This window comes from Camelus ferus, chromosome 29 (assembly GCF_009834535.1).
Source record: "Camelus ferus isolate YT-003-E chromosome 29, BCGSAC_Cfer_1.0, whole genome shotgun sequence".
Classification (NCBI taxonomy): Eukaryota; Metazoa; Chordata; class Mammalia; order Artiodactyla; family Camelidae; genus Camelus; species Camelus ferus.
In genome coordinates, this window is record NC_045724.1 from 15,578,865 (window position 1) to 16,155,580 (window position 576,716).

The following is a 576,716-nucleotide window of genomic DNA, read 5'->3' on the forward strand; positions in this document are numbered from 1 at the left end:
AGAAATACTCAATGACACTTGTTAAAGATGGTGAGACAGACTTTATTCAGGACTGTTGTGATAGGTATAGGGACTAGGGCAATGGGATTGTTCAATGTGGGAAAGTGTTGGGCCTCAACTCCAAATAGAGCACGGGCTGGTGGGAATTTGTAACCAAATAGCAGCGTGGGCTCAGTGGACAGAAAGTGACTAAGAGGAATTACCCTGTACATCAGGAAGACAGGGGGCTCTGGGCAAACTGACCTAACAAGATTCTTGCTGAAGGCGGGCCAGCGTGATCAGACATCACCCGTGAGATGGTGAAAGTTGAGGAAGCTGATCACGTGTGGAAAGTGACCAGATATCGAGGGTGGATGGTCCTGATTAAATTGACTTAGGGTTCTTGCTACAACTGGATTTTACAAAGATGTGCACAGATGGAACTAAGAGATGGTTCAGGAGACTGACTAAAGTTTGGTCAAGTAGACTTTGTCATATGCAATCAATCATAAGATGATGATGTATATTAAAGGTGGCGTGGAATAAAGCAGTGATTCCCAAGTTTGAGCAGCCATCAGAATTGCCCGAAAGCTTTGTTGAAAAACAGAGGGCTGAGCCCTACCCTCAGATTTCTGATTCAGTTCACCTAGGGCAGGGCCTGAGAATCTGCACTTGTCACGAGGTTCTAGACAATGTTGTTGTCTTTGGTCAGGGGACCACCCCTTGAAAACTCCTTGGTTGGATGAGCAAATATGCTCCTGGGTCAGACACACCCGAGTGGAACCCAGGTTTGCTGTCAATACACTCTGAGAACTTGGGCACAACCTTACTGTTTTAATTGGTAAAATGGAGCATTGATAGTTACTCTTAGGGTTGTTGCTAGAATTCTAGAATGAAGTGCTTGCCCCAGTGTCTGGAACAGAGCATGTGTCCAATACATGGAAGCTGTTGATACTATTTTGAATGTTTGATAATGAAGGCATCATTGAAAGATTGTTAAGCTTTTCTCAATACATTTATTTAATTTGTATCTTCACACTTATTGAGCAAACTTGACTATTTTGCTCCTGATCACATTGGCAGGAAAGCTACCTTTTGAACTGGAAGCTACTATTTTAATTCTGTGTCTCAAGAGGAATCCCTATTTTGCAAAACGAAAATATTTATTGAGTACCTTTGTCTCCAGACAAACTACACACATGCACAGACACACTCACAGATACACGTAAACTTTAACGTGGGTACTAATTGGCTATTTTGTTTTCGCTGCTTTCTCTTATTTTGTCTCTGGCGTTGGGTGCCTGAGTTTGCAGCTTGTATTCATTTACTTTGTGCCCCCTCCCCCAGACGTCAACAGGCACATCTTGCATCAATTGAGTACCTACAGCAAAAGCGGCTAACAGATGTGTGGGCTCTGTTGTATTTCGGTATTGTAATTTCCTATTACTGAAAAAAAAATGAGAAGTGTTACCAAGGAGTCTGGGGGGATTTCCTGACTAACAATGTCTTTGAAGTTGAAGAATATTTTTAAGACAGAGGTTTTTAATTGTAAAGAATCTTAATCACGTAGAGAAGAATGCCTTTGAAATACTTTCCTTTGAACGGCACATTTACCAGTTCAGGAAGCTCATTTCCATGAAATGATATTTTAATTTTAATGCATTTACTTCTCTTGCATTGCATGTGTCCAGAAAGCTACAATTTTGTTTCTCAGCCTTATTTATTACATTCTGAAAATTAGGCTACTTGCCTTAAGCTCTTCTATATAGATATTTTTATTCCCAACACCCATTATTTTAGAGATGCAATTTTAGCCTTTCATTGGAGAAAACAATATAAAGTGGTTGAGACTGAGGTTTTCTAGGTTTATACTCCTGCCATCTCTGTAGGGGGCTATTCTCCACTTGAGTCTGAGAATTCCCACTAATGTTAATTCTGGGTATAAACTCATCAGTTTGGAGGAAAAGGGACTTTACTTCTAAATTCAGCTCTCCTAACTAATTCCGTTTGCTTGACGTTTGAATAAACTGAACTCATCACAGACGTAGAAAACAAACTTATGGTTACCAAAGGGGAAAGGAGGTGGGAGGATAAATTAGGAGTTTGGAATTAACACACACACACACACAAACTAAACTCATCTTAAGATGGAGATTTTATCCCACAGAAGCTGAAGGAAGAGGAGTAAGAGTCTTGCCATTTGTTTGAGACAAAACAACACTGTCCAGAATTTATGTCCAAATCACATATTGCCATAAATGTTTCATTATGTATTCCAATTAGAAGGTAAGATTATTTGTTTGTGTTCACATTCCCAAGTAGTAAATAGATCATAACTAGAAACATGCTTTATGTCTTTGGTCGTAGTAACACACAAACACACACACACACACACACACACACACATCCAGGACCACTGAAGCCCAAATAAAACGACATTCATTAGAAAACCACACTCTTGAATCAACTGCATTTCTGAAATGAAATAAATATTTTAAGTACAGGTCCTTTACTTAAAACACAATCACTAATTGCAAATGGATGTGTGACATCATCAACCTAAATTGAATAAAACAGCTATCATATTTGTAAATATATTAATATAATAATTAATATAAAACTACACATATATGTATGTATATTAATACATCTTTGGCTCCAGGGCCCCTTAAGATTTGAGTTGCAAATCTTCGGTTTGGAGATCCAGGTTGCTTGTTTCATTCAGTTTTTTTCTTAAATGGCATCAGTATTGCCACTGATAAATTTGGTTTGAGTTGAAGGAGATCTACTTGTTTTATCTTCCTTTATCTTTTTTATATATAGGCTTAAAACCACTACATAATCAGTAATATCCCCTCATCACAGAGCAATTGTGACGCAAGGAACACTATAGCAGACAATGCAAGTCAGGCGAGGCGTCTTGAGAAGACCACAGTGGTGGTCTTACCTTTGGGTACAGGGAAGCTAACAGAGGGTGAATAGGATAGGGCAGGAAAATGTGGGGCACTACCGGAAGCTGGGATTGCACAGAACATCACATGAAATTGAGGAGAAGTTAACTGCATGTGTCAAAGAGTTGGGGTGGGGAATGTCATGTGAGCGGTGTGGGGGTGGTTGTCGGAAGACAGAGATTACAGTGTTGGTCAAGCTGATATAGAAAGAAGGTAAAAATATAAATAAAATGACACATTTTAGTGTCAGGAACATAATTTTTCCCTTAACTAGGAGACATGTGCCAAGCTAGTCAATTTTTGAAAAATAAGAATCATCTGGACTTCCCAAATATGCTTTCATCTTTGCTTTAGTGAAAAGTCCAGAAAAAGGCCCAAAGCATCTCCATAAGTCATCTTCATTTTTGATTAAAAATAAACAAGAACATTTAAAAATAATCCCACACCTCATCTGTCCAAAAGTTTTCTTAGAGTCTAATAAAAACGAACATTTAAAAAATAATTTCTTCATAAGACATGAGCAATGGCTCCTGTCAAAATGAGTTTACTGAAAATTTCTGAGCAAAATCAAAGACAACTCTTCCATGACATCTAATTTGACTATATTCCTCCCCCACAACTTTTTTTTTTTTAAAGAAAATCTTGGGAAAAAAAGGAAAGCTTGCACTAAGTATTAGCTATTTCTCAGACATCTCAAAAGGAGCTATCTGATATATTCTCTCATGCCTCTAAATATTTAAAGACCGTGTCAGTCATGTCAAAAATAATGTTTTACTTTTTAGAATATTTTTTTAAATGCTAGAAAAGGAATATAAAGTAAAAAAAAACCTCCTCTATTCATAAAGGTTAGGGATTAAGGTCAGTAGTAATAAGTAAGCATCATGCTCATGACAATAGTTAAGGCTTATTTTGATTTCAAAGTGCTATAAGAACGTTTTACTTAAAAATAAAAATAGGACAATTTTTGATCTTTAGAGTCTACGGTTAAGGACTACAATTCTGATGCCAATTCCAGTGCATGTGATTTCTTCCATACCACCAAGCAATTCTGTGACATCAGCTGAGTGTCCTACAATTCATGCTGTCTCCTGGAGATAAGAATCAGATCACACAGGCTAAGGGCTCAGTCCTACAAAACTGAACTAGTGACTTGGAAATTAAGAAATACACTTCTAAATAATTATTGGATCAAAGAAGATCAAAGAAAAAAATCAAAATTGAACCTACAAACTGTTAAGGAAGCAGTGTAAAGAAGAGTGTTAAAAATATTAAGATGCATTAAAAAAAAACCATGCATGGGAAGATATAAAGCCTTAAACAGCTTAATAATTAAAGAAAAATTATTGACTATACAGGTTTTTAGTACCTAGAAAATTAGAAAAACAGCAGCAAGGAAAATGAGAAAGTGGGAAAAAATTAATAAAGAGGCAAAAATAGTTAAAGAGAACAACAGTGTATACACTCTTATCCTATGATCCAGAAATCACACTCCTTGATATTTACCTACATGACTTGAAAACTGATGTCCACACACAAATCTGCATGAGAATGTTTATAGCAGCTTTATTTATACTTGCCAAAACTTGGGAGCAGCCAAGACGTCCTTCAACAGGTAAACGGATTAAAAAGACTAGTACGTCCAGACAATGAAATTTTATTCAGCGACAAAAAGAAATGGGCTATCAAGTTGTGAAAAGACATGGAGGAAGCTTACATGCATAATACCAAATGAAAGAAGCCAATCTGAAAAGGGTACACACTGTATGATTTCAGCTATATGACATTCTGTAAAAGGTAAAATGATGGAGACAGGTAAAAGATCAGCATAGCCAAGGTCTTTTGGGGAGGGAGGGAGGGAGAGGGATGAATAGGAGCACAGGGGATTTTTAGGGCAGTGGAACGGTCGTGTGGTGTGGATATATGTTATACATTTGTTAAAACTTATACAATGTGCACAGGGGATTTTTAGGGCAGTGGAACGGTCGTGTGGTGTGGATATATGTTATACATTTGTTAAAACTTATACAATGTGCAACACAGTGAATGAACCCTAGAGTAAACCATGGACTTTCATTAGTAATAAAATAAACACATTGGTGGATTAACTGCAACAAATTATAATACTGTAATACAAAATGTTAACAATAGGGGAAACTGGGGGAGGGGGCAGAATATAAGAGGATTCATGGGAACTCTCTGTACAGTCTGCTCAAATTTCCTATAAACCCAAAACTGCTGAAAAATACTAAAAGCCCAGTAACTTTCTAAAATAAGTACAAAACAGATCTCACCATGTTCTATTTTATATTTACATGTGCCCAGAAGTATTCCAGCAAAAATGAAATTTATCTTCACCACTAAGGGCAGCCTCATACCGTATATTCCTGTTTTGGGTCAACTTGCTTTCCTGCTTTGGTAGCTGTGTTTTCTCTCCTGTATATAATGTCACGTATTTCTTTCACTGTATTCTGTGCTTGGTTTGGGAATAGTATCAGATAGATTTGATTATGTGATTTGGACATTTCAGGCTAGACGAATGATACTTCTTTGAGAATACAATAAAATATATTTAATATTTGTAGTTTCTTCTTATCCCTCAAAAGGCTCATAATCTGTAGTGAAGGTCCATTACCTACAGAACATTTCTCTCTGAGGAAAAAAAAAGGCTATCTATGTTAACTTCTCTTCTGAAGAAAAGTTAGAGGAGAAATAAAAAGCCAGACTTATATTTGTTTAGAGATGGGATGATTAAGCTCTGGGAGGCCAACCGAGTTTCAATGCATTTTATTTCTCCATTCACTAATTCATATATTCAACCAGCAAATGCTCATTTCACTACAATTACTTGCCAGATTTTGAAGAGGTTCTGGGGTTACGCTGGTGGCATGGTCTTTTCCTTCAACACTGTGATCTGGTAGAGAACTCCATTAACTGGTCTGGTAATTATGATAAAGTGTAATCAACAATACGATAGAGAGAAAGAACTGTACCATGGGGCGTGGCACTGGAGGAGGACTGAAGGTTCCCCACGGTGGCGCAGGTGTTTCCACAGTGGGGAGTGGCAGGGAATGAAGCCAGAGAGGCCGGGCCATACAGGACATTTGCCTTTATCCAGATCTGATGCAGGATCAGACCCCTCTTGTGTTCCAAGAAAAACTCTCTTGACCTCTTCTGGTTTTCCTGAGACCCTAGAAACAGTTCCTCACCCTTCTTATTTCATTCATATCATTCATGATGTGTAGGAATGATGACCTGGGAGAACATACCAGAGAGTGACAGTATAGGAGGCAAGACAGCCAAGGAGAAGGCTGATGTTGTGATAAGGTGAGAGATGAGAGTGGCTTCAACTTGAGTAGTGACAGTGGTGATTAAGAGAAGCAGGTAAATTTGAGAGACGTTTTAGAGAGAGAATATCAACTAATAAGATGTGGGGGATAAGACAGAGAGCCCAGAATGATTCCTAGGCAGTGGCTGGTACCTTTAATTGAAGTTAGGGTGCAGAGAAGAGAGAACAGGGTTGGTGGGAGAAATAATGATTTTTATTTTAGACATGTTATATTTTAGATTTTTTTAATGGTATATTCAAGAGGAAATAGCTCTGGTGGTTGGTAATGAGTTTCTGGAACCCAGGAGAGAGAACTGAGGTGGAGAAGAAGATGTGGCTGCCAGGAGCTAGGAAGAGTGAGTAGGAAGAAGACCTAGGATCAGACTCTACGGAACACTGACTTTTAGAGATGCCAAGAAAGAGAACTTGGCAAGGAAAGGGCAGAGGGATAAAAGGAAAACAATGGTATCACAGAAGACAAAGGGAGAGAACTTGCCTAGGATGACAGTCAGTGCTGTCAGATGCTGCAGGAAGGTCAAATAAAGCAAGAAATGAAAAACACAAATTGGAATTAGAAACATAAAGACATTGGTTTACTCGAGCAGTGTCATTGCAGTAAAAGGAGAGTAGTCATATTACAGGGGTTTGAGAAAAGACGGGGAGGTAAAGAAATAAGGACAACATACTGGTTAATCCAGGAAAATCTCTCCATCTCAAGGTCCTTAATTAATTAATTAATTAATTAATTAATTTTTAGGTTTTTTTTGGGGGGGTAAATTAGGTTTATTTATTTATTTACTTGTTTTTAAGAGGATGTACTGGGGATTGAACCCAGGACCTTGTGCATGCTAAGCATGTACTCTGCCACTTTGAGCTCTACCCTCACCTCCCTCAAGTCTTTAACTTAATCATGTCTGCGTGTGATTACCTTTTGCTACATAAGGTAACATATTCATAATTCTGTGGGTTAGAACATGGGTATTTTGGGGGGCCATTATTCTGCCTACCAGAGGTAATGAATAGAACTCTTTAGAAATCTTTATAGGGAGGAGAGAAATAAGGTGTAGCTGGAGGTAAGTGAGGTAGGGGAGGAGTTTTAAACGAAGTGATGGATGGGGAAGGCTAAGTAGGGGGATGGTACCCTCCGAGGATGACATTCTTCTGAGGCCAATCACAGACAAAAACTGGCTGTTTATTTTACTGGGATAGTTGCAGGTTAAGTCTCCATACTGGGAAAGTGATTATCCATTACACGTCAGATTATGGCTGTAAGGATGATTTGGGGTTAATCAGGCTAGTGTGGAGATGACCACATCTAGAAGAACTTCAGAGTCTTGCTAAAGTAATCCTATCCAAATGTGTATTTAATTTTCTATGCCATAAATATTGTTTCTAAAACTAAAATATGGCTTATGAAAACTGAATTTTGGCCTTTTAGGCAAAATATATTCTAAAATCTTTGTATTAGTATGATAGAATTAATTATATGCTTCTGGACACCTTGTATTTATTTATGACTAAATTGCCACAAAAATTAAGTGGAAGTAACTGAAGGATTAAGCACGAAGTATAAACTAAATTAATAAATATTTTTAGAATTACTTCTTGTCCAAGACTCATAATTGTACAGTAGCTCCAGGGTGTCTATAATATTTTTTGTACTGGTGTCATCTACAGTCATCTATCAGAAGTGAGAGGAGTAAAGGAAACGCCAGGATCAATTTTACTTGTAAATGAAGAACAGTCTGATGCTCAGAATTCTCTATTTAACAAGATTGCTGTGCAATCAAGCACCCTTTCCATTTTTTTCAGTGCTGTTATCTTTTAATGAACTTCAGCATCAGATTTGATGGATTAGTTTACTTGGGCCAATACTAGTATTGAAAGGGCAAGGAAGCTAAAATGACCTCCCTCTGAAATACGACCAGGGGAGCGCTCTTCCTGCAAAGAGAGAGCCTTGGATTTTCTTTTAGTCCAGGAGTCGTCCTGCTCTGGGCCTGACCAAGGGAAACCTACTGTGCACTGTGCTTTGGCTCTCTGAACCATGTGATAATGGATTCTAACCACACCAATTCATGCATATGAAATAAATTGAACAGCTGAGCTGGTTTACCACTCAGCCTCTTCTATCTTCCTTTCTCCCAACTCCTTTTCATTGGATGCTTCAACCTCATTAGTATTTCAGGAAAAAACTGGACCCTGTCCATCACTTTGGTTGTTGCTTTCCTTTTCCTGGCAGACAGAGCCTAAAGTTTCAATAGAGGAAGTAGGGAGGGGTACAACACATTCAGAATTTATGAAAGACCTTATTTACCATCAAAGTGAAGGTTTCCAGATACTCCAACTCTGTTTTCTTATGCTTTTAAGTCTTTGATGAGGAATTAAGAACTCCAGCCAGGGCTACAGAAGACACGGAGAGGTGCCTGGCAGAAGGCACTACGTGGTGTCCTGAAGCTGTTCATTAATTATAAATGATGTTGAAGGGTAGACCGAGGAGCAGAAGAGTGAGCAGAAACTATTAATATCTTAATAATTTCTGAATGAGCACTTCTCAGAGAAATCTGAACCTGTACATTTAAATGAGTATTTCCCTGGTGGCTTCTATTGCCCTTTAAAAAAAAAATTGGCAAAACATTCTCTAGTGGGTTGTGTATAGACTTGTTTTTTGATAGAAAAGAATTGCATAAACAGTCCTCCAACTGGGGAGACTTGGTAAGAGAGAACTATTATTTCATCTAGGAGAACACCTGATGGAAGGCATGATGTACTTACTTAATTTTTAACGTTAGAGAAGGGGGCAGGCTCTGGAGGAGGAAACGCATTCATTCCTTGCTGCCTGCAGCACATTGTGAAAAGGTTCAAGCACGTTTGATTTTCCCATTCATTCCCGGGTGTGTGTTTCCTAAGTCTTCTGTCTGTTTCTTTTGTTTATTGTTTACTAGGTGCTGTGAGGTCTGCTCTTTAATGTGCCTTGTCCTTTGTTCTTCTGCCACTGGGTGTGAAGACACTTATTGTCCTTTGCTCCTGCAACTTCTAAAGAGCCATGTGCAAAAGAAAGAGGAAAACTGCATCTTGTCCATCAGCCTCTCATACATCATTCAAAAAGCTGTGCCCTTAATATAAGAAGAAAAAGTTCAGTCATGCTCTGTTTTGTTACAGAGGGGTGTCGTGATTCATCATAAACTACGCTCTGAAAAGACATCATTTGGAAACCTGATAATTATTTTAAGGTAAATAACATGGAAAGCATCTTAACTTTTTGTTTTACTAATGCTTTCAACTGTTGGAACAGATGAACAGGCCACCTTGCATCAGAACTATTCACTTCCGTTTATTCAAATGTCATTAGGGTGAATTGTTTATAGCTGTTCTAGGTAGGAAAACAAATGACTGAAAAATGTACATGGATAGCATCAAGACAAAAACATATATGGATTGTTTTGTTTGCTGGTTAAATTAATTGGAAATGTTTAGCACTCATGAGAGCCTGGCTCTGTCTCCAAGTGAGAAAAGGCAATAAACATAAGCATTAAAATCAGGACATGCTCTGTTTCTCTCCATTTTCAAATCCTAAGAATCTGTATCTATTTGTGTCTATGTATCTGTATCCATATATGTATTTGTGTCGGCAAATCTTTTGACGAGCATTCAGTAACATCTTTGTCTTCTCCATTAGTGACACTGTCTTGAATCATAGCCGCTCAGAAACAAAATTGGCACAAATATTCTTGCCTTTTGTTGAATTCACATTCTATTTTGATGTTGGAAAAAAAAAGTCCCAGACATGGAAGCGCTCTCCCTCCTAACCAGCACAGTGTGAGGATGATGCTCATTGTATCTGGAGTTTATTGTATGGGCCCGGCTGTCACTTTCCCATAGTGTCTTCATTTATTATGCTAATTGACTTTCCAAGCGCCGGCAGGAGGGTATCTGCCTCGTGAAATATTCTCTGTTGGGGATTTTTAAAAGCAAACCTGTTGTGTGCCTGAATAAAACCCCAAATCAATGTGTTTCTTTTCAAAGACGGGAGGGTCAATACCATGGTTGTTTTTGTTCCCATCCAGTTATGTAACCGTGGGGACTTGTTTCTTTGCTTTCAGGATTTGTACAAAACACATTAACGCTAAACAATAGCCGGGAGTCCTAAGAGCAACCCTGGAGCTGTGTCTCGGAGTATGTTCTCCTAGGTTTGGGAATCTCCAATTAGTTCCATCTCCAGGGCTGACTCTGTGCGTGCATGTGTGCGTGTGTGTGTTTAGTTAGCTGGCACGCAACACACTTCCCCAGGGTTGTGCTTCCTTTTTCCTGAGATTTGGCGAAGGGTAAAGGGTCGGAGTCACATGGATACAAAGCATTTGATTAATGTCCAAGGCACCGCTGTGGCTGCCGGAGCCACCTCCCCTCCAGCCCAGGCCGCGTGAGGCCAGAGGCGCGGGGCGCGGCGCGCAGGTCCCGGGCGGGAGCCGCCTCCCCCGGGAGTTGCCTCGGCAGAGCCCCCCGCCTCCCGCCCCGGATTCCCAGCGGGCGCCCCCTCCCCTGCCCCCGCCCCCGCCCCCGCCTCCGCCTCTCCCCCGGCGCGGAAAGTCGCCCTTCCCTCCCCGGACTCGGCGGACGCGGCAACTTTCCCTGTTGGCCGCGCGGGGCCGGGGCAGCGGCGGGCGCGCGGGGCGGCAGCGCGCAGCACGGTCCGGCAGCCCCGCGTCCCGGCGCCCACCATGGGCGACGAGAGCGCCAAGGACCTGGAGAAGCAGCTTCGCCTGCGCGTGTGCGTGCTCAGCGAGCTCCAGAAGACCGAGCGGGACTACGTGGGCACGCTGGAGTTCCTGGTGTCGGTGAGTGTGCCCGCGCGCCGCGTGTTCCGCGTGGGGACCGGGGAGCGGGCCGAGCATCCCCGCGCGCCGCCGCTGGCTTGCCCGGGGGCTCGTTCGTGCCTGGAGACGCCGTGAGCTGCCGGGGCCTTGGAGAGCTGCGGCTTTGCAAAGTTAGCTCGAGGAGGAGAAGGCTCTTGTTCAGGGAGTCCCTGCTGCCCCATCATTCCTCCCTCCTTTTCACCCCCTCCCTGGTCTGCTCGAGTGCCTTGTGTAATTTTTCCCCCTTCCCTTACTCCCCTCCGGATTTTGTTTGAAGATTTTGACTTGGTGATTAAAGTCTGTCTGCTGGTACAGAATGCAGGTACATTTAGTTAAAAAAGAATTTTGATTCTTCTGAAGCTTGAGTTTATTATTCAGATTGCATGGCAGTGAAGTCCCTTCAGTTATAATAATCTTTGAAGCGTAGGGTTCTGGTGGGGGGTACAGAGGGAGCAGCGAGGTTGTGATCTCTGGCAGCTGTTGGATATTAAAGCCACATGTGGTGCTCACCCCATCCCAGTCCTACTGTCCCCTCCCCCCCCCCGCCCCCCACTCAGGGTTTAAATCTGCTGTTTAAATCTCCGCACCCCCGCCTCCCCTCAGGTTCAGCTCCTGGACCCCCTGATCACACAGAGCCCAGGAAAAGCAGTGTAATAAACCACCCATCACACAACTTAGAGATTTCCTAGAACTGGCAGGAACTCTGTTACGGGATTTCAACTTGACTCACTGGAAGTCTGCTTTGAAAATGTTTCATTCATTTTAGGACCAGGAGGGGCAAAGCTGAGTGAAAGAAACTTCTTAGACATCACTCAAAGCTTGAATTTTTTTCTATTCACTGCTACAAAGACCCAGAGTTTGAGAATTGGCTCCTCTCCACCCAGATGCTCTGGAGAGCATCACTCAGAGACTGAGGACTTTAGCCTTTGCTAAAAGCTCCTTCAAATCTTCGAACCTCCTCCCACCACCCTATTCCATACCCCCTTGGTCTGGAGGGAAGTGTCTCAAAGGCCAAACTTCCTGCTCAGTTTTCTGAAAGAGGTAAACTTTCTGCTGTAATTGTGATAGAGGAAATTCACTTCTTGGCTCTGGCAAAAAGGAAAGAACCCTGTCTCAAGGGTTGTGAGATGCACAGGTTAGCTTCTGGTTGACTTCTCAAAGTAAAATCAATATACTTGAGCCGCCAGGGGCCACATTCTTTGGAAATGCGGATCTTCGAGAGTGCACTGGTGATAAATAGAACAGTGTACACATCCATGTAGCAGCGTCAGAAAAGCATGTTTTTAAGGAGATTTGACTTTTAGTAGCTTCAGATTTGGCTTTCATGAAACTTTGTTGGTGAGCCAGTCCTCTGGCTCTTGAAGAATCTGAGTCACTTCTCAAGTTGCAGTAGTTGCTCCTTTCTGGAGGATTATGACGAAAGCACTAAGCAAAAAAGTCTTAATTTACAGAAATAGATAGCTAACCTAACCTATCTTAAAAACCAATTTGTTGATCTTTCTTTAAAATATCACCAGTTTTTCCTCTAATCTTAACACCTGATGAGTGGAATTGATAGTAGGATATAGAGTTAGAAAACTTACGGGATGTATAAAATAAATTGCATTTTATTCTTTACAAGTAGGTCATTTTATGATTTCATTCTTCTTGTCTCATTCAGAGATGACGGACTCTCCCTTTTCCTTTCCTTTGTCCGTTATTTGTACATGTACATTGTTCACACCCACACGCACAAGTGCGCTGATTGGCCTGAAAGTCATCCTGAACAGAAGTTTCCCCTGACTTCCTTTTCGTTTTATTACCGTTCAAAGCCCAAGATCTGCTTAGAATACTTGACTAGGTTTCCTCTTGGAAGTATTACTTATAGCAACATTTGGGTATTATTTATGACGGCGACATTTAATTCCCATCTATTTCACTTGGTCACCTTCAATTGATAGAGTCAATCCAGTTTTAATTTTAGCCTGAACTGATAGGTACCAAGAGCTTTAAAAATATTCAAACCCTTTGGCCTGGTAATTCCTTTTCTAGGAGTCCATCCTAAGGGAATGGTCAGAAATGCAGACAAACAAAAGAAGTTTTCTTTTTTTTTTTTTAAATAGCTGTAGTGTTAAATAAGTGCACTGGTAAATTTGTTGATAAATTTGATAATGAATTCTTAGGTCAAATTTAAATATTTGTTAGATTAGTCATTGTTTTCGATTTCTGTCAATGCTTCATCAGCGTGGATGAAGGATAACTCTTATCTTGATTACAAAGAGATGAAAAGCATGTTTTTAGTTTTACCAAGAACGTGTTTTTATTTACATGCCCAGAAAGAAGCAAACAAAATAGCATTATTTCCCTTGACTAAATGAGCATATGGCCTGAGGGAAAACTTTTTTTAGTAAGATGATTTCTCATCTCTAGCCTTTGGCCTCTTAAAGAGACAACACCTCTCCCCCCCCCCCCCGCCACCCCCCCCCCCCCAGATAGTCCAGAAACATTGCCTTTTTTCTCCATCCCTAGTGTCAGTCTCCGTCTTCCTTCTCTCTGGTGGCCATCCCCGGCAGACACTTCTTGATTGAATGATGCTCTGTCCTTGAAGTTTGCTGCTGTCCTTTAGAGTGGCTCACTCTCCCCACTGGGTGCCAAGGCGGCCGTGCTTTCTCCAGCCTCTTGCCCTTACCTACTTGCTGGGCTCCTGCTGCACTTTTACAGCTCCATCATCTCCTTCAGCAAAACTTGTATGATCCCATCCCTCTCTCGCGCCCAGGCCACAGTGCTCACTGCTTAGTACCCACTCTTCCCTGCAGCCCCCGCTTCCCTGGCACCAAAGGAAGCGACTGTAGAGGTGTATCTGCCTGTGTCTCATTCTCCTAGAATGCAAGCTTCTTGAAGACAGGGCCACATTTTACTCATTTATGTTTCCCCAGACTTTTGTGCAGTACACTGTAAGTACTCGGTAACTGCTTCCTGAATGAGTGGATGACTGAATCAGTGAACTGACCTGTCTTCTCACCTCCCACCCCATTTTTAAGGACAGTTCCTCAATCATCCTGAAACTTCTGATCTTGTTTTGTTTTTTCCTTTTGGTCTGTACAGATGGTGGAAGTTACTTAAGTTTTGCTTAGGCAAGTTTGTATTATGTAACAAAAAGTTTTAAGTTAAACATGTAGTACCTGCATTTAAAACAGAAACATAATTTAAATCAGGCGTTGAGGTATTAAAGACTTTGTCACACACTATTATTTCAATTTGTTATAGTCTAAAATTTCACTTGAGACCATAGATAGATTACATTATCTGGATTAATTATTTTTAGGTTCATAAATAAAATGGTAGAGAGTGATGGAATTTGAACTTATTTTCTTGTTTTCCTTGGGAAATGAAATTTTGTGCTTTATTAGGAATATTCTAGAACATTAGAAAAAATGCTTTAATGGACCTAATATCCAGTATTTGATGTCCAGAGTCTGGACAATAGTAAGTTGTAATCGGTTTCCAGGAGAAAGGACGGAATAGGGCCGACTTCAAGGGTGTATCCTATACTATTATACAGGGCCACCCACTTCGAAGGACCTCAAGCTTGGTTTAATGCTCCACCATCACCATCTTGAAATTCTTGCTAATTTCATCTTTGAACTTGTGCTTTGCAAGTGAAGTCCAGTGGGACTTAGGGGTGTGAGCAGAGCAGATACATGAAAGAAAGAAAACAGCTTTAGACCTCAGGACCTTCCATAGCACTTTGTTTCTTACTTTTTGAACAGAAGGGTCCCCTGTTTTAATTCTACACTGGGCCTGGAAAGTCCGTGTAGACACATTTGGCTGCAGCAAGTGGCGTTGAGGCAGGTTGATCATATAATTTTCCTTTAAACTGGGACACTTCTGAAATGAAAGAGAATTATTAACAATTATACTGGGAGACAGATGTAAACTAGGATTGTTGCTGGCCAATCAGAAGGCAAGGTTATTCCCCATTGTAGGCGCATTACGACAAAGACTATGTGTCTTGTCATAAACAAAAGATGTTTGAAATTTGTTGCTTGTCCAGGCTTTGATCTTAGATACCCCAGAATCTGAGTCCTGTCTCTAATTTACTGTGTAACTTTGGACACATTCCTAAGCTTTTCAAGCCCCATTTTCTTCACTTATAAAATGGGGAAACAATAGCATTTCTTAAAGTTGCTTTGAGGATGAGATGATGTGGCCACTGGGCTCGGCCCAGTGTCTGGCTCACAGGAGGCCCTATAAAGAGTCACAGTTGTTCCGTCTGACTTGACAGTTGTTATACAGAGCCATGCGTGTTGATCGTGCTGATGTATGATTCTTGTCTCTGTTATATTCTCTTCTGCCTTTCTTCTGTGTCTCTGAGTCTCTTCTTTGTTTTCTCTCTATGTGTTTCCCTTTGGTCCCTGAGGTCCTTCCTGTGGTGATCTTGTAAATGCCCTGTTGGCTGTAAGGCAGGGACAGGAGGTTGCATTCTGTGTAACACAGCCAGCGTTAGTATGGTGCTCTACAGTTTACACCAAACAATTGCATATTTCTTATCTGATTTGGCTTCATATATGTGTTTCTCTCAGATCTTTCGAATGGTGCTCTTTAGAGCCCCCAGGCTCTGGGGTTTGGCTTCACGGGCCTCTGGAGAGGGTTGGGGGAGCTGAATGGTGTGTCTCCAGGCTCCCCATCCTGGCATCTCCTGGCACAGCCCCACTTTCTTCTGATTTGTGGTTTTGCTAAAGGAGTTGGACAAACCACTTATCTGGATGGTAAACTCCAAGAGAATAGAGATGGTGCATTTACTTCCTCTGTAGGCTTTTCTCAGCCTCATCACGGTGCTTTGTAAATAGCAGGTGCTCAAGAAAACAAATAGGCAGATAAAGCAAAGGCAAACCAAACGGTTTGAACAAATCTGAAAACAGCTTCTTTCAGTCGTGATCTAACGTTTCTGGGCAAAGGTGAATTTATTCAACACGTTATGCTCAGGCTTATGTTGCGGGTTGAGTTGTATCCCCCTCAAAGTCATACATTGCATCCCTGACCCTCAGCGTACAAACAATCCCAGGACCACGTGGTAGCAATAAGAGGAATAAGCCGAGTGGCAGGGAGACAGCAAGGGACTCCCTCAGCGGGGGTCCAGGGAACTTCAGGGCAGAGGTGGTGAGAGAGCTGGTCCTGAAGGATGAGGAGGAATGTGCCAGGTTGGGAAGAGAATGATCCATGCTGAAGGAGGAGTGTGTTCCGGGGGACCGTGGCACAGCGTGCTGGGGTGCTGGCCGTGACCTGGGTGCTCTGGGTGCTGAAACATTCTTCCTCCACGGAGATAAACAGTCTGTATGCTTTGGGGGTGTTGGTAGGCGAGGAGGTAAGTTCAGCCCACTTTGAGAAGGCATCCATTCTTAAGAATTCTGACTTCAACTAAAGGCAATGGGAAATCAGTTGTGAGGGACACTTGCCTTCTTATTAATAACAAACAAGTCTGAGACCTCCAAGGGTGGCCCTGGGAAGGGGTCTCTTATGGGAAGAAGTTACCAGCCAAGAATCTATGAATCTGTGTCTCAGACTTTTGCCTTGGGATTCCTTCTCGTTCTCTGTTTCCACCACCTCATTGGCCCTCAGTGTACACTGCTTCTTCTGCAGCCCACACAAGCATGCACAGAAGACCTGTCCTCGCAGCTCTTAATCTGGGACAGGTTATAACCTTCAAAAAGTTGCAACTATTTACTAAGGGAGGGTTCAGGCCAGTAATCCCGGAAGCGACATGAAGCGTAAACATGGTCTAACTTGTGCAATGCAGATTTCTGCTCCTACCAAGGTGGTCTTCTCTCAGCATCTGCTGACGCTGCCCGATTTTTATCCGAAGCCCTGAGGCAGCTCCTGTTTGAGCCTCCTGCCTGGATGCCACTCCTGGCCTGACTTGACTGTGTTCTTTTTTTCCTAGTCATTAACCCAAATATGTATTCATGAGGATGGCACCAGGAAGCAGCCCTTGAGATGTCTTGACTCTGGTAATGAGTGTGCTGTGGATTAAAAGAGTCTCTTTCATAATTCCGATTTTTGGAGAGTTACTCGTGTGGCCAGAACCCTACTCTCTGCACAGAGGGATGTGTCTTTAGTCTTACAGCTTCATCTGCATAATTAGACCAGTATTATATTATGATAACATTAATATGAGTAGTATTTATTGAGATTAGTTTTGTTTCTTAGCAAGAGAATTCAGTCAATAGGATTGAGAAACCAAGATTGAATTCTGGTTACCCATTAGGCATTCTGCCATTTCATTGGTCCAGGTAAGAACTGTGGAATGTCTGATCTAAGGTGAAGATAAAAAAACAAATCCAAACAAAACTCAAACAAAATCAGCCCAAACCACAAAAAGCCAAACGGCCAACAATCATGAGACATTTCTTGAGTAAAACTCTCAGTATTTACGTTCACTCAGAAGCGGAGGTTTAAGTAAAATGGAAAACGTTATGGTGGTTTCGAGCTTGAAGACAGGATGGGGAGGGTCGTGAAGTCAGAAATGGAATGCGAGGGGCAGACAGCACGGCGAGGAGGAGAAAAGTGAAGCTGGTTTTCGCCTTGAACTGCAAATGCTGCTATGATTTTTGAGGATAATAATGTGGAATGTAAGCAAGAATTTGGGGGCAAAAGTTAGAGGTCTAGAAAGTAACTAATCATGTATGTTGAAGCCATCAGGTAGAAGAGATGATACAACAGGAATGATTTAAGGAAGAAAACATACTAACCAAGGGTGGATGTTAGGAAGCCGGATATTTAAAGTTTAGGGGATGAGGAGAGTGCACTGGTGACTTGGACTGAGCTGTCAAAGATTGAAACAGAGAACCAGGAGAGAGTGATCTCTTGAAAGCCAAGGAAGGAGCTGGTTCCTAGAAGAAAGTTTTCTTGAAACTTTCCACACAGAAGTTGGTTGTGTGAAGATGGAAGAGGCCACTGGATTTGGCAATTGGAACGTCAAAAGGGTTCTGACTTCTGGGGTGTGTGTGTGAGCAGGATTCTAAGGATGAGCTGGAAGACATGACCTGAGTGGAAGGAAGCCGTGGAGATGAAGACTGATGGGAGAACTGCTCAAGGAGTTTGGTGGTAAATGCACGGAGAGAAATAGGTGATGAACTTAAAGGGGTGATTTTGCCTAGGGATGTTTGAGGGAGATGGGGATCGCCAAGGAGGGAACGAAAAAAGGGAACGAAAGCAGCTACAGGAGAGTGTGTGGAAGTCAAGTACATCTTCTGGTAAATCTTGGCACGAGCCCCCATGGCACTGGGAGACAAGGAAGGCACTTGGCAAAATTCTCTGAGCCATCCTGCCCTTACAAACCCACAGCAAAACATCGTTAGAGAGTCTAAGAATGAGCAAGCTGTCTCTTGTATGTTTTTTAAAATCCTGCTGCTTCTTTAGCCTAGAGCTTGCGGAACTGCTGGGATGGCCTTTGCACCTCCCTGTGAATACTCCCCAGCAGCTCTGCCTCCCACACTGGGACAGTGGGGTGATGTGCACGCGTCAGGACGTTGGCGCAGGGAGAATGATGATGACCTGGGTTAAAGTCTCGGTACTGAAATTTACACACGGTGTAACTTTAGACACGTTACATAGCCTCTTTATGCCTAGTTGCATGTTTGGAAAACACATTCGGTAATATCTCACAGGGCTGGCCTCAAATCTGAATCAGCTTCTCCCTTCCCAAATTCTGAGTGTGTCTCCTTCCCCTCTGACTCTGCTGCCTCACAGGTTGAGCCTGGCCCTTACTAAGGCCAGCTAGCCTACTCCTGACCCCTTTCTCTTCCAATGCTTCTTTCATAGATAAAGAAAGGTCCCGAGGAGGCCAGACGGCCAAGGGAGGGATGGTCTCAGAACAGGGATGTCTCCTTTGGGAGGAGAGAAGGATGGTAAGGCCAGGGTCCCCTCTGGGGGAGGGAAGTTGGTGACCTCTACCTGATCTCTGTGAAGTTGAGCTCCTATTTTCTTTGTGTTTTGTTTTATTTTTGTTTTGTGGTTTGTATTTGCCTAGAGTGAGATGCCTTGAAGACAGTTAATAAACATCTGGAACATACACTTTTAGGAAGGGTAAAGGGATTAAACATGGCCTTCTGAGGTTGGATGTTTGTATACTATCTTTGTATACAAATATATCTTTGTTTTAAAAAATGTGATTTTCTTAAATGCAATATACAAATTTAGAAGTTAAAAGATAGAAGTAATTTCTGATTTGTTACCTCTCTTATGACTAGGTTAAAATCTTGAAAATAATGACACAATAATTTTTTAAATCCATGCTACAAGTTGTATAGAACTTATACATTACATTTAAGGCACATAGCAATCCTTGTACACACTTTAAAAAAGGAAACATTGGTTTATCTGACAACATTTTGGTCTGGTTTCATTTTTCTCAGTACTTGTCTTTTTAGTATTTCTTTTACTATATGCCTGTTAGATTTTAATACCAGGTACAGTTGCTAAGGTTGAATTTTGAGTACAATTGATTTGACCTAAAAATAGTTGTTTTTGTTTTTATTAACTCTTTAAGAATCTTATTTGTAATGCTTACTTTTCAAAATAGATGGAATTTAATTATTCTCAACTTAGTAAATGTTTCTTTGCTTGAAAATGCAGTTAGGTCACTTTCCCAATGATTTTGACTATACTCATTCAAATCCTGACGTATCTAATTAAAACTTTTTTTTCCCCAAATTTTTTCCGTATTCTCATGAATTATGGCATTTGCTTCATGAGTTCAGTGACTGTGATTTTAAGAAAATTGATATGTTAAGTTGGGGTTCTGATATTTAAACATTCTAGTTAGTATAGATGATTTCAAACTTTGAATCCTTGAATAATTTTTTAATTTCTACTTTTGCCTTATAGCTTAGTGTACAAAAAAAAGACCTATTTTTTTTGGAGAATATCTAAGCCAAGGACATGGTGTTCTGTCGTTAATGCTAAATGCCTGCTTTCCATGAAAAGGCAAGCCCTTCATTTGAAAAGGTTAAATGGTGTAATACTTAAGAAATGACTCCAGCTAGTTAAATTTAGAAGACTGATATAAAACTATTTTGGGGGTTTATAGCAAAAGTATAGCAATATAGAATATGAGTGGGTAGGCATTTTTATTCACTGTAAAGCTCTCTGTCTCTGAGAAGGTCAGATAAGGGTTGATATCTGTGTTTGACTTTGCCACTTTTGTGATTTTAATTATCTATTTAAATTGTCTTCTTGCCAGGAGGAAAGGCTTTGTGGCTGGTGGCACATTTGCAGTGGTTGTGCAAGAAGCACTGATGTTTTCCTTTGATGCCTTGTAATGCCTCAAGTTGGCCTTGCTGAAATGCTCCTTTAGAGTCTGGTTTTTTTCTTGTTTGAGACCATTGCCCCAAAGAAAGAAATCTTAAGATTCCGAAAATGACATCTCCTCTTCCAAAGTTTTATTTCTGGTGGTAGCACTAGGGGAAGAACTATGGCAAGACAGTATTCACCTAACTGGTAGCCCCACACCCACACTTCCCAAGATTATTTTAACAAGTCATTACTTTCCCAGAGGTGCAATGAGGGTAAAGGGGACTTCAGTTCCGTTTTCTACGCTGTGTATCTATGTCGTGTTTGACTTTGTGTAGCTTCAATATGTATAGAAATGTTTTTTATTTGTATATTTTACATTTTATGCATTTTTGGAGTATTTTAGACACACTTTTATTTCAATTTTTCTCACCCCTCTTAATAATGAGACCTCTGGCAGAGACTTCTGATTGCCTGCAATATTTAATATTCTTTTCTTCTGTAATGATAAGTTTTAGCTCAGTACCTGATTGTCCAGCTGAAGACTACATTTCCCAGCCTCCCTTGCAGGTAATGGTGGGCATTTGTATAGGTTCTGGGTAACAGAGTGTGAGTGGAAGTGGTAAGGTGTTGTCTTACTATGAAAGAGTATTCACTACGAGGTTGTCATGGCAGGTGATGGGGTAGCCATGTTGGACCATGAAATGGAAGCCACATGTTGAGGATGACAGAATAACAAAAAACAAGGAGTCCATTGCTTTATTAAAGCAGTCTAATCTGTAGCCTATCAAAAATGGGCCCCAAAGATAAGTCAGTATTTACTTAACTCTGTGCTAGTCATCTTTTTTGAGATTTCCCATTTTGCTTCCAAGTTCTTTTTGGTTTATGTAAATTATTAATGAATTGGCAAACTGTAATTTTTTTTACCCTTGTCTTGTCAAACTGAGTAATGTTAATATTTAACATATTTTTAAACATTTTTTAATTGAGTTATAGTCATTTTACAATGTTGTGTCAAATTCCAGTGTAGAGCACAATTTTTCAGTTATATATGAACATACATATATTCACTGGCACATTTTTTTTCGCTGTGAGCTACCACAAGACCTTGTATATATTTCCCTGTGCTATACAGTATGATCTTGTTTATCTATTCTGCATATGCCTGTCAGTATCTACAAATTTTGAGCTCCCAGTCTGTCCCTCCCCCTTGGCAACCACAAGTTTGTATTCTATTTAACATGTATTTTTAGTTTTTCTTTAATGAATCTCCTCTAGCTCTCCCAATGATTTCCCTGGATTAAGTGAAAACTACAGTCTCTTCTTTTGCTACTGACATACTTCAGTTTTTTCTTTAGAAAAAGAACAGTATTTTTTTTAAAACCGGTACTTATAATTCTTTTCCCGGAAGACCAGAATTTTGTGTTTATTATGTATATTTTTAAGGATATTTGTTCAGCTGCTTTCTCTGAGGCCAAACAACCATAGTTTAAATAACACAGGATTGTTTGTGAATATGAACGCGGCATGTAATCAACATGCCTTTTTTGCATCCTTTCTTGGAGTGCTGGTTTTTAGATTTCTCAGTACTATTGCCCAACAGTGTTCCAGGGGAGCAAGCATCTCAGAGCCATAAAGTCGTTCAGAGATCTCTAGTCCTTCTTTCTTATTGCTTCACCGTTCCCTGGGACCAACTGGATCTGCATCTGTAGGACAGAGAGCCAGTATTTTATATGCTTTTCCAAGTGGTCCCAGTGTGCTGAGGCTGGGGAACCAATCCACGAGGGTGTTGTTCTTGTCCATATGGTTGATGCGGGCTTACCAGGATCCTTTCACATTCCTGCCCCAGGGGGATGGAGGGTGGGAGACAGATTCCACACGTCACTTTTCACCCTCATCCCCTTGACCAGAACTTCCTAACACGGCGGAACCAGCTGCAAGGAGATGGGGAAATGTAGTGTCTAGTTGGGCAGTCGTGTATTGGGCAGCTGAGGCACGGAGAGTTTTATACTAAAATTATGAAATGCAGAATTAATATGAAGGGCACAGAGTAGTCTCTGCCACATTTTGGGACCCTGTGACTCTTTAGGCTTGTTCCTCAGAAAATCATTTATATTAGTTCTTGGATTTCTTTACTGTAAGAACCTGTTGTACTTAAAATACCATTTGGAGGATTATTTCCCCCTAAAGTAATATATTCTTGCCCACATAGAAATCCATTTCATATTTTATTTATCCATCTCATATGTTTGTAAGGGTTCCCTAAAGACACCCCCCACCCCCAATTGTTTTTCACTATAGGAAGAGTTTGGGAGATTTGGAGATTTTGTGTAATTAAAGTGTTTTTCTCAAGTCTCTCTCCCCAAAAAAGTCCCAGGATAACATGGAAATCATCATGTATGATACATTTACTTTGTGTCAGGCACTACATATTGCTTTATAACTCACAGTTCACAACTGCCTGCAAGGCGTGTATCCTTGCAGCTCACACCTGAGGACGCTGGTCAGTTCCTAAGTGGAGAATGGGGATTCTGAGTCGATCCATTGTGTTGCTGGTGATTCGCTGGCTTGGGCATTTCTCGCTGGTGGGAGCAGCGTGATTAATTAGGACTAGGAAGACCAAGGCAGATGTTGGGACCGGGACGTAGCACTTGTTGACTCCGGAAGTACACAGAAGCTAGAAGTCAGGAAGGAACAGTAGTTCATTTCAGGCAAACTGTCGAAAGCAAGTGAGCAACAGAAGCTCACGGTCAATCCAAGGCAGGGGTCAGAGCCAGGCAAGCACTCAGGAGCCAGAGATTGCCCAGAAGTCAGGAGTTTCCCTCACAGAGATTAAAAAATAGACAACTTTAGATCTCCTGTTGGTTATATGTTAATGTACGCCATTACAGAGAGTAGTTTCAGTTTAATTCCTCCTGGGTCATTTTGGATCTCTGTGTGTTTATTTACTTAGTACTTCATAGCAGGTTTGAACTCTTTATGTGTTAAATATAGCTCATGTTTATTCTATATATGATTAAATCATACACTATTTGAAGCAAGTGTTAATTTTGTACACATGTGGGCACACATGCACACACTCTCTCTCACACACACAGACACACACACACACTTTCTACTCTCCAAAATCTGTGTACTGCTTTGCATTTAATAGACATTGTATAGATCACATTGGTAGAAAGCATTAATATAATTTAAACACAAATGAAGTGAATCCATAGTTAAAATGATCATTATACCTGGGAATGTTCTGTTTGCCAAGCCTACTTCTTTTGATTGGATGGATAAGGGAGGGTAGCTGGCATTCAGGGAGTCACAGAATGAAGTTTGATGAATGGACCTTGTTGTTAGGTAGGGGCATGAAATTCCTTAGTTTCTACCAAGGACAATTAGTGCAACCATATAATTGTGTACTAACGTCCAAAAGGGAATCATGCTATGGACAGATGAGTATAGTTTTCAACTGAAATATGAGAAGTTGACATTTCTCCTTTTATTTTTCAGTGAGCTAATAAACCTCACATATAAATTGTACCTTCTCAGTATATAGTGAATTTTTTTTGACAGTAGCAAATACTCTTTGGGATTTACTTTTTTTTTTTTTTGGTTTATATCTAAGGTTGACTTAGTTATAAGGAACATGATAAGTTAGACTGTCAGAAAATTTGAGAGTTTAATTAGTGCCTGAATGGATTCTTAATTTTAAACATACATATATCTGTAGTTGAGGATTTGGGTCAGCTTCAACTTTCATGGCATTAGGAAAATACCAGCAAATGTTTTGAGAGATCCAGATAGTCAGCCTGGATATTTGAATAAATTCTTAAGAAGAAAAAGTCTGCTAATTAGATTTAAAGAAAAATATATAGCTTTATTATGTTATATATCCTCCTTACAAATTACTTATTTTCTTTCCTGCCAGAACTCAGAGTTCCAACTCCTCTGTGATATATCAGAATTTTCTTTAGGATTTGATGTCTATTAAGTGAAATTTGCAGTAATTTTTTAATGAATCAATGCAGGACTAAAAAAATCCATTAAAATTGAAATAAAAATTTAAAAATATGGAGGTTTCTCAAAAAACTAAAAATAGAAGTACTGTATCATCCAGCAATTCCACTCCTGGGCATATATCCAAAAAACCAAAAGCACTAATTCATGCACCCCAGTGTTTTTAGCAGCATTATTTACAATTGCCAAGATATGGAAGCAACTTAAGTGTCCATCAACAGATGAATGGATAAAGAAAATTTGGAATACTACACAGCCATAAAAAGAATGAGATTTTTGCCATTTGCAGCAGCATGGATGGATTAGAGGGCATTATGCAAAATGAAATAAGTCAGCCAGAGAAAGAAAAATACTGTGCTATACCACTCACATGTGGAATCTAAAGAATTCAACAAACTAGTGAAGATAATAACAAAAGTAGCAGATTCACAGATATGGAGAACAAACTAGTGGTGAACAAGTGGGGAGAAGGAAGGGGGAGGGCCATATCTGTAAATGGAGTATAACCTTTAAAATTGTGAATCACTATATTGTACACCTATAACTAATGTAATATTGTATAGCAACTATACTTCAATAAAAATGACATTCTGAACAGTCTAAAAAAGAAAAAACACAGGATAGAATCAAAGTGATTTTTTATTTGTTTCTGAAACCAACTCATTTAATTTGTGAAAAACCTTATTTTCAGCATAGTGTAGTTTATGTGTCAGGTCAATTTAATATTGCTTCTAATTTGATGAGCATTATGATTTAATCTCTCCAAGAATTGTTTTAAAAAATAGAGTCTAGATATTTTGATTCTTAATGTCCCAAGGCCTGTTTATTGAGCCCCTACTGTGTGTCAGTCACAGTCCTAGGCTCAGAGGATACGTCATTGACAAGAATTAAAAATCCCTGATTTTATGGTGCTCCCACTCTATCCAGGGGCTAGAAGATGAATGAGGAAAATGTGTGCTATATTAGCTAGTCTAAATGGCAAGGAGAAGGAATGAAACAGATGGAGAATAAAAGTCTGAGTGTGTTTTGATATTTTATATAGGATGAAAAGGCAGGAATTCACTCCTTTCTGTCATGTTTTTTTCTGTGAAAGTCTAAAAGTATTTCAAAATCACTTTTACTTTTAACTATTAACTTTAACAGGCTATATCCAAGAGCACAACATTAATCAGGTCACTTGTTTCACTCCTCAGTATAATTATAATTTAGAGGTGAAATTATGCACATACATTATTAATAAAGTTAATAGAACAGATCGGTGAAAGCATGGTGACTCGAAGACTTAAGTCTTTAGTTCATTCTCTAGCTGCCACTTTTCAGTACACTGACTTTAATAGAATAAGCATTTATTTTTGGGAGGTGCACACTCAAAATATGCTGCCTCACTCTGTGAAGTATCTGTACCCCCGAGGAGATGATTTTGTAGAGTGTTTGCCAGTGACTAGGTTTCAGGTCCCGGCAGCTTTGTGTCCGGTGGGAACCGCAGCCCAGGTTGGGGTTCAGCGTTGGTGGGAACCCAGCGCTGCGTGCACTGCTCCTCTGGCTGAGAAGCTTCTGCTGCATGCGGTGTCCTTTAGCCCCCAGGGGACTGAGGCATGGGACACGGGGGTGGGAGGCTGGAGATCTTGAATGTGTACCAGGATCTAAAGTCGGTGGTCTAACTGTTACGTTAGATAACCTCCGATGAGTTCAAAGCTAAGGTGTGAAGTCTTTTCCATAGGTTCTACTGATGTAAAGTCTTTCCCTGAGAGGGAACGGCGAGGGTAAGGAGTGTACCTTGCAACCCCCTCCCGCCCCCACCGTTCCGATGGTATGGTCTCCCTGGTGGCTCTCTAGAAGCCACCCCCTTGAGGAGTGTGGACAGCTGGATGCAGCCCGTAGTGGCCTATAAAGTGTCATCGGCAGCCGCTGCCAGAGGTGGGGGGAGGGGAAGGTCACGTCAGGACTGGGGAGAATACGCTCTTTCTCCTCAGCATCCTGGGGCTTTGTTTCTTGCCTTGTTGCTAATAAAGTCCGGGAGCTCGGATTCTGGCGCTGCAGGTTTTCTCGGGGTTAGTCCTACAAATGGTATTGTAAAAGCAGACTTTGGTGGAGGTTCATTTTTTAGTTCACCGAGTTCATAGCATGAGGGAAGGGAAACAGATTTATGACCATCGTCACCACCAACTTCAGAATAGAAATCGGTGAATAATTATACTAGATTTAAAGAAGTGTAACTGAAGGGAAGGGATTTAGCTGGCTGGATTGTTTGATAAGATTGCGTGCTTTCCCCTTCCGTTCCCCTTTGGAGACTGGTCCAGGGCTAATACATCACAGAAGTTAAAAGGAAGTGCAAACACAATCATCACAGGAGGTAGGACCTTGTCCATTCACTTCTTCACACTGTTTGGGACTTGTTTCAAATTGAGGGAAAACGTGGGAGTCTTATGTCTCCTCCGTCAGTGGCACTGGTTTAGAGAGTATAGTGTGATGCTGGCAAAACTGGGACCAAGTCAGCCTTAACGCTAACAGCCATTGTAGCAGACTCGCTGCAAGAATGAATGCGGACTGCGTGGAGTGAGCTCCAAAGGCAAGTAGATTTGTTTAATGATGAAATGCAAGGGGCAGAGCCTAGGAGGGAAGTCAGATATAGATGATCCCTCTAACTCTGTAACAAAATGTTCGGCCCCATCTGGAGCTCTTACGTGGGGACTTGGAGATCTGCTCCCTCTGCTCAGTGTCTCCGTGCTTGTCCAGTTTATCAGTCCCAAAGTCCCAAGAGGAGGCACGGAGGGCTGACGGTGCTCATTAATCAGAGCACAGTAAATGCCGCTGGGGTGAACACAGGGAAGCAGGGCCGGAGTTAGAATTCGGTCTAAGATGACATCTGGACCAGCCAGAGGGTCATGAAAGGAACTGGGGTCAAGGGTTAACACAGCTGGGGTCTCTAGTCTGTGACACAGAATCAAGGAAGCAGCTTCGGGGAATCTCAGCCATCTCTTACACTTGAGAAATGTAGTTCCTGCTAATGGATCCCTTCCCACCCTGGTCTGATCATCCCCTGTCCCTTCGCTTTCAGGCTCCTCTGGCACAGACTGCCTCACTGGGTAGCTCAGAGAATGGACTTCTGGCTTGTGATGCCTTGTGAGGGATGAATGATCCTATAGTAATAAAGATTAGGACTAATGTTTGTAACCCAAGGAGATGTAGATTATAACTGCTTTTATTAAGCTTATTTCCTGAGATGATTGGAACAATCATTTGAGCCAGTTGGTTTATAGTTACTCCCTTGGTCCGTTTTCTACCTAGGAGGGTTTATTAATGTTTTATGAGTTTTTTGTATAATTTAGAAGAATGCTTAACAGCCACCAGGGACCTCCCTTAATAAATCAAGTCTGACCTTATCTAGGGACTGAGCCATTAGGAAAGGCTTGAAAACATTCCTGATGGCTTGTTTGAAGGTTGCTGTTTATTTCGGTCAGGTCAGCAGCTGGACTTAGCTGCCACTGTGTAAACATTAGAAGGGTCTTCTTTGGTCCACGTATGGTCCCAGGTGGACACAGGTGGAATGGGTTACTCCAGACAAAAGGAACAGAGTTAGAGAATCTTCTGTCCATCATCTGAGCCTGTCTTCATGCCCTATAAATTCAAGTTTCTGTAGCTTTGTGATTTTTCTAATTCCCAGCACCCTAAATTCTTCTTTGCCTTGTTTGTTTACACTATTTTTAAAATTTGTTTAGAGATTTGGGAAGTATGGAGAAATAATAAGAGAGAAATCAGTTATCTCCATTTTTGGGAAACCACAGAGCAAGGTGGTTTTGTTTATCAGCTTGATGGTGTATGTTTAATGGTTGCTGAGAGGAAGGTGAAGATCTGTTTCTTCTTGGGGTCTCAGTCTCTAAGTTTCATGTTAAACAGTGTAAGGTCCAGATACAGTTTAGTCTTCAAACAGCCACCCCACACCAAAACCAAAAATGCACAAAAAACCCCAAACTTCAGATGAGAGCAATTCTTACTCCTATGAAGAAATTCTGTAATGATCATCAGCCCTTTGACGACATGGGATTGATTATCCCAGCAAAAATAACAGTAGCTGCTAATCTATTTTCATGTTTCTGCGTCTCTGATGGAACCAATTTATAAATAAAGGCTGACATTTTCCTTTGCAGTTCTCAGCCCCACCGATTCCCTGTGGAGATCGGGTTGGGCTGCCAGTTTGGGAAAATGCACCCCAAATACTTGGTGTGAAGAGTTCTCACACTCGTAGCTACAAACCCGTGTTCTCTTGATCAAGAGGTAATCAATCCTCTTCTGACTTTAGGGTAAGAAATGTGAAATAAATCAAGAGAAAATCATTCTCTTCTGAGACTGTGACGTAATTGGTGCCAAACGTTAAGGCTACTCACAGCAAGATAAAGAGCCTTGGGGGCCAGGACAGAGCCTTGGGGAGCAGGGCCGCCTTCCTCCGGCCTTTGACACTGCAGGGCCTGCACTGTCTGGAGCTGTTTACCAATTATATCCTTCTACTAACTTACCTAATGCCAACAGATTCTCTTTCATCTATCACTCTAGTGACAAAGAGCGGTGCCTTTTGAGTAGATTTTACTTTTGATAGGAATTGTTGGAAAGACTCTCATTCCATGGTTTTGCTTTGTAGAACAGTGATTAAAATGGTCCCGCTGAAGGATTGGTGCAGGGGAGTAGTGAGTGATGGAGGTGGCTTAGGGTGAGATGGTGGATGGCCTTGAATGCCAGAAGAAATAGTTTAGAATGAATTTAGCAGACCTTGAAGAGCTCGGGGAGGTTTTTGAGCAAGGGAGCCACAGAGTTGAGCTTTGATTTGGAAAGAGTCATCTGGCAAATTGGCTTTTGGCAATAGATGGGCAGGAATGGCTCTACTGGGGACAGGTGAGATTGGAAGAGACCAACCCATTACGCCCAACAAATACTGGAAAGACTAAGTCATTGAGGAATATGACAATGGCCTTACTCCTGATCAATTTAATTAGAATCTCAGAATAGGGGGAGAGAGAGTGGCCAGTCAGTGATTAGTATTTTTAAAAGGCTCCCTAGCTGATTCTGATATATAGGTAAGGTTGAGAAATGCAGGGAAATGAATTAAATGGCATTAGCCTACATGTCAATCAAGATTGAGATAGAGATAAGTAATGTGGGTCCCATGCCCCTAAAAAGGTGATCAGTATGATTTATGTATTTGCTTCCTTGGAAAGTGACAGAGCTCTGAGATGACAGAGAGGAAGAGAGAATGAGTTGAGAATTGGAGCGCATTTGTGGAGTAGTTTAAAAGACAGTATTGAACAGGTCAAGATGATCAGGAATGAGAAAAGAGACTATAGTCATGGGCCAGAATGGGCTTTTTCTGCAGTTGAGAGCTTTTCTGATTCTCCTCTTCCACGCTGTTGATGAAAAATTTATCAATAGTCAATCTAAGAAAGGAATGGAAAATTGTATTAGAGCCAAACTGAGGATTGTAACCTGGGAGACAGTCTCTCGGAGGGATCTGAGAACTTCCGAAGAGGTGCGGGGGAGGTCAGTGATGTGATTTTGGCGAAGGGGTACATGCAGTCAGGCACGCATCTTAGTAGAAGGTTGCTGCTAGTCATGAGGAACAGACATCTCAGTTAATGGTCTTAGTGCCTTCCTGAGTGTGGGAAGATGCAAGAATCCAGGTTCATAAAAAATGTCTCCTGAAAATATCTACCTGTCTGAGGGCGAGTTCTGCCAGTGTCCCCAGAGCATAGAGTGCCCATCCTGATCTTCACCCTGAGTTCCTTTCAGGGTGTACTGTAGGTCAGTGACTGCGGTGGTTGATGACTTCATTCTTGTAAAAATGGGTGGCAGGCAACTTTCTTTATGTTACAGTCCCCTCCATTTTGGTCTTAATTTCAACCAAGGTTTGACCAGTTTGTCTCATGGCACTAAGAATGCTCATTCTCAGGTAGGGGAGGATTTCACTGATGGGCTCTTACTAGACTAGGCCCTGTTAACAGTAGCCAAAAGCCTCTGGACCGCCTGTCTTACTAGTCTGCTATGGTCCTGGGGATGGTTCCCTCCTGTTGCTTCTTCCCAAATCTAGAGTTACACTATTACAGTCATTGATCTTATACAACTTTATAGTTGGTCAGTCATTTCAAATCACCCAATTATCATTAATTTTATCTGAACCTCAGTCACACTTTTGGTATGCATGAAATAGTAATCTTGTAAAATGGGCAGAATACAAGTAATATAGCCAAATAATGTTAATTGGGTCATAAATATGTTTTTAAGCTAAGAACTTCCATTAAGTGTAGCCCACTGTCTCCCCAGGTCATCTGACCAGTCTGTTCTGCACAGGTCACTGTCTTTAAGGGACATGGTGTATCGGCATTGTACATAAAGTTCACCAAAGATGTCTGCAGGTTGTTGTGACTCCATACAGGGTTAAGAAAGGACTGTTATCATCTCAGGAGTTATATGGCTGGTGCCAGAAGGACAAATATTGATCTTTATGGTTGAGCAGGTGTTTCTGCCACTGGGGGGGTCTGGTTAAGATGCACTGTGCACACTGGAGGGGAGGGAGGAGGCCCAGATGGGCAGAGAAAAAATTTTGTTTAAATTTTTCTTGTCTTGTCATAAAATATGAATTCTTATTTTGTCAATGCATTACTCTAGTTCTCCAGATACATAAAACTTTGAAAAAAGGAATACTTAAAAAAAAAAAAAAACTGCTATGCAGTGGGAGGGTTAAACGGTACAGTGAGACCTGACTTCTGGTTCTTCCATGACTTACTAAGGAAAGGGGGAAAGTAAATGACATGCGCCAAGTGACTCCCATATGATGGACATTTATGTCCATTACCACTAACCTGCACAGCAGCCCTGTGATGTACGGATTAGCCTCCCAGTTTTATAGGAAAGAAAAGGAGGCTCAAAGGGGGTCGCCAGCCTGCCACAGAGTGCACATCTGCTCTTGCTCCAGGCCTGCGCCGTTTCACCTCCCCTGTGCTGTCTCAGCGAAGGTGAGAAGCCGGGGAGATGAACTTCGAGTTTTGTAATAAAGGAGAGCACAGAGACTAGTATTATTGCTGTCACGGTTAGTTACTGTAGAGATAACCCAGATGGATGGCTCGTTCAAAGTTACCTGATGGAAGGTGACAAAGGAAAAGATGTGCAGAAGAACCCAGAGTCCAATGACCCTACCCCAAGAATGGGAAGAAGAGTTGGGCTGAGAACATAAGTCAATTCATATTACTTTTGCCACATTTTCTTTTGAATTGACCCTACTGGCTCTTAACTCCACCATTCCACCCAAAATGCCTTTGTCCAAGTCTCCAGTGATACCCGTGGTGCTACATCCAGTGGTTAGTTTCTCAGTCCTGGTTTTACGTGGCCTCCTTTCCCTCACTGAGGCACCTCCTTCCAGATGCTACACCCTCCTGACTTGCCTCCTGCCTCTTTCTGTGCTCCGTCCGCCCTCTGTGTCCTCGGCTGGCTGCTCTTCTCCATGTGTCCCTGTTGGAGCTACGTGCTATGCTTCCTGGAGCCCAAGGATTCATTGCTCTGACATTTTCTCTTTCCTACCTGTGTTTATTCCCTTGACAATCACCCTGAACGTCAGCCTTGAATTCCTGCCTCTCTTCCTGATGTCTGATAGGCGTCTCCGACTTCGCCTGACCAAAACCAAACTCATCACCCACCTCCTCCCCTCCGCCGCCCACACCGCCTCCCACTCTCTCCCTGCCAAGCCTCATCCTTCTGAGATCTTACTCTCGTCGGTAAACCACAGCTTAGTCTGTTTCTCAGTAGCCCGCATCTGCTGTGCCAAATCCTTTTAGCTCTAGCTTGAAAAAATACCCAGACTTTAACCACTTTTCACCACCTCTGTCCACTACCCCGGGTCTGGACCTATTTGGTTTTCCTGCAGCCCTAAAGCAGGAGTTTATAGTGTAGCTGGAGTGAGGCTTTAAGAACATGTCAAGTCATTTTACTGCTTTGCTCTGAACCCTCCAAATACTTCTCACCTCCTTCAGAGGAAGAGCTGAAGTCCGTCTAGCGGCCTGGGAGACCCCGATCTGCCCCTTTACTCTCTGATCTTGTTTCCTGCTGTGTTTTCCCTCACCTTCTAATCATGACCGCCTCTTGGCTGAGCCTCGAACATGCCAGGTGTGCTCCTGCCTCAGGCCTTTTAACTCTTGTTCCCTTTGCTTGGCACCTTCTCATCCCAGGGATACCAGGTCCTTCTTTTCCTTTAGGTCTTTGCGCAGATGTCACCTCTCAGGAAGTTCTTCCTTGACCACTATATTCCAAGTGGTGACCCCTCCCTCTTGAGCCCAATGCTCCCATCCACCTTTCCTGCTTCAGTGTCTCTCTAGCACTTGCTGATGCGCTAGTTGCCTTAATTGTTCTGTTGGCTTATGTCTGCTTCTTCTCCCACTAGAAAGTGACCTCATTAGGGCAGGGAAGGGATTCATGACCATTTGTTTATTACTCTGCTCAACCCTTATAACAATGCCTACCATGTAGTAATGTTCAGAAATATTTGTTGAATGAATTGCTGTGGGTCATATTCAATATCATGTTAAGGTATAGAAATATTTTTAAAAACTCTTTGTTGAGAAAACTTCTTGAAATATTCACCATATATTGGAAAGGTATTGAAGGTCTAGTAAAGGGGGCCACAAACTTGAGTCAGATCTGTCAATGTTAAGAGTTTACAAAGTAGGTAATATCAATAATACCAATAATAAAATGAATGAAGAAAAGAGATATACTGACAAAGTTAACTTATAAAACTAGGAAGTAACTAAACATTGGCAAAGTTAAAGAGAAGTGAAATTAGCTGGAGACTTCATTTATAAGATGTCATCCAGTGGTTATCCAATAATACATTTCAATAGTAATAAAAACTAGTGGAAGTGATATTATTAAAGTTTCGATTTGACTTGGGTGAAAACAGTTAACTAATTATTTCCATGTGCCTGAGCAAAGCAATAAGACAGCAGTGGTTAGTGGCAAGTATTCTTGATGTGAGAAAGGAAGAATGCTACTTTGGGAAATAAAGACACTGTGGAAATGAACATTTAGAAATCTGCAGAGGATTCCACAGGGGACTGATGTGTTTTCTAAAGTTCTCTTGTGATGAGATATGGAGGGTCCTTTCCTAAGTGCCAGTTTGTGAGCATAACACATCCCGTTCTCAGCTTGGCATTCTAGAGCCTTTATAAATAGGTCCTTACCATATCTGTCTAACTCACTTACTATAGCTACCCATGAGGACTCCCTCCTGTAGGGTTAGTTTGGTTCTCAGGTGATCCAATTAAACACCTTCTGACTTATCTTCCTGCCTCCGCCTCAGCCATTCTTTCTACTGGGATAACCTTTCTCTTCTTGAATATTCATATTCTGCTTGCATTTCAAGACCCAGTTCACATATCACTTTTCTGCACTGACATCCTTCCTAATCTAGCCCACACCACTCTTACCTTCATTCACCTCCTGTATATTTTATTGTTCACAACACAGATTTCATCACTTCAGTATTACTTGTCTTGCATTGCCATTTATATGTTTTTGTAAATAATTATTTGTGTGGACATCACAGTTTACGACATTGTCATATTTGTGCCTGATGGTAAAGCAAGTCAGACATTTTACAGATGGGAACAGCCATACTGGTAAGAGTCTCAGAACACAGAGCTGGAGTTAAACATGAAACAGGAGAACCTAACAATCTCAATTGTTCTAACTTTCCAGGTGCTTTCACTTACTGTAAAACTTACTTTTTTTCCTTTATATTTTCCATAGATCCTAGCATATGTCTATTACATAGTAAGTGTTACATGTCTGATTGGCTCATTGTAGTATATGCTATAAGTGATTAAGAAAATGTTTTCTGAATTATAAAGTTGTACTTACATTTGCCTTTCTGTACTTAGATTGAAAATTGGAGAAAAGGTGAATTGTTAGTAAAAGTTTCCTTGATGTCTCTGATAAACAGCTTTTAAGAAATAATTTAGATGATAGAAACTCATTAAATGATGTTTGAAAGCTCCTCTCTCAGTGTTGCTTTTGTGACACTGCTGAGGACTTAAACTGCTGAAATATAATTTTTCTGGTATCTTGGTGAAAAAGAAACATCATGATTGCTAGATTAAAAAAGTAAAAAAAAAAAAAAAAAAAAACCCCCAAAAAACACACAAAAAAACCCAAAGAAAATCTGTAGAATTTTTAAAGCATTCCAATAAATTTGATTTTAAAAGTGCGAATTTATAAGCATTTTCATGTCATCTGCCAAAAATCTATTTTAATAGGTATATATTATCTCTTTCTATGTATAAACATATAACATTTATGTTTTAGTAGGCATTATTATTTTATAACATGGCATGAGATCAGTTAGCTAAAATCTTACTTAGAAATGTTCTGCTTTTATTAAGTTTTGGAGTTCATTTGCCCGTAAAAGGAATAACAAAAGGATGAATGAAGTGGAGTGAACTTTTTAAAACTGCTTTTTTTGGTAGATTAAAATAGTATGGTTGGCCAAGTATGAGGGTGAGAAAATGTTCTTACTAATTAATCATACACATTCTGAGAATTTGTCTGGGGCTGATTGTACAAAGCTAATACAAAGAGGAAGCCACTTAACTTGTACTGCAGTGAATGGTTATGACGGTCAGTTCTCCCAACCTAGAGATACTCTAATGATGCCATTTAAAAAAAATTGTGTTTCTGCTCTTTCAATTTTACCTATGACTCTCAAGGCCATAGGTCATAAGAAGCTTTGCAGGGACGGCCTGGGTCTTATGGAAGATTTGCTTTTGGGGGCTCCTCCTTGAAGCCAGCCAGCACATAGGAAGTGTGGCTGCTCTGGGATGAACATGTTTTGAGAAGCCTGAGCCACATGGGGAGGCCTTAAAGTATAAGATACCCTAGAGAGAGAACCAAGGCCCAGTAACGGCCTCCTCCAAGGGTAACAACCACTCGGACATCATCCAGCACCCTAAATTAGTTTTGTCTTGCTTTGAATTTGTGTAAATGGATTTATCTGCTATATACGCTTTTGTGTCTTGTATCTTTCACTTAATGTTTGTGTGATTTATCCACATTATTGAGTGCAGCTGTAGTTCAGACATACTCACTGCGATACAATGTCCCATTCTATGAATTCATCACAGTTTATCTTCTATTCTTGATGGGCATTGGGATGGTTTCCTGTTGTTGGCTATTCTGGACAGTCCTGCTATTAACATTCTTATAAATGCCTTTGGTAAACGTACGTTCACCTTTCTGTTGGCTGGTCTGGGATTGTTTTATGACTGTTTTGTAGTTGTTAGTTTCATCTCTATGAGTAGCCTATATGCCATTTTAGACTAGGCTTTTTTTTTTCTTTCTCATCACAGTGCCTTGCAACCAGAGTTCAAGTTTAGAGAGGTTATTAAGGAAATATACATTGATTAGTCATTTAGAAGTTCTAAAGCCCATATGCTTGGCTTCTCTAAAAAGTTCTAAACTAATCACAGAGTTCACAAGCCAGTCTTTCAGTACAAAAGATAGGAAATATCCTTTTAATTAGACATTCCTGTTGAATTAATAACAGCTTATTGGAAACTTTTTCATCTGCCCAGAGCTATTGTTTGTTGTTTTGCAACTAGCGTGAGAAAGAAAATTAGTTTAGTACTGTCCTTTCTTTTATCATTATAAGAAACAAACAGCTCAAGTTTCTGTGTATTATTATACCAAAGGGTTTTAAGCTTCAGTGAATCACTTGTTAGGATAGAACTGATGAATTATATTGGTGTCTGTAACTTGAAAATAGTCTTACAGTACGTATTGTCTATTTTGATGAGTTCTGTGTTTAGAGATGCATCGTATCACTTACTGTAATATGAATTAATGGGTACTAAAGTTAACAGTTTTTTTCTTCATATCTAATCAACTTGAATTTTCTTGTTCTTTGCTTCTTTGCCATAACATCTTTACTATCTACTTTAAAAAGCAATGATAAAACTATTCCAAAGAAGCCAGGTCTGATTATTTCCAATCCCAGTACATTTCCTTAAATGCCAATACCATATGGAAAAGTTTGACTCCAGTATGCCAGACTTTCTTTTTTCTTTTTTTTTCCCTCTTGGACAAAAAAAAAAAAAAAAAAATGAGTGACATGGAAGCTCAAATTGATGTCAGATGGTTTTATAGCCTGTGGTTTTTGTTTGTGGTCATTAACTCTGAAGAATCAGGATATACAAAAAGATTAAAGAATCTTTTCAACTACCAAGCTTAAAATATGTATGTTTACAAACAAATGCCATGCGTTTTGTCTTGGTTTATCCTTGCTCCTTTAATTGCTAGTGGTTTTTTTTTTTCCCCTAAATTCTGTGATGTCTCTTGCATCTTCCCATTCATTTATTTATTCAGCAAACATTTATTGAGTGTTTTCTCAATACTGCTCTGGGTCCTTCCATTTTTGGAGACATGTTCTTCCCTGGAGGACATCATAATCTAGTGGGAATACCAGATCGGTAGACAGATATTTACCGTATGACATCTAATAGTTGTCATGGAGAGATTAGATGTCACCTAATAGAACAAAGTAGGATCAGAGCAACTCATTCTGCCTAGGGTAGTGCAGGAAGTTTTTTACACACAGAGCAGATAACCTTGGAACTGAGACTTGAAGGAAGTATAGGAATTTGAACAAAGAAGTGGAGGGAAAGATCTTTTATGCAAAGGGAGTAGCTTAATGCATAAGCACAGAACTGAGAAAGATTTGGCATGTTCGGGAAACAGCGGTAAGCTCCTTTCCTTAGAGCTTAAGGCACCTTGGAGGGAAGAGTGGGGATGATGTAGGTTACCATTCTCACTACCAGAAACAAAAGGCCAGTCTTCCCCCAGGTGTCTCCCATCCTGTGTGGCAGTAATCTGGACCTCGTAATCCTCTGTGGAATTCGCAGGAGTTGAAGAAAAGGTAGGCTTTTGACTAGGAAAGAGAATAGGATTGAGTATTACAAAAAACAAACAAAAAAAGAATATGATGAATGGGGGAGAAAGCCCCAGCCTATTCTCAGAACAATATTGTTGTCATAGATTAGTTGGCTGTTCCTAGCATAGGGAAGCTACAGATGAAATGGGCACACCCTCAGGAGAGAGCTGGGGAGCACTGAGCATGGCTTGCTTTGTTTCTTCATCTCTATTCGGTGACCTGGATGAAGTCCCAGAGGGCAACTGGGTGGAATGGGTGCTAGTGTCATTTAACAGAAGCAAGCCACAAGATGATTTTTTTTATTAGGAAGATACAATGGTCTGAAAATGGGGAAAGTAAGATTTAAAGACACAAATACAGATTTCTGATATTCTGCACTTATTGGGAAAAAGATGTTAGGTGATTTAACAAATGCCTAAAAGAAGAGAACCATCTTACGAGACTCAAGGAAATAAGTGTCATCTTACCAGGAAGTCCTGGATAGAGGAGGGTGAAAGTGTCTCTCTACCCTCCTTCAGGGCATTTCATTTTGTTTTGGACGCTGTGTTTTAAGAGACCCTTACAGAGGAGAGAGGCCAGGGGAAGGTAACCACGGCCATGAAAGGTCTGGGAACGATATTGCCGGCAAAACAGATAATGACATGGAGGCTGTAAACCCTCTAGTTGAGTAAAGGAGACAAGGCAGTTGCTGAAAGCAAGAATCGTCCAGAAAGAGGACAACAACCACTAAATGAAGTCCAGGAGGAAGCAGATTGAATTCTATGATAAGGAGATCTTTCTAAAGATTTGTGTTGTGAGTAGGGAAGTAAACAAGATTGGGATAAATGCCTCTACGATGACGGGTTCCTCATGGGCTGGGAATGTTTGAGTTGTGAATGAGGGCTGGCTTGTCCTCGGTAACGCTGTGCGTTGTTAGAGTTTTTCCTAATGACCTTCAGTGTCACTAGAAGATGTCTGAGAATGTCAAATACGACACTCTTGATATCCCCAAGATGTGTGTGGACCAGATGGCTTCAGCTGGATGCATTTATAAGTCTTGAAGCCAGTGAGCCCCGGGCTTGAGGTAGGGCTGTGTGCTGAGAGGTTTTATTGGAGGATGACTGGTGGGAAATGACTTAGTTGCTAAATTAAGGTGCATTTGATAATAATGCCGCCACTAGGAAATGAGTGAGTGCCTGCTTCTTAGCTGGGTACTTTATCGACTGTCTTCATTGTAAGAAACTCAAATGGTGGGCCTAAAAATTTTTTTTTCCTTCCACCTCGCCTTTTATCAGTGAAGAAATAGAGGTTAAATAAATGGAGTCCAGCTGTGACATTTACTAGCTGTGTCATGTTGAGGGAGTCACATAATGTCCCTGTGCCTCAGTTCCACCATCTGAAAGTGTGGATAATGATAATAATGCCTGCCGCATAGGTGTGCTGTGAGGGCTAAATGCGCCTGGGGATGCTTCGTGAAAGTTTGCTATCCTTTTATAATGTTTCCTCTGACTCTGAAGCTCACGCTGTGTGCACTGTGGCACTTTCCCCCTCAGGGAGCAGTGGTTGGAAAGGAATATGATGGTTAAAAGAAAATATTGAATAATATTAGAATCTTCATTCTTTACAGGGAAAGTAGTAAAGAAACATGTGCAGTCCATTTGGGAATTTGGTAGAGAGCCCAGTGGGAGTTGATGGTCACATGAATAGACTTACAGTATTTCCCCTCTGTAAATCCTTTCTCATGTGCACCACCTCTCAAAACCAAACTAAACTGCTGCCTACTTGATAAAACATTTTCTGGCCCTCACAATGGAATAGGACTCTGTCTTTCTTTAAACCCCCATAGAATGTTATTTGTTTTATTTCCTGCCTCAAATCTTGGTTACTTGTGTACTGGGCTGTCCTCTCCCGAGGACCTAAAGCTTGGTTTTGGCCTGGGCTTTAGCATCTTTGTGTGTGTGGTATTTCTTGGAATACTTCAGTTTTGGTATGCAGATACTCGTCTTTATTTGAATTGAGCCATATTATTAAACTTTAATTTTTACCCCCTTTTTTTCTGGATCCTTTTAGACGACACTGAGAGGCATCTGCAGAACACTTACTTTTTAAATTTTTTTAACAGAGATGCCGATTCCTAAAATGTCAAGTTTGTGCACTTTTGCAAAAACAAACATTCCTTTGATGAAATCAGATTCTGAATCTTTGGTGTTCACATACCGACGGTGAACTGATGAAGGGAACGAGCTATGCTTCGCCCCGGCCCTGGCGCGAAGCGCTTTCACGGAAAAGGTGAGATGCTGTCTTTGGCAGACCCAGCTCCGTGGCCGCGGTGGCAGGTCCTCCCCGCGGGCCCCGCTCTGCTGCACGGGGGCGTGTGAAGCATGGGCGCTTCGCGGTCTCGCTCCTCTCTCCATCCTTACGGGCGGTCACTCGGTTTGTGCTCCAGAAATCTCCTCCTACCTGAGTTGTTGGGAGAGCTTTCTGATTGAGGTTCCTGCTTCCGTTCTTGATTCAAATAAGCTCCCACCCTCCATGACAGGGAAAATTCTGTCCTGAGTGGTGACCGTGTTCATTCGCCCAGAATGTCCCCAGGAGAAGTTACAGGCAGTCAGGCTGGCCTAGGAGGCCCTCCTCCTACCGATTGTGCATCCCCAGTGTCCCTTCCCTGCCCTCTCCCTTCTGCCAGAACACGTGAAAGTTATGCTCTAGAAATACAAGTGAGTTTTGTGCATTTATTTACTTGCTCTGATTACCCACTAAATGTTACTGTGCACTTTCTCTGTAGATGTTAGGGACATTGGACTCTAGATCCACACGGCCCAGATCGAAGCTGTGTGATCACAGAAGATGTTCTAAATTTCTGTCTCTTCCACCTTGCACGTCTGTAAGGTGGGGCTGATGCTGGTGTCCACATCCCAACTGTTGTGAAGATTGCATTAATGCAAGTCAGGAGCTTATTAGCACAGTGCCTGGCACATTGTAGGCCAACCGCGGTCTCACTCTGTGGCCAGTCCTGCTCTGGGGACTGGGTCGTCGCACGTTGGCTCTGCTGTTCTCCGTGTCTTGAGTGTCTTCCCCTCTGGCTCCTTGAAGAATTTCTGTCTATTCTTTAGAACCTCCTAAGGTATCAATAAAACCTTTTCATGTCACCCTTTCCATGCTCAGAATGATCTGATCATTCCATCTTCTGTGCCTTGAAACTAAATGTACATGCAACACACTTTAATGTAAGGTTTTTTATATGTATCAGTGTTCCCTACTGCATCATCAACTCAAGAGGACAAAGACTTTGATTTAGTTCTAACTGATTCCTTAGAAGCTAACTCAGTGCCGGGCACATAGCACTTAAGCAGTGTGTTTAGTATTTAATAGTGTGTTTTTCAAATGAATGACAAAGCACTTTTTGATACACAGTGGTGGTGGTGGCACTGACTGCCAGGATTTTGGACTCGGACCCAGAGCCCTCTGTCACTGTGTCGTGCTGATATTCACACACATATATATGTCTCTGTGGATGTAGTTTGATTGGTATTTGCTCGACTCAGTAAAATAATTACTGCGAGCTTTTCATTTCTTTAACTACTTCCGGTAGAAATAAATTTCTCTGACTGCCGATGTAGACATGAAGGCCAGGAGTTGTGGTGATTCGGGGCCCAAGAGCTGTTGCTGTTCCCCTGGAAGACTTGCATGTCTGCGGTGGACAGGGGCTCAAACCCTCTCTGGTGGGAAGGAGCACCGAGGACTCTGTCAAGTACACAGGCAGATTGTGCTGAATGCTTTTCTGGGTCATGTTCGTCTCATAAAAACAATCAATTCCCAGCCTTCCCAGAGGAGGAAATGCTGAAGGTCCCTAGCTGCAGTGTGGGGTGAGGAGGAAACCAGGACTGAGAAGCGGAGGGGCCCCCCTGCCCGTCCTTCCCTTGGCCAGTAACCGGCAGGCACCCAGCCCAGTCACACAGGTCCCCACACAGGGGCTTTCAGGCGAAACTCGTGCTGCTGCTTAAATGCAGAAGGTTTTTTTTTTTTTTCTTCCATTTGTCTTTTGTAGCGACCACGTTGTTCCAGTGACCAGAGCAACATGACATAGAACCAGAAAAAAAACACCCCAAGTTCTTGCCAGTTGCTAGGCAGAGAAAATGCTTTTGGATATTTGAAGTATGCTTCCCATGTTGATTTCCTAATCATGATTTGTTTTCAAAGCCAAACACAATAGCATCCTGAACACTCATCGGTATGTGGTTGGTTTTGCTGCCAAGCACATTAACAGATTTCGATTCAGAGGAATGAGAATAAAGGCGATGCTCTTGGTAAAGAAGTTACTTTGTGGGAAATTTGATTTTTCTCTATTTGAGGCTTGCTATTTCTAATTTTTAATGTAATGTTATAGAGATTAATTCTCCTGGCTATATTTGTTTTAATTTTAACACATACTGTTTTTAGATTATACTTAACCTTGATGCTAATGTATTTGCAAGGGATGTTACCCAACTTATCTTTAAAAAAAATGATATGTTATTATTCACACTGGATCTAAACGTCACGATCAGAGCAGTCTATCTGTATGCGGATTTACTTTATACTGGAGTTTTCCTTATTGTCAGGGGTGCTGTTTGCTCTGGAACTCCAGACCTCTCACTGCTAAGCAGGACAGCCTGTGAGTCCTGAAATCAGAGGCAGAGAATCGCTAAGAAGGCTGTTGAGTATAGCAGGCTGCAAGGGAAGTAGGAAGGGGTTCCCTTTCCTGGATGGCCAGACACATTCAGAAGGGGCAGGAACACGGACGTTGCAGCTGGTGGTTTGAGAGTAATGGCAGGTCAAGGCGGGGCATTCAGGGTTGACCAGTCCTGAGGTCCGTTGTTGACCTGTGGGTGTGGAGCTACTTCGTTTATGCGAACAACCAATGGTGCCCACCAGAGATATCCAGAGTGATGTCTCTTTAATTCTATTATCAGGACCGAGAAGTTTCTAGCAGGGAACACAGCTCTACTTGAGGCTTTCAGGAAGCTTTGTGACTAGGAAGACGCTTGTATTGGTGGAAAGATCTCAGACCAGGCTATCGCTTGGGAGATGGTAGTTGAAGGTTAATTTCCTTTGATTGGTGAAAGAGTATTGAGAGAAGAGTTCGTTTTCATGATGCTTCCTTTGGCTGGAAACAGGAGAAATAGGGAAAAGATATATTTTTCTAGGATCGCTTTTGGGCTGGTCAGGTTATACTAATGAAAATGATTTAGTATGCAAGGCATAGTGCCAAGTGCATTGTGTGTGTGTGTAAACTTTTAATTCTTACAGTAATCCCGTGAGGTGGGCACTCTTATTCTCCCTTTCTTACGGACGGGACATTGAGGTACAGTGAGATTAAGCAATCGCCCATAATCGCCCAGCCAGTAAGTGGCAGAGCCAGGGTTTGAACCATGTCTTGTGATGGAGTCCCTGCTCTTAGCCTGGGCATGCAGTGGGTATCAGTATTGTCCACGATGTCCGGACTGGTCTCTGAGCTCTCTGTAACACTTCCACAGAGCGTTTATCTCACTGAGGATAAGTCATTGATTTCCATTTGTGTCACTGCTGTAATTCTGCAGAGGTTTGACTTTGTACTACGCTGGTGCCAGAGACCTTATGAAGTTGTAGGATGCAGAGCCAGCCACCTGGTGGCTGAGAGTAACAGGAAGGTGGGGAGCTTCAAGTGATTCCCTGCGACCCTCTCCAGCTCTTGTCTGGGGACTAGAGAGAATGTCTTGTGCCACAGCGTAGAATTCACTGAGACCAAAGTTAAAGATGATTAAGAACACCCCAGGTCACTCATATCTGTTGTGTTTATATCTGCTCTTTTTATCATCAATATTCCCGTCTTTCTAGAATGGTGTGAAGCCGGTCAGCCCTCCCTAAAAGTGAAGCTAGCGAAGCATTTGGCTGGCAGTGCTAAACAGATCAATTCAGATCCACTACTGGCATTTTAAACGTGATTCTTTTTCTCTGTACCGTCTGGGCACCTTGAGAATGTTTCTTGTTCCTTTTTCCAACCTGCTGTGCTTCTGCAGGGATTCTGGGGCTATCTCTCCGTAGGGAGAGCTATATGCATTGGATTCAGAGTTTCAGTTACCAGATGTGTCCAGGATGAAGTAAGAGGCTGACACTGAAAAGCCTCTACAATTCCAGGTGCATGTTCAGGTTCACCTCCTGCCTTGCTCCCCCAGCCCCCACCTCATGCACTGTCCTGATGGTCCTCAGATGGACCTAGTAGCTTCTGCCTCTGAGTCTGGCCTCAGATGGTTCCCTTTGCTAGAAATGCCCTTTATCCCACATCTTTTTGCCTACGGAAGCCCTTCTTAATCTGTGATGCTCCAAATTTCTTTTCTAAGCAGCTGTCCAGGGTCCCCCTCAGCTACATTTAATCTGCCCCTTCCCTACACTCTGCTAATCCTCATTTCCAGACTGTCACCATCTAAGGCAAGCCTCAAATCAGATATTTGTGAATAGGTCTGTGTTCCTCATTAGGAATTCTGGAGGACCGGAAGTATTGTGTGTACGTGTGAACACTCACATGCACCTGCACACGGTGTCTCTGGTGTCCCCGTAAGGCAGGAGAGCAGTCACTCAGAAGTGCTCTGTCATTTTGAATGACCACCCCCAATCGTCCCTTTCACTTTTTGCCCCTTCATGTAAGGGAAGCCTTGTCCCGATACCACAGGACCTCCCTGAGCCCTTCTACCTTCTGGTCATACAGCTTAGGGTCATCTCTCTTCCTATCCTGTTAATTTCCAAGATGCTGCAGAGGTCACAACTACGGAGCATCTGCCTCCCTCCTCCTGCTCCTTCTCAGCGCTCCCCGCCCCCCAACACCGCGCCGCCTCCCCCAGGGCTAAATTTAGAGCAGCAGGATTGCCGGTGATGAAAAGTTGATGAGAGCGAAGGCAGGCTGTGGCTGGTGCCCTCTGGCAGCCCTTATGTCATTATTTCAGTTCCGCCGATGAAGACACTGAAGCTGGTGGCGATGAGGGAGCGCAGCTGGGCCTCGAAGCCAGTTTTCTCTGCCCAGACCCCGTGGTCTTTCCCCTCTTCTCCCGAAGCCCCCGGAGCCCCGCCCCGTGCCTGGCCCCAAGGACTCATCACTCCCGTGAGCCCTCGCTGCTGCCCCCTCCAGAGAGGGCCTGGAGCCCCAGTGTTCAGAGAGCGAGTCACCCACCGAAGTCCGCCTGCAGATGGTGGAGGAGCCCCACGACACAAGCGCCGTCTGCCGGCCTCGTCTCTCCCCATCACACCGCGCCGTCTCCTGACTGCCCCAAAGAGAGACGCGAGCCGTTTCCTGGCTTCTCTCTTCCCCAGGGTTGCTGTCCACTGTTCGCCTTCCATCTTCAGGCCCCCAGCCTCGCTGCGGAGTCCGGGGCCTAAGGTAGGGGTCTCTTGCCTGACAAGCTTATCCTTTTGTGAGATGATTGGGCTCTCAGAAGCTTCCAGAAGCTAGCTGGGAATGTATACATGACAAGTGACTGGTGGTAATGGCACATTGGAGACAGCCTGTGTCCCGTCCAAAAGGACAGAGGTCAGCTCCAGCCAGCTGTTGCTGAGAGGGAGTGTGGCCCCAGTGTTCCCAGAATGCCTTCTTTTCCAGAATAAGCTGGAATTCTGGATTTTTGATCTGAGTTTTCCAAATTTTAAAACCTGGAGCAAGCAGATCACTCGTGTGTGGACCAGATTTCCAGGCTACCATATCGTGACCCCTGTTGGGACCTGACTGCCTGCTCCTGCTTGTGTGCGACCTGTCTGCCCCATAAACACCTGGATCTGTGACCCTTGGTTTTGGGAAAGGAGAGCAAACTTAACAGATGAGATATGAGTATGGAAAAAGAGTTAAGGAAAGAAAGCTAATATTTGATAAAAATACATGCTGAAATAAGTGGAGTGAGTCTAAATTTACATTTAAATGTAAGTGGCATTTTCATTTCATTAGATTACCTCAAAATATTTTTTTCCAAATAGTTATCTCTCTTCTAAGTTTTGCTTAAGAATGATCTTTAAATGTATTTTTAAAACTTCTAAATCTTAAATATCCTTTTTTTTTTTAAAAAAAATTGAAGTACAGTCAGTTACAGTGTCAATTTCTGGTGTACAGCACAATGTCCCAGTCATGCAAATACATACATATATTTGTTTTCATATTCTTTTTCTTAAATATCTTAAGAGTTAGAAATTTCCAGATCTGGTTAAATATTAGACTACTAAAATAATATTTTATTTTCTCAACATAAAATTACTTGGCTAGCTAGTGTTTTTATTACTTTGCCGTTCAGGCCTACATTCCTATAGTTTAATAAATATTTGAACTGTTCAGTCAAATTAGCACAGAGCTTACACATATATTAGCAATGTCTTGATAATGTTGCTGTATATTTCATGCAAATCTGTTGGTGGGTTTGCCATTTTAAAGTAGCTAACTTTTGATTTTACCATAGAAATTTAAAGTTGTCTTAGTATTAAGTAAAAATAACTTACCCGCTATTTCTTTAATTACTTAATGTGGTATTGCTAAACTAAATCAAAGTGCACCTAAATAGACCTTTAAAATAACCAATGTAGGGACACACTTTTTTTGAGAAATACCACATTCCATAAACATTTTTCTAAGTATGTAACTCAAATATCCAAAATGCTGGCGTGTTTACAAAATGAATACTTTCTGCTAGATGAAGCAATAATTTCTGGATTTTTTTTTTTTTAAGCTTCCTGAGCTGCTCCTTGGTGAAAATGTGAACCTCTGCTCTGAATCTTTGAGCATCGTATAATTGCTGGGTAGGGCTGCTGCTGTCTGTGTAGCAGACCAGTGGTTCTTAAGCCTGTCTGCATGTTAGAATCATCAGGGAAGCTTTTCAATGATCTTTAGATGCACCCCCAGTGGATCTGATTTACTTGACTTGGTGTAAAGTCTGGGCAGTTTTTTATTTCTTTTTAAACCTTCCCCAAGTGGTTGTAATATGTAGCCAGGGATATAGACCATTTTTGACTTTAGAGGAGAATGCCAGACATCACTGACGTGGTGTCACTGAGTTTCAGCAGTAAGTACACCTCTCTCAAGGTCCCCAGTGGCCTACCTAGATCATGCTACTAGGGCTGTAGGCCTGCTGTCTTGGCCTAAGGTTGAAAGCCTTCCAGAAATTACAGCTTTATACACTCAGTGCAATGGAATAGAAGGAGTTCGATCTTGCCCTAGTTGTGTGTGTCTATGTGTTTTCCTTATCCTTAATAATAAGTACATGTCTGATTCATTGCGCTATGTGCTTGATATCAGCATTGTACTTAATTTTCCCAACTCTACAAAGTAGTTATGATTATTATAATTCTACCAGGAGAAAACAAGATCAGAAAGAAGAAGGAACATGATATGCCCAAGCTCATACAACTAAGAAGTGGTAGAATTTAAACCCCAGGCAGAGTGACTTAAGTTCATACACTTAACCGTCATATCAAGGGGTTCAAATGAAACACATTGTAAGGTGAGGCAGGGAACAAAAATGAGCAAATCTGCTCAGCGGTAAACATTAGGGAGTGGTGGGGACTGGAGCACACTGAGGGGCACCACCACTCAGCTTTAGGAGGTAATCTAAAAAATCTGGAATTTTTAACATGAATCTTTCTCAACTTTTAAAGATAGTAAGCCTCTATTACAAATTGTACTGTCTTCACTGTTTTTTGTTCTTGCTTAAGGAAAGCCCTAGTCAGAGAAAGAGGTCCTGAAAAGATGGTACAAGCAATGCATTAAGCCCTTTGAAAGGGGAGCATATAGATTCTTTTGATGAGAGACTGGTCTTTCCATAGATAGAGCCTATATTGACTTACACTAGCTCTTTGTCTTATTTTCTCCAGAACCGGTATAGACCGGTTTTTTGTGAGGCCAAAGGCTAAGCTGCATGTGCAGGAATGTCACATTGGTTCGAAGGTTAAATCAAGGACATCTGCCCAGTTTCTGTGCTGTCTCTGTGGTTCAGTATGAGGTATCACAGTGTCGTAGACATAAGTGTTAAGATATGACCCCCCCCAACCAACTTAATAACTTGGTTTTGTTCTATTCTCATGGATAAATTTCAAATTTTTGTGCTGTGTATTAATTAATCTCAGCTAAGAAGTATGATTAACAGTTCCTTAGTAATTATTCATTCAATAGGCATTTAGTCTGAGAAACATCTAAGAACTTGGAGAAATAGAGTATTTTATAATTTTATGGAACATTGTTTAAACTCAGATTGTTTAAAATCAGATATTGAGCCTTTAAAAAAATTTGAGATTGAGTGTTAATGATAAGCAATTTTTAAGACAGATATATCTCCTTCAGTGTTCCAATACAGCATATAATGATTTAGCCATTCTTAAAACAGGGCAATGCCTTGCAAGAAACATCATTGTTAAGGGCCATACAACTAGAGGACCTGAATGTTAGCACTTTGATTTAGAAGCAGTCAAACTTATTTTCCATAGCCTCTGTAGCAACGATTCAGATTCCATTAGTTTGGGTTATTCATCTGAACGTAATAGGAACTGTCTTCCTGTTAGAGGAACCAAACTGAGATCTTTCAGAGGGTGTAGGGGGTCATAACTGGTACCTTAGTTAAACAAGGGCAGTGTAATTAGTTGTTTTTAAGAAAAAACTTTAGTTGAACACATTTCAATTGGAAATTCTGGGATTGTGAAAAAAATTGCAGTGTTTAAAAATAATATTTGAAGATTATGAACTATATATTTTAGAACTTGAACAACTTCAACCTGTCTTGGCTTACATTTGTAAACAGATTTCAAAATGTTTTAATTTTTTTAATGATGAGGAAGCAATTGAAGCAATTATTAAAAATGGTTCTAGATTTGTGAGTATTTATAAATGGTTGTTCAATCACCTAAGAATTCTGTTTCTTAGAGCACATTTCATTAGACTATGTCCCTTCTCCAGGTAATAGCATCCATTTGGAATCAGATGATGGTTGAGGATGAGATATCTAATTTGTAGTTATAATTCTAGTTTCTTAGAAAGAATATTATATTTTATAACTACTTTTTGAAATTTTAGACTGTTGCTTCAGTTCAGTGACTATTCACAATGGGCCTTATTCAGTGCCACGGGCATGCCCAAGTATAAGGTTAAATGCCCAATAAACATTTTATCCAATTAATTCTATTGGCCACTTAATTAAGAAAAAAAATATAGGACAAAGGATTGGAGGAAATCTTCATGGACGAAGCAGGCTCTGATCCAGGTTCTGAAGGATGATTGAGTTTATGCAGACAGGTTGGTGCAGTTCTTATCGTTAGAAACACTAGTCATTGAAGGAGGAAGTGATTGCAGTCACAGGATGACTTTAGGAAGATAAATGGTTGAGAGATAATATTTAAAAAGACTAAGTTCTATAGAAACGATGCATAAAAATTTATGTAACTTTAAACTGATTATTGCTCGTCTACCGTCATCTGGTCCTGCGTGATTTGCACAAGCCAGATGGACCATGTTTTCTTCTGTTCCCAGGCCATAGACTGCTCTTATTGTCTCAGAAATCTATTGCACTGGTGGGCTGGCTGAGACCACCACTGACATGCTACAGGAGAAAGCCCGAATTAGCCCAGCCCAGGAATTATCCTAAGCTAACTAAGTTTTCAGAAGAAGTACTTCACCATGAAGTCCAGAGAGTGAGTTAACGGATCTTTATGAGCTGTGCTATATGTCCGTCAGTGTAACATCCAGGGGGATGTTAAAAGCAAGAACTATGCCTGGAGAGGAGACAGGTGTTTGATCCTAGAAGACATTTTATGCTAAGGAGGCCCAAAATGTTTTATCATAATTTGATAAGTGTGTAATTCTATCCAGAACTAAATTTTAAGCATTTTGGGGAGAAGAATTCTGTTACTTTTTATCCTTTTAACTTTTTTTCCCTTTTTTCTCCCATTCTCTCCCACCCAGTTTTCTCTTCCCTCCTTTTCTTTTCTTTTAGACTAATTACTTGGTGCATTGTTAATATCCACTGTGCTCCATACATAATGTTACATAATAAATGTTTTATGGATAGTGAAAGTATAAATTTTAGAGTTATTGTAAAGCCACAGTAGAATTTACATGGCTTTTCATGATGAAATCTTTATGATTAATGTACTACATAACATTTTCTTAAAAGTTCTTTTATTATTGGTTTTAATTTTTTATTTTCACTAATATGTACCACAAACAGAATATGATATAAATTCCTGATGATTGGCACTTTAACTTATTATTAGAGCATCATTTGTAGTCCTAAATAAAACCAGATATACATACTTGATTAAGTAATGCCACAATCTGAAAGTAGATATTTATATAACAGATAGACAAAATTCATTTGTTTTAACTGTGCTTCATTATCCAAGATACCAAACCATGTTGAACTTATTTTTTTAAGGAAAGTATATTTGCATAGAAAACTTGGAAAATTGCCAACATGAGTGAAAAACTATTGAGTTGTTTCATTAGACGATATGTAAATATTTACTTCATCAATTGCCACTTAAATACATCTTCAGGGATAATATTTATAAAAAAATTGTTACACTCACTTGTGTTTATAGTGCATAGTGAGAACACAATTTGTTTATCTGTTCACTACTTGACAGACATTTAGGTTGTTTCCAGTTTCTAACCTATCATGAATAAGGCTGCCATGGATGTTTGAACATGAATCTTTGGGTTGACATATGTTTCCCTTTTTGGGGGGTAAATTCCATGTAGTGAGATCGTTGAGTCACCTGGAAAATATAGCGTTCACTTTATGAGACACATTTTTTCAGCATGGCTGTGCTTCCTAGTCTGTGTTCTCATAAGAAATGCATGAGAGTTCCACTTCACATCCTTGCCGACACTTGGTATTGTCAGTCTTTATACTTTTAGTTCATGGTATTTACTTAATGTTATTTTATTCTCACTTTAAGTTTTTTTTTTCGTGGTAATTAATGATCTGAAATATCTTTTCATGTGCTCATTGACGTTTCCATATCTTTCTTTGTGTTCAGGTTTTTACCCGTTTAAAAAAATTGGGTAGTGTTTCTTTTTTATTATTGAGTTGTAGGTATTTATGTAGTCTACATAAAAGTTCTTTGTCAGGTATATGTATTACAGAATTTTTTCCCAGTCTGTAGCTTGACTGCTAATTTCCTTGATTATTGGTGTTTTGATGGGGGGCAAAAGCTTTCAGTCATGATAAAATGTATTTTACATTTTTTCTTTTATAACTAGTACTTTTTTTTTCCCGCAAGGTCTGTATTTCTTATACATTTAGGTCTGTGATAAAACTGATTAATTTTTATGGAAGAAATAAAGTAGAAGTTGAGGTTTGTTTTGTTTTTTCCAGCTGGATGTAGTTGATGCTTCTGGAAACATCTAAATGACATTTCTTTTTCCATTGAATCCAATTGGCATCTTAGTAAAACTCATTTAACGTTTATATCTTTGTGTTTATATCTCTACTCTCTATTCTGTTCCATAGATTAATTTGTCTGTCCTATGCCCACGATGCCATATCTTGATTATTCTAGCATTATAGTAATCTTAAAATGAGGGAAGACAAGTTTTTTAACTATTCTTTTTTTTAAAGATTGTTTTGGCCATTCTAAGTCCTTTGCATTTCTGTATAAAAATTCAGAAACAGTTTATCAATTTCTTCTAAAGAATCTACTGATATTTCAGTTGAGTTTGTGATAAACCTATGATAATTTTAGGAGAACCAATATAAGTATTGAGCCTTCCAATCCATGAACATAGTTTATCTCCATTTATTTAGATCTTCTCTGTAACTGTCAGCAGTGTTTTATACTTTTCAATGTAGAGAGCTTTCACTTCTTTTCCTTAGATTATAACCAATTTTCTGGTTATTTCATGCTGTTATAAATGATATATTACTTTAAACTTTTTATTAATAGTATTTTTGAAAAGTTTTGCCTTCCACTCATATGTTCTCTACTGGCTTCAGATTTTTTGAATATGGAGGCAGGATATACTCTTCTGCAGGGCTTGGGATTGGAACACTGGTAAAGATCAGAGATCTCTTTACATTTTGTAGCCTAGTTGCCTGCTCTCCAAATAACTTCTTGTGTTCCGAAGGAGTTTCCTTAGGGCCTCAGTGCCACACTTGGCTTTCTGCACATTAAGAGCTCTCTTTCAATATTGCTACCCTGAGCCCAGCATTCTGAGAGCTGCTGTAGCATGAACTCCATCAGGGCCATGGGGCGATTCCTCTCACTTCTGTCCGTGGTTCTCAGCTTTCAGTGGGTCCCTGCCTTGCACTGGAGAAGGCTCTGAGTGCCCTGCCAGGAATCTTTCTCATATTTTTTGTTCTGGCTCCCAGCCTTTAGCACACTAGCCTTCAACACACTTCTGCACGTGGTGAAGGCTTGTTGGAAAGAGTTGGCTGGTGTATGTGAACTTGGCTTGTGCCTGAGACTTCTGGGGATTCTATTTCAGATGCAGTCTTTTAATGCCTTTAGCTCATTTCTCTGTATGCTGATCTGTAGCAGATTCTTACTCCTTCTAGACCAGAAAGATTAAATAAAGTTATATATATATGTATATAGCAACTGGTACATCAAGGACCAATATGTGACTATTTGCTTTATTACTGTTTTTTTCTATTTTGTTTTATATCACAGCACGGTTAATCTGTGAAGGAAGACCTTCGAGAAAAATCACTCTTTTTTTTTTTTTTCCACCCAGCAAGTTTTAATCAATGCATTAATAAGAGGAACAGGTATTGTTATGTATAAGTATATAAAATATTTTAAAACAGTTTTAAGCCATTCATAATTTTATTCATAATTTTCTTTATAAAAATTATATCAACAATCTGTAAGAAGGCAAATATCTGAAAGCATTTGCTTATACATTCAAGAAATATGAGAAAAATAAACTCAACTGTGAAAATCTGGAGTAACAGTTATTATCAATAACCCATTATATTTCAAAAACCAAGAAGAAAATAAAGTATGAACTATCATAAATACTTCTACATACTTCATAAATCAAATAGGAGCCAGCAAAATGTTATTAATGAGTTCATTTCCATGGTTATTGGCTTGCAGCTCTGTCAACAGCTGAATATTCATGAGGCAAGTTGGGTACAGGTAAAGAAGAAAACTTTCCTTCCAGGAAAAAAAAAAGCTATAACTAACAAATATTTTATGTATCTTTTTCTGACCTGGGTTATGTGAAATAACACATTAAAAAAAAGCTTAAGTCTGTTCAAATTTTATCTGTGAGTTTTGTTAGATACTCACAAAGATGCAGATTTGCTCAACTATTGCAAAAAGGCAAATATCCTCTAATATCTATAGTTTCTGGCTTCAGGGGACTTGAATCACCCTAGGTACTCAAGAATTAGCCTTTTAAGGATGTAAATGAAATTGTCCCAGGGCTGAGTGTGGGTAACTAACATGGTGGAGGGCAGTTATTTGCAGGGCTTGGCGCGTGAAAGTGCAAATAATATGTAAAGGATAAACTGCATTGTAAACTGAAATCTAATCTAAACTAGGCCCAGTGTTTAGGGGTGTCTGGAAGCCCTGAGCATCTCAGCAAGTAGACACCAGGCAGCATTGAAGTATTCAGGGAGATAGGAGTATATGGTGCACTGTCATTGGTCCGGAAGTGACCCTGAGAGATGCTGTTTGAAGTGGAGTGAGAAGAAGGCTTTGAGGGAGGGAGAGTGGCCTCTAACAGGGAATAACTTACTGTCATGGCCTCTTCCAAATACAGTGGGCTTTAGTTTCAGGCCTGACCTGAAAAAGAACTGGGATAAAAGTCAGAAATGAGGTAGAACCTAATTTTATAGTCTGGATGTAGATTGTTGAAGTGAATTATTGGCCTGAAGTTCAGTGGGGAAACTGGTGTCCCAGCTGACTCTAGGACACTCAATTTGGGACAGAAAAACTAATTCCAGGCCCTGCCTCCCAGTGTGGGCAGAGATCCTCTTTCCCGTCCAGCTTGGTCAGGACTGTTTCCAGGGCACTTGTTGGGAAGAGGACACAAGAACTTAAAAGGACCAGCAAACCACAAGGAGCTGCTTCCTCGATGTCAAATATAGAATCGTACGGTCTGATCAAGGAATAATGGCAGAAGTGCATTTCTAAATTTCATACTCAGCAATGTGTCCTGAAATCTACTGGAAGTGGACATCCCATTGGGAAGCTAATGCATACGTCCTGAAGTATCTGTGCATTTTTACCTCTACCCCTAGACAAAAGGGAACAAGTACCCTCATAGGATGAGACAGTCATTGTGTATCCACCCTGTGCCAGGCTCTGTTCTTGGTATTTGATAGATGATGATAACAGGGCCAATTCCCTCCCCTCAAGGAGCGTGCATTCCAGGGACCACACATGCAAAGATAAACCACTAAGCACACACTTGGATTTCAGGTGGTGATGAATACTGTGAAGAAAAATAGAATAGGCTCGTGTAAAGAGTGAGGACCTGAGATCCAGGGAAAAATTCTCTGTAGAGTGTTATCATTTGAGGAGAGCCTGTAAAGAGTTGAAAGAGTGAGGCATGGAAATAGCGGGGAGTGAGCGCTAGGCAAAGGCAGCAGCACTTTGATGCAGATGGAGCTGGGGTGCCTGGACCCAGAGGAGGGGTCGAGTGGATGAAGTGTCTCAAGGGAGGAGGAGAGAAGTGGGACAAGTAGTTGACAAAGGGCGGATCACAGAGGACGTGGGGGTCACAGTGAGGACTTGACATTTTATTTTCACTGCGATGGGAAGCCATTGAAGAGCTGTAAGTAGAGGAGCGGATCTGAAGCTACGACAGCTATTGGGTGGAGTGTTGATGGTGGAGGAGACCAACCTAGTTTCCTATTGAAATAATTCAGGAGAGACGGTGCTGGAGATGAAGGTGTGAAGCACTCAGAATCTGTCTATGTTTGAAGTTACTTCTGGCAGGATTTGCTGATGGATTGGCCATAGATTGTGAAAGAAAAAGAGAAATCAAGAATTCTTCCTAAATTTTTGGCCTAAGCAACTGAATGAACATGGGTACCATTTACTGGGAAAGACCGGAAGATGTTAGGGTTGGAGCAAAGATATGAAGACTTCTTATTTTCAAGCTAATACATAGCAACAGGTGAATTCAGTCAACACGAGCAGAGTGTGAAAGGAGTCCCTAAGGCCGGCCACACAGGCACATAAACAACTAAAATGAAACATATTTCAAGTCCACGTTTTATAGATGATGATTTTTCTAAAGTAAAACAAGAGGCCAAAGGGGTGAGACATAGTCTTTTTCATCAGTGGCAAGGAATAGAAACAATTTTGAATTTTTAATTAAGTCTAAGAGAGGACAGGCTTAACTGATTTGATGTCCGTTCACCTGGAGGTAGGTTAATGGAAGCACATATAGATGAATAGACAGACAGCTGAAAAAGCGAAAAAGGCAGCTACAGAATAATTAAGGTTACTGTTCAAACGTATTCTTTCTGTCATAAATAGTCATAGCAAAAAATTATAACATGTTTTTTTTTTTTTTTACCAGATATGTGAATTATCTCAATTAAAGCTTCAGTAATCCTATAGAGTTGGGTGTAATCTTACCTCCATTTCAGCAGTGGAGAAACTGAGTCCTAGAGAGGTTACATAATTTCTCTAAGGTCGAACAGCCAGGAAGTAAAGGAGCCCAGAGTCCATCCCTGCTTCACTGAGCATGAGCTCTCCAGCCGCTCACTGGGTTATTAGACCCACACTTCCCCACGGGTACGTTCCAGCAGTCAGGTCAGGGGACCTCACGTGGAGGCTGAAATAAAACCAAATTATACTCAGTTTCTGAATTTGATTTCCAAAGTTCCTTTGCCTGCCTTGGAAGGGGTGTCTCTATTTTCATATGCTTCAGCAGAGAAATTGAATAAGTCTCTTCTGTTTAAAGCTGCTTGACTTTGATTGTATTGGCTTTTTCTCTGACTGAATAAAAATCATAGAATTTGAGCAACCTTGTATTTCTGTAACAGAGTATTGCTTATAGGAGAAAATTCTCCAGAAATCCTTTCCTCTTTTCCTCATTGCAGCACGTCAGTTAAGAAGACTACAGTTAAAGAACACAATACCGTCGAGCACCTACTTTCAGTTAACAAGTCTCAGCGGTTCCAAGGCGCAGGCGAAGGTCTTTCTGGTCACATGCTCCGCACTGGTTTCACGTAGGAAAAGTGGCACCATTTGAATGATCTTTTGCCATCTGAAGAATTTAGATACTTAAAGGGTCACCTTGCTTTATTCAGAAACTACTTGCTTTATTAAGAAACTACTACTCAGAGAAATATAAGGATTTGTAAGGGTTTAGGGATATAAATAGGATAAATCCCAACCCCCTGAAACAGTTTTCAGAAACCTTTTTTCCTTCCCCATGTTCTCTTTTTTTCCTTTATTAAAGTATAGTCAGTTACAATGTGTCAATCTCTGGCGTACAGCACAATGTCTCAGTCTTGTGTATACGTATATATGTTTGTTTTCATATTTAGAAATCTTTTTTTTTAAGAATAATGTACTAATGAATTAAAAGTGGCATAAAATCTCCTTTGAAGCTGACTGATGCAGTTGATAATGATAATCATTAAACATTCATTCTCCAGAGAGCTAACTGTTCTCTGTACGATGTTAAAATGTGAGTTCCTTAACCAGCACATTTTCCGTAACCTCGTGGAGATCCAAAATTCCTAATTCAAAACCGTCAGATAACATTATCTAACCAGTTATCAAACTGTAACATTTATCGCTTTCTCAAACTAATGACTCAGCAAACTGTTTTCCACTGAAATGAACATTATGATTTTAAATGCATTAGTGACATTTTCCAAATCCCTTAAAATTAGGAAGTACCACACACATTTTGCAGTGCATTTTTAGGAAATGCTGCTCCAAAAAAAATCCATTAAAAAATAAATGGAATGGATATGGATGATGTAAAGACCTAGCTAAGAATGTTGTCTGAATTTCCAGAGTTCACGCATTATGGATGTATTACCAATAAGCCACATTATACCAATAAGTTCACATATTACAAAAAGTACATTGAATGCCTCTGTGAAGACAAAAAGCCATTGAGACAATCATTAAAAATTACTCTCTTCTCGATACATCTTAAGTGAATATTTTAAAAGTTTTACAGAGAACTTCTGTGTTTCAGTTGGAATATAGGAAGTTGCAGGAGACCACTGCTTCCATCCTAAGAAGCAGAACACACTAGATAAGCTATAAAATCCATTTTTCAGAGAGCTGATAATGCAAAAACAAATAAACACAACAAACCTCAAAAAGAAATAAATTCCAGAGAGTGAGAAATTCCATACATGAGGAAAGACCTTAAATACTCAATTCCCTCCTAATTGGGATGTTTTCTGGACTGTCTTTCTGTTCCATTGATCTGTTTGTCTATGTTAGCCCAACACTAACCATTTTCATTACTATACATTAATTTCTTTTAGGGATAGAGTTGGAGTGGAATGAAAAAGGAAACAAAATACAGGCTAAGGAGTGAATGGTATATTGAATATTGGGGCATGAGAAAAGGAGAGAAGGGGACGTACGTCAGAAGGGGCAGTAGGATGTGAATAGAAAAGTCAGGTGTTTTAAGAGTAAGAGTGGACAATGTTAAGAGTCAGTTTTCAAGAAAACGTAAAGTGTGTATAAAGTTCTCAACAAAAATGTTCTTTATAATAGTTGAAACAAATATTTATCATGAAGAAAATGTAAAAATCTTTTTTTATGCCTCCTGAGGTTTCACTGGAGCTTTAGATCAGAGTGTGAGAAAAAAGAGGGTAGTGGACTCCAGGCAGAGCCAGATTTTAATTCCTGGGATCCTCATTCATTTCTTTGGGTTGTTTTCCAGCATTGAAGACTTTTCCTTTCCCCCACCGCTTACATTTCCTTTTCATAGGGATTGAATTCTCTATTAATGACTTAAACAGGAATAGTGCTCTGCACTTTAAATTCGGGAAATGACCCGTTTCCTGTGCCAGAGAAAAATGTGTGCTCGGGACTATTATCTATAGAATGTGCTTTGGACTTCCCGCTTAGCCCTTTCTTTCATTGTGCTGTGTTTTTTGAGTTATCTGATATCAATGTAAATTCCTGAGCAGCGCAAAATGAAGTATTATGTTGGAGACACAATAGTCCACTGGCATCTCTGAGTAAATATTTGTACAATATCAAAAAGTAAGGCAATTCAGCCAATATCTTAGTAAGGAAAAATTTCACAAGTATGTCCATGTAAGCTCAAGAACTGCTTTTTAGAAATTTGTTTTAGTCCATAGTGATCACCAGCTGACATCATGAAACATGCTTTTATCTGAAATGCCACCAGAAATTGTGGGGCATTTGAAATGTCTTTATTATTTTTGTGATTATTCCAAATGTATTGAAAAGTTCATTATTTTAATCTGACTTTAAGCTCTGGTACAAAAATTATGACTTGTGAATTGCAAAGGAATAGCTTTCAATTTAAATTTTGCTACCTAGCCTAGTACATTATCTTTGTTTAATGACGCTATTGGTGCTATAAAGGGTTGATAACATCTGGAAGAGCTAAGGCAGCTTCAAGAATTTTAGTCTTCTTTTCTATACCTGAATTTTCTGTTCAGGTTGTCTGGCAACTTACTCCATCAGCCTGTGTAATTCTTGCCTACACCCAGATAAAGTAGCAGCTCATTGAAATCAAAGCCTTGGTCTAGCCATGCTGCATATACACTGTTCAGTTTTTATTGCTACCTTGTGCTGTAAATCCTCTTGAGAATTATAGAGGTCATCTCCAGTCTTTATTAACCCCTTATGGTTTGATCATGCATTAAATTTTTTCTATCTTCAACTATTTGTTAATTTTTAAATTTCTGGAATATTTAGAAAATACGAGTAGAGAGATTGACATGAACCGCATTTGAGAGCCAGCCTGGAATCCTGAGTAGAAGAGATCAATACAATTTGACAATATGGAATATATATGTATTAGCTCCCCCCCCCCCCACATTGCTTGAATTAATTGTTTTAAAATCAAGGAATTCTTCCAAAGTTGGAGTTAGTTGGATCGATTCACTGTTAATAAAGGAGCAGAGAGCTGGAGGCAGGGGCCTTACCCTTTAGTTCTCTTCCCTCTCGAATTAAGTAAAACCACAGTAGAAGTAAGTGCTATGCTTTGGTGTAGGGGACAATAGGGAAGAGTGGTGACTGAAGCAAATGAAGACAGCTTGTGGCCATCTTTGCTTCAGCCTGTTGCAACCATTCAGGGATGTGAGCCCTGTGTTGATTGTTCTCTAGTTTGGAGAGAGACTATAATTACTGACTTTTATGTGAATGCTCTTATTTCTTTAAATGTTAGCAATTGAATCAGTGTTTTAACGACCCTGTGCTATGTTAAGAAATACCTTTACTATTCTTGACCTCTACTTTAGACTGACTTTTTGCTCTAGGTCGGTGGAAGTTAACTATGCAAGAAAGACTGCTATAACATAGGCTGAGCCGTGAGATGACATGGTTGTAATAAAAATCAAGACAAATATAAGAAAAAGTTCAACAAAAACTTAACAAAAATCTTAACCAAAACTCATAAAAGTAACACAAGACACACTTCAGAAAAGTTTGCATTGTTATATTTTTCATTGTAATCATCTCCATAAATTTCTTAATTTTTCACTTTTAATAATTTTATACATAACTGTTTATCTTTTATCTTGTTTGTTTTCACTGTTGACTTTCTAGCCACCTATTAAAAATCTTGTGCCTTGCATGTAGTTAGTGCATTGATCATGTGCTGACAAAGATAAATTCTTTCATTTGAAAACTCCTGAAGAACACAGTGCGTCATGCTGCCTTTTGGCGTACTGAAGTCAAATAGAAGACACTAAATAATGCTTTAATTATCCTCAAATCCTGGGAGAGTTTCAGCCAAAAGTGTTTAAAAAATCTGGATGTTATTATGATGAAAAATTATTTTCACCTAGGCTCTCCGATAATGATGATGTTCACTTTGAATTAATAGTTGTTCTGCAAGAGAGCAAAATATCTTTTGGTGGGAAATTGAGCAATAATTAAAAAGCCTTCAACAACTATGGCACAGCAGATCCTTTTGTGTCTGAATCATGAGAAAACATCAACATTCAAAGGGTTTTCACTGGGGATCATAATATGCTATTTAGGTATCTTTGTGATCTCTTTAGGCACCTATCCGAGTAATCCAAGTGATTGAGATGTACATATATAGAGAGAGATGGTTTGTAGAGTGATAGATGCCCATGAGTGGTTGTACCATTTTGGATTCCCACCAGCAATGAACGATAATTCCTGATTGCTCCACATTCTCAGTAGCCTATGGTGTTGTCAGTATTTTGGATCTTGTCCTTTCTAATAAGTGTGTGGTGGTGTCTCATTATTTTAATTTTTAATTGCCTAATGACAAAAGATTTGAGCATCTTTTTATATATGCTTATTTGCCATCTACTTATCTTCTTTGGTAAGGTGTCTGTTCAATTCTTTCGCCCATTTGAAAAATCTGAATGCTCACTTCTTTATTGTTGAGTTTTAAGAGTTGTTTGTATATTTTGGGTAATAGTCTTTTATCATATATATTTTGGCATATATATGGCTTGTCTGTGGCTTGTCTTCTCTTTTTGTCATTTACAGAGCAGAAGTTTTAATTTTAATGAAGTCCAATTTGTTTTGTTCCTTACAAAGATCATGCCTTTGGTGTTGTATCTAAAAACGTCATCACCATACCCAAGGTCAGTATTTTCTCCTATGTTGTCTTCTAGTTTGGCATTTTACATTTAGGTCTGTGATTTATTTTGAGTCAGTTTTTCTGAAGGATGTAAGGTCTACGTCTAGATTTTTTAAATTTTAATTTGCATGCAGATGTATAGTTGTTACAGCACCATTTGTTGAAAGGACTGTTCTTTCTTCATTGTATTGACTTTGCTCCTTTGTCAAAGATCAGTTGACTATATTTGTGTGAGTGTATTTCTAGGCCCTCTGTTGTGTTCCATTGATCTACTTTTCTTTTCTTTCACCAAAACGACACTCTTTTGATGACTGTGGTTTTATAGTAAGCCTTGACGTTAGGTAGTGTCAGTCCTCTGATTTTATTCTTCTTCTTCAATATTGTCTATGCTGTGTCTTTTATCTCTCCATATAAACTTAGAATCATTTTTTTGAAATCCACCTAATAACTTGCTGGAATTTTGATTGTAATTGTGTTAAGTCTACAGGTCAAGTTGGAAGAGCTAACATCTTGACATTATTGACTCTTCCTATTCATGAATGTAGAGTATTTGATTCTTTGATATTTTTTATTCGGAGTTTGGTCATTTTCCTAAGTATTTAATTTTGGAGGTGCTAATGTAAAAGGCATTGTGTTTTTAATTTCAAATTCCACTTGTTCATTGCTGGTACCTAGAAAAGTAATCAACTTTCGTATATTAACTGTGTATCTTACAATCTTGCATATTAATTCCAGGAGTTTTTTGGTTAGTTCTTTTGGATTTTCTAATCAGACAATTATATATTTGCAAACAAAGACAATTTCATTTTTTCTTTCCAATCAATATACCTTTTATTTCCTTTTTTGGTCTTAATGCATTAGCTAGCAATTCCAGTACAATGCTGAAAAGGACTGATAAGGGGGGAATATCCTTGCATTGTTCCTGATCTTAGTGGGTATGCTTCTTGTCTCTTCTTTTTAAAATTTATTTTTATTCTTATTTATTGTAGTGTAGTTGGCTTACAATATTATATTACTTTCAGGTGTACAGCATAGTGATTCAATATTTTTGTGGATTACACACCATAGAAAGTTAGTATAAAATATTGACTATGTTCCCTGTGCTGTGACTTTTATATACCCCTGTGACTTATTTATGTAGTACCTCTTAATCCCCTTCACTCGTTTTGCCCCTTTCTCACCTCTCTCCCCTCCGGTAACCGTTAGTTTGTTCTCTGCATCTGTTAGTCTGTTTCTGGGTTTTGTTTTGTTTTGTTTTTTAGGGAAAGTTTCTAGTTTCTCACCATTATGTATAATGTTAGCTGTAGAGTTTTTAAAGACATTTTATAATGTTAAGGACATCCCCCTCTGTTAGTTTGCTGAGAGTATTTGTTGTTAATGACTGTTAGATTTTGTCACATGCATTTTCTGCATCTATTGATATGATCATATGGTTTTTCTTTTTAGAGTGTTCATGTGATGGATTATATTAATTGATTCTCCAATGTTGAACTGAATTTGCATATTTGGGAAATTCCCACATGCATATGTGTGCTGTACAATTCTTTTAATACATTTTTGGGTTTTATTTGTTAATACTTTGTTTAGGATTTTTGCATATAGTTTATGAGCGATACTAGTCTGTAGTTTTCCTGTGAAGTCTTTGCTTTTGGTCATAGAACAAGTTAGGAAGTATATCCTCTACTTCTGTCTTCTGAAAGAGATTGTAGAGAATCGGTACAATTTCTTCCTTAAAGATCTTGGTAGAATTCACCAGTGAACCCATTTGGTGTGCTGCTTTCTGTTTTGGAAAGTTATTAAATATTGATTCAATTCCTTTAACAGATACAGTCCTCTTCAAATTGTATTTCTTTTTCTGTGACTTTTGGCAGGTTATGTCTGTCAAGGAATTGATCCATTTCATTTAGGTTATCATTTGTGGTCATAATATTTTTCATGGTATTCTTTTATTATCACTTTAATGTCCATGGGATCTGTGATGAGGCCCTATTTTTCATCTGTGATACCAGTAATTTGTGTCTCTCCCCACCCACCCCCCTCATTAATCTGGCTAGAGGCTTATCAGTTTTATTTATTTTTGCAAAGAATCAGCTTTTGGGTTTGTTGAAATTCCCTATTGATTTTGTATTTTAAATTTTACTGGTTTCTGCTCTCATTTTTAGTATTTTTTTCCTTCTGCTGACTTTGGATTTAGTTTGCTCTTCTTTTACTGGTTTCCTAAGTGAAAGCTTAAATGATAGATTTTAGATCTTTCTTCTTTTCTAATATACGCATTCAACACTATAAATCTCCCTCTTAGCACTTCTTTTGCTGCATCCCACAAATTTTGGTGGGTTGTATTTTCATTTTCTTCAAAATATTTGTATATTTGTCTTGAGATTTCTTATTTGACCACTGTGTTATTTAGAAGTGTATTGTTTAATATCCATGCATTTGGGGGTTTTCTAGCTGTCTTTCTATTATTGATTTCTAGTTTAATTTATTCCACTGTGGTCTGAGCAGACATTGTATGATATCTATTCTTTTAGATTTGTAAAGATGTGTTTTATTGCCCAGAATGTAGTCTATTTTGATCAATATTCCATGATTTGAGAAGAACGTACTTTCTGCTATTATTGGATGTAGTCTATTGATGTGCATTATATCCAGCTGATTGATGACGTTAAGTTCAACTGTGTCCTTTCTGATTTTCTACCTGCTGGATCTTTCCATTTCTGATAGAGAGTTAAGTCTCCAATGATAATAGACTCATCTATTTCTCCTTGTAGTTCTGTCAGTTTTTGGCTGATGTATTTTGATGTTCTTATTACACACATACATGTTAAAGATTGCTATGTCTTTTTTGAGAATTGACATTTTTATATCTATGTAATATTCCTTTTTATCTCTGATAATATTTCTTGCTTTGAAGTCTGCTCTGTCAGAAATTAATATAGCTTCTCCTGCTTTGTTTTGATTGTTAGCATGGTATATCTTTTTATCATCCCTTTACTTTTAACCTACATATATGTCTTTATATTTAAAGTGGGTTTCTTTTAGACAGTGTATACTTGCATCTTGTTTTTTGATCCACTCTGACAATCTCTTTTAATTGGTGCATCTAGACCATTGACATTTAATGTGATTTTTTTATATAGCTGGATTAATATCTGCCATATTTGTTACTATTTTCTATTTCTTATCTCCCCCCCCCCCCCATTTTTGTATTCCATTCTTTTTCTGGCTTTAATAGAGCATTTTATTGATTCCATTTTCTCTTCTTTCTTAGTATATCAATTATGCCATTTATTTATTTATTTACTTTTTTTAGTGGTTGCCTTGGAGTTTGCAATACACTGTTTACAAATGATTCAAGTATACCTTCAAACCATACTGTAACTCTTCATGGGTAGTGCAAGTAGCTTATAATAACAAAAGTTATTTTCCCCTCACTTTTGAAGGGATAGTTTCTCAGGATACAGTATTCTAGGTTGGTGATTTTTTTTTCTCTCAACATCTTAAATATTTCACTTTAAATATTTAACTCTTCTTGCTGGCATGGTTTCTGAGGAAAGTCAAATGTAATTCTCTTCTTGGTTCCTGTATAGGTAAGGTGTTTTTCCCTCTGGCTCTTTTCAAGATTTTTTTTTTCCACTTTGAATATGATATGCCTAATTGTGAGGTTTTGGGGTGTTTTCCTTGTTTGGTATTCTCTGAGATTCCTGAATCTGTGGTTTGGTATTTGACATTAATTTGGAGAAATTCTTAGTCATTATTGTTTGAATATTTTTGTTCTTTTCTCTCTCTTCTCCTTCTCCTATTCCCATTATGCATATTGTTACACTTTACGTCATCATGGAGGACTGTGGAGTTCTTGGATAGTCTGTCCTATTTCTTCCCATCTTTTTTTGCCTTGCTTTTCAGTTTTGAAAGTTTTATTGCCATATCCTCAAAGTTAGTGATTCTTTGCTCATCTGTGTCCAGTCTACTAATGAGCCCATTGAAGACATTCTTCATTTATGTTACAGGTTTTTTTTTTTTAAATTTCCTAGGGTTTCTTCTTGATTCTTTCTTAGAGTTTCCATCTCTCTGCTTTCATTATCCATCTGCTCTTGCATGTTGTCTACTTTTTAGCTAGAACTGTAGCATATTAATCCTGCTTTTTTGAAATTTCTGGTCTGACAATTCCAACATCTCTGTCATATCTGAATCTGGTTCTGATGCTTGCTCTGACTCTTCTAACTGCCTTTTTGGTCTTTTAATATGCCTTGTAATTTTTTGTTGTAAGCCAGATATGATGGGCTGTGTGAAAGGAACTCTGGTAAATAGGCCTTTAGTGATGTGGTGGTATATGTAGGAATGGGAAGTGGTCTATAGTCTTGTGATTAAGTCTCAGTCTTTTGGTGAGCCTGTGTCCCTGAACTGTGAACTTCACCATTTTTTTTTTTTTTGTTTCCCCCTCTCCTTATATGGAAAATGTTGACCAGCGTAAGCTAGGATTGAGTATTTTCCTTTCCCATCTGGAAGAGTAGAGCAGCCTGGAGTTGGATATTTCTCTTCCGCCAGTGGAATTAGGTTTGGGTATAATTCCAGTAGTATAGACACTCATAAAATACTTTCCCTTGAGGACAGGCCTCATTAAGAATAGAATAGTTTGATGTATTTAAAAATGGTTACTTTTTCTTTCTCATTGCTGTTGAAGGACAGGGTTTTTCTCTGATATTCACTGTGAGAAACTGGTAAAGCTCCTGGAGGTAAAACTCATAAAAGTGTGAGGAATCCCTCCTTTGACTTTGTCCCCTTGGAGTTTTAACTCTCAGATTTGTCCACACTGAGTCTCCAGTAATTTGTTGGTTACAGTTAAGGATTTCCTAACATGTACCACTTCTCGCAGAGATTTTTACTTTTGGGTTTTTGATCTAGTAAGTTGTGATTCTCTATTTTTGCCTGTCTGTGCACTGATATTTGTGCTAATGGTACAAAAGCAATGATGTGTAATATTGCTGATGCTTTAGTGTGAATCAAGGCACTGGCACCAAACTGTGCTATTAATTACCACATACTTCACTGACACCCACTCCTGTGGGTGGCAGGGGGATGCCAGTTGCATGTAAGAATGTTCTTGATAAAGCTGTAAAAATGATTAATTTTACTAAAACTTGACTCTTGAGCACATCTTTGTGATGAAATGGGAAGTACAGCTAAGGACTTCTGTTGCATCCTCACGTATTATGGTCATCTCCAGGGGAAGAACGTGTATTACTGTTTGAGTTGCTATGGAACATCCTATTTACTGGAAATAACAACTGTGAGACAAACTGTGGTTTCAGTTTCAGGGCATTTGGGTATTTGGAAGATATTTCCTCAAAAAAGAGTAAAGTGAGCCTGTCATTGCAAGAAAAAACAGCTGACAGTATTTACTGATGATGACAAATTCAAGCTGGCAAGTGAATTTAGAGTTTTGGAAAATGTATGTCCATCAGTGTAACCTCGGTAGCTTCCTTATAGTTAAAGACTTTTCTAATGAGCTGGATACTGATATTAACTAACATGATGTGTTTTTTTAATATTGAATAATGAATATTATTAATATTTGGAAGATACGGTAAATCACTTAAATGTGCAACATTAAACATGGATAAAAGAGCTGTTCAAATTGCAAGACAGATCAATAGGTTTTAATGTAATAGAGTACAAAAAGTTCACTGATGTGGTTTCAGATGACTACCTTTGAGAAAATACCGCTATTGAATTTTGGTGTTATATTAAAGAAGAATACCCACAACTCATTGACAATGTTATAGCAATGGACATATTTTTCCCTTTTCAAACTATCATTGAAAATATGATGCCAAATAACATATCACAACACATTGAAGCATATATGAGAATCCAGCTATCTTCTGCTAAGCTAGACATTAAAGAAATTTGTAATCCTATAAAACAGTGCCACACTTCTCACAGAAAATTTTTTGAGAAAAGATAGCTATTTTTTCATAAAAGTATGTTGTATATGTTAACATGTCATGGGTTTATAATTGTTAATTTAAGATAAATTTATAAGTAAGTGAATTTTTGACAACAAACATTAAATTTTTCTTATTTTTAATTTCTAATATGTCAAATATTGATAGATATAATACACAGAAGTAAAAGCTCTTTCTCCATAATTTCTAAGAGTGTAAAGGATACCTGAGATTGAAACCTGTGAGAACCACTACCATGTAACATAAATATTGCTGAATTTTGCCTAGTAATTAATAATTAATATGTATTTAAATTTATAGACATTAACACGACAATATGCATGCTGGTGCTTTTTTTCATGTTAAAGGAAGGATTCTTCTCAAAAAATTTGAAATCACTGGTGTTCAGGGAAAAGTGAAAACCAGTGGACTGGAGAATTTATGAAGGATTTGCCAAAAGTATATTAAGGGAACATAAAATGTAACTTGAAGGATGAATAAAGCTGTTATTTTCTAGCTTAAAAAACGAACCCTTCCTTGATCCAAATCCACCTCCATATTTCTGTTCCTTTTCTCAGCAAAACTTTAAAAAATTTTAAACTTTTTCTGGTTACTGGTTCCATTTTCTTATTCTCTGTTTCCTTCTCTTCCTATTACTTTGGGACTGCTGTGGTTAAGATCAGTGGTGATTGACCTCTGCGTTGTCAAGTTATGTATCTTTATGGACCTCACCTGAATTCTCAGCACTGATAAAGCTGTGGACCACTCCTTCTTTCTTGAAACCCTCTCTCTGTTGGCTTTGGTGACACCACACTCTCTTGGTTTTGTTCCTACCTTACTGGCTTCTTTGACATCTAAATGTTGGAGTGCCCCAAGGTTCTGTCCTTTTTTCTTCTTTGTCTACATACTGTCTCCAGTGAACTGAAGTCAATTGTCTCTTCTCTCAATGAACAATTGCCCTGAGTTATGTCTTTGTGCCAGTGACACTCAACTCTTTAACCTCAGCCTCAGAAACCGAGATCAGTACAGCTCTCTCTACTGGAGATCTCCACATTGGTGACCAATAGGCCTCTCAAGCTCAGCACAGCCAGAACAAACTCTGACTCCAACAACTACTCCTTCAGATGTCTCCATTCCAATAAGATGGCACCGCGGTCAACCAGGTGTTCAAGGCAAACTCAAATGACAAGCATTTTTCATTTGTTAGGACTTTGTTTTTCTCTCAGGAAGACAAAACAAAACAAAGCATTTATCTTCCAAAGAATTTTGATGTCGTAATACTGTTTTCAGTTCAAGAGATAAAAGGAAAACGTTTACTCGTTATTTTTTCCACTTGTTTTCACAGAGTCTACTTCTTCCTGTGGTAGTACAGCTCCTCTTGATTTGTTTCCCTTTTTACGTTAAATTTATGCTCCTCTGTTCGTATTAAATAGCCACATTGTCAAGGTGCTGCTAAGATCATTCTGAATGTAGACTATTCATAAGAGTAGTAAGGTTTGATGTCTATATAAGAAATTCAGATTGGCGTCAGGCATGTAGAATTGAAAGAGTGAACTTTTAAATTCAGTGCGGCTTTTGAGAGTGATCTACTGTGTGTAATTGACTGATAAAAAGAACGGGAAGGACAAAAATGAGTTGCGAAAGACACTTTACTACGTTCTGGGAATAAAACTCATCATGGACTTTGCTTTACTTTTGAACTGACAGCAGCCCAGAGGGATAGACGAGGAGAAAGGGGATTGTTGTCATCTCTCTATTATATGTGAATGAGTTTTCTTCCTTCTTTTGATTTCTTGTTAGCAAATTTGTGACCCTTTCAGCTTTCTTAAACTTTAATTAATGTATGACATTTACCATGTTTCACCAAACACTTGTTGAGAGGAAAACAATATGGGGCCCACTGAAGAGAAGATGAAGAGTTCTGCCCTCTGAGTCGGGAACCATGAGTAAAGTGATGTCTGGGAACATGTTGTGTGGGATGATTGTTGGGGAGCTCTGGTTTGCTGAGCATGTGATAATAACACTCCTGCCAGCTGGAGGTACATGAAGAGGTACCAGCGAGCATCACTTCTTCCAAATGTGACCCAGTCTGTCTTATCTGGCTCACCTGTCTCAGCATCTCCCTAGCCTTCAGAGATTATTATGACCTGTGTATGCAGCCTAGATTGTGATTTTCATTGTTGGTAGCGGAACCCTCAAGTGGCTGAGTGACAAGATACTGTGCACAGAGGGAGTGTGACATGGAGTTGAAAGTCAAGGTGAAGTAAGTCAACCTGTTTTACCCATCGAGTCTCACTTATTTGTCTCATAAGTGTGTTTCTTCAATGTTTGGAAGAATCAACATAAAGGAATGTTCATCAGACTGTGGTCTCTGGACCAGCTGCTTAGAATCACCCAGGAAACTTGCTCAAAATGCAGATTTCTGGGTCCTAAACCAATCTGCTGAATCGGACCTTCTGGGGACAGGGCTGGGGATCTGCATTTGGAAGAAACACTCCAAGTCTTACACACAATGAAGAGTTTGAGAACCACTGGCATTAAAAGCAATTTTTTCCTGTACTTATTTTCCATATATTTGTATTGAAATGAAAATGATCTAATTCTGATGAAATTCTGGACCAGTGAGAATGAATGAATACAGAGATAAAATGACATATTAAATCTCATGTATTTTTATGACTAGAGTATTACTGCTTCTTTGATTGGTAGGAGAAAGATTCAATGCCCCAATTACCAAAATCTGAACAACTCTAGATTCTGGTAGTTAAAGGATGATTCTGAAAACACGTTGTTTTATCTTTATCTTCAGAAAGGAAGATTTACACGTTTTGTAAAAAATGTCAAAACGTTTTCATGATTTTGCCCTCTCTGCAGACTATCTAAAATCTGCCTTCACTGTTGAATAAAATGAGGCTCTTGGGAAAAATAAATGCTTGGTTAAAAATGCTAAGAAGTTTTCTTTCGTATGCAGTTAAACAAAAAGTTTCATATTGTCACGGAGGATAAGAAAATAAAAAGTCAGATAGGGGACAGTGCTTGCTTTACTAGTTTGCATGTTTCCTTTACCTCATAGTTTGATTCCTTTTCACTACCTCCTGTCTTTAATTTGTTGATTTCAGAATGTGACCGAGTTCAGTTTAGGAAGATAAGGTTTATAAATGTAGAGGTGAAGTGTAAGCGTTGCTTGCACGAGAAGTCACATGTTCCCTATGTGGTCAACGCGAAATGTAAACGAGGCAGCCAATGTACCCGCATTGTTTTAGGACTAAATGGAAGGAACTCAGGAGCATTTTTGATGTATGAGTATATGGAGAAATATTCAAGAAAAGCAAAACTAAAATTAAAAATTAGACTAACACTAATTAAAATGGGCCCTTAAAGTCAGAACACTCAACAGTCTCTCTCCATTGCCAATTATACCTAACTGTAGATAATATTTCAAAAAATTGAGTCCCGTGTTTCCAATTAAAGAATTAAGGTGCCACGCAATACTTTCTTGTTCATTTTATTTAATTCAGCGAACTCTTTTATTCAGTTGAGGCTGTCAGTACTGATGTGGCTTTGTAGTTACGGAATCTGAAATGTGAGTTCTTGAACCAGGAGTCAAGATGGGGCTGAAGCTAATGCTGGGAGTGAGATCTTGTGGCCCATTTGCTTTGTTTCTTTTAAATAATCTTGTTTTTCTTTTTACAAAGATTATAACATGCAGACAGCCAAACATTCTGAAAATAAGGGAGTGTACAAAGGTCAGCTTGCTACCACCCGGAGGTCATCACTGTTTGCGTTTTAGTATATGCTACATATTTTTTCTTAGTATGAATGCACGTCGACATTACCCCTGTCGATATACGTATGTATACTTGTAGGTGTGTCTGTATATGTATGTGCACAACATGTATGCTGCTTAGTAAATTTTTTCAGCAAACAATGTTTATAGACATCTGTTGTATAGACACATATGTATATATGATTTTTCATCCCATTCCATTTATGATTATACTTTTGCCCAGTATTCTGTACTTTGCATGGTCTATCACATATGAAATGATCCCACTAATGATGGGCATTTAGATTGTTTCCTGTGTTTCCACTTCTGTAATCAATACACTGAAAGCCCTTGTCTGAATATTTTCTTAGGATAAATCCCTAGAGGTAGAATTGCTGGGTTAAAGGGAATGCCCATTTAAAAGTTTGGAGATATAAGCTGTCCTCAGAAGTGTTGTGTCATTTTCTACTGTTGCTGGCAATGTCTCGAGGGTGATGATTTTGGCATATTATGAGCAATCCTGTGTTTTGTTCATGTTTTAAATCTTTGTAAATGTAGCATGTCAAAAATGACATTCTTACCTTCATTTTCATTTGCCTGATGCAGTATCCCAAGACTCCCCTGAGCTTCTGTGTGCCCTGGGAGGTTGATGGGCTGTCATTCGTACCCTGACTTGGCAGGTAGTGGCTGAAGTTCTTAAGACAGTCAAGGGAAGAAATGATCTCACCTGGTCACTAGGTAGTTAAATAGATGCTGTCTTGAGAACACAGACCAGATTTGCTGGTTAGAAAGTCTCTTCTCTTTTTCCTTCTAAACTTTCTTTTTTAAGTTCCAGTATAAATAACTCTTTCTACTTCTTTTTTTCTTTGCTAGAATAATAGCTTACACAGTCATGGATCAAAGCTTAATGACCATCAGGAAGAGTCCAGATCTTTGAACTACTAATGAACTCATTTGCCTACCAGAGGGCTGTGGAGAGTCCTGACCTGAAATACAAATTCTGGCTTCCTAAAACTTAAGGGGGGGGGGTGGTGGGAAATCCTTCCATTCCTTCTTGAAAGTCACTTTCTCTTTCTCCCTTCCTCCTTCACTCCCTCAGTCGCTCTCACTTCCAAAGGGATCACTTCATGATATTTCTAGCCCTTTTGTTTTTTAGTAGAAACTCCATTGTTTGTTAGATTTTGGTCTTTTGTGCTTCAGAGGACTTAGAAGTTTAGGAAATATTTGTTAAGTGTTTACCGCAGAACTTTGAGGTCTTGGTGGATAAACTTAATTCATATATACATGATCACTTTGGGCCCTGCCCCCAAACTATAAGGGAAATGGACTTCCCAGGTAGGAGAAGCAATGCACAGGATTTTTGCCTTTTACAGCAAAGCTATTATACTCAATAGTTAGTTTTTAAGCTTTGGTTTATTATAAAAAAATTAGTTCTGATCAACACCCAGTTATTTGACCAACCTAATGTTGTCTTCATAATATCTTCTCTTGTTTCCCCCAGGCATTCTTACACCGAATGAACCAGTGCGCCGCATCCAAAGTTGACAAAAATGTAACAGAAGAAACAGTGAAGGTGAGGAGGTATAATGGGCCCTCGACCCCAGCATGAGGTCCCCTCAGATAAAATTTTAACTCTGGGTTCATCACCTTGTCTCCCGTTCCAGTGTGAGCTCTGTGCTAGGCCCTGGTGGGAGTGACAATTAGAAGAAGGGAAACTACAGTTTGGGAAAAGAAATGGGGCTTATAAGGGTGGTGTAGAAGACAGAGAGAATTTTTTTGCCAAGATCTTGGAAATGTTTGAAAAGAGGAAAAAAAAATAACCCCAAGACTGAGAACCTTAGTGTCTCCAAGGGGGTGGGAGCTGAACCGTGTGTGGGACGATTGCTGGAGGGGCTCACCAGGTAGGATGTGGGCAGATGCAACTTCCAGACTTTGACCCCTAAAGGACAAACAATTTGGATGGTCCACTGGTGCAGAAAAGAAAGTCCACACAGTATCTTCACCTCACAGACAAATGTATGAGCATCTCCTTTTAAACTGTAGGAAAGGAAAATTGGGAAGAGTTTTGGGGAAAAAAAGGGGGGGGGTGGTAAATGAAAATCGTGCCATAGTCATTATTTCTCAGTTAAATTGTATAAATCATCATTGATATTTATTTTTGATGCTAACTTGCTGTTTTATTTTACTGAAAATAAAAAATTCCCAAGGATTTTATAAGCACTTAAGACTATTTCCTATTACATTAAATACTCTCTTTTACATTCTCCTTACCATGGGGTATTTTAGCTTGTGTGCAAGCAAAAAACACCTGAGGCTCAAATGGACCTGAAGATACTTTGACTCCCATATCGGGAGCTCCAGGCAGAAGAGAAGGTTGAGGACGGGTGGCTCAGGGAGGTGACCCAGTTGGCCAGGTTCTCCAGCTCTTCACTCTGCCCCTGGGCTGGCTCCTCCTGCAGCTGCAAAGTGACCCTGGAGCTGTGCCAGCTGTCACTTCCAGACACAGCACCTTTCAAAGGGCTGTCCACTCCAGGGTGCCCTTCTTGGGGACAAGGAAGCCCTTTCCCCGAGGCCTGCCAGCAAATCTGCCCACGCAGTTTTACCCGCAGCCCGTTCTCAGTGGCGTGGGACTGCCGCGCCTGGAGTCAGTTACTCCGGATTATCCTGCGAGCCAGGGACAGGTTCCTGGTTCCCGGAGCTGCGTGGGAGTGGAGGGGGTGTCCGGGTGGAACTGGCGCCCCCCCCTGCCGGGTGGGTGGGAAGGACAGCTATCCCCTGAAGTGTTCAGCGTGGAGAGAGAACACTGTACTCGCAGTAGACTTTTTTTAAAGCCCGCTTCGTGATGGCTCTTACACGTTTGTTACAGATGCTGTTCTCCAACATTGAAGAGATCCTTGCGGTACACAAAGAGTTTCTGAAAGTCGTGGAAGAATGCTTACATCCAGAACCTAATGCTCAGCAAGAAGTGGGAACCTGCTTTCTTCGCTTTGTAGGACAAATTTCTGTTTATTTTAAAAGCTTCCCCCTAGAATTTAAGAGTTAGCTCTTGGCATAGTAGGATGTGGGGATCCAGCATTAGAAGTAAAATCTGACACCAAAAGTTTGGGGTCTTTTCAGGCCAATGAAATCTCCCACTTGGAGCCAGAAAAGGGGAGAGGGCCTCACATCATCCGTTTTATTCAGTGAAGAATAAACAGGCTCTTCTTTTTCCCAACGAGTTAGTTTTTCGCATCCTCTGTAGCTTTGAATTCTAATGAATATTCAGGCTGTTCATAATGAAAGGATTTTGATGTTTCTCTCCAACATAGAGCGTTACTCTTTTGAGGCAGAAATTCCTTACTCTTAGAATGGTGTGATGAGTCAAAATGTTTCCTCCTTAATTGACTTGTGACTAGGCTGGGGGTGAGCAGCCCCGGTCCCTCGAGGTACACATATGCCTGCGTCTGGATTTTTCTCAGAGGGTTGTATCGAGCAGTGCAGAAGAACAAGCCAGCACTCAGTTATTTCCAATTATCTGTCATGCTTGTAGGATCATTTCCATCTCTTGGTTCATGATACCTGAAATTATTTATGCCGTTGACTTGCAAGGTAAAAAGCCACCTGTATGGTGAAAATTGTTTTCAGAACTAAAGGGCATTCATCCTGAAAAGAGACAAATAGTGCTATTTATACCGTCCCACTGAGGCTAATTTTCAGAATACCAACTTGAATCTCCGTGTTTATCAAAATGCTATACAATCAGTGTTTTGTTTAAAAATGTGTAGGAATATTTGGTCATAGAAATCAGGTGTTTATGTTTGATTTCTAGTTCGTCTCTTATAAAGACAACGGCATATGGGTTCTAGGTCTGTATTTCTCTATGTAGTGAGCAGACTGTAAATGTTATTTTTAGAATCAGAAAATATTCCCTAAAATGATTATATTAAAGGGAGAGGCCTGGGGTACAGGAAGATCCAGCTGTGCTTTCCTTGGGCACGACTGGAAACCACGTGTGTTTGTATCCACTTAACCGAGACTGCTCCCCTTCAGGGAGGAACGCAGCTCTCCTGCCAGCGGGAGTGGCCGCGGTCTCGGTGCCGGTGGCACGTGGGAACCATGCACTCTGACATCCATGTCCTCAGTAACACACTATGAATCTGTCAGCCGTGAATGTAGCTAAACTATTTCTGAAGTTTGCTTTATATTCTGGTTCCTACCATCTCTTGAAATAAGTAATTCAGTATGTTTTCTACCGGCTGTATAGAATAAACCCTGTGTTTCTAAATGCACGTCTTGGAAATTTCAGAGGACGCACTTCTCTTCTACTGTTTGATCCCTGCATTTTCTGAGTCCTCCTCTTTTATTGGGACTGCTTTGATAGATATTGATCATAACCACGTTGAGAAACTCTTACAGACGGAAGGGAGCTTAGAGCTCATGGTAGTGTGGAATTCCTCCTTTTATGGAAGTGTCCCATCTACTGCATCTGTGAGGGTTGTTCGTCTTGTTTTTACTTGATCACTTTTAGTGACATCTCTGACTGTTAGAAAATCTCTAATCCCGAATCTGCCTGTCTCTGCCCATCCAGTTTCCACCCAGTGGTCCCAGTTTTGGAGCTACATAGAGTTAGTTGTAAACCCTTCACAGTAACTGTGACAGCTCTTTGAAAGTAGCTACTGTTTCCTTACTTTTATATACTAACAAATATCTTTCTCTGAGATGACCTCTCATGTGTAATATCTTTGAGGTCTGTCATTACCCTAGTCACTTGTTCCTGAATAGTCTCCACTTGGTCAGTGTCCCTCTTAAACACAACTGTCCAGATTGGTGCACACGAACCCCGGGGTGCTATGTACCCGTGTGACCTGGCACAAGCTTTCCTTTCCTCTCCCTGCCTGGGAGTCCTGGCTTCACCTCTCCGGATCTTGCCCAAATACTACATCCTTTTAAAGTTGTATCTGAATCCCTTCTAGCAAAGCTGAGTCCTCTCTTCTCTGGAATCTGCTTCCACTCATTTAACCCTTTATTGCATACATCATACTGGGCTGTAATTAATATATGTCTGTCTCCTTTCCTATTGTTCATAGATCAGGAAAAATAAATAAATAAAATGTATTTATATGTACATTAGTATAGCTCTTGAACACAGTAAACACTTAATGAAGTTTGTTCATAAGCATCACACTATTTCAGAATGGTTCATAAAATGAGTCTAACTTATTATTACTTGAATTCACAGAAAGACAAGTTTCGGATCTACGACGAGTATTGTAGTAATCATGAGAAGGCCCAAAAACTGCTTTTGGAACTTAACAAAATAAGAACAATCCGGACATTCCTTTTGGTAAGTATATGTTTACACCTTACCATAAGCTGTTATCTGTTGATAGGCTCACCAAGAGCCGAGGAATAGTGTCCGTGTGGTGTAAACTCTGCTTGTTCGACATCTGTTTTTAACATATCCCTGCTTGGAAGCTAGAGAGCTCTGTGACAAATGTAAGGAGTGAGATTGCAAATCAGCTCTGCATCAATCAAGAAAAATATGCGTATGTACTCTTAAAATCACACACACGCACACACAAATGCAAGAAGTGACAGTTAAGAGAAGCGTGCTTATCGGAAACACTGTCAGGCCCTCTCCTGGCTGATTACGAGCTGTTTGTCAGACCGCGGTTCCTCCTGAGGGATGCGTTTATGCCAGAGGTCACCATGGCTTTTACGTCCCTCAGCTCCCTAGAGTTTCCTTCACTTCTGTAAAGAGAGCTCTAAGTAGGGCAGGGACAGGAAGGAAACGCGTCGTGGGGATGGTAGAAAAGAATTGTAAAGACTGACCTTTCTCCTGCATATGTTTCTTGTTCAGTGTTCATAAAAAGAACAAGGATCTGTGTTTAATTTCTTTAGGATGGTACATATAAATGCATACTTTGGCAGTTACTTGGACAAGTTAATTGCCGGTGAGAACCACGCTGTAAGTACAGTGATATTTAGCAAACTGTGGAATGGAGTAACCATCCTCACGGTCCAGTTCTAGAGCATTTCCATCATCCCCAAAAGTCCCTCTTGCCTGTTCACAGCCCATTTTCCTTCCTACCATTATCTCCAGGCAATCACTGATCTGTTGTCTATCTCTATAGGTTTGCTTTTTCTGGAGATTTTGTATAAATGGAATCATACAATGTAATCTTTATGCCTGGCTTCTTTTATGGGATAAAATGTTTTTGAGGTTCATCTTCATTGTAGTGTGTGTCCATATCCATTCATTTTTGTTGCCGAATAGTATTCCATTGTATGGCATACTGTATTTTGTTTATCCATTGGCCAATTTGTGAATATTGGTCAACAGATGACTTATGACAGTGATGGACCTTGAAGAGACTACATATACGAGGTCATTTCAGAGAAAAAGATTGGTTAGTATAGGAAAGTCAGGAAATGTCTAGTTTGGGCTGTTATAAATAATGCTGTTAAAAACATACATGTACAAGTCTTTGTGTGGACATACAGTTTCATCCTCTTGGATAAGTGCTAGGAGTAGAATTGCTAGGTCATAGTAAGTGTATGTTTAATTTATTAGGAAACTGCCAAGGCGGCTGTGCCGCGTCCAACAGCAGTGTGTGAGGATTGTAGTTCTGTCTTTGTCAACACATGGTATTGTCAGTTCCGATTACAGCCATGCCTGTGGAGGGGTAGCTGTATCCCAAAGTGATTTTCATTTGCGTTTCTCTAATGACCAGTGGCAATAGGCTTCCGTGTGCTCATTAGCCAGTCATGCATCCTCTGTGGTGAAATGCTTATTCACATCTTTTGCCCGCATTTGAATTGGGATTTTGGGGGAGGGTAGAGCTCAAGTGGTAGAGCACACGTGCTCAGCATGCATGAGGTCCTGGGTTCAGTCCTCATTACCTCCTCTAAAAATAAAGAAAGAAATAAACCTAATTACCTCCCCCATCCAACCAACAAACAAACAAAAATGAAAAAAAAAAACTTCATTAAATTGGGATGTTTATCTTATATTGAGCTATAAGTGTTCTTTATTTTGGATACAGTTCCTGTATCAGACATATAATTTGCAAATATTTCCTCCAAGTGTGCTTTGCCTGTTGATTTAAAAATACTGTCTTTTGAAAATCAAAAGTTTTAAGTTTTGTTAAAATCCATTTAATTATTTTTTTTTATTATGATCATGCTTTTTGTCATACTTAAGAAATTGTCAGTTTTGTTTTATATGTTTCAGGACTCTGTTATTAGATGTGTATACATTTAAAATGACTATATTTATATTTCTGTTTATCATAAAATGCCCCTCTTTGTTCCTAACGGTATTACTTAAAGTCTCTTTTACCAGATATTATTATAGCCATGTCAGCTCTCTTCCTCTTTGTTCCTTATATTTTTTTCCATTATTTTACTTCAAACTGTTTATGTCTTTGAACCTAAAACATGCCTCTGATGGACAGCATACAGTTGGATCTTGTTTTTTTAAATCCAGTCTGACAATCTCTGCCTTTTGATTGGAGTGTTTGGTTCATACAGCTTTAATGTAATTATTGATATGGTTGTATTTACATGTACAATTTTATTATTTTTTTCTATATGTCTCTTTTTCATTGTTGTTCCTCTGCTCCTCCTTTACTGCCTTCTTTTGTGCTAAACAAATATTTTTAGTGTACTGTTTTACTTCCTCTGTTGATTTTTTTAAACTGTTATTATTTTTAGTTTTTTTTTTTTTGTAATTGCTCTTGGGACTACAGTATGCATGTTAACGTATCAAGTCTGCGTCCCTGAGGTTGGTTTTTCTTTTTTTGTTTGTTTTGTTTTTAGTAACTTGCTTGGATTTAATTTGAGAATCTGTGTCTTTTGTATATGCAGCTGCAGCTAGCTCTGCTCAGTTTATGTTTTATAACTTAGCCTTTCTTTTTAGGGGTCACTCCTGTGACTGCTTAACTTAGCAGTCAGTTGGGGATTTGTCTGAGGCGATCAGACATCATAGTCCATCTTATCTCTGGATCTATATGTGAGTTGGGGGGGTACACATTCAAAGGGCAGGTAGTTTCAAGCTGTATCTGGCTTTTTCTTCCCACAGGGTCAACATGTGCACGGTCTGACATTTACCCTGAGCAGGACTGCAGACTCAGGCTAGCAGAATTGTGTGCATTCCTCATTTTTCTTGGAGTGTACTCATTTTATTGACAGCACCCTGGGTGTGGAATTTTTTCCCTCTGCAGCCTCCTCTGGTAGCAGGCTTCCAGGGCCAGTGCTCCTGTGATGGGCATACAGTGCCAGCATGCAGGATGAGTGGGGGTGGCCCTGGGTGGGGGTCCGTGCAGGGGGAGGATGGGAGAAGCCCAGGCAGGAATGCCACCAACACCTGAAGTTAAGCAGTTCTTCATGAGTAAACACTTCTCAATTTGTTGTTTGATTTTAGTTGATTTCCAGAGCTTTGAAGTTTTTTGTGTTTTTTTGTTTTTTTACAGTTTTTCTCAGTAGAACCGTTTATTTTTTGGAAGAGAATGTACTGATCTCTTCTCTCTGCCATCGCCAGAAGACACCTCTGTGCTTAAAGACTCTCTATAAATTGTTGGAACTTTGCTGTCTTATCCAGTGCGTTCTATTCTCAGCAAAACTGGCGCTACACTAAAAGTCACAAGTCCAGAATCTTGGTTTTTAGATGACTCTACAGCAGAGTCTGGTAGGAAGAACCTGGATTTTATAGTTCTTGCTCTGGCTCTCAGTGGCCCTTAGTTACCTGGATGACTTCAGGAAATTCATTATGTCTCTTGTGTCATTTTCCTTACCCACAACATGGGAATAATAACAATCACTCTTTGAAAAACATTAAGAATTTACAGACTGAGGGTGATGATTCTAATTACAATGTTGGGTACTTGCATATGCTGTCACCTCAGTAAGTTTTGGTGATCAGTGAAATCCCTGAGAGCTTATTTGGGAAATGTTCTTTATGTATGCATGAGGAGAGAGCTGGCTCTCGTAAGTCAGTCTAAAATGCAACCAGCCTCTGCTACTAGGAAGAGAGTTCATAATCTACACAGTACTAGTAGACAAGGAAATAAAAGTGGGTTAGATAGTCCTGAGTTCCTTAGGGTACTTCAACTCAGAGCTGGGTAAAGGAGGTGGCCACATTTATAAAGGATGCTCACTCATACGGGGACATTGACACATCACTGGAAATATAATGGGATGTGGATAGTTGTGTTACATAGGGTTTCTCTGGGGACAGTGCCATACACAGGTGGATCGAGTATTTTTGATAACTGGATTGCAATAGGGCTGAAACCCCCAAAGAGCATGCTTGAGTGAGACACTTATTTGCTGCTCTGTCTTCTAAGATTTCTGGGTGAAGGTAAAGTCATGGCGCTGGTTTTGCTGACTTCACTGCACAAATTAGAGCCGAAGCTCCGTTGCTTGGTACAGTGGGGGTGTTGTTCTGTTCCATCACTCTCCCTTTTGCATCCTTTCCTGCTCAGCACTTGGTCTCTCCTCTCAATGAATATAGGACCATATTTTTAAAATAGTGATATACAGGCTATTATGTTATCAGTGTGATTTTGAGGGGCCCTTTTCTCCCTTTGTTAAATCTTTATTATCTGCTTTCTCTGCACCAGTCATGCTGATAGGCAATGCAGAAACAGGTTTTGACACTGGTTCAGATTTGTTCTTTTAAATTTTGTTTGTTTTTGTTGTTTGTTTGTTTGTTTGTTTGTTTTGTTGTTTGCATTGCTGCTTAAACCTTAAAACAAAGGCGAGGTGCTTAAGAGGATCAAGCCTTGATTTATCAGAGTTGATTCCCTTGACCTTCACTGCTTCTATTTCACCTCACTCTGATGACTGACTTTGAGTTTTCCCCTTTCATCTTGCCTCCGTGGAGATCATATCTGACCCCCTTCTCTGAGACTGGCTGGCCAGTGTCATTGGTGAGGTCTGATGGTTAAAAGAGACTTAAAGGCCACTGGACTTAAAAGGCCACTTTTACAGAGAGGAAAATTAGAATTCTGAAGTCAGTCCAAGGTGCATCACTCGCCATCGGCAGAGCTTGGGTGGAACCCAGTTGCCTCTGACACCACACCACCTCCCTTTGAAAGCAGGATGTGTGTCTACGTGTATGTGTTTATTCATCTGTCAGGACGTCCATCCATCCATTCATCCATCTATCCACTAATTTACTCCTCCATCTTTAGCTCTCATTCTTTTTCCTCAGACTTCACACTCAGGTGAATATATGATAATTTATTTTCAAGATAAAGATTCAAAACGCATTTTGGTCTCCATCTCATATGAAAGGCAAGCGTATTTCCTTTCTCACCTGTAAATTTTATTGATGACTGATGTGCTTTTCTCAGAGAAAGAAGCGATATAGAGATATGCTTTCATCAGTTTTTGGCAGAAAACTTTACGGGAGAGGAAAGTTTCACAACTTCAGGCTAAAAAAATGTAATTAATTGCCTTTATTTTCACCCCAGAACTGCATGCTCCTTGGAGGACGGAAGAACACAGATGCCCCCCTGGAAGGGTACTTAGTGACACCGATACAAAGAATATGCAAGTACCCTCTCCTTCTGAAGGTGCTTTATGTGTTTACGTCGTTACTGCGTTTTCCTTGTACCTGCATATTTTTGCTGATGATCTTTTAAAAATTTTTCTTTTAAATAGTCTGAAATTCTAAGAAAGGGCAAATCATATTCATTGGGTGATATTTTGTCATTCATTTGCATATAAAATGGGAAACAAGTCTCCTCTCCTGGGAAAAGAGACTTCTAGTGCGCTTTGTAAAAATCACACCTGTTTGAGTTTCATTTAGAGTAAATGCATGAGTTTCAGGATAGATCCCATTAAGTCCATTATGACCAGTTTATGTGGCGCTTTGTCTACAGGGTTCTTATCTTAAGCAAATTTGTTGTTGGTGTGTTTTTTTTTTTTTTTTCATTTCTCCAAACATTGGTGACTTCTTGATGCTAATGAAGTTAAGGCTAAGTTACATAATTTCAAAGCCTGGCTTTTAAATGATTATTACAGAGAATAATGTGGGTCACATGGGATAATAAATGATGGAACGGGGAAAGGCGGTGCTAAGGAAATACTGCCTCTGGAAGATAGGAAATGCCTTGTTAATGGCTGTCGGTCCATGGCCTTGTTCCAATGACCAAAACTTTTATTATGAGGGACTTATTATAATGTATTAGTTACTGCTCATACTACAGAGGTCTATGAATAGATTAGAACAGCAGTTCTGGAAAGGATGGAGGATGGGCATATGAGCTTGGAATTCAAATCCTAAGTATTCTGCTTCCTACCTGCATGACCGAACACATAATCTAACCTCTTAAAGCCTTGGGTTGCATTTATGAAACAGAAATGATGATGATAATATGATGAAATTATAACATATACCTGAAAGAATATGTCTGTGTCTGTATATGTGTATCTGTGTGTGAATGCATGTAAGTGCATGTTTATAAATGTGTACCTAATAATTGAGTAAGCTATTTTATACAGATCATTTTGCATGTACATACTCCATACATGTTAGCCATCATTACTCATATATATTTGATTCTGATTTATTTTAACATATTAATTACTGCTTAGTGTCTAAATTAAAAAAACTCAAATTCTACGGATATACTAATTGGTGTTCTTACTGATTTATTTTTAAGAAATAAATATTTTGAATTTGAGCAATGTGTTTTTTCACTACAACTTCTGTCAGCTGCATAGATTAGGTTTCAGCGAACAATTTTTCTGAAAAGGATTTCTCCTTATTGAAAACCAAGTTAAAGTTGCTCGGTTAACTAACGTGGAGAGAAGCCAACCCAGGGACGTGCCGTTCTGCAGGGCTTTAGCGCGGTTTCCGGGGGCAGGGCAGGATTGGTGCAAACGTGACTCTCGTCTTTCTGGGAGTCCCTTCAGACCTCTGACTTGGTGACTCAGGTTAGCATGCATTCTCATCACTCCTGCGATTCCTGGTTCTGATTTAGGAATCCTGGGGATTTGTTTGTTTTAAGAGTCAGAAGGGATCGTAATATTAAGAGAAATACATCATGCCATGTGGTTGTTCTAAATCATTTATTTCTGGTTAGGATGACCTCATGTGACCTCAGAAGATAGGAACATGGCCATATCCTTGCTTAGAGAGAAAGAGGTCAATTCAGAGCATCTTCAAGCAGTGTAGAAACAGCATCTTTTTGCTTTTTTGGATTATTGTCTTGACAAAGAAAGAGGAAATGACTATTTACTTGTGTAGTAGATCTGTTGGTGTTGATAATTTTCTTCGTTGTACCATCAGCTGAAAAACTGAGCTGGTATTCTCTTTAATTTTGGATGGCTTTATTTATTCAGAGAAAAACATTAGGGTATGAGGCTGGGTGTTAAAGAAAAGATATGTTTGTCTTATTTGTGGAACTTGAAATTATGGGCTTGGCCAGTCAGCACAGGGTTCATAGCAAGTAAATGACGAAAGATTATTACTAGTCATTTCTTTTACTATTTCACATAATCTAAATTCGTGTCTTGACTCCATCCATGGTTGAGACTGGGCACAGCTCTGCGGGGTCCCCAGTCAAAGCCTGCAGGCTGAGCTCACCACTTCATGTAGTTTACAAATAGTTCTACACTTTGGAGTCTCTAGGGAAGCCCACATATCTCCTTTATGGATTTGTGATCCAGCATGACTTTTTAAACCTGATCTTGGGAGCGCTGTTGTGTATTCTTTCGGTGCTATTTCCACGGAACAGCGTGTGAACATATCGAATACAGGGTCAAAGTTTAAGGCAGAATTTTCAACAATAACAGACCTCAAGAGAATATAGCAACTGCATATTTTCCCACTGTATGTTAAGAATTAAGAAGATTCTTTTAAAGACTTGCCTCAGGATTTCTGTAATTGTGTTAGTTACATGACGCTGGCAACTGCTGTAAAGAAACAAATGACTAATTAAAAAACAGTGTGGTTACAACTGTCTAGACAGTGGGTGAAGATGTTTAATTTTGTGCTTTTAAACAAGAGCTTTTTATAAGATTAAAGATTACTCTAGTTCTGATATCCCGAATGGAAAAGTAAATAAATAAAAAGAAAAAAAAACCTATTGAAGGGTATGTGGAAGTTCATGCATTTCAGAGACTGAACCTGAGTTGTTGACAGAAACAGCATAAATCACTCCTTTAATGATGGAGTATTGTGGGATTTCTAAATTATTCATTTTACTAACATATAAGACATTATTTTAAAGTGTGCTTTATATATGACATTTCTATAGTTTCTCAAAAAATTTTAGAAAATGAGGGACTTAAGTTATTTTTGAAATTATGGGACATATTTATTTAAAGATTTACTCTTCTTTTTAAGACGCTAGGAAAATGAAATTAACGAATAAAGATGTCTTCCTTTTGGAGCAAAACTCAGACTTTTATAAAACATTTCATGCTGTAGGTGAGATATTTGACAATCTGAAAGGAGAAATCGAATTTAGTTTGTAAAAACAGCATACTTTTGAGGGAAAAATTAAAGTGACTGCAAAATGTGCCTGGGGTGACGCTTATGCGTGGATTCAGCCTTTTGTTTTTGATCTTAATCTTGGTGGAGTTTGTGATGTCACTTCTGAATGTGGCTCTCACGATCTTTGCAGTTTTCATTTCCTGGTCAGTCTGAACCTGCTGTAGCAGAAAGCTGAAGATCAAAGGGCGGTTTGTTTTTTGTGTATAAACAGGAGTTGCTGAAGCGGACTCCAAGGAAACACAGTGACTACGCAGCGGTGATGGAAGCCCTCCAAGCCATGAAAGCCGTCTGCTCCAACATCAACGAAGCCAAGAGACAGATGGAGAAGTTAGAGGTTTTAGAAGAATGGCAGTCTCACATCGAAGGCTGGGAGGTACACTCACTGCTCAACAGCTGAGCTTAAAATAGTTTTGTGACGCCTGATGCTGTGTGTAGAATGATTGGCGTGGGATGGGACCATAAGTGGTCATTTTCCTAGATGAGGCTAGAGGGCTGTGACTATTTTTGAAAAGTGCTGTCATTGTTATTTTTAAATATCTTTAAAAAGGCAGTTAATTGGCTTAAATTGAACCGGGAAGCTTTGCGGATAGAGCCGGTCAGTACTGTGTGGGTTTTAAGCTTTGCTGTTTCAGTATTTGTGCGTCATGACGCTCCGTTTTCCCGCCTTAACTTTGGTCAGTCGTACATAACCGTAGCCTGAGTCCTGGACAGAGTGAAGAAGAGGAGTAAGGCTTCATGCCTGCGCTGGGATAGTATTCTCTTCAGACTGCAGATTAGGTATTGGGTGTTGAATTTCATGTCATGTCCACTTAATCTCTCTAAATTTGAATTGCTTAATTTCTAACATGAAGGAGCTGGCTATGACATGGTTTCTAAGGTCCATGCAAGATGAAGAATTTTATGGTTTTGTGATTCACTAAAGAAAGATTTTTTAAAATGACAGAAAAGCAAATGAGTGGTATTCAGAATCTGTAATATGTTTTCAGCTATGGTAACTTTGCATCCCAGTTATTTCGTGGAGTTGGAACCCTATATTACTTTAGCACTATATGAAGAATAAACTAAAATTCTTTCTTTAAATTGACTTAATTTCGATGAGTAAGAGCTTTCGACTAGTTCAACTAGGGTCATTTCTTACTGTTATAAAGTGAGCAATGAAGGCAATGTTTTTAAAGTGTAAAGAAGATTGAAAATATTTTCAACCAAATAACGTATCATCCAAATCCAGGTGGCTTGCTTTACAAATCTTTAGGGCTTGATACTTGACTAATTTATTTCATATCTTCAATATGTTGGTTTCCATTTAGATCTAATGTTATATCCATCAGATTTGCGAGGAAACCTCAAACACTGAGCCCAGGGAATACACTTGTTTATCCCCCTTGCGATGAATTTTTTCAAATGCTCCGCTGGGATCTGACTTAGCTTTCTCCTCTTCTGTATTCTTTCCTTTCAAGTGTCCAGGGTGACCTCTTATTTCAGCATGAATGCTACTTATTTCAATCAGTTAAAATGGTTGTGTGTTTTACAGTTGACTCATGATGATAATTCCTTTCCTGGGAAGCAGCTGTCCTGCTGGGCTGAGAAAAATGGACTGAAGTTTGCTTTTGCTGTTCTGTTGTCATTCAGACGTTGGAAGAAAAACTGGCTGTGCTTTAAATTGCAGGATTTGTCAGTGTCTTCTGCCAGGCCTTTTACCAAAATAAAACCTTCACAGACTCTTTTTCATACTCTGGGGAAATGGAATCTGTCATGATTTTGTTTCCTTCTCATGTAAATCCTAAAAATTGAGTCTACTTCAGGAATGAGAGATCCCTTAAAAGTGTTGCTATTTCTTGCACTGGACACGGCCAGTTACTCAAAGGAAGGTTGCTGTGTGGTCCCTACTCTGTCATTTGTTGCCCACAGCGGTGGGTGCCTCAACCTCATTAGCCTTGGTGGGTTTACAGCACTTGGAGTGAGAGAGAAAAATGGCGCACAGAGCCAGAGGAAACTGGGGGGAATTCAGCCGTGACTGCAGTTCCAGTAGACACAGGGGAGATAAGATGAGTGTCGGGTTCCAAAAAAGTGGCCACACAAATTCTACTGGAGTAGAATTTGAAAATGGTTGCATAAGGCACAGCCACACAGTGGGGACTTGGAGGGAATGCAGCCTGGAGCCGGGCCCAGCCAGTTGATTGGCAACTTGTGATGAGGACCTGATTCCACATCTCAGTCCACCACCTTGGAGAAAAGGGGAAGCTGTTACAGTGCTCAGGCCCGTCCCTTCGGGGACATTTAGGAGAAACTACTATCTGGTGAGACTCAAAAGATGCACAAAACAAAGGGACACAGTCACACAGGGTGAATTCAGGCCCAGGAAGAGGGTGAGAATGGTTAGCACTTTCTTTGAATTGCTAACAGGGATTACTGCTCAGCTTACAGTCAGCTTTATGTATGTTCAGAGTGGACCCTTGTTGGGTTAAGACAAGGACAAGGACAGATGTCTGTGGCATGACAGGACCAGAATAGAGTTCCGTAAAGAGTTTTTGAGAGCGGGAGCCTCGGGCTGATGTTGGGTAGCTGCTCTCTGACTCCTTCCAGGAGCTCCTGCAGATCTTTTAAAACCACCTGAGAGATGCTGCTCTTGCTCCAGTAACTAAAATTCTCTTGAAGAGGATCTGAGGCTGACACACTGTGAATCTGCATTATTTCCACTTTGGGTGGATTATTATTTTAAGTATGTCACTCGGTCATCTAGGGCCTTATTTCCCCATTAATCAAATGAAGAGTAGTAAAATCTCTCAGGTAACTTGCGTCTCTAGTATTTTGTGACTAAATTATCATTACGTTTCTTTCTGTTGAATTTAGCAACGGAAATGTGTTGTTCCCAAATCGTATGGCATGATGAAAACAGCCTGACTTTTGTGTAGGTTTGGTCTCCAGTCTGGACTCTAAGAACCCTTAGTGTGCGAATAATGCATCAAACCTCTTCTACATACAGCTCAGGTTGTTACAGGGGTCAGTGAAATAAGTCAAAATGCTTTGAACATTGTAAAATGCTTTGCAGATGAGAGATTGTATTTTAAAACTTTGGTTCAGCTGCTAGATTTTACTCTTGAGAAATTCCCCTCATTTGTCTAATAAATGCACCTAACTACTGAAGGGGTTATGTTACCTAAGGTTATATGGTTCCAAGCCACAGAAACTAAAAGACAAATTAATTTAAAAGATGTTGGGGGAGCTCACGGAATCAGAGAAGCTTTGCTTTCAGACTTGAAAGGGCATGTAGGGCAGTTGAAGCCCGTTGGCAGTCTCATCAGTGTGCTAGCTAAGATGGAGAGGCTCTGATCATTTTTTCAACCCTTATATGATTCCATTCAAGATTCAAGATCCAAATCGAAGATTCCACTGATGTTGCTTGAGTAAATTTGCTCAGGGGAGGTCCTTGATTGTCAATCATCCAACTTCCCTTTGGGGAAATGCTCATCCCCCACTGTAGGCAATCCCCATGCGTCTCTTAACAAGTTGCAAAGGTATTTTAATCCCCATTACAAAGAGTTTTTAAATGAGGGCTATGTAGCTTCCCCAAGTTCTGACAACTAACAGAAGGCAGAGTTTCATTTGAAAATAGGCAGACTGATTCTAAAGTTTATCCTTATAATCATGTAATAATATACCCACTCAGATAAAAATTTAGCACTTTCTTTACATTAAGTTGGTTTCTGCTTGCCCTTTAAAAGTAGGTTGATAATAGAAATTAGGTTTATGTCAGCACCTACATAGTGACTTCACCACAGAAGATCTGTAGTTCAATTGCTCATATTTGAAGTTCTGCCTTTTATTAATATAATTTACTATGTCTTGGTCATATATCTTATACAACGTTCAAAACATTCCACCGAATAGTCTAGTGAAGGTAATTGTAGGGCAATGATCAGCGTGCTTGGAAAGATTAGCTGTTTAATCAGAGTGGCTGATTAATTTCACAGAACAAGACCATTCCGTCTTAGTCTGCTGTTTGCTTGGTTGATAGTATTGTCATGATAACTGTAAATCTTTAGAGTCATACCGATCTGCATCGATAAGGGAGTATCAATAAACATTTTGTCATTTAGTAATTCAGCTGTATGTCCTTGATAGGCCTGTTTGGAGATGATGTCCCAAATCTGGGGGAAGAAATCACCATAAAAGATAAGAGTGGGAATTTTTAATACATGAAGTGTGCGTCTTCTGGAGGTTGTGATGACACCTGACTCTTTTTGTCCTCTCTCCAAGGTGATTTGGTAGATGCAGATTTGTCTACGACATTGAATTTGAATTGATTTGTAGATGACTCTTGTCATTTAAGGATAAGTGGCTCCAGAAAAAGATGATTAAAAGTGAATCCATTTATAAAAAGGACCAAAGTTTCATAACAAGTGGAAAAGGGGGGAAAGTTTGATTGGGACTTTCTCCATTAGTCTGTTTTACGTAGTCTAATCTATAACAGAGTTTAGGCTATAACTTGAATTAGTAAGTTGAATCTTAAAAAAAGTGAAACAAATGCTGAGTCTTTTTTGGGGGAGGGGCATGCATTTTATGATGAAACTGTATGATAGAACAATATGATGTTCTTCATTTCACATTTAACTTCCCTAGTATTTTAAAAAGATTTTGTGGAAGGATATTTAAATGCTTCATTAATTTTCTGAAGAGTCTTTTGATATTGAAACTGCTCTTTTATGAAACACCCATCTAGTTGTCATCCTTGTCAATTTTCTTTTCTCCCACGGTGAATGGGTCTAGTTCTGATAGACCCTGATCTGTCAATGCCTTGCATATGAATGGGGAGCTTTCAAGGCCTCCTGTCATCTTTCATCTTTTCCAAAATTATGGCTTCTCTCTGCAGTCAGTTTGTGTTTTTTTGGACGCTGACATTCAGCGTTTAGTTGACGAGACGAATTAGATAGACCCTGGTGTTGGCAAGGAGAGCTGATGATGGGGTCAGATAATTAGTGAGTAGTTTCCTATCACAGTGATTTTTGCCACCTCAGAGCTGCAGAAAAATCAGTAATGAACCCTTATGCAACCTATATTAAGAGAACTTCTTGACATGAAAAAGATTTATCCTTTCAAACAGTCCAGATGTAGGTTAGCAGTGTTATTTTTATTGGGCTTAGTGAGAGGAGGGGATTTGTTCTCTTATCACAGTTCTTCATAAATCATGATTTCAATGTTTGAAGGATCATTGGAAATGAGAAAAGAAGCCATAAAGTAAATAGACGTGCTTCTGATTGTCTTTTTGGCTACTGTCATTTTCTGAAGGCATTCTTTGGCACTTAATGTGTCCACTTATGAAATTCATCACGCTTCCACGTTAAATTCTGTGACGATTTTTTTTAGGACTGAAATTTTTTTGGCGGGGAGATGGTGCTTTGAAAGTAGTTTTTCTGGTATGCTGACTATATAATTGGCAGCTAATTATATACCTCAAATTATAAATTCAAAAATCATTCAACTGCTTAGCAAACTGGATTCTGAATTGTTATTCTTTTCTTGCTGGATCTTGTAACGTGAGGCACACACACAAGAAGAAGAGCTGTTGGTGAAGAGTGTTGCCCACAGGGATGGCTCTGGGTCCCAGTCTTTGTGACTGAAGTCATTGTTGGGTCCATCCGTTAAGACTGATCTCTTAGCCATATTGGGAAGTGATATTTAATGGTGCGCTTCATAAATTTGACAAAGAAAATTAGTGGAGAAAGATTGAAACATGAGCCACAGTGTAGAATGAACTGTATAATCAATAATAGACGTACCTGATCGTGAACACACACAGCCATCATCCCTATGTTAATCCCTGTGAATTCATGCCAACTCTCATTTTATTGTTAAATTCGTACAGTGGTCCCACTGCATTTAATTCTGTGTTTACTTATCTATTTCTCCACTGGTGTATATGCTTCTTGGGAGCAAGGGTCACGTCTTATGCTATGGGCCCCCAGTATGTAGGACAGTATCTGTTACAAGCTGGTTGAATGGTAATTAAATGCAGATGTAACTACATTGTAGTTATGTATTAATTGTCATTTTCTTCTCACTGTATTTTTGGCTCTTTTGGTTAATGGCAGTGATTCTGACCTGGTTCTCTTCAGAATCCAATATTTGTTTCATTATCCTGCTAGTTTGATGTTCTGTAGTCCTCTTTGGCATCCTGTTCTGGTTTATTGTTCACGAATGTACCATGCAAGACTTCTCACTTTTTTGTATTAAAGTTGAATATCCTGCAGTTGTTTGACATTCAGTCTTTGTAAAGGTCTTTCTGTAGGACAGGTTCTATTTCCTCTGTCTAATGGACATATATGGGTGAGTTTCCCTCAATATGTGTCACCCTTTGCACTGCTGGATGGTGGTGGTGGAGGAGGACTAAGACAGGTTTGCACAGCCTAGGGGAGAAAGAGAGAAGCTGTTAGAGTGAGAGGAACCTGGTGAGTACGTCTCCTACCACTGGTCACAGTTATTTATTTATGATTACTTCTTACCTTGAACTACCACTCAGCCTTCCTTTCCTGATCTAATAAAAGCAGTCAGGATTAGAACTATGCATGGCTGGAGTTTTACTGTATTTAATTCTACATGTGTAATTCATCACAAGCAGAGTCTCTGATTTTACATGATAAATGTAGCTCCTTAAAGGGAAATCTGAACTAACAATAAATCATCTAGATGATAAAAGTCCATTATTTTGGTTATTTTAAAAATCTTTTTATTATGTAAGTTTTATATATATATGTATATATATATAGAGAGAGAGGTATAGTTGACATACTGTATTATGTTAGTTTCAGGTGTACAACATAGTGATTTGACATTTGTCTACATTGCAAAATGATTACCATAGTAAGTCTAGTTATAGACTGTCTCCATACAAAGTTAGTTCAACATTTTGACTGTATTCCCAGGCTGTACATTACATCCCGTAACCTATTTATTTTATAACTGCAACTTTGTATTTCTTGATCCCATTCACACATTTTGTTCCCCATCCCCAACCACTCTCCCCTCTGGCAGCCACCAGCCTGTTCTCTGTATCTATGAGTCTGGGTTTTGTTTTGTATGTTTGTTTTGTTTTGTAGAGTCTACATATAAGTGGAATCATTCAGTATTTGTCTTTCTCCCTCTACTTATTTCACTTAGTGTAATACTCTCAAGGGTCCATTCATGTTCCAAAGATGACATACAAATAGCCAACAGGTGCGTGAAAAGATGCTCACTAATCATCAGGGAAATGCAGATCAAAACCACAAAGAGATATCACCTTATTTTTAGTTATTTTCTAAAGGAACTCCTAAAAGACAGCAGAACTCTGAATCATATACGTAAAAACATTATTTAAAAATATCTTTATTAAATATGTGTAGATACATATTACATTAAATATAATGGCTTTAGGGCCATTCAAAATTAATGACTTATACAAAGCCCTCTTATTTCTTAAAAATAGTTCTTTCACTCAAATGTTGGTTTATGACTCTAGGATATATCACTACACTGTTCAAGTAGCTCATTTTCATGGGCAGTATTTTTGTCATGGTCACAATTTTTTCACAGCACAATAATCTGCTCTCTCTGACATCTACAGAGTGACCCATGAAACAGTCTACAAAGCTAATTTAATTAATTTTTTTTTAATTTTAGAAAGAGTGTCCAACTTGCTAGAGATTTATACCAGAAGAAAATGTTAACACATTGTTGGCATATTGTAGCAATGTTAAAAACCTTCCTTTAGTAGTAACCTAGATCAAAGTATTTATTATACATGATTGCTGAATAACTAAATATGTGTTTGCCAAAGAATAAATATCTAGGTTAAAAATTTGCATTGATTTTTAAAATGAAGATGAAATACTAACCAGGTGGAATAACATTTATTATGCAGATTTAAGTGAATATTCAGCGACGAGGAGAGGTATCGTGGGTGTAACTGAGACCGTGGAACATGTGGTCAGCACCTCTTCGGTCCCGGGCACTGGCAGGCAGCTGGGACTACCTGGCAGAGACCTGTGCTCACCTTTCTTTCCGAGTTAGCAGGGTCACTGTCCTGCACACTTGAGCACTGAGCTCAGGCTTCTAAAGCAGTGTTGCTCAAAGTGCTGATAGAATCCACAGTGTGTCAGAATCTACTGGAACAGGCTGGGACCCACCCCAGATTTACTCATTTTCCATCTCTGAGAATTGTCCTGGGGAACTTAAAAGTTTTAACAATCCCGTCACGCTTGTCTTCCAAACTCTGAAATTTGAGAACCATTGTCCCTTCTCTTCCAGCGATCTGCCTGGTGTGTTTTATTGCTTCCACATTTTTTGTTTTCTAGCTCATTTGTCTGGCATCGTCATTTTGATAGACTCCAGTGCTCTTGACTGTTCCCTAGCAATCTGATGCTTGTAGACGTACCTTATTTCAATTTTGTAGCTTGGCTTTTTTTTATCCCTAACGCCAGAAACACTCCTGCCATTTCTAGATAAATGAAAAAATTGCACATAGTTCTTCAAAATATCATAAACATCACTCATTCCAAAGATAAAGCCATGAGTCTTTGTTTTTTCCATTACAGAGGAAGGTAGATTATATTATGTAAGTGAAGGGGAAATATGACACAGCGTTAGTTAAAAATGGACATTTATTAAGTGTCTGCTTGCAGATAAGATGAGTGAAAGGCATTTCATGATTACATGCGAGACTGTATCTACTCTTGGCCAAATTTTCTTCAGTATTTATAATACTGTACATATCTGTGTTTCTGAATTTTTAATGATTTTTAGCCGCCATTGTCATAGAAATAATGCAGATTCAGTCCTGATAAGTCAAAGGCACAGGGGCCATTCTTTATCCTCTCAAAGATAAAAGTGGTATAAAGAGAAGTACTGTAAGACTTTCTTTTAAAATGAGATTTTTAGCCAAATCTGTGTGTTTTGACAGCGTCTTTTAAGAACGTAAACATTTCCCTAGGAATTAATTTATATTATTCATGAAGATACGTCATGTGATGGTAGTAGATTCCCTTGGTAGAAGACAGTAGAGGTGATGCTGTGCTGATTCCTCAAGCCAAGATCCGTCATCTCAGTAACGGAAATGTCTCAGCAGGATTTAGTAAAATGTGTGTTATGGGTATATTGTAAGATATACTTTATAGTATAACCATGAATTCTAGAAACTCTGGATGGTTGGGTTTGATGTCCTTACTTCATACAATTTCATTAATTGATAATTAGGCAGATGCTTTGGGTTGCTTATGAAAGGAAGTGTTGATCTTGAAGAGTTTAATCAATCTTACTCTGATTTTTGATCCAGGAGCTAGGAGCTGGTGGGAACTTACAGTGATGCCTTAAATATAATATGTCTGTGTATTAGTGAGAGGTTTGAGAGTTTGCTATGAAGTGAGTCTGGATTAAATGAATAAAAAATTCAACCTGTTGAAGTATAGAATAGAATAGAAAGACCTCGGGGCACTTTGACTGCAGGGGGACTTTGAATCAATGGTAGGATGGGGATATTAATAATATGTATTGATATATATATGGGAGGGGACTGGAGAAATAAGAATATCACTATATTCTTAATTTGCCAGCTCACATCCAAGTGATTGTATTCACTTCTGTTACGTATTAAAGGAGACTCTGACAAGCTGGAGAAGGTCTAGAGGGGGTCCACCGGGATCTTCCAGGTTTCTAAAATCCAGCCATATGGTCAAAAGGCAATGGTGTTTCAGAGCCTGGGAAAGCAGAAGGGAAGCATGTTAGCTATGTTCAGATATTGGTGGGCCTATCATGTTGAACAGGGTGTCCATCCACCCCAAGGAGAAAAAACAGAGTAAGCGAGTGAAATGGTGGTAGACGTTGACTCTACAGTAAGAAAAATCTTTCTAACCATTAGGCTCGTTAAATAAAAAAATGAACTATCTTATGAGGAAAGGAACTTAATTTTACTGGAAGTATCCAAGAGTAAGCTAGAAGGCCTTTTTTGTCAGAGCAGGAGTCAGTGTTCCTTGAGGCAACAAGATGTATCCACCCTCAGTAACTTGAGAGTAAGAGAAATAACATGGTCTTCAGTGAGTGAAACCATAAAATCAGCATAGAGCGAAACACAGCAGAGATAAGAAATAAAGGAAACAACCTTGCAGAATCAGATCACCTTCAGTGCTGGTAATAATAACTACACTTGCCTTTGTCGAGTCCTGTCTATGTGTTAGGCCTTGTGCTGGGAGTTCTGAATATATTGTCTTGCAAATTCTCACTCTGGCTGTATACGTTAAGCACAATTATTCCTTTTCTGCAGTGGTTTGAAGGCATAAACATAGCTGCAGAATCAAAGGAGCTAATCAGAAGTTTGACTTGTTAGTATTTAAAGCAGAGAAAAAGGAGGAAGCAAGAAAGATCTAGGAGAGAGAGACACACAAGGAGAGACAGGCTTTGGACAGTCTTGTCCAGGTGATGGACAGAGTCTCACTGCTTACAAACTCCCCTTAAAGCCAGCTCACCGAGATTCTTTCTGATTATGATAATGGCTTTCCAGAGAGGTTAAGCTCACAAAGGGAGATTGTCTTGGCCATAATCATGGGACCATTCAGTGTGTGTGTTAGTTATCATCTCAGTTATCATCAAGAATAATATATCCGCTTTCTGTTTTACTCATTGGTCCCCATGAGTTCTTCAGAGCTGGGACAATATCTCCCCTGAGGCTGTGTAAAAGGATGGAGTAAATGACCTCTAGCCATTATAGTTAGCTCAGATTCACATTAAATTCTCCTTATATTTATTCATAAAGATAATAACCACAAAGAAGTCAGGAAATGTATCATTAGTAATTCTTTCACTTAGGAACCCATCTGTGAATAAATACCTACATATTTAATTTGGGGAACTTATTTTGGAAGACTTGCTAATATGCAAATTAGGGTAATATTTGCAGTAGCCCTTTTATAATATAACCAATTATCTTCCTGCCTTGGCACTCATGGGCTACTGAGTGGAATAGTCTAAGGTGAGGTGCTTTGTACCTTTTGCTTAATTGCTATTGATAAAGCCACTTTTCATAATGTTGTGTAGGTCCCTTGTGCAAAAATCAACGTGATGTTTTCTTTTTTTAAAACATTTTTATTACTATCCTATCTTAATTTTTTTCTAAGGTAGAGATGGTGTTCACTGTAAATCAGAAATCACTGCCACTGCATTTGGTGTTTTTATTTATATTTGATGATAGTTTTTGCTCACTTATCACATGACAAAATAAATGAAATTGTGTAAATGTTGATAGATCTCTATCCTTGTTACGAAAGGACAGGAGAGGGAAATAGCTAAACTTTAAAATGTGTTTGCAATACAGATTCTCAGATTTAACACAATAACCCTGTCTTAATTAATTTCCCTTTTGTGGAATTTCTTATTATAGTTATATGAGTTGTCATTTTAATTTAAAATTTTATAATTGATCAGAAAACCTATCTCCATTGTTTTTGTGGAAATATGAAATTAAAATGAACATCCGGAGTTGTAAATATCAAAAATGAAAATTAAAGCATTAAGTTTAAAAAGAAATCAGAAATTTGGTCCTCAGTTTAAAGAGACCAGATACATTTAAAACTGAAGTGTTCTTGGAGATCACACTTACCAGGTCTCTACTGAAAACTTCCTTCTTTTTTTTTTTTTTTTTGGCCCAACTCAGTGCATTGGTTATGACAGTCTAGGTTGTAGAAACAAAGAGACTGCAGCATTTATGATGGCTCAGAGCAGGTGCTTGTGATCAGCTCACACAGCAGCCCACTGTGTGTGTTCTGCTCAGTGGGCAGTTTTCCTTTGTTGATGACTCAGGGGCCCAGGTTCCTGCCCTCTTGTGGGTCCTCTCAGCTGCAGTGGTTGGCACTCATGTTAAAATCAGTTTTGTCACACTAATCACATGACCTTAGCAGGCACTCAGTAAAGGTTTACTTAACAAGGGAGTGTGCCGGTGCAACTTTTAATAACCATGGTGAAAGATTCTGTGGAAGGTTGCTCTCTTTAAATAGATTTTTTTTCCCTTTTATTTCTTCTGTTTTCTTAGAATCTCTTAAGAGTAGCTGTATTTACTGAAACTGACCAGGAAGAGACTGGAAGGAAGGAGACCTATTTTCAGCGTATAAAAATTTATACTGTTTAAAGTTTTATCCTGTCCATATATTGCATCTTAAAATAAAAACAAATTACTTTTAAGGAGAAAGAAGAATCACACACACGTTTCCCTTAAGTAATCAGACCTTGTTTTCTCCTTTTTTCCTGACGTAGGGGTCCAACATTACCGACACTTGCACTGAAATGTTAATGTGTGGAGTCTTATCGAAAATTTCTTCTGGGAATATTCAAGAACGGGTGTTTTTTCTTTTTGATAATCTTTTGGTGTATTGCAAAAGAAAGCACAGGTAAGAAGATAGACAGGTGAGACTTCAGAAATGATTTATCCATCTCACAGGTTCGACCTTTCCTTTGTGCTCCCAGGAACTCACGATCTCATCAGTAAACTTCCACGTACTCTCAGCCTCTTCTCCCTTGCACCTTGAAGAAAGGGAGCAGATTAAGTTTAAAGCCAAAAAATAATTAAATTGTTGTGTCTGTACCTTAATGGGCCTTAAAAAAATTCCATTTTACCATCTGTGATAATGAACCTGTTTATTTCTTTTCGTATGCTTTTCTAAATTCTCTGTGTTTGGTAGCAAGATTGGGATTACTAGAAATGGGTTTTAGGACTGATCTAGAAGAGGTTGTTAATTTTACCTGTGTGAAACTCTTTAAAAAACTATAATGTGATTCAAGTTGTTTAGGTGCAATTATTTTCCCCCCAACTGTAGTGAAGTATAATTGACAAATATAATTGTTTAAGATATTTAAAGTGTAAGTGTACAGCATGATGACTTGATACATGCACACATTGTGAAAGGATTCCCCCATCAAGTTGATTAACGCATTTATCTAGGTGTGGTTATTAAAGACATCTGTTTGACAATGAGATCTTTTTTCATTACAGTTGGTCTCATCCTTATGTATGTATATGCCTGCCGTCAAGGTCAGAGCCTTTGCAAAATTAACAGTGTACAAATGACGTTAGAATTAATGGTCTCACGGCTGAAATTGTTAAATAAATTAAGCAACAGGAAAGGTTTTACAAAATTAAAATCCTGCTCTTTAGCAAATAGCCTTCATGTTTGTATAACATAGACCAAATACATAGTTATTAAAAATGGAGATCACTAAATAAATCTGTGTGTCCTTTCCCTTCTTGAATTGGAGTGTTGTGAATATACCATCTGTTTCATTCCTTTTAGAACACTTCATCTCCATTACCATATACTTCCTAAGATCTAAAGAGCCTTCAGAAATTATGAATAAACTGAATCTTTTCTAAGCTTTCTTAATTTTGTAATTACAGGAGGCAGGGACCTGGTGAATTTACTTTAATTCTACCATTACATTCTTTAAAGAGTTGAGTGCTGGATTAGTCACCTGAGCTCTAGATATTTCTAATGCTTCTAATCTTTGGGGAAACTAGTTTAAAAATAATGTATTGTGCAGTATTCGGTACCTATAACATGACATTGCTTAGTTTGGCCGGTTTAAGATCTCTGTAAGATACTATCATAGTGTGTTTGGGCTTCTGCAGTTTACATTTTATATGCAATGTGGTTTCTAAACTATATATCCCTGTCTGTAGCAATAATTTATTCATTTTAAATGCTGCATAATATTTCATTGGTTAAATATAGCACAGTTTAATTATTCATTCTCCTATCAATGGGCCTTAGGATTATTTCCAGTTTTTCCATTATTGTGAACATTGCTATACATGTAACCTGGTGACCTTAAAAACTCGTAAGGAGGGGAGGCCACAGAATCTAGTTATGCAAATACTCCACACCACAATATAGAGCAAAATTATTTTGAAACCAAAGGTTTTTCAATCTTTATACTTCAGTAGGGTCATTTTCTGAAGGGACCAAAGATCTCTCTATTTGAGCTAAGTGTTACAGTATTGATCAGACACTTAACTGGAATTTCATTTTAAGTATGAATATCTACCAGTCAAGAAAAATATAAAAAAAACCTGTGCAGAGTTCACAGCAAGATCATGAAGAAAATCAATGCCTTGGAAAATAGGACCTAAAGATAGATTTATATATGTGTATTTGTATGTATGTGTGTGTATATTTATATGCCATAATTATTTGCCTGTGACTAAAACTGCTATTGAGGATATTAAGGTTTTAAAAATGTGATTGATTTTTAAAAGTGTGATGCGCCAACTTACAAGAAATTCTTTTTTGTGAGACTCCATGATACTGGTCCCCCCTGAGAGAATGCACAGTTACCTGTGTATTAGTCTGCCTCGCATTCTCCTCCCTCTTTGGCCTCAAAGCCAACTTTTGTAGCTAGCTGGCCTGAACCGGTAATTTATTGCGTGTGTGTAGGCTTCTTACAAAGGACATTTATAGGTTGCTTTCAAAATGAACATGGACTTTCAGGATTGACAGACACTTAGATGGATTACTCAGTTTGGTTTTTGACAAAGTTTTGATGAGGGTTTAGGATGTATAGGCTAGAATATGCTCACTTTTCTAAAGGAACTCCACGAGTATGATAGCACCTTGAGACCCTGCCCTGCAGCCAGCCCTTCCTCTCCAGGGCAGGCGTCGAACTGCAGAGGAGAGGAGGATAGGGAGCCTCCCACTAGTGCACTTTACCTCTTAGCTTTTGCTCAGTGTGTCCACATAACACAACACATTAATAATTATTTCAGCATATTAAATTATTAGCAGACTTTGGCAATGAGTCACATGGAAATAGTTCGGGTCAACTGAAATCTCCTGAACAACTAGGTATTCCTGAGTCTTCTTGAATTATTTCTTAGAATTTTTCCTCTTTAATCTATTTAAATAAACCCAGTTTAAAAAACAGTCTCCCCTAAGTGTTCAGTGATTCAAGTATAAAAATTCATTATTACAAATGTTCATCTGGAAACCTGGATTTTTTTTTTTTTTTTGCTTTGTGTTGCATAGCTTTTAAGATTAAAGGCTGGTACTAGTCATACTATACACAAAGTTTTGAAATATTTTGTGCTATTTTTAAAATGAGTAAGATCTTTATGAAGGATTATAAATGTATTGAGAGACTTGTCCATCAAGTATACAGTTAGCACATCATAAAACAATACAGGAAAGATATTTTACAGCTGGATAACACTTAATAACCTCCCACACAGTCAGCTTTCTTTGAAGAAGGATCGTAAGTACTAACTGAATTTTACTAGGGCTTGAAAAAATAGGAATCACAATTTAGTTAAAATGAGAAATGGAGGTGAGAGAAATCAAGTGAAATTGTAAATCACCAGATTTTAGTGTCTGTCAGAGTCTGATTGCACATCACACTGAGCAGAAGCGCCAGATCACCCTCCACCTGGATACTGTCCTTAGCCCAGAGCTTCAGTTTATTTAAAAAGCTAATACGTACGTCACATCTTGTAAAGCAGCCAGCGCTGTTATGAATGGGGGGACACAGTAAAAAAACACCAAGAGCCTAACATTTGATGTTGTTGACCGAAATGGTATCTCTTTTTCAAAGACCGGCTTAAAATATATTGCTTTAACACTGTTTTGCATTAAGTTTAGTAACAAAGTTTTTGTGATTTTGTCCCATTGTAAGACGGTTGAAGAACAGCAAAGCATCTACAGACGGACATCGGTATGTCTTTCGTGGCCGGATCAACACAGAGGTGATGGAAGTGGAGAACGTGGACGATGGCACGGGTGAGTGATCGGCAGATGAAGCGTGGCATGGAAGAGTAAGCTCCTGTGTAAGGCAGACTTTTCGCATGAATAATTCATCTGCAGTGAATTTGAGCTTAGAAATATTTTGTTAGGGAGAGCGATTGGAGGAGAAAGGCAGGATAGGGAGAGGAGAACTATTTTAAAATGAAAACTTACATTTGGCTGAAACATATTAAACACTGACATTAAACACAGACACAAAAACAGCTGAGAGAGTCATAAAGTAGTGGTAATGTACATACTAGGACATTACATCATGTATGTAATAGTGCATAATAGTGTGGAAGGACATGCACGGTTCCTAGTATAGAGAGTATGAATGCAGAAAATATTTAATGAATGGATTGATTTTCTTAAGTTGTACTGTTTTATAAGTATATATGTGATATTGTGTTCCCATCATTTATTCCTTGTAGAATAGAGCAAACTCTAGACTTGTTTTAGCTCTACAGCTGTTATTAATATAGACAGGTTGTCAATTTGCTTGTACAGGAGGGTTGTGGGTGGAGGAGGTTTGTGTGATTTTAAGCACTCATTGTAAGTGCTTTATTAGTCAAGCATAGGATGTTTTTGCTCTGTAGATGTGAAGGTGTGGACTTTTATAAGTATATTCATGAACTCATGATTAGTCACAAACATCAAGTAAAATGAGGTTGAAATAAACTATTCTTCTATTTGAAAAAAACATTGTCTGTAATATGAATGCTGAGTAAATTGAATCACATCTTTTCCCAGAATTTTAACTAGAATTTCAAAAGTACGCTTCTAAGAAAAGACAAGATGAAATAAAATACTAATTAGTTAATTAAATGTTAATTATTGCAAAATGACTTTTATTCTCATATAGAAACATGTCTTTATCATATTGCACTTAAACATGGGATTGAGGCACAGAGTAGCTCTCCCCTCCCATGTACTTTCTTTACCATCCTGGGTCCCAGAAGAGAGAAAAATGTTTATAATCTGTCAGGAGCACAGTTTTTCAAATGCTCACCTGTGTGCCATTGCCCTGTGCCATTGTTAGCATCCTAAGAAATTGTCCAGTACTTAGAATAGGAACCCATGATTGCTGCAAGTCGGGGGAAAATACGCAACGAGTAAGACTCAGGTGGTGGCTGAGATGGGGCACTTAGGTCAGGAACCAAGTCATCGTGTGGAGACGTTCCTTCTTGGCTAATGGTGGGATGGAGGTGTGGAGCCCTGCCAGACAGCTGGCACAGGTAGAAATCCCTTTCTCTGCTGCAGACTGTAGTAAGTTGCAAATACTCCCATGCTAATATGCGGGACCTAGGAGGCTATCTGTCCGCAGCGGGATGTACACGTTATTTTTTTATAAGGTGGCAGTAATTCATTTGAATGCTTTCTAAGGAGACTATTTATTGACATTTAGAAATCTTACCTGTGTAAAATGTGCTTCAGTAACCCGAATGCTTAAGACATTGTGCTTGAGGCGGGAGGAAGTGGGGTGGGGAAGGCAGGCCCAAAGGGCCGCTCTCTCCTCTATTGGCCCCTTCTGCCCCTGGTCGAACCACCTGTTCTCCTGTTGCCTCAGCCCTCTCTGTTTTTTTCCCTTTCTCTGTTTTCTCAGGGGCTCAGAATTCCTGTCTCTCACGTCCTTTTTTCTCCCCTCAGACAATGTGATGGTTACCACATGTGACATCCACACTGGGAGTCTAAGTGAGCTTTATACTGATTACCATGATGACTGTGCTTATGGTATATGGGATACTGGGGCATTAGGTACGTAAATGTGAGGGCACAGTGCCTTTGGACGCATGGGCATCACATGCCGTCCTCAGCGTACCTGTGTCAGATGTAGGGGAGTGAGAGTCTGTGAGGAGTGATGGAGCTTTTACATAAATGGTCCTTGGAGCCAGTCCCATGAAAAAGTTCTGTTAGTGTTGGTAAGATCCCAGCCTTCAGAGGCTCAGTGTCTGGGGAATAGGAGGATTGTGGAACAAGACTTAAGACCCTGGTGGGTATGAATTAGTTGGGGGGCCAAGGCATTACAGTGTATTTAGTTATTTAGTTGTCATAAGTTAATTGTCTGATGGTACCTCTTAGCATGAACTTCAATGCTCAAATTTCACTGAAATGTGACAAAGAAATTCATTAGACTTTATTTCCTCTTAAATTTGCATAAGCAGCATGTCGCAGGAATTTGGCTGCAAATAGTTGTTACAAGGTCAGTTAGAGAAATTTTAGGATGCAACTGGATACCTTCCCTTAACTTCCTGCAAAGCAGATTTATTTTTCTCACGAGTGTGTCCACTAGGTCTTTGGGGAAAGCGAACATTCTCTGCCAGGACTTGGAAATTCAAAAAGAGTTTTTGAAGATGGGTAGGACCTCGAAAGCCAACTGATATACCCTGCTAACATTTGAGAGGATGAAAGCAAGGCCAGGTGTGAGAACTAACTCGTCCAAGCTCACCTAGCCGTTTGGTACAGAGCTGAGGCTAGAGTTGTGGTATTAGGTTCCCACATCCATGACTTGAGAAGTACAGAGCAGAAATGCCGTATGGGTTTGGAATCAATGGGACCAATTAGAGGGCTGTGAATGGACAGATATTAGCGTGTGGAGATTAATTTTGGTTGTTTACTTCTTCTAAGAGGCGATCTGGGTGCTGTACCAACTTTCTCCTTTCTTGTTTTCTTAGTCATTTCCATCATAGAGTTTTCATTTCTTTGTGATGAGCTCGGCTTTTAAGTCTTCTTGTTTTGTGCACCGTGAGTGGGAGCTCTGATGCTGATAGATCCCGACAGAGCTGATCAATGTCCACATGTCAGGTCCTCCCACGCCTGGATTCTGGATAAGCTGAATGAGGGATTGGCAAATACCCATCAGGCTCATTGACTCGTTGTTGAAACCAAAACCAAACAATAACTACACTATATTGAGGTGTGAATAATAGTAATGAATTAATCAAGATATATTTTAAAACATGCCTAGAATTCATGAGGAAAAATTTACATGCTTTCCCATCTATGGGACTATATTATAGAATTCCTGAGTATTTTGGTAACGGTAGGTATAAGTAAAATGCTTTTCTTTTCTAAGAGGCTTCATCACACAACTGATTGCATTGATTTAGCTTAAAATTTACAGAAGAAATAATTGTACTTGGAAAGAGATTAAACTTTCAGTGAGTATATAACTCTCTTAAATCTTTTTGAGATGTAAATAAATTTAATTATATTTTTATTTGTGATGCTTAATGATTTGGATTATATCATAGTTATATATAAGAATAGAAAAATTTTAATTAAATGATGGTATGATGGGCAGAAGTGTAAAGATTCGTGTATTTCTTTTAATACATCTATGATACACATTATTTCCTGAGTTCAAGGAGGATGGGAGCCACTGAGGTTGTGGCCAGATTTCCATTCTACTAAACTCTACATCCAATTCATTTCAGTGAGTTCTAACTTGATTCCTCTTTGAAGATTCTTCCTGGGGGGGTAGTAGTTTGATCATGGTGCTATATGAAATATCCAGCTTAAGAGCTGTCATAGGAAAGCACTCAGCCTTTTGGAATTAATTTTCATGGTACAGGCTTGGAAAGCCCTTCAAAAAGTAGCACAAGATCATTTGTATTCTCTCTTAACAACTAGTTTATTTGCGTGGTTGGGCAGAGGGCAAGACTGTTTGTCCTCTAGAAAATGTGATCTGTAGTCTGGGATTGGGCAAACCATAAATTGTAATATGATAGTCAAATTTGAATTGGGTAAGATGGAAATTTTTTATTCTTAAAAATTTCTTTAAAAATGAACAGATTTTTAAAGAAATAGTTCAGCTGTCATTTTTAATATGAATATTTGAAATCTTTTAAAGATGTTGAATGCATTATTTTTATGAAACTAAATTTTGCTTATGGAAGAAAACTTGGAAATCACAGAAAAATAGGCAAATGAAAAACACTAGATAATCTCATCAATTAAAGATAAATGATAAAGTTAAAAAGATGTTTCTTCAATTTTCCTTTGGTGCACAGATTAAAAAATAACTTCAAAAATGAACTTTATAATTTTGTATCCTTTTTCACTTAAATAAAAGCATTATCTTAATGATAGTCCTCTTTATCTTCAGATGTTATCACCAAATAAATATAGTTTTTATTCAGTAGTCAACAGTCAATGGAACAGATAAACCATAGTTACCTTAACAACTAGTATTGTTGCATAAGCTGGATTTAATACATTCTTAATTAAAAAGCAGCATAACTTTACAATATTGAAAAGAGTACTGGGAGCATAATAGTTCTTTTCGGATATACACATTTTCAACGTTACTCATTTAAGGCTGTGTTTTGGAGAATTTAAAAAGGTCAGTGCAGGAGCTACTTTTTAGAGGTTTTAGAAGGAAATATTAGAAACTTTTTCTCTCATAAATAATGTCATATATGTTGTTTTGGATACCAGAAAAGTTTCTTTTTTTATTTGGCAAAATTAAAGATTTATTCTAAAAAATAATTTTCTTAATATTAAGTATTTATAATGTGAGTGTGTTATAATTTTAAAAATTTCTCTTAGAAATTTACACATTTGCATTGTTGATCACCAGAATGCAGGTTAAATACATTATTTAGACCCTAGTTTCCTGATATTTTGAATAGTAAATTCTGCCAGTTTCTTCCCTTTTCTAGACTAGCTGTGTAATACTTGGCTATTGTCCATCTTATTAAAATACAAGTTATTGAAGGGATATCAGTGTATCCTCTGAGATTTATAGTTAGTTCTATCAGCTTTGGAAAAACCTCATCTCATTATACAAAGCTTTGTAGAATTAAGAGTAAGGAATTTGCAAACTACAGCTTCAAAGTAAAAGTGACTTGTTCAGGACTGACTCTTGGATTTTTTTCTTTTTTGAAAAAAATCAGTGACCAGAGACTTGAATATGGATATTCCACATTTCATGAATATTAATTTTAATTCCACCTCTTTTTAACACTTCCTGTAAAATTAATATTTTAGATCCACTGAAATTTACAAACTCTGTTTGCTGGCAATTAACAGATTATTTTGTTATTCTTTCATTCAAAAAGTATTTTGCAATTCCTCCTAAGGAAAAGCACTGTTGGACTTTTCTGTGATCTTAATGAGGGCATTCTTTATTGATAAGTTTAATTATTATTTTATAAACTGAAGATATTGAAATATGTACTATAAAATTATGAAGCTATTTATATATCACTAAGTCTTTGAAATAAGTGAGAAAAAATTATCTATTTTGTATAAAATGGATAATTTAGTAACTATGATATCACAAAATATTTATACTGCATTTGGAGGCCTGTTGTATGTTTAGACACCAATGTGTGTATATACATGTATATGTACACACGTGTGTGAACATGTTTAAAATTATTTATGATTTTTAAAATTGGCATGATAGAAGGTACTTGGCACATAAACTTTAAAAAGGAACATTATCTTTTCATTTTAAGTTATTAGGTGACACAAACTGTTCTTTTAAAACATTGTATCCATACAACAATTCATCTGTTACTTGAGATAGTAGATTTGATAGTCAGCCGATGGTCTTGCTCCCTGTACATGAAATGGTAGCCACACGCAGGCACATGCTGACTTGTCTGCTTCTGAGTTAATTGTGCAATTTCCAAGGGAAGTTCATTTGCACAGGCTGGAGTGGTCAGGCAAGGCTTCCTGGAAGATGTGGGTACACTTTACAAGGACGTGAGAGGCGATGAGGCAGAGAACAGAGCGAGGAGTTTTGGCGACAGCCTCGGCCTGGGGACTCGTAAGTATTCACAGGACAGGGAGGAAAGCAGCAGACAAGAGTGGTGAGAACACATTGGAACATAGTGGAAAATGCCTTGCCTCGATAGAGTGGGGTCAGTCTAAGGAAAATCTCTAAAGCAAGCCTGCATGTGTTGACTTGATTCAGCAGTGAGCTACGGAAGGCTTTTGAGCTAAGAAATGGCTAATGAAAAATATTTGAGGAAAAGTCAGCAGGGTGTGAGGAGGGTAGTGCCAGGCTTATGAAATCCAGGGAGCACAGGAAGCAAGACCCAGGTTACAGAGGGGGCTGGCTCAGGGCACGTTCTATACTGAGCAGGGTCAGAGCATCACTCTGGTGAGTTTGGCATGTGAACTTGAGCTCCCTTGTGTGCTGTGGGAGGAGTACATGATGCTCATTTTAAAGGAAGGCCAATATTTTATCACTGCAGGCTGCATGTGGTTCCTGTGGTTTTCTTATCTAGAATATGGTTAGAGGGGTAACAACACTGGTGGGAATACAGGACCTTTTAAGCTGCAGAGCTACCGTTCACTTAGCAATCGTGGCCTGATGTTGGAGGAAGGAAGAGTCTGAGAATCTTGTGCTTGTTTGTGATACTGGCTTTGTAAGGTGACAACTTGGGGGAGGAGGTTGTGGAAACACATACAATCTTTTTTTTTCCCCTACCATTTTATTATAATTTCTTAGTTGGTTATTTTATAAGTATTGAGGGATTGTGGTGTAATTAGGGACTAATAATTTTTACTACCTTACTAATTCCACGGATACTTCTCTGACATATATTATGAGGACTTTGCATAGGAGATGTGAAGGTAGGAAGAAAAGTACAAAAATTCCTTTTAACAACAGGTGGTTATTTCTTTATTGGGGAAAATCCTCTGCCAGTTTAAATCTGTATTATCAGAAATTGTTATCTGGTATTTATGAGATTATCACATATACATACATTTTACAGACCAATATCTAATATAATTCTATCCTGGCTCAAATGTAACCTGAAATTTTTAAAGAACCCCCCCCCAACTATACAGAATCATTTGGTAATGCATTTTTGGAACAGTTATTCTGCTCACAGATAATATATGGTGATTTTGGAACTAAAAAGACTTTGAGAACCAGCTTATGGAAGAATGAGTACCAGCCAGCTCTTCCTCTACTCGGAATTTACTAAATACATAGATCAAAACAAACCAACTAACAAACGAAAACAGGTGCAGTTCCACAAAGTCATCTCTCCAGACCACCTCTAATGTTCCGAGGCTCACCTCCTGTAAAGCCACTGTGGCTTCTTCGTGTCTCGCAGGGGAGACAAATGAAAGCTGTCACTCTCACTGAGTCACATGCTGATTCAGGCCTTTGTCATGTGTTTGGTCTTGGAGTCTTTGCTTTGCTGACCATCTTGCCAGTAGAGGCTGGCTGCAAGTAATGTCACTACTCTCTCTACCTGCCATGAGGTGGAGAGCTGCCAGAGAGGTTTTGCTGTAGAAAAAGACAATTAAATGTGAATTCGTAGTCAAAGAAAAATTTTTGTTGCGTGTCTTCCTGCCAATTGTCTGGAATGATGTGGCTTCCACCACTTGCCAGGATTGTGGATTGGCATTTACACATTTCCATTTGTTGCGCCTTAGGTAAACGCACTCTTAGTATGTCCCATTTGTTTGTTTTGATTCTTATTGTGCTGTTTATTAACTAATCGAGAATTGTTCTGTGTGTGTGGGGAGGTACAGTTTGTCTCTGAAACCTAGAATAATATTTCAGAGAAATATTAGACAAAATGAACCTGACATCATGAATATTTGATTATTAAGATGAAAATTCTTTCAAAGTTCTTTTATTGCGTTAGGAATTTTAACAACATTTTTGAACATAGAGGAAAAGAATGTTAATGAGTTTGGGTGTTTAATTTCATGTAATAGGTTAATGTTGTGAGTTAGAAATGTTGCATTATTGAGGTCTGACTGCATTTACTATATACATGTTTCTTTAATTTAAAATTCTTTTTCATGTTCTTCAATACATATATGTAAAGCAAAGATATTGTGAAGAATTCACTGGTTTTGGAACTTTTTTGAATTCAGTGATTGCATTGCTCTAATATTATATATTATATTTGTTCATTCACCTTTACCCATTAATTTCCAGCTGACTTCCACAGCAGTGGACACATTGTTGTTAATGGATGGAAGATACATAACACAGCAAAAAATAAATGGTTTGTGTGCATGGCAAAAACACCTGAAGAGAAACATGAATGGCTTGAAGCTATTTTGAAAGAAAGAGAACGGCGGAAAGGTGGGCACATGAACCAGGCAACATTATACTTTATAAAAGATTCCAGTTTAACAAGAGAGCAGAAAATGGGCAAAAGTATGAGAAAGTAGATGGTGTCTGACGTTCATTTAGATTAACCACGTGATGCAAGCCCTATGCTAAAATACTTTCTGCATACTTCCAATATCGTTACTGAAATAAAACAAAAGAAAAACCTTATGTAGTTAGCAAAATAATTGCACTGGGGCTTGCAGTGCCTTTTAAATACCATCTTAGTCTGTTGAGCCTGCTGTAACAGAACACCATATACTGGGTGGCTTATGAGCAACAGAAGTTTACTTCTCACAGTTCTGGAGGTGGGGACGGCCAAGATTCAGTATCTGGGGAGGGCTGTTTCCTGGTTCACAGATGGCCATCCTCTCACTGTGTCCTCACCTAGCAGGGATGAGAGAGCTCTCTGGGGTTTCCTTAGTAAGGGCACTAATCTCATTCAGGAGGGCTCCACTCTCATGATCGAATCACCCCAAGGTCCCACATCCTAACACCATCATAGTGGGCATTAGGTTTCCATATATGGATTTGGGGGGGAAGGGGTGCACAGACATTCAATCTACAGCAAATGGTTTCCTTTGCTTTAAAATTTGTTCAGTTTCCTTTGTACTCTACTCTTGCCATTTCTAAAGCATCATTATAAAGTTTTCCTTGAAGAGACAAACTTTAATAATATAACACAGTACTGTGGGGCCTGCAGCAACTATTCCCTACATATTTGACAGGACACTGATAATTCCTATGCCAAGTATTTTACTATCCTAATTATAAAATAAGGCACTTTGGACATACGTTAAGTTTGTAATTTTGTTACAGTGCCATTGAGTATACTGTAATATAACTCAGGAGCTGGTTCACATGAGGAGGCCTAGTTCAAATTCACTTCATGTGTTTATCAAGATTTGCAAACAACATGTGGTCTAATGATACTCAGTTGTGTGAAGTTTATCTGCAAGTATGCAAATTTCTGTAATTTAGCTAGGAAATAGAAATGCTTGTATAACGACTCTTTTCTTCATCAAATAATTGGTGAGAAACGTGACAGTGTTTATTCTTTTACCAGAGATCTAGGAATAAAATATCTCATTGGTGATGAAATTTTGGAACACGGAGAGTTTTTTCTTCCGTCTTTAGATATTTTGCCTTAAAGAATGTACAAAGTTTCTGCCTCAATTAAAATACTCAGTACACATTTTTTATAAGAATTTCCAAAATGTTTAAAAATACTTAATCTTTTGATTGATCTTAGGCGAAGAACCAGATAGAAAAGTTTAAAACCAAGGTTATGAATGCATAACTGACTCTAAATTTTGTTGAATCTAGCAGCCAATTCAAATAGCATATCAAATCATTTAAGAGATAAATTGAATTTTTCATCAAGTTTGAACCTTAATTTTCCTCAGAATGGCTATTCATATATATATACCCTACACCAAAAACAAAAAAGGAAGAAAGCAAGAGAGAAAAGTGCATTCTGTAACTCTCCTTATGTTAACAGACTCTATCCTTCATGGATTATTCACCATTATTTGCAAGTGTTGAAGCCTTCTCCATTGTAAAGAGTACAATTTTAGTAAGAAATTTCGTAGCTGGAAGACTAAAAATAATTCAAGTGTTTCTTCTTCTGCCACCATCCTTCATCCGTTCCGTCCACTGATTGTCAGTGTTCCTGGGACTTCATCTTTGGCAGTAACCTCCTCTAAATGAGATGCCGTGCCTGCGTTGCCTTTTCTCATCAAACTAACTTCCACTGTGCACTGAGGGGTCCTCAGTCTTTATATTCAGCCTTGTCCTCTCTCTGGAGCTTCACGCTGACGTAATCAGCTGACGCCTGGACTCCACCTGAACATCTAACCTCAGCCTGCTCGGTGTGGACTCCTCCTTACCTGAAAGCGTTTGCCCAAGATACCTCCCCACCGCTGTCTTCACGTCAAAAGCCTGGGAAGCATCCTGCTTTTTTCTCTCATACATTTAACCCACTGCTGTGTCCTGTCAGTACCACCTCTGAGATGCTTCTCAACTTTATCCTCTTCTCCAGAAAGCCTGCTGTTGTTTACAGAGACTTGAACTTGCCTGAACTATGGCGGTTCCCTCCTAATGGTCTCCTTCTTTTTAAACCCTCCCCCTTCCAATTTGTCCCCTACACTGTCCTCTGAGCTTTGTTTCCAAAGAAATAAAACTCTTTCCTGTACTGCTCTGCCTTTCCCCCTGCCCTGGTTGTAACATGTAGATATCCCCCCAATGCCAAAGGCATGAAGTCCGTGCACTGAGACTGCAGGTGAGCATGGGCCCTGCCTACCCCTCCATCCGACTCCTGCCCCCTCTCCTGAAACCCAGGGCTCAGAATGCCCCTGTGACCACTGTCTCTCTGGAAATTCACACCATGCATTCAAACATGGCCCTTCTCTGAAACTTTCCTTGACGTTTCGCAAATAGACGTGAGGCACTCTGAATACGTCTCTGCTGAATCACAGTTCTTCCTCTAAGGCCGTCTTCAGGGCCACCTGTCCAGCTGTGCTGACCTCGTCCTGCAAAGGGGTCCAGAGTCTGAGATACAGCTGCTCTTCCTTCACTGGCCAGACCGTGTGCCTTGGGGGCGCAGTTTGCACAAACGGGCCACAGGGTCCTGGGCATCTCACCTGGCCTGTCTCCCTGGTACCCTGTGAGCTTCTTGAAAACCAGGGCCGTATTACACAGAGCTCTGTAGCCACAGCCACCAGCACACATGGTAGACACTCAGCAGGTGTTTAATGACCGCATGAACGAATGAAGAGACTTTTGCAGTTAACTGTCCTTTGTTTCACTTTTTGATAGGTTTAAAATTAGGAATGGAGCAAGATACCTGGGTAATGATCTCTGAACAGGGTGAGAAACTTTATAAAATGATGTGCAAACAAGGAAATCTGATCAAAGACAGAAAAAGAAAACTGACCACGTTCCCTAAGTGCTTTCTTGGAAGGTAGGCTTGGTAGTTAGGGTGTGTGTATGTCTTTCGTGTTTTCGTGATCTCATGTGTGAACTTTCCTTTAATTATTCGTGTTTCTCTAAAAAATATTCTCCTAAGTGTTTTTGAATATCTCTTTACTGTCAACATTTCCTGGGCCATGGTGGGAGGAGAGAGTGGACATAGAGCCAGAAAACCTGATCAGAAAATCTCAGGCATCCGTTCACTCATCCCCCACTTCAGCGATTTCTGGTGGAGGGTGAAGCAGAGGCCAGTGTCCAGGTGGGGGCAAAGGGCAGGTGAGTTTACCTGTTGGGGATGGAGTCTGGCAAGGAAGTGAGTATAGGGTCTGAAGGTCAGAGCAGCCTAGAGACCCAAAGGCACATGGTCTAAACCAGCAATTAATTCAGAATTTAGACAGCTGGGCTCAGGATGCAGGGCTGTAGATGAAGTCTGAGAAAGTGGGTCATGCGAGGGGCCAGGCACTGAGCACCAGGCAGGGAGGTCGCCTGGGTTTTCAGCACAGAGCAAACTGCGTGCCCTTCACTTTCTGCAGGAGGCCGCAACTGGGAGTCCTTGCTGGGTAGGCACCAGCCCGGAGGGCAGGGGCTGCGTCCAGGTAGCTCTGCTTGGGTCAGGCTCTGTGTGTTATTTCTAATCCTCGAATACATACTTAGGAGATGAAAAACTTGTTGTTTTAAAGATTCAGAAACCCGGGGTCAGGGAGTTTGACATGCCCCAGTTCATACGGCTAGTAAATGCCAGTGTCAACTCTGGAAAAGTAGAGCGGAGTCGTAGTTCAAAGCCCAGCCTTTGCCATCAGCCTGTCTCCGTTCAGCTCCGTCCTGCCGCTGGCTAAGAGATACGGCAGAGTTAAATTTCTCTTTCCCCTCTAACAATGGAGATGATTGTAGTGCTTACCTGTGGTACCTACCAGCATGTCTTCTTTTTCTTCTTGTCTTTCGGTTTTATTGAGATATAGTTGACATACCACACTGTATGAGTTTGAGATGGACAGAATAATGGTTTGACTTACCTGCAGCGTGAAGTGCTTACCACAGTCGGTTTAGTGAACATCCGTTATCTCATTTTGATACAAAATGAAAGAAATGGAAAAAAAATGTTTTTCCTCGTGATGAGAACTCTTAGGATTTACTCTCTTAACTTTCATATGTCACATACAGCAGTGTTAATTGTATTTCGGGATGTCTTCCTAGTTAGCTATGCAGACACACAGACTCCCCATAGGCCACACCAGCTCCCAGCCCCGTAAGAAGACTATGGGCCTGGAGACCCTATGTTTGCAGGACATCGTTAGAGTTCTGTCTACTATACAGAACATGTAGTTTTGTTTTATCTGCCCTCTTGGTGTTTCAAACCCACTGGTTCTCTGTACCTGGAAAGCCACATTCAAAACAGTTTATCTCTTATATGAAGTCATTATTACTCTATCCAGTTCTGTTATATAACTATCTTTAGGATCTGCTCTGTCTCTTTAGTCCAGAATTTGCTTTTATGTGGATAATAGCCTTTAGTTAAAGCTACTCTAAAAATTTCCCTTTGTGCTTACTATAAATCTCAACAAGTTGAATAGTTATGAAGTATAGTTTAGGTAAGCATGAATGTATAGACATGGGTTTTCCAGAATACAGTCCAATTTAAATATCTGTGGGCTTATGTATGGGGAAAATGTATGTGACATACACCACAAGCATTCCTTTATACTTTGAGACTCCTTTCATAGCTGCTTGATAAATGCATGGTACAGGTAAACTTCCTGGGGGAAAATTAATGATTTAACTTCTTTACTGGATTTCTGTTGCAGTGAATTTGTGTCGTGGCTGTTGGAAATCGGAGAGATTCACAGGCCTGAGGAAGGTGTTCACCTGGGACAAGCATTATTAGAAAATGGAATCATTCACCATGGTAATTAGTTTATTAATCACTTACTTAACCTGTTTATCCACAAATTGCATGTATCTTCATTACATGGATTTAGTTTATAATACATCCCCACATGATAGGGTGCTTATGATTTATCCAGGAACATTTTTGAGTGCCTCCTCTGTGTAGAATAGTGTTTCAGGGAGTGTGGGTTTATTGTGATATATTTGTTAACTTGAAAATGAACAATTCCAGCACAGGCAAGAGTTAGAATTTCAGATAAGTGATGTGGGATGGGGAGGAAGGAATGGTCAGTTCTGACTTGAGAGTTTGGGATGCTTCCTGAGGGAAGTGGCATTAGCTCTGGGCTGTGTAGAATGAATGGGAACTCTGACGGGGACAGAAGTGTGGAGGACATTCACCCTGAGGAAGTAAGAGCACTCAGACATGGGAGCAGGGAGGTTCATGGTGGTTTCTTCAGAACTAGCACTGAACCTCATGTGGCAGGACAGCATCCTTCACAGGTGGAGGTGAGAGGGCTGTGGTGAGAAAGGTAGGCTGCTGACATATGTCCTGTCACAAAGACAGAAATCTGCAAGGATGGGAGAACTAATTTTTTTCAGGGAATATTGAGAAAGAAAACTGTATTGGTTAACACTAGCTGCTGTAACAAATAAACCTTCCCTATACAGTGGCTTACATCATCATAGAGGCTAACTTTTCACGCATGTCGAGTCCAGTGCGTGGTAGAGAATGGGGTCGTGGTGCTCTGCTCTGTACAGGGTTTTGGTGCCTGACAGAGGCTCAGCCATTTTTCAATACAAAGCTCCTAAAGATTGCCTTGAAGGAGGGGTGGAGTTTTTGGTTTGTTTCAAATGGGTCTGTACGCTTCCCACTGTGCCTTTCTTGTGTGCACATGTCCACGGACACAACTCAGATAAGGTGTCCACGGCTGCAGGAGACCCATAGACATATCCCATAGATGCACAGGCAGGAGAAACAAAGGCTAAACCGATTTGGTAAACAGCTACCCAATTTCTGCCCCTGAGGCACAGTTCCCTGGTCAGTGTAGAATCTATGAAATTATATGAAAGACAAAGTAATCACTATATATATTTATTAATGCTTTACAATGATATTAGCATATAATAGTCACAAAAATCACTTTTAACATTTCTATCTTCAGTTGAGGTTATTGTGACTTCTGTTGTTAATTTGGGTGAATTAGGAATTATGAACCTTTCTGAATTAGAAATAAGGGGAAAAATGATCTTCAAGCTATCTGTCAACAATTAATGCTGCTATTTACATTGTTTAAAAATTATGGATATGCAAGTTTTTGTACTGTTACTTCTTTGGTATTATTTACTGTATTTTAGAAAGAGCTATGCTAAGTTTATCATGATGTTTTCCTCTTGGACTACAAAGTACCTTGTAACAAATAGCGGTATATCATAGAAACTTTTATTCCCAGAGCTGGAAACCGTCAGGGTGTTGGGAGAAGATGTCCTATCAAAGGAGCTATGAGGTTATTTTCAAATTTCCCTCCCACTCGTACCTTCCTGTTTCAACAGAGGTGACTGAGGAATTGTATGAAGAATAGTCGTTTCTTTGCGTAGTGAATTGCGTTCTGAAAATTGAAGGCGTAACTATCATGGGTGAAATTGTAGTTACCTTACGATAACAGAATTGTTATTACTTTGCCTGGCCACATGAATAGCTAGTCAGAGGAATTCAAGTCAGCTTTAAGGTTGTACAAAGTAGAATTGGAATCACATTTATTAAATACCTTCATGAATATAGTCGTCTAGGGTCTGACCTGTTCTTCAGTTCAGGACTGCTGAGAGATCTTGAAGGAATCAGAGAGAGAACAACCCTTATGAATTTTGTCAAAATATGTCTTACAATATTTTTAATTGCCTCCCTCTAAAAAGAAAACAAATCAACAACATAAGATATTTTTTTTGAACGGATAGCAATAGTGGGAGAATTTCAGTCCTAATCAACTTGTCTCCCCTACATAAGACACCGCTTTTCTCCAACAATACAATTTGAGGGGAAAAAAAGTAGTAGATAAATTCTGTATTAAAATTTATTTTGAAATTTCAAATACAAGAACCCTTTGACAATTTAACTTATAAGAATTGAAGTCTTTTTGAACAAGGATATTTATAACCCGATTAACTCTTTTTCTGAGATATTTTGCACCAAATGCTTTCTGTTAATATTATTCTGTTGGTCACAGTTTGATTTTAGGAGCCTTTGCTGTTTGCTTGATTATTAGGATTTAATCAGTTGTAATGTCAAATTTGGCATACAGAACTTTTGTTGCTAGAAATAACTTTTTTTTAAGTGTCCAAAACTAGCTAATACAGATTCTCTCAAACCAAGAGTAAGACAACATATTATGCAACTTCACATTATTAATTTCATGAAAATAAAGAAATATGAGCCAAACATGCTAGTTTCATTAGTATGTGGCTCCCACTGCACTTTAGTGAAAATAGAATTCCTAAAATAAAGTTGAATGAACCATCTGTTTTAAGAAGACCCAGCAAAAAAAAAAAAAAAGTTGACTATTATTGCTATGATTCACATTGCAAATATCGTTGAGAACTTTGTCAGAGGCAAAGCCTTGTTATGCTGGGAATTCTTGGGTTGAAGCAACACTTGCTTTCTTGGTGATAATCTGATAATGTTCTACTCTTCTGGCTCTGTTATTTACATTATAAATGCTTAGGTGGGAATCCAGAGACCTCATTCATTATATCCAGTGGTGTGCTGAAGTGGGCTTGTACACTCTAGAGAACTGATGATTAAATTTTAAAAAATTACAAGCCGGTTGTTAAGCACAGATGTTGTTAAAATTAAATTAAATGTATAAATACATAAATTATATTAGAAACAGAGGTAATGTATCCTTAAAACTCATCACTTCCTAATTATTTGACTGCATTTTATTTTATGTCCGGTCTTGGTGTTATTTGTATCTGTTATTTTTGTATGATGGAAATAATCATCATAATGCAACAAATGTTGGGAGTGTTTGATGCTGAGGAAACTGCCGAGTGCTAGTCAGTGTTGCTTCTCCCTCATCACCCAGAGAGCCAGCTGTGAGTCACCGACCAGTTACCCCTGGTACTATCACACATAGCGTCACATGGTTGCTTGCAAGATGGCACTCAGCACCCTTTCTCATCAGTTAATAAACCCGCTTCCCATGTTTGAGAAGTTGGACGCGTAGACTTGGATGCAGAGCTGTTCACTGTTTTTCCAAGTCAACAGCTAAGAGTTGCAGATGAACCCAAGAATTACTGCCAGAGTCACAAGTGTTTACCTTCCAGCCAAGGGCCCCGTTTTGAACAGGTGGAACCACCACTTGTTTTATGGCGACAGGAGACATTTGCGCCCACGTTTCCTTGAATTTTGGAGTATCAAGACAATAATTTATTTCAGTGAATCTTAAGGGACAAAAGAAGGGGATAAGTTGCATAGGAGAAATAAAAAACTGGTCTTGAAACATACCACTGGATTTTAAAATATTTCTTTCGATTATAGTTTTCTTTCACACATGCTTTTTTCTTTTTGGCTTAATCTGGAACAAAAAGATCCCAAAAGGCTATGTTGTCTTGGCAGCAGTCCTGTCTCAGTTTTATGGCTGTAAACCATGCACTTGGTTTGGATAAGTTAGGGTGCAATCGCTGAAGCTTCATGTGTGCGTGTGTGTGTGTGTCTGTGTGTGTGTGTGTATCTGTGTGTGTATCTGTGTGTGTTAGTGTGTTACAAGTCTTTTGGTTTTCTTCTGGAGTCACCAAATGTAGTTCATGAGAATTAATTCTGACAGATTTTACTCCCTCTTCAACATTTTTCACAAAAAGTAAAGGTCAAAGTCTTCTATCTAATCGTGAAAATAGAGCCCATTGCAACAAATTACCTCTTCTGCAGGTGTTGCCTTCCCTGTAAAGAAAAGATTTAGATGTAAACTCTTTGAGCTTTAGTTTGAGGTTTTTCCTTCCTAGAACATTTTTTATTAGACTGTCTATGAAATAACTTCTGAAAAAAAGGAAAATTGAAAGTTTGGTAGGAGTCTTTATGAGTATGAAAAATCTTATCCTAAGGGTGGAAGTAAAGGATGACTACTCTCATTTTCCTCTGAGGAAAAAAAAATTAAGAGACATGTAAGAAAAGCATTTAGTAGTGTAGGAAAATGACTAAAATTTGGAATCAGTGGCATACTGAAATTGTCTAATCTACTCCAGAGATCTAAACATAGGATCAATGGTCAAGATTGGTGTATGTGTGGTCTTGGCCTGATCGCTGGGGGATAAGACAGATAAATGCTAAAATTCACTTCTAGGGCTGAGAATCAAATTGTTACTCACTACTTGGAGTATTTGCTGTTGGAAGCACACTTTTTGCTTGACTTTGTGGCATCGTGAAGAAATAGAAAACACAAACTCGTATGTTTATACAAATCTACACATGCACGTGAACTGCCCATCCGCAAATGTATGTGCTAAGCTGGCTGAGTGTTGCTGATCTCAATTAAGTTCTTAAATCATTATATGGAAATTGTAAATATGTAACAAAATCTTAATCATGAATCTTACTGTCATAGTAGTACATTTGCATTACTACGTTAGAAAAAAAAACTTTTGGTAAAACTAAAAGTTTCAGTATTAGGGAATATGTATTTTATACATTTGTTTTTAATCCGCCGCTTTGTAGGTTGTCAGTTTTTAATATACTCTTCTTATATTCTTAGTTACTGATAAACATCAATTCAAACCGGAACAGATGTTATACAGATTTCGCTATGATGATGGAACCTTTTATCCAAGAAATGAGATGCAGGATGTGATTTCAAAGGTAACAGTCTCTCCCACAACCCTTTATCAATGGAAGAATTCATGTTGTCATACTTATGCAAGATAAATGGCTGTAGGGAGACTTAAAAAGATTCTGCTGGTATAGAAAAATTTTAAATGACAAGCATAAGCAAGCTTCTTGATTCTAATTTTAGAGCATTGTTTTTATTCTCTTATCTGGTTTTAAATGGAAGTAGTGCGGGCGCATCACCCAGAAGGTAATGTCCATTGAGAATCACTTCGCATGTAGCGACAAGTCGTCATGGTACTTGAATACATTTAATAAAAACACAAATATGTTAAATTCATGTAAGACGTTTTCTTTGTACACTTGCAAAAATTTACATTGACATATAATGATCAAGCACCATGATGGATTGCTGCAAACATTTATCTTCTGTTTGTGTTGTATCTTGAAATTTTATATTCTAAGAAAAGTAATTTAAAAAATCCTTTATATATATATGTGATATGAGTATGAAAAATTCATAGCACCATTTAACCCTGTTTTTAATGATTTAAGTCATACTATTTTTATGATGTAATGGTAACATTCGAATAACTTAGTGTAAGACAGTGGATGATTTCAGAATGTTGACTATGAATCTGTTTATTTCAAAATTTCATTGGTGCGTCCTTTGAGTGATCTTACTTGCTTTTGACATGTCTGTATTTTACAATAGGGCGTACGATTATATTGCCGCCTTCATAGTCTATTTACTCCAGTGATAAGGTGAGTCTGGTTTCTAAGTTCTGGGCAATTTAAATGGAAATACTTATATTGCATATTAAATGTTATGAAGCTGGAACTTAGCTTATTTTGTTTTTCTTCCAAAAGTGGAAGTTTTACTTTTAAGTAACAATTTATCTTCAAACATTGCTGAATTTTCTGAGGCTCTAATTATACAGTTTCTTCTACTCTTTTTATTCTGATTTCTAAAATTATTTGCCATTAATTCATAGTAAATTACAGACTTGATAATGAAATTAGCCACATTCAGCCAGTATAATAAAGAATAGGTGACTGGTTGGGAGATGATTTGGAAATACTGTTTACTATAAATATTTACCATTGATGATTACTTATTTATTAACTTTTCATTAAACTATGTAATTGAATCTTGGATGTGTATTTTATTTCACAGTGTTTGCTTTTAATAGTCTTTTATCCAAAGAAAAAATTCTGCACTCGAAAATTAAGAATTAATTTGGAGTTAATAAATGTAATTTTTTCATTTTTTTCTGTACTATGTTTTTAATTCTGAAGAGATATGATTTTTTTTTTTAAAAAGAGAGCTCAGGATTAATTTTCAGCTTTGAGTTTTGTGTTATGGTTACTAATACAGGATATTTTTTGTACTTTTGTAATATGCACTGATATACTCCAACTGATGTAATGTAATGTTAAAGTAATTTCAGATGGCCAGATATCATTTGGACTTTATCAACCAAAGCATTTTTCAGAACAAAAAATGGATATACTATTTCTGAAGTAAATGTAGAGGCTTTTCAGTCCTGGCTATAGAATCCAAATGTTTGATGGACAGTTTTTCTATTTTTCATTCTGGTTTCCAATTCCAAGGAAATGCAGAGCTAAAACAAAAAAATGATTCCAAAAGTTGCTGTTTAAGTGTTGGAAATCCAATAGGATCTTACCTATTAACTCCTGAAAGTGCCCTGGCCACAGGAAAAAGGAGGTGAAAAAAAACCAATATTTGTTGATTCTCTGCTATATTCCTGGCCTGGACGACCTTGTAAATATTTGGGACAACTTAATGCTAAAAAGATGATTACTTAAATCAGTAACATGTGGATACTTAAATTTTTTTTCTCCTTACAAAAAATGATACTGGATTTTTTTTTCATCTCATCTGTGTGTGTATGCGTGTATATATATATATATATAGGTTTTGTATGTGAGAAAATGGTGTTCTGAAAATATATTTTAGCCACATGGGATTTTTTTTTTTTTTATCAAGAACACTCTGAAAGAGCTGATAAGAAGGAATTGTTCTTTGGCTAGAAATGACAATGGTTTATGAGTTGTCTAGGGTAAATTTATGGGGAGAAAAAAACCGTAAAACAGATGGAATGTATGATAGTCATGCTTTTAATATGTGTGAACTCAGCTTATGAAAAGCAAAATCACTTGGATGAAGAACCCGCAGACCCACATGTGGTCTGTAAATGACGACCCTGCCCTTGATGCTCATGGAAACAAGATGAACTTGGTCATGAGGAATCAGAAAGAGGGAGATCAGTTTAAAGAGATTAAAAAAAATCTGCCGTTGATTACTGGTTAACCTAGTGCATTTATTATTGAAATCTCAGAAATTTCAATCATGTTTCAGGGAGCTTTTTATGAAAGGGGATGAAATGATGTCAGTGTGAATTGTAAATTACCGAGAGGGTAAAGAACTGTGAATATAGTTAGTAATTATTCGTCACGTCAAGTTATTTGCAGTTTGGATTTTTTGACATTTTGAAAAGACTGTCGTTTTCTCATTCCCTTTTGATCCAGGCCTGCAAAATAAATGAATTATAGATGTCTGCCCTTGGGGCTTTGTTCTGATCATGAGCACTTTGTTGGCATCTAACTAGACTTTGAAAGATCTCTCAGATCTGGGAAGTCCACAGAAAGGAGAGTCTGACGTGGAGACCCACTTATTCCCTAGGTTCCCTGGGGATGTGGTGTCGCCAAGTCCGTGCTCTGATCAGACAAAATGAGGGACAGGGTTCTCTGTGTGTTTACCTCTGGACACGCCTGAGGTCTCCTGCTACAGCTGAGCCAAACAAACAGTCCTCCAGGGCAAATTCTGCCTTCCTGGAGCATTCAGGAGCAGAAATACAAGGGGTGGCTTTATTCACCACCTTTTGGCGAGATTTTTTTTGTAGAATCTATCTTGACTTAAAGGGAAGGAATTCTATAAATGAGATATTGTATTTCCAGTTATTACCAGATAACAGAGCAGTGATAATTGATTTGGATATAAGAAAATGTGCAAGAAGAAATGTCCCGTTTGTATCTGTGTGGGTTTCTTCTCCTGGTGTGAGCTGACCAAGGAGTTTTCAGGTGTTCTGTACACTTTGTAAAGCTCTTTTATTTACACATAAGTGGCACAGTTGATTCAAATTACATCGAGAAAGCTTTTCTGTTGCACACTGATACTAAATGAAATGTTTCCTTGTGCTTCCGTATCCTCTTGCTTAGTATTTTTGGTTTCTTTTTCCTTCATAGGGATAAAGATTACCACTTAAGAACCTACAAATCTGTCGTCATGGCCAACAAGCTGATAGACTGGTTAATCGCACAGGTAAATAGACAAACAGAAGTGGCTGAGTTATGGTCATTGCTGCTTTAAACTTCGAGGTACTTTTCAAAACTCCCCACTTGCCAATGAGACACAGTGAAATAACTTGACCAAGTTCGTATGAAACAGAGTTAGGAGTTGAACCTAGGTAACCTGACCTCAGAGTCTTCACGCTTAATTTTTATTCTGTATTGTCTTTCAAAAGGAAGATGTGTCTTAATTCAAAAATATCAGTTAAGAGCCATCAAAAAAATGGTCATTTGAATTTCACTGAAGATTAGCTATGTGCGTGCACTAAAATTCTTTGCCTGTTTTGTTCACTGATTTGTTTTAAAGGATCTGGGTTTTAGTCTTAGCAAGTTATTCGAATCTCCCTGTGCCTTTTTCTCTGTCAGATCATAATTGTGCTTTGATAATATGAGCTTTAACCTCACCCTCACACATTTTAAATAGGGAAGCATGAAATTTGTTATTATTGCTCTGGGTCTCAGAATGCAGGAGCTGACAGCTGGTATTGAGAAAATGTTATTTGTATATCAGGGCATCTACCTCATTATAACAGACACCCAAATATACATTTATTTCAGTTTTTTACCGTACTGGATCAACTAACAAAAAGTCAAATATTTTCCAAAGATTAAAGAAAAGGCTAAGAAAACTGATATTCACTTTGATAGAACTTACTGTTTTGAGGAAGGGGATACTGGTTAAAATGTCATTCCAAATGGATAATTGAGACAATTTACATTTTTGTTATTGAAGAAAATTGTCTACTTCCTTTGTTACAAGTGGATAATAACATTTGATAGTCATAGAAATGTTTACACTTTTGCTTCAAATATTAATGTTTAATTCACATTGATTCATCTGTGCCCCTATTTTTGAGATTTTTATTATTTAATATCAACTTCTATCCTAGATCACCTATTTTTGCATTTTATAGCACTTGAATTTATTTTATTTAGAAATTAAGATCTTAGATTAAACCAAACAGTTCCTTTTAGATAGAATCTGAATTCATATGTCCCATGGGTTTACTGGTGTCCCAGCCTTTTACAACACTATGGTCTCTGTGTGTCACTGGAATTGGCTCTGTATTTGGTAACACAATTGGAATTTCTCATAGAAATTGTACTGTTACAGAATTCACACGAACTTGTACTATTGTTGATTACATAAGAAAACTGAAGAAAGATTTTTTTAAAGCAAAAGCTCATACTGAATAAATATTTAAAGTTCTGACTCAGAAAGTCAGTTATTAACTTTTTTTTTTTTCATTTTGGCACATTTACTTTCCAAGTGTGAACATTAGAAGACTAGAATAAGTTAAGAAAAAGTTGCTCAAAAACCAGACCAAATTGCAGTTCTTTTTTAATTCAGGCTTTCTTAGTGGTCTGTTGGGACAATATGTGTAGAAATTGTATGCAGTAGAAATTGAAATGGGCTGGGATTCAGATAACTTGGTGTCTGATGACAGCTCTGTTGATAATCGGTTATACAAACTTGGATGAGTCTGTTAATCTCTGTAGGTTTTGTTTTCACAGCTGTTAACTATTTACTGGAATAGTTGTACTTGTCACCTCTTCTCCATCACTTAAGCTTTATGATTCTGATGGTGTAAGACTTACCCACATGCAGGTCTCAGACATAATTAACTCTTAGTGCTTGGATTCAGATTAGGACAACAAGGGCTGGCTTTAAGGAGGAAGACATGATAATAGAATGATGAATTCAAGTTCTTCCTCTAATAGAAATAAGAGATTTTTTTTAAAAAATGAGGGTCTCTTTCCACCAAGGCTCTCAAGTGATAATAAACCTTAACTTCTAGTGTTGACCAGGACACTGAATTGATTCAGACAGCTTAAGAGGACAAATGAACTGGCTCCAGTGTGATAGTCTGTACGTTGTTTGGAGAATAGCCTAGATCTGACAGGTTTTCCCTTGTTCTGTAGTCATGTTGTGTGATATCGTTTCTGCTGAATTTCTCACCTGCTGTCATGCTGCTTCTAGTTTAATGGTTTATAAAGAAATTACTTCCTCCGTAAAGTTGACTCCTAGTGTGACAAGTGCATTCATGTCCTTCTAAAACATCATTTGATTCACAGAAGTTGTAATTTGTTTATGGATCAATCATATTTTGAAATTAAATAATGCTTTCTTGTTCACATTCAGAGCAGTTTTTGTTATGCCTTTTATTTTTTTTTTTTTATTCTCACCAGTTCTATAGGGCACAAGGAGAGATTTTAAAGGGCACATGGATACCAAAACATTTTAGTTGTACTTTTGACACCATTATGTTCAATAAAATATTAGCCTGGCCAGTATATCAATTGAATCATTAATCTAATGTCAGTGATTATTAAACAAGCTCTTATTGTAAATATAACATTTAAGCAAGTGCTTTGATGATTAAAATAAAACAAACCAACAAAACAGAAAGGAGACATGGTTCCTGCCTTCAAAGGACTATTAGTCAATTGGGCAAATTTTCGTGTATCCTGTAAGATTCTGCTCCAGCATCATCTCCGCCAGTAAACTTTGCTGCGTCCTCCAGACTGGGCTCAGCGTCGTCTTCTGTGGTCCCAGTTCCCTGGGTGTATCTGTCTTGGCCAACACCACGCTATATTGAACCTGTCCACTTGTTTCTTAGGGAAGGGACCTCTTTAACCTCTTTGTGCCAGCACCTAGTGTGTGCCTGATGGGTGCCGTGACTAAATTGGACAGTGGTACTTATTATATACCATGTGGTAAGTTACTAAATTCTTGACCAGGTTTGAATTACTTGAGGGCAGGCAAGTGTTTTGTGTTTGAGTATTTTACATATATTATTTCTAGCAGTTGGCCCATTATGTGGCAAAAAAAAAATCTTTTGAAGGAGTACATAAAAATTACTTAACAGCTAGATTTTGAAAAGGTCATGGACGCATTGTCTGAAGATACAGATTATCAATGCCTTGTTAGTTAATAGGAGGATTAGTGAGGGTTGGAGTTGTCTCAGCACGAGGTGGCACTTGTCCTGGTCCTTGATAGTAAACAGGTAGAATTTAAATGTGTAGAGGGTGAAGAGAGGGAGCTGTAGGAATGGATGAATCCATGAGTGAAAGCAAGGGTGGAAATAAGCACAGAGAACTTGTCACCGAGTCCACGCTTGCACTGCTCACCGTGAGACAGGCCAATAAATCAAGAGACGAGTTGTCGGGGCGAGGAATATCAGCTTTTTTTGGAAAGCCAGCAGACCAAGAAGATGGTGGACTAGTGTTCCAAAAAACCATCTTACCCAAGTCAGAATTCAGGCTTCTTTTATACTAAGAGGGGAGGAGGTTTTTTGGTTGTTGCAAACTTCTTCGTGTTGGAATCCTTCATTCTTGCATCTCTCCACATAGGTCAGGTCATGATGCTCCTGTAAACCTCCAGTAAAACAAATGTTATTCTCTGTTCTGCAGTTTTTAAAATCTCTATATGAATGGAAAAGTGTTACACCTTTAAAGGTCAGAGCCTTGAGAATGGTCTCTTATACATTTCAGGCTTTAGGCAACATTCTTAACTTGTAGCCAAAGCAATAGAACACAAAGGTTGAAGTAAAAGAAACAGATGCATATGGAGTCAGATTTGTTCTTCCCTATTATAAGTTCAGGCAACACTAGGGGGCCAACTTGACTGGAGCGATGGTGAAGGTGTTTGGAAAATGGAGCTGGAAAGGTAGAATGAAGCCAGGGTACCAGAGGCCTGCAAAGCCCAACCAAAATCTGGGGTCTTTTATGATTATAAAAGAAAGAGAGTCAGTTTAAAGTTTTGGAACATGAAATTCCTGTGTAAGAAAGTTTAATTCTGTAACAGCATATGTTGAAGAAAGAACAGGAAATAAATTATGGCAATTTAGAAGTGAGATGAAGAAACACGAGATTAGGGTGTTAACACAGACATGAAGGAGAAGCCAGAGCGAAGAGAGGATGGATTTGGCAGAGTGCTGCACCTAAGAGCTAAAAGACAGGACTAGGAAAAATGAGCTAATATGTGAGAAAGCACTTAAACTGCCAAATGTACAACTGTAAGGTGATGTAGACACATACACACAAATGCACACATACACACATACACACATACAGTGGGAGGGCAGACTGTATATGAAGCCATACTTAAATAAATAAAATAGGTGTTTTCTAAATAAAAATCATAAGGTTGCATCAGGCCTTCTGGTCAGCATATGAGCTGATTATTAGTTTTTTTTGGCAAGGTAGTAAAAGAGAAGCTTGCATTTGCTGGCTCAGGCTAACAGCATGCTCTTAGGGTCTTAGGAGTCACCCTAGATTAGTTTCTTAGGGGGTAACAGAGCAAGGCCATTTGGTGGGAGGGAAGGGATAACAGAGACTGTGCAGAATGACTTTTGCTTAGCAATCTTCCATTGGCAAGTTTTCATATATAGGGTATTTTCTTTCATAATTGGGATATAAGATGGAAATAAGAGAAAAGGATCACTTGTGGCAGTGATAAACTTCAGTTACTTATATATTTTCATGTTTAATAAAGCCTGGTTTTTCCACAAGTATTAAATCTTTTTTAAAATTTAATGTCAAAAGAAGATATTTTCAAAATCAAGTTAATGTTTTATAAAAATGAGATGCATCGTGGGCTTATGAGAGCAGCGTACACCCTGACAGATGCACGGCCATGTCAGCACAGGGCTGGGAACGTCACAGGCAGAACCTCTGGTTGCCTATTAACTTATACCGTGCTTTTGTGGTTCGCAGGGGGACTGCCGCACCAGAGAAGAGGCAATGATATTTGGCATCGGACTCTGTGACAATGGATTTATGCACCATGGTAGGGATTTTTATTCTGGAAGCTTACAGATGTGTTCCACTGTTTTTTGTTTTGTTAGGACACACTGGGAATTTCTCAGTGTTCCAGTGAAGTCATTTAGAGCCGAACCAGCAAGACTGTCTGGGTCTTGCCGTGTGTCCGTCCATGTTGGGTCACCACATGTACCTTCAGTTTCACTCTTGGTGCCATAGGTGTTATCTACCAGCTGCCAAGACTTCTCTTCCATTTTTCCAGATTGACTCCAGAACAGTGAGGTCTTGAACTAGAAGTTTTTTTAAAAAAAAAAAATAACTCATATGTCTCTTTGAAACTATTTTAGATCAGACTCATGGTTTTTTGGAATGCCAGTATATATTAAAATGATTAAATGAGAGCATAAATGGTTGAATATTTAGTTATTTGTAGAAAAATGCTTTAAAAATTATTTCAGAGAACAAAATTATAAATTTGTGGGGAAAAAATGTTTCTTTTTGGCCACTAATTTAAGATTGATGTTCTTTCTTGTTTGGAGACTTCATTCCCCTTAAATTTATAAAGTAATGAAACTAAATTTTCCCTCTCTATTTATATATACCATCTTATAGATTCCATAAACCCAAACAATCTTTTTTCATTCTCAATATATATTAGCTTATGCATATATTTGATAGCTCATACACCTATTTTTCAGTTACATTCAGAAAGTTACTTTTTTGGGGGCTAAAGAAGTACAGCAAAAAGCATGATTTTGAGAGCATCTTTGGTTATCATATATTCCTTTGGGAAATCCATTGCGTTCCAGTATCTCTGGAGGACTGTAGGAGCTGTGATTCAGAAATGTCAGTCTTTGAAGAGCCAATCATGGAATGGAAGAAATTGCATCATTATACGGAATTAACACTGTAATACCAAGCTGAAAATCTTCAATGGTTTTGATTATTTTTCTCTTTACATTAAAGCACCAACAAGTGGTAGTTTTATCTAAATATTATTTGAAAAGATTGAGTCACAATAAAGATTTTCCCTATGAAAGCCCCCGTGAATAAAACACAGCCAGTTTAGCTCATGTCCTCTCTTCCTGGTTTTAAACATGCTGTTCGGTGGGGAAAACAGCAGTAGCAGAAGCACCATGTGGGTTTTGGGAAACTGTTTGGGTCATATAGGCAAGACCTAACTCGGCCTCGGTTATATTCTCGTTTCTATGGTCAGCTACAACTTGTGTTACTGTTTCACTTGTGGTTGGTACTTTCATTTGTTCACTCACGTTGCCCTCCAGTCTTCCATTCAAAGATCAATCCACACATACATCTGGTCAAAAACAATTATTTGGAACTCTATGAAAATAATGAAACAAAAGAGCTGTCATTTTTGGTTGCCTACTATATTCTCCAAGTTATTTACATTTATTACTTCATTTTAGTTTTGTGCAACATTATCAAGGTTTTATTGCCCCATTTTATAGGTGAGGAAACTGAAGTTCAGTGCTTCCCAATGTTACACCCAGAATCAGTCCCAGACCTGGAATTTAGACTCAGGTCTGTCTCATGATAAAGCCTAATGTTCTGCTGTGCCATGGGACCACTTAGATCCCTGATTCGGTGAATCAATCTGTGCCAACAAGTATGCTTCAAGGTGTAAGGTCAGATAAATAGAAATAGAGAAAATTTTCTCTTAAAATATTTTAACAGCTGTCAGGATCTCACTGAATACAGATTTTATCAGTATTTAGCCTTATTTTTAAAAAGGCTAATGAAAAGTACACCTTATCTCGTTAGAGAGTGCCAGGGATCTTAGGGACTTTGAGGGAAAATATTAATGCTCAGATAAAAGGGAAACAACTGATCTTTGCAGAAATAAATTTATTTGAGAATACAGTTCTTAAACAGAGAAGAACCAGGAATTAGTGGAAACTAAAGTCACATTTCATTCAGAAGATATATTTTTGGTTTGAAGTGTTAGAACAAAATTGACCACAGTGGAAATTGCTCACACACATAAGGGCAGCTCTTAACCCATTTGAATTTTCCCATAATTGTGCAGGATATTAAGAACATAAATGTTTGTGTGTTTTTGTTTAAAATGTTTACTTTAAATTCAGAACACTGCAGGTTTCTGTGTTTTGAACTGCATACATTTTTTGACTCAGTATAATCTTTTCCTTAAAGTTGAATTTTAATCTGGAAAGTGACAGACTCAGTTAAGTAGAAAGAAGTTAACAATGACAAAAATACTACTTATCTTAAAAATTTGAAATCCTTTATGTAACAGTAATTTAAAGGAAACATTGGCTTGAAAGAAATAGAAAAATACCTTTGGGATGTTTGTGAATGTAACTTGTTCAAGGAGTATAAATTTGAGGAATAGGACAGGTGTTACTTTACTGAAGGTCTGTCAGTTTGGAAAATGAGTTTGACTTTTGGATTAATTGAAACAGTTTGAATCTCTCTCTGTTTCCATAGTTGTTGAAAAAAGCGAATTCAAAGACGAACCCCTACTTTTCCGTTTTTTTGCGGATGAGGAAATGGAAGGATCAAATATGAAGCACAGACTTATGAAACATGATTTAAAAGTTGTGGAAAATGTTATAGCTAAGTCATTATTGGTAAGTTTATCACTATGTGGTACAAGTTTTCTTCTTGATTGGACATTAACGGGAGATCACATAAACATGTTCGATGGTGATGCAATGTGTCATTTCATTCTGTTAGATTTGTAACTTTTTTCATAGTTGCTTTATTACTAATTTTAATATTTTGCATTTCAGATTAAATCCAATGAAGGCAGCTATGGTTTTGGGTTAGAAGACAAAAACAAAGTTCCAATAATAAAGTTGGTAGAAAAGGGATCTAATGCTGAGGTAATGTAAACTAGCATCTTTATTTAAGTATGTTGTCCATGAGATACAAGTATAAACGTTTTAAACAAATTGAAATCAGCCTTTAAATATCTTTATTGAAAATAATGTTTGAATAGTCTTATTCTGGGATTCTTTTAAATGCTGCTGAGATTTGTGACGGAGGGTGTCTGCGTCTGTAGTGATCGTTGAAGGGACATGTTGTAGAGACTAAGCTCTGGACTTGTTGACCTCCTAGGAGTCCACGTGGCTTATTCCATGTTCCTGGGACTTCCCTGTTCACACATTCTAGCCTGCAGCCCTGTGGAGACCACAGCAAGTGGGGCTGTGTTATGTGTGTCAGGTGGTTCTTCCATCACATCCAGAGCTGTGTCTTCTGTTTTCCTATCAATTTTGGGGGGGGGAGGGGAGAAGAGAGGTAATTAGGTTTATTTATTGATTTATTTTTTGATAGAGGTACTGGGGATTGAACCCAGGACGTTGTGCATACTAAGTGTGTGCTCTGCCGCTGAACCCTACCCCTCGTTTTCTTATCTCTTTTGATTGTCTTATATAAGTACAGTTTCCATCGGTAAAGCACATGCTTTGATTTATTTTCTCATTGGGTTAATGCTGATTGGTGTTCTCTTACCTCACTAGCCTTTTAAATGGAGGAATCTCCTGATCATCATTCATTCATTCAAATGAATGCAAGTATTTATTTAGTATCTGTTATGTGATTGGCAGTGTTCCAAGCTCTGGGAATACGGCAGTAAACAAAATAGGCAAGATTCCCTGCCCTCATGGAACCTACCTTCCAATGTTATATCCCAAATATATCAGATTTAAAGTATTCCTCTCTCTGCCTACCATCCCTGTCAAATGCTTAATCCTTAATAAGGAATGTGAGAATGAAGGAAGCATGGCTTTTAACTTTGAATCTATTTAAAGTTAGTAGCAAACTGTCACCCATCCTATCTGCTAATGCCCAGGGTCTCTGTCTTTTACCAAAAACACAGTCTCATGCAACACAACGATTTATGTCCAGCACGTTGATTTCAAACAAAATAACTGGTCAGCTCATACTCTGTTCGTGGAAATTTTTAGTAATTTTCTATGTTGAGGAAATGTTTTCCCCAGCCATTTTTCAAAGGATGTTCCTAGAACCCAGCTTCATCTGACTCTGTCACCAATAAAATACCCTCTCCCAGGTTTTTATATTTAGCTGGTAACCAAAGCAGCATATAGTTTATAGGCAGCGGGGTTGGTTAAGAAGACTGGCCTGGTTGACATGGAGAGATAATGTCTTCCTTAGCATCTTGTGGTCTGCCTGTTAGGGCTCTTGTCCTTGCATTCCAGGCCATTACTCTCTCCTGCCCTGGAGATATCTATGCTGTGTGAGGCTAGTTAGCGATGCATATTTGGTTGTCATCAGTGGCTATGTAGAGGTTGAAACTCTCTGAGTTAATTGGATAGAAATGGAAAATAGAGTAAAAATAATTAACCCTGGATTTGACTGTAGTTAAAAGGGTGAAATAAGAACTATAAAATACAACAGGAAAAGGGGTCACAGGAGGAGACATGTTAAGTCCGTGTTAAGTCATGGAGGGAGGGAGGGCAGAGAGTTTCAGTCAAGATGGGTGATCAAATGCAAAACTAGGTCAAAGAGAATTGCTGAGTTATCTCTTCCACAGTTCTGTATTGTGATGTTGTATAAGAACACTGCAGATGTATTAAAATGTCAAAATCTATAAGTTCTAGACCTTTTCAAATTTTGATTCTGTAAAAAAAATAGATTTCTTATTAAAATATAATTTGATTTTTTTTTTTTTTTTTTTTTTTTTTTTGCTGTTTCCCTCTTAGATGGCTGGCATGGAAGTTGGGAAAAAGATTTTTGCTATTAATGGTGACCTAGTTTTTATGAGACCCTTCAGTGAAGTGGATTGCTTCCTGAAATCATGCTTAAACAGCAGAAAACCTTTACGAGTTCTCGTGAGCACAAAGCCAAGGGAGTAAGTTGTATGATTTATGTGGGGTTTAAAAAAAATTATACAGATGTGAATAAAATACAACAGTTAACAAAGTAAATGTCTGGAATTAAGCATCCCGTTGCTTGGCACAGTTAAACCCCAACAGTGTCACTGGGACTGGTCTTTAGATGATGGGGAAAAAACTACACTGCTTACGATGGGAATGTGCTTGCTACGTGAATCAGGTAGTTCCAGCAGAAATCATCTTTTCCTTTTGCTACTCACATTTTTCTGGTCTGGATTGGGTTGAGTCTGATTCTGAGTGAAGAAAACTAATAGAACACTTCGTAATAAAAACTGATTCTTCCACATTCAGCTCCAAGAATTTTAGGGGCGATGAGTTGATCAGATACTATTTATAATGAAATACTCATGGGAGATGGGGTCAGGAGTGGGTGAAAGACACTTCCGTGCCTTTGTGGACCGTGTAATGTGTCCACTCTTTAAAAAAAATCTGTCTATTTACCTATGATGAGAAAGAAGCAACCTTGTGTTTATTACAGGAAATTTATTAGACAGTACAGGTTTTTCTAAAGGAAGACATCTTTTCATATAATCCTATTATCCATAAATAACCCTTGTTATTTTTTTTTTTGAAATTCAGTGTTAATTGGTCTTCCTAAGTACTGAAACACATACACACAGTCACATATTTATAAAGTGGGGACATGATTAATGATCTGGGTGTTTTTGTTTTTTGAATATGGTTATACTTGGAAAACATTGGCTTTTCCTTGGAAAATCATTGATAGTCTAGTGTTCCCTTGTCAGATTTCCATGGTTTGTTGAACCAATTAATTAGTCGAGAGAATGCATAGAAAGTGCTTAGCATAATGTCTTAATGTATAGTGATTGTATCGATATTGCTATTTAAAGTTTAATTATATGATTTATCCATAAGTAATAAGCAACTTCATTAATTTTAAGGTAAATGAAGGCTCCCACTTCAAAACCAAAAAGGTTTATTTTAATTACATATGAAAATATTCTAAGTATATATAGTATAGTATTCTTCCCCGACTTAATATATATTTTCAGCAACAGCTGGGCCCACCATTTATCGTAAAGAGTTGAAGTGCAGTGTAGTGGGCTGGAGTCTGCGGCTCCCACCAGCCGCTTACCAAGGGGTCTGAAGGAGTGAGCGCGACTCACTGAAGTTACTGATTTAGGAAGACTCAGAGATACAGGGCAGCGAATGACCATAATGATGTCTTCTCTCTAGCCCTGATTATGGTCTGTTGCTCCCCCTTCACCCAGCCCTGTCTAGGATGAGGCTAACCTCGTCGCCTACCTCTGGACTAATCTGAGGGCGTTAAAAAGGGGAAGGACAGACTGGAAAGGAAGCAGGCAGCAGTATTCATCAGCAGTCAGTTCAGAGCGATCACTAGCAAACATCAGGGCCTTCCTTGTGGCCCCCTGCCCCCTGATGTAACCCTGCAAATACTGGTTCGCTGCTTGTAGACATTTCAACAGTTACAGGACTCTGACGTCATTAACTCGAAAACTGAATAGAAAGGGGCAGATCCTTAGTCCTAGGATTAGTCTCTAGGTGAGCCGGGTTTGAACCTGGGTCTCCCGACTCTTCCCTCGGTTTGCTGCACAGTGTCTGGAACCTGCTATTTCTGGGCCAGGCTCAAGCCTGTCTTCTACCACTTGCTTGCTCATTGTGTTGCTTTAACATCCTCATCCATGAAAAAAAAATGGGAATGATACGAGTGCTTACGTCACGGAGGTGCTAAGAACGTTGAATAAATTTAGGTTTGTAGAGAACCTCGTCACGTGTTCAGCCCGTAGCGTGCACTCCAGTGATGGTGTCTGTGACGCTTCTTGCCTCTCTCATTTCATGTTTTTCACTGTTTCTTTATAACATCAAGAACATATTTTACATTGTATTTTAAAACTGTTTTGAGGATGGAGCGCTCAGTTTTTTCCTTTTTATTTTCAGAATTTTTCTTTTGAACCTAGCTGTATTTTACGCTTGGTAAACATCAAGGAACTTTTCAAAAGGCTCTGCGGCAGATAATTTAATACACTTATTTTCTACAGGAAATGAGCGTTCCTCTTGTACAAACTGAATTCTTCTTTTAACAGACCATATAGTGGTCCCAGCAGGAAAACATGTTTTCCAGAGGTTGTTTTCTGAAGAAAATGCATCTGTATGCATTTTGTTAAGAAAAAAATATAAGAATCTTCTTGAAGATTAGAGTAAGGTCAATCTTGCATTGCAATATAAGGATATGACCTTGCTCAGAAAGAGAGACCACTGTGAATTCCTCACAGTCCTGAAAGCAGGAGTAATTCACCGTGGCCTGAAAGCTCCAAGTTATTTCAGCAAAACTGAACTGTCATTCCTAACCTAGAGAAGCAGGAGCTCCCTCTGTTTTTTTGTTTCATGATCAGAAGATGTATTTATTCCCTTCTCTTTCCCTTAATCAGTTGTCCGTTTTCCAGTGTCCCTTTGACAGACGCTGGTAACAAGGTGCTGTTCAAAGGAAGTGGATACAACCTTATACCCCAGAGTATTTGATTAAGAATAAAGGATAGTCCCGTTCTGTGACCTCTGTTCCACCAACACCCAGGTCACGTCACAGTGCATAACCTAATTTATAATAACATTTTCAGGGTTCCCTGGGACAGCCTGCATTTCTGTCACGGAACGCTGTAATACCTGCCTGGGTTATATGCTAAATTGCAGGGCCAGCCTGTGCCTTCAGGCATAAATGTATGTCTTTCTCCAATTTTCTAGGCTCAGTGTTGCTCAAACTGACCCCACAGCTCTTTCAGAAGCTGCAAATCAGTGCTGCTGTACCTAACTCCGGGCCCCCGTATAACGTGCCCTTGAAGTGCTGCCAACTTTTATTTCATGATAATTCATCGTCTTTCAGAAAACACTTTTGTTTCTTGGGCACTGAGGGCTAGCTGTCAACATTTATTGCATTGTGTTCATTTGTCTTTGCTCTCTACGGCAATTTATTAAACCCACTTTTACTGTTATGATGTTCCGTCTTATCTCACGTTCTCTGCTTTTCATGGTTGCTATCTGATTTCCGCCTTCTTTCCACGGAGTAGCTCGTTTGTTACCACCAGTGGGACATCCCTCCCTGGTTTGCCGTGACGCCTAAACTCAATGTCTCCAGGCCTTCATCTTCTTTTGCATGTGGATCCATTAAAAATATTGCTTTCCTTATTCAGGTTTAGCTTTTGATGTGCTATTCTTTTAAAAGTCCACTGAATAAACACTGAAGTGAATCATATTCTTAAACTGTGTTGATGTCGAGCTGTTGTTTATAACAAAAAATATTGTTTTAACCAGGTGTGGCATTTTAAAGCCATCTTCCTTATTTTTTGATTGATTTCAGGACGGTGAAAATCCCAGATTCCGCTGAGGGACTCGGATTCCAGATCCGAGGATATGGCCCGTCGGTGGTGCACGCAGTAGGAAGAGGTGAGAAGTTCATCCTGTGTGGAAACCAACTCGCCAGCATGTTTGCATACTCCTTGCTGAACAAGAGTGTGTTTAAACCGTGCACAGTCATGTTGCTCTGAATTTTCTCCCTCAGTGTTTTTATCACGTTAGCTCAACGGTAGTACATTCCTAAAACAGTATTTTTTCAAAAATTCTTCAAAATTGTAAGACATATTTATCATTGTTAAAAATTCATAAGAGAATAGTGTTTCCCAGTCTCACTCTTCTGCGTGCTTCAGTTTAGTCCAAAGGTATAATGATTTTAAGGTTGTCTCTTTTTTCTCTGATGGCAAGTTACTATATTTTTGTCAGTAATTCAAAGATGTGAGTTTTCACGTTTAGGAATAATCTGTGTGCTTTATATAAAGCCTGTTGCTATGTGATTACTTCAAGGATTCTCATAAACCATGCACTTTATAAACCATCAAATGCATTTTAAATCAAGTAATTTAGGTGACTAAAAACGTATGTTTGTATTTTATTCTCTTTTTGTTTGAGAGGCAAATCAGCTATTGACATCTCTTGCTAACGTATGTATTTTTAAATTTTATGCTAACACTAGGATGATTTAAGGGAGTAACTGCTCGTTCCGCATTGCTAACCATAGTAAATAAATTGCTGCTGTAGCAAGAAGTATCACTGTGAGCAAAAGAGGCCATGCATTTATCTTAACAAGAGACATACATGTTTTTCATTACTAAGATCTGTGAAATATAAAGCATCATAATATGATCACCCCAACATTAGACTGGAAGATTTTGAGAGGGCATTGCTGTCAGAATCAAATTGAGAACATACTAGCTAGGTTGTAAAATTGCGTTCATTAAGTGGATGTATGATAAAAATGAATCTTATTTCAAAAACTTGTCTTTTCACTCATATTTTTATAGATGAATATTATATAGATGAATAGACATTTAAAATGTTTCCAATCACTCATTAAAATGATAAAACTGAAATGGGATACAGTTCATACAGAGTTAGGGTATTCGACACATCGAAAATCTTGTTCCTTTTCACTAAAGCAAAAAGGAGCAAGTCACATTATTAGGGCCATGAAATAACTGGAAACCTGTGTGAATCAGATTGTACCTCATGCCCCCTTGCAGGATCATTTAAAGATCGGGGTTCTATTTTTGAGACTTAGTGACGGGGTAAGGCCAGGGCTGGTTACTATGCTTTTTTGAGTCTGAAGAGTAAGAGAAAGAAACACTTCCATGCTTTTCTTTTTGGGTGTATATTAAGGAAGATACTAGTCTGTGGCTTCCTTTTGCGCTGTAATTTTGCCAAGAGAAAAAGAAACTTCTTACCCATCTTTCTCCGTCAGCCCTTTCTCCTGGTCACACACTGCAGTGTGTCCATAACTGGGATTTCAGCTGTGGAATCTGCAGTTCCAACATGCCAGTTTCTGACCCGGTCTCTTATCTCTTTGGCATTCTCAGGTTGTTTTAAAATCCAGTTGGAACCATCATTCTTTGGATCCTTCTCTTTTCCTCCTGGTCAATCACACCCCTCAGAACTCTACTTCCTTTCTTAGCCAGCTTTATCCCCACGGTGGGTCACTCTCTTCTCAGCATCATCAAGGTCCACTCATCTGTACCCCTGAGGTGTGCATCTGGGGTCTTCTCATCCCTGCCTCTCAGGTGCGTCCAGGCCACTTCATTTCAGCCTTGGATAAACCTGTCTTTGCTCTTTCTCCTGAGCAACCACAGAAGAAAACTATCAGGGACCCATGTCGCTCCAATTCCCGGTCTTGTCTTTCACTGAACCCATACAACTTACTACTAGGTAATCTTTTCATGGGTCTGATCAGCTCCTCCTTTTTCTCTCATTATTACCTCCCAAAATGACTTTCTCTCTCTTCTCACAGACGTGGTCAGGCTCCCGGTGTGGAGCCCTCCAACTCCCACACCTTTTGTGTGCACACACGTTGTTGGCTGTTTCACCATCACAAATTTTTCTCCTACTCTAGAGGAAGAGGTCTTCCTTTTTCCTCTCTGGAGTTCAAGGTTAATATCTGAGAAATAGTCTGAGCCCATCCCTTCAGATACCGCCTCTGGAGTATTACACCGTCAGATATCTCCCTTCCGGAATTTTCAACCTTTCTCTTCACTGGATTACTATGCTACAGGCTGTAAACATGCTCAGTTGTTTCTCATTAAAATAAAGCAAGAAACAAAATGGTCTTAAAAAGAACAGCAAACACAAAGCTTTCCCACTTCCTTGCTTTCCCCTCCAGACCCTTGCTGCTCAAAGTGTGGTCCGCAGACCCACGGCGTTGGCATCATCTGGGAGCTGGTTAAAAATGCAGACTCTCAGGCCCTGTCCAGGACATTCTGAGTCAGAATCTGCACTTTACCAAGGCACCCAGGAGATTTGTATGCACGTCAGAGACTGAGATCCTCGGCTCTGGAATAATGCTCTCATCACTTGTATTTTTGTCATGGCCAAACTTCCTGAAGTGCTGGTTTATGTTTTTGCTGGCCCTTCCTCACTTCCTGTTTGAATTTTAGCCCAGTGCTGTAGACATCTCCTCCCACCTCCTACCCATGTCTGCTGGAGTAATTATGGACTTAACTGGAAATTCGATGGACACTGAGGGTCCTTGTCTTAACTGATTTTTCCGTCACATTTGTTTAAACTGACTACTCCCATTTGCCCACAATGTTCCTATCTTGATTTCTGAGATGATGCCTTTCAGATTTGTCTCCTGACCCTGCTCTGCCAGCCCATCGTCTGTGGAACCCTCACTGTTGGCACTCCCTTCTCTTCTGTGCTTTCTTGCTCTCCGTAAACAGCTGTGTTGATCTTCTTTGCTGGGGATTTCTAAATCTCCTTCCTCCAGCCCAGATCCCTTTCTTGAGGTCTGCAGTTTAGATCTAATTGTTTATTTGGCATCTCCACCTAAATGCTCCTGTGGCACCTTAAAGCCCAGTATTATCGACAGTTGAACTTTTCATCTATTCTCTGAAGCTGCTTTAGCTTTTATATTCTCTCTTTATTTAAATGACTGTATCTACTCAGCTGCTGAGTCCAAAGGCACAAGAGTGACCTGGTTACTCTAGCCTTTCCATCACCTCTGTCATCAAACATCAGTTATTTGATCTCATTCTCCCCTTTAGAACTAATGCTACCTTGGTTCTAGCTTGGGAATTTGCAGTAGATTTTTGCTGTGATTTTTATTTTTGACATAAAGTCAAATGGTCCATCCTCTGTTTTGGGGGATCATGTCACTTCTCTGCTTAAAATTCTTTTTTCTTAAATTTTTTTGTTTTTTTTTGTTGGGGGGGGGATTATGTTTATTAACTTACTTATTTTCAAATGGAGGTACTGGGGATTGAACCCAGGACCTCGTGCATGCTGAGCATACACTCTACCACTGAGCTATACCCTCCCTGCTCTGCTTAAAATTCTTAAACTTTTTTCCTCATGTATGTATAGCAAGGTTCACACTCTGAGGACTTCACACAAAGCATACGAGGACTTCACCACCTGCCTCCGCTCTGCTCCCAGTCTCTCTCTCACCCACTTCCATTCTAAGTGCACACCGACTGCTCACGTGTTCCCAGATGTCCGGGTTATTTCTTGACTCATTGACTTTTTTCAGGCTGTTCTTTCTGGTGACATTGTCCCTCTCTCCCTCAATACTCAGTTTAATCCAGAAAAACCACTTAATATTTCTAAGAGTGAATTTTAGTGAGGAGAAAATATATACTGTCTTCTTGAATGTAAATTATGTTCTTTAAGATGTTCAATAATTCCTTCGTGGGGGAAATTGCTTACAAAGGAAGGCTCGTCTAACATACTTACGGTAAGTTTTACAATCATTGGTATTAATTATATTCATTGTATTTAGCAATGGTCCTTTGTAAGTGTTGATTTGCTCAGAATGCCAAACAGTAATGATTGGAAGGTTCTGAAAATCTTAACTCACTGGTTAGGATATGGCACAGCATCTATGCAAATAAATGATGGAAAGTCGATGTTTTCTCTGATTAATTTTGCTCTCCACAAATTCTCTGGTTCCTGACCCTTTGTGTGTATCTTGAACTCTTACTTTTCTTAGCAAATCAGGTCCATTAGGAGTTGTTAATTGATTTTTTCCCTTAAGAATTTCTTTTAATTGTTGGCATTTAAAAAAATGAAAGTGAATACTATTTTAATATTTAGAGATTTCATAGACTGAAGGAAGGTACATAAGGAATATGTCTCTGGCTTTCTCATTTTGCCATTATATATGCATAGTTAGAAAATTAGATTGATTAGACATTTGAAAGGGTAAAGAACTGATTAGCATTATAAAGGTCACTTTACAATATCCCTTCAAATTAATTCTTAGAGGGTTGGGAAAGTATTCTATTTTATTATATTAAACATAGTTAGAATGGTCAATTAAAAAGCAGAGAATTTTTGAAGAGGGCATTGCTATCAGAACCAAATTCAAGAATGTACTAGTTAGATCTTTATTATATTTTTAAATTGCTTTCCTTAATGTATATGAGATCAAAGTGAACCTTATTCCTAAAACTGGTTTTTGGTCATCATCTCATTCGTGTTTAAAGGAACTGTGGCCGCGGCAGCTGGTCTTCACCCTGGACAGTGCATCATCAAGGTAAATGGAATCAATGTCAGTAAAGAGACACACGCCAGCGTCATTGCCCACGTGACGGCCTGCAGGAAGTACAGGAGGCCCACCAAGGTAACCCCCTCCGCTGCCCTAGCACTAAGCTGCGGTCTTGCACAGAAGGCCCCGGGGACCAGAGCTCTCTGTGGTTTCCATTGCCAGGTTCACATTTAAGCACGACATTGTCAATCTCCCAATGATTGTTCTATCTGTGTGATTAGCTACAATCAGTTTTGCTTAAATGGCTACATTTGACTGCTGCAGCATTCTCACCAGTGTAAAAAGTGCTCTGGGATATTTTCATTTTCACCGTGATGAGAGTTTTCAGATAGCAAACTGTTTATCAAGTTGAAATCCAAAATTATGAACTGTTTTCTTGACCCTTGTGATTGCCTTAGATTCTGTAATGGTCATTGTGTACCGTTTAATTATAAGACTCTGTGAAAAAGAAAAATTTGTGGGCTTTATAGGGTCTATGATTGATTTTTAGATATATTTATTTAGGTAACTAGATTTAGCTCTTAATAAAGAATGCCAATAGCTGCTTGCCATCACTTAAAATTTTAAGCACTATCCTCTGATCCAAATTTTAAGTGCTATAGAAAAATAAAATAAGAATCCTAATTTATAAGCAAAGCTTATTATCTCATGAGATACAAGTGACTGTTGGGTTATAAGAAAAAAAATCTCAAATTAATCAACTGAGTGCAAAAGGAATTTTAAAGGAGAGGCTTTGCATTCTTTCTGTCGTGCACGGTGAACTGTTTTCTGGATTTGAGAATATCACTTTGTGTCCAAACCAGGAAGATGAATGACTGTTTTCTCATAGGCCAGGACTGACATCCTGCAAAATACTGAGCCTACGAGAAAAATAGCTGATCAATTTTGCTCACAAATAAGGTCAAATGAGCAGAGCAAATTGGAATGCATGCATAGATGCATAGGTTTGTTGGGTTGACAGTAGGTAAATAAACATTTCTTAAACTATACTATTGAATGGAGTTTTAAAGACACCTCTGAAATGATCAGTCTTTCCCCTTCTATCTGAATTTTAATAAGTAGCCACACTGATTTGAGTTTCACTTCTTTTTATTTTCCTTGCCTTCCTTCCTGGAGGAGTGTCGATCAGTGAAATAATTAAGAAAAGCAATGAAAGGACAGAAAAATTCACTAAGTAAATAACATGCTCTATCAGGTATCATTGTTACAAAACAGACTGTCTCAAAACTTAGTGGCTTAGAAAAACAGTGATTAATTATTTCTTTTGATTCTATGGGGTGACTGGGTGTTAGTTCCTGTGAGGGCCTTGGTGTGGCTACAGTCTGCTGGGAACTGTTCCTGGGGTTCCCCTTCTGTTGGCCTCTCACTCCAGAGTTCCTCCACATGGCCTCCCTTTCCAGTTTTTGGCAAACTTTTCCTTCCTGCATGGTGTCTGGATTTCAAGAAGGAAGATTACAAGTGATCAGCTTTCTACATCATACTTGCTACTATCCCTTTGACAGGTCAGGTCACATGATCAAGCCCAGGGTCAAGTGTGGGAAGGAGCTATATACAAAGGTGTGGCTTCCAGGGGATGTGGCTCCCTGGAGGCCACAACAGGTTACCAAGATAAATTTGAAATGAGTGAATGTTAACTAGCATTTTAATAATGTGTAGCAATGTAATAATTAAACACAATTGTGAAGTGACTACAAGAGAAAAAAATAGCTAATACAAATTATAGCACAATTCAATAGTGCAACTCAGTTTATAATCTTATCTAGGAAAAGTATAAACGTTAAAGTAATACCACCCTGAAAACTTCACTTGGTAGCCGTTTCATCTCTCTCATTTATTTAAATAAAATGGGAACTGCTACTTCAATTAAAATTTGGGATGGTTTATGACATGCAGGGAGTAAAAGATAGTTACAGCAATTGGAAACCCAATGAGATGAAAGGTGTTCTTCCAATTTTCGTATTGGTTTGATTCAAAAAACCCATTAAACATGTCAAAATATATGTGACTGTTAGGGGAGTATTTAAATCATTTGTGCAATTATAGATGATTGATTCTTCAAAAAACTGTCCATCTAACATTTATTTATTTTAAAATGTAATTTATAAATCATTTTAAGATATATTTGAGGCATTTAAGGAAGATGTTTGGGAAATACATCTTACTTAAAAACCTATCTTTGGAAGATACAATTTCAAGCTAAAAAACGTCTGTTTGTTGAACAGTATCATTGCTGTCAACTTTCTATTAGTTTGTGATGTTGATCTTCTCTCTCTTTCAAATTTTATTATTTTTAAATGAACTAGAAGAGTAAATAAGATTCAGCTCTCCTTCTGAAGCAGGCTTATGAAATGGATAATGCATTTTGGGAAGCACTAACATCTCTGAGATTTATTTCTCCCCCCATTTCCAGCAAGATTCCATTCAGTGGGTTTATAACAGCCTTGAAAGTGCCCAGGAAGACCTTCAGAAGTCTAACTCCAAACCCCCTGGAGGTGAAGCAGGGGATGCTTTTGACTGTAAAGTAGAAGGTGGGTTCCTCGTTTTTCTCCTTATTGGCTTATATATAATATTCTTTTTTGGTATGCCATTGCCTAGCCCCAGCTGTTGAAAATTTTACATGTGCAAGCCATGTCTTAAGTCATTATCTCATGTCATGTCAAATCTTAAGACATAAAATCTGGTAGCTAATATAGACTAGCTATGACACTTTCTTAGGCACTTTATTACGTTCATTACATTTTTTACATGGATTATCCCTTCAAGTCATCAAAAAGGAAAATCTCGTAAAGGTGCAGCTATCATCATCTCATTTTATGGGACAAGAAATGGAAGCCTGTATAGATGAATGGATGTGCCCAAGCTACTAAGTGATAGAATGAGGCTTCAAACCCAGGTTACAGTGTGTTTCCTTGTTGGAGTGTAAACATTGTGTAGACCTTCCCCTTCCAATGTGGTTCACAGACCAGTGGCATTAGCGTCACCTGAGCAAGATAGAGAAGCCGAATTTCAGCCCCACCCCAGATCGACTGAATCAGAATTCCCCTTTTAACAAGACCTTCTCTGTATGTACATTAAAATTTGAGCAGCCCTAGTTTAGAAGGTCTGGAGTTCCTTCAAAAGTACTTTCTTGATTCCAGTAGCTTTTACTATATTCTAACATTGACAGTGATGAAAGAAGCAAGCTAATAGTGTAACAACGAGGGAGAGAGAGGCCATTTGTTAAGGACTCATACGGTTTCTGTTTTCCAGTGAAGCAAACTAGCGGATTGCTGTAGTCAGTGGCAAAGGGTGAAGGGGCTGAAGCAATTACACTTAGGTTTGCCTTTGACAAATACCTTGAACTGTTGTTTCAGAACTTTTTCATAGAGGTCCCTGAATCCTCTCTTACATTTTCTTAGTATCTTTCCACTCATATTATTGGTGGATGTCTCTGGACATTTTTATTGTACTATTAGGTTCTTCCAAACCAGCATAGCTGGAGAATTCCCTGTGCATACTGATCATATGGGAGTACTTAGGAAAAGGTGATTTTCTCTCCTCTCCTGGAAGGCCACTTGGTAGGGGCCCCTCAGATCATGGACAATGTCAGAAATATTTCATCCTCATTGGAGCAGCAAGGTCATAATGATGAATCAGCTCCCTTATTTATTTAAATAAGGACAAATCTCAGGACCGTATCCTGAGGCTTTTATTCCTCATTTATAGTTAGTTTTTGCTAATCATCATTGGTGCCACAGTGAAAGGCAGAGTGGGTTAATGAGATGCTCTGGAAATTGGTTTCTAGCTATTCTGGGACTTAATTATTTTAAAGTAAACCATTTTTCTGTTTTTGCCTATTTTATATTTATTGTTTCTGCTATCCTAGGGCTTATTGTTTTAAGTAAACTAATATCCTATTTTTGCTTATTTGATATTTACTGTTAGATTCCTCAGCAGTTTCTTGCTTGAGATTTTTAGGCATTTTTTTTTCCCACTAGCCAGCTGATGATTATTGGCCCATAAGAAGACATTCCAGATGGAAATGTTACAGTGAACAATGACACATTTTCTCAATGAGTTAGCTTCAAAAGATGCTGTTCGGGAACATTCGGGCACTCTGCTGAAAAAAATAATTATCACATCTCCTTTCTGCTTCTTCAGTATGATTTCATGTGTATTTTCTGCTTTGAGAAAAATTCATCCAAAGTTTGAGGCAGTGTTAAAAACCCTGACTTTAAGTTAGTTACACATGCTTTTAATGAAAAAATACAGAATTGTATATTTAATGTTTATATTGATATGAATAGGCATATGTATGGTCCATAGATCAAAATGGATGTGCAAAGATCAGACTAGTCATGTTAGAGTGGTAAGATTTGGATCAATCAGGTATTTTTTAAATGTTCTTTTTTTAAAAGAAATGTTAACAAGAATAGATGCTTCATTTAGCACATCAGATTGAGTCATCGTTTAAAGAACTCTTTAAAAAAAAAGTTCAGAGAGACTCAAATTACTTGAAGAGACTAACAGACCCTTCCTGAATTTGCTGAATTAAAGTTGTCTTTGTTCCAGAGGTGATTGACAAGTTCAGCACCATGGCCATCATCGAAGGCAAGAAGGAGCACGTCAGTCTGACGGTGGATAACGTCCACCTGGAGTACGGCGTCGTGTACGAGTATGACAGCACCGCGGGCATCAAGTGCAATGTGGTGGAGAAGATGATCGAGCCCAAAGGCTTCTTCAGCCTCACTGCCAAGGTGCGCACCATCGTGGGGAAGGGAGGGGTTTTGTTCTAAGTAAAGCGACTGAAACCCTCCTCCACCCCCACTTTAAAAAAAATGTAAACGGCTGGATATGTTTCAGCTGTCTCCTCATTCAGGTTCTTTTTTGCTTTTCCCCCCATTACTCAGCTTGTGTACAGTTTTTTTTTTTTTTAATTCATCCCTCTTGGGATGCTTGCCCAGGCACGCATTAGTTGATTTGGCAAAGGCTTCTCTGCATTTAGTAAGTTTGCTTCGTCTGTTAATTCAGTTTCGTGAATACGTTTCAGATGGTTTCATGACAGGTAATGCTTCTTTTAAATGTACATAATCCTCTGAGAAGTACTTGAAGTCGTAAAATACGTTAGAAGAGATTTCAAATTTTGAAAGTCTCGTGTTTATTTCATACAATTTCTCAAAGCTTGGAGATCAGTTTGTGACTAGATCTTCGGGTATTTATATAATTTTTAGTTGCAGAGGGTCTCATCCTCAGTCCTTAGACTAAAAGCACGATAGGGAGGGAGGCAGTCTTCATCCAGATTGATAAAACATGGTAAGAGGTGACCCCGTGCTTGCGTTCCACGATCCTCCCACAAGGCAAATCGATCAGACTCCTGTTGGATCCTCCGCAGGTCGGAGCTTTGGTGTTTCATATGGTTTTGTATCACCCTGTGAGGATTTAGGTATTGCAGGTAAGGAATAGGACATACAGCTTTGCCCCCTTTATTTCTTCATTTCATTTCTTGGTTCAAATATGTGTAGTTGAGATAGGTCTAGCATTAATAACATGTATTTTTTTTTTAAACTTTAGCGGAAGAAAATACTATAAAAAGCCAAAGGCACTATTTCAAAAACAACTATTTTATGTTTTTGTTTTACGTTCTGAAAGTCAGCTTTTTCAAAAATCCTGTCATTCTGATGACATTGTACCACTGTATGTGTCGACTGTTAGAGGGTCTATATTTTCAAAAGGCAACCCCTTCCCAACTGTATTACACTATTAAGAGGGTGCATGGCAGCGTCTAGGACCAAGGTATCAAAATTATTTTATTTCACTTTTCCAGCTATTTCAAGTTTGCAACATTTCATGGATTGTTTTATATATGACAGCTGTAGAACTTAGTCCTGCATGTATTTTCATTTTACACACGAAGAAAAGAATGTCAGAGAAATTAAGACATTTAACCAAGATAACACTGCTAACGAAAAAGTGAGCTCTAATTTCTAGACTCATGATTACGCAAAAAACTCACACTCTATATTCTGCAAGACGGAAATGGAGGTGGTGAAGGAGCTCTAATAAACATAGCATCTACACATCATCTCTTTCACACAGTATTATTCAGAAGTAAGATAAGGGTATAAGCAGTCCATCATAGACCCTATATATAAATAAGACATATTCTCAATTCATTGGAAAGTCTCAGTGATCCACGGTGTACACACACACACACACACACGAACACACACACAAATGCTGCCTTATAATTGATTCAGGTAGCCACAAGGATCTACTAATTGTATTCATCATGTGGATGCTTTCTGTCTGATGCTTTTATCAGGTAGAGCTCAGACACTGGAAGCAGCATTGCTTTTTATGTTAGCAAGAGATCTCATTTTTTCATTCCTTCAGCAAACATTTGTTACATGCATTCTCTACCAGGCTTTTAGTAGCAAGTAACGGTATGGTTTTCTTTAGTTTTTGTTGTTCTACTACCAAACTGAGAAAAAAAAATGTTCTGAGTAACTGACTGAAATGTGGGCGATGTGTTTCCACATCAGAGCGTACTGATTTATCCGGCAGGGAGTCTTTGAAGTCCACTCACCTCCCTCAGGCAGCCTTTTATAGCAAACAGAAGGGAAAACATGAGCTGCCAGACACACAAGTCCATCACTTCATTGCCAGGGTTTTATTGAACCTAGAAATCCCAGGCAGCTAAAAGCAGCACTCTGGGAAAAATTACTCTGTGTTGTGGAATTGTAAAAATTTTATTTGGCTAATTTTAAAGGTTTTTATGTTCTTGGTTCTATTTTGTGTGTGTTGGTGTGTCTACAGATTCTTGAAGCCCTGGCTAAAAGCGATGATCATTTTGTACAAAACTGCACCAGCCTCAATTCTTTGAACGAAGTGATTCCTACTGAGCTTCAGGGTAAATTCAGTGTCGTTTGCAGTGAAAAAATTGAGCACATATGTCAGAGAATATCCAGTTATAAAAAGGTAAAAGTTCTCTGTATACATTTTATAAGTTATTGTTATTCAAATTATTATTTTAATGTCAAATTTAATTCAATTCTTGGTATTTTCATTACTTATTTACGTACCAGTTTATTGAAATAATGATAACGTTTATATAACATTTTAGAGTTTTTCAAATGCCTTTGTATCCTTTACCGCATTTGAACCTGTAAGGTAGGTCATTATTCCACATTTTCCAAATATAATAACTGAGGCCTCAATTAAATTACTTACTGTAAAATACAGAGTTGGGTTTTAAATCCAGGCCACCTAATTCTGAAGTCAGAGTTTTAAATGGCACTAGAGTTTTTCTTTCTCTGTTCTCTTAATAGAGGGAACAGAGCCCAGAATCAGGAAGTATATGGAACACAGGCTGTTTTTAATGGATTCATTTGACATATTAATTGGGCATATTTTCCTTGGTACCAGGAATATGGCAGCAAAGAGAGATCTTTCCTCTCACAGTGTTTACCTTTGAATGGGGGAAGTGGCAACAAAGTAAATACATCTCTACAAAAGGGGAAAAAACAAACACTGAGGAGCTATGAGGAAATCACAATAGGGAGCCAAGCTGGGACGTTGCAGGGTGGTCAGGCTAGACGGGGTGGCTGGGGGAGCCTCTGTGAGAAAGCTTGTGTCTGACTGACAAGTAGAACTCTGCCTTTAAGTGGGAGGAGGGAGCATCCAGGCAGACAGGGCAGCTGGTGCAGGGACCCCAAAGCAAAAAGAAGGACAGGGTGTGGGGGGGGGGGAGTGACCAGTCATAAGGTGGGAGGCTTGGGCAGGGACCAGTCTGAGGAGCGGTGGAAGCTTTTTATACCTTTTGGAACACCTGGAAGGAGTTGAGATTCTTACATCAATGCAAAGCGGTTGGAAGCTTCTAAATAGAACGCGGACTTCATCTAATTTAGATTCTTTAAAGCTTTTGGGCTCTGTAGGAACGGGTTGCAAGGGGCAACAGTGGAGGCTTGGAGAGGTGTGGGAAGCTACTGTGATAGTCCAGGCGAGTGATGGTGATTGCGTGGACTAGGGTGAAGACGCCGGAGGCAGAACATTAGATGAATCTGAGGATATATTTTAGAGGTAGAATAAGTAAAAATTGATCTCCAAAACATATCTTGTAGCAGGTTTTAATTTTTTTTTCTATTTATATCAGTGGGAGACCAGCTAATTAAATTATTCCCTCAAAATGAGGCTGGTTGCTTTGAATTTGGTACAGTCATACTGGGAAATGTTATTTATCTCAGTGTTTATGAATATGAGTGAATGGTATGTTTTATGTTCCTGATATGGTAAGTAAAAGATAAGCCTGTATGTGTCCCGATATGTCCATATAAAAAACAGGGAAATGTGTGAATGAAAACATAAGGGACTTGGACTTTGGTTACCTCAGGTGGGGGAAGGGGTAGGGGGACCACTATGTTTTTCTTTAAGCACTTCCTATAATGTTTGGCTTGTTAAGTTGAATATGTTTTGCTGTCATAATTTTTGAGAAGTCCATTCTCATGAAGAAAAATGATACTCAGGATCACTGCGTAACGGTCACATCTGTTCATCCTCTTCCATGATTGCTATTCACCTCTTTGAATTTGGGAAAGATTCCATGAGTGTGCCTTGTTGAAGGTGAAGAGCAGGAGATTTTCCTTTTACTTGTCCTTCCTCTGTGAGATGTGACAATGCTTTGAAGTTAAATTTAAAAGCTGTAAGCAAATGCAAATGAGTAGTCCCCTTTTGAACACACTTTGAATTGAGAATCATTCTACTTCAGAGACAGATGTATATAAAGTATGACAGGGTTCAGGCAGATTCTGGTTATCAAACTTGTCACTGTGTGTGTGTCATTTCTCTTTCAAAAATTTTTTTTCCTGTTTTCTTTTCTCCATTCAAACAACAAAAGCAGTAGAAGTGGCTTAAAGAAATATACTTAGAAAAAGGTAGGATATATAAACCAAAACAAAACATTAGAGAGAAGAGATATTATGTAGGGTATTGATTCATCTGCTTTAAGAAGGACCAAGACAACACAGGCTTAAACAAGAGAGAAAGTGTATTTCTCTCTCAGTGAAAGTCCAGGCTGATAGGAGTCTGGTGAGAGGGAGCTGGATGGTCTTCTAGGGACCCTTCTGTATGTTTGCTCTCTCCCCTAGGATATTGCCCTCTTCCACAAAGTCAAAGCTGGCTCATCACCACCATGTCTAAATGAACGCAGAAAGAGGAAGTGGATGTGCACAACAGAAGTTGTGCACATCACTCCTGTTCACATCCTGTTGGTCATTTAGTGAAAGGGAGACTGGGAAATGTAGTCTCAAACTGGGCATCCAAGAGCCAAACTAAAACTCAGGGAATTTTATTACTAAAAGAAAGAAGGAGAGAATGAATATCGGAGGAAAGTTAGCAGGTAACTTTGCAGGTAAGGCTGTCTTAGAGGAGATGGTATAGGGCATCAAGGAAAAAGGGTTCTGGGTTAAGTAGGTCCTAACATTATTTACTTGCTAAAGTGGAATGTTATATTTGGCCTTCAGCTTCCTGTTGGCCAAAATGAAAAGGGAAACACAGCCTATTACATATTTATCAGCATCCTCATGATAAGTACATGTTTCCTAAAAGAAGCAAAGCTTTTCTTGGACTGAGTTCTAAAAGAAATATCTCACACTGGATTTCAAAGAGGCAACACCAGGAAATGTCAGAGCAGTGCCCATGCACATATCCCTGTAAAAGAAGCAGCAGCTTGTTTTGTGTGGAAGATATTTTTAATACACTTTTTAATGAAAGCGCATAGGTCAAAAACTCAATTTCACAAGAGCAGATTTGTTGCAGGATGGGACAGGAAGAATAGGGAAATATTTACTAAATGTGTACCTTGTACGTAGGCAATAGTTGCTTGAGGAAGATTGCCCTCTTCCACTTACAAACTACTTGGGAAGAAAGGTCAAAATACAGGAAGTAATTATAATATTGGCTACTTAACCTACAAAGAGATGCCACCATGAACGACCGAATGTGCTGGCACCCAAACCCTGCTCTATATGGGGGTCCTCCCTGTGGTTATGTGCACACAACGGTTTATAGAGCAATCTGCTGCAGGTATCAGGCATCGCATGCAGAATTGTACAGTTCGCCTGTGTTGTATAATCTTATCAACACAGTGATGTGAGACACATTATCCATTTCATTGATAAAATGACTGAAGCTCAGAGTGGTCAGTTAACTTGCCCAAAGGCACACAGCTGGGAACAGCAGTGGAATTTGACTCTTGCTCCCTTTTATTCTAAAACCGGTTGCTGTTTGTTTACGTGTAGTTGACACTGTGCTGCACAGCTTGTGTGCTGACTGGTTTGGTTCTGGCTGCAGGAGCAATTGCATTTCAGTAAAGGAGAAATCGTTGTGGACTGAACAGTCAGCAGATGCTAGCTGCTGTAAATTGGAAAGCTTTGTCAGAGGGGAGAGGGGGAGAGATGGCACTCAAGTAAAAAGAGATATCAGAAGGGAAGGAAATGAGAACTGAGAACTTAGAAATGAGACGACCTTACTGAGGCCCTGGACCACCTGGACTAGAAAGGAGAGTTTGAGTTGGATGCAATTAAAGAAGAAACCTGACAAAATCTGTATTTTTTTTTTCAGTGATATTTTGGAGTGACATAATAAATAAATCATAAGCTTTGTTTGTTAAAAGTCCAGGTTGATGATGACTTGGACTCATGTGGAAGCACTGGGGGTGGAGAGAGACAAAGATCAGTTCAAGCTGTTTGCAGGAGGAAAATATATACGAATTTATGGTGAGCTGGTTATGGGGCTACAGCAGTGAAAAAGGTGTTACTTATTGGTTATGATTCGCAATAAATTGAGGTGCTTATAATGTGGGCGATGACAAGCTTGCAGTCCAGGGCTTTTCCCCCAGTGTTGGGGGTTCTCAAACATCATCCCAGCGAGAGAGAAGTGTCTTCTGTTTCCTTGGGAGTAACTGGGAACCTGAGAAGCTTTTAAAGCAGAGGTGGACAGCCTACTGGGCAGTGCTGAGAGATGATATAAAGACTGTCACTGAAGTATGAAAAGCTCTCGCACGTACATTACTGCCGTTTGAGCCTTGAAGTAACCGTGTGTACGGAGAATTCTCATCATCGCTCTTCTTTCTCAAGGGGATTAAGAATTTGCTTTAAGTCACGTAGCTGGCGAGCAGCAGGTGAGCTGTCAGTCCTGTGGAATGCTGTCTCGCTTATTTGATTTTTAATTTAGAAATAAATAGAAGCTTGTCATCAGCTTGGCCTTAAATGCTTTAAAAGCTATCCTTTCCTCATCCCTTCTTGACCATAAACGTATTTAGAATAATTGGCTCTCTTTCTCAGTAAATAGAGAAACAAGGTTAGCCAGAGAATATTTCAAGAATCTTTTCTATTTGAACAAAATGTTGATACGCAGGATAATAGCATGTTATGTAGGGTCAGCTCCGTCTGGGTATCAAACGCATGTTGACAGAAGTTATTGCATTTGTGAATGCATAATTTTAATATTTACTTTAAAACTGCTATTAGCAACACCTTTTTCTTCCAGATGAAGGCTTCAAACACCTCTCTTCCTATAAAATAAAATGTATCCATAGAAACTAAAATCTCAAGGAGGCGGGCCTTCCTTTATTTTGACTCTCAAAGTTTTCGGTTTTAAAAATAGAAGCTAGTTGATGTCTGGTTTCTAGTCAGGCTGCTGCCGTCACATTTGAGTTTTTGGCCAGTCGTGCAGGCCACAGATGTTGTTCAGCCCATGTGTCAGCGGAGTTCAGACCTTACTGGGGACCTGAATGAACCCTGCGCTGGCGTTTCATGTCCGTGGGGCAGGAAGCGTGGGCGGTGCAGACATAAAACTGTGCCCCGTTGGGAGGAACACACTCACGCTCTGTCATCCTGAGAACTTTTTAAAAATCCTAGATTCATTCTTCTGTTTTCAAATAATTTCTTAATTGGGCTTATTTTTGGAACTGGGGATACTTCCTCCATAGAAATATTTAATGAGCTTGCAAGAGAGAGTTCCTGTTGTTACATGTAGGAATCTAAGTCTTACTGTGAATATTCCAAGTACCCTGAGTTATTAATGCCACACCATCCCCCACACTGATGTATGGATTGAGAAAACTGTGGGTAAAATCTCTCCCCATGTCCCCTTCCCTGATACACAGTTTTTACAACTTCCTGCCAATGGGGTTTTACACGTCCTTGAACTGGGAGACTGTCTGCAGAATAACAGCTCCTTTTGTATTATTTTTGACTTTTAGTCACGTGACTGTAATTGAATGTAATGTGTTGTCATGCTCAATAATAATTCATGAATTAACTATCGATGCAATAAAAACCTGAGGTTCCTTTTCCAAGAAGTACTTATTCCTGTCAATACATACATGTCTTACTGTCTGTATTTAAAAATTAATATTCCCCTTGGCCCCCACAGTCCTCTCTACCTGCTGTTCCATTTCTTCGATCTCTGTCCTGAGGAGAGCTACCTCCACCTGCTGTCCGTACTTCTGTCCGTGACTGCTCTCTCACTCACCTTTCATTCTCCACGTGCTCAAGTGGGGCTCTGGTCCCTCTGCGTAAGGGAACTGGCTCTCTCTGAGGTCACTGGTGGCCAAAGCTCATTCACGGTCGTTCTTACAGTCCTTGCTTTAGTAGCGTCTGATGCAGTTGACCTGGTAGCTCTCTTAAGCAGTCTTCGCTGGCACTGCCTGTCCTGGTTTTGTCTTTTCTTTGTGGCTCATTCACAGTCTCCTATGCTCGTTCCGCCTTTTCCCTCCAGCCCCTCATGTGGCAAAGTCCCCCAGCTCAGGATTTGGTCTCCTTTTCTGTCTCCATTTGCGACCCCCTGGGGGTCTCATTCAGTCTCTTGGCCCATTTGACCTTTCCATTTGGGTCTCATCATATCTCAGATGTCACAGGTCCAAAATCAGCTCCTGATGCCACCACTCCACCGTCTGTCACACCTGCTGGGCTCTCTTGCGCAGTCAGGTTCATCCTCCCCATTGCTCTGTCTAAACACCTTGAATGCGTTTGTCACGCCGCTGTCTCTCACAGCATTCTCTCGGCTCTGCCTTCGAAGTATGCAGCCTTTTCTCACTGCCTCTGTTACTGACAGCCTAGGGTGAGCCCCTGGCGTCAGTCCTGTGAGTGGTCTTCCGGCTTCCACCCTTGCCCACATGCAGTCTCTTCTGAATGTCTGTGAATCTCAGTCACAGGAAAAGCTAAGTCCTCCCACTGGGCTCCGAGGTCCTCATGATCTGTCCCATCCTCCCCCCGCCCTCCCCGTCACTCTCTGCCCTGGTCACATTGATCTTCTTGACGTCCATTGAACACACCATCCTTGTGGCTTTTGCAGTGATGCCCTCTCCTCCAGGAAGGCTTCTCTTCCAGGCATCCATATTCCCGACTCTCCCTTCCTTTGAGATTTTGCTTAAACATCAGCTTCTCAGTGACGCCTGCCCTGACCACCCGATTACAACTGGCAGTTCATTCTTCACCTGCCCTCTGAAACTCCCAATCCTTTTACCCCGTTCCCTTGTGTTCACAATTGCATTTATCATCTTCTAACATGATATAACTGACTTACAGTGTTTGTTGTTTGCCTCTTTCCTCATTACAATATAACCCCCTGGAAGGCAGGAATCTTTGTTCATTCACTGTTTGCCAGCATGCCCAGAACAGCGCCTGGTTCAGAGAGCCATCGGTATATAATTGCTGAGTGAATGAATGAAGCCTGGTAATAAGCCTGGGCTATGCTTTTTCCACAATAGCTGTAAAGCATGGCCCATCCCACCTCATTCCTAGCCCACGCCTTGTATTCTTTATTGCAAAGTTGCAGTTTTTATTTATAGAAAAGAGCTTTTGTCTTTGTTTATGAGCTTCTGCAAAGTAGATTAGTGAGATCAGCGTTTCATTCGAGGCTGCTAACAAGGATACCAGGTCCACATTTCCGGGGCCGTTTACAACTGAACGATGCGATCAGTATTCTCCAGCACCCACCACCGTCAGTACAAGAACTGCCTTCCTCATTGTAGGTTTGGGTTGCAGAGAGGGCTCAGAGTTCAGCAGCAGAGCACGCTGTCTGCCAGCACATTTCTCGTCTTCAGAATGTCTTCAGCCCATTTCCAGCACCCATGGCTGTGGATCAGGCTTCAGGTGGCTGTATAGACCATGGCAAGTATAGGCCATGGATTTGGATTGCAAGGTTTTAAGAAGTGGAGTGGCTCTCCGGGGACGTTGTGTGAAACCCTTGGGTAAAGCTTTATTCTCAGTGGCACAGAAGCAGAATCTGCTCAGATCTCCTGGCTGACCCTGACCCAAGGCTCAGCAGTGATTAGTCAGAACAGAGAGAAGTCCAGTTGATTCTGCCCATTGTCCTGGGGTTCGGAGCCAGCACCCCCGTGCCTTGCTGTCTAACCTGCTCACAGACTCAGATCTGGCTTGGCCTTCTGACAAGTGTTTGGAATAATTTATCTTCTTCTACCCTTGACCTGACAGCTACCCTCTTCTGCCCTCTTCTCTCTCTTTAAGTACTACTTCTACCTTGGTGTCCTAGGATGCCAATTTGGTTTCTCCATGAGACTCTCAGCTGCTAGGAGTCTATGGATTTGCATCCTAGTAAGTGGTATTGATCACTTGAATTCATGTCTTTTAGCACTTAACTTGTGATCAGAGTTTCAAGGGAACCCTACGCATTGACTGCCTATATTGCTTTGCCTTTTTAAGAATATGTGGGTTTTAAAATAATGACTTAATTTCTAACAGCTTGTAATTGATTTCACTTGGTCCAGCTGACATGATTCAATTCTCTTTTGATTTTGCTACGGATGACAGGAGTGAAATGTTTGAATTATCACTGCGTGTTCAACTGCTTTGCATTTCTTCTTTCATTTACAGTTTTCTCGGGTGCTAAAGAATAGAGCCTGGCCCACCTTTAAACAGGCCAAATCTAAAATCTCCCCACTGCACAGCAGTGATTTCTGCCCTACCAACTGCCATGTCAATGTGATGGAAGTTTCTTATCCCAAAACGTCAACCTCCCTGGGGAGTGCGTTTGGAGTTCAGCTGGATAGTAGAAAGCATGGTTCTCAGGATAAGGAAAATAAATCTGAACAAGGTATGTTGGCTTTTTAAACTTTATCAATTTATGACAAGGAGCTTTGGCAATCATGACTCTTTCTGCATCCCTGAAATTAGGTAGATTCCTGGAGTATAAGTGAGTCTGAATTTTTGTAAAGAAAGGATTTCTCACTCTAATAATTTTTTTGGAGGGAGTGGGAGGTAATTAGGTTTCTTTATTTTATTTTTATTTATTTCTCAGTGGAGGTGCTAGGGTTGGAGTCCAGGACCTCATGCATGCTAAGCATGTGCTCTACCACTGAGCTATACCCTCCCCCCCAACTCTAATCATTTGGATAATTATGCATAAGTGTTTGTAGGCTGAAAATGGAGTTATGCATTTTCATAATTTTTCTTCAGAGAAAAATGATTATTTTTGCCTTCTTGCATGTATGATGTATGTTAGGCAGCTCGTCTAAAATGGCTCTAACTGTGAAAAAAAATCAGCAGGAGCAGCTTCAAAGGCTGCAGAGTACCGTTCCACACCATCACAATGGGACAGGGGCATCAAACTGTAGTCCTGGTTTTTAGTCACAACTCTCCATAAGCCTTAATTCCTGAATTAAATTCAGCATTGGATTGGCATTTTATTTTATGTAAGCTTGGACGTCTGAAGTGAATTGCACTGGATTGTTACTGTAAGTTCAAACTAATAACTGTTCCTGCGGGATGGCTTTAACTCCTCAGGGAAACTGAGCCCCATGGTGTACATCCAGCACACGATTACGACCATGGCGGCCCCTTCAGGTCTGTCTCTGGGGCGGCAGGATGGGCACGGCCTCCGGTATTTGTTGAAGGAAGAAGACTTAGAAACCCAAGATATCTATCAGAAACTGCTGGGCAAGCTTCAGACTGCACTGAAGGAGGTGGAGACGTGTGTTTGTCAAATCGATGAGTAAGTATGTTATTTATCGTACTTTCAATTGTGCCTAATGAAATAGCTGCAGAAAAAAATGGCTTTTGAACATCCATCGTTCTCTCTTTAGTTTTTGAAAATGTAGGAATTTTTGTTGACCATATAGATCCTCTTCATTCCAACACCTGAAAAATGGTAAAACGTGGCAATTATACAGATCTATATTTTAAGGAAGGATTTAATACTAAGAAATAGAACAACAAAATCCTGTCTTATGGAAAACACGAATGAAGTCTCAGTGTGCAAAAGTCAAACTGAACAATATGATTGAAAGCGTATGAGCTGTGTATGGGGATTTCCTTGTATCTTTTACAGACCAGGACACAATCTTTGGTGGATATGCACTCAATAGGTATTTATGAAAAATGTAAAGTAGGAACAAATCTTTACTGTACTTGTTGAATGAGTACAAGCAAAATCATAAATCATGCATCCCGTGGACCCACGACTAATACCTTTTTTTCTCTTCTGATTGAATTAATGGTTTATTAAGCAATTACCCAAATAGCTGGGCTAGAAATTTGGAAATTTTTACTAAGAACAGAGAAGAGGAGGGAGTCGAATAAAATTTTTCCAAAGAGGTCAACTCTGGTTCTTGTTTAAGAATTTGATGGAGGATTGCCGAGACTCTGTAGTATGGTTTGCCCCATCAGGGTCTGTGATGGTTCTTCACATCCAGTCAAGGCAGCTCTGCAGAGTCAAATCAGTATGAGGCACGAGGTAGCTCAGTTTCTCATGTATCAGACAGGATGAATCATGCTAACGAATTACATGTTTGCGGTGGAAATTATAAAAATTAATACCTAACCCAATCAGCCTAGGGCCTGACATCATGCTTGCTTATCATTCAAAGGATTGAAATTGTTGAATATATTGTCGTTGGTAGAATCTGAAAATGGTTTAAACACCATTTTCCTCTTTTTACTGTACTCTCTTCACGAAGTTGCAGATTTAGTTTGCTGTCAAATGTGTATTATTTAGTTCCCACACATCATCCCTACTTCCATGGATAATTCAGTTTTGACATGAAATAGAACTTATTCTAAGCCTTTGTTATCATTAGACATCATACTAACAGAACTTTAATTAATGTGATCTCTTACTTTACACATCTTTGATACTTAGCAGTCAAAATCAACGTATTAGATGCATCATAGTTCTAAGGTCATCTTTAAATACTTACTGTTTAGTATGCTATTTCTTTCTAACATTTTTATGAGTTAATTTAGAATTGAAATTCTGTTCTCCTTTGCCTAATACACTAGTTTTTAAAAGTTACTAATAACACTTGGTATATTGTATTGCGACTGCCCCATTTATAGTCTTAAACAGTATGAGGTTACTAAGAAAACAGGTGGCTATTTTTAAGCAATGGTACGATATTTGGAATTGTTTTAGAATGACCTTGTGACAGAAAATTTAATACTTTAGGGCATTACATTTTGCTGTATTTATTAATAAATTGATTTTATTATATGTTATGTTCTATTACAGAAACTAGTTTCTTTTTTCCCTTGAAGTATCTGGAAATGTTCAGGAGGAAGACTCTTTATTAAAGAGGCAGTAGGTAGTGGTGTTGAATCATGCATCCTAGCTCTCAGAGGGATTTCAGGAGAACATCTGGACCAATCCCATACTCCCAGTTAAACCAAGAGTTATTATTCCTGTTTCAGATGAGTCCTTTGTCCGTGGCAGGATTATTGATGAGCCTGAGTGAAACTGCCACGGAAACCAGGTCTCTAATGCGCTGATTGCCCAATGCTGCCTGGCAGTTGTCCAGACTTGGGCTGTCTTTGTTAATTTATCAACTTTTTTTTAAAGTTCAGCTAATGTAGATATATTTTCAAGAAAATGGTTAGCACCAAGAGGCTCCCTTTACTTGGTTTAAAATACTTTATATTGAAATCACTAGTTTCAGAACAGGGGTTAAGCTATTTTTATTAACCAAACTACTTAAAGCGATTACCTATTTTTGCTTACGATGTCCCTGCCCTGTTGTTCTGAAAGCCTTCACCAGCTGTGCGTGTTTATTAGGAACGTGAATGTGAAATGAGCAAATGATTTGAGAAATTTCCTTGGTCTTCTCTGTGTGCACCATATAATTTAATTCTAAATATAAAAATGTTTCATATGATTCAATGTGAAGTATAATCTCTTAAAACTGTGCAGTTGTCCAAGGGCCTGGATTCCCCATTGCTGCATTCAGAGACGCTGCAGTGCAGCCAAGCTTGACAAATTATTTAAAAAGCTAGTTACCAAACAATTTTCTCACCATGTAGTAATTATTCTTGGTCCGGCATCAACGCCTCTGCAGAGTGGAGACTCAGATCTCAGATGCGTCGCCAAGTTTTAAGAGAATTGCCTCATGACATCTCATTGCTAGCCTTTCTGGAAGTCATTCATTTCTGTGAAGGGCCTGGTGGCCAGCTTGTCTTCACATGATGTCCTGGTTCCCTGTCACTTGGGAACACTTCTCCTGGAATTAAATTGCCTTTAACGCAAGGCATTCCACTAAATCCCCCTACTGTGTTCAGATGCAAACATAGAACCAGAGACAGATTTGCTGTCCAGGAAAGGAGATAAGGTGATGTTATGGATTTAATCTAGACCCTGTGGTTCCTGTTTCATCTGGGGAAGCTGAATACTTGTGCCCTTTAGTGGGCTGTTTTCTGGTTACTGACGCATGGGTACTAGACCTGAATAAAGGGAAAAACAATTCATGGAGAATCCAAGACCTCAGAAAGGGCTTTAAACTACAGGGTTAGCGTGTTCTCAGAGGGAGGAAGTGAATAAAGGGTACTGAAGACAGGAAATTTGAGAACAGGCTCTCTTTTGCAGGTGCTAGATGCCCCAGGATTGAGTGATGAACAAAACACATTGTAGGACAGTTAGCGACCAGGGGGAGTGGCAGGGTGGTGGTGGAATTACCTTTGAGGCTTTCCCAAGCGTTTTGCTGGTAAATGTATAAAAAGTGGGTGCAGTTTCATAAAAATTATACTGTATTATAGGGGCTTATGTGCCGGGCATAGTTACGGTATTAAATGCCCTGACTTCTTTCATTCTCACAGTCCTTCTGTGAGTTGGGTTATGAAAGGCTAGGCTGTGTCACAGACACCTCCAACTTAGTTTGGTCGTTCCTACCTCACGGGGGGATGTGGCCCAGAGAGCTGGGCTGTGTGGGCAACACTAATGACCTGCTTCTGCCCTCCAGAGTTTGTGGGTGATATGCAGAGAGCGGGTGTTCTGCTTCGTTTGCAAAGTAAATGTATGTGAGTGTGTCTCACCCCATCTCTAAAATGAGGATAATAATAATAGTGGTGATGATGATAGCAGTAATGCTATCTACTTCATAAGGGGGTTTAGAGAGTGAATGAATTACTGGCTGTTAAGTACACAGCATCGCGACTGGCATAGGAGCTCAACAAATGTTAGCGATGGTGATGGTGACAATATTTACATCTCCATTTAACAGTAAACACACAGGTAGATGCGATCCACCACACCACATACAAAACTCTGCATTCATCAGTTGCATGAGGCGCAGATTGACCTGGACAGGCAGGCAGCTCGGGATGTTAATTCAGAACCAGTGGACCTGTAAGCCATTGGAGGGAGGCTTAACACCAGTAAACGACCAAAAGTAAAGGAAGATATTTCCATGTGGACAAATATTAAGGTTTATGCTGTATTATTGCTTTTAAGAATCTGGAAATTTTAAGCAAAAACATGGTGTCAGAAATACTGTTTTTCTAGCTTTTTGGTTTTTTTTTTTTGGTCAGCCTAACGATTGTTCCCACAGGGTCAGTGCAAGCATGACTGCAGCTGTTTAAAATGAAAAGCCAATGTGTGAACCCCACTCATGTAACTTTGAAAAAAATGTTTATGCTGAGCCCCATGATTTTTAATTTAAAAGATACAGAAAGCACAGAGGAGTCCGTGCAGAATGAGAACGCCTGCATCTCTTTCCTCTTTGGTATGCGGAGTTCATCCGTCTGTGCAGTGTGCAGCTTGGGTAATTGGAGTTAATCTAATGCTTTAATCTTTCGGGTGGAGGGAGGGAGTAAATACCCAGTCTGTCTTATGAGACATAAAAATATCTTTCCAAATAGAAAAACTGTGTTGAAAATAATTCATATCTTTGCAAGGCCTTGAGCAATGTCGCACAGCTCCCAGGTTTTCCCAGGTGTGTAAAAACTATAAGATGCCGAAATATTCAGGCATCATCTTGCCGTGAGACCTGACCTGACCTGACTACATTATTTGAAATTGCAGCCCTGGCTTCCTTCCCTTTTTTTTTTTCCTCCTTAACATGTGTCACCATGTGATATATATGGAGTTTATTTGTTTATTGTTTGTTTCCACGCAGTAGAATTTAAGCTCCAAGAAAGTGGGGGCTTTTGTTTGTTTTGTCAACTGCTGTATGCACAGCACCAAAGACAATGTGTGGTACAGTAAATGTGTTTGATTAGTTAGTGAAATCACTTGACAAGTATTTACACAATGCACTGCACTGGATTTGATGTTACGGGATAAAAATAAGAGATAAAAGACACTTCCGTGGTCTTGAAATCAAACAAACACAACATTGCTGTGGAAGAATGAGTGTCAGGATATGGGCATATGTGCTGCTGACTGCAACAGGATGTCAGCGGTATTTGGTAAATGAGAAGGTGGTTGTTGGCTGGAGAAGCCATGCACGGGCCCTTTTGTTCAGATGTGGTTTACTTCATGTTGCAAATTTTATGGCACCCTATTTGATAGTAAAGACGGATCCTATATTTGTGTAATTTTGAGTTAGACAGTTCTCATAAGAATCCTTTTACGGCCAAGTCAAGTCTAGAATCGGTGCTACGCAGGGTTGGAATCAAGTTTTATGCCAGTTCAGAGTCTGAACGTCTGTGTGTTAGCTGTGAGCCCCGTGGAAGAGCTTTTCATCTGGGCAGATTCACGATGTTTCATCACGACTGGATTGTGGATGATACAGGGTTAGCCTCTGCCGCCTCCTGGCCTCACCTAGTGTGTGACTCTGTTTAGTGTCTTAGGATCACAGTCCTGCCTGCATGAGTGTGAGAAAGGTGTGACAACATGATAGTCTCCCTGAGAAACTGAGACAGCCTGGGGGAAACTCAAGGCAGGGGGGTAAAGGGGCTTTGAATGTCTCAAGACGAGCCCGTGAGGAGATTTAAGCACATTTAGTGTTTGTTTTAACATCTGGATGGTGCTTTACACTTCCCCAAGTATTGTCATGTGGTGGTGACAGTGGTGACAGCGGTGACAGTGGCTGGGGAGCAAGGGGATGCCCGTAGTGTACCAGGAATACACCTGCATTTTGTTCTCAAGGCAGCTCTGTGGACCAGATGTTCTCATTGCCCACCTTTCATAGATGTCAAAGAGAACTGTCATCATTTTGCTAGGGTGACACAGCCTGGATTTGAACGCAGCTCTCTCGTCGAAATTGTGTGCTGTTCCTGTTACTTACCTGGAGAGGAACGAGTGAGCTTTGTATGACAGGCTCTTTATGCAATAAGACAGTAATTTCGGGGGAGACATAGAAGAAGCACTCTGGAAATCTTTGCGAGCCCATCCTATTCAACAAACAAGGCACTTACCTGTAGCTGCCACTGTGAACATGTGCACTTCTGGTTTTTTTTTTCTTCCATATCCCGTTGCAGCCTTCTGTCTTCGATAACATATTCTCCTAAATTAGACCGTAAGGCATCAGAGGGCATAGTACCGACAGACAGTGACAACGAGAAGGGAGAGAGAAACAGCAAACGCGTCTGCTTTAACATGGCAGGAGATGAGCAGGAGGATTCAGGTCATGACACCATCAGCAACAGAGACTCGTACAGGTAATTCATGAGTTCCTTCAACTCATCTCATCACCAAAGTCAAGTGTGATTCTGTGTTTTCCACAAAGGTCTTGAAATTTTTTTTTGACTGTTTTGTTTTGCTTGTTACTCCCACAAAATCACTGCTGGCTGTTACCATCCCCAGACAGAGCATAGTGACACATTACAGTCTTTCAAATTCTTCCCTTTTATAATCTGAGTAATTTGGAAAAGGCATTTTTCCCTCCAGCTGGGTGGAGCTACTTTGGGAGATTCGTTGTTCTCTTATGGATTGTGTAACACGCATGGCAAATAAGCAAATTGTACCTTTATTAACAGTTTCCTGCAATGTCTGTTTCTGATTACTGGGTGGTAATAGGGGCTCTTTTTGTCTTGTTTCTCTTCTTTCTTCTTATATTCCACGTTGCAAGCAAATTGGACTGATTTCATTTGCTCGCCTCTGTGACCAGCTCTGTGCCTTTTTTCTTCCCTTGCCCGCCTTCCGTACAATTTTGGTAAGGCTGTTGTTAACAAAGTACCAGGAACAGGTGGCTTGAGTTGAAATTTGTTTACTTATTATCCTGCAGTTCTCGGGCTGGAGTCCGGAATCCAGGGGTCAGCAGGGTTGGTTCTTTCTGAGGCCTGGGAAGGAAGGCTCTGTCCCAGGTCTCTCTTTTTGGCTCGTAGGTGGCCGTCCTTTCCCTCTGTCTCTTCACGTCCTTTTCCCGCTGACCTTGTTTCTGTGTCCAGATTTCCCTTCTTATGAGGACACCTGCCATGTTGGATTCCCGCCCCCACTAATGACCTCATTTTAACTTGATCACCTCTGTAAGGACCCTGACTCCAGATCAGGTCCCATCCTTGGAAACTGAGTGTTGGACTTCAACATGTGAGTGTGTGTGTGGGGGGTGCAATTCATCCCATGACACCTTCCCTCCAAGCTCTGTGATCATCGTCTTACCAGGCTCCCAAATGACGGCTCCTCCAGTGAACTTCATTCATCGAAGGTGCGCTTTCTCCTTTGAATCCTGTGTCACCCGGAACCTCACTGAGGACTCATTTGCTCCGTGTGCAGCTTCAGCATCTCCCATTTTATCTACATTCACTGCCGACAAAACCTCTCTTACTCACTCTTATTTATTTATTATACAGTGTTTTACGATGAAAAGACACTGAGTAATTATCATTCAATCAAAGTTGTTTCATCAGAGATATTTAGCACAACTAATAGCTAACATTAAAAACGTATTTTTACCAGACACGTTGGGGAAAAGAGGATGATTTCACGTAATTCCTATACAGCCCTCTGGGGCAGGTTCTGATATTAACTGCATTTTACTTCTAAGGAAACTGAGGCCCCCGGGAGTTACATAATTTACCTGTGAAATCAAGTGGTCTGTTTCTCTGTTAACCACTCCACTATTCCAATTTCTGTGTGAAAAGAATTTTAATGAATGTATGAGTTAATTATTCAGTAGCAATTTAATAACATTTAAAACAGATTAACAACTTTGACCGTTTCATTTACTTTTAGCTTCTAAGGAGACCTGTGTGCTCTTTCTTAAGAACCTGTGGTTTCTCCCCAATGGAAATTACAGCTCTAAAAATACTTTCTTACCTCAAATTCTGGTTGTCAGATAATTAAAATTACTCTCAGTCTCCCTCTAGGGTGAAAGAGAAATTTTAAATATAAATTTAAATTTAAATAAGTCCTTTTTACTTATTCTGAGAGGGGAAAAAAAAATTTTGTCTCCTGCACAATTTCTGAAATCTGTCATGTGCCCAGACTCACACGCAAACATTTCAAACTTTCTGTCCTCTGACCTTCACCATTACTGAGCAGTTACCTGCTGCGACGTCCTGTACTGGGCGCAGGGGTGGACACAAGGTGCCACCCCTGCCTGGGGGAGGTCAGAGTGCAGTTGATAAGTTGTGATTTAAGTTACCAGGAAGGCTCTCTTGAGAGGCAGAGATCATGAAACAGGACTTTGTCTCTCAGTAAACTGGCTACAGGCATAGGACAGCCAATGGATTGTGATGACTCTGAAGTTTGGTTTGACTCCTATAAATAACTATGCATTTCAAAAGTTCCTTTAGGATTAGATTGTATGACTTAAGAAAATTTGAAACACGATTGAACTTAAAGTCCTTTTTTTAAAAAAAAAAAATAAGGTAAAATGCGAGTTGAACAAATTTATCTTTCTCGTAAATTTCTGTAAAACATATTCATAAATTTAACTGTGGCACAGTGAGTTTATCCGGTAAGAGGTGGCAGGGAAACTCTGGCAGAGGCACTGTGGAAGTGACACAGACCTCGTTCTTTTCAGCGACTGCAACAGCAACAGGAATTCCGTCGCCTCCTTCACCAGCATCTGCAGCAGCCAGTGCAGCTCCTACTTCCACAGCGACGAAATGGACTCAGGTGCGTGCGGCGCAGGACGAGCGCTCGTCCACGCGGGCCTGAGGGATCGGTCTGTTTGCTCCGAACGCGTGTCTCCCTTCCATCAGCCGTTCTCGGCGGCCGCACGCACCACGTCTCAGTTTTGTGTGCTTGATAAAGTCAGTTTCCCAGTCCCATTACCAACACAACACAAAGAGTGATTTTTTTAAAAGATGAGAGAAACAGACTCATTTTTATATCAATTTGTGATTTTTAATGATCTTTCTGTGGTGCTCTGAAGGATGAGACGTACACAGGAAACCAGTTTTACTAGCACATTAGGCATTGCTGGTTGTATGAGGAGGGGGGACAGGCTTTGAAACAGGATTTTAAGACAGCAGGGGCACCTGAGCTAGCCTTACATGCCGGTGATGGGGTAAGGGGTGATGAGAAAACCACCGATTGATATAAATCGCTTATAAACATTGTATTTTGTGTGTGTTAAGAACAAAGACCTTTCATCCAATTAGGAAGTCTTAATTTTGAAGTATGCAGTTTATTCTAACTATCTGACCGTTAGAAAAATGCACCATCCGAAAACATCATGAACGTGGGTACCACTGGGTTCTTTCTGTGAGACCCTCTGCTCTCACCTCAGTTTCAAAGGAACAATAATCTGACGTCCTAACAGCTATGAACGCTTCTGGAATTATTTTTCTGAACATGAGAACTAATGGATGGAGTAAGAGCTAGTGTTTATTTTTTATTTTATTTACACTAAAATGTTTTGGAATGTTAAACATAAGATGAATGATTTTTTTTTAACATCTAGGTGATGAGCTCCCCCTAAATGTTCGCATTTCTCGTGATAAACAGGACAAGATACATAGTTGCCTTGAGCATCTTTTCAGCCAGGTACGATTGGGACCGTTGTGGAAATTTTTTCTAGACTAAATAAACTGTCAGAAATCCCTTTTTCAGACATCGTGAAAGGAGTTTAGAGTTAGAATGGAAAAGCCACCATCTGTTCCTCTACCCGCTTTCCCTCAATTTCCATGGCTTAAAGTGGGGAAAGAAATTCCTTCAGCCAGCTGACCCACAGGATTATTATGAATGTCAAGTATTTCACAGTCCTTAGAAAATTATGTGTTCTACAAACAGAAGTCCTTCTTTTTATTATTTATTTCTTTGTGGGTTCTCAGATTCCTTTTTGACATTTCCTGTTCAGCTTCACTCCAAATTTCAAGAAGCACAGGATTGTCTCGGTGCTCATGTTGGTGTTTTGGATTTTTTAAAAATTTACATTCATAACCAGAAATCTTAGTGTAGTAGCTTTTACCACTTTGAAAAGGATTATGATAACTTTTAGGGTTTTTAAAAAAAAATTCTAGAATTCTTACTTCTTTTGTAAAGTGAATGTATATTTTGTATTAATATATGGTAGGGCGGTAAGAGATGTCATTGCAAATGTTATCAGGTGAGTTTATTCCAATATTTTATTTAAACATAGATTTTACAAGCAGTGTGGGATTTCAAAAATAACTTGCTTTAGGGAAAAAACGTATTTTACAAGATTTACTCTTGGAAATACCTTTTATGTATTATGAGAAGTATATAACTCTCAGAAATCTCTGCTGTATGGTAGGTGGATTCCATTACCAATCTCCTGAAAGGTCAAGCTGTTGTGAGGGCCTTTGAGCAAACCAAGTACCTGACACCAGGTCGAGGATTACAAGGTAAGGTTTAAAAAGTAACTATTCGAAGCAACTGGGAAACAAAAACGGAAGACAATATAGTCATGAAGCAAAAGCATAGAATGAGAAAAAAAGTTCTGTGCGCTCACGTTTCATAATTTGCTTGCTACTGCTTCTATTTGGATGATTTTTGAATATATGTATGAAATCACTATGGGACCTTTGAAAGTTTAAAATGTTTAATGCCCATAGGGGCCAGACCAAATGAGTTCATTGAAGAGACGTAAGTGTTGAGTTGCTTTTGCTGAAACCAGGCTTCATGCCCACGTGGTCGTAGCCCAGTGGTGGGGGAAGGGGTTTGGGGAGTGGGGGAGTAGGGGCTGGCAAACAGAACAAAACCTCGAACTGCTACTTTCTGACATCTAGTTCGGGGTGAAATAGAGTTTTTAATCTAAATTTGCTCCTTGGTTTAAACATTTGTGAGAAGATAATAATAAGATTTGACTTTATTTTGGATTTAACAGATTTTTCTCCTGTGATAGAGCTAAAGAAATTGCTACCATGATGATAGCCTAGGACCACAGCAATGAAAGAAAGAGGAATCTGTAGTTTATGGGCTTGTGAACTGGTAAATGGTTGAGACTAAAGAGAGATTTTCTGTGTTTATTCAGAATTTCAGCAGGAAATGGAACCAAAGCTGAGTTGTCCAAAAAGGTTAAGGCTTCACATCAAACAGGATCCTTGGAATCTTCCCAGCAGCGTCCGGAATCTTGCTCAGAACATCAGAAAATTTGTTGAAGGTCAGGATGAAAAGCAAAGAACATCACATGACATTAACAATACTCTTTTAAAAACCCATTAAACACCAGAGTTCAGCCATGCCCTGATTACTTTTTGGAGTGTTTCATGTTATAAGGGAACAAAAAGGACTGCAAAGGGTGAGGGCAGAGGAAGGAAAGAAGGAATAAGATTGCAGAACCTTGTGTTCCAAGGATCCAAGGATCTAAACGACATAGACTGTATCACGGAAAATATGCTCAGTGAATAAAATAGGGGCTTGTTCATATGAAGACAAATAGAGTGTGGAGGGAGTTTCATATTTTATAATATGAAACAACATCAGAAAAATTTCTAATGGAATCACAAAAGGCATGAACTACGTTTCATGGAAAGTCTTAGAAAATGAATTGGGAGTCTGTGAGAATCAAAATAATTATGTAGATTGCATCATTAGATTTTTAAGTTTCTCTTTCAGAAGTTTTTGTCTAAGTTGATTATTACTAACTAGCATGAAATTGTTTACTCAACATTCTGTAACTGGTACAACTCTGGTTGGAGATACAGAACCTCAAGACAGCTCCAGTGAGTCCTATTACATGTTGTTTAGTGTCAGAGTTATTAAGTAGAAAGTTCGAAGAGTTTCCAAAAATGATTGTGGTGAAAAAGATGAAATAAGAAATTTGTTTAAATTTTTATAGTGCCTAATTCAGTGATTTTCTTCCTAGTGTTAGACTAGTGGTTGGCAATGTCTGGAGACATTTTTCAGTTGGTCACAATTGTGAGGATGCTACTGGCATCTATGGGTAGAGGCCAGGGATGGTGCTAAGCATTCTACAAGGCACCGACAGTCCTTCATAACAAAGAATTATTTGACCCAAGATGTCCGTAGCATTGAGATTGAGAAACCTGTACAATAAATATTATGCCTGTGTTTAAATTTTTATTGGGTAGAGTCACTGAGATGACGTCTATCTCCTACTTAATCGCTCAGCTAAGTTATGGAATCATAGTAATCAGCGAACTGAAGCTATTTTTACTTGTGATATTGTGATTTATAATAAAAAAAATATATATTCGGTCTTCATCCCCTATCCTGGCACAGAGATTATAAAACCCTTGGAATTTCCTGTGAAGAGAGGATAAAACTGTTTGTTTTTTTAATTTATTTTATTGATTTATTTTTTGTGGTTAAGAATCTTTTTTAAATTGAAGTATATAGTCAGTTGACAGTCTGGCATCGATTTCTGGTGTGCAGCATAGTGTTTCAGTCATACATATACATGCATATATTCCTTTTCATATTCTTTTTCATTATAGGTTACTACAAGATATTGAATATAGTTCCCTGTGCTCTACAGTAGAAACTTATTGTTTGTCTATTTTGTATATAGTACTTACTATCTGCAAATCTTGAACTCCCAGTTTATCCCTTCCCACCCTCTTTCCCCCTTGGCAATTATAAGTTTGTTTTCTATAAAACTTTTTTAATTATGTTTACAAGATGACTTTTGCAAAGCACCCAGGGATGGTGGTTGGTTGCCTGGAGAGCCAACCTTGTGAAGAGAAGGTTGGAATTTTCCATCCTACCCCTGACCCCCAGGGAGGGGACAGGGGCTGGAGACTGAGTTGAGTTGCCGATGGCCAGTTATGTAGTTGATCGTGCTTATCTAATGAGGCCACCATAAAAACCCAGAAGGAGAGGGTTGGAGAGTTTCTGGGATGGTGAACTTATGTTGGTGCCTGGAGCTCCGTGCCCTTTCCCCAGGCCTTCCCCTCTGCATCTCTTCCATCTGACTGTTCCTGAGTTAGATCCTTTTATAATAAACTGGTAATCTAGTAAGTAAAATGTTTCTCTTGGGTTCTGTGAGCTGCTCTAGCAAATTAATCGAACCTAAGGAGGGGATCATTTCATTAGAACGTCCACTCTGAAGCCTGTTGGTCAGAAGCACAGGTGACAACCTGGACTTGTGATTGGTGTCTGAAGTGTGGCAGGGAGGGCAGTCCTCTGGGGCTGAGCCCTTATCCTGTGGGATCGGGCACTCTCTCCAGGTAGAGAGTGTCAGAATTGAATTGAATTGTAGGACACCTCGCTGGGGTTGAAGAATTGCTTGGTGGTGTGGGGGAGAACACACTGTCGAAATTGGATCCACCATCACCTTAAATTCAAGTGTCTGTTAGTGACATTTCAACTATTTGCTGGCTACAAAAATCATACTCTTTTAAAAATCTCCCATTTTTTCCAGAAGCCTTTTTTTTTTCATTTTTTTCTCTGCTTTTTTCTTAATACCCTACAGAGCCTCTTCTTTTTCTTCTTCTTCTTTCTTTTTTATTTTAAATCAAATGTCTCTTTAATTATTTCCTTTTTCTTCTTACCTCAAATCATTTTCTGGCTAATTCTGCTGTCTCCATCTTTTCTGGCTCATATACACCATTACCAGATTCATCCTAAAATATCATGTTCATAATTTCAGTTCCCTGCCTTAGAGCCATAGAGTGAGTTTCAGTTGGATAATCTGAACTCATCAATCTGATGTTAGAAGCCATTCTTCAAGGAGTCTTTCCAATTGTCTCCCAATCTCAGTCTCTTAAAGATATATAATAAAGTCTTTTCTGTGCTAGATTGTTGAATATTTGGCCCCTATTCTCTACTATATTCCCTTGCTGACACTATTTTCCACCCAGAATATGTTCCTACTTCCCTGACAATTAACTTTGAAAAATTTTAAGAACATTTTTGAGTCTCTCTTAAAAGAATTTTCTGCCAACTTTTCAATAAGAGCAGTGCTTCACAGGTAGACAGCACTTTAAATAATTTTCCAAGGCGTTTAATATATATTCCCATTAATTTTTTTCCACAGAGGCCTATAAAATAGATGATAGATGTTATCATCACTTATGAGTGAGCAAGTTGAGACTCAAAGTAGATTAACAACCTTCCAAAGATGACAAAGCTAGTCTATAATGGATGGGTCTCCTGACTCAGCCAGTGTACTTTCTGCCTCTGAAATCCTTTTGTTCTTGTGTCTCCCTTGTAAAACTTAACTCCCCCTCAAGTATTTCCTGCATTTCTTATCTGTTAATTTTGTTGCTCTGACTCTGCTGTGAACCTGTCTAGAGCAGGATGCAACCTAACCTTTTTTTATTTCCCAGAATCTTGGGCACATAAAGGAACTCTTTAAGTTTTAATATTTTCCTATTGCAAGTACACTATGTACTAATTGGGAGCAAATGAACACATAGCCCATTGGGTGCATAGCAATGAGTAGGACATTAAATACACATCATTTATCAGAAATCTCTGGTTGGCCCTGTGGAGGGATGGGGTGAGAAGAAGGGTATTTAGAAATATTTAGTATTTTTTTCTGTCCTTTAGGGCAGTATCTTGAGCTGTAGATAAGAAAGGCGCAATGTATACATATATTTCTAATGTATAATACACAATATAATTCACAATGTGATATATAATAATATTTATACATTATATGATATATATTCTTTATATATTGCAAATATATAATCTTTAAAAGTTTAAATAATTAAAAAAATACTATTTGAAAGTTTATCGATCAAGACCATAGTAACTGTAGGAGTTTGGAGAACATGAGGCAAGCTACCACAGCTCAGGATGACCTACAAAAGCGGCAGGTTTGAACGGTGTTTCACAGGCTCATGTAATTCAGATCCAGAAGAGCTTTTAGGGTCTTGAGCAATGGGTAGAACTTATCTAGGTAGGCAGGCAAAACTGGCATGCCAAGTGAATGGGAGTTTTGTTACCTAATGTGATAAGGTTGTGCTCATTTCTACTACACAGTTAAAGTGTGATGTTAGTTGGAGAAAAAGAGTGAACAACTGACTGGTATGTCTTCTTTCTCTACAGAGGTAAAGTGTAGGATACTTCTGGCTCTTCTGGAGTATTCAGGTAATATTTTGCATTATTTTCACTGTTTGGAATTTGCAATGCCTTCAACTCTTTACAGAATAGATGGAAATATGATCCCTCCTCTAAAGCCTTGCAAAGATTAAGAAATTACTTAGTTTTGATAAAAACATAAAATGTATGCTCTTCTTCAATTACAAGTAAAAACATGAAAATGTGTAAATATACACAAAATATAATTAAAAAGGAGAGAGGGAACAGGTGGTGGTAAAGTTACTTGTACAAATAGATGTTACTGTGAAACTGTGTCTAGCTTTTGTTTTTAAACTAGGATGTAGGCGGGTTCAGAAGCAAGGAGTGCAGAAATAGACTGCGTTTGATGGGAAGAATCTCCATCTGAAATCGTATTGGAAGGGCAGGGACACAGAGAAGGGAAGACTATGCCACTTTTACAGTCTACTGCACTTGGAAAATTTAAATTATAAATGAAGGGATGAGCCAAATTAACCAAGATGGCTTTCTCTTTTGATGATTTTTGCCTGGCTTTTTGACTGAGTCATAATAATAAAAAATTTTGCATTTTTTGGACTTTAATAATGGCAACACAGTCGATGGACGTCACTTTAATGGATTACATCAGATTCTCACTGCTTCTCTGTGAGGCTGTTACTGTTTCCACAGTTTTAAAGGTGAAGAAATCTTCGTTCAGGCAGATTAATAATAACTAGTAAATGGTATTCAGTCAACACGTTTTCAAGCATCTAGAAGATTAAAGCATATAGATGCATTCTCGAGGAAATGAATATACAGTAGGCCAGTTCCAGAAGTGGTCCTGGAATGCATTGTTTTACTCATCAATATTCAGAAGGCTGTTCTTGCACATCCTTATTTTGATTTTATTTTGATTTTTCTATTTCTAGCATAATTATCCTTTTTCCAACTTAATTTACTCACTCTTTTTTCCCTGTTACATTTGATTGGTACCAAACGTAGCCAAATTACTCCATACTGTGGACTACAAAATTATGCTTTTCACTTGGAAAGAGTAGACAGTGTCTGCTAAATATTATCCTTATGTCTCTTTTATTCCTGTCTTTCTCTCTCTCTAATCGCTTCTTTTGTGTGTCTTTGTTTTAGTTTGCTTTCTTCTCCCTACAGTCTCAGAATAACAACTGATTACTTGCATGTTCAGTAACCATCTCATTCCTTTTAGATCAGCGACCTTACTGTGGAACTTAAGCTTTTTAAACAACTGAGATTAAAAGAAGTGTTAATGTTTTAAAACATATTTGAAGAAGATGAGTTTAAGGAGGTGCTTAAATACTCAAATGAACGTCAGCCTTGGATACGTAAAAATCCATTTGTTTTGAGTGTATTCCCACTACAGGGGAATTCTTACTTGGCAAAAAGTAATAAACAAGCTGTCACAAAAAGACAGAACTTGGTTTTCTTCATTTATTAGAAGCTGAGAGCAGCTGTTGTGATTCTTGCTGTAGTTCTTATTGATAAAAATGAGGGATGGGGATAACTTGGTAAAGGATGGTCGTTCAGATAGCTTGTGATCCAGTGTGCAGCTAGAACATTGAGGTTCAAGACAGAAACTAAGTAGATAAAATTTCCCCTATATGTTTCTTGTGCATTCTTGCTTTGTTTTTTTTTCAATTATCCTATAGTAAAGTGGAAGATCTGGGGAAATTTTAAAAAATACTACTTCAATAGCTTTTGCAGGAATACTGCCATCTATTAACTAGAGAATAATTTCTTAAGACAAATCTAATTGGAAAGGTATTGCGTATATCAAGAGTGGAAAGCTAAGGTCTAGAAACGGAAAGATGGGGTTCCACTGTAAGCTTTAGGAGAGATCACGAGAGTTAGTAACTTTGTCCCTAGTAGAAATAATGATCTCCACATTGCTTTAAGAAGAAATAATCAAGTTTCTTTTTTTTTTCAATCTTAAAAAGAGTACTTAGATGTTTAGTCTGCACTCTGTTACCATAGTCTATATGCATGTGTTTGTTAGTTGCTCTACTGGTTCTTTATTTTCATCCAGTAAACATTTATTGAATGTCTGCACCCTGTTAGAAATTGTGCACAATGGAATAGGTGTTTTGCTTTTTTTCTTAAATGAGAATTGGGCAAAGTTCTTTCCCAGTTTAGCCATTTTATAGTTACCAGTAAAACTCTTTTCCATCTACTAGAGCGGGGTACGTGGTATATAACTACTTGAGGGAAATGTCTAACACATGTCGTTAGTTAAATTAATAAGCTGAATCACCTGGAATTGCCATAGTCAACCATTTTGACCTAGCAAAACAGCAAGTTCATGTAGTTCAACCTAATAAATGAATATTAATATATAATTGAATAATATAATCAAATACCTTTAATATTTAATCCTTTTTCTAATAAAATTTTCAAAAGTGGCTTTTACTAACAGTGAAGCTGAGTAATAAGCAACAATTACATTATGTGTACACATGCTTTGATGTTATTAAAAACAGGTGTTCGGTGTTCTTGGTAAACAACTTAAAAATTTGGCCTTTTATCAGTAAAGCAAGAACTCATCCCTGAGTAAAGGCAGCATTTATATCTCTGTTGTACACTAATACTGACAGTGCTTTGTTTCACAGGATTCCGAACCGTGGAAATATTCCGTACACTTTTGGGGGTGTGATGATTTTTATCTGTGTTGTTATTCTTCCAGTACAAGTGGTTTTTCAGTGTATATAATGTATGGCTTGGTGTTTCTATTGTTCATGTGGTTTGTATACATCCAGCGCCCCCCAGAGAAGTGAACCCCTTGGGATCAGGTTCTCAGGGACAGAGCTGCCTTTCATTTGAAAAACCTGCAGCCCAGGAGTGGCGGTTCACAGGGGTAAACATACCATCAAAGGGGCTCAAGCAAAAGTCCAGTTAATTGCAGAATAAGAATGCTAGTAAAAATCAACTTATGCTAAAACTGTAAATATATTACTTATTTCAAAGAAATATAGGAATTTATGAACTGGACCTATTTATAGCTCATGAAGTTGAATTGGTGACTTCAGGAGATACAGATTTCCTCAGTGTTACAAAAAATTGGATGTCAATACTCTTTTCCCCGTGTGCATTTCACCTTAAAATTTGAATACGTTTAGTAGGTAATTTTTAAAAATTTAGTATTAGTAATGTTGTATTTCATTTGCCAGCACAAACTGAAAAGTTGGACTCGGAGTTTCCTTTAGGAAAGCGTCATGCAACAATGCAAATTGTGTTCCATCATGAAAAAAATGTAAATAAAATAAAGCCTTATTTTATTGGGTCATATACAACAATTTAGTGATTGCAAAATAAAGTCACCAATTTCAATTCAGAAAAATTATTTTAATGTTTCTAACCTTTTTTGGTGTTCAGTGTTTTTCTCAACAGCATATTTGGTAAAAAGTATGTGGACATGAATGGAGCTCAAATTCACATTTGTCCCATGGTGTGAGTTTAGTGAAAGGATGAAATAACAGTGAATGCAAATCCTTAATGAATTGGTTTTATTCAACTATGATGTTTTTCAAAACTTTCTGTATGTTCCCCTGGGTCACAGACAGTGAGACACAGCTCCGAAGAGACATGGTTTTCTGCCAGAGTCTCGTGGCCACGGTCTGCGCCTTCTCCGAGCAGCTCATGGCGGCCTTAAACCAGATGTTTGACAACAGCAAGGAAAATGAGATGGAAACTTGGGAAGCCAGCAGACGGTGGCTGGACCAGATAGCGAATGCAGGAGTTCTTTTTCACTTTCAGTCACTTCTGTCACCGAACTTGGTAAGGAACCACAGTGCCTCCTACTGGCTGTACCAAGTGTAACGTGCGTTGGAACCTATTCCCAGTCAGAAGTGGTTTTTCCCATGGGCAAATATAGTTGTAATAAGTATGTGGAAGGTACTCCTTTCCTGATTTTTATTTATTCTCAGTGGCTGCTAACAGCCGAGACTTAAGTCCTGTATCCCTAAGCGCTGGCTGAGAAAGTTCATGAGGGGACAGAGGGTCTGTCTGCTGTGGGTCCTTATTTCCAGCCCAGAAGAAAGAGCCCGCTGTGAAACCTGAGGTCCCCCTGAGGTTGATACTCTGTTAAGTCCTCTAAGAAGAGCTCTGACAACTTGCATGCCCTACTGTCAGACAAGCTGTTTAAAATTTGCAGTGTGTTAAATGATTTATTTCCTTCCTCTGTATGCATGTTTGTCCTCTTAAATCTAAGAACATTGCCTCAATTACTGTAGAGTATTCCATGTTTATGCATCAGTTGTCCACAGTGGAGAGGAAGAAAGGGTCTCGAAATATTTGATAAATAAAACTGTGGTGAACTTAGATTTTTTTCACATACACTTTCTGTGGTTCTGATGGTTGTCACGATGTATAAAGGCAAATATGTTCATTTTCTGTAAACTTAAGGCACTTGTTAAATAGAATTGTGAGTTGAAACACGAGATGCTATTTTATTTGTTAAAGGACACACAGAAAATGTGGCTACCAAAGTAATATGATTGAGGTTTTAAATAAATGTATATGAGTTTGCACAACAAAATAATGTTTTTCTTCAATGATATTGAGGACAGGGAGGTAATTGCAGTCATAGAAAATTCTGAAATGATAATGTAAGGTAAGAAAATCTATCCACCTCAGTGTTTTTCAGAGAAACAGAGTTAGATTACTTTGAAAAGACTCTACACTCCATGTGGATAATCAATTTCTTATTTGGTCAACCAAAAGAGATCTAATTAATGAAAAATTTGAAATAAAACACTTGAAAAAGTGTTTAGAGAGAAAATAAATATTAATTAATCATTGCCCATCAAATACAAATTACATAAGATAGGACACCCACTTCCTAGTACATGGTAGGTGTTAAGTGTTTGTTGAATGAATGAATGAATGAATGAGGCTTCATTTCTGTTCTGTTCTTACTTTAAAACTACCATTGTCTCAGCAAGTGCTTGTACTTTTCACTTTTGAAATCCCAAGGAATGGGAGAAAATATCTGTAATTCATATTTCTGGTAAGTGACTTATATACAGATTATATAAAGAGTCCTTAAAACTAAACAATAAAAAGACAACTCAATTAAAAATCAGGCAAAGGATTTGAATGGACATTTCTTCAAAGAAGGTATAAAATGCCCAAAAAGCACATGAAAAGATGATCAACATGATTAGCTGTTGGGGAAATGCAACTCACAACTATGGTGAGATCCTCTGTCGCAGTGAGGTGGATGACTGTAATCCAAAAGACAGATAGACACAAGTGTTGACGAGGATGTGGAGAAACTGTAACTGTCATACACGGCTAGGGGGACTGCAAAATAGTGCAACCGTTTTGGAGAACAGTCTGGCAGTTCCTCAAACAAGTTGTGGTATATCCATACAATAGAATGTTACCCAGCAATAAAAGGGCATGAGGCTCTGATACATGCCACAACCTGAAACATGCTGTTGAAAACATTATGTTAAGTGAAATAAACCAGTTACAAAAGGCCATGTATTGTTTGATTCCATTATTAGGTAATGTGTGAAACAGGCAAATTTTAGAGACTGAAAGTAGGCTAGAGCTGGCCTGGGGTTGAGGACTAGGGAAAGGAACATGGAAGGTGAATGCTAATGGATCCTGAGTTTCCTTTAGGGATGGTGAAAATATTCTAAAAGTAGATGTTGGCGATGGTTACACAACTCCATATGTAGACTGAAACCCCCTGAGCTGTACGCTGTAAATGGGTGAATTTTGTGGTATATGAATTATATCTCAAGAAAGCTGTTTACTTTTTTAAATTGGCCTTATGCAACCCTTAAGTGTATTTAAAGAATTGATTAAAAGATCCAAAGGTAGCTGAAAAAAAAGTCAAAGAAACCCATAGTCTTTCTGCCTCTGTAACAAGGACATAAAAGCGCCCCAGTACTCTGAAAGCCTCCCTGGGTGCTGCAGACGCTGGTGGTCTGTGTGTCCCTCAGCTCTGAGTCCCATCCTAGGTCCTTGGCTGTGGCTTTAGCCACACCTGCCGGAGCTTTGTAGCCTGGATGTTATGATCAGAGCCCAGCCTGTTGGGGACATTTCTTCCTCTGCGTATATTCCTCCCAATTGGAAAAACGCCGATTCTTCAGTCCTGTCCTTCCAGTTCCAGGTTCTTGACATTTTTCTGCTGTTTTGAAGGACTTTAAAAAGTAACGGTCGGATAAACATTTATGCAGCTCTTACTGTGTACCATAATTTATATTAAATACCATACTAAGGTGCAAAAGTGGTGATGCTCTTAACCTTTTGTATCCATGCTGTCCTTCTTTGGGGTCTGGGGCTGCCTTAGTGGGGTTTTTTTTTTTTTCACACAGTGGAAATTCTTTACCACTTCCTTCACCCTGTACTCATGGTGCCCCCAAAATGTGACTATAAGCTTACAGCAATGCAGCTTCTTAAAATGTATGTAAAATGTACTAAAATTACTGATTGAAAGGATCATTGGCATTTTTTTTTAAGGAAACAAATGTTACCTTTAAAAGAAAAGATGTGTATGATAAGTTTAATCATTCTTTCATGAGGAAATTAGTAAAGGACTTTTATTAGCACCCTGAACTGCTAACAGGAAGGCCAGAATCCAGAGCTAGAAAGATGATGTCGCAGACACAGACAATGAACTTGTTACCATGTCCGGGCCTTAGCTGCGTTGGCTGTGAAATTGTATGCTGTAAGAATGAAATGAATGATTAAAACAAATCCAATCTCATATTCACAAGATTCTAGATTAAGTCCCCATAAAGGAAAATGAGATGAAAATGGATTCTTGTCCCCAAGCTCTTTGGAAGAAAAATCATTACATACATGCAAATTGCTTTTATCACAGCTTTAATAAATTGTGAATTGGATAATGCATAGGTTATCTTATTGTAAAATAGGATGACTGTTATGTACTGTGGCTTTTTAATAAAACAATATTTTTGCCTTTCAGCTGTTCTGTATAAGATTATAGAGGTTTAGAGGCAAATAGCATTTTTTTTGTGTGTACACATTTATTTGTTACTAATAAACAAAAATCAATGTAATTAGAATCCAGCTACAAAATAGGCTGCAGAATTTTGTAGAATCATCTAGGCAGCAGAGAAAAGGAAAAATATAAAACTATAAAAGAAACTGTAACTCTGGGGATTTGAAAATTTTATTTTAGGCAGTAAATTCTTAGATGTGTTGAGAATTTGGTTTGCATGTAAATAAAACGCAAGTGAAGTTAGTTTCGGTCTGGAGTTGCTATGTTGTGTTATGCTGTGTTATGTTCTATCGCAAACAATCCTAATCATATCATGTATTGTTTTTCTTTCTTTCTAGACAGATGAACAAGCCATGCTAGAAGATACACTGGTCGCACTATTTGATTTGGAAAAGGTTTCTTTTTACTTTAAACCATCAGAAGAGGAACCACTGGTTGCAAGTAAGTGGTTAAATATTTCATATGTGTTTTATAGGATTTCTTTGGCATCAAACAGCAACATATGATGTAACTTTGATATGAATATATTTGATATGCAGTTTAAGTTTATATAAAATGCTATATTTAGGGTAAAATAATAACAAACTGTATAAGTAATAGAAAGTATATATGAGTTAAATCTACAGCTAATTTTAAATTTTTGTTTTTATCTATTAGTTTGACCTCTAAAACATCTCCAATGTCTAGTATATTAAATAGGGACTCAATAAATATTCACTTAATCTGTGATCTAAGAATGATACTCACTCATCGAAAATTTCTTAAATGCCTCCTTATGGCCAAGCACTATTCTAGGTGTTGGATACAATAGAGAACTAAACAAGTAGAAATCAGTAATAAGAGAGATAAATGAGTTAATCTGATAATAAATTAGAAGATGATAATATCAATGCATGAAGGGAAATAGAAAAGAACGAGGATGAAGATGAAGGGGCGGATGAAAGGGGGTGAAAGGTCGCACGTGTGTGACATGCTCAGGAGGGAAGCCTTCCTAAGGAGGAGCGTGAAGATCAGAAGCACGCCGTGCAGACAGGGACCCAGCCACACAGGTAGAGTTAGCCCTCGCGAATTGGTTCCAGACACCCCTCAGCTGCCAAATCCAAGGATGCTCAGGTCTCTCTTATAAAATAGTGTCCTCCCACATACTTTAAATTACCTCTGGGTTACTTATAATACTTAACACAGTCCAAATGCCGTGTAAATAGTTGCTGGTCTGAGGCAAATTCAAGTTTTGCTTTTTGGAACTTTTTAGAATTTTTTTGCTAATATTTTTGACCTGTGGTTGGTTGAATCTGTAGAAGCAGAACCCGTGGATACGAAGAGCTACTGTATTTGGGACGGGGTGTTCCAGACTCACTGGATACAGTAAGAGCAAAGGCCCCGAGGTGGGGGCATGTGTGGCAGGCTCTCGGGACAGCAGGGAGGCCTGTGTGGCTGGAATGGAGTGAGGGAGGGGAAAAGAATAAGGTGAGAACAAAGAGGAGGCCAGACCTTCGAAGGAGCTGAGCCTTTCTGACTAAGCCGCTGAGCAGGGGGATGGCACATGGTAAAGGTGGCCTGTCTTGCTGTGTTGAATAGACATTCCTGGGGGCAAGAGCAGAAGCAAGAGAGACCAGTTAGGAAGGCCCTGCAGTGACTCAGGTGAGAGATGATGGTGACATGCCCTTGAGGGTAGCTGTGGCGATGGGAAAAGTGTTTGATTCTCTATGCATTAAATTTTGAGGATAGAGAGAATAGAATTTTATTAAAGTTTCATCTCCACTGATAAATGAGAGAGAGCAAGAACATGAATTACAATGTTGGGGGTTTAGGTTGTATTCAAGGGAGATTCTGCCTGGTAAAGCAGATGATTTGATAAGGATAATATTATTTGAACAAATTGCATGGTGTTCTGTGGGTCGGTATAAAATGGAATGTATTTTCATTTGCTTGAATAATGCAGGCATAATTTTGCTACAAGGCAGAGAAACTCTGTTTTCACAATATAACCTGATGTTTTTTCTTTTAAATTTTGCCTAAGGAACCATAAGCTCACAGGAGTGCTCTTTTCCATGGTTTAAACTTGACATTAGTGGTGAATGGTCTGTTGAGAAAACCAGAGATGAACCAATATTATAAGCTTGATAAAATATTTACTTACTGCATATATACTATGAGAGATTTAGCTTTGGCATATTGAAAAATATACAAAATTTTAAACATAATTAAGACCATGTAAGTAATATTGGGGTATAAATGTACACGTGACAAATACAAGAACTGTGATACACCTTTGGCAACCCATTTTTATGTATTTCCCAGAAGCATAACCTCGACTTCTGAGAATACGTCCCTAGGGGAAGGTCAGTCTCATTGCTACACTACTAGACATTCCAAGCGAATTAAAACTGTCGTGGTAAGAGCGTAGTTATCATTTTAAGTTGATTCAGGAAAGAAGAGAGTTATTTATACCCAAGTGTTGTCACATCTTATTGAAGTGGCATAAGAAAACTAGAGCTTTATTATTAATTGCGTATGATTTGATCTTTCTCTAAGCCTAGAAGCAGAGGCGTCAGATTGACTAATTAATTTGCATCGCTGTAATGAAGACTGGTTGACTTCCTGGCTAGGAGGGAAGGTTGGGCTTTGGCATCAACAAACCTGAGTTCGAACCCTGACCCCATTCTCATCAGCAAACATGAGAATATTAGCTTTCCCTGACTCAGAGGGTTGTGAGTCTTAAAGGAAATAATGTATTTGAAAGTCTCTAGCATTATAAAAGGCTCATGATAGTCTTGTAGATAATTGTATATGTCCTCTTTGCTTTATTATTTTGTATTCTTTCCCAAAAGCTACAGTTAGCATTACTCATTGTCTCATGTTTACATTAAATAATAACCAGATTCTAAAGAAATATGGCATTCCAAGCTAGAAGAACTCAAATATCTGGATAGAAGACATTTCATTTTCTTTGAACAAATAATTGTTAAGTATGTATAGCATGCTTAGTGCTGAACTAAGTTCTAGGGATATAATATGGACTAAATAAAACAAAGTCCCTGTTGGTATGGAGCTGAGTGACTAGTGAAAGATAGGAAGGGAGAAACGGGTGGTGTGACCCACATCAGGAAAGGGAAAGTACAGGATACTTAACCATGTCACATTATGTCATTAGTGAAGGAGGAATAAATAATAAATGATACAGTTGTATATAATTAACTTTAGTTTGTGGCAGATCTTTATATTTTGGAGAAGAGCAGAATGACAGCAGTTCTTCCTCTTTTCAGTGATGGATAGAGGTATTTTATAGTAATTATTAGGGGAATGTGTATGTTTGAGCCTCCACTCTTTCTGTCTGGGCCAGCCATTGCGCCTGGAACTGTGATTTCCATGCAGAATAAGTCAGACGTGCCTCTGTCTTCGTGGAGCTCACAGCCTAGTTGGGAGACAACACCTAAGGAATCAACTGCAAAGATAATGAGGGTCGTGATAAATCCAATGCAGGGAATAAGTAATGCATAAAGAATAAGGGTGAGGTGGCCCCTTGAGGGGTCACCAGACAAGGGGTCTCCACAGAAGTACCGTTTGCTCTGATCTGAAGGACAAGAAAGACCCAACCTTGTAGAGGGTCAAGGAAGAGCAATTCAGGGAAGGGGAACTAACAACTTCTTAGTCAAAGCCTTATTTTCAAACTCTCTGGCCCCTTCAGTGATGGGAGGGGGGCATGTTTATGGGGATGAGATGCCACCATCGGAACTCCACTCCAGAATGAATCCCTTTATGGGATGGAATCAGAGACCTTTTCCTCATGCAGTAATGTTTTGAAGGCTTTTAAAACTTACATAGTGCTAGTCATCAAGTTTTGTTTTTCATAGTCGATAAATCTCCCCAAATAAAAGGCATAATTTCTAACTGCACATTATCACACACTTTTCCAGGTGCACCGGATACTTTGAGGGAAACAGTCTTCATTCTTTCACATAGTACTCTTAGTTTTAACTGCATTTTAAATTTAGATTACTTGATAATTTTCAGTCATTTCAGTTCCTTAATTCCTGGTATAGTAGCTTTATCCATTCTTTGCTAGCCCAATAATACGGAACTCCAACTGCTGCACTGTTATTTTCCTTTCAATAACGTTATCCATTTGGAAACACAGAGTTTGAGTACATGGGTGCCAGTGAGTAAAGGGATGGAATTTAACAAAAAATAAAATATGTATAAACAACATTGTATGAAAAGGGGAGCTAGAAGACACAAATATTTAGTATATTTAAGTTTATATTTTCTTTAGTGTTCATGCATCTTTTTTCTTTATTTTAGAACCAGAAAAAAGGATTTTCCCAATCATTAAAACTGAGTTAATTTCCAACTCTTCAACTGCAAAATTTATTTTTTCTAAACCAAAATTCGTCTCCCTTAAAAAATAGTAACAAAAATAAAATAATAATTAAATGGTATAAAAGAGACTAATCGATAGATGTTAATACAATGCCACCTCTATTGATATGCAGAACTAGTTACATTTAGTAAGGAACCTAGAATCTGTGATCAATAATGGTATTTAATCTTGAACTCTACTTTTATATACAGTTATATCTCAAGAAGCACGTTAAAACTAATAAATGTTGAGTCAAGAACATATATTAAATGCCTGCTCTATACCGGCCTTAATTTTTAACTGGTTAATGTGACTAGCCTTTTAGGAAGCATTTACATTCTTTTTTAATGAAGTGGAAGTTATTTGTCATGGATAAGATCACAAAACGAAGAGGATTTACAATAGCATTGTGAAAAACTCCTGCAACATTTCAGCTTTTCAAGGTGGTTGCTTTTTGTTTTTGTTTTGAGTGATTAAATGTAAGACCTTTGAAAATCGCTAAAAGAATTTGGACAGATGATTTTTAATGACTGTAGGGCATCAACAGAGGTAATGCGTTTTTGATCTGGTGCTCAGGGGACGGAGCTTACAAAACCCGTGCTAATTTTGATAATGGTTGCTATGTACTCAATTTCTTGCACATTGCTTAAGAAGTCAACCCCAAGGACTCATTCTGACTGAAATATGAATGAGGCAGCTGCCCTGGGAGGTTCTGACTCCAAACCATGTGTAGCTCAACTTCTCATTTAGTTAAGAGAGACATCTGGTGTGTTAAAGTGTGACGAAGTTTTCTGTTACAGAATTTTATATACAGTACGGTAATAAATCTGTCACTTTAGCTAATGAGAATCTGGTTTAATACTCTTTCACCGAATAGCAGCATGGGTCTTCCAAACCTGAACTTGATGTACATGGGTATTTTTAATATATTAGTCTCTAGGAGTTTTCAGGATTCTTTTTAAAGTTTAACAAATATACTACACAACGTATCCTGATTTTAGGAAGTAAAATAACATCGCATGTCATTTTAGATGTTCCTCTCACGTATCGGGTGGAAGGAAGCCGGCAAGCTCTGAAGGTTTACTTCTACAGTGACAGTTACCATTTTGAACAGTTGCCTCAACGGTTGAAAAATGGAGGAGGGTTTAAAATTCATCCTGTCCTTTTTGCACAAGGTAAACTGCTTTCCTTTTCATACTTAAATTATTTTATCTTTATCAATTCTTTAAATCTATGTAATTGTAAGCATCATTTTTTCCGTTAATCCAAAAATTTCTTCATAGCACCTACGTGATATATTTACTTTAAGGAATGTTTATTAAGGAAAGAGTTACGGTTTAAATAGTTGTCAAATAGGATGGCAGCATGATTTATAATGGAGAAACAAGGCGTGAGTGGCTTAAATAAATAAAGATAAATTAATTTGGCTTAAATAAATGAGGGTAGAGCCATTATGGTTAAAAATATTTTATGAGATAGAAAATGTTTGATAATGTACACATGCATATTATAAAAAAGAATTTGTTATAGTCTCAATTATGTTGTACATGTATGTATATATTTACATGCGTGTAAAATGTTGGATGATTAAATTGGTGGTGATTTTTTATTCTTTGAGTTTTTCTGTACTAGGTCAACTTTTTGTCAGTAACACTGTATTCCTTTCATAATTAAAAATACTGTTTTGACAAATGAACAATGAGTGTTAACCACAGTAGAAGAAATTAAGAATAACATGAATAAGAAAAATCTTGCAGTGAACTGACTTCCCAGGGAAGGTCCTGGGTCTTTTTTATTTCTAGGGTCACAAATGCTGTCAGAAAAGACCAGAAATCCAGATTACTGTGTAGTTTCTTTTTGTTTATGCTTTAAAAAAAAAATCATGCTGTGATCACAAGATTGAATCAGTTTCTCTGTGGGGTACAGAACATTTCATTTTTTCTTCTTTGGAGTTTTTAAGACTGCATTGGTTTTACAATGGAATTTTTATATCCTCATAAAAAATGAGAAAAGTAGAGGAATAAAATCAATCTCAGGAACTGAAGAAGAGATAGGCATATGAAATCCAAATTCACTACCAAGCAAAAACTCTGCTTTGTACCACATCGTGTTGTTATAATTCTAGAAGATAGATTACCCTTTCTTCGACTGCAATAGTTTAAAAACAATGCCTACTTCAAACAGATACTTGGCAAGAATACATTTAAGTGGAGGAAAATTTCAGCAAAGACATCTTAGGGGTTATTAGAAGGTATTTCCACTTTTCTTTGGGGAACTATGGTAAGGTCCGTGTAGGTAATAAAAGAACCTATAATGAAGAGAAATACAAAAGAAAAAGAAGCTGAAGAAAAATAGACCTTTGGAACTATGTGAAGAGAAGAGTTTAGCCTAAAATATATTAAAAGCCATTGCCAAGAGAGGTAGTTTTAGAAGAAAGTTTAGAAGAAAGGCTGGAATGTTAACTTTTATAGGGTTTCACCAGAGCTTGCAGTTCTTAAAGCCTCTTCACTTCCTTTCTTTTATTTCTCTCTTTTTAAAAATTCTGTCTTTGAAATCATTACTGAGAGGACAGATGGCATTAATCATCTCTTCTAAAAAAGTGATTGCATTTGTGACACGTTAGCCATAAATAGCTGAATATTCATACCCAGCAACAACTGTGCATGGGAAAAAGATTATTTTGCAAGTAACCTCGATTTTATAATTGTGGCTAAAGCTAACTTAAAAACAATCCCTAAATACATATGATTTCAGTGAGTACAGTATTGCTTTTACAATGTCATTTAAAGAAAAACCCTAGCAAAATGTTAGGTTTGGGCATTTGCACAGCAGTAAAAATATGAAAAATGGTTTGAAGAAGCGACAGTGGAAACACTTCTGCAGTGGAGGTCGCAGGTAGGTAAAGAAGATTGGAAAACAGTGTCTCATTAAAAATCTGTCAGCGATAAGGTTGTTTATTTAAAGGAGTTGCAGAGGTTCCTCTACATTCATAAAACTCCCCCGAGGAATCTTTAGTAGCTCTGAGTATTCATCAGATAGAGAGACGCACCGGAAATTCAGCCCCAGCTTGAGTCGAGATTCCCATCTGGTAATTGAAAGTGGTGGGAAATGGAAGAGATTCCAAATGGAGTCTATTCCTGGTGATGGGAATTTACTTGATGAAAGTTTTAGTTTTATGTGTGCATGAGTCTTTGCTGGCAAATAAAAAGGAGAAAAGTAGACAAATTTGAAAGTTTCCTAGGAAATGTATTTAAGTGAGCCTTCCTAAAGTTGTCTGTCGTGCTGTGTACTTAGAGCAAGAAGCAAATGTCCTGCCTTCTCATTTTTCTTACCTGCATGGATCTTTGGGCAGAGGGCACCGTGATGGATGGGGCACCCTGCCGAGATGGGACCAATCAGTGGATCAGGAATTCCAGGGTTGGAGGCAATGAGCGTACACTTTAGGGAACGTACAGTGCTGGAACCAGAGCTGCAGGAGAACAGGAGTCCAGGCAGGTGAAATGAGTGATGCCGATTTCCAAGGTGAGGAACACAGGAACAGCCAGACGGGGGAGTTAGCACAAAGCATAACCAAGATGCTGGAAGGAGGAGGTCACTAAAGCACTCTTGTAGAAGTCCTTTGACAGGTCAGAGAATTAATCCTCTTGGGGTCCCTGAGCCCTTGGTGAGATAAGCAAGTAGCTCTAAACTGGGTGAAAATGGGGGTCGCAGGAGGATGGATGTGGAGGGTCCCTCCCTCCTCCCCTCCTCCCTGGCTTATTTTCCTGATGTCTCTCAGTGGTTCTCAAGGCTGGTGGCCCTTTACTCACCTTGGGAGCCTTTCAGAAAACACCCATGCTTGGTCCCACGTCAAACCAATTAAATCAGAATCTCTAGGAAGTGGAGTCCAAATGCTAGTATATTTTAGAAGCTTTCCAGGGATTCTAATGTCCACTGGGTGTAAGAAAGCACAGAGCTCTGTGGATTATGAAACACTGTGCAATTATCCAGTTAATCTTTGTTTAGCTAGATTAAACCATTTCACAAGTCTTTGACACTTTCTGGATTCTGGGGAGCTGGGGCAGTGGGGTTGGATCTTTTTGCTTCTGCATTGTTAGGTCATTAGGATGCAGGCTGTGATTTGGGTGGGACCGTTTTCTTTAGCAAAGGCTAGAGATGCCCTAGATTGCTGACCGCCGAGGGATGTCTTCTGACCATCACAGCAGCTGGGCCACAAGCCCTTCATTTCGGAAAGGGATTTCAGTGGGTGGGATAGAGCATCTGCCGTGTTCACATCTCGTACCTTCAGATCCGTTCTTTTGTGGGAGGAGGACTGGGAGGGTGTCTTTCGTGACTGTGACAGGCGTCTGTTCCCGGGGGGATGATTTAGAAGCAGTATGTCAATGGGACAAGCTTATAGCCGGTGATGCCCCAGCTGGTCTTGGGGCTGCAGCAGATTCTCGTTTTCCCTCTTCTATCCCTTGTACGTTAGCCTCACTCTCAGCCTGAGCCTCTGCTGGTCTCAGCGGCATGAATAAGACCTTCAGCTCTGAGGGGCCTGATTCCCTGGTCACTGTGTCCTTCTCAGGCCAGGACTGCCGCAGTTGTCCATTTACCATCAAATTTGGGCAGAGGGGATACAAAGGAGAGACCTGGGTGGATTATCTGGATGCCATACTTGTGGGCTTCAGCATTCCTTGGCTTGTGCGGCATAATTACAATCTCTGCTCCACCTCCACGTGGCCCCTCTACGCGTGTCTGTCTCTGTGTCTCTGTCCAAATTTCCCTCTTCTTCTAAGGACAACAGGCATTGGCTTGCGGCCCACCCTGATGCGGTATGACCTCATTTGATTGATTACATCTATAAGACCCTATATCAAAATTAGGCCACATCTGCAGCCACCAGGGGTTAGGACTTCGCCATATTTTTTGGAAGGATACAGTTCAACCCTCAACAGATGCTAAGCATGGCTATTTCTGTTTCCACCCCTGATTCCTGAACCCATGTATTGTACCTCTTAGGGACATGGCATCAGATAACAGTCTTTGATTTTAGTTATAGATTGTGTCCTGGAATGCGCCATCCCTTCCCTGTAAAGTGTTCTTACGTACCTAGTCCCTGGGTCTCTGGTGGTGGTTTTCCTTAAACAGAACGGGGCATGTGTTCCTGGTTCCTCTCCGCAGGCACAATCTTGGGTGTATTTGGTTTCTTCACCCGCTGTGAAAAAAGCTGGCGCCAGAAAGTGTTACTCCTAACTTTTACGCCTTTAGAAGGTGTCTTTCTGGTCTCAGAGGATAAAGAAAGTCACCCAGAAATGTGAGCGGTTTCTCTCTTAAACAGAAGGGAACATTTTGTTATCAGCATTGTCGGTTCTAAGTCACCTTCATTGGGGTAGTTTTTTTCCTAGAAAACTCTTCTTAACATCCTTTAAAAGATGAATCCTTTAGTTCTCTCTTTGGGTTTTGCACAGTGTTTATAATAAAAACATTAAATAGCATTTTAAAGAGGAAGGAACAATTCCCAGAATTGAGATTCCCTGAATCAGTTAAGAGTTGGCCTCGGAACCTGTGAACCCACCTCTCCTTACAGGGCAGCACAGTCTCTCCCGCATGTTTGTCACAATGGGAACAACAAAACTTGTCTTCCTCACAAACACTGTGACCAGCTCTGAGGAATTCTGATCAACTGTGACAATTTCTGGGATTTGTAACAGTGCATATGTAGGGTCTTATTTAACCAATAAAGTACCATTGCACTATCAGAAGAGGGTGTTAGTTGAAACTATTTTTAAAATTATTCCTCAGAGATTCTGTATTTTTTCTGATTAATCCCTTTTTTGGAAGAGCCTTAAAATGTGTTTTGAGTGAGTGGAAATGAGGCTCATTTTCAGTCTTAGAATAATTTAATCTTTAATTTTCTCTAACATTCATTATATTTTCCTTCTTTGCTAACCACCTGCATTGAATGGAATGTTTTGCTTCTAAATTCAAAAGTGCTAGAAGTAAAGCAAGCAAACTCAAGTAGTACTTTACATACTGCTTTTCACTAAATGCCTTTAAATAAATTATAAATTAAACATTTATTCAACCAAGTGTGTCAGTATTATTTTTAAGGAATATTATATGGATGAAAATTAAGGAAACTAGACAAGAAAATGCTAAGGACGGGGTCAAACTTTGAAGTTTGGGCATTATTAAATATTTAACGTTTTTTTGGCTGCAAATGGAAATTTAATTTGGTAAAATATCATTCCATTTTCTTTTTTAAAAAAATAACTATAAATAACCAAGCTATTCACCTAAAATTATGAATGGTGTTCTTCCTCTGCTTTGTCGTATAAAGTTTACTTTATAAACATGACTCATCTTTTTTTGTTCATTTTGCTACAACCATGGCCATGCATGTGCCATAAAATATCACTGAGATTCTTGACCAAATTGTTAAACTCTTTTCTCATTTAAAAAAAAAATGACATAAGTTGTGGATTTTAACTGTTGTTAATTTGGAAATACCATTAAGAAATGTAGCAGAAGTTTATTGTAACAAGCTTATAGGACAGGGCTGGACCTTCTGGCCAACACTGAGCCATCAGGACTTTTATAGGAACTAGATCACAAATGTTTACTTGTTCCCTCCCGACCCTCTGCCTCCATTTCCTCTGCTGTCCCTTCCTAGTGTTCACCTTCCAGTCTTTCTGGTCTTAAATCACAAGTTGACACGCCCTTGCATGGACCCTCCTTTTAGTTCCCAAAATGTCCTGTTTGGCTGAGCGCCCTCGTGCAGAATCTCTGTCTCTCATGGAGACTGACTTGATTGTGCCTGTGAGGCAGTGGGCGCCTTGCCTGATGCATGAAACACATTCGATAAATGATAAGAATAGTCATGGGCGCTCGGATACTATTTTTTTTAAACATTTTTTTATTGAGTTATAGTCATTTTACATTGATTGTGTCAAACTCCAGTGTAGAGCACAATTTTTCAGTTATACATGAACATACATATATTCACTGTCACTTTTTTTTCACTGTGAGCTACCATAAGATCCTGTATATATTTCCCTGTGCTATTACAGTATAATCTTGTTTATCTGTTCTACATTTTGAACTCCTAGTCTGTCCCCTCCCACCCCCCGCCCCCTTGGCAACCACAAGTTTGTATTCTATGTCTATGAGTCTGTTTCTGTTTTGTATTTATGTTTTGTTTTGCTTTGTTGTTTTTTTTTAAGATTCCACATATGAGTGATCTCATATGGTTTTTTTCTTTCTCTTTCTGGCTTACTTCACTTAGAATGACATTCTCCAGGAACATCCATGTTGCTGCAAATGGCATTATGTTGTCGGTTTTTATGGCTGAATAGTCTGAATACTATTTTTTAATTTAATTATTTCCCAGGAACCATAATTAGTAGATGCTCTTATTTCACAAATGAGGAACGTTAGGATCTCGGATATTAATGAACATGCCCAAGGTCACAGCGCCACTAAGCAGTGACAGTTGTGGTTTTACGCCAGTGCAGGGCTTTCTCTATCGGCTTTACAGTTAGAAAGAATTCACGCTGAAGTATGACTATTGATGGGCTGCAACCTCCTGGAATGCTGTCCTTTCCCAAGTAACACTCTCTTATTGGAAGTGAAGGTGGCATGTATTTGAGGATTGTTTTCTCAGGAAGACTTCCTTTTATTTCTTGTGTGTATTCAGGACCAGAAGTTTGCTGAAGCAGTTGTGAACACTCTAATGCATGCAGAAGTCATAAGGAATAAACAAATGAACAATCCCTGAAACAAGCTCACAAATTTGATTGCCTGTACCGAAGTGAATGTAGGAAGCGTTCTGATTTTCCACAAATGCTTTGCTCATTTATAAGCCAATAATACCATTTTGAAAAAATTTTTAATTTAGCAATACTCTAAAAGTTATGTCATTTCTTCAGTGCTTCAGAAATCTGACTAGTTTAGAAAACACAGCACAGCTAACATTAGCAGTGAATTTCCTGTTTTCTGCCCTGAAAGTGGTGGTAAGTTTTTGTCAATTTGAGGAAACTTTATTATTTAATTTAGAAATTATTGCATTTTGCAGTTTTGCGAGCTTATTTTTTTTTAAATCAGTTTTGAAATAGTCTGCTGAAAATTGAGGCTCATTAGTGGTAATAATTTCAAGGAGAAATAATTTCCATTTCCAGATTGGATCCATCACCATTCCTGTTGCTGGCAGCCTCTGCAAAGGAAATCTTCTTGTATTTCTAGGCACTTTTCTATGATTCATTTCCTCTCCAAAAGGTTAAAAATACCACTGCATAAAGTTTAAAGGAAAAAGAAATGCTTAACAAAAAATGTTAGCTAAGAAGGAAATCTGTATTAATGAAAAGGCATTTAAAATGAATGGGAAGTTACATATATGTTTATGCTTGATTAGTTTTAACTAAATTAACTGACCATTGGAATAGAGGTTGTATTCTATGACTTCTCTTTATCTAGTCTTCTTATTTCATAATTTAATCGTAGCTGCAAAAGAATGTGAATATACATGGAAAGTGACAAATTCAAATTTTTTTACTCACATGTATGTTAATACACATTTCTGCCTCTCATACATATACATATATATGCTGTATGTATGTATATATTTGTGTATATGTATAAGTAATATATGAAGTTTGAGTTTAGCTTTGCAAAGAACCTATACAAAATTTTAAAAAATAGAAGACAGTTTAAATTAGAAATTGCCTTTGCCTACTTAACAGATAATTACCAAATGTTTGATATTTATGTTGAGAGCTGAAGAATGACTTTTATTCATTTTCAGGCTGGTTAAAAATAGTTTCTTACCTGTGTGGTCATATTTGGTGCTGTTTAATATATTTACTAATAATCACTAAGATTACACTAAATGTGGAGGCACTGGGTTATAAAATCACATGAGAAGTACTTTTCCTTTTTCACACAGCACTGGAGAGCATGGAAGGATATTATTACAGAGACAATGTTTCGGTGGAAGAATTTCAAGCCCAAATAAATGCAGCCTCATTGGAAAAGGTCAAACAGTACAACCAGAAGCTCAGGTATGTAACTGGTCAATTAAAAAAAAAAATTCCATATTTGGGTGAAAGCAGATGAATAGAGCTTATTCATTAGATTAGATGATTGATGATGATGTTTCTTTTGATATAAAATCCTCTCATTTAGGGTTTAATATTTCAAATAATTTAATAGGTGCACTTTTGGCAAACAAAATAGAAAAAAATGTTTAAAATTTTTCATACTATTGTCTAAGTTTCCAAAGAAGATCAAGAGATTAAATATTTAATAGACCATTTCTGGGAAAATGAAGTATTGGTATTTTATAATGGTGTCTCCAAGGAGGCTCATGGACTAAGGGCACCAGTAAACAGCTGGCACCCTCACACCCAGAGATGAGTGTGTTTAACATGGAAGATGGGATAAAACAGTACTACTTGGTACTCGAAAAATATCCACTTTCAAATACACATATTAAAATTACATTTTGTTGTCTTCTCCCTCTAAAAATAATCTCACTGATATGATGACCAATGTCCAGGAAAAATTAACCACAATAAGTGAAAGGGAAATGTGTTATAATTTAGAAATTTTAATTTTCAACCAATTATTAGCAATATGTATCTCCCTCTTTTAAATTACTCTGCTGACAGATCATCTTTTAAAAATTACCAACAGATAATGGCTTTAATTTTTAAAAGAAAAATACTTTTGTTCTACCTTAAGCCTTAGTAGCTCAAAAAAACTGTTGTGACTTTTTTTGGGAGGGGGAGGTTGTCTACAATACGGCTAAACTGTGAAGATAAGTTAATTCCTAAAATTCCTGATGTGGGGAAGTGTTGATTCTTGTGGTTATGACCACTGAGTCGGCTTTCTTTCACTACAAAAGCTTTGTCCCCTACCCCTGCCTCCCAAAAACCTGTCCCTTTCCCTAGGTTTCTTACTTCATTCTATCATTTTATCATCTTCTGAAGCTCTCAGCCTCAAAGCCCACAGTATCTTTTTGATTTCTCATTTTCTTTTCCTCCTAACATGCAGTTGGAGATCCTGATGATTCTGACTAAAACATCTCTTAGACCGCCCTAATATTACTGCCTTGTCTACATCACTATTTTGCAGGCATATAGTGTACTGACTCCTTTCACAGGGGGAGAAAAGTTGATCTTGAATTTTTAAATACTTTGTCTACTGACTAAGAAATACTGACTTAAGAAACTAAGTCCCAATATATGCACCCCAGTGTTCATAGCAGCACTATATACAATAGCCAACACGTGGAAACAAGCTCAAAGTCCATTGACAGAGGACTGGATAAAGAAGTTGTGGCATATATCTATCTATCTATCTATCTATCTCACAGTGGAATACTACTCAGCCATAAAAAAAAATAAAATAATGCCATTTGCAGCAACATGGATGGATCTAGAGATCATCATTCTAAGTGGAGTAAGCCAGAAAGAGAAAGAAAAATATCATATGATATCACTCAAATGTGAAATCAAAAAAAAAAAAAAGAAAAGAAAGGACACTAATGAACTCATCTGCAAAACAGAAACAAACTTGCAGACATAGTAAACAATCTAATGGTTACCAGGGAAAAGGGGTGGGAAGGCATAAATTTGGGAGTTTGAGATTTGCAGATGTTAGCCACTATATATAAAAATAGATTTAAAAAAACAAATTTCTTTACTTTTCTTCTTGTATAGCACAGGAAACTATATTCAATATCTTGTAATAACCTTTAATGAAAACGAATATGAAAACCAATATATATATGTGTATGCTTGACTGGGACATTGTGCTGTACACCAGAAATTGACACATTGTAACTGACTACACTTAAATTAAAAAAAATTTTTTTAATTAAAAAAAAAAAAGAAGCCAAGTCACATCTTGTGAAAATCTCTCAATTGAGTTCTGTTATGACAAAAGAGAAGTTTTGCCTTCGTAACTGATAAAATATATTCTTAGGTTGTCTTTCAAATAAGGATAATAAATAAAAGCATAAGAACACGTGAACCCTGAGAATACAGAGCCCAGAACTGGAGAAAACAGGTCTAGACCTTGGCTGTAGCTTCCCAGCTAATCTGCTGGCTCTAAAATTAATCAGTGTTGTTATAATCTACTCAGGATTTTGCTCCCAGATAATAACTTTAAGCCACGTGTCTTACCATGTCAGTCTTCTGAAAGGATTTGGTGATTTCCAGTTGCCCCCAAGGGCAGTCACGAGCTCCTTAGCCTGGCAGTCAGGATCTTTCCTGACTTGACCCAAGGCTTGTTTTTCCTGCCTCTGTGCTGGCCACACCTCACTCTCCTCATTTCTAATCATGCCCCACTTCCCTCCTTCCAGGACTTTTCACACTTCACTTAGTGTCTGCTTCCTGCCTCCAGCTGTCTACAAAGCCACGATTCATTTGATTCAATATCCAGCTCTAATAGAGTCTCCTTCCTGAAATATTTTTCTTTCATTACTGGGCTGGGATGAGGGCTGGGCATTCAGTTTTTCAGAAGTGCCCTAGGAGATTCTAATGTGTAAGCTGGAATTGAAAACCAATTCCCTGGATCTGGGAGTTCTCAGAGTCTGAGCCCCAGACCAGCAATCTCATCTGCAGACTTGTTTAAGAAGGCTCTTGGGTGGGCCAGGCAGTCTGGGTTAGAACCACCCTTCCAGATGATTCTCATCAAATCACACTGAAATTTCGGAGCCACTGCCCGAGGCTAGATGAATGTCAGATCACTGCTCCCAGCTTCCATTTTACTTTATGGCAGTTACAGAATTCCATTCTTCTCCCTGATGACACAGCCACGTGAACGGACTCCTTATCTTCTTTATTCTCTTGTAAGCTCTTTGAGATGAGGGGTGAGTTTATCCAGATGCTTCCCAGTGTGTTTATCAAAGGGTTTTGCACAGGGTGCTCTCCATAAATATGTGTTTCATTGCACTGGACTGTTTAGCTATAACCAGAAGAGAAAAGTGGGGATGGGGTGTCATATTCACACACCTACGGATCTTTTTTTAAAACAGAAATATAATATAGACTCATACGTAACAGACAGGTGACAAGATGTTTAAGATTCTTTATTAAGAAAAACAGCATGTGTATTAATTGCATGCTATGCTCTTCACATAAGAAAACATTTTAATGTATCTTTCCTGAAGAAAGCATTTTTAAAAGTACCAACTTCTCGGTACAGATCAGGTGGCCTTGTCAGCAGTTACCTGCTGTATATCTTGCTTGCTGAATATTAGATTTCCTTTGCACAGGAAGACAGTTATCTTCCTCTTTACTCCAGATAATGCTTTCTCTTCCTGCTTATTTCTTGAATAAGGGTGTTAATTTCTTCCTAAATTTTCCTGTTACTTGTAACTACAAATACTCAGAAATTGCTCTTGAAGGATCTGTGCTTGGTTTTTTGAGCCAAAGGTAGACATAGACCATTTCTTTAGAGGGGCTCTTACTGTCCAGCTTGGAAAAATAGCCCTCAGGTGTCACTAGTTCCACATAGCTTCCAGACCCTTTTTAACACTTTCACTGAAAACTGTTTCATTCTGCATGTTAATTTGTTTATTTACTAATTGGACATCCAAAAAGGCCTTTACTTCCCCCTGGCTTTACAACAAGCAAACATAAATAAGTAAATAAATAAATTCTTTTAATTGGAAAATACTCTTTAGATTACAAGTTTTAGAAACCAAACTCATACTGACATAAACAAAATAATGTGTTGTCTTGTATAACAGGCATGCCCTCCAAAAATAACAGGTATATCAGGGGAATTTGGCTGCTTCAGGCACAGCTGGATCCAGGGCTATGGGTCTTCAAGATACTCTTGTCTCTTTTCGGTACTCCTTTCCTCTGTGTAGGCTTCATTTTCAGGCAGATTTGTTACACATTTGAGTAAAAATGTTCACTACAGAACAGTGTTGCTTTTAAAGAAGAAGAGAAGGGTCCCCCTCCACCCCTCATCCCCCAACACACAGCTAAAGTTTTCAGGAAAAGGCCTGGTCTCATTAGCTAGACTCAAGTCTTGTGCCTGTTCCTGGCTGGGCTTAGCATCGCAGGAGACCAGTGGACTGTCACAGAAAGCACAGGGCGAGGACAGGAGACGAAGCAGAGACAGTGGATTCCACTTCAGTTGTAGTGATTTCTCCAGAACAGCAAAGAATAGTTGGAAATAATTTGCTACTTAAAGGAAAAGATAATGCAGCCATAATACCTACAAACTTTTAAGAAGACGTTAGGAGTCGGTAACAATGCTGGGTGAGTTATGTGAATTATTTAATAAGCCAGTGAGTTCCATATTGTCATTTCCATTTTAAAGGGAAGTTACACAACTTTACTCAGGTAATAAGTGGTGAAACCAGGACTTAAAGATTTCTTTCTCTTTGGAGTCCATACTTTTTGTATGATATTAGGTCATCTCAGTGAATGGAGTGACCATTATGCACTAAAAACAGATTTTCTGTTACTAAGTTTGGGGGTCAGGTATTATCAAGTTGCCCCCAATTGCTCTGATTCTATAGCATTTATTCACTGAATGGTCGTGGCGTTTCCATTCTTGTGAGAAAATGAGCAAATAAACACATCCATAAACAATACTTTGCAGATAGTGGAAAGCAGAATGAAGAAAATCTAAAACTAGTTGCTGTTTGAGGAGGTCGGTCATTTACAGGGGGTAGTTAGGAGTGACTTCAACATTCGGTGGCATTTGAATGGAAACCTGAATCACAAGAAATAGCCTTGCTGGAATGTGGGGGAAGATCTTTCCCAAAGCGGCGAATTGGTGCATACAAGTCATGGCAAGAGCTTATCATGTTTGAGGAAGCCGGAGGTGGCCAGGGCGATCCTCGCACGTTGAGAAAGGTGGTGCCCGTTGAGAGATACGCGGAGAGGCCTGGGCACGTAGGGCTGTGGACCACTGGAAGAGCTGGGGCTTTATTGTGAGGAAAGAAGCCACTGAAAAAAATTTATTGAATTCCTGCTGTCCACTGTATCTCATGCGTCTATGGCAAATAAAATCCAAAATGGTTGAGGTTTTCAGGAAGCAGTAGTGAATCATGCCAAGGCCCGCTGGCTATTCTGACCCATGCTCCTCCAGTCTCTGGCAGGGACACAGAGAAGGTGCTGTACCTGGGGAGCCTTTGCCACGGGCATCAGCCTGACACCGGTGGCCTGAAGACCCTTGATTTAGCTGTTACCCCCAATGACCAGGACTGAGCCAGCAGAAGTGTCTCACAGCTGTTTCTAAAATATACCCTCCTGTGCCAAGTCAGATCAAATTCTTGACTGATTTCCTTTAGATCCTTAAAAAGTACAGCATATAAAGTGTCAAACTCAGAAATTCTAACCAAGAAGTTCAGGAGGAGGGGCACTTTTATTCCCTGCTTTCCCCATCCTCCCTCTCCTTTCTACCTCAGGCTGTCCTTCATTTCCCTCTGGCCATGAGCCATCATCTGCATTAACCTCCTTTTTCCTACCCTACATAAATGTAATTTATCATTACTAAACCCTTTCATTTTAATATATCCTGTTTATTGGCAGGAAGCACCACTGCATGGTGACTAATGAGATGAATGTAAACGTGAGCAGTATTCCTTGTCTTAAAGTGCTCCTTTCGGTTTGAAGGGTCTGGCTTGGCTTTTTATTTTCAGTCTCAAATCAGTAGGAAGATAAAACAAAAAAATCAAAACGAAACTCATCGTATATTAGTTACTGAAGATCATTTATTATTTTGGTGAAGTGACAGTTTCACACTGAATTTTTTAGGGCTTATGATTTGGGATACCTAAATGTAAATTCATCATCTTTACAGAAAGAAGACAAGGGAATTATTCAAAGCATGTATTTGCTTAAGGTGTGCCTTTGTGTATAAAGAATGGCACATTGCTTTTAAAGAAAGCATTTAAAAAGCCAAAATATATTTTATATAACAAGTGGAAGAAAGATATAAATTTTATTTATGTTAATGAGAAATGCTACATAAATATCAATCTCAGAGCCATATTTTTTGAATAATTTTTTCAACTGAGAAATATCTGGCCAGAAGTATGTATGTGTTTTGGTTGTTCCCACGATAGCACCTCTGTGAAATGTGTCATTTCTCTCTTCCTCTGACGGAAGAAAAAAAGTAAGGGAGTAAGTTTTCCTGGCAGGAGGCAGATATGAAGGGTGGCATGGCCTTACTACCATTTCCTGCCTTTAAATACAGCTGTCAGACAGCGTGAGAAAATACAGAACAGCAGGACTTCAGCCTCTCCATGCCATCTGCAGTCCCAGGCACGCTTACCAAACCAAACTTGGGTCTGCTCACCGGTGCGCAGTAAAGCCAATCCGCTGACACCAGGTTGTGAAGGAAAGTGGAGTGTTTATTGCAAGCACCAAACAAGAAGTCCAGGTAGCTAGTGCTCAAAAACCCCAGACTCCCTGATGGCTTGCAGGGGAAGATTTTTAAGGACAGGATGAGGAAGAGGGTCTGAAGCGGGTGTGTGATCAGCTCATGCACATTCTTCTGATTGGTTGGTGGGGAGGTCATGGGGAGTCACCATCATCAACCCTCTGGTTCTGACTGATCTGGGGTCTGTGTGCTAGTGGTCAGCATGCAGTTAATTTCTTCCGCCTGGTGGGGCATTTTAGTATCTGTAAAACAGCTCAAGGTTATGGCCCAGAGCATTATCTGTAGGCCTTGAGGAGGAACCAGAGCTCCTTGACTTTGTTTAATGGCTAAACTATGATTATTTTGTCTTGCTTGACTGTTCTCCTTTGTGCATTTTCTCACTTCTGTAATTAAATTTATTCGTTGGAACCCTGAGGAAAGCCTAGGAGGCTAAAGTTTTTCTACAAACAAGAAGCAGGCAGTGGACACGGGGGGGTCTGCCTGGGAAGGCCCCATGGGGTCCTGCTCGGTTTCAGGCACGTGTCCCCATCCCCATCTCTTTCTTCCCTTAGAGTCTCCAAGTCATGACACACTGTTTCCCATTCCTTGTTTGGGTAGAAAACAGTGCACTCAAGTTTGAAATGGAAAATTTTGGTTCTGTTGATGAGGAGCTGTGGAAACTACCTTAAGTCAACCAGAATATGAGCTTAATAAAATCTGGGAGAGAGAGAGAGAGACAAAAAAGAGAGAACATCAATTAAAATTCAGATAATGCCTTTGTCCTCTGGTGGTTTCTCTTTATAAAGCTGCAGATTTTAGAGTTATTCTTTTTTAATTACTTGGAAACATCCCAAGTGACATATTTATCACCCCTGTAGCAGTTTTATATTTGTTTTCCATCCTATCTTTCAGCCAAATTCCAGTTTTTTAGACCTTAAGATATAGCCACATTTTTGTTTCTCTAGGACTAGCTGTAAACGAAATGCGTGTGTTCTGTTTAATTTTGGTTTTCAGATCAGGAGTGTGGAGTTTTCAGAGTTGGACACTTTGCTTTCTATGAGAAGTGATTCTTCGGAAGCAGGAGAAAACAACCAAATATACAAAGAAGTGGAATTCACTTCTAATGCTTAAAGCATCCTAGATTTCTTTCCTATGTTTGACACATATAAAGGATCTGTATTTACAAAATACAAGTTATCCTTAGATGTCATATTCTTGCACAATGTGAAACTAAAGAAGCTGCTGAATATTTTATTTGACGAACCCCACGTGCCCACCAAATATCAGGGACAGGAATGGACTCTTTGAGGAAGTAATGTTTATGCAGCAGGGAGTCACAAGAGAAGGTGGGGTGACAGTGTTTCGGGGAGAGGGGATGGGAGATACAGCTGTGGGGAAGGGAGTATTTTCCAGCAGGGAGAACAGTACGTGTGAAGATTCTAAAGGGGGAAGAAGAAATTACGAAGTGTTCCGGAGGCTGGAATTCAGGGGCAGAGGGCCGTTGAATAGGCATACAAGCAGAATCAATGTGCCTTCCTTTCCCTGCTTTCCCATCGGTTCTTCCTCAGCTTCTTTGAACGCAGCTGTCATTCAGGACACACTCCAGCCCCACTGCCATGTGCTGAAAGAGTATCATTATTTAGGACTCATCTCAAATTTCTCTTCCTGCAGGAAGTCTTCAGGTAGAGCCTCAGCTGGATTAATTGCTCTCCTCTTGGAAACTTAAGAGCCTCTTTGTCTTCATTTGTTTTATTTTGACTTGTGGGTTATTCACCTGTCCGTGTAAAAGTGAGGGTGACCAGGTCCAGTTCCCCACTGTGCTGGGCACGTAGTGAGGACCATAAAAATAGCTGAAGTGAATTGGAAATCAGATTAATTGCAATGTATTGGTCTTCTTGCAGGGGGTGGGTGTTATCATTTTATTGAATTTATTCCAGGATCCAGTCTACCTCATTTTATATTCAGAAAGTTCTGGGTCATTTGAAGGGTACAGATGCTGACTCTGTTGGAGACTTCTCTCAAGAAGATTCATCAGTGTAGCCAAGGTTCATAAATTTCACATGAGACAAGATCAGACAAAGTTGAAATTATAGTGGCACTTTTGAGAGCAACATATCTCTCCTTTATTTGAAAAATGCTATCATTTCATTCCACGTTGCCACTATTACTTTCTGAAAATGTGAATATAGCTGCCTGTACATTTATGCATGTCATCTCATTTAATTATTTGTACTGTTTTCCTGTCTGAATTCAGGACTAATTCATTTGCCCTTGGGAAGTTAAAATTTTGTCTAATACTTATTTTACTTTTGCATTAAAGGAATTCCTAATAGGAGCAACAAATGAGATTAGAATGGCTTAACTCTGAATTTCCGCATTTTTGTAATAAGTCCTTCATTGTGATGATACTCATCTAGGATGAACAGATATTCTGGCTGACAAACAGATGCAGATAAAATCATCTTCAAAAAAGAAACATTTGAAGAAAATTACCTCTCTGCAAGCTAAGAAAAGTTATTGTTTTCACCAAAGCAAAGGGAAGATCCTTTAAAGTACTTTGTGCTCAGATTTCCTCTGGAATAAATTGAGAGCTGGAAGTGACAAAGAGAAAATAAGTGTTCCCTGAAGACTCAGTTAGGGAAAGATACTCTGCGAGGAAAAATTGTCAGTGCTTATGGAAGCAAGATTGGTTCTCATTTTTGACTGTCCTAGCTAATCACAAGGACAGTCAGTCCTTTAAAATCTATTCACAGCCTCCTCGTCGAGCTCTTTCAGTGAATTTTTTTCCTACTGCTTTTGTTTGGTTCTTTCTTGCTGACATTTCAGACGTCTTTTGTTTGGCAGATGTACCATGGAAGATGAGTGAATCATTAGAAATTTTCTGTTCAAAGCTTTACCCCTTCACCAGTTGGAAATTTTGTGACTTAGAAAATTGTGACTTAGTAGAAATTAATAGGGATTTATTGAAAATCATGATTCATGTAAAGAATAGAGCATTACGTTTGTAAAATTAACTATCTAGTTGCACACACCACCCAACTTCAACTGAAGGCAAAGCACAGATTCAAGTCTGTGAAGTTCTGTCAGACATTTAGGAAGAAAATCAAACACTTCTTTGCTTCCCTTCTGCTAATTTCAGCCAGAATGACTCTAATTTCAGGCGCTTTGGCTAATTCCTTCCCATCTTTATTGGCGCCCCTCAGAATTCATTCCCCTGAGAGGTCTATTTCCACCTCCCCGAGGTTTAATCTTTTTCCCGATACTCCCTTTATAATAAGCCTCTATTACAACATTTATCACATCATGCTTTATGTTCTTTTTATGTGTATCTGTTTCTCCTTTTCAGCTTGTCTTTGACTTCTTTTCGGTTTACCCATTACTGATAAGGTATCTATTCATAGATAATTAATGAATGCTTGTATGTGTATAAACGCCCCAGATTTGAGGCAAACTAACCAGGACACAGAACAGAAATGGTGGTGGGGTCCTGCCTGACTTCATGATGACTTCGCCAGAGCACCTGGAGAATGGTGTGGGCGCTGATGGCAGTGCTGAATGGGCTTGGGGAATCTTCTTGTAGTTCAACAGCATTTATTGTGCAGCTATATGCAAATGCAGGAGCATGTGTGCAGTGTTGGGGACACAGAGATGAGTTAGACAGCCTGCCCTTGAGAATCTTAAAGGGGTGGAAGAGTTGATTTGGTGAACAGGTGACTTTGAAATACTCTGCTCACCACCATAGTAGAGGGAGCAGGCTTTCCGGGGAGCGTAGAGGAGGAGCACTTAGGAAAGACTGAGGATGGCACATGTAGACAGATGACCGCCAGTGGGCCAGGTGCAGGACGGGAGAGCGCTGTCTCAGCAAAGGCATTGCACAGCTATGATGGGTGGAGGGGGCAGAAGGAAGCAGGAGGAGTGGGCAGACGCAGCCACGGGCACCTCACATGCCTGCTGGTTGAGGAGCTTAGGCTTAAGGCCGTAAGTGAGATGATTCATTTGTGAGTTCCAAGGGGCGAGGGAGCAATACATTTTTAACTAAGCACCCAGGTGGTACCAGTGAGGACAAATTAGGGGTGAGAACAAGACTAGAGTCAGAAGACTGATTAGGAAGTATTAGGAAGTATTAAAATAGTTCAGGCAAGTGATAATAAGAACCCCATGCAGGTAGAAATGGAGATGGAGAGGAAGGCGTAAATTTTAGGAATATTTGAGAAGTAGGGGGAAAATCTCCCCTGAATACATAGTGTGTTGAGAGAGAGAAGGAGATGTACTGGATTGGGTGCTTGGACTCTTATCTGATTAAGTGACAGAACAAGAGGACAAGCTCCTTTGGGGTTGTGGTGGCAAGATACTGAATTGAATTGGATTTGAGATGTGGGACTGACATCCAAGGGGCTGTGTTCAGTAGACTGGAGTCACTCCCAGTAAGTAATAGTTAAAACCTAAATAATGCATGGGTTTTCCCAGGTGCTAGCACAGAGTACAGAGGGAACACAGGTGGTACAGAGAGGCTCAGTGAATCGTTCAAATGCAGGCAGCTGGCTGTGATGGAGCCAAGACTCAAACTAGGGCTTTCCAGCTCCAGAGCACCCACTTTTACTACAGTGCCCCATCGCTTCTCTAAAGTAGGAGATGATCCCAATAGTAATGTGTTTGGCTTGGGGCAATGATTTAATGCAACTTTAATCACAATTAAAGCATTAAGTACAACACAACTATGTGAAATCTTCTTTGAAAAAATGGGAATTTCAGAGAACAAGGAAGCATTCTGATCTGTTTTGTTTTCTCTGAAAAGGGGTCATTTCCTAGCTGTAGAACTAGAAAAGAAGCTATGATGAAGACCACAGTAGAAGAAAAGGGTGAAGGAGGCTGAAAGAGTTGGAGTCTTTTTGTTTCTTGAAAAACAAAAGACATTATCTCTGGAGTCTGACTGTAAATCAAACTCACTAACGTATCTTTCCCCTCATAATGAATGCACCTCATAGAATATTACATGTTGTCTGGAAGGGGAATTCATCTGTGTACGTTTTAAATGTTACCAACATCATTAGCAATACTCATCACTAGCCATGTTTTTTGCATCATATTCCAATAAAGTATTGAAATCTACACTAAGTAATATTAGATATAATAAAATAATTTAATTATATGAGAATGATACATTATAATTAAATATACAATATTTTTATAGAATGAATCTGAACTCGATATTTTCTTTTGTCTATTCAGTATTGAGATATTTTCATCATGCAAAATTAAAAATGTATAGTTCTGTTCCATCCATAGCATATTTCATACCATTGTTTACACATTAATAAGTTGAAAGCTTCTTAGAGGTGCTTCAGTTGATACAAACTTTGAACTTTATCTTGATCCTTGAGATAACAGTGAAGTCATGTGTGACATTAGACACATTTGGAAAACACAATGGAGGAGAATAGATGAATAAGTCCCTTCCTAGTCTTAAGGAGAAGCATTTTTGGTAGATCTAATATGACATTCATTGCATTTCTTTTGAGCAAAGTGAGAAAAAATAGAAATATGCTTTAATAGACCAAGTGACACTGAGGTCATGGGAAAATTTTTTTCAGTTGGTCTAGAATTTCTGCAGTGATATAAATGAGAAAACCCAGAAGGTTAATGATCTGGAATTGCCTGCTGCAGTAATATACCAGAGGATGGAAAGTTGGTCAGACTTGGATTCCAGTCCCCACTCTTCCATTGACTAGCTGTATAACTTGGGGCCAGTTCTCAGTATCTGAGCCTTGTTTTCCTTGTTTACCATCAGATTTAGTGATGCTTCATAGGCTGACATGAGTGCTAGGTGGGAGGAGGTTTGTGCAATCCTCAGTATTTGCAGAACATAAAGAGTAGCCGATGACAAAGACTTGTGTCTGAAGATGAGTTTCATGGAAGGTGGGTTTCATGCGTTTCTTACAGAGCAACTTACTTGGAGAGTAAAATTAGTATCCAGGGCTTCTCAAGGTACTCGGTGTTGGAGCAGGTGACCTCACTGCCTTGTGGGGAAGCATTGAACAGTTTTGCAAAATTTGGAGCTGGAAGAGCTTAATTTGTACATAAAGATACTTCTGAGAAAAACCTAGGTGCTGCATTTGATTTCACACCAGAAAAACTGTTAAAAAAAAAAAAAAAAAGAGGCAATTGTGGAAAACTATCTGGTAGGCTGTACCTCCCAGCCACGCCTCCAGTCGTGGATTTAGCCCAAAGACAGAAATGGCGGTTGCCCAACTGCACTCTGAACAAAACAGAAGAATACCTCCAAGTGCCTCCAAGGACAGTATTAGAAGCAGTAACTTTTTATACACTGTGTAATTACAAGCTAAATGGAAGGTATCACGTTTAGCTCTGCTCTACTACACCCTGAAAGCTACCAGACTTTTTAGGCAATTAATCAAGAACTGAGGTCATTTTCGTTATTCTGAAATCTAAAATAAAAGAACATTAGGAAAACAGTGCATGAACAAAAGGGGATGTCCAACAAAGAAATAGAAACCATTGAAAGAAACCAACAGAAATCCTACAGTTGAGAAATAACAGTGACGGAACTGAAGAATTTAATAGAGAACTTCAACAACGGATTCATCCAAGCAGAAGAAAAAAACCAGGCTGAAGACAGGATGTTTGAAATTATCCAGTCAGAGAAACAAAGAGAAAAAAGAGTGGAAAAGAGTGAAGAAAGCTTACAGGACTTACGGGATACCATGAAGAGAAACAACGTGCGCAGTACTGGAGTCCCAGAAAGAGAAGAGAAGAAGAAAGAAGCACAAAGCTTATTTAAAGAAATAATAGCTGAGAACATCTAGGGGGAAGTTGGGACGTCTAAGTTCAGGAGATTATAGGTCTCCAGAAAGTCTCAACCCAGAAAGTTCTTCTCCAAAAGACACATTATAATAAAACTACCTAAAATCAAAGACAGAGAGAGAGTTTTTTTAGACAGCTAAAAGGAAAAAAGAAGTTCTTCACGTACAAGGGAACCCTGTAAGGCTATCAGCTGATTTCTTAGCAGAAACCTTGCAGCCAGGACAGAATGCCTTGAACCGAGTTTCAGTTCGGATTTCAGGATTTCTCTTCATGTAACTCTGAGTCAAGCACATTCCACAAAAGTCAAGGCTGATGCTTGAATGGAAGGTGGGTGGGGCGGAGGAGCAAATTCATATTCTCCTCTGTACTTACATTACTCATCATGTGTTCTTTGCCCATACGTGGGCTCAGGTTCAACCTGTCTGGTGATTTGCATTTGTACAAGAGATTGGTATCTTTTAATGAGATTTTCTGTAGAATTTTCCCCCTAATTTAAGGGCTATGATAGTCAAATGCAGTTTAACAATAATACTCATGAAACAGTCACATGGATAGTTAACTGCTGTGTCATTGTAATAATGACATATAGAACCATACCTGTGACTGATGTCCGTAATTGACCAAACACTGTTACGGTTCCTTTTTGAAATACAGGGTAACTGCTAAAATCCAAAAGTTACCTGATACAGTTTAGAATATTTGGGGATAGGACATGATATTAGGAGAAGTATATGAGCCTGGCCAAGTGAGAAATTTCCATAAATTATTATAAATATAGAGATGATCTCACAAGCAGTGATCTGAGAATAAACAAGAAAGTAGCAGAAATCCGAGCCGAATATTGTAGTTGTTCCTCCTTATTTATAAAACACCAGTGGCTCTTATGCCTTAATCATCTCTCTTAGAAACTGAATATCCTCCAGCATGCCCAGAAAAGAGGAAAAAAATGCCAAATGCCAATCACTTTTGTCACTGATTTAATCTCTGTGGATCTCCTATGATGGAATTAATAGATTTAAATATTATACATGAGACTGTTGCATTATCTCTCTTTATGTAAAAACCTGACCATCCCAGGAGCACCACATGACCCTATAAAGCTATGGGCCTTATTCTTTATTTACTTGGGAAATCATTTTCCTGATCCTTAAGTTAGTAGTTTAACTTGCATAACTCTATGTAAACCCATCTCTGTTCTCCAAACTCATTTTCTTTCTCTCACGGCCAACATCAATTCCCTGTTTCCATTACTGTGGTCTTGTTATGGATGCTGAAAGATTCTTTGCATTTTTAGGATCTCTTGCAGCTCTCATTTCCCTAAATTTTCATACTTTGTGTGTCATGTACTTCTTTCCAGTTACTCTTACATTTTTACTGGCAGCCAAGTATTTACCGTGTAGCACTGCTCCACTGCGTAACAAATTCATCACAATGCCTTAGTTTGGTATTTCATTTCCTCCCACTGTGGATCCAGCCCACTAGCCCAGCATCCTCTCTCCCTGCCTTCCATCCTCCCGCTCTTCAGCCAACTGGGCTCCATCCATTTCTCTTTCTGTTCTGTTGTTCATGGTGTCCCCTCCACTTGAAATGCTCTTTTCCTGTTTTGACTTGCCCAGAATCCCATCCATCCATCAAAGCCCAATTCATATAGCATATTCTTCCGTGGCTTTCCTTCTTCCTCATGTGGGTGCATCCCAGTAATTTTTTGTAACTTTTAACTTGCCTATCATTTTCTACCCTACATTATAGATATGTGTGTATTTGTCTTTGCTGTTAGTCTCTATGAGATGTTTTCCCAAGACCTGTTCCATTGTAGTTATTTGATTCGGTTATATTTATACCACTATTTATTGTAACTTATGACATTATCATCTCTGTCATTGGTATTTTATTCTATAGGGACTGAACGGAAAACTATTACCATAATATATCTATTTTATGTGGCAAGGTTAATTTACAAAGTTATGACAATGAAACCTGATGTACGCCTGCATGAAAGGAAATGTACTGTTTACTGTACATAAATTAGTACGAGTGCATTCAGAATGGTCTTAATAAGATTTGCTGTACCGAGACAAAGGACCATGACTTCATTCTTACTAACCTCAGATGCATAATAAACTACAGTCAATTTTGGCATTAATCCAATTTTACCATTAATTTTCTCGTAAATTTTGATTAGGGGGTATTGCAGGACTTTTGTAATTAAGGGAAGTGCATTAGAAATTTATTTCCTGTGGAAATTTGTTGTAATCAGAAAAATACCACAGTTCTGTGACTACTTGTAAACCTTAGGGATAGTGAAATATATGGCTGAACAACCTTTTTTTCTGAGGAGGGGAGTACCCAAAATTAGTTGCAGCCTCAATTCCAAATTTTTATTGTAACAAATAACAGGTTGAATTAAAATATTTGTTGTCTCTGTAAATTTCATAAGAGTCACTAGGCAACTGTATTCCATGGTTGTGTTCTCTAGACTTCATCAGCCCAAAGATATATTTTATAATAATTTGTTGCTTTCTATAATCATGGATTAACAAACATTAACTACTCACACAAATCTGGACCAGTAAATATATTTAATTCTGAGTTTGTAGTAGTTTTTTATCTTCTAGAAGTATTTTGATAGGTGCAGTTACATCGTTGGATGCTTTTCCCATTTTAGTTCTGCTACACAGCATCTCAGAAAAGATGAGATTGTTTCTGAATAAGGGGTCCCGTGAGGTAGGCATTTATATGTTTTAAATCTATGAAAGCTGTTTTTCTGTTGGCTCTCTTCATCAAATATGGGTCTTTTTCTTTAAAGATTTTGCCCCATTGAAAATGTGGAGATTTATGCCAAGTCACTTTAAGTGAATCTAGCAGAATTAGACCAGCATGATGCTGCTCTTAACTGGCTGAGTCAGTGACAGTTTTTTTCTTTTTTAAAAGGAACATCCCTTTCAGAAAGTAGGAAGAATGCTCAGTGTGGCCAGAGGTACTGGCAGGTTTCTAGAGTGAAGCTCTCCTTAGGCGGTACTGACGATACAGGTCGGTTTTACAGAATATTTTTCTTCCCAATCGATTCAAGGTGTAGAAGAGCTGCAGTTTCTACAACCAGTGTACCTGATTAAGCCGTTTAACAGACACTGTCCTTTTCTTTTAACCTAAGAAAGGGTCTTTCCTTTTTAGTCCTGAACCTCTGTACACTGATCATAGAATGTTGTAGATTCCAAATGTCTACCTTAATTTTCATTTTTTACATGTATCATAAAATATTTTAGATGACCTCAGGGAAAATCTAGACTTGTTGGCCTTCATTTTATTCCTGACTGTGGCCAAAACGCTCCAAGAGACGCCTCCCACTGTGTGTGCTCTTGAAAGATGGTTATTATTGTCTGTTGAACGAGTCTTCTTTGTTTCCCACAGTGCTGAGCACTTCATGGGCATTGATTAAGCGTTAACATTATGCTGTCAGTACAGTAGACAATTCTAATATCCATTGCGGAAATGAGGTCCTTGAGACCCGGGAAGGCTGAGTAATTTGTCCATGGACTCGCACACTCTTTTTAACCATATTCCTTTTTCTACAAAGCCCACTGGAGGAAAGGCATGAGGACCTCTGGTCAAGGTACTCTCTCTGTGGGCTCCAGCTGTGAAGCACCAGCTCTGTTCCAAGTTTACAGCAATGCCAGACAAAATAGGAAGGCAGGCAATACAGAAGTCACAGCTGAGCTTAGAATTTATCATGTCAGCAGCCCAAGAGTCGAAAGGAAAAGCAAGTGCTGAGTTGTAAGCTGTGTTGAGGCCTCTGGCCTGCTGGGCTCTGCCGGCAGACAGGGGCCTGCTACATCTTGCGCAGGGTGGTGAGAAATTAAAGTCATCCTACGCTAGGTGGAGACCCAGAGCCAGCCTCACTCTGTGCAACCAGGTCATAGAGAAGGGCTTCTCCACTTCTAAGTGAAGGATGAAAACCCTGCTGCCCGTTACTGCTGCAGACGGTAGCGTTTGTGGACATAAGATGGCAGGAGGAAGCCGACAGGGCCATTAAACTAAGGACTGGACCAAATCACACACTGGTTCAGCAATGTGACTGGTAATAATCCAGACAGTAGAGTGTAATATTCAAATCACCGGCATGAAACTGATTTTAGGTGGGCCATTCTGGATGCAAAATTTGAGCACAGGATCATTTGTAAGAAAAGGATGATGAGAGACAGGAACTGGGGCTGTTTCAAAGCACTAAATAAAAGGAAATAAAAAGTCTTCCCACCTCGAATGCACTTGCAAAACAAAACTCCGAAGCGCATGAGGAAGCTTAACACTGAGAAACAGCCAAGGAAATGGACCATTGAAAATAAATTTGACCCAGAAGAAATTAAAATTCCAAGACACCATGGCAAAGTTTATCTTGGGTGCGCAAGATATAAACAAAAGATTGCTGTCCATAAAGAAAGTAGACAATCCTGAAATAAAAATAGTCAATTAACTATTTATTTACAAATATTTATTATGATCGAACTGCATCTCACACATTGTTATAGGTGCCAGAGATGCAGCGATGAGCACAAGTGAATGAAATCCACATCCATGCAGAGTTCACGTTCTTGTGGGGAGTTTACCCTTCAGTTGCAGATCTTGGAAATGAAAAAGATAGTCATTGAAATAAAGTTCCCAGGAGAAAGGATAAACTCTAGATCGACAAAGAGTTTTTTCATTTGGAAGATATTATTTAGGAAATCATAAAAATTGCATTAATGGGAAAGTAAAATCTTAAAGTGTACTTTTGTACAAGTGGTGGGGGTGGGAATGAGAGAGAAAAAGCATGAGATTATGGGAAGTGGGAATAGCTGAGGTTATTGTAGAATTGAAGACAAGATCCTTAAATTGAAAATACACTCTCAGAACCTATATGGATAAAGAAAAATAAACCTAAACATTTTGTGGTAAAACTTCAGAACATTGAGGATTAAAAACAAAATTTTAACCTATGAAACAATGACTATAGATTCGCCTCCAAATAAAGACAACTAAATTGAGAGCAGACACCAAGAACAATATTGAGGGGAAATTTACTATCAATCTAGATTCTAAAATTTTAAGCCAGAGTATATCACTAACAGACATTGACCAAAAATGTTAGTTGAATAACGAACTTGAAAAACTGAATATTCTTGAGGAAGCGAGGCTTGAAAGAAAGTGTGGATTTTTTTTTTAAGATAAAGAGGAATAGAAACTTCTAAATGCCATTAAATTTAATTCTTGCTGTAAAAAGTAGGAACAAACACGTATGTTAAACAAAGGTGAGACTGCACAACAGTAAGAAATATAACAAGGCTGTAAAAGAAGAAGAAATACAGATGGATGACAAATATGTGCAAATGGAAAATAAAAACGCCAAAGATTGAAAAACTAATACCATCAGTGTGAATGAGGGTATGGAGGAGTGACCGCACCTATTCCTGGGGGCTTCTTCCTCTGGGGCCAGCCGTGTGGGTGATCCTGTGAAGCATGGAAGTGACGGATACCAGTGCCTATGTGGTGTTTACCCTGGGAAGGGAGAGTCTGGAACAACGAGGGCGGAGAAGTGTGAGCAGCAAGGAATCACCTGTGTCTAGAAGGTTTCATTTCTCTAAAAGGTGAAGCGGAAGTGCAAATTGCTAAGGTTTGTTAAAGCGTGGAGGTGTGGACGTAGGTTTCATCGTGTCAGCGTAAACATGTACGTGAAAGACACTCAGAACTTTCAGGAGAACGTGACGTTTCAGGCACAGCAGTGAAGTTTACAAGACAGCCAGCCTTCTGGTAATGAGGCGCTTGAGCTAAAGCCCAACTCTCTCTCGGGGCCTGGCAGGCCCCACAGTGGACCCCCTCCGGATGCTCTGAGTTCATTCATTCCAGCCAGCCCCACCCCCACTGCATTTTCCCTGCTTCACACAGTTCAGGCTCATTTCCTCTTCCCTTAACAGCATTCCTCTTGGATGGTCCTTATCTCCTTCTGAGACTGGGGAATATCTACAGAATTTTAAGGTGTATCAAATTCCTGTAATCTTCCTGTCAATCCAACACTCTTGATAGATGCTGATGCAGTCAGCTAAATGGAACTGCGTATTTATAACACGTGAAGGGTGGTCCAGTCTGCTGTGATTTGTGTCGTGATAACCCGATGGTCCTGAGCCGGACGCCGCCTGGGGTTGCTGTCGTCCTCGTACTCCTGGCAGCGTTACGTGCTCTGGAGCAATGGGTAGCTGTGGGATTCAGGCTGAAGGAATGACTCCCCCGTGCTGTGGGCTCTTCTTCACCACATCGCCTTGTCTACTAAGCACAGTTGAGGAAAGGCACGCGGACACCTCATCAAAGTATCTCTGTGGATTCCGGCTGGGAGGCACTGCCTGTTTCAAGATGGTGCATGGAGACCTCTGAGGAGTTCAGGATGAACTGTAATGAGTGACAACCAACTTTGGATGCTGAATCGTTGTAACATTTTTGTTATCGTTTGAATTTGTATTTGAGAGATGAACAAACTAATTCTCAGTGAGAATGAGTGTAATTCTTGTTTGGGAAGCCATTCTTTTTTAATTGAAGTATAGTTGCTGTACAATATTGTAAAAGTGACAGGTGTACAATATAGTGGTTCACAATTTTTAAGGGTTATACTTTATTTACAGTTATTATAAAATACCGGCTACATTCGCTGTGTTGTACAGTACAGCCCTGCAGCTCATTTTATACTTAATCGTTTGTACTTCTCACTCCCTTATCCCATGTTACCCCTCCTCCCAGCCCTCTCCCCTCTGGTAACCACTGGTTTGTTCTCTATACTGTAGAATCTGCTTCTCTTTGTTAAATTCACTAGTTTGTTGTATTATTTAGATGTCACATGTAAGTGACATCACACAGTGTTTGTCTTTCTCTATGTGACTTATTTCACTTAAAGTAGCACTCTTCGAGTCCACCCACGTTGCTGCAAATGGCAAAATTTCATTCTTTGTTATGGCCGAGTAGTGTTCCACTGTGTATGTATACCACATCCTCTTTATCCAGTCATCTGTTGATAGACACTTCGGTTGCTTCCATATCTTGGCGATTGTAAATAATGCTGCTATGAACATTGGGGTGCGTGTATGTGTTCTAAGTGTACTTACAACAGTATACCTTAGAGTTATTAGTGTACTCTTAAAGGTGAAACTTTCCTAATTTAAAGTGTGAAATGTGTTTAATCCATGAAGACAAAACCAAGCAGCTACTACTAGTAATGGAATAGCACTGTGTTTAGGTGTGTGTGGTGGGACTCAAATACCAGTGCTGGGCATAAAGTTCTCTCTCACTGATTTTGCCCATTGCTACTCATGCATTTGATAACCTGCCAATATTTTGAGGTCCTAAAAGGAGCTCTGAAACACCAATCTGATGAGTTTTTATTTCAATTTCTAGTCTGATGATGATCCTAATATTCTGAGATTTATTTTGGTACATTAAGCGTTCATATCTTAAAAATAACTTCACCTCATCAGAAATACTTGGTTAAATGTAACTTAAATGTGTCCTGTGTTTCTGGGTCATTCCCTCCATGGGTCAATTTCTGTTTAGTATTGAGCCGATAGGTGAACAAACTCAGCAGTAATTCTTTATAAATCACATTTAATTATTGCAGGCCACTAGGATTCCATTCAGTGTATTAAAATAGTTGTTACCATACTGCATCCTGGTGACAGTTAAAAGCCAGTGTATCTTCAGAGAGAGTTTTGCTTCCAGTCTGAGAACAGCTTGGTGGCTGAAAGAACCCAGCTAAGCAGTCTGTTTTAAATTAGGTTTTTGAGTATTGTTTTCATAATCTGACACTTGTACAATACATGAAAACTAGGTAATAGGTTTTTCAATAGTCATAAGAAAATTATTTCTTCGACTTTTAAATAATATTAATTACTATCAATATCAATGGGCACTTATTCTTTGCAATGTACCGTCTGTCCTAAGCATTTTATTTGCATTAACTCATTGCATCTTCTTGACAGCCTTGTGAAGTAGAAACTAATGCTGTCCCCAGATTACAAAAGAGGAAACTGAGGCCCACACGAATTAGGCAGTCTCTCCAAGGCCACACAATACGTAATGGAGCCGGTGGCCGTGTGAATCAGTGTTTTCTGAATGGGAGATTTTTTTTGTGCAGTCCTACCAATCCCAGTGTTCCGTACTTTTGTTTATTCATTTGTCTTTCAGAGGAAGTCAGTGAAACTTGTATGTCTTCATGCATCTAAATTTTGCTGACAATAAATGGTTATTTATTCTTTGGATTCTTACAGGGCATTCTACTTGGACAAGTCAAATTCACCACCAAACTCCACATCCAAGGCTGCCTATGTAGATAAGGTAAAAAGAGACGCTTGCATTTCGTGACCCTTTGCCATTTACCCCCTTTATTTAATTTTTCTGGTGTTGTTCTTGAGCACTGTGCAGTTATAAACATTTGTAGTCTCCGATTCTGTTTCCTCCATCGTAAGACATTTTAGACTATTCATGGCAAGTTATAACCACTACGAATCGTATCCCATCTAAAAATATTTCTTTTCACTAAGCACGCTGAACTCCGTGTGCGTCGTTTTTCTCCGCAGCTAATGAGGCCTCTCCATGTTCTGGATGAACTGTACCGGCTGGTGGCCTCGTTTATCCGGTCCAAGCGCACGGCGGCCTGCGCGAACACGGCCTGCGGCGCCTCGGGGGTGGGGCTGCTGTCGGTGTCCTCGGAGCTGTGCAGCCGGCTGGGCGCCTGCCACGTCATCATGTGCAACAGCGGCGTGCACAGGTACGTGCGTCCCTGCCCACGCGCATCTTCTCTCAGACCGCCTTAACGTTCGCGGGTTCTCGGTGATCACACTTGGCTCCGGGAGGTCATGACCGGAAATTCCCTTCAAGGGACTCCGACGTATTTGGAATGGGATTTTGGAAATTAGATAATTCTTGCACAGTGATTTCTGGCGTTAGGGCTTCTCTTTTCAGTGACTGAATGGAGTCCCACCTTTGTATCACTCTGGCCTGGAACCGTGCCGCCCTTGTATTTATATCGTAAGGTTTATACTTCAGGTACAGAATGGTGCATCCGTCTTAGTCACTGCAGGAACTTGCCTGGGAGGAGCTGGCAACTGGCTAAACAAAACTTTTGTTCAGTGGTTTGGATCCCTGTCACCCAGATGTTGTGAATTCAATGCTGCCTTGGGTTGCTCTCATCCCCCTACTCCTGGCAAAATCGTAGTCCAGGATCTCACACAATCTGCTCTTCCTGAAAGTGTAAGGAGCGGTCTTAGACGTGCTCTACTCGGGTGGTTTAGCGTAAGCAGCAGTGCTCTGCCTGGGACAGCGCTGATTCCTGCAGCTACATCAGCAAAACGCGAGTGGGGAACCCCCGGTCAGGTCCTTCTCCGTGATCACTTGCTCCTCCTCTGTCACCTTTCCATTTTCACAGGGAAATGAAACCATGTAGGTGGAAACAATAGTGCAGACTTTGATCTTCACTTTAATCTGAGTGGGCAGAGAGTCTTCTGTCCCCAGTCATAGTCTCTTCTTAGTACCAGACCAGTTCGATTTTTGAGAGGATGGTAGTTACTGTTGATTCAGATTTACTTGGTACTTGTGTGAAGGTCTGCGGTTGGTGCTGTTGGCTGAGTAACATCATAAAGTCGAGATGCTTGTGTTAGAGACATTAGGTGTGCACAACAAACAACGAAAATCATAACAAAATAATAATGAATTATTATATGACAGAATAACAAAAGCATAATTAAACTAAAAATAGCGAGTTACCTACACTTCAAGAAAATGTACAATGGCCTAGGAAAGTTACAGCTGAAAAAAAAGATTCAGAAGGAATGTAGGTCTTTGAGATGGTTAGAACTTGCCATTGAGAAGGTGGTGTTTGAACCGGGTTTTGATGGGTCAGGTTGAAGAGGCAAAAAGACAGAGAAAGACAGTTCAAGTCAGTAGATTCTTCTCTGTGAAATTCCATTTGACTCGATATGCCTGAATTCTAGTTCTCAAGTTGACCCAGCACGTCCTTGCTTATCTATTTGCCTAAAAGGAGCGTGACGTTTTTGTGGATGACACAATACGCAGAATCTTCCCCTTTATTTTAATTGCTATGTACTTTGTGCCCTCTTGCAAGCGTGCTAACAGCTTAATTGAAAATATCATCTGTGACCAAATGAATAAAACATGATTTCATAATTTTTTCATTAGCAGAGAAATGCTCTCTCCCTCTGATCAATTCCTGTTCATTCATTCTGTTCCCATTCGTTCATTCATTCATTATTCATTCACTCGGCACCTACGCACAGAGCATCAGTTACATGCCAGCATTGTTCTAATTGCTGGAGGATACAGCATTGAAAAGCCAAGCTCCCTACTCCCATGTAGTGTAAATCGTGCTGGGGGAAAACAGATGATAAAGTAAACAAATAAGTAGGTAATGTACCAGGTGGAGTAAATACAGAATATAACAGAGGTCAGAGGGGTGACAAGTTGGGAAGAAGGAATGGTGCCATCGAGGAGGGGATTTTGTGAGAGACCTGTTGGAAACAGAGGAGCGAGTTATGCAGGTGTCTTAGAGAAGTGGCCGTTGATCATGGAAGCAGAGTGCAAAGTGGGCACCCAGGTGAGGGTGCTCGGCGTGTGTTCAGGGAACAGCATGGACCATTGTGGCCTCAGCACAGTGTCATCTCCTTGATTAATTGTGTTCTTCCCCTATCCTGCTGCAAGATCATAGTCATCTGAGGACTGTGACAATTAAGGGGATATGTCACACTTCAGACTACAAGCATGCTCTCTTATCTCCACATGAATTTACTGAAAGTTAATGCGTTTGAATCTGCCATTTAATCCTAGAACCATGACCAAGTTGTCCAAATTATTCTCTCAGATGTCCCACGAGCAATTTTAGAATTTGACTAATGAGGAGTAGGAGAAATAGACTGACGCTCCACAACTGTTTATAATGGCTGTGTTCATTGATTGGTATGTTGGTATCAAAAGTAACATTCAAATTTCAAAGTTTCTTGACTGTTTCCATTTCTACGATTCAAAATAAATACAACTTATTAGTGCATTTCAGAGACATTTACTGAGGTGTAAGCACTAATGCCCTATGACAGGTGCTGAATTTAAGGTTAAAATTATTTGAAAATAGTACGGCTTTATTTTTCTATTATGCAGAATAAAATGGGAGTTAACATTATCTCTAATTTTTCTGCGAAGGCTGTGCTTTGATTTTTCATGGTGATAAAATATTTATGCTAATTTATGTTGAAATCAGAAATCTCGAAGGAGACAGTTCCTAAAATAATTCTTTAGTCATTATAATGCAGACAGCTGGAGAGGACCTCAGGTAGGTTCACACCTGCACTTAACATTGAGCATGGGGGTATACCCTTGGTTCTGACAAAGGGGAGAAGTTCATAATATAAATCAGAATAAATATTATGCAAAATATTTTAATCATTTGCTTTTAAAATTAAGATAAGAAATGGTTACCAATATGATATCCACATTAAATAATGAATTTTCTGCCTTTTCTGATTTTATTCACAAAAAAAGGGAATCTGAAATACTTTGAAAGTATTGTTACACTGGTTTCATATTAAAGAAAAGAATGTGACTTTTCAGAATGAAAAGGCAGATTTAATTAGCATTAATGTCTAGATGTGTTAACGCCAACCTGAATTAGATGGCAGAGCTGCGCAGAGCAGTGAATGCAAGATGAGTAGGAACAGAATTCAGGATGAATTATTAACATCTTTTCCGAGCATTTAGCCCGACTTTGTTTTTATTAAATCCTCTTTCCCGGGGCGATCCTATGTGTGCATTACAAGTCTGCTGGTGAACATTCCTGCCCGCATTCTCCTCGGCCATCCACTTACGTTAAGTATCTCCATTGCTATTGGATAGTGGAAGAAAAAGATTGTCTCTTTTTAAGATCAGGATTTTTGCCTTTTAAACAATATACACGTGATATTAAGAGATAGTTTAAAAAATGAAAAATTTCTAAAATTTCCTATCCTGACCTGCCTTCTTTCGTTTTCATTTTGCGTTATCTTCTTCACCTTCTATCAAACAACATACATCTGGACGTGGTTCTGTTACTACATATAGTTTAATGATAATAATCTGCTTTATTGTCATAGTATCTATCTATCTATTTTTGAAAATGTCCACATAGACTTTCCCTTGATCACTTTTACTTGCTACTTACTGTTCCAGTCAGTTGGCACATGGTTTACTAAACTACTACTTTAGTGGTTTGTCTTTTCCCTCCACTGCACGTAATGCAGAGAGACATCTTTATGTAGCTGTTCAAATTTCACTTCTATTTTCCATTAACCTCAAGGAAAACAAAAGTATCTTCCAGATAGAATTACTGTGTCAAAGAGTTTAAACCTTTGGGGTTAATATATTTCTGTTTACGTTCTCAGAAGGGTTGTCCTCATGAACAACCTCCGGTGAGATGGATGGATGGTCGTGGGGCACTTTGACCTTGACATTGTCCGCAGGGGGTGCGAGGACCCGATTATCTGTTGTCCTTCTCTCCTGGATGTACAGTGATGTTTACGTAGTGCTTTCGTTTGTTCTTCTTTAACTAATAAATACAAACATTTGAGTATCTTTTGAATTTTCTTTCCTTCAAAGAGTCACGCTATATATTGTCACTATGTCTGCTTTACAGGCAAAATTATTTTTTGCCAAACTGGACGTTTGTAAAGCATTGAGTCAGTGGTGTGGTGTTTAAAGTACTCTTTTGTGCTTATGCAGTGATTTTTCTGCCAGCCGTCCAAAAGCGTACTACAGGATTTCCAAATTTCCCTTTTATTCCTCCGGCAGCATCGTTCTGTGCAGTGCGGCATTTTGTTTTGTTTTACTTATTTTCTCCCACCCCTGCTTAATGGCCAACTGTTTTCATTTAACTGCTATAAATCAGCAAACTGCAAATGTTATTAGACCTAAGTGCATCCTGCTGCTTTTGAAAACAAAGGCACCATGGTCGTCCCACTGCGTGGCTCAGCTTCCTTCCAGTGGGAAAAAAGCAGGTGGAAATTTCCAGAGGCTACCTGCAAGGATATATCAGAGAAATTTTTAGTGAGGGCAGTGAGTCTGGAATCACAGTTTTTCCCTCTGTGGACTGGTTCCAGGGAGAGTTTGTCCGTATACTCTTTGCATCTGTTAATAATGAGTTTTCGGTGGTGTCGGAGCCCTGGGATGGTCCTGCAGGAAGGCGGGTGATTGGAGCACAGGCCTCCTGTCTGACTCACCTGTGTTGTCTTCGAGTGAGAAGCTTGAAGATCTGTACGTGTAAATTACCTTTTGTCTTGTGAGGATGAATCTCTTCCGGGAAACAAAGCCCTGCGTTAACTAACATACCTGGTGCTCAGCCCCCCAGTGGGGATGTGGACAGCAGCGTCAGGAGGGGTCACGGGGTCAGGGATTCAGCAGCACCTGACACCATTCGGCACATTCTGTTCAGAACCCCACACAGGTGAGAGAAGGGAACAGTGTGTGGCAAGGCCGGCCTGTTCTCATCATTAAAAAGCGTGATGATAATGAACATCAAACACTGAAGAGAAGCATGAGTTACCAATTTGGTTAATGGAACAGTTTTTATTTCAAATGAAGATACACCGTATAGTGATTCTTGGTTCTTATAAGCATCTTTTTAAAAAACATCTTTTTTTCAGTAACTATCAATTAATCTTAAACCACTTTTGTTGGACCTTAAAGAACTCTTTCTTTGCAATATTTTATTTTGTCATCACCGTGACATTGAAGGACAAATTGACAGATAGGCCCAGATTAAGGAAGACAGAGTCTTACAAGAAGTGGAGCCCTGAAGGTAACCTGGCTGAGGCAGGCAGAGTCCTCCCAGGGCGCGTGGGGAAGCTGCATCTTTCTCCATCGTGCGACGGAACATCAAGTAGCAGTGGGTTTACTCTGGGGATTTCCATATGTAGGTTAGAGTCCAGGTATGAGACAGAAAAAAAAAGTAAATTACTGCAATAAGCAAATGTAGGTTTGAAATGTATCCATTTATTTTTTTGTCCAAAAATGAGATTCAGTATTCAGTGGAGATACTTGAATTTTAAATCTCCAGAAAGATGGCTGAATAGAACAGAAGAAACTGCTCACTTATTATCTCAGGATACTGTATGTCCCCAGTAAGTCCTAAAATTATGCTCTTCTGCTCAGGAATCTGAAACACATTCATCTAAAACACTTCTTTTAGGTAAGGGTAGTAGTTGCAATGACAGAGATGACTTTTGAAACTGTCTTAAATGTGGCTGCACTTTTGATTATTTTTCTAGAACGGCTATAATTTGCTTATGATCAATGGAACTGTTCTCATTTGTTTGATAGCTGATAAAATCATTAATGAATCAAAACAAAAACCCAACAATGAAAATATAAAATTGTGTACTAATCTTGAGAAGAGAAAAAATAAAATGCTATAACGGGGCTCTGGGAGAAAGACAAAACACATCCTACTCATGGTATGAACATAAATCTTGATTACTCTTCCAGACTCATAGAAGCGGAGACTTAGAATTGTGGGTACCAGGGCCTGGGAGGAGGGGAAGAGGGGAGATGTTGGTCAAGAGGTAGAAAGTTGCAGCTGTGCAAGATGAATACATTCTGGAAATCTGAGCTCTGACATACAGCAAGATGACTACACTTATCAATACTGTATCATACATTTGACATTTGCTAGGAGGGTAGAATCCTAAGTGTTTTCACCACAAAAAAAAAAAAAAAAGTAGGAAAGAAAAGGAAAAGAAAATAGTAACTATGTGAGGTGGTGGATATGTTAATTAGTTTGATTGTGATGAATACATATAGATCACATCATCAAATTGTATACTTTAATTGTCAATTATGCCTCAGTAAATCTGGGGGAAAAAAAGTAAACAGATTTTCAAATTATACTGAGTTGTAAAATAGGCAAAAACAACTCCACAATTTATGCCAATTTAAACAACCAAGTAAGTAATGTAAGTTTATTCTCTTAAAATTATAGGAAGAAATCTAATACTTCAAATAGGATAGAAGTTGTATTCTTTTACTTCTTTTCCATTATCTTTTCTAAGAGTTCTTTACCCTGAAGAGGCAGCTGGATTTGCATTTATATATTTTTCTTGCCTAGATTTTTCTTTGTGATTGATGTGAATCTTGATAAATTAGCACATAAATTATTTTGAAATGTTCGTTGTTTTTTTAAAATGAGATTACTGTGAAAGAAGACTGAAACACTAATTAGGAGAGTGACTTCTTACTGTGTTTTCTAGTTCTGGTCTCCAGTAACCACGTGGTATTAGCCAGACAGTCTTTAATTTCAGTAGGTACAAGACGAGAGCTTGTACATTAACTACCCTCTATCATTAAAATTGGAAAATTCTAGGCACGTTAAACATGTCTTGATAAAATAATCTAAATGCATAATTATTAGTTATAGTTTAGCTCTTTTTGCCAAACTCAATTTTACCGTTTGAGCATATTAGTAAAATTTAAGATTAAGTAAATCTTATTTGTATTTAGCTATTTAAAAGTGATAAATGTAGAATCAACTTTAAAAAGTGTTTGAACAGGGTATGATTCTTCAAAGTTTATTTTAAATAAACTGAAGTTACTGTTTTCCCTAAACCTGCAAAATTATGTGGAAAGCAAAATAAAATTCCAGTCATTCTCTAGGGTATGTTCCTGAGGGCTTCAAGGCTAGTGATTTTATAAGTACTCTAATAAATGTCATAAACCAAATTTGCTGTCCTCCAGAGGAGGGAAGAATTATGGGTATCTCACCAATGTAAACGTTTCGTTTGCCTGCACTTTAAGAATTGCCTCTTTCCCTATGTGACCCTGGAGCAGGAGAGCAGGTGGTGTGGAGGAAGTGGAAGGAAGGAAGCAGCAATTTCTGCCTCTACAGTGTTAATTTTAAATTGGTGGTAGGTCATCTAACATCTTCAGGAGGAATCCCAAGGAGCGAGATTTAAATCCTGTTAAGCAGGAAGGATGTAAGGTAAGACCCGTTATAGGTTTTAAAGCATGAATAGTGTTTACTAGATGATGGAAATGGAGAAGGATGGTGCAGGGTGAAGGAACAGTATGAAAATACAGTAGTGAGGTGTGAAATAGCGTACGACGTGGGTGGAGGTCACAGTAAAGGGTGCAGTTTCTGGGCAGTGAAGTGGGAAGAAAGCAGTGCTGGGAGATGAAACTAGCAAGAAAGATAGGAAGTGGAGAACAGACGGCCCTACCAGCTATGTTAAGGATTTGGGACCCCCTCCTGGAGCCCTAGGAAGCCTATGAAGGGTTTCCAGCAAAAGAATTACATGATCAGATATTTGAACAAATATTTTAGAAATAAAGACCAGGACTATGGTCTGTAATGAGACAAGGCTGGAGGACGGGAGACAGCCAGGATTTTTATGATAGTGCAGTGAGATGGTGAGACTAAAGCTATGGCATTGCACAGGGGTTAAAGGGGAAAGGGCAGATGTAAAAGGTATGAAACAGTGGCAAACAGAACCAGATAAGTGGTGAAGAATAGCGGATGGGGGGAGGGAGAGATGTTAATGACTCCAGGTTTTCAGCTTGGAAAGCTGGGAGGGTACCCTAGGAGAGAAATAAACATTTTACTTCAAGGGGATTGTGGAGAGGGCTGTTGAATTAATGTGGTTGGTACATGTTGAGTTTTAGATGTTCATAGTGTCCCTATAGGGGGATATCCTTTGATGGATTCATAATCAGCGAGGACTAAGTGTATATATGAATACAAATGGATACAATAACAATAAATAATAACACGTATATGAATACATACAAATGGGCATCATAACAATCAATAATAACATATGTATGTATAAAATCTCAAGGGGTGATGGAAAAACATTAAGAATTCTCTGGGGAACACACTTCAAGTGTTAGGAGCGGGGAAGAGGTATTCTGGGAAAAGGCACGGCAGTGGGAGAAGAGAATGGCAGCTGTGGACACTGAGGAACGATCACCAGGGAGCACGTGGAGAGTGTTCGTATTACCTGGTTTGCCACCGCCCCATCCTCTGTGCTCCTGAGGAGCCTTGGAATAAAACACTGAAGGATGTACTAGAAAGGAATGAAAAATATTCAAACAAAACTCCATTCAGTATCTTGGATAAGCAGTTGTAAGAGAAAACAGTTATGGTACATTGTCAAAGAACTGGGGAGACAGGTGCAAATCATGCACTAGACGCCCCGTAAGTGTTGATGTCATCAAAGAGCCTACACAGAGTAGGGACAAAAATCAGCCGAGAGAAAAGATGGACTAGAGAGTGGGTGTTGGGGAACTTCAGGTAGCTGGCACAGGTACCCAATCTATTCAGTTACATTCCGCCCCCCTCCAAAAAAACCAAAACAGAAATGAAATAAACTGTTGAAAGCGTCCAGGCTGAAAAATTTAAAGTGCAGGGGAACAGATTTAAACCCGGAGGCTGTGGTAGTTAAGGTCCTGACTCACGCACAGATGCTTCATATTCATACACATCGTTAACATAGCGAATACCTCCTCCGGTGCTTAAGTGCTCGATTACCCGTCCCCGAAGGTCCGTGATGGCCTCTGTGCTAACCTCAGCAATGAAACACGTCGAAGAAAAACACATCTTAATGTGCTTGAGTAGAAGAGAATGAGGGATTTGGAATGTCCTCGTCTGGCAGTTGATTTTGTAAGCCTGGGTTTAAAGATACATACTGAGAACTTTCTGAGAACGTATTGAAAGTTGCAATAGACAGTCCTATTATCTTTAATGGGAATTTCATGGCTAATTCCCTGTGCAGTGCTGGAAATGTGCCCCTTAAAGGCAATTGCTTTTTTGCCTGAAGATGTATGGAGCGAGCGGAGTATTCAATTTGGCTCTGCTTCTGCCACCGGCATCTTGCTCCAGCTGTTCCCCACTGGGTCTCCATGCTGTTCCGTTCTTTCCACAGGGCTCTGCTCCACCAGGTCTCTTTGCTTTCTTTTCAAACACTCATTAACCCCTTATCTTTCAGTGCGCAGACTATGAAACACAGGAAATCAGTACAGTCATGGGAAGATTTCAGTAGTGTCTGCTTGACAAGAGTCAAATAATAATGTTGAAATGATCAGTAACCACCCTTCTCCCCCAGAAGTTATTTCTGTAAAATACATTGCAAACTTGCCTGAATGATCACTGGCTTTTGGATTGCCACTCTGGTTAGACCGTCATTCAGATTCTTCTAAGGGAGAATGTACCTATTTACTCTTTTATTATACGTGGCATATGTGTGTATACAAGATAAGTGGATTCTTTATTTTTTGAAAGCAAATAATTGTTTGCCCTTTTGTCACGTAAAAGCAAGTAATTGTTTGCCCTTTTTTCACGTAGAAGTATTTATGTGTTTCATTTAAGATGGTGCCTTCTCTGGGATGGAGAACAAGGACAGAGGGGTTGGGTTTTTGAAATCCCTGCTGACTTGTGGCAGTTTGCTCAAGCTTTTCATCTGTCATAAACGCATTGCTCAGGGTGACCAAGGTGGGGTGGTTCAGCAGGTCGGCAGCAGGCCTTTCCATGTTAATTTTGCAGATGCTCTGCCTGTGGCAACCCAGAGCAGCGCTTGGGGACGGACTCGCGTTTAACATCCTGCCTTAGCCTCTCAGGTGGACAATTTCTCCTCGGTTTGAGGCCATAAAAGGAAGCAGGGAAGACAAAACCCTGCAACATTCAACAATTAGTTTCTTCAATCGAGTGTTTTCCTTCTAGTTGTCAATAGACATTTCTCAGTGGCGCCCTGTACTCAGTAGTTAAAAGCAATTAGAAGCCAGAATAAATGAGATCACTGCAGGAATGAACCTGCCTTACACAGAACAGCACGTTTTATGTAGAAAAATGCAAATCCATAGCAGAGAAGGAACACCATCTTCCTTCAGTTTATTTTTACTACTTGCTTGCTTAACAATCAGTATAATTGTTTAGCATGCTTCTAATCTAGTTCCTTTTTAATTACAAACACATTTCAGTATGAGGAGGTCTAGGTTTATAGTGAAGTGGTTTGGGCTGGCTGAATTAGTCTCTGCCAAAACAATGCATTTAACGTATAAATGCTAAGGCCAAGATTGGGATTGGTGAGTTATGGGTGTGGGGAGCCAAAATTCTCTAAATGCTGTAATCTATGTGGTACGATTTTGGTACAAGGGAAAGAACCCTGGATTTTGAATTAGAAAACTGGTTTTGAATCCTGTTACTTACTGTGTGACCATGATTGGATCACCTGGTCTCTCAGATGTTTACTGATGAAATGGAAATAAATAATTTCTTTTTGAAAAAGATGGCGTGAGGATTAAGTGAGCAATATATGTGAACGCCTCTACCACAGGACCTGGCAGTGGTGCACACTCAGTGTTTTCTGTCTCATCTGCGTTTCTGGTAGTGAATCCATATTCTTACTGTGAAGTTAGAAATGTGAAATGCATCTGGGTTTTTTGTTTGTTTTTAATGGAGGTACTGGGGATTGAATCCAGGACCTCATGCATGCTAAGCATGTGTTCTACCATTGAGCTATTTACCTCCACCCCTCAAAATGCATCTGTTTCAAATGACTAGACCTTAGCTAATAAAATAGGGGAAACCTTGTATGTTAAAAACAAAAAACAAAAAACAGTGGTAGCTAAGAGAGGAGATCTTAAATGTTCTCACCCAAAAAAAAGAAGCGGTAATTATGTGACCTGATGGAGGTGTTAGCTAACTCTGTAGCAGGAATCATTTTGCGACACAGAAGTGTATCAGATCAGCATGAACACCTTTAACCTACACAATGCTGTATGTCAATTATATCTCAAGAAATCTGGAAAAATCACAGAAATGAGTCACAATAGGATGAAAGAAGAGTTTGAAAAAAAACATGAGTTAACTCCTCTGACCTCTAAGAAATGAGATACACACGACACTGGGCCATGTTAGAGCTTCTTTGTAGACTCCTCCTTTGGTTGCGTGTAGAAAGTCGTTCAAGAACAGTAGAACAGGATCCCCTTGAATTCAAGGATGGGAAGCTTTCTTCCCTCATGTCAAAAGCCAAGAGTGTATGTTAGAATAGAGACAAATATTTAGGACCTGAAAAGAATCAGGGGCCAGCATTTGTTTGCACGTGCATTCGCTGAGGGACAAAGCAGCTGTTTGTGGAGCACAGCTATGGGGCATGGGCGGTGCTGCCCCAGAGCAGGGCATTGAGAGATCCTTGGTTTCTTGGCACTTCTGGTCTGAGGTCTTGACAAGGGGACCACACTGGGCAGCCCTGGTTCTCTTTAATATTGGCAGTAGGAGAAAGAGAGCCAAAGGATGGGTTTTTTAATGAAATGACTCAAAGAAATGGACGCCAGCTTTTGAAGCTACAGTAGAGAGGTAGAATTTCTAGCATGGCACTTTAACAGTATGAAAGAAATGATTCTGTTAGGGTTCCAGTGTATCTTTCTGAACCCGGGAAATGTTGGTGGGTGGTAAATGGAGAATTTTGATGGGAGAATAATTGATAATTAATAGACTTAATGTAAGAGTAATTAATCAGTATATTATAATATGTAATTTCCAAGCATTACCGAAACTCATCTAGAGTTGTTAATCAGAAGACATGGCAGGAGTGTGGTTAAATCCAGAGAAAGGAAGATAGATGCAAGTCATTGTTCATGAAAGAAGAGCTATTCATAAGCTGTAAGGGAGTCTGTGATTGGGCTTTTTTTTACTAATATTTATTGGCTACAATTCATTTATTAAATTCATCAAATATGTTTAACGAGCGAGCACTTCTTGAACAAACACATGGCAAATGCAGAATATAAAGAAATGAGTCTTACTTTTCGGGAGTCTGTAGAATACTGTTAGCACACGTGAGGAATTCATGTCAGTTTCCTTCAATGTGTCCACAGAATCCCGGGGAGTATGCCAGGGTCTGGGAAGGCTGCAGTCAATTCAGACATCAGCCTGGCCTCTTGGTGGTGGTGGTGACAGTGGTAGTAATATTAATGAAAATTGCTAACATTTATTGAGAATAAACTACATGCTGTATCCTGGGCTAAGTACTAGACATGAATTATTTCATGTAATCCTGAAAACGGCACTCCGAGGTGCATATGGTCATTAAACTCAACTTCCAGATGAGGAAACAGAGTTTCAGGAGCTTAAGTCATGCATCCACAGTCACAAAGTTATTGGCAGATTCAAGAGCCAGCTCAGGAAATTTACCTCTGATGCCCATATTCTTTGTCCCTGCACCTTTCAGACAAGACAGCTTGACGAGAGGTCTGGCAGGTGACCAGGGCGACGAGATCACATCGCGGGGGGAGCAGCGCATGAGAACTCTGAGAGGAGGTGATTGCAGAGGACTGTGGGCGGTATAGTGGCAGCTCACGGGATAGAAGTAAAGAAAACCAGAGACCATGCTGTGAAGACTTTGTGTTTCAAGTTACCAAATGGAAAGCCCTTTAAGTGTTTGCATTTGAATCTGCATTTTTAAAAGATCACCTTCGAAGAATAGTGGGAAGAGACAGGACTAGAAGAGTCTGAGCGAGGCGCACGAATCTAGGCAAGAGATGATGTTAGCAGTGCAGTTAGGAGAGATTTGCGAGACAGGAAGAAATATGAAATGAATGAGTGTGGAAGGTAGTAGGGTAGGTATATTAGCATGCGGAACTGCACACACACCTTAATCTGTTGTAACTGATGAGTTTAGTTTGAACAGCTTGAGGGATTATGACATTTTTCAGCCTGGAGGTGAAACTGTGGGTAATCATAAATAAATAGATGAAGATTTTAGGAGAGCAATCATTTTAATCTTGGCCACACCTACTCTAGGAAGGCATTGCAAAAATAGAAAAGTCAAAGACACTAAAACTATTGCACAACACATTTTTAAAGAAGTAGATAATTTCTACGTCTTATTTATTCTAATTATTTTCTTTATCAGGGTCAGCGTTCATGGTGAATTTCTATCTCATCTATTTCCTACAGCTTCTTTTTTTTTTTTTTAATAGCTGCATAAAATGGGATCATGAGAAAAGCACAAGGAAGGAGTAAACTCATCTGGAAACTGAGCAGAATCATTTACATTTTTTTCCAACAGGGAAAAATACATCTTTAGTTCAAAGATGATTGAAACTAGTTTGCCCTGGGCTACCCAGGCCGGAAGTTCAGGTGATGCTGCAGAGTGCATAAAACCCAGGCGACTGCAGGACCTTCCATCTGTCATAAGGAGCTTCTGTGTACGAAAGAGTGGGGTGCAGACAGCAGTCGTAGCTGCTGCTATTCCAGCTTGTCTCGCCTGCTTCGTTCTCTTGGGAGTGGAGCAGTCACTAGTATCCTCTCCAATATTTGAATGCTGCCCAGGTAACTTCAGCTTAAAAAAGTGTCCCAGAGAACCACAGCTGATCAGATTCCTAATAACTTGTTTGTGACAGTCACTTGAACAAGGATGATGGACTTGGCTTTTAATTAAAGGAGGACCAAAGACTTTCATAGAATAAAGGAAAATGATTTCATGTTTTAAGATCTAAATCTGTAAGATTCTAAATATAAACACCTACAACTATATAAAGACATATAACTCGTGAAGGATATTATCAAATAATAGGTTCTTTAGGATGTCCCTGTACCTAGACTCTGAGTGATACATTTGCCCTAGGGGAATTTTTTTTACTTCAACATCTACATAATTTGAATTTAGGGCAAATTATTGTGGCTACAAATTCAGAGATCTTTATTACACTAGTTTTTCATGAGTTTTATTTAATGCGTCAGTTTATAGCTAGAATCTGAATGCCCCTCCTCCAGTAGTAATAAGAAAGTTGGGGAGCATCCCCAAGAGAGAACCAGATAATGATTAGCTACCAAGCAAGACATCAGAGTTCCCGACTGTGAGCATGCTGAAAGTCAGCAAATAAATCCACTGTCGGAAAATAGCTCAAAGCCGTAAACCTCATGTTGTTCTGGTTCACCGTGGCAGTTTCACTGTGAGTTACTACCTCACCCTTGTGGTCCAGAAGGGGCGTTGCATCTCGCCACGTGTTCATTTTGATGCACTTCAGCCTTTGGGAGATTGACTTCCTTGTTCAGTATAATTTTTTTTTTTTTGCATGTTTGTTTTTTGTGGGGGGAGGTAATTCGGTTTATTTATCTATTTTTAATGGAGATCCTGGGGATGGCATGCAGTCTGCCACTGACCTATACCTTCCCCAGTTGTTCAGTATAATTTGAATCAACATTAAATGAGGCTTTAGAACTCTGAAGGTTTTAATGTGTAATTAGAGCAAAATTGGTATTTTTGTCTGTGATCATGGTAAATGACCAAATATGTAGAAGGTCATTGGGTCTGGAGAATCTTTTATCTAATTTATTATAGAAATGTCATGAATCATCTTAAAGGAAAGGACTACCTTGTCTTTTTGTTTTAATTAGCATGTAAGATTTGAAGTCTTACAAAGTAAACTGTATGGTGTAGTAGATTTGAACCAATAAATGGTTGAAATACAATACCTTGCATTTAAGCGAATTGAGGAAGCTAAGCTTTGTCTGTCCAAGGAGACTGAGCTGAGAAGAGTTTTGTGTCATTGTGTACCCTGGCATCTAGAAACAGGACTGGAAAACAAGAGACCATTTCACATATTTTCCTGACCATAAACGCGACAGTTTGTCAGATAAAATAAAGTTGATACCTGATGTTCTAGGATCGGTTGGGACAAAGATATGAAATAAAAACCACAGAGAGTCATATATTAAACAAGTGCCAGATTATAGTCAGGTGAACTCTACTTCAACCAAACCCCAATTTATAAAAGAGATATTGCTGGACGTTTATCATGAACTTCATATAATTATTAATAATCTAGTAACATCATAATCTGGTGAAAGAATTTACCATAAATTTACTGTCATGAACTTCTCTTTAAAATAAACGGTAGTAACGGCTTTTGTAAATAGTTAAAATACAATGGGATTTGAGAAATTGGGATTTACAAAGGCTCATGTTTCTCACTTTTTCCAAATAATATGTTGCCTATAATGAGCTCATAAAGACAGATTCACGGTATGAGTTCAGTGGCAAAGATGGATGGAGAGGCCACAAGCAAGCACACATGTCACTCCAGGTGATTTTTGACGTACTTGGTGAGGTCACTACACCATCATTTCACAGATGAGAAAACTGAGGCTGAGAATAGAAGTAACCTGGCCAAAATCCCACAAGACCATCCTCAAACCCCTAGTGCCTCTGGTTGTGACACCCACTTTATTAACTTCTACTCTACATTCAGAACGTGTCATGATATTTGAAAGTAGCGAAAGGCACCCCCAAAATGGACAAACATTTCTGATTAAAGGAGAGGTTTGGGCAGTGGTGCCAAGATGTTGACCGTAAGCAGAAAGAGGTTCTGAGTAGAGTGGAATAGGTGAGGCGCTGGGAGATGGGGTGGAAGGTGGGAGAGCAGTTGGTAGAAAACTTTAAGCATCAGGATAGAGAGTTTGCTTTTGCAAATGTTGCCTGGAAAGCAATGGAAGATGCTTTGAATACAGTATTGATAGCATGTTAAACTGGGGTTGGGTGCGTTTGTACCATGGGCAGTGGGAACACTCTGGCGTCCCTCCCTACACCAAGGTGTTGTAATAACCTAACTGTATGTGCAGGTGGCTGTGAGTCACACACATAGGTCCCAGTAAACCCAGCCTAAGTGCATCTTTAATTCTACTCCTTTTATTAGCTCAGTTCCAGAAAGAACCATGGCAATTTGAACATCCTAGAACATGACAGAGGAAAATTGGGACATAAAAAGACAGTAGTCATAGCTATTTGCAGTCAAAACATATTGCTTTTGTAGATTCGGAAAAGCTTATGACTATTGTGAACAGCTTCCTGGGGATCGTATAAACAAGGGACTCTGAAACGCAGCCTTCTTTAGCTTGATCGTAAATCGACTCTTGCCAGCACCTAGTGGTACTTGCAGGAACTAAACAGACACTCAAAAATATTTGTTGAGTGAGTGAGTGAATGGATGGATAGAAGGGTACTTCTCTGTGACTCTTTCATAGCATTTGCTAAATCTAAATGCCTTTGCAATTAAATTGGACCCATTAACCACAGGTTACATTTATCATATTAGAACTATGCTAAATCTCTGAGTGGTGTGGGAATCTATTTTTAATATGAAATATGTCAAGAAGATGTATTCATTCTAAGCACAGGTATATTGACCCTTTCTTTTTCCTTCCTATGGGGAAATGCACCATTCCTGCATAATTTTGCAGCCCTGTCAAATGCACTCTCTCAGGAGGATGCCCTGAGCAGGGCTGTTACTTGGAATGTCTTATAACTAAAATTATGAGACAACTTTCCTTAGTGTATATGTTATATTTACCTTTTTATGAAGGACAGATTCTACTCTGTGACCTTTATTTTTTTTATTTTTGTGACTCCCAGGGAAAGAGTGGTCTAAATTTTTTTAATGATATTGCGGCAAGAAAGAGCCAAAAAATTGAAAGCGTGTATTTTCCAGGATGGAATAAAAGATAGATATATTTAAATTTTAATTTAACTGCCCCATGTGAGAACAGAGAGAGTTCTAGAAAGGAAATTGGGAGGTCAGACAAGAAATTTCGTATTGAATGGGATTTGGTTGGGGTTCCCAGTCTTTGGTATGTTCCTTCCCTTCTCTTGCCCAGGGTTAGCAGATCAGTCTCAGTGGTAATCAGAGAAGTACCTAGAAAATCAAACGATCTCTCCCAAAACCTGACTCTGGGTATACATTTATGCACCATGGACAAGCCAGATTCTGCTCTCTGGGTCCGGAGTCTTTCAGAGAATGCCAGAATCAAAATGCTTCTTGCAAATGCTGAGTTTTTCCACTTGACATTCAGATTGAGAGAGATGAGAGAATATAAAAAGCTATGGGGTGAATAATGGGATATTGACAGCAAAGTTGAAGGCTTATTGCCAGGCATTCTTACACGTGCTTAATTTAGAGGAATGGGATTCTGTGATGCTGTGATGGAAAAACTCGGCCTCCACTGGATAAATCAACTGTGAATCCAATACAGGAAATATTTCCCATGTTGACCTGGTTGTCTCTTTCTAAATTTTTCAGTTTTTAAAAATTTCAAATTAATCTTGGGACCTGTTCGGAGTATACACAGTACAAAAAGGCACATACAGACAAAGCCATCTTCTCTTGACATACTGGTGAAAGAAAACACATGTATCCATTTTAAGGTAGATTTTTCTATTAGATGATGTATTGTGGTTGGTTTTAAAGAAATGACGCTTTGAGGTAGCCTGTCTGAGAACATGTTACTGGCCACGTTGTTTGATCGGAAGATTACAGTAAAATCTTTTAAAGTCTCTGGCAGATAATTTGCCACCGTACTGCTGTTTACTACAACTTGAAGTAGAGGGAAAATAAATCAGTTTAATAGGATTCAGAAAACGGATAAAAATTATAGGCTGCCTGTTAAAAGTCCTCCACGATGAGTAAAGAGTTTGTTCCAAGTTGAGGAGGGCAAGTCAGGCTTGATCGGGAAGCGCAGACATATTTCAGTGTGATCAGAAAAAGATAAAGATTTTTTTCTTAGCTTCATTCAGCTGGTGTAATGAGCATTATTGATTAAAATGTTGGGATCAACAAGGACTGAAAATTGGAGTAGAGGAGACCTTAAGGAGGAGAAAAAGGTTATGGTCTGTCGAGTAAGCTGACAATTAAATGCTTTGTAAAAATTGATTTTTGAAACGTGACCTATCAGTTATAGCTCTTGGCTTTCATTGGCATGTGTGTGCAAGTACACGTAACACTAAAATTGTATGTTATTCTCAGACTCGTCCACTAAATGTTTATAAACATCGAAAGACCACAAGACCGTCTTCAAGCCTCAGTGCCTCTGGTTGTAACACCCACGTTATTAAATGCCAGCCCGTCTGACTCTGTGTGATTAACGCTTTCTAATGAGTCCTCTGGAATGTTAATGAGGAAGCTGCTTTTCATGTCATTTAACAGCCAATGGTACTGATCATGTTTCTCCTTAGAATGCAATTATCTATAATAATACAGATACCCTTTGTCAGGTTTTTTCCTTTTTTCAAGGTTTACTTTTTTTTTATTGAAGTATAGTTGATTCACAGTGTTTCAGGTGTATAGCAACTGATTCAGTTATACATATATATGTATGCTTTTCAGATTTTTTCCATTATAGATTATTACAAATATTGAATATAGTTCCCTGTGCTATACAGATATATATAATTTTATATATAGTAATGTGTATCTATTTATCCCAAATTCTAAATTTATCTCTCTCCTCCTCCCTTTCCCCTTTGGAAACCATAAGTTTCTTTTCTATGTCAGTGAGTCTCTTTCTGTCAGTTTTTTCCGAAAATGACAACAGTAATGGTTTAAGTCCCTTTCTGCTCTTTTTCTTAATTCATCAGTATCAGAGTGTGCTGGGTGGGTCGGGCGTCTGTGGTACTGCTTCATAACCAGGGGTAAAAGCGGTAGATATTCCTCACATTTACGTTGTACTGTAGAATTTTCTTTGGTAGGGAAAACTAAACAGATGGAGAAAAATAATGTATGTAAAACATCAGACTGCAGGGAAGAAAGTGCAGAAGTGGAGAAAAGACAGTCAAACTACCAATCAGTTGAAAAATGATGTAAAACAAAATCTGCTGTTAGGAATGTTAGGAAAAACATCTAAAGGTAACGAGCATTTTCATGGAATATATGCAGGAGGTACCCCCAAGTCACAGTTTCAAGACCTGCATCTGAAAAATATTAACAAGTAAACTTAAAGGGCTCACAGCTGCGTAAGAGCTGCGATAGGGAAAAATGTGGAAGAACATGAGAGAATTGCCTTAATGAAGGAAAAGGCCCAAGACTCACCAATCACTAAATACAGGAGCTGAATTCTGAATTTTTGGGGGGCTGCTTTTGGTACCACGTTGCTGAAGAACTAATTCAAAGTTACTTTTCAAAATTTTACAGTCTTTTAGATGGGGTCCAGGAAACATGCTTTTTAAAAAAAGATTCTGATCTTAGTGAATGTGAATTTCTCTAAGATATTGGGTATAAATCAGTATAACTCTATTAACTATCACTTTGTAGATATGAATGAAAAAATTAAGAAGTCATTTCTTGTAAATTACATGAAATATCAGTGAAGAATAATGTCGATAATAAAATTTATTCTCATTCTGCTTACTTCATTTCCTCTGTATAAGCTCTCTCATGAACAGCGTTTATTATGGGTTTGTTTTTAAATTTAAATACTTAATTTAGGAGGACCCCAGCAGTGCACCTCTATAATCGATTTTTGTACAGGTGTTCTATGCAGAAAAATCAGTGGTTCATTGTCTGGGTTGCTTTGAATTTGGCCGGTTCGTTTTGATTTTGAAGTTCGTGGAGGAGAGGAAAAAATTAATTCCCCTCTACTCTGCTGACTTCTTAGCTGAGATCCTTGTAGTAAAAGATAGATTAACAAGAGGGAAGCAAACAGACGATTGCTAACATTTATACCTCACGAGTACGTGAGAGACACCTAGGGAAAAGTGAGTCCCTCTTCAAGGAGGCAGATTTAAAGGTTGCATATGTGCTACCTGTCATTAGCGACGATCTTGTGGGCTCTGACTTGCCCTTTTCTTTGCCCGCAGGTGCACCCTGAGCGTGACCCTGGAGCAGGCCATCATTCTGGCCAGAAGCCACGGACTGCCTCCTCGCTACATCATGCAGGCCACAGATGTGATGCGCAAGCAGGTGAGTCTCACGCATATTTTAGGAAGTTATTTTACAGGCCCTGGGTTTGAAGGCTCCTTGGTTCACTTTTCGGTGTCTGACAGGTGCCTGGATGTGACAGACACTTTCCCAGGCCCAGAAAGTACGTGGTGAACAAGAAACGCTGATTCCCTGGGAAGAAGACAGCACAGACATCTATGTGAGGGTTCCCCAAGAAACTTAGCCAACCTGAGAAGAGGGATGTCCAAGAGGAAGGATGTCTGAAGGAGGAAAGGGAGTTGGCCAGACAGAATGGGCAGCAGTGGATTTGGGGCTGTGGATTTGAGGATCAGAGGACGTGTGGCATCTTCTGGGAATGGCAGTGGTTTAGTGAAGCTGGGGAGTAGATTGCGGAAAGGGGTGGGGCAAGGAAGAAGAGAAAAGAACCGAGGGCCCTACTCACTTCTGGGGACCTCAAGGCGACTTCCCCACCATGCTAAGAAGCTCCTACGTTGTCTGAGGAAGCAGCGCATCCCTCAGGTTTTCCTTCCAGCGTTTGGACTGTCTTTCGGTCACTGAAGTACTTGTAGGTGAGAATCCACTCTGTTACAGAACGAATGAACCTTCTATACAGTAGCTCAATAGTATTTTAAGTGCGGTCGTTTGTTTTTTAACCCCTAAGATTCTTGAAAAAGATAACAGAAATGCACTAACATCCAATTTACTGATTATTAGGAAATGTGCTTAATCTAGCAGAAAAGACACAAGTCAGTGGAAAGACAAAGGAAGTTAAAAGACATCGATTTTATATTTTTTTCTGCTGCCTTTTCTTAGGACTACCAAAGAAAATTGATTTAACAAACCCCTCTAACCCCTCTACTTGCTGATTTGGTTTGAAATATCCAATGATAGTGAGTGACTTAATTTTTAAGATATGCTTTTGTAATTATGTTTGCTGTATTTACTAAAGACTTAGTATATAACTCTCAGGCAAACATATAAATCCCTATGGGTTTGCTCCCAAGATTGCACTATAAAATGTCAACCAAGCTAAAAGAAAAATCCATGGAAATGGCCCTAAATGAGGGTGGCGCCTGCTTTGGGGTCTGCAGAGATGAGGGACAGTGAGCACACAGACACTGGTGCTTCAGGTTGGGAATCCCGGAAATGAAGACTGGAAACCAAGGTCCAAGAGGGATTTGCTGAGTAAAGGTCAGATCCGTGAGAAGCACATGACACACCGTGGTTCAGCTGGGAAAGGGCAAATACAGATGCAAATGCCAGCAGGTTTTGGAAGGATTTTCGGCTAGATATGCAAATTTGGTTTTAAAAAGTAGATCAAAGTAAACTCGTGATTATCCATACCAGGGTCGGGATTTGGGTGCTAAAACATACAGAAAGAGATTAACCTTTCTGTTTCATTCTGCTGCTGTTAGAGTAAGTTTGCAGTAAGACTTGGAGGAGCCCCTTCAAAATTATGGTTTGTGGTAAGACTGAGAGGCTTATAATTAATTTTTTTAAAAGAATAATCCAGTAAAGAGGTCATTATGAGCTGGCTACGTATACATTCTTACTATATGGGTTTGAATAAACAAAACCTTTAACTTCTTATGGCTGAAAATTGAACTAGATAAACTAGAGACGGGAAAAGTAAAAACAATATTACCTAGGCCTTCACGACTTGTTTAACTGATAGAAACCTCTTTAAAATATATTTATATATGTGATTATATCATTATATATTAAAAGACTAAAAAATTATGACGTCTATAAGTTGATTTCTAAACTGCACTATTTTTCAGTATTTATTACTCCCTCCTTTTTTAAAAATAAATACATTTAGGAGGGGTAGCTTCCTTCCTTTGTTGCTTGTTTCTCTGCTCCCAGTTACGACGTCTCCAAGTGGTTCTGAGACAAAGATCTGATTTCTGCCTTCTTTGTGAGAGATTGCAGAGCCTGGGGTCCTCTCTTTGCAGAAACTGGGGTAGACTGGTGCACAGAAGAGACTTCTGCAATGTTCCTTTTGTTGCTGATCCCCTTTCCAGTATCCAGCAGGAACAGGCAGTGGGATTAATGGCTGGAATCCAATCTACAAGCCAGCTCTTACCCACTTGGGATCTGAGTAGTTAGAACACAAGTGTGAATCAAAAATCGAACTTTTCTGTCCTTTTGTCTTTTCGTCATTCAGATTCAGCTTTCCAGAGACTGGTTAGAATGTTTGCCTGGTTAATGAGTAATATTTTCTAAGATCTTTAGTTTCTTTTTTAGGAAGAAGGAGCTTTTCAGCATGGTTTATTGTTCTTATTCCTAATTGCAGTGCACTCATCCCTTGTTACCCACCAGAGATTGGTCCCAGGAGCCCCCACAGATAGCAAATCTGCAGATGTGCAAATCCCTTGTATAAAATGGCAGAGTACAGTGAATAGAGTAGGCCCTCTGCATCTCTGGGTTTCTGCATCCAGATTCAACCAACTGCGGATGGATGACACCATTGATTGAATCTGCAGATACAGAAACCCACAACTATGGAGAGCCAACTATAGTTCTCATGTACAGATTTTATATGTATATTTTTCATAGAGCTACTGTTTTAATTATCTGGTTGCATTAGAAGGAAAGATAAAGGATAGAAGGGAAGGGCATTGCCCCGGGTTTTTGGTAATGATTATACTAACCCTAATAATCCTAGGCAGCATTTTCACATAACCAGCTGACCTGGTTAATAAAAGGTTTGAGGTAGAAACACTCATTTACATTATAAGCTTCAGGTTTCCTATCCTCTAAATTATATGTTCCAAGTATTCTTTGGTGGAAGCCTACCAAAAATTCTTTTTCAACCTTTTTAATAAAAACTTGGATTCTGAAGAATTCTGTCCCCTTGCCTACAGTGTCAGGGCATTATACTGGGCACTAAGAACAAAGCCTGAGGGCGATGTGGTTGTCGCCTAGTATCGTGGTGGACGCGTGCAGGCAGATCACCATGATGTACCCACAGGCAAGTGCCCTCCTGGGGGAAGTATTGACTTGAACTGATGGACACACACACATATACACATACAGTATAGACAGATGTAGAAATAAATGCAGATGTTTGAGAACATTTGCATTAGTCAGCTAACTCAGCCTACTGAGAAGACCCCGAAGCAGTTATACACCAGTAACAGTATGGGTCATACCCAGTGTCCAGACCTTGGGTTCTCAAAATCGTTCTCCATTTAAAAAGATCCAGGGATTCTTGGAGCTGTGGATAATTCCCAGCTGAGACAGGAAAGGTGAGCCTGGAACATCTTGAGGTGCCAGAAAGTAATCAAGCACTCAAAAATGATGGTTATGTGAGCAGGACACAAGAAGCAAACTGAAGGCACTCCCGGTGGCCAAAACTGGAATGATCTGAACAACAAAATATTACTAATAATAAAAAAACACTGGATTATAACTCATAGAATAAAATCAATATCTACAAATCTATTCTGGTTTCAGTAAATACTTGAATAAATAGATAGTTGGGGAGAAGGGGTAACTCTTCTTAACAGAAGCATTCCAATTCACAAAGACTACAGGGTATTGTTACTGGCAAGAGGCCCCAATAGAGGCTAAAATTAGTGAGCAAAAGTTTGAAGAGAAGCCAGATATGTGCATAGTCTCCTAGTATCTCCCCCAACATGTTTATTTATTACCAGCAAAAGAAAGATGGTGAGTTTGCAGTGGAAAAATCTGGCCGATGTCACCTTAACCAAGTGATGAGAGTTAATGCCACCCACTGGACACATCAGCATCATGGGACACGGTGATGACCAGCATCGGTGACACGGTACACTAGGAAGGCATCACTTCTGTGACTGCCTTGCCAAAAGTACACTGTCTTCTGTCTAATAGTAAGGAAACAGCTGCCAAACCCAAACTGAGAGATGTTCTGCAAAAGAGTGACCAGTACTCATCCAAAGTATTAAGGTCGTGAAAGACCAAGGGAGCCTGAGGAATTGCCCCAGGTTGGGGGAGACCATGGAGACGGGAAGACAAAATGCACTGTGGGTTCCTGGATTGGATCCTGGGATCGAAAAGGGGCATTAGTGGGGGAAATGGTGAAATTTGAGTAAGACATGCAGCTTAGCTAGTAGCATTTCCTGGCTTTGCTCATCGTCCTGTGGTCAAGTGAAGGGTTCATGTTAGAGGGAGTTTGCCTAGTGAGTAAACGATGTGACCGCTCCGTGCTGCTTTTAAGCTTTTCTCTAAGTCTAAAATTACTTCAAAATAAGGAAGTTTTTTAGCTGCTTATTTGCAATCCCTAAATTCTTTTTTGCTATCTGTCTTTTTGCCACACACACCCCCTTTCCCCATTTGCTTTCCTTTATTTGGTCCATCTTGAGTGAATATATATTTTCTTTTTCTTTCATTCTTTTCCCCCTTTTTTTCCCCTTCCCTTCCTATAGGTTAGAATTTGGAAGCAGGAGAGAGAGTTTCAGGGTTCTCCTCCATCTATGCTCAGCCCTCAAGCCCTGGTGTGTGGTTCTGTGTAGTAACTGATCCCCATTAGGAACTGAACAATGAATGTAGCTTTGTTCATGAACTTGACAGATTTGCAAAGACTTTTTCATCACTAAAGCACGTTATCTTTGTACTGTAAACGGTGAGGCAGACTTCTTACAGCCAGAGATCTACATGCATATGCCTTGCCCAGAGACTGCTTTAAGCTATTTAAGAAAATATTTTCTTGATAAATACTATGAAGTTCAAAATAACTAACTGTTCAGCTAAGGACAGGATGTGTGCATGCATGTGATGGAACTGTGATGTCTGTTCCACAAAAGTGGGGCCGCAGACCAGGTATTTATAGAATTTCCAGTTTTCAGTGTCTTAACTATTAATTGCCAAAGTTTTGAATAAAGACATAGTGAACAGGAAGCTATCATTTAAACTTATTTTGAATGATTTGGGTAGCTTTTGAAATAAATATAAATCCTTTGAAACAATATATCAGTTCATTTGGATTCTTAAATGCATCAATTTTGAAAATGTTCGATGATTTATTTCTCCTCCTCCAGTCTCTCTTGATGTTAAATCCAAAATTGTTGGAATCAATATCCTATACTCAAACATTAATGGTATGTTAAATAATTACTAATACAATGCAGCGAAAAACGAGAATTTTCCTTAATTCTTTCAGGGAGCAAGAGTTCAGAACACAGCAAAGAACTTGGGAGTCAGAGACCGGACCCCACAGTCTGCTCCGAGGTAGGTGACTCCCTAGGTCTGCTCTTTCCCGTGGGGTTTGCCACCACTTCCCGGACAGTGTCGCTCACAGCTAATGCAGCTGCCCTCTGATATGCCCAGAGCAGTTCTGAATGTAGTCGTGGAAATCAGCCTTGTCAGCATTTGGCGGCTAAATGTGATTAAGCATAAATGCACTCAGATAAAATGAAATTTGAGGTGAAGGAAACTTCAAGGCAGCAGGTAGAAAGTCTTGATATTATTCTATTTGGCAGGTTCCATCATGAATCTAAAAACCGAAGTCCATGCAGGTGCTACTAAAATTTGTATTCCAACTGTGCCCAGCGACCAGAATGCCATTTCCATTTATACTTGCACGATCGCTCATGCTGTTCCCTCTGGCGTGATTGCCTTTCCCAGCTGTGTCTGTAGGGAAAACTGCTGCTTAACCACAGAACTCCACTTGCATATCATTTTTCTCCTTGAAGTTTCAGTTGAGTTTTCTCACTCTCTGTGCTCCCTTAGTATCTTGTATGTTGATCTATTACACCCCGATTGTGTTGCAATGCATTGCTGTAGTCTCTTTGCCCAACCTGAATATGAGCTCTTTAGAGGCAGAGGGTATTCTGTTTGGATTTTATTCATTGCTCATCATAGTGCATACATAGTGCCTGCACGGAGCACCTGGACGGATTTCGAGAATGCATGAATGAATAAGTGAATGAATGAGCTTTTTGTTTGTTATCCTACCAACTGTTCACAGTGCACATATCATCATAAGAAAGGACTCTAATCCATGTTTCAAATAAATGAACATGGAAATAGCTATCAAAGAAATGTTCATTTGATTTCCCTGGTGACATTAGGGTAGGCAGCTGTCTATCTTGAAGTAGGGCACAGTTAAATAATTTCTTTCACATTTGATTGTTTTTAGACATTTGCATGTTAACAAAAAGTAGTCTCCTCCAAGCACTGTCACAGATGAGACACTCTTGTTTCTGTTTACAAAGCAGCTACTGGAGTGAGAATGATGACCGTGGCATCTGTGAAGTTGTATTTCATTCTGAAAACCTATGTGGGAAGTGAAAATGCTTTCAAAAGGGAAAACGTGTTTTCCCCCTGAAAATGGATGGAGCACTCGTGTTCTAATTGCGTTTATTTTTAGTGCTGACTCCTCACCCTAGTTAATCCTCAAGTCTTGTTAATGTTATTGTTCTTAGCTGATTAGATTAGACTCTAAGACTTTCTAGTTGCTAGGATTCATTTCATATAAGCATTCTCTGTCTAGCACCTTGCGCAGGCATGGCGTGTTTGGACAACAAACCCAGTGAAGCTTTAAAATTCCAACAGGGAAACAAGATAATGGCTCGGCAAGGTCTTCTTAGCTGGAGCTCATAAACACTAATAAACAGTGGGGATAAGACGTAAGCATCCTGATCAACAAACCTGGTATGCTAGCTCAATATGAGAAAAGAAACTGACGAGCTCCCTTTTTCCTTTCCTGGGTGATGTTTAAAACACTTGAAGCACAATAAAACCGTGCTGGCTCTTAAGTTGACATATTTTACAAGGGTAACGGCTCTGAGAGAGAAACTTAGTGTCATTTTTCAGTGTTATTTATTCTTTCATTTATTCTACAAGTATTTATTAGGGACTTAAGTCGGAAAGCACTCTGCTGTGCCCCATGGAGACAGAAATAGTTCCAGGCCTCAAGCTTTCAGTAAAAGAGAGATGAGGGCAAGGTCATTGCGAGGAAAGGGAGGATGTGAGCAGTGCTCTGTGAGGGTGCAGAGAGTGCTGAGGACCACAGAGCATATGGGATCCCTCCCAGCTGGGAACCAGGATTCCTGACCCAAAGACAGCGAATTGAAGAGTAGTTTGGCTCTCAAGGCCAGGCCACCCGCAGGCACATCTGATGTTTCTGGAGACATCTTCATGGAGATAAAGTTTGCTGTCTCTGACACAGTATTTGATCCAAATCCCCAACCAATCTAGTATAGTTTTCCTTTCACCATTTGCTTCCTTTCCTTTTTGTAAAATTCAGCAGACGTGTGTTGAATTTCTGCTACGCGCCACCTGCAGGTGTCAGGCACTTTGTTAAGAGCTAGCGATCAGGACGTAATCCTCTCTACCAGGCAGTGAGGTGCAGTAGAGCAACAACGGAATACCACGGAAATAGCACACAGTTTGTGTGTGTGATGAGAACCAGATCCTCACCAAGAATCAGACCTTACATTCCAGATGTCATGGCACACTGGTCTTATTTTCTGCGACATTACACACTTTGGAAACTATTGTGTAAGGAAGTTTGGTTTTCTTTCTCTGTGTAACTGGCAGGCAGCCTACTGTCGTGGTTAAAAGTGAGAGAGCGGTTTTGAGTCCTGCCATGTGACCTTATTTAATCAGGCTATGTATCTTCGCTGAGGCAGTTTCCTCATCTGTGAAATGGGGAGAACTGCCTTGGGACATAGTATTACTGATCAGGTAGCCTTGAAAAGAGGCACTTGCTTTGTGGTCTCCTTTCACACAGCTTTTATTTTTGTCATTTAAAAAGATGATGGGCGCAATCTAGAGACGGCAGTTTGCAAGGTCTGCTCTCTGCAGATTTAATTTGAGCTGGAAGTACCAGCTCCAGGATGGCCGCCTGAACCCAACAGGAAAAGGAAGAAGTGGAGCCGGGAGCACACCTTTCTCATGCAGGGCCCTGGGTGTGCAGGAGTGGAGTGAAAACATGACAAGGGCCCCGAAATGTTGGGCAAACACCGGCCTCCCGTGACCTAACAATTTAGCTACCAGGAAAGAGATGCCTCAGCGCAGAGTAGAAGTCCCGTGCTTATCTATTATATCGTACTTCCAAGCTTCATCTGCCTGTCCTAAATTCCCAAAGCCTCACAATTTCCATGGCAAATGTCTCTGAACTCAAATAACCCTGAGTCCCTTCCAAGACGCCTCCCCAAAGCCGAATCTGCCCAGGACCCAGAACTGTTATTTTGGTAGGGGTTGGCAAGGAGCAGCCTTTTCTGCAATTGGCAAGACAGACATTCCGAAGACTCCTCTACCCGGTGCCATTTGTTACATAATGTGGAAACATGCAGTGCCAGGGAAGGTGATGCGATGGTTCAGCCCAGATCTCCCAGGTAGGACATTTGGGACATCTGCCACCTAGCTTCCTGTTCCTGTTCCCCCTGAGTAAGACCACGTGTGCCTTTTCACTCATTAGACAGCACTGTCAGGGAAATAAAATGATAGAAATTAAAGAGGGAAAAGAACTTTCCCATCACTCTATTGTTCCAGCGCTGCGAATGCAATTTGAAGCAACACCATATCCTTCAGCGGCAAAAGCAGCTTTGAAGTATTTCAGCTCAAGTTAATGTATTCTTTTTCTCCCGGAAGGATGAAATAAGCTTTTCTGATGTGAGATGTCCTTATTTCACTATTCATTTTGTTCCACGGAGGTGACATGTAAGATACTAACCACCTTCCGGACTCCAAAGGCAGTAACTTCTTCTGTGTTTCCAGAGCTGGGAAGTTCATTTTGTTAGCTAGGTTTCTATCTGGATGTTAAATCTTTTCCATTCCCCTGCTTTGATTTAGAATGTCTGTGGGATTATATGTTGAAGGGAGAGAAAGTTTATAATGTGCTAAATTTGTCAACAACTCATTTAAACCCTGTTCAATTTCACCTGTAAAAGATTGTGAATCACCGCAGCTACCCCTAAGTTTGGGTGCTTTTAAAACGGAGCAAAGTTGAAATCTGCACCTTATATTTTTAGATCATCAGACTGAGCTCTAAAGTAGGACCAGCATGGCCCTGGGCACTACTGAGGACCATGGGCATACAGCTAGCCACCTTAGATCAGCTGATGACCCCTCAGTTTCTGCCTTAATAATGGCTGTGTCCTGTGCATCACTGTGGCAGCTATTAACCCCCTGTATTTGGGTTCTGGAGTTAGGATCCAACCATTCAGAAGAATGTGGAGCACTAGAACGTGTGTGACCCTAGTTTAGTCCCCTGGGCTTTGCCTTCTTGCCATATGGTTTCAAACAACTAGACCTGGGATGCAAAGAGAGAGCATCTTGGGGCATCTCCACCCATTCAAATGGATTCCGTGACCCACTTGAATCTCCACCTGATTCCATTGACAGGGGAGTGACAGGATGGGCAGAGCTGGGCAGAGATTCCTTAGAAAAGACCAGCTGACTGTGCCCTTGATATTCAGGACTCGGGACTCTGCCACATTAGCCTAGCCATAACCAACTGCCGGCACCACCAGGAGGGTGCAAAATGGAGCAGGTTCCTAAAATGGGTCAGAAAATCAGTAATTCTATAAGATAGATGCTGTCTTGCTACAAGATAAGACAGACATGATGGTAATTATCATCCTCGTATCATCTCCTAGAATTCGGAGAATCGCTTTTGCTACCAACAAGGTAACAGGAGCAGTGGGTATAAACGTGGCAGCATTGATTCATCAGTAGTCATCCAGATGTTCAAAGAGACATTGATGTTTTATAAGAATAGAACCAACATTTTGGAGTCTGCTAATGTGTATGTGATTTTTAGGGAAACAGGCGATAGGATTGTGACTGACTCCCAAACCAAAGAATTGTCAATTTACTTGTTATACCAATAAAAGCATCTCAGGCAATGTCACTCTGCCAGGCCACTGTCACACCTTCCCGTGCCTTTTCTAGGCTGTACAAGCTGTGTGAGCCGCCTCCCCCTGTCGGAGAAGAATGAGGAGGACCCCCAAGGAACCAGGCGAGCAGAAGCTTCTGAACACTGGGCTCAACAAAGGACAAGCTGGCTACACATGCTCCACTCAAGATAAAGAAATGGATTTTTTCCTCTAAATCTTTCACCGTGGTGTAAATAATTAATGCTTAGCTTGTACTTAGATATTTTTTTCTGGAAGTGGATAGGAGTTTCTTCAAAGCACTCAGCTTCACAAACCCATCTTTCTGTGTGTTGATATGAAAAATTCATTTTTAGGATAGAATTCACCCCTGGAAATTACAGAACAAAAATAGCAGAGATAAAACATTAACCATTGTGCCTCCTTTATTAAAATGATTTTACTGTGTTTGCTTTCATCTTCTCCAAATGGAACATATAAGGGTGGATCCTTCCATTTGAAGTAATCATCATACAGAAAAGTCACAGACAACAGAGACGGGCGTGGTCCGCACTCGCGCTGGTGACAGCGAAAGAGGATGCTTTACTCTGTCTAAGGGAGTGTTGCTGAGTAGAGAAGAGAGCTGACTGCAGCCTCCAGCAAGACCTTCTCCCAGCTGCTCTCAGGGACCCTTTATGCTCCTGGGCAGTTCCAGGAACCGGTGCTGTCCTTGGTCCCTGAGATGGGCGTGGCCTCCGTGGCGCGTGCGTACTGACGCTGTGCCGCGGGTATCCAGGGGGTGGGGAGAGGCAAGGATCCCGGAGTGGCAGGAAGGAAGGAAGACTAGGGCGAAGGAGGAAATAATATGCCTATTAAAAAACTGAATCTTTAAATTTCAAAGATACTTAAAACTCTTAATTTTATTAAGGCTTTCACATGAGATGTCAGACTCCTAAGAGGATACACCACGCTGAGTATTTTTCTATCAAGGTAGTATATGTATAAAATGTGAAAATAAAGCTTTATTTGTTGAACCCTAAAGGAACTATTAGAGACCTTGATAATTTATAAAAGTACAAGGTGTATTCTATTTTCATTCTAAAGCATGCATGATGTTTATCCTTTCTAGATTAAAAAAAAGAACATTGGTTTTTTTTTTAGCATAGTGAATATAGTGATACTGGTTTTAAATCCGTAATTTTCAAAACAATTAAAATGCCCTTACTGTGATCGTGATAATTATGTGGATTTAGATAAACCTAGTCTGTGAAATGTTTTCCATGACTAAAGTATGTACAAACCGTTATTAAATTTTAATTTATGAATTTTGATAACAGTTTTCAAACTATTATTTAAAAACCCTCATCCCTAGCGCTTGTGCGTTGAATAACAGAAACACTATGTTACATATGTCTGAGGTGTTTATATACTGGTCAAGGTAGTGATAAATGTTACGTGGCACAGAAGCACTTAAGACTTTTCATGATAAGTCCCTATCTATAATGAAAAAATAAAGAACCCAACCGTTTTCAGGGAAAAAGTTGAACGCTTTGGATTTAATGAAGATATGACCTTAATATAAATATGTATATTAAATATATTTTTAACTTTCAGGAGTTTAACATTCTTGATACCATGAGCAAGTGTTCCTGAAGGTCCATGAAATTAGTAAATTGTGATTTTCCCGTACTGAGCATTTGATTACATTTAACACAGGGCTAATGAGTGAGCAAAACAAACTAACTAGCAAGTACTTGTCATGTTGTCAGTACTGCTTCCTGATCACCACTCTGGAAGCAGTGTTCCTCACTAGAGGCCTGAGTTGGTCACAAACGTTTCAGTCATCTTTTGCTGTTTCATGTGGGAAATTATCTGTTATTGTAGTATTTATAAATTAACATATTTTAATATCAATCTCTATATAATAGGATGTACTTAATATAATTTTAAGGGTTGAACGTAGGTAAGTGTACCATCTGTCAGAGTGCTTGGCACTTATTTAAAAAAAGCTCAAAAGTTAGTGATGACTTTTATTATCAGTGAGTGTGATTTTCAACTGTAATGAAAACTGTAGCTAAAGCCTGAGTAATTTCTACAAGCAATACCTCCAAGTGCTTTACCCATACTTTGTTGTGTTGCTTCACTAATCCTCGTAATGATGAGTTGGGGTGGTACCCTTTTCATCACCCCCAATTTACAGTTGAGGAACTGAAGCAAAGAATGGTCCAGTGACTTGCCCAAGGCGCCATGTGACTGATAAGAGGTAGAACCAGGATTTGAATCTGGGAAGTCTGCCTTCTTAATACATTATGCTGCTTTTCTTTATTAATACAGGAAATGTAATACTGCCAATTCTTTGTTGATAAAGTTGGAGTTATATGGGGTATGTTGCCATTGAATTATACATCTTATATTGAGAAAAAAGTGAATGGAAATATATAAAATGCCTTTAGTACATGAAAACCATAGGATTTCCTGGGCTTTTTCCCATTCTGACTACACGTTATGAGGTGACCCAATGCTATTGTAATCTGAAAAAAATATATATTCTTTATAACTGAAGATAACAGTTTTAGATAGGTCTTGGAAATCTGGAATAGTACATTATATAAAACTTGACTATGATTCCAAAACAGTGGTAACAGTAAAAAATGTCAAATGAGTAAATGAATAAAGACACCCCTTCAGTGCCATAATGTCCCTCCATGTGATGTTGGACATTTAACTGGCCTTGAGTTTTTAGAGTGGGTTTACCTAAATGCTCACATACTGCTCACCAGGGTACCTTTAAACATTCCCAAAGTCTGCTGACACTTCTGCTGAGTTCTGCTAACTTTGAAGTTCTGAGTTTAGACACCTGCCTCTCTCCACCTGAAAGGGAGGGTCCTGCAGAGAGGTTTGATTCTTAATATGGGACCTGATTAAAAAATGCTTGTTAACTGGTAATTCATAGTCAATAAATCTGAAACATTCCATTGTGTCTTGTGAAGTTTTCTCATTAAATATTGCAAAATTTAAATGATATTAAAAGTTTGAGTAATTTGAGGAGACTGGAATTTTGCATCTATTTCTGTTACATTTGGCAAAAAGGAAAGAAAGAAAGAAAGAGGGGGGAAGGAAATTTGTACTAATTTTACTTATATGGGATCTGTAATGGTGAATTAGAGTGAAAGCTTTATTTTATGAACCAACGTCCCAATCTTAGGAATCTCATGCTATTTTCTGCCTTTGTAAATCACATTCTTCCTGTCTTAGATTCCCTGTGCATTCGGATGGCTACTCTTCTTGCAGTAACGATGTTCGATTTAAAATTAGGTTAATTTCTCATGATACTGTATTATATATGACACCGTGATATTGGTTCTGACTCTATTAATTTAAATTTTTTGATAGTTAAATTCAGAATGATATGAAATTGTCCTTGGCACTGACTGTAAAAGCCAGGAAAATGAGTAGGTAAAAAAATCCTGAGGGTCATGTTAACTCGTTTAGGTAAACAGACTATTTTCAACACTTTGGACACATTTTACCATCAAAACAAATGTTTATTGACTTGGAAGCATTCAGTTTGCGTTAGTTATTCTATGTATTTGAAAATAATAAATTTGTAATTAAAATACTAAAGTATTCTTTCATGAGTTCATGTAGATCTTCTCCTGTGTAGCATGATTCATGCGGAATAGAGGCCATAAATTTATTCACCTATATTTTAGGTAAAGTATAATATTGAAATTTAAAGTGAATAACCTTACTTTGAGTCATTTTATTTTACATTTTATTTTAAAGGTCATTTTTAGATTTTCTTCACTAGCAGTATTTACTAATGTTGAAACTAACCTTTAGTATATGACTAAATTGCTTCTGAAATTTAAAACCTGTGTTTAATTTTTAAAGGCTTGTTTTTAAGTGAATTATCATATGCGATTATAGCGCAGTTACTTTCCCAAAGTCAGTAGTAGTTATTCCATTAACATGTATACGCATTAACCAGTTTGCTGAATGAACTGTCAGTTGTCCTGTGTAAGGATGAAGGCAAAAGCTTTGAAAGTGGTTTAGGATGATCTGAATTTCGACTGAGAAGAATATTCTGTACTTTATCAAGTTTTTGAGGTCTTAGACATGCGCCTCAGGAAACTTTCACCCACGGGAATCCACAGATGAGGTGGGGTAAAGTTACAACAGGTGTCTGGGTCTGATTCTTTTTACATACAGTGCCTACAATCTGCATTGGTCTTGCCATCCCGTAATAGTAATTATAGTTTGTCTTTTGTTTTGGAAAAATTTTAGTACTTAAAAGCTTTTAATCTCAGCATTCATATTGCCAAGCGGTGCAGGCACGGAAGACTGTTTAGGTATGGCCTGTGCTTCCTCTAACTGTGGTTACGTAGACACATGGCCTCCTTCACTCAGGATAGCTTGCTTCTCTCACTGGAAGAGATGTCTGAAGTCTGTTAGGTGTACTAAGATACACACACACACACACACACACACACACATATATGCATTTTATATCATATATATTTATAATTTTTTGTTTTTATAATACCTTATAAAATTATAAAGATAATACTTAGATTTTAAAGTTAGATTCTTGTGTCTTATTTTGTATGAAGGTATGAAATATGGATTTGTTCAGTATATTGAATGTCTGTCTAAATATGCCAGAAAGGCACCCAGGAGGCCATCTTTGATCACTGACACTAGTATGCTGTTCAAACTAGAGTTGATTTAGCTGGCTTTGCCATCAGAAGAAGTAGCCGATTAAGAACAAAGTTGTTGAATTTTTAAATTATAGTTCTGCTGGAAATAGGAAGATTTGGATAGATAATTTTGGGTGCAAATGTATGTTACTCACTCGTGTATTCATTCAACAAACATGTTTGAGAATTCACTTTGTAAAAGGCACAGCCAGTGGGCATCAGTTTTGCGTTGGATGGATTTGGTTCAAAAATCTTTACAGTATCTCCTCTGTGTTAATCTTCTTGATGTCTTTTACTTGGAATGACATTATTTGTAACATAAACCTATTCTAAGCCATGTAGGTATATAGGCTGTGTGAGTGAAGTCACGAATATTAAGTTGACAAAAATGCTCTAGAAGACACACATTTAAAGTTGAGTATCTAATCCCTCAAGCAAATTTACTAGAGTTTCGGATGAATATATATTTTTGTAACTGCCAAGTAAATGAGTAGAACATAGATTTTTGTTTTAAAAATATTTTTATAAGTATTCATTTACACAGTATTCATTATTTTAAACATTAAAATGTCAAATTGGTTCTATAAATAGTGTGTCTTTTGAATATATCCATATTTAACATTGTATAACACCCAAAATGTAATGACAGATTTCATCTGAATATGTTATTATAGTAGTCTGTTTTTTCCTTTGTAAAAATATGTATATAACATAGTTTCAGTCACTCAGTATTTTGTGTATGGTTAAAATGATCCAAGTGTATTATGTGTTTTATATCATTTATTTTTATCTGCATAAAAGACTAGACTAGTAACATTGTATCATAAATGTCAAAAATAATAAAGTGCAATGTAGTATGACCATTTCAGTTTCTATCCACTTAAATTTAACCAATTCCTATTATATTCTCATCTGTTTAGGAGACAAAAAAAAAAAAAATCCGTGAAACAGCTTTTCACCCTTTAAGAATTCACAAGCTCAGTAGAAGAAACTTGATAAACATAGGAAACAAATCTACAAATATGAACCAAGGTGAGTTGTAGATACAGTAACTGCTAGGAAGAGGTCAGGAAAAGCAGCTTAATATGGGCAGGAAAGCTTCACAGAAGGTAAGAGACTACTTTTCCCTGAATTAACTGGCCAATCCCTCAAGGTTTATTCAGTACCTATTATGGATAAGCCCTTGTCCTAGTTGCTGGGGGTGTTATAAATGCATGTAATTCCCAAACTCTGCAGTTTAAAGAACTTGGTGTGTATAAATGATTAACGCAGTGCACAAACCAAAATGGTAACTACCAACATAAGGCAATATACACTAATACAGAATGAGACATGAGACAATGAGAAATGTGTATGCTAGAAATTCAAAGAATTTAGATTCAATCTAACATCTCTTTATTGGGCACCTGGGAATCACTGGTCAGGCACTGAGCTAAGCTGGGTAGTTAGTCATTAGAAACATATATGGCTGTTACCCATGTGGCGTTTACAGTCTAGAGGAAGACGACTGACCAAAAAATGCAGAAATGATGAAAGATGGCTAGATCAGCTTTCAGAATGTGTACGATTAAGCAGCAGCAGAAGGGAATGGCAGCCTTGTTAATGAGAACAGCATGAGTATGTACACTGGGATGCAAATGTGCCGGGTATTTCGGTGGGATGGTGAGAGGATCCGTCTGGATAGAGGATTGCGATTGTGGATGTGATTAGAAAGAGAGATGGATACAAAAGAAGGCTGAATCTGGATGGCCTCTGAATGCCAGGCTAAGAAGTCTGGACATTTTACATATAAGAAAGTTGAGCTATCTAGTTCATAATGATGATAAAGAATTATGAAATCCCAGTGAGCTGTTTGAAAAATGTGTGTGTTGTTGACTGTGCAGATATCTCAGAAAAATGAAAAGAAACAATCGTTGGAGGAAAGAAAAGTCAATAACTAGATTTTACTTTTAGGAGCTTGCTGGCATACTGAGATTGCAAATTTAATACAGTAATAAGAAGAAAATGAAATCAGCGAGCTGAGGCTGTTTGTTTTAGAATGGCATTTCAGACGCTGGCATTCCGCAGATGCTGTTAGGTGAGACACACACATACCCAAAGTATTTTGTGGTCAAAATAAGTTTAAGAAACAAAAAATTAAACAGGCTTCCTTATGAGAGGACTTCTCTGACTTTTCAGTGCACTTATACAAATCATGACTTTGGAGGAGAGAGGTGGTGTGTGGTGTTTCCCAGCTTGCTAGAAGATAGGATGTGTTTCATCCAAGATTTGCTGGTACTTCCTTGGAATACAAATATTCAGCAGAGCCCAATATAGGAAAACTGTTCTGGAGGCTTTATGATAACATGAGGGGGGAAAAGGTAAACAGGAGATGGCGTAGCCCTTACCTGATGGGGGGTTGCAATTGCAAGGCTTAAAGGAAGAACTGACAAATACTGACAAAAATGAACAGAAACAGTGGAGTAGAATTAAAATCAGGTTGTGACAGTGTCACCATTCGCCTATGTTCAGGACCTTACGGGCTCGGAGGAGCTTCCTCCCCAGGGAAATACAGGCGTCTCGTCTCCAGATCTGTTCAGCTCTGTGACAGGACGAGATGTTAGAATGGAGGGCCCCTGAGTAAGTCAGCGCTTGGCACCAGCGCGCCATGGTTTTTAGCCTACATTTGTGGTTGTTGATGGCCACGTCCACGGTGTCTTATTCGTTAGATGACTTAAAGGTAAAAGACTAATTTTCTCTTTACCTTTGTGTTTTGTATTTTAAAAGATGTTAAGTGTGGGGTTTTCTAGGCTGATCTCTGGTCTGCCATTTAAACATGATCTGAATGCATCTCTCACTGATCTTTTTGAAGCTGAGTCTTGAGAATATGAACCCTTCAGTCATCTCCAGGATTCCTTGGGGTCAGGAATTTTCCAGATCTAAATGTAGACCCCCACCCCCACTGTTAATTAAAGTGGACACGTGGGAAAAAGTTTCAGTATAAGACTGTCTAGAAATTCAGCAAGTCACACTGAGTTCTTCAACCCTCTGCCCTTGACGCGCTATCTTGCTTTAACTTAGGAGAGACCTGTGAACTCGTTGCCAGACAAGTGATAAAATATATTATTCGAGGGCTGTGTGCTCAGAGAAGAAGGCAGTGATCACCATATGATATAAGAGAGTGTTCTGTTTAGGGCACTTTAGTTCAGAAGGATGAAGACAAGTGAAGCTATAAATGATGGTCAAAGAATGACTAAGGACGTGCAGGGATTGATCGCCAAGAAATATTAGGTCTGTTACAAGCTGCTGCCACTCTGACTGCCCACATGGTGACTCACTGTTAACAATCTTTACCTCAGAGTTAGAAGTTAGGCTGTTACCTAACTTTAGCAATGAGAGATCTGGAAATTGTAACCAGATGGATAAAATAGGCCTAATGATGATATGAAAGAGGCTTTTATATATAGTCTTTGAAAATTTATTTGACTCGTATAAAATGTTGGTTGGCAGGTTAGCTAGGATGAGCTGTTTTTCCCACCTTTTTTTGACTGAGGTGAAATTCATATAACGTGAACTTGACATATACAATTCACTGGCATTCAGTACATTAGCAGGGTTGTGAGTGCAAATATCACCTCTGTCTAGCTCCAAAACGTTCTCATCAAATCCAGACAGGTTTTTTTTTTAATTAAATTTTTGAGATGATTGTAGATTTACATTTTTGACAAATTTGGAAAAGCCGTTCAGTGGAGAAAGGATAGCCTTTTCACCAAATGGTTCTAAGACAATGGGACATCTGCAGCTATAAAAATGATTCTTGAATTCAGCATTATGCCTCATATAAAAATTGACCCAAATTGGGTCATAGACTTACGTGTAAAAGGTAGTAAGACAAAAGTTTTAGGAAAAAATATAGAAGAAAAATCTTTGGCATCTGGGGCAAGATAGAGTTCTTAGACTTGACAAAAAAAAAAAAACCCAAACATGATCTATAAAAGGAAAAATTGATGAATTAGAGCTGATCAAAAATTTAAAATATTTTCTATTTTAAAGCTTATGTGAAGACGGTAAAAAGACAAGTTGCAGGCTGGGTGAAAATAGTTGCAGACTACATATTTGACCCATTACTAATGTTTAAGAATATGTAAAGAACTCCAAAAAAAGCCAGTTGCAAAAGGTTTCATACTGTGTGACTCCATTTACGTAGCTTTCTTGAAATGGCAAAATGATAGAGCCAGAGAGCAGGGTAGAGAGACATGGACAGGAAGGCAGTGGGTGTGGCTCTGCAAGGGCGGCAAGAATGATCCTTGTGGTGATGGAAAATTCTCTACCTTGACAGTGTTAATGTTGGTATCCTGGTTGTGAAACTCTGCCGTGCTTTGGAGGACTTTTCAGGGAAACTGGGTAAAGGACACATGAGATATCTCAGAATTACTTCTTACAACTGCATGTGAATCTACCATTATCTCCATAAAATTTTCAATTAAAAATACAGAATGAGTTTTAAATGCCTCTCCAAGTGGTAACTTTTAAAGGTTGCTTTATTAGTAAGGGAAATATATTCCTGAAAATGAAATCATACTTTGAGATAAGGGCTAATAAGCATGATGTTTCCTTCTTTGTTCTTTCCTCCTCTGAGCATTCATTCATTCATTCAGAAAGTCAACCACATGAATTGGGCACCCACTTCGTGGAAGCTTGGTGTTGGAACCGAGTGCCCTGCCGCCCTCCACGTCCCCTGGAGGAGCTTCTGTTGGGAGGTGTGGCAAGCCTTTGACCGGATGAACAGCCTAGTACTCTGATTCAGAGGTCCACTCCAGCAATCCGTAGCCGTGTGACTATGGGCAGCTGCTTCTTTTAACCTCAAATTCTCTGAGCTATAAAATTGCACTAGTAATGCCCCTTATGTCACCAGGCTGTCACATATATTAAATGAGATAATGTAGGTAAGAATTTAGCACTGAGCCTGGCACCTAGAAACACCCTATGGTGTTTCCTAAATAACAGAATATTAAATGTTATTATGAAGTAGAACTAAGAAAGACTTGCTCTCCACTTCTTGAGACAGATGGCTGATTTGGGGACTAGGAAGATGGGGAACTGTGGAGTTAGCTACCATTGGAAAGCGTGGTTTGCCATGTAAGGTGTTTGCAGGTTATCTGTGGGCGGTGGTGAACCTTTGGAAGTTTTCAAGCAGGTCAACAAATGAGATGATTGACATAGCTATATTCACAGCAGTGCGGTTAGAAGACTGTTACAATAAACAAAATCTAGTTTCTCAGAGTTTCTTAGACAAGTTCATCAGAATCCTGTGAAGGATTACACTTAGGGATTTCATCTTAATAAGCTTTTCAGGTGATTCTCTTTGTGCACTGGGGTTTGAGAACTGCTGGTCTAAAAGAAAAGTGATGGAATTCTTAACAAAGGAATATCACAGAGAATAGAGAAGAGGAGGAGTTTCAAGAAACATGCAGGCAGTATATTAAGATTTATCAACTCATAGGATGTAGGGAAATAGATTAAAGAATCAAGGGTGTCTCCAAAGGTTTTAGCTTGGACAGTTGGCCCCCATAATAAGGAAAGGCAGGATGAGTTGCAGATTTGGAGGAAAATAAAATACACTTGGGCCTCCATATCTGCAGGTTCCGCATCCACAGAGTCAATTGACTATGAATTGAAAATATTCTTTAAACATTCCAAAAAGTTTCAAAAAGCAAAACTTGAATTTGCTGCATGCCGGCAACTATTTACATTGCATTTACAACTATTTACATAACATTTACATTGTACAAGGTATTGTAAGTAATCTAGAGATGATTTAAAGTGTACAGAAGGATGTGCATAAGTTATATGCCAGTACTGTGCCATTTTATTTAAGGGACTTGAGCATCCACGGATTTTGGTATCTTTGGGAGTCCTGGAACCAATCCCCCATGGAATCTGGAGGACAGTTGTATATGCACCTTGCAGCATATTGAATTTGAGGACATCCAGATGGAAGTAGTCAATAGTCCAATTTTAAAAATGAGTCTGGTTTTTAAGTAAAAGATGAGGACTGGAAATCTAGGAAATATGGGATTAATAAGGCCACCCACAAGGGCACATGGAGTTAAAAGACTAGGAAGCTGAGGATGAAATTCTGGGACACTAAAATTTAAGAAAAGAAAAGATACTGTGAATGAAACCCAGAGGAAATATTTAAAGTGATTGAAAGGAGATTCAAGGAATTGGATGGTCACAGAAGTCAAGAAAGTAGAGTTCAGAGGGAATTGCCAAATGATTCAGAGATGGTAAGGAGATTGAGGAGTGAAAAGAATATTTGGCCCTTTAATTATTATTATTATTATTATTATTTTCTTGGTTTCTACATGCTTTTTGTAAGATCAGAAAAGGTTGTTTTCAAAAAAAAAATGTATAGCAGTTAACAAGCTCACCAGAGTGCCCATTGTCCAGCACCTTTATATATCTATTTTATAGATTATATACTATAGAAATCTGTATCGTCCTGGTTCTTTCAGTATAAGTAATAGATAGAAACCAAAGTTTGAGTGACTTTAACAACCAAAACAAAACATTAAAAGGATACAATGAGGCTGTTAACTGTTGGAGGCAGATCCCGTTGGCAGGACCATCCCTCAGGGCTAGGACTTTGCTTTCCTCTGTTTTTGCCCCTTTCTCTGACCAGCTCTCCCATAGTGATAGCAGATTGACCACCACCATCACTAGGCTTCTATTTCACACAGTTTACCAACTGCAATTGAAGAAAACTTCCCAAAAGTTGCCACAAAATTCCTGCATTTTTCTGATTGGTCTAGGCTGAGTCATGTGACTTCCTTTGAACCAATCACTAGAGCCAGGCAGATAATGTACTCTCATTGGCAAGGCCAGAATTACATTGTCTATCTCTTGATTAACAGTGGGGGCTGTCAGAGGATTCCCAAAAGGAAAATCAGGGTGACATTACCAGAAGCAGAAACGGATTCTGGGCAAGCATGAACAACAGATGGCTATGAGAATAGTTCTAGAGTGTTCATGTGCCAATCTTAATTACATGCTTTATTGTACGTTGACAAGTCTATCAATGTATTTCCTCTTCTGTGAAATTTCCTGATCTCTTAAAACGAGAACAGGAAAGTAATTATCTTTAAAAGAGATACGCGGTCCAGAAGCCAGCTTACAGTAGGTTATATATTGAGCTGAAGAGGAAAACAATGTTAACTATAGATCACTTTTCTTACGAAGTTGGTGGAAGAGGAAAGGAGCTGTAGTTTGGATAGGAAGCAGTATAAAGTTTTTGTTTTTGTTTTAGCTTGTAGGCAAGGGATTGATGAAGATATATTTCTCTATTAAGAATGAAAATGCTGGATATTTTTTCCCATGCAGCTATTAGGTAAAATGCTTTTCATGATAAGGGTATATAAATACATATGTCTTGGATTTGTTTTATTTGGCTTTGGACCCTGGGGGTACATTACTTAACTGTATGTCTTCAGTGTGATATTAACCCAAGAAAGACCATGCTTTGTGGGAAAATGGGTTTAGGAGTCCCAGTGCATAGTTGACAAACTAGTGACCCAAATGGAGCTTCATATTTTATATCAAACATTTCCCAAGAGTTGAAAAGCTATCAACTAAAGAATTTAGGTACATTTTTAAATTTTAATATTTGCATGGTGCACATGATTGTCCATAGAGTGAAAGTATTCTTAAAAAGTAAACGAAATGAAGAAGGGTCTTTGGCACAATATCTTGAATTCAGATCTGAACGACGGATGGCACGTGTAGTTCTGAACTTACTCCCTGACCATTCTCTCCCTCCTCTGGGGACAAAATTAAAAGTCAGAGGTAGAAAAACTAGATGATTGTTACTACTGTACTACTTATTGTGTAAGTTCATCAAGAAATAATGCTGGCCTTGAACTTCAACTTTAAAACTGAAATCCAGAAAGAAATACGTCTGGTGCCACTCTGAGTAAAAGAAGATGATGAAGAGCCGTCCCCCAATGTTTTCACAGCTGACGTTGTAAATCACGGAGACATGTAAGAGACATCGCCTGTAGCGTTTCTCAAGTTTCTGGGATACGTTTCAAGCATCTTTTAGAGTCACTTTAATCCACTGTCACTTTATTCTTCAACCAGAGGAGAAAAGGGAAAGGACTGTGATTAAGTTTCACTTCTCCTGGGACCATTTCATCAAAGTCTCCGACATAAACTAAACAGTTATCAGATGCCTGAGCCCTGGACGACAGACTACAAATGATGCCAAATTCATCTCTAGAGCAGAGGCAGAGTGAGAAGTTATCTGAAATATCTCATAGTAACATTTATGTTGACATTAGTTAAGGGAATGGTTGAGAAAAATCAGGTGTTTGAGAAAACTTAAAAACTGTAAATTTGATTGCAACTCCTGCCAGTGCTCGTGGGAATAATGTCACTTGAGATGTCAAAGTTGAATCACATCTCCATTTCCGATGTCGGAATTATTCTTATGTTAAGTATACAGACAGTGGACAATGGCACGCCGGAAAGGATGAGTATGGTATTAGTGAGGAGATGTATGGTCCACGTGTAAGGCAGTCCTGATTCTGTGATCGGCGTAAAGGATGTGTCTGATTCTAGCTGAGTGTGGTAGGGCCCAGAGGGTTGTATCAACCATGTCTTCTATTTTCTGCATCCTGATGTTTTGACATCTGGGGACTTACTGACCCTTCACGAAGGGACTGCTCCTCCCAGCATGACCCAACTCCTTGAGAAAGTACACAACCCACCAGCGCAGTGTTTTTCAAATGCAAACCAACCAATCCGGAGCCCACTATCTCTTTAATCAGGCTCTCACACTCTGGGCCACTCTCCCTCTGCCCTCATCACTCCAGGGTTAGGTACCAGACAACTAGGAAAAGCCTCTACACCCCAGAGCCTATTAATGCTATTCAAGTTGACCCTGCCCTACCTGTTTCTTCTCAGAGAAACCAAAATAAAGGTTCTTGTCTCCACTTTCCTTCTTCCTCTGCATCCTGACCAACCCTGGTGCTTCCCCATCTGGCCCCCACACAGCATGGCAGGCCCCTCCTCTTGAGAACTGTAACAAATTGTCTTTTCAATGGCAGCCACCTCCTGATCTGTTGTCCTCACCATACCTGAATAATCATACAACCTTTCTTTAAACAGGGATGAGGGTGTGAGAGGTGGCAGGGGTAAATCTCTTCCTAAAATGTCTGAAACACTGACAGTAAAGCTCTATTGGATGGTCACATTGCCCCCAAGACCATTTTGTGACAGTCCTGGCAGGACCTCTCATTTTTAACTGCTTGAAGTCACCTCCTCAGGGGACACCAAAGCTCACCAGCATCACCTTCTGTCCTTCAGAGTCTGCAGCTGATTGTGCTGGTGAGGTGGTTACTTCCAGTTAGTTTTGTTGGTGAGTTTGTTGATAACATGCTCACGGCTCTGGGCATAAGACTGGATGACTTCTTTTCAAGAGGGCCAGGGCTCATTCTGCTTTTTTGGAGTGGATTAATCTACATGTGGGATTGGAGTCAAGTGGTGGTTCCTGAATCTTGCTCAGCATCAGAATCGCTCACAGAATCAGAAGACAAAAGTGAACCTTTTCTCAGGCCTCCCACCAGTTTAGATTTTAATTTCCTTTATGCTTATACAAGCTGACTACTAGTGTGGGGATTATAAAGTAGTAGCAGAAACCTGTTACTATTTTTAATCAATACTAAGCTTTTAACTTGTGAAATTCTCTCAGCTTTCTCTCCTCTAGCCAGCTGATGGGCTTGTGTTGGGGCAGTTTGCTGTAAGCTGAATGTCTGAGTCCTCCCCAAATTTGTATAGTGAACCCTAACCCCTAATGTGATGGTATTGGAGGTGAGGACTTTGGGGAGGTAACTATGTCATGAGGGTGGAGCCCTCATAGTGAGATTAGTGCCCTTATGAAGGAGACCCCAGAGAACTTCTCGTGGGACACAGCAAGAAGTTAGCTCTCTGTGAAGCAGGAGTCAGGCTCTCACCAGACATCTAATCTGTTGGCTCCTTTATTTTGGACTTAGCCTCCAGAACTATAAGAAATAAATTTCTGTTCTTTATAAGCTGTCCATCCTACGGTATTTTGTTCTAGCAGCCCAGATGGACCAAGACAGTTCTACTTGGTCAGAGACAGACACGTAGCAAAAGCCTTGCCCATCACTACACCAGTTCCCACATTGTCCGTATCTGTTGGTTCTCTGGGGAAATAGTCTGTTTTTTCCAGGTTTCTCTAGGAAATCTTCTTCATGCCAGCAGTGTGGGGTAGGGGAGAGAACGAACAACATATACACATACCTATGTATGACAGGGTTTGTGTACAAACACCAGCTAACCAGAGACGTTGGCCAGGCTCACCTCTTCCGCAGAATGGATATGTAAATTAAATAAAGTGCTTAAAATAATTCCTGTATTTATTTAATACATGCTACTTTCCTTTAATATGTCTCTTAACCTTTTTCCATGATAATTTCACTTCCCTGTCAACTTCTGGGAAAGGAACCCTTATCGTTACTTGTTTGTGTATCAGGAATGTTTTTAGAAATTCAATTTTCAAGTCTTCTTAGCCAAAACTTTCATTCAAAATCAGCTAGTTGCTAAATTCCTGATTATTAGAAATTTCCACACTATCCACTACTCCCATCTTAGAACTCTGGTCATACATCATTAGCAGAATTTCTTCTGTTTTCTCCACTCAGTATTTTAGCAAAACAGGTAGCAGCAAAAGCAGGTTTCCACCCATCTCGAAATGTTTATGCCTATTCATGCTGTTCCTGGTCCAAAGGGCCATCCATCTCTCAGGATGCAGCAGATGGAGCGATCACTGCTGACTGATTTGAGTAGAAATTCTTCTGAGTTGGCCATGAACTCGGCTGGGCCTTGAGAGATGAGTATCATTTTGCGAGATGGAGTTAATAAGGAAGAGCAGACAGGGTTTATGCTAAAAGTTTCAGAAAATATAAATAGCAAGGCTCTGGCAGAGCGATGCCGCATTGACTATTGTTATTATGTTCTCTTTTGCAAGGGGCTCTGAATCCATCTTTGCTAATAATGGCACATTGACAACAAAACGTATTAACAGGTTAAACTAGAAAAAGAGCTGGAGTTGGGTGGGAGATGGGAACCGGGAAGGCTCTGCGTGAGTCACGGAGGAAACATACTGCGGCAGAGACAGCCCTTCAGACCTTTGCTAAGTGCTTCTGCCATGAAAGCTGTAGTTTAGTTTAGAAAATGATTTCAGTTCTGGAGTCTTGTTTAAGGCTCATAAAAGCTTCTCTTTGGAGATTAATATCACCATGACGTAATCACCTTTAAAGTGCTTTTATAAAAAAAAAATCTAGAATCAGGGTGAATATATTTAAGTTGCGTGGCAGTGAGAAATGCTATTCAAATAGTATCATCATTAATACAAATGTGTTTCACTGTGAACATTTCTGATACACGAGTATCCTAATTTACCGAAAAATATACATTGAGCTTAAGTAGTTCTTTCCAGAAAGTTGAACAGCATTTTTTTAAATTGTAAATATCCTTACTGTGATCATTTATATTTACTAGTTTATCTGTACATCCATCAGGTGAGTTAGAATTCTCAGCTGATAATGGTGAAGTTGGTCAAATGCCTTAAGAAGGTGGCAGCAGGGACACAGGAGCCCTGACCCCGAGGCTCAGGTCCTCCACTGAGGAATCACCTTGGGGTGCTTTGGGGCCCTGCTTTCTCATATACTGAATTAAAGAGTTGAGTCAAATCAAATTTAAGATTCCCTTCCAGTTCTAAAAATGCATAGAAGGACGTTATCAAATGTTTAGGATCCCAAATGAGAAGAGAAGATGAGGATATGCTTCCTAGAGAAAGTAGAACTGGAAATAGACATCGGAGGATTCATAAAGGAAATCAAGCACGTTAGGTTTTCATTCCTGGTCCAGTCGGTCTAGAGGTGTGGGAGTTAGGAAATGTGGAGACTTGGAGGGAACAGCAAGTCTCTAGTTTGTCTAGAGCAGGAAGAATATGTAGAGAACAGGCTTGGACATGCAAGTCAGGAACACACAGTTTATTTACTCAACAAATATTTATTAAGAACTTACTATGTGCCAGACATTATCCTAAGCATAGTACACAATAGCAAGTACAATGGACAGGGTTTGTTTAAGGGAGCTTATGGTCTTGCGGGGAAGAGAGAGATTTAACAGCTATGATAGGAAAGCTTATGGAAAGAACATCTTCAAGTCTGGAGCTGGACAATCTGTGAAGATTCTGGATTAGAATTCAGAGTTGGCCTCCATTCTCAGCACAGAGCTGGAGCAGTCTGCGGTGAAAGGGTAGGAAGAGAAGGTAAAACTCCAGCGGCTTCCTGCTCACCCAGGCCGCTAGAACTCCTTCTGGCCATGGAAAGCCATACACACAGGAGCCAGACCCTGTCACTTTTGGCATGAATTCTTCACACATTTCCAAGTCTGCTCCCTCTGATTGCACGACTGATGTGATTAAGTCAGCAGGACAAGGGAGGTATGGACCACAAAGTCATGGCTGTGAACACACTAAGAACTGAAGTCATGGGGTGTAAATCCTTTAAAGATTACACGCTGGACAAAAAAAGCCCGAAGTGAACATGTTTTACCCGACCTGCTCTCTGCTTTGAACAGCAATCTGAAGAGGTTGGGGGTGAACAGCCAGTGATGTGGGCCATGTCCTGAATTAGATGAAGACATATGCATGTGAGGTTTTCAGCATATAAATTAGCAGAGTCATCAAGACTTGTGTCCTGGAAGCATCCTTACGATGGGTTTTCTACTCAGCATGAATCCTTCAGAGTGCTGCAAACCAAAAAAACGTCCCAACTGAATCCCACAGAAGAAAAGAGGGGGAAACCCAGACAAACCTAAATAAAAATTGACCTTTAAGACCTCATAAAGATGAATGTGCTATATCAAGGCTAAATAATAAAGATGCAAATAGCAACCAAATGTTACCTTCTGGAGGACAATGGCATCATGACGTTAGTAATACACATATCAGACGGGGAACCTAGGTCAGGCGTTCTTTGTGGGAAGTGATTTTTTTTTTTTGGCTTTCATAATGCAAGATGAGTTTATAATTCTGTTTCTCAGTGGTAGCTTCTCTTTCTGACTCAGTCATTTAAGGCCATCTATTCAGGTACCCGTATTATCCACCCATATTTTAAGGAAAAGGTAGAAGGAAAAAGATGTAATGTAAAACTCCAATATTTGATGTCAGAATAAAGTTAATTTTCCCTTTTGGAGGGCATGTCTGTAGCTTTTTAATTTCAATTCAAATTCAAACTAGAGCTGTAGGAAGCTCACTTTTTCAAACAAGAAGCAAAGGATGTAGAGCACTTTATGTTCTCTTTCTTTAAGCAGAACCTGAAAGAGAAAAGGTTCAAGGAAAGCCACTCAAGGGAGATGTCATTCGCCTGTGCCCCTCCACCTGTAAGTTAGCTGACACACACCCTCCTCCCCCGCCTTTAAGGTGGGACTCACAAGAACAAACCAGATCTCAGGGAAGTGAAATTTAGTGAAGTGAAATGAAGGTCTATGTCAGGAAGTGTCCTCAGGCCCCAAATAGAATGGATATCTGCCTTCAAAAGTTTCAGTTTTAGCCAAAAAAACCCCACAAAAAACAAAAAAAAAAAACCCATGATTGCCAAACTTTTGATCTATTTAAAACGTTTCCATGGAAATAATTTATATATCTACACACATAAATATGCTTTAGCTCATTTGGAAATTGGTTCTGTGTTTAGCTTATATGCTTCCTTCGCCTTACTCTTAATCATTTTAACCTAATCCTTCCAAATACATTTAAATCCCATTTCCTCTGCTCTAGTAATTAGAGAAAAAAAAGAGAATACTTTTTTTTCAATTTGCCAATGTTTCCTCCCCAGGCCATGCATCTTTTAGTCATCTGTTTTTTTATAACGTGAATGAAAACTCAAGTGGGAAATTTAGCACACATGGAATTTCACCATGTAAACCTCAGTTTATCTCTGATGCGTTATCCAGTGTCCATTTTTGTAATGTTAGTTAACAGGGGAACCTAATAGTGAAAATTAATTCCAATTTCTGTCAGCGCTCAGCAAGGTTGATGCATTAAGGTTCGCTGAAGCTAGCATTTTGATCACAACATTCAAAGGTAGTTGATTCTTATCTACCATTTTGACACCAGACATAAAACTTTATATAATACATCTTCCTTTCCCTACGGCCTCTTACAGTACTTTATTTTGAGGTTTTGGGGGATCTCAGGCTTGTGTTTTTCCAGCCCCAAAGCTGAGATATGCTGTAGGATTGATGTGCTTTTTGGAGACAGTTCTTTTCTAAAGTCTGGTTTTTATCCAAGAATTATTTCCTCCGTGAAGCTGCAATCATGAAATACTTTTTCCAATAAAAATCCTTTAGTAATATATCAGGAGCTTTTACAACCGTTTATTACTACAGAAAGAGGCCATTTAAATCCAATAAAGCACCATCCTCATCTAACCTCCTTTATGAAGAGATGAGCTTAGCTGTTATAAAACATCTTTCTGAGTTTGGGCTTAAAAATAATTATGCCAACAAAGATTTGTCATTGGGTAAAGAGCATGGGTTTTGCATTTAGAAGGTTTGAATCTTTGCTCTTTTCTTTGCCAAGCTGCCTGATCTTGGGAAAATTAACTCTTAGCTTCCCTCAACTGAGAAGTGGAGGAATATTGAGCTTCCAGTGGTGCCTGTGAGAAATAAATGTCACAATGTAAATAAAATAGCCAGTCCAGTAGCGCTGCAAGCATTCCACAGGTGATAGCTCTTTATATCAGCAGAGCTATGTTGGCTTGCAGTTATGTTAGTCAGTGGAGTGATTTTCTGTCAATTGAGTTATGTTACTTTGCAGTTGCAACCTTTCCTTTTTTTTAGTTTCATTTATTAAAATAGCCCAATGTAGTAAGAACTTTAGAAATGAAAATAGGCTAGGAAAGGTTACTTTCTGAATTCATGAAAAATTCAAAGGATAGAGTATTTACGAACTTATTTATTTTATTCCCGATTATATGTAATTATATAATAATTACATAGTATTATACACACATACATATGTTATATATATATAATATTAATAAAATTGTTTTATTATATATTTACATGTATACATTATATGTTTTATTTAGCTTACAGCAATATACTAATATGTAATTAATTTCCAAGTAGTTTCTCATGAATCAAATGATGTCAGTTAGTTAAAATTTGCAATGATATTGTGGTGACTCTGATAAGTACCAGGTGGTGAATATGCCCTATGCAAATCTATCCAATGCCATGAGTGTAGAAATTTAGAAAAAAAATCAACAAAAATACACAATTTAATATTAACTTAAAGTTTTATATATATATAATTTCCTTTGTTTCCCCTTTCCCTTGCCACCACATTTTTGGTTTTGTAATTCATTGCAATATTATTTGGGGTGCCTAGAAGATTAGAAATAGCTTTCTGTTCAGCTTTGTCTACATTCCTGTTTACTGTCCATATTGTAATGGGCTTTGATCCCCACAACTGAGACCCTCAGCTCTGCAGTTTCTAACTGATTTCAGCAGGACCTCTTTAAGACACCACATGAAACCTTTGCCGATTTCTGATGCTGTGAGCAAAGCAGGATCTTGGTTTAATTTTTTTATTGTTGCCATCTCCACCTTTCCACCCCACCCCATCCTTCACCTCTCCATGGCTGTGTGCTGAAGCATAGTCACTTCCATTCCCTTTCTGTAGACTTTGCCCCAATTAAAACTTCAAAGATTTCTCTGCCCACGAACTCCATTCCTACTGTCTTCTAATCTACATAACCTTTTACCACACTTAGATGTAACCATTTCCCCACTTCATTTATAATAATTTATCAAACACCATTTGGTTTTGGACTTGGAGTATGACTAAAATCAATGGAAAACATTTCTGCTGCTTAGGGAAGTGGAATGTAAGTTCCAGGTTCCATAGAAGTAGTCTGGGGAACTGGCTGTCCCCAGGAAAGGCAGAGATGTGGGAGACTCGAGGCAGGTGCCTGCAGGCCTATGGGCACTTCCATGGATGGTTATGTTGCCGGCAGGTGGTGTCTTGATAGACGTTCACTGTGGTGTTGACAATGTTGTGGGCACTGAACCACTGGAGAGTTTTCATTCCTCTTGTTTCTGAAGCGACAAGACAATATTTTCTGTGTCTCAGAACAGTGCTTCAGATCCCCCGAGACTCATTCAAGACTGCAACTCTGGCCATTTTAGATTCCCACTCTTATGACGTGGGACTACAGGGTTCAAGAGAACTCTCTGTCTGTCTGCCTTCTATCCATCTCTATTCATTTATTTACTTTGGGTAGCCATCCCTAGTTCTGTCTGTTTTTATTAGAACTTCTGAACTATGGGATATTTTATGTTTCCTGGCTGAACAGATAAATGAGAACAAATAAATAAATAAATACACAGATCAAGACTTCATTAGTAGTCACTGGTGTGGGTTGAACTGCGATTACTCTTGGACATGAGCAAATAGCCACCTGTCTCAAACAAGCCACATCAGGTTCTGCTCCAGCAGAAACTAGCTAGGGAAGCCTAAACAGGCAAGCTATGGCTTAAAAATCAACTTAGAGTGGCTTCCTTTGTTCCTTCCCAAAGAACAGTGGTTTGAAGGAGGGCTTGGGTGACAGAGCCCAGGTTCTTTTCATTTAAACAACATTGCAGATGTTATTTTACATAAAATTTCTGTTTCTCAGGGTTCTTTAACTTTTTTTCAGCAGCAGCACAGCGAGGTATTGTTTATTTTTACCTTTTGGAGCCTCAGAGCAGAGTGAAGAGAGGACCAGGAGTTGTATATTAGCCCCATTGTCTATGGCTGGGATAGTTTTATTGTTTATTTTGGGACATGTGGGCCAAGCTGTTCCATAGATGTCCCTGAATTTTCTCCCCTTTCATCTTCATGTACTGTTCTGTTCCTGCATCTGCATTCTGTCGTTGCTTTGTACACAGGTCACCTAGAGCATTCATCACATCATCTCTCAGTTATCTGTTTATACAGAAAGGCCAAACTGCTGCCTCATGCAGCATGGAAATAATAAATGGGCAAATTCTCCATCCTTGATTACAGTATGGAAAATAATGACAGCAAAGAATATTTTTCTACAGGGTTCAAGACTGATCATTGGGGACTGTCCATTCAGATTAACTATAGAAGGATGCTGTGTAATTCATTATCATGATATATATGACTGTTGGGAAGGAAAATTTTCCATCTTTCTAGGTTCTTCTGACTGGTCTAAGAATTAAGTTGACATGAGATGCATTAACAGGAGAAAATCAAATGAGAATTTAATAACATACACACATGGGAAACACCTAGGAAAACTGGGTAACTTGCCAAAATGGTTGAAGCCCTCACCTTAAATACCATCTTCAGCTAAAGACAAAAGACAATGTTGGTTGTAGTGGATTGGGATTTCACAGGCGAGGAAGGCAATTGAAATGGGGATGGAAAGCAAGTGTTTGGTAAACAGATATTTGTGGGACTGTGCAGAGACAGTGGGAAAAAGCTGACTCTGAACTCTAGGCCCCACCACACCCAGCCCACATTCACTGTAGATGTCTCTGGTGATAGCTCTATTCCAGGAACAGGCCCTTTATCTAAATTCTTTCAGGCAGTTAAGGAGGACGTAACAAGACAATCTTCCTGAGTCTTCTGTTTCTTAAAAATAATCAGCCTAAACTAATCCTCATCCAAGAGACCCAAATTCTGCTCCCCTACAACTTCAAGGGCATTTCTATCCATTTTGCAAAGCAAAGCACAGCACACAATAGGAATTGATGTCTTACCTGTAATACAGATTGAGATTTATCAGAGAATCTCTGTCATAAATAACAGTAATTTCATCTGCTGAACACTAGAGTTAGTTGAAAGAGCTAAGTCCAAATCTCAGTCCTTATATTTTGTAGCTTTGTAAATGTGGGTGAGCTTTTGAGTCTTTATTCTTCCACCTTTAGAAGGAGCCAGCAAATCATTCTGTGAGGTCCCAAAAAACAACTTCATGGAGATAAATTGTAAACAGAATCAGAAATGAGTGTACTTAGTTCAGCGCTGAGAAGTGGACACAGGACAAATGGAAATAGCTCTATAGAGAGGCACAAATCAAAAAGAGAGTCTCTAAAGTACAAATGCCACAGATCAGATGACAGTCTTACATACAAATGGTGCTTTATCTGTTCTCTTGACTTTCTATTGACTGTCAGTAGTCATTTTCAAACACAAAAAAAGCAATATTCTTAAACGCTTTAGAGTGGAGTGTTTCATATTTTTTATGACCAGAAGCCTAGGCCAACTTTTGGTATTAAGCCCAAGTTTAACTAATTGTTGGTCAAGGTGTTCAGTGTCGCACATAGAATATGTGACAGGCAGATATTTTGTAATATGTTCTCTTAGTTATTGCTTCATGTGAAGCATATCTGAAGCTCATTTAAGAGAATTTCTTACTTGAATTGGGGAATGGAAAGCTTTTAGAAAACAGAATATTATTATTCCCTCCAACCAACACAAAAATCAATGTAACTGTGATAATTTAACTAATATATGACATGTGGGTCCATTCTAGCAACTTACATTTACAAGCTATGAAATTTTTAATGTCTTTAACTGAAGAGTTTTAAAATGCAATTGGGACTGAAATGTTTTCTGACATATAATCCAATTATCTTTTATTGTTTATACAACAAATGATGGGAAACTAAATGTAAACCCATATAATGTTTTTATCTCCATGAAAGCATAAATTTCTTATTATTAAGCAGCTACAAAATCCTTTTATAAGTTCAATGATGTGGCTGTTATAAAAGTAGGGTGAATAAACTGCTCATTCTTTTGTGTTTTTTGTGAGGCAGTTTCATTAAGAACAGTTAAGCTGTGTTGTGTGAAGCTGTGATCAGAAATGTTTCTCATTTTAATTGTGAAATGTCTGAGTATTTGAGAGAATGGCATCTATGTTAGCTAGAAGCCTGAGTTTCCACTCCTATATTTTTAGCCAAAATATTTTCCTTGTGTCTTAATTTAACTTTGCATCTTTGACTTGTTATTTACAGTGGTACTTTTGTGTTGGGTGTCAGGGAAGGGGGAATTTCCCCCCTTCACCCCTCTTGAGTTCTGTGGCTGGACTAATAATAAGATTGATGCAAGACAGAGTAACAGGTGAAAAAGAAACAAATCTACTTCATGTGTAAGGAGGTCTCATAGAAATGGGACCCAAGAAGTGGCCAAAGCAGATGGCTTTTCTACTTTTTAGACAAACAATTAATTTGAGAAGAATTGACAGCAGAAAGAAACTTAGGTTTGCATAGTTAGTTGGTAAGGAATTTAAGCAAGGTTTGGGCTTGGACAGTAAATTAAGAGAGAAGTAACAGGGTTTGTTTCTATAGGCTTCTGGCCCCTGAATTCCCTGTCTGGTGATAAGGATGTCTGTCTACCTCCTGATGCAGGGAAGGTCCCTTTACAGGGGAGATTTATTTCCTGCTTTCAGGGACACAGAGAAGGTCAAAGTGTCCTTCTTACATTGGCTCTTTATTATATAACTTTAATTCAAAATAATCAGTACACCATTGAGGCATATTTTGGGGCAGCCTGCCCTGAGCCCCAACATGGGCTTATTATCAGAGACTTTAGTTCTGGAAATTTGTGAGCAGCAGGTTCAAACTGACCTTCAAGGTTAAGTGGAAATCTTCTATTTTTTTTCTAGTAAACTCTTTCTTTCACTCCTCAGAGCTGTCTTTCCAGAACATTACCTTTTCCTCAAGTTCTCTTTCTCACTCATTCTTGTGTCAATACTACGATGTTTACTTTAAACCCATCTGAGTCTTTAAAGTGTGTATGTAAAGTACGTAAGTGGATCTTGTTGGGTTTTTTTTCCTTACCAAGTATAGTGATTTTTGTCTTTTGAGTGTTTAATCTATTTCCATTTAAATTAATTACTGATATGGTTGGTTTAATTCTATTTTCTTGCTATTCACTTTCTACTAGTCCCATCTGTTCTTTGTTTGATGTTATTTCTCCTTTCATAACTTCTTTTGGATTGATTAAATATTTTTTATTGTTGCATCTTTTCTCCTCTTTTAAGTTCTGGTTTTAATTTTTTGTGCTTTTGGTAGTTGAATATACATTTCAAAATGTCAAAATGCATCCTTATTACACTTAAGTGAATACTTGTACCAGTTTCTGAATGATGCAAGAATCTTCCATGAGCTTATCTCCATTTGACTTTTTCCCACCAAACTGGGACACCTTTGAGCATGAAAAAGTATGCTGTTAATAGTCATGTTGAATCAGCATAAACTGGGAATTTGTTGGGGAAGTTCAGGACATAGGGAGATCCTGTGGACCCTGAACAAAAAAACAGAGTCACTTACACCAAAGGGATCTAAAGTGGAGCCAGAGGTCATGAAGGAAGTAGAACTTAAGACACATCCACACCTGGATGCAACATAAACTTCTGACTTGGCCAACCAATCAGGCCACCTGGAGCTCATTTTCTTCACTCTCTGGAAGCTGCATCTTAACAACCAGTCAGCTGCCAACAAGTAACTGAATGCCTTCCAGCACCAACTGCAGTTCTGCAAAACAACCTGTGTAACTTCTCTGGAATGTCTTTGTTGTCTTTATAAACCTCTGCCATTTTTACTTCCCTTGGAGCTCATTTGAATTGCTACTCAAATCTGTGCTTCCTGAATTGCAATTCCTAAAACCCCAAATAAACGCTTTTCTTATTTGCAGCTGTATGGTCAGGCCGCCCAAGATGGCCATTCTCTTGCTGTCAGGACATGCCCTGCGCGACCAGTGCCTGCTGCACCTACACCCGCTCACATGCCTGCCCGTCCCACGTACTAGCCCCCAGTACCTGCCTAGTGATCGTTCTAACCTTTAGATCAGAACATCTACACCAGGATAGCTTACTAAAGGGGCGGCGAGGGGCATGCCCCTCTGCTGGTTTCCCTGGTAACCAGTGAGCCCACCTGATGTCAATTCCCCTGTAACTGGTAGCTCCCTCCTCCCCCAGGTAGCGAAGACTGCCACCAAGTCCTGCCCGCTGTCTGATGCACACGATGGGGTGTCGCTCCAGGACTTTGCTTCAGACATGTCAGATCCCTCTGTTCCTTACACCATTGATGTCTCTGTCGCCGATGCTGGTCCCTTTCTTCAGTCTCGAGGCCAGGCAGGTACCGGGCTTGTTGGCCTGCAGGGTGCAGCCCCACAGCAGCCTTCTGTGTCTCCTGGTATCAGAAGTGGGACACAGAGTGACTTGTCCTCCCCTTCCCCGGCATCGCCATGGTTTCGAGTAAGGAAATTACAAGAGTCCATTGTGCTCCATTGTCTCCTCGGTGGTCCCAGGTCACCGTGGCGAGTCTTCCTGTACCCAAGCCTCCCACCTTGGCAGAGGTTCTAGTTTATTTGGGTGCCCTCAGCTGCTGGCTTCTGTTCGTGGGACTTCGTTTCTTGTTGGGTCTTGGTGAGTAATTACTCCTGGAATGATGGGAAGTTTGTTTTAAGGGTAAAGCTGCAGAGCAACCTCCTTCTGGTACTCTTGCTGGTTTTATGTACAAGAACTGTGGTCCCTCAGCATGCAGGTATTTCTCTCACTGGACCATGATTACCTGGGATAATTTACAATTAAACTGGCTGACTTGGGGCTCCTTTGAAATTCCTAAGTTAGTCTGTCTGGGCAGTCAATTAAAAAAAAGGATGTAAGACAAAGTGGTCTAAATGGGAAGCGTATTTCAACTGGCATTTTGAGGCCTCAAGCTGAGTTAGCGATTCCCAAATTGCGTCCCTCCAGGATACTAACTCCGAATTATCTAAAGCTAATTCTGAATTGTCTCGGAGTCTGACTAAACTGAAAGAAACTACTAAATGTTCCCCTGATGTTCCTCTGTCTCTATTTTCTACTTTGCTGGTGCTGCACCTGCTCCACTTTCTCCCCATTTCTGTCCACCTCTCAAATTTCCTCTTATAATGCTGAGATTGAGCCTCGCAAAAGACTCGCCATACTGCCTCCCGCTGTGATGACAGCCCGTTTGAAAACCAGGTGTAAGATGTAGTTGGACAGATGGATCCACCCATGATGTCATTTACGTTACAGCTTACCGATCTTTGCAGAATGTTGGGAGTGCAGCTTGAGAGACAGTTCAGGTTCCTTCTCATTGATCCCTACACCTCCCTATTTATTTTAAAAGACATGTAACCTCTTCGGGAGCTCTTTAACTAGACCATCTCCAATTCCTAAGACTGAAAAATAAAAGAGGAAAAGAGACCTTTTTTAAACACAAACTGCTAAAAGGACTATCCTTCCCAAACAGCCTCCTTAAAATTGCTTGTCAAGGGCAAGTAAGCATCTTAAAAGCTTTCTCCACAAGTAATAAAAGACTTTAGACTCTGATTCATTTATTCCAATAGTTTTTTTTTTTTTTTAAACTAGTGAGTTTTGTATTGTACCTGATTCATGGCTAAAGTTTTAAAATGAAGACAATGGTATTTCTGTGTCTATCTGTATGTGTGTCTGTGTATGCTTGTCTATATATGCATGTTACAGGTGTGGTGTTTTTCTGCCTTCGGATAGTGTTGCCAAAATTAATTTGTAAAAGATTCTATTTAATTGACTTAAACAAATAAGCACCTATATAAAATTCTCAGAAACAGAAACTAACCCAAGTATTTTTCAAGTTCACATGATCAAGGATTAATATTTGGTAAATAAAAGTTAGTTTAAGTTTGTTGGTTTAAGTAATGCAGACATCTTTAGAATGATCAACATTAAGTATACTTTTATGGTACCTAGGATTACTACAGAGTTTTTCAGCAAGAAAAATAATTTGGTGAGTTGGAGTTTTCATAAGTAATTAAATGTAAATGGGATAAGAATTTTTAGCTGAACTTTTAAAAATAATGATGTTTTATGGTATGTCTACTTAAAAATAGGTTCCCCAGATCTTTTTAGTAACTTGAAACTTTTAGAGTTTCTCCTAGTTAAGTTAAATGATGGGAAATCATTGAATGTCTAGAGTATTTCCGAGTAAGATAAAATACTGAGTCATTTTTAAACAAGTCTAAGTTTTGAACCTCATTGATTAAAAAAACTGGTATAACGAAGTTCACAGTTGCTTATTTCTTAGTTTTCACTAAAAATTAAGGTTTCTAAGGGTTAAGAAGTCTAATTAATGTATGTAATTAAAACTACTAAAATTAATAAGGAAAACATCTTCATATGCAAGGAAAAATTTTTAAAAGGTATAAGGAATGGAAAGTACAGTTTGTTAAGGAAAAAGAAAGTGCTTTTATCCTAAAACTAGTCATTTCTAAATGGGAAAGAAAAGGGACAAATAAAATGGGCATAGAAAGTTGTAAAAGGTTTGTGGAAAAAGGGATCTTTAGAAAGGAATTTTATGTGTGGTCAGGACTGGCTAAAATGGGAATACATTTAATTAAGCAAATGAGTTTCAACTTCTCTGAAATGCCTTTGTTGTCTTTGTAACCTCCACCATTTTTACTTCCCTGGGGGCACATTTGAATTGCTGCTCAAATATTCGTCCTAAACTGCAATTCCTAAGACCCCAGAAAAACCCTTTTCTTATTTGCAGCTTTCTGTGTTTTCATTTATGTAACCCTCCTCTTTCTAGAACAAACCTTTTAGAATCGCCAATGTTCCAAACAAAGACGGCACAGAGTAATGGTTAGGGAGACAGGCTGCGGGGTAGGGAGTGATGTCACAGATCACAAAGCCCAGTCCTTGATCTGCCACTTTCAAACTGGGTAATTTTTGGAAAATTTTTTCCACTGTGCTGCCTCAGTCTCATCACCTGTCAAACAGATTAAAATGTAATCAAATGAGGTCAAATGCATGTGGATATTATGAGGACTTTTAAGAAATGCTGAGGGCACAAGACACTGCCTGGAATATAGCAGTTAATTAGCAAAGGGTAGCAATACTTTTTCCCATAATGTTTTCATAAACATCTCCTTGCCTTCACTGAGGTTTATACTTCGTCTTTTGTGATTCCCTTGACGTTCACAGATTGGGAAGCACTGTCCTGCCAGCCTGGCAGGAATGGCCTTCAGTCTGTTCCTGCAACTAATCTTTCTTAATGTGCATTGAGCTTCTTAACCTTCTACTTGCAAATCTTTTACAGATTGGCTGCCACCCAAGAATGAAGTCCAAACTTAGTGTGGCAAAAAATTTCCAAGTCCTTCTCTGCCTCTCCCTCTATATGGCCCATATTCTAACAAACTCAACTATTGCTTCTCTCTGTTCAATAAATCATTCTTTTGAGCCTTTTGCTCAGGCTGCCTAGAGAACACTTACTTTCTTCATGACCCTTCTCATCTTCATTCTTTGAGTTTCTCTGGTCTTTCACAATTGAGTTGTTTTCCCTTTTCTCTGCTCCAGTGTAACCTAGTATATGTAGGCAGCTCAGAAAACAAGATAAATGAATGTTTGAGAGTTAAACTAATAACTGAGATCAACACGCCAAAGACACTTTGGAGATTACATTTCCAGAATCATGAAGAACTGCAACAGTGGTTCTCATCCTCAGAGACATATCTAAAAACATTTGTAGGATGTTTTTTGTTACAACAGTGATTGAACATACAGTCACTTCTGCTGTAATGCTTGTTTTAAAACTACAAATTATTCCAAGGAAACCAATATATTAGGGAACAATTTTAGCATAAGGTGAATTTCATGTTCGCTTTTTGCAAAATTTCATCCGTGGGAAAACAAAGGTGATGAAAACAACTGCACCCGGATGAACCCAGATGCACGAGAACACACAAAATAAACACACACACACAGACACACTTCAGGCATCTAGTAGCTTCTTCAGTTTACCATGTATGTTAGCCTACAAAGTTATGTTTTGTTGTTCTTTTGCATTTGTGAATATGCATGTATATATAAATACATATATACATATATATGTATATATACATGTACATTTATTTATAACAAAACAAAACACTCATTCAAATTCACAAATCTATTTAAGCATCCTGGTTCAAACTACCAAGTAGTACTTACAAGAAAGAAAGCACTTACGGATCCCAGTGGAAGTTGTCGACTATCCTGTTGGTGCCAGTCGTGTCAGGTTTAGTGGTTTCCAACATCACTACAACGTCCAAGGTCTTCAGTTGCCAGGTGAGTCTCCCAATGCAGATGAGAAAGCTCGGAAAGAATTTCCAGCAAATAAAACCTAAGTTAATTGAAGAAGAAGGTTATACATTAGATTAACATGTCAGCATTGGTGAAATTGGTGTCTGTTATAAACACATGCCCTGAAGGACCTGAATCTCAAATTCAAAAATGTGCACTGTGATTAAAGGCTGAGAAAGGTCTCAGAAAGGATCATGAGGCAGACCTGTCTGCATCCAGTCTTACAATCCAGAAAACCCTCCTTCCAGTTCCTCATAATAAGGTTCAAGCTGCAGCCTTTCACAGGTCCACCTCCCTAAGCTAACTCCAGGTCTTTTGCAAGGTAAAGTGCCATATTTACCTAGAATTTATACACTTAGTACCATTGAAAATATATAGAAAAATTGTGCTGTTCACCAGAAATTGACACAACATTGTAAACTGACTACAACTGGATTAAAAAATACATACATATATATAAAATTGTGCTACCATTTTTATTACATTTCTATCTTTTTTTTTTTAACATGTTGCTGATACAATTTTTGAGTATTGTGCCTCCAGCCCCATTTCTCCATATCATAAGCCCTGTGGTTTTTAATTGCAAAATTTTGCTTATCAAGTGTCACATTACAGCAGAACTGACTGCACCACCGGTATTTAGCGTGCAGATGCCGGGCATACTAGACAATGCCATGTGAGGGAAACCCCCCACCCAGTTTTCTTATGTTGGACATTACTTCCCAGTGTCCCTATTGGCATAAACATGGATGAAAAACTCTTTATAATTATCGGAGCCTAGAACCCAAGTCAATTTTACATATAGACTGAAAATGTTTTTGAATAATTTATTATTAAATATGTACTGAATTTTTAAGAACTGTCATTACTATGTCAATTAAGTGGGGAGTTTTTTCCCCCAAGTTGTTCACCACCTGGAGAAGGCAATCCCTGGGTTGCGATGACAATCAGGATTTTTTAGTCACCGAAAGAGAAAAAAAAAAGAAAAAGCCACTGTCTCCAGTCTGCTCTTTGAAGTGTCGTTTTCATAGTTATTCTACCTGTTTCTGAAAAGATATGATTACTTCATTATATCTTCCAGTGGAGTCATGCTAGAGTATTGAAAATACATATTGTGAATTAAATGCCATCAGTAGATTGAGAGCAGCATATTGTATTAACAGCGCCTTTATTTTCTGTATCCGGATGTTTTGACATCTGCTGTCTTGCTGATCCTGATAGGACTGCCCCTTCCTGGGTGGGTGAGCCAGTCCCTAGAGAGAGTAAACAATTTGCCTGTGGACATGATTTTCAGTACAAACCAGCCAACCCGGAACCTACACCCCAACCACCTCCTTTATCAGGCTCTCATATGAAAACGAATATACGTATGTTCCTCTATGACTGAAGCATTGTGCTGTACACCAGAAATTGACACAGCATTGTAAACTGACTCTACTTCAATAAAAATAGATGTAAAAAAAAGAAATAGGACAAATATGACAAATATTTGTTTTAAAACGGTAGCGCCACGTCTGATGAGGTCGAAGACGACTGAACCAGAACTTGACTGCACCTTGTGAATAATATTATCATAGTTTAGAGAGCATATTTCAATTAGAGGTTGGTTAGCCAACTTTGAATGGAAACAAGCAGCACATTTTTATCTTTGTGTCTCATCAAAGATGAGTGGAGAGGGATCCTGATAAGCTTGTGCGAAGTCTGGCTTTGTGTGCAGGATGCATCAGATGGAGTTTGCTGTCACCAAAGGCTCAAATCAGAGCAATGACTCCCTCTGCCTAGACTCCACCATCGAAGTTACAACGTTCCATCAATTTGGCCTCAAGTGCAATGTTTCAGCAGGGACAAAATATGATAATCAGAAATGGAGATATTTTATTGGTAATTAAAATTTTTCATATAAATAAAAATTATAATTCTGATTTAGATTTCTAGTCCTTGAGAGTTTAGTTAGGGAAAGCTAGCACCCCTAAGTTTGGTAATCCTGCGACAGTGCCAACATCAAGTAACTAATCCTAGGAGGCCATGTCAGTCTTGTAGGGTCAGCCCTGGACCTTAATAAATTCACCAATGTCCAGACATTTAGAGGCCTCTTGGTTGAACATCTTCAGGCAACTTTTCTATCTTAATGTTTTCCTTTCAAAACGTCCACAATAATTAACATATATCAAGACATTTAGTTTGGTTATTATGATATTTTGTTCACTTTCTCTTTACGCTTCCTTCTTTCCATTTTCCTGTCTTTCCTCCATATCTAGCATATATCCCTGGCACATATTAGACAATCAATAAATTTTAAAGTAGAATTTTCAGTCTCTTTTAACAGCTGGTATTGTTACAAAAACCTTCTAGGAGTGAGTCCATTAACTTTGAGTCTTTCAGGGGGAAAGAAATTCCTCTGGCCTTTTAAAAAATATAATGAAGTGTAAAGGTAAACTTGGACGTGGGTGGTACCAGTCCTTGGAGGCACCACGTCTTGCCCCCGTTAGAGCTTTGGAACATGGTTGGTGCCATCCCTCCTGCTCCCACCAGCTTCCTCTGGTCTACATGCAGGGAGCAGGAAGTCTTCCCCAGTCAGAAAACCAGAAATAAATCACAACTGATGCTGGGACGGCAGTTTGACTCCATATGGCCTCCTCTTACTGTAAATCTTCAATTCTTGTTGTTGTGTTTTGAGTTCTCATTGTATGTGCATAGCTACAGTCTGCTCTGTTCACCAGCAGATTCTTGAAATTGAATTTTACTTTCTTTAGACTTAAATAAACATAATGCCTACAGAGTGACGGGCACATAGAAGGTGCTCAATGAATAATGTAGATAAAGCTAAGAAGTAATCAATCATTGACGTTTTCCTTACTGGGAAGGCAGAATAATGTATTGGGTATGATCATGCACTCCAAGGTTAGATGGTTCTGAGATCAAGACCCAGTTTTGCCACTTAGAGGTTGTATGTCCTTGAGTGTGTTCTTTAAACCTTAGTATCAACATCTCTGTAAACTGATGATAAACATATTACTTACATTAGAAGGTCCATAATTATTTAAACATGTGAAGGATTTAATGAAGGGCGTGGATCCATAAGCCCTTGGTAAAATTTAACTTCCATTACAATTATTATTACTGCTTTGATTATTATTTTTGATGTTTTTATTCTCCATCTCATTAGAACTAACAAGCTGTATTGCTTTTACCTGTCATGAAAGGTATTCGATTCCCTTAACTTTGGCTTATGTGTAATGCAGAAAGTAAGGCTGGTCATTTGGATCTTAAATCTAGCATCTCAGATATTCAAGAATAACTCCAGATTGCCTCTCCTTTGCCAAGTTTTCTCAATTCCCGTCTTTGTGAAAAAATGGCTTTCCTCCCACGTGGGAATGTTTTAATGAAATGAATTTTGTCTACCTCATCTTGATAGTTTTGAGTAAAAGGGTTAGCCATATGGGTAATGAAGGATAATATTTTATTATGACTTGATATTAACCTAACTAAATGGGAAAATATCAGGTGTGACTTTCAGAGGAAATTTAATGAATAGAAGACTCAAATGGTTCTTGCAAAGGTAAATCATTTAGCCATCCTTTATTACAAGTGTTTTCCACCAGGCTCTAGTCATTTTTTTCCTTCACTTGTTTTGTCCTTTTGGTTCTAAGGTCATAAAAATAAACCACGGAGACTTATAAACTCCATATATTTACAATTATAGTATTACTTATAATTTAAGTTATTACAGAATAATCTTAAAGATAGAACAGAGACTTCTAAAGTTAACAGAACTCTACCCACCAATAACACAATTCTGGAACTTTAATTTCATGTAGTCACTGGAGGAGCATGTGTAAACTCACTAATTTGGATTTCTGCTGCTGCCTTCAGTTACAGTGCCAACTTCCCTCTGTTCTATGCATTAAAGTTTAATGTAGGCTCAACAAAAAGTTTAGTTTTATGCCAGCATTTCATAGTGGTGATACAAATCAATTCCAAAAAATAATCATGTTGGAAACACAATAGTCAGTGCAAGCACAATCCAATAATTGCTAGCAGTGCTGGCTACTCTCCGCGTGGGAGCACCCCAAGGAAGCGGGGAGAACTTCATTGCTAAGTAATCATAGGTCATTTCAGTCACTGCCTTTTAAATCCTGTGATATACTGTAGAGAGGCCCTCAGGTAAAGCATGGGTAAAAAGGGCCTGAAAACATGAAAAAATGTAGAATATGCATCTCTATAATGTTCAATAGACTAATTCATTCTGTTATCCAATGAGAAGAATCATGGCCATGTGAGTTTGAGAAAAACTCACCACATTGTTAAGGCTTTTGGTAATTTTCTTATAGCTGGGGTATAATTTTCTTATAGCCCCTAATTTAGTGCTATATTTCTTTTCCTTTTCAATAATCTTTTTTGTTTGTGTGTTTTATTTGTAAGCAACTATATGTGTATTATTCATCCTTTAGTAAAAGGTAATAGAGTAAATGGAAATGCCAGTGACGTATAATGACTGTTTCTTTGACTTGTGTAATTTAACCTTCTTGGTTCTCTGAGATTCCATTGCCTTCAGTTACTTAAAAAATATTTTCATGTGTACTATACATGTGACTTTATAATGCATTTCATTTGGAAAATGAGGCATCACATAAAATAATGTCTTCTGTTAAAATTCCCAGAAAAGTAAATGACATTTGGTAAAGCATGCATTCATTTCAATTCAGTTCCAAACCCTTGCTGTATGTTCAGCCCTAAACTAGGTGATGCAAGGGAATGCAAAACAATTCCACTGTAGACCATGTAGGGGGCGCTACACAGCCTCTGAGCATAAACAGTTACATTAGTTGCCCAGGAACAAAAACATACAGCCTGGGACTACATATGAATTTTTGAAAATTAGACTTCAGATATTAATAAATAATAGATCAGATTTTCCTGTCAAAAGAATGAATAGAATGAATAAGCAGATTTTTAAAAGACAAACTTACTGGAATAATATGAAGAAACTGGATGGAACAAGAAATCATCAAGGACCCAATTTTCAACCTGGGTATTTAGAAATGGGAATGTTAATACTTTAGCAACACTCATATAAGACAGCTTTTTAAAGATAATTGGATGTAACAAATACCAGTGTCAATATAATTGCTGAAAAGTAATGTCTGAAAATATTTGCCAAGATAACTATAATTTTTTTTTTTTTGATTCAAGGACTGAATTTGTAAACCTAAGAAAAATGGGAACACTTAATCTTTATATAAACTCCTAAAGATGAGTTCTGATTCATTTACAAGGAGTTAATACAGGTCTGGCCTTTAGGGAGGTCCACGAGCCCCTAGGTTTCTATAGATGGGAATAAAGAGGTGGTTCTGGCAGGGGGCCAGTCATCTTCAGGGGGACTTGGCAGCAGGTAGCAGGGCTATGGTTTCTGGAAAGACCTAAGTCACAAAAAGTAGAAAGAGTCCACTCCCCAGGAGACTAGAGAACGAACCGCCTCAGCAGCACAGGGTGGACTCATGTGCTCAGAAAGCACAAGTTAAGAATGAAGGTTGAGAGTCAAATAGGCCCAGGTTCCAACCCAGACACGAAGCTCTCTGTGAGATTTGGAGAAGTAACTATAGCTCTCCAGTTTTAGTTATCTGGTTAGTAAATACAGAAAATTACAGTACACATTCTGTGTGATACTTTTGAGAATTTAACGTGTTTGACGTGCAATAAACTTTGCCCCCCACCCCTAGATGCAGCTTGTGTTTACTGACGCTGCTCAAATATTGAGCTGATAGAACTAAGGAAAAGATCAAAGACAAAGGTCAGGGCAAATCTACATGTGGCAAGGGAGTGTTAATGGCTCCTAAGATAAAAGGGGGAAAGGCCAAGAGCTGTGAGCGCAGCAGGTGACCGCAGAAGCCAGCAGGACTGGGTGAGGAGGGACAAAGTTTCCAAGAATGCCTTCAAATCATTAAGAGTTTCCTTTGGATGGATATGTCTACCTTGTTACCCTCTCCTGGGGCAGTGTCTTTAGCTTTCATTGGCTTCTCCAAGGAATATGCAACTTAAATAAAGAGGAAATGCCGGTAGAGAACTTCCCTCTCTTCTTCGCTGTTAAACCCTGCAGTAGAAGGCCAGCTCATTCTCTTAGTTTTAAGGAGCTTCTTTCCTGGCGTGGTCAGCTTGTTTTTGTAAAAAAGATAGTGGCATAGATCCACACAGCATGTTAATGGCTACTGAATGTGAATTTGGGCTTCTCTCTGCAAGAAGTGTAATCACCTGATGAAAGTGTGACTGAGATGAACAGATATACTTTGACATCTATAGAAGAAAGATTGAGATTCAAAACCTGTGGTTCCATTTTGTGGTGATGGTACCACTGAATCTTTTATCAGATTTAAAATTGTTTGCATTCATGGGGACGTAGCATTCCCGCCAAGGAAAGCTACTTTTAATTTTCTGAACTCAAACCTGGACTGTATTTTATTTCTAAATTTATTACTCTTAAATTTATTCAGTTCAAGAGACTGTCAAATGGATGCCTCTTATAAGGTAAAGATGTTACTTACTTTAGCCAGCTTCAGATGCCGTTGGAAGGAGCTAGGTGTCAATAAATAAAAATATAATTGCACTGACTTCAATTGGATAGAAAGAAATTTGGTTCTGATGGTTTGAACTACAATTTCTAGCTCATGACTCCACTCCTCAGCTATAATTCTATAGAAATTTTCCAATAAAGGCAGGGCACGTTAATTTAATCTTTTAGCTACCATATAAAATTTACTAAAGTATTTCAAAGATTTTTCAAATTGTTATTGCTTCTTACCCTATCAGATAGAAAAATATATGAAGTCTATTCAAACATGAAATAACTCACATTGTTGCTGGTAGTAATCGTTTTCTTCTCAGTGAGATAATTCAAGTATTGTTTCACCACAAGTATGAGATCTTGACTAGCTAAAGCAAAAGCATCAGGGGGTGAAATCAAGTCACCTGGATTAAATTTAGAAACTTAGTAACTATTCAGGCCAAAATTTATACAGAATAACATCCTAATAGTATTTAATATAGTGGAAAGTTTACTGTTATCTATCAGAATGCACAGCACCCAAAGATTTACTAATTAGTGTGCATTTTCATTACATTAGCACTTTTCACCCAAAGAGTGAACAAGAATTAACACCTTTTCGCATCAAACCAAATTCAAGAATTAACAAGAATAAAAACGTTTTTCCATCAAACCAAAAAGTCCATGACGTATCAGATTATATCTCTTCATACATACTTGGACAATAACGTTATTTCCATTTCATCACAAAATTGTTCTCTCTCTCTTTTTACATTAATATGTTCTATTTTGGAAGATTGTTCACATATAGTTAAAAGTTTCTAATTAATAAAATTCTGTTTATTCAAACTGAGAGGAAGCTCAGACAAGTCTTTTTAAAAAATTGCTTTGTTGAGGAAAGGAACATGGACATCAAAAACATGTCGCTGCAAATCCAGATCAAGTCTCACATCTGTGTTATTCGTGGTGACATGTGATTATTGATGAGCCTGGCACAGAGTGAGAGCTGAAAGTCTTTCTGAATCACGAAGAAATGATTAAATTATTGAGATACAGAGGATATAACATGAAATCAGAAGAGTTGCTTTAGACTACTGACTGGGCCACTTACTGACAGACCCTTTGTGTACTTTTCCCAGTCTCTCCCAATGTTAAAATTTTACAAATAATGGCGCATTATCATCACCAGAATATTGACATTACCCAGTTTTACTTGTACTCACTTCTGTGTGTGCACACTTACTTGTATACAATTTTATCACGTGGGTAGGTTCATGCATTGATCACTGCAGTTAAGACAAAGAACAGTTCCACTACCACGGGGATCTGTTCTGTGGCCCTTTTATTACCAAACCCAGAGTCCTCTGCCCCTCCCCCATCACTAATCTGTCTCCTTTTCCAAGTTTTGTTATTTCAAAAATGTTTTACAAAATAGAGTCCTGCAGTTTGCAACAGTTTAAGTGTGGCTTTTCTCATTAGCATAATTCCCCAGAGATTCCCTCAAATGATTGCTTGTGTCAACATTTCATTCCTTTTTATTTCTGAGTAGCATTCCATGGTATGGGTGGAACATCATTTGCTTAACCATACATCTGTCGAAGAACATCTGGATTGATTTCGGTTTGGCATGGTTATGAATGAAGCTGCCATGAACATTGATGTTCAGGCTTTTATGCAAACATGTTTTCATTCCTCTTGGATAAATGCTCAGGAGTGCAACTGCTACACCACGTGGTAGTTGCTAAACTTTTTCCAGAGTGGCTGTAGTGGTTTACATCCTAACTTGCAATGTACGAGTGATCTGTTCCTCCACATTATCACCAGCATTTGATATGATCACTACTTTAAAATTTTATCTTTTCTGTCCTCTATGTCGTGATATCTCATTGTGGTTTTAACTCGGATTTCCTTGATGGCTAATGATGTTCGACATCTTTTAATGTGCTTATTTACCATCTGTATATCCTTCTAGGGTAATTGCCTCTTCATGGCTTTTGCCTGTTTCCTATTTGTATTGTGTGTTTTTTACTGTTGAGTTTTGGGAATACTTTCTATACTCTACACGTTGGTCCTGTGTTGGATGTCTGGTTTTCGGATAATTTCTTCCAGTCTCATTTCATTTACTTAACAGGGTCTTTTGCTGAGAAAATACTTTAAATTTAGAATAAAGTCCAGTTTATCAAGTTTCCTTTTTATCAGTTGTGCTTTTGGTGTCAAGTCTAACAACCTTTGTCTTGCTTTAGATCCTTAAGATTTTATCCTGTTTTTTCCTAAGAATTTTATAGTTTTACGTTTTATATTTAAACCCATCCAATTAACCAAATGTGAGTTAATTTTTATATTAAGTGTGAGGATTAGGTCAAGCTGCATTATTTTGCTTATGGACGTCCAATTGTGCCAGCACCATTTGTTGAGAAAACTATCCTTGTCCCAGGAACTGCTTTTGCACTTTTGTCAAAATTAAGTTACACAATCTGTGTGGGGTTATCTCTAGGCTCTTCTTTTTATTCCATTGATCTATATGTCTGTTCCTCCTACAAAACACATTGTCTTGAATACTGTAACTATAAAGCAAGGCTTTATATTGGTGAGAGTTATTTTAATCATTTCATTCTTCTTTTTCAAGATTGTCTGAGCTCTGGAAGAGTCTATGAATTACCATATAAATTTTAGAATAACTTCTCCGTATCTACAAAATACCTTCTGGGATTTTAATAGGAATTACATTAAGTCTATAGGACAATCTGGGGAAAATGGACATCGATACTACATTTAGTCTTCCAATTCATGAACAGAACATGAACATGGCATGTCTCTCTATTTATTTAGGTCTTCTTTTATTTATTTTATCAGGATTTTGTAATTTGCAGCATACAAATCCTACACGTTTTCTTAATTATATACCTATGTATTTTATGTGCTTTGGAGTGATTATAAGTGGCATTATGCTTCTGATTTCAGTTTCTGCATGTTTATTTTTAGGATACAGAAATGTGATTAGTTGATCTTGTATTGTGACATTACTGAATGCTCTTACTAGTTTTGTAAGTTTATCTGTAAGTTCCTTGGGATTTTCTATGTAGATAATCTTGTAATCTTTAAATAGAAATGATTTTATTACTTCTTTTCCAACGGATACGCCTTTTATTTCTTTTTCTCCCCTTATTGCACTGGCTGTAGCACTTGTAGCACAATGTTGAGTAACGATGGGGAGAGCAAACATCCTGGTCTCATTCCTGATCTTTGGGGGAAACTGATCCATCTTTTACCAGTGAGTTTAATGGGGATATTCCACTGATCTGCTCTTGAGCTAATCAAATCATCAAATTGTCTTCTGACTCATTTTCCCATCTGTAAAAATAGGGAGAATCATTGAAGATATGTCCCTGAAATTTGTTACCACATAAACCACTATGATGTGAAAAACGTAAACCAGCAAATGAAGGAGTTAATTTGGCAAAGACTCTGAGATATTGAACAAGATTTCTTCAAGTTCACCAATGCAGTAAATACTTAATCAGAATATCTCACCATGTGATTTTAGGCTTTAGACACTTCAGTCTTCTCCCTGTCAATTACCTATTCTGTAAGTCAACTTTTTTTTTTTTTAAATGTATTTCCAAAGATTCTTCCAGCTTTCTTTAGCTCTGTGTTTTGTAAACTCTATTCTGGGCATTATGTCAGATACAAAAATTGAGATTGTTCTGTATGTGTTTGACATGTAGTTACAGACATAATAAGATCTATACGTGTATAACTATAATTATTTAAGACATTTTATTAGAATCAAATTGTGGCCAAATCTATGAATGAAAGCTTGCTAGCTCCATGAGAGTAAAAACTGAGTTGATTTTAATGCACCATTTATCTCCAGTGTCTAGAATAGAGGCTCAATGAGTATTCGCTGAATTAATAATGGGTAGCAGAGGGTAAAATTTTAAAAGTTACAATTGATGTGGTACAATTTCCAATGAACAAAAAAGCATAGCTCACCAATCAGAATGCATGCCGGCTGGTATGCTGTACCAACAGGCACCACTGAATATGACCCCTGGGTGCAGATCCAGGACAGGGAGAAACTGCTGGGTGGCTAGAAGAGGTGCCATCGGAGCTGGGCTTCAAAGATGTGCAGATTTGAAGTGAGGGAGGAGGGGAAGGGTATTTAACTAGGGGCAGTTATTTGAGTAAAAGCACCAAGGTGAGAGTTCTGGAGAAAGCAGAACAATCTGGTTTAATTAGAGAAATAGGAAAAGGAGTTTTTAAAAGTAGTTTGGAGTCCAGATATTGAAGAGTCTGATAGTTAATTCTTTTTTTTTTTTACTGTTATCTAAATATACAGTGTATATTTCCTGCTTCAAAACAGTAATAACAATAAAACAAAAACTTCTGAATATAATAGCATCTTCCTCTTCATTATTATTAGGTTAATTTAACTTAATTTTTAGAAGTTCAGTTTTAAAAACCAAATGAACTGTTGACCTTTACTAAAAACATTTAAGATGGAATAGTGGTTCAAAATATAGAAATTATTTATCATCACAATACTTAAATGTTCTTATAAAATCAAATGGAACCTATTTCTAAGATTAAAAAACTGAAAGAAAGAAATCAGCATATCTTGGTCATGTTACCCTTAGAGCTGGTATCTCTGGTTATTTCTTCTCTATGGGAGGAAATAAAAACAAATAATAAATGTTTTATGTGGTGTGAGTAATAAAGAGAGTGGGAGGGTCACTTTATAGGCTCATAAATAAATCATACTAAGTTTCCTTTGTATGTTTTACAGTCCTCCTTGACCCTGTTCTGATCTGGGAGGCATTGAAGAGAAAAGCAAGTCAGAGACATTATTTTGTTAAACAGAAGAAAAGGCTAATAAATGTTAAATCCACTTGCTTGGCCTCTCTTCTCTTTTTATATTTTTCCCAGCACTATCAACTGGGACATGGTCTGTCTTCTATCAGAATCTGAAAAAGTGAGGGAGAGTGAATCGCTGATTTAAAAAACATCTGATGGAAAATTATTATTATAGAAACAGACAAAAACACTCATTTTAGTATTTCATTTGAACCTCGAACCTCATCGTGTGCACCATATATGCTGGCGAAGAATGCCTGTCCTAAATGAGGTACCAGAATGTTATTCTGGCTTAAGCATACACAGAAAGAGACCTCAAACTGCAGTATTGCGTTTTCTTCCAACCCAATAGCACAAATGCTTCTTTCTTGGAAAATAAAAAGGTAGAGTTGCCTCTAAATGATAAAAATGCAAATATGGTATTAAGTCTTACACTGTTGTAACCTAAGTTCCTTTCTTTCTCTTAAACTGGGAAAATTGACCCACCAACATATTACAAGGCATTCCCCTTAAGAATTGGTTTTATGCCTTTAAAATGTTAATTGTCTCCTAGCCAATCCAACTTTTCCCTCTGAAGGGACATTGCGGTTATTGGAGGAGCACATGGAAGCATTTGGAATCTTCCCTTTCTGTAGTTTTAAAAGATGCTAATCTCAATGATCTCCACAGGCTGATTTGTTAGAAGAAAAATTAGTTTAATACTTGGGGAGTGGAAGTGCACAGCCTGAATTAATCAGCTCAGCACCAACACCATTGTGGCTCAACGAATTGCAGTCATCTTCCCAATTAAATCATTTTCTTATCTACTGGATCTTCCCAAAGCCCTGTAACATGATGTGATTTTTTTCCACTATCATTTTATTCTTTCTTGTATCTGCTACATGATAACTTACACTGCTCTTCGTGTCATTATTTTTTAAATTTAAAAACATTTAATCAACTAAAGCCAAACTATTGTCATTACAAAATATAATCCACATATAAATGAGTAATGTATTTTATATTGATTTGTACTGAGTATTCAAAATCCAGTGTGTGTGTGTGTGTGTGTGTGTGTGTGTGTGTATACATATATATATAGAATATTATTACATATATAATGGAATATTATTCAGTCATGAGAAAGAAGGCAATTCTGCCCTTTGCAACAAGGATTGACCTTAAGGTCATTATGCTAAGTGAAATAAGCCAGGCAGAGAAAGATGAATATTGCATGATATCACTTATATGTAGAATCTAAAAAAAAGTCTAACTCATAGAAACAGTAGAATGGTGTTTGCCAGAGACAGGGGTATGAGGGAAATTGGGAGAGGTCAGTAAAAGGATACAAACTTTTAGCTAAAAGATGAATAGGTTCTGAAGATCTAATGTGAAATATGGTGGCTCTAGTTGATAGTGCTGTGTTGCATAATTGAATTTTGCTGAGAGTAGGAGAAAAAGATACATACGTGAAGTGATGGATGTGTTAGTTAACTGGATGGGAGGGATTGTTTCACATGCGCATGGGCATCAGATCATCAGGATGTTCAATTTAAATGTCTTACCATTTTATTTATCAATTATACCTCAGTAAAGCCTTAAAAAGAGTAAAATGCCAGGAAACATAATGTTTTTGTATGTCTAAAATAGGAGTGAAACCAGATATTTCTGAATCACAGATGCTCCGCGGAAGGAAAACTACAGAATAAGTGGTTGATAACGTTCACCGTGTAGATCAAACCTGTTTAGGTAAGACTTTTCTTTTTTCTCTTCATGTTTGAAAAGAGTAACATGCCCCCTCCCCCTCTGTGAAAATGTGAGGTCCAAAAGTTTCTTCAAGTGAAAGGTGGCGCTGCAAACAAACATTTCCAGTCAGGCTTCCAGTTACACTGTGCAAAAAACAGGAAACAGTGACATTTATTAGATGTGTGAGAAATTAAGTGTGATGACCAGCAGAATACACGAGATGTATGTATGGTATGAGATGTATTGTAAGCATGAGAAAGTCCAGAATAATCATGAGACAGTCACATCCCCCTTCTCCCCCTAGAGGAGAGCTCAGCTTGGCCCGCCAGGTGAGGACGGCCGCTGTGCAGAGGAAGGGAGCGAACTGTTTATGATGTTGCATCCAAATTCACATTATTGTGGGGCATTATTGCTAGGTTTGCTGTGTGGCTTATGGAGTGAACCTCAATCAGTTTATTTCAATTTAAATGAAGTGTATGGTATATCTACCAAGTAAAAACATTGTGATGCGTGCATGGTAGTGACAACACATGATGTAGAAATCAGAATAAATGGTGTCTTAACAGACTTTGTCCTCAGCTTCCACTCCTGTGCAGAGTCAGATCCCGAGACACTGTTTCTTGCAGCCTGAACGTCCTATCCTCATACACTCAAATTGCCTACTCTAGACTAAGGGAAAGCTTTTTGCAGTACTTTGCTCAGATTGCCTCTTGGAATCTAAAAATGCCGAGGGGCCCATGTGGAGAGCAGGAAGCCAGGTGGTAGAAGCACTGAGGGCTTGGACAGAAAGCAGGGAGGGAAGGGCCCCGTGGGGAGCATCCTGCCAGTGCCCTGGCCACGTTCCACGTTGGGAGGATGCATATGCGTCTGCGTTTCTTTCCTCCTTTCTGGCGTTTATCCACTTCTCTACCTTACCCTCTTTTAACATCCTTGCTCCCAGCCTGTGTCACCACTTGGCTGGGCCACAGTGGACAACAACTATTTTGCTTGTATTCTGGGGCTCACAGAGGCTTCGAGGTAAAATCCATTTATCACTAGAATCATTAAACTTGAGAAGTAGTGCTAGGATGTTGCCAGCGTTAGGTTGTCTACGCCACCAGGGACTGAAGGAAAGATCATTTTTAAAATATTCATGGGCAATACAAAAACGAATGTCTAATATTCATTACTGCATTTTATTTATCTATCACATGATTATACAGCACAGGCCGTGTGTTAGATCGAGCTCTAAGTATTTTTGTAAATTGTAGCTCAGTGGCTCCTTGTACCAATCCTACAGGTTAGGTTTTATTATTTACACCTTTGTCTTACAGATGAAGAAATTGAGGCTCAGAGAGGTGAAGTAAATTGCCCTAGGTCACACAGCTAATGAGAAACAGGGTTGGGATTCAAGCTCCAGAGAGTCTGTTTAGTCCCTACGTTAATTGTTACTCTATGCTGCAGTGTGGTGACTGATGAATACAAGCGAGAGGAGTTTAATAGCTCATTGTAGTTGCTAATTTGATTGCATTGTTTTCTTTATGGTGTCCAACATCTGGGGAGTGTTTAAAGATTGCTCAGGTGCTGAAAATGCTGTCAGGCATTTAAGGGTCTGGCAGTACAGACAGCTTGAAAGCCCTCCAGCTATGAACACCAGGAATTGCTCAATAAATTATAACTAACATCCTTTGTAAATGCATGGCTGAACTGCTAAGAAAGGCAGGGAAATTGCTGTGGGCCAGAAACGAAGAAGGAACTAAAAATCAGGACAGTGAACTACGTAGCTGACTGAGTGTGTGCCGGGAGGTATTTATCACCTTTAATAATATAGGGGGGAGGGTATAGCTCCAGCTTAGCATGCACAAGGTCCTGGGATTCAATCCCAGGACCTCCTCCAAATATAAATAAGTAAACCCAATTACCTTCCCCTCATAAAAAAAAAAAAATAATATACGGGATTGTATTTCGTACCAGTATATGGAGAGGGAGAATTGAGACTGAGACCCACTCCTCTTATAGGGTTACCCTTTCTGTACAAGTGACAATTCAGGAAAAGGGAACTCTCAAAAGTCTGTGGGAAGGATTATAAATTTATACAACCACTTTGGAGAGCAATGTAACCATGTCTCATGAATTTGAATATGTCCATCCTTATGACCAAGCAATTCCTGTGCTTGGCTTATACCCTGGAGAAACTCTGGGCCATGGAAAAATCAGACAGAAACAAGAATTTTATTGTAACATTGTTTACATTAGTAAAAACTTGGAACAGGAGAGTGGATAAATGAATTACGCTATCTTTATACAATGGAATACACAGACCAGAGAAAATCAACGTCCCGGAGACACGTAGCATCAGGGGTAATTGTCAGAAGCTTTACTTTTGTGAAAAAGAAAGACAAGTTGTACAGTATTTGCAGCATTAAGCCTAAGTGCCGAAAGGTGAGTAATCAGAAAGAATTTTAAAAATTGTAATTCTAAACCTCAAGAAAGAAAGAAACCAAAAGGACTTCTAAATGTCCCTCTCCAAAATGAAAGCTCCACCCGCACTGCAGATGTAGTTGGCTTCCCTTTGGCCCAGCACCTACCCTGCAGACAGACCCTCAAAACAGGTCCCACAGCATAGCAACAAAGAAGTGGTTTTACTGATTCTTTTCTACTGATAGTAGTATACACACTTTCTCATTTATTTACCAAAATTCAGTGAATATAGCTGCAATTCTTCTTTCTCTCCACCTGCAATCTTTGCCTGTTTCTGGCCTGGCCAAGTGTCTCCTGTTTCCTGAATCCACACAGATGCACATAGTCTCAAACTTACGCAAAATCATTTAATTCCCTTTCGCTTTTTACTTGCATTTTTAGCTCATCATGCTGCTTACCAACGAAGGGATCATTTTCAGGATCTGTTTATAACTGTGTATATGTGCTTTATAATAACTTTTTTTTTCCTGGCACAAACAATTAAGAAAGCAAAAACATATATAAAAATAGATAAAAAGCCAAATTTCTTTTGTGTAGCGCAGGGAACTATATTCAATATCTTGTAATAACCTGTAATGAAAAAGAATATGAAAATGCATCTATGTGTATATATGCATGACTGAGACATTATGCTGTGCATCAGCAATTGACACATTGTAACTGACTGTACTTCAATTAAAAAAAAAAAAGCAAAAACAGAACAGAAATCCAAGAAGACCCTGGAACCTATAAAACAATTATTGTTATTTTGTCAAATAACATCTTTATTGAGATATAATTCACATACCAAACCATTCACCCATTTAAAGTGTATAATTGAGTGTTTTTTTAGTGCATTCAACAGAGTGGTGCAACCACCAGCACAATAAATTTTAGAGCATTTTTATCCCCCCTAAGAGAAAACCCATTAGCAGTCACTCAGCATTCCCCCACCCTCTTTCTGCCCCTACCTTCACCTCCCTATCTCCTCACCCCATTACTGGCCTTATGTTCTCCCACCGGCCCTAGGAAACTACTAATCTGCTTTCTGTCTCTCTTTACATTTGCCTGTTCTGGATATTTCATGTCAGTGGGTACCTGCAGCATGTGGTGTTTTGGGATGGTTTCTTTCATTGAGCATCGTGTGTTCAGGGGTCATCCATGCTGTAGCATGCATTAGTACTACATTCCTTTTTACTACCACAGCATATTATACTGTATGGACACAACACATTTTATGTACTCTTCCATCAGGTAATGAATATTGAGTATTTGGATTATCTATTTCCACTTTTTGGCTTTTATCAATATTGCTGCTGTAAATTTGTGTGTAAGTTTCTGTGTTTCATGTCTCTAAGTTTATACCTAGGGGTGGAACTGCTGGCTAATGTGACTTGATATTTAACCCTCTGAGGAACTGCCAGACTGTTTTTCAAATTGGCTGCACCATTTTACGTGCACACCATAGTGTATGAGAGTTCCAACTTTTACCCATCTTTGCCAACACTTGTTATTGTCCGTCTTTTTAATTGTATTACAGCCACCCTCCTCTGTGTAGGTGGTATCTCATTGTCATTTTGGTCTGTATTTTCCTAACGAATAACTGATGCTAGGCATGTCTTCATGTGCTTACTGGTCATTTGTGTATCTTTTTTGGAGAAATGTCTATTCAGTTCCTTTGCCCAGTTTTTAATTGGGTTATTTGGTATTTTCATTATTGAATTGTAAGAGTTATTCATATATTCTAGATATGTCTCTTACCAGGTGTATGATTTGAAAATATTTTCTCCCATTCTGTGGATCATCTTATAACTTTCTTGATGGTATCCTTTGCATCAAAAAAGTTTGCCTTTGGTGATATCCAGTTTATCTATTTTTTTCCTTTGTGCCTTTGATGATATATCTAAGAAAGCATTACCTACTCTAATGTCATCAAGACGTACACTTATGTTTTCTTATAAGATTTTATCCATTTTGAGTTCATTTTTGTATATAGTATGGTAGGAGTCCAACTTCATTCTTTTGCATGTGAATATCCAGTTGTCCCAACACCATTTGATGAAAATATTATTCTTTCCATATTGAATTACTTTTGATACTCCTGTCTAAAATCAATTCACCATAAGTGTGAGGCTTTCTTTCTGTACTCTAAATTTGAATTCATTGATATAGATGTCTGTCTTTATGCCAGCACCACACTGTTTTGATTACTGCAAAGCTTTTTAGTGAGTTTTGAAATAAGGAGTGTGAGTCTTCCAACTTTGCTCCTCCTTTTCAAGATTGTCTTGGTTATTCTGGGTCTCTTGCATTTCCATATGGATTTTAGCATGAGCTTGCCAATTTTTGCAAAGAAGCCATTTGGAATTCTGATGGGAATTGTGTTGAATCTGTAGATCAGTTTGGGGAGTATTGCCATCTTAACAATATTAAATCTTCCAATCTATGAATACAGAATATTGTTCATTTTATTTAGATTTTCTTTAGTTTTTTCAACAATGTTTTATAGTTTTTAGAATATGAGTTTTATTATTTCTTTTGTTAAATACAATTCTAAGTGTTTTATCTTTGTGATGTTGTTATAATTGTGTTCATTTCCTTTTTGGGTTGTTCATTGAAAATGTGAGGGATACAATTGATTTTTGCATATTGATCTTCTGTCCTGCAGCCTTGCTAATAAAGTCATGTATTAGTTCTTGTAGTGGACTGGTTAGGATTTTATATATATGAAATTATGTCATCTGCAAATAGCTTTACTTCTTCCTTTCTAATCAGGGCAATTTTTTTTTTTAATTTTCTTTCCTAACTGTGCTGGTTAGACCCTCCAATGTAATGCTGAATAGCAGCGGCAAGATGTCATTGATATAATATAATTTTTTGGTCATTTCTCACTAACTTTTTAAGTAAAGGAGGTGATATTGGAGAATGTTTTAAAGTATGGGCTCTGAAGTTAGACTTTCTATTGTTTACTTTTTAAATTTTCTGTATATTATGATGTTTGACATCTTTTTATTATTTTTTATTGAAGTAAAATTGACTTACAATATTATGTTAGTTTCAGGTGTACAGTATAGTGATTCAGTATTGTTGCAGATTTTACTCAATTACAGGTTGTTACAAGATAATGGGTATAATTCCCTGTGCTTTAGAGTATATCCTTGCTGCTTACCTATTTTATATGTAGTAGTTTGTATCTGTCAATCCCATGCTCTTAATTTGTCCCTCTCCTCTTCCGTCTCCCCCTTGGTAACCACAAATTTGTTCTCTATGTCTGTGAGTTTGTTTCTGTTTTACATATCCATTCATTCGTATTATTTTTTAGATTCCACATGTAAGTGATATCATACAGTATTTGTCTTTGTTAAATTCCAGAATATCCTTATGGTCATTGTTTTATTAAGTTTTTTAGGTGATGCTGTTTTATTAAAGATAATGAAATGAAAAAGGAGAAAAAAATGAATTTTTTGGATAATATTTTTGACAAAACAGATCATATGGGTCAGTATATGCTGAGAATAAAGAATAACCATCCTAAAATATATGAAACCTTGGGTTCAGTATCAATGATACTAAAATATGCCTACGCGTACAACCGTTAAGGGCAAGCACTTACAGACAAAGGATCTTAAAATACATATTGGGAAACAGATGTAGCAGAAAACATTTGTTTTCAATTCTGGTCAGTCGGTTTTGACTGGTTGCTGACAATTGTGTACTTACGTTTTCAGGCCCAGGCTGCAAGATGAACAATCCTCCTTTAAAAAAAAAAAAAAGAAAAGAAAGAAAAAAAATATTAGAAGGAAAAGCGGCAAGTTGAAGAGCAGAGGCTCAAGAAAAACACATAAAGGCAAATCCATACTGTCATCATATTGAAATGCTATATTGAAATACTTAGAAGAATCCTGTATTGAACAAAGTCAGTTAAGCTTATTATGCATGTAAAAGGGGGATTTAGACATAAGTGACTGAGGACCTGGTTATTAGATATGCCTCATGGTTACCTGATGAATTATCAGCATTTTATTAATTCATTCTTTCTTTCCTTCATTTATTCTTCCACCTGTCCACCCATTCATTCATTCATTTAATTTTTGATTTCCTAATCCTCCATCCTAGGCAAAGTTAGCAAGTTTAGCTGCTGTTCCTCATGACCTTTCATGGTAGATATGTCATAATTCAGTGTGATTCTCTGATGTTTGAGGAAGCTTAGCACAAACCTTATACATCACAAGAGAGACATCTCTGTCTCTCAGGACCAAAACCATCAGCGGGTTGGAGACAGGGTGGGTATTATCCATACCCACCAATGTTTGCTTTGGAAGGAGAGAATTTGCTGGCTACTTTGGGTACTATCGGATCCAGAGTGTTTCTGCAGAGGGCTGTCATCCTTTTTTTTTTTTTTTTAATTTAAATTCCCTCTAGGCAATGGTGGTCTCACCAGTTCTGCTGAAATGTCCCTTTAACCTTTAGTGCTGGGGTTGTTGTGATGTGCTGCATTATGTCTGAGCATTAGCTGGCATTTACCGAGATGTGTGTTTGAGAAATAGGTCCTGTGTTACTTCCTGCTTGATAGCTAGATTGGAGCAATAGCACATCCTGTCCTAGGCGGAGTGCCTGGCTCCCCAGGGCGCACACCAAGTAGAACTGTTTTCCCAAGTCATCCTTTGTTTGCTTTGGTGCTCTTATTTCTCCTCCTTTTCAATAAATTCAGTATCGTGTTTACAGTATTCTGTAACATTTTTCATTGTTTAAGGTATTTTTCTTCTTACCAAAGACTCTCACTTAATGGGATGAAAAAATCAAGACAGTATCACTTTGGAAATTATAAACAAAAGCATGTCAGGGTTAACAGTTTATTGGTAATTAATATCAAAGGTATCTGCAATTTGATTTCTGTAGATTTCTTTTAAATGACTCATGATATGATGCAAACAAACGTTATAAAAAGTTATTGATATAATGCATTTTAGATGGTGATTGCTTACAAACATGCCACATATTAAAAGTTAAATATTAAAACCTAGTATTTAAATGTAGAATTTAAAGAGACAGAAATGTCACTTGAGAAGGCTGGATGGCAGGATTTCACAAGCTGGCAGTATCATTTGAGTTCTCAATTTAGGAGGTCTGGTGAGTCGATGTTATCGGTGTGGTTAGAATCAGTCCCAATGTGACTTGATTAGCATTATTCAAACTCAGTAGAGACACATGTAAGCCAGTTTGCCAGTGTTTTCATTCAGTGTGGGGCCAGGAAGTTACCCAGGTACCTGACCCCGAGGCTGCCTCCTTCCCTACATAAACATACTAGGGAGGTCAAAGTTGTCATCAAAATACCTCTTGGTCAAAACAAGTTCGAAACAAAGGAAGTGATACTGGGACACTGGTGGTCAGAGCTTTGGGAAGCAGGCTCGTGGTGTTTAAGACTCAAGCGTGGTTCAGATATGGACTCTGGCACTTACTAGCTGGGGACCTTGGGCAAGGTACTTACTCTCTGTGTGTCTCAGTTCCCTCATCTGAAAAAAAGGGGATAGTAGTAGTACCTACTTCATGACATTGTTTTCAGGACTGGACTGGCTAGTGCAGTGTATAAAGGGCTTGTGCCATTACCTGGTACACAGTGAATGCTCTGTATGTGCTCATCATTGGAATTCATCCTGAGAGGCACTTTGGGCAGAAATGAAGAAAACGAACTCTGTGACCATCCTCTCTTAATGACCCGATGACTCATCCGTGCTGGGTCCTGTAGCTTCTCGTCCTGCTAGACAGGGGTGGGATAATCACCAAAAAGTTCCTACTGCCTCTTCTTTTATCAGGCTTCATGTAGAAGCCCTTCTTCCCTTATAAATAATTTCTTTATGTGGAGTACTATAATTGAATACATCATTTTATATTATAATCTATACTCATCTTACAGCTTTTTTTTAAATTTAGAATTTCTTATTTCCTTTAATTAGGGGACTATGGTAGTCTGTCTTACTGCTTTGATTTGCAAGACATTCTTCCTGGTAGGATTTCCTCAGGTAATTGGCCTAATATAGTTTATGAGAATTCTGCAAGTCTAAGTCTCAGGGATAATGATAATGCTGCTAGTGATGATGATGATGACACGATGACAATAATAACAATGTTAGCACTACCCTCTGTTGAATCTTTACAGCGTGCCTGGCCCTGTACCAGGGCTTCCTGCATTATCTCCTATCGTCCTCTCAATAAATTGATGAACTAAGTACTATTTAACTTCGGTTTACACGTGAGGATACGGAGGACAGAGAGATCACGAAGCTTGCTGAACGTCACACAGCAAGTAAATGGCAAAGCCTGCAGTCTGTCCTGGGCTGGAGCTCCAAGGTCAGTGCTCTCAGTGATTATGCTTGACAGACTCCCAGCTAACATGTACCCCACTGTCAGCTGGATTTGAACCACCACCTAACAGTAAACAAGAAAACACGTTCTAAATTGTCCTGAGGAGATAGTAAAGAATCAAATTCGGAGGAGACCTAAATGATCCTTCACACGCAGTAACATAGATATGAGACTGCAGGCTAATCATGGATCTGACAGTTTGTTGAAATCAGTCCTCGTAACTGAAAGTATACCATAATATGTGAAGTGATAACAAAACATTCTGGCGCTAGTATCAAAACATACCCAGGCATCTTGTGAACTGTTTCCTGACACATGTATTTTGAAGTTTCCATGGATGGAATATCCCATTATGTAATAGTGGGATGTGGTGTAAATCATAATTATCATTCATTTTCTGACAATGCTGATTTCGAAATCAAATTACATTTGGGAAGTTCCTCATTCAGGACTATCCCATCTCGCCACATCTCTGCTTTATCTCTTCCAGAACACCCTTTATTTCAAGCTCTTATTTAGCCTCTCCACTTAATAGCTCGAAAATTAAAATCCTGCATGATACACTGAGTTCTTTGGGGAAATAGTTGCCTCTGTTTATTTTAAAGTGGGAAAGGAAGAGAGATACAGGAAGGGGACAAGGATGCTTCAGGCTGGTAGCCTAAATTCAAGGAACTTATAGAACTTGTCTGCTCACTTATTTCAATATTTAATTAATTTCAAGGGATTACTGCTTATACTTCCTAACTAGGTCTACTGGCCTTCACCATTGTTCTCTTGTCTCTCATCAAAAATCATTTGTTTCAGGAGCTATGCAAAGTGGAGTTAGACAAGGCTTTATAACAGTCTGTAAATTGGGTTCTGTGCATTTGGAAATTATGCTGATAGGCACTTTTGTAACACAATGAGGTCAAAACAAGTCTCACTGAAAATGGCTTTTTCATGTTGTACTCAAGCCAAAAGAAAGGATAGTAATGGTACCGTGTTATGTGAGCAGAAGAAAGTTGGTAAATTCAATCCAAGACGATGCTTACTTTTCAGCCAATTTTAAAGCCACTGAATGAAACAAACTCTCAAAATGTATATAGCAATAAAAATTAATCAAATAAGATCTTTTAGTGAAAAACATACTGTATGAAAATATACTGTTACATGTTGTAAAGAACAAGAGAAATATTAGGATTCAGTTCATAATTTTAGAGAGTTTGCAGTTTAAAAGAGAGACTAAGAAATGCATGCAATTAATTAAATGGAACAAAACAGAACATAAATGCCATGTATCAGAGGCAAAGTTTAGCCTTAAAAAACAGAGCTGGGTTGAACTGATCTACTAAAATTTAATTCATTCATATAACTACTATTTATCGAGTGCCTACTATGTGCCAGGTGGTGAAACATAGCCCTTCCTACCAATGGACGCTGATATCTGGGAACTAAATTTCTGACTAATTTTCAGGATACAGGGTAGAAAATGAAAAGAGCTTCAGCTTTGGAGTCTGAAAATCCTGAAGCAATACCTGGCCCTATCAATTATTCTTTGGGTGATTCGGACAAATAATGTATACTCTTTTAGCTTTGTTGCAGAAATCAGAGGGCCATCTTTGATTCCCTCTTCTAACTTCATCCTCTGTAAAGACAATCAACAAATTAGTCTTTAAATGTTCCTTGAATATGTCCCATCTTCTCTATCCCTACATCCCAGTCAAAGGCTGGCCCTCATGAATTGTTCATGGATTCTGTAACCAAAATTAGTTTTGCTATCGCCATATCATTCTTTTTCAATCTATCATGCATGTTGTAACCAAAGCAATCTTTCAAAAACTTTCACCTGACTATAACACTCCTTTGTTCAAAACTCTTTAGTTAATTCTCATCACCCAGAAGATTCAAGTCTGTATTTCTCAGCAAGTAAGACCTTTAATGAGCTGAACTCTGCTTACTTTTTTAACCTCACAGGCCAGACTTCCTCCATATACACCCTGTTTCTCTAAACCAGCCTGTTTTGTGCCACTGGGCCTTTGCACGTGCTTTTTTTTTTTTTTATGCCAAAGCCTGAAACATTATCCCCATCCTCACTCCACCAATCCTACCTAGAAACTTTTTAAATTTTACTCTTCTTTTAACACTTTGTTTAAACACCATCTCCTTTATGGAGTGTGTCTTGATAATCCCAGCACAGGTCATTTTTCAATCATCAGTATGCACATAGCATGTTTTATTAATCTATATTAGCATCGTGCATTATAATGTCATTATTTGTGTATATGCCAGTTACCTCAAAAAGACTGAATACCTAAGAACAAAGACAAGGCCTTTCATCTTTGAATCCTCCCTCCTAATGTAATGTCTGCCTTTGAGAGACTGTGCAATAAATATTTATTTTAGTAATGAAGTCAGGTTCTGGGATAAGTAGAAAGAACCAAGAAATGCTTTGTGGAGGAGATGGTATTTAAGGTAGGCCTTGGAAAACCTCTGAAATCTTTCCTGAATTTTAAAAATGTAATTTTGGGATGCTCAGTGTTTATTTTAATATACATATATATGTAAATGTATGTATCTTCATGATTCTCCCTTTACTACTTAAGTGTTTTGCCAGCAAAGCTTTGTCTTTTCCATTCAAGGCCCTAGATGCAGTACTCTGAGCATGGTGAAGACTGAATAGGTTAATAATCTGACTTAAAGAAGCATCTTCCTCATGCCTCTTGCAGGAAGGTACTATTCTGATTCTCCAGTGCTGTGTGGTGTCCAAAATGCCTACCTTTTTAGCTGAGTCACAGATGGCTGTACACAATACCTAATAACCAATAAAAATGCTGATACTCACTCTCTATATTTAACTTCTCCTAAACATATTAAAATATATGTAAGTAAGTATACCTTTGATCCACAATGGAAAATGCGTGACAACCCTGGGTACCTCACTGCTATTCAGTTTAACTTTCCCTGGGCAGATTAAGTAAAAGTAGTAACTTGGGTACCTTTCCAGACCTTTCAGGTTAACAGTGATGCTTATGCTCTTAGGTATTCGTGCAGATTTCCTATCTGAATTATTAAATATAATTTCTGGGATATTCCGTTCTTAACTGTCGCATGTTTCTACTTAAGTAGTTCATTTAAAATATAGATGAAGAAACACTGACCAATAAAGATATGAATTGCCGAAATCCAGAACACAGTGGAGAAAGAAAAGGAAATCTATGCTGTGGCAGTATGCTTTAGGACGACTATTCCCTTCATTCTAAACCTTATGTTTATTAATATAAATCTTTTCAATTTGGTAGCACATCATGGTTGGGAACCAGGGAAATCGTCGTGGGAGGCCTCAATGATTTTTTTTTTCCTTCTTTTTTTTCCACAAGAAAAAGAGCTTGTGAACGGGATGTAAAGAAACCCCTGCTGTCTGGAGATCTTCAGCTCGGAAATCCCTGCATAATAAAGTTATTGGCTAAATTTGAGGAGCTCAGGAAGCATCTAGAGGAAACATCGTTATGTGCTCTAGTGTAGTATTTGAGATGGAGCTATAGATACATAGCCATAATTATACGTGGGTTGTGTGATCCACATGATTATATGGGGATTAGGAAGGCAAACTTGGAAGGGAGCGCTGGCTCGCCTTTCTCTCTTCTTCCTGTCCAAAGCTGAAGGTTTGCTCCCAACCTCTGGATGTCTGCCCTTGGGGAGTTTTCAGCTGGATTTTCAGCCGGTCGACTCGCTCCCCGTCAAGCCAGATTTCCTAAAGAAAGGCAACTTCATTTTCACAGCAAACCCTCAGACTCACGCACCTTCTCAAATTCTGCGCATCTCGGATCCTGAGCTAGCGCGGGCAGCGGAGGAGGTGCGACGGGAGGGTCGGAAGGGGCGGTGGGGACGACCCCCTTTGGAACTGCATTTGTAACTGCCAAGGAGTAGCCAACAAGCACCAGATTTATGTGCACTTTGAAAGAAGCACCTTCACCATTGGCTTTTGGAGCGGCGCTGTCGCTAGGGAGCGGCGGGCAGGGCTAGCGCAGCCTGGGGAGTAGCCCGGGCTGTTTGTTCCTGTGACCTGGGAGAGGGGGCACACCCGTCGGGCGCGCGGACACGCACGCACGCGCACGCTCGCGGCGAGTTCGAGCCCCGCGGCCCCCGCCCGCCCGAGGGCGCCCCCCGGCGCCTCTCTAGGCAAAGCAGCATCTCCCGGCTCGCCTCCCGCCCCCTGATTCCTGCTGCTGCCGCCCAGAGAAGGGACCTGGAACCTGTGTCTCCAGTTTCCCCGGCGCGGGCGCCGCGGAGAGCCGCGGGGGTGGGCGCGAGGAGGAGAAGGCGATGAATGAGTGCTCCCCTCACCTCGGAGTTGTGTGAGTTGGCGGCGCCGTGCCCGGGCTTCCGGCTCTCGGCGCCCCACGCGCTCGTGGCTCCCGCGGCTGCAGCCCACGCCGGCGTCCGGAGCCGAGCGCGCCGCGCCGCGCCGGGGGAGCCGAGGCTCCCGAGCTCCTGTCCCGGCCCCGGTCCAGGGGAAAGGAGGGGGGGTACCCCGGCGGAGGCGCACGGCCACGCGGTCTCCCGCACTCTCCGCGGCCCGCCCGGCTCTCCATGGCGTCTCGTCAGCAATCCCGGATCCAGGCTTACCTGGAGAAGAACAAGATCGGCCCCCTGTTTGAGGTAAGGCGCTGGGGGTGAGGGCTGTCCCGTTGGTCTTCGGAGGAAGGGGTGCAGAACACCCTAGAGGGAAGGAGGGAGAGAGAACAAATGCGCGGGAGGGGCGCCCCCGTGGTCCCAGGTCTCGGGCATTCGTTCTGTCCGGGAGAGGTGTCCTGGAACGGGGCCGCGCGGACACCTCTTCGGTTACCTGGGCGCGGATAGGTGAGCTCCGGAGGGACAAGTCTTATCCTGGCAGGGCAAGTTTTGTAGCCACATGTACAGGGCTGGACAGGCTGAGACGGACAGATGCACACAATCATTCTTACACAAGCACACTTTCTTCCTGGAATTCACACTGTCTTGCGCGTTGCCTCCCCCCTCCCCCAAACGTGGGCAGCGGTAGAACCCGAAAAAGGTGGAGGATGTGCTCAGCAATGGTATGGAATAAGGTTAACTGGGAGAAAACTGAACTGGTAGGGAGTAGGCTTCGGTAGGTGCGGGCAAGTCGAATGAAATTGTCAAACTGAAGCGCTGACATTGTTCTCTGGATGAAAGGAGAGTCCTTTGCATTGCAGACCCTACCTGTGCTGGGGGAGAAGGGGGCTGAGAAAGATTCGGGAAAAGCACACGCGTATTTATGGGAAGGAGACGTTAGCTCTGAGCTGTTTTTTTCTCGCCACCAAGAATTGGATGCCAAAAATACTACTCTATACTGAGAAAGGAAAAGCGGGAGAACAGGAGGAAATGAGAACGGGAGACTGAAACCCAGCACAGGCAAAGCGTCCCGCCGGTTGCTAGGGCGCTGGGCAGCTGCAGAGGCCCGCGGGGAGGGGCGCCCACGGTCCCTTCTTCTCCGGGTCCAACCGTCCAGCTGGGCACCAACCCACCGCGGGAGGACGTGGGAGGGTCGAGGTGACTCCCCCCCCCCCACCACCAGAAAAAAACCAGCAACCCTTTGTGGTCATTCTTGGGGGTTTGCATTTCCGCGGTGTCTTAAGACTGAATGGCGGAGGGAAGGAGAGAGCAGAGGATGGAGCACCTTCTCCAGGACTGAGGAGAAGAGAACGATAACTGCGAGGGGGAGGGGGGGGGAATAATGTTAATTAATGTCCCAGCACAAAAGGGGAGCGGACAGGGTGTGATCATAAACGCATTCAAACAACCAAGATTTGCAAGATCTCTTAAGTTTTTCTAACCAACTTTTAAGTTCTTCTAATCAACTTTTAAGTTCAAGGTGCACTGTCTTGAGAGATACGACCATTATGTCAATTGAAGCTCATTGTTGTAAAGTCGTTAAGTCCTAGAAGGTATGCCTTGATTCTTATTTCTGCCAAAAGTGTTAGCAAAGGAAGTCCAGATACAAAAGCAGGGTAGAATTGTTGGAGCTACTGGAATTCCTTTCTTTGCCTCTAGTCTAAAGATTAGAGAGATATATATCAGAAACATTATAACCCCCTGTGGCACAGTGTATTAACTACATCAAAGGAAGCAGAAAATAAATACATTTTGAGTGTCTCTTCTCTGGAATATAAAGTATGGTTTACCAGGGAGAATAAATGAACTGTTTTTAGTAGATGCTGTTTTTAAACTTATTTTAAAATTCCCAAAATTCTCTCCAAGTGATAATAGAGTTTGGAATATATGTAAACTTTCCACATAATTAGGAAATAAATCTAATTGATTTTTATTAAATGCTCGTTTTTTAAAATGCATACCAGCTAGTTCCACTGATGAATCTTAAGTGATGGCAAAATTATCTCAAACTCGTTAGACCTCCTCACTGAAAAACAAGCAATGATAAAATTATATGCTTTGTATTTTATTGATTTTTCAGGTAACATATTACATACATCCCCATTAGCTTGGATTGCAGTGGTGAGTCGTTAATTTTTGAGGATTGCTGTGCACTTTAAATAATTAAAGGGAGAAAATGGATGTTCTCTTCCATTGAAAGCAGGTCCTTATGCAACAGTTTTGGTCCTGAGAGAGCTTGGTTTTGAGAGTAGAATTATGCATACTTCACAGAACTGGAAAATCTCGCTAGCTTGTGGCCTCTCTCTCCTCATGTAGGAAACCAGTGGAACTAGTGTAAAATGGACATGTTGATCTAAGTTTCTCCTCGAAGCTCCCAGGACTTTGGTCAGTGGTTCTCATAAAAACTGCTTCAGGAGCTCAGAAGAGAGCCTAGACATCTGAATTTAGTAAGAAGTAAGACAAATGATTATCACATATTTAACTCCTGGGCCACATGATGAGGAACAATGACATAAGCTAAAATCTCCGTTCAGCAGTCACAAGTTGAAATCGTTAGGTGACTCCAAGCTATATTATCTGTGCTTGCTTGTGATTTTCTGTGTTGAGGCACTGGAATTGGTGGCATGGGTTTACTTTAGTTTTGAAAATATACAAGACCTGACAATATGTTCTCTTTACAGATTTTGTAAGTTAGGACTGTTTTAAGAAAATTCATTGAGTGAGGCGCTTTAAAAGAGAGCACATGAATGTTATTTAAAACAATAGCAAAACTAACATATATTGGTATTGAGAATACTTGTATCCTGGTTTTTATTTTCTCTTGTCTGTGTAGTTTATTTACTTAGTTTAATTAGCTTATTTCTTACTTAGTTTATTTCTAACACTTTATCAGTTGAGAAGCTTATAAAAGTGCTACACACAATGTGGTGTTTCAAAAACTGCTTTAGAGTGAAGCTAATCTTGTTTTCAGGTGATTTAGGAGTGTAAATTTATACTGCCTTTCATTATGCTTGGAAACACTTTGAAGCATCACAAAACCATGCCTACATATCACTGCAGTAGAGGCTTGGGTAATGATATTTTAATCAAATAGTGTGAAGATGTAAGTTGAAAATGGTGATAATGGTAAAACACTCTGAAATGTTTGTAAAATATACTTTTAGTGTTGTCATTTGGCTTCCTCAGAGCGGGCCAGTTGGGAACAGTCTGGGCTTTGATCTATAAGGAATGCTTGATGTGGCTACCGTAAATGAGGCCTGTAATCCTATTTAATATAGATTTCACACCTAGCTCCTTACTTAACTGGCAGAATGTGAATTGGTTCAGCTCCCGCCGAAGTGGTGTTTTTGCAACACACACAGGCAATGTGCGTGGTGCAAACACAAGACTTATCTCAGACCCTAGGGCTAACCACTTCACAGTCAAAGAACTTGGCAGTCAGAAATTCTGTTGCTTATTAGGATCAAATGATCTATTTTGTTTATATTGTAAGCAGTTTAACTTAATTCCCAAGAAGTTATAGGATGTGAAACATTGCTCATTTTTAATACAGAGAAGTATACAATTATCAGTTCCTCTCATCCTGTTGGAAGGAATAATTGTTTGAAAAATTAGTGGTTGGAATGGTGTTCAGGGCAGCCATATATCTTGGTTCAGGCCTGCTTACACTCACAAGAGTGTGAAATCCTACACGGTGTGGTATCACTTATATGTGGAATCTAAAAAATTGATACAAATCAACTTATTTACAAAACAGAAATAGGCTCACAGACACAAAAAACAAACTTATGGTTACCAAAGGGGAAAGCAGGAGGAGAGAGGAAAAAATTAGAAGTTTGAGATTTACAGGTACACACTACCATATATAAAATAGATAAATGACAAGGGCCCACTGTATCACACCTGGGAACTAAATTCAATATCTTGTAATAACATATAATCTGAAAAAGAATATATATTTATTCAGTTATTTGCTGTACACCTGAAACTAGCACCACATTGAAAATCAACTGTACTTCAATAAAAAAAATTTTTTTAAAGCAGAATAGTGAGGTCTTCATACAATCTCTATAGAATTTTCAAATCTCTGTGTATTGAAGATATGGCAAACTAAGCTCACTACATTTTTTTCAAATGTGATCTGACCCACTCCAAGTAGAATGGAATCACCGTATGACCTTCCAGGTTTGGTTCAGAGTACCTTTACTCACATAGTCTAAATCTGTGTTAACTGATTTGGCATATATGCTATGAGATGGACTCATCAAATGCATGGTCAACCCTAGTGACCAGATTTTGGGATCAAAACACCATTTCCCATTAAGTGGAACCAGGTATCCTTGGAGAAATGGTTAATTCCAGGCTTGGGGCTGGGAAATAAAAGATGAACCTGGAACATCTTGTTATGCTAAAAAAGTAAGGAAGCGGTCAAAGAATGATAGGAACATACAAAAAGGATGTAGAAGCCAACATGAAGAGACTCCCATTACCTAAATCTGGAACAATTTAACAATCAAATGAAGAATGCTAGTAACATTATCTTACTGTATAAAACAGCAATATTTTATTTCATACATTCATGGGATAGATGAATGTGTTCAATTTATGGGGAAAAGAGAAAGCTTTACCTTATCATAAGGACAATGCCAATTAATAAAATTGTAAGGGACGGTGGAATTAGAAAATCACTACTTGGCAAACTATCTTAGTAATATTTCAGGCAAGAAACATTCATTGATGCTAGAACTAATGGGTGAAAGTTGGATGACAAATGAGTTGGTACATAATCTCTAGTACCTTCCCACAAAATAGTTGTTAATTATAAAGGGGAAAAAATCAACTCTTTAGTGAAGAAACCTGGTGGACACTACTTTACTCAAGTGGTGGGCAAACCCAATATCCTGTTCCCCAAGTTATGATGCAGTTAAAACAGCATGGCGCCACTTCTGTAATATCCCTGCCAATCATGCATGACTTGAATAATGAGAAGATATCTGATAAGTCTGATGGGGAAATTCTACTTATTTGGAGTCTTAAAAAATGTTAAGGTCATAAAGGTTAAGGGAGGTCTCAAACTGAAGAGACATGACAACTAAGTGCAAAATACTGTTCTAGAGTTGATACTTCTGCTATTTTTGGGAGAGTTGGTGAAACTTGAATGGGGTCTCTATGTGAAGGGTATATGGAATTCTTTGTGCTGTTTATATACTTTTCTCTAAGTTTAAAATTATTTCAAAATAAATATTAAAAATAAAAAGGGTACTAGGAAATGAATATTTATAAAATAATTCATCTGTTGGGTTCCTTTAAATATTAACTTTTGTTAATGTAACTAAGAATTGTATCAATGATTTATACATGGCAACCAATAAATAATAAACTAAAATTCCAAGTAAATAAAATTTACACTTCAGGTTAATTAAGCACATGTATTTTCCTCTTCTCCCTCACAAAACTTTATTGAGTATCAGCAAAAATATTAAAAAATAAATGCCTAAGAGTGCTGGAACACAAGAAAGCATGCTGATGCAGAGATACTGTCTCCACTTCTTTATGAACAGAACTCCGTCATTGTGAGTGTGGCATCTCTGCAGGTACATGTGGTCAGGTGTCATATAATCAATGGTACGTAGTGATAATGTTTGGAATTTCCTGGAAGATGCCTTAAAATATATGGACTCAGTTGGGACATCTTCTTCATTTGCCTTCCCTCCTTGCTGTCTGGAATGCCTCTTTGTAATACTTCCCTCCTACCCTTCCTAACTCCTTCCACATCCCGAGGCAACCACTGATCTCCTTTTTGTCACTAAGATTGGTTTTCCTTTTCTATAGTTTTGTATAAGTAGAATCACTGTGCACCTTTTTGGGGGAGGCATATATCTTTTTTAACTTAACATCATTATTTTGCTATTCATCCATGTTGTATCATGTATCAGCAGTTTATTTCTTTTTATTGCTGAATTAGTATTTAGTGAGGATTTATACTTTTGTTTCTCTTGGGTACCTGGAGTAGACTGGCTGGATCCTATGATAGGTGTGTGTTTAGGCTAGACATTAGCCACTAGTTTTGAAACGTGGATATACAATTTTACATTCCTCCCAACAGCGTGTGAGAGTTTCAGTTGTTCCACATCCTCAACAAAACTTGGTATCATCTGTATTTTTAATAATAGCCATTCTAATTGGTTTGTATGGTATTTTATTGTGGTTTTAATTTAAATTTACATTGTTGCCGTCACTCCTGCCCCTCTTTCTGAGGCCAGTGTCAGACCATGTGGGGAGCCTGGCTTCCTCCCACCCCTGGCAGTAATAAGGCATTTCCCTCCCTCCTCACTGGGTTGCGTAGGTGGAGGCCTAGAAAAGAGTCTCTAGTGTCCAGTGGTAACAAGGCCACCTGTGATACATCCCATGCCAAGACACACCATAGTTAAACTTCTGGGGAAAAAAGACAAGAAAAATCTTGAAAGTAGCCAGAGAAATGCAACTACTCTACCTACAGAAGAAAAACAATTTGAATGACACCAGATTTCTCATCTAACCCATGGAGGTCACAAGGAAGTGGCACAATATTTCTCAAGTGCTGAAAAAAAAATCTAGAATTCTGTTAGAGAAAATACCCTTTAGAAATGAAAGGGGGGTCAAGAGAATTTGTCACCAGAAAGCCTTCCCTCAAAGTATGGCTGGAGGAAGTTCTTTAAGCAGAAGGACAATGGTAAAAGAAGAAGGAAGTTTAGAAGATCAGGACGGAAGAAAGAGCACGGAGAGAGCAAAAACATGAGTAAATATAATACATTTTCCTTCTCGAACTATGATGGTTGAAGCACAATGACAGATGTGGTTCTAAATGTATCTAGAGAAAGTATTTAAGAAAATTAAAATATAAGCAGGAAAGAGTAAAGAGGTGCAAAGGAGGTAAGGTTTCTATATTTCACTTGAACTGGTACCATGACAACACCTGTCATTGTGTCTGTGTAATGTAATACCTGGAGCAACCACTAAACAAGCTTTATAAAAAGATGCCCTCAAAAACTATAGATGAATAAGAATGGGATTTTTAAAAATGTTCAAGTAGTCCACAGGATCAGGAAAAAGAAAAGAAAAACAGAAAACAAACAGAAGACAAAAAGTAACCTGGCTGACTTTAGTCCTAATGTGTCAATAATTAAATTAAATGTAAATGGTCTAAATATATCAGTTAAAAGACAGAGATTGTCAGAGAGGATTAAAAAACATGACCCAGTTAAATGCTGTCTCTAAGAAACTCACTTCAAATACAAAATACAAAGATAAAGTCAGGATAAAAGTAAAAGAATGGAAAAAATAATATGCAAATGTCAAAAGAAAGCAGGAGTGGCTATTATTAATGTCAGATAAAGTAGGCTTTAGAGGAGAGAAAATTACCAGAGCCAGGAATCGTCATTTTATAATAACAGAAGGGTTAACACACCAAGAAAAATAGCAATCCTAAGTGTGTATGCATTGAGCAGCAGAGCTACAAAATGTGTGAAGCAGAAACTGATAGAACTCAAAAGAGAAGTGGACAAGTCTGCAATTATAGTTCAAGACTTCAAGACCCTTCCCTTGACAATTGAGAGAACAACTAGGCAGAAAATCAGAAACTCTGTAGAAGATCTCAACAACACATCAGACAGTAGGATTTAGTTGATGCTTGTAGACCCCTCCATGCAACAGTAGCAGAATACAGCTACGATTTATTAAGCGCAGAATATTACTCTATTCTGACTGCAAATATTTATTGCAACATTCCCTAGTATCTTTCCTCTTAGTGGTATAGCAATGATATGGAAAACAACATTGTTAAAATAAACAGATGGCAATACCCCAGATTTCACAGAGTTATTTTTATTCTAACCCTCAACCCTTAACCCTTACCATTCGGTTAAGACACTGAGGTCTGTGTACAGCTGGCTGCATCCCATTGCTGCTGTCTATAAATTGGTCAGAAAGCCAAGACAGAGGTCAGAGTCATGAGGTTTATGAATAATTCAGTTTTGAGAAATAATATTTAGAGAAGAATTCATGACGGTCATGAATTCATTAAGTTCTCAAGTTATTTTAAAAGAACATATTTTAGGATAAAGTTTGGTGAACAATGATTTGGGTACCCACTCTGTATAAGGCTGGCCCATTGAAGAGTTAACTGTCGTTAAGCTGTACAGTGGAGTGACTTTTTTTCCCCCAATAGCTTTGGAAAACTCATAGCCTAGTGATAGCCAGAATAGAGGCTATTATCATGGGCATCTATACCCTCATTCTTTTTCCCACATTGTCTTCACTTGTTTTATCTTTTCCCCCACTCTTTATGCCTTTTGATCATAATTTATACTTCTTTGGAAAATATCTTAAATTCTTTCTGAAATAAGGATGAATATAAGTTTTATATACATCATCAAGTGACCTGCTCATGGTCTGAATAATTTTGGTACATTATAGGACATACTTGAAGGATCTGTTTCCAGTTGACACTCTCGCTGGCTTTTTTTTTGTCCCTAAAAGAATTTATTTTGCTCACTCTGCATATGTTTCCCTACTGAAAAATAAATATAAATATATACAGTTGCTCCACTCCCTGTGGCCATGCTTCTTGCACAATAGCATACACTCATTATGACAAATGCTGACAACTGTGGACAAAATGTAACGTTCATGCAAACTTTAAAGATAGTCAAACATAAGAGAATTTTCATGCTTGCATTTTGTCACTTTTAGCTCTGTGACCAGACATCCAGGATGGTAAATTCACAGACTTGTGCCACTAAAGATGCAATGGTTTTGAAATCAGTGAATTATGGGGTGAATTCCAAACAAGGGTGGCATTCAAGGTCCTCCAAAATCTACTGAACCAATACGTTTCATTGTCTCACACCTTGCCTTTTGTGTTAGCCTGGCTAGGTTGTCTGGTTTTCCCCATACATATAACGTCAGGTCTAGTCTTTGCTTGACATTCTTTCCACATGGAATAGCTTCCCTTTCTTTTTATAACATCTTAGATAACGTTCCTTGGGAAGCAGACTCTGAGATGGAGATTTGCACGCAGAGGGTTAGTTGTGGGGTACTCACAGCAGCAGCACCTTGAAGGGAGTGATGGACACAGGTCTGAGTGGAGGGAGAACATACCCTGAGGCGGTTACAACAGGGTCCTCAGCCGATCACACGGGGAAGATGACCTCAGGAGTCCGGGAGCTGGGAGGCCCTTCAGGGTTGTTCCAATAGGAGCATTGGGTCAGGCCTTGTGCTCCAATCATTAGAAGCAGGCTTCCTCCAGAGAGAGAGGATGTGACCTTGGGTGAGGCAGCTGCTGTCTGTGCGAGGACAACTGCACGAGGCCTCAGGTGACAGCCTTCCACAGCCAACATCCCGGCAGCTGGCAGAAAGAGCTTTTGCTTCTGATGGGAGGATCAGGCACATCCTTCCATGTCTACCACCTTCCTCTGTCCAGCACTGGTCACTCATCAGGGGATACTTCATGCTTTGCCTCTTTCATGATATATTTTTGGGCTGCACTAGCTTCCCGAGAGTTTCCATCTCTGTAAAAGCCATTTTCACTGAAGGGCCAGGCCACCCCTTTTTATGGTTAATAACCACATTGTTGCTTAACTACTTTCCAAGTTGTGGCTTGTCTCCCTAAGTATATTACTGACTTTTCTTCCTAATGTTTTTTCTGAGTATCTAACTTGTAGTATATGCATCATAAGAATTAATTGAATGCTTGTGGAATGAAAAAAAAATCATAAAAACAGCATGGTCTGCAGAAACACAAAATAATCTTTGCTTTATACACAAAGCAGGAGAAACCTTTTTACTATTTCTAAGGTTTACAACGAAAAATATGCAAAGACCTCCAAGAAGGTTAAACAATGACCTGCAAAAGCAAAAGGAATGAAAATCTCTATGCTCCGTTATATGAGTCACCTGACCCCCTTTGTGTGTGTGTGTGACAGACTGATTTGGATTTTCTGTTATTTGTAACGAGAGTCCTAAGTTATCCTTGTAGTTACAAATATTGTGATTTGTGTAAAGTAGAAACACATCTGTTTATGTGGCTCCATTCAACCCATGCAAGCTTGGAGAAAGAGGAACCTGAAATGAATGGCACCCTATTTCCTTTGTTGGATTGGCTGCCTTCTCGCTCATGCAGGGTTTACATCAGGGCTTCTCAAATGAATGGTGTTTGCCCGTGTTGGATCGTGTTGACTAAAGAATGAAGATCATTCATTAAAATTATAGCGTTTGTACAAATTAATTCTGAATTTGATATTCTCTTCATTAACACCAAGATTTTATTGTTTTAACATCCAGCAGAGTCCACACTTGCTTTTCATTAATGTAAAGCAAAGGCAGGACTGGGCTAAAGATGGATGAATTAGTCATTTTTATTCTGCTCTGGACCAGAGAAGGTGCTATCAAATCTGTATCTATTAGTTTGCTTTCTTGTGTATTTGATATACTTTTGAAAGCGCGATTTGCTGGGGAGCATTGAGCTGCGTGAAGTCCTGACTCAGGGTTTCAGAACCAGCCTGCTCTGTGAAGGCAGCGTGAGGGGGATTACCACAGATTATTCTCTGAGATTGGACTGGAAAGTGGATTTATTTGTGACGAAAGGAAGTTTTGTATTTTGACATTAAGTGTGCATCTAGAAATGTGCTAATTTCTCTTATTCATGCTTGAAATTATGTTGAATTTTTCTATGTAGAGAGCTGTATTGTTCTGTGAAAATGACAGTGTTGTTTCTTTCTTTCTAGTCATTACATTACAGCTTTTCTTTTCTCTCCCTCTTTTTTTTTTTTTTTTGGTCTCCATATGATGGCTACTATTAGTGAAAAATAGGAAAAAGGGTAATTTGGTTCTTTTCCATCTCAGTAGCTTTTGTGTCTTTTTTCTGGTCATACTCTCTTGGCCAAGACCTTTAATATAATGTTGAGTAGACATAGTAGTACTTTATATTTTTGAGGCATGTCCTGATTTTAAGGGGAATGATCATTGCAACATCAGTAGGGGTTTTTTTTTTGATAGACACCTTTCATAAACTTAGGAAAGTTTCCTTTTCTTAATAGTTTGCTAGGGCTTTTAACTTAAAAGTTGAGTTCAATATTACTTAAAGGCCTTTCTTTGTATATTTATGTTGATATTATCACATGATTTTTCTCTGTTATTCTGTTAATGGGAAGAATTGCATTACTAGATTTTTTAAAATGTTAAACCAACTTTGCCTTTCTGAGAGGAAGTGATTCTGATCAAAATGAATAATCTGTTTTTTTTTTTTTTTTTTTTTTTTTTTTTTTTACATAGCTGGATTTCGATGGCTAATATGTTGTTTAGGATTTTTCCCCCCTCTGCTTCTGGAAGACTTAAACTCAGTTTCTTTCTTGTTATCTCAGAAATAGTAGAATGCATGTTTACTTTAAAATCTGAAGTTGAGCAATATCTTTACCTTCTTCCTGAAAAATGCAAGAACTTTAGAGTGCTTTTCCTCTAGCCAACACTTTTATTATTTCAGTTCTATCATTTTTATTACTTTTTTTTGCTTCATACCTACAAAAAAGATAGCTAACAAATGCCTCAAGTCTTTATACACATTTTAACATGTTCTTTTACATACCTCTCCCTAGACATCCATGAAACCAGTATTCCTATTCTGTTCTTTTCTGAGCCATGCTATTATCCACTGTCCATAAGTCAGTGATGCCCTAGGCAGTAGATCAATGAAGTGGACAAATAAATATTCTCAAAACTTGAGAGCCCTTCTGGCCATCTTTCTAGCAGACTTCCGAGTGGACATATAATACTGTAACAGACCAATATGATTTTATGCCACTGTATCACGTAGGGCCAGGTCGAAACCAGTCTCAAGGCTTTTTTGTTTCTGTTTTTCCCTTCTTAGTCATGGGCCATAATGAACTCCCCGGAAGGACAGATGTACGGATTGAGGGAGAGCAGGCAGTGTGGCAGGGGTGTGTATTGGGGGAGTCGGGGCCGCCTGCGCACGTCACTCACCTGTGTATTCTGGAGTGCTGCTCTGCGTAGCCAGTCTTATCGTTTGGTGTGTCCGTGAACACCCAGTTCCTGATGACGGGCTCAGGTCTCATGGCCCATTTATGCCCCCCAGTCAGGTGTTCTTCTAAGAGCCAGTAACAAACCAAGAGGTGTATCTCAGAAGGAAGACTTGTTATCTGGAGAAGCGGGTGAGACTTTAATAAAAAGCCCCCGGGGTCTGTGCTGCGATTCTACTGTGCAGGCTTGCCGGCTGCTTGGAGAACATCTCACGTGGCACAGGCACTTCAAGTGTTGTTGGAGCTGCTAGAGCGCAAAGACTGAGCGCTAGGGCCGTGTGCACCGCCGCCGGGCCTGTGGCATGGTCCTGTCTTGCCCTGGACCGCAGGCAGAAAGGGCAGCCTAGTGGGTTGCTCAGTATATGATGGTAGTTGTGATGCCTCCAGATCCAAAGAGGTCATGGCCCTTTGTGGTGGTATGTGGTGTGGGTGCAACAGCTTTGGAGAAGGTATCCTGCAGGATGGATGGGCCCTCGGAGATGTCACAAATTTGGTGCACCCCTACGTTTTCATGAGGTCAGACTCTCCGCTGGGGTAACTCCAGTCAGGTGTCACCTTAACCAGATCTGATGTTTTTTTCTTCTGTTACATCGATTAGATTACATTTCTCTAGGGTGGTCATCTGTTTCACTTCTTGGGGCACCATGGTTGACTGTCAGGCAATATGAAAGATGACTGCTGGACAAAACATTCTGCTCAGCCTTTTGTCCCTGTTGCCCATGGTGGCAAATGTGTCCATCTTGCCTATGGAAGTGAAGTGCTGCTGCTCGGCCATTGCTGTTCTGGGAGCCATCATCCCAGTCGGAAGCAGAGCCTGTTTCCTTGCCAACAACTCTCACTGTCACCCCTGGCCTTTGGAAGATGGCCGCCACAGAGCTTTTCGAGGATACTCTCTTGGTCCCCTCACTGATGTGTTTCTTCATGCTTACTGATGGGCCTGTCTAGAGTCGGGGTTGAGTGAATGTGTAGTTTGCACACGATAAGTTCACTCCACTATTGTCTTTCTAAGCCTTTGGGTTCTTTGCTTTGTATCAGGGTGTACTGTGGCATCTTAACCTCATTGAATGCAGGACTCTGTTGAGGCCACATGCCAGTCAACCAACTCAGTGAGTTGTTAGAACATGAGAGCTAACACTGTACATAGGGAACCTCTAGCTTCTCCCCCATCTGATAATGGTCAGGTGTTGGTTCCCCAAGGCACTGGCCTCTGCAAGTAGTTCATTACAATTAAACATAGGTGATAATATTTGAAATTATAATGCATCCGCATGTCATATATCATTCATATCATAATTCTCCTTGGCAATTAGTTTAACATTGGGGTTCAAGGCCAAGCACATGACAAAGCTAATCATAAAGTTTCATCTCTGACAGTCTTGATTCTATACTGTATCAATCAGGAACTAGTCAGAAAATAGAAACCACATTTGGTATTTCAACAGAGATAAATTAACTTTGGGAAATTGGTCGAGCAGGAGTTGGAGGACTCAAAAAGCAAACAGGGAAAAACTGGGAGAACGGGAATTTCATAACGTCTCTTAACACCTTGAGAACAAAGGGAAAAACTGTGTATGTCAGAATTTAGAATCTCAGCAGAGGGGGTCCTCGTGCTCAGAAAGAAACCTAGCTGAGGTGGTGCTGGTGCCTCTGAGGAGATGTAATGAGACCGGATCACCAAGTGCCAAGCGAAGCTAGAGCCAGGAGCCCAGTGCGCCAGTGGGCTGTACTGACGGGAAGAGCAAGCAGTCGGGATAGAGTAAGTCCCTTCCCTCCCTTCCTGTTGTCTAGTTTTCCCCAAGTTCCCTCCATTAGTGTGACCTTAGCAGGAAGCCAGCCGACAAAGGAAGTGAAGTTGTCAGAGTCTCAGCCCCTGTATTATTGGGTAGAATTATAGACGTATGGATTTGTTAAGAAATCATAGTTTCACAGTGGGCACAAAGACATGGCCTCTTGGCTTGGGTTCGGGGAGCACCACGGAAGGAGGAAAAGAGGGGAAGCGAAACAACCCAGCTCTCTCTATTCGTAGGAATGCTCTTCAGAGACTGTTCCTCCCCAGCTTTGTCTTACCTTGGCTGCTGCAGTGGTGGTGACTGACCCAGACTGGTCCTTTTAACAAGTCCTGTGCAGATGTATGTATAGCTTCATATTTGTGTTCGTGTTCTCCAGAGATCCAGAACACACACACGTATATACATGCATACGTAAAAAAGAGGAGATTTGTTACAGGAATTGACTCACAAGATTGTGGAGGCCAGGCAGTCCCATAATCCTCTGAGAGCTGGAGAACCAGAAAAATCAGTGGTGTGATTCATTCCAAGTCCAAAGGCTTGAGAACCAGAGCGACACTGGTGTTCAAAGTTGGGAGAGGACAGATGTCCCAGCTCCAGTGGGGAGAGCAAATTTGCCCCTTTTATGCCTTTTTTTTTTTTTTCCCGTTCAGGCCCTCGAGGGGTGGGATGATGCCCAGCACACTGGCCGGGACAGTCTTCTTTACTCAATCTCCTGATTGAAATACCAGTCTCCTTTGGAGACACCCTCGCAGACCCACTCCGAAATAATGTATTACCAGCTATCTGGGCATCCCTTAACCCAGTCAAGTTGACACCTAAAATTAACCATCACAATGTTCAATATGGTTTACTTCTCATCCACTGTTCTCAGGTTTAATGCTTTAGCCAAAAATTCTGAGACAGCTGAAACTGTCTCTTTCCACATCCTATTACCCTGGTTAATTTAATAATGGAAATTATTTCCTTTTCTTAAGTCACAAAATATTTTATTTATAGCAGCACTTGGCCAAAATTTACAATGTATTTTCCCTATATTCATCTTGAAGTAAATACATATTTTGGAGTTTATTATCCAATTAGCAATCTTGGTATACCAATGGTTAAAATATATCTAGCTACAAGGCATTATTATTATTATTAGCAAAACCAAAATGATATAATTCTTTCTTAGTTAAATGATGATTGTACTGTAGAATTTTTGATGTGAAGCTGACGTTAGAAATACAATTGTATCTCTTCCGGTATTGTTTCGGTAAGTCTGTAGCAAATACAGGATGGGAGCTCTTAATCTGTGATATGCAGCTTCTCTTCTCATGAAATCCAATTAAAAAATAAAAGATTTCCCCGTTTCTGCTGCTGGGACAACAGCTGTGACTCTTTTCTATTATTTATATTAGACAGGATTTGTTCTAATTCAAAAGTGACCAGATATGGATGCTGTTTGAGGGTCCAGCTACCCACCAAATACAGATGAAAATATTTGAACTTCCTTGTAATTGTTCACGTGAGCTTTGAGTTTCAGAGAGTGAAGGCTCAAGGATACCAGAAAGCTCCTAAAACAGTGTCTTTCTCCCAGTGCTGCAAAGAGCCCGAATATGAAGCGTACTAATTGTTACAAGTAGTCACCTTTATCGTTCTCTTTTAAAACATAAATGATCTAGACTTAAAGAGTTTTAAATAATTGCCCCAAGATCACATCTAAGTGCTAAAATTAGAATTCTGCCTTAGGGGAAAAAATACTTAGACTTTGCATTGAAAATTGTTCAAAAACCGATTTTTCCTTTTACTAGCAGTGTGACATTAGGAAGTTACTTAACGCTCTTAACTCCCATTTAATGAACCATAAAGTAAGGCAAATATTTCCTACCTTAGCAGGTTGTTGTGAAGATTAAAAAAGGTTGTATGTTTTGACCTAATGACTAAAATGACATCGAAACTGAACAGCAGTTTTCTCTTCTCTCTTCTTATGGGAAAACGTTAAAGAATAAACATCATCAAGATTCTCTGAGGTTTTTTCTAACTCCACAGCGGAAATGGTTCCATGATGACTCATCTATATCCTCTAAATTGGACTTAATTTTATACCCTATGGGGAGAGCTTTTCTTTATGTGAAAGAAGGTGACATCGGAAGTTAGATTTTTGACATGGGCCTTACTTACATCATGGTCTAACTCAGTAGTTTCTAAGTGTTTTGATTGTGCAACCCTATCCATTAAAAATGTTTCTTTATGCATCTGAGTATTTATGTGCATATACAAATTATAGGCATGTACAAATGTATTGGTGCACTTTATACATAATAAAACACATGTAAGCAAGGATATTTTCAAAATCTAAAATAAAAATAAATCAAAGTAGAGGCCTAGTATTCTCTTTGCGTTCCCTAACAGATGGTCATGTACACCCTATTAGGAAACCACTCCTCCAACCATTAGGTGGACGTAAAGACAGCCTTATTGCCATACAAACTCATTATATAGGGTGTTCATGTGTTTCTTTCTGCTTTCCTTAGTATTCTGATGCCTTTCATGATTTAATCAAACCACAGAAAAGAAACGGGAAGACCCAAGACGAAGTGATCTTTCAATCATGAAAGATGATGCACGAAGCGTTTGTTACGGAGTGGGTCCCCGGGAATATTATTTTCTTTAGAAAAACAAACTACTTAAAATACTTTCTTGTTTTGATCTACTGTAGTCTAGGAATTAGGATCTATTTAGTGCCAGCACTGGGCTAGGTGTTAATTGATACCACAAGTATGATTGTACTTGAAGACACTTCATATTTTAAATAATGCATAGATGCATTTGGTTAGATTGCCAAGTAGTTAAGAGGATGGGCTGACATGCGGAACATCTAGTTAAAATAGAAACCTGGTACATTTTGAAACTATACATTTCAAAAAGTGAAGGATTGTCTTTGAAATGAAAAGGGAAAAGGAGGCATCAAACATTTATACAAATTCCCTGTATATTATTAAATGTCTTTTTAAAGTTGCTCCTTAGGATTTTCCAAGAAAGAAGACTTACTATGTGAACAAAATAATCACACTTACATACACTTATATTATCTATATTAATAAACTGAAAATATTTTTATGAATCAATGAATTAAATTGACCATTGTACTAATTTGGAATCAATAGCCTGTAATTCATCGTTTTAAGAGGAACAAGATGATGGACTGCTTTAGCTGTTCATGGATATTTGAGAATCAAAGACTTTACATCTCTCTGAAATTCCAGTGTTACTTTAGCTGTCGATCCAAAACCCAGTCCATTCCTGGTGGCAAGAAACAGCCTCTCTCCTGAACAAAACTCTAGGAAGGATCTGTTTCCTTCCCCACAGAGGGAGAATGTCTAATATGGGTTTCACATTCCTACAGGCAAATTAACCAAATATGGAGTTTATCTCCTACCCTACCCCCGCCCCCCGTCATGGCAGCATTGAGTTAGATAAAATTTATCGGAATGTCGTTCTAACCATTGTTGCAACTCTTGCTTTTCTTTCCGGCTTTGCTGCTGCTTTTTTCTTTTATTGCTACAAATTTCTCTGTTCTCTTTCCTTCCATTGCTTCCATGGCTTGGACCCTCCCTTCATTCTTCTTTGCAGCGTCATCTGATTCCTTCCAGAAGTCACTGATTCCTGTGTAAACAAAGAAACACATACTGAAAATCCAAATAAAATGAAACCTGACCAATGGTGGCTACTTACTAGAAAATAAGGAAAATCAAATTACTATCTTGACACAGGTGTGCCAGGGCATCTTTACTCACCTGGGCACATGTGTCTACACCTCCACCCTTTGTCTTTTTGAATGTTAATCCCAGGCACTATGGTTAGAGAAAATGTCTTCGGAGTCATTGTGATTTATAATATGTTCCAATATGCCTTTAAATTCATTTGATAAATTAAAAAAAAAAAGGTCATTACATTTTTCCCTGGCAGGAACAAGATGTACTTGAAAGAGAAATTGAGTTCAGCTCAGAAAAAAACTTGCAGAAGATGAAAGAATCTTGAAGAGAAATTTAGCATTTAATTATGTTTAATTGTCACTGTGGAAATTTCTGTTTACAGTATTGTCATTTAAAAAAAGATATTGTCAGAAGTGACATTTTGATTAGGATAATTTCCTGCTTCCAACGTAGTCTGTTTTTTGTCTTTATTTAGCTCTGTGGCTGTCAAGCCAGCAAAACTGTTGATAGGGTTTTTTAGATTGGATAAATTCAGGACCCAAATGTCTAGGTTCTAACTGAGGCTCATTGAATGCATTGCTATTTCTTTGACATAAAAAAGCACTTTATGCCGTACAAATTGAATTCACTTGTACAACTTGGTAGATAGATATTCCTAAGACATTGATGAGCTCAGCAAATATTTTGTATGAGCAGACAATTTGGAAAGAAACTCAGGATTGCAACTCGGGCTTGGAAGAATTCAATTCAAGGCAATGAAGATTTACAACACTTGCACTCACTTCAGAAGATTTTAACTCCTTTTTAAGTGTCAAATTATGCCTTGAGGCTAAATTCCAACTGAGAGTCCACATAAATAAATTAGGTAATAAAGTGTAAGCAAAAAGATAAAAGCTAGTTAGGTAGGTTGTCCTAGGGAAAAGGAGGCTTTGGGGCAGCAGAATTACAGTTTCTAGTTGAAACTGTCAGTAACTAAAGCATGAAGGATTTCAGGTGTTTAGTACAAGAATAAGTTAGTGAAAGAACACTTCAGTATTTTTTTCTGAATAATAAGAAGTGCAACAAAAAGCTTGGCTACGTGGGCTTGTTTAATTGTCACATTACCCGAAGGAGGAAGATTAGGCTGTAATTCTCTAAGGGAAAACAATACATTTCATGAATCTGTTTTCCAAAGCCCTGCTCCAAGTTTAAATCTTCCAAAGAGCCTTTGTGGGCTAACTACCCAGGCTTTAAGTAATCCACCAAGTCCCTGCATTTCACGTGCAGTTAGTAGTATATTTTCAGATTTGCTCATGTTGCTTTTTGAATATTCTGCCATCATTGGAATATCTCCGCCATTTATGTCCTATGCTTAAAACACAAGAGCATTTAAAATAGGCTCATCAAATGGGTTACAGATTACATGCCTTGAACCTGGTATGTGTGTGTTCCATTTTTTTTCTTTTAAAATTATTTAAATAACCACTGATTTACAAATAGAAAGTGAAGCCAAATCTAAATGAATATAAAATTCCTCCATAAACCCATCAGAAATAACTTGTTAAAATTTTGATACACATTTTCTGGTCTTTTGTGCATATATATTTATTACTTAACAAAATTGATTCATATTATACAAACTGGAAACTTGAAAATTTCAACTAGAAACGTGTCTCATGTAAAAATTCCATTGGCTACTTAAATTTAATGGCATTGTGTATGAGAAGTATAAATATATCTTAACATATTTAAACAACTTCCTATATTATTGGGTATCTCTTAAACAAATCTTTGAATTACAACCATTGCTGTGATGGATACATGTATAGATCCGATTGCTTCCTGGGGTAAATTCTTGTTAATAAGTTTGCTGTGTAAGATGTGCTCAGTTTAAGGCACTTCACATAAATTGCCAAGTTGCTTTCCAGACAGATTTTCACACATTACAGTCTCAGCAGTGTTGTCGATTACTCTTTTTTCCATATTTTTGCCTCTATTTCCTCATCTATAAAACAGGGATAATGGTAATAACAGCATTTTTTCCTACTTTCTAGGCTTTTGGGGAAGACAGATTGCAAGGACATGTGAAAATGGTTTATACAAAGAATTAGAGACTTGCAGTTGCAGAGCCCTGATGGGGTTTTCTTCAATAAACTGCAGTTCTCTGTTATTTTACTGTGGCTTCCTCAGCGTCTGTCTCTCTGTCTGCCTGTCTCTCTTAATTCTTATGTGCTAGATACTGAGCCAGTCACTTCACACTCAGTATAAATAAGATAAAGAGTCTAGAAAGGTGACATTATGACCACTCATCAGGTCAGCTTGTGCAATTGCATCTCTTATTTATCCACTTAACCCTTACAGCCCCCACACTTGCCTTATTAGTTGAAAAGAACATGTCTCCCTCCCCAAGTTGCCAGCCTGCTCTGTGTAAGGTTCAGGAAAACCCAAATGGTTATATAATCCATGGGGGGAGGAAGGGTAAATCCATCTCTTCATCTGCTCTGAACACAAAGGGCTTGGTTTGTAGACCGTGTGCCTTACTCCTGAGAGAGGCCGTTCTCTTTGCCTCTGTGTGACTTACCCTTCTGTGAGAGACCCACACGTGATTCCAAGGGGGTGTAATCATCTGCCCTTCTAAAGGAAATGATCTTCCCTATTTCCTTGTGGTCTCACTTCACATGATTTCTGAAATAGCTTAAAACTTTTCTTAGTAAGGAAATTTATTGGTGTAATCTCTGTCAGGAAGCCCTGCCATTAGGGTACCTACTAAGCTAGACACCAGTTATTAGAGAGTATCATCTTAGGAAAAGCCATGGTGATCTGAGCCTTGACCTCTAAAGTTGAGAGGATGCTCTTGATAGCATGGGTGACCAAGCCCTGGAGAAAATGACTCGCTCCTCCAAAATGCATCCCGGACAGAGGAGGGCAGCAGAACATCAAGTCACCTTAACGGAGGGGGGCTTGCACATGTCTCCTGGACCAGCAGTAATGGTGGGCATGATCAGAAAGATTTTGTCTTGGAGTCAAGCTTTATGAGAAATTATTTTTATTCAAACACATGTTATTGATTTTTTTTTCTGTGAGAACTCTTCATTGCTGGGACTGAAAATAGGCAAACTGTGTATTTTCGAGGATTTTCTTTACATGTGACGCTGTAGATTCCTTCAGGGCGCTGAAACAGCAGGAACTAAATGTACTGGCATCAGGCCAAAATTCTTGATACGTTAGTCTCACAGATGGAAGGTTTAGCTTTGGTGACTGAGAAATACCTAGGCTAGTTATTAAGGTCTTCTCTCCCCTGCATGGGGCTTGGATGAGCAGGGCCGATATTTGCCTCTCCATCCTGCTGTTTACACTCCCATCATTGACTGTCACCCTTCCAACTGACAAATTTCTCTTTTTGGGTTTGTTGAGTGAATCCACATAGGTCAGGAACCCTTTTTTGAATGACTTTTATGTATATGTTTTCACCTCCTGTGTGCCATTATTATAGATTTTTGCTTAGAGCTCCATCTGTTTATCTCATTTGTAAGTTGCCTAGAGGTGTCACATCTATAACTCTCAAGACATGAAACTCATGAGATATTTTATACTTTTAGCAATACTGTTGTTTTATCATGGCTGTTTTGCATGTGAAAAAAATTTTAGCTCTTTAGAGTTGATAGAACTTCCCCCAAATATACAGAGCATAGGTGGAGGAGATGACTTGAACCTGGGCTATGTCCGAGTCCAAAGCTCATACTTCAAAAAATTTTTTTAAAATTTTAAACTATTTTTAGCTTTACTGAGGTATAATGGATGTATAACATTATGGAAGTTTAAGATGTCCAGAGTGTTGGTTTGATACACTTATATATTAAAAGTGACTATATATAAAATGGCTATTACCATAGTGTTAGCTAACACCTCTATCATGTCACATAATTACTATTTCTTATTTGTAGTGAGAACATTTAGGATCTATTCTCTCAGCAGTGTCAAGTATGTGATGCGGTATTGTTAACTATGATCACCATGTTGTGCAGTAGATCCCCCGAACTTACTTGTCTCATAACTGGGAGTTTATGCTCTTTGATCAGTTCTCATCTCCCCCACCTGCTTCCCCTTGTTACCACCATTCTACTCTCTGTTTCTATGAGTTTGGCTTAGATTCCATATTTAAGTGTGATCTATGTTTGTCTTTCTCTATCTGACTTGTTTCACTTACTATAATGCCTTCAGTGTTCATGCATGTTGTTGCAAATGTCAAGATTTCATTGTCTCATGGCTGAATAATGTTCTACTGTGTGTGTGTGTGTGTGTGTGTGTACACCACATCTTCTTTATCCGTTCATCCACTGACACACACTCTGGTTGTTTCCATATTTTGGCTATTGTGAATAGTGCTGCAGTGAACATGGGAGTGTTGCGATCTCGTCAAGATCCTGGGTTCATTTCTTTTGGATATGTGCCCAGAAGTGGGATGGCTGGATCATACGGTAGTTCTAGTTATCATTTTTTTGAGGAACCTCCATACTGTTTTCCCCAGTGGCTGCACCGATTTACCTTGCCACCATCAGGGTTCCCTTTTCTCCACATCCTCACCAGCACTTGTTATGTCTTGTCTTTCTGGTGATCAAACCTCATACTTTTACCTACTAGGCTACTTTGCCCTCTATCTGCTTAGACTCTCTACCTGTTCATGTCAGCAGCCACTAGCCACATGGGGCAGGTTAAATGAAATTAGAAGTTCAGTCCTCATTCTCACCAGCCGCATTTTAAGAGCCCAACAATAACATGTGGCTGCTGCACTGAACACAACAGGCGTAGGTGATTGCCATCGTGGTAGAATATGTGATTGGACAGCATTGCCTTCGCTTTAGAGATATTCCTACTTAATCATTCTCTCTGGCTTCCAAATGTTTCGCACAGTGAGATACGGTTTTCTCTGGGCTCTTGTAACACCGTCCTCTCCTAGTTTTCCTTCTGCCCCTTCAGGCCATTTCTCCTCTGTCTCCTTTAGGAACTCCTCCACCTCTCCCTCCTCTTTAAATGTTGACTGTTCGCAGGGCTCAGTCCTAGAGCCCATCCACTTCCGTGGATTCAAATTTCTATTTGCTGACAATTCTGAATTTTGTGCTTTGACATCGTATCATGTCTTCTGATGTGTCTACTTTTACATCCTTGCCACTTGGATTTATTTCCAGTTTTACCTTCCTGGGGAAGAAGGGGCTCATTAGACAAGAATTAGAAAGTGGAAGGATGACTCCAGTGATCAGAATAAGAGTATTATCTTCCTCTTTGGACTAGACATTGAGTGTGGTTGTCTGTGAGGCTGTTCAGTGCGGCAGAGGTTAAGGACAGAGTCAGGCCGAGAATTAGGAAATGTGAGATGTAAGTGTCATCCTAGTCCAAGTGCACACTTGAAAGTAGAATTACCTGAGATCGTTATCATGGCTGTGTTCATGTTTTTCTTACTTCCTACTCTTTAGTAAAAATGTCATTGAAAATTCTGAACCTATTTCAACAGTACTGTATGGAATACAATAAGGAGAGAACCTTTTACCTAAATTTGGGTGAGAGTTAACAGTTGAGATGGCATCCTCCATCCCTCCATCCTTTCATCTCCTACTTCAGACCCATGTGATGGTGACTGTGATTATTCATGAGCTGCTCCAAAGGTCTGTGTCTTGCTTGTATCATTCAGACCTTTCCCCATCATGAAATATTCCTTCCAGTATTAATACTGCAGTTTATAGTTTTTATGTTACTAAAAATGCACACGCCTTTCAAGCTGCCTACTGAGAGGAAATATATTTGTGTCTGGAAGATTTCTTTTAAGGTTTTGGGTCTAATATATGCATCTACACCTGGAGTATGAGGATGAAGAAAATGCCTCTAAGTTATCACATTCAAATTTATGCTTCGAGCTGTACAGTGTGCAACAGAGCACCTTTCTGGGAAAAAAATTAGGAAAAAAAAAAACCCTTCTCAACCTCCACCTCCACTCCCCCCCCAACCGGAGCCCATCCTGATCCTTTCTGTTTTCATATCTATTCTATGGCCACTGATACCTCCATAAATATTTTGCAGCCGTGTGTCCAGGAGAATATTCTGGCAGTTAGCAGGTGTTGGAAGAAGACTGAATGAAAGAATCCAGGCTTGTATCATTAGGCAGTCTAAATGGAGCTGTGTATCTTTTCCAGTACGATGGGAGGAATATTTCTGTTTTACTAAAAGCAACATACAAGACTTTGGGCTAGATGTGGGTGTATTTAAAGTAGTCTGCCATTCAGATGTGTTCCCTGTTTATGAAGAGATACTTAACCACACTGCCCTTTCTCACCAGATATAATAGGAGGGGAAGTTTTACCCTTTTTTAATAACTTGAACTAAAGCTAAATATTTATAGACAGAATTTCAGCTTGTTCAAATTCTATTTTCTGAACCTGTTCATTTAAAATTTTGTTTGCATCTCAAGTCAATACCAGTTTAGGTTTCTCAGCCCCTTTCTTTGAAGTTTTAATAGGTTCCTTAACTATAGAGGGGAAAGATACCATCAGCAAAAGCAATGGATCACAGGAACATGTATTCAATGACTTTTGCCAGTTTAGCAGTTCTAAACATAAATATGTTGCTGTTTGCATCAATTCTAGGAGATCTGCTGAGTGGCCCCAGCATCATGTCTGGAATGAATGTGTGATGTATGGCTTCTGTTCTGGCTCCCTGATTTTGGTGCCAGTCTGTCACTTCACTTGTTAAATGAAAGAAGACTCCAGGATTAATTGATTAAAATTAAAAGTATAAGATTTATGGTTAAATATTGAATAATAAAAAAATTGAGTACTTAGGAAGAAAAACAATGCTCAGTAGAAGCCAGTAGGAGTTTATTGTTAAAGGTACAACTGACTCGTGCTGTTGCTGATCACTATCAGATTCATAGGCTGAAACAGATTCATAGGTTGTTTAGATACAGAAAAATACTTTGACGAGAAAGTTGATTCAGTTGTTCTGTGTAGACATAACTATTATTTCCATTCATCCAAAGGTATTGTTTTCTCTCTCTCTGCATATAGTTTGAAAGATTGGAGATGTAGGTTCTAATAATATCTTGATGGAAAAAAGCTTATGGTGGGAGCAGATGGTGAGATTTTAGCAGATGACATGGAAAAACTGGAATAATTCAACTTTTATTTTGCTGATATATTTTCTATCAAAAATGATTATCTTTAAACACTACATAATAGGATGTTCTTCATTAACTGAAGAACAAGAAATGAGAAAAAATAACGCAGTATACTTCTAATTGGTTGGTACAGAGCACTCGCATCCTTGTGAATTTAAGCAACTTTGATTGAGGTCATAGAACCACGGTGTACTTTCTTTAGTTAATAAGCTGACATATAACCACAATTACCAAGTGCCAGACACTATTCTAAGCATCTTATTTGATTCTCATGACAGTCCTATGTGGTAATTTTGTTAGCTCTGCTTTAGTGGTGAGGATATGGAAGGATATGGAAGCGTACGGAGGTTCACTTGCTTAAGGTCATACGTCAATCAAATAGAGGATCTAGGATTCAAGCACAGGTTCTGATACCAGTGTCCATGCTCTTCATCCACATATCATGCTTGCCAAGCTGGAACACAGAAGTGGTAAAACATGGGAGGGCAGGAAAAGGAGTTTTAATTTTCAAGATAGTAGACTAGGTGTATTCAACAGAGGACAAGATTAATTGATCTAATAGTAAACCATAGAATTTATGATTAAATGTTGTACAATGAAAAAAAGACCTGTGTGCATAGAGTGGGAAATACGCTCCAGTGAAACCGCTGTGAATTTGTTGTTTCATAATACTGTATGTCTGTACTCCACATGGTTTTTTTCTTTAGAAAAAAATCTTAGAGAAAGTCACTCTTAATGATTGGGTAGAACTAAAAACAATAAAAATAGGTAATTCTTTGAGATTCACACCTCATTGTTTACTGAATCTAAAATAAACACAGACTGGGCAATGGAGCATGGATGTGGCAACTCCAGCGAGTGTTTCTTTTTCTTTTTTAGCTCTTTTTTAGTGTCTTACATGTTAATTCACCTCATTCAGTGTTTGGGCATTTAGCTTGAGTTAGTAGAAGACACTGAATTGCCCACGAACTTGAACTTTCTACAATAGTTGTAGGACTTCTTTGCTATTTAGGGAGCTACTTTCTATGTTTCTTTTTTTTTTTTTTTAATTGAAGTACAGTCAGTTACAATGTGTCTATCGCTGGTGTACAGCCCAATGTCCCAGCCTTGCATATACATACATATATTCATTTTCATATTTTTTCCATTAAAGGTTATTACAAGATATTGAGAATAGTTCAGGGAGCTCCTTCCTGACGAGCACCGACTGCACTTCCCGGTACCGTGTCGCGGCGGACACTTGACGGTAGAGCTGCTTTCTACTGTTGATGGTTATTTTCCACTGCTCATTCCCAGAATGAGTTCTATAAAGATCACTTCTGGTTTTTGTCCCCACGACCAACTTTTTTTTTTTTTTTTTTCTGGATAAAACAGACATTCCGTTGACTGTTTTTCCCCCTTTTACTCATTATTCCATGGAGAAAATTCTTCACAAAACTTGTAAAAGGGGTTTGGGGATAAAATGCAGTTGCATGTATTTTTACTTAGCAACTTCATCCTTTAAGTGTGCTTAGCCTCACTGTATCTTACACCAGAACCTCGATGGAGTCTGACATAGCTTTCCTCCCTCGTAGACATTGTAAGAAGTCTTACCTGGTCACTTCAGCTCTCAGCTAGCTGGGAACCAGCCCTCCTCTGAGGTATAAAGTATCCGTAACCACTTACTGCCCATGCCACTGTTGTATGCATTTCGATGCAATTTTTCCCTCTTCAATCAAATTTTAAACTCCTTGGGAGTAGGAACCTACTTTCCTTGTCTTTTCCTTCTCCACTGGTCCCACACACATGTAGCTGAGCAGGCTGAGGCACGATGGTGCTAATGATACTGAAACTATGAAGAAACGAACAATCTGGTATACATAAGGTTATTTTTTAAGTTATTCTTTCTGAGCACAGGTCAGTGACTTCATGCCAAAACACAGTGCAGGTAGAGCAATGCTACCGAGGGCCAATAACATGGCCTGTGTTTTTGGCTACTTAGAGGAGTAGGAAGGACCTCCTACCCTTCCAGCCATCTTCCATGGATTCTGTCTCACTGAACTAGCAGTTCTTGGAACTTTGGCATGTCTCAAAGTCATCTGGAGGGTTTGTGAAAGCACAGATAGCTAGGCCCCATTCTCAGAGCTTTTGATTCAGTGGATGTGATGTGGGACCCAAGAGTCTGCACAACTAGTTCCCAAGCATGTGGACACTGCTGGTCCAGGGACCCCACTTTGAGAACCACTGCTCTAAACTGAGCTTTAGATGAGTGTTGTCAGTTTCGCGTGAGCCTTTTCTGACTAGGAACTGCTTCTACAGTCCTTCTGCATTGTCTGTTGATAAAGCATGCATGTAAAATATCAATTACAGAGTGTGTTGCCTACGGGAAGTTCACGGAATCGAAACTTTATCACTGCTGATAAGATCTGGTGTCCAGATTTTAGAGTGCATTCAGTATTTGGGGATTTATTAAGTCCTCCCTCTCTGCGAGGAAGTGCAGGTAGATAAGTGAGCCAAATATGGTCCCCGTGGAGCCTGTAATGTATCAAGGAAAAATAATAGTAAGTAGGCAATTAGAAAATTCGGAGGTCTAATTTCCATCTCAGAGATCCAGCCTGATCTATTATCTTGGGCGTGTGCCTCAATTTCTAATTTGTGATGATTATGATACTTACGTACTTCCATGAATTAAATGAGGTATCATACAGGCCTTGTATACTATTTACATGAGTCACAAACTAAACAAAAAAAGTAAGAATGCTCCTAGTGCAGGTAGGAGAGACCATGATAGATAGAAAGAAAAAGATGCCATGATAGATAGAAAGAAAAAGATGAGTGTAGAGCATTGTGTCGGTGTCTTAGGCACATTTTGAGACCATCCAACACCGAAGTATACTTGCTATCCACGTTGCTGTGCAGGGCACACAGGCTTCCCTCTTAAAAGGTGTGAATTTATTTTGTATTTATTATATTGCAAAGGGCATGGGTGACAATATCTCTTTGAATTTTTGCTTAGGAACTAAGAATTTATCAGACACTTGGAGACTTGTTTATCCAAGGGGTTATATGTTAAAAATCTGAAGGTGAGACCGAATTAAAGAAATAAAGTGATCTTTTGATACATAGAAGAGATGATCTGACAATTTTTCTATTTATTTTTTAAAAGGCTTGGTGAACTTATGTGGACAGAAATATATTTACTTTTCACTTAAGAAGATCTGGTTCAAGGACAGTTTCTTTCGATGGAAATTGTTTTTAGGCTTACATAATCCTAATGAGGACCACTTTTCTTTTAACCTCTGTTCTAAGGTGCTTGCATTTTCAGGCATATGAATAAGCGTTTTGGTGAGCTGCAGTCACTCTGGAAGTAATCACCATCACTGTTAGTGAAAAGGTGACCCTCCATGAGCACAGACTTACGGATCTTGTTTTAGATTTGAGTGTGTTTTCCCTCGCTGTTGTGGTAGCTTTCCTTTGGGTGTGGGGTCCTTTGCCATGGAAGGAATGAGAAGGAAGCAGGCTGCAAGGAGAACACACTTGACTGGAGGTGAGGGTCACGGGTTCTGCTTCTGAGTCTGCTAGTCTGTCTCCTGGGCCACCGTCCTTAAATTTTAACACCTGGAGTTCCACGTTCGTTGAGTTAAGGATCATGAACTGAGTTTCTTCTCCTTGGAAAAGAATAGTCTGAGAGGTAGCCAGATTAACTGATTACATTTATGAAATTTTTTTGAACTAAAAGGTGGTGGCTACCTGCTTTCTACATAAACCACAAATGGGTCAAGAAGAAATAGCTCGCTGTAAGATAAGACAAAGACAAATGCTGTGGCTGTGAAAGTTAGTACAAATCAGAAAGGATCATGAATGGAGGCTGTATCACATAGAATTCTTTAAAAGTAGGACAGAATCTTTCCAGCTCTTTCTTTTTTTTCCCTTTTGGCTGTGAGAATTTTACCAAGTTTTAAAAATCCAGTTTCTTTATCTTCCCTAGGCTTTGGAACCAGGGAATCTGAGTTTGAATTAAACTCTGCTGCTTATCAGCTCAGTTTTCCATCTAGAAAATGGAGATGAAGGTTACCCGTGAGTGTAGCTGCAGACCGGATCAGTTGGGGTGCTGGAGATAAAACAGATGCGGCAGAGATTTATTTTAAGGAATTGACTCATTCAGTTGTAGAGGCTGGCAAGTCTGAAATCTGTAGGGCAGGCTGGCAGGCTGGAAACTCAGGCAGGAGTTGGTGTTATTACAGTCTAGAGACAGATTTCTTCTTCGGGAAAGCTCAGAGTTTGTTCTTGAGGCCTTCAACTGATTAGATAAGGCCCACCCACACTATCAAGGAAAATCTCCTTTACTTAAAGTTAGCTGATTATAGTGATAACCATGTATGCAGAGTACCTCTACAGCAACACCTGTATTGGTGCAAGATTAAATAACTAAGGACTGTGGTGCAGCCAAGTGGACAAATAAAACTAACCATCACACAGTTGTCATGTTAATAATAGCTAGTATATAGTTACTGTATGAGCTAAGTGTTCACATGGATTCTTTCATTTAGTTCTAACAAAAAACACAGGAGGAGACATTATTATAATCTTAGAAAGAATAAAATTTGCCATTGCCCCACAGTCACTTGCACAAGCATGGGAACCAGGCCATGTATGGGGCAACCAGAGTCCTGTTCCCAAGGTTTCCATATTTAAATTGGAAGAGAGAATGTTTTTTCTTTGCCATCTTAAAGCTCAAAGCTGTACTGATGTGCTGACAGCCATGTCCCCCCATGCCATGGAAGAGGCTGGTTTAAGAGCATGAGGCCAACATGCTTTAGAGATGATGAGAGTCAGAGAATAGTAACCATGACTGTTTCAAGAGATCATTCCTCTTCTACAACTTGACCTCATTAACTAAGTGTTGCTTTTCTTTCCCTAAGCAACTTTGAGTTGGCTTTCTGTTACTTGTTATTAGAGTCCAGCATGATCCTGTCATATTGCTCTCCAAGTGATGGGTAACAAATAACCGTAAGATCTCAGTAGCTCAACCCACAAAGGTTTATTTCTCACTCACACTCATTGTCCATCTTGGGTGAGTGGTAAGTTCTGGTCTCTGTCGTCTTCACTTAAGAATGTCCACGTTCTGATTTGTAGCTGGCCACCACAGCAGAGGGACAAGAGCATGGGAGATTGTGCACTGGCTCCTTAAGGCTTCTACCCAGGCTTCTACCCAGAGCGACATAAATGACTTTGCACATTTCATTGTCCAAAGCAAATCACCTGGCCACCCAGAACTGGGGAAGTGTAATCCTGCCACATGCCCAGAATGGAACAACCAGGAAAATTGATGACTATCACTAATAAATATTGAATGGCTCATACAACTTATCATTCATGTAAAACACATTGGATGGTTTGTTGGTAATGAGTAACTGATTTGAAGAGAATGTAAATCCTCATTTCAAAATTATTAATTTTTTAATTTTTCGTCATGATTTTTGTTTATTTATAAAATACTTTCCTTCTCTGAGGTTATAAAGATTTTTTTCTTGTATTTTCTTCTAATAGTTTTCCCCTCCATTTAAGCTTTTAATAAATCTGGAGTTTATTTTTATATGGGGTTTGAATTAGGAATCTTAATTTTTTTTATATATAGAAAGCAAATTGTCCTGGTATCTTTTTTAAATAGTCCATTTTTCTCTTCTGATATATAAGGCCATCTCTAAAATATATTAAATTCTCATCTTTACTTGGGTGCATAGGGGATTTTGATTTTTCATTGCAATGTTCCACTTATTTTATAGAAAAAAAAACTGGAAACAAAAATAATGTATGTTACTTTTGAGTTTTGAGTAAAAGTATGTTTACTGGATTAATCTTTGTAGTTTTTTTTATATTTCCCCGAAATATAAAGAAGTCATATTGTGCCAAAACTGTTATTTTTCTTTTTAAAGTTGTTAAAAATATTACAGATAAAATTCTATTACAAATAACTTTGCTTTCCAAATACTTTTTATCCCCAATTATGCTTTACTTTAAAAAATAATACGAGGGTATTCCAATTAAATATATAAAAAATGGATAGTCTCTGAGAATCCATTTTAAAGAGACTGACCCCAGTTCATCCTCAATCTATTCTTGGTTTGAAGAATATGCCTGCTTTAGGGACTGCAGTCTTATTTTCTTTCATAGGATATTATGATTTTGAAAAGTGATAACATCATGTTCTTGGCTTCAGGGAATAAAGACTAAGCTTTGGAAAAAGCCCAAGGATTGAATGTTGACCTTGGAAATGTTTCCTAAGGGAATATGTTAGAGACACACTTTACCTTCTTAATTTTGTTTAATCCATTAACCAAAATTTCATTTAATCATTTGTAAAACAATGCTACGGTTCTTGCCTGTGCTTTAAACTAATTATTTGGGGCTGATGAAAGAAGAAAAGGCTGAGGACAGAAATGATGTGTATCTGTGTACTTAGTGAATTCTCTACAACTAAATAGCCTATTTGTGAGTGACATGAGTTGAATTCGGATGTTAGTAATGGTTGGTCAAGTCTAGTCCATCTGAAACTGACAAACAGTCTCAATCTCATTCCGTATGTTATAAGGAATGTTGGCTATGTTGTGATTTGGTTAAATATAAAAACGTGGAGAATCAACACGTTTCTCTAGGCAGAGTTGTTCATCGTGGCATGAAATAAGTGGAGAATATCCTGACGCAAAATAAAATATGCCAATTTCTCACATTTTCAGTAGAACAAGGCATGGGAATGTGAGCAAATCAGAGGAATTTTGCAGTGAACCTTCTTTCCCACCGTAATGCAGCAGTACTAGGCTGCTGTGACAAATCGCAAGTTACATCACAGCCTAAAAGTCGGGTTTCAGCTTGACTTTTTTCCTCACGTGGCTTCCTAAGAATGACATAGAGAAAGAAAGTGAACAGCATGGGGGAAAAATAGAGAAAGGACAGCCTTTAGAAGATTTGCCAAAGGAAACAAAATATTTCCATGTAGCGTTTGGGAAGAGACAAGTGGTCAAATGTGAAATTAGAGAATTCAGCAGGAATTAGTTCATGCAGGTGCATATAACCATCTGTAGGCGTTTGGACTTGATTCTGAAGGTGATAGCAAGCCATTGGAGGGCTTTGAATAGGTGGGTGAAATAATTAGATGAGAGCGATACAAATGTACTCTTGCTTCAGTTTGAAAAAACGGATTGGAGAGGAGCAAGGCTGAAGGTGGTAACACCTGTTAGGAGAGCATTACTATGATCTAGGGGAGAGATGATGGTGGCGAGGAGCAGGGAGTGGCATCTGGATTGGAGAGGACTGACTAGATTCGAGACCTAGTTATGAGGTGCCATCAGTCGGACTTAGCATCTGACTACCTGTGGGGATGCAGGTGAAGGAGGATTCAAGAATTACCCCATAGTAGTGAAACTGAGGGGGTAGGCGTGCCGTTTCTGAGAGAGGAAACTCACATCCCTTGGCAATTATTGCATGAATTTTAGATGCCAAGTATTATACAAAGTCATTTTGTTTCTAAATTTATAACATTTCCTACAGTTTTAATGATGAACTTCATCTTGTTTGGGATTCATATGCTTTTTACAGTAAGCTCACAACTTCTCATTTTAAGTGGATAGTTATCTCAATAATTTAGTTCTAAAAATAATGACATTTCCGCTGTTGCCATCTAGTGGCCACTATTAGTTATGGTGCCTTTCATTTAATTTCGTCCTCAAGATTTCATTTCTTGAATTGTATCGCTCTGAGAAAGAAGTAAATATTAACTATTAAAGAACCAACATCTTTGAAAATGCTGTAGAGACCCCTGTAATTGAATGAATTATAGTACGTAGAATGTTAGTGATATGAAGATACCGTTAAATTTTTTTAGCTTAAATTCTACAGTTTTTCTAGAGTAGGACTTGAAACATTTTATTTCAGCAGCTTTACGGAGAATTTAGCAAAAAATTCAGCTGTAATTTGAATTCTTCCATTTCGTGTCAAGTAAGAGGATGTATCTCAATGGCAAATATTTGGAAAAGTTACAAAGGGATTTTTATGACTATCTGTGTGCAAATACCTAGTGAACAACTTTTGTGTGCCCAGGGATTAACACTGTCATCCTCTGGGGGACACAAACAGAGAACAGAGCATAAGGTTGTCGCTGGACATATAACTTTACTGGGGGAAGGTAGCAACCTATACTGTTTCCACCTCTCTCTGAATCCAACTACTCCTCTCTCTGTCTCTCCCTCCCCAAACAGTAATTCAAGATTCTGAACATCTGGAAAGGAGCCTCCTGTTCCTACTGACAATCATTGGCCAAGTGCTAATTGTGAACTCCTCGATGTCAAGGAATGTGTTGTGTTTTACACTTCTTATGTTTGCTTCACCAGGTCAAACAAACAAACAAAAAAAATTAAAATCAGAACTAACAGTCTGACCTAATCAATACACATTATTGCTGTGTACTACGAGACATTTAGAAATACATGCGCTCAGATCCTTGTGGTTTAGGAATTTATGGTCAATTAGGGGAGAAGCCTGTGGACAACTATCGTATTAGAACTATATTACTAAAATAATTATATAACAGAGGGGAACTGGGAGGGCCAATACCAAACCAGTCAGCTTCAAGCATCTAGCCTGGAGTTCAGTGCTGTGGGGTAGAAAACGAACATCCATATTTTGTCCAAAGTGTTCAGTGCAATGGAAACCTACAGATTCTGAGTGCAGAGAAGGAGAAAGTGTGCCGGGTCCTTTTCAGGGTACGTGTTATAAAAGCACACCCTTTTTTCTATATCTGTTCCTAGGAAGGCAGTACGCATCGAAGTACAGAAACTTCTACACTAACTGGCAACTTTGGGGACATATTTTTATCTCAGCCTCTGCCCCCCAGTTCCCTGCCACCGAACAGTAGGAAATGTGTCCTATTCAACCTAATAATCTCCCAGGCCCTAGCACAGAGTTTGGATGTGATTTAAAAAATAAAAAAGAAAAAGGCTTGATGTCTGTTTACTGAATTTATCAGCATGTTTCTAAACTTATAATATGTCCTAAAATTTAATGATGAATTAATTTATCATTAGTAACTAATCATTGCAATCAATTAATGGTGAATTCCATCTTGTACAGTACACAGTGCAACTCTTAGTGGCTTTGTAAACTGAGACAAGTCAGCTCACCCCTGCGGTCTTCAGTTCCCTCTTTGGTGAAGTGAGGAAGTTCTGCCATCACTTTGGAGGTGTCCTCTGGTTCCTGCAGGCTGACTGTCCCTCTCACCTGTACCCCTTCATGGCTTTCACAGTGAGGCAGTCTCCTTTCTTCCAGCCTCCCAAATATTTCTCCTTTCTCATTTCAATCCCTGTATTTTCCTAAATGTTATCCTGATCAGGCTCCCAACTTCCAGGTTACTTAAAAACCATCAACTAGCTCTGAGAGTGGTTTTTCCATTTGGCAGTTTAACTTGTAGAAAGAGCCATGTGAGTATATACAAGCTGCTTTATTATGTTTGCTAATTGTGAAAACATTCCAGAGTGTGGTATATAATAATTTTTTTTAGCCAAAATCTTATCAAAAGACTTTTAAGTTGTTTATAGTCTTTCTTATTTTAAATAGTGCTCAATAAATATCCATGTATCTTTGTTGTTGATGAGTTACTAGGTCAGCATTCAAATGTTTACTTTTGAGATACATTGCTAAATTGTGCTGCATTGTGTAAGAGCCATTCCTTTTATCTTGTGAATTGTCTCTGTATATTTCTTATTCGATTCTTTTAGTCTATTTTTTCCTTTCATTCATGGCATCTCTTCTAAAGAAAAGCAAAATATATGGACCACAAATAAAGCATTTTACAACTTGAAACATAGATTATAGAAATGAGGACACTAAAATACAGCCTGTGATTTTTCTGTAGCCACTTTATCTATTTAGAAGGCTGCAGGGCCTCTTAGTTAATTTAAAAGCCTAATAGGTATGCTTAAACAAAGCTAATTAACATTCCCTTGCAGCTGAACAATGATTAATATCTGTGAACACTATCCTATTTATCTTAAATATATACTCACAAGTTAATTAGCATAAGTGAAAGGAATATGTAATCAAACAATTAACAGGAGCAAAACATAGTGCACTGAAATAATATTATGAAAATCCAGGAGTTTTATCACAAAATAGAGTTACTGTTTTGGCATAGAAGAATTTACTTATATAATCTAGCCTTCCTATCAAAGAAATGATTTTATAGCAGTTTGAAAAAGTTTCAAGTACTCCTGAGTTTTTCATGCTAGTATTTGAATTGTTTTGCTAAATATGCAGTTTTAGCATTGGGAAAATTTACTGAAAAAGCAGTTTACAGCACAGCAGTGTCTGACTCAGCAAATCTTCTCATTTCGGTAGCCAGGGCTGTCTTCCTGGGCATGTGACCTGAGCAAAGTCACACAGGCCCCTGTGTTCAGAGGTCATCCCCACTCTAGGTTTAATGCTCTGCTCTCACTGTCCTGAAATTTTTAGTAGTGTCTGAACAAAGGGCTCCACATTTTTAGTTTGTACTGGACCCCACAAATTTTACAGCCAGCCCTGCCCTAAGTACATTTTTCAGGATAAAACTGTGTTTATTGGCATATATCCTTGAGTCAGTATCAATCCTAATTACAGTGAACATTTTAGAACAAAGTCTGTATGAAGACATTTATCCTATTTGAAACCAACAGCCAATGAATGATGATTGTAAATGGAACCCTCATCACGACAGAGGCTGTGGGAGTGACCCCTGACACCCCAGCCCTATCTTCCCCCCCTTCCTGGTCACTGAGAAGCATCAGGCATTGGAAGCCCCTTGGTGAGGTTTCCTGCTATTTCAGGAGTTTTGAATCTGTGCAGTTCACTGTTTCCAAGTGTTTCCAAATTACTTCTTGAGGACCCCCACCCAAGCTGGAGTGGACATCAGTAAGAAGCTTTGTAATGTCATCTTTGTGGTGGTGGAGCTGACACCTCTTCCTTGGTGAACATTTATGCCCCTGAGGCAGGCCGTCGGGAGGCAGGAGTGCCAGAAGCCTGGGAGTGATTCCTGTGGCCACCAGGCCATGTTCCATCCCTTGCTGACTTGTTCGTTCTCACACTGGACTTGTTCGTTCTCACCACTGGCAGCTCTACCTCTTAACTTTCTGGTTCCTCACCCCCCATCTTGTGGAAGCCTGAGAGTTACTACAGATGAGTGAGTCGATTTGTCTTTTGACTCTGCACATTCTTAAGGTGATTCAATGATCATTTGTCAGTTGGAGCCTGACATCAAAGTTAGCTTGGATTTGGTTTATTTTGACATAGGGATCCTGTATTGGATCATCACGGGAGCAATGAAATACTGGGTCTCTTAGCATCCTTGAATCCCTAGAGAGGGACGACTTTCAAGGTAAGAATATGGTTTACTCTAGACCACTGGGTTCACCCAGGTCCTAAAATAAAATATTATAAGTCTGTTACTTAACCTGTGGCGCAGTCTGAGTCATTGCTTTTTAGGACAGTTCTTGTAGACTTGCCATGAGGACTTGGTGGTGGATTCAAGCTTTGGACTGTCATAGAGCATATAGCTGGATGATGGGTTGTGTGATAGGTTACAGCTCATATGTCATCTAAGGTTTTTTCCAGGGAGGGTCATTTACGTCTGACAGTATTTCAGTCTGTAACCCACCTGTGCCACATATACAGAGGACCACGCAAAACACTTGAGACAAAACCTGGTTATTTACCACCACTGAAAACTAACTCAGAAGAAAGGAAACATTTGAGTTTTGTTTCCAGTTTCACTTCTTCCCATAATTCCATGATGAATTAAAATATAGGTAAATCAATTACTTAAAAAAAAAAGCAAAACAAATAAAATTAACTCTCTTTTATTTTCCTGTTATAATGAAATTGTTAGAGAATTTTTATTATTGGATCTCAGCTTGGTAGATTTCCTGAATTGTCCCGACTTTTTTGGCCATGGAAAGTATCAAAAAGGGCACAAAAATGCTTGCTGTTTGAGGGAGGAATCAAAGATATGGGAATGTAAAATCCATGCTGCCAAGTAAAAGGCATGGAATAAGACTGACAGAGAGTATTTTTAATTCACAGTGTGGAGAGGTGAGTGTAAGAGGGAGGGAGTGTGGTCCTGGCTTGTAAAGCAGGGGTTGGTGCTGGGGACCCAACCATGGGCTAAAAGCCTGTGTGGACACAGAGAGGAAACAAATGGGAGAATACCATGGATAATTCAATCTGCTGGTCTGCTGGTGGCTTTAGTTTTAGTAAATTTAAACATGGTTTCCATCCTTCTTGCAGTGTATTTTCATAGAGCATGGTGGCAGGGTCCAGAATCGTAGAGAGGGGTGAAGATAGGTTAGATAGTGAATATACAGAATTCTATGGCTATGACGGTCTGGGTGATGAACTGGGAGGCTGTGTTTCTGTCAGTGACTCAGTTGGGAGACATGAGGCACGATGGGTCCTCCTGAGAGCCCGTGGGTGAAGGAAGGTCATCCACTTGCACTGGGACCGGGAGCTTCGTGGGCCACACTCTTCTCCCTACAGATCCTGGTGGTGATGTCTCAGAAGACTGCTTCCTTGGGTGGCCTGGGGTGCAAGGGGCTAGCTAGAGCATCCCCCTTCTGGTGGAGTTGTGGTGTGGGTGGCTCAGGGAGAGGAAGACCAACCTGGAACAAGAGGCCAGGGGCTGCCCTGCAAGTAGGATGCTGTGGAGGCCAAGCATGAGCTGTGGATCTGCTGCCTCTGCCTTGTGGCTTCAGAGTCATGTAGAGTGACTGTACCCATAAAAATTGGAAAATAATCGCCTTTTACTTAACATATGATTACCTGAAGAACTTACTAAAGGTCAAATTCTATGTTAAAAAATTTTCTTGTTAGCATTCACCACTTTTCTGTATACCTGGCTGTCTTTGATTTTTATATTCATATTATACTTTTTCTTAGATTTTTTTTTAATCATTATAGAGTATCTCTTTCACTTTTTTCATGGAGGGTGTGAACTTCATGTCTGAAAATATCCTTTTTGCCCTATACATTTGATTTGTAATCTGACCTGTTCATGGAATTCTCAGGTCATATCCCCTACTCACCCTGGTGAGCATCTTAAAGGTACTGCCCTTTTGTTTTTTAACATTGAGTTTTACTGATGGGAAGTTTAATAGCAGTCAGATGCTTTTTATTCTATAGACAGCATTTTCCCCCTCTGACATCTTATATTATTTTATTTTTATCTGTGAACTCATAACATTTCAGCAGGGCATTTTAGTTATGGGTCTTTTCATTAATTGTGAGCTTTTTCAGTCTGAGGCTTTGGGTATCTCTTTAGCATAAAGAAATTTTATTATATTTTTCTTTATTTTCTTATCTGCATTGTACTATATTCTGAAATGTTTCTTAAAACAGTGTCGGTCCTTCCATACCTTTTAATTTATATTCTCCCCTTTTATGAATTTTTGTTTCATTTATTGTTAGATTTATTCAACTTTATTTTTTAGATCACTAACATTGCCTTGAATTCATTGAGTCTTTCCATTTATATTTTGATTTTAGCAATAATATTTTAATCCTCATCCACTCTATTTTTCCTCAGAGTTCTCATTTCTTATGGCAGCAAAATGTTCCTGTTTTATAAATGCAACACTCTCTTCAGTAGTTTCCTGAAATAGCTCTATTTCTTCCTGTCTCAGTTGCCCTGTTTATACACTTGTACAAACTTTTCCTAACATTTCTAGTTGTTGATTCATAAGTATAAATGAAAGATGTGGTTGCTAATTATAGGTAGCTTGTATGGGTTTCTCTGTACTTAGTAGATTCTCCCATCCGACCTCTTTCTTGGCGGGGAAGGCTTGGTGAATGGGCTTAGAGAGGTTAGCCATCAGACCTCCTTACACAATACACAGTCCCCAGGAAAGGAGGGCTCTGCTCTGGGGACAGGATGCACTCTGTCCTCGCCTTCCATGAAACGTGGAGCCCAGTGTTACCAAGTTCTACACTACTGCTTCTTGGAGTTTACCACCGTTCCTGGAGGCTTTTCTCAGATGGCATTGGAGGAGCTCTCCAACCTCACTTTGTGGGTAAAAGCCCCAGCTGTCAACAGCATCTCTTACAAGGAGATGGGTTCCAACAACCCCAGCTGCTCTGAATGTAGTTCTTGAATAAATTACACTGACGCTTCTCCCTGGTCTGCTGTTGGTTCTTTGACTTGAGTGTTCTCTCTGGTTTTTTGGGAAGAATAGAACTTCCTTCTGGTGTCTTGGGCTGTAGTGTCTTGCCTCTTCTAATGTACCCACTAATTTTACCCCACCAGCTTGGTTCTTCATAATGTAGAATTTCTCAAAATTTCTAGTCCACTGATGGCATTCTTTCTTATTTTCCTGTGCTATTGTGTTTTCATTCTTTAAATAATACCTTCTCTGTTATTTGAATAGGACTTTGGGGCATGGGGGGAGGGCTAGTCAATGTACAGGTGTGTCAGGTCATTCCACTATGTTACACAAGAAACCAACGTGTATTTAACTTGTTGAATGTTATAGAACTGCATGGCTTCCAAATAGTATTTGTGGTTTAGATTCAGTGTCGATGGAAAATGTTTTTGGTCAAATAAAACTATATAAGCATACACAGTATATTTCATAAATGAAACAGTCTTGATAACAGCTGGCAAGATTATTCATTGCTTCAGCAGAAACTGGATTTTATTGAAGGACTGTGAATCTTTCTAAACCACCTTGTGGTTTAACCAGCTGCAGTGAGCCTCGTCAGACTCAGTGAGGGTTTGTTGAAACTGATTGCTGTTTTGTTCATTAAGGAATTTTAGTCTTAAGCACATGATGTCTGTTTTTATCAAAACACATATAACTCTACAAAACCTACATAAAATGTATGTATAAACAGATTTCAGCACATACCTTCTGTGAATGGGGGTGTTAGGTGTCTGTAAATCAGAAATGTATTACCAGCAATTATTAATGATTGTGAATATGTTCTTTTACTTTTCGTAAACCATAGAGAATATTTGATGCCAGCATGCTGCTTAATTAATTTATGTAAGAATTTTTGTCTATTGCCTAATCCCACAACTTTTACATTAGCATAGATTTAGGACTAAATGCCTATCAGTTAACTTTTTTTTTTGTTCATTGACTTAGTGTTCTGCATATTAGCTATAATTTTTCCTTGAGGATGAATATATAAATTTGAATGCTCATGTAATGTTTTCTAATTTTGGATTTTAATGATAAATAGTATGGGTTTTTCTAGCTGATGAAGTATTTCTAATAAAGAGGGAAGATTAGTACTTAACTGTTTTAGGCTTTCTAGATTTTAAAAAATGTAAAAAATAGACATATCTTTCAACTCCGTTTCATCAGATTATATTGCCCACCACCCCAGTTTTACTTTGACAGACCCTGAGTGGTTCCCCTGTATTCCTCAATGATTGTAACTCTTCAGACCTCTGCGTGGTTTCCTGTATTTCTCAATAACTTTAACTCTTAATTATTGTCGTTCTCTCTAATATTACATCGCTATTCATTCTTGCAATTTTCATATATATGTAGATGACGTTTCCATCATGTGTACCTCTTTGCTGAACTCCTCTCACCCAATGATTGTTACCTTATTTCCTGCCTTAAATACTCCTGTTGTTATCAATAACTGCATGCTTTCCATAGTCTGTTTCAAGCATCCTTCTCTCCCACCATCTTCTCCTACCTTTCTAGTTTACTGCCTCTGGTAGCCCCACCCCATCTTCTCTTTGACCCTACCTGGACATCCAATGCATTGATCCTATTACATTTTCGTTTTCTCTTACCTCCTTGATGTCCCTGTTCTGCTTTCTATCCAGCCTAAATGCTGGGGCCAGTGGCCAGTCATCCTAACTGCCCCCTTGCGTGTACTCTCAAGTACCTTGCCCCTCTCTCAGCTCATCCTACTCAGTTAGCTAAACCATAAACTTGCCTAATACAAAGTTTTGCCTCTTTCATGCCAATGCCTCTGCAGCTGAATATGGCTGGGAGGAAAACACATTATCACACAAACTAGTCTTTAAATATATGACCACAAATCTCAAGTGGCCAAGTGGTCACCGCATTCCTCACCCACTCACTCTCTTACACTCCTGGGTCACTCACTATTTTATGTCTGTTTCCCTTTTCTCAAAACTCCCAGTCCTCATCTCCCATCCTCTGGTTCTGCTGTTGGCCTTGCTTCCTACATTACTGGGATAATCCAAATAATCTGAAGAGGAAACTCACAGACTGACAGCCACAACTGCAGAGCAGAATACCTTTCTGTTCTGTTCACTGACCATCTGCAACACACAGTGCCTAGTGTATAGTGAGTGCTCAATAAATATCTCAATAAATAAGTAAAAGATAAAGTCATTCTAAAGGAAGCATTGAAAAATATTAATTGAAAAATTGCACTGAGCCCATGAGCCCCGTCTGTCTCATCTATCTGGCTCCTTTTACCTTGCCCACAGGGGAGCTCTTGGTCTTCACCACTAAACGTGCCTTGTTCTTTACATTATAATGAACGGCACTGACATCAGCTCAGTCTTCAAATCCAAACGCCTGGGTGATTCGTTCTTCAGGCTGCTTTTACCCACTCCTCCCCAGGTCAAGTCTGCTTCAGATGTGTATAAAGTCAGGCTGTCACTTTGCATCCACACTAACACCACCACTGTAGTTTGATAGTCTCTGAAGAGTTTTGGCACATCTTTTAAAAGGGCAGATCAATCTCACTTCCTCAATTAAAACCATTCACTGGCTTTGCACTCTGTTTAAAGTAATAGTCAGTCTATATTTCTTAACTGACAAAGCTCTGCAAGTTCCGGCATCTGCCTACCTCTTCAACTCACAGACTGTTCCATCCTTGCTGGCATTTGACAGTTCTTTAGAATGTACCAGGCCCCACAAGGCCCAGGGGTCTTTGCATTTATTCTTCTCTCTGCCTGAAACGCGAGCTTTTTGAATGTCTGGTTCTAGTTTTACCCTCAGGTCTCAGATCATATATCATTTCTTCAGAGAGGCTTTTCTTGATCGCCCCATATCATATTATCTCACCCCCATTTCTCTTAATATATTCTCTGCTTTTTTCCCATAGAGCTTTCCAGAATCTATATTGATTTTATTTATTGATTTTTATTGTTTGTTTATTGTCTTACTCTCCCAAAGAATGTTAAGTCTCCTAAACCCTGGACCACACCAGTCTTGTTTATTCTGAGAAGAGTGCCTGCTATAAATCCATGATACGAAAGTGGAAGAGGTATCAAGGGAACTTTTGCTGTCTGTAGAATCCAGAGCATAATATCATAAGTGATGAAACTACAGGCTGGGAACAGTTTTTAGATAGTTTTGAATGCCACGAATGGAGGTAGGTGGGGTTTTTTTGTTTGCTTTTTGGGGGGATTTTTTGCAGGTAATAATTCAGCTACACAAGGTTTTTAGTAAAGTTATTGACATAATTTATTCATTTATTCATTCTTTTTTTTGCAAATGTGCCAGGATCTGTTCTTTGATCTTGGGAAACAGAGATGTCTAAGACATGTTTCCTGACCTCAAGAACTCTTCAGAGAGCTGAACTGGTAAACACATTGTTTATACAGTGGCATGAGTGTTGTCTAGAATTGTATTCATAATATTATTCAAATACTTCCTATGCCTAACTAACTCTGCTTGGGGCTGATTAGAGCCATTTTCTTTTTATTCCATGTGGTTCCTATTTTGATGGTCACTTCTTTGAAGCTATATTTAGTAGGCATGTGATAACATTTGCCCACAATTCCTTCTTCTTTTAATAAATGCCATTTCCAGCATTCACTTGGCTGTTAAAAAGGCTGTAGCTTTCCTCATATGCATACCACTTTAGCCACATTCGATAGCTCTAGGTGGGCACCTGATCAGTATGTCCTCTTTGTCTCTTCTGGGAATTTTTATATTTAAGACTCAGAGACTCAAAGTATTACACGATTCCTTTCCCCAAAGCAGACATTCTAGCACATCTTAAAACATGGGAAAAAAGGGAAGGATGGAGGAAAGACACAGGAACCATATGGACCAACTCCACCCTTGGTAGAAATGGCTCACAGTTTTCAACAACTGCTATTAAAACTACTGTTCAAAGTTTTAGTATATGTAGTAAATATTGAGATCCTTTTGAAGATCTCAACTGCTGTTCTTTTAATTAAAATATCTCTAATCAAAGTTTTAAAAAGCTAATAGATTTTACTATTTTAAAATAATAGACTTTATTTTTATTAAAGAAAGTGCTTTATTTCTTAGAGTACTTTTAGGTTTTCAGAAAACTTTAACAGAAGGTACAGAGAGTTCTCAGATGCATTTTTCCAGTTAGGTTTTCATTTTACTTTTAAGTCCCCTGGGAACTTATTCCACAGATATTTTAGCACATGTACAACCAGAGGACAATCTGAGTTCTGTGAACAAAAGAGTCTCCCAGGAAAACATCAAATAGATGTCTGTCCCCTTCTCACGTGTGCATGGAAACCTAGATGTTCCTTTGGAACCTATTTATTGCCAAAGCTCATAACAGAGCTTAGAGGTGTAAGGAAGCAGAAAAACAAAAACTTCCTCCATTCTACTTCTGTTTAGAAAAATGGAATGAGGGAAGAGGAACGGGCTTTAGTGGGGGTGGAACCCAAGTGGGATTCTATCAGTTGGGAATGGTGACATCAATTTAAAATAAGGCTGTTTCAGAAAATAAGGTATTTTGGAGACAAATGATTTTTCAAGTGGGTAGTCTCTTATTTATTTGTTGACATTGCAATGCCCATTAGCTGCCTATATATGAAAAATAGATGGGTGGTGATGGAGAGGGTGAGTGGAAGGTTGTGATCTCATGCAAATTTTTAATAAGACCTAATTAAAAATAGAAAATGGAAACATGCATATTTAGAATGAATTAATTCAGTCATCAAGTCTTAATGCCAATTTTGAAATAACATATTCTACAGATGGTAAGGTGCGATGTGCAATTAATATTTAACATAATTATGGGTACTGAATAAAAATATATCTGATTGACACCACCTCCCTTATTACTAGAGTGTAATATCCTGCATGTTTATTGATTTAACAAAAAGACTATATAGTGAGAAATTGCTGTGATTTTGGAAATGGTTTTAATTTTGTTTCCTGATGACTTTCTACTGAGATTGGCACTTACCTGTCAGGAAGTGAAGAAGTAACTTACTCCCAAGGAAGTTAGTAAGTGACTAAGTCCGTAATTTTTACGCAGAATGCCATGCTACCTGTATGCTGTGGGACGTAGAGCAAGGATTCTTAATCTGGATTAAATGAAACCTTAGAGGGTCAGTCCATGTATGGGTCAAACACCCAGGAATATTATGTAAAATCTGATTTTTGTGTGTATACACGTGCTTTTTGGTTTTTTAACCAAGGGATTGCATAGCTTTCATCAGTTGGAATGAATCTATTATTAAAATAATGTCTACTATTGCATGATTACTCATTCCCTTAACTATTCGTTTTTTATTTAATAATAAATGACTATGAAGAGCTACCAACTCACTGATGGTTTTGCTTTTATCTAGTGGGCATTAAAATTAAAATGTATTTTGAGGCAGTCATCACTTCTATTTAGTTAGCATTCATTCTCCAGCTTATTAATTAGGGCAATTTTCTATATAGTACAAGGTTATAATAGCCCTAACTTCGAGTAGTCTTTACATGATGTACAACACAAATTTGGACTCAGTAATTGCTTAGTGATTTATATTCTCTACATTGTTTTTCAAAATTCTTAAAAAGAGTGTTATCTTCATACATATTTATATTTTAAAAATAAATATATTTGAATTGGTACCAGTAACAAAATAATTAACCAAAAAGGAAACATCAGTGCAAGGAGCTGTCTCAATATATAGTATATCCATGAAATTTAAAAGCAGTTTATAATAAACTATATTAAGAGAACATTTATTAGTTTTATAATCTGAAAAAATAAAGCCAATAAAAAGATGCAATGTGCATATTCCATCAAAAACAGATGCTATAAAAGATATGATAAAAATGGTAATAGTAGTAATAATAAACATAATATATAAAAATGATATTATATAAATATATAAAAGTAAATAGATTTAAAAATATTAGCTAATACCACTTTTGGGAAGATCATTAAAGGGAGTTTGGTCAGGGAAACAGAAGCCACTCCGTATGTGGGTCATATAAGGTTTAATACAAACAAGTTTGCTTGATGGAGGGTTAGAAAGTTGGGGCACAGAGACCAGGGAAATGCTGCTGAAGTTTGGGGAAGCTGTCATCAAAGGTGGGAGGAGCCCACCCTGAAAATATCCACCTGGATATCAAAAGCAAGTGGTTCTCAATTCCCTGCCTGGAAGCTACTGTAGTTCCCCAGAACTGCCACAGCGCTCCCACAGCTATGTCTGCAGTGGAGGTTTTCACAAATTTTCTGGGAAGCTGGTGTCAATCTCTCGTCTGCCTGCAGTCAACTCCAGAGAACAATTTCTTCTGCTTCTCTTACTTTCTAAGTCTACTACGAATTCCCCATTTTGGGAGAACTAACCCAAATCATATAAAGAAAATTCTGGGAAATAATTCCCCAGCCTTAGAAGGAAATGTTAGGCAACCCATCACAATAGGCCACACGTAACTCAAGCACTCTTTATGAATGCTTTGTGATCATTATCCTACTTAATTCTCCTGGCAACTGTCATGTAGGTGTTAGTATCATTTACGTTTAGTAGGTAGGAGTATTGACAATTCCCTCGCCTAACATTTCCACAAGTGTTTTTGTTTCAGGGCATAAGTGCTATTATCACTTCCATTGTTTCAATTTATATGCGCCAATAGCTAAAATCTCCCAGGGATCCTTGGCTGGAAAACCACTGAAGGAGCAAATGAGGAGAGGGCCCCACACTACAGGCCTGATTCCTGGTTGAAAAGCGGGGCAGGCAAGGCTATTAGCAGAAGCTGCCCAGGCGGGTACCCTAAACCTTCTTGCCGAAGTTCAGAGCAGTCCCTGAGCCTAAGGCCTGAGCGCCGGGGCGGGATTTAGTCACTGAGCTGTCAAGGCGGGAACTGGTTCCCGGTCCTCCTAGGTGGAGACCATCTCTACTCTGTGGTTTCAGCATCCCCACTGGGTCTGAGGCTTAAGTCTCTGGGACGGTGGGCAAGGCAAGAGGAGTGGCGTTTCTGGCAACAGTTGAGTCTCTGTGGATACAGAGATACCCCTGCACACTGCAGCCAGCTCTGGGGACCCTGGGGGCGGTATCCAGGGCGTGGCAGGGCTCCCAGGCTCTCAGGACGACGGCGTTTCCAGAGTCTCGTCGGTGTGTCTTCCTCGGGACTGTTGCGGGGGCGACTGCATCCTGCGGGGGCGGGAAGAGGGTACCACCCAGGAACTCCCGTCCCCAGGCGCCTGGGCACCCCTAGGGCTCGGGGCAGGAGGGCGAGGTTCCCCGGACGCCTGGGCGCTGGGGGCTCACACTCAGCCCCAGGCCGCGAGTGGGAGTCTGCGCGCACGTCTGCGCCTGCGCGGGGCCGCTGTCGGGCAGAGCGGGCCGCTGGGACTGAGCGCGCTGCTGCTTCGCCGCTGGCGTCCGCGTTTCAGGCTGGTCGTCCGGGCCCAGCGCGGCGACGGGTGACCTGGTAGCTGACGGGCGGGCGCAGCGTCGCTCTGGCACCTGGGAATTTCACGTCCTACACTGAGGGTAAGAATAGTAAATGAGCCCCCCCCCCCCCGGAAGCACAGAACTTTCCCTAATGGTGTTGGGCCTCCGTCCTTGATACTGGTTTGCTGTTCTAGAATTTTCTTTACCTCTTGGTGAACGGTCCCTGTGCAACTTGCTGCAGTCGTGTTTCTCTCTCCCACCTCACGTCCCAGCTGCACGTTCGTTTCCCATCCCCTTGGTTTGTGGGCCGCTCAGTTGTAGCTCAGTGTGTCTCAATCCTAGCGGAGGGAAACCAGTCTTATTGCCAGCAGGTGGCTTTTCGCGTCTGGGAAAGAGGTTTCTGTCTAGTTCAAGTCCTCAAAGCCATTAAAGTCTGAAAGCCAGTGGATGCATGGATTGAGTGAGATAATTTTCTTAGAAAAAGAGGATAATTCTCTTACAAAGAGGATAATTCTTCTTACAAATACAGTTACATGAAACTAGACTCTGGCTCAACCGAGATATCCAACATACCCTACTGCAAACATTGGCTGTTTTTTCATTTTTCTTTTAACTTAATCTCATATATTCATTCATGGACCATGAGAGTATCCAAAACTAATTACTAGACTGATACTGTTGGGAAAAAAAAATGGGCAGGTGGTGCCCCTAATAATGGATACCACATCTCTAATGAGCTTCCGGGGTAGTCAGTGCTTCACACATGTTGCCACAACTTGCAGGAAGAATTAACTGTGTCCTGCGTGATTCCACTGCGGGAGAGGACTCTTGAAACCTCCTGCCTGCTTTTCTCTATCTTTGCCCCATGTGCCTTTTCCCTTTTCTGATTTTGCTTTGTATCCTTTTGCTATAATAAATCACGGCTATGAGTACAAAAAAAAAAAATTAATAGTGATTACTTGGTCTGTTACGACTGTATGGTCTGTCTTCCAAAGACAATATAGGAACACTTCAGTTTATTTTGAAAGAAAAAAAAAAACAACCCAGAAACTTTCCATCTAACTTGAAAGGTTAAAAGAAAAAGCGCATGAGATCTTAGGAGCTTTCAGGATAGAAATTGCTGTAGCTTTAAAGGCCTGTTACCTGACCTAATTTTGCTTTACCTGAATGCCGAGGCCTTACGTGACAGGAGTAATCTAGTTGGTCCTTCTATTTATTTTTCTTTCTATTTTCTCGTAGCTTTTATAATGTACAATTAATTTAAATAGAATATAATACATTTTTTTCTACAGGAGCAAAATCCAGAATGTTTTAAATTATGTTCCACTGATGTGTAATTGGGTTTTAATTGAACCCCACATTGCTTTACCACGTAGAGGAATGACTTCTTAAGTTATAACGAATAATTGAGACTTTAAATAACAGAAGTAAAGAAGACCTGTGCCAACGGGTGGTTTGCTTACCTGTTTTTTAGAGTATAAAAGTGTCTTACATTTGACAGATATTTTGCATCACGATGTGCTTATGGTCGATATCCTTTGCTCTTTTTAATTCCAGCTCTGTGTTCAGCCTGCACATTTTTGAGATACCTTGAGTTGTTTTGTCCTTGGGTTTGAGATCAGCTTGGAATCTTGTCATCTATAAAATCCATTTAACCTCTACTCAGATAAATTTATGTGTTCCTAGACTATTATGCATGTCAACAAATATCCCTGGGATATGACAGCAGTTACTTTCATAGAAGTTCAGAAGAGTATGTTTTGCTGGGCCAAGAAATCTATGGGTGCTTTAATTGTTGTTCATTAGGACAGCAAGGATTTTCTTATGTTTATCTGTGGTCAGTAAACCAAATTCATTCATTCATTCAACACCAGCTGGAAACTTGGTGGAATTCAGGCCCTAAGGAAAGAGTAGAGATCAAACCAGACCAGTCCTTGGCCTCTGTGCCGTAGTAGGGGAGGAGGAGAGACAGGCACGAACTGATGAACAAATATTAAATGAGATGATTCTAGAAAGTGCAGAATGCTGTGAAGAAAATAAAATAATGTGATAAAAACTTACGAAGATTGGTTAGGGTAAGCCTCTTTAAGAAGGTATCAGTAGAGGCTGAATGATAACAAGCCAGCCATCTGAACATCCCAGAAAAGAGCATTCAAAGCAGAGGAAATAGGCCACCACCAACAAAAAAAAAAAACAACAGAGTGGGGAATTTCCAGTATATTTGGATTAGCACTGCTGATACCTGATACCCAGTATAGCACTAGAACCACTGCCTCACAGAATCTGAACTTAAAATGACAATTGACAGACTAGAATTCTGGGCTAAACCCAAGAAGCTGAAATGTGACTGATACGAATGTAAAATGGTGTGTGCGAGTTCACAAACCCAGGTACACAGTGCAAAACGATGTCCACGTGACTTGGCCGCTGTTCATAAGAGAAACAGTCTTGGGATTCTAACTGACCACAATTTGGAGCTTGCCCTTTGCTGTTCTTAATTGGTGAAAAACGATGTGTAGATATTACCGTTAGGCAGATTTCTCCCTGATTTAAGGCATCATTAGAGCTGTCCAAAAATGGAACTCTCCATGGCTTCACTCATTATAAAAAAGAAAAGAAAAGAAAAAGAACAGAAAAGAGTGAATACCCATCAGGGCTTTTGGAAAAAGGAACTTTTTTTGGAGACTAGTTTAAAGTACTGTTTGTTTCTGTGAATCTGTACTTGTTTCTTTCATTCCAAAATTTTCTTTGGGGATATTTGTTTATAGTTAATAAAGATAAATGACATTGGTATGTAATGCATATGGAGAGGTTTATTGAAAATTTAGTGTATGATGGCATCTCTTAAAATAGTAAACTTAAATAGAAAAGTCTTAGACGATAGTTTTCAAAAGAATTTAGAATAAATTTCTAGTATGTTTTTGGACAAATATAATAATAAAATAAATATACCTTGGCTTTGCCATGTATTAGCTGTGTAACAGACAATTTACTTCTCTGCACTTGCTTCCTCAAAATGAGGATAACTTAAACTTGCCTGAAACAGTTGTTATGAGGATTAAATTAGTAGCTGTGTATAAAGTAGTTACAGCGGTACCTGGCAATAGTGATATGTAACTGTTTGCTATGTAAATGTATGCTCTACTCTGCCTTCAGGAATTAATGACCAAGTTAATAACTGAGACACCTGACCAGCCAATCCCTTTTCTCATTGACCATCTTCAGTCTAAACAAGGAAACCGTGGACAGCTTCAAAGAACTTTATCTGGATCTGCAGCTCTCTGGGCAGAAAGTGAAACATTAGGTAAATGAAAAAACATATTTTACAGTTAATGTTGATATATTTAATGTTAAATTCATAAGTCTGTTTCTGTATAGTAAGTAAATCCAGAGGTTACCTAGGGTTTCATGTATTCATCAATGACTTCACTCATATGCTAAAATCTGTCAAAAAATACTCTTGAATTTGACTATATTGTTATGTATTATGCTTCAAAAGATGAGAATCTGTGTATTAATTTGAATAGAAATAAGATTCAGATTTGCATGAAAAGTTTTTAAATCATATGAATTCAAACTATTTTAAACTCATTTCTTTTTATCAAGAATTTGAATTAAGGGCTTATAGCTCATCTATGTAGAAAGGTAAATCATAGATTTCTACAGCGTTACCTTTTTTGTAGGCCAAACCAATGACTACTCTCTATTTCCCTCAGCTCTAATTTTATCCTAATGTAGTAAATTCAACCTGAGGAAGACATATTTACTGCAAACATTGGGGAACCAGCCTTGCCAAGTCTGTGATAGTCCTTATTTCACCCACAAGCACTGGTGAGATAATTGAGTAGACTTGACTTCAACCTTTATTTATAAAATATGTGTCTGACAGCTTTTTTTCTTCCACACACTGGTCTGTTAGTTTGGTATTTACTTCCAAACCCAAATCCCTCCAGCCTGTTGCTTGGGTAGCTAAGTCCTTGCCTGACGGCATGGTCATCCGACTGACAGGGTTCCGGCTGTTTTCTCTTCTCTTCTCTTCCTGCTCTGTGCGGTCCCATGAAAGAATTTTGGTCTTCTTTGGCTGTATCCTCACATTGGTGCCTAAGCAGGGTAGGGGATGGGGTATCTTCTGAAGAATGTTGACAACTCTGGTGTTAGTTATCCATATGGAAGTGTCTGCATCATACAGGGAATGAGAGTGAATTCTTGGTTTTTCTTGGCCTCACTTTCTTAGGGTTAGATTCTTACTAGGACGGGTGTTAGGCATAGGCTTTAGTTTGTAGATGCAAAGAGGGCACCATTCTTGTGAAGGTGGACCGGAGAAGCAACTGTGAGCCCGCTGAAGCTCGTGTGAGCCCATATTTATAAACTGTTGTGTCTGGAGAGACAGTAGTGTGTTAAATTCTGTAGCTTTAATAAGCGCACATTTAATATCTCACCATTTGCACAGATCAGCTGTCTGTGCACAGTTTAACCAGATCTTCTGTTTAATCTCTTTTTCAGTTTTTCTTTGTATCATGAGATGCTGTGTTTTATGACCATGATTCTTTATTCCTTTAGCTATATTGCATTAGAAGAAATTACAGTCCTAAGTTGGGTGTAGAAAGACAAGTTCTGATAGACTGTGAAACAACATAAGGGGATGAATATGAGGTGGGGCAAGCATTGTGGGTGTCTAGAAGTTTCTTAGTCTCTTTCTGATATGCCCATATTTTGTCTTAGTTGTGTCTATGGAAACGCTTCTTGGGTTGTGGCAGAATGTGGACCAATATTTCTGTTCCTGGTGTTTTAGAATATTTATGACTCTTTGATATTAAATGGGATGTTGGAAGTAGAAAAATTGGATCACAGCTCATTAAGTAGAAACTTAACACTAAAATTTGAGGACTATTTCATGATGTCTGTTTGGTATTTAGAAGTGGGTAGCCAGAGAAAGATATATGAATCATCTGTGAAGCTAGAATGATTTTACAAGGTTTAAATTTAAACAAGAGGGTAGAAAGAAACTAAGGAATGTCACATAGATGAAAGAGGAAGGTAAAGAAGCAATGAGTAAGACAGAGGAGGAACAGTTAGACAGGTGGTATGGGCATGAGGAGGATGCCATGCCCTGAGAATAAGAGAAGAAAAAGTTCTGCTTAGTTAGGTCTGTCTAAAAATATGGAGCGCCAAGAAGTCAGGAGGGATAACTCCTAGAAAGATCGTTTCATTTAGGAGTTGGTGTGACATTGACCACCTTTGCAGGGGAACTATAGCTTTCAATAAAGTTGGTTAAACTACTTTCTTAAACAGAACAATAGAAAAAAATGAGTGGTACTATGAAAGAAATGTCAGTGAGTGTCATTGGTTTTATGTGTCATAGTGAATAACAGGTAAGGTAATAGTAGATGAGTAAAACTTATTTAAACATGTAGTTGTTTTTATTTACAACAGAATAAAGTGCTTTGTTCCATGACACTCATTTAAAGAATGTTATTTTAAGTAAAAGACTTACAAATAATTTCACAGTTTAACATGGTCTTATATTAATATATAAACTAATTCTTATCAAATACAAGACTTAAATTTATAGGAGAAATAAAGGAAGCAGTACTTTGGGATATTTGCATTATTTGGATATGAAGTGGCATAGTGTTGGTCAGGTATATCTAATTGCTTCATAAATTTAGTTTTTGATCAATCATTGAAATCATTTATTATTGTTTCTATAAATATATTTCTTTTGTTTCAGCAGAACATAAAGGAACAAGAAGGGATTTCAGAAGCTATGATAAACCCTGGCAATTAAATGCAAAGAAGCCTAAAAAGTCAAAAAGTGACCTTGCTGTGTCTAATATTTCTCCACCATCACCAGAATCAAAATCATGTAAGGAAGTTTGTCATTCAGATGTTATTTAATATATGTAAGTGTGTGTTAGTAAAATGAGAAAAAGATAAGAATTGAAGCCAAATATTTTATCTGATATTTCTTGCTATTCTAGTGAATTTCACATTTATTTCAGCATGAACATTGAGCTTTATTTATATATAACTGCTCACTCATATGCTCATATTCTTATGCATGTGTAATTGATTTAGACCTTTTTGAGTATAATATTCTTTTAAGAATATAAACTACGTGGAGCAAGGCCTTTGCCACTGATAAGTACTCCTTTCTCAGTCTATCTAAAAGTGTAATCCCTATCCAAACTCCAGCAGATGTTTGCCCCCTGGAAATTGACTATTATTTTAAATAGATTTGGAAAGGCAAAGGACCATGATTATCTAAAATAATCTAGAAAAATATGAATTAGTTTGGAGAATTTACCCTACCTGACTTCAGTTCTTATTATAGAACTACAGTTATCGAGACAGTGTGATTTTTGGTGAAAGGATGGGCAAACAGATCAGTTGAACTTAATCAGAAGCTAAAAGTACATATATGGTCAAATGATTTTCCACAGGACATGTAAACAAATACAATAGGAAGAGAAAAAGTCCCTTCAACGTGGGACATTCATATAGAAAAATACACACAATTTTGATCCCTACCTTAATTCATACTGAAAATCAATCTGAGGTGGGTCATAGGCCTAAAGATGAAAACAAAAACAGAAAATTTCTAAAATAAAACATACACGTATAACTTTGTGACCTTGGAGAGGCAAAAATGTTTTAGAGATGTTTAGTTACCATGGCTTCATACCAAATCAATCCAAAAAAATTTTTTAGGTTAAATTAGCATAACAAAAATTAACCGTTTTATAATGTACAGTTCAGTGACGTTTAGTACACTCAAAATGCTGTGCTGCTGTAACCTCTATCTAGTTCCAAAACATTTCATCAGTAGAAAAGGAAACCCTGTAACAAATAGTCACTGAACATTTCTGCTTCCCACTAGCCCCTGAGAACTTGCTTTCTGTCTCTGAATTTACCTATTTTGGTTATTTTGTATTAGTGGAATCATATAATGTGTGACCTTTCTGTATTTGGCTTATTTCACTTAGCATGAGACTTTCAGCGTTCATTCCCATTGCAGCAGGTGTCAGTGCTTTATTCCTTTTGGGGGCTGAATAATATTCCATTATATGGACATACTGCATTTTGTTTATCCATCCATTTGTTGTAGGGTATTTTGGTTGTTTCTGCCTTTTGCTGTCATGAATAGTGTTGCTGTAAACATTGATTTACCAGTAATTGTTTGAACACTCATTATCCATTATTTGAGTATATACCTTGAAGTGGAGTTGCTGAGTTGTATTGTGATTCTGTGTTTTAATTTTTAGGGGAATTGCCAATTGTTTTTTATAGAGGCTGCTCTATTTTATGTTCCCATCAGCAATGTAAGCAGCTTTCAGTTTCTCCGCATTCTCACCAACGCTTGTTATTTTCTATTTACATCAAAAATATTATGCCATCCAAAAGGGTGCAAAGTGAAATCTTGTTTTAATTTGCATTTCTGTAACGATTAACGATGTTCAGCAACTTTTCATGTTCTTCTTGGCCATTTGTGTATCTTTGGAGAAATATCTATTCAGGCCCTTTTGTTCATTTTCTAAAGTAGATTGTTACTCTTCCTTGAATTTTAAGAGTTCTTTATATATCCTGATACTACACCCTTATCAGATACATGATTTACAGATATTGTCTCTCATTCTGTACATTGTCTTTTCACTTTCTTGATAGTATTCTTTGATACATAAGTTATTTTGATGAGGCCAATTTATCTTTTTCTTTTTTTTTGTTTGTACTTTTTGTGTCATATCTAAGAAACCCTTGCCTAATCCAAGACCAGAAAGATTTACCCCCATGTTTCTTATAAGAGTTTTATAGTTTTAGTTTTAAAATTTAGGTCTTTGATTCATTTTAAGTTAATTTTTGTTTATGATGTAAGCAGGGTCCAGATTCATTCTTTTATATGTAGATATGGAGTTTTCCATTTGTTGGGCAGTATCATTTGTTGAAAATACTACTTTTTGCACATTAAATGGTCTGGCACGCTTATTTAAAATTCGTTGACAATAAATGTGAGGATTTATATCTAGACTTTCAGTTCTGTTCCACTATTCTATGTGTCTCTCCTTATATAAGAATGACACTTTTTGTTACAGAAGCTTAAAGATAAGTTTCAAAATTGGAAAGTATGAGTACTTGGACTTTGTTTTTCTTTCTCAAGGTTGTTTAGGCTATCCAGAGTCCTTTGCAATTCCATTAGATTTTTAGGATTAGCTTTCCCATTTTTGCAAAAAAAAGGTCAGTGAGATTTTAATGGGAAATGCATTCTGTTAAGAGATCACTTTGCGATTATTGTGATCTAACATTGTTAAAGATTTCAATCTGTGAATGTGGAATACCTTTCATTTATTTAGGTCTTCTTTAATTTCTTTAAACAGTGTTTTATAATTTTCAGTACACTAGACCAGCACCTTCTTGGTTAAGTTTATTAACTATTTTATTCTTTTATATGTTATTGTAAATGTAATTTTTCTTATTTTCTTTTTCCAATTTTTCATTGGTAGTGTTTAGAAATACAACTGATTTTTCAAGTGTTGGTCTTAGTCCTGCAACTTTGCTGAACTTGTTGGTTGTAACCATGTTTTTATGGATTCTTTAGGCTATTCTACATAAAACTTCATGCAAATAGAGATAGTTTTATTTTTTCTTTTCCAATTTGAATGCCATTTATTTCTTTTTCTTGTCTACTTGCTCTGGCTAGACATTTTAGTAGTGTTGAATGGAAGTCATGAAAGCAGTCATCCTTTCTTTTTCATCATCTTAAGGGGAAAACTTTCATTCTTTTTCCAACCTAGATGATGTTAGCTCTGTTTTTCATAAATATGTTTCATCGTATTGAAGATGTTTGCTTCTGCTCCTAGTTTGGTGAGAGTTTTTATTATGATGGAATATTGGATTTTATCATTTGCCTTTTCTCCATCAATCAATATAATCATGCATTTTAAAATTCATTTTATTGACATGATTATTACGCTAATTTTCTTATGTTAAATATTTTTGTATTCATGGTATAAATCCCACTTGGTCATGATGTATAATCCTTTAAATATGCAGCTGAATTTGATTTGCAACTATTTTGTTGAGGATTTTTGTATCTATATTCAGAAGAGAGATTGGTGTGTAGTTTTCTTGTTATATCTTTGTCTTTTGTGTCAAGGCAATGCTGGCTTTATAGAGTGAGTTAAGATGTGTTCCCTCCTTTTCTATTTTTCGGAAGTGTTTGGAAAGGATTGGTGAAGAATTGAGAAGAATTGGTGTTAAGTCTTTAAATGTTTGGTTGAATGTACCAATGAAGCCACCTTATACTGTGGTTGACTTTGTTGTGAGTTTTTTGAATATTTATTCAGTGTCTTTACTTGTTACAGATTTTTTAGTTTGTTCTTGAGTAACTTGGTAGTTTGTTTGATTCTAGGAATTTTTCCATTTCATCTAAGTTATCCAATTTGTTGCTGTAAAATGTTCATAATATTCTATAATCCTTTTTAAAGACAGTTCTGTAAAGTGTGTAGTAATGTCTTGATTACATTTCTGATTTTAGTAATTTGAGTCTTCTCCCTTTTTTCTTAGTCTAGCTAAAGGTTTGTTAATTTTTAGAATCTTTCTTAAGAATCAACTTTTGGTTTTGTTGATTTTTCTCTATTGCATTTGTATCTTCCATTTCATTTATCTCTTTTCCACTATTTATTATTTACTCTCTTCTACTAGGTTGGGTTTAGTTTGCTTTTCTTTTTCTACTTCTTTAAGGTATAAAGATCAGTTACTGACACAAGATCTTTTTTTTTTTTTTAATGTGGGCTTTACAATGATAAGTTCCTATATGAGCACCAGTTTTGCTGTATTCTGTAAGTTTTAGTGTGTTGTGTTTTCATTTTCATTTGTCTCAAGATGTTTTCTAATTCCCATTGGAATTTCTTTTCACCAATTGGTTATTTAAGGGCATGTTGTTTAATTTTTCTCATATTTGTGAATTTTCTGTGACTTTTGCTTTTAATTTCTAGTTTCATTCTGTTGTGGTCAGAGAAGATACCTTTATGATCTAAATATTTTAAAACTTACTGAGATGTATTTTGTGGCCAGATGTATGGTGTATACTGGAGACTATTCCATGCGCACTTGAGCAGAATATGTATGGCTGTTATGCTGTGGAGTGTTCTGTTTATGTCTGTTAGGTCTAATTGGTTTATAGTGTTGTTCAGGTACCCCGTTTCCTTATTGATCTGTTGAGTTGTGCTATCCATTATTGCCAGTGGAGTGTTAGTGTCTCCAACTCTTATTGTAGAACTCTGTTTATACCTTCAATCATGTCAATGTTTGATTCACATATTCAGGGGCTCTCTTGTTAGGTGTGTATAATATAAGTAATTGTTAAATCTTCTTGACAGAGTGACCTTTTTTAAATCAATATATAATATCCTTTGTCTTGTAACTAGTTCTGTCTTAAAGTCTGTTTTGTCTGATAGTAGTGTAATCACCTCTGCTCTTTTGGTTACTATTTTCATGGGATATCTTTCAATCATTATTTCTTCAAATATTGTTTGTTCTCCTTTTGGGACTACTATTATGTGTATGTTGGTACATTATACAAATTGATAAACTAAGAAAAGTCTAATGACATCTCAAATAATACTTGAATGGTACTTGATAAAATTTACATCAGTTTATTTTAAAACAAAACTAAATAAAAACACTTTTTAGAATAAAAGGGTATTTTCTTAACTAAAGTATTTGGCACAAATGTTTATGTAATATAAAAAGTTTTCTAAGTGACTGTTCTTAAAAGGAAAAAAGAGTAATATTAACAGTCGTTAACTTTCATATGGGGAAAATATTGTTAGCATTCATGAAAAAATCTTTATTGCTAAAGCTTACTTAAAATTAGATACTATAAATTAATTAGGCCAGTTTTGTGAAGAGCAAAGTAACCTATTGGCCTATCCAATAGAATGTGAGCTCCAGTAGAATGTCATCTCCCTGAGTGTAGGGAATTTTGTTACTTTCGTTTACGCTGGTTCACTCCCAGAACCTAAAACAGTGCCTGACACATGGTTTGTGCTATACAAATGAGTGAGTAAATAAGTAAATGAGGAGAATTTAAGAATGGATTAGTGCTACTAATGAGATGACAGTTCAGAAGTTGTGCATTTTTAGGTAACAAAAAAATAGCACCTTACACAATACAAGCTGGTATAGGTACAAAGATCTGCTAGATGATGTTTGTTATTAATTTTCAATTGTTATTTGTCATAGAAGGAAGATATGACAAGTAGAGTTTGATGAAGTTTTTTTCCTATATGGTTCATTCATTGCCACTGTTTACCTAGTGTCTAGCAGTGAGCTGGAGACTGGACCACAGAAGAAGTAAAGGGTCTGCAGTGACTGTATCTGTGGTGATTGTGCAGATTTTTCATGAGAGGATTAATGAACTAAGAACTTCTATATGTCAAAAAAAAAAATGGTGGAATGGTGGAATGATTGAGGACAATGAGTGGGGTCTTGTCAGAAAGGACCAGAAGAGCATTTGTCCATCCTCTGTGCATGATGATGTGCACTGATTCTTTTATAGCCATTTCAAATTTGTGATCCAGATGGGAAAACTGAGGTAAGTATGTTAGCTTCAGTTAAAACCAAAAACTAATAAAACCAGTCCTCAGTAATTTCATTTATGCTTTTGTATTTGGGGGAGTATTTGTCATTTATTTAAATGTTGCATTTAGCACAGAATATACAAAGAGGAATTGCTGTAAATTTGCTGTAATTTTAGGGAAAATAACGAAAGGACTGTGCATATATATAGAAAATACCAATTACATAAATACAAGAGAATGAAGATGGCAACACAGTGTCTGAAAAATCATAATATGGAAATGCAGAAGGCAGGAGACATGAAGTAATAAATTCACTGTTCCTGACTTTAGCTCTACCATAAGTATAGTGCTAGGATATCTCCTGGTGTATTTTAAATGAAAATGTAGTACTTGGGAGAAACTTTCAGATAAGAATTTATTTCAGATAAGCATTTATTAAATTTTAGGAAACATAGTTGAAAGCGCTCATAATTGAAATTATTTTGGTTCAAAAGAAATGGATAAATGGTATCTCAAAAGTCACTTGGAGGAAATGTAAATTTACTGTTTAACCCACAGATAGAAACTCTTGGTGGAGGTCTCAGTGAGTCAGAATTTTATTAATACAATAAAGAATTGTTCAAAATAAGCCCTGCTCAGAATACGGTAGGCTGTTTTGTACAGGAGCGACCTCATTATAACTGAGTGGAGGCTGCCCATCTACATGGCTCTGTGGACAGGCTCCTGCACGGGGCTGAGTTCTGTCTCAGTGGTGTCACAGGCTGTCCCTAATCTCAGATTCTTTCACCTCACATGGGTCGTATTGTGTTGTTACTGTTCTTCTGTTTTCTGTGTCTCCTGAGGATATAGAAAATGTATTTAAGCTGTAGTCTTGAGTTTTAAGTTTAAGTGTAGGCCAGGCAAGGTTTTTAATCCATTAGAAACCTTTCGAGAGTCTCATCTGGAGCCTGTAAACTGGGCTGATGACCTCCCAAATCTCCTTCCATTATTTACCAAGACATCTTTTGGACTCATCAGCCTGGTTGATTAGACCATGGTTATGCTGTGGCCTTCCTTGTCCTAGATTTGGATCCCATGATCAATTGGGTATCACATATGTAGCAAGTTGTCACAAGCTACAAAAATGTAAAAAGAAATTCACCTTAGTTTCTCTCGAAAGTTGCTGAGCAAAAGTGCTTGGGTGTCGTTTCATTTCTCTATAGTGCTGCATATATCCTCCCCAAAACTCAGTGGCTTAGAACAACAGTTTGTAATTTCTCATGATTCAGTGAGTTTGCTGGGCAGTTCTGCTGGTCTCCCCTGGGCTTGCCCATGTGGATGCACACGTTCAGGTAGTGAGTGGTCTGCAAGGGCTGTTATCGTTGGCAGTGGGGCAAGTCTCGTGATTATCTGGGAAGGTTAATTGGGACTGACTTAGAAGACCTAAAAAAAAAAAAACTATGTATTTTTTTAATTAAAAAAAAGAGAGATCTTGATAGGATATGGTAATTTCCAGGAAAATTAGATAAATGTAATGATGCAGATGAGAGAAATTACTCAAAGAAGATTAACAAAAGTGCCAGTAAATGTTTTGAAGGATCTGTTACAAATACAGTTTTCTCTGCTTCCTCTCCTAGGTTTCTCTTCCCTATACCTGGGCTTGCCCCAGGATCTCCTGGGGAGTGTGCCCTGCAGGGTCATAGCAGTATGCTTGGGAGTGTTTTCTAGAACCATTGTTAACGATCGCTGCTTCTGTTCTCCACTGCTTGAACGTGGGTGTGTTGATGTCAGCTGACATCTCCATCCCTGAGTCCCTTAAACAAAGAAACACACAGGAAGCAGCTGCATTTTTTTTTTAGTTTAGATTTATTTAAATTATAGAAGTAATATTTGCTTATTTTGACAGTGAAAAAATTACAAACATGTAGAAAGACAGTCTCTCTCCCTTTACCCACTTCAAATTCTACTCCCTCAAAAATAGTTTGTCTTTTCACATCCTTTCAAATAGTTGACATCTTCTTACATCCTTTTCTTTGTATAACTATCATATAAAATATGTGTGAGGTGATTTGCTTTATATATATATATATTTGCTTTATGTGTGAGTTCACTTTAAGCTGCCACATTGTTTTGTTTGTTTTTAACATTTTTTATTGAGTTACAGTCATTTTACAATGTTGTGTCAGATTCCAGTGTAGAGCACAATTTTTCAGTTATACATGAACATACATATATTCATTATCACATTTTTTTTCACTGTGAGCTACCACAAGATCTTGTATATATTTCCCTGTGCTATACAGTATAATCTTTATCTATTCTACATTTTGAAATCCAGTCTATCCCTTCCCACCCCCCCACCCCCTTGGCAACCACAAGTTTGTATTCTATGTCTATGAGTCTGTTTCTGTTTCTGTTTCTGTTATTTATTTATTTATTTATTATTTATTTATTTATTTATTTAGATTCCACATATGAGCGATCTCATATGGTATTTTTCTTTCTCTTTCTGGCTTACTTCACTTAGAATTACATTCTCCAGGAACATCCATGTTGCTGCAAATGGTGTTATATTGTCGGTTTTTATGGCTGAATAGTATTCCATTGTATAAATATACCACGTCTTTATCCAGTCATCTGTCGATGGACATTTAGGCTGTTTCCATGTCTTGGCTATTGTAAATAGTGCTGCTATGAACATTGGGGTGCAGGTGTCATTTTGAAGTAGGGTTCCTTCTGGATATATGCCCAGGAGCAGGATTCCTGGGTCATATGGTAAGTCTATTCCTAGTCTTTTGAGGAATCTCCATACTGTTTTCCACAGTGGCTGCACCAAACTAAGCTGCACACATTCTTAAGCAACTTGTTTTTATAATTTTAAAATGTATTTTGGACAAATCTCTATGCAAATAAACTTAGACCTAAGTTTATACTTACTATTTAATAAGTACACATACCTATAGCATAGTGTGTATATGCCATAATTAATTTATTCCCCTGTTGAAGTACATTTAGATTATTTCCAGAGTTTTGCTACCACAAACTTTTTCGTGAAATAAACAAAAATATCTTGCATTTTCTGATAAAATAAACAACCTTGTACATATATACATAAGCATGGGTGTTTTCATTTATTTATGATAATTTACCAGAAATAACACAATTGCTGAATCAGAGGGTCAGTATTTTTATTACAATAAATATTTCTGAATTATTTTTTAAAAGGTGGCAGAAAAAGTTTTTCTATAGTTTGAGACTGTCTTTCGTATAACCATACCATACAAATATTTTAAAGTTATTTTATTTTTTTCAAAACAAAAATATATATAGTTTAAAAAGTAAATTAGTACCACAAGGCAACAGTGTCCTTTTTCTCCTGTTCTGCTTCTAATGTGGAACCACTTTTAACTCTTAAGATACTTCTTTTGGTACATGGATCTACATAGCTAAACATACAAGATACATAGCTCTCTTTCAGTTTTTAAGTTTGAGGCGTTGTCTCTTGACCTCTTCTAGGACTTTGTGCTTTATACCTCCAGCCCATCACATCCTCACAGTACAGACAGGCAGATGTTTCAAATGTTCGTTATTACACACTCTGCATTGATATTTTTATGATTGTATTGATTAGGCTTTTTCACAATAGAGATGTAAGATAGCCAACTGTTAATTTGTTTCTAGATTTAATAATTAGCTTGTTTTTTTTGTTTGCTCTGCGTTCTCTGTACTTATCACTAATGCTTCACCAAACCCTGCCTTAAAGTGTTAAACACTCTATCAGGTATCCTTGTGTCTTATTTTAAGTTAATGTTTTATACTTTATTTCATTTAAAAAGTTTTTAGAGGCTTCTCTCCTGTAGCCCTTTGTCCTCTTGCTCCAGTCTTGACTCCTTAGTTTCCAGCCTTTTTTTCTCAGCTGTCTGCTGAGACCATCCTTCACTTTCGTCCCGAGGATTCCCTTTTCCTTTTCCTTATGAAGGATAACCTGTGTCCTGAATCCCAGGTCTTTCCACTTACTCATTTTGGTGGAGCACCTCCATTAGGAGCTTTCTGAAAAAGAGTGCTTGCCAGATACATTTTTAAGTCCTTATGAGTATCTTGATTGGTTCCTTAGTTGAGTTTAAATTCTAAGTTAGAAATAACCTTCAGTTGGAATTTTGAAGGAATTTCTCCTGTGTCCTCTGGGGCCAAGCATTGCTATTAAGAAGTCTGATGACAATTTGATGTGCTATTTTTGTCCATCAAAGCGTTAGAGATCTTTATTGCTACTGTTGTAAAATTTTGTGGTAATAAGCCTTGCATTACACTGGACATTTAGTGGATCCTTACAATTTGAAAGGCAGTTATGTTTTTATATCCTTATTGCTTTGGCATTAGTTCTCCTAGATTGATGCTTTGATGTTTAAAGGTGTGAAATGTCCACTTTTTTTGGCATCTCTCTCTCCAGGGACTAGGTTTCAGTATTCTCTACCTTGCTAAATCCAGTTACTGCTCATCAGTTCATTTTGCATCTTCCAAAAAAAAAAAAAGTGTTGCTATTCTTGCCTAATAATGTCTTCTCTTCATGTCCAACCAATTCTTTGACAAAAGAAAAATACCATGATATGATTTTAGTGGGAATTTGAGGAAAAGTGAAAGCATATACAAGTATTCAGTCTTCTATGTTGTATCAGAAGACAGGAAGAATGTCTTAAAAACAATTACTAATTGTTCATGGAGAAGTAGCAATTATTTTTTAAGCTGCTAAAATATAAAATATACTTTGCTTTTGTGTTTTTCCCCAAGTTATAGAAATTATTAGTTTTAAATCAGTACCTGAATTTTCTTTTTTCTGTAAACACTATCACATTTTCTTAAACGTTTGAGACCCAGCTTCATAACCTATCCCCTGTTTGCTCATGAGAAAAACATTTCCAGTACTTTTCTATTCTGTACACTGATCTTGATATTCTTTCACATAATGATGGATAGGTTTTATCATTATGTAGCATGCTTCTGAAGTAATCATTTTTTTTAAACATAGTGCCAAGGTCAGTAGATCATCCTAAGTGGAACTGGCGGACTAAACCAGAAAGCCGTGATTTTGATGAATTGAACCACATCCTTCAAGAGAGCAAGAAACTGGGAAAAGCCCTTGAGAATCTCTCTCGAAGTAAGTTCATTTACTTGATTATAATTGGAATTCCTAACCAATATTAAAGTAGAAACATTCATTATTATTACCAGTAACGCACTTCCAACATCCTCATTATAATTCCACGAGAGGCTGAGGAGTTCTAAGAACGTGAGATTGGAAATGAGGACTGATCTTGCATATTACACAGATGTGTGGAAAGACTAGTGACATAGAGTAAGAGGATCTATAGACTCCCCCGATGGCTGTTTGATTCTGACCTCTCTGCAAGGTCTTTGTTAGTTACCCAGGGCAGCTGTGCACCTAATGGCATCTTACTCATTCTTCTCTCTTCAACCCTGTTGTTTTCTGTCATCTCAGTTTGTTCACATACCTGTTGTCTCCATGTGTTTTTGATGTCTCTAAATTTCTTAAGGATAGCATCTGGGCCAGGGTGGTGATATAGTTCAGTGGTAGAGAACATGCTTAGCATGCATGAGGTTCTGGGTTCAATCCCCAGCACCTCTACTTAAATAAATAAACCTAGTTACCTCCCCCCAAAACAAAAATAAATAAGGATAATAACTGGGCCAAATTCTTAGAATCCTTTCAGAGCCTAGCGATATATCTTTTTTTTGGAAAAGCAATGATCTGTAGTCCAAAAGCCTGGGTTAGAAGTTTTGCTCTGCCACCTATGAGGTGAATAACTTCAGGTAAACATTAAACCTACATGAGCCTTGGTCCTCTCGTCTCCATATCAGGAAAACATGGTTCTGTCTTCTGATAGGTGGGAAGGTTTAAAATGATACATTTCGAATAAAAACTTCTAAATGTCATTGTCATGAGAGTAGGCAAACAAATATTTTGATTTGATAAATGACTTCTATGTATGTAGCATACTACTAAAAGCATAAAGTATATATGTGAGTTCAAGGCATTTCTGTCTTTCTCTGGTTCTTAATTATCTCTCAGTTTTAAAAATGAGGTGCCATAAGAAGCATATTAATGCTGTGGCTTCAGTAAAATTTTCTTCTGGTTTTATGGATTATTAAAAATTCTTAAGTGGAAAATAGAACAGTAGCAAATTCTAGTAGATTATATTTTAGGATCAGCATTTTTTTAAGATAGCATAGTGTTACTAGTTTCATGATTTTTTCAAAGTTAAGATAGATTGCATATGTTTGTATATTGCATTATGCTGTAATTATATGTATTTATATATTACATTTTATTGTATTATAATTTTACATATATATAGAGAAGGGAGGTTTAATTTTTAACTCACTAGAGCCTTTTTTATTAGACTTTTGTGTAGTGAACCTATCTCAAAAGTTAAGTTGCTTTGTTGTAGTGTCTTATAATTTTGCCAAAATAATGATACCTATTAGTAGCTCTTTGGGATTCAGGAAAACCCTTCTTTTGGCTAGATTTACATTTGGAGCATATAATGGTAAAGTGAGTTTTCAGCCAATAACTGTATTATTTTCCTGAAAAGAACCTTATCCTATTAATACGTCAAAGGCTTATGTTTTTACGTATATAAATCTTACCCCTTTGGTCAGAGCCTATGGCTCTTCATAGGCTCCCAATTTACCTATAAACATGAGTTTAAAAAATGATTGAAGAGAATGCGCAATTATTATACATCTTTGTATATGCATACAGTATTTGTCAATTTTTGTCCTTTAAAATATAACAGCTACCTTTTAAACACTTGTCGTATCATTGTTAATTTGTAAGGAAGCATTTCACCTGTTCCTAAAACTTTTTAATAAAGGCGTTTGATGCACTTCCACAGATCTGTAGCGAAGCGTCAAGGTTCACACTGTGATCTGTCCCCAGAAAACCTGCAAATGGTTTTAAGTAGGGTCTCACAACTGAGTCTTATGAGTAGGAGCTAGTGGGGTCTATGACAAGGCCTCATTTAATTCATGCAGGGAAGTCTGGAGAAGGAAAATGGCCAGGGGCAGTGGTTGATTGGGAGAGAAGAGATGCGGACATGGGACATTACTTTTGGGACAGAGGCAGAAGTGAGTGAGCAGCTTGGCCAGAGTAAGGTATAACATTCAGCGCCGATGTATATGATGGAGAGTTCCTTTTGGCTTCACTTGACTGAGGGGCTCTGTTCCTGTGGCGGTAGCCGTGGTGCTTATGTGGGGGTACGGGAGCAGTTGGTCACACAGGCAGGGATTGCTCGTTTCTTCGTGTAAGTTTTTTTGAGTCTCTTTTGGAAGAAAATGCTACTTTCTTGGATGACTTAGGGTTTCTGTGATTTTTACTGAGGTTTAATATCAACTTCTTGTCTTAGGCTCAGCATGTGTCTAAATACTAAGTTGTCAGTTTGCTGATATGGTCACTGTAAATTAGTAGAGATGCAACTTTTCCGTTTACTGATGTTTATTTAGTGATCTCACTGCCCAGAGTTGAACTATGTAATTGCAAACTTAGTTCTTCCATCTTCCTGAAGTATGATGTCATTCAGTCTTAAGAATTCAACCTCTTCTAAAAGTTTAAGCTTGGTAACCTTCTCTAACCTAATGGTAACTTTATTAACCATTGTTTTACTTCCTAGGAAGGCGTAAGAAGTGGACTTTTTCCTCCAGTTATGGTCAAAAGGAACATTCAGTGTCTTGTTGTGGACTTTCCTCTCCTATGCCAAAGGAAAGGTTGAAAATTTTTAGTGATCTGCTAATTTTCATACAGTCTCTGATAGAATTCTCTCTGGCAGCACTGGTCTTTGCTTTTTCTTAGTTGTACTTTCTAAAAGATGTGACATACTTTAGAAGTATTTATTTAGTTGAGATTGACAGCAGAAAATCATTAGTATCCCTCAGAATGATAGAAATGATAGAATTAGCTCCACAGCTGTCAGCTTACCCAGACTTACATATTCTTATTCTCTCTCTCTCCCCCTCTCCCTCCCCAGGGCTCAAATCACAACAGGAAAGAATAGAGATTCTCTCAGGTTTGCAAACAGGATTTTTGTTTCAGTAACAACTGTACGATGCTCTTTTTCTGGCTTTTTGTAAATGTAGTGCTTTATATTGAAGTCAGTCACAAACTGTGATACTCTTCATGCTATGATTTTTTTCATAAAGATAAACGTGTTTAGAATGACTTGCAGTGGCTTGGAATACTGCCAGTTATTTTTTTGACCTTAGGAAAGTTTCCTAATCTCTCTGTATCTCAGTTACCTTTACTATAAAATCATAGTAATAATGGTACCTATTTCTTAAGTTTTTTTGGTAAAAATCAAATGAGGTAATGTGTCTAAAGTGCTTAATGTGGTGCCTGGTATGAAATAATTGCTAATTAAAGTTTAGATATTATATTCAATTTCTATTATTGTGTAACAGATTACCACAAACTTAGCAGATTTAAGAAATACAAATTTTTTACCTTATGAATGCTGTTCCTCAGGGGTGTGGGTGCAGGTTAGCTGGGTCCTCCGCTCAGGGTCTGGGCAGGCTGAAATTAAGATGCTAGTCGGGGCTTTGGGATATTCTACCAAGCTCCTTCACATCATTGGTCAAATTCAGTGCTTTTTCTTGCAGCACTAAGATCTTCATTTTCTCACTGGCCGTTGGCCGGTGGTTGTTCTCAGACACTGGAGGCCATTCTTAGGTCCTTGATTTGCGGCTTCCTCCTTTCACAGCAGCGGTTTGTGGTTTCTTCTTTGAGGCCACCGGGGAGCATCTCCCTGAAGCTTTGCCTTCTTTTAAAAGGCTTGCTTGATTAGGTCAGAGCCGCCAGGATAACCTCCCTTCTGATTTTCTCAGTCAGCTGGTTAGTAACCAAATCAAGAGAGTGCTGTCCCTTCATATTCAGTGGTCCCACTGTGGAGACTCAAAGGGAGAGGACTGCACGGGTGTATATCTTGGGGGCCATCCTAGAATTCTGCATGCCACAGATATTATTCGTGTTATTACTGTTTATCCCTAATAACCTATAACATGCTTCAGCTGAGCACTGCCCAACAAATGCAGTGTGAGCCAAATGTGTGATTTTATATTTTCAAGTAGGCGCATTACAAAAAAGCAAAAAGAAGCCTATAAAATTAATTTTAAGGTGTTTTATTTAACCCAGTATATCCGAATTATTATCAGTTTAACTTATATTCCACATAAAAATTACTATTGGGATATTTTGTTTTCTTTTTTCCCTACTGAGTCTTTAAAAATCTGGTGTGAATTTTAATCTACAGCACATCTCAACATGAACTAGCCACATTTCAGGTGTCCATTAGCCCTGTGGTGAGTGGCTCCCGCATTGAACACCACAGCTTTAACTGATGTTAAAAACAAGCACACACAGAAGTTCTTCTCCTGAGTTTGCGTTACGTTAGACAGCATCAGGATTCCTCCTTCCTTTTTCATCCAAATTTTCAAGAAGAAGAGTTAAACACACACAGCCTCCACTTGCTCGTCTTCCTTTCACTCCTCGGTGTGGTTATATTATTGCATCTGTCATTCTCCTCACACGTTTCTCACTGTGGTCACCATTGAATCCAGATTGCCAGATCAAACGAACACTTTTCCTTATCTTGTAAAATTGCTGTGGTAGTTTTAACACTGTTAAATTACTCTTTCTTTCTTCAGACTCTGATGGTCTGGTTTCTGGGACCTGGCCTTCATTTGGCCATGTTTGGCTGCCCCACGCTTCATTCCTTGTAGATTTCATACTGACACTCCCCTTTCTTTCCTGCAGCTACAAATGCTGTTCCCATGGTTCATTCTCTGCCTCTGTTCTTTCAAATGCTCTCAGTGTCCATCCAGCCTTAGCCTCCCTCACAGATTTAATTATCACCCCCACACAGCTATCTCAAATGAGTATATTTCCTATCCAGACTGTGTATTCTTTTGTACAAAATGCCTAAAGCATATCTCCACTTGGGTATTCCACTGCTATGCTAAACTCAAGGATCTGAGCAGACGATACCTCCCTCCTTGACCTGACCTTTCTTCTGCATGCTTTGCCTCAGCTGTGACCGCAGTGCTTACTGCTTCAGCCAAAAGGGAGCCCTTCTAGTCTCCTCAGTCATCCTATCTGTTCATAATTAATTAGAAATCTTACTTATTTTCCCTCTGTCTTGGGTCTGATTCTCTTCTCCACCCCTGGTAGCACCGTCTAATTCACACTCTCAACATCACTTATCCTTGGTTTATCCATTTAACATGTTCCATTTTATTCCTGCCCCACGACAGAAAAAAAGAGGTGTGGTCTCTGCCCTTATTGAGCATGTGGCTGTAGGGAACCCCATAACCTGTGTTAGGGGAGTCTAATGGCCAGAATCTGCATAGCTTAACACAATGCCCGTATTCAGTCCCTCAGGGAATAGCACACTGCAGTGTGCCGGGGATGTAGACTGTTCCGCCCTGTTATTCTGCCGTATTTAGCACTTGCCTTCCAAGGGTCTTGCAAACAGAAAGAGACAGTAGAGGGGTTGATTTCTAATGCCTGGAGGTGGAAGTGCCCACATTACATCACCCACATTCTGCCACTGAGTGCAAGGGAGGCTGGGAAACGTAGTCTAGCTTGTGAGCCCAGAAGAAATGCGGGAATGGTTTGAGGAATGAGTGACCAGTCCTGCCCGCACTCCTAACTTGTTTCTCTGTTCCTCCAGCAGTCCTCACTGCAGCCAGTGGGGCGGATCTGAAGTGAAGGCCTGATTCCACTTGTTGCAGATACTCAAGGGCTCCTTAAAGCCCTATAGAACATGCTCCCCGATCTGACCCTTCGTCAGGTGTCCAGTGTCCTCTCTCGTGACTCATCATCAGGCCATTTATGCACCAGCAACGCGGGAGTTTTTCACACTTACTGATGTTCCTCTGTTTCCTGCATTTGCTTATGTTGTGTCTGTGCCCTGAACTCTCACCCCCACTTGCTTCCATGGCTTCCATTTCCACCGCGCTCATCTCTGCTCCTCTTTAGCCTTGGCTCAAATGCCACTTCATGAAATGCTGCCGCTCCCCGTCTCTGGACTGGATTTGGTCCCCCTGCTCCCACCTCCCCAAGCTGGGGCTTCCATGCTTTTCTCTGTACGCACTTACATGCTGGGATCTGCTTTCACAGACCTCTGGCCTTTGAGCTTCAGAGAGGCGGCGGCACCCTGCGCCTGGACTTCCCAGTGTGTAGCACAGTGATCAGCGTACGATTCAGTTATGCTTTGCTGAGTGAGTGCCATGCGTGTTTCCATTTCTTCCTGATCCATCTTCTCTGAGACCCCTCACTTACTCTTTCTTCACTGCAGATCTGCCTTCTGCTACTCTAAGTGTGGGCCTTTGATACCAGATTTCATGGGTTTTGGTATACATAGATTTGGTTTATTTGCTGAGATCTTTGTCTTTAACTGTGACTTATCTAAAGAAGGAGTTATGCCTAAAAATAAACAGATAGGTAAGCAAGTAGGTAAATAAATGAACTAAAAAACTAATGAGCAGAAGTTCCCTATTATGTGAGACTGGCCAGCAGAACCCTTTCCTTAGCAAGGTTCCATTCCCAGGGAGCAGGGCTTCCAGTTTTCTGAGCCTACAGCTTTTGCTGCTTTTGGCAGTTTTCTCTGAAAGGAGGCAATGATAGGATGAGTATCTTTAGTCCGTTTAGATACTGGTCTATAGATTGCAGTTCATGTGAAATGCTGGCTGGAGCTTTTCCAAGGAAAAGGGCCCAGCTGTCTGGAGAACAAAGAACAGATATTTATGTTCGGTGACTGATAATAGCCATCTGGACTCAGCCAAGAAAAAAATAGCAAATGGCTTTTTTAGTTCATCAATCATGAACATCCCCCAAAAGTCTTTTCTGACAAATAGCCTGAGGAGTTAAGAGAATAACAGCCTGTAAGTTAAAATGGGAGCAGATAATGTTGCAATTGTTTGTTCATTTCCACGTTCGTTTACCTAGTCTTCGACATTTGTGTGGGAATACAAGGTGAACAGCACCTGCGCTCAGACCACAGGTTTACCTTTGAGTAGGAGAGAGAGGCATGAAGAGCAGAAATTCAAGCTGCTGTGAAAGGTGCTGTGGGAGACCTGTGGGGCATAAAGAGCCTCCAGCCAGGAGGTTTAGGGCCAGCCTGGCGGAGAATATGTCTGAATGGAGGCTTAAAGGATAAAAAGGTGAAGCTAAGGTTAAAGAAGTGTGAAGATGTGTCATGAGGAAGGATGTTCCTGCCAGAGAGGAAGAAGCATGTGTGTAAGAAGAAGGAAGAAAATTCAGAGAGAAGTTTCGAGGAAAGAGGAAAATTATGTACTGTCGACGCATTAAAGATGAAGCACGTGACAAAGGCAGTGATGATGGAAGTCTGGGTGGCAGGGGGGTCAGGGCGTGTGGACTTCTGTGCCACAGAAATCTTGTCAGCAGGTCAGGGATCACTCAGGTACGGAGTGGAAGGTGAGATTGGTATGGGTCATGCCTCAGAGCAAAGAAGAGATGAAGAGAGCCTGAAACAGAGCCGTAGCCGTGGGGTAGGAAAGAGGGGATGGTTTTAGAGATGCAGAGGATTATATGATTAAGACTCACTGATACGAAGGAAGGGTGAGAATAAAGAAAGAATGATGTGTTTAGGTTTTTGATTTTTGGTTTTCTTTATAATCTTATACTTTGATAAGTATCCAAGAGGGTTGAGGGTGGAGGAGGGATGTTGTTTCCAATTCTGTTTTCAGGTACCTTGGGGACATCCAAATGGTGTGGATGGCAGTCAGGTGTGTATGTGTGTGTGTGTGTAAACTGCCTCTTTGGAGAAGTAGTTTGATTAGGGAGATAGATACAGGAATCTTTAGTATATAGGGGAAAAGAGCCCCCCTTCCCCCCCCCCCCCCGCACACACCATCACCATTTGAGATACAGGTAGAAAGTGATCTAGTTGAGGACACTGAAAAGGAATTCTCAGAGCAGTAGGATGAAAACCAAGGTAGAATGCTTTCAAAAAAATCAAGGAGGGGAAATATATCAGAAAATCTAGGTGTCTGAAGTGGCAGATAAGTTGGTATAAAGATTATGGGAAAGATATTCACTGTGTTTGTAGCATCTTCAAGTTGTGTTTCCACTGTTCACTGCAGTGGGCTTCATAATAGGAAAAATTGGAAATTAAGTGTCTTTTATTAGAGAAATGGATAAATCATGGTACATTCACACAATGGTGTACTTTATAGTCATTAAAAATGATATGGTAGAAAGTATTTACTAATATAAAAATATAGTTAAGATATGCTGTGCATAAAATGCAGATGACAAAACAGTGAGTCTGCCTTCAGCTCTGTTTCACACGTGGACATGGAAGCACACAGCATTTACACGTGTGCCTGTGTATGCTCACGACGTTATTTGTAATAATTCACAAGAAGCTGTTATCATTGTCTGTGTGTGCGTGGAGACCTGTTTTCCTTTTTCTCTTTATTATATTTTTTTTCCTGTGACAAACACATATTGGTTTGACAGAATGAAGTAAAATAGGTGTCCTTTTGTCATAGCAGAGACTCTGTTTGGTTTCGCAATCAGGAGGTACATACTTACTTTTTAAAGAATAATTTTAAGAGAACAGTGGGAGCAGCAGCTAGTAAGCAGTGAATGAGAGTGACTGGGCAGTGAGAGGCGAGGAGGAGAGAGAAAAGGGAAGGTGTGAGAAAATAGTAATGAGTGAGGGAAGGTAAAGGTGTTTGGGTTTGGTTTCCTTTAGTTGTGCTGTGTGTGAGAGAGAGCATGTGTGTGTGCCTGGGTGTGTATGTGAATTTTTTAGGGTCATCAGAGGAAACCAGAAGAAAGAACTTGCACCCAGATCCCCAGAGTCGTGGCTACCCTCTGTGTTAGTGTAGTGACACATAAAAATTCTTAGTTACCAACAACTTTTACCAAAAAAGAATTTCGTAGGATATTGTTATGAAAAAGGCACCTTGAACACACCTGTGTTTCTCTTTTTATCTACAAGGGGAAGAAATGGAGCCGTTTATTGCGATGAAGTAGGGCTTGTTTTTTCTGCTTCATGTGTGATTAACTTCTCAGTTCGTGGGCCAGGAGGTGATACAGCAACTGGTGAAGTGTCCTCTACAGACACTCTGTACCTGAGCAGTGAGGGGATCTTTGCTCAGGTTTGTTTTCTTGAGACTGTTTTCAGGTTTTCTTTTCCAACCCAGCTCATTCTTTCCTGTGCTTCATAGTCTGCTGAACGTTGCCTTCAGTCTGTTCTTATGGTCCCTGTGTTTCCTTGGACTTCAGACTTTACAACTTGCCTTGTCTCTTGGCCCATCACTCCCTGGGGCTTGACACCAGCTTCGCTTTGTCCCAGACCTGAGGGCCTGCGTGCAGCCACAGGCACACCGTCGTTCAGAGACAGGAGGAAGTGAGGCCATGTCTTTAGCCTGACACGTTGCAGTTGAAATGCCGGCGTGTATTCAGCAGCTAGCTCAGGAGCAGTAACTGTGCTGGTGATAAAGATTTGCTGGTCGTGACCATATAGAGGAATAAAAATGTCAGGGGTGTGATTACCAAGCAAAGTGTACCCTTGGCATTTCAGGAAAGGACTCCCTACCCCCAAAGAAGACGATTCCATCACAGAGAAATAAATTAAGAACGAAAACTTTTCACGTTGCTAACTTAGAACAATTTTGGGAGAATGGTAAAGATAGAAATGAGACTGATGTGCAATGAGAAATGTGTGGATGGGATAAGGGGAACTTGTGGGGAGAAATCATTTATCCATTCGCTGAAGAAGCTGTTCATGTAAGGGAATGTAAATTCCTTAAGGTCTCCAGTCTGTGTCCTCATCTGCAGAATAAGGGAATTAAAATAAATAATCTCCAGCCACCTCTCTGCCTTAATATTTTATCACTTTAGGATTCTGAATCAATTCTTAAAGAGGGACAAAATTGTAACAGGCTAATGAGTTGCACTTGGTTGTCATCATCACAAAAAGACAACATCTCTTCAGTCGTCTTTGCAAGTTTGCTCTGCGTTTAACAGTCTGCAGGCAGTATGGCACTTACTTTGTTTTTGTTGCATCATGTGTATTTTTTCAGCAGTTGATGCTGCTATAGTTGATTTAAATTCCTAATTTGTTTTCATCAGTGGAAGAAATATACCACGTTAATTCGAAGCACTCTTAAAAAGAAAAAAAATACAATGGAAAATGCACTAGTTTTACAAATAGAAATTTTATTTTTAAGACTGAGTTACTAAGGATTGCTTCTAAAACTTTCTCTCTCTTGAATTCCAGGTATTGCAATTTCAGATGAACTCGATAAGGTAAGTTGAATTACGCATCTAATGAGAAGAAAATGTAGAACTTACATTTTAATTCACTGTCTAAATGACAGAGTTTCTGAAACATAAGGTGTTCACATATAATCTGTTTGATGCTAATATGAAACTTTCAAAGTGAACGATTCTTTTATGAAAGTTATTGCATGAAATGTGTAATATCTCCTATTCTTTTGAGCTGAGAATTTCAGAGTTTGGTTATAGAACTGAATCACTGTAATCACTAAATCAGTCTATTAAAAATGAACTAATATTATATAAACTAGTTGGATTCTGCCTGTGTCTATATGATGATAATGATGATGATGATATGGAAGACACTTGTACTTTTCTGTAGCTACCCTTCCGAAACCTGACTCAGTAAATTTTTTCTTTTAATTACAAGATGCCAAGAGAACATGATGGTGCCCTGCACTTGGGGTGATAGTTGTGAGCGTGGTGAGAGGTGATGTGATTAGGAGTAATTTTAACAGTAGTGTCGTTGGAACTTGCTGTTGGATCAGCTGTAGAAGAAAATTAGTCAATGGTGATTCCTGCATTTGGGGGATGAGCAACTAGGTGAATTGTGGTGCTACTTAACAAAATTGGAAAAACTGGGGAAATGGCAAATTTGGCAGGTTGGGATAGCATCAGGAGTCCTCGTTTAGATTGTTTGTTTTGAGTTGTCTGTTAAATATATTTATATGAGCTGTTGCTCATAAGGGAGATTTGACTCAAAGTTATACATTGAAATAGAAGTTCTCATTGTTTTGGTCTTAAGTCCTCTTTTATACTCCTAAAAATTATAGAGGACCCCAAAATCTTTAGATAGGTTATATTTATCAATATTTACCATGTTAGAAGTTAAGAATGATAAAAAATTTTGTTTAGTCATTTTAAAACTGTCACTGATAAAACCATTACATTAACAAAAATAACATTTTTATGAAAAATACTCTATTTTCCAAAACAAGATGTTTGTGAGAAAGTGACATTATATTAATTTTTGAAACCCTCTTTCGTGTCTGGCTTAATTGAAAATTTCTTGATTTCCATATCTGTTCTGCGTTCAGTCTGTTATGATAATGTTGTTTCAGCTGAAAAAAAAAATCTGACAGCAGGTATGTAGTTGGAAAAGGGCGAAGCACCTAGAAATAGCCATCAGTATTTGGTGAGCATTGGTCCAGATATCTCTCTAAGCAGAAAACATACTGAAATTTGGCTGGGAGGCTAGATATACAGGTAGAAAGAAAATGATGGGAAGTACAGTACAAAAAGCAGGATCATATCAAATCATGACATTTAAAAATAATAGTAAACTAGAAGGTAATAATTATAATATTTTTTCAAAAGCAGTGAAGTTAGTGTTCTTTTATTTCAAATAGGAACATACCTTTTAAATTTTGTACCATAAAAATACATTTCTGACTCACTTATATACTTTATATACTCTCAAATATGAATTCTCTTTAATGAACTGTCATATTTTAAAATTATTTAAATTTAAATTTCTGTGCAAAACTAGATCTTGACTGTACAGCACAGCAAGTAGACAGAGTGGCAGATGTGGCCTCCCGGCTCCGTCCTGCTTTTCCAGTCCTCTTCTGTCCATCAGTGTGTTAGCCCCAGCTGGTCTCTTACACCGTGACTTCCCTTATAAATTTCAGAAATTTAATAATCCCTACTCTTTATCTATATTCTGTGTTCATTTTAAGTTCAGAGGCATTATTATCACTATTTCTGGGATCATTTGCTCCTTCCAATATATTCTGCAAAGCCCTGGCTGCCTGAGCCATAAATTAGCTTGTGACTACTTGGCCCTTGTCCTTCCCTCCTTTTTTTTCCCCTAGGCTCTGACTTGCAGCCTGGTTGGTTTCTACAGCAGCATTATTTGGTGAGCTAAAGATCATACTAATTGTTCTTTGAACTGAAAATGGATTGCACCCTCACTGGATAAAATTGTGAAAGCTCTGACACTTAAATATCACCCTCAGGACACATCCTTCCCCTTCTCACCCCCTCTTATAAGCGCTAGCTCAGGGGAGTTTCCATTTAACTAAGTTGCATAGCACTGCTGATTTTCATTACTTGCCTAATGTTCCTGTTTTTGAAGACTGCATGGAATTTGCTGAAATTCATTGCATATTTATTATTTTTCATTTTTATTGAGGAAGAGGCCAACAATTGCCATAAATAAGCTTTTATTGAGAAAAAGTTATGTCAGTGCAAAAAATTGTTCCCACTTTCACACCTGATACTCTTGAGTATCAGGTAATACAGAGGAAACACAGGCTTCCAGAGCCAAAACCACCTTCTTTGCCTGTCTGGAAAGAACCCTTGGATGAGAGGGACAGCCTGCCCCATGGCTCCCTCTGCTGACCATGAAGCTCACAGTCCTGCATTTTTCTCGTTAAGAAAATGAATCTCAGGCTGGTACTGAAACAATAGTCGAAAAGAATGATTTACAATATGTGTTAACCTGACTCCTGTGTCTTTATTATAGTAATAAAAATCAATACAGCTTCTTTCATTAACATTTCCCAGGGTTCACTAAAGATCAGTTTTTCTTTACCTTTATAAAATACTGATTTTTTTACGGTAATACTCTAATTTAATTATAATTTTATTGAAATTATTTTTTCTGTGACTTTTGAAGTTTATGAATTCTGATAAAGGTAATAAACATTATTCTTAAGGTAGAAAAGATAAAACAGAGGCTAATGTTATTTTAAGGTTTTTTCCAACTGTGAGAATTCAATAAATGTCCTTTTCATTAGTCTTTCCCTCTCCTTAGCTGGGATATTGGTTTTCTATTGCAGTTGTAACAGATCGAAACAAATTTATTAGCTTACAATTCTGTAGTTTAGAAGTTAAACATGAGTCTCCCAGGGCTGAAATCAAGGTGTGATAGGGCTTCATTCCTTCCTGAAGTTGTAGGAGAAGTCTGTTCCCTTGCCTTTCTCAGCTTCTAAAGGCTGAAGCACTCCTGGTGCACGGTTCCTTTGCTACATCTTCAGAAGCAGCAGTGTCTCATTTCTCTCTGACTGCAACCAGGAATAGCTGTCCACTTTTATGGAATCCTGTGATTAGTTTGGGGCCATCCAGCTAATCCGAATAATCTCACATCTTCACATCTTTAACATTAATCGTGCAGAGCCCCTTCTGCCATATAATGTAACATGTTCCCAAGTTGGAGGATTAGGAAGTGGACACCTTTGGGAAGCCGTTGTTCTGCCTGCACGGCCACTATCCAAGTTCAGGTGGTATTACCTCCCATACCTGTATCTGATTCTTCAGGCTCCTGCCATTGAGTCATCCTTTAAAATGCCATGTAGCAAACCTGGCTGGTGCCTGTTCAGTTGCCCTTTAGTAGGGCAGTGTGGCCCGTCCTTCGATTCCGGTGAATATTGGATACTGAGGACTTCGGTTCAGTGGGAGCCATCCTGCCTGGAGATGTCTGAGGTGGCCCTCAGCCAGTGAGTGGCTGAAACAGAGCTGTTATTTCCAGGACGGCGCTCCCCTGGAGTCAGGCTTTACAGGAGACTTCAGCTGAAGCAAGTCTTTGCCCGGCTTCTTCCCATCTTCTCCTGCTTCCTTCACTCTCTTACAGGTTTCACTTAAGAGACCCCCAGCAATAAATCACTTGCTCAGCCTCTGGTTTTAGGGAACACTACCTAGGGAATTCTGCTAAAAAAATTTCCATGACTCCCTGTTACTGAACAAATTAAGTCCAAATTTTTAAGGCTAGAATTAGCAGTCTATTTTACTACTCAAAAATATAGCTTATGTTTTATTTTCTCCTTTTTCTCTACCCAAAGTCTGTGCTGTGCTCAGCAAGGAAAACTGTAAGGCAGCCAGACTGCAGTACTTCCAAGTAATAGTTTTTATTGATTTCCACATTTTTGGTCATTGTCATTCCCTCCCTTTTCTCCAAATGTTTTCCATCCTCCAGGCTTTCTTGATGCCTCTTGCAGAAGGTTACCTGGTACCTCCTACTGAGCATTTAGAGAACACAGTGACCACATGACAAATGATACTTCTTGTCTCATATTATGGGAATTTGTGTTGACTGCTTGAAGAAGTAGTCTGGTATTCCGGAAAAGTCTACAGATAGGCCTTGGATTGAATCTTGGTTTCTGCCATTTAATAATTATGTGGACTTCAGGAAGCTGTTTATAGATGCTGAGCTAACACAGACAGACACACACACACACACACACACACACAAACACAATTATTTTTTAAAAGTTACCTTTACCTGTGGGAGAAGGGAAAGAATAGAAAGTAGGAGTAAGGAAGGCGTAGAGGAGGATGAGGATAGAATCTTGATTTCTTAGAACTTTGTATGTATATGACTTTGTAACCATTTAAATATTTTATATAACTTAAAAAAACAGTTAAGTCTTAAAACAGTGATTTCTAATAATCAAAATCAAAATATAACAAACGAGCACAACTGTATTTCAGGTTGATGGCAAAACACACTGAGGTAAATTACTCCAAGTCATTATGAACAGTGATTTGATTGTTCTCTAGCGGGAGAGACTCACAGGGCAGAGAGAACAGCTATAAGGTCTTAAACTGTTTTTAGTAATCATGTCGTTAATGATAGTGTTGATATTATTATAAAGAGACTGTTAGGTATGTTTTGTGTGATAATAGCGAAGAAGTAAATATGTTGATATCCTTAAGAACCAGAATTTTTGGCACAGGGGAAAGGACATACAGATGCAAGATCAATAAATTTAGGTGAAAATTATACAATCTTTTTTTGAATTAAAAGTAACATTAAGAACTCATAATATTTTTTATTTTAAAAATGAAAATAAACTCTCTACTGGCAGTGCACAAAACTAGAGTCCAAGTATTGTTTTCTGAATATCATTCTCTATTAAAAGGAACCATATCTCTTTGGAGAAATGGCTGAATCTAGATTTGCAACTGAGAACGTACAACTTGAGTCTGGAACATCATTTAGCACCAGAAGGTAGAGATGCAGTCAAAGGATGATGGAACATGTTAAAGGGACGGAAGAACCTGCTTGTAGGGGTTCCTACTGGGACCACTAAAGACTAAAAATAATGCTAGTGATGTGTTATATTCCGTTGAAAAATAAAATCTACAAGTCCATGCTGATACACCTATATACGTACATATATACATACCTACATGTGTACATAAATGGAGGTGGGGGAGAAGCACTTTCTCACAGCTGAGCACCAGCAAATAAATTTAGAAAGAAGGGTGAAATTAGAAAATCACAGATTGGCGACCATCATAGTCACTGATAAAGACAAAGGTCAACAAAGAATGTTAAAATCAGGTGAAATTTTGATGAATTACAGGATATCTCCATAGTCTCAAAGTTACTTTCTCAGATGATACTTAATAATTACCGAGAGAAAAGTAGCAACTTTAAAGTGGAAAACATGGAATACACCCCTTAACCAAGTGACCAAGGGTATCGTCATTAGCCATGGGACAGATCAACATCATGTGCCTTTTGTTATGAAAGGAATACATCGCCTCTGCGTTGTTCTTGCCAAAAAAGGCATAACTTGAATATAATCATGAGGAAGAATTTGAAAAACACAAATTGAAGGACCTACTAAAGAGTAACTGGCCCTTATTTTTTAAAAAAAATGAAGGTCATAAATGTCAAAGACTGAAAACTGTTACACATTAAAGGAGGTTTTAAAAAAAACACATGACAGCTGAATGCCATATGTGATCCAGGATTTTCTTTTGCTGTGTGCAACAGTATTTGAATAACTGGAGAAATTTCAACAAGGTTAATCTATTAGTATTCTATCAGTGTTACCTACTGGTTTTAGTAATTATACTGTGGCCATATAAGAAAATGCCCTTCTTTATAGGAAATGTACCCTGAAGTATTTATGGGTAAAGAGGTATCTTATCTACAAATTACCTTCAAATGGTTCTGGGGAAATTGTGTGTGTGTGTGTAAATATGTATATATAAAATATAAATATATGTAGGAGAAAATGATAGAGCAAAATGTCGACTAACAACATTGACATCACATTAACAACTTTTTGGCAATCTGGGTGAAGGGTATACAGGAATTCCTTTTTTTTTTTTTTCTTTTCTCAAGTTTTCTGTAAGCCTCAATTATTTCCATTTAAAACATAGATATTTCTTAGATCTGTCCACTATTACCAACCCCAGAACAGTGTGTACATACAGTGTTCAGATTCTAGTCTTGAAATATATTTCCAGCTAAAAGGAAATCAAGTCCCTTGGAATAATGTTTGATTCCAGGTTAGGAGCAAACAGTGTACAAAATGAACCTAAAATACCTTATCACACCAGAAGGCAAGAGTGCTATGAAAGACCACTAGGATTGTGTCAGAAGAGCTCAGGAGCCAACTTAAATAATCTTCCACTGGAAAGAGGTGAGAAAATTTGAACATGAATAAGAAGAATAACTGCAGTGTAGTAAAGTATACCTAATGTTTTAAAATCCATATGCTCACCTAAAAAGTCATTAATCTTTATAGTAGTGCTAGAGGACCAAAGTTACTATTTTCAAAAGCTCGTAAAAGTAAAGGGAAACAGTCACTTCTTTTGCTTTTCCCATACGAATCCAACTTCAGAGTGACCAAATATTTGATGATAGGAAGATTCTCTTTACAGAAGTATTCCAGCAAACGAAGGAATGTAGAATCATAAAATCAGGCAATCACCATTTGGCAATTCCTTGTGAATTGATACATCTAAGCAGTAATTATCAATGCTACCGGCATCACTAAAGCAGAGTCAAGGGAACGTTGTCTCCAGATGAAACTGACCATCCTCTCTGAAGCAGTACTGACCAAAAAAAAAAAAAAAAAAACCCATGACAAAAAGAAACCCCACTTTTTCTTGACCTAACTACTAATTTACAGAAATTACAAGGGGCAGAGGAACATTTCAAACCACATCACAGGGAAGGAAAGGGGAAAATCCATACTATGGAAAACTCACAGGACAAAAACAACTTGGGTTTTTTGTACAAGAACAGCAACAACAAAATTACAAGAGGAAAAAATGAGAGACAGGAAGAGACTATTATATAGATTAAAAGAGATGTAAAAGACTGCCAGCCAGTCACAACATACAGAGTCTTACTTCAGGTCCAACTTGTGCAAACAAATTGAGGTAATTTCCTGAGATAATAAGAGAAATCTGATAACTAAGGAGGTATTTGATTTTAAAGTATATTGTTACTTTATATTTGGGTATGATAGTGTTACTGTATTTGTTTACCAAAAAAGCACTTTTTTTAGAGGTACATACTGGACTATTTACAAATGATAATGATATAGTGAATGGGATTTGCTTTCTTCTGATATGGCTTAAAAAGTTATCAATCAGAATTTATCAAAAATTTATTTATTGGTGTTCATGAATCGTTTATGTGATTTTTAGTTAGACATAAAGATCATAATTCACCATTTTCAGTTCTTTGAATTACTTTTAATTCAGTCAGCACCAATTTTTGTGCTTATTTTATTAAATTATAATTGTGCTAATTATTATGGAGGAAACAAAGGAATTTAAGGCATGATTCCAGCCTTCCATGAACGTCTTGTTTTATTAAGACAGGAAAACATTCGCGTAACACAGAGTATAACCGCATACTGTGCTGATAATCACTGGTCAGCGCAGCTGAACCCTGGGATGGCCACTGGGAGCCGGCCACTGGGAGGGAGGAGGCTGCCTCCAGGATGGCAGCTGCTTCTTGATCAGGGTAGCTTCCTGCTGATAGGAAATACTAAGCAAATCTGTGATCTTTGGAGAATTTTTGACTGCTATAGCAGCCTTTTTTTTTCCTTATTATTTGAGCATATTGTTTAAGAACCTGAAGATTTAGGGACCTCTAGTCTTAGGAGAACAAAAGAATATATATTTATACATTTCTAAAGAATCATTAGGATTTACATTGTTCAGTGCTGGAATATTAAGTGATTTGTTTATCCATGTACTTAAAATATTTTCCAAAACTTTTATTCAGTGTGCAGTTTAAAAATTTCTTTTGCCATCTCCTGATGTTTGTGGAACTGCTCTCTTCAGTGAAATCCTTCCACAAAGATTTATGGAGAGAGATTTACTTAGTTTGATCAAATGTAAGTAATATAACCAAATAAAAATCTACTGTTTTAATCAATTATGAGTAAATGGACTATGTTCAAGAATTTTTAGAGATATAAGATTTTCATAAAGGGGTAGATATAAACATTTCTTGTGTATTCTGAAAAATAAAAATAATGAAGTCCCATTTTTCCTCCTGTAAAATGTTCACTTCTTGAGTCCTCTGGCCCTGTTTGCAGCTCTTTGTATTGCTTTGCTTGTCAGCTGTTTCTCACTGAATTTCTGCTGCCAGCTGGAGTTAAACAGGCTGCGTATCAAACCACTTACCCCCTCTCTGTGCTCCACTTTCCAATAGCAATGGCATCTATCATTGTATTTAGTTTCCCAGTAAGCAACCAAGAAGTGATTTCTGATTCTCTGCAGTTCTCAACTTTTTGATCATTCTCAATTCTAAATCCTATTTTTTTTCATTTATAGTGCCTAAACTTACCCATTTCTATTGTCACAGTGGTCAATTCTTTGTCCCAATTCTTACTAAGCCTAGTTCTATATAGAGATTAATACTGAATTATCCAATCTTTTTAATATACTATTTATACAATAAATCTTTACAGAATGAAAACCTGTGCCATCAATTCCCTGTCCTGTTACTCTGCCTGTATTGACACCCGGCGTCTGTTCTTCCCTCGCTCGCCCGTGCCTGCTGTTCTGTACCATTTCCCCCAGTTCCTAAGCATCACTTATTTAGAAGTGGTTTGAAAACAGTCATATCCTTAGGGAACGGTATCTAACATATGTACAGAATGCTGTGGTTTTACTATGGTTCCTGCTAATTTGTTTGGTTCAGTGCGCTTTGTAATTCCCATCGTCACCATTTTACAGTTGGAGAAAACGAAATTCAGAAGACAAGCAACGTTTCACAGTCTCACAGGCCAAAACTGGTTCTGAAGCTGTAAATATGCTGATAGATTTTTTTTTTTCCTGAAACATGCCCTTTGCTTTAGTCTGTCTTAATGGTAAATGTAGGTTTAAAACATAATCACATTGTTGCTAATTTTAATTCTTGCACTTTAAGTGATAGTAAATTGTCGCAGATGAATATGCCTTTCTAGTAATTTCAAAACATTAACTTGATTGCATGATTTCACAGCTTGAAAACTTTGATCTCCTGGCTCTGAGAACATAAATACAGGAGGAATTCAGATTAGTTGCTGCATTATGTAGACACTTACTAAAATTTATCTGCTGCATTTTCATGTAGGCTAGGGAATCAGTATTAAGACATCCAACTACTTTCTGTTGCTTACTATCTCTTGGATAAATGTTTATCAAATATGTCTTAATCACGTTTCATATTTTGCTTTTGGTGTATATGTTTATATTAATTAATGCTACATTGTATATATTGTAATATTGTTTTTGTATAATACTTGGAGAAATTGTAAAGACTCAGAAGACCAGGTCTAAATGTTTAAGGAATTGGTTCAAGACTCTTGTAATATTACAAATTATAAGCCTGTGTTTCTCAGAATCAAGATACTTTAAAAATACATTTTTTTCTCACTGTAAGACAAGTACATATTTATCCCAGAATGTTGAAAAGACAAGGAAATGCCAAAAGAAGAATTAAAATTACCTGTAGTTCTTTCATTCAGATAAAACCATTAAATTTTGGCTTATCATTGTTTTTCTCAACAAATCAAACAGTATCTGGCACATAGTAATTCATAATAAATATAAAAGAATGAGTAAGTGACTGGATTAGTCTGTGAATGCTGGATTGATGGGTTATAGTGTAAACCCTGGCGGCTAGTCTTTGTGCCTCTTTTCTTTTTGTAACGCGAGCTCCTCGCTTAACGTTGACTGCAGAGGCACCCGCTTCAGCATTGGCCATCTCTGATAAACGTCCTGCAGGGAGCCGGGTTGCCGCTCCACACTGAGCCCCTTTGTTGTAGAGGTCTTGGTTGATTTTTGATAATACATTTTTTTCATCTGGCCACTGTGTTTTTTTCTCTCTTCTCACTTTAAATTTCCACTCTTATGTTTTAAATCACTGATAAAGGGTGAGCCTGAGAAACCTTCAACCTCAGTAAAAATAGAAACCCATGCCCCTGCTTGCTCTCTGTCTCTCCCCCTAGCCCTCACTATGTGGCCCCAGGTGTGCTGGGTAATTTCCAGGTGTTGTGAGTAATAAACCTTGATTTTTTCAAGTTTTGTGTTAGTCATTGCTGAAAAGCATCTTGCATTCATGTTCAGAACCACACGAACTGGTCCAGTAACAACAGTGGTTATTGATAGGCTGATAACTGGCACAAAATGTGGATAAACACCCATATGAATTTTTAAAACAAAAACTAGATCATACAATAGGTGTTACTTTTTAACCTGCCCTTTTCCCTCTTACAGAGATATCCCTGGCAATTGCATGTGTTTAATATTAATTTTAAATTATTAAATGATATAAATAATTTTAAATATTTTCAGAGCCACATCATATCCAAGTCTATGAAAAGAGATTGTGTTAGCATTTTTTAGAATTAGTGTAGCACACCTGTCATTGACATTTCTCTGCTTCCAACCTCTCCTGGATTTCTGAAAGTCCAAAATGCTTTGCACCTGGAGGCAGTGCGTCCTTCCAAGCCCTGTCTCCTCCTGACTTTGTTCCCTGCCTCCACCTCAGTTTCCTCCTGAGAAATTATTTACCATCTTCTAGCAACTCCGAGCTCTTTCAGTATGTGGGCTTTACCACACCGTCTTCCTTCTGTTCCAAATGCTAGTCCTGCTCCTCCATCCTAAGAACAATATGCAGCCTTCTGAATTCAAATCAAAGATTTTATTCCTCGATCCTTTATCACAGTGTCCCTTAGGAGTCAGCACAAATCATATAAATTATCTGGTAGCGATGGACAGAACTGAAATTTTAGGTCAATTCAGAAAGAAAAGAGGAACATTTTGATTTGAAGAAGCAGTTTAAAATCTAGACAAGATTATTTCTCTGTTGTCCTGTTAATAAGAATACGTAATCTAAGGTACAGAAATTCTCTTCTCCTCTTTAGGAAACAGTGGCGTTTAATTCTTCTCTTCTGAGACCCCGTGTGATTGGAGAATGGATTGGTCGAGAAGAGAATGATGCTGACCCACTTGCCGCTGAAATGTTACAGCCCCCAATACCAAGAAGTAAAAATGAACAATGGGAAACTGAAGATAGTAGCTCTAGCCCTGCAGGAAGGTGAGAGGAGATGTCTTCTAAGATTCTTAATATTTTAATCATTTAAAGGTAAAGGGAAGAAATCAGGTGCATGATTTTGATGAAATAACGTAGCAGTTTTATATAGGAAGTTATGTTTCACATAGGATAAAAATTAATTTCTCTGTTTTAAAATTAGATTTTTATTAGATTTGCTTTTAGATTTGTTTTTTTCCTTTACATCTAAGATTATCATATCTTTGCTACTAAAACCAAATAGAGAAATAATTTCAAGGACATAAACTGTCAGTCGAGACCTACTGTAATAGGGACAGGCACGTAATACTGGACAGAACTTACTGTATTATTGGTCTGACTGTTAAGCATTGGAGAGAACTTCTGATGTACCACCAGCGAGATCTCGTTATTCAACAAGAGGAAAACCAGCAAATGTGTGATAGACGATGCTAGGTGGCGTCAGATGGAATTTATAGAGAGAAACCTTGGTTTAGAACCATTTTAGTTTCAAGTTAATAACTGTGATTGAATGTAGTTACTTACATTCTCTATGTTTAATTTTTGAAATTATTTTTGAAACTATTATGATTTGTGAATTTGAAAGTTAGTAATTCATTTTTCAGCCCCATGTTGCTCAAAATGATATCAGAAGATTTGTCTTAAATTTCAAAATACTGGTAGAAGTAGGGTAAGTTTGAAATGTGTAGATCATATTTTTTAGAGAAAGAATATTCAGAATAGCCACTTTTTATAATACTAACTGCAGTGAGTAAAATTCAAAACAAAAATAAAAACTTCCACAAGGAGATTGGAGTGAAAAAGCATTATGGAGGCATGTCTTAAAAGAGATTGAGAAAAAATACTAATAAATTGAAATGTGACAGGAGTGTTTCCGTGAGTGTTATTAGCTGACCACCACAGAAGAGTTTTTCCTATGCATAGCATAGCCACAGTAACTTTGTATTTCCTACATTAAATTTAGCAGTAACCAATAACTATTCTTTCTCAAGGAGAAAATTGTATTTTCTACAATGTAGTAGCTTTCAGGGGCTTTTCACTTTGACTTATCAGTTGGCTAGAGGGAAGGAAATTCAGAATACCCGTTAATGTGCTTCAGGCATCTAGAAAATTGATTCTATTTCCATGCAAAATAACTTTTGAATTATTTAAATAGTTGAAGCGTACTGTATCAGGAGCAAGAAAACCATTCTGAAAAATCCATTTGCCTTCTTTTGTGAAATGCCAGATCAATTTCATATGTCAATTGAGGGTGATTTTATTTTTAATACTAGACTTATGAAACCCACTAGACCTTTATCTTTATTCATTGCCAGATCTTTAGTTCTTAAATATAAAATAGAGAAATGCCAGCTTTTATTTTGCTTTCATTTAGTCATAATAGTAAATAGGAACTATTTACTGCAAATGTTAGTGCTTCTGTTTTCCTCCTAGCTTCAGTGAGCTCGTACTCCCTCTTGAATGTCCAGTAAAGGAGAATCTATCCTGCAATCCTACTTGGATCCCTTACGCAGAGAACTCAGTCCATGAAGATCTCTGTCAAATACTTGTTTTGAAAGTTGTTTTTAGGGTTTTTTTTAAACTCTGTCTTTATGAATTGATACATTACCTATGAAGTGAAGCAAGCGGTGAAGTCCTGCCCAGACGCCCCATCAGAGCAGAGGGAACGCATGCGATCTGAATGGAACTTAACAAACTAGAGTGTGGGCTAGAAGCTGTATCCCATCTTCTGATATAAAACCAGAATTTCTGAGTTTATAACAGGAACTCACATAGCATTAGATTTAATTTGGGATGAATAAGAACAGATTGGGGAGCAGTTCTTTAATGACTCAAGTCTGTAACTTGAGTAGTAGCTTTACCCTTAAATAGTAGTGATCTTGTCCTGTAAGTTAACAGCCCGAAACATCAACAGACTAAATGATAGTAGAGACTCCTGAAAGAGGAGACGTAGTTTTCAAGGATGACTTCTGTTTTTCTCTCCCCTACTGTGCCTGGCTTACTGCTGTTGTCAGTAGGCATCTGTTACGTGAGTGAAGGAGGCCCAGAGAAGGCTCTGAGTAGACATCTTACAAGTAAAATTTATTTATAAGGATTGTTTATAGTGTGTCTTAACATTTTATCCCTTTTCCTGTAATGGGTTTCCCGTTTATTAATGGCTCAGTCTTCTTTGAGTGGCTTCTTATTACCACAGTCCACCTGTAGTGCACAGCCAGCTGCTCCTTTTGTTCAGAATAACACATACGTGATAGGCTGGGCTTCCACCACTAGATCAGAGAGGATGGAATAAATAGTGTGATGAACCTTGAGTCTTAGGGGTAGGCATTTACCCGCCATTTTCCTCTGGAACTTTTTTCTTTTCAATGATACACCTTACCTGAACTTTTTTCCTTGGGTCCTGGAAATACTCCATTTGTGTGTAGAGGGTCAACAACTTTAGTACACACATAGCTTGTCTAGCCTTTTAGTGGGCAAGCACAAATGTTCATTGCACATTTAGAGTTATTAAAATGACACATTGATAATGTAAATAAAAATTGAGGAAGTAAGCCAGAAAGAGAAAGAAAAATACCGTATGAGATCGCTCATATGTGGAATCTAAAAAACAAAAACAAAAACAAACAAACAAAAACAAAGCGTAAATACAGGACAGAAATAGACTCACAGACAGAGAAAACAGACTTGTGGTTACCGGGGGGTGGAGGGTGGGAAGGGATAGCCTGGGATTTCAAAATTGTAGAATAGATAAACAAGATTACACTGTATAGCACAGGGAAATATACACAAAATGTTATGATAACTCACAGAGAAAAAAATGTGACAATGAGTGTGTATATGTCCATGAATGACTGAAAAATTGTGCTGAACACTGGAATTTGACACATTGTAAAATGATTATAAATCAATAAAAAATACTAAAAAAAAATAAAGTCAGGCAAAGATATACCAGGCAAATACTGAAAAATAAATAATAAAATTACATGCATTAGTAAAAAAAATAAATAAATAAAAATTGAGTTACTAAACCTGTATACTTTTTTAAGCTATCTTCACTGGATGTTGCAATAGCTGAGTAATAGATTTCCTAAAATTACCTGCTGAATTATAATGTGAATTTTAAAATAAGCTTATCAAGCCTTGAAAGCCTAATGAAGCTCCTCTAAGCTGAACCACTTTATTAAACCAAGAATAATATCAATAAATATTGTAGTTGCTGTGAATGGGCTGTTTGTTCAGTGAGCATTGTTATTAGATGGTAAATATGCCATAAAACAAATAGAAAATGTTACAACTTAGAAATATATATTAAATATTAAAAGCTAAATTCACTTCCCATTCAGAAGTGTTCCTCTTCATTAAAGCTCATAATTGCTTCTGATATTATCAGTTAACAAACTCTGGAAATGTTCCCCTCCTCTTAGAGCCCCTCTAATGGCAGCAAGAGACAAACAGTAAACAACGTGAATATACCCGTTAATGCCCTAAGTTCAAGTAGTGGTAAGTGGTATGATGGAAAGTAACCAAGAACAAGAAAAAAGAAAACAGATGGAGGGTATTCATATAAGAAGTCCAGGAATAAAGAAATAACCTTAATATTGTCTAATTTGGGGCCATTGTGGACACTTCAGAAAATATGAAATGCATATGGCAGAGACTAAATCAAACTTAGTAATTTAGGAATATTCTAACGTGCAAATTTTAAGCACAAAGAATATTGATCAAAAATGAATTTACCAAAGTAACTGAAGAACAGAAGCTTTAAAAATATCTAAAACATATAAAAATTGTACCTTATGACTCACAAATTTCTCTTTAAAGCTAAAAAAGTATACACCTTAACCATATATTTCAGAATGTTGATGAGATCTTTTTTGGTATGTTCAAAATTTGTTCTCATTTGTTTAGGAATTCATTTATTTATCTAGGAAATACATATCCTAATTCAAATAATTATTTTATGAAACACATTGCTAGTCATCTCTGGACTCCTAGACTTACAGGTGGACTCTTACTATTAGAGAGGGAACATTTTGGATTTAATCAGTGTCCAGTTCTTGTAGCGCAGCACTATCTTCATGACCAAACCATGTATTTTAATGAGACTAAAGAAAACAACACTTGCTTCAGCCTTCGTGAAATGGCCTTGGTCATGTCAGCTGATGAGGGGAGTTATGCGTTTATTATCTACCCTTTGTTTCTTGTCGTTCACATTTCAGTCTGTTAGTTTTTCCTTCCTTTGTTTCACTGCCCGTCTTTCTGTTCCCTGGATTTTCACATTTCTCAAGTTGGAGGACTTATACTACATCTACTTAAATTAATTAATTCTTTTATTCAGTGTGTTAGAAAAATGAGGTTCAAAAAGAGTGAAATATTTGTTAAATATTTACTGAGCCTTAACACAAGGTAATGTGCTAGGTACAGGGTGAGACCAATATGAAAAAAATATCCTAGATTCAGAGTACTTGCTTTATGTGAAGAGAATGACAAGGAAATATGTCTTATTTCTGCAGCTCGGTGCACAAAACACCTTCTACATAGCAAGCACTTAATAAATGCAGCTAAATTTATTTTAAAAACATATCTAGACATGTAAAGATAAAAGGGCTTTTTTGCATAAATCAAAATGCAGCAATTAAATGAAACTTTTTGTGATCTCTTCAACAACCTGGGCCTTAATGCAAAGAGAACCCTTTAATTTCTGATTAGAGTCAAGAGGAAGGGCACAGATTTTCCTGCTAGGCTGCGATGGTGAACTGAACAAACTTGGGAGATAGGTCAAGAGAGGAATCATCCAGTTTTCCACCAGTGAGAGCACGTGGGGCCAGATAAAACTAATACCAACCCGTGTTTAGAATCAGTGTGAAACAAAATGGAGCAAGGTCAACCCCCCTGGAGGAGGGGGGTCCGGGGGAGGAGGGCAGATGGTCAGAAGGAGGCCACCCAGTGGGAGGGCATGGAGGGGACGGCCACTTCAGACTGTCCTTTTCCAGCTGATCCTGGTTTAGAACTTACACCTTAAAGCAAAGCAAAATGGGGTCCTAGAGTGTATTAACACCACACTGAAGTACTAGCTGCTGTTTATTTTTTCATAAGGCCTCTTTTTGATTTCCTTTCTCTGTATGTGGCATGTGGGATGTTACTGCTCAAGAAAAGACAGGTAAATATCTGGGATGCTGCCCATGGTCTTCTTTGAACCTATGATGATATTAATTACCACTTAGTAGGCTGCTCTGTGTGCTTTTCATACCTTAACCCATTTCATCTTTGTGAAAACATTATTGTTACCGCTATTTCAGGGGTAAGGAAACTAAGTCCCAGAGTAGTTACATCCGTGTTCTAAGACTGGGTAGTTAGTTACTCGGTGACTGAGCCGGGCTGTCTTGCTCCAGATTCTGTCCTTAAATGCTTTGCTATGCAGCCTTCTTCAGGGAGGAGCTCTAAGACTCCTGTTATCATTAAGATGTAGATTCAAAACCTGTGCTCTGAGAAAGACCCCCAAACCCCACCTCTTCCCACTCACTCACCACTTGTCTGCATCAAGACCCATACTTCCCAGTAGTGGCAGGGCCTGCTTTTCTCTCTGACGGTGCAGTGTTCACTCCTGCAGTTCACAAGCTACAGGGCTGGAGATGAGGCAGCTGTGATCCTGGGCAGAAGAACTGAGTAGACATTTTTCCAAAGAAGACATGTAGATGGCCAATAGACACACAAGAAAGATGCTCAGTATCACTAATCATCAGGAAAATGCAAATGCAAAGCCACAATGAGATATCACCTCACACCTGGCAGAACGGCTGCCATCAAAAAGATGTCTTTTTCCTTCATGCGGTGACATTTGCCGTTGTCTTCCTTTGGACAGTAATACTAGAAAGAAATTGTATTATAGAGAAGAGAAGAATTTTGGGACAGTTTAAAAAACTATGTATGGTTGCCACATGGACATACATGTAAGTTTTCCAGTCAGACACTGTGTTGGGAGGTTGGGGGAGAGAACCGTGAAAGACTGAGCTTTCATCCGAAGGAGGCTGGCTTTATCACAAGGACACTCTTCCAAAATTCACAAAGACCCCTCTAAACTGGAAGACACTGAGAGACATTTACATGCCGATTCTGGTCTCATTCCTCCTCCTGCCCCGTCCTACCCCCAGTTCTAGGCAGCATGGTAAGACCCGTGAGACATGTATTTTACTTACAAAAATTAAAGTTTTCATTTAAAAAATTTCTCCTTATAGTATGGTAATATAGTTATCCCATTACATGTGTTTTTCTTGACATGATATTTGTTTTGTAAGTCAGAGAATTTCACATAGCAGTCTGCTTCCTCTGAAAAAATTAGAAAAGCCACTAACAGTGAGGGCCTTAATTCCCACATGGCAGCAACTGTTAGGAACCAGTTAGTGTTTCCTCCCTTAAATGGGGCAGGAGTTTCAGTCTGCCATTTTCTTCACATATACCCATCTAGGAGACTACTAATGAGGTACCAGAGGATGTCTCAGAAAGAAGACAGTCAATATTTCCATTACCCTTTAGGAAAATTTTACTGATATGTGCATAAATTTGCAAAGCAAAATAATTGAGTGAAAATTTGTTTGTAGATTTTCTTTAGTTACCACAGCTAACCCATGATGTCATCATCATTGAAAATTAACATTTAACTATTTCTTCAGTTTAAAGGTGGAGCCCAAGTCTAAAGGATTAAAACAGCAGCAACAGCAGCATAAGAAACTTCTGGCAGCAATGCTCTCTCAAGATTCTTTTGAGTCTATCCACAGCCCTACCCCGTCTGTAACAGAAGAAGATATCGATAACGAAGATGATGCAATGGAATTGATGGGTAATTTTAAAAACTAATAATTTCTCTTTTTCTTCTCTGGCATTGTAAAAGTGTGTAGTGGCTAAAAGATTTTAAGAGGTTTTCAGTAGTTTTGTGTTAGTGGAAAGAAAAATTTAACACATACTTGACATTAGACTTTGATGGAGTTGCATGTAAGAATTAAGTTGAAGTCACATGAGCATGTGAAGTATTTATGAGACTGTACTTTGTGCTTTGTACATGCAGCACTTACCTTCTGACTGTTTAATCAAGCTTTATTCTGCGTGCAGTGGTGATACAAATTCAGGTCTGTCCACCTTCTTCTCTGATTATGATTGCCTTAATCATATCTTTTGTCTATAAAATGTATCCAGCATACATATTTCAGCCTTCATTCTAAGTTGTTTTCCTGTTTCAAGGATGGTTTAGAAAAATGAGTTAAATTTAGAGGAACAGATAGTGAAATCAATGTTTTTCTGTCTTCCATAAATGACAGGAAACTTTGCAGAGATTTTAGTGTTTTTATAGGTTCCTTACTTTCATGAAAACTTATTGGTGTTGTGTATGTAAGAAATCCTTTTAGATCTTTTAATGAAGTAAATGTATACTTTTGTTTCATCAGAAATCTCTGCATAAAAGTTTTTTTAATTGAACTTCCTTTTGTAAAACCATTTTTTCAAAAAAGGGAAGGAAATTTTATTTCAGAGTGATCCGCATATACAACAGTGAGTTTTTTAATTCAGTGACATTAGCTCTTCTCTTCTAACTAATTAGAACAGTTTTCAAATACTTTGTAACAATATACTAGAAAGTGAATAAATAATAAAATCACTCGAATGCTTCAAATAAATTTAACAAAGGAGCCCCAGAATATATAGATTTGTTTAAATTATTTTTTTTCAAAACAGGCTTCCTGGGTTTTAAGTGTTTATGGCAGTAAAATACTATCATAATAAATGATATAAGCCCCCACGCATAAGCCTACCAGGTACTATTTAGTCATTGGTGGCAGGGTCACTGATACTTTCTGATGTTATAACTGCATTCATTCCAGCTATGAGGAGACTGTGTCATGGGATTTTCACTTCATGCTGTTCATCTTTTTTTTTTTCTCTTCTAAGAACAGTTAAGTCTGGATGTTTATTAAGGAATCTTATCTCCCTGCCTCCAAATCATTAATGTGGCAGATGTGCCAGATGTTGTGGTGGTGCCCTTCATTCAGCTTCCATTCAGCAAACGTTTACTGAGCACTTATTATGTGCTAGGCACTGGGCTTGGTCCTGGGGATGTAAAAATAATCATGGTTCCTGTTTGCAGGAACTTTACATTCTAGTGTTCAAGATGAAATTGTAAATACATCACTCTAATAGTTTTTGTACAGGTGCTACTTTAGTTAAGCACGCAGTTGTACATAGAAACAACATCTAATGCAGAAGTGGGGGATGGTGACTAGGGAATGTTTCTGAGAAACCGATGCCTCTGGTAAGTGCTGGAGGACAAGTACATGTAGTTCAGCAGGCAGAGTGTGGTCACTATCCCTGTAGGTTTTCTGTTGTAGGAATGGAGTCTTGCAGTTACACTCCATGACTATGCCTGTAAATTGTTCCTTTGCTTCAGTCAGTAACAATGAAGAGGACAAGTCTTGAATGGTGAATGTTAATGGATGTTGCCTGTTTAACATCAGTGTCGGTGCGTTGGTGCATTGACACTGGATTGTGCCAATATCGTTCTCTCTCCTTCCTTTCCTTTATGTGACAGTTCATTGGTCAGTTGGTAACCCACAGGAAGGCAGTTAGACTCTGTCTTGCAAAGAGAATCTCTTGAAGGAATCCAAGCATTCTCAGAATCACCTTGGGATTCGTGATAACCTTAGGAGTGTCTAGTCAGATTGGAGGAACTCGTATCACTTCAGGAGTATCAAGGGATTCTTCAAGGAGACTCAGGTGTCCACTCAGCGCTGGCATCCCTAGATCTCACCCACTCTGTTCTCTGTATCTAGTCTCCCAAGCTGAAGGCCAAAAGGATTGGGTTTTGGAGACTGCCTAATGTGATAAATTAGTAGTTGTTCGTCATTATTATTTTTTTTTCATTTAGACATTTAGCCTGTTGTCTGAGCAAATATAAGAATGAGAGGTAGTTGGATGTTCGACTTTCTCCGTCTGATTCCACGTATGTGAGCACAGGCTGGTGCTGTGCTAATGCTGGTCTCTAGGTTATGAGATTTCCCTGCAATTAATTACATGGAGTGTTCCAAGTCCACTGGGCTGTCCCCTAAAGTAATGCCGTATGAACCCTGTTGCCTAGTTGTCTCAGTAAACAAAGGTCATATAACAGAAAATTCTGTCCAAAAATTGTTTTGCCAAGGAAGTTCATCAATTAAATAAAATATTATTTGGATATGAAATATGTTTGTCTTTAAGGCCCTAATACTCCTACGCATTAATATTCAGTTATTTTACAAATATTTATTTAAAATATAGACAGCGTTTTCTTCAAAAGTATATAAGTTCATGGCTTATAATGTTACTTATGCCTTTAACTAAGGTAATGAATGTTCATCTCTTACATGAAGTCGAACAGATGAATAGTTTCAGTTAATGCAAAAGTTAAGACTTTCAGCCATGATATAGTAATGGATGGATATGTGAAGTATGGCATAAAATAAAATGCTTGTTAAGTTTCTCCATTTTCAAAGCTGTTATCTTCAATAGGTATGTACAGCTCGATTAATATTCCATTGGTTTTCAAGTCCTACATTAATCAATTTATGCAACACCCCTTAATGAATTTAGAAACTGCATAGTGTTTTATCTTCCTGGTCCTTTTAATATTAGATTTACATCATTTTGTTTATTATTAAAGAATTTTAAGACAATATTTTTGAAATTCAGATGCCAGAGAAACACAAGTGATTGTATCTATTTGAGGAAAATTCAAATGCTGAGTTCTTGAAGATTTATTTGGAAATCAAATTTTAGTACAAGAAGTCATTGTAAAATGCAGCAGACACATCTGGTATTTAAAATATCTTCTTGAATCTACACATTGTTTAGAATGAATTTGCTATTGCCTATGTATTTTGAGGGTTTTACTTGCCATTGTCTATACCAGGTGTAACTGGCTGAAAATTGTATTTATTATGCATGGGAAGCAGTCTGTACACTTTGTGAACTGATAAATAGGTAAAAAGCATAATTATTAATTAACATTCATGTAAGGATTGATTCTTCCTCAGTAAAATTGGTTGATTTGAAGGGGAAAAAAACTTTTAGTTGAACTAGTAAACATTAGTAAAACTATTGACTTTTGTTTGTTAAGGAAGCTAGCTAGCGTTGTTAATGCATATTGATTAATACTTAATTCTTCACAATTGTTTAATTGTGTATTTGTGGATTTCTTTTCTAAGTGTACTGGGCATGTGAAAATACAATACAGCATCCATAATTTTTAAGTAGGTCAAGTATTTTCTGTAATTGCTTTAAATACTACTTATAAATCCATGGTACAAAAATAGTTTAATGTGGAATTTATATATACCAGAAAATAAAACATCCAAATTTGTGGAGTTTTAAGATATAACAATTGTAAGCACCTCTGAAATTGGTGCTGTAATTACTGAAGATACTGAATAAGATATTTGCCAGTTCACCTCAGACTAAGTAGTTCTCAACTTCAAATATAAGATAGTCTCAAATATTTTAGTAATTATGTTGGAAATTGATCACAGTGAATAAAATTATAATATTTGTATTATTTTTGAAAGTTATTAAGTCATTAATTTTTCAAAAGTGAAAAGAAATTACAATGGAGCAGTAAGAGATATTTTACACCATTAATTTTCACAGAAAATTTGAAGAACTTCAGTAGTTTAAAAGATAGCTCAGCTTGTAAATGTGAGTCCACTTTCATTGTATTTCATGGATTTTGAAATTTTATTTTTGATGAAATCCTAATTGCAATTATGTTTTTATTCTCAATATAATTTTTACTCATTTTAAAATGTCATTAAATTATTTGAAAGCTACTTCACATTTTAGTATAGGAAATTACATTAAAAAGGTTTTTTTAGATTTTCTTAGAATTGATGATGAGGCGAGTATCTAAAAACCACATTCCAGAGATGCTGAAAAGGAAAAACAGCAATAATCATGCTTTATACTTCCTAGTCTTATTTATAATCATATAAAAATCAAAACTATATTCCATAAACAAGGTGCTTCGTGCCATCATTGCCTGCACAGATGCCAAGTGAGCTTGGGTTTAAGGGTGGTCTGAGTGGAGTTGCACAGTGCTTGTCTGTCTGGATAATAGTGCAAACATTTGAGAAAATCCATACTTTCCTTAAGCAGCTATTCATGCACCAGCTATGTGAACAGCACTAGCACGTATTAATACACAGCACTAAGAATATGGTGCCTTTTGTTTTTCTAATTGCCTTGACCTCTTTAGGCTTTGAAAGAACAGGACGATGAATCTTGTGAATGCTGGTGTCTAAATAGAATGAAACTTTTTTAGGCCTTTGTTTCAGCTCTCAATTAGTACATTAATTTATTCATAGGCTTATTAATTTCTCTACTTATAAAGTGATTCTGCACATTCCTAGGAGTTCAAATTTGCACAAATACAGACATGTTTCATGAACTGTTAAAATACTTAGGGATGATTCTCAAGATTTGGTTTGCTTAATAATCATAAGAAGCTTATTTAAGTGCCAGTTCCAGTGGCCTTTATCCCAATTTTTGTTTTGTTAGATTTGGATACAGCCCATGAAACAACATTTTTCATCAGGAATGCCCTTCTTCCTGTCCTTCAAGAGATTTTGTTGCAGGTGATGTGTAGAACATACAATGAGAAACCCTAATGTTAGTGAATATGAGTTTTGTTTGGTGTGGTAGATCCTGAAGCAAAAGGAATAAAATATTAGAAAGTCTACTTTTTACAACAGAAAGAGCATGGAATAGAGATTTCTGAGTTAACTAAATTCTTAAATTGTCTCCTGTAAATACAGAGAAGTCTTGCTAATAACTAAGAAGCTATGGGCAGTGCAGTTTGTATCACCTTATTATCTCTGTCTTCCTTCTTGATAGAATATTTACAGGAACACTTGAAAAATAAACTGCTTAGAGTAGAAAAGTTACTTGTTAAGAAATGATTCTGGCATAGATCTAAGGGCAGTGTACTAATGAGCTTCTGTTTTATCATATTATCACATTAAATCTGTTTTATTGAAGTATGGGTGATTTACAATGTTGTGTTAGTTTGATGTGAACCATGTAGAAAGAGTAAACTTGAAGATGAGTCAACAGAAATAATCCACACTGAAGATCAGAGATTTAAAAAAATGTAAAACAAAATGAAAAGGGCTTCAGTGACCAGTAGGAGAATAGAAAATGATAAGACATTAATCAGAATTCTAGAAAGAGAGGGGAGAAAGAATGGGAAAAAAAGAAAGAACATCCAGCTTTTTTTTTTTTCAAATTTGGTGAAAAATATGAACCTATAATATGAGTTCATAAAATGTCTGGCTGACAAAACAATTTCAGGTAAACAAAAGCTGATAGGGTATGTTACCAGCATACCTGCAAATAGAAAAAAGGCCAACAGAGACTATTAGCAATATTGAAATTGACAAATTCCTAGTAATAATGACAAAGAAAAAGGTAGAAAAGCACAAAATTACCAATATTACAAGGGAGAGACAGGCCCAAACTGCCCTACAGATCTTACAGACACAAAGGATAACAAAAGAATATTGCAAGTAACTTTATGCCAGCACAATTGACAAGTTAAATATAGTGGGAAGAAATTCTGGCAAAGTACATCATACCAGAGAAAAAACAAGAAGAAATAGTACATCTGAGTATTTCTGCATATGTTAAAGAAATTGAATTTGCAGGCAAAATCCTTTCCCAAAAGAAAACTTCAAGATTTCATTGGTGAACTCTATCAGATATTTAAGGGAAGAAACAATGCCAAATGAAACAAAATTTTTCAGAAAATAGAGAAGAGGGAGAATTTCTCATTGTTTTGAGACCATATAGCTCATATCAAAACCTGACAAAGACATTAAAAAAGAATTACAGGTGAATATCCCTTACGAATATAGATACATATATTCATAACAAAATATTATTCAGTTAGATCTCTATGATCTAGTATACTCTGAATCAAATTCCTAACAGGCTTGAAAAAAGAAATTGATTAATTCTAGGATTTATGTGGAAATCATGACCTTGAATGGCCAAATCATCTAGGAAAAGGGACAGCATCTGTGGAATTACAGTATCTCATTTCAAGACTTACCTAAGGCTGTAGTAATCAAGACAATGTGGTATTGACATAAGACTAAGCAAACAGATCAGTGGAATAGATTAAAGTTCAGAAATATATCTGGTCAATTAGTTTTCAACAAACACTTCAAGGCAATTTGATACAATATAGAAAGGAAAATATTTTCAAGTGTTAGTGCTGGAACAATTAGATAAATGTACAGGAAAAAAAGAACTTTGACCTTCTACTTCATACCATAATAAAAATTATTTTGAAATGAATTACAAGCAAACATAAAAACAGATTATGAAATTCTAGAAGGAAATGTAGAATGTATGCAGCCTTGGTGCAGGCAAAGAGTTCCTAGAGATAAAAAAAAATTACTAAGGGTGAAAGAAAAATTTCATAAACTAGACCGCATTAAAATTAGAAACTTCTCAGAAAATGAAAAGAGGGACATGTTTACATTTTGTTTAAATGCAAAGGCATACCATTGACTGGGAGAAAATACATGCACTATATCTTGACAAAGGACTTGTATCTAGAATGTGTACAGAGCTCCTGCAAATCAGTTTTTCAAAAGCACAAATAACCTAATAAATAATTTTCAATATACAATTCACAAAAGGAGATAAACAAATGATAAATAAGCCACATGAAAAGCTGTTCAATGTCATTAGCTATCAAGGAAATGCAAATTAAAACAACATTGAAATATCTCTTTCCACCAACTGCAGTGGCTAAAATGAAAGACTCAGCACCAAATGTCAAGAATGTGGAGTAGCTGGAATTCTCAAACATTGCTCATGGGCATGAAAACTTACAATCACTTTGGAGAAAATGTCTGGCAATTTCTTATAAAGTTTAATATGTACCTGTCCTGTGGTCTAGCAGTTCCTAGATATTTTCCTGGGGGAAATAAAGCATGTATTCACAAATATTTGTATATGAAAGCAATTTTATTCAAAATAACCCAAACAGAAAAAGTTACAGTCACTGTAAACAAATTGTGGTATGTTCACACAGTGGAGTACTAGTCAATAAAAATGAATTAAGTACTGATACATGTGACAGTATGATGAATCTCATTGCTGTGGACTGAGTTGTTTCCCCCGGCCCCATCAACGTCATGTGTTGATACCAGAACTCCTGACGTGATAGGTGGTATTTGGAGATAGGGCGTTTGTGAGGTACTTAAGGTAACATGCGGTTGTAGTGGTGGGTTCCTAATCCAGTGGGTCTGGTGACCTTGTAAGAAGAGGAAGAGAGAACTCTCTCTGTGTGTGAACTGACGAAAGGCCATGTGAGGACACCATGAGAAAGTGCCATCTGCAACCCAAGGAGAGAGCCCTCACCCGACAGAGACCTGCTGGCACCTTGATCTTGGACTTCCCAGCCTCCATGACTGTGAAAAAATAAGTTTTTGTTGTTTTAAGTTGCCTGGTCTAAGATACTTTGTATGGCAGCCTAAGCCAAATAAGACAATCGTAAACATTGTGTTGAACAGAAGAAACCAGACACAAATGATTGCATACCATGCTAATTTAATCATAAGAAATTTAAGAACAGGCAAAACTAATTTGTGGTGATAGATTCAGAGCATAGCGGGGGCAGTGAGGGATTGGCATGAGGAAACTTTCTAGGGTGATAGAAATGTTTTACACTTCAGTGTGGTGTTCATTACTTAGGTGTATACATTTATCAGAGTTCACTACGTTACATTTATCAAAACTCATAATTGCATTTCACTGTAAATTTGAATAAAAAGTAACAAATTTTATATATAAAAATCATGGCTACATAGTATTATACCATGAGAATATTCATGGAGTCAAAATTGAATGTGACATTTGTTATTGTTTCTGAAATGAAATGATTAAATTTTACCTAAAAGTATTTCAGGACAATCACATGGGCACTTGCTATGGGAATGTCTCATAACCCTGACCTCTGATACGTTTTCCAAAACTCTGTGCCTGTTCTAAGCACGATGTTTGAATAATTCTGAAAAGAAACAGAAATTGTCATTTTAATTTCATAGTAGCACTTTGAAAAGCAGAATTCGATCTTTGGTAATCAGTTTCCTAGTGTTGAATGTGTATGCTCTTCTAGTATGATCACACGTTCTTGTGCTGGGTATCCTGAAATTGCTCTTCTCACCATTTTGCTTGTGATACAAAGAACTAAAAATGCGAAAATTTGACCTGAAAATGTTCTTACTATCAACTGAAAATGTGTCTTAGTATTAAAACATGAATCTGCTTATATTATTTTTTAAACATTTTTATTGAGATATACACATGACATGAAATTCACCAATTTAAAGTATAATTCAGGGATTTTTACTGTATTCACAGACTTGTACAACCATCCCACAGTCTAACTCATTCTAACTCGCCCAAAAGAAACCCAATTTGCAGTCACTCTTTGTCCCTAATACCACTCACTCCCTCACCTCTAGGCAATAATTAATTTATTTTCAGTCTTATGAGTTTGCCTATTTTGAGCATTATATGTAAATGGAATCATACATGTAATGTATGTGGTCTTTTGTGAAGGGCTTTTTTTTTTATCTAGCATAATGTTTACAAGGTTTATCTATGTTGTAGCATATATTCATTCTTTATTCCTTTAAAAAAAATAGACCTTAGTTTTCACAGAAAACAATATTAAGTTTACAGGAAAATTGAGCTGAAGCTAGAGAGATTTACTGCAAACCATCCTTTCCCGCATATGCACAGCCTTTCCTACTGTCTACATCCCACCTGAGTGATAGGTTTGTTATCATAAATGAGCGTACATTGACACTTATATCACCCAAAGTTCATACTTTAAATGAGCGTTCATGTTTGGTGTTGTTCATTCTTTTGGAAATGAAAAATGTTTGATGACATATGTTTATCATTATAGTATCATAAAATAGTTTCACTGCCCATAAATCCTCTGTGCTCTATTCATGCCTCTAGCACCCCCCAGCTACCACTGATCTTTTTAACTGTCTCCACAGTTTTTTCTTTTCCAGAGTTTGTAAAGTTGGAATCATACTGTATGTAGGCTATTGAGATTGGCTTCTTTCATTAGTAATAATGCACTTAAGGTTCCTCCATGTCTTTCTATAGCTTGATAGCTCTTTTTAACACTGAATAATATATCGTATCGATGTACCACAGTTTCTCTCTCCATTCATCTACTGAAGTACATCTTGATTGCTTCCAAGTTTTGGCAGTTGTAAATAATGCTGCTAAAAACATCTGTGTGCAAGCTTTTCTCTGAACGTAAGTTTTCAGCTCATTTACGTAAATACCACAGAACCTGATTGCTGGGTTGTATGGTATGAATATGTTTAGTTTTACAATAAACTGACTAATTTTCTTCCAAAGTGGCCTGTACTGTTTTGCATTCCCACCACAAAGAAAGGAGAGTTCCTGTTGCTCTACATCCTTACCAGCATTTGATGTTGTAAGATTTTTAGATTTTTAGCAGTTCTAATAGATGTGCAGTGATATCTCATTGTTGTTTTGTTGGCAATTCCCTAATAACATGTGATGTTGAGCACCTTTTCATATGCTTATTTGCCATCTGTATATCTTCTTTGGTGAGGTATCTGTTCATATCTTTGGCCCATTTTTTAAATTGGGCTTTTTGTTTTCTCATTGTTAAGTTTTAAGAGCTGTTTTTATCTTTTGACCGCTTCACTCATTTGTATATGTTCTGTATATTTTGGATAACAGTCTTTATCAAATGTATCTTTTGCATTTTCTTTTAATCTGTGGTTGTCCTCTTGTTCTCTTGACACGTTGTCTTTCATGGAGTGGAAGTTTTTAATGAAGTCTAGCTTGTCAGTTACTTCTTCATGGATTGTGACTTTGGTATTGTATCTAAAAAGGCATCACCTTACCTAAGGTCATCTAGGTTTTCTTCTTTGTTATCTTCTAGGAGTTTCATAGTTCTGCAGTTTATATTTAGGTCTGTGATCCATTTTGAGTTAATTTTTGTGGAGGGTATAAGGTGTGTATCTAGATGTATTTTTTTTTATGCATGTGAATGTCTAATTGTTTCAGTACCATTTGTTGAAAGAACTTTTTCTCCATTTTATTGCCTTTGATCCTTTGTCAAAGATCAGCTAGGTATATTTATGTGGGTCTGTTTCTAGGCTGTCTGTTTTCTTCATTGATCTACTTGTCTATTTCACCAGTGACACCATCTTGATTACTTTAGATTTATGGGAAAGTCAGTTATGTCAGTCCTCCATCTTGGTTCTTCTGCTTCAATACTGTGTGGATTCTCTGTATAACATTAAAATTTTGTTGATATCCACAAAATAGCTTGCTGGGATTTTGATTGGGAATGCACTCAATCTATAGATCAAGATGGGAAGAACTACATCTTGATAATAAGGTCTTCCTATCCATGAACATGGGATATCTCTCCATTTATTTAGTTCTTTTTTTTTATTTCGTTCATCAGAGTTCTGTAGGTTGCCATGTAGATTTTGCATGTATTTTGTTAGATTTATACCTAAATATTTTATTTTGGGGGATGCTAAAATAAATAGTACTGTGTTTTTAATTTCAAATGCCACTTGTTCATTTTGGTATTTAGGAAACAGTTGACATTTGTATATTACCCTGTATCCTGCAATCTTGCTATAATTTCTTATTAGTTCCAGGAGTTTTTACAGTTGTTTTGCATATTCTACATAGATGATCATGTCATCTGTTAACAAAAATAATTTTATTTCATCTCTCTTGATCTATATACTTTTTAATTCTTTTTTCTTATCTTATTACATTAGTTAGAAATTGAAGTACAGTGTAGAAAAATACTCATGATAGAAAACATCCTTGCCTTGTTCTTCAGATTTATGTTCTTGATCTTAGTGGGAAAGCTTAGAGTTTCACCATTAAATATGATTTTAGCTGTAGGATTTTTTCTCAATTTGAGTATGTTTCCCTCTATTCCTAGTTTACTGAGAGTTTTTATCATGAATGGGTGTTAAATTTTTGTCATATTTTTCTGCATCCATTGACATGATCGTGTGATTCTTTTTTAGCCTGTTGATATGATGAATTACATTAATTGATTTTTAAATGTTGAACCAACCTTGTATACCTAGGATAAATGTCACTGGTTATGGTTTATAATTCTTTTTATACATTGTTGGATTCTGTATACTAATATTTTGTAGAGGATTTTTGTATGTGTGCTCATGGGAGTCATTGGTCTATAGTTTTCTTACATTGTCTTTGTCTGTTTTTGGTATTAGAGTAATTTGACCTTTAAGAATGAGACAGGAAATATTCCCTTTGCTTCTTGAAGAGATTGTAGAGAATTGGTATAATTTCTGCCTTAAATATTTGGTAGAATTCACAGGTGAACTCATGTAGACCTGGTGCTTTTTGTTCTGGAAGTTGATTAATTATGGGTTCAATTTTTAAATAAGTACAGGCTTATTCAAATAGTCTGTTTCTTATTTTTTTTCTTACGTGAGTTTTGACAATTTGTGTCTTTCAAAGAATTGATCTGTTTCATCTAGGTTTTCAAATTTGTATGCATATACTATTGCTTTATTATCCTTTTAATGTCCCCTCTTTTATTTCTGATTTTAGTAATTTACTTCTCTGTTTTTCATTTAAATTGGTTAAAGGCTTATCAATTTTATTCAGCTTTTCAAATACCCGGTTTTATTTTAGTTTATTTTCTCTATTGATTTCCTGTATCAGAAGTTTCTTTGGTTTTGCTTTAATTTTTATTTCTTTTCTTCTCCTTACTTGAATTGAATTTGCTTTTCTTTTTCTAGTTTCTTAAACTAGAAGCTTAGATTATTGATTTTATATCTTTCTTCTTTTCTAATATATGTATTCAGTGAACATCTTTCTCTAAGCACTGCTTTTGCTGCATCCACAGATTTTGGTAAGTTTACGTATTCATTTAGTTCAACATATTTTTAATATTTTCTTGAAATTTCTTCTTTGACCCATGTGTTATTTAGAAATGTGTTGTTTAATTTCCAGTTATTTTGTGATTTTCCATTTTCCTTCTGTTACTGATTTCTAGTTTAATCTCATTGTGGTCTGAAAATAGACATTCATGATTTTTATTCTTTTAAATTTATTAAGTTGTATTTTATGGCTCAGAGTATGGTCTATCTTGACAAATGCTCCATACAAGCTTGATAAGAATGTGTTATTTTTCTGTTGATGGATGTAGTAGTCAGTATATGTCAGTTATGTACAACTGATTGATGGTGCTGTTGAGTTCAGCTATGTCCTTACTGATTTTTTCCCTGCTAGATCTGTCCATTGATAGAGGGGTGGTGAAATCTCAAACTATAACAGTGAATCCATCTGTTTCTCCTTGCAGTTCTTTCTGGTGTTGTCTCATGTATTTTGAAGGATACATGTATATGTTAGGCACACACATCTTAGGAGTTATTATGTTCTAGGAGAATTGACCCTTTTATGCTGTAATGCTCCCCTTTATTTGGGATAACTTTCCTTGCTCTGGAATCTACTCTGTCAGAAATTATAGCTACTCCTCCTTTCTTCTGATTATTATTATCCAGATATATGTTTTTCCATCCATTTCTTTGTGATCTATATGTGATCTTTATATTTAGAGTATGTTTATTATGGACAAATGTAGCTAAGTCTTGTTTTCTGGTTTACTATGACAATATCTGTCTTCTAACTGGTGCTTTTAGACCATTGATGTTTAAAGTGTAGTTGATATAATAAGATTAATACCTATGGGTGGAGGGTAATAGCTCAGTGGTAAAGGTCCTGGGTTCCATCCCCAGTATCTCCACTAAAAAAATTAAAAATTAAAAATAAGTAAATAAAATAATTTTTTAAAAACATTAGTATCTACCATATTTGTTACAACTTTTTATTCATTGTCTTGTCCTTTGTTCCTATATTTGTCTTCCATTCTTTTTCTGCCATTTCAGTTTTAATTGAATTTCTCATGTTATTCCATATTCTCTTCCTTAGCATGTCAATTATACTTAAAAAAAATTTTGGTGGCTTCCATAGAGTCTGCAGTGTACATTTAAGACTTAACCAGGTGCACTTTCAGATAACAGTGTGCCTTTTCACAGGCAGTACAGGTACTTTATAATGACAAAGTAATCATGATTTCTCCATCCCGTCCCTTGCATCATTGCTGTCATTCATTTCACTTACACATAGGCATACATAAGCATATAGACATATATATATATATATATATACATACAAGCATATATACACATAATCAAATACATTGTTGCTGTTGTTACTTTCAACAGACTGTTGTTACCTGTTAGGCCAATTAAGAAAAAAAGAAAATTAAAAATTGTTTTATTTACCTTTACTTATTCTTTCTCTGGTGCTCTCCCTTTATTTATGTAGATTCAAGTTTTTTATGTACATAATTTTGTTTCTTTCTGAAGAACTTCTTTTAATCTTTTTTACAAAACACATTTACTGGCCATAAATTACAGTTTTTATCTGAGGAAGAAAATCCTTATTTCTACTTTACTTTCGAAGGGTTCAGTGTTATAGATTGGTAAGACTTTTCTCTCAACACTGTATGGTCACTTCACTTTGTTCTTGCTTGTGTGGTTCCTGAGAAGTTTTGGAAGTAATCTATGTCTTTGTTCTTCCATAAGTAAGGTGTTTTATTTTCCTCTGACTTCTTTCAAGGTTTTTTTAATCATTGATTTTGTGCAGTTTGAATATGACTTTGCTTAAGTGTAGGAGTTTTTGGCGTTTATCTCTGAGCTTCCTGAATCTGTGATTTGGTGGCTGACATTTATTTTGGGAAATTCTGTTATTATTGCTTCAGATATTTCTTCTGTTTTTTTTTCTTCTCCTTCTGTTACGTGTATGTTCTGCCTTTTGTGGTTGGCTCACAGTTCTTGGATATTCTGTTCTGAGTTTCTTCCCTCTTTGCTTTTCTGTTCTGGAAGGTTCTGTTGACATATTCTCCAGCTCAGAGATTCTCTCCTCAGCCATGTCTAGTCTACGAATGCTCACATCAGAGGCATTCTTCGTTCTTGTTACAGTTTTTGATCTCTAGCACTTCTTTTTGATTCTTTCTTAGAATTTCATCTCTGCTTAAATTGCCCCTCTGTTCTTTCATGCTGTCTTCTTTATCCATTAGAGCTCTTAGCATATTAATCATGGTTGCTTTAATTTTCCAGTGGGGTAGTTCCAACATTTTTACCATATCTGTGTCTTTATCTTATTGTGTTATACTTTATTTAGCATTTCTGTATTTGGAATGGAAGAGAGCCTTTTGTGGCATTCAGTTAGCCATATTGGTAGAAACTTACATTGTCTAATTTGAATTAAGTTCAAATACTAGTAAAAAAAAAAGCAACAGAAATATATACACAAATATATAAAATTATTAGATTTTTAAAACAAGTAGGAAATATTACATATGTCATCTAGTTATTGAAAAAATTGGTCAAAAGCTGTATAAATTTATATGAGCTATAAATACGTAAAAATATATAGGTATCTATTTCTGTCTGTATGTATTAAACGAAACCACTGTCCATGGTTAGCTTAGCAGAGCAGAATTAAGATGGGAGGGGTCTTTCATTTGTTTACGTTATTAGTTCCTTATTGTTTGATTTTGTACATAGGCATTTTTAAACAAGAAAAAGATGCTAAAACTACTACTAATTTTAAGAGAAGTGTTCTGTAAATTTCCTGTTCAGTGCTTTGATAGTTACTAACATTGAAACCCTGTATGCCTTTTAGGCGGGCTGTGACCTTGTCTCACAGACTGAGGTGTAACGGGGAGGCCGGGAGGCGTAGTCAGCCTCACGGGTGGCGCGGATCAGACCGTGACTGCAGCCACCCACGGGACAGCCAGCAGGGCCTGTGTCCCTCCTGTTGTGTCAGCCTTACGGCATTTTGAGTTTGTTGCAGAGGGCCACAAAGTTCCTGTGGACTTCAAAACACTTATAGTAATGGAGGTCGAAGGCACGATAGATACCATCCACAGACAGCATTTAAACGTCAATTGAATTTCCCTGTCACAGCTCACACTGATTTCAGTTCTGATGGTCATGTACCTCCTTTTAGAAGTTTTCTTTCTCACTCAGTCTTCCACAAGCCACATTTGATTCATCATGAGACGAGAATGCTTACAAGAAATTCTCTTAAACTCAAGTTTTCTTAATTTACTTTTGATTTGACTTACAGATCATTTCTACCATACATACAGCCAATGTTATTCATATCAACAAAGACAAAATGTGTGTTTTATTGAATTTCAGTACATTAATAGAATCAGGGAACAATTCTTGCTGTCTATACATACTAATTGAACAGTGCTTCAGACTACATTATGTCCCTGCAGGGTAAAATAAAGTTTGTTAGCTTCTGTGTTTCTGTGTTTTGTAATTAACTCATTACACATTTATTTTTGGCATCTTACTCAGCACTTAGTTCCAGTCAAATAATTTTACACTGAAAAATCCATTAACCTTCTCTGTGGGGGAATCATTTTCTTGTAAATTAAATTGCCTAATTAGCTGATCCTTTGGAATCTGAGCTTGATCCCCAAAAGCTTAACCAGAATGTTTCTCCTTTTAGAGTAAGCTACTTCCACATTAATTCATGAGGAGGTCAGATTCAAATTACTCTTTGACCAACAATGAGGCTACTTATCCTAGGAATTAAGTGACTCATCAAGACAGAGAAGAAGAAAGAACAGAAGGAGGAGGTAGGAGAAAGGGACTGACTGCTAGGTTTCAGTAGGATATCGGGAAACAAAGGTGCGGAGGAACAGACGAGTGTGTCTTTTCTGTGACTTTTCATCTTGTTTTAGCTGCTCACTTAAGTCAGTAAGGGGATTTATTTTCATTCAATGCTCAGTAAATCATTTCTGCAGTGTCGCTCTGTGGCGGATACTGTGCTGGACATCATTTGCCAACCTTTGTGCTTCTGATTATTTGGAAGTTGGAAGGAAAATGTATACAGTTCCAGCACTGATTGTTATTTAAAACAGTGGGGAGAGAACAGGGGAGACTATGAAGGAAAAAAATAGCATGATTTATCCTAAAGCTACTAGGGGTCCATTGTGACCAGTGTCTTGTAAAAAGGCTTTATTGCATGAAGGTGGAGGAACAGGGAGGGAAAGCATGGGCAAAAACTTAGATGCATGACTATACTGTGTAACTTGCTTCTTCCTGTGTCTCAGTATGTGTCTCCTGTCAGATGGAGAGTTAAGAATGACTTGCAGGGGCTTGGAATACTGCCAGTTACTAGTTTTGTGACTTTGGGAAAGTTTCCTAATCTCTCTGTGTCTCAGTTACTTTTACTATAAAATTGCAGTAAAAATGGTACCTATTTCTTAAGGTTTTTTTGTAAAATATCAAATGAGGTAGTGTGTCTTAATTGCTTAATGTGGTGCCTGGTATGAAATAATTGCTAATTAAAGTTTAGATATTATATTCAATTTCTATTACTGTGTAACAGATTACCACAAACTTAGCAGATTTAAGAAATACAAAATTTTTACCCTATGATTGCTGTGCCCCAGGGGTGTGGGTGCAGGTTAGCTGGGTCCTCTGTCAAGGTCTGGGCAGGCTGAAATTAAGGTGCTGGTTGGGGCTGCAATCTCACCTGGACTTGGGGTCTTCTGCCAAACTCCTTCACATCATTGGCCAAATTCAGAGCTTTTTCTTGAAGCACTAAGATCTTCATTTCCTCACTGGCTGTTAGCTGGGGATTATTCTCATGAATCTAGTCAATGTCCAAACCCACTCAACCCCCGGAACAGGAGACCCATGTCCCACCTACAGAGAGCAGTGCTATGCAGTCAGTATTCAGCAGCGTAGCCTTGATGCACACCTGTGGTGAGGAGGGCAGTCCTCGTGCTGATGAAAAAATGCAAACCAACCTCATTGTGACCGTTTGTATTGATTGCAATTCCCCTACCTAACTTAATACACAGCTTGAAATACACCCTCAACTACTGTCAGGAGCACAACTGTTTTCATGCTAAGTAAAAGCCTGTGAAGTAAGTTATTCACTCCTACCCAACGGGTGCTTCTGAACCAGCAGCAGAGGCGTCACCTGAGAGCTTGCAAGCAGTGTGCAGTCTCGGTCCTCCCAGCCCAGAGCTGCTGTATCCTAGTTACCTTTTAACAAGATTCCTTGTCATATGTGTACAACTTAAGGTTCAAGATGCGCTGACTTAACTCTGGGTGTCTTCTCATTAAATTAGAAATCATAATATAAGACACAAGTGGTCAGAGAATTATGTGAGATGGTTTATGCTGAGTGTTGGGCACAGAAGTCTGGGACAAAAGGAGCTTCCTCTACTGAAGAGAATGGGATGGGTATTTTTTTTGATCTCTGATCATGAAAACTGATGGAAGAGGTGTTGACTATGCAAGGGAGTTACTGGGGAATGGCCCTGTCCGTCAGTGAAGAGCAGGTACCTGCTGGAAGGAACTTGCCCACCTTTGGAGATTAAGCATTGAGAGCATGTAAGTGGTCGACCTCAGTGATCTCAAGAAGAGCCTTTCCAACAAGCCACAGAGGGAGCGCTTTGTGCCTCTGGCTAGACCTAGATTCATTTAGTCCCAGGGCCACATTACTTTGCTGGTATATCTCCTTCCCACATAATGAGGCATTTATTTAAAGTTCTGCTTATATTTCATAAGTAAATGTCCAGAAGGGAATTATCCTTTGGGACCTTTATACTTAAGGTAGCAGTCATCAGTCTTATAGCCCTGAACTTGAAGCAGGTGTGGCAGTGGATACAGTGTCAGTCCATCAGGAACTGGTCATCATGCCTTTCATCTAAAGATATGAATGGAGCCCCCACAGGCTATGGATGCCTTAAAAGTAGTCCTTAATCCTGCTGTGCTTATGGCGCTACTGGTCAAGCTTGATGTAGACAGATGGCTGTGTGCCTGTGAATAGTATAAAATAGAGGTAAGGAAAAATGCTTTCTGTGTGCAAGTGTATCTCTTGTGGCTGAGAGAGAGCACTTACATCACAGGAAAAAGCATAGAGAATTTGCAGACTAGCCTGCCTTTTATATTTTAATGCCAAGGAGAGCTTATATTGCTCACATAGATTTCAGTATATGAACATATCGACTGAGCTTTCTATCTGCTATGAAAAGCAAACATAGATTTTTAATACTAACAATAAGGATAAATGTAAAATATTTACATATGTACATATATGTATTTGTTAAACAATACTTTTCAATGAATTTGGTCATTGGTCTTCCGAAATGAGATCATTTGTCCTCTTTAATGTTTCCTACTTGAAGATATCATTAAAGCTCATTAATCATTCATTAAAGCTGAATACTAGCTACGTGTTTTGCACTGCCCCAATCTGACACTTTTGCACCATAAATACATAAAGATTTTGGGAACAGCATTGCAGTATTAATGTAATCACAATTTCAGAAATATGTATGTATAAATATATTTCCAGAATATGTGTATATTTCCAGAATATATATTTAATATAATTTATAATATAATTTCCAGTGTATATATTATATATATGATTTTAGTATATATGTATATAGGTGTGTGTATGTGTATTTATACGTATATGTAAATATATATATAAAACACTGATGATCCAGAAAAAAAGAACTCCATTTCATTTATCTCCATCCTTAATTTGTATGTATGGTGTTTTTGTTTCTTATCAGGTTACAGAAATACTGCTCTGCTTGGCACTGTACTTAGGGGTATTCTTAAATGTATTTTACTCCTATTTTCCCAGATTTGATTACCACACTTTAGTGCACCATAAACAGTAATATTTGGATTTTATGGCTGCTGTCTGTTTCCTCCAAGTGCTAAGCTTAACAGGATTGCACTGTGATGATCATCGCTTTTAATCTGACACATTTCATGTGTTTCAAAACAACATGGATAATGATAATGCATGACCTATTTTGTATATAGGGCTGGAATTTGCCTTTCTGTTATTTCAGTCTCCTGGTGCAACCCTGAAAAATTCTGAGTAATTCTTTCATACTCAGCTCTTAGCTGAGTAGAGTCATCAGGGATGTGCCAAGTCATCTTTCCTTCTGCTAAACATCTCATTTACTTCATCTACCTCATAATATCCTGGTTTCTAGAGCTTTTTCTATCTCGGGCTGCTTTTCATGATCAACTCTAGTTAAATGTTGATTAGCATTGCATTTAGCTTTTTCTGTTCTCACATTACAAACCTACTCTTGGCTCATATAGAGCTGGTATGGTAGATCTCCTTGTCTGTTACTCATTTAGTTGACCTTTTAGAATATAATCTAAATATGTGATTTTATATTGATCCCTGTTAAATTTCAGTTTAGTCATTTGGCCATTTGTATTAGACCATCAGAAGTACAACTCATGAAATATTTGTCCTGTATGATACTCCTTAAGGAAAAAAGTTCCATTGTCAAATGAATTTGTAAAAATTTATTCTATATTCCTGTCTTGTGGATTTTCAGTGCCCATTGGATAATCAAAATTTCCAAGAAGTTCAACAGTCACAAAACCATATAAACTTTATTTACCCAACATTTTACAAATTTATTTGACCACTGAATTATTTTTCAAGTAATACTAGTAACATAATATAAAGCCAGAATTCTGCTTAATATAGTTTGTGAATTAACTTAGTCTGTTGGATATGTTTAATTTTGATTTGTTTTTCCAGTAATATTAGCTGCTATTTCAACATCTGTATAAAAATGTAGGCATTTGATGGGTGTGATATTTATCTTCATCCAAAGTGTTATAACAAACTACTAGAGATTTTGTCTCAGCTTACTACTTGTCCCCTGATTATGTGATATTCTTTGAATATAATTGTTCAAGCAGAAATTACTCATCTACTTGACAGATGGTGATCTGTCCTACACTACTTCATCTTGTTCACAAATTTAGAATAAGAATACCACCCAGTGTCTCAACATCAGGATATTTCTCTAGTTTAAAAACATCTAACGTGTAACAGAGGTTATCTCTGGTGTATTTCATTGTGCTTCAGACTTTTTGAAGCTGCAGAGCAGACAATACTTCTTACAGATCATATAGAATCAACAGGTAGCATCTAAACGAAAGTGGAGATCAGAGTAACAGAGAACTGGTCATATTTTCGTCTTACGTTTAGTAACGAACTTCATGCATTTGTCTTCCATTTCATATAAACTGAAAACATATGCATAAGGAGCTACTATTCTGCCTGATGTAAGATCTTATTTGAAATTCTATTTATAGTTTTATTTGTCAAAAATCTGACAGACATGGTGATTTCTTCAGAAGTAGAACATAGTCCAAATTTGTCCATATTGGAAGATTTTCTGTGCTTGCTAGAGCTTCCTCAGTGAAATATTTCTTCTTCTGCTTAGAAAAAAAGAGGGAGATCTGAATTCCTTATTTTCTTATGTATAGGAATTTAAATAAATATTAATCCCACAGCTAGAAGCTATTCTATGTGAAATGATAAGCTTATATACAATTTAAACACTAAGTGACAGTTCTATATTAATTCTACTATGTCTGCAAAGAAAGAAATACAAATACAAAATTGAAAGTTGGCATGTCATTAGAAAGGAACAAGAGTGTCATAAATTTGTGACTTTTTACTTATAATTGTGCCTTGTACTTAGCTGTGATGCATTCACATTCTTGGTGAATTATATTAAAATGCCAATAAAATGGCTGCACAGCTAAGTCGGTATAAAACGTAGAAAGCTAAAAGTAGTTTATAGCAGCCACTTCCTAATCACTCTGTCAAGCTGTTAGACTCTTCAGTTTATGTTGCTACTTTGCCCACCGTAAACAATGTTGTTTTCCAATCCTTCATACTGTCACTTTCTAAACTGCTAGTATTATATTACTGCTCACTGATGTTTTCAATCTCATGTGTGTTACAGACTGCACTGGTACGCCAGGCAAGAATTTGAACTGGCGTTAGAGATGGATACTCCTTTTTCATCTTATGAAATAATTGAAGTAGGAAAAAGAGAGATACTTTGTCAGAGTCGAGCGCTGTCACCTCTAGAGCTCACACACAGTGATGACATTCTAAATCCATCTCGAGGCTGGAGTGCCCGGCCCCTGCTCTGGGCACTGGCCACCCAGCAGTGGGTGGTCTTAGTGGAAGCCTGTGCTAAGAGTGAACAAGGCAATATGGTGAGTCTTCCGTATGCTGTGTGTCCTGCCCACACACCTGAAACAGCTGTCGAGCCTGGCCTTCAGGAGCGTATCATTTTTATTAGGGCTTTATTGGCTCCTAGAGACAAGGGAAGTTATTTACCTCTTTGAACCTTGGTTTCCTAATTTGGTCAAATTGGATGATAATACTTGCTTTTTTTGTATGGACTTACATATGCTTTGAGAGTTTTTATCCCCTTTTATATTTATTTTTCAATAAAGTTATGTTATTTGGATATCAAATATGACTGACCTATCTTAGGTTTCCTAGGACCTGTATAATAATCTTGTTTTTCTTCCTCTTCCCAGATTCAAGGTATTAATTAGGTTATTTCCTTATCATCAGTTAAATGTTCTTTTATTAGACACACACACACATTTTGTGTGGTACCCATCTGCCTTTCTCGAAATAAAGATGATTAGAATAGTATTATAAGTATATGGAAATAATTAAAAAGAAATAGTAACCTTTCCCTGAAGATTTAAAACTTTAGATACTGTGTGGAAAAGAGTAAAGTGTTTGACTAACATTCAAGTAGTATTTTCCATCTTCTGAATGACACTAAATTAGGGATGGAAAGTTATTGAAACCGACAGTCTTTAAAATAGCTGTTTACTGTCATAGGTGATAAACAGTGTCCCTTAGCAGAAGGAAGCACAACTAATTACTTTTTCCTTGCCACAATCTTTTCAATATAATTGTCTACAAAATCATTAATAGAGGCTTTGATTGTTGTATTTGATGGAATGGTATAATAATGGCTAAAACATAGAATTCTTATTATGTGCCAAACAACTGCATTGTTACTTTGATATTTGGTGCCAATAAAAGTTCTAGGGTCAGATTCAGCCTTATATGATTTTTTAGCTCAAGCAAAGATTTCTGTGAAAATCTGATAAGTAAGGACATTTAAAAGTAAAATATATATCAAAACAGCCTTTTGTTTTCACATTTGCACATCAAAAAGACATAAAAGAAAACCATAAATACAACTTGGGAATTTTCTGTGAATTTATTAATACAAGATAGTATATTAAAATGCACATAGGTCAATTAATTCATGAAAGTATTCCTCTTTTTAAAATGCAATTATCTCCCAAATAACTATCTTTATTACTTAGCCAGTCATGTACAATATTTATAAATATTTCTAAATGCTCTATAGAAAAAATTTAAATATTTTTTTCTACCTAATTACTACTCAAAGTGTGCTGCTTGAATCAGCAACATCAGTATCTTCAGGGAGCTTACAGAAATACAGACTCTCAGGTTCCACACAAACTTACTGAATCAAAATTTGCATCCCATCAAAACTTCAGCTGACTCATACACGCGTTTGACAAGTTCTATTTTCTAAAAATAGATTTAAGTGCTTTAAAAGTATGCTGCCATTTCACAAGATCAAAGAAAGAAAATATCATTTACAGTGTTAATATAAATACATAAAAGTGTATTAAACTTCTGTTCAAGTCAGTGTTACTTTTAATGTTTTTGATCGATTTATGCTGTGCATTTACACGTTAAAATGACCAGAATATATTTAAAATTACATGCTATGTGTAAGAGATTTTAAATTATTTTATGCATTATTAAAAGCAAAATAAATGAGAAAAATTGAGGCAAGTTTGAGGATACCACTCCTTTGCGCCTAAAATATGTTATACCACAAGGGGGTGCTAATGCTTTTGATTTGCAGTTTCAAAAATTTACATGTAGATGAAATTGTTTTCAAAAAGAAAAGAATGAATATATATAATATGTAAGTAAACCTAACATAGTACAAAGTGGTGTAGATTATTAAAATGGAAACCTGGGTTATAAATTACGGGTGTTGTACAAAATTCTTTTATGTAAAAATGATTTTAAAAACTTCCTAGATTTTTTAACTTTCTGCAGCATTTGAAGAAAAGTATTTAATATGAAAACATCAAAGAAAATATGCTGAAAGGTTAATAGTGGCCACCTCATGAGACAGGCATTATAGGGGATTGTTATCCTCTTTTCTACGCTTTTGTGTATTTTCCATTTCATTTGCTACCATAGTCATGGGAGATTTACATTATAACCAGAAAAAAATTTTTTTTTAGAAGAAGTTAAGAAAGAGAGAGAAATTGGTTTGGAACTCAGTTTCCAAGGTATCTGGGGGTTAAGAGTCATATTTTGCTTGAGACTTGCAAAATATTTAAACATATTTAGGATGCAAGAAACAAAACAACTAAAGTCTTATAGATATGATTCCATGGTATGGACGATGCCAGGATGGGCTCTGAAGTTTCCTGTCCTCGTGCAGTACATGGGGAGGCTACAAGGGCAGTACCATGACTGCATTTTGAGTTTCTGCTTAAATTAGTGCCACGTTATACATTCTTTCAACAGAAACTTTTTATTGAGTGAGACTAAGCCTAAACTAGGACAAATGTGTTCCTCCGGCAAGATATGCAAGTTCTTTTAAATCAGAAGGGCACCACCGATGTCCTGACGAAGTCTAGAACAAACTTGGTGGCCAAAAGAGGCACATTCCTTAAGAGGCTTCATTACTGTGCTGATAAGTAACTTAGGTCATTAGAAAAAAAGAAACATGGTAAAGTATGTAGAGAAAGATACTTGTAGCACATTGTAGATTAAGTATTTTATGTAAATATGTATCCTCCAATACAGATCTGTAGTCTGAAGAATTTAAGTAGTTAGCAGGTTTTGCCTTGGTTTGCCTCCGTTTTTGTCATTAGTATACTTGCATGTCACTAACATATTTGCATTTCAAATCAAAATTTGATCTATTGCTTTTCTGATTTTGGCAAAAGATCTTTCTTAGAAGAAAATAAGGTATATGGTTTAAAAGTTAAAAGCAAATAACTGATCAAAATGACTAAACATGCTTTTACTTTCCTGTTTGGTTGGAGTGGTTGCCAGTTATTTAACGTGTAAAATAGTCCAACCTGTTTCTTTGTTACAGGGTAGAGCTCTTGAGATACTCACAAAGCATAAGCCTCCCTCATTAAAAGAACACAGCACCAGTCTTCCAAAGCTGTGCAGAAAATCCTTTTTTTTTTTTAATTTCCAAATGAGAGCTAAGGAGTAGCAGCTATTTTGGAGGTTTGTGTTCCAGATTCTGTCCCTCTGATTTCTTGTCCCCTTCAGGCTCTGGGACTTTATTTTTTGTAACCATGACTGTGTGCATTGTCCCACTGCTCCCGGGTGCAGAAACTGCTTCGCTTCGGTTCATCTGACATTAAGTGAGAATTCCTACACAGGTTTTATCAAATTCTCTGTGAATACAAAATAGAAATAATTGATGAAAGGAGAATTAAAAATTTTTCCCTTTTCCAAAGCATCTCTATTTTAAAAAAAATGCAAATAGAAATACTGAACAGGTATACTTGGACCCAACTTAATTTTTCTTGTCATAAGGATGCATTAGTCCCAAAGGACCTAGTACTTCTTTAAATTCATTCTGCTTGGTTTAGTTTCTTCTCAGACAGTACCTACTTCTCAGCCAGGTAAACCTTGACTACTATCTTGTTCTCTGTTGCCTTCAAGAACATTATAGTCTGATGGTTTATCTTATGCCTGTAAAGAAAAATTGCAAAGTAAACTTTCTTTTTTGATGTGAAATGAAGCTTCCTCTTACCTCGCTATTCCAGGTGTGTCTGTAGATCAGTAGCGTTGGCATCATGTGGGAGCTTGTCAGAAATGCACACCTGTATCCCATTACCGTTTGTAATCTGAATCTGAAGGCTGTGCCTAGCTGAGAGCTTATCTTAAGGACAGAGATGACTAAATAAATGAATTTTAGATGAAGGGGGGCAAATATATGGCACATGTGCTACGACTTTCCTCTGCACCAACCAATGGTAATCACAGTCATCACTGAATGAACATGCCACTCTTTTTCCTTGATCTCAGACTTTGCCTGAGACGAATTCTCAACCCAGCACTCCAAGCAGCCCCTAAGATAGATTCACATTAAATCTGTTCGTTATTCCCTATGGAAGCCTTCAGGGCTCAGATTATCAACTTTATTCACCCTTAGAGAAATATAAGACATAGAAATTACTTTATAAATGGCTGCTTATAAGAGTATTACAATATAAATTCATAGTAAGTACAGAATATAGGAAAAAATATATAATGAACGAGTGACAAGGGCTGACATAAACCTAGTGAGTAAGAGAGGGTTATTCATTCCCAGACTGTAAAGAATATGTTGGACAAAATCCCTGCAGACCAAGAGCTTATTATTATTTTTTTCTTAAATAGAGAAAGACAATATCAGAGCATTAAGGGATATAAGAAATCACCCAAACCCTGACTTTTAAATTTATAAAAAGTAAAGAAAAAGAGAAGAGGAAGAGAAAAAGGAGAGGAGAGAAGGAGATCTAAAGCGCTTGTTTGACTTGCTCATATATTCATTTACATTGTATTACATTAACGTATCACATTTGACTAGGGATTGTTATTTATTTAATTAGAAATTAAAAAAAAAATCCAGGTAGTTTTATGGTAAATGCTATCAATATAATTACAACATGGTTCTTCTGGCTTCAGTCAGTTTGATTCAAGTTCAAGGTGTGTTCTGGCTTTAACAATTAGATTGCAGAAGAGGACAAAGGTTATGAGAATGTAGGAAGGGTAGAAAATCTGAGTTACTAACTTATGTCTCCCAGAATAATCAGTGCCTGATACTAATACATCATGAAAAGATAGGCTTAATTATGTCTTAGAAAATGAGAAATTAAAAAATTTGTGCCAAAGTTACTAGTTTAATATAAAACATAATATCCTCCAAGCATAGCTTTTTTGTGAATGGTGAAAAGATGCTGATTTTTCTGATGATGGAGTTGCCTCCTGCATAGGCTTTTACATTGTTGCAACCTGAAAGTCTTTTTCTACTCTAAATTTCCAGTGTCTAGAACATGTTGAGAATCCAGTCAAGATTCAGTGTAGAAAACCATCTAGCGATTTAAGGTAATGAGTGATTTAATCTAGGGATTAGGTGCTGACACAATTTTTGGAAAGCATAAGGAAGCAAAAGTCAGGGTTTCAGGTTTTCAGATTTTCACTTCTGTCGCTGTGATCCGGAGTTTCAAAGCATATAAAAGGATGTGAGTGGGTGCTGAGCAGAAATAGGCAATAGCCAAAACATTTAGGAGAAGGAATATTTTCAGGAAGGAAAATAGTACACAGATCAGATGCCTACCATGCATGAGAAACTAAATGGGTTGACTTAAATTGTTTAATTTAGTATTTCCAACAACTTTTAAATTATTATCCCCATTTATATTGAAGCTTAGAGAACTTAAGCAACTTGTCCAAGTTCATGTAACTAGTAAATGACAGCAAATACTTAATATTTGAACCCAGATTTCTCTGAATCAAAAATTTATTCCCTATTTATCTATATAGTGATAATATCAGTGAGTTCTTCAGATAAATAATGACTAAGATATCTATTTAAATTATTAGCAATTTCCAGTTCCCCACAGTGATATTTTTCAATGTATTAATCTATTTCCATTTCTTTAAAAAAGTGAATAGGTCATGTATATAAATCGTTCTCAACAAAGGTATAAATCTATACTCTTGCCATCAACAGCTATGAAAAATTTTGTAATTGGAATGAATGATAAAAAACATAAGATTATAAATGATACCTTTTTCTCAAATTAGTACAAATTCAGTGTTTGCCTAAAATAACATCATTATCTCACTTCCATTTCACTTCGCATTCTTGAAAAGATGCAATGGTCATCCTGGGTTCGTTACATAACACTATTTTTTAATAAATGTCACATTCGTTGTAAATGACTGGTGGTGATGAATCTTAAAGTATGTTATTTAATTACAGAACTTGTTTTAAAACTCTGTATTTACCTGTAAGAGTGTGCCATCTATGTGCTTATGATCTGTCATTAAAGGTGATATTTTTACCATGGAAGAAACAATAGTTGAAAATTGCTGATGTTGAATATTGAGAATGACTTTCCTCTAGCTGTGGATTCATAGGCAGTCACTTGGTGCATTAATTCTTTTTATTATTCAACAAATATTTATTATGTGCCTGCTGTTTATAATGCCTTGCATAGGAATAATTAGAGAATCTGCCCCTAGTTCTTAAATACTAGCTTCAGGCAGATAAGACCTCTCCATTTAGCCCCTAAACACACTTAAGATTGTTGCAGAAGTTCTCCTTCCTGGTAGAATTCTCTGGGAGAAAAAGAAGTTGAATGGAACCTGATCAAATAATGACTGCACACAAGAAAGCTTAGCAAAACAGAGTTATTCATAAGGGTATCCGTTTTCCTCAGTAGGGGAACTGCTTTGTCCCACCAACTGAGATGTACATATCTCTCTGTGGAAATCCTACTACATGCATATAAACATACATGTTCATATCTTCAGCGTCTGATCTCCCAGGCACCACATGGACAGAAAGCATAGGCAACACGGAGAGAACAGCTGGGACTCATTAGTCGTCAGCCTAGCCAGGATCAAGGCGCAAAGCCCTGCAGGTGGAGTGTTCTCTCTGACAGAGTAGTCCAGAAATCTGGAAACAGAAACGTTGTTTAAAACATAGGTCTTAAAATAAATCACAACTGTAACTTCCTTCAGTCTTGATTTTCTTTCTTTCTTTTTAACGTGGTTCTTATTGCTTAAAAGTGGAATATTTTGGCATAATAAAAATAATAGACATGAATTGAGTTGTGATGGGACTTAAAGTATTTTCGAAAGCACGTAGACGTGGATAACCCTTTTTCCTCTGTCTCTGCAGTTTTTTAACTGTCATGCCGACATCATTTTTTGTTTCAAGGTGATGATGTGGAAATAGGACTGGATGGAGAAATAGAATTCCTGGAATCTAATACAGACTTGTCATGTAGACCTGAGGAGGTTGCTTGAGGAGGTTACTCTCTCCAGACCTCAAATACTAAGATTTCTGAACTGAGGTCCTTTTAAATTACAAAATTCTGTCTTTGAGCCTGATGCTCAGCATTGGGCTGTAGGCAGAAACTTCAATGCCTGAGATGTGAACTTAGATTGTCCTCAGGATGCTTACAATTCAATTTACTGAGCAAAATCTGGAGACTATAGCGGTGTGGTGAGTAGGTGAGAAGATCTGTAGAACAGAGAGAGAAAGAAAACTACAGTGTCTAAGTGTCGCTTCTTAGAAGTGATGGAACAGTGAAAAAATGCTGTGTTGCTCATCTCCTTGCCATGAGCCTTTAATTTAGGATTAGAGAATAGAAGTGATCAGGCTAAGGTTGTATTGTTACACTGGTGTCAGCATTGAGTATACCTTATGAAGTGCATACTTTGTTCCAGGCACAGTGCTAGGCACTGGGTGTGTAACTCTGGTCCCTGCCCTGAAGAACCATTAGATTCTAGTAGAACAGTGATCCAGCTGTTTTTTGACTATGCTTCTCTCTATATTAGATAGGGGAAAAAGCATCAATGCATGTATATATAATTATTTACAAATTGTCTACAGGTCCTCTATCATCAGTAATATTTCAGTGAAAAATATGCAATTATGTAAAAAAGTACTTGTTGCCAGATATGATTAGATGCTTTTTTTTTAACCACCAATGTGTCTGACAAAGATCTTTTACCATATGAAGGAGAAGGGCTAGTGCTACCATTTAAGCGTTAAGTGCTACCAAAATCTTTTAAAAAGTAAATAAATAAACCTAATTACCTCCCCCCACCATGAAAAAAAATCTACAAAAATCTGACACTGTTGATTAGTAAGTCCTTTAAAGCTTGGTGGAGAATGAGCTAAACTAAAGCTTATTTTAATGTATTTTCCTCTACACAGGACAATGTACTCACATAGATAATCCAGGGTTGACTAAATATAAATTTCACTAGATATAATGGGATAACACCTATCATATGTGAGGAAATACTACTTCCTGAGTGCCTGTGCACAACATACTATTACATGTATGTGCTCAAATAATTCTCACAAATTTATAAATGTTATTTAAATTTGACTAATAACCTATGCCTTGGAGAACTTAAGAATTTAAATGAATTGCCTCTGATCAGGCTGTTACTAACAGCTGGCTGTAGGAGCTCATTTCATGACCTGAGCTCCCTTTTATGAGTAAGATCTTTTGTTTGTTCTTAAATTGAAATATATATAAAAATGCACTGGGTGAGAGTACTGTTAAAAAAGAACCCCCAAAAGGAAAATAATCTTTTAAGAGATAAATGATCACTTGATGATTACCTTTTCTTTTTAACTTGTAAACTTGTAAGTACATAAACTTAGAGGTCAGTCATCTGCCTCACTCTGTGACACAGTCTCACATGGAGCCCTGCAATGCTCCCTCCATTTATTTTATTTTATCGGGCTATTTTTTCCCCATTTCATCCTCTATTTGCATTTGCTTTTTTCATACTCTCCACATATGCATTCACAGTCATGTATTTAAATTTTAGAAAAAATTTTAAAATTTTATTTTCACAAAAATTTCCTTTTGAGATTTTGATTGGACTTGCATTTAACCTATAAAACAATTTAGTATAGTTCTGTATTCCACTCTTACTTATAATTTTTAATGAGTTTTTTTCTGTGTTTCTCCATAAAGAGCTTGGGATTTCTTCATTAGGTTAATCCTTAACAAAGTATTATTTGGGTTTTCTTTGTGATTGTATCTTATTTTCTAAAATCAAATTGGTTATTGCTCACATATAGAGATGGCTTTGAGTGCTATAGGTTAATATAAAGCTACTGAATTACCTTTTTTCTTCTGAGTATTAAATCTGTTAGGTTTTCTCTGCAGTTTATAAAATGCATAATTGCAGTTTTATTTCTTTTTTAATCCTTATATCTCATGTTCTTTTTCTTGTTTTATTTCATATGTTAGACAGTAGCTATCATGGTGGGTTCCCAGTTGTAGAGGAAATGCATCTAGAAGTATCTATGCTAAATGTATTTGCTGTTAAGTTTTTGGTGTTTAATCTTTCTGAAGTAAATTTTTCTGTTGTTATTTTTTTCTTGAAATTTATTAATCAGAAGTGTTTGTTCAATGTTATGAAATGCTTTTACTGTATCTGTTTTGATGAACATGTGATTTTTGTCCTGGTGTCCATTAATGTAATCAATGAACGAACAGATCTTTGAGTACACTGTTACAATACATTGACTTATAGTTAGCATTTTTATATCTATCTTTATATATAAATTTAGTTTGTAAACTTTGGCATTGTCTTTATGTATTACTCTTTAAAAATGAATTGGACAGGTTTTTTTTTTTTTTTCCTATTTTCTGAGATGAAACTATAATATAGAGACTCTGTTCCATTGAAGTTTGGCGGAACCACCTGTGAAACTGTTTTTACTTGGGTGGAGATTTTTTAAATATTTAAAAAATTATTTTTTAGTACTTAGGTAGGTCTAGCAAATTTTTTTTCGTCTGACAGTTTTATTTTTAGAAATGTTTTTCACTGGTAGTGCATAGTGGCTTATGACATCTCTGAATTCCTATGTATTGTCTTGTTTACATTTGTGTTTTATTCATTTGCAACTTTTCTCTCATTTTTTTCTTTCTCCATCTTGCAAAGATTTATCTGTCATATTAGTCTTTTCAAAGAAGTATCTTTTAGTTTTATTAAGTCATGTCCTTTTTGTTGTTAGTTATTTTCTGTTTCGTTGATTTCTGTCCTAACTTTTATTATTTTACCCTTCTGGTACCCTCAGGTCTGTTATCTTGTAGTGTTATGAGTTTCAGTTCTTTCCTGTTTTCTAATAAACATGTTCAACTCTTTAATATTCCTTAAGTGCTGATTTAGTTGTGTCCCACAAATTTTGATATAATAATGCCTTCATTCTAATTTGGATTTAACTATTATTTAATTAAAAACATTCTTTTTAAGCAAATGGTTATTTAATAGTGCTTCATTTTGATTACAGACATAAGAGGTGTTTTTGTTTCTCTAGGTATCCTTTTTTAGGGGATAGTTTCAATGTTCATTCATGGGTATTTATTGAATGTCGTGTGCCAGGAAAGATATTTCAGAATGTTTAAAGTGTGCGTATTTTCTGCTTGGGAGTGTGACATTCTCTGTGTCTATGTATTGATTGTAGTAAATATGCTTTCAAATATTCTGCTTTTTTGTGCTTTTGATCCTTCAAAATATACATTTATCTGTCTCTTCCTACAATTCTATCACATGTTGCTTTACATCTTTAAAGATAATGTTAGATCCACTATGGGGATGATGATTGTGTCTTCTTGATCTGTTGTTCCCTTCACTTAAGTATGATTTCCCTTTTCCTGTTAAGATTTTTCTCTACATTAAATTGTCTTTTATCTAAAGATATTAAAATGGGTATTCTAGAATCCATTTTTTTGTATCTTCATGTTTCATTATTTTTATATCTTTATAGTCTAACTTCCTACAGCTTTTTGTTTTATATTTATAATTTTTGGCCTTTATAATTTGGGATCTTTTAAGAATTCAACCTGAGAGTCTTGAACTTTTGATCACCAAACTTAACCCATGTACCTTCATGAGGATTACTCTTCTGTTAGGGAATATTTCTGCCATCTTGTTTTAAATTTATTGTTCATTATTATTTTTTTCTCCTTTCATAACTTGAATAGATCGATTTTAGTCCTGCTGGTTTAAAATTATGCATTGTATTTTTACCTTCTGCTTAGTTTTACCTTTCCCTACCAAATTTTGAGCTAATACAAGTCTGTTTGTTTGCTCTCTCTTCTCTCAGAGCTTCCAACTTTACTCATTGTGGGCTTCATCTGTAGTTCTTTTAGTTCTTGATTTTTACACTTGTACTTTTGGTTTGTTTACAAAAATAAACTTTTCTAAGTGATTAACGTATACTCACTTTCCAAACACTTCCAGCATCCTCTTTGATTCATTTCTCTATTTATAGGGTGTTTTCTCTAACAGTTCTTTCAAAAAAGAAATTTTGGCTGATAAATTTTAAGGGTTTGTATGTCTGAAAGTATGATTAATTTTTTTTGCCCTTAAATTAAACCAACAATGAATATAAAATTCTAGTTTAAAATATTTGTCTTCAAAAATATGTAAATGTTGTTGCTGTTGAGAATTCTGATGCTATTCTGATTGTTTCTTGTAGCTGACCTAGTTTAGTCTTTCAAAGATTTTAGAATTTTTTTTTTTTTTGTCTTTAGGGTTTTTACATTTCTCTATAATGTTTTTATATGCAAAAAAAAAAAACAAAAACAAAGGAAACTCAGAGGGAAGCTCTCAAATTAGAATTCTGATCTCAGAACATCAGAGATGTTAGAAGATATCCCTGAGAATTTTCGATGAACCTACTCTCATGAGCATGCTCCTGAGGTCAGAATACCCCCACGGAACACGAGGTGAGGGTGACACAAAGGGAAGCATTATGGCAGCCCGGTGGCAGGCACCTGGTGTCTCAGATGCTAAGGGGTCACATGGCCTCTGCAGATGGAGAACGTGTGGGTTGGATCTCATATGGCCCACAGATTGGCTTTCTGACTCTGTTCTAATGGCTGGAATTTTTTTTATATGTATGAAATAAGAGGGTGTTTATTTTAAAATGATTTTATAGGGAATGTCTTTATCCTTTAAACAAGGGATCCATGTGCTTTGGAAGAATGGTTGAATTATAAGGGCATGAACTTTGCATTGAAAATTCATCTGTCTATTTTTCTAAGTACAAATCTTGGGAAATCACAGGAACTTAAACAGATTCAACCTGCAGTTCAGAAGTTCAGATAATACGTAGGTCAAATTAGTGTGTGTGTGCATGCGCACGCACGTGTGTACTGATAAAGGAAATTTAAATGGATTCTTTCCCTCATTATTTTGGCATCCAAGGAAGAACCCCAAAGGGACTCTCTTTGCTAGAAAATTGATATGGAAAGAGCAATTTTTCTCGTGTTTCAGATAATACCTTTAAACCCATGTTAAGCCTTAAAGTAGTGTAGCTACTAGGCAAGAGTAACTTTATTCCTGTTTCTTGTCACTGTCTGACAGCCGGTAGTGTGCATGTATTAGTTGTGACTTTGTTTATACTGATCAAAAAAAATGAAGGTGATGAATACTTTACTTGAAAACCAGAAAGTTTTTTCTTCCCACAACTAGTTAGATTTAAGCACTTTTGAATGATGTCCTTCCCTTTTTTCCTTACCTACTTTCAAGAAAATTATTTTGACCCAATTGTGCTAAGGTAATTTACAAAATTCAAAGTGGTGTTAATTGTTTTTAAAATTTTAAATTCTAAATTAAAAGTTTAAGCTAGAAGAAATTTTAAGCTAGAAGAGATTTTAAATTTTAAATTAAAAATTAAAAGTTTAAGCTAGAAGAGATTTAGATACCTTTAAAAGCCAAGCTTCAGGTGGCTGTTATTATTATTGTTATTATTATTAGTTGAGTTTCCCCTCTTACTCAAAAGAATGAAGTTCAGATTGCTTATAGAAAATAAAGATGCTCCATTTTTCACCCATGTTAATTGTAGTTAGTTTTGGAGCCCATCTGCATGTGTTTTGGAGGCTATGAATAAAGCAAGCCTCCTGAAGTGGAGTGTTGTGTTAGGAAATAGTGATCCATAGAGTAAGAGAAATATAAATATTTGTCTGGATGTGGGAACACCAATATATTGAAGTTGGATCTGAAAATATGTGCACTAAGAACACATGAAATAGTGCTCTAATTTCAAAAGTTCCAGAAGATGAACCCCAGAAGAAATGCTGGATGAGTTTTCCTCTGGCTCTGGCTGTATGAAGTCGTGGCTGTAGTCCCTCTGGAGAGTCTGAGCTAGGACAGTGTGGAACGTTGTGGGTCGTGCGGTGCTTTAGGACTACAGCAGTATGTATAAGCACGCGCGTGTGTGTGTGTGTGTGTGTGTGTGTGTGCGTGCACGCGCGTAAGCGTGTATTTGCACGTGTCTTCTATGAGAAGCTGTGACAGGCTGACTTCCATTTTGTTGTCAGAATGTGTTCATGAAAACCACATGCAGATCTGAGACTCACCACGTAGATCTTATTTTTCCTACCCAGATAATGCTATAATTTTGGTTTGAATTTAAGGTGCAGTATCAAATAAATCATGGCTGTAATCAATACTACAACCACAAAGGGAAAAATTCAAATATTGTAAACCTTTATAATAATTTAAAATAGCAAAGTTATATCATAATATTATGAACTGTGAATAAAAGCATTATATACAACGATTATAGGTGAGATTCCAAAACACTATAAACTGTATGTGATATACTTACAGACAGCTTAGCTTTATTTTATATATAACAGACACTCAACAAATGATGGTTTTCCTCTAAAATTTGGCATTAGAGAGTAGTATCTTATACATGGAGTTAGCTTCATGCAAGTTTACTGAAACATAGAAGGCAAGTGATAAAAATTTATATAACCACTAATTTGGAAAATCATTTGTTACAGGTATTTGCGTGTATATATAAAAGCTGACCCTCACTTCTAAAGTCAGACCAATCAAGCTTCAATTGCTGTCTCTTTCAGTTAATACTGTGTGCTTTGGGAAAGTCCTTTACACTTCCTAAGGGATTTTATCTATAATATACCTTAATAAAAATGCAGTTAATAATGACATGTGTATTATGGTGTTGGATGATTCATTCACTCATTCATTCAACATATACCTGTTGAGCATCTATTGTGTTCCAGGTATAGGAAATGTGAGACAGTCTCTGCTGTCTTGAGAATTTATTCATGAAGAATCAAATGGTGAACAAATAAATATAAAATGTAATTCCAGGATGTAACTGTTGTTCTGTATAAATAATAATAGAAGATGCTCAGATAGAATAGGTAAGGAAATCCCCTGTTAGAAGGTGATATTTAAGCAGAGACTTGAATGAAGGCAGAGAAGCACAGTGTACTCATATCTCGGGGAAGGACACCCCAGGTAGAAGACACACCAGTGCAGAGACCTGAAGATGTCAACTATCTCGAATTGTTCATGGCACAGGAAGAGGGTAGGGTTGCTATGTAAGGAATATATATCATAGTCAATCCATATATTCTTAGATTTTTCTGTGTTTTTTTTTTCTTATCACCAAATACTCTTTTTTAGGAAACTCAAAAATTTATGTAATGTAGGAAGTGAAAGGAGGTTCTTAGGTGGTTATCATGCCGCATGGCATGCTATTAAAGAACAGTTCCATAGAGGCAGCCATCCAAGAAAATGGAACACATTGAAAACAATCTGTAAAATTTAATTTGGGGTGGCAGTGTTTTGTGGCTTGAAGTGTAAGGGATGAGAACAGCATGTGAATTCCAAGAAAGCAGCACAGAATGGAAAGTGGATTTACAGTGTGTCAGACAGGGTGGCAACATCTTGTGGCGTGTGGCTTGCATCTCAGTGATGGGAAAGGTATGTCCTGTGCCTGCTTCTTGCCTGTGGCACACCACAAGGGAGAATGCGTTGGCAGCTGCAGCCAAAATACATCAGCAGCAATTTTAGTATATGACCTGCCATGATCATCTTCTTTTTTCTTTTTTTCCTTAATCTGATTCTTTGAAACTTTATCCCAAAGGGCTATGCATATAACAGAAATAAAGGAAGGTTGAAGGAGATAGGAGACAGCTTATGAGACTTAAAATGTCATTTTTAGACTAACTGTATTGGATTTAGGATCCCAGCAAATGTGACAAGCATAATAAAATACTTGTTTCTATTTTATTTTACTTTTTATGTGCCTTCAGTTGGTTAAAATTTGCTTCATTGAGAATATTGCATGATGAGGTGAAGAATCTCAATATCACTAGTACACAGTTCAGAGGAGGGTAGCCAAGGACAAAGGAAATAAAAGGAAGGACAGTTGAAGCAAAACAAGTCTCCTGTACTGAGGTGTAGGGAAGGGAGGGTACTATCAAAACTTAAGACTTAAGCAAAAGTGAAGACAGAACACAGGAAAAGAAAGAGGAAAGGTGAGTGCTGGAGGGAGATTTTAACCGCCAAGACTTGCTACACTTGAAATCCAAGAAAAAGGTAAACTGACAATAAATTCTGAGTTTAATTACTAATGTCACATCAGTTTATTTTCGTGTATTTGTGCCATGTATGTGAAGTAACTTGGCTTTAGGCAGAGTCACTTTTACTGAAGGTAAGTTTGGAGTGTGGATACAGAAACTTCTGCACTGGGACTAGACTGTAGCAATTAGTGTGTGAATTTGTCATGTTCTCTCCAAATGGATAATTTTGAGTTAGCAAATTACATTTTTAAAGCAGAAGCACTTGTCAAAATGAACTCAATTAATACGTGTGGTCTGCATCAAGAATAAAAATATCCAATATGGTACAGAGTATAATTAGGTTTATGGTCACAGTTCATTAGCAAGCAACAAATTGACACAATTCACATAGGAACTTCTCTACATAGGACCTTATTTATTTAACACAGAGCCTGTGGGAACATAAAAATTAAATAGGGTTTGTAGTTAGTTTAGAAGCAAAAAAAGTGTAAGTATGATGTATCACCTGTAGTGGCTGAAATAACGCTTACTGTAACATAATGGTACCTAATAGGGTAAGCGATCATCCATAACTGAACCACTGGGATGAGAAATGCTTTCTCACTGTTGAGAGGTATAAATTATATGAGTGCTTTGGCCAGAGATACATCCCAGAGGAATTACAATTAAATAAATATACTTTTAAATGTGGTTAAAAATGATGAGCTTTGCAAGATTTTGTAGTTTTCATAGTTGAAAAAAATACGTATTTTTACCCATCATCCTACAAAAATGAATAGTTTACCTAATCCCAGTCTTTTAGATTAACCAGCCTTCCTTACGTCTACACTGTGAACGCTGTGCTTGGTTTGCCTCGCTTCTGTTTTCCAGTTCTGTTCAGGAACACTTCTGCTTAGCTCTTTGCTGATCTCCAGTCTATGGCCTCCCCCTGCCACCCCGCAAATCTGGTCCTTTGTACTACTCCCCCGACATTGTCTCTAGATTTCTGTGTTGGTCACAAGGTGTCCTCACTTCAATCAGAGCTGTAACCCAGCTTTCAGTCATTCCAGGCCAGTCTGTTGATACAACCCTACCTGACATGAATCCACATGCCGGGAATTTCAGTTATTTTTGTAAAAGAGAATTGTTCACGACATCTGTCTGTCAAACCTTCAGAGGGTGACAAAAGTTTCAGGAAAAAGTTGATTTTTATGTGTGTACACAATATAATCTCTTGAATTTGTAGTAGGTGAGAACTGAGAAAAACATAGATGCTCTCTGATGCAGAAGCCAGACTGAGTAATGTTTGGATTTGAATGTTAGGAACGCTAGTATTTTCTTACAGATTGGAAGGAGAAAACCACTCCCAGATGTCTTAATTTTTGTGACTAACAGAAAAGCCTTCATAATTTATGTAATGATGGGTTCAATTAACACAAGACTTGTGATTCATTTGCAGTGTAAGCTACAAGTTCCAGCCTGTAAATTTTTACAAATGTTTGTGGTCATCATGTGTTTGGCTATTGATGGTCGAAGAAATTAAACAGGAACTGGTAGCTAACAAAAAATATCTCAGGAAGTTTCTTGTCCTTTTCAGTTAACAACAGAAGACAAAGAATGTGTGTAAATTTAAATTTACATGAACATTTTCCCTAACTTAGTGGTCTGATTATTTTCTTTGCTTGTTGATCTCATGTGGTCAAGGAAGGTAAATATTCTGTAACCTACTCTTATGTTTTTAAAAAGGGAAGCTTCAGACAGCATTTCAATTCCACAAAACTTTTTTTTAATGCAATAGTAACTTAAATTTTTTTAACTAAATTTATTCTAAAAAATTACAGCCTATAATCTCTTATGTTTATCACTTTGTTCTTATTAGTTATGAATTTGTGTAAGCTGCGCTGTTCTGATACACTGAGAAAGAACACTGAACTCATTCTGTAGGCATGATTGTGGAGAGAGAACCAACAGGAGCCTGGCCTTGCCGTCCACCTTCCACCTTTCAGCCAGAATTTGTCCCAGCAAAGTGAATTATGTTTTGTTCTCAAGTCTTTCTTTCCCCCTTTTAAGGAAACAGTATAGCCATCTCACATAACGAAAAAGTATTCGTAAATATTTTATTAAAACTTGTCTAATTTCATATATGTTTTCTTAACATTTGTTTTATTTTTAATAACTCACTCAGAATATATAACATCTGTTTAAAATATTTGACCAAATCGGCTCTACCAACGTAAATCAACAAACCAGTTGCAATGCAGGGAAAAACTGCCATATAATTCTTGTGTAACCCATCACTGAATCACTGCAAAGGGGCTTATGTTTGGAAAGCTTTTAATTTTTGTTATACAGTTCCTAGAAACAGATGTGAAAATTCAGTCATATCCCACATTGTCTAGTTCAAGCAGCTGTAAATTATTTCATGGATTACACGTGAATGAAATGAAAGTCCTGGGATTATTTCATCTAGGCAGCTGTTATGCCCTTAAATTAAATGAAAACAATTCTTTGCTTGATTGATTCTCGGTTATTTGGATTGCCTAAAGATACGATGCTCGTGTCTTTAGTCATAAATGAGTTCATTTTTCTCAGTAGTCTCCCTGTGATTCAAAAGATGCACCACAAGTTTGTAGGCTACCTTTGACAGTAAATTACTGCTGTGGGTTTTCTATTGTGGAAAAGAATAAATACGGTACTCTCTTCTTTTAAATATAATGTTCACATAATAGATACATTTCACTTGTAAAGAAAGTTAGGCACGAGAAGTGTCACTGCTTGATTTTAACTGCTGGGCTGATAATTCCATCCATTTTCTCAGCCATATGGTCTACAGCTTCATTCCTCACTGCAGAGATCCAGACTTGCCCTTCTCACTGTCTGCAAACACCCATATGGGTATCTTGAAGATAGCTCCATCTCAGCATGTGTGAAGCTGAAGATATTCTCTCTTCCTGTATTCCCCAAAAGTGGTGATGCGGAGAAACCTGCAAGGATTTCACATTCAGTCCTTCACGACAACCTGTTGAATCTTCTTCTGAAATTAACCTTCCAACACATTTCTCTCTCTTGTTCTGCTGCTTCCTTACCCCAGACCCTCAGAAGCCGATACACGTGCTACCGATACAGGCTTCTTCCTGCCTCATCTCCCTGTGCCCAGTTTCCACTTCTCCAAATGGCTCTGGGCAAGTGCAGCAAATGAATTCCTTCAAAAACCAACCGTCCAAAAGCCAATTCCACATTAAGATCAATTTGTCAAATAATCGATTAACCAAGTTTATCAAATTATACAAAAATCTTCTCAAGACTACTGTCTGATAAGGGCTCTGAGTGAAGTCTTATGGGAGCTCAAGGCTATTTGCAAGAAAAAAAAGTCTTGTAGTCAGCAGATATCAATGAATACTTACCCTGTGCCAGGCACACTTCTAAGACGGTGAGACTACTATAGTAAATGAGAAAGACTGAATTCCTATCTTGAGTTACCACAAAAGCAGTTTCATAAATTTAGAAAATTGTTTATTTCAATAACTGTATCCATGATTATCTCTTTAAAACACAAATTTGATGACTATCTCCCGTGATCATCAGAGACTAAAGTCTTTTCCAGCATCACGCTCTGCTGTCCCAGGACATCTCGGGCTATAGTCATGCATGGCAGTCCCCCCACTACTATGTACTTTCAAATCTCTGCTTTTCATGTTCTTCCGTCCTCCATCCCTCTGCAAAGTCCTTTACCACCTGGTCTGGCTTGTATACTTTTACTCAACTGTTACCTAATTATTCAACTTTCTAATAATTCGTTTATCATTCAGGTTTCAGTTAGAAAACTGAAACTAATCTACATAATTAAAATGGACTAGTGCCAAGTGCTGATAGACAATAGCTGGCAGTTTTGTCGGTTTGTTTTTAACTTCAGTTAATTGATTTTTCATCTACTTTCCATAACCAATAAAACATGTATTTTTGTTTTGGTCTTGGATAGAGCTGATCACATTACATTATTGTTATCTAAGCTTCTTAACTAGACATAAACGTCACTATATAGTTTGATTTCAAAGTATCAAAATAGAACAAGTATATTTTTAAAAATCCTCATCAGATTATTTTTACATAATCTTTCTCTACCACTGTTACCTTAAGAACCATAAGATTCCTTGACAAAATACTATTCCTGGTTGATTCAAAGAAATTGCTAGTTGGCTAGAGTCTCTCCTTAATATACTGACTTTGTATCTACTTACAATCAAAGATGATATATCTACCTTATCTACAGCACGGGGCTGGATGTTTTGGGGGAATATCTTGGAGAATAGTTTACTTAGGAGAGACGTGCAAAAAGAGAAGGAAGGACTAAAGGGAAAGGAGAGAGGGAAGAGAGGAGGGAGGAAGAAAGACTCATGCAATTGATGTTAAGGTTCTAAGTTTTCTGTATTTAAAATACGTTTCTGACATTTGCTCCCTTGACTTCCCCAGTTTTGAGAATTCCCTGGGACAGGATCTTACTCAAATTTGTTAATTTGTTTTTTTCCCTCTCTTTCAATTTATGTAAATTTTCCAAAATTTATGTAAATTTTCTAAGTTTAGGCATTTGTTTTTCTCTTGGTTAATTCTAGACACCTGCTCCCTTTAATAAAGTTATTAAGGAAATGAAGCTATGGAGACCTAGATTTGTTTTTTATTTTTGTTTTTTATAAACTAAATATAGATTATTAATATCCATTCATGACGAAACAGGATGCAAGATTCTTTTCTAAAATTATTTTGAACTATTATATATGTTTGAGGTGTATAGCATAGTAGTTTAGCTTCTGTGTGCACTACGGAGTGATCACAAGTCTAGGCAACATCTGTACCATACAGTTGACCCTCTTCACTCATTTGGCCTAGCCTCAACCATCTTCCCCTCTGTTACCACTAATCTGTTCTCTGTATCTATGAGTTTGTTTTTGTTTCATTTGTTCATTTTTTAGATTTCACATGTAAGTGAAATCATGTGGTATTTCTTTTTCTCTCTCTGGCTTGTTTCACTTAGCATATTACTGACAGGGCCCATCCATGTCTTTATAAATGACATAATTTCATTATTTTGTGGCTGAGTGGAATCCCGTTGTGTATATATACCGAATCTTCTTTATCTGTTCATCCATTGGTGGACATTTAGGTTGTTTCCATATCTTGGCTATTGTAAATAATGCTACATTGAACATAAGGTGTATATATCTTTTTGAATTAATGTTTTCTTATTCTTTGGATAAATACCCAGAAGTGGAAGAGCTGAGTCATATAGTAGCTGTATTCTTAATTTTTTGAGAAATATTCATGCTGCTTTCCACATTGACTGCACTAGTTTACAGTCCCACGAACAATGTACAAAAGATTCTCTTTTCTCTCATCTTTTCCATATTATCTTTTCAACAGTAGCCATTCTAACAGGTGTGAGGTGAAATCTCATGATTTTGATTTATGTTTCCCTGATAACTAGTGATGTTGAACATCTTTTCATGTGCCTGTTGGCCAGTTATATGTCTTCTTTGGAAAAATGGCTATTCAGATTCTCTGAGCATTTTTTAACTGGGTTGTTTGTTTTGGGGTTTTTTGGTTATTGAATTGTATGAGTTCTTTATATAGTTTGGATTTTAATCGTTTACTGGGTATATGATTTGCAATTATCTTCCATTCAGTAGGTTGCCTTTTTGTTGTGATGGTGGTTTTTTCACCGTGCAGAAGCTTTTCAGTCTAATGTAGTCCTATTTGTTTTTGCTTTTGCTTCCCTTGCTTTTGGAGTCAGATCCACCAAAACACTGATGCACCCAGTATAAGTAAGGTTAGCACCTGTGTTTTCTCATAGGACTTTTGTGCTTCCTTGTTTCACATTCAAGTCTTTGATCATTTAGAGTTAATTTTTGTGTATGATGTAATACAATGGCCCAGTTACACTTTTTGCATGTGGGTGTCTGGTTTTCCCAGCACCGTTTATTGCGATTCCTCCTGATTGTGGATCCCTGCAGCTGGGATGTGGTGTTTTCCTTGGTGAGAGTGTGTCTCTGCCTCTCCTGCCCATCTCAGTGCTGTCCTTTTACCCTTTGTTGTGGAGATGCTCATCATCCAGTTTTCAGATTCCGTTCAGAGGGTATCACTCCATATGTAGTTGTAGGTTTGTTGTTTCCATGGAAGGAGGTGGATTCAGGGTCTTCCTATGCCGCCATCTTGAATTGTCACCACCAGATTCTTTACAGTTGTGTCACCCTTTAGAGCTTTGCAAGTACTCGGCAGTTACTAGTGACCTTGCTTGACAGAATGAACGCTGGTGAAGAAGAATGAATAGCTTTTAGAGCAAGGCCTCTCCTAAGTTGCTGAGGTAGCTGCACGTGTAGCGCCTGAAGTCCCCAGTGCACCTGCCAGTGAATTCCAGCAGGCTTCTTAGTGTAGGATTCTTTTTTTTTTTTTTCTCCCATATTGTGATAATTATTCTAAGCTGAAAAAAAAGGGGGGTGGGGATGATACGCAGATGAGGAGGCGTGACTAGGCAGTCTTCAAAAAGCCTTATGAAATGCACTCCTTCAATCTGCAAGCCAAAGGCGAATTCTGGCGTGGAATTCTCACTGTTCGTCAGAACGCAGTCACAAAGTCCATGCTCTGTTACTTTCTCTGCATATGTCAAGCAATCTACAAATACTTAGATAATTACCATGAAGGTCCATACTAGTAGAGGAGTGATATAGAGGCAGCTAGATCATGGAGGGTTTTGGCCTCTGAACATGTCCTTAAAGGTAAAAGGTGGCTGTCGTGTCTGGGCTCCCTAACCCAGAATAAACCACATCATGTCTTCATGTCAATATGAAGTATAACTCAGTACTCACCTCATTAATAAGTCAGTGTGGTGTGCTTTGAGGCTCCAAAAATAAAATTGAGGAAGCAACTTTCAGGTCTAATTTATAACAATATAGCTACCCAAAGATTGCTGCTTCATTTAAACAAATAATTTTCTTTTAAACATTCAATTTCCTTTTTTAAACAGTATCTGATATACCCTCAATCCATCATAGAATTGTAATGACAATGTTTGAGAGAAGCTTAGATTTGGATTAAGCCGGAGAGATATTTAGTACAATGCTTCTGCAGAATTCTAAATCATCTACCGTGATTATCCAGCCTCTGCATTAAACACTTCCAGGGATGGGATGCTCACATCTCCCACACAGCGCTGTGCAATATACCTTTGAAAAGCTATAAATGTTGGAAGGTTGTTATGTTGACTCAGAAATGTTTTTCCCTCTCCTTAGACCCATTCTTTCCCTGGAGCTTCTGGGGAACTCTGATATCTCTTCTGTATGACAGACCTTTAGATAACTGAAGGTTGCCATTTGTGGAAATAAAGGAAGGCCATCAAAATGGGAATAAGCAAAGGCTATTTATTCAGAGCTTTTTATAGCAGAGGAGTCAGCCACCATCCACTTGCGTTTGACAGAGACCCAAAGGTAGGGAAGTGGAAAGCTTTATAATGTGAGGAAAAAAAAAAAAAAAAAAAGGAAGGCTTTTGAGGTATGTTCTTGGAAGTTGTTGGCACGAGGAAACTGGAGGCAGGCTTACCGGAAGCAGATAACCTTCTGTGTGTAGCTTGGGGAACAGATTTGGCTATCTCTGCTCAGTTCTGAGTTGGGCAAGAGGAGGGAATCTGGCCTCTGTTAACCAAGTCCTGAATGTTTTGGGCCAGCTGCTACGGAGGTCGTGATTTGGCTTCACTGTTTCTATCAGACGTTGTGGGTCAGTCAGTGTTCTAATGTCATGTATGATCTTTCCATTGTCTTTTTGTATATTCAGTCTCTCAGTCCCCTCTTTTAGCCATTCTCTTCCTTGCTGGAAGTTGGCCAAAACACAAGACCAGAGATCCACATCTTCACTGTTCAATGACTGTTCACCTGTCTCCATGGTTAGTTGTATCACAGGAGCTTCTTAATCTTTTCAATGTTGTATTATCACAGTGATCATCTGACGAGAGAGCGGCTGTCTAAGAGTGTCTAAGACTCTGGGTAGAGTTCAGTGGACTGGCGTCATGACCACTGTGACAAAAACAAGCACAATTAAAAGTCCATGCAAGATGCTTCAAAACCAAGAACCTGAATTATCCAACCAAGGCCAAGAGAACAATCCCACAGCTCATAAAGATTCACCTTAGAGAGCCAAGTAGCTTTGTCCTTTAAGTGATAAATAGCCTTTTCTACCTTACCTGTTTCACTGAGCCAAGTACGGCAAAAAATATTAGCAATTGCAGATACTATCAAGACTAGTGAACAAGAAGTCTAGATTGTCCATCACCACTCTTGCCAAGGAATTGAGACTGATCTATGTTCCGTCTTAGGTAGAAATGATATTATTTATAACTTCTGGCAGAATTAAAATGATACGTGTCTTATGCCTTTTGTTTGTATGATTCCTATGATTGGAAACACTGCTTTGATTGTTTGCATATGTAATAAATCAGTAACTCCCCCAGGTAAAGTGCATGAATAATCAAAGGTAACCTTGTTTTGGAGTTCGCATCTGAATTGTACTATCCTGCTTTGATGATCTGTAGAATTAAGGTGTCTGGCACAGATAAGTTTTGGGATACTATTTCTAAAATGCATGAAATATTAGAATGAGACAAGCAAAACTAGCCATCCTGGTTGCAGAGGAAGTAGTATCTGGTCGGAATACATAGGTATCCTAAAAATAAATTGTTTGTGGCATGAAGTTGAAACCAAAGCCTTACATTAGGTGGTTTACACATTAGTATCTATATTCGTCTCTTCCAGATAGTGAGTAATTTGTCCATCCATCATCTTAAGAAATTCTAAATTCAAACTTAGAATTACCTAGAGTCTAATTGATTGTAATTTTTTTTTTCTTTTTCTATGAGAGAGCAACACTGGCAAAGTCACAGGCTGATTTGTTTAAGGCCATTTGCCCATGTAGATACAAAAGAAAATGCCACTGGCTGTAATTCCCTTTTATCTTATTTGTTGAGGCTGGAATTATCCCTAGGTTTTTATCATGGGCGGCATCTGGTGAGGAATGGCTTATCCAGTAATCAGTAAGCTTGAAGGTTACTGTTTGGGAAGTGTGAAATTGGCATTAGAATGATTGTGCTCTGACCTAACAATTTTAGTAAGAAGGGAATAAAATAAGGGCCATTATGAGTAGGTGATAACCAGGGGTCTACAGAAATTAGAAGAATGATTGTAAGTTAGCAGATAAAAAACAAAATGATAATTAGGCTGGGATTTTGATCCAATATTTTGTGCAGTTGTCCACTATCCAAGGTCACTAGATTCTTCTGAGGATCTTGGGTCACCTGTCTACTGTGAAGATCAGCTACTTCTAGAGAATCTTCGTTCTGAGGTCCCCTATTAGAGCAGGATTCCAGTTTTGTTGATTCTGGATTGTTTCTTTAGTTGGGAAACGTGAACCCAAGGATTTACTTCAGGAAGCTTTACTTCTGTATTTGTTGTCTACAGTATCTGATGGAATCCCTTCCACTGAGGTTCAAGAGCAATGTTTCTCTGATTTATCTCCCAGTAGGTGAAATCTTATAGTTGAATATCATGAAGAAGGTGTTTAAGATGTTTGAACACAACCTTAACCTGTTAGTGATAGAAATGGATATGAATCTCTTGCAATATTTTCCAATGTCTGTGTGCATCAGGGCAGAGTATAATATCATAGGTAAAATCCTGAAGCACTTGGTCCTTCCAGTTAGCAGTTTACAGGGAAATAAACAATGTGTTCTTGAGGGAATGGACCATACATGGGTGGGAGTACCTTTGGCCAAGAGCTCAAATGTTTCTGAAAGTTTTGTTAATTTCATTTCATTTCAAGATGTCATTGATTCTTTTCACCCTTCAGAAGTTTCTAGGTGATAAAAGCAGTGTGATTTCTGAGTAAAGGATAATACCTTACAGAGTATTTTAAATAATGTTTTTTTGTGACGTGTGTACCTTGGTCACTTGATATAAGTTTATATTCCCAAGATTGGAAACACAAAATTTACCAGATTTTCACAACTGTGAAGACTGTAGCTTTTTGGCAAAGAGACATTTAAGCTCATCTTGAAATTATATAGACATTCAGTAACTAAAATACATTTATATTTCATGAAAAGTGGAAGCTGTATAAAATACATTAAGGTGTTCAAAGGGCCTTTGAAGCTTTGGTTCCTGGCCATTTCCCACATTTACAGTTTTTCTAGAATTAGGCTGTTGACAAGTCCACATGACTTGTCAACCTCAGCTGTCTTGTTAATAAAGTTTTCCCAGCCAAGATGATTTAAGATAGTAAGCAATTTATCTATACTAGGATGAGTAGTTTCCTGGAGAAATTTAGCTAATATCCTTTTCAAACCATCTAGTGCCACCAAGCAGCTGTCTTGGGAGCACCAGAGATGATCCGACTGAAGCTAGAACCATTTTTTCTCCATTTTGTTTTTCAGAATGAGGGGCTAAATATTGATATTTTGTAATGGTTTCTTTGAATACCTTTAAGGATTCATCCTTTAAGAGTTTTGATAGGATCAAAACCTTCATTGAGGCTGCTTGTTTGGCAAAATGATCACTGGAGTATTTCTTTTAACTTCCATATTATCTCTTTTCCTCATGAGCCTCTGTATAAAGTAGGAGGTCATCTAAAAGTGTGTTAAATGTCTTGTCTGTTTTTGATGAGGGTTCCAGCAGAGTTGACCCTTTGTTTCCAAAACATCCCAAAGTAATTTATTTTTATTTTTATTTGTTTTAAAGCATGTCTGTGGTCTTTGGCTAGTTGACAAGCTCAAGGAAGTACAGTGGTTTTGCCATATCGGCTGATTTTTCCCTCATATAGAGCATTGTATTCTAAAAGCAAGCTTAAATTGCTGTTAGCATATTCTACTCCAGTTCAAGTTTTGAGGTATGGTTTATCAACAAATAATATTAGGTCAGAATTTTAAGTGGAAATCCTTAAAAACACTGAATGAGGTATAGCAAGTTCTGTAACTGAGCTCAGAAAATTGTAAGGTTCCTTTCCCCGGGTAGGGGCAGGAGAGGGGCCTACCAGGGTGTTCAGTGGAGAATGGTAGTGTGAGGGAGCAGCCTGGCGGAATCTGACGGGAGCGTAATTAACTAGCTGAGAGGTGGTGCGTGTTCTCAGGCAGTAGGAATGTCTGTGCTGCATGAGAAACCAGGAGAAAGAGAGGGAGGCTTATAACTAGTGCAGCAGAAGCACTGAGCTTTTGAAGTGGTGGCTTTTGCCCTACAAGGAGGGGAATCTGCCTCTACAGCCAGGTCAAGGGCATGAGTTTTATGACTCCCATGAAGTTAAGTTAAAACTCCAACAGCGTGCCCAGATTGCTCACGTGTAAGTAGACAAAAGGATTTTTGTTGAGGATGCCTATGGAAGGAGTCTGTTGACAAGTCTTCAGATAACAGAAGGCCTGTTTATAACAGACTAGCCACAATCCCAGGAACTGGTGACACTTGTTTGCACTATTCAGTTGTTAAAAACACAATTCAACTGAGTAAATGATTCATGAATCGGGCAGCATCCAATCTAGCAGATAGAAAGGAGCACCAAGTTGCTGTACAAAATGCAAGACATTTACAGACAGAAGGGAGTGGGAACAGAAAGTTACACCAGCAAAAAGCAGATTGGTTGTGGTAAGGTCACTTTCCTTTAGGGGATGGCAGACTAACTCACTAGCGCCGATCAGGTGATTCCTGACTGACTGGTGTAAGATTCCATTTCTGGGAGAACGTAAGCTGTAATTAGGTCTCAGTTTAGTGACAAGGGGCTTAGCATAAGCAACCTCGTTATGGGCCTGTTGTCTTGTTTTTAACACAGTTGAACCTAGAAATCCTCTCCATCGTTTGTGAGAGGTCTAGGATGTTTGGATCGTCTGCAGCCTTATCAGGAGAGAGTGATTTCCCTTGTATAGGTTACAACCTCAATCATAGATTATGTTTTGGCAGAATTATAATTTATCTTTTGAAAAGTTATGTCCCTCTCTTACTAACGCTGAGAGCAAGTAAACCGAATCCTTTTTACAAGATTCCTTATTCTCTGAATAAAGCAGGAGCTCATGTACATATTGTATGAGGACTCAATCACAAGAGACGCTTAGACCTTTTCGGTGTTGATGAGGACCTGAGGAAGATAGGAGGGGGCTTCACCTGGGCCATGACCATCCAGGTATACTGTTGTCCTCCCCAGGTGAAGACAAAAGGGAAAGGTTTAGAGTGAAAAAGAAGAGAAGGCTTCAGGTATATTCTGATTGGAGGCTGTTGGATGGGAGAGCTGAAGGCAGGCTAATTAGAAGTGAATGATTTTGTGTGATGGATTTGGGAGCATATTTGTCTTCCTATGATGTGTTCTAATTGGAAGCCGGCAGTCATTGACCGAGTCTTGACCATTTTGAGCCAATTGCTGCAGAGATTGTGGTCTGGGGATGGTTACAACAGAAGTACATGGTCTGCCCACTGTGCCTACAGATTCAACCTCTTACCATTTTGCTCCTGTAAATCTTCTCATATAACTTTCTCCAACTCCATCTAGAAATGATTTGAAAAGTAATTGATGCATTAGGTAAGATTTTTGCAAAGTGAAAATACAGCATTTTGCTTAGCAAACTCCTGGCAGATGCCTGAAAACATGGACTTTTCTCCTTAATTCTGAGTTAACTTTTTTCTCTGCAATTGTTTGTGTTCTTACAGAGGATCTTGATGATCTAAGAATGGAGGGAGTAACTACCCTGGTACCTTCTGGGAGCAAATTTAACCAAGGTCGAGCTACTCACTCTTCTGAACCTCAGGCCAAAGTCACGCTGAACATCTGTTCAAGGTGTGCCAGGTAAAACAAATGATAGGTATACGACATGAAGTATGACCTTGAGTTTTTACATCTAAGATTTTGATGCAAAGGGTGTGTACTCCTCTGTGTTAAGGAAGCCTTTTCCTTCTCGTTATCTTTTGTGCTCACATTGGCAAGGGAGTTAGTCGTACAGTTTATCCATGTGCCCAGTGCCACCCAGGCCAACAATGAATCAAAGAATTTAGATTGTCTTTACTTCACAGTAGGAGACTATTTAAGTCTCTGCCTCTGAATTTCATTTGCCATCTGCCCTTCTGGTCCCTTTCAAAGGAAGATTCAAGGGGCTCTAAAAGTCCATAGCACGTGCATGAAGGACAGTTTGCCCAGGTACAGTTTAAGATCTGATATTATTGGCCTCTTAACCTGCTCCTCATCCTGTTCACCTCCCGGAAAGAATTTAATCAGCTTGAAGCTTTTCGGTTTTGGCAGCTGGAAGCAATCTTTGCATGTACTGTCTGTGGCCAAAGAAGTAGCTTAAGTTACTGCCAAGTCAGCTCCCAGTGCTGGTCTAGCAGAAACTCACCAAGTAGCTAGAATTCATTCTTTTGTAGGAACGAAATTTCATTTGCAAAGAGGCTTTTAAGCCTGTTTAAATGATAAAACAAGCCTTCTAACCCTTATGTAAATGGTGCAGATTAGCAAGAACAATGCACTAGCTGGCCAGTTTTATCTCCTTTTCTTTATGTCTGGCTGTTCTATTGTACTGTTTGAGAGGGGATTAGCGGCTTGGAAATAGGGAAGGGGGGAAGTGTAGGAAAATCAAATCAGATTTTTGAAGCTTTTCCTTGCCTTTACCCCTTTGTAATTTTTACTTTAATTGTCATAGGCTTAGAAAAGTAAAAAGGATACCTCTCAGAAAATTAGGGGATATTATTTGAGATGATCAAGAGAAATGCCACAGCACAGAGAAAACACCAATGGAAACATTACTTCAGACAAATGAAAGTTGGGTGAATTGATTTTTTGATGAGGGCTGTGAAGAAAACTGCTAATACTTATGTGATGACAGGCATCCTGGGTGTACAAGGCCGTCTGTGGAGCGGTGGTTTGGCAGTTTAAAAAAACTTTCTAGTAAATTTGTCATTTACAATTTGACTGGAGAGTGGCTGGTGCTTGGTCCTTTGTATTACTTGTAGAAGGTTGGGATATGAGGTGTTTTTGTTTCTTTCAAAAGGAAATCCAAATGAAACAATATGCTTTACTGAACTATTGAGGATTTCAACTGGGAAAGGACCAAGCCCGTTCATAGCCCTAATCTATTTATCATTCAGCTTCCCAATGATAAATTAGATTATAAATTACAAACCACGTGCATTTAAGGTGAACACTTAACTGAAGTTTTTGTATATTCAGTTGAATAATGATCAGTTACATTTGTTGCATTCTTGCTGTGCTACCGAAGTAACACAGCCAGTAAGTGACAAAACGCAGTTTCAGACCCAGGCAGTGCAGCCTGACAGTCTGCCCGATCAGTCATTTTGTTTTATTGCTAAGCATCAAGCTACTGTCTGTAGGTGAAGCTGGAAGCTTAAATAGAAATGATGATAGATGGATAGAAAAAGCTAAAAAGAGATATAAGTATTGGAGTTCATGATTGTTTTGATGGAGAATAAGGCAATATTGTATTTTCAAAAGTAAGATTAATTGAGGGAAATCAATGGGAGAAGCATGGTAGAAGGCACGAGGCTGTGCGTGTTAGATTAGCTGCTGGAGCCGGAGTGCAGAGTGGAAGAACTACTGCCGGTTGTCAAAAACGATGAGAAACCTGAGACTTTACCCTATTGGCAGCCTGACACCTTGCAGTCTGCCGCTGTTTTATAGATTCTGACAAAAGACATGAAACTCCTGGGTCGAAGACCAAGGACTTCAGACTCTCGACAATAACAGTTGTCAGTATTAGCATTTTCACTGGTCCTCCCAGCCACAATCTCAGGGAATGACAGACAAAGGGCAGCAGGTTGAGGTACACGAAGGAACCCTGAGTTTAGGAAACCTGAATATTTTACAGTGGGGTGTTAGCGTTGCTCTAGACAGGACCCCATACCTACCTTCCAAGGCTGTCTGCTATACAGACGTCTCTGAACAGATTGTCGGAAAGAAAGGCTGTCGGCGTCTCTGCTCACAAGACATGTAGAAACACTAGAGACGTGGAGAACAGTCTCCCAGCAATCCTTAGGGTGGACTACTTCTGTAATGCATCGATGGATGAAGTTATCAGTTCTCCGTAGTTAGATGTCAAGCATCAATTTGTCTTGCTGTTTCAACCCTTCCAGTAAGTAAGTAAGCCTTATAAGTAAGGCTCTTAAGACTGTGAGAATTAGACTTTTTAAGCCAGGACTGAGCAGTCATCTGAGGCAGAAGTCACAAACTGGAGGACTGTGGATAGTGCCCTCTTTTGTGTCCACATAATATTTAAAAATACCACCTGGATTAGTAATTAATTTTACACAAAAATGGGGATCTTCTCTTAAAAACTCATACACGTGATAGTGGCGGGCCCACATTCCCCAAGAGCTGCACAGCAGAATTGCCCTGTCCAGTCCCTTCAGCCCAGATGCTCCAGTTCCCCTCGGGCTGTCGTTCCAGTTTCACGCATTCCCACCACCTGTCTGAAGCCTGCAGGCCCTTGTTTGTGACCTCCGATTTGTAGAAACACTGGACTCCAAAGATAAGCAGGGCTTCGGGGCTGGAGGAATCCAGGCTGAAGAACCCAGCCAGGCGCTGGGAGAAGAATCTGGTGCCCAGAAGGGGCAGCTCCTGCACTCTCTGGGTGCCGGGTCGTGGGGAGGCAGGCTGCAGTCTCAGAGTGACCAGAACTCCGAGTGAGTGCGTTGGTCAGAAACCTAGCGCTGCAGACTGGACCAGCAGGGGGAAAATGAGCGCTGCATCTAGAGGACTGAGCGCATTCCCACTGCTTTCTTTGGGGGACTGGCACCCGGCCTGGAAGGTAACGGAAGGAATACAGGCTTCAGAGAGGAAGCTCAGGCACGGGATTTGGGGCCTGGGATCAGGTTTTAACTCCAGCTCTCCCTGGACTGGAGACAGTGTGACACTAACGGATATGAAAGTTCAGGATATTTAATGTTAAGTTATATCACGTACTTACCAACATCTTTCAAGAATTTACAGTAAAAGTAGATTAGAAAGACAACCTCCTTTGAAGTCTGACAAATAGATGGTTTTTAAATTACTCTTTAAATTACCTAGTGTGTCATCTTGGAAAAAGTATGCAAATATTCAGAAAATCTGAGCCCTCATCTGTGAAATGGAGTTCACTTGATCCTGGAGATACCCTGGAAGGGCAGGGAAGGCTGGGCAGGGAAAGGTGTGCAGAGGCAGCTGGCAAAGTGTTCCCAGTGCGAGGCTCTCTGGAAACGGGGTTCCTCTTCTCTTTCTCCCACTCACTGGGATAATGACCATGTAACGACTTAGGCAGTTTAAAATTGAGATTTTTTCCCCGTCTTTTAGAAGGGACCACATTAAAGTACTCAGATATTGAAGAAAAAAAGAGCCTCATTTTTCTGACTCTCAGAAATTTTCTCCTGCTTTAGGCTTCTGACTGGGGACAAAACTATGGTCCATCTTCTAGGATTTCTGTGTTCAATAAAACGTCATAAGGTGGCGGCATTTTATTTGTCTGTTTGTTTGTTTCTTAGAGTTTTAAGGTCAAGACATAAATTTTTCCCTCAAAATTGGAAGGGCAAAATATAATGAGTAAGCTTAATGGATGTGTTGTAACCTTGAAATAATACTGTAGCCCCCAGATATTATCAGCAACCTCAGTAGAAAGTCCATGTGAGTAGAGAGTCAAATGATGTTCAGAATTTTTGCAAAGAACCTATCAATGATCAACTTAGTGTAAAGACGTGGAGCCTTCTCTTTGAATTGTCATTTTCCTCAGTCTCTTTTTCACATACCACACCGCTCATGAGCTGCCAGTGGGGTCACGGTATCTAGAACTGGGTTTGCATATGATATGTCCAGACTATCACTGGTCTTAGCAAGCCAAGGGTACGCAGTTTCACAGCCCTTCCCGTCCGGAACCTGATGGAAGGTGTGACCTGTAGCAAGATTGAGACTAAGACATTCTGTTGAGAATGACTGAGGGATGTAAGATTTACATGACCACCAGAAGGACTTCTACTTTTCAAGAGATCAGAGAAAGAGGAATTCAGCCCACATGAAATTACTCTGTAAAGTTCTATGTGCAAGAAAGTGACGAAAATAGTTAGAATATCAAAAAGTTTATGGATTAGAATAGTTATAAGTAATAAAAAGATTCCATTTCCCCCCACATTTTTTAATATTTCACACATGGTTTAAAAAGTGCAGATGGTAGAAAGCTTGTGTTCGCAAGCTGGAAAATTATTCCAGGGTAATAGTACTCCCATAGCTCTTGGTGACCTAAATCTGACGTGGGCATTGCTACAATGTGTGTGATTTAAACAAAGAGATGACATCGTTTGGCAGGAGGGAAAATGCATAGTTAATAGATATCTGACCACCAAAATGTACAAAGATTCTAACCCCGAATATCTCAATTTTCCCCTCAGATCATAAGGGAAAGAAGCCATTATAAAAAAAACAATTTTAAGTTAATGAAGAATTTTCCTGTGTAGGATATAGCAGTGTCCCTGTAATTGCTGGGGTTTTGCATTACGAGGTAGATTTTTAAAATATTCATTAAGTGTCTTGATTTGACTTGTAGAAGATTTCACGCTTACAGCCAAAAATCCTTGAATGGTGTGAGCCAAACAAGTTTAATTTGTTGCCTGGGAGTCACACTAAGTCATATCAATTAAAAAGTAAAATGTCAGTAGGTCAGTAATGCAAATTATCAGTAATTATCAGCAAAACTTTCGTGGTTTTAAAAATAGTGGTTTGCAAAGTTGTGAGTTTCAAAATAAATTTCTCTATTAAATATCCTGAATTTTCTTTTTAAGAAAACAGTTAAAATACCGATAGCAAGCAGACAATTGCTGATACCAAGGCACCGAATTACTATTTCAGTGGAGTTTATAAGCCATTTTTCTGGAAAGACCACCCATTAATTCTGTCTACCCAGTGCCATTCTGAGGAGTTAAATCTTGTTTTTGTGGACTCCTGCCAGGGCATTCCGGGTGGTAAGATGCTATTTGTTTTTGATGGTGCAAGTGTTTGCGTTCATTCATGCTTAACATCAATAGTGCACAAAAAAGGACCCGAAAGCCATTTTAAAAGAAATTGGATTATAGGGAACATACAGTGATACTGGCTCAGAAACTACAGCCTGAGAACGTTAGGAGAAATTTGTTTCCAGATAGCCTGCTGATTTTTAACTGACTTGCTTCATGTCACTACCAAAAATTGTTCATCATTCCTCCTAAACATCATGACAGTAAAGTGTTGAGTTTCGCTATAAGTTGATAAAGCAGAAGCAGATTATCATGGGTGACAGACAGCATGCTGAAGAAAAGGTGAATGTCAGTCCTCGTAAATGTGAGCGAATTTCAAACTATCTATATTAGGGTTTACTAGTTGACTTGAGAAAACCTATGTTATTAATCATACATTATGTACTGTTTCACTTTCCCATGCATTTTTTCTTTTTTTTCCTGCAACTATTTTTATAAGGAAAGGTGAGCAAAGCTAACATAAAGGAAAATGGATAAGGCCAAAAAGGGACTTCTATCACTTGTTTTAGGTTAAAAATTTTCCAGAAAATTGACTTCCTACACCTAGAAAATTAGAAGGTCCCATTTGAGTGATGAATACAATGCACCACCTACTGCCACGTTGTAAGTGACAGAAATATTTAATTTGAACCAAAACGGAAGACTCATTCTGTGTCAAGTGCCGTGATAAACTCTGAAAATGAAAATTAACACCCTTGACCACTAGGAATTTATATTCTGGCTAGAAACAGATATGGAAATAATGAGTGCAACCCAAAATGTCAGATGGTGACAGTGCTATAGGAAAACTAAAGCTCAGTAAAATGGCTGGGTTATGCCAGGTGTGATTGTTGTCTTATCAGGGCTGTTGCTGTCAGGACAGCCCACACTCCTGGAAAGACTGATTTGTGGCTTTCATTGTTCATTCAAGATCTGCACGAAGGAAGAACTGAGAGCAACACACACCAGCCAGAAACTGGGGACTACTTCATCTCAGTTCTAAACACATGAACTTCACAGTCTTTCTTTTATTTGTAAATTCATACAAGATCCTCCCCATCCCCACTTCTTTTAGTAGTTGTTTTGTGATTCACAGGGGAGAGAGGGCTTGGATGCAGACACACACACACACACACGTTCTCTCAAACATATATAATCTCAAAAGCTATTTTCTATTTATGTGACAAAGAGCTGGGACTTTGGAGCAATAGAGATCAGGGTTGGAATCTCAGCTCGCCCACTGAACAGCTTTGGGAAACAGCTTTTGGGAAACCTCTCTAAGCTTCAGTTTCCGTAACATGGGGGTAACATGGGTCTAAAATTTTCTGCCCCTGGGTTTATAGCAGACTGGAGCAGCTAGCTTAGTTTCAAGTGTACATACAGTCTACTCTGAGAAAATAAAAAAAGTCTATTTTAAGATTAAAATATACATTTCAAAAGGAGTTAAATATACATTTGAAATCCGGGAAAGTCACATTATGTGGTCAAAAAAACAAAAGGAGTATCAAATTAAAAGTCTATGAAAACATGACTAGGGTTTAGGGAGTAAAATATTGTGGGTAATTTTGGTCGATTTTAAACTAAATACAAAAGTATTTTGATTATGGAGACTTTTCTCATAATTTTTTTCATGATTCCTGTCTCTATGGGTGTACCCATCTGTATATTTATTTTATTCATCTATCCATCCATCCATCCATCTATCCACCGTGTAAACTCTTTCCAAGATTGTGATGTTAAGAGACACTTGAAGGACAGCAGGAAGAGGAAGGGCAAGATGACCTTGTAGTCATCTTCACTAAGCAGCAGCAACCTTGAAAGACAGCCAGAAAGATGTTTGTGGATCCCACGGTCAGTACTAGGGTACTGGTTTATCCAACTCATACCAGAATACCTGAGGTTGTTTTTTCAGCATCTTCATTTAGTTTGTCAGGACTGCTATGGTCTTCAATCAGGGAAACCTCCTTTCCCTTTATAGACTTTCTGGGTCTAATGTAGTATGTTTGATTTATAGAAGAGTCCTTTTGGGGAAAGCCTACGGCCACCCACAACACTGGCTTTATCCGGGCGGTATGCTGTCCCGTTCCCTAGTGGTAGGCTGCTTTCTCCCATTCTGAGGGATGTAATTTCACTTTTTTAGTGGTGTATTTTGAAGCACAAGTGTTTTCAATTTTGATCAAGTCCAACTTATCTACTTTTTTCTAATGTTATGTAGGCATTTGATGTCATACCTAAGACACAATTGCCTAATTTAAGGTCACAAAGATTTACACCTATGTTTTCTTGTAAGTGATTATAGTTTTGGCTCTTACAGTAAGATTTGTCGTGCATTTTGAGTTAATTTTTATATATGGTATGAAGTAGAAATGTAATTTTATTCTTTTGCATGTGGATGCCCAGTTTGCCCTAGTGCCATTTGTTGAAAAGATTATTCCTTCCACGATGAATTATTGTGACACTGTCTCAAAACCAAAACTTCATTTGTAAAAAATTCCTTGCTTTTGGATGTAACATTTTCAGGCTTATCTCATACCTATGATCCAAAGCTATGATGCTTGTAGACCAGACCTCAAAAAGTTTTCATGACAATGCTTCTAAATACTCAATTTCCATATTATCTGAATTTTCTAGAGGCATTTATAAAATACAGTGCTGTTTGCATTTATCACACATTTTAATTGCAATACATTTCACTGAAAACTCATATTTTATATTTACAAAAAGCTATAGCATTCACAACTGGACATTCACATGCAGAAAGATGAATCTAGGCACAGACCTTACATGTTTCACAAAAGTTAACTTAAAATGGAATTACGGATCTAAATAAGAAATGCAAAACTGTAAAACCCCTAGAAGGTAACCTAGCAGGAAACCTAGGTGACCTGGAGTGCGGTGATGCCTTTTTAGATACAGGACCAAAGACATGAAAAAACATAACTGATAAGCAGAACTTTGTTAAAACTCAAGACTTCTGCTCTGAGAAGCACAATGTCAAGAAAATGAGAAGATGAGCCACAGACTGGGAGAAACTAACTTCAAAGACATATTTGGTAAAGGACTGTTACCGAAACACACAAAGAACTGTCAAATCTCAACAATAAAAACTCTAACCACTTAATTTAAAAATGGGCCAAAGACCTGAACAGACATGTCACCAAAGAAGATATACAGATGGCAGATAAGCATGTGAAAAGATGTTCCACATCACGTGTCATCAGGGAAATGCAAATGCAGATGATACACCATACGCACCTATTAAAATACCCGGAGTCTAGAACTCTGAACACCAAATGCTGATGAGAATGTGGAGCAACAGGAACTCTCAGTCACTGCTGTTGAGAATGCAAAATCGTATAGCCACTTTACAGATAATTTGTTGCTTTCTTACAAAACTAAACAGACTTTTACCATGGGATCCAGGAACCATTCTCGTTGGTGTTTACCCAAATGAAGCAACGAACATGTCCTTCAGTAGGTGAGTGGATAAATAAACTGTGGGTACATGCAGACAATGCACTATTATTCACTGTTTAAAAGTAAATGAACTATCAAGCCATAAAAAGACATGGATGAAACTTAAATGCGTGTTACTAAGTGAAAGAAGCCAATCTGAAAAGGCTAAACGTATGATTACAATTATATGACATTCTGGAAAAGACAAAACTGTGGAGACAATAAAAAGATCAGTGGTTGCCAGAGGAAGAGTGGGTCAAAAGAGATGGATAGACAAAGCACAGAGGATGATAAAGCAGTACAAATACCATTATGATGAATATATGCCCAACCCCATGGAATCCACAGCACCAAGAGTGAACCCTAATGTAAACTATGGACGTTGGGTGATTGTAATACATCGGTGCTGCTTCATCAGTTGTAACAAATGGCACTCTGGTGGGAGATGTTGGTAATGGGGGAGGCTACACATTTTGGGGGAGAGGTGGGTCATGGGACATCTCGGCACCTTCCTCTCAGTTTTACTGTGAACCTTAAACTGTTTCTAAAAATTAAGTTTTAATAAAATTTTAAAGCAAATCGAAACAAAATACACCCATTATTTATGAGATGGTTTACTATATCACTATAAATTATGCTAACTTACTGCTTATTTGTTTAAAGATTTGTTTTTGCCTGTAGAAAGGATAATTCTAACAGCAAAAGAAGAGAACTCACAAAACTGATCGTGATCGTTATCATAGGAGATAAAAAGCCTTCTTTCAGAGCCAGCATATGATTGATTTTGTTTGCGAATGATAAAATAAAAGAACACCTCCCTATTTTTTAAAAGCCTTGTTGGCTTATTTAAGTATACAGGATAAAAGATAACAAACTCAACAACTTGTATCCCTTTGGCCCATCAAAATATAACTATTTCTTAATGTTTACCAAATGACTTTGTGCCTTAAAAGTAAAAACTTCATGGAAATACTTGTTACTTTCTCTTTTTAAAATGAGTCGAATCAAGCAAGATCCAAAGCTGCCCAAAATTGATATTTCTTCCCTTATTTCTAAACCTTTAATTTTAGTTTTAGGAAATGACTTGTTGAACAGAAAATTAATGCCAGGAGTTCAATTATTATCTCAGTGATTCTGTATTTTTTTTTCTCTTCTGTACTAGATTTTTGTGCTTAGTTAAGTCCAGCAGCAGCTGCTGCTGCTTACAGCAACTTGGTCACTTTCAGTCAGATTATTTTTGAGTGTCCACTTTGTGCAAGGAACCATGGAAATAACTAAAGAAAAAATAAAACCTCATCTAGGCTGCAGTCTCTTAGGCTAGATGTGATAGATACATCAATGACTGTGATTCAAAACCTGCCCAATTGTCAATATTCTGTATCAATTTTAAGTCATTTTTATTAATGAAAAATATTGTACACCAACATTTTAGTCAATTATCCTAACAGATGAATAGGTGTTTATATTTAAGCCAATTTTCTGGTCACTAGAGGATTAGTAGATAGCTAAAAAGAAAACTGCCCAGGGTAAACGCTTCTGCTTAGGATGAAGGGACCTGAACCCTATGTCACAACTAACCAGCACACTTTGAAAGAGGCGTCATAAAAACATCAAGTCTATTTGACCGCTTTAATTCAGTAAACAAAATCAGAGGAGGAAATAAAATGCCTCTCTGACACAACACATTTAGCAAAGCAGACATTTCTGGTGGCATTCATCTAGTAATTTAGAAATCATCGAAAGCTCAGAAAGTAAAGAAAATAATAGTGCCAATATTAAAGAGATAATCAAGGAAAATCCTTTTAATTTAAAATCAACCCTCTTAATTTAAAGCATAAACTTGTGTAAAAGACATCAGTTTTTTTTTTTCCTACATGTCAATATACAGCTACTTATTTAGTCTTAAAGATGTGTTCTTTGAACCTCTATTAAAAATTGTCTTTGAGTCTAACTACCAGGTCGTCTAACACAGGAGAATTATAAAATTTTCCTCAGCTCAATGGTTCAAAAAATAGGAGGATTTAAGGAGGTTTTTATTGGAAAAGAATAAATGCAGCTATGCATATTTGAAGGGCAATCCCATGGAAGAAAAAATATACTTATTTTTGTTGCTCCACAAAGCAGCACTGGCACTAAGCTGAAGGACACACAGGCTTCACTTGAAAAGAAAGGACAGTGGGACAGTCGGAGTGGTGGAAAGTGGGAAGGTCTGAGTCCCTCAGGTGTGAGCGTGCTGTTGCTCGAACTACCCAAGAAGCTGCTAAATAACCATCTAGTCTGTGTGGAGTAAGAGACTGGGCGAGATGACCCGGTGGGCAGACCTTCCAGGACTGTGAGGAAGGCATTTCTGTTGGTCATAAGCCACCCAGTCAGCGGTGTTCTGTCCCAGCAGCCCAGATGGACTAAGACAATATTGTGTCCATCTTTCTGAGCTATGAACTGAGCTCAGAACTGAGCTTGAATCCGTGCGTCTACCGCTTGCTGAGCCAGTTCTTCCAGTCCGAACAGTTGGGTTCCTCAGTGTATCAGTGGGTTCTTTTAGAGTTTCCAAGGATTCAGGGCTTGTGCTCCCAACTCTGGCCTGGGTTTCTGGTTTTCCAGAGAAGTGAGAAAGATGCTTTCCCTTGTTGAAGACAGATAATAGGAGCTTGGTAACCTTCCTTACGCTGTTCACTCAGCGGTCATTCCCCCAGGTACAGGATTAGAGCTGGCTGCTTTGGCACCATTATGACGATGGAGAGTAGGCTCCTGTCCTTCCTGGTCAGAAGCTCTCCTTTCTGTCTTGTCTCCACAATTTCCTGATGTTAAATAATAAAAATTCAACTGAGTAAATTTTAAAGATCTAATTGGCTTTATTGAACAATTCATGATTCAAACAGCATTCCATCCAGCAAATGGAAAACAGCTTGGAGGAGCTGTACGTAATGGAGGAAGGCTTTTATAGGTGGGAGGGGGAAGGGAGAAAGAGAAAGCAGATCACCTCATTTTCCTTTAGGGATGGAGAGGAGCTATGTGGCAGATTATCACATTGGTGCCACCTAGAAAATTCCAGACTGACTGGTTAAGATTACACTGTAGAGGAGGTTGAAATGGAAATTAAGTTAGGTATTAAGTTTAGGTTGGGTGTCCTGGACTTTAGCACAAGAGACTTTGGGGCTTGTTGATCCTTTTAAACAGTTCCTCCCTTTTGATCAGAATCTCGGCTTAACTGAGAGATGTGCTAAAAACGTAAAGCAGCAGTGCCACTCTCAGCTGCTGCTCTGAAGTTCCCGCAGCTTTGTCTGTCCTTTGTGTGGTGGCCGTAGGTTATGATGTTTCTGCTTAGTCCCTGTGGTATTCACAGGGTACAGCTTCAGGTTCACAATCTCTAAGTCTGTCATTCTGTTGTTCCTATTCTGCTATTATGGAGATCATTGGCTTGGTGGTTAGTGGCCGTGAACATGCATTTAAAGCTTTTGAGAGACTACAGCACACCAGGGAGATTTCTATGATTACAATAAAAAGGATCATTCCCAGTGGTTGGGGTACACTCTGGAATCATGGTCCCAAGAACCAAACCAATCAGAATCAAATAAGTCAAAGAAAGACCCTGATGAAGGAGTCACCTTTTTAAGTCAAGTTGCTTGGTCAGTGATCTTGTGTAACTGAGTTTCAACTTCTTCAGAAGTGTCAGTCCGGGTAGAGCAGGTGGTGTGGCTACAGCAGACACCCCCTTGCTCAGCTAAAGGATAATCATGGACTATCCTATTATCAAGAACAACAATCTTTGGCCAGAGCTTCTAAGGATCTTTGTTCAGCATCTATTTTCTTAACAGTGGATTCAGCAGGATGATCAGGCAAGTAGGGTCCTGTCAAAAGAAGTGAATTCTGAATCAGAATGCCTCCTAGTAATTACTATTTGAATCTGTGGCTCAGAACTGGAAAGATGACAGCTGTGGAGGCCAGTAAATTTTAAGACTGGAGACCACATAGGAAGTTTTATTCTGATTAACCTTGCCTTGTGTCCCTTTCTTTGCATAAAGCATGAATACAGAGCTTCCCAAGTCTGGGATGTTAACTGCAGATAAGGAAATGGACCAAGGGGTCTCTAACATCATGGACAAATCAGAGGGTTTTTTTTTGACGACAAATCCAGCAGCCTGAAAGGTTACTCCCATTAGCAATGTCCTCGAGATACAGATGGGGGCATTATCTTTCCAGGTCAATGCCAGAGTAAAGGAAAGAAAAAGGAGAAAGTGTTTCATATTTAGTTAAAGTATGAAATCTAGATTTGGCATCTTAGGCCAAAGCAGCCTACTCTGATGGCAGCCACTTCTCTTCCTAGTCTGTTTAATTTGGAGGTCCCCAGTGTTTGCAAAGAGCCAGATGTTAAGTGGAGCCTTTTTCATCTGTGAGATGTGTATCCAAGGTTTAGGTCCCTGTAGTTTGGCTGCCATCTGGGTAGTGAACATGACCTGGTATTGTCCCTTCCAAGAAGATTCAAGGGCAGTCTTTGTTCTTAGAGATTGAAATAGTTTGAAGATTTGTAGGCAGATATTTGAGGAAACTAGAAAAATTCAGGATCCAGTCCAGTCTAGATATATAACAAAATCTCAAGGACAACAGGATTAGAATATAATACAGATAAAGGTGTTAAAAAAAACATAATTTTTTTCTACAATTGCCCCCATTTTCATTAAAGATAATCATGGTAAAACTGACTTATTTGCGTTAAACTTGGCCTAATTATTTGCATAAGTGCAGCAAGAATAATGATTTTAAGGAGTCCCAGATTGAACTCTTAAAAACTTCTTGAGGTCAGGAAGCCATGCCAAAGTCCAAGCAGTTCCTTAAAGCTGTGTGGTCATATCTGAGTCTATGAATCTCTCTCTCAAGTATGATATTCCAGCCAAAGCCTTGGTAATACAGACAGTGATTCTAATTGTCCTGTTACAAGGAGAACAGATTTTTACTGAACTTATGTGAATAACTAACTATAATTATTATAATTATTATATTGCCAAGAAAAGAATACTTGAGGGTTTCCAAATTTTGGAGGGTCAAGTAAGGAGAAAAAGTAAGTTTCTTCTTTTTTACAAAGGTATATTTTATCAAATTGCTGTAAGTCATAGATAGGTTAAGAGAAAAACTTTAAGTCTGGAAACTCAAAACATTAAGGAACCAACATCATTTCCTCTGTTCATTCAGTTCTACATTATAAATTCTTGTTCTGCTTGAATCAGGATTTTTTTTTATTAGTTCTGGAAATTCTTACCCAGATAAGTTTTATAATCTTAAAGTTACCAGAAACCTATATCAAAAGCCCTTTCCATGAATCTTCTTGAAGATGAAGCACTTTTGTAAGAACACTTTTGTGAAAGCATCTCAGTAAAACAATAACTATAGATGACAAAAGACTTAAAATGGTTATGGTTAAAAATCTGATGAGAGTTCATTATAATGCAGTTGACAAGGAAATTTGCTAATTTGTGATGTACATTTTAAGATAATAAATGGAATTATGCCTGATGATATTATATCAGGACATATCAGATTTCGAGGAAGCTTACAGAATTTGTGGAATGCTTATAATATATACCTATTTAGACACAACCTAAAGGATTAGTATTACTTCTCATTTGACAATGCTTTCAATGTAAGTTACCATATGAAATAAGTCTGATTTGTTTAATCTCTTCCTTTGTACAAGGAGAGAGAACGAATCTTTAGAAATGTCCCAGGAGCTTCTGGAAAATTTCAAAATCATTTCAAGGTCAAAAAATACTAATTTAGAATTCAATTTTGGGAAGTTTGTCAATAATATCAAAAGGTTATAAAACATTTGGTCAAATAGGATCATAGGTCATTCTGAAACAGTTATCCATTTAATCTTGGTGACAAAGATTTTGCAGGTAAATACAGAAAGTTTAATAATTTTAACTAAAACTTAGCTCTTTTAGTAGAGGAGACTCAGTTTTCTTAAGTAATCCAAGGCCTGATAAAAACAACAAGGAACATAGGTAATTATTTTGACAAGACACAAGATTCGTGTTTTGTTTAAGCAGATTACTTGAAAAGGTAACGAAACACTTCACAATCTATTCTGAAGAGCAGACCAATAGTTCAGAATTACTTGGTTTTTTAAACAGAGAGACAACCAAATTCTAATTTTGTACCAGATTACTTTTGATATTAAAACTTATTTTTAACTTACTTAATTTTAGCTAGCTTGGTCACACGTAAAATTCTTTTTCCAAGCTTCCTCTCTCATATACCTTTTACGGCCTTTTTCTGGCATATAGGGATGTTTCCCTTATTACTTTTAGTGGCTTTTATTACATATATTAGAATTTTTAATCCTTAAAAGCCTTATTTTTAATGAAAATAGAGGAGGAAACACTTATAAACCATTTTTTATATTAGCATTTGGTGGCTTGGCAAATCTATAAATACTTTTTATAAATTCTAGAAACATATGCTTTCTAATAGACAATTTCTCAATGTGACATAAAAGATGTTTACTAATAGACCCAAATATTTTTAATTCTGTTAAAGAAAACCAAAAGTGGATAAAGCTGTGTTTAGTAATTAGTGTTTTCATGTTTTATCTTACTGGGAAATCATTTGGATATTCAGTGAATTTAACTCATCATTTGACTCAATGTATTAAAATTTTGAGGTTCCAGTTTACTAAAAGATTTGGGAAAACTATTTGAAAAGTTCACCTAAAATTTTTGTATCCTACTTAGATCAATTTCATTTCATTTACTTGTTTTTAACAACTATATTTAGATTACCCACAAAAACTTCATGAGACATTAAACAAACCCAGCCATCGTCCCAAGCTAATTTTTTTTGCTGACAAATTTAGTAAGCAATAACATGAACTGATTTGATTAATAAACCCAGGTGAAATAAGAGTTGTATGTCTGCATTAATATTAATCGTAGCGATCTCTAAAGACATCTATTTTAATTAAATCAACGCATTTAAACTAAGTTTAATACTGAATGTTTTTCTCCAGATCACATGAACCTGAAAAGCATTTGGGTTAAATCTCTGTTATAGTTCTTGGAATTTTATGAATACTTCTTATAAACAGTTGATTTTCTTTAAGCCAATTAAATAGAGCTCTTTTACAAATTAAAGTAATACCATCTAGAAGTAAAATATACTATACATCTACAACACATATATGGACACACATGCATACGCACACAGGCAGATGCAGAGATTTTATAGTTACATTTAAAAATTTCTGCCATGAATTCGGTACAATGATAAAAAAAATCTCACTAGTTAAAAAAGGACAGTTGAAGCAAGTTAAGTTTATCTGCTCAAATAGCTAGAGCTTTTATTTTACAAATATTTGTGAAGACACATGATTTTTTATTTGCCTGTATTTCAAATGAACTTTCCCCCTTTCATTCTCCTTTTGATAAGAATTATCTCCCTGAAGTTTCTAGAATATTCACATCTCAAAGGCACAAGGAAGGAATGCAAGTAACAAGTGTTTTAAGATAAATAGGGGAGGCTTTGGGACTGGTAGGATTAGGTGAACTTTGAATTGCCTCTAGAGCTGCATTTCTAGTTTTGCAAATATTTGTAAGATAGAGACGTTTGCTTTTAATTCCTCAAAGAACTTAGCCTGGGTGGTGACACACCTATCCACCAATGTTGGAATGTTTTTCTTTCCCTCTGGATACATTTAGCATAGAAAAGGACTAAAAGAAAACTCCTATTAGGCTCTGAATATTAGCTTCTCATTTGATTCAGTTTCTGATCATAGAGTTATTAAATCCTTTCAGATATCTTGTCAGATTTCAGCTGGGACAAACAGTAAATGTTTCTAACAGTATTAAGCAACTCCACAGACTAAGAGGCATCTTCAGAGAGGTGCAAATGTTACTACCTTCCCAAAATCCAGAGTCACTCCCAAAGATAGCCGAAAGAAGGAACCTATAGCTTGCGTATCCTAGGCAGGCAGAAATCCAAACCAAACTCTTAAGACACAAAATAGGCCAAACTAGAAGGCAGTAGCTACCCCTAGGAGAGGAAGGATCAATAACCAATGGGTCAGGTTTGGAAAAGAAGGGGCGATGTGAAATTTTAATTTCCTCTCCCAATAAGGCACCACAGAGAGACTTGGGAGAGCTGATTCTGGTAAGAATTTTCACCTCTTGCTGCTTCTGCCCATTTCTTCAGGATGCCATCTGTAGATTCTGAGTGGGATTTAAAGTGCAGAGTGTAGCTCTGGTATTACTAGAATTTGGCCAAGTACTTTTATTCATTTTAATTTTACGTTTCCCCTTGACTGTTTAAGGGAATAACATAACAGTTTACCAGAAAATCCCTTAGAGCCTCATCAACTCCAGAGAGGACCCAAATGAGAGTCCTCTTTTGAAGGTAGATACGGAGGTATCTGTAAAGCCATCAACTTGGCAGACTTTTGTTTATAGTTTTCTTATCTCTCATTTTAGGTACTTCTTGGAGATTTAAATTTTCATTAGCTTTTTGAAACAAAACTTTCATTGAAGCCAGTTCAGAATCTTGAAGCCTTTTGGAAATTCCTGCATGCCAATTAAAATAGATATCCCATTATGTTTGTTTCATTTGGGAACTCTTAAGTGCACTTCTTAAATGATCTTATCTAATTGGGATGTTCCCCATAATGGCCATTGTAATTCTGTGTTGTTTTTAGTAAGATTTTGCCACTTTGCTAGATATCTACAGCTTCTGGGACTATAATCTTAGACATAAAATAAGCAGGTGTGCCAGAAGATGGTACTTGCACTCTTTAGAAATTAAAGATTCCCTCTCTTTCAGCTAGCCTTTGTCTACACACAACAAGACAAATGAACACGTGCACCTTAATACACCAACAGTAACCGAGGAGGTGTTACTATGGACTGGCCAATAGAAGTCCATGTGTACTACCAGCAACTTCCAGCATGGAAACCAGCAGACTTCAGTAAATGGCGACGGCAGACTCTAAGTGGGGAAAGGGATTCCAAACAACTGGGGAACTGCAGATTGAACCAGGGATCAGGGATGTGAGTTCTGGATGGAACCGTCTGCTAGCTCACACTAACTCTAAGCCCTAGACTAAAAAGCCAGGTTAGATCAGGAGCTAGACAAAAAAAGACTGGAGCTCATAACCAAGAGGAAATTTACCCACAGCCCTCAGAAATGGTAAGAAAGTTAGTGAACCCATTGTTTTTGGGTACCATGCCTGCATTTCTCATTGTCCCTGAATGCCATCAGAGGTTCAGTTGGATTCTATTGCTGCCACCAAATCTATAAAATAACAAAAAATTCAACTGAGTAAACTTTAAAGACCTAAGTAGCTTTATTAAATGATTTATGAATTGGGCAGTATCTCATCTAGGAAGTAGGGAGGAGCTCCAAGGAGTTGTACAAAATGAATGGCTTTAACAGGCAGGAAGGGGAAGAGAAAAGGAGAGAGTGGAGTACCTCATCTTCTTTTGGGGCATGGAAAGGGCCTATGTGTTAGATTAACTCATTGGGAATCTGGTAGACCAGAAAATTCCAGACTGCCTGGTTACTATTAGATTCCTAGGGGAGGTTGAAACTGCTGTTGGGTTAGGTGTTAGGTTTCAGTTTGGTGTCATGGGCTTAGGACAAATGACTCCAGTTTTGGGCCTTTTTAACACCGACAAGGTTAGGTCACCCAGTTACATTTGGTGGCTTGGCACTAAGGCTTCTTACAGCACTATAAAAGATTGTTAACAGCTCAACTGTGCCATTTAGTTTAAAAGTTTACTGTTTTTTCTCCTCTCTTTAGAAAGTGGGCTCCGTGTAAAAATCAGAGTGAGTTTCTTGTGCTCTCTCTTTTATCCTCCATATCCAGTGCACCATAATGCACATATTATACGCTTAATCTTTTGAATAGCTGAATAGATAATTACACCAACACTTTCCAAAGTTGAGTTACTGTATCTAGGGTCAGAGCTGGTGCAACCTCTAAAATCATGAATAGTAATGAATTAAGGGGGAAAATGTGACAGCCACAAAGGTTTCATGGACTAATCCAGGATTTTCCAAACTAGATTTTTTTTTTTTGATCCACACATTTTCTTTGAGAACTGAAAAATTCTGTATTTTAATTTTAAAGATGAGGATATTCTGGATCGTGTGGATGACCATCTGATCACTGAGAACTATCATGTAATTTCAGTGCCCAGAGGTGTTTAAGATTGACTGGTACCACTTCGTTGCAAGTTATTAAGAAGAGAAACAGCCGTACCTAATATTTCAGTGACAGTGACAATTAGAGCTAAATAAAAGCCAACACAAAAGTCTTGGTTTATTCTGAAGAGCTAGTTTCTCAATAGTTCAGATGGAGAAAAGAGGGACATTTGAGGACACACATAATGGCATGAGCATGCTGAGTCCAAAAGAGCTCACACTGTAATTACCAGTGCCACGTTCACATTAACAGTTTAGTTACAATCAAACCCACATCTACAGTTGAGTTAAATCACTGCTGAAAATTTAAATTTTCATTATTTTATAATTTGATTGTATTTAATTTGTAATTTAAATTTTTTATAATTGAGGAAGAGTTGTTTAAGAAGTTTAAATTAACAATGTGGTTTATTTATTTCATTATTTTATTAAATTAATTTGCATCAATATGGACTTCTAGATGAGTCTTTTCCTTTAAATAGTTTATTGAAGTTTGAGAGTCAACTAGTTAAACTAACACAGAATCACTGTGTTAGAAGTAGTTTAAGTCAGCAACAAATGATTGTTGATTTAAATCCATTTGCATCAAAGTATTAATTTGGAAATTAAAATTAAGTTCAGAGCATAGACATACAGTATTTCCTGGTTAAAGAGATTTTATAATAGCTCAATTAAATATTTTCAAATATTGTTTACTTTTTCCAAAGAAGCAAACAGTTATATTTCCACTGAGTTTTCAGGAAGAAAACAATATTTTATGCAACTGTACTTGGAAAGACCCTCCTAGAAATCCCATACCTTATAGACTCATTGTAGCTCAGTGCCAGCAAGACACACTGACTGCCAAGCATAGCTTGAGATTCAACACTGATTTTGGACCCAAGGAAGTTTTTCAATACAGTCATAATGAACAGAAAGAAGTGAGGTGATTTACAACTGAATTTGATAATAGTGAGAACAGTGAGAAATCTGAACTCTTTGAGCCCTGGACACCAACTAACTAAGAGAGCCCTGTTGTCCGGGGCTCACTTAGTCAGACTGTTTACAAACGGTGTTACAAACACCACATGGAATATTGTTTGGGGAGCTCAGATTTTTCTCAACAGGCTGTTCATAAAATTTAAACAAAATTATGGCTTGGAATTAATTTGTGAATATCAGTCCTGCTCACTGTTGAAGTTTCAGAAATGGAGTCAGGCTCCATTAGATAGTCAGGCTCTTAAAACTGATTCCTTTGCAGAGGAACAAAGACCCCATCACGACCTAGCAGGGAGTATTGATCTGTTTCTCTACTAACTACCTATTTCTCAAGTGCGTGGAGAAAGGGTGATGTGAAGGAGCTGTAACTGTATTCTGCTTTGCCCCTCTTGATAACAAAAAGAAAAAAAATTAATGAGCAAAGAACTGTGCTACATACAAATGTAAAACATGGGTGGAGATTATAATGAAAGATTTGATCAGTCTGGAAGAAGTCTCAGTTTCAGAAAGAAAATTTATATCCCACCAGCTTTTAAATATTTATTATAGTGAAAAATCATAATCTAATTATACACAGTCTTTCCAACAAGTATAAGGAAAAAAAAGTGGGAGTTAGAAAACAAACAAAGATGTTACATTTATTATTCTTGATACCTGGCTTTGGGGAAATTTTTCCCATTCCAATTATGAAAATAATCATAAGAGTTAGAAGAGGCCAGCCCCACCTGCACAAGCCAGCATCCCGCTGACTGCATCCGCGTTCAGTGTAACCCCCAGATGGTGAGAGCAGACAAGGAACTGCACTGTGCTTACCTTCAGAACTGTTTTAAAGATTGGATAATATTTTTAAATTGACTTTTAAAATTTAAAAAAACCTATAAAAACAGTAAGCATTATATGTAACATCCAAAGGAGGGTAAGTTTGCTTATTTAACTCTGTTTCTTTCATCTCCTTTATTTCATTTGTTCCGCTTCCCTTTTCTCTTACCATCTGAATGAAACCCCAAGTGACCAACTGAACCTTGTTTATTTTTAAATGTCCAATGAGCTCCTGAAAATACAGAGTGTGATGGGGGTTCTGAGAATCAATGTGTGTCACTGTTGGCCCAGAATATGTCTGCTTCTTGGCAAAAATAAAATACAAGATCACCATTCCAGAAGAGAAAGAGACTTGAAGAGGACCTTAATACTTTGTATGTAAAATAGCTCCACATCACAGAAAGAAAATCTTTAACAGGAATAAAAGATTAGGATTTAGGGCCTGGTTTGTGTAGATATTGGGATCATAAAATAATTTTGAGTTGTAAAAAATATTCATACATTCTGTAGAGGAGCGTAATGCTCTGAATAAGAGACAATTAAGCTATTTATATAGTCAGCCATTCTTCTTTCTCCCAAGTCATGAATTGTCATTACATCTTTCTAAACGTGTCTGCATTTAGATTTGAACAGATGTAATTGATTCTAATTGATTTTCTAACTTTAGTCTCTGACATTATGTGATTTCTCAGAATGATTTAAAAATTAGCATAATATTTAGCCTTTAATGCTCAAAACCATGCTAATAAATGTGTAAATCAAGTTTATTTCTTAAGATGCTCATCTGTTATGTAACTTTTTAGAATTTTAGGGAAAAAATACAACCTGTGGAAAAAATTTTTTTAATTTTGCATGATAAAACAGTATTAGTGTTGAATTTAGTGAAATAAATGATAAAAATTTAAAAGAATTCGCTTTATTATATAATACTTAATATTATATTAATTATATTTTATTAGTATACAATAGATAAAATGAGAGTATGATCATTTGCATAAATAAGCATACAAACTAAAATATCCTATTTTAGTAAATCGTAAAAAATCAGAAATTTGTACCAGTTGTTTGACATTATAATACTTTGAAACTAATGTACTGCCTAAGCAACATACTAAACACCTTTCTGGAAGAAAATGATCTGTGATAATGGAAGCAATGAGACAATCCATGAATGAATATAATGTATGTTTAATGCATGAACTTATTATTCTAAACTTTCCTCTTTATCTTTTTTTTTTTTTTGACAACCAGAGCTCCTCCTCATGATCAGTTTTATCAGCTAACACACAGAGTTCAGATACGTAAAGAATTCAGATTCAATTCTATAGCCTGGTAAATTCTCAAAGTGAAATGGTCAGAAAAAAGTTGGGAAGGGGGAGATAAAGGATCTGGTGATTCAGAGCCAGAATTGACATTTATTAAACAACTAAGACTCAAAAATCATGTCTGTGAGGTGTTAGAACCGATGATCAATTCACGTAAAATTCCCAGTTAATGAATTCAGCCCAACTGATCAATTCAGTGGCCTATATGTAATATTGAAACAAGTATGTACATTTAGGCTTGGATTGGACTATTGCTTTTAAAAGCACATTGACAGTGCCCCGTGCCCACAGCCTTTTGAAGCTGTGGTTGTGAAGAAGCACCAGCTGTGTGGCAAACATCACTTTAGGTATTTAGAAACAGTATCTTTAATCCTCACAAACAACTCTTCCCAGTGGATGCTTTTAAGCTTTATTTTGCAAGGGAGAAATGAAGTTCAAGGAGACGAGTAAGCTGCTTAAGGGCAAAAGGCTAGTAAGTGGCACAGGTAGAATCTGAACTTTGCTCAATCTGACTTGAAAGCCCCAATTCTTGCTACTGTAAAATGCTGCCTCCCAGTTTTAAAGCAAATTGTTCATTCTATTTTGTAATTAGACACATTTTTCAAATTTATTGTACTGCTTAATCCATCTTAGGATAAAAAGCTGATGGGGTGGAGACAGGCATGTTATTTATAAGAAATTAAAAACCTTTTTGTTCGGCTACAAAGGTTCAGATAAATCAAGCAGCAGTGCTTGCCTATTATTGCCATCCTATAATTTGGGATGAAATAATTACCCTATTTTTATAGCTTAGGAGCTTTGTAATTTAGAAACTACACTCGAAATTTGGAACCAATGTAGTCATAAATAACCTCAAAGTGAGAAGTCAATTATTTAAATATCCTTTTTCTATCCATGTTTTAAGATAAATTTAGTTGCTATTGTGGAATGAGATCACTATTACAAGCATTATGAATTTTATACATATCCTAAATCTGGTTACTACTGTGCTTCATATAAGGGGGGAAAAGCCTTATTTATAATTCTTAGTGGGATTATTTAAAGTTAAATTTCTATTAAAATTTCTTCTCATAAACATTAGCATGTCAAAAAAATATTTAGTTGCTACGGTTGAATGTTTATGTGTCCCCAGGATTCATATATTGACTCCTAAACCTCAAGGTGATGGTATTATTAGGTGGTGGGTATTTGGGAAGTGATTAAGTCAAAAGGATGGATCTCTTATTTTCAAATTGAACTGCTATGATTTGTAGCTGAGACAATAAGATAATGTTTCCATCTCACTGGCTGAGCTGGTGACAACAAGTATAGCATGATGGTTAAGACCTTGAACTTCATCATCTAACAGTGTCCCAGTTTCACCAGGCATCCTTGGGCAGGTTTAATTTCCCAGTGACTAGTACATAATAAGCACTGGACATGTGCAGCAACCATGCCAATCAGGAAGAGGTACCACAAGAAGCAGAGGAATGTTACAATGTATACGCTGCTATATTTTTGTTCAAATGGATAATCTCCCTCAGTGCAAGTGGTATCCCTAAATGTCTACTGATTTGTTGCATAGGTGCCCCTGAAATTCCAATTTTTATAAGCCTTTTTTTTTAAGTGCCTCTAATTAAACATTTTTATTGAATATTTTCCAAGGGTTATGCTTTCAGAGAGAGGAGGGCCATTGTTCCATAAGCAAACTCATTATACAAAAAAACAGACTGACTGCCTTCAAAAATCTAAGGAAAATAGGAACCATAGATGTTATAGACACTTGGCGCTTTTTTCCCTTTGGGAATATTAAGACAACACATTTGACAGAATGACACACAATAAAAATATGTTTTTCAAGTGATTTGGGAAATGATGGCAGTTTGAGAAAGGATTCTTGTTTTATGTGTTACTTCTTTGAATAAAGTAATTATAGAAATTGCCATGACAGAAAATCATGAGTTCCTCAGTTTTATATATATATCTTATCAAGAATATCAATCATGATGTGAAAATAATAATTTTTGAAAATATTCTAATATTTATTCTTGCTTAAATATCCATTCTAATAATATAATAGCAATAGATAGCACTGTTGGACTTTTATTTTCTTGTGATAATATGAGAATGTTAATTTAAATGATGCTTCCTTTTTTTTTTTCATTTTCATTTCCCTACTGGCATAAGATGGGGTATCTTATGTGAGAAATAGGAACAAATAGTGAAAAATTATATTTCACTTTTTCATCCACATCTGGAAGCTACTTATTTATTCACTTGCTTAATAAGCTGAAACTCCTAGGTGCCCTTTGTAGTAAAATTAAATTTCAGTTGCTTTCAATTACTTGTTGTGGTAATTATCCTTATAATTGGATCACAGTTCTAAATGGCCTACATAAGCCAAGTCAAATATATATTTATTTTATCTCTTTGTGTGTCTTCAGTTAACTGTCTTCATAGTCACTGAATAGTTAATTAGCCTCACTAAGATAAAAGAACTATTTTAGACTCAAACCAGGCGAGATACATTATTACTATTAAAACAAAGAATACTAAGTCATTAAATTTTGAATTTTTAATAACACTTCAGAATAAGAATCAAAATTCACGGAGTATATATTTTCAGTTACAAACATTAGTTCTCAAAACAGAGTATGAAATCCCTAAAAGGAAATGGAAATAAACTTTGTATTAATGCCATTTTACATTACTTTTCAGTAATTTTGTATTTTCAGGAAAGGGCATTTGAATTTTATAATTAATAATTTTTTTCCAGATTTTTAAATATGATAATTTATTTTCTCACTTAAAAACCAGAAATTCTGTAACATCTAAATCATGCCATATGGACGTCAGAAAAATAAGTGAAATCTGTGAAAGAATAGCTTATGACTTGAACTGTGATAATTGTACAATAAATTAGATTAAGAAATAGTTAAGACCCCTTGGAAAAGTCTTACATACAATCTAAGTCTCATTACCTATGCAGACTATTTTTAAGTTTCCCAAAGCAGAAGGCAGAGAGAAAAAAGTTTCACTATAAACAAATTCTTTGATCATTTTAAGAGATCAATTGGTGTGCACATCATAAAAAAATAAATTCTAGACTAAGATAGTTAAAATTGAACAAAGCAGTATTTATATTCCCCGTTAAGTCCCTAAATGTATTCCTTCTTCTAGAATGTTATGCCAGAAGATGAATCATCCTGACGTCTTTACGCCTTATTGGCTTTCCAGTTGTGCAGACATTTGTATTCAGTGTTGTCCTTCTTAAGAACTTTAAGAGCATTGTTCAAAGAATAAAAGGTCTTTACCTTGTCTGTTGCAATCTCTTCAAGAACTCCACATACTTAACATTTTCTAAACCAACCTTGTTTTCCAGAGCAGCAAATTGCTTATCAGCAAATTTCAGTGTAAGCTGTCCAAATACTAATAAACAAGGCAATTTAACATTGAGCCATTCAAAGAGCATTTATTATCCAAGTTTGTATTTATTACCCAAGGTTATGTTAAAAACAAACTTAAACAAGCCAAGCTTCCTGCCGCAGAACAAACTCAAAACCTAGGAAATATATGAAACTTAGGGTAGTGCTAACCTCAGATTTATTCAATTAGGAACTGTTTGTGGCCCGTTTTGGGTACATAAATGCTACAGTAAAGACCAGATTATGTTTGTATGCTTACGATTCTTACATTCTGCTGTGTTCTTTTGGAACAGGGGAAGTGTTACTTTCAGGGAGAAGTAGGGCCGTAAAACCCGCACCTGGGAAGCCTTTCTGTTTGATGTGGAAGCAGGCTCGCTCACCTTGCTTAGAGTGTAACCTCAGAGCACGGTGGTTTCAGATTTCTAAGGGCATCTTCTCCCATGCTGCCTGTGCCCCACCTCCTAGCCCTCCTAATTAGATGGAACCTGGTGGGGTTTACTGGGACCTCCTTTGTTTACTCCTCAGAAAAATGTACAGCTTTCTTAAGAAAGATTACTGTGAGGCTGCCCAGCGTTCATTCCTTCATGCCAGTTCCACATCTAGTAATAATTTCTCAGAATTTGTGATATGTGTGTTCCTGGCAACCTTCTCTCAGTTGCCATCTGTGGGCAGATGGAACCGTGCTAAAATCTTATTTCTCTCTGGTACAAAGTAATACCACTCGTAATTTGGGAATTTCAGTGTGCCTTATAATTCTGCTAGTCATCACAACTTATTTTCAATTACTCCAAACCTTATGAAGTGGAAAAAGCGAAGAAAGGAACATAAACCATCTGACTAAGGCGGTGCGACATATTGTCATTTGCAGGGATGTAGCTGGAAAAACCTGACAGTGTTGAGTTTGCTTTCAGCCACCCTAGAGAGGGGGGAGAGGTTGACTGTATACAAAAGAACTCAGCCATCTGACAGATGTTTCCAGAGGGCATGTGAAAGAGGGGTGGTCTTCCATCAGGTACATGTGGGAGGCAGCTTTTGGTTTCAGGCCTGTGAGTAAAGGGTCTCTGATTAAAGGAAGGAATGGCCAAGGAAGGAACAAAAGTTTTGGCAGTTTTTCAAAAGGGTGGTTTTGGCCACACAATCCCATTTTTCAACCTGTTAGAAATCAGCACTTTAAAAAGACTTCTCACAGCTGCTGCTAAGCTAGATGCCTGCTGACCAGGCAGAATTTCTAAGCGATTCTCTGATTTAGGCTAAGTATGCAGCATCCTGAGCGTGAGTGAAGTCTTACTCAGATTTTTATCCTTAGTAAGATGGAATTAGGCATAGTTGGGAATAAAATTTAGTGTTCAGCCAAAAGTCAATATCCAGCTAGTTGGAGAAAGAAAAGTGCCAACATCCTCTGGTAGAGGCTTCTCTATTTTTGGCACTCCAGGTGTGGTACAATACCACTGCCACAGCGAGGGTGGCCTGGGAGGCCCATCTCTTCCCATAGCGGTGAAGAGGAGGCACTACCTGGGCTGTCTCCCAGCCAGCAGTATCAGCCTCACCTGGGAACTTGCTAGAAACAAATTCCTGGCCTCTTCTCCAGACCTGAATCCGGAACTCTGTGGGTGGAGCCCAGCAATCGGTGTTTTGAGAAGTCCACTAGGTGATTCCAATGCACCCTAAGACCTGAGGACCACTGCTCCACGGTGTCAAGTAAGAACCTTAACTGCCCATTTATTTTAGGTAGATTTGCTAATGGGTCCTCTCTAGGAATGATGGCAGGCAGAAAGCACTTTGCCAGATCATTTGATAGACATGAAATCCAGTTCGAAGTGTGTAAGAATGGTCACGGTGAAGGAAACTTAGCGGTTCCAATGCCCAGAACTGCCTCCAGCTCAGACATCCTGTGTTTTGCTGCTTTCTCTTGGAGTTTTCTTAGCTGCAGAGTAGTCTGGGAATCTGAATTTAATCCTTTGTCATGACTGCCTCAGAGTCGAGGAAGGTTGGAATGTCCCCAGGGTCATCCTTTGTGCATGTAATAATCTGGCCAAGGTGTGTGTCAGCGGCCCACATCCTGGTCATGTCTCCTAGAAAATCTAGTTATTGGTCCCCAGGTATGGTAAGGATCTGTCCTGCTCCGTACCTGGTCTTCTCTACCTTATTTTGTGTTGACATTTTTACATCTGAGTTGAGGTAAAGCAGAAGAGCCTGGAAACAAAACATATCTATTCTCCATGTGTGTTTTTCTTAGATTTGGCTTTAAAATCCTTAAGCTTCTGCCAGGAGAGTAATTAGCCCAGATAAGAGGCCACCTATGGCAGCTACATGTCTGCAATCAGGTACGCATGAGAGAACTATAAATTTGATTAGAGACTTACAGAGAGTTTGCAGGCCCATATCTCACTTGCAGGAGATAGGAAGTTAAAAGGAAAATTTAACAGGAAAGAGCATGGTTTTTATCTCTGTGTCACCATCCATCATTGTATTTTAGAGGTTAATGTTCAGAGATTCTTGTGAACAAGGGAGGGAATTTAAAAAGCAGAATATAAAGAAAGCCCTCTGGTGAAGGAGACTGTTTCTCTGTTCCATTCCACTGTCAGGAACAAGGTGCTTCATCTTGATGCACTACAGATGAATGCGAGAAGGAAGAGTTTTCAGTGAATATACTAAAATAAGAAGGGAAATCTAGGCACTGTTGGAAATTTTCTCTTGGCAAAGGAGCTACTGGGGCAGAAGTATTTGTTGGAGGTTCTAGGAGATAGAACTGTGTCTGGGGCACAGAGAATGCTGCTGAGGGGACCTGAGAGGCAGCATCAAAAGTCCAGATCATCTACTAAAGGGTCAAAATGGAATGGCCAGGGATGAGAGAGATGCCCGAGGCGGGGCCAGTGGGTTTGGAGAGGAGAGTGGGAGGAAGGACAGCCAGCCAATTCCCTGAAGAACTGGGACATGGGTGGAGGGCGGCAAAGTTCCATAGGACAGCAGTGGCATTTTTCTAGGGTAGAAAAGGAACTATTATACGTGTTTAGTGGCGAATTCGTGTCCCAAAACTCAAAGCTCAGTGCAAGTACCACCTATTCTGTTAACATTTCTTGAATTAATCCAGATTTTTTTCCTTATCATCTCTGACCTATGTAGGTTAGAAATGGTAGCTCGGCATATAATTTCAAGCATGCCATAGTGCATTCAGTGTGGTTCAAAGAAACATTTGATGACTGTCTACTCTTAAATTAGATACTACTTTCTTCCAGAAAGTATTCAGGGAAGATTAAAATATGTAATATATGGCATGATAACATAAAAACAGAAATATGGCTGATCATATATCTGAATGTCTTCTAGGCCAGTGCAAAAAATTAAGAATGCATTTATTTGAGTCTTCTCTCATCGTATCACATAATTCAACCAAATTGACAATACCAGAGGTCTTTAAAAAAGAAAAATGTCTCCTTATTGAGTGTTTCACTTTTATTTAAGGAAAAAGTATAAAAAAAGAAGTAGCACTCGTGACTTTCTCTATTCTCCCACTGCTTACACTGTTCAAAACTTGCTCCTCAGAATGCACATGGCAGGTGGTGGTATGTTTTACCAACCATTGTGGACTACGACTGGGCTGCTGCCCAGCCCTGGTTTTGGTTTCCTTGCTTCTTCTTACAGAGCAAGACACTGGAATCAGCTGGGTCTCAGAACACTGCCAAGCAAGCAAAGTCTGAGCCACTGCTGTGGCTGCCAATCTCCTGAATGAGCTTTTACCTCCTTTCTCTTGACTGGCCCCTCTTCCTTAAGGCTGTTTTGTAAGACATAGGGTCTTTTCAGCACCACTTACCTAACTGTCTGTCGATCACGTACGTGTGCCCGGTGCCGTGATGGGCTCTGCGACGGGCGCTGCCGTAACCCCCGAGCGCTCTTTCACTGGCACGTTCGCTGTGAAGGCTGAACCAGTGGAAGGTGACTGTGTCCTCACAAACTTAGAGATGTAATTTACTAACATTTATAACAGCCCTTCCTCTAGCCAAATCTCACTGATCGAGTGTAAAGTTAAATCTAATTCATTTATTTGAAACCCAAAACATTTACTGTCTTTATCAGCCCCACTTCTACCTGACTTCAAATACCCCGCCTTTTACGGGCACATGTTTGAGCACATGTTTCTAGCTGTGGCAGCCAGCTTTGTGCAGGTGCAATTTTTAGCATCTCACTTATTCTGGCGTCTTTTAATCTTAACTCCTGCCCTGGGATGACCAGTGAGAATCACTCAAATACTAACGTATGCGCAACTCAACAGGGCAGGGTTATCAAGGCTCAGGGACCACCCTTGCCTAGAAGTCTATGCGTAAACCTTTACCCTTACATTCTTCAAAGGGGCATATTTCATAAAGATCCCTAGAACTATTGTGGGGCTGAGCAGCAGCAGCCTGAATAGGAGCTCAATAACACAGCCTTGTACTGGCTTTCCCTTCTTTTGTGTTTCACTCCCATACCCCTCACTCCTGCCCCCCACTTCATACAGCCCCCTGCACATAAGCCTCTGTCTCACATTCTGCATTAGGGTGAATCTGGCTAAGAAATGCTTAACCCTAAATATCTGCGGTATGATTTTCACCTTTGTTCAAGGGAATGCAATTATAATATGCATAGGTATTCTGTATAAAATTCCTTAAACATAGGCTGGGTCCCAGTTTCTTTTCCTTATCTCCAAGGTGAGCTAATCACTAAAAAGAAACTTAAGAAATCTCTTTTAGAGCTTACAATGTATCAAACTCAATCTAAGCTAGGCTTCAGGGACATAAAAATATGAAAAATAAAATTCTTATCTTTAAGACACTTGGAGTGTGTTGGCAGACATCTAGACAAACAGTTAAAATACGGTAAAGTAAATACTGCAGTAAAGATTTGCTTAGGTGCTAAGACTTCTGGAAGGAAAACTTCCAAAAAAGGAGAATCTGTAATTAAAAACTAGAATTAAGCCAAATTGTAAAAGAGGAGAAAGTAAATTCTGCCATAGATAATTATATAATGACACAGAGGCTTAATCAAATATCTGCACAGAAGTGAAAGCAGTTTGGAGTTTATGGAGTGTAATATCCATAAAATATCCAGGAAGTGGAGCTGCAGAGACACGTAGGGTTGTGCGATAGAGAGACTCCAATGACTTGGCAAGGAAACCATAACTCCTTTTGTGTGTGATAAGAAGACAATAAAAATGGTAGTTCTTAAGCACTTTTGAGCCAAGGATTATTTTGAGAATCTGGTTGAAGTTATTGTCTCCCAGTACCAAAAAAAAAACAAAAAAAACCCATCCACCAAAAACATTTTATTCCATTTATTGTGAATTATTGTGATTCCCCTGAAACCTGTCTATGAGCTCTCTAAGAATACTCATTTTAAAATCTCTAGCACTAAAGTATTTAAAGCATGAGAGTAACAAAGCATGAGGATTTATTTTGAACATTCTGGTAGCCATATGGAAAAATGGATTTTTGAAAGACAAGTGTATCCTCTGTGTGAATATCAGCAAGAAAACGATATAATAATCCGAGCAAGTCAAGATGAGCAGCGCAATTATAGTAGCAGTATAAGAAGTGATGGAGTCAAGAAATCTCTTTTTTAAGAAGTGTAATTAACATGACTGGGATGGATTAGCCATGCGTAATGCAAGGCAGACTATGATGAAGATGAGTTTGCTTTGGACAAGTTGCTTTTGAGATGCTAATGGTGCATCCAAGTGAAATATCCTGCAAGAATTTGAGTACATCAATCTTGCGCTGAGAACTCAGGATAAAGATTTGAAAAACCTCAACCTACATGTAGTTAAAACCATAAGAGTCAGACGAGCTGATTCAGGGAGATGATATAGAATGGGAAAAGTGTGCCTACAAAGTACAGTTGAAAGTAAAATAAAAATAAGATCTGAAAAGTTTCCATTGTATGTGGCAGTTAGAAGGTCAGACAGTCTTAGTATAAGCAGTCACCTCAGAATGGTAGTGGCACAAACCAAATTAAAATAGGTTGAAGGGTGAATTGACACTGTGGAAGCAAAGGCATTGACAGAGAGTTAATATCTAAAATAAGGAGCTTATACAACCTAATGTCAAAAAAACAAACAACCAGATTAAAAAAAACAGGCAGAGAACTTGAATAGATTTTTTTTTTTCAAAGAAGACATACAGATGGCCAACAGGCACATGAAAAGATGCTTATCAGTAACCATCAGGGAAATGCAAATCAAAACCACAATGGGATATTACCTCACATCTGTCAGAATGGCAATTATCAAAAAGACAAAAAATAACAAGTGTTGACAAGGATGTAGAGAAAAGGGAACCCTCATGCACTGTTGGTGGGAATGTAAATTGGTATAGCCACTATGGAATACAGTATGGAGGGTCTTCAAAAAATTAAAAATAGAACTACCATGTATTCTAGCAATTTCACTCCTGAGTACAAAAACACTAACTCAAAAAGATACATGCATATGCACCTATATGTTCATTGAAGCATTATTTACAATAACCTACATTTGGAAACAACCCACGTGTCCATCAATAGATGAGTGGGTAAAGAATGAATGGAATGTTACTCAGCTCTACAAAGAATGAAATCTTTCCATTTGTGACAACATGGGTAGACCTAGAGGGCATTATGCTAAGTGAAATAAGTCAGACAGAGAAAGGCAGTTATCACACTATTTCACTTTTTGTGGAATCTAAGAACAAAGCAAAGGAACAAGTAAAACAAAACAGAAACAGAGTCATAGAAAGAACAAATTCCTGATTGCTAGAGGGGAGGGAGCATGAGGGGCTGCCAAAATAGGTGAAAGAGATTAAGGGATACAAACTTCCAGTTATAAAATAAGTAGATCCTGGGGCTGTAATGGACGGCACAGGCAGTACAGTCAGTAATATGGGAGTAACTGTGCATGATGACAGATGGTAACTAGACTTATCGTGGTGACCATTTCAGAGCATGTACAAATATCAGATCACTATGATGTACACCTGAAACCAATATGATCTCTTACATCATACTTCAATTAAAGAAAGACATTGATGGAAGAATTTTTAGGGAGCCTGGCTCAAAGAAGAATGAGCTAGAAAAAGCAACATGTAGATGTATTAGATAAATTATGGGAGGAATTTTGTTTGTTTTTTTAAGGCTGAAAGAGAAGTGAAGCTTATTTCTATGCTGTGGGAAGTGAACAGTTGAGATGAACAGAATGAGTAGTGGTGGATAAATAGATTAAGGTGCAAGAGGGAGACGAGATGATGGGATCCAGATCAGCAGCCTAATAGATGGTTTAAGCCTTAGACAGGAGACATGGCCTCTCACCCTCTGTGAATTGGAAAGGGGGTGAATAGAGGTGGGGGTGAAGACAATACCACAGGTACTGTGGGGGGGGTGGAGGAAGGTCTTTGTTCCTGATTACATAGTTTTTCTGAATGACATAGAAGAGGGGTGATATTTTTGAAGACTTTGCAAGGAATAGAAGAAAGAATAACAACCAAGAAGCCCAAGTTTGAAGTTGGAGATCTTTCATTTGTCCTCACCAATCCTAGAGTGTCATGATTTTCACCAGTGTTTTTCAGCTGCACGTGCAGAAAAAGAATGGATTAATTCAGGGCTCAGGTCTGGCTCAGTAGTGACAGAAGGATGTGGGCAATTGGGAGCTGAGGAGGCAACAAGCCCCAGCCGAGTAGGACAGGAAGGGAATCAGGAAGGGAGTAAAACCTGGGAGAAAAATTAAGGAAAATGGAGATCTATCTTTGATGGAAGAGAAACTGAGTTTGTGAAAGAGCCTAAAGGAGGTGAGTTTACTGTCAGAGAACAGAACCTGGGAGTCAGAGGTTCCTGACATGGAGCAGCTGAGTTATCTGTCCTCGGGTGAGGGAAGGTGAAATGAAAGCGAAGATCTCCAGATTCGAGATTGAGTGATTTTGGATACACACAAACACAAAAATCATTCAAGATAATCGTGACACTTGAGTTGAAGAAGAAAAATTTGAGCTGATCAAAGTCTTCACAGGCAGAATATAAAAAAAGGTTAATATTTATAATCCTGTGTTATCTGAAGCTGAGAGGTTAGAAACCCTCCTTTGGAGAGGAGGTACTATAATATTCTTAGAAGAAAAAGGAAAGCCATATTCTTAGAAGAGAAAAGGGCTTTGATTATGACAAAGGAGGAGCAAGAAACATTTTGTTTAGGGGCTAAGAATATAGAAGAGTGTTTCCTATGGAAGGGGAGTTTTAGAAAGCAAAGAGAAATGAGAGTATGAGTAAAACTCTTGTAGTGCTAAAAAAAGGTGATTTAACTTTTATTAAGACTGCATTTCCTGGACTTGCCCACACAACCCTTGTTTGCACAGTGCCTATTAACCTCTTACAGAAGTGGTGCTGTGTGGATTACAGCTCAGGAAACGTTGGCAGAGCATTCAAGGATTGCAGGGCTGAGCATTCCTCAGTGGAGCTGGTGCCAAGTCATGGTGAATTCAGCTCTTAAGGTATCTGGAGGGCACTGTTTGCACAAAGATGAGCCAGCCCCAAGGCCACCCAATTTGTTGGTTGTTTTTATGGCCATTTGTCTTTTCAACTAAATTGAGAACTTCGTGAACTCAACTACTGTTGCGATTTCTTTACATCTCCTCAACGTTTGGGTTATTATTGAGCATATTGATAAATGCTAAATAAATATTTCTTTTTATTGAAGCTTGCAATGAGCAAAAAAAGTTACAACTTAGTTTTAATTTCTTGCTTCATTCTATCTTTGTTGAAGATTTATTTTCTATTTAGTTTTTTAACCTAATGTTAAATACCCCAATGTGTTGGAGCTCATTGTCAATTTTTAATAATAATTTTTCTTATACCTTTCACTGTCTCATGTATCTATATACTTTCTCTCTTTGATAATTTTGATGAAATGGTCTTAGACAAAGAAAACCCCAAAAAGAATATTTGATGTTGCTGATTAGTGATGTACTTACCCTAATTGTTAAAAGTAAACAAATTAAAAAGAAATACCTGGGCAGATTTGAGAACTATGTAGCTAAATCAGTCACTTAAAAGTGATGGTTTTTTTTTTTAAGAGTAAAATTTTAAACTTAACTAAAAGTAAAAGATTTTTGACCAGAAAGTTTTATGACTATCAGAAAATTACTTGAGAATTATTTAATTAGCTTATATAATACAGTAAATGTAGTTTTGTGTACAGAAGATAATATAAGAGTATAAATGTATACCATATACAGAAATGTACAAAATTTATTATTATAGGAATAAAAGTAAAAATATAATGTACAATGTTTATCATTCTACAAAAAGTAAAGAGACAGTCATGTATATATGCTTGAATATGCGTAAGGCAAGTGCAAATTGTTACTGGATTCCACTGTGGCATATAAAAGCAAAGACGTAAAACAGTTGAAAATTTAAGGGCACTGATAGAAACTTCCAGTTTCTGGATTGTCTGATATACTTTCCCCCAACACTGGCAGAGTTTATTCTGCTGTTCTTAGAAGAGAGTCCCAGCGTTTATTGAGGAGCTCTCCCTCCTGTGATGGAGTGGCTTCACAGAATAACCTAAACCTAGCCGGCCTGACTGGATGCTAGTTTCACTACAGAGGTGAGGATATGGAAGCTCAGAAATCTACCATCATAAAAGTACCTACGCAATCTTCCTCTCCTGAAGGAGGCCCAGTGTCTCTGAGAATAAATCCTGGGCAGTTACACAGATTGAGACGAATCTTAACCCGCAGGCCTTTAAGCTCAGGTTTGGTTGATGGGGGAAATGTGTTTGGTAAACGTAACCATGGCAAACCTCTCATGCCCCTGGACCCAGATGCCAGGCGAGCTCGCTGTGTTCGACGCTTGCTTTTCTTCCACTCACTTCCCCATTGTGGTTTCAGTGAAAACATTTGCTTATAAACCTTCAGTCAGGCTAAGGAGAAAAGCAGGTTCTACTTAGACCAATCTTCCCATGCATACAGGAGAAAAGATGAAAGACTTTTCCTTAAAGGTTAGAAAAGCCACAAGACTCTTATGAGAGGTTTCAGTAAAGCTTTGTTTCTACCTGGAAGAAGCATGTCTGATTTTAGAGTTTAGAAGTTCCTAGTCATGTCCCCAATAGAATGTGGTTCACATATCACAATCCACCGTTCTTTGAGGTTTCAGTGACCATTTTTAATCATTTAGGCTTCAAGGAGACAGCCTGGCAGAAAGGACTGAAGAGACCTCACAAATACTTCATTCTCCAGATGAAATAATCCGAGATTCTTTGGGTAAGTTTGAAATCCAGCAATATATATTGTAATTTTAGTGGCACTTAAAGATTGAAAGAAAAACCAAACACCTTCCCCTGCACCACATCACCGCAGCTGCCAGTCAGACGGCAGCTGCCACCACTCCTCAGGCTGTGTGTGTCCTGAGGTCAGGGGCTGAGGAGAGAAGGAAGCCCCCAATGCCTGTGCCTGTCGGAGCTGTAAACGGGTCAGCTATGTGTTGGCTGCTCCCGAAGTTTTGTCATTAATTCCAGCTTGGTTTTGAAACTTACATCAGCTCCTCCCGTTCTCACTTCATGGAGCCTTTGTCTTCCCGGCAGAAATGTCAATATCGTCCTTGATTTTCCTCCTCCTCTCTCAGCCCTGTATTAAATCCATCTCAAGTCATGTCATTGTCGCTCCAGAATTACCCCTCTAAGCCATCCTCCTCTTGGTTTTCCCTGAGACTTCTTTCTCTGTACCTTTGTCCTCTTCCTCTGTCTAGTGCAACCACTCTGTAAATAGATTCTCCTTGTATTATCTCACCCCTTTTGGTTCATTATCTTTCTGAAAATAAAGCTGCTATTTCTTCTCCATTTTCTATAGGACAAAACTCAAACTCTTTGGCTTAGCATATTAAGTGCATGTCAGGGCACTTCAGAAATGTTTGCTGAGTAAATAAATGATTACATGTAATGCCACTACAATGGCACCTAAGGTATATCGCTGTTTCATCTTTCAGTGGTCTAGCAGGAAGCAGCTGGTGTATCCAATTGGGTTAATTAGAAGAGAAACCACAGGAAGCCATTTTTCTTATATCTGAATAGAGAAAGACTTCTTAAACAAGATGCAAAAATTCCTGAACAGAAAAAAAAAATCAAAAAATTCAACTGTAACGTGTTAAGAATTCTTGTTTCTCAAAAGATGCCAGAAAAATGTGAGTTGATAAACTACAGAATAGGAAAGTGTATTTGAATATATTGTCACTAATCAAAGATTAATGTTCAGAATACATAAAGTACATCCATAATTTAATAAAGATCAGCAGAAAAATAAGCAACAGATATAAATAGACATTTCACAGAAGAGGAAACACAAATGACCAGTGAACATATAAAAAATGTTTACTCTAGTAATCAAGGAAAAGCAAGTTAAGGTAACAGAGAGATGATGTTTTACAACCTTTTATTTGACATTAATTAAGAAATCTGGCAAAACCAAGTGCTGGTGAAGACAGAAACGAAAAGAAACTCATACACTACAGGTGGGGCATAAACGACTGTGGAAAATCTTGAGTAAAGCCCAGAAACTTCTCTTCTGGGTAAATGTCTTAGAGGAAACAAGTCCCATGTACCATAAAATGAAGCAAACTGTTAGTATGCTGGGCGATGGGAAAGTGGATAAATTGTAAAATCGTTACACTGTAGGAAACTGAATGTATTTCCGTATACAGGGTGGATGAAATCAGTGATGTGCTTGTAAATGTTAACTGTTTCATTGAAAAAAAATAAGCCTTGAGTTGTAGGAATTGATGTTTTCCATTATATAAATACAATTATAGAAATATGACATAATATAAATGCTGATTTCAAGCAACCGATCTGAAATGTACTTGGGTCTCCCAATCTGGTACCAGGAAGTTGCAGCCCACAAATGAATGAGTCTTAAAAGCATAATATTAATTGAACAAAAGCAAGTCATAGAATGTCATTTTTGTAAAGCTCAAAACTAGCAAATCTAAATAATGTTTTCCTTAGGAAAACATACATAAATGATACAACTGTATTTAAAGAAGGGAGTGAAAGACTCAAAATGTTTATCCTTAGAGGATGGGGGAGCAAGGAAATGGGAAATGATGGGGTTTGGGGTGTTTATCATTGTGCTTTGTAACTTAAATGTAGTATGCATTATTGCACACGTATACTTTATATATACTTTTTTATATGTCAAATATTAAAAACATTATAAATAAACATTAAAAAATAAAGTGTTGTGAGAACATAGACCAATGCCAGTGTAGAAAAATACTGAAGAAAAAAAGGCGGGGTGATGTTTACTATATACTTAAATCTCTTGGAGTACTGATGAGATGAAACACTCTCATGACAGAACTTTACCACTGACAGTGAGCATTGAGCAGTGTGTCACCAGCAACACGGGCGCCCCAGGCTGGCCACTCAGTGACACTCAGTTGGCCTTTGGAGTCAGCCTGGCTTCTCCTCACTGACATTCGTGCATATATATATACCTTTATTTAAGCCCTTCTTCTCTGACTCACAGTAAGTCTTTCTCCTTCCCTCTTCCTGTTCAGATCTGATGTCCTAAGATCATGTCAGGTCTCCCTAATGTCCACCCACACCAATGTTTTCTTCTTTTTCAGTCCCTAATTGTTTTTGAATTACTTCTTGCGTGTTCTTCTTGTCTCAATCAGACTATATGCTTCTCAAGGTTTTCTTGAGTTCTCCACTATGCCCAACATAAAATGAGACACAAAACAGGACTTATCTCACTACTGGCCCATTCTCTATACTTTTTAATTCCATCAAAACCACTCCAGTCCACCAGTCTGCAGATATATATTCTTCAGCAACCACATCTACATGGTAACTGAGTACTGTTGGGATTTAAATTTTTAGAAAACTAAACAAGGCATCAGTAATATGTTGTTGATTATAGTTACTTACGTTCACTGGGTAAAAAAGATATTCATTAAATTTAAGCTCCTTTCTTGAGCTGTTTATAGCCTGCATTCTTTACGTTCAGATATTAGTAGACCAAGCCAGCAAATTCCAAAATATGATTGTCTGGTTCAGTACATTCTTTTCCACTTATATTAGTCAAATCACTAGAGCCAAAAGTGCTAACATGATTTCTATGTCAACAGTGCGTCCACAGTGAGCTTGGCTCAACAAACAGATATTTCTATGAGCAGGTGGGATATTTGTGCTTAAAAAACCCTGTTGTGACACAAAGAGCAGAAGTAAAAATAATGACAGGAAGACATTAAATGAAGTCAAACATCATGACAGGCGCTATGATTCTCCAGGCTCCTGCCCAGTCAACCCAGAGGCAAAGTTTCCCATCCAAGTGCTGACAGATACCGTTAGATTTGAACAAAATTATTTTATCTTTCTATGCTTCACTTTCTTCTTCTCTACATTGAGGAGCTAAAATAAACTCTCTAACATTTGACAAATTTAGAGGTTCATTTCCCCCCTCTATGTGATTAAAAAAATCTCGAAGAATTCATTGCTGGTATTTTGAAAACCACTTATATAGAGAAGAAATTGCTCTGGAATAGACACAGCAAAGTACTTTCCACATAGGCAGTCACTGGTAGTAAGCAATGTACTCAGAACACGTAAAAAAAATGGAGTGTGCCCCTCCAAGCATTAAACACTGAGGTTTTATTTTCATGATATCTATTGTCCCTACTGACTTGCTAGATTGATATTCTGTCACTAGATTTGGACTGGTTAGAAGGAGTCCTTTCAACTTAGCAACTTTTAATACGGTCGATATGGGTATTCGCAAATATTCTGTCTGGTGCACTTCACAGCTGTCCCTTTACGCGGAGCCGAATGGACCTCACAATGCTGTGGATCTCACCAGTAACCAGAGAGAGTTCAGCCGAAACAGGAACAGAACAGAATGTAAAATCATCGAGAGTTACTAATACCTTCCCTTTACAGATACTCATTTTTATTAAAAAATTAATACCGTAAAGATGCTCAAGTAAATTCTGAGAGAGAGCCACAGAAAATTATCTTGCTCAACTGGTTTTGAAAGCACATAGTTGAGTGCCTGGCATATAGTATTTGGTGAGTAAATGAATGTACAAATACACAAATAAATGGATGAATGAATTGATTAATGCACATCTGCTTAAAATAAACAAACAGAATGACAATACCTCTTTAAAACCATTAACTGTTCATTGAGAGGAAGTTGAGAAGTCACTTACTGTATAGTATTTCTAACTATGAAAAACAGCAAATGCACAAGAGGGTGTTTTTTCTTCTGTATGTGAAATTATTTGCTTTGTAATGTGGAACATTCTAATATTATTTATTGTCAATATTCTACACGAATAAAATTTTTGACACAAATAAAATAGAAAAAATACCGAGTGAATGCTAAAATTACAGTAATATTTGCTTACAGTTCTGCAGAATATAAGTCTTGGAGGACTTAAATTATGTTAATTTATACAATCTAATTTAAAGAATCTATTGTCACATTTACAATGGAGCTTTAACAGATGGGGGTTCAAGTTTCCTTCATAAATGGGTTAACATTTTTAACTTGGTATAATTATCATCTATCCTGATTTATTTTTCTTCTTGAATGTAAGATTCTGAATTATCCACAATAGAAAAACCTCCATGATTTAAAAGCTATGATTATGGATTCGTGCTAAGCTTTCCATTGTCTCTCTAGAGTTGAGTAGCCATTAAGGACTAAGAGAATTTAAGGCTCTGATTTTCTTCCCAGAGCACACATTTTATGCAACAGAAAAAAAAAAAATCTGTCTCCACGTATATGTGAATCTGAAGGAAAGTCTTCTTTAAGGATGCATATGGCTCGTTAAAATATTAGTAAATATAAGAAATCAATTTTTAGTTTCCAATGGTTTAAACTACCTTCATCTTAACTGATTTTTTTATTTGACTGGAAGGTATTAAAACACAGACTATTTCTAGATGTTCCATCTATCTATCTTTATTGAAGGATTCTTCATAGCCTGTAGAAATCTGTTGCTATGATTAATTTAACTCAGCAGGCATATGGAGAGGGCTGCCATCATTTTATTCACATATTTAAAAGTCACTATTCACCCGCTTACTGATCTATTCAAGAGGATAATCACAACTTCTTGCTTAATACACGAAAATGGAAAATGTGCCACCATTTAACATGAACCCTTCTCCAAAATTCTCAGAATTTTTCATCCTGTTTAAAAGATAGAACACAAATTGGTATTTAAATAGTGTAGCCAAAAAATTTTTTTTAAAAACCAAACAATTGATGCCTAAAACAAATACAAAATTACAAGACAGAAAAAAGGACATGAAATTTCCAACACTTACCTAATATACCGAAAGAGGTGTTGCTAAGACTAAGATGACTGCAGCTTTTGCACATTCCTGACGTCACTGTGCCCTTGTAAATTAAAACTACCTAATGTTTTCCAACATTGTCTTTAAGTGAAATAAGTAACACTCTACACTCTATTTTAAATCACAAAAACTATGATTTTTCAATACCCAGTTCAGTCACTTTAAAATGCTTCTCATAATAGGTTTATATGTCAGAGAGTTAGTAAGCAGTATGTGACTATAATTTATTCATTCTTTTTGTGAAAATAGATTCCTTACCTGGGACTGAAGAAGCAGTAATGGAAGAGGCTGAAGAATTTGAGACAGCATCTAAATTAACAGGGCCTGTAAGTATATTCATTTATTTATTTTTTATCTCTAAAACTAATGTGTATCACTAATCAGAACATTTACAAGGAATAGAAAGAAATAGGGAACAACATTATTTAAGTTCAAGAATATTTTAAAATGTGCATCTTAGTATATCCCACACAGCCATGCAGATGCTCATATCAGTAGGTGGCCAGCTTGATTACAGGTACAGGACAAAGCTGGACTGAGCTCTTCCAGCAACTGCAGAAGAAGAAGAAATGGGGCTGGAAAAGGTAAGTTCTGGTATTGCTAACTGTTTAATGGTGCACGTGAACATTCTAAAAGATGATGAGCTGCATCTTAAACCTCAACAAGTTTATGTGCATCGTGATAGAAAAAGAAATGTGTTGCTTATCCTGATAGTGTTCATATAACTTAAACGTGGTACTATTAGTTGTGAAGTACTTGTGATATTTTTGTTAAATGGTATCTCTTCCATAGAGTATGTTGGGAGAAAACCATTAGGTTTAAGATTTTTAGTACAATCTAATGTTGAAAGGAAAAAACACAGAAAAACTGAAATCTATGTATAAATTGTAAATATAAAGTTTATGAAAGATTCTGAGTTGCTCTAAAAACGACTGTGCAGTCTTCTAAACTCGATATTTAGACTGGGTCTGTGTGCTTCCGTACTCTCTGCTGCATGTCCCATCTGAGACTTTTTTTTCAGCCAAAACACAATCAGTTCTTTCAGCGAATTCTTACATTGTGTAATTTTCAAAGATTTCTGTCCCTCTGGATGATTTCTGTGAATGTATTCTTGTTTGCCAAGTCCCCTGTAAAGTGTGGATTATGCCACAACCAAGCCCAGGGTTCCAAATAATGTTCCCACATCAGAAAGTATAATGGGAAATGTATTGGTACAGATACTATATTTGGATTGTAATCTGGGTCTGTGTTAACTTTTTTTTTTTTTAAGGAACTTTCTGCCATTTTTAAACTTCAGTATGTCTTCATAATCTCATGATGATAAAAGCATGTCATCATTCTGTTTGGGATAATCTGCCCTTCATCACTTTTTGCAAAGATTTGTTTTATCATTTGTGAATACCACCAAAGCCCATATGTCTTCCTCATATCTCAAAGAATACCATTAGATTCTTTTTCTAATAATTTTCTAAAATCAATATTTATCTTGTCCATAGTATTTGGCTTACTTAATAATACCTAATAACACAAAGAGGGGGAAGAAAAAAGGAAATTAGCTTCTTCTGAGTGATTTCAAACTGACCTTCGGAGATTTTTGCTTTCTTTTCACAGTATTTACATCATGTTTTCCTAATGTCAAGATTTGTGCTAAGCCAATTTTACTTGTTTTTATGGATCATATTCACTAGATTTTGAATTCTTAAAAATTCTGTAATTCTATTCAAAGTCAAATTAACTATTTCATTTGGAGGGAATATGTGGAATATAAACAATAAATGGATAAATAGGTTAATATCAGGACCTTGAACGTGGTTTCTATATGATAGCTGCTTTTATTATGAAGAAAACATGGATTTAAAAAATTATGTCGAACTGATGATATTTTAGATACAAATTCCCTGAATAATATTTCTTAGGATTGTATTTTTGGTAAATCAAAAAGAAAATTGTGGCTTTATCTAAATATTAGTGGAGAATTGGAACAAAACAGAACTTTTTTTTCTTTATTACTGTAAGAAATGCAAAATACTTCAAAGCAAATTTTGAGTCATATCCTGCAAAAATACAAACATGCCACAAATGTTGAAAATCAATTTAGAGTAGTTTCAACACATACTGTCTCTATTTGCTAACTTTCCATGTTGGGTATTGGATATTAATAAGTGGGTAACAGACTCTTGGAAACTTTTTTTCCCCAGTGGCTTAACCTGTGTTTAAAATATTCTGTGAATATTTGAGTGAGGGAAAAGCAACGTTTAGGTTTACATTTTTATCTTCCCCCAAATAAGCAAATCATTCGTTTGGAATTTCCCTCCCCCCCCCCCCTTTCTGGGTTCTGGAATGTCTCTTAGTATGTCTACTTCCTGTGAAGGTCAGAGGAGGATTTGTCAGATAAGTCTATTCATTACAATTGAAACAACAAAAAGGAAATCTTAGGCAGAAAATACCAAGAAGCAGTTATTGAGTATGACCTTTTAGTTCCTAAATGTAGTATGTAAACTTTTTTAGATCAGTGATCCACAGACTTACTATCTTTTTTTAATTTCACAATTCCTGTAGTTTCTTACTCTTCAAAATTTTATTCTATTTTGAAAGTATTAAACAAGCATGTGAGCATGATGGGAAGATGAAAAGACAATTAAGTGGACATGTAGCACTCAGTATCCTACTGACTGTTCTTCTTTCTCCTTTGTGAATTTCTGATTTATTTTGTTCCTTGGTCAGTACTGACTAGCCCATCATAAGCCGACTCCTATAATACTCCATGTAAGTGGTCATCATCTCTTAAAGTAGAAGAGAACTGAAAAGGACTCCTGTAGGGAAAGATTTCTTAAAATTCCTAGAAGCTACTAAAAGTTTTATTATAGCACATTTTCATTCTGAAGAGTCGTAGCTGTTTGAGGAGAAACATAAAACTAACTGGAATGGTAGTAGTAATACCAGTAATACCACATATTTGTGTAGCAAGTCTTAATTGTTAAGCATTTTCATATACTTAAAATCAGTTGTGGGTGTTTTGGCAAGTCCTATGACTTATTGAATATAGGTTCCCTGGGCTATACAGTAAGACCTTGTTTATCTGTTTTATATATAGTAGTTAGTATCTACAAATCCCAAACTCCTAATTGATCCTTTCCCACCACCCTGGAAACCATAGCCATAAGTTTGTTTTCTGTCTCTGTTTTGTAAATAAGTTCATTTGTGGGTTTTTTGGTTTGTTTGTTTTTTTAATTCTAAGTGATATCACATAAGTGATATCATATGGTATTTTTCTTTCTCTTTCTGGCTTAATTCACTTAGTATGATACTCTCCAGGTCCATCCGTTGCTGCAATGGCATTATGTTATTCTTTTTTATATAGTAGTATTCCATTGTGTACATGCTACAACTTCTTTATCCAGTCATCCGTTGATGGACATTTAGTCTTGACTGTTGTAAATCATGTTGCTCTGAACATTGGGGTGCATGTAACTTTTCAAATTAAGAGTTTCCTCTGGATAAATGCCCAGGAGTGAGATTGCTAGATCATAGGATAAGTATACTTTCAGGTTCTCCATACTGTTTTCCATAATGGCTTCACCAAATTACATTCCCACCAACAGTGAAGGAGGGTTCCCTTTTCTTCACACCCTCTCTAGCATTTATCATTTGTAAACTTTTTAATTATAGCCATTGTGACTGATCTGAATTGATACCTCATTGTAGTTTTGATTTGCATTTCTTTGATAACTAGCCCAAGCATTTTTTAATGTGCCTATTGGCCCTGGAATGTATGTCTCTGGAAAAATGTCTGTTTAGGTCTTCTGTCCATTTTTGGATTGGGTTGTTTGTTTTTTGTTATTGAGTTGTATGAGCTGGTGTATATTCTGGAAATTAAGCCCTTGTCAGTTGCATCACTTGCAAATATTTTTTCCTATTCTGTAGGTTGTCTTTTTGTTTTGCTTACGGTTTCTTTTGCTATGCAAAAGCTTATAAGTTTAATTAGGTCCTATTTGTTTATTTTTGCTTTTATTTCTGTTGCCTCAGTAGACTGCCCTAGGAGAACATTGCTACAATTTATATCAGTGTTTTGCTTATATTCTCTTCTAGGAGGTTTATATTGTCTTGTCTTATGTTTAAGTCTTTAGGCCATTTTGAGTTTATTTTTGTGTGTGGTGTGAGGGATTATTCTAACTTCATTCATTTACATGCAGCTGTGCAGCTTTCCCAGCATCACTTGCTGAAGAGACTGTCTTTTCTTCATTGTATATTCTTGCCTCCTTTGTTGAAGATTAATTGACCATGGTGTGCGGTTTATTTCTGGGCTCTCTATTCTGATCCATTGATTTATATGTCTATTTTTGTGCCAGTGCCGTGCTGTTTTGATTACTGTAGCTCTGTAGTATTGTCTGAAGTCTGGGAGGGTTATGGCTCCAGCTTCATTCTTTTTCTTCAGTATTACTTTGGCAGTTCTGGATCTTTTGTGAGTTCATATAATTTTTAGGATTATTTATCCTAGCTCTGTGAAAAATGTACTGGGTAATTTGATAGGGATTACATTAAATCTGTAGATTGCAATGTTTTGTGGTTCTTTGTGTATAAGTCTTTCATATCCTTGGTCAGGTTTATTCCTAAGTTTTTTTTTTTTTTTTTTTTTTTGGATGCAATTTTAAAGGGGATTTTTTTTTTAACTTTCCTTTTCTGATATTTCACTGTTAGTGTAAAGGAATGCAACAGATTTCTATGTGTTAGACTATATCTTTAACTATGAATTTTGATATTTTGACTTTCTACCTGTTTCTTGCTAATACTGTTTCTCCCTACAAACAACCCTTCTTTCATGAAAATTGAATGTTTCATCATTTTCACAACTTGACATTTTAAATGTTTTCAATAAAACATCTCCAAATTCTTTTTCATACCCAAGTATAATTTTATGATAAGTAAATTGTTGCACATATTTTAGAAAGTTTGTAATTCTATGTGTAGTAATTTAAATAGCTGGTCAAAGGAGAAATGTTGAATGAATAGGCTAATGAACAAGTTGCAATTTTTTCTTGCATTATATACCTAGCATGGAAAAATAGAAACACAGCCAGCATTTATGGAATTAAAGACTAAACATATTTCAACTTGTACTCTTGCAAAATAAAAAGGGAAAGAAATTAATGTTCATTATTATCTCACCAAATAGAATAATAAATTATGGTGGATTTTGTCTCTTGAAAGATACTGTTGACAAATTGCTGGCAGCTAATTGTAGTAGTGAATTGTCTGTTAAAGAAGAGCAATTAGTGTACATGTTGCTCAACCCTAAAGGTTTTTACCGTTTCATTTTCCTTCTAGCCTGTAGAATTTTGCTTGGCTTTGATCACCCACAGATCTAAGATGCCAGTAAACTGCTTAAAACCAAGTACTATAGTAAGAAGGTATCTCACCAAATTTTGGAATCTAGTGGGATTTTTCCTTTTGACATTTCAGGTCTGTTGATTTTTGACACACTGACAGTAGAAATATTTGCCCAAACCTATGCAAATATTATTTTTTAAAACTTCTATGAATTTTTAAAGTGTAACTTCTAAATGTCACAGTTGCATTGGAAGAAATGGCCTGAGATGATAAAATATGATGTGGTAAAACATTGATTGTAATTTTTGTAATTAATCAGTCTCTCTACATAATTTCACTGTGTCTCCATTAATAAAGTTATGAAATTATTTCTCAGGGTCAGTTAAAATTCTGTATTTTATTTTTAAGACAGTTGAGGAAGGAAGAGTGGCCTAGTATGCATTCATGCAGAACAAGCACACTTGATTTCTAAGCAAATAATGCCCAAGAGGGTGTATGACAATGTGCTATTAATGTCCTGAGATCCCAACTCATAATGAGTCCATTAATTCTTATAAACATGATGGGTGAAAAAGAAAATGTATTTGGACATTTTCAGTATTTTGAAGTTGTTTCTAGTTCTTTATTAAAATGATTGCCAGCTACTGCAAATGTCATTTGATTGGTATATAAATAAATATACTGAAACAGAAGAAAAGCAATATGGATGTTTGTGTAGTGACGTAAAAACCTTGTAAATACTCTGATTATGACCTGTGCAGGGTATGTGCTAGAATGGTGTCTTTGTGTGTGAAGCACATTAAATTAACATTCAGTCCCTTGGTGGGGATGGAAAAACATTAAGATCCCATAAGAAGATTTTCACTTACAGTTTCATCTTCTTCAGCTATAAAATCTAAATAGATTACACAAAAATGGTTAGATACCAAGTGCTTTCCTAGAGAAGCTTAAACATTTTGGGCATCCTTGCGTCTTCAACCACATTAATCTAATCAAGATCATGTTTTTGGCCTGTTATAAGAAGTGGTTACACAGAAAGTCTGAGTCTCAGGTGTGTGCTGACTCAAACTGGAAAAATAGGATATAGTCCTGCTATTATATTGACCTAACATGATGTATATTAGAAGAGCACTAGGGAAAAAGTTATTTTAGAAACTGTGTTTAAAAGGTTGTTGACTGTTGGGTCATACTGAATGTCCATCTTTTTTTAAAACATTTAAGTCTTTTTTCATCTTTTCCATGCATCATAGATTTTTAGAGAGATTTACAAAAGTTAATAAAATATCAACAGCAGTATCAACGTTAGATCTGCAAAATATTTCAAAACTGCAATTTGGTATAACTTCCTATTATCTATATTACAGTTATCTTTATTTCAAATTGGTTTATCTTTAAATTATAAACATACTGTATTTATTGTAAATTTTTTGGAAAATTCAATGAAGAATATAATTTAAAATCCAAAACCATAACATGAAAGATGAATTTTCACATTTTGTTTTATTTTTCTAGTATTTTTGTGCTTGTAAATCTGCAAATCTGTCATATCATGATTTAAACTTTGGACTATAGTCCATTAGCAACTTTGCATTCTGCTTTTCCTTACTTTACATAATGCCAATAGTCTGACATAAAGTTCTTTATAAACCTAATTCTAATTCCCACGTATTTTTGCATCCTTATCTGTTTTAGTATCAATTTGACCAAATATCCTCTTATCTTTTTTAATGTTTAAGACTTTAATTTTAGTGTCAAATCATAATACACTGTTGTTATATTTGAATTAGTGTTAAGAGTTTTAGGTTGGATATTCCCAGAGAGCTGTCCCAGGCTGATGATGGCTGTGAACTGGATGATCATGAGTTGGTGACAGACGTGCTGGAATGGAGGCACTCCAGCCCTCTCATCAAATGCTTTGAGTCCCATTCTGGTGCAAATAGCCCATTCCAGGTCCTGCTGTATGTTGTACAAATATTATTTTCTATGTTTTCATGTGGAAAGGGCTGGGAAACACAGATTTGGGGCTTAGAAGTAATGCTTTGGAGATTACTGTGCACAAAATCATCGTCTGTCTCGGTGTTTTTCTTAGGCTGGATTCCTTAAAGGGTCAAAGGGTATGAACTATTTTAAAGTTCTTGATAAGTATCAGAAAAAGTCACAAATTTGCCACTTTGACCAGGAATCTCTTAAACCCTTAATAGAATTAAGTATTCTCTTAAAATGTGTAAATGAATAAACAAAAACTTCACAAAAGTAACTTATCACACTGATAAGTGTAATATAGAATATTTTTAGTCCTTAAAGTTGGATTTCTTTGTTTACTAGTAAATGTCTTTGATTACAAATGAACAAATTTTACATATGCTTGTTAGACTCATGTATTTCTGTTTTTTATGAATTATTTCTTGCCATAGGCCATATTTCTTTTGTGGTGTTTGTTTTCCTATTGACTTGTTAGTATTCATTATGCATCAAAAATAATGACTTATTCCATTGTATATTTGTGGTAAATATTTTCAGTAATTTTTCCTTTGCTTTTTAGTGTTGTTCATAGTGATTTTTTAATTATACTGAAACTATACTTTTCTCTTTTGGATTTCTTTCATTTTTTTTAGACATAGCTTTCCCTCCCAAATATTAGATATTTACTTAAAAGTTCTTTACATGGTAGGGGACAATACAGCTCGGTGGTAGAGTGCATGCTTAACATGCAAGAGGTCCTGGGTTCAATCCTCAGTACTGCTATTAAAAAAATAAATAAATAAACCTACCTAATTACCCCCTCAAAAAAAGAAAAAAAAAAAGAGCTTTAAGAGAAAAAAATGCTTTATATTTTCCCTTTAAATTCTTTTATCAATTTTGAGATTATTTTGGTGGTTGTTGTGAGGCAAGGATCTAACAATATATTCTCAAATATAATTTGTTAGTGTCATTTGTTTTTGAGAACCCATCCCTTTCTTATTTTGATTTTTTCTTTTTATCTTAATTTGTAGGTTTAATAATGTCACAGCTAATATTTATTTAATACTGATTTTTGCAAGGTACTTTACAAACATTATTCCTTACTGTTTGCCAACAGATCTTAATTATTACCCAACCTATAGACGAGGAGACTTAGATTTAGGGAGATGTGATAACTTGCCTTGAGCACCTCAGTTTGTAAGCCAAGGAGCCAAGACTGCACCCACCCCAGGCAACCCAAATCCCAGGCCTGCTCACTTAACCGCTTTATCATCTGGGCAGTGGCGCCTTAGCTTCTGTTGACCTGTGCGCTATTTTTGTTTTAGTTATTATAGCTTTACATGTTTTCATATAAGGTGAATAAAGCCCTCTCTTTCATTCTTCATTTGCAAAATTAAGGAATTCAACCTCATACAATAAGTAGCTGTTCTTTATCACAGCCCTGAGACCTGACTTCTTTCATGATTTTTTTTTTTAATGTACATTTGGGATTTGGTTTTTCAAGAGAAGTTTGGTGTATCATTTGCCAGAATCCAGGAACCTACTCACCAGTTTCTGCAGATTATTTAGTTTGCATATATAAAAAATACTTCATCTGTTGATTTTTGCAGTGTTTCTGAAACAAAGCTTAAATAATTTTCACAGGAACATTCTAAATTTAGAGACATAATTGACATCCTTGCTTCCAATTATTTTATTCAGTACATTGGGACATGTTGATTCAGAAATAACGTAAGCTCCTTGGGGAAAAAGGAAGCTGAGTAATTTGTAAGTAAATATCTCTCTATGATGTCACAACTATAAAAAGTTATTCATATTTCTTAATAATCATGAATCAGATGCCTGTATTTATTTTATTTAAATGTGAATTTCTGGAACTTGTCATTTCCTTTTTAAGTTTCACCGATGTGTTTTAATGTTTATTAAGAAAGTATTTGCATCCCAACAGTAAGAAAGCAGACATGTCATAAAAGGGAATTTCTAGAAGGATCACTCAAAGAAGAAATATAAAGGGTTTATTGCCTAAGGAGACAAACGTCAAATGATGTTTAAAAAAAAAAATAGCAGACATTACACTTGGAGACCACAAAAGTTGAGAAATATCCATGTTGAGTCTGTTCTTCAAAGGGGCAAAAATATCCCAGCTTGGAGGGCAATAAAATGAGAAGAAACAGTACTCAGACCTTGGATGTGCAGATCATTTATCTCTGCCAGGGATGCCATTTCCTTTTCTACACTGTGATCCCACCACTCGAGACCATGTTAGTGATCAGTCTGGGGGAAATCAGCAACGCTTTGGTGGATCTGCCTCACTAGACTGCGTTTATGGTGGACCATACGATGGAGGAACACTCCTTGACTCTCATTTTGCTTGCAGTCTTTCCATGCCCAACATATCGTTTACCTCAAAATCTCTTTTCATCATTTTCTTCCTGCCAGCACCCTTCCCCTCAGCAGAAACTTCTTCCTACAGCACACCACCACTGTTTCTCCCAGTCAGTAATCTCGGAAGCTGGGAGCTGTCCGACATCCCTCTGCTTTAACCCTGGATCAGGGCAGTCACACACACCATCTTAATGTCTCTGCACTACTCTGCTTTAAGTTCTTTGTCCGCATGCAAGTCCAACCCAGGAACTCCCATCTGGAGGATAGTGGACTACAAACTCTCTAGGGGGGCCAGAACTTCCTGCTTGAGGTTCACTGCTGTAGAGACTGATAAATGTAGAGAAAGGGAATTGAGTATGGCTAGCAACTCTCTTTCTCAGGTTCTGTCTCCTTGAGAGCAGGGACTGTGGCTGGACCCATGAGAAATGCTTTAGCTTTACCTACAGTAACCTATTTAACATTGTATAACCACTCTGTGAGGTAAGTTGGTTTATCCCCATTTTTAGATGGAGAAACTAAGTCTTGGAGAAGGTAAGTAACTACAACTCAGGGTGGAAATGTGATTGGAACCTGCCGTAGGCTGATTGTTTGTGTCCTTTCACAATTCGTGTGTTGAAACCTATTTCTCCGATCCTCCCTGTGATGCTATTTGGAGGTAGGGTCTTTAAGAGGTGATTAAGTCATGAGGGTGGGGCCTCCTGAATGCGATTGGTGCCCTTATAAAAGAGACTCTGCAGGCACCTCGATCTTGGACTTACCAGCCTCCAAAGCTGAGAAGTAATTTCTATTGTACATAAACCACCCAATCAACGATGTTGTTACAGCAACCTGAGCAGACTAAGACAGAATCCAAGTCTCATACTTCAGAGCCACAGTCACCCACTCTGTGGCACTACTGGGATTCAAGTAATCACGTTCCCACTTGTCTTTGGAGGCTCAGGTGCATGTACTGTGCTTTAGGGAGCACCAGCCTGAGCCCTGCTCTCCTTCAACCAGAGAAGTTCCAGTGTTACCTGACTTATACCTGAGATTTGGGTACGAGATTTATTTCAAAAATAAGAATTGCCCTGCTATAAACAAGATTCAAGAATTACTGTTCAGATCATTCAGAAATTTGAGTATTTGCCCTATTTTCTTATAGAGCATGAACATTAGCATATAGCTCTCTGTTTCTTTTGCATTATGTGACTGTTTTGTCTTTTTGTATTAAACACTTTTAAGGCACAAGGATTGAAAGAATTAGAAAAGCTATTTCTCTTACAAGGAAATTTATAAGAGATTTTGAATGCCTTAAGATCTTGGAAAATCATGTTTGGTTTGGTCAAGTAACAGACACGTTTACTTATATTAAGTAAAGGGATATTAAACTTTTCCAAGACTGATAAAATTATGTATGAGGCCACAGTTATAATTTCTTATTCTTTAAATCATTTGTGAGAATGTCTGATTAATTCAGTCCATATAGATTTAATTAAATATTTGACTGCATCTTTGAATTACTCCTCAACTTGAGAGAGAGAAAAGAAATAAAGCCCTATAAATGTAATATGTCATTAATAAATTAAAATTTTGAAAATTCACGAAGGAGTGTTTTATATTTGGTGACTGACCCTAGCCAATCTTATCACTTTCACTTTTAACAAACATTAAATTTTAACTATATTACTCCTAATCCAGATTTGTAAAACACCAAATTTCCACTTCTCTCTCTTTTTATGAGACTGCTTGCTTAATTGTTTAAATTCTGTCTTGGGAGGCTGATTCTACAGAGTGAATTTAGTTCATGAACTTTGGTTCAACACCACCTCTGTAACATTTTGGAAAATCTCCTCATTCCACTGTTGACTGGTTTTCTGCTGGACAAGGGAAGACTGATGCTATTTCTTAGATGAGTGATTTTTTTCATACAGCTGTTGACATAAAAGGAAAGCAAAGAAACTTAATGAATCATCTTTTGTATATTGCAAATTCAGGCGTAACATACTCATTTTATCTGTGGTTTTTCAGCCTTTGCTCAGCCATGATGTGCAAATGTCAAATAAATAGTCAACTTTTAATGTGTTTTCACACAGTCAGTAAAAGAGAGTGTAACAAGGCGAACTTTGTCTTTACACATCTTTGTGGCTGGGTTTCAAAAATCAATAGCGTTCATATGTGCATTTCAGTTTATAACACACTCTTACATTATTCCAACAATCCTGGAAGTAAGTATTGTTGTTATCCCCATTTTAAAGATGCTAAAGGAAACTCAGAATAAGTTGGTCCAAATCACATAGAGTCAGAATTTCTTTAGGCATGCTCTGAATGTCCTTTAGAATTTGAGAAAATAGGTGGCAGTGTGGCTTGCAAAATCATCAGCCAAATTATTTTAACCATGTTTGATATGAGTTCAGAGGTTTCCATAATACGGATCTGTGATTATCAACATTAAGATGTTTTTGCCAGTAAGATAATAAAGCAGAAAATAGAATTTTTGTCATAATGCGCCATATTCATCTCAAGAGACTCAGCACCTAGCACAGTGCCAAGAGGAGGAGATGCTCAATTAATGCTTGTGGGATTGAATTGAAGGAGGAAAAAGCTCTCTGAGACTATTTAGGTGTTTTTTATTCATTAGCCACTTTTTCCAAAGGGCAATTACCCTAAATAGAAATAATGGTGTACTTCAGACATAACGTTACAACTCTTTCCGCTGCACTCAAAGCTGCAGCTCTTCTGTCCTGGGTACCTCCCAGTTGGCTGGAGCCTGTTGCCTAGGCTGTGGGTTATAGTATGGTGTGGGTCTGAATAATTTCCATTTTCTGGCCTTTAATCTCTTTTGAAGTTTCTCCTTTTATCTAATTAAATAACGGTACCTCCTAATGAGATGTTTGAGTGTGATGTGACATTATTATCATTGTAGCTGTTATGTCAGTGTAACTATATAAGTAATGGAGTTGTGCTCAAGTTGGCGATGGAAACCAGGTGGTCCCAGGTACCTCCACATGGTGTCCTTTCTTCTGAAACAGCCTTGGAAGGCACTCCCAGAAGCAGAATGCCTTTAAAACTATCTAATTTTAAACTCTTACCCTATGGAAAATAAAATCCTCTTATTTTCACCTGTTTACCTATTGCTGCCTTCATCTTCTGTCCTTAGGGGAAACCTAATAGTCTCCCAGACATATCTTCATCACTCATCCTTTTTTATGCAAATACTCATTATTTTCACATACCAGTCATAAGAGGCAACACTATGTTTATCCTCCTTCTCCACTGCAACTTACTGACCAGTCATTTTCAACTCTAGATAAAAATTCTTCATTCTCTGAGGTTCCTATGATTTGATGCAGTGTCAGCTTAGCGCTCACATTCCTTAGTCAGTGAATACTTCCACACTTGGTATAAGTAACGTATCCAACATGCTATCTTCAGAATGCCTTTACATTCCTATTCTTCAATAGCTTCTATCCAATATGAGACATCTGTGGGCACACCCTGGACCTTATGAGACCTAGTTCTGTTCTGTCTCTGGATTCAAACTCCAGTGTATCATCTCTACAGATAACACCCTCCTTTCCGTTTTCTCACTCCCTTAGTCCCACTACTCCCCTTCTTTGACTTCTTTGAGAACGCCAGCCCCTAGCATTGCCTGCGTATTGGCTGAGACCTCAGTGGTGCACTACATCAATACCTGGTCCATTCAGCCTTCCTTTGCTGCTGACGTCCAGCCTTGGGCCCATCCAGTCCATTCTCACTGTATTTTACACACAGGCTGATGAGCCTGACAGAAAGAAATCACGTAATTATGGAGATTGTTGCAATGCAGTAGTAATGCCCCCTAATTTTATTTCTCAGTTCACCTTGACAGTCCATTCATCTCTCCGTGATCTGCTTCCAGTCTCATTTTCTGTATCAGCTACTCCAAACCTATTCCTAGCTCCCTACTTCTCAAGACAACAAAACCAACAACAAATAAAACCAAACCAATAAACAAAACTTAGATCCGTTAAGTGTGAATTCTCTTAAGGTCCCATAAACCTATCCTCTTGTAGACGAACCCCTCATCTGCGTTTTCATCCAGTCTCACAAGAAGAGGTTAGTATTATCCTATTTATTTCAGAATAACTCTTGAAGAAAATTCTTTCTTTCTTTCTAAAAACATCTGACCTCTTGCTTCGGTTCTATTCTCAATCCCTCTTTTCCTGTTTTTTTCTTCAGGCTATGGACATCCTCAAGTATCTCCTAATAGCAAACAAATACATGAATTGTTTCATGTTTCACTCTTAGTTACTACTGCTCCTTCCCGTCATGCCCTTGACATCAAAATCCTGGAGAAACTCAGCTTCCTTTCCACGTATTAGTTCTTTAATTTACTGCAAAAGTGAATATTTATTTCTTTGTATCCAAATCCAGTGAATTACTGTGAGCCTTCATTGTATTTAATCTTTTTGTGGAAATTGGCATAGTTGACTACCATGTCTTTATTCTTGAAGCTCTTGCTTGCTTTGTTTTCTGAGACACCGTTCTCTTCCTACACGCTGGAGTGAGGACAGTAGAGATCTCTGGACACCTCTGAGCATGTTCTGTTAATTGTGGAATATTAGAAGAAATGACCTGGTGGCTACCTGATCTGGTTACCTTTGGATGGAGAAATGGCAAGGACACCAGTTAGGAGTCTTTGTAATCCTTGAGTAGGATGATGAATTTTTGAACCTGAAGTAACAGTGGGTAACAGGAGGGATCGCATGTTTTCACCTTGCATTTTCCCCTGTGCGGCTGTTTTTACTTTACATATAATTTATGTATCATAAAATTCACCTATTTTGAATATATAGTTCAATGATTTTTAGTTAGTAGCATGAGTTGTACAAGCATCATCGTATTCCAGTTTTAAGACATTACCATCACCCCCATAAGATTCCTCGTATCCTATTTACAGTTAATCTCTATTTCTACTCCCAGTCCCAGTCCACCACTGGTCTACTTTCTGTCTCTACAGATTTGCCTATTCTGGACATTTCATGCAAATGAAATTATATAGCATGTGGTCTTTTGTGTCTGGCCTCTTTTACTTAACATAATGCATCTGAGGTTCATCTATTTTGTAATATGATCAGTTGTTCACTCTTTTTTTCACTGAAAAATAGTAATATTCCATTGCTGGATATACCACATTCTGTTTATAATTTCATGAGTTTCTAGACATTTGAGTTGTTTCCAATATTGAACTATTATGAGTATTGCTGCTATGAAGATTCACATACAAATCTTTCTCTAGAGACATGTTTTTATTTCTTGTGGAAGAGTCCTAGGAGTGAAATTGCTGGGTCCTATGGTAAGTTTATACTAAACTTTTAAAATTTCTTTTTTGCAATTTTTAATGGCACAAAATTAAAGCTGTTAAACATAGAATTACTATACGGCCCAATGATTCCACCCCTAGGTATATACCCAAGATAATCGAAAACAGGTGCTCCGAGGAAAACTCCTTTATGGCCGTTCATAGTAGCACTATTCACAATAGCCAGAAGGTGGAAACAACCCAATGCGCATCAACTTTTGGATAAACAAAATGTAGTACAAGATACAATACAATGGAATACTATTCAGCCATAAAATTGCAAAGTTCTGATCATGCTACCACATGGAGGAACACTGAAAAGATTATGCTAAGTGAAAGAAGCTGGACACAAAAGGTCACATATTGTATGATTCCATTTATATGAAATATCCAGAAAAGGCAAATTCATAGGGACAGAAAGCAGGTTAGGAATTGCTAAGGGAGGAAAGGAGGGGAGGAAGGGGAGTCATTGCCTGATGGTTTGGGGTTTTCTTTTGGAGAGATGAAAAGTTTCTGTAATTACATTGTGGTGATGGTTGCACAACACTGTGAATGTACGTAATGTCATTGACTTGTACACTTTCAAATGGTTAAAATCATAAATGTTATGTTTATTTTACCACAATAAAAAAGTTAAAGCTTTCTATGATCCACAAACTGAAAATTCTAAAATCCACATGAATAGAGTAGACCGATTTGCTTTGGTACACTGCTCCTGGAGAGTCAGAATGTCCAGGGAAATTATCTTTTCTTGGAATCAGTTAATCATCCTCATTGTCATCATAGCTCATTAAATCTGTGTCTACTCTGTTCTTACAGTGGTCTGAGGGCTTCACAGAAAATTATCTCTCATTTTCATAGTATTCCAATGAGGCGGGCATTATTAGCCCTAATTTTCAAGATTAAGAAATAGAAGCCCTAAAAAGTTAATATATCCATAGTTACAGAGTTAGTATATGTTGGAACTGGAATTCAAGGGACATTCTCTTTTGTTCTAAAGCCTATGGATTTTATACTGTATTTTGTTCTTCCAAAATTGTTTGAGCATATACTAGCTGGAAGGCACCATGCACAAAAGAATAGGAAAACAAAGCATTATTATTGGAGAAGGCAGAAGATCCTTCTCCAATAATAATGGAAAAGGGACTCTATTATTGGAAACCTCAGTGTTTTAGGAAATTCATGTTGTGTTTAATGCTAGTGGACCCTTGGGTAAGCTGGAGCAGTGACCATAATTTATCCCATATTGTAATATGACAGTTCCTTGCTCAATATATGCTTGCTCTAAGCAGATTTCAAATATTCTGGCTTGCTTCCAGGAAGAACACAGAGCTTGTAATTTCAATTACATGGCATTTCAAGTAGAACCATGTCCTAATACTGGGTGGAGGGATTAGAGTTGACTGCCAGGACAACAACAAGGTTCAGAGGAGGATTATTGTTTTTAGATCATTTTAAGGACCAAGTGGACCAGCTTACCACTGTGCTTGAAAACATCACAAAGGCTAAAGGACTTAGTACTTGGCGAACCTTATTAGAAAAATGTAGATTGTGTGAAGTGGTTGTATACAGGGTCTCACTGGAAAGCTAAAACTTTTGCATTTCACATTGTGTTGAGGGGTTAAAGGACTGAATTACAATTAGTCTCCGAAACTATGGGTTAGGATTTGTTTGATATAAAGGTGTAACAACAGCTGTTAGAAATATTTGGCTGTATTAAAGGAAACAAACAAACAAAAATCTTCAAGCCTGAATAGATAGATAATAAGAGGATAGAACGGATGTATTAATTATTTTGTTATGACATTGCTTTCTGAAATTATTAGTAAAATTTACATTGGATTAAAATTTTAAAAATAAAAAATTTGTTCTGTTAATTTAAAAAATTAATCATATTACAAATAATTTCTTAAAATCTCATATAAATTCAGGTATATCGCAAGGTCAAATCACAAGATAAAAGTCTGAGAGCTCATTATGTTTGAGTTAATTGCAGTCCCAACTTCACAGGCTCAAAGGATACGGAGAACCCTAATAGCAGTTCCATTCTCAAACATCTGCTTTGAGATCCTCCAACTTTTCCTCAACTTCTCCAGGCTAAAGGAAGCTAAGACCTCAAGATGAAGAACACACCTCTGTTAAACTTGTGAGAGAAGCTCTTTCTTATTTAGAGTGATCAAAATTTAGTACCTTTTACCTTCCACAGGTGGTGTTGATGTCTCATTAAATTCAGCTTCCCTCCCTTTGGAGTCCATGAACAAACAATCCCTCGAAACCTTTTAAACTATTTCCCTGGCAAGGCTTATAACTGTGAGTCCAGCCTTGTCATCTAGGATGCTCCCTTCCTTCGACCAGATTGTCAGAAGTAGCATTTTGAGCATGTGCTGGAGCTGGCTCACAGTGGCTCCCCGGAGCTGGTAGTGCCATCTTTCCCAACTCTGTGGACAGTGACATCACATTGGCAGCTTGAAATCAGCCCTGCTGGAATATTTAAACTACAGAAATCAGCAAATGCTGCATACTAAGAGCCTTAATTTTTCCTCTAGAGAACTGACTCTGAAACTTCTACCAGCACATCACTGATACTAAGAATCCGGGTAGAAATACAGAGAATGATGCTGTAGAAACTGACAGGTCACTTCTTCTGGGTATCACTGGCAAAACTTATTGTGGATGCACGGCTGAGGCTCCCAGGCCTGTCTCCCAGGAACTTGTATCCTTCTAGAGAATTCCACAGAGCTAAGTATATGAGATGTGATCAGGATTTTTCAAATTTAATTAAAGTGGAGGAATTTTCTTCCATTCTTCCATAAAATATCAATGAGATGCCATATTCTGTGGATCAGAGACGGACTGGTTGAGGGGAAAATATTTCTAATTTCAACGTTATGTGGTATGTTTAGACCAGCCATTTCTTTTTAGCTAGCTTTGAATTATGGGTGTGTTTTTTTAATTAATATCAGGAAACTCCCCATAAATTTGTAGATAGTTTTTTGTTTCCTTGAGAAGAGTATGGCTCCAATTCCCTACCAATCCACCAAACAATGCTGATTTTTTAAAAAATGATAGATAGTATCTTATAAAGCTCTGTACTGCTATGAATTATTTTGTTCCTCAAGGAATGCTTAAAGGAAAATGACAAATAGCATATTTCTGGTCATAACATTGGAATATTGAAAACATACAGAGCAAATGATCAGTATTTTATAAAAAATGAGCACCCTTGGATCATATAGATGTGCTTGTGAACACTGAGCAAGTGCCCAGTTCCGTTAATCAACTAGATGTATTTATTAAGTTATTAATATGGCCCCTCTCACCACACTCATTGCATAAACTTCAGAGAAGAAAGGTAGAAAGTGAAATGGTTTTAACCCTCGAGACATTCTGATTCTCTTAGGAGGATTATCTAAATACACCAAGATGAAAGGTGTTGAGTAAATTGTATAATACAGACTGAATACATAACATCAGTTTAGAGGCAGGAGAGCCTCCCAGAGGTTCGAAGAGTTAGATTCAATGTCAGTCGAGGATTGAACTTGGTCTTTGTGCCACAGAAGTCATTTCTGATCACTTGTTTTACTATTTGACATAGTACCTCTGCAAAGGGGAAGTGTAAAGAAGATAGACAACTGCGAGCCTCAGGTGCTTTGACATGACCCTCCTTTAGAACTTTGCAGATGCAGATTCCATATGACTCAGATAGGCCCAGTCCCACGAATTATACTTTCAAATTCTTTTTTTGTTTCTTTTTTAGAATATGGTTTCTAACATGATAAAGAGGATTCTGATGTGTCAATAACATGCTGCATATTGTGGAAATTGACTACTAACTTTGCTCTGTCATGCGTGGCCCTTCCATGACATTTCTGGAGAGGAACAGTCATGGTCAGTGGTGCCAAGCTTTTCTGTGGCTGCTACAGGGATCAAGCCAGCTCCCGTCAGAAGCAGGAAGCCCTGAAAACAAGCCCCCTACATTCTGTACAGGTTCCCATTTCTGTGGTTGATGTCTAGTATGTTCTTGCAAGCAATTCTGTGCATGTATTAATTTTTTTTTAATTACTTGGAAACAATGGCAAGAGTAATTTGGTTAAACACAGTGCCTAAAAATATAGAGCGACATGGATCTTTTTATGCTATGGGCAAAAACAAACTAATAAATCATACCGTAAACTAATAACACATACCGTTGACCTTAGAAATGGAAAAGTATATCCTGAAAGTGTTACTTTTACATTTTTTTTCCCCTAAAGCTATGTTAAATTGCTACCTTAGTTCAAAGTGGGGAAAAGAAGGCAAAACCTGCCACCAGGAGTAAAGTTGACAAGTATATTCTTTCATGATTACTTTGTATTAAGGTGTAAAATTCCTTTTCCATGTAAACAAGGCTTTTAAAAATCTGGGAAGGAATGTTAAACAGCAGGTGAAGGTTGGAACCTTGAGGCCAAAGAAGACGTTAAGTAAACGTAACCCACCCAAATTACCTTGAAACTTGACTAAATCTAGAGCCTGGAAAAGAATTCCAAAGTCCCTCCTGATCATAGTGAATTAATGTCAGAATTAAGTGAAGCTGTACTATTTGCACAGAGAACCTCTGGGATTTTTAAGAAGATGGAAATGCAAAGACAACTCTAATAGGCTCTATCTTTGAAATTCTTCTTTAGAAACTTTTAAGGAGAAATGAATGTCATAGTCCATCAAGCATGGAAGAAGTATATATTGAAATATTTACACAAAAAGTCTAGTTTTACGCAAAAGCCAAGATCTCTCAGGGCACCTGTACTATGTGTATATCTATGTAATTTGTCTAGCCATAGGATAGTCATATCAAAACACTTTTCAATAGTTACTTAACCTTTAGTTAACAAATAGTACTTAAATTTTTTTTTTTTTTTTGTATTCCAAATCTTCTTGGAAATATTTAAGCTCTTAGGAGATTTCTGAACTTTGTATAAAACTGAAAATTTGAGGAGGGAGGGTATAGCTCAGTGGTAGAGCGTGTGCCTCACATGCATGAGGTCCTGGGTTCAATCCCCAATACCTCCCTCAAAAAGTATAAATAAATAAATAAACCTAATTACCTCCCCCCGCCAAAAAAAAACCTAAAAAGAAAATTCGATAACACAACTAGAATGCATTTTTTTGTTGCTCATTCCAATGAAATGATGTGTGCTGTGTCATTATAAATATTCACATTGTTTCAAATGTCTTCCTCACAACTTGCAGTAAGTATATCTTACTAGGCATGTGTAAGGGATATTTCTAGAAAATAACAGAATCAGTCAGGGTCACTGACTTCAAAGTAGAGCCCAGGTTCAACCTTGAAAGAACTGTCATGATTTCACTGTCAAAGGAAAGTTGTATTCCAGATTAGTGAGGTCTTCTATTGAGAATTAATTCGATTAGAAACTAACTTATTCTATTTTGAAAAGTGTAATTCTACTAAATTTCTAGCCTGCCGTTCATTCACTCATTATCATTCATAAATCATTGATGTATTCATGTCAATGTTCATAACAATATCCCCAAATATTTGCTAAGCATTTGTGCTGGGCGTTCTGCCAAGTGTGCAGTGCTGAGGGGAGGGGCATGGTAATTCTGATTCTAAATTGAGTCCTGAAGGATGAAGAGAGGGTATCTATGCTTAATGGGAAAATAATTCTTTTAAAGTAGGAAAATTTAAATAGTCATCTTAGTTAAGTACTCTGTATTTTTTTTTTTTTTGGTTTCGGTTTGTTTTTTAAGTTCACTGATGTGTTCATTGGAAGGATAGTAAGGAATGTTAAGCTAAATGGGACTAGTTTGGGGGTGAATCTGCACACCACAACAATCTACATGCTCTATCTATAAATAAATATCCTCATCAGACTCTTGATTAACTCAAATGGTGTTGATTGATATGATTTTGAACAGGACTAGCTTGTTTCTTTGTGAAAATCCAGAGTCTTCACATACGGGTATTTCTTCCTATAGATGAAAGAGAACTCATACTTAGTTAAACGCAGTTGACAGAAGGCTTAATAGATGATTTACACACAGACTGATCAGATGCATACCGAGTATACTATTCACACATTGAAACAATTCTCCCATCATAACATGAATAATGAGCATCGTATCAGTGTACTTGCATTCCACAGTCAAAATGTTAGAGTGGAAATAAATTTAGTTCCATTTCAGTCTTGCTGTGCAACTGATAAAAAGTGAACTTTTATTATTTATATATTATCTGTTATTGCACTTTTCTTATAATCAAGGTCTTTCAAGCCAGCTTTGAAAATGAAGATTGAACCCTGTACCATCGATAGGAAAGTTCTGTAACTTCTGTGTCCCTTCAAAGTATCTACTGTTAAGCTCAGGAGACAGTGGGGCAAGGATGCTCCTTAACCAGTTCATGTTAACAAGTTTGCTAGGTTAAAAATAACAATACTGCCTGCATTGAATTTTATGATGAGTCTGTGCAAAGTTTTCCAAATTTAAATATAGACCAAGCCAAATCTTATATTTGTTCCAAGAACTAAAGACAATGTGCAATGGGTAGACCTTGGACTCCAGAGTTCTACAGCCCAAGGTTATATCTGACTTCAGTGTCTTTAGCTCTGAGATACTAGGCAAGTAATATGGCCTCTCTGAACTGAGTATTTTCACTCATAAAACCGACGTTCTACATATGCAGGAAGGATGAGCTGAGGCTATTTATATGTCAGATACTAAAAACGGTAACTGCGGAACTTGTTCACAGTTGCTCCAGATTATCTTGGGTTCTTGGATGGAAATAGCCCAACAGAGTATCATTCAGTCGATCAGCAGATGTTTACAGGTGTCTGCTGGATGCCTAGCACTCTGATCGCACTGGGGACGCATCTGTGAGGAGGTTCAGCCTTCATCCTTGGGGGGGCTTCTGGTCTGTTCACCGAGTCACAAAATGAAGGGCGCTGTGGCCAGCCTGTGATGGCAGCAGGAGAAGTCACGGAGGCAGGGGTCTCGTAGGAACAATAAAACGGGCTTGCCTCCCCTCTGATGCCCCATGTAGATTTATTTGATTTTTTTTCCTGTTGGCTTACTGGTTTTTGGTAACCCCAGCCTTTGTATCATAGCAGCAGATTTCCAAGCTAACCTAGAGTCCAGATGGCAATACAGCACGGCTCTTTTATGAAGTTGAATTCAAGCCACACTCCTTAGTCAGCAGTTGACGTGGCTGCGACTGTCAGGCTGGAGTGTCTTCTCCCGAAGCAAGTGATATATGAACATATTTACATTAGTTCCATGAATCCAGGGAGTGTAGCGTCATTATTAAGAACTATCTGTCTTTAACTGAGCTTTTCAAGTCTGCTAACTTTCTCCCAGATTCAGGCAGGAAGAGTTATAAGGGACGGTGGCGGCTTGCTGTCTGCACGGGGGCCTGGGGGCCCCTCACAGCCGCGCGTCTCTTCACCCCGAGCAGAGACTGTAGAACGTGCAGATTATTCCTAGACTTCTTGTGCTAGTCTTACAGGCTCACCCGATTAAATAAGAAATATAGTAAGTAGGCTTCCTTAGCAAACGGTCATGGCTTTCCTCAAAGGTGGAAAACTGTTCTAAACTCAGCCGTAAAGGCTGTGAGACTTACATTTGCTTTTCCTGCGACTATTCTTAGAAACACTAGCACAGCTATCATCTTGCAGGCATTCCATACAGTAGTGCTGAAAATAAAAATTAATTATTTTAGCTTTACCTGTTTGCATTTCCAAGAATGCCAGAGCTTTTGAAGAAAGCAGTGTTTTAAAAATTCTATATAGACACATATACACGTACATATCACACAGTCTGTTTTTCTCTGAACCGTTCTAGCCAAATATTTGCATATGTGTAGCCAAATTCACATTTTTCTACCCATTATATACATAGCCATTTTACTTAAGGGAGGAAAAATATTAAATTATTGGACAAATTTAAAATTAACATCTACCAACTTTACAAGAAAATACTGCCCCTTCACTTAATCGAAAACAACCAAGGAGGATCTCGCCTGCCTTCACGCAGAAGGAGTGAAAACTAGAAACGTGTAATTTTGAATTTTCTTGTTGCTCCACATGCGCACCATTAGCTCCGCTGTCTTGATCTCTCCCAGCGTGGGGCCTCAGTAGCCAGTCTGCCAGAAGTGAGAGCTCCCCAACATTAAACTCTCAAGAGACCCCTTTTCTTCATTATTCAGGCACCACTGTCCAAAGCAAAGCTAACCATTGAAGACTTTCCTACCTCATTGTCCTGCATTAGATGCAGCAGGCTTATGAGAGTGGACAACAAAAGTCTGTCTAACTATCCCCATAGTACCAATCTGCCTCAGTTTAGATGCCCGACTTTGGAACTTCAGGAAGAGATCAAGTTTCCTAAGGGGAGGAAATGGAACGGAAGTTCAGCACAAGAAGAATATAAGGCAACTTTTCCCTCAATGAGGAACTCCTACCACCTGATCTTGCCCCCACGATTTCAGACAGCAGCTCTCTCCTAAAACTGCCTGCTCCCATCTATATTTTAATACTGCTCTAGAACAATGCCTCCTCATTTTGAGAGAAAAATCCATCTCCATGAAACTTTTATCTATATGCCCTAATTTTGCTCTCTGGAACAAGAAAGAACTCTAATTTCCTCTCCATCTTTTAAATCTTCAGGTAGTTAAATATCTCAGTTCATTTTTTTCTTTAAGTCTTCTGTCCTGATGAAAAACGAACGACGTCTTCCATCCTCCCTCATGTGACGCTTTTTCTACACCTCTCTCCATTTTAATCACCTCCGCTTCCAACACACTGAACTCCAGTACAATACTCTGACTTGATCAGCAATGCACGGGTCAGCTGCTAACAGCCTGGAGGAGCTCCTTGTGCTTTCATGAATGATGCCTACTATTGAAATAGATTTTCCAGTAGCTTCCGCTGCGTTGCTGGTACACACTGGAGTTCTAGTCACCTAAAGTTCCCTTCTTTTTTTTTTTTTTTTATATGAACTGCTATCTGGCTGTGTTTCTATAATTCTATATTTATGTGTTTCTTTCTCTTACAGCATGGTAGAGTATTTTACAATCAATTTCATTGGGTTAGTTTCAGCTTCTTGAAAATTTGAAAAATTTGAAAATTTATTGTTGTTATTGTTTTATCTCACTTGCCATCAAAGCTCTTTCTCATGTACAAAAGTGGCCAACATTTGTTTCCACTCACCTCCTTGGCTGGGCCACAGTCTGCTTAATTGTATGTGGCTGTCGGCCCTGGGTCTGGTGCTCTGCCAAAGGAGTGACAAAAAAGTCTCCCAGTATTCTAAGGAAAAACTCCGTGTGGCAGGTGCCTTGATTAGCTTGATTTGTGTTGTCTCTGAGCTTCAAAGGGCATTCTGCAAGAGTTAGAAGAACTGTTTCCTTGGAGACCTGTGATCTTTAAAAATATTGAGGCTGCCTTTTCATGGCTTGGCTTTATTAAATTGATGTATTTAACTAACTAGCAATGGCCATAAGATGAGTTACATTTAACTTCTAACCTGCAGTATTGCTATGAGTTTGAGACCAAGCTAAATAGTTTGACTCTGAAGTACATTGTCAAAATGTATCCAGGATTTCAAGTATTTATCTCAATTAATACTGAGAGTGTATAAAATTAGGCTACACATGTTAAAAGAATTATTTTTTTCTCTTAAAATTTCTGGCTTTTAGATTCGCAGACCTGGCAGGAAATCTTTTTGGCTCCTCTGCCTCTGATCCTAGCTGTTTTCACAAAATGCAAACACATGCAAAAACATTGTAATAAACCTCAATGTTCAGTCATGTTCAGTAAGACTTCAAAAGATGTTTGCTTTGAACTTGGTTCTAAAGATGGGCATACCTTCATGAGAATGGAAGATATCTTCTTACCCTCTATGATGTGGTCTGGCCCTTTTCAGGGGCCCAAAGTTAGCTTTGTTCTGTAAGACACATTAAATTCACTTTTTTGGACTAGGAATTAACATAGAAATTTCTTCCTGTAGAACATCTTGGGGCTGTAGTTCCCAGAGGGGCAACGGTTTTAGACCATAAAGGAAAAACTGTACTGCATCAAAGATACTTGGGACACCATCATGAGTTCCACACTCTGTGCCCTGTCTTTGATTCAATGCATTGTGGTTCGTAAGGTTGTTGGATGTTAGGTGATCCATGTAAACGCTGATACCACTCCGTGGTTTACAAAAATGTGAGACTAGGCTGACGGGGCGGAGTACACCCTTTTTATTGTTAGCAGAGTACAATTGTAGAGATACCTTCAGTACACAGATTTCTCCACATCTTTTCCTACTTTGTTTCCTTTCCAAGTTTTATCCAGCTTCCCTGATAATCACGGTGCAAAGCACACTGCTGGGGAGAAACCTGCCACTGAGCTCTGCTCAGATGGACCGACCACTGTGGCTGCCGGGCGCGGAGATCTCTTTTTCTGGGTCTCTGGATCTCACTCCTTTACTGAGACTTATATTCTACCTTGAGTTTATTATTTTTCATCTGTGTTTTGGAGCCATTATCCAACTCCAACCAAACATAGTCCATTTTTCAAATGTCTTTGTCTAGTTCATATTTAGACTATATTTTCTGTGGCTTCTAATTAGATCTAAAATGTGACATTTCTCCCCCTTGCCACTAGAATCTCCCTGCTTCTGCCATTTCTGAACTATTCAAAACTTCTGCACAAAGTCTTTGTCCTTCTATGCTTCTAACCGCTTCTACTATCTTTTTGATTATTTAGCACCTTAAATTAGAAGTTTGTGCCTTTTGTAAGGATCCTTATTCATCCTATAAGTATTTTGGAGTGATTTTTCAATACCAAGTCCTGCACTGAATATTATGGACGTTCAAGAGATTGTTGTGTTTGCTGCCCAGACAGCTTTGATGGTATCCTCAGAGCAGTCCAAGGCTGTACCCCTCTGCCTAGGAGGAGTTCATGAGATCACGTTCACGTGTGCACCTGGAGCCTGACCATGTGCTAAGTACCAGGGTTCTGGAATCTGCTGCCCAGATGACCCCAAGCCCACCCCCTGGACCTGCATGGGCCTCTTTCCCAACTCCGTCCTTCCCAAGAGCTCAATTCGAGGCCTGAGGAGTGGGCAGGAGGCAGATGTTGTGGGAGGGTGTAAATTAGCTTCGCGACGGGGCAGGGATCCCCACCTGTGCGCTCAACAAAGACCCTTGCGGCACAGCGCAGGGCGTAGGGGATAAGAAGGGCACAAAGAAATGAGGGCGGGGCCCGTGCTGCCTTCCTGCCCTCCCTTTTCTGCCAAGCTGTGGTGCAGAACTTGAGGGAATATGAGAATTCTGAATCTGAAGCTGGCCTGCCAAGTTTGATCAAAAGAGAACAGATTACATGCAATAATTTGTTGGCAAGTGTGGGCCTGTGTGACCTCTTGCTTCAGGCCCCGCAAATGTTAAGGGTGGGTCTGTGGACCTGACAATGTAAGAGTGACTATTTTAGGCCAAGGCAGTCAGCTTGGAGGTGATTCAGTGTGACTGGAGTGTTGGGAGGGTCTGGGGTTGAAGAGGGAGCAGTGGTCAGGAACAGAGTCTTGTGAAGGATGCTGTCTTACTCCGTTTTCTCAACAATCCATTTCTCTCGACTTGTGTCATTTGCTTCTCTCTACTTCTGATGTCCTAGACTTTTTAAAGTCCCTTTTATCTCACCTTCAGTCTCAACCTTCCATTTTCCCTTGAATTTACTAGTGAAAATTTATTTGTATGTGAAGCTATTCAGCAATTACCTGTCATTGAAAGTGCACAATTCTTTTAAAGGAAGTGACACAAAAATAAGAACAGATACATTAAAAAGTAGCATCTGATTTCCCCAGTCGGGTTTCCTTCCCAGCTATATTCTTAAAGAAAAACACATCCCTGATTTTCCTACCTTACATGCTGTGAGGTTGGTTTTCTCTTTCATTTGCTAAAAATCTCCTAACACTAGTACTGATACTTCCTACCCTGATTACCTGATTCACAGTGATGACAGCCAGGGTTTTAGCCTGGTCTTCCCCGCCTTTCAGACATTACTTCGTTTTAATCCTCACAACGACGCATGAGGCACATGGTGTTATCACCACTTACAGATGAGGAAGTTGAGACCCAGGGAAGTTACGTAACTTGCACTTGAGCATAAGTGGCAGAACCTTGGTCTGAACTCATATTTGCTTGACTCTAAAACCTTTGCACTCTTGACTCTTTAGGACATCACCATCTTTTGCCACGTTCGGACAATACGTAGAGTCAAGGCCAAGTCTTAGTCCAGTGACCAGCTCACACTAAACTCGTATTAAACAGAAGAAATACTGTAGTCTGTGACACACACGCTAGTGGGAATTACCTTTTCAAATTACCCTAGAGACTACAGGTAAAACTTCTTTTAGTCACTGTGATACTCTGAGTAGGTTAAAGACCTCCTTTGTCTTCCCCTCTGAGTTAGTTCTCTTATTTATTTAGAGGTCACTTCTTTTTCTTGGAAAATTGCTCATGCTTCTATGCACTTCCCCCAAGCATGTCACACCACTCCTAGTGACACTGTTTATGACGTCAGCTGCCAAGTTTGTGACAGGCTAGATAATGTTAATTCATACATTTTATTTGTTTGGTTTGAACCTTAATTCTGCAGATAGCATTCTCTTTGGACCACTTAAGGATCAATTAAAAAACAGAAATTAGCCCTTCTCAAATGAATGTGTTAAGGATTAAAAATATGCTTTTAAGGTACATGTGCATTATACTACCTGCATTTATTTACAAGTCAGTGAAAAGGAATTTTTCTTACAAAGTTTAAATTATTCTGTAGCTCTTTAATGTGTGTTCAATAATGCAAAGGTGTCTGAAATGTGAAACTGGTCTTTTTGCTGTTGTTGAATTTAAAAAATCAGAGACATATATTACGAGAAACCAACACGAAATTATTTGTGTCCATGCATCTGTTAGAAAAATAGGCTTCCCTCAATGTAAAGAAGTGCCTCGTATTGTTACTTATCTAAAACACCGATCACTTTTAAAATGAAGGAAACGTGGGCTGAGAACAAGAGAGACATGAAAGTCTTGGTATTTATTTCCTGAGCCCTGGGTGTCAGTTTTCCTGCGGGCTCCCATCTGAGTCACAGTTCAGGAAGCTTGGTCACCTTAGCCATTTAGGCATTTTGCAAAGACACAGGTTAATTTAATTTTAAAAGAATACATTGTATGTTTGGTTTAAATTATGAGGCTGACATTCATTTTTCACTGACCTCAGAGAATTTATACAGGTACTTTACAGATTCCTGAGTGACATCCATTGATTTTTTTAAAAGCTTAATGGAACAGAATTTAGAGGCTTAATTATTTCAAATGGTAAAAATCAAAATTGCCAACTGATTTTTATGAGGTCAGTGTTATAATTAGATTAGCTTAAGATTGAATCAGAATGATAAGAGTGCCCTTTAACTACTTTTGTAGATATATAACCAACAATTTACATAGACTCATTTACACAGACCGAAAGATTTGGATCAGTGGGGGATTAGATACGTGACCATGTAGACACAGCCAACCATAAATAGAGCATTATAACATTTCACTCTCATTTTTTAAGAGTTTCATTTGGACTTTATAGTTATATCCATAACAATACAGTTTAATATTAGAACTGGCTATCTGTTTAAGATATCTTTTTATTACAAAGTAAAACACAAGTATAGAAAATCACCCAAATCAAATGTATGGCTTAATTACCCAAATTTGCATCCCTTGACACTTTTGTTAACCTTGCCAACTTTCAAACATCAAATATGCCTTTAGGTCTTTTTTAAACTATAGATTTCACCTTCATTTCTTGCATTTTCTTATAATTCTGTTAAAGAACCCTGGCCATTTTGACCTGTACAGTTTTCCGCAGTCTGAATTTTGCTAACTTTGTATTCTTGGTACAATTCCACATGTTCCTCAGTTCTCTCTATTTTCCTGAAATTTATCCAGAAACTGGATAAAGCTCCTTTTTGGCATGACTAGAGGAGACATAATATCTGGGTGTTTTTCATTTTATCATCTTAGCAGCCATAAATGCTTAAGACCAGTATCTATTCGTTGGTAGTTGCAAAGTGGTAATATTTTAATTCTGTCATTTCTTTTGTATTTATTTGTTGGGGTACTTTTGCTCAGAGACCCTTTTGACCAGTGAGAAAGACTCCTAAGTTCTCCTAAGGAAGGCAGCATACGTGCCTGATTTCTCTTCTTTATTTGCTAGTTTTCAAAATAATGAAAAGTTTACCTATTAACTTCTGAAGATAAACAATTCTTTACTTAAACCTATTTGGTAGGTTTCAACTCATGGCAAAGATTATCGTTGCTGAAACTCGGATTTTTCCATCTCTGGCTCGTGAGCGCTTCACGTTTGTTTGTGGGTCATCTCGCTGTGCCCCTGCTAGGCTCTGGTAGCTTCCTTGCTATTGGGCAGCACAAGATGTAACAGCTAATGCTGTACACATCCTGACCCAAATGTGGAATCAGCCCATTTTTTTTTTCTTGGAACAGTCTTTGTTTTAGTGAGAAATGATATTTCAAGACCACAGTCTGGACACCAGGGCTGCTCAGTGCTACTGAGCTGGTCACTATTTCCAGCCCATTGAGTGGACAGTTAGTTCACTTTGACACTTTCAATTCAAATTAAAGAATGTCAAGACTTAAATTTAACCCCTTTTCTTATTATATCTCTTTTTCTTCCATATCAACAATTCTGATTCTCAATGAAAAAGGTGATATTGGAAAATACTCCATAATAACTCATTTGCTTTATTTCGTATTACATACAGCAGTCCTAGGATGAAAATATCAATCCATTTACCAATATAAATACTGAAAATAACGACATGGACTTTGTCTGTTCTTGCTCAGCTTTTTTAATAGTTATACCAAGTCCACATTGTCAGAGTATGTAGCCAATGCTTAATACCGTCCTGCTTTTCAAGTGTCATGTGGTCTTAGGACAGGTAACTTTATAGTTAACACTCACCATCTGTTCTTAGAGCTAGGCATTTGGTTTCCAAAGTTCATTCTCCATTAGATTACTGGGCTCACATTTTCTTTTTTTCAGTATCTAAAATATATTACTTCATTTTTCTTCTGTCATAAATCACTGCTGTGAAAGTCTAATGATAATCTGAATATTTTCTCCTTATAAGTCATGTGATATGTTTTTCTTGATGACCAAAGGACTTTTTTCTTTAAAACACAATAAATTTGCTAGTGTATATCAGTCTGGCTCACTATTGCCAAGTATGCAGTGCAATATGTAATTTCTTTTATCATTATTTCAGGGAAGTTTTCTTGAATTGTAACTTTTTGCATCGACTCTTCCCTTGCTTTTGTTTTCTGCCTTAAGGTCTCCTGTTTTCTATATATTTCATCTTTTCCACCTGTCTTCAATTTTTATCACAGTCCCTAAAATCCTTTCCTAAAAATATCTTTCTTAATTTCTTTCTGATTTAAAAAAATTTCCCTCTCATTCATCTTCTTATTCTTTTAAGGCATTATCTATTGTGTTGATTCTTGTGTCCCTTCTATTTTAATGTTTATGTCTGAAATTTAAAAAAAAAACTTCTTTGCTAAACTCTACATCTTATATTTTTAAAAGGCCAATTTAAAGTATTTCCACTTTTCAGTACTGTGAAAATAATTATTCATAGCAGTAGGTTAGCAAAATAGCAAAAATATACTTACTAATACATAGTTTTCATATTTCAAGGTGAAAGTTCTATTCAATAACTACTTACAAATCTTCAGTAATCAGCGATTTCTTCAGTGTGTTTATTGCACAAACATCCAATAATATCTACTTGCTGATTTTAAAAGTGAGATAGCACTCTCATCCTACCATTTATTAGCTTTATTATTTGTGTAAGCTCTGTGTTGATCCAGAGCAATCTAAGATCTACGAATCGTTTGTTTGCCCATTCATTTATTCATTCTTCAAACACTCAGTTTCATCTATATTGCCAGGCCCTGTAGTGGGATTTGGGAAGTAAAAATTAATAAAAACAATTTTTGCCCTCCAACAACTTAGAGTAAAATGGGAGAGAGAAAGTAGCCAGTGACCATAACAGAGGACGATATGTGTTTTGGTAAAGACGTGCACACTGTCAAAGGGGCATGTGAAGATCTGAGTGATGGGGCCAGGGGAGGAGGCAGGAAGAGCAGCAGGTGGGTGGATCAGGGAAGGTACACACATTTACAGGGTCACAACACTGCACTTTACAGTTGCATAGTTCTTTGAAGTTTGCAGTACTTTTTCGCATTCACTATCCCACGTGAAACAATCCTGTGGGTCTGTTGTCCACGCTTTATATATGAGGAGTCCCAGCTTCAGAAGAAAAGTTGTGACTTTCCAAGATCTTATAGCTGATAATTTGCTGTATTGGCACAATGAATAGTTCAAGGTCAAATGGATTTTTTTTAAGTCAATTGAACAAAAAAATAAAAAATAAATATATCTCAGTCTATTTTATGTCATTGCAATTAAAAAGGATTATACCAGCCATCCAGTCTACAGTCCCACCCTCTCATTTTGTCTCTTCTCTTGTTCAACATCCATTGATAAATATTACCACTGTCCCAAACAGGGAGGCTCTCTTTGCTGGTTTTGCACTCTCATTTTTTAACATAGGAAGAAAAGAAAAGAATAAAATTTTTCTTTTTTTGCAACTGAATAGTAACTTTTCAGAAAATACTAAAATACCTTAAATTGTTTAAAATGTAACATTGTTAGTAATAGTCATTAATTTCACAATTGCTTCTGCCTTTTAAAATTCTTCTAAGGTTAGCCTCTAAGGCAAGGGCATTGTCCCTGAAGATACTATTTAGCTAAACATGAGGAAATTGAGGAAAAAAATGTAACTTGTTTTCATTTTAATTTAAAAGTTGGTTATGCGCATAGGGATTGAGTATTATTAGGTCCTTTCTGAGCGGCCAGATTTGGCTCTGATCGTGCCTCAGGTTGCCGATACCTGGTAGACGTGACCTGTGAGAACAGTGGAACTTAAGGTAGAGTAAGATCATAACATTTTTCCTTAAAATGCTACTATCGTTTAGCCCTTATTAATGCTACAGCAGTCAAGTATTTTCTTTACTGGATAAAAGTGTCATGGTCAGAGAAAGAAAGTCAAAGTCTTCACTGGTGCTGTATTTGTTCATAAGATTGTAAGCAAATTTTCAGAACAAAAATTTTCAACGATATGAAAAGACATTGAGGCCAATTAGAAGCAGCACCTGTTCATATGTGTAAGTCTGAAAGCAAGTGTAACACTCAATTTAGTGACTACGTCGATGATCTGAAAGACTTCTGAACTTTCCACAAATGTCTGAGTTTCTAAAGTATTGCCCCCAGATTTTTTACTAATTGGAAATGGATCACTGCCTATTCTCTTCGTATCAGTAGTTGCTGCCTATCAGGTTTGCTGGAGTGTGGAGAGCTGAACTTCAATCTCTGTATCATCTGTCACAAATTCAGTAACCCTGTGTAATAATACAATTAGAAAGCGCAACATATAACCATTATATTAGCAGCTATATGACAGGAAATTATAGTATAAAATTAGGGAATGACACGATGTTGTTATCTCTACATCTCAAAATGCAACGCATGTCTCTGTGCATAGTGTAATGGGCGGTCTTCACTGGGAGGCTTGTGGTTTCACGCATCTGCTCTGTTGTGTCTGGGTCCTTGCACGAAATTCTCCGTCTGCCTGGTGTGCATCCTTCTCCTCATTCAGCCCCATCATCTTGCTAATGGTCTTTAGGACTAAGCGTTAAGAACGGTTTCCTCAAGTTTTAATCCCTCTGCTCTGTCTTCCTCATTTTATGTACAGTGGCTACAGCAGTTCCCAGCACATGGAAGTTCTCAGAACGTGCTCGCTAAATAAATGAAAAGTTAGGCGCCTTTTCCTCCTGTTTATCCCCTTAACACCCTGGGCTTGGGTCAAGTAACTTTTGCTCTCTGTTCTAATGACTTGTATATCTGCTTTCTCAAGGTAAATTTTTTGTGGTAGAGATGAGTTCTTATTTACTTCTTTGTCCCTAAGCCTTGCAATTATGTAGCACACAATAGGTGCTTTCTAAACCCTTATGAAATAAATAATGGGGAAAGTGTGATGGGTCCCATGGGTTCAGAAGTGCCATGGCCATTCCTGTGGAGTCCATCCTCCTGTGGGTTCTAAGTGCCCCAGGTACTTCTTAAGAAGGTGCACTCTGTGTCAAGATTATTGCTTAGTTTCACTGGTAAAAAGGTGGGAAAAAAGAACATTCTGGTGGCTGGTGGAAGTAGGGTTCTCATGGGACTGTCTCTCTCAGGAAATTAATAGCAGAGGTCTTAGCCATAAAATGTTTGAGAATAAACGTAGTCTACATGCAAGTGCAGGTCTGTGTGCATTTTGTCTCAAGATTAGTAAGAGATGAACAGGAAATACCTACTGAATGAAACAAGAGAAGCCTGGGAGGGTGGAAGATGGTGATGGATTCAGGAGAGTGTGGGTCTAGTCCCAGCTCTGTCTCTGACACTCCATGTCCCTGAGAGTGTGTCCTTCACCGGAGAAGAACCAGCGGAGTGAGGAGAGCCTTTGTCTCTAACAGCCACGCCCCCATGTCATGTGTTAAGCAGTAATCATATCGGCCTCTTCTTTCTTTCTCTGAGCTTATGATATGTTTTGTACTTCACATTCAAAACATTTTCATCTCAACTGTTAGTTATATTAAGATTCATAATAAGTGAAACCACATTTCAGGAAATACCTTTTCTTCTCTTTTTTTCTTTTTCTTTTTTTTTTTTTTTTTTTTGGCATAGTTTCCATGTATCCTGCCCTTTCCCTCCTTCACACGCCCCTGTCTGCCTCCTTTCTATCCCCTTTCTTCTCTTTGTTTTTCAAGGGAAATTGCATTTGGGGATTTTTGACTCATTTCCAGGTGATTACCAAAATATTATATTGTTAGAATGACTTGATATTTAAAATGCCGGTTCTTTAAAACTAAGGAAAGGATGGCTGAGGTCGATAGCTCTGTCCTTTGGATGGGGTTTTAGTTCATCAGCGCCACCCGTGGGAGAAGGAAGGGACCAGGTTTCAGCAGGGCCATGTTGGAAATAGGGAACCTGGGACAGACATGTTGAATGAAGCCTCTTGGCGGGGCCATCTCTCCCGGTCCCAAGACTCGGAGATCCTGACGTCTTGTTCTTTGCTTTGTTCACTTGGCTCTGTGCCACATTTATAATCTCTGCAAAAGTGTGTTTTCTCTGTGTTCTCCTCCCAGAGTCCTTCCCTTTGTGCTCCTCATTCATCAGGGCCACCACGTCAGTGGTTTATGAAAGGCGGCCACAGCCAGACTCCGATCTGTGTGGCCTTGGAAACAAACGGTTTTGTGTAGGTTGCTCCTTTTCTACAGTGCAGATACTGAAAAGGCCCTGGCACTGTGGGGAAGAGACAGCCTGTCTAGAGGTCTGGTGACTCACCGTGCTGTCGCTACATCTGATCGTCAGGAAAACCCTCAGTCAACACCAGGTCTTAGCATCACACGGCAAACGGTCCAGACACGCTGGGAAAACCACTGCCCTCCAGACCCAAGGAAACAAATCACTGCCATCAGTGAGCGCGCAGGGGCTGCTCTGCAGCGTGTCACTGTCGCACTGCGAGCCCTCAGACACTGGCCCTTCCAGAAGGCAGCTCTGCAGCGCCAGGCAGCTCACCACCTCAGTTCCCTTACCCCTCCCAGCACAGGCAGTGGGGAGGGATTACTGGCATGAAAGGACCAGTTCTGTCCCACAGAAAAGCCGCACTGGGAGAGCCTACAGCATTCCTTCTAGACTAGTTGTCCAAAAGAGGGGAGATACTACAGCAAGTTCAACTACAAAAAGCAGTTTATCTGAAATAAGTTTCCTGCCCTCTCTGTATGCTTTGAGTTAAATTCCTCTCAGTTTGGGGGATTTATATGGATTTGATTTTTCCTAATAGTTTATGTTTTCGTTTAAGTAAATGTAACTATCCTATCTTTTTCACTATCTTATCCATTGAAAAATCCCACAAGCTTGGACGCATTTGGAAATATTTAAACTACAGCAGATTCATTTTTTGCCAGTGGAAACCAGGATTTGCGAAAAAGCGTATGACCACATCCGTGATTTCTACGTTTTTAGGAATCCCAGCACTTTAGTCCTAACTTGATTTTTGTTTGGAAATTAATTTTTTTTAACTCTCTCAAAGTCATTTGGAGTATACATCACAATTTTTTTTCTTTACTAAAGTGTATTTAATTTTTTATTTTTAAATTTTTAAGATAGGCAAGTGTCAGAGTTGAGTCCAGTCTCAGCAGTGCCTTGCTTGGCTCCTGGACTGTAAGCCCTTCAGGCAGCCACCTCTCCTCAATTTCTGTACGTATCAGAATTGGCCTGAGGCTGTCTTACCCCCAAGCTGTAGTGAAAAACCAATCAAGTAAGATCATGTACCTGAGAGCCTTGAAAAGTTAAAAAGGAGGGTCCTTGAAAAGTTGTAGAAACAAATGTAAGCTTTATTCACACTTATTTAGTTACCTTTTAAACACATATGGTGTCTTAGAATTTATCATTTCATGATCTCTCAGAATTTATTTCCAAATGTCTCTGGCATGAAGTATAAAAATATAACTTTTCCTAACTGAATCACTTTGCTGTACATCTGAAACTAACACAATATTATAAATCAACTACACCTCAATAAAATGTGTGTGTGCATATATGTGTGTGTGTGTGTGTATAAAACTTTTCCAAACTGACAGGTTGTTTGACAATTTTGACCACCAATGTTTAGAAGAGTTTGCAGTATATATTTAATTTGATGTTTTAAATTTCAGTGATTTAAAATCTCAGTGATTACTGGCATTCAATGAGATGCTAGTAAAAGGCAAAAATAATGGAGAATTTACTAATAACATACAAGTAAGGTGAGAAAGACTGGTTACCAACATCTGGGAAAGGGCAGGTTAATGGCCTGTGCTCTTTCCATAAGTAATTTTAAGTCCTTGTGTTAGGTCTTCACACAGAATTACTGAATCCAGAATTAGTGGCTTTTTTTTTAATCTAATTTGAAGGGCACATTTATAAAGTTAATAACAGAAAATTTTATGCTGCTCATTGAGCACTCTGTCCTAGGATTTAGTTAGCTACTCTAGCTGGTTCTTTGTTTATGTGACCTGAAATCCACCTAAAAGATATACTATTGCCTTGAAAAAATTATCACCTCCTTGAGAGTAAGAATTTGGCAAACGAATACCACAGGTACCCCCTGAGATGGGGGGGGTGGGTAGTAAAGACAGGGCGTTTCTCCAGGTCGCACTGCTCTGCGGTGACTCTTCTTTCTTTCTCTCTCTCCTTCTCCTGACTTTTTCAACCTCTTTCCTCTTTGCCTCTAGGGAGAAGCCTCCAGTGGAGGACAGTCATTGAAAAACTACATGGAAGATGTGAGTGTTCAGGTGGCCTTGAAGCACAGTCTGAGATCAGCCTATCATGTAGGGTGAAACACTTGGGATTTCTCCATCTGCCTGTAGGGTTTCCAGTCTATACCCGTCCACCGGTCATGCCCACAAAAACGAGACAGTAAATAATAAGTTATCAAAATGCTTTTTGTTTCTCCTCAGTAGGGAGATACTATATATTAATTCATCTTGAAAATGGAAGTAATGCTGTATAAACCTAAGGCTAGCCTATATTTTCACTCACAAACATTTGTTGATGTGCTAATAAATGGGAAACACATGTTTTATATTGGCCATGCACAAAAAAATAAGGCATGATTATTGCTCTCATAGAAAGAATAATCTGTACCAAATTGGCATTCATTCATGTGACAATTGCTCACCAAGGATGTTATTTGTGCAAGCCATTAAGCACAGTGCTATCTCTTGACATTAAAAATGTATGGCAGATTCTTGTTGAAAACCCATTTAGACTCCTGGATTTATTTTGGAACTAACCAAGGATGCTCTGTGTCACAGGATGTGTCTTTGGATGTCTGCAAACTGTATTTGGGAACTCTCAGATAAACCAGTGGACAGATTCCATAAAACTTGGTCTGAAGCCAAACCACAATGGTCACTAAATTAGCCCTCTGAATCTGTTGCAGGTGAAGGAAACTGGGAAACAGTTTGGTGATGATGTCATAGATGTAGCAAATATTTGGTTTGAATTTTGCTTCTCAGCAAGACAGAATCTGTTTCTCTAAATATTTTATTCTTGCATGCATGGATCCATTCAAAAACCATTTTGAGTGGCCTACTGGATGTAATAGGTACTCCATATATGTATTCAGAACAGTGCACTCATACTTAAATTCACTCTTACTTCCAAATATCACTTGGAGAAGAAAGTCAGAGTGCATAGCACCCCTTTAAGTCTCTAACATCACTGGGTTGCATCCTTGTCTGGAGGTAAAGTTTTGCAAAAGGCTCATGGAGAAATGGTAACAGAAGAAAAAAGGAAGTAACTAGGTACATGTTCTCAGTTCAGGTTAGAAAAATCATATATAGGGCAAAAATTGGACAGTTGGTGTGCCGACTTTAAATTACAATTTAATGGATCTGATGCAGAAATTAAGAAAAATACATTAAAGCAATTAATGTAGCTTTATGTGTATACCAACAGAACCTCCCTTTAGGATTCTGTGGTCACTCCAGCCCTTAGCTCAGCATTCCCCTACTTGGTAGTAAGACTGGGAGTCACCTCCACAAAAAGGGTGCTTAATACCCTTTGTAATGTGTCCTTTATAAGCCTAGTACTGTAGGGGAAGGGTGCTGGCACAGTAATGGACTCCATACACAATAGAACTTTACAAATAAGTCATTCTAATTTTGTGGTTCTTATCCAAGGAAATGACTCTTATTTTCTCCATCATTACACATGTGCAATCTGAACGTGCTATGTTGTATGCAGTTGCAAATTCTTAATGTGACAAGGTTGGGAATTTGTGCCTTTTCTTGAGAAGTGCTGGCAGGGCATTGCTCCTCAGTGTGGTGCCCTGACTAGCAGCATTGAATGACCTGAGGGCTTCTAAGCAATGCAAAACATCAGGATTCACGCCAGATCCAAAGAATCCAGATTTACATTTCTAACAAGAGTCCTGTGTGATTCATAAACATTCTAAAGTTTGAGACGTACTGCCCCAAAGTGTTCTTTCCAATGCTGTTTCCAGGAAGGAAATGCATACATCACAGAAAATCTGCAATTTTGTATAACATAGGGAAAGGGGAAACTTCTATTAATAAATACATGTGTTTTATTGATTCATTTACTCTCAAGAATAATATTTTTAGTTGACTAGGGCATATAGTCTCTCTAGCTTACCAGTTTGAATTTGGGAGTGTGTGTGAGCTGCCCAGGAGAAGTCTTGCCACTCTAGGGGTTCAGTTTCACGTAGTATTTTTGATCTAATATTGGTTGATATTTAGATTTTAGCTCTTTTTTAAACCAAGAATGATCATCCTTTACAGGAAAACTAAGCATGATCTTAATTAATGAACTATTAACTTATTAATAGTTAGTTTCTTTTTGTAGACATTAATCCATTTGTTCTTTGGGAATTGTATATTCAAACTCCTCTGTTGCCAGTGCTAACACATTAAGAATGTGAGCCATAAAATGATAGTTTTTGTTTTTCTCACTTACACTCTTATTTCACTTTTGCCCCCCTTCTTCATGTTAGTAGAATCAGCAAACAATAAGGAATAGTATTTGTAAATGTTAGAAGCATTGAAGTTAAGTGATCCAGCAAACATTTGCTTTTATTTAGTACACACTAAAACTCAAATAAACCATAGAGTTTACATTTTTATTGTATTTAACATTGCTTGCTAAAGTTTGAACAGCTCTTTGCAGATCAAAGTCTCTGTATTTTTTTTAATTTAGTCTTATAATTAGACAGAATCGTAACCACATGATGTCAGACAATTCTGTTTAGACCTAAATCAAAACTAAGGAGACGATATGGTCTGTTCTAAAAGTAAAGTTAAGATAAAACTTCTGTTTCATAGTTTCTATTTTTTAATGTATTATTTTTCCAGATAGGATTTATATTTTTGACCAAATAAAAGAGATTTTTTTATAATAGTTTACTTCTGTTAATCCTCAAAATGTTTCTAACATTTTTTAAAAATTACATGTTTTTTTACATGTAAGGTATTTGATAACTCAAGGTAGGAACAAAAGTTTCACACTGCAAAAATTTTAACAGTTAGAATTATAAAAGTAACATTTACTCAGAACATACATGTATACATAACGATTTAAAACAACTTATCAAAATCAGGTACTTGCAAAGCTTGCTATACCTTTTGTAGAGACACTATTCCATTTAAAATATCATATTCCCCAGATAACTAACTGGGAAGTAGCATAGTGTACTGGTTAAAAATTCCCTAATTATTAGAGAAATGTATTGATTTGCGTATCTATTCATCAGATAAGTATTGTCAATTTAAATGGTTGAGAAACTACAAAGAACTAAAAACTGAAGTCAACAATTTTTTAAGCTTTTTCACGAGCAGTTTAAAGCAGTTCCTCACAGTTTCAGGAAGTTAGCTGAAGGCCGGAGGCAACATACAGAGGAGCCTGAACTAACTCGGGGTGCCAAGTGGCAGCTTCACAGTCCCCGAGGGTGTCAGACGAGAAAGGAAGCATGTTGAGCACACAGGCCTTCTCAAATCTGTTGAGACTGGTTTTGCCAGCTGTATCATCTAAACTGGAAAGGGGATCAATTTTATGCAATGAAATACCTTACAGACACTTTTCATGCCAATTTTGGCCTGTCTTTTCCTCCTGCGGTGTATTCTGTCATCCTTCGTGTAATCAAGTTCCAACTCTACTTCTGAAGCAGAATGCACGACGTTATTCTCCTATAGTAAATAAGAGATAATTTACATTTATCATGCACAGGGATTTACTTTTTAAAAATTGAAATTGCTGTTATTCAGTATCATAGTTTTATTCCACTTAGGAAACTTAGCAAGCAAGGGTTTTTTTTTAAGGAAACCCTGAAATTGATACATGTTGTTAAAGGCAATTTTTGAAAAAATTGTAATTACATGGCTTTTATACAGATAAAAAATGAACATGTCAAGGATTTATTTAATTCAGTAATGAATGAGGAAACCAGTAAGATGTTATAGCCAGCTCGAAGGAGAACTCAAGCCCGCACAATACATAGTCAGATAAGGACTGCTGAAATAACGTTATAAACAGATGAAAAAAAGTCAAAACTGATCAATATGCATAGATTTATAATCAGTTGCATTCAAATAGTTGCAGTTTGCACTTATATGGCCAAGAATTATTTACACTACTATACATTTCTGTAAGTCACATAGCTATCAAATAGCTCAAAATCAATGAGAGACTCAGAGCCTCCATAGAATCAGATAAATGGAAGGGCTTGCTAGAAAAATAACTTGCTTTTCAGTGACGGACCAGTCACCTTTTATTAATTTCAGAGCCCTTACAACTTCATCCTACAATTTCCTTGGAGAGAAAAAAAACCACAAAATGGAATTTAAGAATAAGATGGAGGGCAGTTGGAGGGCAATCAGTGCACAGTTAAACACAGATAAATTTGTTTAGCAGCTTGTGTTTATTTTGTAATGTTTTTCACAATCTATTATATTTTTTAATTTCATTATTTACTCCCTTTGTTTTCTTTTTCCAGATCCTGTTCATTCAAACTTACATTTTCTCAAACTTCCTTCTTCTTTTGTTTTAATTGCCCTTTTATAATATGCAAAAGAAATAAGCTACAAAAGTATAATTCACTAAAAAATTATGGACCTGATAATACTAGCCATTTCATTAACAGAGTTATTTCCAAACTTTATTAAGTATGTAAATTATGTATGGAGAATTTCATTTTAACAGAAGTGTAGACGTAATTCTTTGTCAGTAGAATCAGTTTATTTAAATGTACATGGAGTGGAGTATAATTTTATTTTTCTTTATTTGCAGCATACTTTAGGGATCAGTCCCTATGGTTATAGAAAATAAAACTAATTAATCCTTTTTGAAAGATGGAAACTGATGGGCTGTTTATTATTTTCATTCTTAACCAAAGGGAAAGAAATATTTAGTTGCCTCAGAATGAAATTATCCAGTGGTGAAAGTCTTTAGCAAAGGAGCATTTTTTTTTTCTCTAAATAACCTGAAGTTCCATGGCCACACATGACATCAATCACTGATTGACTGCATTTAGAGAATCTAAAAATAAGCTATCCATGTGGAATAACAATACTGCTGGAGTTTATAAAGCACTTATTCTGTTAACAGATAAAATGATATGTTGATACAGGGCTGGTGACTGTTTTCCATATGAGACATGTCACTATTTCCCACCACTCTTGGTCCCTGGACATTTGCGTACTTACGGTGAAAGTGTTTGAGAAAAAGGATGAATGGCATTTCTTCTAAAAGCAATCCAAAGAACTTGCTCTTGGGAATATGAAACAGTTTGTACTATACTCAGACACAGTTTAATATTCCTGTAGAAAAATTTTTGAATAAATTGGCAAAGAGGAACATGTCAAGTTGTTTTTAAAAATGTTCACGATTTTAGCTCCTTGACCCTATCAAAAAGAATTATAAGTAGTCTGATCGGCTGAACTTAAGACATGCATAGTATTGCCTGTTGGCATTGATAAAACAAACAGGTGCATTATATTACTAACTGTATTCAAGGGAAAACCAAAGTAAACCATTTAAATGATCTATTAATAACAATATTTATACTATTTCTATGATTCCAGCTACTCAACATTTTAAAGTTCTTCCCAAACTACATATTTTATAAGCTAATGTTTCATTTGTACTTTATGTAATTTGCAATAAACAAAGAAAAGTTTATCTGTTCAGTAGTGAAGTCATTAAAACCAGAAACCTATCAGTAATCTGACTAATATTCTGAGCTATTGTGAAAAAAAGTAACACAATTGACTTGTTAGTCGTATCTTTGCTTAGGAAGACAGGTTTTAGTATTTGGGCCAAAAGCTAAATAATCAAAATACTTTTTTAATTAAAAACATTGTTTCATGATCACTTTAAACTTTTCTGTTTTAAATGAAGAGTTTTGCCATTTGATTTTACCTTATAAAACCAGAAAGATCACTTTTTCATATTTCTTCTTTAAACATCAGAGTGTGCATGTTCTATTTTTGAAAAACTGCAAGAATGTGATTTCTCTCCCTGTTACATGAAAATTTTTGAAATTTTACTTCTGTTGTTCTCTATACTCAGGGAATTTTAAAGCCAAGATTTTTCACATTTACACTGCTTCTGGAGTATAGCCCTGTAAGACCAAATCCATACTTGATAAATTTGAAAAAAAAGGTTAAATCCTAAAAATAAACACTGATTTATACCTAAATTGTATATTCCAAGATTGAATCTTTTGCTGACTTTTTCTACAATAGTCCATTTAGTGCCTCTCATTCTGCTGAGAGTCTAAAGGAATCAAAATCTAGAAATTTACTAATTGTAAAGTACATCATTGAATCCAGCACCTTCACCTGCTTCATTTTATCCCAAGAGGGGAAGTGACATGCCCTAGATTAGCCAGGGTAAAGAACTGTGACTCCTAATCCTGGGGGCACTTTTCACTGCAAAGCCCATCTCTCTTATGGTAGGAATTTTAATTTTAATCCGATTAACAAACTATTTTCAAGAGTTACTGATGCTACAAGAGTTGTGTTTTTAAAAATGAAATTCATTTTAAAATGAAACTCATTAAAATTTTTTGTTTTAGTATTTCAATTTTTTAAATAAACCTTTTTATGTTATAATAGTTTTAGATTTACAGAATTACTGTGAAGGTAGTAGAATTCCTATAAACATCTCCCCCAGTTTCAACTATTGTTATTACTTTACATTAAAAGGTACATTTGTCACAATTAATAACCAGTATTGATACACTATGAGTAGCTAAATCCATGCTTTATTCATGTTTCCTCAGTTTTCCCCTAACCTCCTTTTTATGGTCCTAAGAACCCACCTGATATATCACGTTGCCTTTTCTAGTTATGCGACCATTCCTCAGACTTCCCTTGTGTCTGATGACTATAACAGTTTTGAAGAGTAGTGGTCATATATTTTGTTGATTGTCCCTCAGATGAGATTTGTATGGTATTTCTCATGGTTAGACTTGGATAATGTGTTTTTAGGAGGAAGACCATCGGACAAAATTCCATTTCTATCTCGGGTACATACTATCGATAGGAATTATTACTGTTGATTTTGACCTTAATCACCTGGTTTTAGATAGTGTTTGTCAGTTTTTTCCATAGTCGAGTTACTCTTTTTGCCTTCTCTTTCCATATTGTACTCTTTGGAAGAAAGTCACTATATGTAGCCACACTAAAGATGTGGGAAGTTATTTTCCACTTCCTTAAGTATCTACATAAATTATTTGAAATCCTCCTGCATGGCATATTTGTCTCTTCTTGCCCATTTGTTCATGTAGTCAGTAATTTATTTTCATTAGAATGGATTCATAGATATTTATTTTACATGTGGAGTAGTAACCCAGTGCTACTTTATTTACTTTATTGCTCAAATTGTTCTAGCTTTGGCCACTGAGAGATTTTTCAGTTGGCTCCTTTATCCCTTTGAAATACCCCCATCATTCTCTGTGTGTGTATGTGTCTTAGCACTTTTTTGTTTTCCGGCACAACGAGATGCTCCAGGTTTATCTTGTATGTTTCCTGCCTTGGTCCAAGAATCAATAATTTCCCTAAGATTCCTGTTTTTTTCATTGAAAAATCGTCTTAGAAATCAAGATCTGGGTGGTAGTTGCATTTGTTACTACTGGAGTGTCATTGTATCTAAGTCCTCTCAGCTGCCAGAGATAACTGTGTGTTTAGTAACCCACGTACATATAAAGATCTATAAAGAAGTATAACATAGGAAAGCATCTTGGTAGATTAGAGAGGATGAAAAATTAAGGTGCTACCAGTTAATTATAGCTGGGCTGGAAGTGTGAGTCGGGTTGGGATGGAGATGGAAGTGGCGGTAGATCAGAAGCTAGACAAGTCTATATCATGAAGGGCCCTGAGTTTAGATTTTACACTGGGAATAATGAGAAGACCATTCAAGGATTATATACAAGGTGATGAATACATCATATGACATTTTAAAAAACTCGCTTTAGCAGGGAACTGGTGGAGAGAATAAGGAGGGTATGAGTCTTAATCCTAGATAACTTCCTAGATGGCTTTCAGTACAGCCAGGATGGGAGATGGTTAAGGTGTGCTTTAGGACAGTGGCAGGAGCGGGGCAGCAAGGATGTATCTGAGAAATATATTAACAAAAATAAGGAAGTAATAAGAGGAAGGAGGCAGTAAAGTAGTACTGAAGGCTAAGTTGAGAATATTCTGTAAATCCTACTAGTCTTTATTCTCATTTAAGGGAATTTGGAACCTTGATGGCAAACATGCATGTTTTATGGAACTTTATATTGACTATTTCATTATTATATTTTCAAGAACAAGTGCCAAGAATTCCATGAAAATATTAATTCAGAAAGGAACAAGGTCTAGATATTTTTTTTCTTATAAGGACATTATATCTTATTAAAAAGAGAAAGAAAAAAAATGAGTTCAAAGTTCATGGTGTGTCCATGAAATGAAAAGGAATTTAAACTTAGAAGTCTTCTCTATTGTGAGGAAATTGTTATTATGGTTTTTTGGACATGTAATTCATAGGGACTGAAGTGTTTGTCCATATTGGTATTCACAATATCAACTAGAGTTTAATCCAAATCACTTTCTTCTTTGGCAGGATGACTCTTTAAAGCAACTGCAGGTGGTGCATCAACCATGGATCTTGCCAAGTGACACAGAAAGTGAGGGCGTGGAAGCAGAACAGGATAAATGTGAGTAGACTTTGCTATTGATGGGCAAATTGCTTTGAGCCGGAGGGCATCCGTGATGATACTGTATCCCTTTCGTGACATCAAACAGTATCTGCAAACCATTCAGGTTTGTTCAGGGAGAACATGTAAAGGTAAGCCAGACTTTGGGTCTATAATAATAATTGTGACTGAATAATTGTCATAAAATTATTTATAGTTTTATTAAAATTTTAATATTGGATTTATAGTTTAGCCATAGATTTTGCCATTGGGTCTATCAATCACTCTAAAGAAGGTCGTTCTTAAATTCTCCTAACCATAGATCTAGAACCCAAAATACTTGATTTTAGGAATGTCGTACTTGGAGGTGACCCTTGACAATGGTAAACTGTTTGAAATAAAGTCAAGTTTTAAAAATAATTAGATGATAATAGGAGCCATCTGGAAATGGAATGCTAGCTAGCAACGTAGCCAAGCTCATAGCACAGAGAAGCAAATACTTTTCAAGAGCCGCATCTAACACTGAAGTCCTGGGACAAGTACTTGTAAGATGGAGCCACTGAGGTACTGGTATTTGTACTCAGTGTGTGAGGTTGTGGACCAGCTGGCAAGGTATGTATAGATCATCTACTTCATTTTCTCTGTGAAAGAAAATAAATGACAGAAACCTACGTGAACCCAGCATCTGATTTAGAGTCTAGGGGCTCATGTATTCGAAATTTATGAGTGAGGAAAAGGACAAGATTCATCATTCCAGTGGCAACACCTGTTTCTTGACTCAGCTTTCTATAAATTATACATAAGTTATTTCATGGAATTTTCAGATTTCTCCTGAGACAAAATTATCATGGCGGGAAGTTTCCAAATAATGTCAGGCTCTCTGGAATGGTGCATATTTCTTATTGCATCACTTTAAAATAAGACTTATTGCAGATAAGTTTTATAAAAGATCACCATTTAGGAAAAGATGTCTTGAATAATTAAATGGGAATCTTTAAAAACTTTTATTATAAACAAAATAAGCAGAACCTTTGAGTAGACTTTTTTTTCTTACTATGACGGTGATATAAAAGTCTACATCACAAATTTTAAAAACTCATGTCAGGAGTGTGTTTGTTTTTAATCTCTCAGATTATAATCCAAAGTCACTAAATAAGTCAAATTACAGATGTCTGAATCTACTGGGGTACTTGTTTGATACTCATTTTCCTGGACTCCACTTCAGACACACCGAAGCAGAATCTCTGTGCATGGGACTCTGAATTCTGTATTCCTGGTAAACTCCTCAGTTGATCTTTGCTTATCCTAAAGGTTGAGAACTACTGGGATGAAAAAGTCCAATGAATCAGAGAGTTCTGCTTTCAGAGTTGCCTTCATAATGTTGTTAAACTTTGGGCCTTGTTTCTCTAGGCTGCTTTTCCCATCTGTAAGTTAAGTCTGGACACAAAGTGTGAGAATAGAGAAGAAAGGCTGAAACTTGAGGAGATAAATGTGGAGTAAAATTGAGGGTCAGGTCCTCTAATCAGTAGGTACAACATCTACAAAGGCATAAAGTCATAAAACAGCTCGAGTCAAGCCAGCCAGCACCCTCTAACTACATTTTGGATTTATAAACGTGAATAACCAAGCTAAAAACAAGCAAACAAATGAAAAAAAGTTTAGGGCATCAGAACTCATACCAGTCAATAAATCCGCTAATTTAGATATGTCAACATTTGCATGTTTTATATCTGTTATTATAATAAATATTTAAGAATTAATACTTGGCTAATAAATATAAAAGTAAGTTAATAATTGCTTCTAATTATCTGTTAGAAGCAAAGCATTCTAATGTCAAATTGAAATTTTTCATTCTAATATTGATTGTAGAGAATTATTTTGGTTATAAATAAGTTTTTGCAGTTTCTAGAGACCAAATGACTCTGAATTATTCATGTGGCATTCTTACTTTAAATGTTTCTCATGTCTGGGGTAAAAGTCTGATATTATGAATGGTTCAATTGATTTCTAAGTTCCTAGAAAAAATTTAAAGGGTAACATTTAATAACATATAAAACTTAATCTCACCAAATAAACTATTATTAAGTGTAAAGGAAAAATGTGTCAAGTTACTCAGCAAAATATATAAGGTTACATGCTTCAGATTACCTGCTTTGTTTATTAGAACTCCTTGTCACATGCAATACTGGTCAGAAAATTTAAAAACAGGTATCAGAGAAGATTGTATTTAAACAACGAGACAGCTGAACTGTTCTTTTGAAACGCAAAAATTTTTGGAGTATTGTATGGAGTTGAATTCTTTAAGATTAAAAATAGGAGATACATGGTCCAATTCTTTGTTATTTTGAAAAATCAAAGTTATAAGTGAGTAGCACATGTTTTTAATTCTTTTACCAAATACTTTTTGTTTGTCTTGGAATATTCTTTTATTTTTCTAGGTGTGGCTTAAAACTATAAAATACAATAGTGACAACAAACTGAAGGAACATCTAGTTCATTTTTTAACCTTGGTGGACTTAGCTTATAGGGCAGCCTTCTATCAGATGAGATGCATCTTTCATAAATGGGAGGAATGTACTGGCTGGCTGCAAGGCTATTTTTCTGTTCTCTATGGATTTTGTCCTGTGTATTTTCAGTTACTGAAGGAACTTGAGCGTATTCACGCTAGACAGACTGTTCCATTATTCCCCTCAACATTGACCTGCTTCACCTTCACAAATTGAACAGACCTGGACATTTTTGTCCCAAACAAGGAATTTGGATAAGAGTCTCCAATACGTTCCATATGCCCCATTGGCCAGATTCCTCCTGAGAACAATCATGTTTATGGATCTTGAAGAGTCAACATATTTAGAAGGAGAAGCTGCTCTATGTTATGGGAGTTGCAAAAAAAGTTATCTCTTTTCAATAGTAAGTTACAGAGACGTGCATAAGAATCTGTAGCATAAGGCATACTATTTCTTAAGAGATAAATAGAATGCTAAGGAAGCTAAAGGAGGGAAATATAACATTAAATCCACAGAAGAAATATGGAATTAGAGGGATGTTCGTGAAGAAAGTGGTTTTGGAATTGAGAGATGGGTAAGATTTTGGAGGGCAGGGATGGGCAAGAATGTCTTACAAGCAAGACTATAGCTTGGGCAATTGCACAGAGGCAGAAAGAGCATTGTTTGGTTGCCTAGGGAACATAGCAGTTAATACTATCTGGGGAAGACACTGGACATTTACAGTGGATTAGAGAGAAATAAGCCTGAAAAGGTAAGCCATGAAAAAAACCAGAGAGGGTCCAAATTGTAAGGATAAGAAATGTGAATGGATAAAGTACACAGTGGGGAAATCTTTACCTAGAGAGGAACTCTGAGGAGAAGATTCATATCTGTAGCTTTGGCTAACACTCACACAAATGATGGGGAGGCCCAGGTATTTGGCCCTTTACATATTTCATAACTCAGTGAGAAGAAAATTAGTTTTTAAGCTACCTGCACATGAGTGCTATTTCAAACAGAGATCATCATCTCCCTAAGAAATGCCATTTACAAAATTCTACTAATATAATGGTTTTTAAAAACCTACTTTACTAAGCAAAGAAGGTAAACATGGACTAATGGTGCAGCCTAACTTTTAGGAGGAAAAATCAATCATTGTGAATTAAGGTTAATCTCTGCTGTCTGATAGGATCATGGGACTTCCTTGTTAGCCAAAATTATCTCCTTCTAGCTGCCCAAAGTTTTTCTGTTTACATTGGCATACTGCCTAAGATGTTACCAGTTCTTGAATCCTACAAGGTTGAAGGTCACATACCCTTTTAATATCCTTTCAATTATTGTTCTTGAGATTGCAGCATGTATTGTTTATTTAGCAGAGCCTCATGTTCATTGATCCTTTTATCCTTTTTACTTAGAAATCCATTTTTAATTATTCACTAGTGTTGCCATGTATTTAAATTTCCTATATATTTTAAACCCTACAAAGCTTTATTATTATTGTCATATATTGCCAATATTCATTTACATTTTCCTCAAATTTTACTCTCCTTGATGCTGTTCACTTCTTTCTTCCTCTATGAGATGCCATCTTAAATTACTTTTCTTTGGCTTGAAGAATATCAGCTAATATTTATATTAGTTTGTGATTTCTGATGATGAATTATCTTTGTCTGAAATTTCTTCATCCTCCATTTTTCTTGAAGAGTATTTTCACTGGATATAAAAGTCAAGGCTTTTTTTTTTTCTTTTCAGCACTTTGAAGGTATCATTTTATCATGTTGTGAAGTCACCTGTCAGTTTTACTTCAATGTTTTTAAGATTTTCACTTTGTCTTTTATTTTTGCAACTTTACCATGATGTGTACCTAGGTGTGACTATTTTCAGCTGAAACTTGGCTTCTTTGTATTAAACTTGGGTGATGAGAATGCTTCTAAATCTATAGCTTTTATATATTTGGCAGCTTTGAGTTGTATCATATTCTCTCTCTCTCTCTCTCCATGTCTCTGTCACAAGTCTTTTCTGTCTTCTTTTCTAGTCAGCTATTGCTGCATAACAAATCACTCAAAACCTTTATGGCTTAAAAAAGCAATCACTTATTTAACTCACGTATCTGCAATTTGGACAGGGTTCAACTAGGAAAGCTTATATCTTTTCCATGAAGCAGCAGCTAGAGTGGTTTAAGTGGGGTTGGAGGATACATTTAGAAGATGGGTAACTCACATGAATAACATGTTGGTAGTCACTGTTGCCTAAGAGTTTATTCAGGGCTCATGATCAGGGACCTTGATTTCTCTTCATATAGAGCCTTCCTCATGCAAATCTCCATGGAATAGTTGAGAACTAACACCTATCCTTTTCAAACTATTCCTAAAAATTGAATAGGATGAAATCCTCCCAAATTTATTCTACAAGGCCACCATTAGACTGATACTAAAACCAGACAAAGATACTACAAAAAAAGAAAATTACAGGCCAATATCCCTGATGAATACAGATGCAAAATTCCTCAACAAAATATTAGCAAGCTCTATTCAGCAATATCTTAAAAGGATCATACACCATGATCAAATGGAATTTATGCCAGGGATGCAAGGATGGTTCAATATCCACAGTCAATCAACAAGATATACCACATTAACAAAACAAGACAATGGACAGAAATCAAATGATCACCTCGACAGATGCAGAAAAAGCGTTTGACAAAATTTAGCCTTCTTTCATGATAAATACTCTCAACAACTGGGTTTGGAGGGACATACCTCAACTTAATAAAGGCCATTCATGACAGGCCCACAGTTGACATCATACTCAAGGGTGAAAAGCTGAAAGTATTTTCTGTAAGATCAAGAACACGACAAGGATGCCCACTCTAGCCACTTTTATTTAACATAGTGTAAGGAGTCCTAGCCACAGCAATCAGACAAGAAACAGAAATAAAAAGAATTCAAACTGTGAAGGAAGGAGTGAAAGCTTCACTGTTTGCAGATGACAAGATACTATATAGAGAAAATTTTAAAGATGCCACTAAAAACTATTAGAACTCATAAATGAATTCAGTAAAGTTGCAGGATACAAAATCAATATACAGAAAGAGAAATTAAGAAAACTATCCCATTTAAATTGCCTCAAAAGGAATAAAATGCCTAAGAATAAATCTAACTAAAGAGATAAAAGAGGTCTAAAAACTATAAAATCTAAAAACAGAACAAATGAACAAGCAAAACAAAACAGAAACAGACACATAGGTACAGAAAACAAATTAGTGGTCACCAGAAGGGAGAGGTGTGGACAATGGGCAAAGTAGGTAAAGGGAATTAAGAGACACAAACCTCCAGTTAATATAATAAATAATTCACAGGATGTAATATGGTCAATAATATTATAATAACTTTATGGGGACCAGTAGTTACTAGAATTATTGTGGTGCTCATATCATAATGTATGAAATGTCAAATCATTATGTAGTACACCTGAAATTAGCATAATATTCTATGTCAACTATGTTTCAATTAAAAAAATATTTTGTCCAACTCTTTTACATATTTTTAGTGGAATACTTTATCTGAATAATTTACCCAGCCATTACTGGATGTTACATTTCTCACTCCAGTATATTTCAATAAATTTGAGCACAGTCAACACATTTTCAGATTATGCATTTTGTTTTTACAGAGTAAGAAAATACTAACTTTTTCATCGCTTTAAAGTGTGCCAAACATAGTAGATACATAGTATGTAAATTCTAAGTTTTTACTTAGGATTAACTAAGCATATGCCATATGAAATGATTTCTATTCGTTAAAAAATTAATGACAATATTAACTTATCTTTTGTCCTACAAGGACTTTAGTCTCTCACTTATTATTAGGTTTCTATTTACCATTACTGATGTTTTTATTAGTGGCATTGTTCTTACTTCTGCATGGAATTCCTTCCATGCACTTGCTAGGTTCTCAATGTAGTTTTCTAGTGGACTCACTGTTCTATTGTGAGCACAAACATGTGTCATTTAATATTCTCAGTGGGAGTCTAATTTCATTTTTTAGAAGCTATGATGGAATGGTAAAAAACTAGGAGCCAGGAGACTTATTTAAGGTCCTGCTTCTTCCCTGTGGCCCCCACACTAGTAAATTGCAGAGGAAGGGCTCTCACTCAAGTGCATCTACAGTTGGTGAATTCTCAGATTGTAACTCTCAGAGATACATGTAACTACATGGGAATAAGGGAGAATGCTCTCCTCCAAGGTTCTCTGCCAAATACCTTTGCCTTTTACTTACTAGCCAGGAATGATTTATCTTTTCATTTGTGAAGCTACAGCTCATTTTTTTCCTTAATTATTTATGACATTTGCATTCAACTTATTGCCTTTAATATGCCTTGCCACTGCAGAGGTGAGAGGGGTTTTATAGCCCCAATTTGGGGCAAAAAGAGTGGCCTCTCCCTTTGGTGGGCTCATGCATGGTGTGCCTGTCTTGAGCAGTGCTCTTACGTGTTATCCCAGGCTATGAGAGTGCGTCTCACAGCTACTAATGGGAGTACCTGCAGCTATGTGATCACTGATCTCAACCTACTGTATTATTCTTTTTTCTGCTGCTTCCGACTCAAGTGCTTACTTTTATCAAACTAAAAAAAAAAAAATTAATGAACAGAAGATGCTATATTTTTATTGTCTCAGCTAGCGTAGACTGGCATAGACTCTGAGAAGGTAGTGGAATACTTGTTTTTACGATCTGGCAAGAAATCCTAGCCTGGAAATACACTTCATGGCTGAAGAAACTATTTGTGTAGGCATAATTAAGAGGATGTATAAAGATAGAATAGGAGTTCTAAGTACAGAACTTCAAAAATGTGCATAATAAATCTTTTTCACTGAGAAAGTTAACGTATACTCTAATAGATGTATAATTTAATAATAAACTGGGAAAATTGTCACATAGTCTGACATAAAATAAAACTACAGTCTATTTGGGGATATATTTAGAATTCTAGCTTTCAGTTTCTCCTTAACACCTATTAAGAGTAATTGAAATTTGAAGGCTTATGTAGAAACACATGTATCTCTAAAAAAGGAGAACATGGAAGAGGACTGACATTTATTAAATTTTTGTTGTTATGTGCTATGTAGTATCTCCTTTAATCCTCGCAACAATTTGATGTGACGGTGATGTTACTGATGCTACAAACGCAGATTTGTTAAAAACCTTTCCCAAGGATATGCAATTAATAAGTGGAATTTGCGTTCTAACTTAATCTAAAGCCACATGTTCTGCTCTGAAATGTCACTGCATTTCTAGAAGCTTAAAAGGGAGGGAGGGGAAAGGAATGTGTGTATAGATGGTATCAAGAAAGGAATTATTTCACTGCGCACTAAAAAGAGTTTGTATCATAAAGAAAGCACCATAAAATATAAAAATAAGGAAAATGACATATAAAGAAACAAGCAGTAATACATTTGGGTAGGAAATCTGCTTTTAATATAAACTTCAACTTGATTTAGTTATATTTATACTGTGCTCCAAATTATTATCTACAGGCAAAGTCATCCAGAAAATTAAGGGAGGCATATATGATAAACATAAAAAGTAAAATTTTGACAGAATAAAATAAATAACATTTAGTAATTACATTAAGCATGTTTTCAATCCCATAGCAAGCTATTAAAAATAGAACAACTGTTCAAAGCATACTGCCAAATTTCTTCAAAATGACTTGTTTTGAAATGTTGACTAAATATCCCAAAACTGTATATCAATTTTAGTATAATTAAACACTCTTCAGACCCAAAACATAGCTTTCCTTCGTATTCTTAAGCATAAATTATACATGACTTTCCCCTTCGTATTAGGACACAAAAGTTTATCCATTTGTTAATATTTAAAACAATTTTCTGAAAGTTTCTACTAGTTATATAAGGCTTTATAATTTATAAATGGCTTCCACATACTTAATTCCAAAAATTAACCTATTAGGAAAATTTAACCTTAATATTCTTATTTTACACTGTAAGTGTTCAACACTAATAAATATTTATACATTCAGTATTTACTTAGTAAGTATTTACTGAATAAATTGAATTAATGAATAAATTTAGTTCAGATTGGCTAAGTGACTTGAAGATCACTCAAGCAAGCAGCCAAGCCTGTCTCCATCTTCTGATTATTCAGGGAGGCCATCGTGTCTAGAAACATAGACGGACGTGTACAATAAATGATTTACCGATGTACAGAAGACACAGCACATTCAATGACACTTCATATGTTCGGTGTGTTGTTCCTCTGCAGTAGCGATAGTTCAATCAGAGTTGCAGTGAACAGGGAGCGTTAACACAGCAGCATTTACATCAGTCCCTACACATGGGTTTGTGATGTGTTGCCACAGGGGATTGTGTTGCTGTTCTCCACTGAGTAACCCTGTACCTGTAGCACTGAAGAGGAAAGAAGAGGGTTCTGATCTGCAAACAAAAATATCATCTTTCCTTCTAGACTTTGTGGCTTGTTCTTTCCCCACCAAAGCTGCGTCGTTACTTACATCCCCACAAATGTGGGGAAGAACTGGCTGTCCCCCGTCCGGGCAGTCCTGTATCACAGAGGGCAGCCGTGTAAGGCGGACACCTCAGTCAGCTGTCACACAGGGACGTTGTGCTGAAGTTCAGTTCAGAAACGTGCGATCAGTTACTGCTGTCTTTCGTTCCTGTTGTCCTTGGCCGTCTGCCTTGCTCCGCTGCCCCTATCAAACTAAAATCTTCTTGTGTATTTGTATTCTTAACCACTGCTGACATATTTCCCAGATCTTTCCACTGTGGTCTATGAAACAGGAATTCGATTTGCAAACTGATCATTCTTCAATGCTATTCAAAGAACCCTCCCCATGCCTTTTTTTTTTTTTTTGCCCCATTTCAAATGATTCCTAGAAGACACCGCTTCCCTTTTTAGCCTTCACCAGGGGAAGCTGCTGCTTTCCATCACAGCATGGTGTCATTAATCTTCTACCTGGAATTCCCCTTCTCTTTAGGCTCCTGTCATTTGTCCTGGTGTCCTGTGTCTTTCTTTGTCACTGTAATCTCGCTAATCACTTCTGTTCTTTCGTATGGGGTGCTGACATTTGGGTCGCTGCTTTCCCCTCTGCCACACTCTTGTCTTTAGGAAACTTTAAGTTTCATTTGGGGATTTTCCCAATGTCCTACTATTATAATTCCTTGGTCTTCTCAAATCTAGGGCTCTTGTAAGGCAGTGTAATGTTTTTTCTTGTCAAATGTGAAATAGCATCCAACTCTGAGATCTCAGATTGCTATAATGTACTCTCTGTCCCAAACCTTCTACCTTTCAGATTCTCTATTTCCTACTAAACCCACACTTCAGTCTTACTTTGGTATCCAGGCACCACTACTCCTTTTTCTTCAAGTTTGCCAGACCACAGCTGGCTTCATCCTTCACCCTAACGTCCATGCTGCGCAGAACAGTGGTGTTCAGAGCGTGGTCCACAAACGGCAGCAAGCACCTCTCGGGAACTTGGCGGTTTCCTTGGGCCCCACCCCACATCTACTAAGTCAGAGACTCCGATGGTGGACTCCAGCAATCTGTGTTTTAAAAGCCTTCCAGGTGATTCTGATACACTTAAAACTTAAGGGAACTATTAACATAGAGCATAATTCAACTGCTCTCTTGCCAGCACCTCTCATATCTTTGGGTGGTAAAGAACATTCAGACATGAATGCATCCTTATTTTATTCAAAGCCCCTGTATGTGTAAGATTTCTCCACATTTGCCAAGTTCTCCAGGTTTCTTCACCATCAACTCTCCATAAGCAAGCCCCACCTTGAATTCACATGTCTCTTGTAGTTCCTATTCATCTAAATTTGAATTCTCTAAAATTGTCAAATACTCACTGCTTAATGTTATTTCCAAAGATGTTCCCCTTATAAACCCCACTCTGTGGAGGATGCTGAGCGATGACGACTTGCTCAAGGTCACATGTATAAAAAGAAATGGGGCCAGAATTTGACCTCAGGCCTATCTGAGTACAAAACTCGTGCTTTTTTTTTTTTTATTACTATTTTGCTGCTGAATTACAAGAAGCGGCAGTTGCATTGGCATGCCTCTTTCACTCTCGCTGAAGCCGTGTTCAACCAGTGTATCCCTAGAGAACTTTAAAAAGTGAGTTACCTGGAAATCTATTATCAAATAACTTGGATAAATATCAGGTTGAGTAGTTTCCCTTTATTATAAGACTTCAAAGAGCCTTTAATATGCTGGTGTGTATTTTGATCTTCCAAAAGGCAGATGGTATTTTGTCCAAAAGTCTTTGATCAAGGAACTATTTGTTTGTGGATCATCTATATTAACACCTTGCAGGACCAGCATTCCAAGATCTGCCTTGGAAAACTTAAGACTTAATCTATTTCCTTTCTCTCCAAGAAATGTGAAAGCTTATCTCCCTTGATGCCTTTATTTCACTTTCTTTGATCTTCTGTTTACTTCTCCGCTCTTTTAAACTAGAATGCTCACCTCCCCTTGTCCTACTAGGAACTGCTCTTCTGCCTCGGATGCATTCAGAGGACTTAATATTAGCGTACAATATTACGTGCAAGGCATTAAAAAGATAGTGTGTGTGTGTAAATATGCACTTCTTCAGGTAAACATGGTAATAATTTTGTGATGATCACAGCACCACAATACTGTGACGTGTATCTATCCAGTCCTGAAGAAGCTGTGTTAGGGTAGCTCTCTGTAGCTCTCTGCCTAACCCATGCTGGCTGAAAGAATTATGACAGTGATTCAGGTGGGATCATCCTTCAGTCCACATACATATCTGGAGGGGGATTTTGCCCTAGTCCTTATTTAAAATCAGAAAAAGTTCACATTGAAAATGACTGAATTATGAAATGAGAATATACACACTATTAAACCGTGAACTTATGCGTAACTGTAGTCACTGTATATTCTGAATGTCGTTCTGGTGTTAATTTCAGTTAATCCTCTCTAAAAATTGGTCAGACCAGAAGGAACTCGTGTTTAATGGGCTGTTTGTTTCCCCTAGTCCGGCATATTACCTCTTCTTCTTTCATTGTGCAGGTTCTGCTGATCTTCTCCTTTGTGTTCCATGTTCTTCTTGTCCCGCACTGGTCTACTCTGGTACGTTTGCTCAGGGCACTTAGTATCAATGTCAGGTGACGGGCACCATTCACAGCTACTCGAAAGTTCTGATTTTTTAAAAAAATACATAGTCCTCATGACCTACAACGAGAAAAGGATTTTCCTCCAATGACTCTGCATGGTGTTTTCTCTTTCTTTTGTGATGTTCTGTGGATCTCAGGCTGCTCAGTGAATCTGTGTTCTCCAATGCTGAGGAAGTGGGATTTGAAACCCCTACTCCCTGGCAGGAAAATCATGTTTAGATATACGTGAGATGAAAACCTACACCCCCATTGTGCGGACCGTGGACTCTATGACACCGTTAAATGTATCTTGGAGATACAGCGTCTCAGAACAGTTTCACATCCACGACATGAGGCTGTTCTATGAACTGGCTACATAAAGATGAACAATGCTCAGCATTTTCTCTCAAGTGTGTTACAGAGGGAAGGAAAGGGTTGAGTTTGTCCACAGCATTCAGAGAATCACAAAATATCAAGATGAGAAAGAATTTTAGAATTATCTACTTCTCTTTCCATCTAATGCTCATCTCTTCTTTGCAATACCCCTATCAAATGATTAACCAGCTTCTATGTGAACATCTTGAGTAATGGGAGGTACACCCCTCCCGTGCTCTGCTCTAATTGCTCATTGACTCAATAATTTTGCATTAAGGAATCACCTAAGGAAATACTTTCTGCAATGCACTACTGTGTAGTTATCAGAATATTATTATGTTCATTGCATATGTTTTATAATAAAACTTGGAAACTGTCTTATAATAAAACATGGAAAATGTAAAAAGTGGAAACAACCTAATGACCAAAAAAGGAGGATTGATTAAAAAAAAATAGCAATCTATATAATGGAATACTGTGCATCTATTATGAAGAATGAGATAGCTATTAATGGGATATATACATAGATTTGTACTGATATTAACTGGATCCACCTATTTATCTTCTATGTCTATATATATTCTGGTGTGGAAACATTTTTAGAATATTGTTACATTTAAAAAGTGAGTCACAAGACAGTATATTAGATGTAATTCATTTTTTGTTATATATAAATGCATAAACACATTCACAGTTGTATACACTTGACCCTTGAACAATGTGGGGGTTAAGGTACCCATTCTCCACATAGTTGGAAATCCATATATTACCTCACAGTCAACTCTCTGTACCTGTGGTTTCACATTTGTGAATTGAGTCAACTGTGGATTGTATAGAACATATTTATTGGGAAGAAAATCCACATGTAAATGGACCTGCACAGTTCAAACCCATGTTGTTCAAGGCTCAGCTGTATTTGCATCTGCACAATACTGTCTGGGTGGTTACAAACAAAAAATGTCTTGAAAAGCTATATGTACCCCCATGTTCATTGAAGCGTTGTTTACAATTGCCAAGATATGGAAAAACCCAGGTGTCCATCAAGGGATGAATAGATAAATAAAATGTGGTGTACACACACACACACACACACACACACACACACACACACACACACACTAGAATATTACTGAGCCATAAAAAATGATGAAATCTTGCCATTTACAATAACATGGACAGACCTTGAGGTCATTATGCTAAGTTTAATTAGTCAGACAGAGAAAAACAAAATTCTATATGATGTCACTTTTATGTGGAATCTAAACACAACAAAACACCAAGCTTATATTTACAGAGAACAGCTTGGTGGCTGCCAGAGGCAGTGGGTAAGCAGAATGGATGAAGATGGTCAAAGGTACAGACTTCCAGTTGTAACATAAATAAGTCATGAGGATGTAATTTACAGCATGGTGACCAAAAACAAACAACCTATGTATTTAAGTTGTAATGTTTAGAAACTACTTTAAAAGAAATTACTCTCCTGTTTGCTCCAAAATCTGAATCCCCGTAGCTGCCTTCTCTCTGGTTCTGTCCTTTTGTATCACACACAAAAATTGTATCTCTTCTAGAGAATAACCCTACCATTGCAGGAACACGAAGATCATGTGGTTCTTCCTTAGTCCTTCAAATGTTCTTTGTGTGACATATAGGCGTACTGCCCTTCAACCTGAGATCTCATGAGTAAATCATTCATGGATTTATCTGAAATAAAGGCTGACGATGAATCAGGAACTATGCCAAGAAAAAACACATCGCTGTCGTGGGTGACACCAGCTTCCTGGGTGATGAAGTCACACATTGAACGTTCTTTACATCCAGTGCTGCTGCTGATTGCTATGCCAGCATTAGGATGAGACAAGAGTACACAGCAGAAGAATCCCCTCTTGAAAGCAGTCAGAGGGCCCAGAGAAAGTGCTGTTTAAGGCCTGAGGGACTGAGCCAGATAGAGGAGTCAGCCGGAGCTGGTTGGGTTAAGTCTCGCCTCCCAGATAAGGGAGAAGTATTTGTACAAATAACCCAACTCCCGTCTTCACCATCTCCCTTCCTCCCTTCTGCCTTTCTCTCTCTCCCATCAAACAACGACTTACTGAGCAAGCACTGCAAACTATTTTCAGGTCCTGTGAGAAATCTGGAGATTGGTATGCTTCTTTTAAGGTGTTTATGGTCTAGTGGGTGAATCAGAAATATTAAATGTAACTAAGGCACAAAGCAGAAAAAAAATGTAAAATAAAGTATGCTCGAAGCACAGACCTATCTGCTTGCTGTCCCAGTCCTGTTCTTCTAGGAAAAAGTCAAGAACTTCTTTCCAGTCAAGCACTGTGGACAGACAGTTCCAGGGCTGAAGTAGCACGTGGGCACCCTAACACCTGACGCCACTCTAGTTTTCTAAATTCAGTTTTCATGATTCCTTCCAGGAGAGTAATTGTGTACACACCTTGCAGGTATTTCTCACTGGCCATATTTGGAGAGAAGTCAATCTATTTTAACAGCTCAAGATATTTCTACATATTATATATGCAAAAAAATATTTTGCACAGACACCAGAAATTGACACAATGGCGGTAAAATGAGGTTAATAGAGGTGCTACCCTGCAGGCACTGCCACTGTAAAAGTTCATATGGAGTCTAGGAAAGCATTAAAATCCCAATCTTTCTTTTTAATACACTGCTCTACAGACATATCATTAAGCACATCTTCTTTTATTTTGTTTCTCCCCCGCAGGTCTGTGAAGCAGGCAGAAGTTGCAAGTGGTCCTTAAAGAGATTGCAATTATTCAAATACTTATGTATAGTTCTAATTTTATTTACTACATGTAATCACTTAGAGAGTGGTTATTTTTATAATATCAGTAATAAAATCAGTACTCTTGTAACTGGGGGGTGCCTAAGTGTGTCATCAGAGAACACTAACCCTGGCAAAGGATTCTGGCTTGGCCAGGATGCCTGCTGCCTTTTGACGTGGTTAGTGTCCTGGGTTTAGATTACTTTATACCAAGCTATTAAGATTACTCTTTGATACATTAAATATTGCCTGATTCAAATAACTTGGCTTAAAATTTTTTCTGTATTTTAACTTGTCTAGGGTTTTCTACTTCTTATATTTTTATAGTATTTTCTCATTTTTTAGACTAATAAACATTATACTTACTCACATGTGCCAAAATGTGCCATGTAGGTCTCTCTGGGAGTTAGCTCTTTGGTCTTCACCTGCCATGTGTGTTCTCTGCAGCAGCAAGAGGCATATTTTCCACCACTGCTCCTTCCTCTGGTTATCTTCCCCGTTCCTATCAACGCACATAATTGACATGTTAATTCAAAAAAAGCAGACCAATAAGGAATGAAATGCATGCCCCAAACCATATGCAATGAAAATTGTTTGACCATGTATCCAATTATTGAACCCAATTAAGATGATCCATTTTAAATTTGACAGATGCTTGCTTTTGGAATGTGTGATGCATTGATGCTATATGAATGGAACTAAGTAAATCTATTGCGTACATTACTATCTGTTTTATCTTATTTGTCTTACTGTAAGTTTACTTTCTGGACCTTTAAGGCATATAGTTAAATTATAAAACTGCCTGTATAAATGTCAAAGAAACAAATATTAAAGGCCAGAACATGGCTGAAGAATAAACAAAGAACTTCTGACTGTATGAATGAAGTCATAGTCCTAAATCAAATAATATAATAAACTTTCTTACATTAACATTTTTGTGTCCATAGAAACTCATGAGACTAATTTTCTTAAGTTATTTTTTTATGGATAAAAACAAATTAAAGGCTTATAAAACAGTATATGTATTTTTTTATTGAGGTATAGTCAGTTTACAGTGTTGCATCAATTTCTGGTTACAGCACAATGCTTCAGTCATATATGGATATACATATATTCATTTTCATATTCTTTTTCACTGTAAGCTACTACAAGACATTGAATATATTTCCCTGTGCTATACAGTATAAACTTGTTTGTCTAGTTTGTATATACCAGTCAGTATCCATAAATCTCGAACTCCCAGGTTATCCCTTCCCACCCCTCTTCCCCATGGCAACCACAAGTCTGTATTCTATGTCTGTGAGTCTGTTTCTGTTTTATGTATAAGTTCATTTGTCTATTTTTTTTTTTTAGATTCCACATATGAGTGATATCACATGGTATTTTTCTTTCTCTTTCTGGCTTACTTCACTTAGAATGATATTCTCCAGGGCCATCCATTTTGCTGCAAATGGCATTTTCTCATTTTTTATAGCTGAATAGTATTCCATTGTATAAATATACCACAATTTCTTTATCCAGTCATCTGTCGATGGGCATTTAAGTTGTTTCCATGTCTTGGCTATTGTAAATAGTGCTGCTGTGAACATTGGGGTGCAGGTGTCTTGTTGAATTAAGGTTCCCTCTGGATATATGCCCAGGAGTGGGATTGCTGGGTCGTATGGTAAGTCTGTTTTTAGTCCTTTTAAGGAATCTCCATACTGTTTCCCATAATGGCTGCACTAAACTGCATTCCCACCAACAATGTAGGAGAGTTCCCTTTTCTCCACAGCCTCTCCAGCATTTATCATTTGTGGACTTTTGAATGATGGCCATTCTGACTGGTGTGAGGTGATACCTCATTGTAGTTTTGATTTGCATTTCTCTGACAATTAGTGATATTGAGCATTTTTTCATGTGCCTATTGGTCATTCGTATGTCTTCACTGGAGCATTGCTTGTTTAGGTCTTCTGCCTATTTTTGGATTGGGTTTTTTTTTTTTCTTATTAAGTCATATGAGCTGTTTATATGTTCTGGAAATCAAGCCCTTGTCAGTCTCATCTTCTGCAAATATTTTCTCCCATTCCATAGGTTGCCATTTTGTTTTGCTTATGGTTTCCTTTGCTGTGCAAAAACTTGTAAGTTTAATTAGGTCCTATTTGGGTTTTTTTGCTTTTATTTCTATTGCTTAGGTAGACTGTTCTAGGAGAACATTGCTGAGATGTATGTGAGATAATGTTTTACCTATGGAAAATAGTATATTTTTTGAGCAGAAAAGAGAGAAGGCAAGAGAGTAAGTTTATGGGACCAGAGCACCCCTCTATTTAAAAATCCTTACTATGAAGAATACTTTCAAAAATGTTCAACTGAGGATACAAATGTTCTTCCAGTTGGGAGTCTTTCTTTAAAACCTGTCACCCCTAATGCCTTTATCTGAGCCATCCTTTCTTCCAGCCGTCACTTGGTCAGTTTCTGTCCTCCTCTTGCTCACTGGCCTTTTCCTGGAGACAGTCACCCTACTAAGTATCACATCGACCTCAGGACAATGTTGTGCGAGTTGACCATTACTTCACTTCCTTTCTTTAGGAAAGGGATGGCTCTTCCACAGGTCTCTGAGAATATCAACTCCCCCTTCCCTGCTTCATATAAGGCTTATTCAACAAGTATTGGTCAAAGTTCACTATGCATGTAATACCACATTAGACCAAGGGACAACAGTGTTGGGAAAGACATTGTCCTTGCATTCATGGAGCTAGGTGGCTAGTATGAACACAACATGAAAAGAAATAGTGATTTGTAGCAGAGCTTAAGCGTGAACTACAGGATGCTAAGGAGGAACATCTAATCGACACTGAAGATAAGGACTCTTGGGCTTTGGTTAACCTGCAATCTAAAGGGCAAGGGAAAGTGATTCAGGTGAAACTGGAGGAGGTTGAGGAGAATTAGGGGGTACTAATGGAAAAAGGAGTTGAAGAATATTTTGAGAAAGTAGCATGTGTAAAGATTCAGAGACAAGGAAGAGTGTGGTGTACCAGGTGAAGTGAACAGCTGAGTATTTCTGGAGTGTAGGGGATGCACAGTATTGTCAGTTGATGCTGATGAGAAGTTAGTAGCAGCCAAACTGTACAGGGTAGTACAAGATGTATCCCATTCGAAGGAAGAGCAAGAAACATGGAAGACTTTGAGCAGGTGGATAGTAAGATTTCCATTTTAGAAAGACAACACTTGACTTCAGTGTAGGAAGTGGATTGTCAAGGGACAAGACTGGAGACTGAGAGAATGCCTAGGACACTCTTTCAGTAATCAACGTGGGAGACAGACATGTGCACAGACACAAGAGGAATTCAGACAGTTGATGATTAAAGATGAGTGGGAGGAATTGCACATAATGGCCAAGATTTCTGGCCAAGAATCTCCACCAAGATTTCTGGTAGTGAAATGTTTAGAATGAGGGGAAGATGTTGAGTTCAGTTGGGGACATGTCTAACTTAAAGAGACTGGGGACCTCGCCAAGACTTTGAGCATCAGCAACATAAAGATAATCAAACAGAGCAGAGCAGAGATCAGTGCAGTAGCTGGCATCACCCAAGGAAAGCGCGTGCAGTGAAAACAGAGCAGAAGCTGCAGGAACACCCCCACCCAGCACTTAAGGGACGAAAAAAGTGATTTCAAGAGTAAAGATTTTATGTACACTGGACAGAGTGGGTGGCCTACACGCTGTTTCTAGGAAGCAGAAGGTCAAAATCAATGCACTTCGAGGTCCCCAGTTCCTGTAAGCACAGCTGGGTTTCAGGGGGAGAGACCAGCATGGACTATTTGTGGAACAACGTTTAGTAGTCTCGTCTAATGAGACTGTGGAAGCTTCCTGTGCATGGACGGGATAACAAGCAGCTCCGTGGGAGTGGGGGTGGGGGCAGGTGCGGGGGGCGGAATGTAAAGAACACGCTTTCCCATATTTAGGAAGGAAAACTAAGGCATTGCCGATTTGGAATCTTTTTAGTCAGGGTGTGAGAGAGTTACCTTGATAATCCCTTCTTCTTTGGTTAATAGTGATGAAGAGACAACCAGATTCTTTAGGAAAAGACTTAAGAATAAGTCCTGCTGCAACATTGTTGTTGTTGTTTTGTAGACACTCAGAATTTTAATTTTTTTAAATACATTAACCACTTAATTTTGACCCAGTTGACATACTTCTCTCTTTAGTCAAAAGCACAAGGACTTACCTACAGCATTTTCCATAATTCTTGATGATATATAAAGAGAAAAATGATTAAGGTAGCTTTTTTTCCCAGGAGTTTAAATTTTTAACCCTCTGAAATAAAGCTGTTATGACTCTTTCTTGCTGCAATGTTTTTATCTTCCTTTTTTTCTTCAGAGTAATTAAACACAAGTTTTTAGCTGGTTATAAGGAAAATAACCATCACCAGCTGCTGAACTCAGTCTTGTAAGGCACTCCTTCGAGGGATCTGTCATTTTCCTCGGTCCTAGGGACAGAGCTGTCTGGCTGTAAATTGTGTTTTGCCTATACTGATAATATTTTTTGGTTTTTCAACTTGCTTTTGGCCCTCGTACCACTATTGTTTGTTTTTTAAAAAAAAAGTCTGTGACACCTTCTTGTCTCTTTTGAGTCTGATGTTTATAGACCCCATCTCCACGCAAAGCCAACCTAAGTGGATTTGGATATAAGTGGAAGCTGTGATTTAACAACACTTCTCATTATTTTAATCATTTTAAATGTGTCTAAAGATCCCTGAGTGCTACGTGCAAAATGACAATAGTAACATGACCCAGTGTCTGAAAACCATCCAGCAGAGTCACAGTAATTGTCTCCTAAAAGCTGCCTTGCCATCATGGCAAGGGGGGGTGAAGGACTTTGCAGTGGACGTGGCTTCTCGGGGGAGATGGCCTACAGATGGCTTAAAAACGGAGACTCTGAGAGAGCTGGCCACCACGCTGGGGGACCTGTAGCTTCCAGCCCAGCCGGTTACAGCTGCGCCTGCAGGGCCCTTTATAAACCACAGGCATGAGACTGAATGGCCGCCCCAGGCTTACCACCTGGCTCCCGAGGGAGAGGGGAACTATTGTGCTTGTGGAGATTTTATTACCATATTTTGCAAAACTTTTTAGGTGACGATCACCAGCTTATACAGGAAAAATTCCTTAGAGCAGGATCAGGATCGTATTCTCAGGGGCTTAAACTGAGCTGTGGACATTTGCGTTTCATTGTGGAAAACAACCGTGTCTGTATCTTGAGTAAGTTATGAGGCAGGTTTTAGCATCTTTTGGATACTTCCTGTTTGAACTTGCTGGGAAGTGTCTTTCCGTGGGTCTGTGAGAGAGGTTAGTATTGCTCATCCTCTCTAATCTCACATCTTCTTCCTGGGTGTGTGAAGAATTTCCCAGCCCGAGGCAGTTAGGCAGGTTTGCATGACTGATTCTGACCAGTGGGTCAGCAGTGGATGGGATTTGGACAATTTCCAGCCCAAGGCATTTAGTAGAGATGTAGTTCTCCACAGTCCCCTTTTTTCTTTTCTTTCTTTTTTTTTTTTTTTTCTGCTTCAGTGATTCTGGATGTTTTACATTGAGACAGCAAAGTCTAAAGATGTTTGGGTTCATGATGATGTGCAGAGTTCCTGCTGACCTGTGTTAACAGGTAACATGAGTGAAAAATAAACCTTTTTCAGCCTGGGAGGTTTGGGGTTTACTTGTTGCTCATAGCACAATATGCCTTATTTTGAATAACACTAGATCAAATTCTCTCCTTGCAGAAGATGATGGCTTCAAAAAATGCAGTTCTAGGTGATGCTAGCCTAGCCTTTGCAGGCATTCCTGAGCTTAGAGCAAGTGTGATTGATCAGGATCCTGTTTTTAAAGAAATTACTGGTTGTTCTTTGAGAAAAGTTGATGTGACTAAGGTGCATTCATAAAGTAGATGAGAATATCCATCTAAAATGGCTTACCTTGACTTATTCTAATTTTTTTTATGATTTCAAATAATTAATACTTGTGTAAATAACCACATTTGCCAGACAGTCATGTCATTTTAACATTCTATCTCATAAATCTGTCTGCAGTTTGGGGTTTAAATGACTCTGGAAGGTCAAGATAGAATCAGATTTTACATGGAAAAAGAGTTCGCTTCCCAAGGCTTTGGGATTTATCAAATAGAGTAAGAGGGTACGACATTTCCACAGGGAGATCCAAACCATAGGACAGCAGATCTTACGGAACTGATTATATAATTTCATATGTGTTACTGTCATGTTTTTAACACCTTACTTTCTATCTTTGGTGGATTGTATTCCAAAGACAGGATTGTATGCTTTGGAAAGTTCTTTTGATCATGTTAGTTATAAAAGTCATTGGAAAATAAAGTTTACATAGGGGATCTGTGCCAATGATAGCCGGCTTTAAACATAGCCTTGTACTAAAGGGAATACTGTTATGCCAAAACAGACATCTGTTGAGGGAAAAAGGCAAGGATAGTGTATTAGAGTAATAGGGCCATTTGGTTTGTTGTTTAGAAACGTGTGTTTGAAAACATACTGCCGTCCTGAGAATCAGTGTAGGTTTAGACACTGTAACTAACCCCTCTGAGTCAGGACAATACTAATAATGTTGTTGTACCTGCTGCTGTGGCTGTGAGGCTAAGCTGGGCCTTCTGCTCTATGCTGTATGCCTTATCTCACTTAATTCTTCCCACGGTTCAGGGAGGCTTAGAGAAATCTAAGACCCCACCTCTGCTTTTGCCATCAGTGTGGGACAGAGGTGCCGTTCGACTGTGTCCTAGTCCAGTGCTATTAATCACCTTGCCAGAGGGCTTATTTATCCATGGCATAGTAACAGCCACACTTAGGTAAGTGTGGTATGTATGTAATATAGTAATGCCCAACTTGGTGAAAGATACTGTCTTCGTGCGTTAGGGCTGTCACACAAAATACCGGAGACTGGCGGCTTACGTAACAGAAATTGACCTTCTCACAGTTTCAGAGGCTGGAAATCCAAGATCCGGGCGCCAGCGTGGTGTGGTTCTGGTGAGGGCTCTTTTCCTGGCTTGCAGACGACCACCTTCTCACTGTGTCCTGTGAAGGCGAGAGGGAGCAATAGCTCTTGACTCTCCTCCTCCTCTTACAGGGACACTAAGTCCATCACGGGGGCCCACCCTCATCACCTCATCAAAATCTAATCACCTATCAAAGTCCCCACCTCCAAATACCGCCACATTGGAAGGTAAGGCTTCAACATAGGAATTCTGGGGACACGTGACTCTTCAGTCGATAGCAGATACGGCGCTAAGTAAATGGCAGTAATACCGTTTTGATAGTAGCAGTACTACTGTTATTCACCTTCTTAAGAAATGACTGTAGAAATGTAGGTATCAGGTCTCTGGGTCTTCAGTACCCTCGGAGAGTCTAACAATTGGACATGGACATTTTAATATGTATCGGAAAAGTGGAATTCAGTTTCATCGCCACGTCTCTAAAAATAGCTTATGTGACTGTGAATCCCCATTGCCATCCATGGAGCTAAACCATGGAAACAACCTCAGATTGCAGCCTGCAGGTCCCGCGTGACTGCTTAAGGCCAAGTTGTACTTACCCTTCTAACCCAAGTCATTCTCAAACCTGTACCAACTAATCACTTGGAATGATTCTTAAAAAATACTCAGGGTTCGGATCCAATCCCAGAGCAATGCATCAGAAGATCCCAGGGTGAAGCCCAGGCATGAGTGTCTGTGAATCTCCTCCGATGATTTTTCTGTGCATCCACGGCTTAGAAACAACACCACTGACGTGCTGTTTGTGAGCAGTGATGTCGCTCATTAAAGAGATTGGAAGACTCCATTTGCTTTTTAAGCAAAAGTTAATCACACCTATGATTTTATTCATGAAGCAGATTTGTAGTTATACATTATAAGATCACCTCTTGTTAAATTACTGTCTTTTGTTAAGACTGAGACCCAGGGAAAGTGAGTTAACTCAGCTGAGGTGAGACAGGAGGTTCCAAGGCAGGTCTATAAACCTTGAGACTAGACTCCACCAGGACTGGATGTGAGCCATCCAGGTTATATTATAACTTCATGAAGTTGCGTCATGGAAGGATTGATGATGGTGATTCTGGAAGATAATCTCTGAGGATGTCCTGCTACCATTCCCATGGGCTGCATTTCCAGCACATCACCCCTCGCCCTGAATCACATACAGCCACGAGCAGGCACTCTCGGCCACTTCGAAACTGAGTCCCCCTAAAACGGAGTTCCTCTGCCGAGGTTAGGATTAAGCTCCCTATCCCAAATCTTATTACTTTTCTTGTCCTACACCTGTTCCCCTCAAGACGGAGGAGTATCAAGGAAGGGGGGATTGAAACAGAGCAGGGCCCTGTGGGGCCCTCCCAAGTACAAGTCCCCCATTTTTTGTTTGTAGGAGAAACATTCAGCCTCCTGGACCTTCCCTGAGCTCCAGGGGGCAGTTCAGTCCCTTCTGAGGGGAGTGAAGGAATGCAGGAAGAAACAACAGTGCAGCTTGGGGTCTGGGCCTGCGTCTGCCTCGGGGGACATATCTAATCATCTGATGTGTGTCTCTGAGTTCTTCTTCAGGAACTAAGGCCGCCACCCAGGGGGAGGTTGGTAACTTCAGGCTGAGCACAGGCACATGGACCCCAGGCTGGTTGGAACCAGAAGGCTGATGATTGAGATTCCTGGAACCCCACCCTTGTCCCTCCCCACCAACCAATCAGAGGAAGGTCGGACCCCCTGCAGCCCTCCCTGCAAGGTTTGCTTATAAAAACTTCTTTCCTGAAACTCATCAGGGAGTTTGGCTCCTTTGAGCGGGAGCCACCTCCTTGCACAGCCCCTGGAATAAACATTTCTCTGCTCCAAACTCCAACATTTTGGTTTGTTTGGCCTCACTGTGTGTCGGGCACATGAACTTGGGTTTGACAGCAGTTTGGCTCTGAGAAACTTCTCTAGTGCTGAGGTCTGATCCATGTTTGTATCCCTAGGGGTAGCCCTGTGTTTGCACATAATAGACCTCTTAAAAAAATAAACAAATGTACAGTAAAAAGAACCAGTTGCCTTGGGGATTTTCCCTAGGCATGGCTCTTCCTTGCAGAAACAGTCAAGAAAGAGTTTCACCTCCCTGGAAAGGAAGTTACCTCATTGTCCCATCTTTGAAACCCAGCAGCAAAGCTCCAGGCAATACCCTGACCGCTTGCATTGGAAGGACTGATGGCAAAAACAAACAAAAGACTATTAATAACATTAATACTCTCGTTACTAGTTAAAAACCAATAACATTGAACCAAAGCACCAGAACCACTAGGAGTATTGCTGTTTGTCGATGGGGTGAGGCAGCGAATGTGGCACCAGGAGACCAAGAGGTTGGGACATTAAGAAAACTGCTCCGATGTTCGTAAGCAGATGAGTCCAGCCAGACGCCCTGAACCCCAGGCCTCCATTGACTGTAAACCTTGTCTCCCGGAGGCATTCTGCTTTGTACCATATATTGGGAGAGCTTTCATGTGATATGTTCAGTAGTGAGAGTTGTACCTGCTGTGAGACGTCCCTCGTGCTGACTGTGCTACGGGTACTGACTCAGTGATTTCCTGACCACAGATCAACCTGTTAGTACCTCCCTCACTTGAGGGATGAGGGACTTGAGACTTAATGCCCTAAGTAATTGCTCAAGCCCAGGATTTGAACCCCAGCTGTCCGAGGTGTGAAGCCAAGGATGTGACTCTTATATCCTGTCCCCTGTTCATGAGCGTGTGGAAGTGTGTTGGCTTGGCTGCAAAGAGCAAGCGATCAGGTAGACAGCAAACCAGGGTGTGACCCCAGTTTTCCTGTGCCCTCCAGGCAGAGCCTGCTGCCCCACTTTTCCCTTTGAGGAGGCTGGGAGCAGTATGGGATTCAAAGTAAATATTTACAGTTGTTCTCTAGTCTTTCGAGAGAGATTTCCTGGCCCCCTCCCGTTCTTTAGTTGAGGCTTTTTGACAAGACTTTGTACAGTTCCAGGCAGGCTGAGGTTGTTCAGGTATTCAGAGGCAGGCCATGGGTGAGAGGTGCGGTGGGCACCTCTCTGGAGGCCAGCAGGCCAAACTCCTTGCCGTGCAATGAAAGCAAAGGATTTCCCACTGGGAGCCAGAGCCAGGCAGCTTTGGACTTTGATCAGCCTAAAGAAGGAGCTTGTGGCTGATCCTGGCACACCTCCCAACTTGGTACCTCATCCCCTGACAGTCCTGCCTGCCTCTCGCCAGTCACACCTCATTTTTTTTCCTTGAAAATTGTGGTAAAATACTTAGGAGTCTTTATTTCTAGGCAGGGAAAGGGGATGACTTCCTGAGACAACTCCTGCCATTTGTTCCTCTGTGTCATCAGTACCTGCTCTGGGATGAGCATCTTAGGCAGAATGAGCTCAGAGTGTTGCCCCTTGATTAGCTTATTAAACTGCATTTCAGTAGAACAGATCATCTTTAGGGAGGAAAAAAAAAGCCTTGTATGTTCTGATCACAGATGCATGGGAAACGTACCAAATTTGCTCTCACTACAAGTTGAAGGTCCCCATCTGCCAAGTTGATTGGTTCCCAAAGCAGGTTCACTGTTCCCTGCCAGGATTCCTCACACCAGCGGACAGAAGCCAAAGCAACACATTTATGGCATCGGGTCCGCATCTCTGCACGGAAATCTTAGCAAGTGGAGCGTGAGGGGTTGAAAAGGAACAGGGGCAGCTTGAGTTGGTCTCAACGACACGAGAACCCTTGCCATGAAAATCAAACCAGATCCTTGCTGAGGGTCAAAGTCTTTCGTCAAATTCCCTTCCTGTTTTCCTTTTCATGCTCTTTGTTTTGTTTGCCTGATCCTTTGACTTCATGGTTCTTGCGGAATCAGAAGTAAACAGCGCCGCAGGAGAAAGTGAGGCGAGCTTGTGGTGGCCCCGGCTGAGCCAAACCCAAGGAACGCTGGCAGTCCCCACCGCCAGCCCCCGACTGGAGGTCTCTGGCCGGACAGCCAGGCCGGGGGGGTTTCGAGTGACGTGGGGGCCTCCTCAGTCTGAACCTTTGCGAAGGCTGTGTTTATTATTTCACTCGTCTGTCAGCAACATTGATTTGGGGAAGGTTAACCTTTCTTTTTCCAGAGCCATTAAGTAAATACACGTCTAATAATCCAAAAGAGCTAGCTTTACAGGGTGTGAAACGGCATACGAATCCTTTGCCCTCCAGCAGATGTCCAAGTTCAGTTGCAGCCTGTCCTCATTTGAGATTCTGCATTTGTGAGAGACCCTCCGGCAGCCATCCGCGTTAGGGGCATCCTCGGGGGTGTGGAGGTAACTGTTTAGCAACCTGATCTCTCCTAATAAAAGGCCTCAATGTGTTGCGTGTGCCTGCAACGTAGTGTCCCCTCACTGCGGCCGATTCCCGGCACCGACGTGTCATCACTGGCCATGCAGTTGGGAAGAGATGCATTCATAGGCTCCTGCCAGGAGCCAGAGCTGCCTCCAGCTCACACACTGCCCTGGCTTTGTCTGTAGAGCCAACGCAGGGAGACGCTGGAGTCCTTGGCCCCCTTGACAGGCAAACTGGGAGAACTAGGCATGGGGAGGGAGCCAGTGATTCGGCAGCCTGCGCGCTCGCTGTCTGTGAGATCCCACACGTGCTCTGTGGTTTCTGGGTAACACTTAGAGCTTAAGGGAAGTGAAATCAAGATATATGTCTCTGTGTCTGTCTTTGCAGGACTATTGAAAAAACTAAGAGAAGGTTTCCCATGTGGGGCAGTGAAATCTGACCATCTGGAGTTACGTTAGGACTGACTAGGGCTCCCTAGTGCCGAGGGCTCGGGGGAGGCAGCGCTTAAATGAGGAGGTAACTCCTGCGGTCACAAGTGTGCTGTGCTCCCCAAATTCAGGCCAAACTGTGCCCTGGGAGGCATCTGTCTGTAGTGTACAAGATAAACTTACTAAGCACTGACCCACTGTTTCAGTCCCGCAGCCTTTATGATTACCGTCTGGGGCAGCGCGACGTGGGAAGGGGAATTCCACAGCCCGTCTCTGCCCCGCCGCCCTCCTCTGCCAGGCAGTACTCCAGCCTCTCTTCGTGGGCAGTATCTCGGAACCTCTTTCAACTATGTAAGGCGAAGAGCATCTGCGTTTTATAAATGAAACTAACTGAACCCAGAGAAATTAAGTTGCCAATGTTTCCGCTGATAGAGCAGGGCGGGGATTCAGACCCAGTTCCCTCTGAAGTCAAAGCCTTTCGGTCTCTTGCTAAGAAGGTCCTGTCTCTTGTGTATGTTCATGTGTATAAAGTGCGTCATTAAGCCAAATTCTGGGCCAGGAATAAAAATGCCCGTCTTTGCAGTGGATCTGGCAGTCTTTTTCAAAACAGTCAAGTCCAGAGGAGAGAAATTCAGGAGTTCAGAGGCAGCGACAGAGGCTGGTGGTTGAGGCGCCGTGGCCCACTGATCCTCTGAGCGCTCGGAGCCTCTCCCGGGGCTGCACGGCGGCTCCTGCGACTGACTCTCCCGGGCCCGAGGACCATTTTCACAGTCAGCTGCACGAGAAGTTTACGCAACTTCAACCCGAGGTCAGATTCTGCGTCTGAAAAGTACAGAAACGCAGGCCTCAGAGAGGAGGAGTGATCATTCATGCTGAGGGCAGAGGAGGCTTTGCGTCCTCAGCTCCAGAGGAGTTATCTAAAGGCGAGCGATGATAACTCTGGCCACATCATTTGTTCAACTACCATTTATTAAGGATCAGTCTACTTGGGGTGGAAGAAGGACCTTATTTTTATGGTTGCATTGTTTGAAGGGCTGCTAAAGATACTCTTGTTCTACTGAACATAATTTAGTAAATGTGAATGGAAAAAGATGGGAACAAGGAGTCAACCTCAGAGCCTGGATTTGATGTTATTGCTAACTTGTGTTCTTTCGGACAAGTTACATAGCTTCTCTGAGTTCTCATTCTGTCTTTAAAATAGGATTAGTATTACCTTTCGAGATAATCTAAGGACACTCAAATCAGTTATTATGCAAATACTTTATAAATTACTGATCACTATGAAACAAATGAAAATTGACGTAAATGTATTGAATACACACTTGTAAAACAGGAAGAGATACATCAGAGTCTCTGACACCAAGGACCTTACAATTTAGTTACAAAGAAAGGGTACATACACTTAAAAGTTTCAACAACACAAGTGATAAATAATATACAAGCTCTAGAAATGCCAAGCCGTAGTTCACGATTAATCTCCAAATGAATGTCTGTCTGTCAGTTGTCCTCAGAACTTAGAGGAAGACAAAAAAAATTAATGAGTAATATGTAAACTGTTTTTGGAAAGGGACTAATTTGACAGGCTGTAGAGAGAGCAGGCGGGACATGGAGAAGTCCAGGACAACCCAGGATGGATATACAGGTGTACGGGACTGATCTTATTTTCCCTCAAATGTGTAGGTTGAAGCCCTAACCCCACCTGTGACTCTATTGGAGATTAGAGCCTCTAAGGAGGTGATTGAGGTTAAATGAGATCATAAGGGTGGTCCTGATTTAGCAGAACTGGCATCCTTCTAACAGAGGCAGAAATACCAGGGAGAGCGCTCTCGCTGGCTCTCTGCCTACCCCACCCCGCCCCAGGACAACACAGAGAAGGCAGCCGCCTGCAGGTCAGGATGAGGGCTCTCACCAAAAACTGAACCCTGCCAGCACCTCAATCCTGGACCCCCTAGTGTCCAGAACTACAAGACAACAGGTGTGGTGTAAGTTGTCCTGCCGGGGGTGTCCTGTTGCGGCAGCCCGCGCTAAGACAGCAGGAGCCGTGTAAATAGAGAGGAAGGGGTACACAGGAGGCTTTTTGTATTAACATTTTCACCAATGGTGGATAACCTTGGAGTTTAATGTTTGGAAAATTATGACTGAAAAAGGACATAGAATAAGTCAGGGTTGGGTTAAAAGTGACTTTGAATGCCACTAAGAAGTTAACACTTTATCCTGTAGCAAATGTGAATGTACCTTAAATTTTTGAACAGGACAACATGCTCAGTAGCAAAGCAGCATTTTTCAAGAATCATCCTATAGGAATGAGAAGGATGAATTTTAAAGAGCAGGGAGACGAGGTAGAAGGTGGTTGTAATAATTCTTTTAGTTTTTAATGCTGAGTAAAGGATCATTTTTAATCTATATCAAAAGTGAGCTTTGCTAACTCATCAAATTCCTGTATTTCTGCCAAGAAACTCAGCAAATGTGGCAGTTAGTTCCATCTTGTCATTCATTTGTTTCTCTTACTTTATTATGGTTTTTTAATACAGGTTTTCCCTCTATCAGAAAGTAAGGTGTTCCTACGGGAAAGTTTGTAAGCCAGAATGGTGTAAAGTGAAGAAGCAGTTACCTTAGGGGATATCTTGCTAAAGGATGCACGGGATAAATCAAGGCAGAGCACAGACTTCACACACACAGTTTACAGCTATGGCGGCTGGATGCTGAGACGCTGAGTGTGTCCCGGCGGCAGCTTGGTGGATGCCACTCTCACTGCTCTGAGCGCCCGCTGCCTCTGTAAAGGCTCATTGCAAAGTCGATGCTGAGTGCCATTTTCACTTTTCACCTTTTTTCATAAAACCAAGAATTCTTTTCGGATTACTCTCATTTAGCAAAAAAAAAAAAAAAAAAAACAGGCAGTAATGTACGTCTTTTGTAAAAGAGAAGTGGCTAAAACAAAATTTCAAAAAGATACCTGTAGTTCTGTTTATTGATTCAACAAATGTGTGTTAATACCTGCCGAATGTCAAGTTCTCTTTTAGATGAACAAAGATTCACTGCTCCTATGAGCATACTCTCTAAGAAACAGACAACAAACATAATAAAAAGGGGAAGTCACCACAGAGTACAGATCATTACACAGTAGTATACATAGTGTATAATACATAGCTCTATTGTATAGCTCAGAGATATACTAAAGAGCTTTTCCATAACTCCTGTGGGGGGAAGAAAAGAAAAATTAAAGCAAGGTAAGTGAGTTTAGACAGTGTCAGGGGAGAGGAGATGGCAATTTTAAACATGATAGTCAGGGTAAGCTTTACTGAAGAGGTGATGTCTAAGCAAAGACTCATACCTGCATCTCATGTTGTAAGTCAATATGAACATTCTTTTTTAGAGAAGGAGAGTTTTAAATAATACACAAAAAGAAAATTTCAGTAGTCAAGAATGCAATGATAAAGGCTTAGCCCAGTGTTTTAGTGGTGGGGAATAGAAATCAACGTAAGGGAAAGTGTTCTGAATAATTGATCACTAAATGACTAGCTCGCCCTTCTCTTTTGCTCTTCATATTTAGAAAGGTGGCTGAGGTTTCAGACTTTGATGAATGGAGGACTTACAGCGTCATTAATAGAGGTAGGGCTTTCAGTGAGTGATGGTTGTGCACTTGTGAAATCTGTGACCCTTGCTGAAACCAAACCAAAAGAACAACAACAAAAAAAAAAGAAAAGAAAAGAAAGGAAGAAAGAAAGAGAGAAAGAAAGAAAGAAAGAAAGAGAAAAAAGGGAGGGAGGGAGGGAAGAAGGAAGGAAGAAAGAAAGAGAAAGAAAGAAAGAAAATTAAAAATATAAAAGGAAATTCTATTTGCAGTGAAAATGGAAAACAGCTACTTCCCTAAACCATGGTCTTTGAGAAATATCTGCCAAACATTCTGAAATTCAGATGAATTGAGGAAGGTTGCTGAAAGCCAAAACAAATGGATATCTTCACATCTTGAATGAGGTATAGAATTCTCTAAAAGTAAATGAGGATCCTAAGGGAGTGTGGGTGGTCTTCAATAATAAACATCCCTGTGGCATGTAGGTTTCTTTGAAATCTGGGCTCCTAAATGGCAGAAATCATCTGGATGTGAAGTAATGTTAAGGAGAAACAGGAAATACTAGCTCCTGATTAGAGCCAATAGGACATAAGTTAAATAGATTTAATAACCTATCAGAAGATGAACAGGATGCTTAGCTTTGAGCTACACTAACCTGTCTGGATGATCTGTTCACCTGAGGAGAGAATGTGCATCCAAGGCATAGGAGAAAAAATATATGATGATGATGATGTGTGTTAGATAACATATCTCATTTAAAATTGCTGACAGCCCCGTATTACTTCTGCTACTCTCTAAATTATTCTTGAATGAATAGTAGAAATACATTGAAAAACTCATTATATTCATTGAAAAATGCATAGGAGGACTTCCACTTCTGTCTCATAGGGGTAACAGGGACCAGATTTACCCTCCCACCAAAATATATGACATAATGGTTTTAAGCTATTAGACATCAGGCAGTGAAAGACACTGTTCACACAGAGTCAGAATGAGACAGGAGGGAGGGGGCAGGCACAACCATTGAAAGAATGACACGGCAATTAGCACCAAGATGGCAGAAAATTCACCTCCCAATAGACCTTGAGGCCCAAGATGGCAGAGATTTGACTTCCAGTAGACATTGAGCTTCATTATACGCTCATTGTAATATATTAGCATGGTGAATGACACACCCATAGGTGCCATGACAGTTCCGAGGCTAACCATAAAATGTCAAAGAGTGGATGGCGCCCAGTTCCTGGGAATACCTGCCCCTTCCTTATTTTTCCTGTATCAAGGAAACCCTATAATTGCCCCAGTTCACTGCCTGGAGGATGTTTCCAGTTTCCAGACAGTGGCACAGGAAGGAAGAACCCAGGCAGTGTATTGCTCATTTCTCTGAACTGAGGAGACAGAGCTGAGAGTCTAGGGAAGAAGAGAAACCTTTAATTCACAGGGAAGAGGACAAAGGCAGAGAATTGGAAATGAGAAAGAACAGAGCAACTTTACAGTTTAATGGTCAGTTTTTTAAAAGTCCATACCGGAGAAGAAGCAAAAAGAGGAAAATGGAACAACTAACACAAGGACAAGAGGTCACAAATAGCGAGGTGGTAGAGTTAAAATAAATTATATCCAAATCAAAGTCACATTAAATGTTAATGTCAAAACAACTGATTTAAAAGTACCAGATTGCAGACTGGTCAAAAAGCAAGTCCCCAATGATATGCTTCTTATAAGGGAGCATTTAAAATACGAAGATAATAGGTTAAAGGTAAAAGTTAGGAAAAGATATATTATGCTGATGATAATTTTTTAAATGCTGAGTGGTTATATTAATATCAGACAAAGTCACTGCTAGAGAGAAGAAAATTGCCAGTGATAAAGAAGGACATTTCTTAATGACAAAAGGGTCCATTTTTTTAAGAAGCCATAACAATGCTTAATGTTTGTAGAATCTGTCATTATAATGGAGCTTCAAAATGCATCCAGCAAAAAAAAATGAGGTTTTCACTCAATATTGTTTGACTACTTTTCCTGCCTGCCCACTTTCTTCTCTCCTTCTGGGACTCAGGTGTTAGGAATTTTAAAGCTTTTGTTATAGCACCATAGGACCTGGAGGCACTTTCAATAGTTTTTCAATTTTATCTCATTCAGCTTAGGTGATTTCTATTCCATTTTCCAGTTCCCTAATTCTTTCCTTCGCTCCCCCCATTCTGCTTTTGGGGCCATTCACTGAGCTTTTTATTTTGGTTATTGTAGTTTCCAATTCTAAACCTTCCATTTGATGGACCCTAAAACGATAGTGGGAATTTTACACATTAGGTCACTGCACACCCACATTATCGTGGATAGTTCTGACACAGTGGTTCTCAAAGTGTGGTCCCAGACTAACAGAGACAGCCACTGGGAACTTAGACATTCACATCTTGGGCCCCACCCCAGATCTAGGCAGTCAGGAATTTTGAGGTTGGAGCCCAGCAGTCTTGTGTTTTAACAAGCTTTCCAGTGATTTTGATCAAAGCTAGAGATTAAGTCCATTCTTCTGGGAAACTGATTTCTAATATCTTCTTCTAGACATCCTCCTACTCCTCCCAACACACACGTGTGTAGACACATGAACACACACACACACACACACACAATGTCATGACTTATGGTGGGCACTGAGTGAAGTCCATTTGACTGCCAGCCAGGAGAGGCCCTGCCTGAATTAGGACACAGGACAGCTAGAGGAAGCATCTTAATGGGACCCAAAGCTGGTCTGGTTCACATATAATGGGTATTGACCAATATGAGCACTTTAATTCCTCACTTACCTACACTATTAGTAGAACCACACATGCTATTAAATATTGGGATTTAGAAGAGGCTGATTAAAAATCCCTCCTCTTCCTCTGGCTGCTTCCTGATCCCAGGTTCTGTGTGATTTGAGAAACATGACAAGGTCATGAGCAGAAGGAGCACTAAAATTGACTTCACAAAGACCTAGCTGAGGGCAAAAATTCACTGCTTCGCATCCTACCATCCCATATAGATCTTGGGTCTGGCCACCCGGGGGAATGTTCCAACACGCAGAGCTAGCCCCTTCACTCACTCTCTGCCTCCCCTCCCACTGGTGCTGGTGAGAAAGAAAGAGAAGAGACACCCAACACCCATGCTGGGAATTGTTGCTAGATCAACCCGTCCCGTGTGAGAAATAGCAGTGGCCGTTGCTCAGTTCCCGGGTGCCAGCGGTTCACACCATGGACAGGAGGAGAGAGTGGGGCAAAGATCCAAGAGTGTTTAGGGCGCACCCCCCTCACGGGAATGGAAATAGCCTGGACAGCAATCGTAATAGTAATCACTGACACTTTCTGATAGCTTATCTTCTTTGTGATTTATATCTATTTACCTTCTTGATACTTATTTTTTTTTTAAACCCATTAAGTGAGTGCATCGTTAAATCCATTTTGCAGGTGGGGAGACTGATACTAGGAAATTGGAAACGGTTCCTGCATAGGGTTGGAAGTGGAGCTACTGAAGAGCACCCAGTAGTCTCTGCTTTTATGGCAAATTGAATGTTATAAATCAGCTCCCATAAATCATGGAAACCAAATAATCAAAGTAAGAGTATCTTATTAAGGGCAGGTGGCAATTTGAAGAATCTGATAAAGCTTGGTAGAGAAAATACTAGCAGCTTGAATCAGAGTAGCGTAAGTTTGACAATTTCTTCTCCATGAAAAGAGCTCACTTAATACTTATAAAATGTCTCTAATTTTGTCTTTGTTGTCAAACCCATGAGCAATTTGTGCAAAGGCTGGAAGCCCTTTGAAGGGAGGGCATCTATACTTACTTTTGTATTGTCAGTTTCCAGAATATACTTAATAATGATTTTTTGAAGTGTTAATATTTTCTAAGAAAGTAAGAGCTGCTTACAGAGTTCATTTTCATAGGGGGCCAGAAATAATTGTTTTCTCCAATGAGTCTAATCCAACCACTATCTACAGTAAGATTTCTTCTGGAATCAGTGCTAAGGCCCTTCTGTTATAATTAATTGAACACAATGTCTGAGGCTTCAAACTTCCCTAGCCTTCAATTCCCTTTATTGCTCTAGCTTTATTGCTTCTAGAACAACTATCTCTGTGTGTTCTCCCACTGGGAGCACTCTCACATAATTTAGCTCTCCCTTCCCAGAACTACAAGTGCTGAAAACTGGAAATGATCTTGTCTGGGGCATGTGAATATATGTACTCATGAGAAATCAACTGAGCTGGGAATATCTGCTCAGGCCATAACTTTAAACCCACCATGAGCTAAGGAAAACAAGGCTCCATGGTAGGGTGAAGGCTGCATATGCTAACAGAGCCATTGTTTCCCCAAATTTCTGATTCTTATCCAAGCAAACTCACTCTGTTCTAATATATTATGTTGTCATAAGAAATGTGCAACATTACAATCTGGTGTATCTCTAAGTGTCTTTGGGGTATTCTTTGTTTCTCTGTCAATTTCTTGGCTTTTTCCTAGAAGTCAGATGGATATAAATACCTAAAGCAGAACTCCTTGGGAAATCTCTCCATGACCAGACTTGTGGGAAAGTTCAGGACCAGGTGGTATTCAAGAAATTATGATAATTCTCCTCAGATGCCCTTTAAACACACCAGCCTCCTAGAATATGAGAGGCATGGGCTTTGTGTCCTAGTCCTCTTAAAGCCAGGTCCGTCACTCCAGTTCTAGAAACGCAGAGTGTGTGTGTATGTGTATATTTCTGATACTTCCATAAGCAAAATTACTACAGAATCTCTCCTGCTGTCCTTCAGTGAAACTTTACGTGTATATAATTTTGTTTGTGATTGCATAGCTTATGATCAATGTGTTACCAAACCAAACTTGGGTCTGTTCACTGCCGATGCAGATTTGCTGACACTGGGTTGTGGGGAAGGAAAGTACAGCATTTACTTGCAGGGCACCAAGCAAAGAGTATGGGTGGCTCATGTTCAAAAGACCCAAACTCCCTGATAGCTTTCAGGGAAGGGTTTTAAAGGCAACTTTTGGGGTGAGGGCTGCAGGGCACATGACTTTTTTCTGATTGATTTGTGGTTAAGTAACAGGGTGGTGTTTCAGGAATCAATCATCAGCCTTCTGGTTCCAACCAGAGTGGGGTCTACACGTATGTGGTCAGGATGCAGTCACCCTCGTCCACTTGGGGTGGGGGTGGGGTCTTAGTTCCTGCAGAACAACTCAAAGATATGTGTCAAATTGTTCTGTACATCCTATGAGTAGGAACTAGGACTCTTTTATCTCTGAACTACTGTCATTACTTTTCTTGTCATTAATTGCTTTTTCTTTCTTTCTGCATTCCCTCACTTCCCTAATATGGGACTGCTCATACTGGGACTCTTTGGAACTCAAGTTAAGGCCTAGGAGGATAAGCCTTTTTTACAAACAAGAAATGGGGGCATAGAAGGGCTTTTGTACCCAGCAGGGCCTTACAGGTTCCTGCTAGTTTTTATAAGGTCTTATGTTGTGTTTCTAAGAGTTCAGTCATGTGGGGATTTAGAAGAAATTTTCATGACATTCATTTGCTACAATGCCAGATTAGAGATTTCTTTTTAGACAGATAAGTTTAAATATTTCTTGGTTTTGAACCCTCACATTCACTCCTTCCACCACAGCATTAATGTGATTTAAAAAAAAAAAAAACTTTATCTCAAGCAGGAAAATGGAATTTTTTTTTTTTTACAAGAACTTAATTATGGAAGACACATTCACAGATACACACAAATCAAAATATGCCTTCTGATCCTGCAAAGAAGTTCATCTTGTTTCCCTTGGGGTCTGAAAAATGTAACCTCTCTGCTCCCTGTTTAAGTGCAAAGCTTTTGTGAGTCCCTTAAAAGACAAATTCTACTGCTGGCCTGGTCTTTTACAGATCTACCTAAATAGGTCAGGAAGGAAAAAGGTCTAATAGTAATCCAAGAAACCTGGAATTTGAAAGTTCTCAGATGAGCCTTTTGTCAACTCCTGTAGCTTAGCAGCTAACTCTGATTCTGTTCCAGAGAGTAGATTCTTGTCTCATCACAGAAAGAATTCAGAGATGAGATGCAGAGGTCAAGAAAGCAAAGTGAGGATTTAAGTGATAGAACTCTCTCAAGGGAGAGCGGGTAGTCTCAGGTGAGTAGCTGTGCTGAGTTTCTTTGTCAAGCTGGTTACATGGCGTGTAAAAATTAATAGGCAGAATATTCACTGGGGAGGGAAAGGTTTGGGGTCATATTCCCTCATTTTCATCCCAGCTCCACCTTCCTGAGGAAAGGAAGGATTTTTGTCTTTATTTAGTCTGGATCGGAAGTGTCATGGCATTGGTGCATGATGGGTACTTCTAATCTGCAAGACTAATTTTATTGTAATGAGGGCATAATGAGCAAAAGGTTACATTCAGACACCAGAGAGTCCTGCCTTTTCCCATCTTTCTTTGTCTGCCTCCAGGACACTTATTGCCCCAAAATGTGTGGTTTCCTTAGTCTGGAGGTTCCTGCTTTTCTTTGTCTGCCCAAGGACCCCTGTTGTTTACAAGATGTGTGATTTCCTGCCGTTTGGCCCATGCCCCCCTTTCTCTGCTCATATCTAGCTATCTGCCTGCTCTAACAATTCCACCAGTGAAACATCTGTGTACTTGATGCTTCTCTCATATTCCAACTGGTCATACAATTCTAATTAACTTTTTTAAAAAAAATTTAATTAACTCTTTAACATAGGTTTTCTCCTTCCATCCAAACTACCACCACCTTAGTCCGTGCCTTCCCATCTCTTTTCTGGGTTTTTCAGAGTCTTCTTCAATCATTGCTGATCCAAGTCCTCTTACATGGAGTTGCCAGTAACATTCCTCAAAAAACAAATGCAAAACCAAAATCTAACCACATTACTTCTCTAAGAAACACTCTTAGCAACCTGCTGTCAATGCCTCTTGTACACCTCTAACAAAAAATTAAAACAACAGATGATTCCAGATAAATCTGACTTTTTCATTGAGAAGTTCCAGAAGATGAGTGATCGCAATAGTGTAACTCTAGATTTGGGAAGAAGCAACAAGGGGGAACCATCCCCAGGACCAGAACAGACTAGAGGGACAGGCAACCCAGAGGCTTTAGCTACTGTTAAGAGGGCCTGGTCCAGTAATAACACATTGAGTGGCCCATCAATGAAACCGTCGCCTGACCTCTTAGTGTCATGGGACAAACTGGTCAAGAAATACCTCCCAAACCTTGGTAGAAATTGAGACCAAAAGGGAGGGGATTGTAAAATAAAGAATGCTGCACCCCATCGCATTATACAGGAATCAAGTCATGAGCCATGGCAGTCGCTGACCTACAACACATACACCCTGCAGGGATTTCAGGGTGAAGAGCAGGACGAGGCCCTCTGTGCTCTGGGAGACCAGGGAGAACTGGCCCTCTCATGGCTGGATATTTTCAGGAGAAAATGCCATGAACCCAGTTTCTTGCATCTTCCCCTACTTAGAAAGGCACTAAAAGCATTGAAAACCTAAGGTATCTGTTCCTCGGGAGTAGTAGTCACCTTCTACCAAGAAATGTGCCTGACTGCATGTACCCTTCACCAACATCCTTCTCCCTCCACCTCTTAGAATTTCTCCAAGCTTTCTAAAAGACTGTCTCCTGGGTTATGATCCTCAGGTTGGCTTGAATAAAAATTTCCATTTCTTTCTAAACTTGACCGTTGATTTTTTTTTTTTTTCATGGACAGGGTTCTATGTAGACTGTTATGGGAAGTTTATTATCTGTTGAAAAAGAAAATAAAAGCCTAGTCTCCCAGCTAACTTAGAATATGGGCTCTGTTCACTGTTATCAGCTCAACATGATATTCTTGTTTATGAAAATAAATGCTTAGCATTCTAGGGATACCCTCAACCAATAAAACTGAATAATAACCCAAGGCTTAGTTAATCATCCTCCTTGTTTTCAAAGAGGATGTGAGGTCTTTTGGTATAGTGGAATAGACAAGATTTATTCCTTTTTGTTGGAAAGGAATTCTATACTGTTAACTTTATGCATTATTTATAGGGTGTTCCTACTTTTTATTTCCTTTGATTAAAATCAAATGAATAAATAGCTATTGAACTTCTTCTTGAGCACAGGACTGTGACATCATTTTCTGGTCTTGAATTAACCCTCATGGTGTCTGTGGAGCTGACTAGAAACAGTTCAAGGCAATGCAGCAGATCCACGTGGGGAACAGTCATACTCAGGGAACAAATGCCATTTTAAAGCATTTTGAAAGTAATATAGTCCATTGAATGTGGTTTCATGTACTCACTGTGGTGATCCAATTACTGTTCTCTTTAGCAAAATCTATAGCTTTAGAGCTTATTAAATCATGTATGTTAGTAAAGCCTATTTCCGGATTTTGATGCATTTTTCTTAATCTGGTTTGAATCTATCACCTCGCTTATTGAGTTCTGATTTTAATTGCTATGGTCATTTCAAGGACTCTGTTCAATGACAGAATATAGATTTAGAGACTATTCATTCCTCAGTATCTTCTAAGACCTGGTGAGCTGATGAAAGGACCCTTCCTAGATAGTTTGGTAAACATTTATAACAATAGAAAAATGTTAGTTGTACTTCTCTTCATGTACATAAATGACCAGCCTTTTAAAACTTCATTTCTATTTCCCCTTCTCTCCCCAAAGCTGATGAGTTTGAGCAAAATCAATGCGAGATTCTTCTCAGCCTTGGGGGAAGGTGAAGAGGGTGTTCCTTTTTTTGTTTGTTTTAATAGATGCCCAGGGTACCAGAGATGCTCAGAAAGGCTGATCCTTTCTGAGCTGATCCTCCAAGTGTGGGTCAGAGGCCATTTCTTAAGAAAAGTCCTCATGAGACAGATATTCTCATGACATTCATTGGTTGATTTTCTTCTGCCCAGAGCATTATTCCCTTTATTCCTCTTCTTCCACTTTTTTGGAAGCTGCCTTCCAGAGTAGCCTCTTCTCTCAACACAGGTCATTGTCACAGTAGCGACAGTGATGTGTTCCTATTAGGTGAGTAACCAACTAACTAATTGCATGAACTGTTTGTGGTATTTCCATAGTTGAGCATTTTCTTGTTATTCTTGCCCCTTAGATCTTCACATATTCTTAGATTTCTAATTGCTGGTTTGTGTAATTGTCTTATGTGGGGCTTCCAAGTAATTTACTATTAGCTCTTATCTGTGTTCCCTTTTATATGTATTCCCTTAGCGATCGCCTCCAACCTCATGTTTTCAACTGATATGTTATATTTAAGTGATTCTCAAAACTATAGTGTTTTGGGCTGAATTGTGTCCCCCTAAACTTGTATGTTGATGTCCCAACTTCCAGCACCTGAGATTATAGCCACATTTAGAGAGAAGGTCTTAAAGGGGGTGATTAAGTTAAAATAAGGCTGTTAGGGTAGGAGTCTAATCCAATAGGACTGGTCCTCATAACAAGAGGACTCAACACCAGGGTGCATGGAACAGACAAAAGGCCATTTAAGGACACAGCCGGAAGGTGGCCATCTGCAAGTCCGAGAAAGAGCCCGCGGAGGAAACCAGTGCTAAGCTGTGGTCTGACGGTGCCCCCACCTGCAAAATTCACATGTTGAAATCCTAATCCCCCAGGTGATGATATTAAGAAGCAGTAAATTTGGGAGGAATTAGGTCATGAAAGTAGACTCCTCATGAATGGGATTGATACCCTTAAAAAAGAGAGCACAGAGAACTTGCTTTCCCCTTAGACCACTGGAGGATGAGTAGGAAGTCAGCAGTCTGTAACCCAGAAGAGAGGGTTCACAAGAACCCAACCATGCTGGCATCCTGATCTTGAACTTCTGGCCTCCAGAACTGGGTAGTTATAGTTATAGCAGCCTAAATGGACCAAGACACCTGCTGACACTTTGATCTTGGACTTCTTATCTCTAGAACTGTTAAAAAAAAAAAAAAAAAGCTGTTTCACCTTACTGAAGTAACTTAACCTCTCTGTGCCTTGGTTCTCTATTTTATTAAATGCGTATAATGCTTACTTCATAGGAACACTTTAGGGATTAAATAATACAAAATATTTACTCAAATGTGTGGCATGTTAAAAGTGTCAACAACTGGCATCTACTTTTATTTTTATACTTTTATTTTTAGTTTGTTCTTCTAGAATGTCTTTCTCCATCCCTGTGTGGAAGTTTCCTGCCCATCTTACTAGACCTCATTCAAAGATTTCCTCCTCTCTGAAGTTATCCCTAATGCCCCCCTCAGTCAGATGTGAGTTCTTTCTTTCAAATTGTGTAGCACTCTTAGTTCCTCTCAGGTGGTTTGCATGATGTTTTATGCCTAATAGTCAATGTCAGAATGTCCTTATGCTGTCCTCTCACAACCTGGAGTTATCTGACCAATGAGGGCAAGGCCCTCACAATGCATATGGAATTTCCCACGGTACTTAGCACAGTCCTCACGCTTCATGGTCATTGTTGGGTTAAGGTCATCTGTAATTCAAAATTTGTGAAGGGTTTTTTCATATGAAATACATTATTAACTTAAATGTTCAAACTAAAAAATCCAGGAATTCTCTTATGACAATAACTATTTTTCTTTCCTTTCTTCTCTTAATAGTATAGATAATCTCACAAATTTTTGTGTGACTCTTTTGCATGAAATACATACATACCATAAACAAAAGAGCTGTTTTTTTAAATTTACTAGATATCTGGCTTTATTTCTAATGTTCAAAATAATTATTTAATTTGGAGGACAGTATGCACACTTACCGAGGCAAAAATACAATTTTGAAAAGTTAAGTAAACCTTCCTAGGTTGCTTAACAAGTGATTGGCAGAGCCAGATCACAACTGCAGGTCCATCTGACCCTAAAACCCGTCCCATTTCCAACCTTCATTATATTGCTTCTTGGCAAAATTCCTACATACTTCTGTACAGCACATGTAAAGGAAACAGCCTCGAGGCTAAAGGCTCAGTTTAACCTCTAAAAACAAACCAGTCAGAGGAGTGAGTGACAAAATAAAAACAAAAATGTGGTAATGCTTCCCAGGGCTCACAGTGATACTGTGTGGACATGAAGTGATTAAGTACCTGCATCTTATAAGAAAGGCTGAATTCACTCAGGGAACACAGGACTAATGTCTCCACGTAGCCTTGGCTGAGGGCCAAGTTGCAAGAACTCCAACACAGTGGAGATATTGATTAAAAACCATCTCTGAGTTGGGAGCATTGACTTTCGTTAGAGCATGTAAGAAGGGGACTGGCTTTCTTAGGATGGTAGCTTGGTAAATAATATTAATATTGATAACATATCAAGCAAAGTAGCTGAAGCTTGTGAATTGCTGGGCAAGTTACTACAACTATGTCTGTTTCTCTATAGCACGTGGAGTCTATGTATTGAAACATCTAAAATTCTTTTTGAGCAGTGTTCTGACTCTGGGATCCAATGGGATATAGCGTGTCTACTTCACGAGAAAGTCAGTTGGAAGTCTTATTTATGGTTCCGTATGCATGAATGAATAACACAGTACTGGAGTAAAGATACACTTATGATTGGCACACTCTGACAGTGGAAGACAATCCCTTGAATGTTATGGACGCCAGGGGGCGCCATGAAGTAGGCTCAACTGAGGAAGTGCACGTAAAAGTCCATCCCAGGAACTGTACATTGGTGACTTTCTAAGCAGCTGAGACTGAACTCCCAGGAGAGCCACAGTCACCCGGTAGACATGTAGGCTTTCCCCGACACAGCAAATAAATCACATCCAATTCTGGTGGTCTAATTCCAATCCAAGTAAACCCAATGCTGTTTTCTCCTGGGGTTACAGGAGATGTGAAGAGGTTCTCATGCAAAAGACAAACCCACTAGAAACTGCCTCTTCCACTTAACTCAAAATGAAAAGTCTGCGTGGTTAGACAAGTGGTACAGACGGCACCTCTTGACTGGATGTCAAGCTGTCCAGTGACTGTGTATTCAACTAATTCCTTCTAGTGAGCAAACAGAAATGTGTTTATGTAAGGCGCTGTGCAGGTGAAGCTAAAATGAACCATTCTTATTTCACTTCACAAATACTATCTTTGTCTCGCAATATTTTATTGCAACATGTTATGTACATAATACTACTTTAATGGCATAATTTAAACTTATGTACTAAAAATATTCTGTAAGAACAGAGTTATTTTATATTACTCTTATACCACACAACTGATTCTTTTCTCTGTTGTACAGGCTTTTATTCCTTGCATATTCCTTCTTAAAATCCTTGGTTGATTCTTTATTGATTATGGGAAAATCTCCTTACCTTTTAAAATACATTTGTTTTTGGAGAGACATAAAATTCTTATTGGATTTCCAGTGTTGACCATGTAATATAGAGATAGTCCTACCATTTGAGTATCTCTTAATGATTATTCCTAAAACCAAGGAGAGAAACACACATACACACAACACAGACAAAATCAAAGACGTTTGTAGAAAGTTGGGGGAATGGTGTAAATAAAATAAACTCCTCACTTAATAGCCAAGAGTCAAGCCATTGTCTTAGTATATGCACTGACGAAGCGAGCACAGAGTCAAGCCATTGTTTTAAAAGCTGATAAATCAAGTAATTAAACTGCATCTTTTTAATGTCATACACGCTAAATACCGTGAACCAAGAAAGCAATATGATCAACTATCACACTGGCAGTGGTAAGAAGAAAGGAAAGGGAGGAGAACGGAGAGGTAGCAGTGTTAATGTCTCGGGCCCTCACAGTGGAGAGTCAGCTCATACTATCAAAATAAATAAAAGATGAAATGTATTATATTAAATTATAGTTAAAAAATAAGTGCTAAGTGTTCTAAAAACAGAAAGCAAACCTCCCACATTACAATAAGTTTATCGTACAAATTTACAAGGCACAAATGAGGGACACACCTAAAACAAGGTGACTCCAAAAAGTGGAAAATAAAAAAAAGATGGAAAAAGCATTTTAGGATGAGGAGAAAAGACCAACAGGCCACAATTTCAGTATCAGACAAGTAGAATTCAGAGTGAAAGTACTGAATAAGTAAGAAAACTTTTTATAATAACGGGTACAATCTACTATCTAACTTTGATCAGTATCTAAGCACCAGTTATCAACAATCTAAATTTATGAAACAAATGCTGAGAGAGACAGAGAGAAATAAACTGAGCATATCAAGATATTAAAAGAGCAGAGACCTTTGCTACTTATTTTTTGACAATGCAAGTGAAAAAGAAATATAGAGAAGACCTAAGTAACATAATAAATAAGATAGATTAAAAAATTAAAAATTTTATGCATCTATATATATAATTCTGTAACCTAAAAACAGAGAACACATCTTTTTTTCAAATTTTCAAGAAGCATTAACATACACTGACCAAGTATCAGGCCATAAAGACAATCGCAGTAAATTACAAAGACTTATGGCACAGACAATATTTTCTGATTACATTTCAATTGATAGGATACTAATAAAAAAGGGAGGATAAAACCCCATCTACTAAACAGCCTATCAAAATGTAAATGACAAAATACATAGAAAATAACCATAGTGAAAGCCAATCAAAGCTGTGTGTGTTTTTTGCAGTGCTTAAAGAAAAGCCTTAAATAATTACATTAATAAATAAGAATAATTAAAAAGATTCATAGATCAAGCATTCAATTAAACTGGTTTGAAACATGATAACAAATAAAAACAAGAGAGCATAGGGAAGACGTTAAAAAAGTGAAAACAGACATTAATGGATAATACAACAGAAAAGAGCCTCTTCTTTAAAAAATAATCATGTAAGAAAATTTTTAGTTTATCTCATCAAGAAAAAAGGGGACATGTATAAAAATCAAATTTAAGAATGGAAAAATAGCCAGAGATGGAGAAGAATTAGAGGCATTTTGAATGAAAACTTTGTTCAACTCTAAGAAAATAAATTTGAAAGTCATGATAAATGATTTTCTGGGAAAGTGTAACAGATTGAAATTGACAGGAAAAGTCCAATTTCCAAAGAAGAAATAATGTTAGCAAAAAGGTCCCTACTCATCTCCCTTAAAGCATCACAACCAGAGAGTTTGCTAAGAGAATTATACAAAACCTTTAAAGAGCAGAAAAGGGCAGCTATTTCAACTGTTGCAGTAGATGGACCAGAGCAGCTTCCAGTTCTTTTTACAAAACCAGTGTAATGTTGATCCAGAAATTCAAAAAGAAAGCACATGAAGTTATTTACTGACATTAACTTAATAATCTGAAATATTAGCAAAGAAAACAGCAGCTGCCCAAGAGAAGATCATATAAAGATTTTTATTTCTGGGAATATGATCATCTCCACAGATACTGAAAAGCGTTTTTTCACTTTTGTATTTATACTTGACTTTAAAAAAAAAGTCTTCAAAGAAAACAGGATAGAGACAAGCTGCTTTAACATAGTGAAGTATATACTTTACCTCAGCCTGAGGACGTTAGAAGCCTTTCCATGATAATCAAGAACAAGACAAGGATTTCACTATCACCACTGTTACATAACATTGTTTTGGAAATAGTTTCTCATATAATTGACAAGACAGAAAGAAGGGAAAACTGAAAAGGAGGCGGTAAGCACTTGCAGTGTTTGCAAATAATACAGTGTGATACTTGTAAACCAGCAAATCTGAACATTAAAATCAAAGAATTCAATAAAGTTTCTGTGTACAAAATTAACATATAAATCAGTAGTTTTCTTATGTATGAATAATACCCAGTAGAAAAGATAATGGAAGAAAAATCTCATTCTTAACAGCAATCCAATATATAAAATGCTGGGAAATAAGCTTAAGAAGAAATAAACAATGATTTTAATAATTTTAAGATCTTCCCAAACCCAGTAAGTGTATCCAATTTATATCGAAAGAAAGAGAAAGAGAAAGAAAGAAAGAAAGAAAGAAAGAAAGAAAGAAAGAAAGAAAGAAAGAAAGAAAGAAAGAAAGGAAGAAAGAAAGAAAGAAAGAAGAAGGAAAGAAAGAAAGAAAGGAAGGAAGGAAGAAATATACCCTGTTCTGAAACAGGGGGAACCAAAATTCCAAAGAAATAGATTTTTTCTAAATCAATCTATAAATGTAATGCAATATCAATGAAAACAAATGGCATCGTGTGTGTATTTTAAACCCCGCAAGGTGATGCTAAGTTTACATGGAAAAATACACAGATAGGAGTGGCATAATGGTTTCAGAGTTTATCCTAATGGATATCAGCACATGTACATTTACAGTAATGTGCTGGTATCACATGAACAGAGACACAGAATAATGGAGCAGAAAAGAAATCCCAGAAACAGACTCAGATGCATTTGGGGATTTACTATTTGATAGAGATAACACTGGTGTATCAGCAGACAAGAGTTGTAATTTTTTTTTAATTTATGATAACAATTTAGAAAAAAATTCTTATACCAAAATTCCAAATGGAACAAATATTTAGATGTATATGAAGTATGGGAGTATTTCTATATACATATACATATATATAACATGATAAACATACATGTGCATAAGTATGTGTGTGTGTGAATTTGTTGGACATGTATATACATCAACTGAAAGAAAAATGAGCAACATGAAATAGCTGTGAGTTTAAGTGTTTTATTCAAGATCTTGCTGAGGACTATAGCCTGGGAGACAACCTTTTAATAGCTCTGAGCAGGTAGGGGAGAACCCAGTGCAGGTGTGATTTTGACTGGGGAATATGTGCAGTCAAGCACACATCTTGGTAAAAGGTTGCTAGTAACGAAGAACAAGTATCTTAGTTAATGACTTTAGTGATTTTTCTATGTATGAGAAGATGCAAGAATCTGGGTTCACTAAAATTTTTCCTAAGACATATTGAACTATCTTAGGGGCTTGCTTTTCCAAAGCACAGAGTGCCTCCTCCTATTTTTGGTTCTGAATTCCTTTGAGGATACATTATTGGTCAGCAGCTGCTGTGGCTAATGACTTAATCCTTGTAGAACTGAAGGATGAGCAACATTCTTTGTTTTACATCTATATACACACACACAGAGTGGGAAGACTTCTTAACATATGACTTTAAAAGCAGAACACATAAGATCGATACATTTGGTCCTAAAACGAAAAATAAGAATACAAGCCACTAATTCAGAAAAAAAGATCTGCTAACAATAAAATGACCACTTTCATTATATGCAAATACTCCATAAACCCGTATTTTAAAATCTAACAACTGAATCAAGAAAAATGATAAAGAACAAGAGAAGGTAATGGGGAGATGAGTAGGCAAATTTTACCACATATTAAGTAGCAAATTATGTAGCGTCTAGTAAATGACATGATGCTGTGAATATTACATATAACTTACAGCACTGTGGATAAAAGAGAGTCAGGTGAGGGGACTGGGAGGCAGGAGCGTCCTGGGGAGGCTGCAGTACTACAGAGATGGCTTATTTGGAGTGGCCTTCACTGAAGAGGTAAAATTTGAGCAAAGACTTGAAGAGGGTTAAGTTAGCCACACAGATAGCTCCCTGGGAGAGGCAGAGCCGCCTGAGCAAGCTTCCTAAAGCGTGATCTCTCCTGGCATGTGTTCAAGGTGAGAAGGGGCTGGAGGCACAGCGGAAGAGAGCAAGGGAAGGAGCGGCTGGAGCTGAGGCTGGAGGGGTAAGGGTGCAGGCGGGCGCATTATGGGGGGCTCTGGGAGTCACTGCAGGGAGGATGATGGATTTAGGTGTTCAGTGGTTTGCTTCAGCCATGGGGTTTAAAAATGACAGTAGTGGGAGGGGATATGGCTCAGTGGCAGGGAACATGCTTAGCATACAGGAGAGCCTGGGTTCAATTCCCAGTAACTCCATTAAAAAAGAATTTTTTTTTTTTAAAGAAGGTAATCACGTACAATTTTCCAGAACTTCACAAAGGCATGAAACCTCAAAAGCGCCAACAAAAGTCTCGCAAAATTAAAAAAAAAGCAAACAAAAAAGAAAAAAACAAAACAAAGAGGCGAGATGGCAAAATCTTAGAATATCAAGTTAAAGAGGAAAACATAATATTAGAAAGAAAAGATAGATTCCTCACAGGATGATGATGGTGATAATAATAATAATAATAATAATAATAATAATAATAATAATAATAATAATAATAAAAAATAACAATAAGGAAACAAATACAGAAACATGAATACAAATGATTCTAAAAGTCAAATTAAGAGAAATGCAAATTTAAACAGTGGTAATAAACCATTGCCCTTCATCAGATTTACAAAGATTTTTTAAAATGATAAATGACGATGGCCAAGGAGTAGAGAAACAGACATTCTCTTACTTTTCTGCTGCAAATTTAATTGGTTTGATAGCACCTGGCAAAATAAAAAAAAAGTACCTTCATTTTGATTCTGCAGTTGCACTTCTATCATATCCTGTAGGTTTAGCAGAAAATGTCCTAACTGTGTGTGTATATAATTAAACATACACACACACACACACACACACGTACACACACATACATGCATACATACACCAACATGAATAAAAACCATGCCAAAAAATGTTGGAGTGATTTGAAAAGTCTGTGAGTATGAGACTGGTAAAGCAAGTTACAAAGATATACACAATGGAATATTTTATGGTTTTAAGAAGTCATGATTACTGATGTAGTTGGATTTCTTTTTACCAGTTTTGCTGTGTGTACACCTTCTTTTCACACTTTTCCTTTCCTTCTCTTTTTCCTCTTTTCCTTTTCTCTATTAAGTTAATCTAGTTTTCTTTATTACTCCCCCAGCACCCCATGAGTTTGGAAATCATCCATTCTATTTCTGTCCTTTTAATGGTTTCCCTTAAAATCTCCATTAGTCTTAAATGGTCTCCACTCTGCTCCAAATTACAAGTATTTGAGAACACATGATGGTAATCATCACTTCTTCCCCTGCTCCCTCTTTGTCTGCTATCCTTAAAACATACTTATGGTATAAATCAGATTGCCAATCGCTCCATTATTTTTCCCAACTTCGGGGTTCAAATTTTCCTGTTTATTGCATATGTTGCAATTTCATGATAAGGGTACATTTCCATCTATGGTTAATCATTTATTTTAAATCTAAGCCCATCTTTGGTGGGATTTGCTTATGTGGGACTCCCATGAACTTGGAGTTCATTGTTGAATCATTTCTGCATACTTTTTGCATTCTTTCTGGGCCCTGAGAGCCAAACCAGATATGTTACCTCCTCCTTTCGAGTCTCCCGAACCACAGTCTAGCACAGATTCACACCTCGCTCCTTCACAGATTATTGCCTGGGGTTTTCATTTCCATCTGTGCCTCTTAGCACTCCCTGAAAATATCAAATTTCTTAGACAGTAGGTAGAATTTTCTCGTTCCGATTTCATGGAAGTTGCATGTTCCCTTGAGCCCGCCAGGTTTACTCAGGGTCCTCTGTGATTTATCCTGTCCCCACTCCCACAGCCCCTAGATGGCCTCTCCTGTCTCAGCTTCTGTCCTAAAGCCCCACTCCTCAAGGGCCTGTATCCAGATCCAGTGCCCTCGTGGCTAGAGTCTTTGGTTCCCATTCACTCCTCACTTACACATTGAAGAGATTTTTTTTTTTTTTTTCTTCTTTGGAACATGCCTACCTGGTTAGAATTATTTTCTCACTCTCTTTTATTCAACATTTCTGAGTTTGGAAGGGGTGCCAACTGTGCAATTTCCATCTGCCACAGCGCCTGGAAATAAACGAAAAAGATGAAGATCTTTCAAGACCTGAAAGCGGTAACATCTTAAGGCAGAAATCTTAGTATATTTCCCTGAAATCTAATTTTTAATCCAAAAAATAGAAAAAAAATAATGAAGAGAAAGGACCAAAGGAAGAACTATTTTACAAACTGAGGCAGCCAGTGACTTCTTGCCTAGATGATGGTGCAAGATAGAATAAGAAATCACTTGTGAATGTATGCTGTGAAAATTTATTGAGCACTTACTATGTGCCAGGTCCGGTATTACTCCCACTGGGCTCAGAATACTTAAGTAACTTGATAAATATCATGCATCCAATTCAGTGTTCGTGCTGAGATTCAACAGCAGGCATAACTCAGCTGTACTGTTTCCATTTTAATGTTTATTCTCAAGCCTGGGAGTTTGCAGACATGTTCTGAGAATCCAACAACATATAAATATCAACTACAGTAATTCACAACTGGAAATCATTTTTGTGGAATACACTTTTCTTCAGTCAGCCTTTCTGTAACTGAGCCTGAGAAGTGGTGTTTGGTTTGGTTTGGTTTGGTCTGGTTTTTTTGTTTTTTGATTTACAATGTTGTATTCATTTCTGGTGTACAGTATATTGAGTCAGTTATATATATATTTTTTTCATTATAGGTCACTACAAGCCATTGAATATAGTTCCCTGTGCTATACAGTAGGACCTAGTTTATCTATTCTGCATATAGTAGTTTGTATCTGCCAATCCCAAACTCCCAGTTTATCCCTCCTTCCCCTCTTTCCCCCTGGCAACCATAAGTTTGTTTTTGGTGTCTATGAGTCTCTTTCTGTTTTGTAAATAAGTTCATTTGCATCAATTTTTTTTCAGATTCCACATATAAGTGATATCATGTGATGTTTGTCTTTCTCTGTCTTACTTACTTCACTTAGTATAGTAATCTCTAGGTCCATCCATGTTGCTGCAAATGACATTATTTCATTCCTTTTTATGGCTGAGTAATATTCCATTGTGTGTGTGTGTGTATGACATCTTCTTTATCTAGTCATCTGTCAATGGACATTTAGGTTGTATTGGCTATTGTAAAAAGTGCTGTTATGAATATTGGGTTGCATGTGTCTTTTTGGTTTAGCGTCTTCTCCAGATATATGCCTAGGAGTGGGATTGCTGGAGCTTATGGCAACACTACTTTTAGTTTTTTAAGGAACCTCCATACTGTTCCTCATAGTGGCTGCACCAGTTACATTCCCACCAAGAGTTCCTTTTACTCCTCACCCTCTCCAGCATTTATTATTTTAGACTTTTTGATGATAGCCATTCTGACCAGTGTGAGGTGATACCTCCTGGTGGTTTTGATTTGCATTCTCTAACAATCAGCAATGTTGAGCATGTGCCTGTTGGCCATCTGGATGTCTTCTTTGGAGAGATGTCTATGAGAAGCCTTGACTGCAGGACAGAATGTCCTAAGACACTCTCAGGGACAGGAGAGAAGTATTTTCCCTGAAAATAAGTCTGTATTCATTCAAGTTTTAGAAACACACCCAGTGCCTCTCAGACTTGTTCCATGATGAGGTCAGTGTGACAAGCTTTTATGGGCTTCTTGTTTTGTTTTCCCTGAGAATTTTTTTTTTTTTAAATCTAATCTTGTCTGTGCTGCAGTAGGTTGAAAATGGATTTTCTCACATCTCTTTTTGGGTAGGTAGGGAGCTCAGTTTCCCCAATGGCTGATCGGTTTGTTTACAGATCTCTCCGGAGGAAGGTCCTGTAGGGGAGCCATCCCTGTCAGGGGGATGGGAACAGGGAAGGAGGAACAGCCCAGAGCCTCTCCACCCACCCACCCCCCCAGCTACTTCCTCGCAGTGGAGATTCTTGCTTCACAGAAAGTTCAACCCTTGGGCGGCCCTGCCTTTCCCACTGTGGTCCAGCATATAAATTTCTTGAGGCCCATAGACGAGGCCAAGTTTGTCAGTTCTTAAGCATTTCATCTAATCTTGTATCTGAACTAAAATTTTCCTTTGTGGTCTTTCCTTCTGTGTCTGGTTTCCTTTTCATGTCATTGTCATTATCACCATAGCCTGCCTCTCCACTGTCCCTTTCTTAACCATGAAGATATTGATAAGTTCCGGGGGAGATGTTTAAAAGGAAATAACTAAGATAAGTGAGGGTGTGGACTTATTTATGTGGGAAAACCGAGACAGGAAGGAGTCCTGTTGTTTCAGGCTCTCAAAAACCCTCTGTCCTCCAGGGGGTTTCAAGAAATAAAAAGAAAGCCATTTTATTGGTGTAGTTATTGTTTTTGAGGATTTATTAATTTCTTAGACAGGGATCAAATGTCGATGATTTTTGTAGTGCTTCTAACTTGCATTTTCAGTTCTTTTGTTTCTTTATTAGTTCTTTGTTTTTTTCCCCCAAAACATGAGCTCTTCTGATATATGAAAGAAACAGGCTGTTTTGGACTGTCTGGGACTCTTACGCATACCAGTAAGTTTATGGTGATGAGCATCTGTGCGGACTGTGGCCAGGAATGATGGACACATGGCTTTGAAAACCTCCTAATTGACCATTTTAGTCACTGGGCCAACTGAACTGCAACTTCTCCAACTCTTCTGTAGTGAAGACAGAAAATACAGCACTAGACCCAGACTCCACTGGCCTCCCCAAAAGACACTCAGAACGACTCTGCCACGTAAGACATACAGCTGACAATCTGTCCAAACATAATTTCATTTAACTGCTGTGTCTTGTAGACTCTCATCTGTCACATTGATTCTCCTCTAAAAAGAGGAAACTGAAGCTTCAAGAAATATTTGCCCGAGGTCACTAAATCTATAACAAAACTGAAACCAAACTCAGGGCTTCTCAATCCAAATTCAACTTTTAACTTCCAAGAAAAAGATAAATGCTGATTTTGCTCTTATTAGAAATTCAGGCTGCCGAATCCAGTTGCATAGTATGTGCACTGCACAAAGGCCCCCAGTTGAGGAGAGGAGTCTGGCTGAAATTGCACTCTGTGTGCTCCTATCCAAGCCTCCAAGCCTGGTGCCCTAAACTAACGCAGAGGACAGTGTCTACCAGAGAAGACGGTGATTATTTGTCTTAAAAGGTACCATCTGCTCTCTCAGCCATGTGCCCAAAGGCTCCTTTTTCCCAGAGGAAAATTGTATTTTTTCTCATCAAAGGGGCTTGATAGACTAGAATAAACCCTAGCTAGAACTCTGTAGGGAAGTCCCAGTTGAGTGGGAACTTTGAGGGTGAGTGGAGGGCAGCTGATAAATGTCATCTGCCAATTTCAGTCAATGAAGTAATCATCCTCCAGACTGAACTAATGAAACAGGTTCAATGCATGGATTTTTTGTCTGAAGTACAGGGATTTTCTATCTCTTGAGACTGAAGCTGCTTTAGACAAAGGCTGCCAGATTTATGGCTATCCCAACCACCCCATTTTGCCCCTTTCTGTTCTTTCCCAGTCTTGCAAGGCTGCTTGAAGCTTGCTTGGCTATTTGAATTTTCCCACTGGTTAGGAATACATAATTTGAACATTTCACTCCCTTCTGGGTAAGTCAAGCTCTCTATTGCCCTAGCTACCAGGATCTAGTTTTCCACCTTCCTTATTATCTAACAAATAAATCCATGTTAAAGATTTGGCAGATAATAATCAAGCAAGATGTTATCATTCCCATAGTTGAATCTTTTTGGGTAGTGCTAATTTTGAAGTGCCAATTCTTAAAAGTTAGAAGTTAACCTAAGAAAACAAATCGCTGGTGCTAGAAGTATAGGCATCGTCGTATGCGGGTGTGGTAGGCAGCCTTCTCAACAGGCTCCCAGTGACCCCCGCCTCTGGTATTTTCACCATGGTGCAATCGTCTCCCCTTGAGTGTGGACTGGACCTAGTGATTTTCTTCTAACAAACAGAATGCAGCAAAAGTGATGGGCTGTCACTTGTGAGTTAGCTTATAAAAGCCTGGCGTTTTCTCTCAGGCTCAACTTGTGTGCGTGCCCTGATGGAAGGGACCACCTGGCAAGGAGTTGAGGGCTGCCTCTGGCCAATAGTCGGCAAGGCACTGAACCCCTCAGTCCAACATCCGATACGGAAGTGAATTCACCAGTGCTTTATGAGTGACCTTGGAAGCTGATCCTCCCCGTGTCAAGCCTTGAGATCAACTACAGACCTGTCCAAGGCCTTGACTGCAGCCTCGTGAGGGACCCTACAGCAAAGGACTCAGCTAAGCCAGGATTCCTAAGAAATTGTGAGGTTATACATACAGTGTTGCTGCTGAGTTTCAGGGTTATTTGTTATGAAGCAGTACATAACTAGCACTGTGGGTGCATAGGGAATATTTTGGTGAGCTTTTTCTGACATTTTATTATTTAAACAGATACTACCCCAGAGGTGGGGGGGTGGGGAGGGAAAATTCTTGGTTCAAATTAGGAAGTTTCAGATAGCTCTTCTGAGGCATATTAGAAATTAGAATTTAAACTAAGGCATATTCTCAGTGCTCTTATCCAGATTAGCTGAAATAAGATTGTTACTTTAGAACTGCATGTGAAAATTCAGATTATTGTTTATAGAAGGAAGATAAAAATTTGTAGAAAGAACAAAGAACTAATCATGTGGTCACGGAAAAATTATCTAGCCTTTTAGAAACTTTAATTGTCTTATGTTGCAAAATGGGGCAATCAGACTAGAAGATTTCTAAGAACCCCCTGGGTTTAAATTCTGTAGATGAAACAGAAGTCACACACACAAAAAATCTTTTTACTAAAAACCTAATTTTCTATTTAGCATTTCTCTATGGACCATTTATTACCCTTGGGAATTCTGAGGGTCTCCTGAAATTAACAGATGCAAATATCAAAATCCATAAATCAAATAAATGAGATATTACATGGCCAAAACCAGACCACTCGTGAAAGGGGATTACTTCTAACAAGACCTAGGAAAAAATAAACACATAAAAGAAAATCCTTGTGCC

General features: G+C 38.3%; 2 protein-coding genes, 2 long non-coding RNA genes and 1 other non-coding gene across 6 annotated transcripts; 4 read left to right on the forward strand and 1 right to left on the reverse strand.

Moving 5' to 3' along the window:
- Positions 1 to 10,594: 10,594 nt before the first annotated feature.
- On the forward strand, positions 10,595 to 246,143 carry PREX2 (phosphatidylinositol-3,4,5-trisphosphate dependent Rac exchange factor 2). Of its 2 annotated transcripts, XM_032470041.1 has the most exons (41): positions 10,595 to 11,087; positions 44,650 to 44,716; positions 71,274 to 71,345; positions 72,639 to 72,761; positions 74,991 to 75,095; positions 80,230 to 80,331; positions 83,473 to 83,634; positions 95,535 to 95,668; positions 98,940 to 99,043; positions 106,968 to 107,117; positions 109,962 to 110,106; positions 111,917 to 112,017; positions 116,741 to 116,844; positions 117,527 to 117,576; positions 120,082 to 120,157; positions 124,903 to 124,975; positions 127,414 to 127,556; positions 127,719 to 127,811; positions 129,651 to 129,799; positions 133,177 to 133,262; positions 137,846 to 137,982; positions 140,318 to 140,435; positions 142,459 to 142,643; positions 144,703 to 144,864; positions 152,781 to 153,000; positions 153,690 to 153,897; positions 159,591 to 159,770; positions 162,077 to 162,171; positions 162,962 to 163,044; positions 163,775 to 163,865; positions 164,495 to 164,623; positions 168,481 to 168,522; positions 172,058 to 172,275; positions 175,816 to 175,918; positions 180,869 to 181,012; positions 188,761 to 188,875; positions 210,308 to 210,374; positions 210,617 to 210,807; positions 230,696 to 230,798; positions 235,921 to 235,988; positions 240,660 to 246,143. In XM_032470041.1, the coding sequence occupies exons 1-41, from the start codon at positions 10,618 to 10,620 to the stop codon at positions 240,703 to 240,705; spliced, it is 5,214 nt and encodes a 1,737-aa protein (XP_032325932.1). In that variant the 5' UTR covers positions 10,595 to 10,617; the 3' UTR covers positions 240,706 to 246,143. The 2 variants fall into 2 exon arrangements, with proteins under 2 accessions (XP_032325932.1, XP_032325933.1); XM_032470042.1 differs by lacking the exon at positions 44,650 to 44,716 and having other exon boundaries at positions 10,838 to 11,087.
- Positions 54,866 to 55,872, forward strand: LOC116660479. Its single transcript, XR_004316027.1, has 2 exons — positions 54,866 to 55,059; positions 55,368 to 55,872. It is a non-coding gene; the product is annotated as an uncharacterized LOC116660479 (long non-coding RNA).
- Positions 246,144 to 285,814: 39,671 nt separating the features above from the next.
- Positions 285,815 to 297,232, reverse strand: LOC106730856. Its single transcript, XR_001367300.2, has 4 exons — positions 297,016 to 297,232; positions 291,655 to 291,802; positions 289,768 to 289,802; positions 285,815 to 286,641 (listed from the first exon to the last, which is right to left on the reverse strand). It is a non-coding gene; the product is annotated as an uncharacterized LOC106730856 (long non-coding RNA).
- C29H8orf34 (chromosome 29 C8orf34 homolog) lies at positions 296,494 to 534,638 on the forward strand. The gene is given in 14 exon segments (XM_014566909.2): positions 296,494 to 296,911; positions 296,914 to 297,048; positions 346,245 to 346,392; positions 348,823 to 348,954; positions 359,670 to 359,798; positions 369,967 to 369,995; positions 381,140 to 381,312; positions 387,975 to 388,141; positions 437,255 to 437,390; positions 472,905 to 472,990; positions 478,339 to 478,415; positions 514,494 to 514,541; positions 522,886 to 522,979; positions 534,516 to 534,638. Coding segments are annotated over 14 exon segments (1,632 nt in total). The 5' UTR covers positions 296,494 to 296,716; the 3' UTR covers positions 534,599 to 534,638.
- Positions 498,059 to 498,130, forward strand: TRNAV-CAC. The gene has a single exon. It is a non-coding gene; the product is annotated as a tRNA-Val (tRNA).
- Positions 534,639 to 576,716: the final 42,078 nt, after the last annotated feature.

Coding starts and splice junctions, on each gene's coding strand:
- PREX2 (XM_032470041.1), top strand. CDS start 10,618: ATGTCCAAGGCACCGCTGTGGCTGCCGGAGCCACCTCCCCTCCAGCCC. Junction 142,644..144,702: donor TCTTCAGCCTCACTGCCAAG/GTGCGCACCATC, acceptor GTGTGTCTACAG/ATTCTTGAAGCCCTGGCTAA. Junction 181,013..188,760: donor TCCTGTCCTTTTTGCACAAG/GTAAACTGCTTT, acceptor TTTTTCACACAG/CACTGGAGAGCATGGAAGGA.